Source organism: Pleurodeles waltl, chromosome 6, assembly GCF_031143425.1.
Source record: "Pleurodeles waltl isolate 20211129_DDA chromosome 6, aPleWal1.hap1.20221129, whole genome shotgun sequence".
In the NCBI taxonomy this organism is placed as follows: Eukaryota; Metazoa; Chordata; class Amphibia; order Caudata; family Salamandridae; genus Pleurodeles; species Pleurodeles waltl.
In genome coordinates this window covers 1,457,186,620-1,457,763,335 of record NC_090445.1, presented here as the reverse complement: position 1 = coordinate 1,457,763,335, position 576,716 = coordinate 1,457,186,620, and the positions used below count along the sequence as shown (strand labels likewise).

The 576,716-nt window shown below is 43.8% G+C and overlaps 1 protein-coding gene and 1 pseudogene across 2 annotated transcripts; one reads left to right on the top strand and one right to left on the bottom strand.

The window, feature by feature from the left end:
* Positions 1–115,223: 115,223 nt before the first annotated feature.
* TMEM26 (transmembrane protein 26) lies at positions 115,224–567,186 on the bottom strand. Of its 2 annotated transcripts, XM_069240918.1 has the most exons (8): positions 566,470–566,578; positions 371,610–371,642; positions 371,370–371,492; positions 271,308–271,386; positions 223,743–223,868; positions 141,622–141,842; positions 132,137–132,213; positions 115,224–117,152 (listed from the first exon to the last, which is right to left on the bottom strand). In XM_069240918.1, exons 3-8 carry the CDS (start codon positions 371,384–371,386, stop codon positions 116,707–116,709), a joined length of 966 nt encoding a protein of 321 aa, XP_069097019.1. In that variant the 5' UTR covers positions 371,387–371,492; positions 371,610–371,642; positions 566,470–566,578; the 3' UTR covers positions 115,224–116,706. The 2 variants fall into 2 exon arrangements, with proteins under 2 accessions (XP_069097019.1, XP_069097018.1); XM_069240917.1 differs by lacking the exons at positions 371,370–371,492; positions 371,610–371,642 and having other exon boundaries at positions 566,470–567,186.
* Positions 426,284–432,289, top strand: LOC138302231 (protein unc-119 homolog B-like; annotated as a pseudogene).
* Positions 567,187–576,716: the final 9,530 nt, after the last annotated feature.

Below are 576,716 nucleotides of genomic sequence, written 5' to 3'. Positions count from 1 at the left end.
GAAAAATGTGCTGCACCCAGTGGAGCACCACTTTTCTTGCACCCCCCCTAATGCCACCATGTGTGCGCTGTATCTAAGACATGGTGCACGTGGCAGTAGTTAGGGAACTAGTGTCAGACATTTTGATGCTAGTTCAATGCTTTGAAGGATTAGCTATGAAAATGTTGACACTAATCCTGGAAAGTCCATTGAGGCCCATTGTAAAAAATTGTGTGCCTCCTTTTAACGCCTGCTCTGAGCAGGCGTTAAAAGTGCAGAAAAAAACGACACAAAGAAATCTCTTAGATTTCTTTGCACCATTTTTTCAGGCCCCCTTAACGGGGGAACACCTCCCTTTCATACATTATGCCTGGTGCAGGCATAATGTAATGCAAAGGGTTTCAAAGTGGTGCAATCCATGCATTGCACCTCTAGGTAAATATGGCGCAGGTAAAAGGCCACCTTAGCATCAAAAAAATGAAGCTAAGGCGGCGCTAAAGTGGCACTAGGCCCTCTTAAATCAGGGCCCAATTTCGTTTTGGTATATCCAGATATTTCTTAGTAAGAGTGATTGAATAGTGTCATCAATCGGAACCTATATTGTTGTTTCTTTCAAATTTCAAATTAACCTCCTCAAACTTCAAAAACACTCATGGTAAGGCACTTTGGGGCAGATTTAAGAACCTTATCTCCACCATAGCGTCATTTTTGTGATGCTAAGGTGGGGCTCAAGTGGCATTTTCCATGTGCCATATTTACAAAGTGGTGCAATGCATGCATTGCGTCACTTTGTAAACCCTTGCGCTACATTATGCCTGTGCCAGGCGTAATGTATGCAAGGAGGTTGTTCCCCCATTAAGGAGGGCCGAAAAAATGGTGCAAGGAAACCAAAGAGATTTCCTTGTGCCATTATTTTTGGCACTTTTAACACCTGCTCAGAGCAGGCATTAAAAGGGGACTTCCATTATTTATAATGGGTCCCTATGTACTCTGCAAGAGTAGCGGCAACATTTTGGCGCTACTCCTGTAGGGGACATCAATACCATCAAAGAAATGATGCTCTTGCCCCTTACCCTGTGCCATGGTGTGACATATTTTAAATACGGCGCAGACTTGGTGGCAGTAGGGGGGTGCTATGGGGCACAAGGAAAGTGGAGCTGCACTATATGAGGCGCCGCTCTTCTTGAATCTGCCCCTTACTTTGCTCAGTTCCTCCAGTAGTACAGCATCTTGAAGTGTGGGTGGTCCCTGAAGCACATTTCAGCTGAAGGGTTCCTTGTGAAGAGAGTAAATGCAAAAAATAAAGTGACAACATTTTGGGCTCACACATTACTTAGCTCAGACGTTATTTAGGGTATATTGTGCCTCCAAGCTTGGTTTTTATATTTGGAACTAGAGTTGCACCAGTATTGTTTGAGTGCACCAGGCCACAGTCCTTACTATCAATCTTTTTCACCAAATAGGAAGTTTTTTAATGTAACGCCTGGGCTTTGACTTTCTGGAAAGATAATGGGTCTTTTGGGTTGATCTCAGTTCAGTTACAATTCTATACTTTCGTACTATTGAACTGTATATAAAACCGAACCTTAACATGAACTATGGCGACCACTGCTTGATTTCTTACATATATAGGGGCTTTTTTTACAGTCATTTGGGGGTTGTCTGTTATTGGTGGGATTTGGCACGTCAAAGTATTTTAACACTGAGATGATTGTTGGCAGAACATTTAGCACATGAAGATCTGTAACCTTTACTTCAACAAGCCACCTTTGGATGTGGTGGAAATGTACATATGTCTTGTTAGCAGTTTTCCAGGGCTTGAAAAGGCTGAGCAATTTTGCCAATGCCAGGGAGGTCATGAGATCCTTGAGCAGGTAAACAATGCCTATTACAGCCTGCAGGGACCATACTTAAGCCCCACAGGCAACTGCACATGTTGCTACGAGAAGAGTGCTCACTGGCATCTCTCCACTAGTCCCATTTTCTCACAAGAGTATGACATTCATTTACATAATTACTTCTGTTTAAGTTGAATAATTAAAAGCAAACAAGTTTAAGTATATGTGATAGGATTGGCTTCATTCAATGAACAAGATTCAAACATGTTAATGCTCACATACCAGAGGTAGAGGCAGCAGAGGTTTACTTGAAGGGATGCATCAGTGCCATGAATGTCTTCATACCCATAATGTCTAAGGGGGAGTTTTCAACTCCTCGTTGGGCATGGTTCTAGATGGATCTACATATGTTCCTCATTCTCTCACCATCAACCTGCGCTGATAATTCGTTCACTTCAGGATTTCCATCAGCTTGTCGTCATGAGTCCTGAAGGCATGGGCAAAGTGGGCTCTGGCCCATGGTGCTCGCTTTTCATGAGGCCCTCTGAGAAAGCCAGCTCTGTTTTGCAGATTGTCTTGCCCTGATGGCCTTGAATAATCCTTATACAGATTGTTTCAAATACCAGTTTCTTCATTTTGGCAGCAGTGCTAACCTAGCATCATATTTATATTTTTTCGCTAGACCCATCTAGCAACATAATATTAGAGTTAGCATAATTTTTTCAGAGCGCCACCCCACCTTGCGTTGTTCTCTTCCAAAAAATGATGCTAGCCCCCCAGCATCATAGTTACTGCCTGATGCAAAAACGACACACATTAATTAAGGAACCGGTCCAAAAAAAATGACTCAAAGTATGATTAGCTTCAAATTTTAACGCCTGGTCAGACCAGCCATTAAAATGAGGCCTACACTCTACTAAATAAGGAAAACACAAAGGAGCATTGCCAACCCCCTTGACAACATTGAACTGTTAATGCTCCAGCTTGGCATATGCCACAGATGACAGCGATGACAACAGGTCCTACCAGCACCACCACAGCAACCCCAAACACCACCACAGCAGCCCCAAAGGCAGTGCAGAAGGCGGGAGAGGATATTTTGATAGCGCACAACCATCCTTGCGCTCAGGGAATAAGATGTCATCAAACCTACCGGCTGAGGCAGGAGACCATTGTACACCTGCTGCATCACATTGTGCCAGACATCACTGCAAGGGTGGAAACTCCAACAACTATTCCACCCAGGACCAAACTCCTCTCTGTCCTCCATATGCTGGCTTCAGGATCATTCCAGACAACTTGTGCACAAGCGTGCGGTGTCTCCCAGCCATCCTTCTTGGTCTTCCTTCCAAAGGTCCTGCATGCAATCATTCGCCTCACACCCTACCACATCTGCTTCCCCAACACCCAGCAACTGCAGCACGAAATAAAGCAAGATTTCTACCAAACTGCTGGGTGCAATGGACTGCACCCATGTCCAACTTGTGCCACCTGCTGCAACGGAACACCTCTACAGGAACCGCAGACATACCCATTCTATAAATGTGCAGGCCATTGTGGACCACCGTGGGCTCTTCACAAACATCCTAGCCAAATATCCCTGCAGCATCCATGATGCCTACATATTTCGGCACACCACCATCAACGAGTGGTTCCAGGATGGACAATATAGCAATGGCCTATTCTTAGGTAGCCACCATACCAATCATTACACAGATAACACACCAATCTTGTAGGACAAACTATACATAAACCACACTAAACACACATGGACATGGGAACACAGATAGACAGACAACACATATTCCACATGCCACATACCACACTACACCGCATTAATTGCACATCACATACACCCGTCTGTATATAATACAGGCACACCACGTCAAGAACAGGTGGAGCTATGTCACCTTTGCATACAGAAGCTGGGCCCAAACCACTACAAGTATCCACTTGTTGACAACTAAATTCAGATCCCACACACATAACACCTAACATGGAATAGCTTAGCAATGTGAATGTCATTGGCAATGTCAATGTAGAGAAAGTAACATACAGACACAGCCCCACATTTGTCATGGTGTAGAAGCCTCCAGCCGTACCAATATCAAATGCCATGCAAGTGTTGCCATTACCAACTACATATCAGCTAAACATAACAGGCGTACCCATTGTGTCCACCTTCACCTGTCTGGTGCATTGTGCCACATACAAAGGAATACAACTTCACCAGCCATGAAATAGCAGGTGTTGGGATGGACACCTCACAGCACTCCTACAATCATACCTGGTAATTTCATAACTCCCTACCATGATACCAGTGTACCAACAGGGCACTGGACTACTGACAATGTACTGGGAGAGGCCAGAGATTCATGGGAATCATGAGAGATGGGCTTAGCAGGGCTAGTCATGCAATGCAGGGCATTGCAGAAAAACACATCATTACCTCTCCTGTCACACAGGTGTCTGAAAGCGCATGCATACATCATCAAAGAAACCATTCAACGGTGCCATACTGTGCCCATGATTCACATGCAGATACGTATGGCAGCCAGAAATTGACCACAACAAAACTTTGTGCAACTGAGCTTTTGCAAAGGAAAAGGGGTGGGAATCACATGTTAGACACAGGGCACAACTCCTGTGTCATGGCACACTACACACAAAATAGGTTCAAAGTCCCAGAACATCACTCATCTGCAGGTCTAAAGTGAAGGGAATTAGGGCCACATGTCAGGAAAGTGGTGCAGCATCAACAGCAGAGCCACTGCAATTGTGCCCCTTTGCCGCTGTCTACTGCCACCATGTGGTCCCCGTATACAATAAACGGCGCACCATAGTGCAGAGTAGGTGCAATAGTGTCACGATAATGGCTGCCATAGTTGGACTCTGGAGGAGTATTGAGAACATACCTGACCATTTCATACATAGGGACACATTCAAAACTATTGTGTGCCCCCCTCCTAATGACTGCTCTGTGCAGGTGTTGAAATTATCTGTGATAATTCATGCCTACGAACCTTGGAGAAACCTCTGCACCAATTTTTGCTAGTCCTTTTATTGCGTGAATCTCACCTTTGTACACATGAATGCTGGCACAGGCATAATGCGGCACAAAGTTCACTAAGGCCTTCATTATGAGTCTGGCGGTCTTAGGAAAGCCAGAATCATGGTGGCGGTCAGACCGCTGCCAATGCAGCAGTCCTGCCTCCACATTATGACTGTGGTGTGCGCGCCACAGTCAGACTGCCAGCACTGCCAGTTTTTTGCCGGCTGATGGCCTGACGGTGCCGGTGGTCATAATCTGCCAGGGCAGTGCTGCAAGCAGCACTGTGGACTACGAGTCTCATCTCCGCTGACTTTTACATGGAGGTTGCACCGCCATGTAAAAGCTGCCGGAGGCGGTGTGCGAGGATGCCCCATGGGGGCCCCTGCTCTGCCCATGCACTTGGCATGGGTGGTGCAGAGGCCCCCATGGACAGCCCCGTCATGCTTTTCACTGTCTGCTTAGCAGATAGTGAAAAGCGCAACTGGTGCTGCTGCACGCAACGCATTGCAACATTGCCGCTGCCTCGGTTACGAGCTAGTGTCAATGTTATTGGCTGTTTCCCACTGAACCAGTGGACGGAATCCCTGTTTCCACCCGCTGACCCAGCGGGAAACTTGTAATACGAGCCGCAGGAATGAGACCGCACTGGCGGTCTCCTGAATGCGGAAGACTGGCAGGAGGCATTTTCCGCCCACCAAACTCGTAGTGTTGCACTGCATGTGTAGTGCCACATGGTATCATGGTCGCCTGAGTTTGGGTTTGTAGGGCTACCATAGTGTCAATACAAATGAAGAAGGTGGTAGGTTCCACTGACATTAACTTAAGACATATTCTCAAATGTGGACAAAACAACACATAATTTGCATGGTCGAACTCTCAGTCCAGATTTAGGGCCTGATTTATACTTTTTTGCGTCATTTTTACTGCAAAAGTGGAGTAAACGTACAAAATATACTTGAATTTTGTAAGTTTGGGCCGCTTTTGCGTAAAATAATTACGCAAATGCGGCGCTAAAAAAGTATAAACCAGTCCCTTAATTTGACAATCACCAGGTCCCTGAGCCACAACCTATGGTGGTAAAGTCCACCACCACACACCAATGCAACCATTCAACAAAACAGAAACACACACAATACCAGATGCAGGTCTGAGTCACCACTCCACCAAAAACTAACATCTGCCATGGCACATATGACACCACAAATGTGCAAGACGCAAGTTCTCACATTCCTTTGCAGCCAACTAAGGTTACGGCATCCAGCCATGGGTGATGACTCCTTTTGGCAACCTGACAACGGAGGAAGAGTGGGCATAAAATGAAGGGCACAGAAGGACACAAAATGCAGTGGAGATGACATTTGGGCTCCTGAAGTCAAGGTTCAGGCGCCTGGCCCTGACCGGAGGAAGCCTGTTGTATGCACCACCCCAGGTATGCAAGATAATCCTTGTATGAGCAATTTTGCATAACATATGTATTCAGACTAATGTCTCCTGGGATGAACTGGTAGATGTCCCCAGTGAGTAGGAGAATGGCAATGGAGCAGCACAGGTGGAGAGGGCACAAGAAAACACTGCTGCAGGAGTTCGCAGGAAACAACAAATTGTACTGAGCTTCTACACCTAGACACTGTGCAACAGAAATCACCCTGTAAATATCACCATTAAAATACTTTGCACCAGATTGTCCATGAAGTACTCATTCTCTGCTACACATACCATTGGAAAGTTGCTCATACCTCAGAGAGCAGGAAAAAAACACAACAGTTACAAAGACTGTTGGAACCTACGTTCTGATGTAAGTGGGTTTAGTGCCTTCATGATGCACATCAGCATCACATAACTCATGCTCATGTAGCTTTAGAGGGCCTAGATCCACGCATCAGAAATACTAAGTGGCGTAATGAAGGCACTGCGCCAATTTCACCCCTTGCACCACATCATAACTACGCCAGGCAAGATGTATGAAAGGGGGCGTGCAACCGGTAGGGGCTGTTTCCAAATGCTGTACTTGAAAATAAGGAACTAAACTGTGTCACATCTCAGGCGGGTAGCTCTAACACCAGCACTGAGTACGTGTGACAAGGGGAACACCATTGGTATCAATGGACCATCATGGACTGGTCAGGTTTAGGGACACAAGTTTGACCCTAACCCTGCACTGTATATCAATGGTATGAAGTACCGTGAGCGCTATTGGCCCTAACACTGCCACATGTGTGTTGTCTCTCAAATATACCACACACATGTTGGCTGTGGAGTCTGCTAAGGGTCCAAAACAAGTGGAGCAGCAATGGATGCTGATCCATTCTCGACACATATGCCTCATAACCAGGAATGATTAATAAAATGGGAGAATGCACTACCACATGAATGTGTTTGGGTGGAAGGTAAGCAGAGTCTGTAGCACTTCCAATGTACATTCTTTGACACACTTGTGTTGTCTTGAAATATTCCTGCAGCTAATCTGGAAATGCATGTGGAGAATCATGTACCAGTGGCCTAGGTAAGGAAGGGTTAGCAATTACCTACAATGGTTGATATGTGTCTGCAAGGTAACCCATTATAGTCTGTATGATACCATCACACACCACATATGAAAACACACCTCTCATTGGTACTCACATGTCTGACCAAGAGAAAGTGACCCACTGGGACCAATACCCTAAAATGTCTAGGTCTCCCACATGCCAATCCGGTTTGGGATTTGCATGTAAGTCTAGCAATGTCCAAACATGTCACAAACCTATCATATTTGTTTAGGTGAAGAAGGTGACAGAAATGTTGCATGTGGAAAATCACATAATCATAGCTGAGATGACTTCACACACTAACAAGATGCACTCATGGTGAAAGTGACATAGGTTGTGGAATGCAGGTGTGATTGCATGCCCATGTATACCAAAGGATGTGGAAGAAAAGCTGAGAGACTCCCTCAGGCTCTTGGAGATACAATATGGGGAGGTCACCTGGACACTACACAAGTGCTGTGGCTGGTGCACTGTCATGTCTGTATGGAAGTCATGTAATCTAGCAAAGCCTGGGAATGGGAGTGATATTATCACATAGCCAGTAGAAGAAGATGTGTACATCTTGAAATTACACAAGTCACACGTGGCATTCTATCCATGTATGACAGGACAATGTTGTAATAGGAGATGTGTTCAAAGGGTAAGTAGCATAAACAATGCTAGCAATGTAGGAACAAATCAATTCCAAACAAGATAAGCCCTTAATGTTGGATAAGGTACACACATAGACCAATACCGACTGTGCGACACAACAATGTTACCTTGTGACATATATTCACAGAGGATGTCTAGGTCAGTACATAACCCATTCATGTTTGCAACAACGATGTAGTTGTCCATCGCATACTATTGTGACAGAAGGCAGTGACAGATGACATAGGCCCTCATTACAACCCTGGCGTATGGGAGAGAAGTGGCGGTAAAACCGCCAACAGGACGGCAGGAAAGAAAATTTTATTATGACCATGGCGGTTACCGCCTTCTCCTCTCCGACCGCTGGGCTGGAGACTTCAGTCTCCAGACCGGTGGTCGTCACCAGACTGCATCAGGACCCTGCATACCGCCGTGGATTTCGGGTGGTTTGGAACCGCCACAAAATCCATGGCAGTTGGCACTATCAGTGCCAGGGAATTCCTTCCCTGGCACTGATAGAGGTCTCCCCCACCACCCTCCCCCACCCGAGTCCTCCCCCCACCTCCCTGCCACCCCCCAAAGTTGGCAGGACCCCCCCACCCCAAACCCCAACATGCACATACACACACCCCTCCACGCACACATTCACTACAACAACACATACCCGCACACATACATACAGAAATGCACACAGACCGACCCGCACACATTTCCCATACACACAACAAACCCCTGCATGCATACACGCACTCGCACACCTACTCTACATACTCACATGCACGCCCCCATGCACACACACAACACACAACACCCCCACACCCCCTCCCCTAACGGACGATCAACTTACCTTGTCCGTTGATCCTCTGGCAGGGGACGGGATCCATGGGGGCTTCTCCGCCACCAGCTCCCCGTCACCAGAACACTGCCACACCGAATCATGGGACATGATTCGGTGTGCGTGTTCTGATGACGGGGCGGGGGAGGTGGAGCAGCCTCCACTTCCCTGCCGACCGCCAGTATGGCTGCTGGCAGCTCCCAGTCCGTTAAAGGATGGAGGGCTGCCAGCAGTCATAATACGCTATGCGGAAAAACGCCTGCACTGGGGGTCTTCAGCACGGCGGTACCTCGGCGGGAGGTCAAAATAAGGGCCCCCCTGGGTCAGAAAACATAAACAAGTTACACTAGAGATATATGCCCTAACCAAGCTGCATATGGAAAATAAAAACAATGTATAACCATTTGTGTCAGACCATGCAAAATGATGAGACATGTCCTACACAACAAGCAGCCAGTCCCCTGTACATGATAGGGTTAGCCTGACATCAAGTACCCCAAAGGAAAAAAAAATACTTTCCAGGCCATAGGATCACATTTGTGCAGGAGTCTGTCTGCAGGGCACTGCGCATTGAGCCGCTGAAGAGCTATCATGATGAAGGTAGGTCCCTGCCTTACATCCCCTAAATCCCCTGATGAGGCTGCATTGATTCTTGACACAGTGAGGGGCCTGATGCTTGTACACAGTGGACTGAGCTGAGTGGAGCACCATCAACCTGTGTTAGTACATGCAACCATGGGTCTGGGGGGGCACACAAAGTGCCACAAGAGCAATGATTACTAGGGTATATAACAGTCAAAACAAACATGGTGTGGTCGATTGCATGTACGAAGTTAGTGTCTTGCACACATATGTCTGGATTCTCAGCACACATGTACCACTTCAATGGTACAGGACCTGTATTGTGTACTGGAGTATGCACAAAGGTCAACTTTCCACTAATGAAAATGAATATGTGTCACATGATCATACATAGACTTAAATGACCTTCAGATATTTTCCCACATAGAGAAACATAGGTGGCACTGATATGAATACACAACCATGAAACTATGGGCAACATATGTTCACACTGGAAGATAAATTTGTGAGGTTCCATATCCTATTAACACAACTCTTTGGCATTCATTACACATTTTACACTAAACATATCTTCCCACACACACGTCATATACCAACCTTCATTGACACATGTCAGTACACCATCTCCTGCATCATAGAGGCCTGGGGCCATATGTTACACGCAGAGCATCATGAACCCTGAACCATACAACACACCACAGTATGGACACACTCACACTGAAATGGGTTACGTGAAATCAACCCAGCCGTAGTCCACTGCATCCTCTGAGTACGATTTGTCAAGGGCATCACATGCATGAACATGTATTGGACATACCCTATGATATCTAGAGTGGTGTTGTCAAATGTACATTTGGAAATCAGACATGACAATGTGGTAGACCCAGAGTTATGTGTTACATCACATATGTACACTCCCATTATACATGTGGTAACATGTATGTGGAAAAAGTTTACCAACACATGCACATATGCAAACAGTATCAGTCATAGCATGCATCACACACACATACAGACATATAGTAACACATTCCAAAGTTACTGTTACATAGATGAATGCACATGCACACATGCAGCCACTCCTTACTGACAACAAACATGAATAGCCCCTGTAATAAGGTATGTGAATCTGGGTGCACTGTCAGCCTTTCCAACAAAATCCACGCATTCCCATTATGTGTCAAAATGTTTGACACAAACGGCAATACTCCATACTGCACTAATCAAACAAAATGACACCTGGCCTCTGTGCATCAATCGCAAGTCGACAGGCCTTATCAGCCTTCATGGGAAAAAATAGCATGCATGACCGTCATGCGTCCATTTTTTTCACACAAACACTAATACTCCATACTTCTCAAATCAACAAAATGACACCTGGCCCCTGCGTGTCTATCGCAAGTCAACAGGCTTTGTCAGTCTCCATGGGAAAAATACCACACATGACCATCATGCATAAAAAAAAAGGTTCATATCAGAAAACGTGACGCACACACCCAAGAAGTGATGAAACAGGACTTCCTTGCTGCAAACATGGTACAGTGATTTCACTTTCACTTTTACTTTACAGCCTTTTTGTCTGTGATTGTGAGAGGGTGTGTGGAGCTGGTGTTGGTCGAGGAGTGGTGGTTTTGTGCTGTGTCCTGTTGCTGTCCTGTCAATTTTGTTATTTTGCTGTGTATTTTTGTCCTGTCATATTAATTGTTTTGTCAGGTGTTTGTCTTGGAGCAGCATAGTCTGTTGAGGTACTCGGGGTTAGGTGAGATAGAGCTTTATTACTTTGGGGGCTTTTTAATTTGCAGTGGAGGGAAACTGCAATATGTTGGTGAAGGGTAAAACACAAAGAATGAGTAGAGATGAACTGGGAGGGCTCATCTGGATGGTCAAACACTACCTCACCGTGATGTTGAGTATGGGTAGCCGGGTTATCCAGGCCTACCTAACAGAGGTGCAGAAGCTATGGTGGGGCAAGGTGCTCCACCACCTATGGCGGAACTTTGGTGTTGTGCCTACTGACCGACAAATCAAACACCACTTGGCAGACCTTATTGCACGAGAGTGAGATCTACTGGATCACCTGGTAACTCAAATTGGTGGACCAGTTGGTAAGTACCCCTTTTGCATTGCAATATCCTCATTTGTGTGTGCATGACAAGGGGACATAAGGTTGACTGCAGCATGTTTTGTTAAGGGTCAGGACAGCAAGTTTTGTGTCTTAAGCAAACAGCATTTACTAGAGCTTAGCCATGCACAGGGTGCAGACAAATTGCACATTCCTCTTTGTATACATTGTGTATCACATATACCCTGTAAAGTGTCAAATATCAGACACATGTGCAATGGTACATATTTCATAAGCACAAAAGTACATGCCCATCATTGTCATTACAACTGTGTAAATAGGGTAAGTAAAGTTGAAGTGATGGGAAACATGGCGCAGGAGTATTGTCAGTCATGGGTGTGTGTGTGTGTGTGTGAGTGGTGTGAGTCATGTATGTGCAGAGGACATGACAGATACACAAATGTAAGCAGTAGTGATTGCCTCATGATCCTACATCTATGTCTAATTTTTATTAAGGTAATGTTGCCAATGGAGGCAACTACTACATAACCATATGTCAAAAATTTGACAACTGCAAGCATTATGGCAGTGTGAAAGACTGGTGCCACGTGATGGCCTGAGGAATGGAAGCTGTGTATTCCTGCTGTAGGTGGCACCCAAACAATATAGCCTCAACATCAACTTGGTTAACCTGTTCCTTTATTGAAGTCAACTTTCATATCTGCCTAAGGCTGGTTGATTACATGACTGTTCCCTTGTCATTAAGAAGCCAATTTCCACTTTGGACGTGTAGCATATTCATGTATGGTGCCAAACATGCCAAGTGGAACCATACTGACAGGGTTCCCAACATCAGTGTCCTGACATTATCAGTGGTGTGCTATATGTTAGATGTAGCATGCACATGATGGAGGTATGGGTTGGTGCAATGTGATTGAAAACAGGCAAGCATTTGAGTGATTGGCTGCTTCTTCACATAAATCAACTACAAGTCAATGCTTTAGCCAATGGCCAGTGTCCCCCTATATTGTTACATATATGTATCTGAAACATGTACATATGTCTGCCACCCAAATCTGTGCATGTTCTTGTTTGATAACTATGAGCCAAATATGTGTGAAACAGGTGCAGCACAGTGCTGTGCCAACATTAGCAGCACTGCGCTGAGCTGTATTTGAAACATAGGCCTCCCTCGTATTACCGAGAGTAAGGGGCAGGTTTGCATCTGTGCCTGCAGTAGGCACATAACTTAGCAGCCTGCACCAACGCAGGCATACTTGGACCACAGTGCAAGTGTGTCTGTGTTGAGGGGAGTGTCTATGTGCAGGTAGGTATCCCTTCTGGGACATAAACTGTCTACAATTGTGATATGCCACTTTTATGTGTGTTGCAGGATGCAACCCATATAGTAGTGCCAAGACATCTATTGTGTTATTTTGTAAATGTGCAGGAAGAGACACCTATGTGCACAAGCAAGCATCCATGGAATTTTACCTCTACTGTGTGTGCCTTCAAATGGTGCACACATATAAGAAGCAAGAAACAAGGAGGTATCCATGTATTCCTCAACTCTTTGCTATGCTTACACCACTCTTGGGCTGCTGGCTGCTGTCAGTCTTTTGGTGCTGGCACCAAGTAAGATGTCTTAAAAAATCTGGGGCAGCAACAACCATTGCGTGCCCCTCTGATGCAGAAAACTGTGTCATGCTGCCTCATATGTACATGGAGGCGTTACACTACAGAAGCTGCAAAACAGATCCTTGTATATATGGTGCACTGACAAGCACCATAGGAGTGTTAGGGAAAGTGATTCCCTGGTGGTGCCAGTGCCTCTTTAATCTGGCTGTTTGTCTTACAGACCGAAATGTAATGTTTGGCAGTTGTTCAGTCCTAACACAAAGTTGACTTGCTTACTCAGCTTAACAAGTTGAATGGGTAACAGTTGTCCATGCACATAATTGTTAAAAAAATCACTAAGCTATGTGTTCCTGTCATAACCTGCAAGTGGACTTCCACTCTACACAATTGGAGAGGTGTCCCAGTTTGAAAACCCAGATCAACAGATTAAATTGATTGTTGCACAAGTGCCAACCTGTGCTGCTATGGAATTGTGGGTGTTAGGAAAAGTAAAGCATGCCAACATACACAGTGATGTCATATATGTGCCAAAGGTTCTGTTTATCTGATTAGCATGCCTGTTGCCAACATATTTGTCACAGCACTTTTTACAGCACTGTGTGCCACATGTTGCTTTAAGTTACTTATGACATGGTACAAATGATGTACATGTGTTGAAGGCTCTAGGAGGCTTATGAATGAGAGACTTGCACCACCGGTGTCTCACTACTCTTCAGAAATTAAGGAAAGTGGCACTGCACCGAGTGCAGCGCCATTTTCCCTGCGCCCCTTAGCACCCCATCTACCGCTGAGTGTATATCCGGTAATTGGGAGATGTTAAACATGCATGTGCACAGGTAGTTCAATAAGAAGGAATAGTGTTGCGGCACCCAGTTTAGTGCCACTCTTCCTATGTTCCTTAGGGCACCCATACAGCTACCCTGTGTGCGCAGCATAAGAAATTTTGCACACCATGCCACAGGGTATAGGGCAATAGGTACAAAATCTGGTTAGTACCATTATTTAGAATCACCTCCCACCCGTGAACCATTTTTGCACGGGGGATAAATATGGCGCTACGGGCTTGGAGACATCTTTTGGAGGGGAATGCCCAACTTGCACCTCATTGACTCAAGGTGAGTTCACACATCCAAAAAATGAGGTTAACTCCTATGTTTTGACGCTAGACGGGTCTAGCATCAAAATATAAATAGGGAGTTAAGTTTGTGTCATTTTTGCATCAAAAAACTGACGCACAAATGGCACAAATAGAGTATAAATATGCCTTTTAGAATTTGGACAGTGACCTGGCCAAAGAGGACACGAAAGAGCTGAAACTGGATCATAAATTCAAAGCTGTTCCAAACTGGGGCCCCCAAAATAGCTTTGGCCCGGAACCCCCAAAGACCTTAGGATGTGCCGGTCCTGAAGCTCACTGAGGAGTGCCATTATAGAGGTTACTCTTTAGTACAAGGTGCATCATCCAGCATTGATTATGTTTTCAAAGAATTCCAGATCAAGGCGTGGATAAGGGCTTCTGGCATTATAACTAGGATGCTGTCTTCAATCAATCAAGAAATTTGTATAGCGCGCTACTCACCCGGAGGGTCTCAAGGCGCTGGGGGAGGGGGGACCGCTACTGCTCGAACAGCCAGGTCTTGAGTTGCTTCCTGAAGGAGAGGTGGTCTTGGGTCAGACGGAGGTGGATGGGGAGGGAGTTCCAAGTCTTGGCTGCCAGGTAGGAGAAGGATCTTCCTCCCATGGTGGCTTTTCTAATGCGTGGCACGGCGGCGAGGGCGTGGCTGGTCGATCGTAGCTGGCGGGTGGGAGTGTAGAAGGTCAGGCGGTTGTTGAGGTACCTGGGGCCCAGGTCGTGGAGGGCCTTGTGTGCGTGGGTGAGGAGGCGGAACGTGATTCTCTTGCTGACGGGGAGCCAGTGCAAGTCTCTCAGGTGTCCGGAGATGTGGCTGTGTCGGGGGATGTCAAGGATGAGGCGTGCGGAGGCGTTCTGGATGCGTTGGAGTCTTTTCTGTAGTTTGGCCGTGGTTCCGGTGTAGAGGGTGTTACCGTAGTCCAGTCGGATGGTGACTAGTGCCTGGGTGACCGTCTTCCTGGTTTCGGTGGGGATCCATCGGAAGATCTTTCGGAGCATGCGTAGGATGTTGAAGCATGATGATGAGACGGCGTTGACTTGTCTGGTCATCGAGAGGGAGGAGTCCAGGATGAAGCCCAGGTTGCGTGTGTGGTCTGTTGGTTTGGGTGCGCTGCCCAGGTCAGGGGGCCACCAGGAGTCGTCCCAGGCAGAGGGTGATGATCCAAGGATGGGGACTTCCGTCTTGTCTGAGTTCGGTTTCAGGCGGCTGTTCATCATCCACTCGGCTACGTCTTTCATCCCTTCGTGCAGGTTGGTTCTGGCGGTGGCTGGGTCGTTGGTGAAGGAGAGGATCAGCTGGGTGTCGTCGGCGTAGGAGATGATGTTGAGGTTGTGATGGCGTGCGATGGCTGCGAGGGGGCTCATGTAGACATTGAAGAAGGTGGGGCTGAGTGATGATCCTTGTGGTATGCCGCAGATGACTTCGGTGGCCTCGGATCTGAACGGGGGGAGGCGGACTCTCTGGGTTCTTCCGGCGAGGAACGAGATGATCCACTCTAGTGCCTTCTCTTGGATTCCGATGTTGCTGAGGCGCTGCACTAGGGAGCGGTGGCAGACAGTGTCGAACGCTGCGGAGAGGTCCAGGAGGATGAGGGCCGATGTTTCCCCGTTGTCGAGCAGGGCTCGGATGTCATCAGTGGCTGCGATGAGGGCGGTCTCGGTGCTGTGGTTGGCTCGGAAGCCGCACTGCGAGTGGTCGGGGGATCCATTAGTCTCGAGGAAGGCGGCTAGCTGTCTGTTGACGGTCTTCTCGATGACTTTGGCAGGAAACGGGAGGAGCGAGATGGGGCGGTAGTTCTTGAGGTCGGTAGGGTCTGCTGATGGTTTCTTCAGGAGGGCGCTGAGTTCGGCATGCTTCCAGCTCTCCGGGAAGGTAGCGGTGTTGAAGGAGCAATTGATGATGTCCCGGAGATGGGGTGCGATGACGGAGTCGGCCTTGTTGAAGACGTGGTGGGGGCATGGGTCGGTTGGTGATCCGGAATGGATGGTGTTCATCGTGTGGATGGTGTCTTCGGTGCTGACTGGGGTCCAGGCGCGGAGGGTGGTGTTGGGGGGCGTCGGTGTGGTGGTTGGGTGCGTGGTCTGTGCGCCGAAGCTGTTGTGTATGTCGGCGATCTTGCGGTGAAAGAACGAGGCGAGTGAGTCGCAGAGGTCTTGTGAGGGGGTGATGTAGTTGTTTCCGGCGCTGGGGTTGGAGAGCTCTTTGACGATGCTGAAGAGTTCGTTGCTGTTGTGTGCGTTGTTGTCTAGTCGTTCTTTGAATGCTGTCTTCTTGGTGGTGTGGATCAGCTGGTGGTGTTTGCGGGAGGCGTGCTTGAGGGCGGTCATGTTGTCTGTAGTCGGGTTTTTTCGCCAGGCTTTTTCGAGGGTGCGACAGTTCTTCTTGGAGTTCTTGAGGTCGTTGTTGAACCAGGAGGCTTTCTTGCTGTTGGGCCTGATGAGATGGGTTTTCAGAGGTGCGAGATTGTCAGCGCAGTTGGTGATCCACTGTGTGAGGTTGTTGGCTGCTTGGTTGGGGTCTTAGGTGGGTAATCACTGATGAGATCGATGCGACGGTGACCATTCAGAGGAGACTGTTGATTCCTTTTCACAAGAACGAGGGTTCAGTTGTTGTTAGTTTGTGTTGTATGTGCATTTTAAATTGTTATTAAGGAGTATGCCTTTCACAAGAGACATGTTGGGCAAGATCTTTTATAGATTGCTGCAAAGGCAATGCGTGCTGGGATAGACCCACACTCACAATGTAGATGTAAATGTTTACAGGATGTGAAAATATTATTCATCAGCACTAACAATTCTCTTCTATGAAGAAATAGGATGCTCTTATAACAGGTCAACGTTTGTACGCGAAGCCATTAATTAATAATATTTAAATGGATTCGTGCAGAATTAGATCATCAAAATATAGAGAACATTTTGGATGTTGCTAACACTAAGCTCAGAGAGCCTTTACGCAATATCCCCGTCGAATTAAATTAATCACACCATGACTCGAAACAATACAAATGATGGAGGTAATTGCATTGGGTTCTAAAAGCGTGGTAGGAAATCTTGCCAACTGCATAGTACCTGTCCCGGAGGAGAGTGATTAGAAAAGCTGGTTTACATTGTAAGGCCCTTTATTCCATTCTACATAATTATCCTGGCCATCGCTCTTTGGTGTATTCTCGCAGTTTAGTCACAGTCTACAATGCATCGGAAAATAAGGGACTTTTCTGTAAATGTACAGTGACTCATATGTATACACAGTAACAAACAATAATTATTCAGAATGGAATAAAGCACAGATGCTCACTGCCTAAGAAAACACTATTTCGATGTTGATGTTGCCAAGAAAATAAATCGAGATAGAATTAACACGAACTGGCAGAAACTTTGCAGTCGGTGCCATCTAGTGGTTCAAATTTGTTTCGAACGAAGTATAACACCTTCCTACAGGGTGGCTGACTGATAAAGAGCTCATTCACGAAGAGTGTACATTCTGCACAACGTAAAAGAAGGATGAAATAGCCAAGCAAATATATTAATAAAGTAACGATGAACTAGTATTGACATTTTCTTTTGTACAGATTTCGTATTCTACTCTAACGGCACAGACATATGGCTTTGTTTTCTCCTACCTAATATAAGGTGCTTTCAGGCAAACTCAATATTGGTGAATGCACTCCTGCGAACTCTAAAATCTTTCTGGAGAAAATTCATATATAGAGAAAAAAACTTTTATAATGAAAAATGTTTGCCAGATCGAAGATTCTGGCTGGGTTGGATGAAAATACAAACACAAAGGGGCAGATTTATGTAAAGTGGCGCTGCACCCAGTGCAGCGCCTGGGTGCAGCGCCACTTTACTTGAGGCCCTTACACCCCCTTACCACCACCATGTGTGCATCACATTTAAAATACAGCACACCATGGCGCAGGGTAGGGGGCAATAGCGTCATTTTATGCAACGCTATTGATGTACTCTGCAGGAGCGCTAAAATGTTGGCGCTACTCCTGCAGTGTACATAGGGGCCTATTCTAAAGAATGCAAGCCCCCTTTTAACGCCTGCTGTGAGCAGGCTTTAAAAGTGCCGAAAAAAAGTTGCAAGGAAAACTCATAGATTTCCTTGCGCCATTTTTTCAGCCCCCCTAATGGGGGAACGCCCCCCTTGAATACATTATTCCTGGCGCAAGAATAATGTGGCACAAGAGTTTACAAAGAGCCGCAATGCAAGCATTGCACCACTTTGTAAATATGGCATGTGGGAAATGCCACCATAACAACACATTTGTGTCAAAATAAATGCCGCAAATGTGGCACAAGGTGGCGCTGGCACTTACAAATATGCCCCTAAGGGCTGGAAACACAAACGGTAAGTTTAGACTTTTGTGTACGTTTACACTTATTACACTTATCGTAACAACTTGTTGTTTAGTATAAAACATTCTTGGAAACTGGTTCATGGGAAAAAAAAATCGATAAATGTTTTCATGTAATCAATTTTCAAGTCCAAGTCAATTACAACCCAGTTATTGTTTGGTCAGTGTGGCATTTGGGCAGACATGCTGGGATTAAAAATAGGGTAGTAGTAAAGTTCATGGAGACCACTAAAGCAGATTCCATGATGTGTAGTAATTATAAACTTTCATTTTTTATGTGCTGCAAAATACATTGTAATTCTATTGTAATTGAATTGATATAGCGCTTACTACCCTTGACGAGGTATCAAAGTGCTTTTCTGCAAGTAGCACGCTACTCCAGAATCCAAAAGGGTTAGTGGTGGATTAGTATGGGGAAATGTGAGTATAGCATTAGAATAGGGAAATATGAGTTCATTTGAGCAGTGAACATAGGAGTTTATTAGCTGGATTGAATAGAATAATGGAGGGTTAGAAGAGGAAAAAATCCCGGAAGTGTTAATTGGGAGATCATAGTAGTAAAATGAGGTTTGGAATGAGGAAACGAGAGATGGAGGAGGGAAGAGTCTACAGAAAGGGATTAGGGAGATCATAGTAAAATGCGGTTCGAGGTGAGTCAAAGGAGTGATGAATGAGGGATAATTTAGTAGGGTTGTTTGGGAGATCATAGTACTAAACTGAGGTTTGGAGTGAGCTAGGAGGAGTAGAAGAAGGAACAGCCAAGAAGGGTTATTTTGGAGATGATAGTAGTAGAATGAGGTTTGGGATGAGTCAGAGAATGGAGATAGTGAAATAGAATGTGAGAGGTATAGGGTGAGACAGAGTAGTGCATTGGAGAGGGTTTCCTTTTCTCTTGTACAGTGGGACTAAAGTAGTAAATATAAAGATAAATGATTACATAGAAAGGGAATATATATATTAGGAAGATGATATATTGAGATTTAAAGTTGTATTGTAGAAACAAGTGTTTTTAAGTGTTGCAGTATTAGGAGGTAATTTATTTTTGTACTTTTTATACAATATGTTTTACCTTATTCTCAATATTTCAACAATGAAATGCTTGCAGATAATCAATTAAGATAATAATTACCTATTGTGATAGAGGAATAAAAAAGAGACTCATAAGTATCTAATCAAACAACCTATATGGAATATTATATGGAAACTATGCAATGACCTAAGAACATATATATATAAATATATATATATATATATATATATATATATATACATATATATATATATATATATATATGTCCATGAGTAAGGCTGTTGCCGAAACGCGTTGGATTTTGTGCTGAAATAAACTGAATTTTCATATTGGAGGTGTCCTGGTTCTCCTGATATTGGAAGGAGTGTTTTAGGTTATATTAGGGTCTCTCGGAACCCATCCAGGACCGCTGTGTGGAGCACCTGCATTCCGGGACTTGGTTACGAATATATATATATATATGTATATATATATATATATATATATATATATATATATATATATATATATATATATATATAAATAACTACAAATAATGCTGGCTGGTGGCAAGCACTCCAGGACAACAGGAGAGCAGCATATTTCCTTCATGAGGAAATATGCTGCACATAGGGTACAAGTGTGATCCTGTGTGCTGGCATTGTGTGTAGCAATTTGATGACGGGCACCTCACCCGTAAGCGCACCGGGATCATGAGGATTCTGGCTGTGAGGACTTATGACTGTGAGGTATATATTTAGTTAACCATAAGTAATACATGCATTTGTTACGCAGGCCTAAAGAGTATATATATATAAATATATATATATATATCTCGTTATTAAACTTATTTGAACCAAGAAATACACATATCTAGATAGATATATAATCATAAATGCTTACATACAAAGGGTTATGTAGTTCCTCTTTGAGTATGGTGGTTATGTAGGAAAGAGCCAACTCTTGAGTAGTCTTCTGAAGATAAGATAGTTATCCATGGATCTTATATTTGGCTTCTTTTGTCCTGTTTTGTTGAACAGAGAAAGATGTACCACCTATTGTCTTTTTCTTGTATGGTGGGGTTTTGAGGCGAGTTACCAATTTTGAGTGGAGGTGAATGTATTTGGTGATTTGATTCCTGGTGAAAAATGGTCCTGTTCCATGTATTGCTTTGTGCCTGATACAAGGTGAATTTTATGGCAACAGGTAACCAACGTAGGGCCCTCAAGTGTGTGTGTCATCTGCGTAGTTGTGGCATGTGAGCTGAAATTAATTGATCATTGCTGATAATGACTTCATGTAGATGTTGAAAAGCATGAGTGAGATGATTGAACCTCGTGTGACCCCTGCTTTACTGAATTACAGTTTGGGTAAGAAAGGGGAAGTATGGATGACATTTGTTCTGTTTTGAAGTTATGATGTTATCCATTCGAGAGCACTCCCCTCTATGCCGGCTTCATAGGGTCTTTGTATTACGATGTCATGGTCAACCATGCCAAAGGCAGCTGAGAGGTCCGAGAGAAGTAGTGCAGCAACTCCATGCAGAGTACTGTGTCTTTATGGTCATCTCAGATGGTGATGGGATAGATTCTGTGCCTCTTTGAGGGTGGAATCAACTATGCTAGTCTGAAAGCATGAAGTTATCTTCAATTAATTGTGACATCTGGGCGAATTCTGCTCTTTCTATAAGGTTGCCCAGAAAAGGTCCATTTGTAATTGGTCTGCAGTTGTTAGGGTGATGCGGTCCAGGTTTGTTTTCTTTAATAATGGGCATGTGTATGCTTTTTTTAGGTCTTCTGGGAAGATTCCCATAATTAAAGGATTTTGATTCTTCTTCTTACTGGTGTGACAGCAGAGTAAGATGAAAGAATGTTCTTGAAAATGTGTGGTGGACAAGGGTCAGATGGGCAGCCGGAAAGTGTGATTTCATTGACCAGATCCATAAATTCACTTTGTGATGGGTTTTTTTCGGAATGCAGAGACTGGGTTGACTTACTCTTGGAAGGGATTTTTGGAAATGGGTTGGTGCGGATGGTTTTCCTTTGTTTTTAATAGGAGTGCAACGTGTCTACTATGGTTGTGTGATGATTTGCCAGTTTGTGTATTCTTGAGTAATGGGATGAGCTCCTTCTGTGCATATAGGTTTACAAAATTCGTTGAGAATTCTATAAAATTCTTTACTTGCAGAGTTAGCATTTTGAATTTTGTCTGATAGTACCTTTTATTAATCTTTTTTGATTGTTGATTTGTATCTTCTGTCAAGTTTGCGTAGGTGAAGTTTGTTTTGATTACTGTTTATTTTGCGCCAGGCTCATTGCAGCCTTCTGATTTGGTATTTTATCTTTTTAGTTCTGTTTTCTCCAAGGTGCGTGTTTTCTTTTGTCCTCTTTTGTTGTTCTTACTGGTATTAGGATATCAAAAGCTTCCTGTAGCTACTCATAACGTTTTTTAACAGAGCTTATTGTGTCTACATCTGTGTTGGATGTTAGTTGTATTTGTAAGTATTCAAAATTGAATTTGTTCCATGGTTGATAGGTGGATGCATGTAAGGTCGTCTTGGGTGTGTTGATTTGTGGTGTCTTATGTTGGAAAGGTACCACATGGTTCTCTGATCCTGTGACTGGAGTAACCCCTTTGAAAGATACCTAGTTCTGGATTTGCAAAAATGACATTGAGGATTTGTCCAGCAATGTGTGTGGGTTTGTGTACGATCCAATATAGGTTCAGTGTGACTACGCCAGTGATTATAGTTTTTGAATATGTTACATTGGGTTTCTCAAATCAAATGTTTAGGTTCCCAAGAATGCATAGGTTGGATTATAGTGTTATAAGGTTTGAAACTGTGTCTAGAAAGATGTCTGGGAATGTTACATTGCTAGGTGGTTGTCTGTAAAGGAGGAGGAAGTTGCAGGAGGAAGTTGGTGTAGGGTTGCATCTGGTGATGAGGGACTCACAACCTTTATGAAAATGTTATACATTTTATATAGTGCACAAACCTCACCACAAAAAGTAGTGGAGTGCTTTACAGCGAGCAAAGAGGACCCAATAGTATTATAGAACATCACAATTTAGACTCTGACCTTTACACATCATCATTGCACAAATATACATTTGCATATGACATTATATTTACTGTGTGCCTTAATAATGTTAACATGCATGAACATTAAACGCATAATGAAATGTAACTGTTGCAAAGGCTAAAGACTTCTACAAGTGGACATTAATGTTATTTTAAAATGCTTACGTGTATTCATTATGCATGTTCATATTTACACACTAGGTTGTATTGCAGGAGTTCATATGCATTCTTTATTAACGTTTGTGTTAGAAATGGGGTCTTGGGTTGACAGTCAGGTTACCCCCTGTTCAAGCAAGGACCCTTACTCTAGTCAGGGTAAAAGAGAATCACCCTCAGCTAACCCCTGCTTACCCCCTTGGTAGCTTGGCAGAGCTGTAGGCTTAACTTCAGAGTGCTAGGTGTAAAGTATTTGTACCAACACATACAGTAACTTAATGAAAACACTACAAAATGACACAACACCAGTTTAGAAAAATAGGACATATTTATCTAAACAAAACAAGACCAAAACGACAAAAATCAAACATACACAAGTCAAGTTATGAATTTTTAAACATCAAACTCAAAAATAGCGCTTAGAAACACAAACTGCTTCAATGAGGTGTTAACACGGCGTCGTGACGGAGTTGTTCCCAACAAGCCAACACCAGCGGCGCCGGACACGGAGTCGCGTAGACTCCCAAGTACGGTACCTTTGGTGAAGAGTGAAAACAAGTCGATGCGCGAAGTCGGGGATCGTGGCATCTGTGCGAAACATTGAATCCGCGCACTTCGAGCGGCGTCGGTCACGGCGTGGTGCGGTGACTTCCACGGAGTCACGGACTTCAGCGGGGTTACAGCGGCGTCGGGCCTACGAAGGTCATCGCGTTCCAGCGAAGATCACGAAGTTGGTTGCAGGCGGCGTCACTGTATTTAGCAGCGGCATCAGTCCGAAGTCGTCCAAAGTCGATTTCCTTGGATTTCCACCAGCTTTCCCATCAAGGGCCCAGGGACTGGATAGGAGACCACTTGTCAGAGCAGGAGTTTCTCCAGAGACTCCAGGTGCTGGCAGAAAGAAGTCTTTGCTGTCCCTGAGACTTCAACCAACGGGAGGCAAGCTCTAAATCAAGCCCTTGAAGATTTCTTCACAAGATGGAAGGCACACAAAGTCCAGTCTTTGCCCTCTTACTCTGGCAGGAGCAGCAACTGCAGGATAGCTCCACAAAGCACAGTCACAGGCAGAGCAGCTCTTCTTCCTCAGCTCTTCAGCTCTTCTCGAGGCAGAGGTTCCTCGTGTTTCCAGAAGTGTTCTAAAGTCTGTGTTTTTTGGGTGCCCTTCTTATACCCAATTTCTCCTTTGAAGTAGGCCTACTTCAAAGTAAAGTCTCTTTTGAATGTGAAATCCTGCCCTTCCCAGGCCAGGCCCCAGGCACTCACCAGGGGGTCGGAGACGGCATTGTGTGAGGACAGGCACAGCCCTTTCAGGTGTAAGTGACCACTCCTCCCCTCCCTCCTAGCACAGATGGCTCATCAGGAAATGCAGACTACACCCCAGCTCCCTTTGTGTCACTGTCTAGTGTGAGGTGCAACCAGCCCAACTGTCAAACTGACCCAGACAGGGAATCCACAAACAGGCAGAGTCACAGAAATGGTATAATCAAGAAAATGCTCACTTTCTAAAAGTGGCATTTTCAAACACACAATCTTAAAATTAACTTTACTAAAAGATGTATTTTTAAATTGTGAGCTCAGAGACTCCAAACTCCACATGTCCATCCGCTCCCAAAGGGAATGTACATTTTAATCAGATTTAAAGGTAGCCCCCATGTTAACCTATGAGAGGACAGGCCTTGCAACAGTGAAAAACGAATTTAGCAAGATTTCACTGTCAGGACACATAAAACACATTACTATTTGTCCTACCTTAACCATACACTGCACCCTGCCCTTGGGGCTACCTAGGGCCTACCTTAGGGGTGCCTTACATGGAAAAAAAGGGAAGGTTTAGGCCTGGCAAGTGGGTACACTTGCCAAGTCGAATTTACAGTTAAAAGTGCACACACAGACACTGCAATGGCAGGTCTGAGACATGATTACAGAGCTACTTATGTGGGTGGCACAACCAGTGCTGCAGGCCCACTAGTAGCATTTGATTTACGGGCCTTGGCACCTCTAGTGCATTTTACTAGGGACTTACTAGTAAATCAAATATGCCAATCATGGATAACCCAATTACATACAATTTTACACAGAGAGCATATGCACTTTGGCACTGGTTAGCAGTGGTAAAGTGCTCAGAGTTCAAAAGCCAACAGCAACAGGTAAAAAAAAAACAGGAGGCAGGAGGCAAAAAGAATGGGGATGACCCTGCATAAGAAAAAAGGTCCAACAGTTTGCATTTATTTTAAAAGTTATATGTTTCCATGTATAATCATATATTCAAAATGCTTCATTAAGTGTTTTGTTAAAGTAAGCCTGACTAAAGACCACAATTTTGAAATGTTTTTTCCTTTTCTTTGCAGGTGCGTTTCGATGTTTCATTACATAGAGAAAATGATTCTTTTTTTATTAAGTAGTTTGTTGATAGTCGAGCCCAAGAAAAGGAATCTTGGCAAGAAATGTGAAGACCTAGTGAGCTGCTGAAGTCTCCTATTCATTGCGTATCAGAAATTAGGAATGTTCACGGTAGTAACTATCCAGGTTCTGTGAGGTGAGAAATCTAGGAGATGTTGCAAATGTACACCATAGATGAAGAGCTGATTGGTTCCTGTTGGGGTGGGAAGAGAGCTGATAGATGTTGAAGGTTCAGTTTGTTTTAATTACTCTCTTTTTGTTAGAAGTTAGGACATATTTTCCTTAGACTTTAAGGGGTTTAGACTTCTCTTCTTCCTTTTTCTTTCAAGTGTGAGGCTTCATGCTAAACATATATTCCCTTTGCTGGAAGACTCCTTATGGAGTCTTTAGTATGCTGACACCTTCTTGCATTTCCAAATTTTCTTAAGGCTTCACTCAACCTTTCTTTTTCCTTATTATGAACTCTGATTAGATGATTTTAGAAATATTTCATGTTTAGGAGAGAGAGCAAGGAGGTTGTTTATGAACATCTATTTCTAATTCTCAGTTTCTGTATTGTAGTGGTTGTTATAGCTTTGTATCTTAATCTGTTGAGAGTGACTAGATTGCGATATTATAGCTTGCCAGCTGTAATCATGTATTTTTTTTATATTCTTATGACATGCATAAATATTGGATTAATCCTTGACTGGCATTAAAAAAGTACTTAACTTCAATCACCGATTCCTGGTCCTTATTGTGGGGCCAACAAGCTTTGCAAGAAATGTAATTGTTTATTATTGTTATATCCCTCGGCATCTCAGTCCACCTAAAAAGATACATCAGAAGAGAGATTGTAAATCATGCTTCAGCGTGCTCTCAAATGGTAGTATGTTGGATGGTTCGCTTATTGAGACAGAGGGAGTTATGTAATCCACATGAGAGCCCAGTTTTGCCCAGGCCTAGTCCCAATCCCGAAGCCCATCTCCCGATTCGGAGGTGCAGCGGTATTCCAGAAATTCAAAATGAAGTTGTAACAGCAGAGGTGAGTATCAAAAGGGTCATGCATTATAATTGCTTATGTCCAGCTTGCAGTCTTTTCCTGAGATTGGGTGGTATGACGTAGTGATGTTTTAAGTTGTTGTGAGAATGCGGAAGCACTTCATGCAAAGAAGGTGAGATGGTTTTGGGCTTGACAGAGCCTAAGATCCCAGGATGGTAATAAGTTATCAGTGTAGAAAACATGTTGTTATTTTCTGCTGAGTTTGGTGATGGTAGTCATGTGGTATCGTCAGCTACACAATTGAGATGGGGACAAATACCTTTGTGTGAGAGTATGGTGGATCCTTTTGCACATGGGTGCTGCTACACTAATCAGAGTGTTCCTCACTGGTTGAGATTTCACACGAGTGTGAGTCAGAGTAGTCCAGTAAGTGTCCCTCCACGACCATTTCTCATGTGATTGACTACTGTCAATTCTTTAGTGGAGCAGACAAAGTTGTTGAATTTGCTTGCCATTGTTCTTGTGCTTGTATTGCAGCGTTCATGAAGAATTGTAAAGGAGGGTGAGCTGCTGCAAGGAGTGAGACAGCTTGTCGCGCTGAGATTGGACAGTTGGCGTTGTTGCCGTGCTGTTATTGGTTGACCACACCATGGAATGCCCTGCTTTTATTGGTTGTTAACAATGGATGAAATGTATTCTTTGCTTGAAATTGAATCCAATTGTGGTTATTGGCCTCATTGTTGAACACTGAGGGCCGTATTTATACTCCGTTTGCGCCGAATTTGCGTCGTTTTTTTCGACGCAAATTCGACGCTAAACTAACGCCAACTAACGCCATATTTATACTATGGCGTTAGAGGCGAATAGCGCCAAAGTTCCCGGAATGTGCGTCATTTTTTAGCGTGAACCCCTTCCTTGCGTTAATGATATGCAAGGGAGGCGTTCCCGTCTAAAAAATGACTCCCAGGCCTTTACGTGGTATTTATACTCCCGGGCAAAAGAGACGCCCGGGAGTGGGCGTGGCTAAAAACGGCGCATTTGCGCCGCTTTTTAACGCCTGGGTCAGGCATGGCGTTAAGGGACAAGTGGGCTCAAAATGAGCCCAGAGTGCCCTCCCCTGCCCCCAGGGACCCCCCCTGCCACCATTGCCCACCCCAGGAGGACACCCAAGGCTGGAGGGACCCACCCCAGGGACATTCAGGTAAGTATTTTTTTATTTTTTTTTAATAATTTTTTTTGGCATAGGGGGGCCTGATTTGTGCCCCCCTACATGCCACTATGCCCAATGACCATGCCCAGGGGACAGAAGTCCCCTGGGCATGGCCATTGGGCAAGGGGGCATGACTCCTATCTTTACAATGATAGGAGTCATGTTGATGGGGGATGGGCGTCGAAAATAAATGGCGCAAGTCGGGTTACGACGATTTTTTCGACGTAACCTGACTTGCCCCATTTTAAGACGCCCATGCGCCATTTTCCCCCTACGCCGGCGCTGCCTGGTGTACGTGGTTTTTCTCGCGCACACCAGGCAGCGCCGGTCTGCTTGCGCCGGCTAACGCCATTCAATAAATACGGCGCCCGCATGGCGCTTCAGAATGGCGTTAGCCGGCGCAAAACTTTTTGACGCTAAACTGCGTTAGCGCTGTTTAGCGTCAAAAAGTATAAATATGGGCCTGAATATCTTTAAGGCTATACCAAATCTGATTAGGGGAGATGAGAGAATGCCTGTTCGAGAGGGGGAAGAGACACCACCCAAACACATGCCAGATCACTGCATGGCCATAAATGTGGACCTTCACATATATCTTTGGCTGGGTCAATGGCACAAGATCACAGAGAATGAAGGTGCTTAGATGTTTCCACGTTTTGGGATATTTACTTTGAGAATCATTGAAAACTTGAAAGAGGAAGTGTACGAAAAGAAGCCACCTCCTAGACCTGCACTGTTCAAAGCACTTAAGGGGTCATTTCGACCTCGGCGGTCTTTTGATAAGACCGCCGAGGGACCGCCGTGCTGAAGACCACCAGTGGTGGCGGTTTTCCGCTCGGCGTATTATGACTGCTGGCAGCCCTCCGTCCTTTTCCGGATGGAGAGCCGCCAGCAGCCATACTGGCAGGCGGAGGGGAAGTGGTGGTTGCTCCACCGCCATGTCAAAAGGAACACCGCCCACTGAATCACGTTCTGTGATTCGGCGTGGCGGTGTTCTGTTGACGGTGTGGTGGCGGCGGAGCAGCCCCCATGGATCCCGTCCCCTCCCGGAAGATCAACGGACAAGGTAAGTTGATAGTCCGTTAGGGGAGGGGGGTGGGGAGGTGTTGTGTGATGTGTGGGTGCATGGGGGTGTGCGTGTGAGTATGTAGAGGGGGTGTGTGAGTGCTTGTATGCATGCAGGGGTGTAGTGTGAATGGAAATGTGTGCGTGTCTGTATGTACGTGTGCGTGTATGTCTGAATGAGAGTGTGCGTGTATGACTGTGTGTGTGTCTGTTGGCATGTTTGTTCGTGTGTGTGCGGGAATGTGTGTTGGTGGTGCCTGCATGCGTGTCGGGTGTGCGTCTGTGTTGTGATGTTGGGGGTAGGGGTGGGGAGGGGGGTCCTGCCACCTTTGTGGGGTGGCAGGGGGGTGGGGGGTGTCGGGGATTGACTCGGGGGAGGGAGTGGGGGGTGTCGGGGACGGACTCGGGGGAGGGAGTGGGGGGTGTCGGGGACAGACTCGGGGGAGGGGGTGGGGGTGGCGGAGACCCCTATCAGTGCCAGGGAAGGAATTTCCTGGCACTGATAGTGCTTACCGCCATGGATTTCATGGCGGTTCCAAACCCCATGAAATCCATGGCGGTAAGCCGGGTCATGATACCGCCGGCGGTCTTGTGACGGCCGCCGTGCTAGAGACCCAAGTCTCCAGCCCAGCGGTTTGTCTCCGCCATGGTGGTCTGATCGGAGAAGTGGCGGATGACCATGGCGGTATCCGCCATGGTCATAATTCCAATTTCTTTACCGCCAGCCTGTTGGCGGTAAAACCGCCACTCCTCCGTCAACCGCCAGGGTCGTAATTACCCCCTTAATGCTTTGGAGCACACAGCTTATGTTAGGGAAAGGGAAAAATATCAGAGAAGAGTCTGAAAGGCAGTGCGCAGGTGGGCAGATACTAGATGGAATGCAGAACAATGGCGCTGGAGGACTGACATGATAGAGGGAACTAGATTCTACCCTGCTCTGATGAATGAAGAGTCCGAGAGAAAGAAAAGAAAAGAAAGAAGAAGGAGGAAAGACAGGAAACATAGAGAGTACAGGTGAAGACAGTAACAGTGATTCTAGTGCTGATCTCCTAGATGTTTTGTTATCAACGCGTCCATCTCCATACATTGTGGCCCAAACAGAAGGAATGAAGGGTGCATTTGCCACTTGGAACCCTGGAATAGCTACTGCTCCAGTAAATATGAGTCAGGACCTGGTGGGAGAGAGTTCAGGGATTAGTGTCCCTTTTATCCCCACTATTACCAATACTCAAGATGCAATCACTGTTTTGGTCACTATTGGCCCACAGTTCCTTTGTATAAATCTAAGTCAACAGGAGCCATGACACATACGTTGACAGACCCTACTGGAGCAGATATGACAGCATATGCTCCTGTGGTCCAAGGGATGGGAGGAACTCCTTCAGGCTTGACCCAGGTGAATAACCCTTATGCAGCCTCTACAGCATCAATCATGAATCAGACAGGATTTATTCCTGTATGAGAGTCCACTCCAAGATTGCAAAATTCTGACATGGCTATTTGGAATTCACCACAGAGTGTCATTAATAGTAATCCCAGGTAAAGGATAGATGTCAGTACCTTTATAGTAGAGAATGGTACTAATTCCTAAGAACTAGATGATTTGATTCGATTTTACAATGTATTCTCAAGAGTAATTGAAGGTTCAGGATCAGATAAATAATTAAATCCCTAGTGAGGATTTATAAAGTGGATGTGCTCAAACGAAAGTTAGAACTGGATGGGATGAATGTGTTAAGGCATCACTAAGCAAGCAAGACAAGCTCATGATAAGTTGCCTAAATTGGACCAAACTTATGAGATAGATTTAAACCAAACAAAGTCACTGCAGAAAAGCTATTGTTTATGTTTTGATGAAAATTACAATTGCAGTATGAGAACATCAAGAAATAAAAGTCTAATTAAGGATATAATTAGTAGAATCCAAAAATGGAGTGAGTTAGATAATTGGGAAGCAGATGGAAGAAGAAGAAAGAACAAAAGAAGCCCAATGGAAAGCTGCTGCCATCTTTAATGGATGTAGAAGGCACTTCAAATTTTCCATTGAGGGAAGTGCCTGGTGGAGGTTATGTCCATGTGCCTTGAAGTAGGAGTGACCTTGCATCATTCTCTAATGATTTTCCAAGATTAGGAGAAAAACCAGTAGAATAGTATGAGCATGTTGAGCGATTTGTGAAAATTTCCCAAGTCTTGTGGATGGATTTGAATACCTTCTTTGACATTGTGGTACCCAGTGGCTTGTTGGAGAATGTAAAGTGGCTATAGACTGGCCAGAAAAGGAACCCTGAGAAATCCGATAACACATATCCCTTCACCATTGGTGATAATAAGTTTCAACAGGAGATGACCTTTTCAAAAGAAAAAATACCCGCTAAAGATATTGATTGGGTTCAGACTGACAAGACTACGAAAAAGGCCAAAGATTTGGTGCATGCCTATTATGAGAGATTTGTTTTAGGTGTTTACAAAGCACAGTGGAATAGAGACTCTCAAAACTAAAGTCATGGGATTTTTTTTGTCATGGGATCGAGACCTGAGATTTGCTTGATGATTCAACAACGTTTGATCGCTGGCAGAATAAATCGGTTGAGATCTTGAGAAATGCAAAATATTGTAGTGACGAATTGGAAATAAAGCAGAAGCGACTGAAGGAGAAGTTGATGGTGGCTCAGATTAAAGCAGGACAGAGAGGAAGTGAGAGTCATGCTATTTTAGCGATTGTTGGTTCTATGAAAGGAGTAAATCAGGAGGGAGCTCCTGTGATGCAAGGTGGAAATGGGTTCCAGCAACAAAGAAGCGGTCGTGGTGTTCCAATTAACCCAAGTACTGGGATTGGTGTGGCAAATTTGAAGAGATCAAGGGCCAGATGTAGGTAGGAAAAAGTTTGCGAATTGGAAATAGCGACTCCATGCGAATCGCTATTTCCGACTCGCAAAATCAAATGCAAGAAAGACTTGCTATACCAGTTTGCGAGTCGCAGAGGTGTTACACTGCAATTTGCGACCTCGCTTTTGGCGAGGTCGCAATTTGCGAGAAGGGTGTCGCAAATTGCGACTGACTCGCAAATTGCCTGCAGGTGCAGCACAACAGTTGGGAAACCCACTTCCTAGCTCTTAGTGATTACATCAGAACCAGGAAGTCATCAAATAGTCCTGGGAGAAGAGAGGACCACAACCATTTCAAACTGCTGAGACACACCCAGGGGAGAGGAGCTGCAGCAACCATGGAGGAGACAGACAGTGCTGGCAGGAGGAGGAAAATTTAATTTTCTGACAAGGAGTTGGAGGAGCTGATGAACTTTTTGGCAAGGCAGCAATGAGTGTCTGGGACACTCAGAAGAAAAGAATATGGAACCAGATACAGGAGAAGATCAATGCCATAGGGGTGAGCCACCGCACCCTCTAGGAAATCCGCAAAAGGTGGTATGACCTGTGCTCCAGGACCAAGGAGAGGGTTGCGGAGCGCATGAGGGAGATGAGGGGCACCGGAGGAGGCCCATCCACCGTCCCACCACCCACAGCCCTAGAAAGCATGGTGGAGCAGACACTGGAGCCAGAGGCCGTACTGGGCATGGGAGAACGGAACAGTTCAGCGCCAGGGACATCAAAAAGTGAGTACCATGAGATATGCTTTGACACCCACAAATGCAGTATATACACTATCCCAGCACACAGCAGCAGGCACCACCAGACTAGCTCCATTCCAGCCTATCAACCTCTATAATAATGCATTATGGGTAATGTAGTACAGTAGTCCAAATATAGGCAAATGCTTATTATGAGGCATAAAACAGATGTGCAGGACTGACAGTGTATCCCCTATGTCCCACATGTCTCCCACAAGACACCCCCAGCAGCGACATCAGGCAGGGAGAAGAACATGGGCCAGACCCACTGCAGGAGGCTGCCGGTGACATTGCAGGGCCTAGCAGGACACCACCAGTGTCCATTGAAGAACAACCGCAGGACATGGGGCAGCAGATACAACACCAGGGCCCAGCCCCACAGAGAGGCGCACAGAGCTAGCAGCTGGACCAGTGCGCAGATGCCGGTGCAGAGTTCAGTCGGTGCCTCAGGATGACGTAGGGGAAACAGAGTTTGCAGGCTTGGAGGCATCGCTCATTCCGGGTCAGCGCCTGCAAAACAGACAATTAAGGTCCATCACCAGAACCCTCAATAGAATGCAGAGCACAATGTCACATGGGATGGCGAATGTGGACAGTCTAGTTCAACCGTATGAATGAACATCTGAGGGACTTAACACAGGCCATTCAACATTTGGTGACTGAACTTGTGGCAGACAGAGCACATGCAAGACACAGGAAGCTGCACACTGCGGCACGCTTTGACCGCCTGGCAGGCATCTATTGGGCGTCTTGCCACAAATACAACAGGCCTGTAAAGGCGTACAGTCAGCCTCCAGGTGGAACTTGGGCACTTTGCAAGGGATGTGGCGCGAGGACGTGGCCGCATCAGCCATGCGGTGGACCTTATAGAGAGCAGGCAGGCTGCAAGGGGCACAGGGGAGACCCCTCAGGACAGCGAGGAGGGGTCGACCATTAGTAGTGTGTCTGCCAGTGAGTCCCGTGTGCTACGGAGTGTCAGTGCACAGAGGGGTCAGGGGACCCACCAGGGATGAGCCATGGTGGCCACACTAGGAGGAGGGTGTGAGCCAGCAGACTGTACTGTCAATAAGGCACATGACTTATAATGTGTCTTAAATGCAAATGGACAATTCCTGGCTGAGACGTACAGCAATTTTCTTTTTGCACATAGTTTAGAAATAAAAATGTTTTGTTTGTTTCACTACATAACTGGGCAATGTGTGTCTGACATTAGTGAGTGTGGTGACGGTTGCCACGTACCTGCCAAAGTATTGGGTTGCAATGTGGTTCCGTCTCTGTCTGCCCTCATTTGCGATGCTTCTATCCCCAGTCTGTCGGTGTGGTAGCTCTTCCTCCTCATCCTCCGTGTCTGTGTCTTCAGGGGTGAGATGTAGCCCACGTCTGGTGGCAATGTTGTGTAGGATGGCACATGCGGCAACTATCTTGCATGCTGTTTCTGGGGAATACTGGAGTGCACCTCCACTTTTGTGGAGGCATCTGAATCTTGTCTTAAACAAACCAAACGTCCTCTCAATTACAGTTCTGGTCCGCTGATGTGCAATGTTACATTGCCTCTCATTCTGATTGCCAGGTGTTAGGTATGGGGGGAGTATTCATGGTCTCAGGGCATATGCACTGTCACTTGTTTGACAAAAAAGGCAAATTTAGCAGGGCATCACAGGGTTACACAGTGACCTGTATGTATGGCTTCAGGGTGTAGCCAGCAATACCTAGTAGAAATCCGTCTCAAAACTCCCCACGTTCTAGGCGTTGGTGTATCCCACTGTGCCTGAATATGTATGAGTCATGTGTACTCCCTGGATATTTAGCTACAATGTCAGTAATGACATTATGGGCGTCACATACCACCTGGATGTTTAGTGAGTGTGTACATTTCCTGTTGCGGAACACATATTCCAGATTTGCAGGTGGGCAAATTTGTATAGGTTTCCCGTCCACACACCCTATTACATGGGGGAAGTTGGCAATTCTGTAGAAGTCCAACTTGGTGCTGTTAATTTCTGCCTCATTCTTGGGTAGGTATATATATCTGGACATGTGTGTGAGTATGGCATCTAGGAAACATCTGAAGAATCGTGAGAGTGCACTTTGGGATACCCCACCTGCCACAGCAATAACCCCCTGATAGCTATCCGAGGCCAAGAGGTGCAGTGAGCATAGCACTTGCACATGTGTAGGGATGGCGCTGCCGCGCATTGTCTGTCGTTCAAGCTGAGGATTCAGTAGTTCAATTAATTCTAAGATTGCAGCACTGCTCAGTCTATATTTGTCATATATCTCCTCCTCAGTTTGTTGAAATAGTGTCTGCCTGGCTCGGTATATCCTCTCCTGTCTCTGCCTTTTCCTCCTCTGCTGGGAGGCCTGGACCCTCCTCCTCCATGCTATCACGTACAGTTCAGCTATTTTGAGTAACCCAGATGCCTTCTGGGTCTCCTTTTATACTTTGGTTCTGGTTGCCACCTGCTCTGAATCAGTGGTAATCTGGATGTGCAAAATGGGCTTTTTGCAACTAGTTGCAATTTGTGACTGGCTTTTGCATATGGTTTGCAACCCCCAATTTGCGACTCCCTTTTTGCGGGTCGCAAAATCAGGTCGCAAATTTTGCGAGTCGGTAATGGATTGCATCGCTATTTGCATTTTGGAAATGGGATTTTTGCATCCCATTTCGGATTTTGCGAGGTCGCAAATAGCGAATCGGGCCATTAGCGACTCGCAAAACTTTGCTACAACTGGCATATTCATGTCAATATTGCAATAATTTAGGGCATTGGAAGCAAGAATGTTGTCTTCATCCCATCAGAGTAATGAATGAGAACCAGGTTCAGATTTCAGGGTTTGCACAGCCCCAGAGTAATAACCCTGAACAGCCACAGAATGTACCAAGTCTGAGAATGTTAAATTCTAACAAGTCCCTAGCTCCAGTCATGCAGGTTCCACAAGCCTGATGCTGCAGCAAAATGCAAATGGACCCAATTTAATTCAAATTAAGTTCCAAATATAACTCAGAATTCCTTCCAAAGTCAGAACCCAATCCAGCAGTTTCCCGTGTTTGATGCCTTTGAGGGTTACACCTCTGATCACTCACAATGACGGTGCATGAGGGAGGAGCAATATTGCATACTTGGTGCAATTTTAGAGGTATACCAGAGTGGTCCATTTGTAGAAGGTGAGGTGAATGGCCACCCATATCATTCTTGATTGTTAATGATGCTATCCGCTGTACTGTTAGAGCGGTGAAAGTTCCAAACTTATCCCCCTTGGGAAAAAGAATCCAAGTTGTAAATAAGCAAAAGACAAAACCTTCAACAGAAGAAGTACCTGTTATAATAGGGTCCTTTAAGGAGAATCACCAGTTTGTGGAGTGTGATTCGAGTCCTGTGAGTTTATTAGGAGGTGATGTATTGTGCAAGTTAAATTGCACTAACTAATGAACTGTGAAAGGCGCAGAGTTCCAAACCCAGGATGAGGATGTAAGCTTTAAACTGATGAGTCAAGGGCCCAAGATTGAGTTGTGTCTTTTGATGACTTCTGAGGACTTACAACCGGCTCTTAGGGATATGGTGAAGCCTTAGGCCTGGGACTTTTCAGGATAAGATATTGTTGTCATAAAAGGAGTTGAGCCTGTTCACATAAAAGTAAAGGCCAATGTTGAGTATCCAGGAACCCCACCGTATAATCTGACCCCTGGAACAATGGCTGGGATTACTCCAGTGATCAAGTCAATGATACAACAAGGTATTTTGATGAAGATAAATGGGAGTCCATGTAATTCACTGATTATGAGCTTGCGGAACCCTAGTGGTAAATACTGCATAGTTCAGGACCTGAGATGGATTGAAAGCATCATTGTTCCCTGTTGTCCTGTGTTACTGAACCCAGCGGTCCATTTGTTTCAGATTTCATGTGAAGATGAGTGGTTCACTGTCATTGATTTGTGTCAGACATTTTTCTCCATTCCCTTCCATGAGAGCAGCCTGTACCTCTTTGCTTTCCGGTTCCAGGTCCATGTTTTAGCATGGCGCTGAGTACCACAAGAGCACATTGAAAGCCCCTCAATTTTTCATCAGATTCTCAAAAAGAATTGTGAGGCTTTCATCATGCACTGTACCTCTGTCCTTATCCAGTACGTGGACGACCCTTTGTTGGTGTCTGATACTCAAGAAGCTTGCTAAGAGACTCCATTGCGTTGTTGAACCACTTTTCTGAGATTGGACATAAAGAGTCCCAGAGTAAGTTGCAGTGTTGTCAGAAAGAAGTTTTGCATCTCGGACATCACATTGAGAAAGCAGTGAGGAAGGTGTCACAATAAAGAATCTTGAAGATTCTTGAAATGAATCCACCAACCACCCAGGGAGAAGTCAGGATGTTTTTTGGAATGGTGGGCTACTGCCACCAGTGGATACCCAGTTTTTTCCTAGTGGCCAAGCCTTTACAGAGGCTGACACACAAGGTTGTGTCTGAACCGATACTATGGGATAACAACTGATAGATTGCCTTCCTAGAGCTGAGAGAAAGTCTCTGTCATGCCCCGGGCCTAGGAATGCCTGATTACAATGAAGCTCTTTTCTTCATTGAAAGGAAGGGCTGCTCTTTTTCAGTGCTTACATAGATGCACAGAAATGCGAGACGACCTGTGGCCTACTTCTCTGCCACTCTTGATCCTGTAGCCACAGGACTGCTTGTATGCCTTAAAGCTGTGGCAGCAGTTGGTGTCAGCATAGAACGGTGTGAAAGTGTTGGGAAAGGACACCCTTTATCTTGTGTCACATTCGTGTGAATTTTTATTGACACGTATTCACGCGCAGCACCTCCCAAACAGCCACTTGACCAAATATGAACAAATTATACTTGCAGCTGACAACTTGACCCTCATGAGATGTACATTTCTGAATCCTGCTACTTTGTCACCTCTTACTGAGGATGAAAGTGGTAATGCAGACATACGGGATGAGCCACTGGTGGTGTCTAATTACATACTGTATGTGGATGGATCTTGTCTAAGAGACAATGAGAGAAACGTGAGAGCTGACTATGCAGTCTGTGCAGACTCAGGAGTAGTCGAAGTTTCATGGCTTAGAGTGGTGTTCTCTGAAAAAGTGGCTGAATTAGTAGCCCTTACTAGAGCTTGCTGTGTCTCTGAACAGCTGAGAGTGACTATATTTACAGATAGTCAGTATAGCTTTGGTGTTATTCACAATTTCTGGTATTTATGGTCACAAAGAGGATTTATGACATCATCTTGACCCTGGATCTGCAATGGGGAACGTGTCATGAGATTGCTTGAGGCCCTACAGCTGCCTGCAAAAATTGCAGTTGTGAAGTGCTCTTTTCACAGCAGTGGTGACGATTATTTGACAGTGTGCAACTGTTATGCTGCTGTGGTTGTCTGATACTGTGCTCATGGGTCATGTACATTCAATTGTGAGTATGTGAATGAGTTAGAAGGTGAGACCAGTTATAGCCTTTTGTTGTCAACAACTGATACCTGGGAGGAAGTAAAGACATTGCAGTAGGAAGTGTCACAGGCAGAACAGCAAGTTTGGATCAGAGCAGAATGTGTGAAGATAGATGATGATCTAAGGGTTTCTCTGGATGACAGACCAGTGTTATCCGACAGCATGCTATACCCAATGGGAAGACATTTCCATGGACCCACACATTTTGGGAGGGACACCATTGCCATGTTATTCAAACAGCTTTGGTTTAACCCAGGATTGAGATTGGTGACTGAAGAATTGTGCCACAGATGTATTTATTGTGTGCCAACAGATGAATGTAGGGAAAAGAACTCCAGTGACATTGAGTCCTATAGGAACATCAGGAGGGCTATTCAATAGGTTGCAGATGGTCTTCATCAAAATGCCTGTGTGCAGCGGGCTGAGATTGTCCTGGTGAGTGTGGGAATCTTCTTGCGTTGGGTGGAGGTCTAGCAATCAGGACAGTCTCACAGTAGCCAAGTTGTTGTTGAGGGAGTTGATGCCTAGGTCTGGTATGCTGCCTTCGCTGGAGTCAGACCAAGGGACTCCTTTCAATAATGAGGTCCTCAGAATGTTGTGTGCAATATTACCTCAAGCTCCCTTCCCCCCGGGAGCAGAGACAACATTAAAGTCATCTGACAGAGGCTCATGGCATCGTGAAGCAGGCAAATGGAACGTTGAAATCCAAATTGGCCAAAGTGTGTGCATCAACATCTCTGAAGTGGCCAGATACTCTGTCTCTTGTGCTAATGAGTCTTTGAATCTTTGTAGTGTTCCCAACAGAAAAACAGTATTGTCCCCTCATGAGATAATCATGGGGAGAGCCATGAGACTGCTTGCAGTGCCTGTAAATGTGCTTGTAAACATTATGGTGAACATGGTTTTTAACTATTTGAAGGGACTGGCTGATGTGGCCCAATCTGTGTATCTCCACGGTGAAGCTGTTGGTGCCTCTCCATGTCCGGAAGAGCACCATGACCTCAGTCCTAGAATCTGGGTCCTGGTAAAGAACCATTGTTCGGAAACTATGCTGGAGCCTAGGTGGTGTGGACCATACCAGGTCATTCTCATGACTAATACTGCTGTTAAACATGGGGGTCTTCCCAACTGAATTCAAGCAGCCCACATTCAGAGATTTGAGTGTCCTCTTGATGATGTGGCAGTACCTCTTACTAAAGTGCAACCCAAAACTGAAAGATAGCAAAAAGTGGGTGCACAGAGTACTGAGACTGGCAAGTGACAGCACATCCTCAGCCTGATGGGGGGAGGTCTTGATGACTTGACAGATGAGGAGTCTTGGCCTGAACTGCTACCTGAACCAGACTTAGATCCTGACAAAGGGCCTAGTGCTGTGTCCCGCCAAGATGAAATTGAGGACTGTTGGCTGAGAAAACAAGTAAGAGATAGATTAAGAGCTCATACAGAACGATGACTGAGTACTGTCCCAGAGGATATCGAAGATTCTGTCCTGAGTGACAGTGAAAGTGAACAACCTATACTCAGGAGAGCAAAAAGAGCTAGAGTCACATATCAGAGGTACTCATTCCCTGAATAGATATATTTTTTTGATAATGATGATGAAGGGGAAACCTGTGATTTGAAATACAAGAATGGGAACCTAGTTGAGCCTTGTAAACCTGAATTGCAGCTTGAACTGAGTTTGAACTTGCCCTGTCATTGAACAAACTGATTTGGAAGACAATTGGCATGATCACTTGAGGTGAATTTTGATTTGTAAATAGTAAAAAAGACATTTTTTAATAAGAATTATGGAGAGTCCCCAGGCCCGAAGCAGCAGAAGGAGCATAAGGGTGTAATCTAGAAGAAGGCTAAATAGGGCTAGGGAAGACTCACAAAGATTTTGTACATAATTTCATTGCACATTGTTTTGCTGTTTGCTCAAGTAGAAATGTACAGAGGAAACTACTGCTAATTTCTACTCAACTGATTCGAGAGAAGTCATTGAAATTAATAACACAAATGGAAATAGATATATATTAGTTGGAGTGTTGTTTACCACTGTTTTAATATTATATGTTCTCCTTGTAGGAGTATCTTCATCTACATTTTCCACAGTAATCAAGCTTAAGCATAGTATTAACCCTCAGGCCCAGAGTTTTACAGAAAATAGTTTGCATGCACTAGATTATGAAGCTTTGCATGTAGATGCATCTAGAGGAGATTTTTCTTCAAATGCCTATTTCTAATACCTTTTCGAACATGTTGACACTATGAATGCAAGGAACTGTTATGTTTGTATGCCGCCTTAGCCTGTGACCACCTGCATCAGCCTTAAAGGGAATTACCTATCACCATTTTCCACTTTCGGGTGATGTTATGTGTAGCTTTCTGTTAAGTCAGATTTATGGAAAAGGAATATCATTCAAATTATGATTTGGTACTTTCTGAAGTTCCTTTGCTCAAGTATTTGAACAGTCATTTCCATGCTAAGACAATGGATACAGTTTACAGTTTCCTTAGGTTGAATATGACAATGGACACAGCGCATGCTCATTGAAACAATTTGACATGTTCTTTAACTGAGGTTGAGAAGACATTTTTGAATTTAATAGAAGACAGGAAGAGATTAATGGATGAAAGGGGAAAACATGTAAGGATCAGAGATATAATGGACAGTAGAATGAGGAAGAAGTGAAACATGGCGATTTAGGAGTTATGCCTACATTACTTCTAGATTGGCAACATAAAGTACAATTATATGTGAGCAGAGACAAATCTGCACTCAACACTAAATTCATGGAGAAAAGTGATTGTGACCATATTTTTGGATATGAAGGACATCAGCTTCTGTTCTTGGGAGAACAAAATCCTTTAATTCCTGGAGTTTATTTTGTCTGTGGGGACAGTATGAGGCATATTTATGAGCTCCTAGCGCAACTGGCATGTGTCACTTTTTGTGATGCTCCGGTGGTGCTATGCCCTGCGCCGTATTTACAAGGTGGGGTTGAGCCACTTATAGGACCCCTTCCCATGCAGCCCTTTGCATGGAAGGGGTGTTGCTGTGGGCGAGTCACAGCAACACCCATTGCATTTTGACACTGCCTCAGATTTACGAGTTTTCATAAACCTGAGGCAGTGCCAAAGTCGAATGCCACCCCTAGGGGTGGCTTTAGCAAGGCATCGAGGAGGAATACTTTTATTTCTCCTCTTTTTTTGCTTTTTCTATGTGTGCTGCATTCTGTAGCACGCATGGAAAGAGCAAAAAATGCCAGGAATGATTGTTTATGTGTAGGAAGGTGTCCCTTCCTGCACACAAACTATCATTTGAAAATGACGCACACACAGAACTGCCAAATCGCCATTAGTGATTGTTCATGTGCAGGCAGGGACACCTTCCCGCACATAAATAATCACACCACTCAACGCAGACATCCTTGCACAGTGGTGCAAGGATGCCTGCATTGGTGCTGGCAGCTAAATTTAGTACCAGCGCTGGGGAGAACACAGGGCAGCGCTGTATTCAATTAAATATGGCGCATCCCTGCGTTGTGAAAATTACGGAGCGCTAAGCGCTGCCAATTTTGGTGCAGCATCGCGCTCTGTCATTTTCCTATAAATATGGGCCTATATATTTCAAGTTGTCCAACGGATGGTATGGTACATGCTATTTAGGTTTAGTTTTCCCAAAGATTTATCTATCATCCGGAACATATGAGTGACCCTATGTGGGAAACAAAACTCAGAACTAAACAAGATAGTTGTGGTGCAGAAATTGTGGAAGACATTTTTGGCGCAGTGATTCCATTTATAATTGTAAATTTGAATGACCTTAAGATTAGAAAATTGTCCTCCATAGAGGATTAACTGTCCACAAGTACAGCAAGTTCCTTATTGGCTGTAGATACTGAAATGACAGCTATGAAATCCATGGTTTTGCAGCATCGTCTTGCGTCAGATATTCTTCTTGTGAAAGAGGACGGAGTCTGCAAAATGTTAAAGGTCCAACAATGTTGCACCTTTATCCCAGACGAGTAGGACCTAAAGAAATATATTAAGGACATTATTGATTTGAAAGAGATTTTCAGAATTAGAAGCTACAGGTGGTTTGGGAAGCAACAGGAGATGGGTTTTCTAGGATTGTCAAATGGTTTGAGAACCTAGGAAGTGGAATCGTGATTTTAATCTTATTGTTATCACCATCTGTGCAATATATCTGTTCGTTATCTTCAAGGGTTATAAATATGTCAAAGCAAGGAAGAAAAGGCAACATTCACAGGGATTGAAAAGAACTAGAAGAGATATGGAAATGGAGAAGAATCAGTGATAGATGTTATGATGACATGAAATATCTAGAAAATATTAGATGAAAGATGTTGAAAACTTCAAGACTCTGACTTTGTATCACCTGAGGATGATTCATATGTGTGTTATTGTGATGGCCAACATTGTCATCAGAGGGGGGATTGGAGCAAGGTAATTTAGACTCCATCCTTTACATATCATTGTTGCGCAAATACACATTTACATTTGACATGATAGTTACTGTGTACGTTAATAATATTAATGTGTGTGAGCATTTAAAAGCATTAATGAATTGTAACTGTTGCAAAGACTAAAAACATCTACAAGTGTACTTTAATGTTCATTTAAAACGCTTACATATATCCATTGTTCATGTTTGTATCTACACTATGGGTTTTATTGCAGGAGTAAATATGCTTTACATTTAGCTTTTAATTTGAAAGTTATATGTGCACATGTACAATCATATAGTCAAAATGCACATTCAGGGCCTCATTATGAGTGTGGCGGTCTGCAGACCGCCACACTCGCGGTGGAGGTCAGGACTGTTGCAGTGGTCCGACTGCCACATTAAAATCCTGGCAGTCAGAGTGCCAGGGAACCAATAGCACTGCCAGGATCCATGATCCCAGTGGACTGGCAGCGGCGGAGATCATAATCTGCCAGGGCTACGCTGCATGCAGGCCTGCTCTGGCGATTCTTACCTTGTTCTCCGCCAGTAACACCCCCATGAAAAGGATGGTGGAGAACATGTGCAGGGGGGCACGGGGGTCCCTACTCTGCCCATGCACTTGGCATATGCAGTGCAGTGACCATCCTGTCCAGCACCGTTGCAATCAGTCAACATTGCGAGGGTGCTGCTGCACCCTGCTGGCTACAGCATTGGTGCCGGCTCAATTACGAGCCAGAGACAATGCTGTAGCCTGTTTCCAGCTAGGTGGGCGGGGTGGAAACTCAGGTGGGAAACTCTTAATAACTCTGGCGGGCTGGTGGATGGCCTTTCCCATCCACCAAACTTGAAATGAGGCCCTAAATGTTTTGTTAAAGTTAGCCTGACTAAAGGCCTTATTTTTTAAATGTCTTTTGCTTGGTGCTTGTGTCCTTTTTCTTTACAGGTGCGTTTCTAGTTTTCATTAGTTAGAGAAAAGGAGTATTTTTATACGTATTAGTGTGTTGATAGTAAGGCCTCAAAGTCCTCTATTAATCGTTTTTCAGAAATGGGGATGCACAAGGTTGCAGTAACCATCCAAGTTCTGTGCGATGAGACATCCACGTGATGTTGCAAATGCACACCATGGTTGAAGAGATGATTGGTTGCTGGTGGAGTGGGAAGAGATGCAATTGATGTTGAAGGTTCTGTGCAGGGATGCGCCATATTTAACCCCTTCGCTGCCAGGCCTTTTCCCCCTCCTGTGCCAGGCCTTTTTTTGCCTATTTGGGGCAGTTCGCGCTTAGGCCTTCATAACTTTTTGTCCACATAAGCTAACCAAGCCAATTTACGTCCTTTTTTTCCAACATCCTAGGGATTCTAAAGGTACCCAGACTTTGTGGGTTCCCCTGAAGGAGGCCAGGAAAGTAGCCAAAATACAGTGAAAATTTTGTTTTTTCAAAAAAAAAGTGGAAAAAGTGGCTGCAGAAGAAGGCTTGTGGTTTTTCCCCTGAAAATGGCATCAACAAAGGGTTTGTGGTGCTAAACTCAGCAGCTTCCCAGCTTTCAGGAACAGGCAGTCTTGAATCAGAAAACCCAATTTTTCAACACAATTTTGGCATTTTACTGGGACATACCCCATTTTTGCAATTTTTGTGCTTTCAGCCTCCTTCCAGTCAGTGACAGAAATGGGCATGAAACCAATGCTGGATCCCAGAAACCTAAACATTTCTGAAAAGTAGACAAAATTCTGAATTCAGCAAGGGGTCATTTGTGTAGATCCTACAAGGGTTTCCTACAGAAAATAACAACTGAAAAAGAAAAATATTGAAATTGAGGAGAAAAAAACATCAATTTTTATCTACATTTTATTCTGTAACTTTTCCCTGCAATGTTCGATTATCGAAAGCAATATACCGTTACGTCTGCTGGACTCCTCTGGTTGCGGGGATATATAGGGCTTGTAGGTTCATCAAGAACCCGAGGAACCCAGAGCCAATAAATGAGCTGCACCCTGCAGTGCGTTTTCATTCTATACCGGGTATACAGCAATTCATTTGCTGAAATATAAAGAGTAAAAAATAGCTATCAAGAAAACCTTTGTTTTTCCAAAAAGGGCACAAGATAAGGTGTTGAGGAGCAGTGGTTATTTGCACATCTCTGAATTCCGGGGTGACCATACTAGCATGTGACTTACAGGGCATTTCTCAAATAGATGTCTTTTTTACACACTCTCCTATATTTGGAAGGAAAAAATGTAGAGAAAGACAAGGGGCAATAACACTTGTTTCGCTAATCTATGTTCCCCCAAGTCTCCCGATAAAAATGATACCTCACTTGTGTGGGTAGGCCTAGCGCCCGCAACAGGAAACGCCCCAAAGCGCAACGTGGACACATCCAAATTTTTTAAAGAAAACAGAGGTGTTTTTTGCAAAGTGCCTACCTGTAGATTTTGGCCTCTAGCTCAGCGGCACCTAGGGAAACCTAACAAACCAGTGCATTTCTGAAAACTAGAGACGTAGGGGAATCCAAGATGGGGTGACTTGTGGGGCTCGGACCAGGTTCTGTTACCCAGAATCCTTTGCAAACCTCAAAATTTGGCTAAAAAAACACATGTTCCTCACATTTCTGTGGCAGAAAGTTCTGGAATCTGAGAGGAGCCACAAATTTCCTTCCACCCAGCGTTCCCCCAAGTCTCCCGATAAAAATGATACCTCAGTTGTGTGGGTAGGCCTCGCGCCCGCGACAGGAAACGCCCCAAAGCGCAACGTGGACACATCCAAATTTTTTAAAGAAAACAGAGGTGTTTTTTGCAAAGTGCCTACCTGTAGATTTTGGCCTCTAGCTCAGCCGGCACCTAGGGAAACCTACCAAACCTGTGCATTTCTGGAAACTAGAGACCTAGGGGAATCCAAGATGGGGTGACTTGTGGGGCTCGGACCAGGTTCTGTTTCCCAGAGTCCTTTGCAAACCTCAAAATTTGGCTAAAAAAACACATGCTTCTCACATTTCTGTGGCAGAAAGTTCTGGAATCTGAGAGGAGCCACAAATTTCCTTCCACCCAGCGTTCCCCCAAGTCTCCCGATAAAAATGATACCTCACTTGTGTGGGCAGGCCTAGCGCCCGCGACAGGAAACACCCCAAAGCGCAACGTGGACGCATCCAATTTTTTGAAAGAAAACAGAGGTGATTTTTGCGAAGTGCCTACCTGTAGATTTTGGCCTCTAGCTCAGCCGGCACCTAGGGAAACCTACCAAACCTGTGCATTTCTGAAAACTAGAGACCTCGGGGAATCCAAGATGGGGTGACTTGTGGGGCTCGGACCAGGTTCTGTTATCCAGAATCCTTTGCAAACCTCAAAATTTGGCTAAAAAAACACATGTTCCTCACATTTCTGTGGCAGAAAGTTCTGGAATCTGAGAGGAGCCACAAATTTCCTTCCACCCAGCGTTCCCCCAAGTCTCCCGATAAAAATGATACCTCACTTGTGTGGGTAGGCCTAGCACCCGCGACAGGAAACGCCCCAAAGCGCAACGTGGACACATCCACATTTTTGAAAGAAAACAGAGGTTTTTTTTGCAAAGTGCCTACCTGTAGATTTTGGCTTCTAGCTCAGCCGGCACCTAGGGAAACCTACCAAACATGTGCATTTCTGAAAACTAGAGACCTAGGGGAATCCAAGATGGGGTGACTTGTGGGGCTCGGACCAGGTTCTGTTACCCAGAGTCCTTTGCAAACCTCAAAATTTGGCTAAAAAAACACATGTTCCTCACATTTCTGTGGCAGAAAGTTCTGGAATCTGAGAGGAGCCACAAATTTCCTTCCACCCAGCGTTCCCCCAAGTCTCCCGATAAAAATGATACCTCACTTGTGTGGGTAGGCCTAGCACCCGCGACAGGAAACGCCCCAAAGCGCAACGTGGACACATCCAAATTTTTGAAAGAAAACAGAGGTGTTTTTTGCAAAGTGCCTACCTGTAGATTTTGGCCTCTAGCTCAGCTGGCACCAAGGGAAACCTACCAAACCTGTGCATTTCTGAAAACTAGAGACCTAGGGGAATCCAAGATGGGGTGACTTGTGGGGCTCGGACCAGGTTCTCTTACCCAGAATCCTTTGCAAACCTCAAAATTTGGCTAAAAAAACACATGTTCCTCACATTTCTGTGGCAGAAAGTTCTGGAATCTGAGAGGAGCCACAAATTTCCTTCCACCCAGCGTTCCCCCAAGTCTCCGATAAAAATTATACCTCACTTGTGTGGGTAGGCCTAGCGCCCGCTACAGGAAACGCCCCAAAGCGCAACGTGGACACATCCAAATTTTTTTAAGAAAACAGAGGTTTTTTTTGCAAAGTGCCTACCTGTAGATTTTGGCTTCTATCTCAGCCGGCACCTAGGGAAACCTACCAAACCTGTGCATTTCTGAAAACTAGAGACCTAGGGGAATCCAAGATGGGGTGACTTGTGGGGCTCTGACCAGGTTCTGTTACCCAGAATCCTTTGCAAACCTCAAAAGTTGGCTAAAAAAACACATGTTCCTCACATTTCTGTGGCAGAAAGTTCTGGAATCTGAGAGGAGCCACAAATTTCCTTCCACCCAGCGTTCCCCCAAGTCTCCCGATAAAAATTATACCTCACTTGTGTGGGTAGGCCTAGCGCCCGCGACAGGAAACCCCCCAAAGCGCAACGTGGACACATCCAATTTTTTGAAAGAAAATAGAGGTGATTTTTGCGAAGTGCCTACCTGTAGATTTTGGCCTCTAGCTCAGCCGGCACCTAGGGAAACCTACCAAACCTGTGCATTTCTGAAAACTAGAGACCTAGGGGAATCCAAGATGGGGTGACTTGTGGGGCTCGGACCAGGCTCTGTTACCCAGAGTCCTTTGCAAACCTCAAAATTTGGCTAAAAAAACACATGTTCCTCACATTTCTGTGGCAGAAAGTTCTGGAATCTGAGAGGAGCCACAAATTTCCTTCCACCCAGCGTTCCCCCAAGTCTCCCGATAAAAATGATACCTCACTTCTGTGGGTAGGACTAGCGCCCACGAAAGGATATGGCCCAAAACACAACGTGGACACATCACATTTTTTCACAGAAAATAGAGGTGTTTTTTGCAAAGTGCCTACCTGTGGAGTTTGGCCTCTAGCTCAGCTGGCCCCAGGGGGGGGCAGAAATGCCCTAAAATAAATTTGACACCCCCCCTGCCCGGGAGAGACCCTTGCCTACGGGGTCGCTCCCCCTGCGTGACATTGGCGCCAAAAAACAAATCCCCGGTGCCTAGTGGTTTCTGCCCCATTGGGGCAGATTGACCTAAAATCGCCCAATCTGCCCCCAAGGGGGGCAGAAATGGTCTAAATACAATTTGCCCCCCAGGGCAGCGACCGTTGCCTGATGGGTCGCTACCCATCTCTAAAAAAACAAAAACAAAATTGCCCTGGTGCCTAGAGGTTTCTGCCCCCCGCAGATCGGCCTAATAATAGGCCGATCTGCCCCCAGAGGGGGCAGAAATGGCCTAAAATAAATTTGCCCCCCCAACCCCCACCCCCCCCGGGAGCGACCCTTGCCTACGGGGTCGCTCCCCCTGCGTGACATTGGCGCCAAAAAACAAATCCCCGGTGCCTAGTGGTTTCTGCCCCCTTGGGGGCAGATTGACCTAATATCGGCCAATCTGCCCCCAAGGGGGGCAGAAATGGCCTAAATACAATTTACCCCCCAGGGGAGCGACCCTTGCCTGATGGGTCGCTCCCCATCTCTAAAAAAACAAACAAACCCAAAAAAAAACACAAAAAAAAAATTTGCCCTGGCGCCTAGAGGTTTCTGCCCCCCCTGGGGGCAGATCGGCCTAATAGTAGGCCGATCTGCCCCCAGGGGGGGCACAAATGGCCTAAAATAAATTTGCCCCCCCAGGGAGCGACCCTTGCCTAAGGGGTCGCTCCCCTTGCGTGAAATTCACGCAAAGAAAAACTCCCTGGTGTCTAGTGGTTTCTGCCCCCCCTGGGGGCAGATTGGCATCATCAAAATAGGCCAATCTGCTCCCAAGGGGGGCAGAAATGGCCTAAATATAATTTTCCCCCAAGGGGAGCGACCCTTGCCTAAGGGGTTGCTCCCCACCTAAAAAAAAACGTTAAAAAAATAATTTAAAAAATGATCCCTGGTTCCTAGAGGTTTCTGCCCCCCCTGTGGGCAGATCGGCCTAATAATAGGCCGATCTGCCCCCGGGGGGGGCAGAAAAGGCCTTCCCGAAAAAATGTCCCCCCAAGGGAGCGACCCTTGGGCAAGAGGTCGCTCCCTTATGACAATTTCAGAAAAAGAAAAAAAAATCCCTGGTGTCTAGTGGGGTTTCAAAAGCCGGATTGCAAGCAATCCGGCTTTTGAAACCCTGGGAGAGACTTCAAAGGGAAGGAAATACATTTCCTTCCCTTTGAAGCCCCTCCGGGCCTCCCCCAGTGATTGAAAGAGAAATGCTTTGCGCTGGAAACAGAGGCCCCTATGACAAATCAGCGCGCGCTCGTGCGCTGACGTCACAGGGGGGGTGGGGAGGGGTCGGGGGTGGAAGGGGAAGGCCTTCCCCTTCCATCCCCGCCTTGGGGGGGAGGGGGGTGCACGGGGGCGCGCTAGCGCTCCCCCAAGTTCCCCTGTGCCTTGGACGAGGTGACCTCGTCCAAGGCACAGGGGAACTGTAGCCTTGGACGAGGTCACCTCATCCAAGGCACAGAAGCGGTTAAACGAATACGGCGAACCCCTGCGTTTCCTCCTGCGCTGGCGCTAAATTTAGCTGCCAGTGCCAACGCAGGCATCCTTGCACCATTGTGCAAGGATGTCTGTGTTGAGGGGTGTGTTGTTTATGTGTGGGATGGTCTGCCTTCCCCCACATAAACAATCACTAATGGTGCTTTGGTACTTCTGTGTGTGTTGCACAATGCAGCACATACAGAAGTGCCAAAGCGTCATTTTCAAATGATTGTTTTATGTGCAGGAAGGGACACCTTCCCGCACATAAACAATCAATTCTGGCATTTTGCTTTTCTATGCGTGCGGCAGGATGCAGCACTCATAGAAAAAGCAAAAAACGAGGAGGAATAAAAGTATTCCTCCTCGTTGCGCCCTACTAATGCCACCCCTGGGATTTTGACACTGCCTCAGGTTTATGAAATTTCAAAATCTGAGTCAGCGTCAAAATGCAATGGGTGTTGCTGTGGCACGCTGACAGCAACAACTACTGCATGCCCCTTCCACGCACAATGCTGCATGGGAAGGGGAAGTATTTACAAGGTGGCGTTAACCCACAAAAAGTGGCTTAACGCCACCTTGAAAATACGGCGCTGTGCGTAGCGCCACAGGAGCGTCACAAAAAGTGACGCTCTAGTGGTGCTAGGGGCCTATAAATACAGCCCTGAATCCCTTTGCTGGAAGACATCTACTGGAGCATTTATTATGATGACAACTTCTTGCATTTCCAAATTTCCTTAAGACTTCATTCAACTATTCTTTTTCCTTATTTAGAACTCTGATGATTTTAGAATCATTTCATGTTTAGGAGAGAGAGCAGGAGTTTCTTTTTGGACCACCTATTTCTAGTTTTCAGTTTCTGTATTGCAGTTGTTGTAATTGCTCTGCACCTTAATCTATTGAGACTGGACCGATTGTGATATTTCTGCTTGCCATCTATAATCTTGTATCTTTTTAATATTCTTATGACATGCATATATATTGGATTTATCATTGATTGGCATTAAAACTCACTCAACTTCAATCACTGATTCCTGGCCCTTATTGTGTGGCCAACAGGCTTCACAAGAAATTGAATTGTTTATTATTGATAGCTACCTCTGCATCACAGTCAACTTAAAAAAATCCATCAGGATACTGGAACTCACACTCCTGCGTGCTATCAATCACATTAAGAACAAAGATAACAATATTAGATCAGCAAAACGTAAGAACATGAGAGAAAGTTCAGTAATTGGTAGTGTCTAGGGAACTAATTAAGGCTTGAAATGGGAGGAGACTGTTTAAGGTGTAAGTCTTGTGAGTTGTGCAGAAGATGATTTAGTTTGTGTTTAGACATAATTTCTCAGATATCCTGGTCTAAATCCCAGCTGGAAATCACGTCAAAGCTTGACTCCTAATTTTTCCATTCATGGTCTACAAGATGTCAACAGTCATGACACATTTGTGCCTGTATTTTTAGACCCATCAACAGTGTATACCTTTACCATTTGTTTCAAAAGCAGGACTTTCTATACAATGCGGTAAACCTTGACTGCAAAATTCAAGTGGAGGAAGTGACATTAGGTTTGTCTTTTCCTCAGGTCAATAAGTGACCTTTTGAGTATAGCATTGATTAATTTGCAAATAGCAAAAAGTAGCTATCCTTATCAGAACTGTGTAGCCACTATTGTTAAGATATAAAGTTTCTGTAAGTGTTGAAAGCATGTCTTTATGAAGAAGATACATTTGGAAGAAGGCAGTTATGTACGTACTTTCAAAATGGAGGTATTGGTCAGAGGGAAAAAGTTGGGCCCATCCAAAACAGAGCCAGAATAGTGAGGTAGAACTGGAATAAAGATAAGGAATTGACAGCCTGGAGAGGTAAGAATTGTGTTTTGTTGGAGTTCTTTTGAGGGAGAAGTTGGAAGCCCACAACCTGTTTTCTAAGTAAGAATTTGATTTCAAAGTTCTTCGGATGCAACCACTTTCAGGCACATTCAGTGATGTTTGCATGTTGGCAATTGACAGATTGGTTGATTTTATTTGTGTGTAGTTAATGCAAACCAGTACATTTAGAACATTTAAATGAAAATGACAGATTTCTAATATATAAAATACCCAACAATAGCCCTCTTGAATTAAAAATGATAATTACAGTGAATGCACTTAAGATCTTGAACATATTCTATACCCAAAAAAAAACATGAACCCCAAAACTGAAAACTACCCACCAAAAAAACCAAATAAAGTCCATAATATAACCCATAAACCCCAAAAAGTAACCTGAATTCTCAAAATACACCCAAATACATCAAAACATATAAAAAAAGATAGGGCCTCATTTACGAGGCCCTAGCTGCAAACTGATCCACCAGAGTGTCATTTTTTTAATGCTCCGGTGGTGCGCAGTGTGCCTGTCCATATTTACATGGCCATGCAAAGCCACCTTGCGCTACTTTTCATGACCTTATAAATATGCCCCCTTTCACCCATACCACTGCATGAAAGAGGGGTTCCATGGGTCTTGCTTGGGGTGTTCTCATGCAACACCCATGGAAACCAAAGGAATCTGATACATTCCCAAATTTACAAGTCTGGGAATGTATCAGAGTCATATGCCACCTCAGGGGTGGTGTAAGAATGACACAACAGGGGAAATATCTTTATTTCTCCCAGTTTTTTCCTCTTTCTGTGTGTGCTGCATTCGCAGCAAAGCACTTGTAAATGAGGCCCATACTACTCACTTAAAGCCCTAAAAGAATCCACTACACAATCAATAAATAATCTGAAGTCTAACTCTATAGTTGAATATCCCAAAAATAAAACTTTAAGCCCCACAAGCGGCTTATTAAAACTCACAATCCTACTATAAAATGCACCCTAAAACTAAACCTGAAAGATCCAAAACATACACATTAAAAAAATTTACAAATCCACAAACCAAAAAATACCTTGAACCCCAAACAAAGTATAAACACCACAAAAAAAGAAACATTAAACACACTACAAACTCAAATCCCTAAGCTATCCCACAACCACCCAAGCCTAACTTATAACAATAATACATCCGAACACCACAAAATGTAAACATCACACACTCGATAAACACCCCCCAAAATAACCTCACCCTCAAAAACTAAAATGAGCACCCCTATAGTAAATGTTGAACATATCACCCACGCTATCCATAAATAAACCAAACCTGAAAAAGAAACTTGAGCTCCTAACATTATCCAAAGAATAAAAACACTCAATAAAAGTAAACAGCCATAAAAAATAAAAATAAAAAAGAATGTATTCTTTACCTACAACCCTAATATACCTACAACCCCCAAAATGACCTACACTCCAAAAATATACAAGAAAATCCAAAAACACACCACTTCCCAAAAATGCTAATGATCAACACTAAACTAAAGATATCCTGAACCCTAAAACTAAAACCGAAAACTAATCACCCTAAATATCAAACATTTAACACACTACCCACGCAAAACCCTTCTATTATTATCATTTCCTCAACAAAAAGGATCTATACTGTAAACCGAACAATAAACGTAAATACACTATCAACACAAGGCCTTAACATAACTGAAACACCATAAAAATAACTTGTACCCCAGCATTGAAACACACCAAAATTGAAATTTAACGGAAACTACCCCCCGAAGTCTTAACATAACGCACTACACTATAAAATGACCTGAACCCCAAAGACAAAACCGAAAACTGCAAAAATTTAAACTTCAGCATGACTTGACAAGAACTTGGCGGATGGAATACTCCGTCACAAACATGATGGGTAACCCGTCTGCCATATTACGACCTCCATGGGACATAATTGGATTGGAATATAGCAGATAGGATATCTGTTACGTTTGTGATGGAGTGTTCCCCTCTGCCAAGTTATAATCAGGCCCTTAGTCTCTCAAAGTGCTACCAAAACTTTTCTAATTCAAGCTATATGACCCTCTCTCCCCAAAATAATATAAAACTTAAAAGTGAAACTGAATTCTCCAAAAAATAGCATTATGCCCATTAACCTCAAAATGCCCTACTGTAGTCCAAAATCTTAAAACCCCAAATGTAAAGATGAACATCTCAAAATTCTGACATTGAACACACTGCCCAAACCCCATTTATCTTCGAGACCAAAAGTAAGAGGAACCCAAAACTAAAATTAAACACCCCACAAAGTAAAATGTGAAGAAACTAGCCACCAGAAGGCAGAACCTGAAACACCAAAAAAAATAAACCACAAAATCCACAACCTCGCAAAAACTAATCTATACCCAAAAACAAAACACTAAAGCACTAAAAAATACTAAACACATCAAACACCCAAAGCCGTAACCTGGCCTACAAAAACTCTACAAAAATAACCTGAACCCCAAAACTGAAACTGAACATATGAAACCATATTTAAAGAAACTGTCCACCCAATGCTGTTACATAACCTACAACCTGTAAAAAACAGAGGCCCATATTTACAAGCAGTCTGAGGCGCGGTGCTTCACTTTTCGTGATGCACAGGCAACGCAGGCTGCAGACCCACATCTAAAAGGGCACGCAAAGCCTCTTTTTGTAGATTTACATGGCCTTGTAGGTATTGAATAAGGCAACGCAAGCCGCAGCATTGCCTTAGGTTGCGCCTGGGAGGTGTTTCCATGGGTGTTGAGTGAGTGTTCCCATGCAACATCCATGGATTTTGATGCATTCCCAGATTTACAAGGTAACGTAAACCTGGGAATGCATCAACAGACAACGGTGCAAGGGTGCCTGTGTGGCAGCAATTTGTGCACTAGCGCAGGGGGAGAGGACAGAAATGGGCCATATCTCGTAGATAAGGTGCATTTCTAACCTTTCCCATTGGGGCAGGACAGTTCAGAAAAGCATTTGCTGCGCTGCCCTTCACCATGGGACTTGTAACTATGGCCCAGAATACCCAAAGTTAAAGTTAACATCCAAAAAGATTAACATTAAACATATTACCCGTACAAAGCCATCATATGTCCCACAGTCATCTCAAATCTACTTGATGCCCCAAAGTAGAATTAAAGAACACAAACAAAAGCAAAAATAAACTACTCACCTAAAGCCTCAATAAAAGTCATAAACCTCAAAAAATAACCTGAACTTCAAATTTGAAACTGAACTCCACCAAAAATTAAAACATAATACCCATTCAATGCCCTAAAATAACCCATACCATGCAGAAAAAAAACCCAAACTAACACATAACAACCTAAAAATGGAACTTAAACAGGCTACTCATCAAAAGCCCAAATATAATCTGCATCTGTAAAAATGTCACATGACCACAAAAAAAAGTGAAATCCAAAAATATAAACGATAAACTCTCTACCAAAGCCATAAAACAATTCCAGTAAATAAACCTCAAACATAAAACTGAAAGACATAAAAGTCCCAAAATGTGAAACAGCCTTTACCACGTACTCTTTACCACACAATGGCTTTACCACTCATGTGCTTTTACCACACATTCCTTTACCACGCATATGCTATTACCATGCATGCCTTTACCAAGGAAAGTAAGTATAAAGTATCTATCTACCTATCTATCTATCTATCTATCGATCTATCTATCTATCTATCTATCTATCTATCTATCTATCTATCTATCTGTCTATCTATATCTACCATTTAGGGTAATGGGTGGTTAGTGGGACAGACTGGTAAGGGTATTTTTAGGGTGTAGGGGCTAAGTATAGTATAGGTTGTTAAAGGTAATTTTAGGTTTTAGGTGTGAGTAGTGTTATAGGGTGATAAGACTATTTTTGTGGTTAGATGTATAAGGTGGTAAGGGTATTTTTAGGGTTTAGGGGTGGGTAGTGGCTTCATGTGGTAAGGGCATTGTTAGGGTTTAGGAATGGATGGGGCATGGGGTGGTAAAGGCAATTAAAAAGGGGTTCCATAATAATTTTTTTACAAGGTGGGATTATGAAGGGGCTCCCCCAAAAAATTAAAATTCATTTTAATTTCTGTACATAAATATATACATTAAATGAAAAACAAAGGTTTAAGATTAGTTATTGTTAGGAACATGTAATTATTTCTACATAAAGTCAACTTAGGGCCTCAGTACGAGGCTGGCGATTAGATTACACTTGTTTGCCATTCAAAAAGGGATTTTCGAGTAGTATCTTAATGAGTGCAGAATTTCCACACTTAAAAGATGTTTGTGAATAGCAAACAATTGTAAACTTACACAAAAGGGTATATTCACCATTTTGAATCAGCCCCACAGTGTATGCAACTCCCTAACCACAGTAAGTGAACTTCAACTCGCCACTCTACCATGCACAATGTTGTCATAAATTCAGTCATTTCAGATGTCTTGAGGCTTGTGAATGCTATTATTTAATATGCTATAAATGATGCAATACAAAATGGTGTAAGGCACTAGTTATAGTTAATTTACTGTAGCTATCGAGTTGTCCCCCCCCTCAAATTCTGGACCTTTGTGATTTTGATTTTCTTTTACTCTGTCTCCATTAAGGTATCTACACCTATGTGTCCTGTAAGAATGCGAGACATGTCTGTTATTTCACAAATAATAACCAGTTAAAGATCTTTATGTTTTGGGGTGTGCAGTTATAGATTGGATGGGTAGTTATATGACTTTATTGTGGGTGTCCCTTTTAGACTACTTGTTAGGAAAGTTGCACATTATGTTAGGGTTTTGGATGGGTAGTGTGTTTAAATTGGACATTTTGTGAGTTGTCAGCTTGCTCCAGTTTTAGGGTTAAGATTACTATTTGGGTGTTGTGCCTTACACGAGGGTTTTAGCTAAGCGTTGTGTTTAATGTGTATCTGTAGGGTGCTCAGATTGGGGATTAGGTTTGGGTGTGTGTGATATACTATGACTTTGAGTGGGTTGTTTAATATTTTAATTTTTCAATTTTCAGTTTTAGGTTTGGAGATCATGTTATATATGGAGGTTGTAGGATTTGTTGTGTTGTGGGTGGGTATTGTGTTTAAGGCTTTTAGGAGGTGTATAATTATTTTTTTGCAATCAGGTTCTGCTTTTTGGGTTGCAAATTATAATAGATTTTTGGGAGGGTACTTTGTTTAATGCTCTTTTTGAGGTGTTGGTCAACTTTAAATTGAAATTCAGGTTGTGTTGGAGGATTGTGGATTACATTAGGGCTTTAGGTGGGTAGTGAGCTTCTTGGGCTATTGAGGTATATTTTATGGTTTAGATAAATGTTTTAGAGTTATATGGTAGGTATTTGGATGGTTATTGTATATATCTATATATATATATATATATATTTATTTTGATGGTGTAAACGTTTATTTTGAGGTTATGTTATATTCGGGTGTTGTGGGCTTTGTTATGGTGTTGCATGGGTAGTTTCTTATAGCCTTATAACCCGCCGTAGCGGGCTCTACCAGCTATTAAAGGCCCGCTCCCCGCGTTAAATGCCCGAGCCGAAGGCGAGGGCATTTAACAAGGGAGAGTGACTTTAATAGCCGGTAGAGCCCGCTACAGCGGGTTCTAAGGCTATTAGAACATTCTGCCACTCAGGGCAGAATGTTCTATTAAAACAAAAAAAATCACGGAGCCCGAGGGGATTAAAATCCCCTCGGGCTCCGTGAGGCTTTGTTCACAGCTGTTGCTGTGAACAAAGCGAACATTGGAATGTTGGTGCTGCGGGCTTTTACCAGCCAGTAAAAGCCCGCAGCACTCCATTGTTTTCAATGGAGCCTCCAGCATTCCAATGTTCTAATTTAGTTTTAGTTTTGGGATATACAAGTTACATTTTAGGATTCATGTTGATTTTGGGATGCTTACTTTTATTTGTGAGATTTATGTTACTTTTCGAAGTCTGGTTATATTAGGGCTATGGATGAGTAGCATGTCAAAACTTAATTTTATAGGGTGTTCAGGTTTTTCTTTTGGGTTTCCGGTTCTTTCTGAGTTATATATTAGGGTCTGGGTGGATAGTATATTTAAGTATTACTTTTTTGCTTAAGCAGTTATAGTTTTGTGGTTGCTGGTTATGTTAGAACTTTAGGTTGATATTTTGTGCAATGTTTATTTCTGGTATGTTTACTTTCATTTGTGAGGTTTATATTACATTTTGGGTGTCTCAGTAATATTAGGATTTTGGATAGGTAGTATGTTGAAATTTCTTGTTTGGGGTGTTAAGTTTTAGTTTTATGATATTTTTTAGGAGATTGTGAGATGTGATAGGGATTGACTAGGCATTCTGTTTATGGTTTCTTTTATGGGGTTTTCACTTTCAGTTTTGGGGTACAGGTTAATTTTAGAGCGCTGTGGGTTATATTAGGGCTTTGGGCGGGTAGTAGGATCCACACTATCCACCTATCCACTAATATCACCCACAACCTCATTTTTTTAGGATGTGGTTTATATTAGGGCTTGTGGGAGGCAGAGCTATTTTGGTAAATTTCAGTAGGTCAAACCCACCGAAATGTACCTGGAGTCGATGTACAGTAGCTACCAATATTTGCAGAATTGAGTGTACCAAGCACCAAATTTTGCCTGCAAAGCTCCATTTTCTGAGAGAAAATTCAGAATAGGAGGTATGAACCATACCTATTAAATATCTCACCCCAGGGGTTCAGTCTTTAACAGGTATGGTACAATTCTCACTCAGTTCTGGCCCATTCATATACACAATCTACATCTGAGTCTATCTTTTGAAAAAATATGAATGGGCACCATGAGAGTACATTTTTTTCCTTGATGAAGCTGCTGAATTTAGGAGCAAGCTTTCTTTTTCTTTCTTTTATGTCTTTTGTAGTTTTCTATGATCGTCACTGCACCCGACATGGCCAACAGGCTCATGTGACCGTAAAAGGTGAGTTCTGAAAAATGAATTATAGTCATCAAGGGGGGGGGTAAAATGATCTTCAATGACAGAATTGAGATTGTCTAGATATGTTTTTTGTAATAACCAAAAAGGTAGAATCATTTATCTCAGTCTAAGCAACAGTAGGGAAGGTATTAGACGCTAAAAGAGTTAGGGCCTCATTTACAGGTGTGGTGGTCTGAGGTCTATCACACTTGCGTCAACTGTCCGACCATCAATGCAGTGTGGCGGTCCGCCCACCAGGGTTGTAATCGGGTGGTCAGACCGCCAAGGTTGCGGCCGTCCGACTGTCAACACGAGTGTGGCGTTCCTCGGACCGCCACACTCATAATGAGGCCATAACTCTTTTCGAGCCCAACATCTTCCCTACTGTGCCTTAGACTGGAGTAGGAGTAGTACATTCTATTCCTCTGGAGTCCAACAATTTCCCTACAGTTGTTAAAATTGGAGTGAGAATAGCAAAACTAACCCCTCTCTATGTCAACACTTTCTTTACTGTTGCTTGGATTGGAGTGGGAATAGTAAATCTAACCCATCCAAATTCCAACAATTTCCCTACTGTTGCTTAGACTGGAGCAAAAATAGTAAATATAACCTCTTAGAAGTCCTTCAATTATCTTACTATTTAATAGGATTGAGTTGGTATAGTAAAATCTTTTTTTTTTTAAATTAAGGGCCTCTTATGACTTTGGGGGTTGGCCTGGCTGAAACAGTGCCACGCCATTAGCCTCTGCTTCCTTACAGGAGCCAAGGCCAATGTAGTTGCACAACAGCACCCTCAGAATGTGCACTGTCTGCAGGGTTCTGAGGATGCATGCAGTGGTGGCCCTGCATTGCCCATATCTTGGGCAATGCAGGGGCCCCACCTGTAGTCCCCAGCACTGGCTTTCCACTAGCATTTCCATGGTGGTTAAACTGCCATGGAAAGACTAGCTGAAAATGGACTAATGCTCAGCACAGCGGTGCTGCCATGGGCACCACTGTGGCTAACCACAACTCTGACTGCCGCCATCCCGTCGGGAGCCGTGATCCTGGCGGTGGTGGTGGTCCGATCGCTAGGGTTGTAATCTGGAGTGCGGAGGTCAGACTGCCCTGCGAGTTGGCAGCCGCAGGACCGCCAAATTCGTAATAAGGCCCTAAATATTTTAGATAATATTTATTAATCTGCATTTATAGGAATTTGTTTTAATTGCTTTTTAATATTATAAGTTTACATTTTTTAAATGATGTCCGTTGTTTAGTATTTATATTATTTTATACAAATGTTTTTAAACTGAATTTCTTTTATATTATATTACTTTAATTAATTGTTATGTTCTGTTATATATATATTTGTATGTATGTGTTACAGTTCTATGTTTTGTTAAAGTCCTAAATAAAACAATTTTTTATATGTATATGTTATTTTTAAAATTGAGATATTATAGTTTTGGCTGTATAATTTTTTTAATATATGAAATGAAATGTATTTTAATTTCAGTGTATTTTAATGTTTGTTCTGGTTTATTTGTGTGTGTGCAGAGATAGATAGGTATACAGATCAGATGTATGTATAGATACACACACACATATATATATATCTATCTATATATATATATCTTGCTTATATCTTTGGCAATGTTTGACGAATCTTTTTGAACTTTTCCAGAAAGAGTGTTGTGGTGATCCTTGATGTGCATGGAAAGTTTTGGGGTGATCGTCAAGCGGGGGCTAAGGAAACGGGGGCCTGAAAAAGGTTGCATTTCCTACGTTAATTTCCATAGGATTCTTTAGACACGACTACAGGCCAAATCACTGGATGGAATTACACCAAATTTGGCAGAAAGATAGATTTTAGTACGCAGATTATGCTTTAGCTTATTTGGTGTAAATACGCTCCGTAGTTTTTGAGAGATTTAGGGAAATTCAAATTTGTATATCTCTGGCTGCGAAGTATTCATGAACAAAGGTGAGCTCTTGCAGAGTAATGCACAGCTCTGATTGGCTGCCGACACTTCGTACCAGGAAGTGTTGGCAGCCATCTTGGGACTCGGCTTAAGTCGAGTCTCAGACAAAAAGTAAAAATAAAATAAAAGGGGACAGCGTGACCCTTCAGCAATGGTTGGTGGGTTTGAAAGGTACACCTCCAGATAAAAATAAAATTGCCGCAAGTTTGCGATATTCGTGGCACAAAAACATAATACAGGTGCAGACTTCCCGGCTTGTTTTATATAGGCCCCAGGGTGGGCCAGATCCCCCGGCTCCTCCACAACTCCAGGGAACACCACATCCCCAGAGCTTTTATATTTTTATAAGCAGGGGGCCCGCAGCCCACCCCGCTGCCCTGGGGACCGCCACTTCCCCAAGGCTTTTAATTATAATCTGCGAGGGGCCCATGGCCATCCTACTGCCCCAAGACCACCACTTCCTCAGGGACTTCTTTTAAAATATATGGGGGCAGGGCTCCCCACTGCCCTGGGAGGGCCACCTCCAAGGGCTTTTAAATAAAATATACAGGAGGCCCCAGGGGCCAACATCTCCCCAGGGCTTTCTTTTCAAACATGCAGGGCCCATGGCCCCCCAATGCACCCCAATGCCCTTGGAACTACCACCTCCTCAGGACTTTCAATTAAAATATGTGTGGGGAGTTGTGGCCCAAGATAACTATATCTTGCGCCTTCGCCATGCACAGCTAATTACTCCACATTTTATATCATTGATGACATATTCTATGCCATCTTTTATATTCTCACTGCAACATTTGCAATAAAATTATTGATGAGACAAATGTGCATGGCGAGGGTGTGAATTAAAGTTACCTTAGGATGTGAGTTTTAGTTACTTTAAAGAATTCTACCTATACTGCTGCATTTCTATGGTTTTGTACGAGTAAATTCATAACCTAACTGTAATGTCTGGTAACCTTTGGTTCTTTCCGTGAATATATATACACACAAACAAAAGTATGTAGTTTTGATTTTCTTATAACTATGATAATATTTTTTTTAAATTACTTTCCAGTTTAAATTTATTAAACTTGTGTATCCTTGTCTTTTTGATGATATTCTCATCTTTGGTGTTTTTGTTACGTGTTGATATTTTTGTATTTGATATGTTGTTATGGAACCATCTGTTGAACTTGCTTTACTATGCACCAAGATCTATTGTCCTGGTACCTTCAATAGAAACAACTTAATTTGGTATTCTTAAGAGTGAGATGACACAATAAGGAACTTCGAGCCAGATGTATCAAGGTTCACATTAGCGAATTCCAAATAGCGATTTTTACCAAATCGCTAACTGGGATTCGCAAAAATGAGATGTAACAACAACATTGCAAAGTTGTTTGCGATTTCTTAAAATTAGCAATCGCAAATAGTGAGTGGCAGATAGCGAATCGGTAAAATAGCGGATCGGTATGTTGTAATCGCAAATTGCGATTTTTGTATTCTGGAGCAGCTTTATGACATCACAACCAGGAAGTGAGGCAGTGCATGCTGTTTCCAGAAGCCTGAGCCACAGGAGCAGGCAGAGAGACCCAGCACAGCACCAGGGAAGCCCTCAGGAGAGTCAGCCAGGAGCAGAAAAACTATGGCCACTGATGGCAATGGGAAGGACAAAGGAGAGAGAAAGCGTAAACTGAAATTCAGTGAGCAGGAACAGGATGTGCTCACAGAAGAGGTGGTCAAGAACCATGACCATTTATTTGGCAACCACTCACACCAGGTCCCAGAAAGTGAGAAGAGGAAAATGTGGACTGACATACAGATCAATATATGCACAATGGGTGTTATGCAGCGTTCCATCGAGGAGATATGCAAGTGCTGTTACGACTAGCAAGCACATGCCAAAGAGAGGGTAGCAAGCAGGCTCAAGGAGGCAAGTAGCACTGGAGGAGGACCACCCACTCAGACACCGTCCACCCCCATGGAAGACATGGTGGAGTCAACACTGCTGCCTGAAGCTGTTAGTGGTGTCACTGACATTGACACCTCAGGCACACCCGGCACCAGCAAAGGTAAGGGTAGGAATGATTAGAATCACCATATGGGCATGTACAAATGTCCCTTAGAAACATGCAGTCACACTATGCACAGTGATAAGTAGTCCATACCACATATTACATTCAACACAACAATGCCTTGTGGGAGTGGTGGTCCATACCCCTAAAGTGCATCTATTATATAAATAGCAAGTTAGTGTAAAACCAAACAGAGAAATAACACAACAGACAATTAGAGACACTATGCCAGGGGAAATGTTTATCATTAAAGTAACGGTGAGATTATAAATCCAAGGTGAACATCATGAATGACATGCTGCACATTGTTGTTGCAGATGTTCTGGGCTCTAACGCAGGAGAAAGTGGAAATGGGGGGAATGACGAAAGTCAGGCACATTCTGATTCAATGAGTCCATCGTACAAGCACCAACTAGACACAGGGCAACAGTGCTACCCCTCCCTAAATTTACCCTGGAGTCCGATGAATTGCCGGAAGAAGTAACCACATCACCTCCATAGGTTGGAAGCACCGACAGACAGCAGTCCCTGTTCCAGCATCCGTCTACTACCCTCAGGAGGCATTGAGAAGAAGACAGACAGTGCACAGAGGAAGATGAGGGCCCATCACTGTTTGGTGACCTTGAGGCATCCATGCTGAAAGTGCAACTCCTGCAATGGAAACACATGAGATCAATGCACAGGAAGTTGGTGTCTATCGATCACAACATGGGATCAATGCACAGACAGTTGGAGTCTATCGATCACAACATAGGATCAATGCACAAGCAGTTGGAGTCTCTCAATAACAACATGTGCAAGCTGCATGAGAGACAGCAAGCTACAGCAGAACATGTAAAGGAGATGACAAGTGCCAATAGGGAACTCTGCACTCTAATGCAGCAGGAGCATGTCACCTACCGTAGGCGCCTCCACCAATTGATGGGCAGGTTGGATGGGTTCAGCAGATCTTTCAATTGACTCACTACCGCAACTGCTTTGGTGCCACGATGTGCTGTGGGCATGCAAGTGGAGATGGCACATTGCAGTCGGGACGTTGCATGAGGATTGGTGCAAATCAGAAATGTATCAGAGACAATTCAGATAGCCTGGTGTGCTACAAACAGCGAACTGGGTGGTGGGGATAGTGAGGAAGTCTTTAGTCTCAGCAGTGTCACAGGCCCCGTGATGGATCCTAAGCGTCGCAGTTCAAGACACAGTACTGTCTCTGAACCCGCAAAAAGAAGTGCCACTGAGACCACTGATCGTTCAAGTGGAGTGCGTGGACGTAAAAAGTAATGTGGAGAAGTACAGGGAACTTGCATATCATGTAGCAATGCATTGATACTATGATGTCAACAGTATCACACTGTAACTGGAACCTGATTGTATATTCTGTATACCTATGCCCTATTCACACATATATTACCTGAAGTCAAGGCAATAAATGTGATACCTACAGCAATAAATGAAAGTAGACGTGGTGTTGTCATTACTTACATCAGAAATAGTTGCGCGTAATCTCAGCACATCTTTCTCTGCCCTCTGCAGCACTGGTTCTGTCTGCTGGGTGAATGGGTGGCAAGAGTTCGTCATCCTCATCGGAGTCTGACTCTGTGAGTTCCACTGGTATGCCTCTCATTGTTGCGATGTTGTGCAACATCGCACATGTGGCCACGTTTTTGCAGGTATTTTCCGGACAGTATTGCAGAGCCCCCGACTCTTGGGCAGGCATCAGAAATGACTCTTCAGCGGGCCGAAGGTCCTCTCAATCGTGCTACATGTCCTTCTGTGTGCTGCATTGTATCTCCTTTCACCTGGTGTGGCAGCATTGAGATAGGGTGTTAAAAGATGAAGGACTGCACTGCATATGCACTGCCTCCTATGATGACAGGATAGTAAAATGAGTTATTGTTATCTGTAACATCACATAGACGTTATGCAACATTGTTGACTGTAACATTATCAAGTAGGTAACCTACGCCAAACTCCCCAGCAATAAGTCTTGTGTGTATTCCACTGTGCCTAGAGATGTAGCAATCATGTGTGCTACCTGGGTATCTGGCCACAAAATCCGTCATTATGTTGGAGGCATTGCATATGACCTGTATGTTCATGGAATGTGTACTCTTCCTATTCCGATAAACATACTCTGTGGCAGATGGTGGACATATTGCTACATGTGCCCCATCAATGCAGCCAATGACATGGAAATGGAGCTTCCTGTTAGAAATCAAATTTAGTTTTTTTGCAAATCCTGTGGGGTGTTGGGGAATTTTATGTGCAGATGGATTTTGGTTAACAGGGCATTTAGGAATGCATTAAAGAAGCGTGAAAGTGCACTTTGAGATACACCTCCAGCTGCTGCTATGACCCCTTGATAGCTTCATGAGGCTAAGAGGTGCAGGTATGAGTGGGTATGGCCTTGGTTCTGTGTGTGTGTCGCTGCATTAGGGCAGTAGGGGCAGTAAATCAGCTATCAAGTCAAGTATTATGGCACAGTCAACCTGTACTTGTCAAAAATCTCCTCCTCTGTCTGTTCAATTAGGGTAATGCGCACACTAAAAATGCACTCCTGTCTCCTTCTCCCTCTCCTCAAACCTGCCAGGATCCTCATCCTTCTCGCCATGATGTAGAGTGCAGGCATTGTTGAAAAGAGCTGATGCTTTCTGGGCCTCTTTATATAGGTTGCCCCTGTTTACCACCTGATTTCAATTTGTGGTAATTTGCACATGCAAAAACCCATTTTGCGACTAATCTCAATTTGTGAATGCTTGAAACATTGAATTGCAGTGCGCAATTCGCTAAATCTACTCGCAATTTTAAGGAATCGCTATTTTTGTGATTATTTAAAATTACAGCGCGAATGCCTTTTATACATTGTGAAAGGAGATTTTGTATTCGCAAATGGTGGATTTTACCGATTCGCACCGTTTGCGAATGCAAAATCCTTTGATACATCTAGCCCTTCCTCCCCTCTTTTGATAAGCTGTCTTGTCAAATTGTCCTGTATTCATTAGCACAAAGGCCCTCCGTAGGAATGGCCTGGTACTGTAGGTAGTAATTATGCACCCCTGGAGTTAAAGATACCATGAGTACAGTTAATTCTGCGGGTGTGGGATTACTCGAGATTTCAAGTGGAACCATGAGGTGCCACAAAGAATTAGGGACTACTGGGGGAATCAATAATTCAGGGTTTGATTCTCCCAGTTATTCCTTTTCATCCACTATAGGTTTCCCATAGATTTGAGCCTCCTTGAGAAGTGGGAGTTCCTGGGTAGGTTTTACCAGATCTCTGGTTTTGCAGTGAATTTTTGAATCTCAGTGGGACTGGTAACTTGTTATACTAGCCTAATCAGAGATTCTGAGAATCTTGTAATGGGGGCTTTAGTTATCTAACGAAGTCATACACTTGGAATATATCATGTCCAAGTAATGAACAATAGATCTAGCTGATAATATAAAATCACACATGGCTTCTTTTTTATAATTGAGAAAGTTACATTTATTAAAGTAGCCTTATTGAAGTATATTTAAGCCTCTTTAAAAGATGTTTCATCATAAAGACTGCAGATTTGAGCATATAGACAAAAAATGAAACCAGTCTTCAGGCCTAATTACGAGTACGGCGGTCCATAGGACTTGCGTACCCGCTGTGGCAGCCGACCGCTGCATCCCTGGTGGTCAGCCTGCCAGATTATGATCCTGGTGGTAGGACCGCCAGGAGACGATAGCTACTGCCAAGATCAAAGATCCCAATGGGTTGGTGGCAGTTAAAGTTGAGGTCAGCACTGGCAGTTCCGAGTTCGACACTGCTGTGATACAACTTTTTTTCCGCCAGCCTTTTCATGGTGTGGCCCCCGCTCTGAAAAGGTGGGCGGAAAGGCAGAGTTCGGGCCACAGGGGGGCTCCTGCCCTGGCAGACAGTGCTTATTCTGATTGTGCTGCAGCATGTGCCTCGACTCTCTCTGAGAATCGAGGCCAATGCCATTGCACTGTTTCCGCTAGCAGCCCGGCAGAAACATCATGATACGGTGGTGGTGAGGCCGCCTGCACGACGGCCACCTCCCCACTGCCATATTGGAGTTCAGGCGGTCCACCTGTCCAACTCATAATGAGGCCCTGAATTATCTTTATGGAAATGTGCAGTAGTATTGGTTTAGGACCTATTTGGGAGAAATTTATACTGAGATCTGTGATTAGAATAGCAAGAATGTAAACAAACTATGTGTGTAGACAAGTTGCGGAAGAACTGTCATGTCTGCACATTTCAATGTGAGGAAAAGCTGCAGCACGTCTTATTAAGCTGACTTGGCTATTTCAAAATTGCATATTCTACTGAAGTCCCACCAGTAGCCAGGCAAAACTGAAACGAAATGGGATTGTAACTGAATGAAAGAATTCAAAGCCATCTAATGTTTAACCATCAGAAAACTAAAAAAGAACTTTGGGCAGTTGCTAGAAAATTAGGAAATGGACAATCAAAGACAAGCTAAGAGTAAAATAAATGCTCAATCAGCTTCTAGATGCATTGGCAGTGTACACGGAAATAAATACTGTTTTGTTATGAACTCAAGGATTTGAAGAAAAAAATATATATATGAATGATCCAGACTGCTGATATAAGCATTTATTTCTGAACTACTTTGAGGTGTACTGAAGACCTAGATGTTGTAAGAAAGATCTGAGAGTGGCATACTATGGTTGTTTATGAAGAGTGTGTCCATAACTTGAGGACAAGGGTAAGTGCAATGCTATACTTTTAGGATAACCACCAACTACATAAGTGTCTTTTAGAAATGTTATGTCTAAATCACAATATAAGAGGGTACTCGTTCACCGATAATAACTTCTTTATCTCTTTTCTGAGATACACTTAATTTTTAATGAGTCAATTTATACTTTGTGTTTGTTACAATTCACTGATTTATACATACAATTTGTGGACAGTAGAGAAAGAAAAAAAGCGAATAGATTCTTCAAAGCAGTTAGAAATTTGCAGCAAGACCTCTTTTGGCTTCACATTCATGCAGATTTCTTCCTGGAATTCACAAAACATTTCCAGGTCATGCCTGCAAACCCACACTAGCTGCAACTTTCCAAGCCCACGCCTGCAAACGTTTTGTGGGTTCCTATTTCCCCTTGTGAAAATATACAAATGGCTAGATTCACCAATAAAAGACATAAGCCAAATAATGGCAAACTTATCTGCAGTGTTTTTTTTGTTTTTTGCTCCATGTGGAAGGCATTTATCCTGTGGAGAAACTGATGAACTCATTCCTCTGCATCCTCACCGCTTTTGTGCGGTGTTCCTAGCCTCACCAGGGAAAGGGATATTACTTCTGTTCCTAGCATGAGTAAATATCTTAACTTTTCCCAAAGTGGAAAGAATCACAAAGTGCTTTTTCAAAACCCACAAACGTGTAAATTTTTGGGTGTTCACAAACTTTCAGGAGCACTGTCCCTGGATCATTCACTCTCCATCCAGAGAATGATATATATTGACAAAGAAACCACTATGAACACATTCTTCTCTGGTGGGTGAAAGTGAGTTCTTTGAAGTGTTTTGCACTCGTAAAAAATGCTATTTATGTGTGTGAATCAGACTCAGGTGGACAGATCATTTTTGTGAATGAGGGCCATTTTATTTATTAGGGGTGGGCGAAATTCCGCAGAGTTACAAGAAAAACTCAGAGAGACTGTGGAATTTGCAGAAAATTGGCGACTGGCAGAAACTGGCATGTCGGACTACTTTAACAGATTTTTAGTGCTGGGAGCCGTTCCGAGGTGGTTCCAGAGTGGAATGTGATAGTGGTGCAGACAGTGGTCACTCACGCCCATTTTTGGGGACCACAACTTATTTTTCATTGTCCGACTTTGACCCAGCATAGGAGAGAGAAATGCAGAAAAGGGGGTGAATTGAAAGAGAAAGATAGAACAATAGTGATAAAAAAGAGAGAACATGAATGAGAACGATCTTGTTATTGTAAGTTGAAGAGACAGGAAGTGTAGGATGGTGGATGAGGCGGAACCATGGCCGGCTTTAGCGCAGCTGGCACCCTGTGTGACAGTCTATTTTGATGCCACTTACCACATGACCACCTCCTTGCATTCACTCACTACCACCCTGCAAATGAGCCCCCTCATCTTTCCATAGCACCCCCTTTCACATACATTCATTTGTTTTAAAGTGCTAGTAAAGGCTGGCTTTACTAATCCACTGAGCTATCTACATAAACCCTCTGCACTACTATATATGGCGAGTGAAAGCTGCCACTAGACAAACCTCCCATCTCTCTCCCTAGCAGAAACATTAATCACAAGAGGAATCTTGACATTTTACTTGCTTCCTGAAGGCTGGGTGCACGAGGAACTTTTCAGCAGGTGCTTTTAAATCGCAAGGTTCCTAAGTCATTGCTAAACACAGCGCCCCCCTGAGGTCAGCACCGGTGCGGCTGTACCGCTCGCACTGCCCTAAAGCTGGCCTTGGGTGGAACCAAGGCTTGGCAGCCTTAGTATTCAGCAATGTGACATTTTTCAGGGTCAGATGTGGGCTCTCAGAACTTTGGATATGCACTGCACACTAGTTTTTTCCCCACAAATAAGGCACGGTCTATCCAGTCACAGCTTTTATGACTTTTCTCTGCTAACTGGTGTACGTAAGTCAGTACCACTGTAAGTTTCGTGAAACTAGTAAGCGTGCACCGAAATGTTTTGGTCTTTGATTGTAAGGGTTTCTCCCGTGGCCAGCACACTTACAACCTGGAACCCTAAAGAACCGCGACAGAGATTCGAGGGTTGCACGACTCCTCATATGTAAAGATAAGTGTTTTTTTGTTTCAAATGTTAATTGAAAGCGAGGGCCACTATTTACTATGTGCAGCGAATAAGGAATTGTATACAGAATTGTTTTTTACGCCGAATTCTGAATGGGATTTTATCACAATTTTTCTCCCATTAATTTCTCCAGGTTTGACATGACGAAGTACACTTAGTAGAAAAATACTGGGATTTAGGCTTTACTGCAAATATCTGAATTGCAATTTATGTGCAAATGAGTTCTTGCAGATGAATTTACTCGTCCACCTCTAATCGGGTCAAAGAAAGGCCTAACAACGTGTGGACAAGTGTGACGAGTACACCTACACAATGCTCGAGTAATGAAACCTATCATGATAATTCTGGGTCATGCTACGTGTACTACTTTTTCTTTATTGATGGCACTGGTCACAGAGCCATATGACGTAAAATTAAACGTGTCAAACAGTTGTTAAATAATCCGAACTAAATCATGTCAACTTTCCTGTTTCTTGGTAATTAAACTTTTATTTTATGGGTTTGTTTTGTTCAGTTTTGACTCATATGTTATATCTTTCTCTGTTCAAAACCATGCTTCAGATGTAATTAATTTTAACCATATTTAGACAAAACATCTTAAACGTTTTTCCCTTTGTGTTTAATCCGAAGCAGGAAATGGCACTGCAGATAAGAACACACTTCTTAAGTCCAGGACCACTCTAAGAAGACAGGATGACTGGGACAAAGTGCCAGAAGTCAGAGTTATATTTATCATTTCCCTGGGCAAGGGAAGTTTCCTGGGAATTTTTGGCAGTCAGTTTGCATATATTACTGAAAGTTAGAGTACAATGGAGGGTTGGAAAGAAAAGAGGACAGACTTGCACTAAGCAGTTATTCCTATTTATTACAAATTCACATTAGCACACAACTTAAAATAGCACCTCTTTAAGACAGATAGGCCCTCATTCCGACCCTGGCGGTTTGAAACCGCCAGGGTGGAGGGCAACGGAAGCACCGCCAACAGGCTGGCGGTGCTTCCAGGGCTATTCTGACCACGGCGGTAAAGCCGCGGTCAGAAAAGGGGAACCGGCGGTTTCCCGCTGGTTTTCCCCTGGCCCAGGGAATCCTGGATTCCGACCCCCTTCCCGCCAGCCTGTTCCTGGCGGTAAAACCCGCCAGGAACAGGATGGCGGGAACGGGTGTCGTGGGGCCCCTGGGGGCCCCTGCACTGCCCATGCCACTGGCATGGGCAGTGCAGGGGCCCCCTAACAGGACCCCACCATGATTTTCACTGTCTGCTATGCAGACAGTGAAAATCGCAACGGGTGCTACTGCACCCGTCGCACCCCTGCAACTCCGCCGGCTCCATTCGGAGCCGGCTTCCTCGTTGCAGGGGCTTTCCCGCTGGGCCGGCGGGCGATCTTCTGGAGATCGCTCGCCGGCCCAGCGGGAAAGTCAAAATGACCCCCGCGGTCATTTGACCGCGGTGCGGTCTTTGGGCGGTTTCCGCCCGGCGGGCGGCGCCCACCGCCCGCCGGGCTCGGAATGAGCCCCATAGTGCCTGACTTATCAAGTGCTTTGAGAGTGTTTCAATTTGAGAAGACTGGGCTAGAATGGGTCTTTGACGTAATTTCGTTAGCAGAGAGGTGTCCAAGTTCACAAACGAATTTGTATGTAATGTATTTTTTTTCTACATACTTTTCTTTTATGAGGTTGCACATGGTACCTAAGGGGAAGTCTGGACAGCGGGAATAGGAACTGACAGTTTTATAACTATTAATTAATATTAGTTTGGGTGTTGCTTACCTCTTTTATGATCGTTGATTGATTTAGTATTTAGATTGTTGTAATATAAAAAGTCAAGCTCCCAGAGTGGGATGGACAAAGGTCTGAAATTTCCGGGAGTTTAAGAAAAGCCAGTGGAAGATGTGGGCAGATTACGTCTTCCACTCGAGGTCAGTATGGTTTATGGTACAAGTATTTTCGCTAAATCTTAGGAGGGGCTTAAACGTTTTCAGAAACATTTTTGGCCAAGATTTACAAGAAATTGCTGCGCTGCATTGTGTGTAAGGCAAAGAGTGTCACGGTGCCATATCTACAAAGATTTGGCGCTGTTTTCCTCTATCCCTTTTGTAGCTCCCTTTAGACTGCCACGAGCCAACGCACACACCCTTGATCTATAGTGCAAAGGTGTGTACGTTCTGTAAGATTTTTTTTTTTGTACAGGAAGAGGAACCTTTAATACTTTTCATGCTTTGTATGTGTGTTGTGCAATGGCACATCCTTGCAAAGAAGGTAAAACGAGAATTGAAAGCACTTCTCCTTGCACATGCCTCGAGGATGTGCAAAGTTTTGGTGCAAAACCCTATCTACCAATATTTATGTATAGATAGGGATCTATATCAAAAAACTTGGTTGCTTGCATAGAAACAACAATGTGCCATCCATGGAATGCCCCTTAACGCAAAGTAATGAAAAGTAGGAAGAAGAGCAACTTTGCTTTATTTTGGGGAACTATTCAGTGCAAATCCTGATTTGCAAAGGAGAGCAAATCCTAGCAATAGACTTTGTGTCAGGTTTGCATTACAAAAGTAATGCAAGCCTGGCTCAAAGAGTTAGTAAATTAGGGCCTCTGTTTAAGAAACAAGTCTATGGGTGCAATCTTGTGCAAGGGTACTGAGTTGAAAAATAGTTTTTATACAGACGTGGGCTGGAAAGAGTCATTCAAAATGGTAAATATTTTTAGAGGAACAGAGGCTATTTTGAGAGTGCAGATGTAAGCAAATTCTTAAAAGAATGAGTGCCAGAGAAAGTGCTATGGGACCAGGTCCTCAATATATTTTTCCAGTAGTTTTCAAGCATTTGAATTTTTTTATATATGCCACTGATTTTTATATAGCTACAAGGCCCCCCTGCCAGAGTAGGTGAGGGTCAAACTTTGTGGTTGGAGAATCTGGAATTCTGTCATAGCTGAGTACTTTCAGTATGATGATAGATTATTGTTGGGAGGACAAACAATTCAGGTCACTGCACTCTAATGTTAATCCCAGTTATTCCCTTTATGCAGACCTCTGGGTGCTTGCAGATCAGAACCCAAAGAATTGTAGTAGGCGGGGATATAGTGGGAAAGAGAGCGAGAAAATACAACACGCATCACTATGCGGTTATAGGCCTAACAACATCTTAGCCGGCACAGGGTGCACATCAAAAGAAATATGGTAAATCCTAGCAAAGGTATGCTCAATTAAAGGATTATGGATTCTATAGTGAACAACACAAGGGACTAGTGAGACTAGCCCAGACATAAGTCAGAAAGCCAGCCCCTTTGGGAAGCAATATGAAATATCCTACCAGGGCATGGTTAGTATAGCACAATAACTAGAGCCCAGGCTACCAGCATACAGGCTGGAAACTGAAGTAGACATCAAAGATTCCAAACGCCAAGCAAGCGACAGCACCTTGAAGACTGAAATGCAAAGAGACAGCTTCACTGAGGTGCAGAGTCCACATAAGAGCTCGGTAGGCGAGAGTGAGGAAACAGACTAGGTCATTGTTGCCAGCCCCAAAGCAGTGGATACCAAAACTTTTATCTGAGACTGGCCATTCACAAGAGGGATGTCCTGCCTCCATCAGCCACATATCCACGGTGCCCAGGGAATTGTAATCCTGCTTCTTCCTGGACGCTCCATCTACCTCTATAGCTTACAGGTTGACAGATCGAGGCCCCAACACAAATTGCTGACAAGTATAAACTTAGTAGTGAGCCTTTCCAACTAGAGGAAGTAAGGTAACCAAGATTCGAATTCCACTGAAGACATGAACATAATAGAGCAGGCAAAAATGCAATTGTGAGAGTATGTTCTTGGAGACCCCCTAGGTTAAAGGGTGTGTTCTTAGCGATGTTTGGTTGAATTGAGTGGAGTGATTTTGGGCTTGCACAGCTTTAGCTAATTTGCAGATGATTGTGGTGAATATGAGTTTAGAGGAGAAGAGATACTCAAGTAGTTTTTAGATGGAGTGGGCATACTACTATAGGTATGAGAGTAGGGAAAGGGCATTCTTCATCTGAGTGTGGCGCTTGATGCAGGAAAAATTATCCACATGCTTGTTGATGACTGACCTAAGGAGAGAGGTCTGGGACTCCCGAGTATATTGACAAGTGTAGAGAGACACTTGGTATATGTTTTAATTCGTTCATTGAATAGACCTATAGGTCGTGATTGGTAAGTCGAGTTTCTGAGAAATCGGTGTGATTGAAATTATGCTGAAGACTTGGTGAGTATTAAGTGCACTAATATGTTCAAAATACGGGAGGGATCAGGAGGAGTTATGGTCCAGTGTATATCCTCCAAATGGAAACATCAAAAATAAGTAATACACTGTTCCAACCATGTAAAACAGAAAGTTGTGACCGGGGTCCTAAATTCTAGGAGCAAGAGGCCTCACACACCCATAGGGTGTCATGCTTCATCATAGGCACTGCTCCTCGTCAGACCGGCGCTGCAATGTCTGACGGGCACCACCCCGTGAGGGGGGGCTCTTTGCCGGAGATCTTTTTATGTGGTGGTGCCGTGACCCCAAAGGTAATTAAAGTGTCAACGGAGATCAAAAAAGAATGTGATTTAAAATTGACTACCAAAACCGCCACTGAGACAATGGATTTTATTAGACCAGATGGACGGTCAGGGCCAAGGTTAAAAATATATAGTCAGAAGAGTGAATAGAGAAATTAAGATCAATCACTCTTATAGTGAAAAAATGTATCAAAAGGAGGGGTCTGGGAATTTTCCAAAATCTACCCTCTCATGGGTCAACATGTTTCGCATCCTGGTGGTCCAAACGGATCCAGTGATGCTTCATCAGGACCTTATATGACTATGTGTATCTCCTAAGTACTAAGGGCCACATATATTTCCGAACAAGGTATACAAGTTACTATCAGCCCGCAATTAGCTGGGGGGAGTAACAATCACTTACATGAACGTGGAACCAGTCGTTCCTAACTCGTGCCCTAGAGAGAGAAGTACAAAAGTTATACCACAGTAAGCACGAGATATGACTTATGTGTATCATGGGAAAGGAAAGCGACCGTGCAGTACAGTGAAAGTGTTAACTCGTGAACAGCAAACATGCAAATGCTTGTGAATACGAGCTTACCGTCCTAAACTTGAAGACGCGCATCCTAGGAATACACAGACCAATGGTCCAGCGCTAAATGACGTCTACAGAGGAGATGTGGAACAAAAAGTTTAAATGACAAGTAGATTACCCACTCAAATGTCTCAAATGTCCAATAACATAGAGATCTAATGTGTAATAATGGTAGGTTCTAAATTAGAAACATCACAGGAAACATGGTAGCTCAAACGTGACTGGTAAAAGTCATAAGTACTGTATTCTAATCAAATAACTGATGATCAGTAATAAAAGACACGGTGTCTCTGGAAAGCAAAACAAAACACAACAATACAAACATTAGTTCCGTATTGGTAGAAGAGTTTAAACAACAAACAGTATATGGGATGGTACAAAATATTTGTCAATGTCCCGGTAGAATAACGAGTGTCAACTATGGGGTGGATCACAATAAATGTGGAGGTATCACCTTAATCGATGCACCGGTTCATAATAATAGGCCACCAGGTAATAGGTCTAACGGTGAGAAAAGCCGGAGAGTATAAGCAGAATCTTGGAAAATTCCCAGACCCCTCCTTTTGATACATTTTTTCACTATAAGAGTGATTGATCTTAATTTCTCTATTCACTCTTCTGACTATATATTTTTAACCTTGGCCCTGACCGTCCATCTGGTCTAATAAAATCCATTGTCTCAGTGGCGGTTTTGGTAGTCAATTTTAAATCACATTCTTTTTTGATCTCCGTTGACACTTTAATTACCTTTGGGGTCACGGCACCACCACATAAAAAGATCTCCGGCAAAGAGCCCCCCCTCACGGGGTGGTGCCCGTCAGACATTGCAGCGCCGGTCTGACGAGGAGCAGTGCCTATGATGAAGCATGACACCCTATGGGTGTGTGAGGCCTCTTGCTCCTAGAATTTAGGACCCCGGTCACAACTTTCTGTTTTACATGGTTGGAACAGTGTATTACTTATTTTTGATATTAAGTGCACTAGACAATAGTCCAAGGAACAGTGGAGAAGTGAAGTTTGTGGGTCGAATTTTACTCATGATTGTGGGAACTGTGAAAAAGAGTAGGCGAAAGCTGAAGGTTACTTTGGGAGGGTCTGAAGCGATTGTAGTAAATGAGCAAATTTGTTTTCTTATGTTTGGTTTAAGTTAGCTCCCGAATTAATATTGCGTTGCCTTTGTGTGTGGGTTGAGAAAGAAGTTTATACGACAGGCTTTGTCAACGTCTCAGCGAGTGTGCTGAGGAGGGGTGAATGTATTAGTGTGACGTAGTTGGTGCTGCGTTGGGATTGGTCGATTGGTGAAAGGAGTCGCGCACAGATTCGTCAATGAGTCCGACAATAGAGTAACACGATTGGAAGGGGAGGGTTTGAAGAGAATTGTGGGATCGTGGTCACTTTTCATAATTGGGTGTTCTCTCTTTACTTTTGTTTACTATTTGTACTTGCTTAGTTTAATTGAGTTTGTTAATAATTTTGTCGTGGACATCAGGTTTGAATAAATTCAGTTGAAAATCACGTTTTTCAAAGCTTTGAGAAGCGTGCTGAGGAGCGATGAGTATATTCCGGCATTCGAGGGAGAGGTTTTTCCGCCAGAAAATACTCTGCCATATATTGTGTTTGAGGAGAAGGGTGCAGGAGCATGTCTTTGGTTGAAACATTGGGTTAAAATTACAAAGAAAGAAGGTTGTCTGGCTTTTCCAGAACATGTTACATTCAATTTGAGAATTTTGGATAATTTGAGGTAAAAAATGTACAGTTTAAAACCTTCACCAAGGCCAGCACAATACGACGCTTTAGCGATATGGGAGCTGGTAGCAAAACAGCAACAGGCATTAAAATTTGAAAAGAAAATGAAGAAAGTAGAAAAGATGCTAGCGGAAGCTATATGGGATGAAGAGCAGAAAAGGTGAAGAATAGAAACATTACAGGGGATTAGATTGTGTCCTGCAAGAACAAAGGAGGATGAGACTGAAACAAAAGATGGAAAGAAAAAGGAAAAGGGTTCAACAGAGATTAAAGAACAAAATTTGAAAGACTCAAAAATGAGTCATGTTTAATGATGATGATGAGATGGGGGAAGATGAGATAATTTCTCAGATTTTAGAGACCTATCCTCCACCATATGCAAATCAGAGGAGTGATAATAGATCGAATGGGAGGGGAATTAGTAATACAATTACTTCTGCACCATCGATTTCAGAATCAGCAAGGAGTATTTTGGACAACAAGAGGGTTCAGATGCAGAAAGAAAGATCAGCTGATCGATTTGGAGGAAAGAGTTAAATCAAAAGTTTGGGAGTTCTCAGATAAAGATATTGGTTTCATTGGTTTCATTAAAGGAGTTGAAGGGGTTAAAGTGGCAGTGAAAGAGAATGTAGTGTTTCCACAGACTGCACAATACCCAATGACAAATGAGGTAATTGAAGGTATAAGACCTTTGATAGAACATTTTCTGGAACAGGGAGTTTTGAAAGAAGTGATGAGCAGTCCGTGCAATTCACCAATAATGGGTTTGAAAAAGCCGGATGGGAAAATTCATCTTGTTCAGGACTTGAGGAAAATAAATGACATTGTGGTGAAGTGTTGTCCTGTTGTGCCAGATCCAGCAGTGATAATGTTTCAGATTCCATGTGATGCAGAATGGTCCACAGTAATTGATTTGTGCCAAGCTTTTGTTTTAGTACCTCTACATGAGGACAGCAGATATCTATTTTGTTTCAAGTTTCTGACCAGGGTCTATTGCTGGTGTAGAGTTCCTCAAGGGTTTTCGGAATCACCATCGATTTTCAATCAGATTTTGAAGAAGAACCTGTAGTTATTGGTAATGCCATACCAATCAACAATAGTACAGTACATTGACAATTTGTTGATTGCATCAAAGACAAAGGAAGGTTGTAGAGAGGATACGATGGTCATAAAGTATCTCCTGCTAAACTGCAGTACTGTCAGCAAGAGGTGAAATATTTGGGACATTTGATTGAGAAAGGGTCAAGGAGAATTTCAAGAGAAAGAGTAGCGGCAATAAAGAAAATGGAAATACTGAGTTCGCAGAAAGAGTTGAGGATGTTTCTGGGAATGGTAGGATATTGTCACCAATGGATTAATAAAAAATTCAGCTAATTCAAAGCCACTGCAGAGATTGACACATAGGGATGTTTGTTTCCGATCCCATAATTATGGAGGAGGAATGTATGAGAGCACTTACCGAACTGAGAGAGAGTTTGTGTCAAGCACCAGCCTTAGGTATGCCTGATTACACAAAAACATTCTTGTTGTTTTGTCATGAGAGAGGTGGATGTTCTTTGTCTGTCTTGACACAAACACATGGTGGTGTCAATCGTCCAGTAGCATATATTTCAGCTCCTTTGGATAATGTTTCAGCAGCCTTACCTGGATGCTTACTAGCAGTTGCAGCAGTTGAACAGAGTATAACTCAAAGTGAAAACATTGTGATGGGTTATCCTCTGACAGTGATGGTACCTCATTCAATAGAAATTCTATTAACTAGGTCAAAGACACAATACCTGACAAATGTAAGATTGACACGATATGAGACAGTGATTCTTGGAGCACCAAACGTAACGATCAAAAGGTACACAGTGCTTAACCCGACAACATTGTTACCAAATGAAGGGGAAGATCTAAATAGAATAGACGATGTTGAACATGCTTGTTTGGAGGTGACAGAACAATGCACCAAACCAAGAGATGACATTAAAGACACTTGCTTGGAAGACAATGATCAAATTCCCTTTGTCGATGGTTCTTGCTTAAGAGACAACAGCGGTGCCTTAAGAGCAGGATATGCGGTGTGTACAGTCACTAGCATACTAGAAGCTTCATGGCTCAAAGGAGTAATCTCTGCACAAGTCACAGAATTGGTGGCTCTTAATAGAGCATGCCTATTATCAGACCAGATGAAAGTAACAATCTACACTGATAGTCAATATGGATTTGGTATTGTACATGAGGTTGGGCAAATCTGGTCACAAGACTTCTTCGGGTTCACCTGTGAGAAATGGAGAAAGAATATATGATTTGTTACAAGCTGTACAGAAGCCTGAGAAAATTGCTGTGGTCAAATGCAGTGCACACCAGAGAGGACAAGCATATGTAACATTGGGAAATGCTTATGCAGGTTGCAAAATGTTGTGCTCTGAATGGGATTTCATTAAAAAGAAATTGGGAATTGATGTCTGAGAATGATGAGATATATGCAAATTTCACAATGCAAATAGTCGAGACATTAGATGAGTTGAAAGCCATACAGAACAATGTTCCAGAAGAGGAGCATATAGATTGGTAAGACATCATTGCATTCGAAGGGAAGATGACATTTGGGTGACAGTAGAAAGGAAAGTAGTATTGCCAACAGTTCACACAGATGGCTAGATACTATCATGGTCAAACACACATAGAAAGAGATGCAATGATCAGGAGTTTTAAACAGTTCTGGTACAATCCTAAATTTAGACAAGTGGCGGAGCTGGTTTGCCATAAGTGCATAATTTGTCAGCAGATGAACGTCAACAAAGGAACGATTGTCAACATGGGACACATAGGTATGTCAAGAGTTCCATTCAGTAGAATGCAAATGGATTTCATTGAGATGCCTGCATGTGCTGGTTTGAAATATGTGTTGGTGATTGTGCACATTTTCAGTCACTGGATTGAGGCATATCCAACAAGGAGAAATGACAGTCTTACAGTGGCTAAATTGCTTTTACGAGGACTAATTCCACATTTTTTTTCCTGATTTCAATTGAATCAGATAGGGGAACACACTTCAATAATGAGGTGATAAAATGGCTTTTTTCTGCATTAAGCATTCAGCAGAGACTACATTGTGGTTATCACCCAGAAGCTTCAGGTCTCGTAGAGCAAATGAATGGAACATTAAAATCACAATTGTCAAAAGTGTGTGCGTCGACAAATTTAAAATGGCCAGATGCTTTACCACTAGTGCTAATGTCAATGAGAAGCACTTCTCATAATAAGACTGGGTTGTCTCCACATGAGATTTTGATTTGGAGAGCTAAGAGATTGCCAGCAATACCTGCAAATGCACTTGTGAATATTACAGATGATATGGTGCTAGATTACTGCAAAAGCCTGTCTGATGTGGTTCGGTCTTTCACTCATCAGGTCGAAGCCGCAACAGTACAAGAAACGCAAGGTCAAGGCCACAGTTTGAGAGCTGGAGACAAGGTGCTTATACGGAAGCATATAAGAAAGTCTTGCATGGAACCACAATGTAAAGGACCTTATCAGGTTGTGCTCACTACGACGACAGCTGTGAAGTGTGCTGGTTTGCTGAATTGGGTGAATGCGAGCCATGCGAGAAAAGTGCATGATCCAACAGAAAGAGAAGAGAAACTGTTGAGATTACCAACAGTTGAAAACATTGGGAACAAAGAGAAAGAAAGTGAGCAGAATGTCGAAAATGACAGCGATGTGCCTACTCTTATAACAGACGAGAAAGAGAAAAATACTGAAGAAGCTGAGTAATCTGCAAAAGGAGTAGTCCAAGAAGAAAGGGAGAAGATTGATTCCGATCCGAGGAGGGTGTCCTCGAGTAAGAGTGAATTACAAGAATCACCTGAAGGAAGATCTGCTCAGAGGAGGGTGGCCTCAGAAGCAGGTGGTTTGACATACCAAACTGAAGAAGGGACAGACCATATTGGGAAAGCAATTGAGGGTAGTCCTGCCCAAGTGGATTATACTCTTCCTGAACAGTTGCGGGAAGTCTGAAGAAAAAGGTCCAAAGGCAAGTGAAGACTCAATATTGAGAAGATTGTTGACGAAAAAGACATTGAATGGAGACAATTGGCCAGAGAAAGATTCGAAGAGTGGAAGGGTTAATGTAGTTCCACCGATTCAAGAGGAAAAAGAACTGAATGAAGGAGAACATACTAGTGGAGAAGAAGGTGAAAGTGGCAGAAGACAGAAAAGGGAAAGAGTTGCGAGCAAGAGATATGCAGGACCTGAATGGGCGTACTTAAATACAAATGGTTGGCAGGAAGAATTTTTGAGCTATTGTTTTGACAGAGACATTGAAAGTTTTACTTTGGCACGTGAAGATTGCAAGAAAATACATTAGGAAATAAGATGAAAAGTCGTTCTTAAAAGTTTATACTCAAGAGACAAATAATAATACTTACTGGAATTGACAAATAAATAACTGGATTTGCCAAGCTGCTATACTGAAATTGACAAGGAGACTGTCCAAGAGTGAATGAAATACTGGAAAAAAACACACACAAAAATAATTTAGGAGGGATTTTTGAGTTTGTGTTTGTTTTGAGTTTTTTGAATTTTTGGAAAATTTTATTTTTTTATTTTTTTAGAATATAGAAATATGAGTAAATCACATAACCAAAACTGTAGAATTAGTTGTTGTAAAGTGTTAAGTATTGGATTGGCGGTAGTACGTGTGTTAATGTGTTTTTTGTTGTTTGTAGGAGTGTCTGTTTATGAGATGGATGGAGCCAATCAGACTACGAAAATTGAAAGTTCTCAAGATTTGACTGAAAAGTCACTAACGAAAGATAAATTTATAATAGATGTCAAATACTTACACAAAGAGAAAGAGCTTTCTTCTAATGTTTTCTATCACTTATTGCATGAGTATGTTGAGGTGACGCGAAAGATTGTTATGTATGCACACAGATTCCGTCTTCAGTGGAAGAAGGAACTACTTATCACAGTCTGCCTATAACTTACGCTTTAAGTTGTAGTCTTTTGCTAACGCATTTGTATAACCAAGAATATTTTCAGTATTTCTATTCAAACTATGACATGGTATTGTCATTTGTACCTGTCATAGGTTATTTGAATAGAATAGTCAAATAAAATTATATAGTAATTATGAGAGATTTCTTTGAGCCTACTTTAACTTTTGGAATAGCTTTCGCTCATAGAAATAACTTAACGTGTTTACTAACACCTGTAGAAAATAAATTCTTAGATAACACAGAAGATAGAAGAAGAGAAATAAAGGCAAAGATAGATAAGGGAATAATAAGTAGAAAACTTGGAGTAGATTATGCTTATACTGACATTACTAAACAAGGACAACTAACAATACATAGACCTTGGAGTAAGAATGATAGAGTGTTTGTTGGAAAGAGTGAATGTAGACATGTTTTTATATTCAGGAGTAAGTGGGATTTTATGAAGAATGGACAGGACCCCCCAATACCTGGGATCTATTATATTTGTGGGAGAAATGCATATTACCGTCTTCCTAGAGGATGGTATGGAATATGTTATTTGGGAGTAGTCTTTCCGAAAATCTATCAGTTGGAAGACTTGAGTAAGATTCCTGAAACTATGACATTTCAAATAAGACACAAGCGAGAATCAATTTCTAGCATTGTGGTAGACATTTTTGGGGCTATAATTCCTTCAGTGGGAGTAGTTTTGAATTCAATCAAAATACAGAAGTTGTCTACAATAGCGGATGACATGTTGACAAGATATTCTGGAGCTATCATCCTTCTAGATACAGAACTGGCTGCTACAAAAACTATGGCGCTTCCGAACCGTCCTGCGCTAGACATTTTTTTGGCAAAAGAGGGCAGAGTTTGTAAATTACTTGTTCAAATCACTGTTGTTCATTCATACCTGTCAATTCAGGTAAAGTTAAAGAGCTGATTAAAAATTTAACAAATACTAATAGAGAAGATTTAAATGAACTAACAGAAACTACAGTTTGGGAAAAAGCTGGCAAATGGATTAAAGCTGTGGGAAATTGTTTTAGCAATGTGGTGAGAAATATAATTTTGACAATGGAAAAATGGGTGTCAATAATTGTACTTTGTCTAACTGGAATTTGGAGAACATATAAAATGATAAAATGTTTTAAGAGGAGAAAATTAGAAAAGAATAAAAGAACTTTTGAGATTCAAATTAAATTCTACAAAGAAAAGAAAAGGAGAAAGAAAAATAATGCAAACATAAATGAGACAAAGTTTTGAAATTGATGATAATAAATGAATTTATTATAGATTGATGTGAGAGTGTGAATTTTCTAATATGTTTATTAATGATTTTGGTGTAACTAAACGTATAATGAATTAACGTGTAAAACGGGTGACTTTTGAAAATGGTTGCCACAGTTCATTTTCTATTCCTAACTGAGCAAAACTCTAACTAAATGTTGTGGGTATTTTCCATAATTCAATGCTTACATAAAAGTGCATTCGAAGTTTGAGTAGATGTGTCCACAGCTAGCCCTAGTGGGTTGCTGTATTATGTCTTACAAGGTCATGTTTTAACCGAGCATTGCATAAGTTGAATGTTCTATTGTTTTAGAATGTTACTAATACTTGGTTTTTCCTCCAGGATGGAAGTGAAGTCGATACTGTAAAAGTTTCTTCCTGATAAGAGGTATTTTGGGAGGCAATGAAACAATGGAGCTAGAGACGAGATAGAAGAGGAAAAGATATTGTCCAAGAAAATGTTCTAGTTAATGTAGAATTGTCATATTTAGGTTATCAATTTAGTTGTTGATTGGCTGAAGCGTAACCACCACATAGACTGACAAATCATAAGCTTTCTAGAGATTAGTATAACAACCTAGGTAGGTCAGAGCTCAGATGATGATGACCGGAGTTCAGATGAGTAGAGTCTGAGAATGATCAGAGATCCACCAGAGAGAAAGCGAGAGATATGCTTGCCATTTGTATTTGAGAGTAATTTTCGTGACATTAGCATTGTTAATCTAGGGAAATAAATTTGATAATTCTTCTTCATGAACTGGTGTGGTTATTGACTGAGGTTCAATATCATTGATTGTGTTGATTATTATTGATGCTCACATTACTCATTGATGACATCCCCTCAAACCTATGTTGCTTCGATCCATCGTCCTCTAGTGCAGAATAAATTTTTCACTGTAAATAATAGCTAGGATTCCGGGGTGCTGCAGCACAATTAATGCCCCAAAACACTGTGATTTTTCGATTATTTCAAGTGTGAAAGTTGTGTGCAAGACATGTTTGTTTGAACATGACAGTTTAGGGAATCCCTGGCTCATCGTGAATAAGCCAACGTTTTTCATTGCCATTGAGACAGCTCTCACTGCTTAAATGATTCATTGTAGCTTAGTTAGTTGTGTTTTTGGTTCAGATCAACAGTTTTTTCAATGTGGCAGAGGGTTGCAATTTGTGGTAAGCCTACCAATAAAAGAGAGTTTCAACAGACCTTCAAGAAGGAATTACTGTAGAAAAGAAGTGACCCGTAACTGGCATAGTGCTGCAAGTGGTGACCAGGTACACTCCATAGCATGCTTGATTGCATGCCTGTATATTTGTGCACTTTGGTTGTCCATTGCATGACCTTGTGCCATCTTGTCCTGCATACCTTTGTTTCTCCTCCTTCAGGGTTCTGCGTTTTTGTGACCTTTGAGTTCTCTGTTAAGGTTGGTCAGTTTAGGTGTATTCTAGTGGTGTTGCTAGTGGTTTTGCTTCCTTTCCAATACAATCCAAGCACTACAATTTGGACTGTGTCCCCTTAAACCCATGTTCAAGTACTAAGACAATCATGGTGTTTTGTTTACAAGTCTTCGGATGAGTTTGATGACTGTTATCTCCTCCAGGTATTACTTTTGATTTTGTCATAGCTGAGGTGATAAGAGCATTCTGCATTCACTACATTCACATGGGTCTTGTGGTGAGTTTAACTGCCTTTCTGCAAGCCAGTAATTCAATGCATCTATCTGTCTATCTGTTTATCCATCACTGTCACACTCTCACTCTCTTTCTCTCTTCCCTTATTCCATGCCATGTGTATAGAGCATGCTTCAGAATGACAGTAGAAAGTAAGGCTTAGACCGGGACTCAGAAGGACATGTAAAAACATATCAGTAGAGGTGGTGATAAGGTAAGAGAGAGACGAGACTGTGATTTTAGAATGGAGGCAATCCCGAGATTGCTTTGACACTGTTGACAAAAAGAACTATAGATATCTAGGGACACCGAGGATCCGAGGATCCAACTGTACTCTTGCTCTATAGATGATTGGCTGCCAACACTTCAACCAGGAAGTCTTGGCAGCCATTCTGCATGGCCCCCCTCCTGGAGTCATACATGACCCTGGGGACTGCCACCACCCATGGCCAGCCCCTGGTACGTCTGAGGTGCCCACCATTGGGAAGCAGCTGTTTGCTTTTGCTTGGCGGTAAGCAAACATTCTGTTTCAGTAAGAAGGAGCTCTAAAAATCCTCCTGCTTGCTGAAAGTGGATTCTTCATCTCTTCTTCTACCTGCTAACATGCTATTTGCAGCAGCTTCCTGCATCCTGGAGCAATGCTGGCTCCTGTAGGAGATGGAAGCTGGCTAGAACTGTGGTGGACTTCAGGATCCATTCAAAGTCCCCATAACCTTATACTGTGTGCCCTGGGCACCAAGGAACATGTGTTTGGGCCAAATGGGGATGGGGTCCCTTGGGCTGAAATCAGCCTAAGGAGGAGGGCCACGTGGCATCCCTCTCTTTTTAAAAAATGTATTTGGTCCCAGAATGGTGCTAATCCCCCCAAAATATTTTTCAAAGACTAAAATAAATATATTAAAAATAACCCCAGGAGGTGGTTGTCCCCTACTGCGCCCACCCACCTAAGTATTATATAATCCCAGGGAAGTGGTGGTCCCTGGAACCTGGGGGGGTCCATGTGCCCCCCCCATTTATTTTTAATGTTGTCCCGGGCAGGTGGTGGTCCCTAGGGCCTTGGGGGGGGTCTGTGTGGCCCCTCAGAGTTTTTTTTAATGATGTGGCACCAGGGAGGTGGTGGTCCCCGGGGTAGTCCATGCAGTACCTCCCAAGTATTTTTTAATGTTGTTCCGGGTAGTTGGTGGCCCTGGAACCCGGGTGAGTCTGCGCGGAGGTGGTTGGATTAGCATTTAGTAATTACAATTACTTAACATAAAAAAACAAAGGTTACAGGGACGTTAGGAAATAGAATTAAAAAAACAGAGCTCTAAGAGCACGAGTGTGGGCACAGAGGGAGGAAGGATAAGGAGTGTGCCGGAAAACGGTGAGGGGCAGAAAGACTGGGGAAAGTCTGCTGGTGGCAGGAACAGGGGCCTGCTACCAGGATCTGCTAGCTGGGGGTCTTCTGGCTGCTGGCCCTCTCCTAGAGCAGGAGTAGCTAGAGGGTATCTGGCAGGTGGCAGCAGGGAGAGTAGGAGGCCTTACTATAACTTGTGCCCTGAGGTAAATATAACTTGCGCCATTGCATGCACTGCTAGTTATACTACATATAACAACACTCAGGATATCTTTGAAAACTTCATTGATAATATCAATATAATATTTGCAATAAGATTATTGAGGAGAAAGCTGTGGATGGTGGGACTGTGAATAAAATAAAGGGACATATTTACAAGAATCTGGCGCATCAGCACTGATGCGCCAGTTTTCTTGCATCACCTCCTGCTCCACCTGACGACACCATGGGTGCACCATATTTACAATACAGTGCACCATGGCGCACGTTAGGACAATAGTGTCAAAAAATGTTGATGCTATTGTGGCGCTTTGCTGCACTAGCGTAAAAAATGTTGACGCTAGTGAAGCAAAGTGCAGGGAGGCCCACTGATTCCAATGGGTGCGTCATTTTAATGCCTACTCTTAGCAGACGTTAAAAATTATGAATAAAATAGTGCAGTGAAATCTTGCAGATTTCACTGCGCCATTTTTTTGCCCCCCATCGCCAGAACGCCCCCTTTGCATATGCAGGCCTGGCACAGGCAGAATGTGTCGAAAGAGGGTGCATGGATTACGCCTCTTTGTAAATCTGGTGTTGCAAAAAAATATTCCTAATGCCACATTAGCATAAATAAAATTATGCTAATGTGGCACAAGGAGGTGCTAGGGGCTTGAAATCGGCCTAAGGAGTTTAGGCCGACCCCGTAGGATGGGGTCCCAGGGCAGACATCAGCCTGGGGAGGAGGGCCGCACAACCCTCTTCCCCCAAAAAAATGAAATGTTTAGGCTGGGCCCCAGGGAATGGGTCCCTGGGGCCGAGATCAGCCCGGGAAGGAGAGGCCACATAGCCCCCTCCACTAAAACAAATATGAATGTTGGGCCCCAGGGAATAGGGTCCCCAGGATGAAATTGGCCAGAGGAGGGGGGCCATGTAGCTCCCACCTGACATTTTTTTTTTTTTAATGAGGCGGGCCCATGGGGATGGTGTCCTTGGGGCCAAGATTAGCCTGGGAAAGGGGGCCATTCGGTCCCCCTCCCCAAAAAATGAATATACTAACACTGAGCTGAGGGGTGGGGTCACTGGGGTCAAAATCAGCCAGGGGAGAGGGGCCATGTGGACCTGCGGTCAACCCCTGCTGCACATGGCCAAAGGCCTTGCACAGCATGGGTTTGGGTGGTTAGGGGGGTTGGCAGCAGGGACTGGCTACAGGCCAGGCCCTGCGGCCAACAGCTGCTGCAACAAGACATATAGGCCCCATTACAAGTCTGGTGGTCTACTGACTGCCAGACTTGCAGTGGCCATCCCACCGCCAACAGGCTGGCGGTGGGACCTTTGTATTATGACCGTGGCCGAGCCGCCATGATCGGACCTCTGACACAGCCAGGTTGCCGCCAGCTGGCAGCCTGGCGGTCCCAGCGATCCTGGCAGACCTGGCAGTCCCGGTTGTTGTAATCCACCAAGCAAGCAGCGCTGCCCTGGGGATTACAAACCCCCATACCGCAAGCCTGGGAATTGCCATGGAAAGACTGATAGAATGGGGGTGTTGGGGGCACCAGGGGGCCACTGCACAGCCCATGCACTTGGCATGGGCAGAGCAGGGGCCCCCATTCACAGCCCAGCCAAGCATTCTACTTCCTGAATTAGCACCAGAGCTAAGGGGTCAGGGTGTCCCTAGCCTGGCCCCTTTTCATTTTTTTCACTTTTTTTCTGGCACTCAGCTAAAGCCGAGTCCCAAGATGGCTGCCAACACTTCCTTGTTGAAGACACACAGGGCCTTGAGCCAAACGTACAAGGCTTCTAGGTCATTTTGTGCATTTACATACTCATAGTAGTTAAAAAGGAGCTTGACGTGCTCTATTCTCAACAGGTAATATCAAGAAAAACCCACTTGTCACAGTCACTACAGAAGATATTGAGCTCCGAAAGAGCAGTGAAACATTCACCTCCATCATGGAAAAAATGCTGCAGGAGCAATCTTTTGATCAGTTTTCCTGCCCTCTTGACAAAAGATGAAAATTCCACTCCCAGCAAGCGGAAGCAGTTTTCCTGCTCCAGCCCATTGCGAACGGAGTTGCTATTTGCTCTCGCTTGGTGGGAGCTATCAAAACTTCTGCCAAGTGAAAGCAAACTGCTTTCTCTTGAGTGTGGGCACCTCGGGAGATAGGAAGCTGACCCTATGGGGTCTGCAGGCCAATAATGTCTCCAGCAGCAGGGCCTTGCGGCCCCTCTCCTTGGGTTTGCGTTGGGCCAGCCCTGGGGAGGTGGTAGGCCCTGGAACTGAAAACAGCCTGCGGGGGCCATACAGCCCCCTCCCACCTATATATCGGACATGACCCGGGGGGTGGTGGCCCTGGGGCTGAATATCGCCCAGGAGGGGAGCCTCTCAGGCTCCTCAATCTTTTTAATAGTATTGGTCCCGGGAAGGTGGTGGTCCTTGGGGCAATCTCAAAACCAGGAGGGGGGTCAGTGTATCCCACCCCTATTAGCAGGGCAAGCCAACTTGGCGTGATGTTCCCCAGGGCCTTCATAGGCCCATGGAGGGGGCTGCGTGGCCCAATCCTCATAATTTTAGTGACAAAGGCCTGTGGAGGTGGAGGTTCCAGGGGCACAAACTGGCCTTAGGGAATGGGGCTACATGCTCTCCCTCCACTTTTTTTAAATGTAAATAACTCCCCCGGGACCCGGCCAACCCGGGGGCTCAGGAGACTGTGCTTGTTTTTTTTGTTTTTGTTTTAATTTTGCCAAGATTCATGCATCCTCTGTGAATTTCATCACAAAAATTAAAAGAAGTGTTTTGTAACTCAGCAGGTGTCCCCTGGGGACTCCAGCACCAGGCCCAAGGAGTCACAGTATTCCTGTCCTGCCCCATTTTCTCTTTTTTTTCACTTTTTTAAGAGACCCAGCTGAGTCAAGTCCCAAAATCTCTGCCAACACTTCCTGGCAGAATATATAATCAAAGAAGGAAACAAAGGTTAAGGATAAGTTATAGTTAGCAATTCTTCATTCATTTATTCTATACATACCCAACTTAAACTACACAAAGATAAGAAATTCTAAAATTATTGTTGTAGCTTCAAATTGCTATAACTCATGCACCTCGGTATATAGGCCCTCATTATGGTGTTGATGGTCAGTGGACTGCCTTGGTGGAGGTGGTGGTCGCACTGCAGCGGGCCCGGTGGCGAAGACTGCCATTTTCTGAGTACTGGGGTGGCACCTGCAGAACACAGCCAAGCTTCTGTTCGTACTGCCAAAGTGGACGGACCGCTGCGGCCTGTGGAAGGCATCTCCAGCCAGTGCCCAGGCTGTTCCCTACGACCATATTACAAGGTTGTACACCGCCAGGATTTTGGGGGCGGTCTTACCGCCACGAAAAGCCTGGCAGTAACGAACAACATAAAAGGGAACACTCACCTTTAGAAACACCTGCACGTCTGTAGGCACATCGCAAGTCTTCCCAATGCTCCTGCTGACCATTGACCTCCAGTACACCAGCCTAGCACACACTGGAGGGAAGGACATTAGTACACACACAACACACACACAAAATCGCACATCCACCACACATGCATGTAGAAGGAAAGTCAGGAGTCGGTTGTCTCCATTGCCACCAACTTTGCTGTGGTGCAGATGTATAGGGGAGCAATTTTTTTTTTTAACTATGTACAATAGGAAAAAGGGCCAGTCCAAATGTCCCACAGTTCCCCAAGAACACTGGGCACAGATTGATGCCCCAACTCCTGACTGCAATGTGCTGACCTCCACATGGCCGGGGCATCAGTGGGGCTTGCAGGCATCTCAGGGATGGGGGGGAGGTTTGGGCTTGGAAGGGGGTCCTTTGTCATGGACTTGGATGGGGGGGTCCTTGGTGGTGGAGTTAGAGGGGGGCTTCTTTGACTTGCCCTTGGAAGGCGTTGGTTTAGCCGGGAGGGAGGTGGGCCTTCACATAGCCTTCGAGGTGGAGGGGATGTGTTTTGGCTTCGGTTTGGGAAGGGCAACTGCTGACTTTGTGAGGGTTGAGGTCCCAGTTGGTGGAGGGGCCTTGCGAGAACCAGAGGAGGACTGTGAGGTGGAATGCAGGGGTCAGAGAATGGTAGCAGGGCGCTTGGGTGGAACAGGCACTGAGCCCGTGGGGGGGAACCAGGGAAAACTCTTGAAGGAAATGTTTCTAGGGGCAGAAGGTAGGTCTTGGGAAAGGCGTTTGGGAGTGGAGGCAGAAGGAATGGTTGAGAGGAGTGTACATGGATGTGCCATGGGTGCGGGTGCCTGGGTGGATGACGTGTGTGCTGGGTGACTTTTGGGTGGTGGGTGGGGGAATCCTTGTAGGGAGTTCATGTTGTTGAGTCTGCTTGTGTCTGTTGTGTGTGTGCAAGGTGGTGGTGCCTCCTGTGGTGCTAGTGTTTGACCTTGAGATCTGTGTCTGTTGATGTGGATGCATGGTGGATGAAGGTGTGCCTTGGATGGGGATGTGGGAGCGGGAACAAGTAGTTGGAGGGGGGAACGGAAGGAGTAGGAACACTGGCTGCCATCAATAAGGAGGCCAGAGCCAAAAACAATCTCTGCAGGGCAGACAGGGCACTGTGAATGCCCTCCAGTAAGGCATTTGACTGCTGCATCTGAGATGCCATACCCTGCATGGCATTCACAATGGCTGTCTGCCCCACAGAAAAAGATCCCAGGGGTCAATAACCTCCTCTTTGAGGGTAGTAGGGCTGACTGGGGCAGGGGCAGAGGTGCCTGTGGCAAAGGAGATGCCCACCCTCCTGGGTGAGCGGGCACAGGCACCTTGGTGGAGAACTACAGGGAGGGCGGTGCTGGTAATGGGGGTGGCAGACAAGGATGATGCAGACATGGGCCCACCACCGCCAGGAAGCCACCATCGGAGGAGGAATCCGAAGATGTTGTGTTTGATCCTGTCTCCCTGTGGCACTCCCCTCACCCTTGTTCCCACTGGTCCCCTTGGCTCTTCTGGATTCAGCCTCCTGGGTCCGTGGGATGCAGCTTCTGCCGATGCCCAATCTCCTTCGCCAGATTATGCTGATGCACACAAAGACAGAAGAGGAGAGGGACGGAGGGAGGGTGGTAAACAGAGAGAAACAGGTGCAATTGGTCAATGCCTGCACAATAGTCACTATCTGTAACTACAACATCCTCAAATGCCACGCCATGACACACCATGCCCTCACTTACACATGCTACAACAATGGAATACCAGGGGACCAACCACAGCAGTGCACATATGTACCACTGATGGTGATACAGATGCAATCATGTACATGATGGGAGGCATACCCGCCACAGCTGCACAGTACCTGGCCACTTCCCATACCCTCTGATATACACAATTCCTGGACTACAGAACCAACTGAATCCTGCATGGGTAGTTGGCATGCCAACTAGGCCATACAAAATTGCACTGTGACATCTTGGACAGCCTTACCTCACTACACAAACAGTACCTGCCTGCACATTGAGGACTGCGCATTCACCCCTGGCACAGTGGTTGCAAGAACAAATCACAATGGCCTGACATCCCAGATGCAATGACCCTGTTGCCGTGAGCTGACAAGTTTATCTTGGGAGTGGGTGAAACACAGATACCACATTGGTGAGAAGTGACCCTCAAATCACTGACTGCATGGCAGGGTCACACATCTATGATAAATATTGTTCCCGGCTGTCTAATACCCATACTGGACATGTATCTATCTAGCACCCACGCTACATCCTTCCAATAGTGCACATCCTGAGCCACTAAGGCTACACATAATGTAAGTGAGAGTGTGTACTCACACCCCTGTGCTGCTCTCAAGCACCGTCCACCTCAGGGTATGCCACCACCAATATGGGGGACATAAGGGTGGTCAGGGTCCGATGGGCACCCCTCCCTCATTGGGAGGCCTTCCCCAGCTGGGCCTCCGTAATCTTCCGGGCCCGCGTCTCAGGACCTCCCACTGCTTTCTGCAGTGGGTGCTCCACTGGGCATGGACCCCCAGCACTAACCCTTTCTTCTGATGGTTGCTGACCTGCATGGGTTACACAGACAGAAGGACAAAATCATGTAGCATTGCAACACAGAGAAAGCAGTGGACAGCACACATCCTACTACCCACACGCAAGTTTCATCAATCCACGTATCCTCTGACTTCTCATCCATGTCTATGCTCCAGTCACACTGCCTCGTCCCCTCATCTGCTGCTCTGGTGCCCATACAACTGTCCATACAGGGTAGGACCCCGTCCACGAGCTTCTCCAATTCCTTCTGGGTGAAGGTTGGGGCCCTATCTCCTGCAGAAAATGGCATCTTGGCAACCAGAGTCAGAACACAGCAGCACACGCAGTGGAGGTCTTCTGTTCACGGATGTCGGGAGTCAAGTAAGCCTGAGCACATGAAATGATGGCCACGTCCGCAGCAGACATCACCGTCACCGCTGGTGGTGATCAGCTTTGGATCCTGTCTCCCATGGGCAACACTGTTAACCAATGAGGGGCTGCACCATGATGTGTTACGCTGGTGAGATGGGCTAACTTCTGTCTGTCCTATGCATACAGGACAGGCGGCTGCCATTTTACATGTGCAATGTGCATTGAGAGTGCATTCTAGGTGTGTAATTGGCTTAATATTGTGAGCTGTGCAGAGCACAGCTACGTCCACACAGTCAATGGTACATATCATGATTTCTACTCCCACCTATTCCCAGGTACGGTGGAAGGGTGAGGATAAGGAATGCTCTGGTGTACAGGCCCCTAGTCATCCTTGCCACCCTGGAGGAGCGACACGTCATTCAGACCTATCGTCTGAACCATCAGACCATCATGGAGCTGGTGAGCCAGTTGGGGCCGGATCTGTTGCCTGCCAATCGCCATCCCAATGCCATCCCTCCCACAATACAGGTGTTGTTATTCCTCCACTTCCTTGCCTCAGGGTCCTTCTAGATTACAATGGCTTTGGCAGCAGGGATGTCACAGCCCATGTTCAGCAATGTCTTGAGATGTACTATCTGCCCTGCTAAAACATCAGCCCAGCTACATCAGGTTCCCCCAATGTGCTGAATTGTCCACGGTCAAAGCTGCATTTTACGAATTGGCACATGTACCTAATGTGATAGGGGCCATTGATGGCACTCACATTGCATTGGTGCCACCCAGGAGGTGTGAACAAGTGTATAGGAACCGTAAAAACTTCCATTTCACCAATGTACAGGTGGTGTGTCTCGCAAGTGACTGCAAAGTTCCCTGGTTCTGTCCATGATTCATATATTTTGTGGTACATCACCGTCCCACACATGATGGCACCATCTCAGAGGGAGCCGGACTGCCTCATCTGTATGTGTGCCCCTCTGCTCTCAACACCCTTCACGACCTGTCCTATCACACTCCCGGAATTGACATGACTCATACCTCTTTGCACACAGGTGATTCTGGTTATCCCAACTTTCTCTGGCTGCTGACACCTGTGAGGCATCCAACTACAGCTGCTGCAACAGTTCAATGAGGCCCACGGTAAGACAAGATCGGTCATTGAGAGTGTAGTGTAGCCATTTTTAATGTAGCTTTTTGCACGTTTGCTTAAAGTATTAGGCCTCTGTGCACTTTGCCCTAGATGCATTTTATCTAGCCTCGCACTGTTATTTTACAATAACCAGTTTCACGGTCTTGTTTTATTTTCTTCTATCATACTGTTTAGCTTACTTCAGCACTGAAGTTCTCAAACAATACATTCTTGCTCTGTGCTTCAGTCAAGGATACAGTCTGGTACATTGCCGATAGACATGGTAGAAGTTTAGTCTTTAGGGTTCGTAGAAAGTACACGTTCTTACGTAGGGACGTTTCTTAGAACACCGGCGTGTTAGTTATAAAAACACTTCCTAGTCCTGGTACACGTAAGAGGGAGATTCCGACCAGGGAACCACAACTAGACGCTGACTGCCCTGTTGCAGATGCTGATCCCGATCACAGGCCTTTGCTCAGGTATGAGGGTTTATGTCCTCCCGGGGGAACCTGAAAGGCAGGTTTAAAGCTTAACATGCTGTGCTCAAAATAGAACTTAGAAGAGAGAACGTAATCTAGTAGCACTATGATAGCGTTATTCTTATGTTTCACTCTCATCGTTACTATTTCATTCCTACTGTGTTGTATGGTTCTGGTTATTGCGGCTCACGCCTTGTTATCTAAAATGCAGTTGTTTTATTAAACCAATCTTTAAAACTCGAACAGCCTTTGTCATTTATATATGAGACCACACTGTGTATGAGAGAACTGGTTGGGATCTGAGTGACCACGACTTCCCTGGGAAGCACTAAGATGTCATGCGCTCGGCTGCCCAATTGTCTCTTCCCTTTGGGAGGGATGAGGCACTGCTAGTTAGCCAGAGCTCAACCCGGATTTGGGGTGACAAGGGTCCTTCGCCGTGGGTTAGACTTAGTCCCCGACACTGTGAACGATCCCGCCACCCAAAAATCCAGTAGTCTCATTAGGATAATGAGAGCCTACGTGACATGGCGCCGCCAACGATTGGTCTGGCTCTAATTTTCGGGTCCACCAGTCTCTCTTGGTCTCATATATTATAATGATCCCTCAGTTCCTTTAACAGAGACGTTCGTGGCACTGAGGACTTCCACTGCCGCAATATAGGTAATCCTAGATATAGCGGATGGTTGTTCAAGCTTGAACCTTAAAAGGAAGGACCCCGTTTTTGGTGTGCCTTCTCTGAACCATCGCAGTTTTTCTAATGCCGAATCCCCAGGTAATACAAGTAGCTCTTAATATGAGACAGCCGCTCACGGCACATTTGCTTGCACATGGTCTTACGATCCAGGGGGGTCCAGTCACGTTTGTGGTGGCCGCCCATGCAGCCTATAGAACAGAACTTTTTTACTCTTGGGTCCCATTTCCAGCAGTTGATGGGAATACAAATACATTTCACACATATACCATTGCGAACGCGCCTGGCCAGTACAGGGCGTACGCATACCTAGAGATACCTCTATCTTATCAAAAACATAATAATTGGCTTGATGGTGCCCTACCCCATACAAAATTGCCAGTAAGGTTAGGTCCACTGAGTAATGATGGTCCGACCTGGCCTTTATTGGCCACATATACATCACCTAATACGATTAAGAAACTTAAATCATTGTTGGGCTTTCTAAATTTTGGCAGAACATACATTCCTGATTATGCTACACGCATAAAACCTTTATATGAATTAATACGTCCTGATTTTTCAAGCAAATTCTGGACAATTGAACATACACATACTCTTTGGGAGTTACAAGCAGATCTCCTAGCTGCGAAACATTTACATACACGGGACAATAAGACGCATTTGGTCATCAGGGTAATAGCTGGGGCCATTGGGTTTACGTATGTCACATTTAATGAAGGTGAGACAGTCCCGATTGGATACAAGTCCCACTTGTATTCGGCTGCTGAACTACGATTTGCACCAACAGAGACAATTCTCACTGCTGTACAGATGGCTGTTATTAAAGAACGACCTCTTGCCCAGGGTAAATGCATTATAGTAGTTTCCCCTATTCCGGCTCTAGAGGCTGTTACAAAAGCGAGTGTTCCTAATGCAAATGCACTGCACCCGCGATGGATACAATGGGCTACGTCTTTGACAGCCACTGATGTGGTTTACAGTTCTGACCCAAAATTACAGACTCAGGAATTTCTGCAATATGAAATTGAATATCCAGTTCCCGCTGACACGTTGCCTAGTGATCGCTATCAAGTAGTCATGTACACCGATGGCTCTGCGTAACCGGCGGTGGGCACAAAACACCAATATTCTGCTGCATGCGCAGTAGTGAGCGGCCATATGAAGGGGGAGAAATTATGCCCCCAACATACTTATACACAAACCTTAGGGGACTGTACGGCACAATTGGCTGAGCTAAAAGCTCTATTGCTGGCATTAGAACATACGGATCCGACGCAGTTTATACTGATTGTTTGTGATTCATATTATTGCGTCAAGCCTTTTGATGAATACTTGCATTACTGGCGTTTGAATGGGTTCAGAGATTCAAAGGGCAACACCAAAAAACACAGACTACTGTGGGGGAAGGTAGCGGACCTGAAGGAGATGCTACCCAAAGTCCATGTTGTACATACCCTTGGACACCACCGCGTTGGAATACACGTACATACTCTTGGACACCACCGCATTGGAATACACGTTGCTGGGAATTCTCTAGCTGATGAAGCCGCAAAATCGGCAGTGACAGTTGCCCCTGTAGCAGCAGTAACTTGTTTGAGTTCCAAACCAGACACAGAGATTCTGGCTGCCATAAAAGCTACGGTTGATGGCACACCTTATCCTAAAGGATTTCCTAATAAATACCAATACTTTATGGGAAGTATGCTGAATGCTGAGGTTAAAATTCCAGATCCCCAATAAAGTTGTAAGACCTCAATTGATTAATGCAGCGCATGATGGGGTAGCATCTGCACATGCTGGCGTGGCTGCCACAATTTTGCTATTACATGCCCGTTACTGGTGGCCTGGTCTCTATACAGAGACTAAGCAGTATGTCCTTTGTTGTGACATCTGTCAACAAATTAAAGTTTCAACAGCTAAGCGCCCTCCACAGACCCCCCTCTTAATATCAAACAGACCATTGCAATGTGTGTACTTGGATCATTGCGGTCCACTCACACCGGATAGTGCATACATATATATTGTGGTGGCTGTAGATTCTTGCTCCAGATTTGTGTGGGTATGGCCACAGCGCTCGGCTGACGCTAGAACTGTTATTAAAGATTTGCATGTCTTTGTCGGTACATATGCAGTTGCCGCGTTCCATTCGGACCAGAGCCCTGCTTTTGCCTCAAGGGTATTCAGGGACACCATGGCTTCATTGGGGGTCCAGCTCCAGTTCTCATCTCCATTTCATCCCAAGGGAAATTCTGTCATGGAGCGTTTAAATCGCGATTTAAAGCAATCCTTAACAGCAAGAGTCTTAGGTACGGGTCGTAGTTGGCTAACCCACCTGTATGGAGTACAGAGAGCACTGAATAACTTGCCTAGAAGGTCCCTGGGGGGTCGTACTTCATATGAGTGCCTGTTCGGAACACAAATGTTTGTTCCGGATTTAGATGGTCCTGGTGTGGAGGCGGCGGAAACGCCTTTTGACATAAATGATCGTGTCACTGTTTTGCAGGAATTACAACAGTTCCGTGAAGATAACTCTTCTAAAAGTGCTGCCTCCACAGGAATTAAGGATGTGCCAGTAACACCTACTGGTTGGATTCCCAGAGTTGGGGATCTTGTGCGTGAAAAAGTTGCAGTGAAAAAAGAATTTGGCCCTTCTTATCGAGCACCAGTCCATGTGTTGGGGATACACGGAACAAGAACTGTTATTTTACCACCGTTGCCAGGTGCCAAAGAAAATAGCTTTGTTTCTATTGACAATGTCAAGTTACAACATGTGGCCGATACTGCACAGCAGACCAAGAGGAACGTCCAGTAGTTCCCGAATCCCTCTCACTACTGGGGAAGATGTTCCGCTCCAAGTTATTTGTACCAACACTGTTGCCTCTCCGAGCTTGGGGAGGGTGGAAGATGATCTTGCATTGGTTCCACTGACGACAAATAACTTGGAAACATTTGATCGAGTAACCATGACTACTGATGTTGTGGGTGGTGCTATCTACAGTGTACCACCGCGAGAAACACCGACTCCTCCATTGAATACGGCGGCACCTTTTACACGAACTGACTCTGGGTACTTTGCCAACAACAATGATAGTCTATTGGACTCATTTGCCTCTTCAACCACTGACCCAGGTCCACGTAAGCTGATTTGTTGGCTTAAAGATACGTAAATTGTTTTTCCTTGGAACTATCTGTGGCTTTTATTGACTTTGTCAGCATTTCTTCTCTGGATAGGGTTTGTCGTTACCTTTTTTCTGTTGATACATGGTCATTTTCTTCCTGAGAGATCAGCGGTTGAGCAGGTGGAGGAGGTGTTGAAGCCACATTTTTCATCACATAAGGTTCGAAGAGACTTGTCCTTTGTGAACATTTCTGCAGTACCAATTCCGGATGGGATTGTGTGGGATAAAGTAATGTTTGATATGTACGGTCCCACTGAGATAATTCAAATACCGTATGTTCTAAAGTTATCTATGAATGATATCGTAATACCAGGCATTGTATCTGATGATTGGGATGTGAAGACAGTTGATTCCATGATAATTGAATTACAATACTATACTGTCTATGAGAATGAAGATGTTTACCAGTTTAAAGACAATTATGGTGACATGTTTTGTTATAATTATTAATGGCACCACTTTATACATAAAGCAAGTAGTCCGAAAGATATTTGACTATCCGCAATGGGAGCATTGCCCAACTCCCCGCAAGGGAGTTCTAAAACTTATTCTGACAAATTTGCGTATTTTTCTGGGCATCATCAAATGAATGCTAAGTCATATTATTTTAAGTTAACTCCGTTTAAAGATAACCAAATGTTGTTGACTAATACGAAATTCATATACTCAGATTCTTTTGTTTCCCGACTGTCGATTGAAGGTTATGAATATTGGTCAAATAATACAGATTTGAAAAGTGTTTGGGGAACAAAACATTGGCTGACACAGGGTAGAGAAACATTGTTTAGAGCATGTCTCATTCCCCTCCAAAAGATTTTTTTTAAATGAAGCAGTACAACAGACTAGCTGTCTGGGCTTAGCAATGATTAGGGAATTGAATATGCCTAGTATACCTGTCCCTACAAAAATTAAGGATTGGGAGAAATATATTAACGCCACATTTAGTGAACTTACAGACTGGGTCCAGAAAGGTACATTTAACACTTCATTGTCACGTCCGGGCAGGTGGTTATTGTGGCCTATAGACTCCAATATGTGTCATCAACGTTTTGTCACCTCCTCGGGGGGTTTCAGGACTAGTCGGGCAGACCCTCGCTACATATCACCTGAACATGCTGAGATTATTACTACATATAGTGTGGGAAAATTGTGTCAACAATGGTTAAAATTATCCATATTAGATGTGGTCAAGACACATCTCACTCTCCTGTCTAATAACACTGACTTGCAAGATTTTTTGTTAGGCCCGAAGACACCACGTAGGAAGCATTTCTTGTACGAAGTGTACAATGAACTATGGAAACTTTCCCAACAAGTGGCTGCAGCCCGGTTAAGGCAAATAGATCAGGAAAATTTGAAAAAGGCATTAGCTGTTGTGGATAATGGAATTCACACCTTGTCCGACCGAATATATACCATTGACAACATTGTTTCTTCTGCTATAGACATTATACGATCTGATATGTCTTCTTTATATCATGGACAAAGTCAAACAAGGTCCCTTATGCAGTTGCGTTGGACACTTCAGACATTGAAGGACGGGTCGCGTTCCGACTCAGCACATCAGTGCCAGGGAGATATTTTCTTCCTTTAATTTGACACGACAACAACAACTGATGGCTAAGAAGGAGGCGACTTATGTAATGTTTAACATTGAAAAATTGGAAAGATTGCCTTTTACCGTGGCTGAGATTCCCTCAGCTGAGTGGTGGATACACGGGGTTATTAATCTGCCTATTTCTACACTACAATTCACATCTTGTTTAAAACATGTTCCGGTGGGCAGATATGAAAAGCTGGGAGATAGTTATATACATGAGGTGTGGGAGCTTCCCTTCTTGTACAAATGTCTCAATGGCATGAGAGAGGTTTTTCTTAGCGGTAGTGAATGCGAGACTTCAGTCAGCCATTCGATGATTTGTAAGCAGCTGTCCTTGCATGGGGCATGTAATGCCTCGGTTGCGAACTTGGCTTGCTATCTGAAGGGAGTTCTGGTCCCCTTGATTAAACGCACATTCCAGGTGCTTTCAAACGGCAGCTATGTCCTCCTCAATAGTAAAGACTGTTGTGGCATGCGGGCCGGAATAGTTTACGTTGTTTCGGTCAGCAAGGTCGTTACTTGCTGTGGGAATGTGTTGTTTCCCCCCACTAAATTAAGGGAGGTAGCAGATATCTGGCCTCACATTGCTACTTCCAAGGTGAATTTCGACAAGTTAAGTAGACTAAAGGCTTTATTGTTTCAGAAGCATGTGGCCCTTACATCTGCACGAGAGACCTACGCACTTCAGGTGGCAAGGCCATCAGCAGAAATACAGTCCCTGTTAAATACCAACTTTCCGAGCCACTTTGGTGAACTCGTGGGACGTATATTTAATGCATCCAGCACGGCTGGAATGGCACATTTTTTCAAAGCCGTAGGTGTTGGTTTCATTCACACCTTCTCTTCCATATTCGGTTTTATACCTTCGGCTATTCATTCAATTTTCAGAAGCATTTTGGGGGGATTTCCGATCACTTTGGCTTTATTAGCCGGCATTTTGCTGTTGCTGTTGTTTTTCCGCAATGGCTGTCCCGCCGCAACAAGGGCGAATGTGGGCACTCCCATCAGCGCAGCTGTGTCATCAACGCATGATGCAGCACTTTGGAGCAACACTCCTGGGACATTTGGAGAGTGACTGGTCTCTGTCATTCAGACCGGTTTTGGATTGTGTGCAGCCCGTGTTTCGGTGCCATTGGTGCTCTTTTGAACATGCACTAGACGTCTGTCTCTCACAGCAACGCCCCCCAGTGGTTGATGTTGATCTGTTGATGTTCCCGATGAGGGCTCATTTCCAGACATGCGCGCTGCGGCTGTGTTTGCTTCGTGAGGCTGATTACGAGATACTTTTCCTGGAGGAAGTTGATATTAACTCGTTTACGGATCGTGTACGGGATGACGCCTTGGTTAATTCTGGGGCTTTGGAACACACCTGCTCCTTAATGGTCTTTGGCGTGGATTTTCCGGTCTTGTCATCTGCCGAAGTGGAGAACCTCCTGCTTTCCATGACCACTGTTTGAATTGGATTTGGTCTAAATTGACACTGTTACATGAATTTGGCTCTTAGCCGCATGCCTATTTTTAAATTTAGGATTACTGTGCTTTGGTGTCCACTTGACTTGTTGAAATTATATAAGATTTTAATTAGTTTTTTAGCTTAGGGCATTCTTAGCTTCGGCTTAAACTACTTTCTACCGACAAGGGGAGGGTGTGGTGTAGCCATTTTTAATTTTTAATGTAGCTTTTTGCACGTTTGCTTAAAGTATTAGGCCTCTGTGCACTTTGCCCTAGATGCATTTTATTTAGCCTTGCACTGTTATTTTGCAATAACCAGTTTCACGGTCTTGTTTTATTTTCTTCTATCATACTGTTTAGCTTACTTCAGCACTGAAGTTCTCAAACAATACATTCTTGCTCGCTCTGTGCTTCAGTCAAGGATACAGTCTGGTACATTTCCGATAGACGTGGTAGAAGTTTAGTCTTTAGGGTTCGTAGAAAGTACACATTCTTACGTAGGGACATTTCTTAGAACACCAGCGTGTTAGTTATAAAAACACTTCCTAGTCCTGGTACACGTAAGAGTGAGATCCCGACCAGGGAACCACAACTAGACGCTGACTGCCCTGTTGCAGATGCTGATCCCGATCACAGGCCTTTGCTCAGGTATGAGGGTTGATGTCCTCCCGGGGGAACCTGAAAGGCAGGCTTAGAGCTTAACATGCTGTGCTCAAAATAGAACTTAGAAGAGAGAACGTAATCTAGTAACACTATGATAGCGTTATTCTTATGTTTCACTCTCCTCATTACTATTTCAATCCTACTGTGTTATATGGTTCTGGTTATTGCGGCTCATGCCTTGTTATCTAAAATCCAGTCGTTTTATTAAACCAATCTTTAAAACTCATACTGCCTTTGTCATTTATATATGAGACCACACTGCGTATGAGAGAACTGGTTGGGATCTGAGTGACCACGACTTCCCTGGGAAGCACTAAGATGTCATGCGCTCGGCTGCCCAATTGTCTCTTCCCTTTGGGAGAGATGAGGCACTGCTAGTTAGCCGGAGCTCAACCCGGATTTGGGGTAACAAGGGTCCTTCGCTGTGGGTTAGACTTAGTCCCCCACACTGTGAACGATCCTGCCACCCAAAAATCCAGTAGTCTCATTAGGATAATGAGAGCCTACGCGACAAGAGGACCTTCAGCCTGTTGAAGGCCAGATTTTGGTGCCTCCACATCCCTGGAGGTGCCCAACTCTACAGACCCCAGAAGGTGTGCCAGATCATTGTTGCTTGCTGCATGCTAAACAATTTGGGCCTCAGACATCACACCCCATTGCTGGATGCAGAGGATGTGTGACCTGTACCAGTAGCTGATGAAGGGGACATGGGGAGTGATGAGGAGGATGAGGATGCAGCAGACTCCAGAGCAGAGCTGATACAACAATACTTCCACTGAGATACAGATATGTGTCAATTGTCTTGGATGTGACCTGTACAACTGTCTGCCTTGTGCCATGTGCCGCCTGGTATCTGTAATCACTTTATGGACTGGGTACAGCTCTGACTCTAGGTGGCTTGGGAGGTGGATTACATGTGCCCATGAGTTGGTACCTTACTGTGCACAGGTCAGTGCCATTCTGTACCTGCTGTTGTGTTGCTGCACCATTGACTTCTATGTGCATGACCATTGTTGCCTGGACTTGCAGATCCAGTGCTCCAGGTTTGATGACTAGGTGGATTCCTCTGTATGACATCCTCTCCTAGGGTTCGACATTGGGGGACTGTGGAACATCGCTGTGCGTGCCAGTGGGAACTGCCTCCCGTCTGGATCTGTTTGGTGTAGGGGAGGGACCACTGGGGAGGTCTGCTTTGGGTATGTGGATTTCTGATGAACATATGTTTGGGGACATATGTTGCCATCTCAGCCTTGGCATCCTGTACTTACAGTGTATGTGTGCTGACTAGACATACGTGACTCGTTAAGTAATTGGTGTCCCTGTCTTTTTCCATTTACAGTCATTGTTGTGGTGCACTTTGGTCCCTGCCTCATCTGTTGCCTCCCTTAACATATGGCTCCAGCCACTGGCTGCTCCCATGTATTCGTTGCTGCATGTTGTTCCCCCTTCTGTCACTCTCACCTATGTTGCCATCACAATGGTTTGCCTGTTGCACATGTGACGGCTGTATATTTTGTACTCATGTCAAATATAGATGTAGACAGTAACTGTGCTCAATGGTGTTTATTTGGGATGTACTAGTGCAATGGGTGAAAAGTGGGGTCATGGCAGGTGGGTTCCTCATAGTATATAGGCCAGCAGTGGGTAGTCGCAGTCCAGTATGGTGGCCTTGGGAGAACAGAGTTCTGACAAACAGGTATCTCAGTGACACACAGTGGAGAATGTTCAGGAGAGGGTCACTTCCTGCTGGTGGTCTTGGTCTTGACATCAGTTCCGGCTGGATGTCTGGTTAGACGTCCTTGCATTCGTGGGGGCTCCTCAGCTACAGGTGGAGGGATGCTGGTGTCCTGCGGGTCCTGGGGCAGAGCCTCCATGCCACTATCTCCCACTGATGTGGAAGGCTCAGATGGGTTGTGGCTATTGGAAGGGGCCTGCTGGTGGGAGGTGGACTGACGCTGGATAGTGGTGAGTTCCTTCACCACCCCTGCTACGGTGGCCATGGTGGTATTGTGGGTCTGCCACTGCTGCATGGCCTCATGATGGTGTATAGTCTGCAACCTCTGTGTCTCCTGCATGGTGGTGAGGATCTGGGCTATGGTGTCCTGAGTTTGGTGGTATGCACCAAGGACTTGGGTGAGGGCATCCTGGACAGTCTGAGTTGTGGCTGGCCTATCCATTGGACCACTGTACCCCTCCCACTACACCTAGCCCCCTGTGCCCCTGGCACAGTGTGCCCACACCCAGTGGCCCCAGGCCCTTCATTGTCTGGGGTGTGTGCCCTAGACACTGGTCTCTCTTGTGTGGTGCACACTTCTGATTGAGAGGTCCCTGGGGCACAGGATTGTGGAGGAGGGGATCACTGGGGTCTTGTAGGCACATGGGAGGGGCTGTCCGGTATGGTTGGTATGCTGGGAGGGGACTGACCAGTCCCACAGATTGCCCAGGCAAGTCGACCCCATCCTGACGTCCGCTTGAGGGCTGTCTGACCCTGGCCTCCTCTGCAGGGTGGCAGTGGCAGGGTCACCTGTGGATGGAAAGGTGGAACGTTTGAAGGTGGATGTGTAGTAGTCATTTCATGGTGTGGTACATGCAGTGGCCCAACTTTCTTCCCAGTGATGGCATTGACAGCAGCAGCACTGCAAATATGGATTTTGATATGGGGATTGTGCCATAGTTACCTGTGCCATAGTGGGTTGTGGATGGTGGTTGGCACTGCTGTCATTGCCATATGTTGGGACGCTGTTGTGGCAACCAGTAGGAATGGGCTGTAGTATGGTTGCCCATGCAGCTATGCCTCTTTGATGTAGGACTGTGATTTTTTGGCTGTGTGAGGATTGATGATTTGTGGGAGTAGTAGTTCTACACTTTGTGATGGCCATCTGTGATTGGGGGTAATGTGTGGGGATGGTGGGACAGGTGTGGTTTGGCATGCATGTGAGAGGCGTGGGGTGATTGGGAGGGGTGCAGTGGTGTTTGATGGGGTGGAATGGGGAGTGGTGGGTAGGCATGCTGGATAAGATTATTTGGGGCCTTGGGGGTGAAGTGAATGACTTACCAGAGTCAAGACCCCCGATGGTACCAGTCAGGCCCTCCGGATGCATGATGTATAGGACCTTCTCCTCCCACGATGTTCAGTCAAGGGGAGTAGGTGGGGGCCCACCGCCAGTCTTGTTCAGGGTGATCTTGTGCCTGGCCGCCATGGAACGGACCTTCCTCCTGAGGTCATTCCACGTCTTCCTGATATCCTCCCTTGAGCGGGGATAGGTGCCGACTGAGTTGACCCTGCCGACGATCCTCTGCCACAACTCTGTTTTCCTGGTCAAGGATGTTTGCTGGACTTGGGCTCCCATGAGTTGTGGCTCTGCTCTGACGATCTCGCCCACAAAGACCCGCAGCTCGTTGTCGGTGAACCGTGGGCGCTTCTGGTGTGATATGTTGAGGTGGGGTGCTTTGAGGGTAGGGTGCAGTGTGGCGGGATTGGTGGTGTGGTGGTGTGTGTAAGTGGGTGCAGGTGGGTGGTGGTGTGTGCATAGTGTGCAATGTGAAGGTGTTCGTAGTGTAGGGGGTTTGCTTCATGGCTTGTGTCTCAGTGGTAATGTAGTTTGGCGACACTGTGTACAGAGGTGCAAGAGTTATAGTAATTTGAAGGTGGTGCATAAATTATAAAGTGTCATTCAGTGGAGTGGCATAGATTGGAGTAGCAAAGAGTAGAATAGAGTACAGTGAAATAGCATAGAATGGGGTAGCATAGTATAGACTGGAGTGCTATGAAGTGGACTGGCATAGAGTGGTGTGGCATACAGAGGAGAGCATACAGTAAAGTGGAGTAGACTGGGGTGACGAAAAGTGGAGTAGCATGTTGTAGAGTAGAATAGAGAAGTGTAGAGTGGAGTGGCATGGTGAAGAGTTGAATGGTGTGTTGTAGAATAGAGTGGAGTGCCACAGAGTGAAGTGTTGTAATCTCAAGTAGCATAGAGCACAGTGGAGTGGCTTACACTGGAAAAGCATACAGTGGAATGGCATAGATGGGAGAGGAATAGGGCCAGATGTATGGCTGTTTTATTTTGTGAGTCTCTAATTGCGACTTTTTGTGAATTGCAATTAGAGACTCACAAAATGAAATGTACAAATGTGTCTCAGACACATTTAGCGATTCCCAAGGGGGTAGTAAAGACATACCTCATCAATATTCATGAGGTAGATTGTAATTTGCGACCCCATTGTAAACGGTCGCACTCACAGGAATGGTGGCCTGCTGGGGACAACAGACCACCATGACTGTGACTGCTTTTAAATAAAGCAGTTTTTTTTTAAATACAGACTGTTCTCCTTAAAGGAAAATGGGATGTATTTCAAACAAAAAAATTCAAAGTTTTACTTTCATTTTTTCAGAGTAGGCAGTGGTCTGTGGGGCGACTACCTGCTCTGAAAAAATATTAATGCTCCATTCACAAAGAGGGATGGGTCCCTGGGGACCCCTTCCCGTTTGCAAATGGGTTGCCACCAATGTAACTTGGTGGTAACTGCTAATGTTTTGCAACCACATTTACAGTCGCAAAACATTCCTACATGCCAGTGCGATTTGGTATAACGAAGGAACGCCGTAGACATGCCCCTTCCTAATACCGAATCTCAAAAGCAAATTGTGATTCGGTAAACAAGTTAGCGAGCCGCATTTTGCTTTGGTACATAGAAAAAATCCTTTTTACTGTGGTAAACGGCCCATTGGGCCGTTTGCGACTAGAAAAATGCTTCGTAAATCTGGCCCATGGTGTAGAGTGGCATAGAATGGACACACACACAGTTTAATAGCATTGAGAGGAGTGGTGTACATTGGAGTCGTGTAAAGTGGAGTGGCGAACAGTGGAATAACTAAGAGTGGAGTGGCACAGAGTTGAGTGGCATAGAGTGGAGTGGAGTAGATTGGAGTGGCGTACAGTGGAATTGCATAGAGTAGGGTGGCATACAGTGGAATGGTATAGAGTGGAGTGTCATACATAGAAATAGCAGAGTTGAGTGGTGTAGAGTGCAGTGACGTGTGATAGAGTAGAGTGGAGTGGCATAGAGTGGAGTGGCATAGACTGAAGTGGCATACAGTGAAGTAGTGTACATAGAGTGGAGTGAAGCAGAGCTGAACAGCATAGAGTTAAACAGTGTAGCGTGGAGTTGTGCACAGTGCAATAACATACAGTGGAGTGGCATAGAGTGCAGTGGAGTTAAGTGTAGTAGCAGAGGTTGGATACCATAGAGTGGAGTGGCATACAGTGAAGTGGCATGGCGTGGAGTGGTGCAGCATGGAGTGGCATACAGTGGAATAGCGTAGAGTGGAGTGGAGTAGAGTTGAGTGGCGTAGAGTTGTGTGGCCTAGAGTGGCATTGCCTACAGAGGAACTGCATAGAGTGGAGTGACTTACAGTGAAATGGTGTAGTGTGGAGTGGCATACAGGTGAATAGAGTAGAGTGGAGTGGTGTAAAGAGGAGTGATGTGTTGTAGAGAAGAGTGGAGTGCCATAGAGCAGAGTGGAGTGGTATAGAATGAAAAAGCACTGAGTGGAGATACGTAGCGTGGAGTGGCATACAGTGAAGTGGTGTCGAGTGGAGTGGTGTGAAGTGGAATGGGAATGGCATACAGTGGAACAGCATAGAGTGGCATAGAGTAGACTGTCATAGAGTGGAGTGGATCAGAGTGGAGTGGCGTGTTGTAGAGTGGAATGGTGTGCGTTACACTGGAATGGTGTGTCTTGGAGTGGAGTGATATGGAGTGTTATACAGTGGAGGGAAGTGGCGTGTTGTACAGTGGAATGTCAGACTAGAAAGGAGTGGATGGCGTAGAGTGGAGTGGCACAGTGTGGAATAGCATGGAGTGAAGTGCTACAGAGTGCAGTTGTGTGGAGTGGTGTAGAGTGGAATAGCATACTGTGGAGTGTATTGAGTGGAATAGCGTACAGAGGAGTGGTGTAGAATGGAGTAGCATAGATTGGAGTGGCATAGAGTGGAGTGGCATATTGTAGATTGGTGTGTGGTAGTCTAGAGTGGCGTCTTGTAGAGTTCAATGGATTGTTACAGAGTGGAGTGGCAGTGGCCTACAATGGAGTGGTTTGTCATACAGTAGAGTGGAGTGGCGTGTCATAGAGTGGCATGTGTCTTAGAGTAATGGGGCGTAAAGTGTAGTGGTGTACAGTGAACTGGATGTAGTAGAGGTGAGTGGCACAGAGTGCAGTGGCATATTGTAGAGTGAAGTGATGTGTGGTAGTGTGGGTGGTGTGTTGTAGAATGGAGTGGTGTGTTGTATAGATGAGTGTTGTGGAGTGCCATCGAGTGGAGTGGCATGTCATTGAGTGGAGTAGCTTGTGGTAGACTGGAGTAGTGTGTTGTAGAGTGGAGTCGACTGTCAGAGTGAAGGGGGAGGTTGGCTGTGTTCTGGCTGCCAAGTGTAGGTATAGTGTCCTACTGTTTTATAAGTTATAGGAAGAGATGAGTCAACGCGTATAAGTGTGTAAAGTTTGGTAAAAGTTGTTTTATTACATTATATATTTTAAATGAAGTTTGTGGAGTACAGTGGAACTTGATCTGCATAGTGTGTTCTAATCGTAAATATAATGTAGTACAGTGCTTTTTAAAAAATGTTTACATTTTTAAAAATGATTTTCTGTGCAGTGCACTGCACTCTATTTCCCCTTAAAACCCAGAACACAGACTAGGGCCCTGATTTAGAGTTTGGCAAACAGGTTACTCCGCCACAACAGAGACGGATATCCCGCTCGTAGAAATATAAATTCCATTATTTCCTATGGGATTTATATTTCGGTGGACTGGATAACTGCCACCGTTGTGGGGGAGTGACCCATCTGCCGAAATATAAATCAGGCCTTTAGTGTGGTGTAAACAATATTTTTCCCTTACCAAAACTGAAAGTGAGAAATATAGTTTTGACAAGACTTAATATGTGTTCTGGGTTGTAAGTCAAAATATAGGGGGTCGGTTGCCACCCGCCAAGTTGTAACCGCTGTGCAGCCGCCAATGCGGCCGCACTCCAGCGGTGCCCATTATGACATCCCCGCCGGCCCAGCGGGGATGTGGGCCGCAACATGGGAGCCGGCTCCAAATAGAGCCGGCGGTGTTGTGGCCGTGCAATGGGTGCAGTTGCACCTGTCGCACTTTTCACTGTCTGCTATGCAGACGGTGAAAAGCTGCACGGGCCCTGTCAGGGGGCCCCTAAACTGCCCATGCCAGTGGCATGGGCAGTGCAGGGGCCCCCAGGGGCCCCGCGACTTCCCGTACCGCCAGCCTTTTCCTGGCGGTTCAAACCACCAGGAAAAGGCTTGCTGTAGGGGGACTTGTAATCCCCTGGGCAGCGCTGCCCTGGCAGATTATCACCACCGGGGCAAATGTGGCGGGAAACCGCCAGCCCCGGCGGTGCAAGGTCATAATCCCCTGTGAAGCTCTGAAGCACCCCCAGCCTGTTGGCGGTGCTTCAGCCAAAACAGCCCTGGCGATCTTGGACCGCCAGGGTTGTAATGAGGGCCATAGTGTACTACTATGTTTTTTTAAAAAGTACTATTTTTTAAGTAGACTGTTCTACACTATTTTTTACCTTAAATCCCAGAACACAGACTTAGGGCCTGATTTAGAAATTGGTGAATGAGTTACGCCATTACAACAGTGACAGATATCTCGTCTGCTGAAATCAAAATCCCATTCTATCCTTTAAGATTTAGATTTCGGGGGACGGGATATCTGTCACCATTGTGATGGAGTAACTTGTCCACCAATATCTAAATCAGACCCAAGGTATAACGTTTTTAAAAATAAATAAATATGTGAAAAATTCAAAACCTCTTAAAATCTAGTATTGTGTTTTGTAATGTTTTTTATGTAGTTTTTTTTTTACATATTTCAATTTTAAAAAATTGTTTTAAGTACTGCAGTACTCCATAAATTGTCTAAAAAAATTACATAGGTAAAGAAATGAAAATACATTGTAGTACACTATATTTGTGAAATATAATGTTACACAGCGCATTTTAAATTTTTTACATATTTTTTTTTTTATGTACTGAGGTAATTCCAAGGTAGTATAGTGGCACTCTGTTAGCTTCTTGGTACATACATAGAAACATATAAATAACTTTTCCTATTTAGTACCATGTTATTATAGTAGTAATAGGTAGGGAAACCATAAAACCTACTACTTAACTATATCAACCCAGAACACAGCCAAACTGTGGTAAAAGCAACATGTCTACCTTTTCCTTTTGTAAAAGCAGCCATTAGCCATTCATGTACTTTGGAAAGTTAGAGGGGTAAAAGTCTCAAGGTTTGTCCGCCCTGGTTCAATGGGTATTATCCAATGGATCCCAGATGTCCTAAATGGGAAACCCCTAACCCATTAAAACAACTGTCATGAAACTGATTAAGGACAGAGCTGCGTAACTTAAAAGTCTTTCATGTTCTATTACCAATGTGCCAAAACAATCTAGAATGACAAAAGGCAAGTTCTTTATTCCAAGGTTATCTTCAAAGGAGCATGTGGTGAGGTGGTTAGAATATGCATGTGTCACTTGGAATCGTGTGACATCGTGAGAGTGATGTCATGCCATTCCAGGCGACAGATGGGTGGAGGTGACGGTTGGTTGCGGTGCTGTGCCCCTCTTCTACAGGAGTAATACTTGTTTATAAATGGAATAAATATCTTCTTTTACAACGCTTCACTTCGACTCATTTCATGTGGCGACGAGGAGAAAGATTCAAGGTCATCAGGAACGTTCTTGAACACGGAACAGTAAAAAGAAATGGTGGAATGAAGTGAAATTATGAAGATCTGGATCGGATGTTTTTGATGGAGAATTTGGCAAGTACAGTAACTGCGGTGGTGTGGGGCACAGAGACTTTAAGCGTAAAGGCAGTTACAAATCAGCTGATTTGCAGCAGTATGAGATTGTTGGTGGCAGCGTGAGACACTTGACAGTTTAACGCTCGCGCAACAAACAGTGAAATACACTGTTGGGCGCAGAATATATGAGTGCATTTTGTGATCGCATAAGAAACAGTATACTCCGAGTTGGTGTGTATACGCATCGATTGGTTTAGTTTGAATTAATCGAGCGCATTAACAAGCTGAACAACGCTCGTGCAACAAACGTTAAAATACAGTGTCGCGCGCAGGACACACACGCGCTACTCAGAGTGTGGTGAGTTCGGGCAGGAGGCATTTCGTATTGCGTACACGCATCGATCGGAGCAAGTAAAAAGCAATTAAGAACCAAAAATAAAGGCAAGTCTGACCCCCAGTCTTCAATGGTTCTTCAGGCTCTGGTGGTACTGTTTTTGTTATGAACTTCCTGTTACGATCTCATCAGTAAAATAAAAAAGGGACTCTGGATATCTGAAAGTTTTTTTTTGGTGTCGGCCATCTTACATTGGGAAGAATAAATTCTCAAATTAACAACCAAAGAAGATTAAATTATTATATTTTGCTTTATTTATAGAAAAGAGGGAAATAATAAGAATATACATTTTTGAAGTATATTTGTTTAAGTAGTTTTTTTGTTACTAATTGGACAATGCAGAATATTCATCCACCTGCTCCTTTCTTGCAAGATCCGGGGGATCCTCCATTGGAATGGAAACTGTGGTTACGATCATTTAAAGCTTTTCTCGGAGCTATTGATGGTCATAGATTTAGACCTGAAAGGAAGAAAAGTCTAATGTATTACTATTTAGGAGTTGAAGGACAAAATGTTTTTGATCATCTACCTACGTATCAAGTGGGCGAAGAAGAAGAGTTAGATGAATTTGATATGGCTATTGCACAGTTGGATAAACATTTTGTAAAAACTAAGAATATTGTAGTACATAGATATAAATTTTTCACGAGATCGCAGAATTCAAATGAAAGTATTGATACTTTTATTACTGCATTGAAAGTACTAGCTGCAAAATGTGAATTTGAAAATTTTACATCTCAATTGATTAGAGATCAATTGGTAGCAAGGTGTTTTTCAAGGAAAATACAAGAAAAATTGCTTACGTGTAAAGATCCTTCTCTAGACAAAGCTATTGATATTGCGAAAAGTATTGAGTGTTCTTTGGAAGATGCAAAACAATTGGAATCTGCCTTAGCAAATACTACAATATCAGGTGCAGTAACTAATGTTCAGAGTGTTGATAGTAAGAAGAGTTATGGGTTGGAGAAAAAACAAGATGGTTTTACGTCATCTAGAACTTTTTCTACAGGCAAATCTAGTCAGAAGACTTTCTGTTATAGATGTGGGGCTTATTCTCATGTATCTTCTTTCAAAAACTGTCCTGCAGTTGGTCAACAGTGTAGGAATTGCAACAAAACTGGTCATTTTTCACGAGTGTGCAGAAGTTTTCGTAAGAACAATGTCCGCTGTGTTTTAAATGATGAGATTCAAATGGAACAACAAGACAGGAACGAGTTGGTATTGATGGTCAAAGAGACTGGACATACAAGTAGCAAGTTGATTGTGGATCCTGACATTCTAGTGTCAATAGAAGGGGTGGCTATTAAGTTATTAGTAGACACAGGAGCTCGTATTACTATTGTGTCAAAAGACAAATATGATGAATTTTGGGGAGCAAAACCACTATGTAGTCCTGATGTTTCCACTGTTGCTTTTGAAGGGAGTAGAATTGATCTACTTGGTTATTTTTGGGCGTCATTAACTATTTATAATGAAAATATTCATGGGAAAGTCTATGTGGCTAAAAAGGGAATCAATGTTTTAGGATTGATTCACCAGGCTGAATTTAAATTAGTTATTAAACCAGGACAAGAGATACCTGTGTATATTGAAAGGAACAGAGCAAGTCCTGTGAATACAATTGAAAAAGGGACAAGCATATGGCAACAGAAATTCAAAAGGTTATTTCAAAATAAACTAGGGAAGATAACTAACTTTACACATACTATCAAAATCAAACAAAGTGCAATTCCTGTCAAACATAGGTTAAGGAATGTACCTTTCAGTATAAGAACAGAATTAACAAATTTATTACAAGATTTGTGTGAACAAGGTGTTATAGAAAAAGTTGAGGGCACTTTATGGTTGTCTCCAATTGTTTTAACTAAGAAGAGTTCAGGGGATTTAAGAATGTGTGTGGACCTGAGAAGTTTGAACAAAGAAATTTGGGTAGACAACTTTCCGCTACCAAGGATTGAAGATTTGATCGCAAAAGTTGGTGGGTCTAGCTGGTTTACAAAATTGGACTTGAAATCAGCTTACCATCAAGTAGAGCTTGATGTTAGCTCTAGACATTTGACGGCTTTTGTCACACCTGATGGTACGTTTCAGTTCTGTAGGCTGCCTTTTGGACTAGCCTCGGCAGCGGCAGTTTTTCAGAGACTCATGTCTAGCATGTTCAATGATAACCCAAATGTTGTTGTTTTTCAGGATGATATTTGTTTTTTTCAGACACTGAAGTAGCACATGATAAGGTTCTAGAAAATGTTTTAAGCACATTAGAAGACAGAGGAGTAACTTTAAGGGATGAGAAGTGTGTGTTTAAATCAAGAGAGGTTGTGTATCTAGGTCACATTTTATCTGAGCAAGGGATTAAGCCAAAGCCGGGATTAGTAAAAAGTATTTTAGAGGCGCCTTCACCTAAAACTAAAGAACAGTTATTGTCATTTTTAGGACTATGTGAATTTTATGCTAAATTTTTGAAAAATGTTGCCAATACCACTGAGTGTTTTAGAGCTCTGCTAAGGAAGAATGCGATTTTTGCTTGGTCAGATGAGTGCAACAAAGCATTTGAAAAGGTTAAACAAGACATTATTAAAGCTCCAGTGTTACGACCTTTTACAGAAGGTTTGCAAACTGTGGTTACGGTAGATGCTTGTGAATATGGTTTAGGTGCTGTTTTAACACAAGTCTCGAGTGATGGTTTGGAAAGGACTATTGGGTTTGCATCTAGAACTCTACGCTTAGTGGAGCGCAAATATTCAGTGATAGAGAAAGAGCTGTTGGCATGTGTATGGAGTGTTGAGAAATGTAAACCATATTTATGGGGCAGACAATTTATGTTAAAAACAGATCATAGGCCTTTAGTAGACATATTGTCAGGGAGAAAGATTAAACGTTCTACAGCCAGAATTGCTAGGTTATCTGCCAAATGATTAGAATTTAACTTTTTGGTCGAATATGTACCTGGTGGGAAAAACAGTAGAGCTGATTGTCTGTCTAGATTACCTATCAAAGAGGATGATGAAGAGGAGTGGGAAACAGAAATTGAAGAATGTTTTGTAGCTTATATTTCTGATGGTTGTAAATCTGTGGATGAGGAAAGTTGGATTGAATCAGTGAAGAAAGATGACTTATTGAGTAAAGTGATGGGTTTGGTGAAGTCTGGATGGCCAAAAGAGAAAAATCTTTCATTGGATCTTCAACCATTTTGGAAAGTGTCAAATGAATTATCTATTGAGGGTGACAAATTGGTGAGGAGTGATAAACTTATTCCTCCCGAAAGCATGAGAAGGGATTTAATTGTTGGTGCTCATTCTGGTAATTTAGGTGCGACTATCACGAAGAGGAGGTTGAGATCAGATTTTTGGTGGCCCAGAATGGATAAAGAGATAGAGGAGTATGTAAGGAGTTGTACTAAGTGCTCCATGAGTGACAAGGTTTTGATCACAGGGAAAGACACAGATTCTTTTGTACCATCTCCAGCTAGGGCTTGGCAAAAACTAGGTCTAGATTTTTTGGGTCCGTATCATATATTACCACCGGATATGAGGTACTTTATAGTCATTATTGACCATCTTTCGAGATGGGTTGAGGTAGAATTTGTTAGAGCTCCTACTACTCAAAGTGTCATCAATTGCTTAAGGAACATTTTTATTCGTGAAGGTTTTCCTGAACAAATTTTGACTGATAATGGTGTTCAGTTTATTTCATCAGACATGACGCAATTCTTAAATAAGTGTGGTATTAAACACATTAGAACACCTTTATATCATCCCCAAAGCAATGGAATGGTGGAGAGATTTAACCGGGTTTTAGTGGATTGTGTTCAAGCTGCGTGTAGAAGCAATATGTCAGTTAGCCAGAGTGTTAAAGATTTGATTTGGTCGTATCGCACTACACCGCATGTAGCCACTGGGAAAAGTCCTTTTGAACTTATGAGGGGTAGAGTTGCTACGACCGAATTATGCCCGTTCTGGATGGTAAAGTTATTTCATGAAGGGGCGGATGTAAAAAAAAATTGGCAAATGGCGGAAATTAATTCGAATAATAGGGGACAAGGAAAATTGTGTGAGCCACAAGACAAAAAGGATCCATTGCAAGTTGGGGATTGGGTGCGAGTGAAGAATCCTTTGTTAGTGAGGAAAGGTATGTCAAAATTCAGGGATTCTCTGCAAATTCAAGAATTACGTAAGAATGCTGTGAAATTGTCAGATGGTACTTGGTGGAGTACTACAAGAATAGCTTTGGACCCTAACTTGAAAATGCAAGGCATGAAAAAACAATTAATTGTTAACGTCCCGACTGGAACTAGTGAAGATGTTGGGAGGAGAAGTGTGAGAGTCAGAAATAAGCCTGCAAAATTTCAGGATTATGTCATGATGTAAAAAAATATATATATATATATTATGTATGATCTATAGAGTGTACTGTTATATCATATGTTTCTCAAGAATTTGTTTTTAGGTCCATAATTATAGATGAAATGTTGTTAGTATTTTTAGAATTATTTTAGTGTCTAGCTTAATATTTAATTTATGAATTTAGTTTGGGTTGAGTTTTCAAAGAGGGGAAGAAGTGTGGTGAGGTGGTTAGAATATGCATGTGTCACTTGGAATCGTGTGACATCGTGAGAGTGATGTCATGCCATTCCAGGCGACAGATGGGTGGAGGTGACGGTTGGTTGCGGTGCTGTGCCCCTCTTCTACAGGAGTAATACTTGTTTATAAATGGAATAAATATCTTCTTTTACAACGCTTCACTTCGACTCATTTCAGAGCAATATTCAAAAGGCATACAACGCGTGTTTTGCCTCCTAATGGTGCGCAGGCCTGTGGCTTTCTCAAGGCGGTATATAAACATGGAAGTAATTGTCACATAATAAAATAACTGAACACACAAAATTATCCATTGCAACAGCATTTAAAAACCCAGTACAAATTTGCAGGTCAGGCATTAGTGCAATTTTTTTCCATCTTGCACTAAGACTGACCTTCCAATTTGTATTCTGTTTCGAAACGCTGTTGAAATAGATACTTATATATTTCCTTGTGCATTGGGTGTTCGGTTATTTTATTATGTGACAATTACTTCCTTTGTTGTTTGATCACAACTACTTTTTCTTGGGTTGGATTCTCATGGCTTCACTGTGTATTTTCGGCTCTTCCTTTTTTTCGGTCTTTATGCCTGCCATATGACAATTTTGCAAATGGTCTTCAAATGTATTTGACTTGTTTCTATTCTGATCAATCTATTTCACTGTAGCTGAACAATTCTTCTTCTTCTGGGTGTCCATCTAAAATCTTCTACACAAACTATTTAATTACAGTACATATTTTTCAAGCAGAATATCTGCCCTTCCAACCTCATACATTTCCCAGACACTCAGAAAAATGTAAGATGAAGGCTAAATAGTTAATTAAGTATGTTTAACCTCCTCAGAGGGGAGGTCTAAAATACATTCAGCAGTTAGCTGTGTGCATTCTTTTGCTTCTTGTTGATGTGCTATAATATGTACGGGGAGATGGAAGATCTTATACATTTTACAGGCCACTGAGTTATCCTTGTATGTTATCTTTTATGTGGAGGAAAAATTTACTGCACCTTTTCAGTGCACAAAACAACTTGCATTTAACAGAATGGATCCAAATTCATACATATTCTTAAGACATGATCTCTACTATTGACACACAACTTCTTGTACCTCACAAGTTTATTTGGTGTGACATATTTATGAAACAAATGATCTCTTGTCTTTCTGTGCTGTGTATCATAATATGTAAAGAAATACAACATATTTTTGAGCAAGGTAGACATACATTTTACAGGACACTGACGTGGATGTAACAGTTGAGTAGCAAGTTCAAGCAAAAGTCAATACATCTTTCACTACTGATAAAGAAGTTGTGCCTCTTTGTTTTCATGACATTTCTACGGTGAACTCTATTACTAGGTAAACATTATGAAACATTTCATAAAAGATATTAGACATGCAAAGTTGCCAAAAGTACTTCTTGTTCTGAGGTATGTGATTTTCTTAAAACTACATAATTTACAATGTTTTATTTCAATCAGATACTTGTAATAAAGTGTTGTTAGACTCACATTATTTAAGGGGACATTTAGACCTGTTAGTCTTAAAATATACGTGAAAGGTATGAGTGTTTCCATTAGGAGTTGAGCTGAAAGTGAGCTCAATCGAGATTTGCTCTAGACAGTTACCAATAACATGGAGCTCCTACAGAAGGAGCCCTTAAAATGGCGGCCTGTCTGCCGCTGACTCGCCAGGTCATGGTGACAAATGCCTTGCGCTATTAAGGGCAGTTTAACTGTTACTAGATGTGTTCTTGCTGTGGCCTCCATGCGGGGCAAGAAATGAAACAATGACCCTGATGCACTGAAAGAAAACTGTATGCATTATCAGGGCAATTGTTTTTAAAAAACAAACTCCATCTTTGAAAATGAGATCCCTGTCAGGCAGACAGGGATCTCACAACAGGACAGGAAATCCTCTCTCTACAAGAGGAGGGTGGGCCTTTGTCTCCGCTGACCCGGGAGTATGCGGGATACTCACCAGACTCCAACTGTGCCTCTTGTTTTGTAATCAGGTGCAATTATACTGAGAGCATTGTGCATTTTTGCCCAGAATTAGTATTTTTGAATACATCACCCAGTTAGATATCAGAGCTGGAGCAAAAATTAGTATAGGTGATTTTTGCAAGCATTTTAGCATAAGGGCTTATTATCAGTTGAGCACCACGTGCGCTTATACTCAGATGTAGCCCTTCTTTTTACCAACTGCAAGGTCGTTGTAAATGCATGAAAAGCAGCAATAATAGGTAGAAAATGAATGCAAAAGATATTTGTTGTTTTTCTACTCCATTGTAATACCAAAGTTTATTTTAGTTACAAAAGCTTGGCGAACACCCAGTACAAATTTTATTGGTGAGGGGGAGTTTTGTGCTCTCAGTTTATGCTGACCCCTAACTCAGGCTCAGTTTGTCCCTGTAGTGCTGTGATTCGACTTCAAGTACTTCCATATAAATATAACAACATTTACTATTTCTGTTTTCTGGAAAAATGAAACAGACTTCCTGCTTCTGAAAAGCTGCTTGCAGTAAAATATCCCTTCCTACCGAAGCAGACCAAACCAGTTGCTCTTGTTAATGGAATGTCATTTACAGACTGTCTGTCTTGAGGGGTGAATGTTGTAGAGGTATAGCAACAATTCCTTTGTCGCTCATATTTGTAACATCCTCGGTGATTGGGTGGCTCGGGGCACTTGGCATAGGTTCACAAGGACAGGCGCACTCGCCTTCTTTCAGGCAGCAGCTATTTTCATTCAGGCTTTCCTGTTGGTACGGAGAAGCGTGGACATCGACACAAAGAACAACTAGGCGGTAAAGCAGCAACATCACAACAAGGATATTCTTGGCAGCAAAAAATACAAGCATCTGAGTTATGACTTTATAATAGATCATGAGTATCAAGCGGACTATGAGGAAGGGGCCATCTTGTATAAAAAGGCTGATCCCAATGTTCCATAGGTCTGCACTGTGTTGGCTCAATAGCAAACTGCATCGTCCTTTCGGAGCTGGAGATTGGTGCAGATCCACATTTTTCACTGTAAATACAGGTGTCAATATTGTCAGTCCAAGGTTATCACAAACATTTTCTTGTGCATTACTCGCATTATACAATAAAAAAAAAATACAATACACAATAAATAACTCTTTCTAATAATGCCTGTAATTCCACTGCTGCAAAGATAGGGCATTCACCAATAATGGATTCTAAATTCATGTGATGTATTATACTGTAGGAGTTTTAAGGATCAGGGTGTGTAATACAGTAATTCTGTGATCTGTGTAAACAATATAATTGCAGCTGAATGCAGGTATTTTTAAGGTGGGTGAACGAACTGTGATTAGATTGGGATGGCCAGTGGCAGCTACTGCAGATATCAAAGGGAGGGGTTGGAGGGTGCTGGGGAATAAATTACATTTTTTTTTATTTATCAGTCGTTGCCGCTGCCATAGTTTCCTGCCACCTTGGTTGTCCTCCTTTCCTGTTCTGGTGTTCCAGCATTTGCTGGGACAACAGAAGAGGCTCCCCAGCACCAGTTGTTTAGATAAACAGTTCCTACTGTGTATTTCTGCAGCTTGGGAATTTAGTTTTGAACGATGGCATGGCCAGCTGATACTATCATATACCCATGGATAATGTACTGAATGCCTCCAAACTTGATAATAGTCACTCCAGATATTCCCCAAATATGAATGATAAATTTATGGCACCAAGCAGAAGAGACATATTGGATTGTAGATGGGTGGCTGTGAATTATGGAGTTCGCTTCTATTAATTGGCACATGCACCATCATAGAAAATGACAGCCTATGAAAGTGTATGAAGTCACTTGAAAGTCAGAGGTGGAACTCTCCAGGCGAGTGACACCTGTCAACCTGCAACTTTATGCTGTGTATGCCCCACTCCTCTCCATAGAGCATGAGCCACTGAGGCTAATCTTATGGACAAGCTCTACAATAGGAACACAAAAGATGCCTTTCCTCTTCCTCTTTCACTTGTTTGTCTCTCTCCCTATTCCCATACTTTACAAAACTGGCATCCCAACCACTTGGTGGTGGATAGTACAATACCCTGCTCCATACCCCCTCAGACACCACACTGGCTCCTCTTAAAGGCATCCTACATATCACGCCACATTACCCCTCATAAGGGCATTAAGAAACATGAATGAAAACCCTTCAGACTCTACTACTTCAACAGTCGAGAGGTTGGGCTGTCAAATATCGATTTGCCTCACTCAAGAAGGTCTAAAACATTGACACTGCAACCTTGCAAAATGTGCTTAGACTTCTAAATGTATCACATCACTATTAAGCTGGCAGGCTATATACCAAAACAACAGGGTCATACATAGCTTAGACTAGTGTAAAAAGAAATAATGGTGCGATCTCCAATTATTTCTCTATCACATCTATCCACATACACCCCAAAATAGAAGTGAAAATTGACTGGCCTTAATATTCTAGTTGCCCCAAGGCCACGCTGTGCTAGTTTCTGTCCTTTTACCGTCTAGCCCTTCTGCACCGGTACTCTTCATATTGAAGCATTTGCACATGCCCCTTTTCATCAGTTCATAAAAACATTGAAATATTATTGCTTGCTAGTAAAATGGCTTGTGTGATTACTTCCCACTCATTCAAAATCTCTGCAGATATGAGCACATTTTGATAGTGTTGTCTCATGGATGTATAATTAAATGTCTTTACCAATAGTACCAGCACATTTTGTGCAAATAATCCTTGCCTGAACAGCTAATTTTTGTTAATTGTCAAGCACACTCACCCCATTGCTCTGTCAAAACACATTTTTGTTACATAAAGTGAAAAAATCCCATTTCAACATTACACAGTGTTAACAAAGAAAAGAAAATGGCAGAGGGTCTCAAATTTGGATTAACAGTGGGACAATACTACTTTCGCACTTTTCAAATAATGCGTCAATACATTATTGGCAAAATGGGAAAGGAGTATTTCCTGAAATAGATCTTGTGTGAACTGTTCGTCCAAATTTGAGAGTCAGGATGGCGAGTTGTACCCTGCCCCACCTACATTTCAAAGGGCTTCACCTCCTACACACACAAGGGAATATAACTTCAGGCCTGCTCGGTCTTTTGTCACCCCGACACCTTTGAGCCATGACAGTGGAAAGGAAGAACTTTCTAGAACCAGATGTGGGGATACTATAGGGAATTACCCCACTTCAAAGGCTGGCACCAGGCATAAAATACTAGACCTCCAGAGCCCCTCATCAGATCACTTCTGGGCCTGTGGAAGACACAGAATACCTGCCCTCCTGATCTTCTGTTAGAAGGACTGCCCTGCTATCATGCTGCCTGAGGAAGGAAGACTGGATCTATTCCATTGAACCCAGGACCAAAGTGACCCCAAGGGATAGCTGGCAAGCCTCATGCGTGAGCTACAAGGACACAACAAGATTCAGAGACCTGTCCTGGATCTACCTAGCTGACCAGACACAACAGTACCTGGCTGTGACCCTCTGCTATCCTTTGCTTGAGTCCTGATTACCAAAAGGTGTGCCCCAGGGCCTAGACCCTGGGCTGACATCAGAGCATACTCTTCTTATACAACTGATAGTCTCCTAAAACCTGACTCAGAGTGACAAAACTTGATGCAGGACCTCTCATGGCAGCACCTCTCAGCTTCTGATCAGCAGCCTCATTGTATCTGATGCACTGTGATACAGCGTGACGTCAGACCTCGCATTTCAGCCCCCAAGTACAACCAGGCACACCTTTTTAGCAGGCTGAACTCAGTTGTGTACCAGACCAGTCCTCCATCGTGGTCGACCCTGAACTTGTGACTTTGTCCTTGACCTGCACGACCAGATGACCACAGTTGCTGCTTTGTGCTTTTTGGCACTACTTATACTCAAAACTTTGAAACTCAATAACTTCAGTTTTACTGATTGGATTTATTTCATTTTGGTGTGATTGTATGTATTAATATTTACTCTATTTGTCAAAATTGGCGTGGTATTACGCTTGTGTTATGTTTTCACTTTATTACTGTTTGAGTGCTGCATACAAAACTTTACTCGTTAGCTTTAAGTTAAGTCTGGCTGCTTTTGTGCCAAGTTTCCAGATGGTTAAGCACTGGCTAATTTAGTGACTTTTGTGATTCATCCTGACAAGGACTGTGGTTATTAGTTGAGTGAGGATTGCACTGCTCTCAAATAATAGCCTGATTTTACACAAATCCATTAAGGACTTCAACATATGTCTCCTGTCATGTACACACTGGCCTATACACTGATGTAAATTTGGTCATTATCAAATGTTTAATACCAAATTCACCATTTTCACACCTGACAGGAATTCACTAAGTGATTCCTAGGAGGCGTAAACCTAGTTATGGGTGTAGGGATCACTGAGTGCCATTCAGTGCTTAATTTGTAAATAAAAACGTGCCGGTGCCCAAAGCCCTCCTCTTAAACACACGGCTGCTGCATTTAATGTGCAAACCTGGAACACTGAGGCAGCATAATCCTGATGCCATCTCTGGCCTCTTTAATCCATTTACATCCACTCCCTGCCCCTTCAGCTCACCCTTGCATTTTTCTGCTTTCTACCTTAGTGATGCTTTTTCATTTTTCTCTTCTTCCGTCTTTCCTCCATGTGTCTTTTGCTCACAGTAAATGCTTGAGGCAGAAGAATAAGCCCTGGCCCTCAAAATTAAGTGCCGGTGCTCAGCACCAGACACAACAAGCACAAATTAAGCACTGGTGCCATAAACAGAAAGTGGGCAATCCAAGGCTAATTTGCACTGGAAGTTCAGGGACGATAACAAATGTTTTAGTTCGTAGGCATTCTCAAATTCTAATCCAACCCTTTTACACCCTTGAAAATATAGGAAATATCCTCCAGTACAGGCCTGGTCTAAATACCTTTCCAGGTTGGGAAAGAAATGGGATCACCCCAAGATTTGCTGGGACTATAAGGGAGGACTTTCTACTCAGGGAAAAATATGTTCATTACGGAGAAAATAAAAAATAAAAAGTGCATTTGTGCAGGGAGTCCTATTCCTCTTGTGAGAACTTCTCTACTCTTAAGAACTCTGTGTGAATAAGATCCTACTGGAAAAACCACAGGACCTTCCCCGGATAAGCTTGAAAATCTTGCCTCCGATTGATTTCTAGATGTAATTCTGGGAATGTTTGTTAATTCCTAAAAAAACGTAGGAGTAAAATATTCAGGCTGAAGCAGAGGTGTTATTTTTTTGTGTATCAGGACTATAATATTTATTACAGACCAGGACGCTACTTGGAGGTTTCCTACACCCCTTCTTTCAGGAAAGTGTTTAACAGGAAAACTGTGTCTTTCTATAAGGCCCATCCTACATCTCTTCCAGGACAAAAGCAATTCCACCAACAGCTGGTCTAGTTCCCGAAATGCATGTCATGAAATGTCATAGATGGGTCCTGAAGTACACAGAGACAACTGGGCAGCATGACCATTTTGGCCAGAGCAATTTTTAGCATTAGGGATAATTTAAGGTTATTCCAAACCGCTATTGAGAGTCGGAGATTACGAATCACCCTCCTCAATTTAAGTCATAGCACTGCTGCACCCCATGTGCTATGTGCATTCTGAGGTATCTAATGCTGTCTCTTTTCCAGGGGAGCCCTGGCTTCGGGAGTACAGTGCGGGGCAACTCCTGCAGGTGGCCCAGTGGGAACAAGAATGATTTTGAGTGGTTACCGTGGAATTCCGACAAGTCTCCTAACTCCCACATGGCATGTAGCAGGATATGGACAGCTATGTCTGGCTGTAGCAGATATATCATCATGTCATCTGCATAGAGGGACACCACGTGTACTGTCCGGCCCACCCTGATTTCTCAGTCATGCAGTACCCAGTGAAGCCTACGCACTGGAGGCTTCATTGCGAGGTAGAAAAATAGAGTCGACAATGGGCATCCCTCATGCTACTCTGCAGGTCGATCATGGCCAAGATGCACCTCCCCATCCGGACCTGTGCCACCTATCTCGTATACAGTAATTTGACCCATTGAATGTAGGTGCCACCTAGTCCCATCCCCTCCAGCACTGTCCACACAAACTCCCAACTTACAGAGTCAAAGGCCTATGTCTAGAAAGGTCAGTGCCTCAGGGGTGGCGTTAGCATGGCACAACGAGGAGGAATGCTCTTATTCCTCCTCGTTTTTTGCTTTTTCTATGTGTGCTGCTTTCTACAGCACACATAGAAGAAGTAAAATGCCATGGACGATTGTTTACATGCAGGAAGGGACACATCACTGCACATAAACAATTATTCAAAATTACGCTTTGGTACTTCTATGTGCGCCTCATTTTGCAGCACACATAGAAATGCCAAATCACCCTTCTGGATTGTTTATGTGCAGGAAGGGATGCCTTCCTGCACATAAACAATCTATACCCTCAACGCAGACACCCTTGCACTATGGTGCAAGGATGCCTGTGTTGGTGCTAGGCAGCCTAATACAGCGCCAGTGTGGGAGGGAAACACAGGGGTGCGCCATATTCCTCTGAATACAGCACCCCTCAGCGGTTCTAAAGTGGTGCAGTGCTGTGCTGCTATTTTGGCGCAGCACAGCGCTACGCATTTTAACATAAATCTGGCCCTGAGTCTCCTGGCACGGTGCCTAGGAGCACACCTCCATCCTCAGGATTGTTGCAGGGGCCATCCGTGTAGGCCTCATTGACACAAAACCGCCATTTTTGTTTATGCTGTTGGGCGCCGTACAGCGTGCGACGCAGGGGCTGCCTCCGGACCCTGGCTTCTGTAGTCTGCCCCTCGATACAGTCCTCCAGTGCCTCTAAGCCTGCTCCAGCAGTGGTCGGCTGTTTCTAGGACTCACTGCTGCCCCTGGCATTTTGTTCAACCCAGACGCCACATAGCTCCCTCCTTCAGCACCCAGAGTCTCCTAACAGCAGGCCGCCTGTGAGTTCTCTCTCCTTTTTCCCTCCGCAGGAGCTGTAACTGTAATAATAACAGGATGTTGCAGGATTATAATCTCCATGCCGGAAGCCACTGGGATCGAAGTCTACCTTGCCATCTTGCTAGGTCATGCCCCCCTTCAATGATCAAAAGTAACTAAAAAGTGCTGCATATGGTGCCATGATGTGGACGATCATTTGCAGATGTTTAATGGTCACATTTTAGTGGATGATGACTGTGTTGCACCAATGCTAACAAGGTGAAACCTTTGCCCAGATAGGATTATGGGGAATTAAATTTGCAAGATAGAGAAGTAATATTACTGGAAAATGTTCCACATTATAATCCATAGTTTACCTTTACTTGCTACCTAATGTAGTCAACAATGCCTTATAATTTCGTTTTTCTTTGTCATATGAAGCCAGTAGTCCAGCAAATAATGCCACAAAAGAGCTACATAGCTCTGTGTTTATGATGTTGGCACAACTTCAAGTTAAACATCACGCATGCATCTAATTTTCACTTTCAAATTTTTTAAAGATGTGGATATAGTTTGAAATCGACATTACTTATTTTTTTCGAAACACATGATCAATACAAAATGTAAAAAGCTTTTACAAATGTTAAATGATCATGTAAAATACATCAGTTAATTTACAGGGCTGTGTAATATTTGGGTGTACTGAAGCACTCCTGGACATTTATAACTGTTGTAGATATCCAGGGGTTTCCCTGGGACTCTGTGAATCTCATAAAAGTCAGAAACATATTGTAAATATACAAGAAAACATATGGGAGTAGAGTTGTCACCATGGTCACGGTTACAGCTACATATAAAAAACTGACCAGGATATTTGATTGTCGTTCAGTGCCGTAGATATCATCCGCTCCAGTCCAACTATAACTTTCTTAATATGTTTTTCCGATGTCTCTGAACATATGAAGCAACTTCCCAGTTTAGAGCAAGTGGCCAACACGTCTTAATGTTCCATAGCTTTCAGATTCAGATCTTGGACGGTTAATATTTCATAATTAATAAATCAGTCTTTCCGTTTCATGACTTTGATATATTTAAAACGTTGTAATTTACGGAATATTTAAAAAGTTAAAAAACATGTTGATTTTATGGAAGTTATCTTTCACCCATCAACTGCACTTAATCGCACCTGCTTTGAAAATATATGGATCTCTTTCAAATTCACGCTTGCATAAGCATTTGAAAATATGTCGATACGTGTAGTTTCATAGTAACAGATGTAAATAAGTACATAATGTATTTGCTTGTCCCCTTTAATCTTTAGTTTGAACAACGTTTTAGTCACGATAAATACTTCAAGCACAAGCAACACGTGTTTGTGACTACTGCAGTGGTAAATGAACACAATGTAAAATAAGAAGATACAAATAGAAAACTCAAATTAAAAAGTATTATATGGAATATATTCGATGAAAGCAAAGACTGCACTTTACATAACAGAGTTAATCGTGTCTTGTGCTATCATAAAATACACTTCAGCGTCCCAGTTTTAAGTGGTAGAACATTGAGAATATGATTCACAAAAACTCAGGGTTTGTGGCTCAAAAGGGCGTTTCTGTATTAAAGAAAGATGTTTACAAATTCTAAAATTCTTTCTGACTTGTAAAAGGGCTTTTGTGACCCTGTCAGGAATCGCAAATCGGAAGAGTCAGAAAGGAATGTATCAGTGGTTTTTGACCTCAATTGAGAAGGCAAACCATGGATCCCCTCTGAACTTTTTATCCTTTGTGAATCTTGAGAAATGTTTTAGGAAGAGGTGGCACTTGTCCAGGGAACCACTGACAACTCTGAGTGAAACCTTTTGAACAAAGAAAACTTTTTTCAAAGTCCTGTTTCTTCAAGAAAAATGGTATGTATTAAAAACTAGATTTTCTTTATTTAAACACAATCACAGACATGGTGATCTGATGACCGTTGCAGGCACCATCCCTGTGATTGTGATCAATCACATTGGGTCGCACATTGAGACCTGTGTAATGAATATTAATTAGGCAGCCCATTCTGCGTCCTCCTGCGAATCAGTATTTTGCGAGCCGACCCATTCGTACATAAATCCGTTTATAAAATACTATTCCATTCACAAAAGTCGGTGAACAACTTGCAACCACTTTTTGTGAATTGACTAATAGCATGTGAGGCTCTCAATCATCTACAGGGTCAAAATCAGAGGTATGACAAATTTGTTCCTCACAAAATCAACTATACAAAGAAAAAAGTGGCATTGCATATCTGTAGTTCTCTGAATTTACAGAACAAATGTGGGCCTCAAACACTTTTCACATGTGCCATCTAGTAGTACTTCTGGTTTACTCTTAAATTCAGTAGTCCAGATTAATACATGTCACATCTACTCCTAATAACGGTATTGTGAATTGAGCCCATATTTCTTAATTGCTTACTTCTTCATTCAAAAACGTTGATCTCAACCATTTTGCCATAGACCACTGAAGCATGAGTATGTATATCTGAAAGGAGCACACATTTCCATGTTTACATAGTCACAGTGACAATAAAGCATGAGGGCATTTTTGTTCAAATATCCATAAGGCATATGCTTACCGCATGAATGTAGTAACCAGCTTGCAAAAAGATCTTGATATTACTGTTGTCATGCATCTATGTTTCAATTTCAGCTTGTGTCAGGGCAGTGATCTGCATTAGCTACCAATCAGAATTTTACAAAGTAGGGCAGTGTTTCCCTATGGCAGTAGCTAGCCTTGCTGCATTGAAAAAAGATGTTGGCAACATTTCACTGTAAGGACACTGTAAGGATATGTTCCACTTTAGCCTTGACCTGACGCACCCTTCCTTTATGGGCAATAAGGCCTGCTTAGGAGTGACATTAATATTTGAATGGAAAAATTTAGGCTTGTCAAAAAGGGTTATTCTGAGTGGTTGTTAAGTTGCAGTTGAATACTGCCATAGGCGTGTTGTCTGAGTGTAGCTAGCAGTTTAGTGCCCCTTACCCTGGCTGTGTTGCATGGGTCTGTTTTAAAAAGGTGGACACTGGTGGTAAACACAGTTACCATGAAATCTCATCTGTACTAACCAAATTATTTTGTATCAGGATGCATGAATGCAAATACATTTATCCCTTTACTGAATTGGTTATGTACTCCTACAAACTGGACAGCTAGCAGATTGAAGCCAAAATAGCGCGCCTTTTACTAATCTTATCCAGGGCACTGTTCAGAGGAGGTGTTGGTGGTTGTTCATTAGGTTCTACAGTGATCCCTTCCAATAACTGTAGGTAAATCAACCTGTAATACAGAATAATTTGCATTCAAATGTAAATAGTGACTGTGTTTATATATTTTGGTTCTGAATTTTACATATTCCAGTGGTTACGAAGCTAGGTTACTGTGGTGTGTTACTCTGAGGAGACAGTGGCAATTACTTACAGGTTGTATAATATGGTTTTGTCTCTGATATTTTGGACAGATGAACTGAAATTCTTTATTGTTGACTATGGGTACACTGTTTTGAAACCAATATACCAATGCTAATTAGAGAGACTACTCTTGGAAGGATACTTCGAATGTTAAGGTTAGTGACACTGAATTTATTGGGTATCTATCACAGAGGCATGTGCACATAGATGAGATACACTGTTGGCTAAATCGGATAGCATCGATTTGGGATCAGTATAACTCACATGCTTATCTCTAGTCTTTTTTGGGTACATGGTCACTTTTTGCACAATATTTGGTATGGATTTATCACATCAATGTAATTGAGTTCTATTTTATTTTCTATGCTATCAAATGATCACCCATACGACACCGCATGGCTAATCATACTATTCACAATATTATTACTTTAATTGTACTTTATTAATTTGTGTGTTATAAATCATTACAGCCCTGATGAAGTCATAGGGTTAATATCCCTGACGAAACATGTGTTGGCTGGCTGGATTTGAGAAATGTCCAGAGGTTTTACCGGTGGAGATCTAATGTGAGGTCTACTTGAAATTGATTTACTAAATTACGAAATACGATTCATTGGACTTTGTATTAACTGATTGTGGAGATTGCGGTTGCCAATTGGGCATGCATATGGATCAATAAATAACTACAACAAAGGTGGAACTACTGCTGCAACTATGCTCATATATTATATAATCAACTAAATGCTTGGTTGTGTGCCTGGTAAATTTGGGAAATTATGGTTCAAATGTAATTACCCTATGTTTCAACACCTTTTTTTACTGGATTATCTTAAATTAATTTCGAAAGAAGCTTATTAGAGGGTAGGGGAAATAAATTTTTACTCTTTACATTTTATATCTACCTGCCTGTACTACTCTGATAGGATACATTTCAGCTCACCCAGATGGCATGTAAAGAGCGTGTAATTTGCGATTTAATCTGCTATTTGATTGGTGTGGAGATAAAAACTTCACATGGGCAACTCTACATCCCAAGTAAGTACAATAAATGTGTAATAACATCCCAAAAGTGCTTTAACGTCATTGATGTGCTGGATGCTCTGTGGAAGATAGTTACAGAATTTTTAAATGGACTAATTTTCATTTGTTGATGATAGTTCAATGTCAATGAGCACTTCAACATTTACAACTCAAAATATTATGTTGAAGAAGAGGCCAATTCTTGGTTAAAAGAGAGTTTCCAGATATATCTCTCCCAATAACAATAATTTGTGGCTCACCAGTATAAATAGAATATTGTGGATAGTTATGTCGGCAAAGGAGCCCAAATTATTTTCTGCCACCCAGGTGAAAGAAAATTTGTGTATCATTGGCATATGTGAAAATGTTTATTCCGAAGGTAATATATAGGGCAACTGGGTCAGCCTCTTTTTGGCAGTTTCCTAAACTCTGGCTGTCTCTGCCTCTCAGAATGTGCAGGGGCTAGAAACGTCTACGTGCATCATCCTACTCAGGGAGGTCGAGGACATGGGTGGCTCAATGGTGTTGAGGGCGATGCCAGTTATTATCCTTCAGTTTCTTGACAGACATGCTGGCTCTGGTGTATTCTTGCAGCCACCAGAAAAGGCAAGCAGGTCCAAAAAAAGCTGTACTTCAAAACGGGAGTTAAGAGCATAACCAAGTAAAGATACCGCAAAAACCCTTTTTCTCAGTGACAGCTCCTGCTTTTCACCACCTCCCCAAAAGTGTTTCTACCATCATTGTAGATAGATTTTAGGTCTGTTCCTAACAAAACACCAGCAATGATACTCAGAAATATGTGCACTGCTTGGACATCAGTCAGTGAGAAATCCCTGCAATTTTACATGTTAATTTTACCAAATATTTACCCCTGGCTGGCATGCTAGAACAGTGTATGTATGCGCTTGGAATTAGACAGGGAGGCTGGGTGGAGCAGGGTGGACCCTGGTTTGAGATAAAGAATAAAGGCACAGAAAGAGATTCTTTCCCTGCCTGGCCGTTAGGCAAAACTCTCTGCACCACCCCTCTGACAAAGAGGGCAAGGAGCAAGGTTCTGGAATAGTCCTTCACATTAAAAGACCGTTTGATCTCCACTAATTTTTCAGTGGAGCCTTCAGAGTTACCTCATGAATAGTGTGGGGGCTTCTCCCGTTCACACCCTGTCTTGCACACTCATCCCTGTCCTGCATTTTGTCAGTCACACAAGTGTCTCTAAATGGATTTCTGTCTTCATAAAGTCAAGCATATGCATCGCTCCATGCTCAACCTACCGCATTCAAAATACACACACATTCATCATCAATGCCGCACACGAAGAGACCAAAGAGCTTGACTGTAAAGCAAACTGGCAGACCAATTTAACAGAGAGGCCTTTAAGCACTCTCCCAGAGATGGAAAAAGGGATAAGGTCCACCATTCCATGTTAATCAAAATTCTCCTACCACTGCCAGCTTTTTCAAATCTGGGGCGATGGCAGACGTCACTCTCCAAAAGCAGGGACCACTCTGGGTCTCAAGCCATTACACATTATCTCATCAGTGAGCTTGTATATGTTTGGATATGCTGTTGTGAAAAAACAAAAAGCCACAGAGACTTACCGTAAAGACGGAACTCCAAGCCAAGGGTGCATGCTCAACCAAGCCACGTAGGTATCATTCGCATTGCAGCACACATCAATTAACTAAATCAATCTGCTCTTTGGCCACTGTATGTGCTCTCACTTTATGACAAAAACAAACCCCTCCAGGATTTTCTAATTATAAATATAATAAAGTCTTGTCATTTTGACTATCTCCTTAAGGCATCAACACTAGACAAATAATTCTCAGCATTCTACTTTGATTGCATAAATCATATCAATAATTTTATATTTTCGGGTATCATTTCTCTAAACAAAGTTCCTCAGTAATGAGTAGTGTGTACAATCAATATTTGAAAGTTCAGCAAATCATTTGGAAATTTCTAGTTGCTCAGTACTATGAACATTATAGTGCCTATGCTAGGGTGATATATGAACCATAAAGTGTTTTCTGAAAATTGATTCACTAATGTATATTTACAGGTTCAAGTCTGCAACTGCTAATACAATACTTCTAAGCAAGGCTTTCACTGAACACCCTTTGTATTTTTTGAGGTTCAACCAATTGTTTGCTTTTATTGAAAGCTTTATCCTTTTCTCATTTGATAACATCTTAAATAATAGACTGTGATTTTTTTTCTTTTCCTTTTATGATTATTTTTCACATCACACATCTTTTAGGAAACCATCAACATAAGCATAAACCCCAATAGTTTTAGCTTAAGCCTGAGACTTTCTAAAAACTTACTGGGTGCCCTGTAACAGATTTTTATCAATGATATTTCTGCTGTTAACAATTGAAAATACATGAGACTCAGGGGCATATTTATTCCTTTTGGTTAAAAAATTGCACTAACGCAGTTATGCATCAAAATGTTTTGCACCGGCTTGCACCATTCTTGAGCACCAGCCAGACATCATATTTATTGAATTGTGCAAGCCGGCGCAAAGGGTAGGCTAGCGTAAAAAGAAAATGACGTTAGACGGGTGGGGAGGCGGTATGGGAGAAGGGAGTTTTGCACCAAAAATTGACATTAGGCAGGTTAGAGTAAAAGTAAATGACTATACCCAGCCTAGCGCCATTTTCTGATGCAAAACCATCCATACCACAGGACTCCTGTCTTAGAAAAGACAGGAGTCACGCCGACCACACCATTGGCCAGCACAGGGGACCAGGGTCCCCTGGGCATGGCACTGCACCCATTGCCATGTAGGGGGCCCATTCCAGGGCCCCAAATAGCACTTTAAAAAACAATACCTACCTGTACTTACCTACAGGGGTTCCCCATCCTCCGCTGTCCCTCTGGTGTGGGTGGGGTGTCCCTGGGTCCTGGGGAGGGCACCTGTGGGCTTATTCCATCGTGTTCCACCATGGAAGTAGGCCCACGGCCCCCTAACGGCTGCCCTGACCAAGGTGTTAAATAATGGTGCAAAGCAAGCTTTGCACTATTATTTGACCCCTCCTCTCCCCTGTTTGTGATTTTAGCATGTGGGGGTAAATATGGCGCTAAGGCCATGGAGTACTTTTTTGCATCTCATAGACGCAAAGTAGGTTTCAACGTCCAAAAAATTACTTTAACTCCATAACTTTGGCACTAGATGGGTCTAGAACCAAAGTATAAATATGGCGTCAAAAATGATGCAAATTCGAAGCAAAACAAGTATAAATATGCCCCTCAGTGGCTAGGTGATTAGCAACTGTTATTTGTAAATAAATAAAGAAAACAAAAATGAAAGAGAGAAAAAAGAGGAATTACATTATCTATATTCCTTACTCTTTAAACAGAACGTGCCATATTTGACGTGATCATATTAGTTATGTAGAATTAATGGTGATGAAGGCATAATGACATAAACCGCAGTAGGAAGGAAAGCTAAACTTTCTCAATGTTCCTGTTCAATACAAGGATGTGGAGGTAGGTAAGACACTGGCGGATGGCTTGTCAGACTTCCATGTCAGCGCGCCCTCTGCAACCCTGGTGGAAGCCAGTCGGCCAACTTTAGCTTTCAGTTTCTTGTTTTTAGGAATCAAACTCTTAAAGTGAGAGTTTGTTTCTTGGGAACACCAACACAATGCCCTTGACAAGCTGGGAGTTTTTCCTGTGTATGGGGGTTATAGTGTGTTTTCCTTAGCATGGCTCCCGTGACTAACATAGCTGTACCACATCGAGAAAATAAGTAGCATTTGCCCCACCCTATACAGGGCAGGATGACTATTAGTTTGACTTCACGGCCCTGTGCTAGATGGGCTGTTTTATCACAGGTTGACTCCAGTGGAGCCAGAAAAGAGTCAGCTAGAGTAAATATAGCACCTCTCCTGACCCTAAATAGAGCGGGGGAATCACTAGTTTGGCAGTACTATGTGGAAATGTTTGATAACAATTGCCCACCAGTACTACAGTTTGCCTAACATGGCCCAAATCTTCAAATACCTCTGGGGCTGCAACCTTTTTGAATTTCGTGCAAATCAATGTTTCCAAATAGTTATTAGGTTTGTTCTTAGCACTAGTTGAAACCAGTGCTTAATTTGAGCTGGAGGTTGCAAGTCGGGGGTACTGGCATTAATTTTTCGGGATCGGGACTTAATTCTCCACTTCAGATATTCCCGAGATCAACCGAGGGAAAAACAAACAAAATGAAAAGACGGATGAAGAGAAATAGAGAAAATCTGTCACCAAGGGAGAAAGGAGAAACCCATAACATAGACTAAGGAAGCAGGGAGTGTCTGGCAGTGAATTAAAGAGGCCTGACGTGGATTCAGGACAGTGCACCCTTGGTATTCCCACTCTGACATTTTATAGCACCAGCCACAGGTGTCCGAGCAGAGCTTTGGGCACCAGCACTTATTATTTTACAAATTAAGCACTGGCTGAAACATGGCAACTGGTTGTTTTCAAAGACTAATGCACATTAGGGTTATGGAAAATGACGTTAAAGCCACCTTCAGAAAAATGTTTTGATTTTATGCACCCACGAAAGAAAAGATAGCAAGAATAAAAAATATATAGGGTTCTGCAGACTGCGCAGGGGCCAACCTCCATGATTCATATACTCACCAGCAACATCCAAGAGAAACTGCAACATACTCCAGGTCCATACTGATAGAATGGAATACACAAGAACTGCTTCCTTTCTAAAGTTAAAAACATACATGGAACGTTATTTAGAATACGGGCTGTAATGAACTAATAAACTTCATAAAGGACTATTAAGCTTCTGAATAACACAGTCCAGTGGCAATCTTCAATTAACAGTAAAACAATAACCACTTCTAAATGAGAGAATCTCCTTTCATTTAAACAGTTGTATTTTCACTATGGTACTTTCCCGACACCATGATACTTCCCTTCCATTGAAGCTCTTCCAAGGTAGGTTAAATTGACTTTGGATACTGAGGAACAAGGCATGTGGTTAACATTTCGGATGCCTCTTCCTGAAAGGGAGTTATGCCCTGGCATAATGTGGTAATACTTAGCATAATTTGGACATCCATCGCACTGAATTATATGGGCATGCCTGTCAGAATACACCCATTTGCAGTAGTTATTAATGCGAGGAACTGAAGGAAACGACAAATTAATGCTGGCACAAATATGCATTTACTAAACATGAGAATCTGGCATTTCAGGTAAAATCCTGTGATTTTTTTTCATTAACATGGTAATGTTACATAAAAATGTTAAGCATTTATTTTGTGGAACTGGAAGTAGCTTTCTGAAACTAAGCTCTTGGCTTGGTTGTATGACACAACCACCGAGCCTGTGAAAGTTTTGTTTATTCTATCTTTGGTTCCCGTTTCTACATACGAGTGAGGACATGTTTATCGATATGAGAAATATTTTCAAATGAGCTCCCCGTTCTGGTGTGGGTTCTATTTCTCTTATAGAATTCATAGTCATACTTGGGACAATGAACACGTTGTATTTGTATTTTCATTTCTATATATGTAAAGCCGGGTTTGACGGCTGCAATCTGGTTATTATCGAGGGGAGTTGTTTCAACTAATGGATGTAACATTATCAGCTTTCTTATTAAGACATTTGTTTTTTCAAAAATAACTTCTTTTAGGGTGCCTGCGTGAGTAATTTTGCCTATTCTATTATAGAGCAATAAAGGAGTGTATATATTAAAAACTATCCCTGAAGGTTAAACTCCATCAGGTAGGATAAACCAGCCCATTGATTTATTTGATGGCCACTGGGGTTATAATTTTCTTTAAGCACACGGTGTTTGGTTGTTTGAGGTACTTCACAGACCTGCTTTTGGAATTGGTTGTTTTTTTAAAGTTTGTTCACATAGTTGCTTGTAGCACGTTTTTAATTATAAAATGTTTAGTTTTGTTGATGAAGGTACGGATACTTACATAGTTGATTTTGCATTTTTTGGCATCACAGTTTACAACACAACTGTTATACAGAGATTTATATCATTGAATGATACATACTTTTGTAGTGTTTTTATTTAGATAAAATACAGTGTTTCTGGTGCTTTTCTTGCATATATATGCCCTGATGAAAGTGGTGGTGGAATTATAAATTTTCTAGGAAGGTAAAATCCACAGAAACGTGTGTTGGCAATGGGAAACCAGAGTTTCAAGAATCAACTGACGAATTACTACATTGGGATCAGATTGACTTGAATAACAAACAGCACTAGGACCTTGTGCTGTCGCTATAATCATAGAGACTCTGACAGTGAAAGAACTCTTTATAGAGATTAATTTCTGATTGAGATTGATGAGAAAACACAAATAGTATATACAGTTGTTGGATGAACATTCAAGATTGAGACATACTAATCACCATATTGAATTTTTATGTAGATATTTGTTTTCACATTGATTTTGTTGTGAATTAAAGTGTTATTTCATTGTTTGTCCATTTGGGTCTTGTCAAAGTTGGTTTGTGTTTTGTGTTATATGTTGTCTTGAATGGCATTGTGTATATTTATGTTCTGTTGTCACATATTTATATTTGAAATTTTCTTTGAAAGAAATATGTTATATCAAAATTGGAATTGAATGTCAAGGTTTGTTCGAATTAGATATAGGATTAAAAGCATTTGCTTTATGTTAGACTTGTTTTCCATTCGTATAATTTTTTCATTAATTAGATAGGAGAGTAATTTTTCTTCAATTATTTGTGACACAACCCCCCATGCAGAACCATGCATGCCTTAACAAGGCGGTCGGAGCCACGACCATGCCTTTACCATGCATGCCTTTACAACAAATTTAATTGTAAAAGCATGCTTAGTAAAGGAATATGTGGAAGTGGCATGCGTGGTTGTGTTATACAACCCCCTCGTAACAAAAAGAAACTACTCCATCCACCCTGAGGACTAAAACTACCCTCACCTCTAGAAACCTCCCCCCCAAAACCTGACCCCAGGCCCTACCCTCCCTGAACCCTAAAGCCCTACCCCTGTAAAAAAAAAAAACTACCTTAAACGCCCCAAAACCGTGGCCAGTGTTCTCTAAGAAAACTACCCCGACCCCCTACCCACCCTGAGCCCTAAAAACTTCCCCCACCCCTAAAAACTAAATTACCATGACACCCCTGCCCCAAGCCCTAAAACCTTCTCACCCCTGAAAACTAAATTACCCCTCCCCAAACTGCCCCGAGCCCTAAAACCTTCCCCACCCATAAAAACTAAATTAATCCAACACCGCCACTCGACCTGAGCCCTAAAACCTTACCCTACCCCTGAGAACTCCCTCCCCTCCCCCAAAACCCTGGCCACAGACACTCTCCAGCCTGAGCCCTTAAAATCCTGCCCACTGTAAAAATAAAATACCTCACCCTAAATCCACCCACCCCTAAAAAACAACCCCCAAGCCCTGCCCAGCCCCACTTACCTCACTGAATCCTCTCCTTCCTTTTCCACCCATTTGCACCTCTAGAGCACTCTCTGCCTCACCCACACACATGCATGGTTTAGGCATATGCGTGGTTAAAGCAGACATGCGGGCAGTCGTAGTTAAGGCAAACGTTGTTCCGCTTGTGTGCTAAATGTACGTGTCGCTTAGCCCACGTTGTTTAGGCCGTTCCCCGATTGGCTTCCATAGCACAACGTGCATTTTCATGCAGTGAATATCTGATGTTTAGGAAAAAATGACTGTATTTCCAAATACTTTATATTTAAAACTCATATTTGATTTGGTAGCCACTACTTGCGTGTGAGAGCCTAGCCTGAAAGATTGGTGTAACCTTTATGCTATCCTGTAAAGTTTTGTTAACCTGCCAGATAGGTTTGGTAAATGGGCCTGTAAAATCTGCCTAGCTCTGGTAGGGAAATGTGAGAACTGGGTAATATTTGTTTGTTCCTGCTGATGTTTCATAACATGTTGCGAATCTACTTGAAAGAAGTACAATGGCAAATTTAAAGAAATTAGATGTAGAAAAGAAGAACACTGCAATGAAAAAAGACAGACCTCTTGCTGATCTGCGGACTTTTTTTCAGTTGCATAGTTAATCTAATGTCAGCCACAAATGACTTGCTCCCAATTTCAGATTACGAATTGGGTGTAAATTGCACTTGGATCCAGGACTGGACACATGTGGAGGAGGGGAAACACACCTGGATGACTGAGGACCATTGGGGTGAATGGATGGAGAGATTATCAGCTACCCAGCCTGAAAAACAGTCCAGAGGGAACATAGACATATATATTATTTACCCCCAATGTTTGTCGAGACAGTCAGATTCACTTGCTTCACCCAGGACCGATTCACTCAGTGGTATGCATTGCATTGCATTACCTTTTCTTTTTACTATGGCAGGCAATTAAGGCCTTGCATTGCTTAGTCTTTCTTGACATACATTTTGTGTTGGGGCTGCATCAAGAAAGTGACACAGCCCCACACAGTATACTAGAAAATTTGGCCTCAGAACCCCGAAAATCCATTCACATGTCACTAGGAAGAATTTGCACAGTGAAAACTGTTTGGCTTTACAAGTCGGTGTGAACAAAATTGCATGTTATTCCCCAAAAATCAGAACCGGAGATAAAACCACCCCAACTAATATGATTACAATATGGATATGATATTTCTGAGTTGGTTTTACTGCATACAAATTTGTAGGTAATCCTATCTTGTCTTAATGGGAAACAGGAGTTTGCTTAGCCTTCTGGCTTGCGGACCTGTGCCTCCATCACCTAGTAACTTTTACCCTACTTAGCTTGCTCTGTTTTAGCGCAAGTATTTTATTATATGTTTTCAAGATGCCTGCATTGTTTCTAGTTAGGCCAATGTTTTAGTTTCACGTTATCAGTGCCATCACGCTAAGGCGTCAATATCAAGTGACAAAGATAAACAAACTGTAGATATTTACATTAGGTACTTTCTCTCTTCACACCTTCGAGGGAATTGTTTACATAATTGCCGTCCCAAGCCTGTCTTGTTGTCTATTATTTGAGAACAGACCTACGTCAGGGGTCCGAGCAGATCTGTATAAATGCATCTCACTTAGACAGATAGTCAGAGGGATTTTGACCAGATGCCAACGCTGCTATCGATGCTGCACGTCACCTTGATGCTGGCCCATTCTTCGTGTCCCTACGGAGTCTGAGCTAGAGACCTAATTTCAAGGTAACAAGGGTTGGGAGTCTCTTCTCATGGACATGGCATTGGCAGATTAGGTTTAACACACCTAGCTCTCTTTTAGGTTAGAGATTAGGTACATGACAGGGTGGTAGGCCATATTTCACATCTCGTGTCATTTTATGCTATTGCAAGATGGTGGGGGTCTTTGTGTCAATGACTCTTGTCTTTGCCATTCTGTTTCTTGCATTATTCATTATCCTAATCATTGCAGCCTATGCAACTTATCATAGATTGCAGTTTTGTTAATAAAACCTATTGAAAACTTTAATGCATCTCCTTCATTGCCTATGTTTGATTGAGACATGTTGTTCATGTGAGAAAGGGGTGATCTCCGTTTAATCCCGACACTCCCTGAGATATCACACTCTTGAGTCCATGCGTAAAGGCTGCCACAAATCACCTTTTACTGTTTGGGTTTTTGGTGAAGTGCTGCTTGTGAGCCGGGAGGGTTGGGACAACAGTTGTGACTTGTTCTAGGATTGGCATAGTCGCCTACAAACATAAATACTGTCATCCCTAAACCTGCAGTCTTGCCTAGAGCAAGAGTCAAACTATGACAAATTGAGTCCTCTTTTGTAGGAAATAATGCTACAAGATATACTGTTTCACAATTATTTTTTCAGAATTTCCATAGGGTGTGTGAAAAGCCATCATCCCTTGTCATGGGCAGGCTACCTTAGCAAACTATAAAAGTATTGTTATGTTCTATGAGTGCCTATTGAGAACATATGGTTTTCTTGCCAAATTTTTCAAAGAGATTTATGGGGACGTTCCGCCTGTCTGAAACCTAGTAGAGAAAGTTACAGTTGTGATACTTCACTTTACATGTTCTTCGGCACCATTCTGAAAGTGTATTTACACTTCTTGACAGTCATATGTGAATAGTCAAAGGCCTGATTCCAGTGGCTGCTCCTCCGTTAGGGTGGAGGAGCGTTGCACCCGCCAGCAGCAGTATCTGCAAAACCTTTACAAGAAAATGATAATAAACTGTGTTTATTATCATTTTCTTGTAAAGGGACGGGCCACGCAGTGCTCAATTTGTAAATAAAAATGTGCTGGTGCCCAAAGCCCTCCTCTTAAACACGGGGCTGCTTCAATTAAATGTGCCAATACGGAATACTGAGGCAGCGTAATCCTGAAGCCATCTCAGGCCTCGTTAATCCATTTACAGCCACTCCTTGCACCTTCAGCTCACTCTTGCAACTTTCTGCTTTATCCCACTGTGAAGCTTTTCCGTTTTTCTCTTCCTCCATCTTTCCCATATGTGTCTTTTTCTTCAGTAAATGCTTGAGGCAGAAAAATAAGTGCCGGCCCTCAAAAATAAGCGCTGGTGCTCCGCACCGGAAACAACAAGAAAAAATTAAGCACTGGGGTGATGAACAGTGAAGGGGAGTGCCCACCACGCCCCCTCAGAGCACATGTGTGTTTGGCGGCCATCTCGGGACAGCCAAACACACATGCACAGTAGGCTCTCTCCAGCCTGGCACTGCATTGCCAGGCTGGAGAGAGGCTTCGCAGGCTGCTCTGAGCAGCGTCAGGATTTGCCACAGGGCAGGCTGGGAGCCTGTGCCTGCAGCTGTTCTGCAGGAGAGGAGCAGCACAGTGGTGATGGAGGCGGCACAAATAAGTGTTTTCTTTTCAAATTAATTTTATGTTCATTCCCCCTTCCCCTCCGCGCGTCATCCCACCCCTTCTGTGCCCAGTGAGCCAGACTGCCTGATTCAAAACTCTTTTTTTTTTGTTGCTGCAAGTGTGACTTATTTTAGACTTACGTATTGCATACTTTGTTATTTCTGGGGGTAAGTCACACCTATACATTAAAAATATCTTAGTGAATCATTCTATTAGAAAATATGTTAGCTGAGCGGAGGCCTCATTTGTTGTACAGTCTTCCTAGAGCTAAAGGGAAGCACTGTGGTTTATGTTTAAATTGTATCACAAGGTTCATTCCATGTGGTACCTATGTTATCTTTGGTCTGCGGATCTACACTATCCTTTCTGGCTTCAGATTGCAGTCTCCTCAGGCAACACATATGAGACATCTTATCTTAAAACAAAAGCAAAATTAAAAGTCTGAAAACACTGCAATTCTGGTTTCATGTCTTTTTGCAATGTCCTCATATGTAATTTACACAGCAAGCCTTAGAAGTTAGCTCAAATGTTAATCTGAATGAATATTAATCAATGTCCACATCATGTTTGAAGCAGTTCCAATGCTTCTACAAAACACTCTTGATTTTTTCCAAACATGCTGTGGGATTTTACAGCATTATAGTTAAAAAAATGTTTTTGTGTATTCTTTGTTTTTGATCGTATCATCTTTATCTTCACTAGTGGAGAATTGATTTTTAGGGGGCCACAGGTACTTGTGGGGCCATCTACAATGTGTTGCTGGGTAGTTATGGTTAGGATTGTGTTTATATAAGAAATGCATTTTTTGTGTTGCTAATAACATTAGCCCATTTTGTAAAATCTTCACAAAACATTCCCAATTTTTTTTAACTTTTTAACTAGTCTGTGCATTGGAAGTTTTGGGGTGATCTTTCATGCAGGGACGGAGATAAAGGGGGGTGTCAAAATGCATTTTCCCCATTCATTTTTCCATAGAAAATTTAGACACCACTACAGCACAAACTGCTGAGCAGAATTACACCAATTTTGGCAAAAAGCTAGATATTGGTCCAGAAAAAGTGCTTTTGCATTCTGGTGTAAAAGTAGGTTTGGAGAAATTACGGGCAAAGAAAATTATATATTTCACACCACTGAGGCTCCGTGGAGCCGACAGATCTCCAAGTGAGATCTGATTGGTTCCACCACCTCACCCTGGAAGTGGTGGCAGCCATCTTAGGACTCAGCTCAGCAAGGTTGACACTGTGTCAAACCTATGCTTAAAGCCTTTGTTGTACAAATGGCAAAAGACTTTGTCACTATCTAGCTCGGCGTGGATAGCACTGTGCTGATCCAATGCTTAAAAACTTTGCTAGATAAACAGACATTTGAGGTGAGCAAACCTAGTGGGTTGCTGGTGTTGCAGAGTGCTCCTTACTAGAGCTGCTCTCCACCTAAACTTGGGAACTACCCAGAGTTCTCTATTCTTTTTTGCATAATTTATGCATCACTCTAACCCTGAAATGGATTTGTTTTGACTTGTACTGGGTGCTCCATTGTATCTGGACAAAGCTAAACCTCTCTGATGAGCTCTAATAAGAGCGAAACACGTGTCAGGGGTTGCCTTTACTCATTCCACGTTGGCTTGGATGGTATTTTACCAGTCCAAATCTGTAATACTGTGCCAGGAGTGGTAAATGGTTTTTGTCATTTTACAGCTTGGCAAAATGCCGTCAACAATAGACTACACATAGCCTCTTTGATCCTTATTTGTAAAATATCCTCTGGAGTCAAGACTCGTGTGGCTTTTTATGATTAAACACTTGTCACTCACATTTTCTGCACCGTGTGATCACTGTTTTTAGCAGTTCAATACTGAGTACATTTCTATTCTTGACAATAAAAGTATTAAGTACTCTACTACTTTTTTTTAAAATTGTCCATATGATTGTATTCATGCTTAAATAAGCTGTGTGCCTATGTATTCAAAAATATTACTGTTAAAATTAGTCTATGGTGAAAGCTGTTTCTTAATAGGATTGCCCCTGATTTCTGCTTATATAGTAATGGGATTTCCCTTGTATTTGTTTATTAATGTATTATCATTAGGCAGGACCAAGACTAGCTGAAACATTAAACTTATGCAGATCAGAGCACTAAACAGGTCTCAGTTCGGCTCTTGTAACACGAGTAATCTGCTTTACACCCCCTGTGATTTACTCAACATGCCCATCTGCACTACCACTCACTGCGTTTGCTTCCTGTGATGTCATCCGTGGTAAAGGGCAAGTGATGTGCCACTGCTACTCACATAATTTAGGTGAGTTTGCATCATGAACAAGAAGTTATTAATGGATTGTTTTCCATAATGTTTTTGCCTTAAAGTTCTATACTTACATCTATTTTATATAAAATGGGAAAATGTCGTATTAAAGCTGTCCACCTTAAGCCCTGTATTTGTGGTAGAATTTGGCAGTGTACTCGCACATGAGAGCACTCAAATGTACAGGTGTTGCAATTCAGTAGGAAAAATTGGATTTTAGTTCAAGTAATTTTCAGGTTGACTGTAAAAAAATTGTGAATATTGTTATGAAGTGGTTCCTAATATAATTTATAAGGTGTGTTGTCATATCAGGTTTTCAAAGAATCTAACATGGAAAGTTGAGGAACTGAGTTATTTTGGTTTCTTTGTCTACAGTGAGTGTACCTTTCATTGAGTGATAAAAATTTTTTTAGTTAAACTCATGGACTTCATTTAGGGGTCGCACCTGAGGCCACTGGCACTGATTTTGCCACCCCTGCCCTTGGGGGTGGCCAAATCAGTGTCAGGAACACATATGCAGCTTGTCCTTAGTCCTTACAGCTTTTGGCTGGGGCTCTGCTCTGTTTTTTTATTTTATTTTTATTTTATTACACTAATAGTGAATAACGTTTCATTATCCGCTATTAATGTAATAAAAAATGATTCACAATTAGCTGGAATCTGACCTTCCCTGGCACATGAGGTAAGTAAAAAAATAAATACTTTTAAATGTATGTTGTGTGCGTGTTACCTGTTAGTGTGTGTATACATGAGAATGTGTGTAAGTGAGAAAATATGTGTAAGTGTAAATATGTGTGTATGTGTAAGCATGAGAGTGTGAGTGAAACTGAAGTTCAGAGGGTGTGTGATGTCACTTCCGCTACCCCTGGCATTTTGGTGAATTGACGTTCACTGTGTGTAATAAATCAGCAAACCAGCTGTATTCTAGTCCAGTATGATTAAGAATGTCCCTCAGAGACACGCGAGCCTCTGATTTTAACGTGCATGCTGAAATGTAACTTACCTTACATCTGCTAGTTCAAGAGTCTCAGTGGAGAATTCAAGAATATCCGCTGCCGTCCCCACGAACAGCAGAAGAAGCTGGGACAGCTGCTCACGGCTGGTGCCGGCATCAGTAGGCAGGAACCATTTGCCAATGACGAGGAGAAGCAGGAACGTCTGGTGCAGCGCCAGTGTCCATACTGTGTTGCACACTGAGGCCAGTGTACTCACTAAAGCTACAGCCTGTTTGTGAACAAAGAGAAAAACCATGCACTGAAGTCATCAATCACTGGCATATTAATGATTAGATATATATTTGATAACGTTTTGTTCTCACGCATTTTAAAGATAAAATAATGCAATGAGGCTGAAGCAATGCAAATTAATCTGTGTTTGAAGTACTGGGCGACAACCACAAAAGCCCTTTATACTTGAGGGTTTTCACAGGTGCACAATTAGAACAGCTTTCTTGGAAATAGTTACGCTTGGCTTCTACAAAATTCCGATATAGTGCAAGAGAGGGATATTCTATAAAATGCCGATTGTGCTTATAGGTTCCTCCACTAAAGTTCGGCTTCAAAACATTTAGATAAAAAAATCACATTATGTATAATTTTGAATAGAGGAGAGAGAGTATTCTTGAGGTCCATAACAGAGACCAAGGTAGAAGCACCACATATTCAGCCCTGCAAACCAAAACAAGAATTTCATAGTGTGAAGAGGGGGTAGGGCAGAGACGGGGGGCAGGGTCTTGGGTGCAGAAGACCCTAAGAGGCACTTTTGCCCTCGCCCTGCCACCAAACCCTACCGCCAAAGAAAACAAAAAAATGCTTGATGAGGCTGAAGCCGATTTAGTAGGATGTTTTCACACTCCTTGATGGACATAGGCAGTTCAAAGACTCAGAAAACGAATTGGAAATCCATTATTTACAGTAGTTTTCAGCTAATTTCCCTGCCATTATGTGATATCGACTCATTGCTGAGTGACCATATGATGAAAGCCTATATCAAGTGTAAGATAGTGGAACCCTAAAACACACTCAGGTGTTTCCACTCTCCCACGGAAGCACTTAAGCGATAAACATGCCCATTTCATTGCTGTTAATTTTCATTACTCCAAATCGAAGTCTTCCTAGTCACAATCTTGGATTCCCACCAGCCCTGATCCAATCACAGGGAGGCTTTGGTGTGTATCAGGAAGATGGAGGGGTATAAATCCATTTCTTGAGTGCGGGAAGAGGAGGAACCACGGATAGGTGCAAGATTTAAAAAAAAGTATAGTTTAATCTATTTGCCAGTTTAGGCAATCCTTCTCATGTTTGAGGCAAGCCTCCCTCTGTTAGGACCAGGAAGGGTAAGACGGGTGAGAAGGTAATGATTTGAAGTCTGAATTCTGGGGAAAGCAGTATGGCACAGACACACAGAAAGGAGTCTGTTTTAATGAGGCAAGAAATGCACAGGCTTTAGTATGTACATTCATAGAGTGACCCACTCCTGCGCTTGGCTTTGTCTCATCCAGCATCATCATGTTTCACCATGCCATGTTTTCCAGCATAACATAATTGACTCAAAATGGGATAGAGGGTCAGATACTTTACATACGGAGTTCAGGTCTACACAAATCAACACCCTCAAAGCTTCCTTCTTACTCTATCAAACCTATACCCACTCCTGCTTTAAAGGTCTTTCAAATGTTCTTGAGGGAATTAACTTGAGCATTACCCCTTTCATAACATAAGACTTTTACTACGAGTTGGCCAGATTTAGGTGCAGAGATGCTGTGGACCGGAATCTCCAAATACAGCCTCTGACTCCACACCAAATTCTGGTCAGGGCAGGGGCTTGGCTGTGCTGTAAAGTCACCCAGATCCCTGCTCAGCAGTTTTACTGGTAATGCTATGTCCAGAAACAGAGGATATCTTGCTATATGGTGGAGAGGTGTCCGCCACCTGGGATACTGCTCTGATAAAATCATAATAAGGGACTGATTGGAGGCCACTGCGGCAAGGGATGAGAAATCCACACACTCTAGTCCATCACAAGTTGAGTCTATACTATACTCCTGGATTCCATGATTGAACCAAATTGGACACATTTTAGAAAGGATCATAATGAGACACAAGAGGCTGGATACAAAGTGGTAATCTGAAAAGGAAAAAAGAGTTCCTGAAAGGGAGTATAGTTTGGGTTAAAAAACATATTAAATGGCCGATCTCAACATGAACTTAAGAGACAACTCGAGTTAAGTCCAGACCTTATATGATCTCTATAAGGACACAGCATGGAGAATAAAGTCCTGCTCCTGGGAACCGGGGAGATGTACCTGTGGCACTAGTCCCTTTGCCACAAGCAGCTTCATAGCAAGAAAGGGGTAAACATTGGAGGTGACCGTGTAGACACTGCATGTACAGGGAAGCCATAAGCACTCTGTGCTGTCTATTCACTTCAAATGAAAGAAAATGTTCTCCAAGAGGAACTGAACAAGTTGCCCAAACTGCCTTGCTTCAAATATGAAACAACCCACCCGTAATCATTTCTCTGCTTCGCAACATGTTTGTCTCCCAATGCTTTTTTTCTTGTACCGCGTTTTTATCTGTTTTCAGGAACGGCTCCAAGACCAGAACGTGCTTAACAAATGCTTGAAACTTGATATGGGAACAATGTTCAACATAAAACTAATCTGCCAGACGATATAATAGCAGAAGAAAAAACAAATAATGAGTTCTGCTGCAGGTATCCTCTTCAAAACTAGTCCAGATGTTTGGCTTGTTTCACTGACCTTTATAAGCCAATGATGGGTCAGAAAAAGTGTTCAAATGTGTCAATACAATTATCAAAAGAATCGAGCCAATATGAGGGCGCATAAGCTTTAATTAACATAGAGATAAAGTAAGGTGATATTGGTTGGCTAATCACAACCTGCACATTTGGCAAGAGCATTGTTAAAGAATTAAGCTGCAGTTTTTGATTTTTCGATGTATATCCCGTGGGAAACGGAGGCAGGCGTGTGTCACATGCAGGAAATAGTTCATAAGTGAATAGGGAAGGTATCTGGATTTCAGATAAACTGATTTTGCAAAGCTTTGCACCAATCAAAAAATGTTTAACTATGTCCCAGGGTACCGAAATGTACCATTACGTTTTTGTGTATGATCTTAATACCCACCATTGTCTAAATAACCACCAAATAAAGGGACAACGAAGGCAAGCGGGGAAGAGAAACATTCAACAATAAGCCAAAAAAGAGTCAGGAAGGAGAGACAATTGGACAGAAAGTGGGCAACCAGGGGACTGAGCGAGGAAATGTAAAACACCACACGGCTAATACACCTTCCATGTCATACAAGGTATACCACAGAGGGACTTCGGGTGGTAGTCAGAGGTCCAGAAGAATCTTACTATACCTACTCACCACTACCTTCGTCTGTAGATGTAGACTCACCACTGCTGAGAGTTTCTAGGAAGGACTGGCTTTCAGCCACCTGTACAAACACATACTGCTTTTTACCACAGGTGCATTCCTAGGCACCACAGAGAAGCCCCAGTGTCAGTTTCAATAAAGATCTTTAGTGCTTGAAGGTTTGTCTTGCTATAATGGATAAAGGTGAAGACATCAGGAAAAAGCAGCATCTTGTTCCCTTCTGCCTGGAGGAACTGCTTTCTGAAGAACAGTCTTGAAAATTAAGATCTTTTAAAACCACCATCACAGTAGCCCTGCTCCATCTTTTACATGACTTGAGGGCATTGAGGAGAGCCAGTATGCTTTCTAACCAGTACACCAGTGGTATTTGGACAAAATATTTAAAAAGAATTCTGTGATACAAAGATATTGGCCCTCATTACGGATCGGCAGTCTTTTTTAAAGACCACTGAAGCCACTGCAGCCAGCATACCGCCAGTGCTGCAGGTATGCTGGCCGCCCTATTAGGAGTTTTCTGCTGGGTCAGTGGTCAAAAACAGCGATTCCAGAGAAAACTGACCACTACATTGACGCCAACTCGTAATCGAGCCGGTGGCAATGTTGTGGTGCGTCGGGTGCAACAGCACCCGTCGTGCATTGCACTGCCCATAATTCGTGCAGTGAAAACGTGACAGGGCTGTCCATGGGGGACCCTGAACTGCCCATGCCAAGTGCATGGGCAGTGCAGGGGCCCCCACGGGGGTCCTAACGCCCCCTTTCTGCCAGCCTTTTGCATAGCGGTCAGACCACTATACAAAGGCTGGCGGAAAGGGGACTCGTAATCCCCAGGGCTGCGCTGCTTGCAGCACTGCCCTGGCGGATTGCGATCGCAGAGACTGCCAGACTGTTGTCAGGCGGCAACCTAGCAGTGCCTGCGATCGGACCGTGGCCCATCTGCCACGGTCATAATAGGGCGGTCGGACCGCCCTGTCTGCGGCGGTCCGACCGTCATCAGTAGTGTGGCAGTCTTGAGACCGCCACCCTTGTAATGAGGGCCCTTGTGTCAAGAACATTGGGATGTGAAAAATATTGTTGTCAGGAATATCGAAGGCACAAATACTGTTTTTAATGTTGATTTTATTATCGTTGTAATAAATATTGATGTAGAAAATCCTTTTGTGCTGTGCTTGATTTATATGTTTATAATTTGTATTTATTTGTGCTTTTAGGAATATACACTTTTTAGATAAAAAATGGTTGAAATTTGTATTTTTTATCATTTTTTTCTAGTAGCATGATATTGGGTTTTTGGGAGTTGAAGGGGGGGATTTTTTACAGAACTTATATTTTACAAAAAAAAATAAGTTCATAATTTAAAAAATGTACAAATGAATAATTTAGATTCTTAAAATGTATTTTGCTATAATAATATTTCTAATTCATTTTAATTTCATATTAATGAAGATATATAGTAATTGTTATAAATAAAATTAAAAAAGTTAAATAGTATGCCATTTAAAAATATATATCAAAACATTCAATATAGTTAAATATTTAGAAAGAATTTTACATTAAATCTTTAAATTTCAACTATTTTGTAAAAAAAAATTTAGGAAAAAATGAGAAATATTTTAACATTTTGGTGTTTTAAAATTTTAGTTTTATTTTAAATATATATATTTTAAATTATAAAATATATTTAAATAGTTTATTTCTTTTTTGATTGCAGATTTTTGGAGTATAATATTTGTCATTATATGGTATGATTTAAACTTTATGAATGGTAGTATATATTTTACAAAATACATTAATTAGTAATAGTAATTTTTTAAAAAATTTTTTTTTTTTAATATGTATATAAAGATTTGTAGTTTTGGCTAGTGTGTTTTTAAATATTTGTTTTTGTTGATTTTATGGTAAAAATGTGCATGAGTATGGAGTATTGTTTGTGTATTTTAAACGTTTAATTTATATTATAAAATGTTATATTTTGAAGTGGATATTGTGCATTTCACCACTTTAGTGTCCAATACTTTCCCCAAATTGTGACTAGTAAATGTAAACCATTTAGGTCCTGAATATGACATTGGTGGTGACTGTTAAAGTGGGGTAAGACTGCCAACAGGCTGGCGGTAATTACCTCCAAATTATGACCATGGCGGTGATAACTCCCATAGACAGCCAATGTACCACACCATCTGCCAGGCGTTAACACCACTCACCACGGCGGTAGCCATCAACTGTCAGGTGGAAGACAAGGTACTGCCCACCATATTATGACACTGCAAAACAACAGGATTTCCGGGGTGGTACCAACGCCATGAAAAGCCTGGTGGAAACACATCACAGAAAACCAAAGACTTACCAACAGAGACACAGAGAAGACCAACGCCGCCATGGAACCAGAACTGCAAGTCTTTCAGATGCTCTTCTACACCATGTTCCACCTGGAACACCAATGCCGACAAAGACGACGACAGTGAGTACAGCCGCCTAGCACACAAGGGAGGGAGGGAGGAAAAGGAGAGTGACACACACATGCATGACACACACCAGACACACACACACTATACACACAACCAGCTGCAGACGTAAACCAATGGCACGCGATGCATGGCAGAATGATACAATGAATACAGTAATTCACACCTGATAGTGTAAGAGCAAGCCAACATCCACCACATGAACCAATTGTAGAACAAAGATACATGAACAATTGTCCAGAAAGGGCCAATGTCCAGTCCAAAGTACATAAGGCCCACATGGCCACAGGGCACAGTCCAAGCCCCAACTTGATCCTGACGAATCCCGCACAACACTGTGCAGGGGCAACATCTCGAAGTGGACAGGCACCTTAGGGCGAAGCGGGGTGGGGGCACTCCTGCTGAAGTCAGGAACTTGCCCACTGCTCCTGGAAGGGGCTCCATGCCCATTTCCCAATGCTGGAGAGTGCAAGGTCACAGTCTCTGAGCTGGGGAACTTTCCCACTGCTCCTGGAAGGGGCTCCATGTCCACTTCCCAATGCGGGGGAGTACATCTGCGGACTAGGGGGCAGGTGCACGGGTAGTGTGCTGATGTGAGGTGGATGGCTGTTGGGTGTCTGAGTGCCTGCATTTTTGTCCTTTGGGGGGGACAGACAGGGTGGGAGAGGACACAGGGGACTCGTGGATGGATGTTGTGGAAGTGTCTGCTAGTGAGGTGTGTGTACTGCTTGGTGTGGTGATGCTGGTGATGCCTGTTGAAGCAGTGCATGCAGGTGTGATTGTGGAATTGACTTTGAGGGAGGTGGAGGAGGAGAAGGAGGGGGAGAAAGTGGAGGCAGTGGATGTTGTGTGTGCAACTGTCTGCTGTTTGTGTGAGCGCTTGTGGACTGACGTGTGGTGCCTGTGTTTGACTGTGCCACTCTTGTGTGTTGTCTTGTGTGCATGCTCATCTGTATGTGTGCATGGGATGGGTTGGGGTTGAGGAGACTGGGACTGGGAAGTGGTAGTTGGAGAGGGGACGGTAGGAATAGGGACAATGGCTGCCATCAGAGAGAAGGCCAGAGCCTGAATCGATCTCTGTTGGGCCGCCAATCCACCAGGGAGCTTCCATCGGAGGAGGTATCTGAGTCAGTGTTGTCACCTCCTGTCTCTGCCGTGGTGCTACCCTTGTCCTCTGTCCCACTGGTTCCCTTGGCGTCGGTGGACTCTGCCTCCTGGGTCCTGTGGGATGCAGCTCCCTGTGTCGCCGGTGCCTCTGCTCCTCCGCCAGGTGATGGTAATGCACACATGGACAGGATTATAGAAGGAGAAAGGGGGGGAGGGGGGAAAAGGGAGCACTGGGTCAATTACAGCACCAACACCACAGTTGGCAAACACAGCACCGTCACACACAGGGATCAGGATTGAGCACTATGCATTGCACTGGCATTCAATTGGTTAGATGCCACACCAAGATGAGGGTCAAACACCACCAACTGCACATCTCCTGGGACCCACATTTGCCATACACACTTTACCCTTGAGCTGGATCATGCTGCAATGTCTGGCCTGGCATTAAGGGGCACCCACTAACTCACAACCACCTCCCGGATCCCATCCCACCTAACTATTATTGAAGTAAGACCCACTGTACTCACCTCCTTGTGGCTGCTGTGATGCCCTCAAGTGCCTATCCAGCTCTGGGGAGGCCTCTGCCAGTATATGGGCCATCAGGGCCTCAGGTTCCACAGGCACCCCTTCCTCGTTGTGAGTCCATCGCCAGCTGGGCCTCAGCGGTCTTCCATGCCCAGTGTCTCAGGTCCTCCCACCGTTTTCTGCAGTGGGTGCTCTGCTTGCTGTAGACCCCCAGGGTCAGCACGTCCTTGGCGATGGTACCCCACAATCCCTTCTTTTGATGGGCGCTGACATGCAGAGGGAATACAGACAGGAAGAGAGCATTACACATGCAATCCAACCTGTCACACATATGGCCCACAAATCCCATTTCCAACTCCATTGGCACACACATCGCCAGGCGCACACCATGTACACTACTCCCAGACAAACCACCCCACATATGACACGATGCCTGCACACACATCTCCATTCAACCCTCCCACATGCAACATGGCCAAGGTGTACTCACCTCCACCAAGCACTCCAGCTCCATAGAAGTGAAGGCAGGGTCCCTTTCCCCGGTCATACGGGCCATGGTAGGTTCCAGACACAAGTCACAGCAGCGCACTCAGTGTAGGTGTTGTCCTGTGGAAAGTCAGGAATCAAGTGAGGTTATAGATAGAAAATGGCGGTCACGTCCGAGGCGGTGTACACCGTCACTGCCGACGCTGATCTCCTTTGGCCACTCTACTCCATAGAGACCCATATTAGCCAATGAGGAATTGCACGGCTGTGCAAGACCGCCTTCCGCCACAACGCCCAATCTTGGCAGAGTTACCTCATTTCCACGTGTCCCTAGATAAAGGACAGGCTGCCGCCATTTCATGGTGGTGGACTACATACATGCTGTACATTGCACATACATTGCCATTTCCACTGTCCGATCACATTAATGTTGTATGCACACTGAGGTGGTGGTTCCATTGTACAAATTGTGACAAGCTACTCACTCTTATGTCCCTTAGATACCTACCACTGCAAATGAATCGGAGGACGAGGAGGAGACAACCCCCGTGTACAGACCCCTTGTGGACTGGGCTACACCGGAGGAAAGGCACATTATACTCACCTCTAGACTGGACAGGGCCACAATCACAGAGCTGTGTGCCCAATTGTAGCCTGACCTGATATCAGCTATCTGTCATCCCACTGGGATCCCCTCCCTCTTATACAGGTTCTATTAGTTCTCCATTTCCTGGCAACTGGTTATTTCCAAATGACGGTGGGCTTGGCAGCAGATATGTCAGAGCCAATGTTCTCAATCTTGCTGGCAAGAGTATTGTCTGCCCTGGTGAAACACATGTGCAGCTACATTTCTTTCCCCAGGTGGAAGATTTAGCCACTGTGAAAGCGAGATTCTATGTAATGGGACATATTCCCAATATTATTGGGGTGATTGACGGGACACACGTTGCGTTTGTCCCCCCCGCCAGAAGGAACAGGTGTTCAGGAATCAGAAGAGTTTGCACTTATTGAATGTGCAAATGATGTGCCTGGCGGACCAGTACATGTTTCATGTTATGACCAAGTATCCTGGGTAGGTGCATGATGCCTTCGTTCTGAGGAATAGCAGCATCCCAAATGCGATGGCCCAACTACAGAGTGTGGCTAATAGGTGAGCCAGAGTCCCCACCCACCGTATGTCAGTGTATGCCTTAAAGTGTTATCCCCATAGTATTGTGTAAGGCTAACTTTTGTCCCTCAATACTTGCAGGTGACTCTGGCTGAGAACCGTTACAATGATGCACATGGGTGAACCAGGAGAATAATCTAGAGGACCTTCGGTCACCTGAAGGTAAGGTTCAGATGCCTGCATCTGACAGGTGGATCCCTGTGCTACTCACCCGAGAAGGTCTGCCAGATAGGTGTGGCATGCTGCATGTTGCACAACCTGGCCCTCCGATGACATGTGCCTTTTCTGCAGCAGGAGGGGACTGGAGATGATCCTGTGGCAGGAGTGGACCCTGAGGACAGTGAGGATGAGGAGGCAGAGGATGAGGACCTCAGAACATCAGTTATACGACAATACTTCCAATGACACACAGGTGAGACAGTGGAACTCATCATTCCTCTGACTATTGACGTTTTGTGTGTGGCTGTAGCATGAAGGCATTCACTTCCTTTGCATCTCAACTTACTGTCACTGATGGCTTGTCCTTTTACAGATGTTGGTGACATGACAACAGTGTTCTGATATGTTTACTGCAGACAGCCACAGGTCATTATTTGTATGATATCACAGTGTTCTGATCATTTGCACTAGATGTGACTGTTCCCATAAAAGCTAATTTTCAACACATAAAACGGTGTCACTCAAGTTGTGTTCAAGGATGTTTATTGTAGTGCAAATAATTGACTGAAAACTGCAATGAAATGGGGTGATGGTAGAGGAATGTCCAGGGTATTATTCCAGTCTGTTTGTAGCACAGGTCCAGTGTCCAAGGGGCCATTGGAAGGGGAGCAAAGGCAGTTCAAAGTGGACAAGGTGGGACACAAGGGAGACAATCAGGAGAGTCTCATTTCCTGGTGGTGGTTTGGCAAGTGTCTCTGGCTTCTGTCTGGGTCGCAAGAAATGTTTGTGGGTGGTTCACCTTCTGCAGGGGAAGGGGTGCAGGTGGCCTGTAGGTTCTGTGGCGGGGCCTCCTGCCCGCTAGCTGCAGCGGAAGTGAAGGGCTTGTATATAGACTGGCTAGTGGTAGGGGCCCACTGGTGTGCTGTCGATTCCCTCATGATGTTGGCCATGTCTGCCAGCACCCCTGCTATGGAGATCATGGTGGATGGTTGTGTTGAGAGACTGCAAGTCCTCCCTGATCTCCTGATGGTGTTCCTCCTGCAGCCGATTGTTCTCCTTCATGTTGTTAAGGATCTGGACCATCGTGTCCTGGGATTGTTGGTGGGTCCCCAGGATCTTGGTGAGTGCCTCCCGGAGAGTTGGTTCCCTGGGCCTGTCCTCCCCTGGCACACAGCAGTCCTCCCAGTGTCCGTGTTGCCCTGTGCCTCTGTCTCCTGAACGGTGTGCCCACTGACCCCAGGTACCTGATTGTCTCGGGGGGCGAGGTGTGGACTGGGGTCCCCTTTACATGTAGGCACACTGCTGATTGACGTGTCCTGGGGAGAGGTGTGGGGACACTGGGTGGGTGCTGTGGTGTTGGATACTGAAGGGTGAGGCTCTGTGGTTGACTGTGAGTGTGCTGGGGTGAACGACTGACCAGTGGTCAATGATGGGCCAGGTAGTTCATCCAGATCCAGACGTCCAGAGTTACTGTCATCACTGGGGGCATCTTCTGCTGGGGGACTGGTTTGTCGTGGCACCTCCTCTCCGCTGACATTGGCTGGGGCACCTGTCGGGATGTAAGTGGTATATTATGTTTCATGTTTGTGACGTATTTTACATCCCTGGCTGCCCTTCTATCGATGCTGTTGCCCCCCCACCTTTGTTTTTGTATGGTGATGGATTGTGGGATTGTTAGTTCCCCCATGCTGTACATGCTTTAGTGAGGGTGTCCATGTAGGGCCGGGAGGGCTGTCCATGGATTGGTACAGCATTCAGGGCCTGGCATTGGGGTTAGTCATATGTGTAGGTGCAGTGTGTGGGATGGAGTGGAGTGGAGTGATGGGAGTGAGGGTGTGAGATGGCATGCAGGTATGGGGGGTGATAAGTAGTAAATGATGACTCACCAGTATCCAGTCCTCATGTGGTAGGTGTTGTTTTGTTAGCGTAACAGTATGGGTGTTGGTACCGCCACTTTAGCACTGACCTCTGGGCTGGCGGATGTGTGTATGTGGCAGTACACTGTAGGATTGGTGTGTGTGGCATAATTTGGCAAACAATGTACACCTCCGGGACGGTTTGTTGACGGCCATCACTGCGGCGGTATGCATGATTTACCACTAATGTCATAATGAGGGACTTGGGGCCAGATGTAGCAAAGGCTTAGCTAAAGCCACTTTGCTATGTTGAAATGCATTTTGCGAGTCGGAACCAACTCGCAAAATGCATTTCCGAGTCGCAAATAGGAAGGGGTGTTCCCTTCCTATTTGCGAGTCGCAATGGTATGCATTTTCATTTGCGACCGCGATTGCGGTCGCAAATGAAAGCGCAGTTACCATCCACTTGAAGTGGATGGTAACCCAGGCGCAAACGGGAAGGGGTCCCCATGGGACCCCTTCCCCTTTGTGTTTGGCACAAAAAATAATTTTTCAGAGCAGGCAGTGGTCCAATGGACCACTACCTGCCCTGAAAAATACCGAAACAAAAGGTTTTGATTTATTTTTCAAAGTGCAGCTTGTTTTCCGTTAAGGAAAACGGGTTGCACTTTGAAAAAAAAAAACAGCTTTATTTAAAAGCAGTCACGGATATGGTGGTCTGCTGTTCCCAGCAGGCCACCATCCCCGTGAGTGCCCTGACTCACTATGGGGTCGCAAATTGCGACCCACCTCTTTAATATTAATGAGGTGGGTCTTTGCGACCCCATAGCGACTTGCAAGTCGCAATTTGGAAGTTTGCTGCATCTGGCCCTTAGGGCCAGATGTAGGTAGGAAAAAAATAGCGACTCGCAAATTGCGAGCATGTGCGACTCGCAATTTGCGAGTCGCTAACTGCAATTCAGGTAGAAAGTGCGCAGACAATTTGCGACTCGCACCCGGAGTCGCACCGCAGATAGCGAGTCCGCTGTTCGCAAGGTCGCTTTTTGCGACCGCGCAAAAAACGGACTCGCAATTTGCGAGTGGGTGTCGCAAATTGCGACTGTGCTGAAAATTGAAAGCAGGTGCTGCAGAACACTCTAGAAATCACTTCAGAACACTCAGGAAAACACTTCCTGGCACATGATGATGACATCACAGCCAGGAAGTTTACAAATACACCTGGGAGGAGGGAGGACCACACCCTTTTTAACTGCAGCACAGCTAACAGAGCACCAGCAACCATGGCTGACACTCCCAGGAAAAGGAAGCTCAAGTTTGCTGAGAAGGAGTTGGAGGTGCTAACAGATGAGTGCTGTCAGCACCATGATGAGCTGTTTGGCAAGGTAGCCCTCACTGTGCCAGACACAGAAAAAAAACGAATTTGGCAGGATATCCAGGACAAGGTAAACTCCCTGGGGGTCAGCCACCGGAGTGTGGAAGAACTAAAGAAGAGGTGGTAAGACCTCCGCTCCCGGACCAAGGAGAGGGTGGCAGAATGGCTCCGGGAGATGAGAGGCACAGGAGGGGGACCATCTACCATACCACCACCCACACCCCTGGAGGAAAGGGTTGAGCAGACCCTTGAGCCGGAGGCTGTCACTGGATTTGGAGAACTGGACACCTCTGAGCCCGGACCATCAACCGGTGAGTACCATGTGATATGCTTGTACCACCATCAATGGCATACCCCCACCCACCATGTACACAGGGGCATGCGCAACCAAGATAGCTCCATTTCAGAGTAGCAAACACTAGAATGATGCATTATGGGCAATGTAGTAAAGTAGGCATTTCATAGGCAATTGTTTATTAAGAAGTTTTTAACTGATAGTAGACACTGACAGTGTGTTCCCCATGTCCCACAGGTCTCCCACAAGACACCCCTACCAGCCCAAGCAGCCAGGAGACAACAGGACCAGCCACCACTCCCACCTGCACCACCAACACCATCCCCTCTCTGGAAACACCTGTTGCAACAGTGGTATTGGAGCCTGCACCAGGTACAAGCCAGAGTGCCACCTCAGACATTACAGGGCCTCCACCGCTGCTCAGGCGACGCAGGATGACAACAGCAGAGCAGCAGGCAGAGTCAGGGCTTCCCTCCACAACACCAACAGAGGCCCAACTGCTACGGGGTCAGCGCCTGCAAAACCAACAGTTAAGGAGGATTAGAGGGGTATTGCAGCGCTTTGAGAGGAACCATGCCAACAGCATGCAGCAGGTGCATTCAGAACTGCAGGTCATTGGGAACAACATAGGTGACCTTGCACTGTCTATGCACGAACTGGTGGCTGGACTGCTAACGCAGAGTGACAGTGCACGGCGCAGGGACCGCCAGCTGCTGCAACGCCTGGACAGGATGGCCTCCTCTATCGTTAGGCTGGCAGTTAACACAACTGGGCTGTCTAGGAGAACAGTCAGCCTCCAGGTTGACATGGGCCACTTTGCGGGTGATGTGGCACGGGGACTGGGCCGGATCACCCATGCAATAGACCTAATGGAGGCACGGCAGGTGTCCAGGGGCACAGGTGACACCCCACAAGACAGTGAGGAGGGCTCCACTGTCAGCAGTGTCTCTGCCGGTGACACCAGGGTGCTACGTAGTGGGAGCACAAGGCAGAGCACTGCTGACCCACCTAGTACCAGCCAGGCTGGCCGAGCCCGCCTTAGGGTGTGAGCTAAACACTGTCCCTGGGGTTGGGGCACATGATGGCAATGTGTCCCATGCCAGGTGGACTATTGAAGGCCCTGAACTGTTTTTTCTTGTATATAGTTTGGTTATTTGCACTTATTAAATCATTTGTTCTTTCCACTTAACACATGGACTGTTTGTTCTATTGGTGAGCATTGTAGAAGTTGGCACGTACCTTCCAAAGTATTGGTTTGCAATGTGTTCTCGTCTCAGTCTGCCTTGATTGGCGATGCTCCTATCCCCATGATGGCGATGTGGTTGCTCTTGCTCTTCATCCTCCGAATCTGGGTCTTCAGGGGTGAGAGGTAGCCCACGTCGGGTGGCAATGTTGTGCAGGATAGCGCATGCGACAACTGTAAGGAAATGCCTCCTTGGCATGGTTGCCCCCTGACTTTTTGCCTTTGCTGATGCTATGTTTACAATTGAAAGTGTGCTGAGGCCTGCTAACCAGGCCCCAGCACCAGTGTTCTTTCCCTAACCTGTACTTTTGTATCCACAATTGGCAGACCCTGGCATCCAGATAAGTCCCTTGTAACTGGTACTTCTAGTACCAAGGGCCCTGATGCCAAGGAAGGTCTCTAAGGGCTGCAGCATGTCTTATGCCACCCTGGAGACCTCTCACTCAGCACAGACACACTGCTTGCCAGCTTGTGTGTGCTAGTGAGGACAAAACGAGTAAGTCGACATGGCACTCCCCTCAGGGTGCCATGCCAGCCTCTCACTGCCTATGCAGTATAGGTAAGACACCCCTCTAGCAGGCCTTACAGCCCTAAGGCAGGGTGCACTATACCATAGGTGAGGGTACCAGTGCATGAGCATGGTACCCCTACAGTGTCTAAATAAAACCTTAGACATTGTAAGTGCAGGGTAGCCATAAGAGTATATGGTCTGGGAGTCTGTCAAACACGAACTCCACAGCACCATAATGGCTACACTGAAAACTGGGAAGTTTGGTATCAAACTTCTCAGCACAATAAATGCACACTGATGCCAGTGTACATTTTATTGTAAAAAACACCACAGAGGGCACCTTAGAGGTGCCCCCTGAAACTTAACCGACTATCTGTGTAGGCTGACTAGTTTTAGCAGCCTGCCACAAACCGAGACATGTTGCTGGCCCCATGGGGAGAGTGCCTTTGTCACTCTGAGGCCAGTAACAAAGCCTGCACTGGGTGGAGATGCTAACACCTCTCCCAGGCAGGAATTGTCACACCTGGCGGTGAGCCTCAAAGGCTCACCTCCTTTGTGCCAACCCAGCAGGACACTCCAGCTAGTGGAGTTGCCCGCCCCCTCCGGCCCGGCCCCACTTTTGGCGGCAAGGCCGGAGAAAATAATGAGAATAACAAGGAGGAGTCACTGGCCAGTCAGGACAGCCCCTAAGGTGTCCTGAGCTGAGGTGACTCTAACTTTTAGAAATCCTCCATCTTGCAGATGGAGGATTCCCCCAATAGGGTTAGGATTGTGACCCCCTCCCCTTGGGAGGAGGCACAAAGAGGGTGTACCCACCCTCAGGGCTAGTAGCCATTGGCTACTAACCCCCCAGACCTAAACACGCCCTTAAATTTAGTATTTAAGGGCTACCCTGAACCCTAGAAAATTAGATTCCTGCAACAAGAAGAAGGACTGCCCAGCTGAAAAACCCCTGCAGCGGAAGACCAGAAGACGACAACTGCCTTGGCTCCAGAAACTCACCGGCCTGTCTCCTGCCTTCCAAAGATCCTGCTCCAGCGACGCCTTCCGAAGGGACCAGCGACCTCGACATCCTCTGAGGACTGCCCCTGCTTCGAAAAGACAAGAAACTCCCGAGGACAGCGGACCTGCTCCAAGAAAAGCTGCAACTTTGTTTCCAGCGGCTTTTAAAGAACCCTGCAAGCTCCCCGCAAGAAGCGTGAGACTTGCAACACTGCACCCGGCGACCCCGACTCGGCTGGTGGCGATCCAACACCTCAGGAGGGACCCCAGGACTACTCTGATACTGTGAGTACCAAAACCTGTCCCCCCTGAGCCCCCACAGCGCCGCCTGCAGAGGGAATCCCGAGGCTTCCCCTGACCGCGACTCTTTGAACCTAAAGTCCCGACGCCTGGGAGAGACCCTGCACCCGCAGCCCCCAGGACCTGAAGGACCGGACTTTCACTGGAGAAGTGACCCCCAGGAGTCCCTCTCCCTTGCCCAAGTGGAGGGTTCCCCGAGGAATCCCCCCCTTGCCTGCCTGCAGCGCTGAAGAGATCCCGAGATCTCTCATAGACTAACATTGAAAACCCGACGCTTGCTTCTACACTGCACCCGGCCGCCCCCGCGCTGCTGAGGGTGAAATTTCTGTGTGGACTTGTGTCCCCCCCGGTGCCCTACAAAACCCCCCCTGGTCTGCCCTCCGAAGACGCGGGTACTTACCTGCAAGCAGACCGGAACCGGGGCACCCCCTTCTCTCCATTCTAGCCTATGTGTTTTGGGCACCACTTTGAACTCTGCACCTGACCGGCCCTGAGCTGCTGGTGTGGTGACTTTGGGGTTGCTCTGAACCCCCAACGGTGGGCTACCTTGGACCAAGAACTAAGCCCTGTAAGTGTCTTACTTACCTGGTTAACCTAACAAATACTTACCTCCCCTAGGAACTGTAAAAATTGCACTAAGTGTCCACTTTTAAAACAGCTATTTGTCAATAACTTGAAAAGTATACATGCAATTTTTATGATTTGAAGTTCCTAAAGTACTTACCTGCAATACCTTTCGAAGGAGCTATTACATGTAGAATTTGAACCTGTGGTTCTTAAAATAAACTAAGAAAAGATATTTTTCTATATAAAAACCTATTGGCTGGATTTGCCTCTGAGTGTGTGTACCTCATTTATTGTCTATGTGTATGTACAACAAATGCTTAACACTACTCCTTGGATAAGCCTACTGCTCGACCACACTACCACAAAATAGAGCATTAGTATTATCTATTTTTACCACTATTTTACCTCTAAGGGGAACCCTTGGACTCTGTGCATGCTATTCCTTACTTTGAAATAGCACATACAGAGCCAACTTCCTACATTGGTGGATCAGCGGTGGGGTACAAGACTTTGCATTTGCTGGACTACTCAGCCAATACCTGATCACACGACAAATTCCAAAATTGTCATTAGAAATTGATTTTTGCAATTTGAAAAGTTTTCTAAATTCTTAAAAGACCTGCTAGGGCCTTGTGTTAGATCCTGTTTAGCATTTCTTTTAGAGTTTAAAAGTTTGTTAAAAGTTTGAATTAGATTCTAGAACCAGTTTTAGTTTCTTAAAAAGTATTCCAACTTTTAGAAGCATAATGTCTAGCACAGATGTGAATGTGGTGGAACTCGACACCACACCTTACCTCCATCTACAGATGAGAGAGCTAAGGTCACTCTGTAAACTAAAGAAAATAGCAATGGGCCCCAAACCTACCAAAGTACAGCTCCAGGAGCTTTTGGCAGAGTTTGAAAAGGCCAACCCCTCTGAGGATGGCAACTCAGAGGATGAAGATAGTGACTTGGAGGGAAATTCCCCCCCTCCAGTCCTACTTAGGGAGAGCAGGGCTTCTCAAGCCCTGACTCCACAAATAATAGTCAGAGATGCTGGTTCCCTCACAGGAGGGACCAACAACTCTGAAATCACTGAGGATAACTCCAGTGAAGAGGACATCCAGTTAGCCAGGATGGCCAAAAGATTGGCTTTGGAAAGACAGATCCTAGCCATAGAGAGGGAAAGACAAGAGATGGGCCTAGGACCCATCAATGGTGGCAGCAACATAAATAGGGTCAGAGATTCTCCTGACATGTTGAAAATCCCCAAAGGGATTGTAACTAAATATGAAGATGGTGATGACATCACCAAATGGTTCACAGCTTTTGAGAGGGCTTGTGTAACCAGAAAAGTGAACAGATCTCACTGGGGTGCTCTCCTTTGGGAAATGTTCACAGGAAAGTGTAGGGATAGACTCCTCACACTCTCTGGACAAGATGCAGAATCTTATGACCTCATGAAGGGTACCCTGATTGAGGGCTTTGGATTCTCCACTGAGGAGTACAGGATTAGGTTCAGGGGGGCTCAAAAATCCTCGAGCCAGACCTGGGTTGACTTTGTTGACTACTCAGTGAAAACACTAGATGGTTGGATTCAAGGCAGTGGTGTAAGTAATTATGATGGGCTGTACAATTTATTTGTGAAAGAACACCTGTTAAGTAATTGTTTCAATGATAAACTGCATCAGCATCTGGTAGACCTAGGACCAATTTCTCCCCAAGAATTGGGAAAGAAGGCGGACCATTGGGTCAAGACAAGGGTGTCCAAGACTTCAACAGGGGGTGACCAAAAGAAAGGGGTCACAAAGACTCCCCAGCAGAAGGGTGATGAGACGACCAAAACTAAAAATAGTAAAGAGTCTTCTCCAGGCCCCCAAAAACCTGCACAGGAGGGTGGGCCCAGAGCCTCTTCACAAAACAATGGGTACAAGGGTAAAAACTTTGATCCCAAAAAGGCCTGGTGTCATAGCTGTAAACAGCATGGACACCAAACTGGAGACAAGGCCTGTCCCAAGAAAGGTTCCACTCCAAACTCCCATCCAGGTAACACTGGTATGGCTAGTCTCCAAGTGGGATCAACAGTGTGCCCAGAGCAAATCAGGGTCCACACTGAAGCTACTCTAGTTTCTGAGGGTGGGGTGGATTTAGCCACACTAGCTGTCTGGCCGCCTAACATGCAAAAATACAGACAGCAACTCTTAATTAATGGGACTAGAATAGAGGGCCTGAGGGATACAGGTGCCAGTGTCACCATGGTGACAGAGAAACTGGTTTCCCCTGGCCAATACCTGACTGGAAAAACTTACACAGTCACCAACGCTGACAATCAGAGAAAAGTACATCCCATGGCAATGGTTACTTTAGAATGGGGAGGGGTCAATGGCCTGAAACAGGTGGTGGTCTCCTCAAATATCCCAGTGGACTGTCTGCTTGGAAATGACCTGGAGTCCTCAGCATGGGCTGAGGTAGAGCTAAAAACCCATGCAGCCATGCTGGGTATCCCTGAACTGGTGTGTGTGAAAACGAGAGCACAATGCAAGGCACAGGGTGAAAAAGTAGAGCTGGAGTCTGGAAAAATGGCCCAGCCTACCAAGAGAACAGGAAAGTCAGTTGGGAAACCAACTGCAACACAGCAAAAGAAAGGGAACCTCTCTTCTCAGGAAGAAGTTCTGCCCTCTGAGGGAACTGAGCCTTTGGAGCTTGAACCTTATCAGGTTGAGCTCTTAGGCCCAGGGGGACCCTCCAGGGAAGAGCTGTGTAAGGGACAAGAAACCTGTCCCTCTCTTGAAGGCCTTAGGCAGCAAGCTGCTGAAGAGTCCAAAGGCAAGAAAAATGGAACACATAGGGTCTATTGGGAAGATGGGCTCCTGTACACTGAGGCCAGAGACCCCAAACCTGGTGCCACTAGGAGAGTGGTAGTGCCTCAGCTGTTCAGAGAGTTCATCCTAACATTGGCCCATGACATTCCCCTTGCTGGACATTTGGGACAAACCAAGACGTGGGAGAGGTTAGTCAACCACTTCTACTGGCCCAATATGTCCAACATGGTTAAGGAGTTTTGCCTCTCCTGCCCCACCTGTCAAGCCAGTGGTAAGACAGGTGGGCATCCAAAAGCCCCCCTCATTCCACTTCCAGTGGTGGGGGTTCCCTTTGAAAGAGTGGGTGTGGACATAGTTGGTCCACTGGAACCTCCCACAGCCTCAGGAAATATGTATATCCTGGTAGTAGTGGATCATGCTACCAGGTATCCTGAAGCTATTCCCCTTAGGTCAACTACTGCCCCTGCAGTAGCCAAGGCCCTCATTGGTATCTTTACCAGAGTGGGTTTCCCTAAGGAGGTGGTGTCTGACAGAGGTACCAACTTCATGTCAGCATACCTAAAGCACATGTGGAATGAGTGTGGAGTGACTTATAAATTCACTACACCTTACCATCCACAAACTAATGGCTTAGTTGAGAGATTCAACAAGACATTAAAAGGCATGATCATGGGGCTCCCAGAAAAACTCAAAAGGAGATGGGATGTCCTCCTGCCATGTCTGCTTTTCGCTTACAGGGAGGTACCACAGAAGGGAGTAGGGTTCTCACCCTTTGAACTTCTGTTTGGTCATCCTGTAAGGGGACCACTTGCCCTTGTTAAAGAAGGCTGGGAGAGACCTCTCCATGAGCCTAAACAGGACATAGTGGACTATGTACTTGGCCTTCGCTCTAGAATGGCAGAGTACATGGAAAAGGCAACCAAAAACCTTGAGGCCAGCCAACAGCTCCAGAAGTTTTGGTATGACCAAAAGGCTGCACTGGTTGAGTTCCAACCAGGGCAGAAAGTCTGGGTTCTGGAGCCTGTGGCTCCCAGGGCACTCCAGGACAAATGGAGTGGCCCTTACCCAGTACTAGAGAGGAAGAGTCAGGTCACCTACTTGGTGGACCTGGGCACAAGCAGGAGCCCCAAAAGGGTGATCCATGTAAACCGCCTTAAGCTCTTCCACGACAGGGCTGATGTCAATCTGTTGATGGTAACAGATGAGGATCAGGAGGCAGAGAGTGAACCTCTCCCTGATCTTCTGTCATCAGACCCAAAAGATGGTACAGTAGATGGAGTGATCTACTCAGACACCCTCTCTGGCCAACAGCAAGCTGATTGTAGGAGAGTCCTACAACAGTTTCCTGAACTCTTCTCCTTAACCCCTGGACAGACACACCTGTGTACCCATGATGTGGACACAGGAGACAGCATGCCTGTCAAGAACAAAATCTTTAGACAGTCTGACCATGTTAAGGAAAGCATCAAGGTGGAAGTCCACAAGATGCTGGAATTGGGAGTCATTGAGCGCTCTGACAGCCCCTGGGCTAGCCCAGTGGTCTTGGTCCCCAAACCTCACACCACAGATGGAAAGAAAGAGATGAGGTTTTGTGTGGACTACAGAGGGCTCAATTCTGTCACCAAGACAGATGCTCATCCAATTCCAAGAGCTGATGAGCTCATTGATAAATTAGGTGCTGCCAAATTTCTAAGTACCTTTGACTTGACAGCAGGGTACTGGCAAATAAAAATGGCACCTGGAGCAAAAGAAAAGACAGCATTCTCCACACCTGATGGGCATTATCAGTTTACTGTTATGCCCTTTGGTTTAAAGAATGCCCCTGCCACCTTCCAAAGGTTGGTGAATCAAGTCCTTGCTGGCTTGGAGTCCTTTAGCACAGCTTATCTTGATGATATTGCTGTCTTTAGCTCCACCTGGCAGGATCACCTGGTCCACCTGAGGAAGGTTTTGAAGGCTCTGCAATCTGCAGGCCTCTCTATCAAGGCATCCAAATGCCAGATAGGGCAGGGAACTGTGGTTTACTTGGGACACCTTGTAGGTGGAGGCCAAGTTCAGCCACTCCAACCCAAGATCCAGACTATTCTGGACTGGGTAGCTCCAAAAACCCAGACTCAAGTCAGGGCATTCCTTGGCTTGACTGGGTACTACAGGAGGTTTGTGAAGGGATATGGATCCATTGTGACAGCCCTCACTGAGCTCACCTCCAAGAAAATGCCCAAGAAAGTGAACTGGACTGTGGACTGCCAACAGGCCTTTGACACCCTGAAACAGGCAATGTGCTCAGCACCAGTTCTCAAAGCTCCAGATTATTCTAAGCAGTTCATTGTGCAGACTGATGCCTCTGAACATGGGATAGGGGCAGTTTTGTCCCAAACAAACGATGATGGCCTTGACCAGCCTGTTGCTTTCATTAGCAGGAGGTTACTCCCCAGGGAGCAGCGTTGGAGTGCCATTGAGAGGGAGGCCTTTGCTGTGGTTTGGTCCCTGAAGAAGCTGAGACCATACCTCTTTGGGACTCACTTCCTAGTTCAAACTGACCACAGACCTCTCAAATGGCTGATGCAAATGAAAGGTGAAAATCCTAAACTGTTGAGGTGGTCCATCTCCCTACAGGGAATGGACTTTATAGTGGAACACAGACCTGGGACTGCCCATGCCAATGCAGATGGCCTTTCCAGGTTCTTCCACTTAGAAAATGAAGACTCTCTTGGGAAAGGTTAGTCTCATCCTCTTTCGTTTGGGGGGGGGTTGTGTAAGGAAATGCCTCCTTGGCATGGTTGCCCCCTGACTTTTTGCCTTTGCTGATGCTATGTTTACAATTGAAAGTGTGCTGAGGCCTGCTAACCAGGCCCCAGCACCAGTGTTCTTTCCCTAACCTGTACTTTTGTATCCACAATTGGCAGACCCTGGCATCCAGATAAGTCCCTTGTAACTGGTACTTCTAGTACCAAGGGCCCTGATGCCAAGGAAGGTCTCTAAGGGCTGCAGCATGTCTTATGCCACCCTGGAGACCTCTCACTCAGCACAGACACACTGCTTGCCAGCTTGTGTGTGCTAGTGAGGACAAAACGAGTAAGTCGACATGGCACTCCCCTCAGGGTGCCATGCCAGCCTCTCACTGCCTATGCAGTATAGGTAAGACACCCCTCTAGCAGGCCTTACAGCCCTAAGGCAGGGTGCACTATACCATAGGTGAGGGTACCAGTGCATGAGCATGGTACCCCTACAGTGTCTAAATAAAACCTTAGACATTGTAAGTGCAGGGTAGCCATAAGAGTATATGGTCTGGGAGTCTGTCAAACACGAACTCCACAGCACCATAATGGCTACACTGAAAACTGGGAAGTTTGGTATCAAACTTCTCAGCACAATAAATGCACACTGATGCCAGTGTACATTTTATTGTAAAAAACACCACAGAGGGCACCTTAGAGGTGCCCCCTGAAACTTAACCGACTATCTGTGTAGGCTGACTAGTTTTAGCAGCCTGCCACAAACCGAGACATGTTGCTGGCCCCATGGGGAGAGTGCCTTTGTCACTCTGAGGCCAGTAACAAAGCCTGCACTGGGTGGAGATGCTAACACCTCTCCCAGGCAGGAATTGTCACACCTGGCGGTGAGCCTCAAAGGCTCACCTCCTTTGTGCCAACCCAGCAGGACACTCCAGCTAGTGGAGTTGCCCGCCCCCTCCGGCCCGGCCCCACTTTTGGCGGCAAGGCCGGAGAAAATAATGAGAATAACAAGGAGGAGTCACTGGCCAGTCAGGACAGCCCCTAAGGTGTCCTGAGCTGAGGTGACTCTAACTTTTAGAAATCCTCCATCTTGCAGATGGAGGATTCCCCCAATAGGGTTAGGATTGTGACCCCCTCCCCTTGGGAGGAGGCACAAAGAGGGTGTACCCACCCTCAGGGCTAGTAGCCATTGGCTACTAACCCCCCAGACCTAAACACGCCCTTAAATTTAGTATTTAAGGGCTACCCTGAACCCTAGAAAATTAGATTCCTGCAACAAGAAGAAGGACTGCCCAGCTGAAAAACCCCTGCAGCGGAAGACCAGAAGACGACAACTGCCTTGGCTCCAGAAACTCACCGGCCTGTCTCCTGCCTTCCAAAGATCCTGCTCCAGCGACGCCTTCCGAAGGGACCAGCGACCTCGACATCCTCTGAGGACTGCCCCTGCTTCGAAAAGACAAGAAACTCCCGAGGACAGCGGACCTGCTCCAAGAAAAGCTGCAACTTTGTTTCCAGCGGCTTTTAAAGAACCCTGCAAGCTCCCCGCAAGAAGCGTGAGACTTGCAACACTGCACCCGGCGACCCCGACTCGGCTGGTGGCGATCCAACACCTCAGGAGGGACCCCAGGACTACTCTGATACTGTGAGTACCAAAACCTGTCCCCCCTGAGCCCCCACAGCGCCGCCTGCAGAGGGAATCCCGAGGCTTCCCCTGACCGCGACTCTTTGAACCTAAAGTCCCGACGCCTGGGAGAGACCCTGCACCCGCAGCCCCCAGGACCTGAAGGACCGGACTTTCACTGGAGAAGTGACCCCCAGGAGTCCCTCTCCCTTGCCCAAGTGGAGGGTTCCCCGAGGAATCCCCCCCTTGCCTGCCTGCAGCGCTGAAGAGATCCCGAGATCTCTCATAGACTAACATTGAAAACCCGACGCTTGCTTCTACACTGCACCCGGCCGCCCCCGCGCTGCTGAGGGTGAAATTTCTGTGTGGACTTGTGTCCCCCCCGGTGCCCTACAAAACCCCCCCTGGTCTGCCCTCCGAAGACGCGGGTACTTACCTGCAAGCAGACCGGAACCGGGGCACCCCCTTCTCTCCATTCTAGCCTATGTGTTTTGGGCACCACTTTGAACTCTGCACCTGACCGGCCCTGAGCTGCTGGTGTGGTGACTTTGGGGTTGCTCTGAACCCCCAACGGTGGGCTACCTTGGACCAAGAACTAAGCCCTGTAAGTGTCTTACTTACCTGGTTAACCTAACAAATACTTACCTCCCCTAGGAACTGTAAAAATTGCACTAAGTGTCCACTTTTAAAACAGCTATTTGTCAATAACTTGAAAAGTATACATGCAATTTTTATGATTTGAAGTTCCTAAAGTACTTACCTGCAATACCTTTCGAAGGAGCTATTACATGTAGAATTTGAACCTGTGGTTCTTAAAATAAACTAAGAAAAGATATTTTTCTATATAAAAACCTATTGGCTGGATTTGCCTCTGAGTGTGTGTACCTCATTTATTGTCTATGTGTATGTACAACAAATGCTTAACACTACTCCTTGGATAAGCCTACTGCTCGACCACACTACCACAAAATAGAGCATTAGTATTATCTATTTTTACCACTATTTTACCTCTAAGGGGAACCCTTGGACTCTGTGCATGCTATTCCTTACTTTGAAATAGCACATACAGAGCCAACTTCCTACAACAACTATTTTGAATGCCGTTATTGGGATATACTGGAGGGCACCTCCACTTCGGTGGAGGCATCTGAACCTTGCTTTCAGCAGTCCGAAGGTTCTTTCGATGATGTTCCATGTTCCTGGCCCTCTTATGTGCACTGTTGCATCGCCTCTCGCATTCATTCCTGGGTGTTAAGTACGGAGTCAGTATCCATGGACGTAGTGCATATGCACTGTCACCTGTTGGGCACAAAACGTACACTGTTAGCAAGGCATGGGTGGTTTGCACATTGATCTGTGTGCATGTCTTCAAGGTGTATTCAGCTCTACCTAGGAGGTATCCGTCTCCAAACTCCCCACGTTCCAGGCGTTGGTGTATCCCACTGTGCCTAAAAATGTAGGAGTCATGAGTACTGCCAGGAAACTTAGCAACCATGTCAGTGATGACATAATGGGCGTCACATACCACCTGAATATTGAGTGAGTGGGTACACTTCCTATTGCGGAACAGATATTCCAGGTTAGCAGGAGGGCATATTTGAATATGTGTCCCGTCTACACACCCTATGACATGGGGGAAGTTGGCAATCCGGTAAAAGTCCAACTTGGTGCTGTTAATTTCTGCCTCATTCCTGGGTAGGTATATGTATCGGGACATGTGTGTGAGTATGGCATCTAGGAATGCCCTGAAGAACCTTGATAGTGCACTTTGGGATACCCCACCTGCCACAGCAATGACCCCCTGATAGCTACCCGAGGCCAGGAGGTGCAGTGAGCATAGCACTTGCACATGCGTAGGGATGGCGCAACCGCGCACAGTCTGGCGTTCTAGCTGTGGTTTGAGTAAATCTATTAAATCTAGTATAGCTGTGCTGCTAAGTCTATATTTGTCATATATTTCCTCCTCAGTTTGCTGGAAGAGTGTCTGCCTTGTTCTGTAAATCTTCTCCTGTCTCTGGCTCCTCCTCCTCCTCTGCTGGGCTGCGTGGGCTCTCCTCCTCACTGCAATCAGGTATATCTCCGCCATCTTGAGTAACCCAGATGCCTTCTGGGTCTCCTTTTATACATTGGTAATGGTTACCACCTGCTCTGAGTTAGTGGTAAATTGGAATTGCAAAATGGGCTTTTTGCGACTAGTCGCAATTTGCGAGTTGCTATTGCATATGGTTTGCGACTCGCAAATTGCGACTTCCTATTTGCGGGTCGCAAAATGGGGTCGCAAATTTTGCGAGTCAGTACCGGGTCACATCGCATTTTGCGAGTCGGAAATGGGATTTTTGCATCCCATTTCCGATTTTGCGGGGTCGCAAATAGCGAATCGGGCCATTTGCGACTCGCAAAACTTTGCTACATCTGGCCCTAAGTGTCCCACACATTTCTCAAATTGGTTTAGATTGGAGTATTAATAGTAATTGTCACACATTTTGGGCCTAATTAAGAGTTTGGCAGACGGGAAAGCCCATCTGCCAAACTCCTAACAGGGTGGCCGCTGCCTTTGTAGCGACTACCGCCAGCAGTTATTAATAGTTTCCTGCTAGGTTGGCGGCCGGAAACCTCAGTTTCTGTCTGCTGGCCTAGCAGGAAACAGACAGCATTGTTTCCGGCTTGTAATTGAACCAGTAGCAATGTCGTAGCCCCCAAGGTGCACCAGCACCCTCGCAATGTTCACTGTCTGCAAAGCTATGGTGCTGGGCAGGGGGGCCCTACACTGCAGTGCAGAGGCAACTCTATGGCCTCCTACACCTGTTCTCCACTAGTCTTTTCATAGCAGTGTTACCGCCATAAAATGCTGGCGGAGATTTTAATATTTATACACATTTTATACTAATATTTCATGTATACTTTGCAATTATTTTTATATTTATTACGGCATGCTTTGAATGTTTTACAAGTGTAATAATTTTTTATATTTTTTATGCTTTTATTCAACATTTTCCCAATATTTTCCATTAATTTCTACAGGGAAACATTAGTGGGCATTTTTTTTAACCTGACCTTCTATTTTATAACCTGTTTGTGTTATTTGTAGTCCATTTTTACCATAATCAGGTCACAGTACTGAGCTGCTGTTTATTGGACAGGTAGGGCATTTTTAAGGATTTTCGAAACGTTTTGAGGGTGGACGGTTTAAGGAGAAGGTCAACAAGTGAGTTATACGACCTCATTACAAGTTTTGTGGTCTGAGGACCGCCATGTTGGCGGTGGTGGTCAGACTGCCAACATGCTGGTGGAGAGGACCGCCAAATTATGGTGATGCAAACTGGACATAGCCAAAGCACCACCGGCACCGCCAGTGCAGTCATACTGCTGCACATGACAGAAGGCACCTGGAGGCCGGCGGAGACCAAGTTCCCGTCGGACCTTTTACGAGGTTGCACACTGCCAACATTTCCGCCGCAGTTGGACCACCATGGAAACCCAGGTGGAAACAAACTGTATAAAAGGAGACACTCACCTCCAGGAAGCCATACTCATCCGGAGCTGCCAAGGAACCACAACTAGACGTCAGCCCATTGTTCCAGCTCGCAGAAAGACAATGGAATCTTCACCGCTGCCAACAACAGCACACACATTTTGTACACTTACGTGACATACCATAGTGAGGGGCTGCGAGGGCAGCACTCACACATAAAAGTACACCTACACGCACACTCACATACAACAACAAAGACACCTACACATACACTGTACACACACTGCAGCAAGCACACACACACACACCACATGTCAAGAACACACACTTACGCACGACAATACAGAACAGGCCCAGCCTCAAACAACAAACCAACACATCACAACACCACAGCCGCAACATCATAAACACATTCACAAGCACTCAAAACCAACACTGGCCGGGACTCATCACACATACAAACACAATGTACAAACAACAGGGAACAAACACATGTAAGTACACAATCACACAACTTAGCAATAGACACACATCACACACACTCAGCACATCATACCATGCACAAAACATGCACACTCACACAGTCAAGGCACACAAAGCCACACACCACAACAACAACACATGTCAATACAAACACCACACAATATCACAATAACAAGTCTGCCCATCATACAACACACACCCTATCCCTGGGGGACAAAAGCAATGCACACACCCTTATATGCTGCCCAAACAATACTGGAAGCACGAGCACCACACACACAAATACTCACACACAACCAATGTCAGGAATGAATGACTCAAGGCTAGGAAAGGAAAAGCAGGATAAAGATGTAACCAGTACACCAACAACTGGTTGGTCTGAATGTATTGTAATCAATATCAAAATGAAAAGTTCAAGGCTATTGGCCAGTCCAATATAAAATAAAGTTGTGCACCAAAGGCACTATCTGGTGCCTCAACTTGACTCCTGACTGCCACCTAACCTCCACAGGTAGGGGCATCAGCAGGGCAGGCAGGCACCTCAGGGATGATCTGGGGGGATAGTGATGGAGGGGGTTTGGGCTTAGGCTTGGGAGAGGGGGTTTGGGCTTTAGCTTGGGAGGGGGGTTTGGTTTAGGCTTGGGGGAGGGTTGGGTCTTCTTGGGTGGGGTTGACTTTTGGGTGGGGGAGGGACATAGGTACTGGCAGGAGGGTAGGGAAGGCCTTGGAGGTGGAAGGGGTGGTCTTGGGGAGGGAAACTGAATGCTTTGGGATGTCACAGGGCGAGAAGTAGGGAAAGGGTCAAACTCCAAGAGGAAAGATTTTTTTCACACACAGGGACGGTCATAACTAAAGTGGATGTGGAGGAGAGGGAGTGGTTGTATGAGGTGTTAGTGTTGATCTCTTGTGAGCGTGTTTGTGGGAGGTATGCTTGTGGGTGGTGGGTGTCTGTTGGGTGGGTGAGTGAGGGTGTGTATGTGTCTTGGGCTAAGGGTGGGTGGAGGTGCTGGGGATGCCATGGTGGGTGTGTGGCTGTCTGTTGGGGTGGTGACTGCAGGTATGGAGGATGTGTTGCATGTAGGTGTATCAGTGGTTGTGGTGTTTACAGGTGTGGTGACTGGGTTGGATGTCTGAGGGTCTGCTGGGGTACTGTCTACAGGTAGGATGAGTGTGGTGGCTGGATCTGTGAATGTTGGTGTGGTGTCTGCAAGTGTGTTAGGTGTGGTGTATGTGATGCTGGGGGTGGTGGCGGTGTCAGGGCAGGTTGTGACTGTTGCTGTGTGTGCAGGTATATATTGCTTGTGTGAATGCAGGTGGTGTGTCTTATGATGTTTTAGTTTGGCTGCAGTACCCTTGGATGTTGAGCTGTATGCATGCCTATCTGTTTGTGTGCTTTGGCTAGGTCGGGGAAGGGGGATTGGGAAGAGGAAGGTGGAGGGGGGATGGTAGACAAAGGGTGACTGGCTGCCATCAGTGTGGAGGCCAGAGCTTGAAATGATCTCTGTAGGCCAGCCAGTGCACGTGAATGCCCTCCAGGAACATATTGCTCTGTTGTATCTGAGTTGCCAGTCCCCGGATGGCATTCACAATGGTCGACTGACCCACAGAAATAGACCTCAGGAGGTCAATAGCCTCCTCACTGAGGGCAGCAGGGCTGACAGGCGCTGGGGCTGAGGTGCCTGTGGCAAAGGAGACACCCAACCCCTTGGGTGATTGGGCATGGCCAACTGGGTGGGGAGCAACAGGGAAGGCAGCAATAGAAAGGGGGAGGTAGATAGAGATTGTGCTGGGGTGGTCCCAGATGGGCCTGCCACTGCCAGGAAGTATCCACAAAAGAAGGATTCCAAAGTTGAGGAACTGGATCCAGACTTCCCGGCAGCACTCCCCTCACCCTCCAGGCCACTGGGTCCCTCACTGTTGGTGTTCCCATGACTGGAGGTCCTGTAGCCAGCAGCTTCCCCACTCAGATGTGCCCCATCTCCTTCACCTGCCAATGCTGAACAGAAAATGAAGTAGGGTCATTACATTCTTTACATACCACTTACATCACATAGTGCACATCAGTAACATCACATCTAGTTGTACAACACCTCCAGGTAGTACCAGTTTAATGCCAACATCATGTCACAACAGGATATGATGTACACCCCTCAATAATGACATAGTCACACACCAGCTAAGCTACCTACGTCACACCTACAATACCATTATATGAGTAGAGCTATCACACTAAATATTCCATGACAAGGTGACTTGGCCACAGAATACTGGGTCCCTAGCCAGAGCAACATAGTCACCCACAAAACAAGCTATGGGAAATAGGGGTATCATTGATGTCCACATATGACATACACAAACCCAATAAATACTAACAATTTGACCTGATGTCATGTACCAGGCACAGAAACTCACGGTATAGTAAACACAAGACACCATGTTGCTTACAAGCCATACCAACTACATATTACTGAGTCTACACCCTTCACAATGGACATTCCCAAACATGCATCTACTCTATTTGGCATAACCAAATGTCAGATAACAAGACTCAGAACTCATGTCACCTACACATGTACCAAGAGTGATGTAGGAAAGGATGACATATACTTTTTGGACCAAGTCATCTAAGTCTTGTTCTCCTGAAAATCAAGTGTAGAACTCATATAAAGGCCTAATAAGCTCAGAGCATTTACCCACACACAACCACTGGTAGTATTTCTATTCAAGTCAATGGACACCTGTCATGTGCATGAATGTGGCATACAGTTCAACGTGTCATGCTATTATTCCATTTATAGCCCATAGACTGAGTGGCAACATCATTATCCACACATCAAACTTGACCAGTCATACATCTGTTTTGGGAAAACTCAGAGACACAACCTACATCTCAGGTTAGCATGACAGCTACACCCACCATGATGCAAGGCAAATGCCGGAATACGCATATCATTAGACTCACATGTGTATGTGAACTACCATACCTGCACCACATTGGTGTCCGTATAAACAATAGGTTTCCACACAACACGGAGTCCAAAGATATCCAAAAGAGCAACAGAAAGTAAGTTGATAACTCATGACAATACCTTACAATGTACACATGATGTTGGCAATAACTATTTAAGATTGTAACCCTGGTGTCTAGTGGGAGAGCTGTGCTCTTCTGCTAGGCTGCCTTATTGTGCCTTTTTCGATTTCTGAGCTCTTTCCATCTTTTCTCCTATTTTTCTCACTTTCACTCTTATTTCTCTTATTTTTGCCTTTTCTCGCTTTTCTTGCTTCCCCCACCCCGCCACTGCTGCCCCCGCAGCCCTGCCCCCTTTTTTGCACCGTTTATCCCACTCCCGCCTCCCAGCTGTCCTCTCCTCCCCCCTCTCCCTACTTAATGGCGGCTGCTGTGTGGCTGGCGTACCAAAGGCAAGCATGGCTGCACCCGTCCTGCGACCAGTGCCAGGGCCCTTGGATCTCCTGCCCGCCACCTCTACACGCCAGCAGCACTCCACGCTCTTAACCCAGGACGCAACAACAACTGCAAGATCTCCTCTCCAACCAACACCCACGGACCCATTAGCTGCCTCCGCTCCCGCCAATCCTTCTCCACCACCAACATCTTGAACCCAGCACAACCCACTGCAACAACACACCGACACCCAAGAACATGGAATACATCCTCCTCAACATCCACTCCCTCCATAAACACGCCATCGAAATCTGGGACGTCCTTGACAGCTCCACCCCAGACATCGCTTTCCTCACTGAGACCTGGACCAACACCACCTCAGGCCCGGATATCGCCATTGCCATTCCCCAAGGATACAAGATCACCCAGCCGCCCCAGGGTGGGGGGGAATAATCATCGTCCACAAATCCAACATCCGTCTGAGCACACACTCCGAAGAACCCACAAGCCTGAGGGAACACCTTCATTTCAAACTACAGACCAGCCCGATATCCACCCTCAGGGGAACCCTCATCTAACGCCCACCGGGACCCCGCGCACCTTTCTCGGACTCCGTCACTGACTGCATCACCGCACAAGCCATCGCAGCCACCAACTACACCCTGCTGGGAGACCTCAACTTCCACTTTGACAAACTACAAGACCCCAACACCGCATCCCTCCTAGACAACCTCCACCACATAGGGCTCTGACAGATTGTGATGGAACCAACGCACTCAGCAGGACACACCCTCAACCCCATCTTCACAACAGGAATATCCATCACCTTCAACCACACCTCCGAACTCCCATGAACAGACCATTGATGCATCCATTTCACCTTCAACACACCAACTGTCCTCAGACCCTAACACCAACCAACCCGTAGAAACTGGGCAAGAATCCCCGACGACCAGCTCACTGCCACCCTTGCCAACTCCACCCCCTCCATCACACACAATGGTGACCCGAACACCGCAGCATGCACCTTTCACAAATGAATCACCAATTGAGCCAACAACATAGCCCCTCTCAAGAAGAACAACAGCACCCACACTAGAAAGCCAGCTGGTTTACTGCAGAACTCAGAGAATCAAGACGCACTTGTCGACGCCTCGAGAAACCACCAACACAACTGCACGCCACCAACTCATCAGAAGCACCAAAAAGAAAGCAATACAAGATAGAATCCCCTCACATGCACACAACAGCAAAGAACTCTTCAGCATCATCAAGGAGTTCGCCCAACCCAACAGTGAAACAATGGACATCACTCCCTCACATGACCTCTGCAACAAACTCAACACTTACTTCCACCACAAAATCAAGACCATCTATGACAGCTTCAACGAGGACAACTTAAGTGCAGAATCCCCTCCACTGAACCCAACACCACAACAAACCAACGATCACCAACTGGACCCCCCTCACCACTGGAAGATACTCTGAAGACTATGAAGTCCATACACTCTGGGGCTGCTACAGACTCATACCCCCAGCACATCTTCAACAGAGCCGCTGACACCATCGGCCCCAAGCTCCGCCTCACCATCAACCGCTCCCTAGCTGACGCCTCCTTCCCGATGACTGGAAACACGCCAAGATCAATCCCCTCCTCAAGAAACCCTTGGCAGACTCCACCTACCTCAAAAACTTCATGCCCATCTCCCTGCTCCCATTTCCAGCGAAAGTCATCGAGAAAGCCATCAACAGCCAACTCGCCACTTTTATTGAAGATCACAACATCCTTGACGCCTCCCAATGAGGATTCAGAAAAAAACCATAGCACCGAAACAGCCCTCCTGGCCGCAACCGACACCTGCTCCCTGATGGACAAGCGAGAGACGGTGGCACTCATCCTGCTAGACCTATCAGTGGCCTTTGACACAGTCTCCCACCACATCCTGATACGTAGACTTCACAAAGCCGGCATCAGAGACAATGTCCTTGACTGGATCCAATCCTTCCTGTATGACAGAACCCAACAAGTGAGACTCGCACCCTTTCTCTCAGACCCCACACCTACCACCTGTGGGGTTCTCCAGGGATGCTCCCTCAGCCCTACACTATTCAGCATCTACATGGCCCTGCTGGCCACCATCGTCAGAAGTTACGGAATCAACATCATCTCCTATGCTGACAACACCCAACTCATCCTCTCCCTATCCAACGAACCCAACATAGCCAGACACAACGTCCGCGAAGGCATGGGAGCAGTTGCCAACTAGATGAAAAACAGCTGCCTTCAACTCAACACCAACAAGACAGAAGTACTCATGATGGGCCCCCAACCCGACACATGGAATGACTCCTGGTAGCCACCCACCCTCGGAAGCCTGCCCACCCCACGAACCAAGCACAAAACCTTGGGATCATCCTGGACTCCAGACTCGACATGGACCGCCAAATCAGCTCAGTCACAGCCACCTCTTCCGCACCCTTTGCCTCTTATTCAAGACCTTCAAATGGATCCCCCTCAAACACAGAATGACTGCCACACACGCCCTCATCACCAGCAGACTGGACTACGGCAACATGCTCTATGCCGGGATCAGCAAGAAACTCATCTGCAAAGTACAGAACATCCAGAACTCCACTGCCGGACTGATCCTCGAACGGCCCGACACTGCCACATCTCTCAACACCTGCGCACACTTCACTGGCTTCCCATAGAGAAAAGAATTACCTTCAAGATCCTCACCCATGCACACAAAGCGCTCCATGACACCGGACCAGCCTACCTGAACAGGCGACTCACCTTCCACGTTCTCCCTCACCAAAGTACTCTGCGTCAGGAAAAAAAGAACAGGGGGGCACTCTTTCTACCACATTGCAGCCACAGCCTGGAACGCCCTCCCGCTCCACCTCAGACAGACGACCCCCCTCCTCTTCACGAAGGAGCTGAAGACATAGCTGGTTGAAGAACCACCTCAACCCCCAACCCCCACCAGCACCTTGAGACCCTTACGGGTGAGTAGCAGTGCTCAACAACCCCTGATTGATTGATTGATTGGTTAACTGTGAATAAGATGTCTTGGCCTTATATCACGGCTACAGTACTATGGCTAAGGAAATAGCTGTGTAGCGAGTTCCCACCTGGTACTTGAACATGGTACTAACATTCTTTGCTCTGACACCAATGTATGTGATTCAATAGGAGTCTAGCAATACCTCCATGGTTACCAACATGTAGGATGTCCACTCAGATGACACCTTACAGAGGCCTATTTATATCCCTCACCTACCAAGGGGGTTCACCTTGTAACAGGTCAGAATACATTTTGCATGGATGACATGTGAAATGTCAGATGGACATCACAGCCTCACATGATGCTATCACTCATCAGAATTCTTAAGAAAAGAAGAAATGACTTAAAATTATCAGACTCTATGTTGCACAGAGACATGGATCAAGGGACACTGGAATGGACAGAGAGCAGGGACCTGGACAACTTACCATCATGATATTGGGAGTAAAGACCTGCAGGTGGAAAGGAACAACCAGCAGGGTATGAAAAGTTGTTTAATTGTATACAGAGGACAGAGTCAAATGTGTATCATCATACGCTTCTGTACAGAGGGGACAACATAGGAGAGTAATTTTTCACTATGCAAATTAGTATGTGTTCCCCTGTGTACCAATGTTGGGGACTGTACATCAATGTGCTCCCTAGAGATCTTAAACCCTTTGCACTTACCACATTGTCACATTTTAGACTATTTCACATCATAAACTAACCTGGTAAAGGGTCTGTACTTACCCCTTTGTGGCTACTGCCCTCAAACCCCCATCCAACTCCGGGTAGGCCACCACCAATATGCAGGCCATTAGGGGGGCCAGGGTCCGACAGGCACTCCGTCCTCCTTGGGAGGACATCCCCACCTGGGCATCTGAGGTCTTCTGAGCCCTGTGTCTCAGGTCCTCCCGCCACTGTCTACAGTGGGTGCTCCACCGGCTGTGGACCCCCAGGTTCCACACTTTTGTGGTGATGGCACGCCATAACCCCTTTATTCTGATGGGCGTTGACCTGCATGGATGACACATACAAGAAGAGACTGTCATGTCCAAATACACAATACCAAAACAAGCAGAGTGAAAATTCAAGTAAGTACAGCTAGCCATACTCAGACTGCCTTCAACATCCCCTTCAATGAGGGATGACCATCTGCAGTCAGGCCATGTGTTATGCTGAGACTGGCATACTACATTCATATCCAGCACCAGGTGTCACAGTGACACATGTGACCAGACCAAAAGCATATTTCTATACATTGTATCTCTTTCATAATAATTTGCACACCACCTTCAATGATCATGTATTACAGTCTGCAGTTGGGTCAGGGTACATACTTCAAACACTCTCTACTAAGTTTCAGGACTATATATCTATTTGTACACATATGAACATGCCCATCTATCCACACATATTACCACAATCCTTCAAACAGACTCATTTCTTGGACAAACCTATACACTGAAACCTTCAAACATTGCTATTGCATAGCAATTACTGCTCCTCTGATGCACCATACAGCTGTTCATACCGGGGTAGGACCTCCTCCACAAGCTTCACAAGCTCCTACAGGGAGAAGGCAGGGACCCTATCACCTATCGAACCAGGCATGATTGCTCCGAGAGGCAGTATGCAGCAGCTCAATTCATGGAGGTCTTGCTGGCAGTAGTGTCAGGAGTCAAGTGAGAGATCAAGTCTGAGATGGCGGTCACATCTGCCACGTAAAACACTGTCACCACCAGCAGACATCGCCATTGGCCCAAGATCGCCAAAGGCAGAAATGTCTTCCATTGGCAATGTCCACCGCGGTTGTTTCTACCCACCACGATGACGACATATGCCGGCGGATTTAGGTCACTTCCTAATGTCCAGTACAGTAGGTCAGGCAGCTGCAATTTTAAGACTTTAATATGAACGACACAGTTTAAAGTTGCGCCACAAGCTGTGAAACATATCTACGACATTGTGTTCACTGCTGGCTTTCAGCAAACATGTAGAAATGTTCATGTATGAAGTACAGGATGAGAAATTGAGGCATTTAGATGCAATAGCATTGACAGCAGAGCAATGACAATCTCAAATATGGTATATGTGATCATATATGTGCATCATGTCAAGAATGTGATTGTCACATAGACTGTCAGTGACATGCTTTTCCATTTCTAATACATGATAGAGGAAAGGGATTGTGAATGCAGTAATAAGCCATTATTTGCCTAGGTGTGTGCTGTGTACAATGTTTTCACAGTTTCATGTGGCATTTTATAGCATTATGGGGGTCATTACAACCCTGGCGGTTGGTGATAAAGTAGCGGTAATACCGCCAACAGGCTGGCGGTAAATACCTGCCAATTTATGACCATGGGGAAAAAGCTCAGACAGACAGCCACTTTAACACACCGACCGCCAGAGCGGAATCAACAAGCACCACGGCGGTAACCGCCTACAGCCAGGCGGAAGCAATGTTCTGCCCACTGTATTAAGACAGTCCAATCCGCCACCTATTCCGGGGCGGTACCAAAGACATCAAAAGCCTGGTGGAAACACTGCACTGAAGGGAAACGACTCACCATTGGAGACTCAGGGAAGAACCACACCGCCATGGAGCCCAAGCTGCATGTCTTCCTCATGCTTGTCTACCTGCTGCTCCACTACGAACACCAACGACGGTGAAGACGACCACGGTGAGTACAGCCGCCTAGCACACAGGTGAGGGGGGAGGAAAAAGAGAGTTACACACACGCAAAACCGCCACCCCAACACCATGCACACAAGCAGATGCAGTAACATAACATATTTACCCCGTACCCCTCAGGAATAATGCCCTACACGAGGCTTTCACACACAGCACTCCATGCATTCATGCCCCATGCATTGTACTCACAGTGTGCTCACCTGTTGGTCTGGAGGCCCATACAGCAATCGGTTCTGGAGTAGGACCCCATCCACTAATCGCTCCAACTCCGCTGAGGTGAAGGCAGGGGCTCTTTCCCCAGCCACACGCGCCATGGTAGGTTCCAGAAACAAGTCACAGCAGCACATGCAGTAGAGGTCCTCTCCAGTTGAATGTCAGGTAACAAGTGAGTGAACAGATAGAAAATGGCGGTCACGTCTGTGGCGGGCCGTACTGTCACCACCGTTGTACATCACCATTGGCCACTGTAACCCATAGGGCCCAATGATAAACAATGAGGAGTTGCATGGCAGTTCCTGACTGCCTCCCGCAACGGCACACAACGTCAGCGGAATTACCTAATTTCCACTTGTCCCTCCATACTGGACAGGCGGACGCCATTTAAGGGGGGGGAGGCCATGGATCCTAACTGCGTCACAGTTCACAATTTCACATCCTGGACATATGTCCCCAAAATATTGTAACAATCACAATATGCATTGAACTGAAGTGGTTACAATGTACAGATTATGACCAGCTGCTCACTATTTTACCCCATAGATTGCAACCGCTGCGGATGAATAGGAGATGTCCCCGTGTACAGACCCCTGGTGGACTTGGCAACAATGGAGGACAGGTACATTATCCTCACCTACAGACTTGACAAGGCCACAACCACAGAGCTGTGTGTCCAATTGGATCCTGACCTGATATCTGCTATCCGTCACCCCACTCGGATCCCCCCCTTTGTGCAAGTTCTATCAGTGCTCCATTTTTTGGCAACAGGTTCTTTCCAATTGACAGTGGGCTTGGCAGCAGGAATGTCACAGCCAATGTTATCAATAGTGCTGACCAGAGTGTTGTCTGCCCTGATTAAACACATGTGCAGCTTCATTGTTTTCCCCCAAGTGGAGGATTTGGCCACAGTGAAGGCTGACTTCTATGCAATGGGACATATCCCCAACATCATTGGTGCGATTGATGGGACACATATTGCATTTGTCCCCCCCGGCAAAATGAACAGGTCTTCAGAAATCGTAAAAAATTATCACTCTATGAATGTGCAGATGGTGTGTTTGGCAGACCAGTACATCTCCCATGTCAATGATAAGTATCCAGGCTTGGTGCATGATGCTTTTATCCAGAGGAATAGTAGCATCCCAAATGGGATGGCCCAACTCCAGAGACACAGGGTGTGGCTAATAGGTGAGCGCTGGTTCCCACCCAGTGAATGGTGGTGTATGTGTATGGTGTGGGCCATATGGCATAGTGTGTGGCTAACAGTTGCCCTTCGATATTTGCAGGTGTCTCTGGTTACCCCAACCTATAATGGCTACTGACCCCTGTGAGGAATCCCAGGACAAGGGCAGAGGAACGTTACAATGAGGCACATGGGTGAACAAGAAGGATTATTGAACGTACATTTGGCTTCCTGAAGGCCAAGTTTCGGTGCCTCCATCTAACAGGTGGATCCTGTGCTGCTCACCCAAGAAGGTCTGCCAGATCATTGTGGCATACTGTATGTTGCACAACCTTGCCTTGAGATGCCATGTGCCTTTTGTGCAGGAGGAGGAGGCTGGAGATGGCCATGTTGCAGCAGTGGACCCTGTGGACAGTGAAGATGAGGAGGCAGAGGATGAGGATGAGGACAACAGAAGTGCAGTCATTCGTCAATACTTCCAATGACACACAGGTAAGACAGTGTTTCACATTTCATTGACAGTTTGATGTGCGACATTGTCACTGGCAGGCTGAGAATTCATACTACTATGCCCACTCACTGTACCCAGTGGCATCTCTTTTTCCAGATGTTGGTGTCCCACTATTTCTCCTGGTGTGTTCACTGCAGGCAACTACAGGTCTTTCCTATCTATACATTACTGTACAGTTGAACTCGATGTTTAAACCTTGTTAAACAAATACATATTTAAATCATTTGACATACTCCATACTTGTATTTTTTCAAAGTGTGTTTATTGCAGTGCTCAGATGAAAAGGGGGAAGTGGAATGGACTGGGGTGATGATGGAGGAAAGTCCAGGGTAGAGTCCAGTCTATTTGTAGCACAGGTGCATTGTCCAAGGGGACATAGGAAGGGAAGCAATGGCAGTTCAAGGTGGACAGGGCGACAGAGTGGGACACAAGGGTGACATTCAGGAGAGTCTCATTTCCTGGCGGGGGTCTTGGCAATAGTCTCTGGCTTTTGCCTTGATCGCAGGAAATGTTTGTGGGGTGGTTCTCCTTCTGCAGGGGGAGTGGTGCTGGTGGCCTGGTGGTCCTGTGGAGGGGCCTCCTGTCCACTACCGGCAGCAGAGGTGGAGGGCTGTCCAGTAGTCTGGCTAGTGTCAGGGGCCCGCTGGTGTGCCACTGCCTCCCTCATACTGTTGGCCATGTCTGCCAGCACCCCTGCTATGGAGACCAGGGTGGTGTTAATGGACTCCCTGATCCCCAGGTACTGTCCCTCCTGCAGCTGCATGTTCTCCTGCATCTTGTCCAGGATCTGGCCCAGCGTATCCTGGGAATGTTGGTATGCTCCCAGGATTGTGTGAGTGCCTCCTGGAGAGTCAGTTCCCTGGTCCTGTCCTCCCCCTGGTGCACAGCAGTCCTCCCAGCTTCCCTGTTGTCCTGTGTCTCTGTCCCCTGAACCGTTTGCCCATTGCGACTGACCCCAGGTCCCTGATTGTCCTGTGTTTGTGGTGTGCCCTGGGGTCCCTGTAGTGGTGGACACACTGCTGATTGACGTGTTCTGGGGCCAGATGTATGGGCGCGCTGGGTGGGGGCAGTGGTGGTGTCTCCTGAGGGGGAAGGCTCTGTGGTGGTGTGAGACTGTGCCTGGGTAACAAACTGTCCGGAGGTCCCTGATGGTCCAGGTTGGTCATCCAGATTTATGCGACCAGAGCTGCTGTTATCACTGTGGGCCTCTTCTGTGGGGGGACTGGATGTTGCTGGCATATCTTTTCTGGTGACATTGGCTTGGGTACCTGTGGGGATGTAAATGCAGTGTTATTGTTTCTGTGTGTGACATATTGTGCATGGTTGGGTTGCCCTCTATGGTTGTTATTATCCTGCCAGCTTTGCCTTGTGTGAGTTGTTATTTGGTGGGCTAGGTGATTGTCTCTAGTGTGCATGCTGTAATGATGGGTGTCCATGCAGGTCTGTGAGTGGTGTCCATGCATTGGTATGGCATGCAGGGCTTGGCATTGGGATGAGTGGGTTGTGATGGTGGGGTGGGTGGGATGGAGTGGAGTGATGAGAGTGAGGGTGGGGGTATGTGATGGCATTCAGGTAGGGGGGGTGATAGTAGTATAGAGTTGACTTACCAGAGTCCAGTCCCCCTGCTACTCCTGCCAGGCCCTCAGGATGCATGATTGCCAAGATTTGCTCCTCCCATGTTGTTAGTTGTGTGGGAGGAGGTGGAAGTCCACCGCCAGTCCCCTGTACAGCGAGCTGATGTCTTGCTGCAATGGAACGTACCTTCCCCCGTAGGTCGTTCTACCTCTTCCTGATGTCGTCCCTTGTTCTTGGGTGCTGTCCCACAACATTGGCCCTGTCCACGATTCCCCACCATAGCTCCATCTTCCTAGCAATGGATGTCTGCTGCACCTCCAAAGAGCTGGGGTCTACCTGGATGATTTCCTCCACCATGACCAGTAGCTCCTCCTAAGAGAATCTGGGGTGTTGTTGTGCTGCCATGAGTGTAGTGTGAGTGGTGTGGGTGAGGGTGTGTAGGGTGATGTGTTGGGGTGTGTGATGTAAGGTGCATGGGTGGTAAGTGCTCTTGCTGTCTCTCTCTGCTGGCAATTATTGGTATACGTAAAGGGTTGTGTGTAGTGTGGGTGGGTGTTTTTTAGTGGTGTGGGTGGGTGTGGTGTGTGTATGGGTGTCAGGTGTGTGTAGTTTGAATTGTCCAATATGGTGTTGTTTTGTTTGAGTGTATGTATTTTGAGCGCAGCTGTAAGTACCACCAATGGTTTACTGCCGTTGAATGTCCGCCGTGGTGATTCGTGGGTCATAATGTTGTGGGCATAGTTCTGTTGGCGTAACGGTTGGGTTTTGATACCGCCAATTTGTCACTGATCTTTGGGCTGGCGGATTTGTGTGTGTGGCTGAATAGTGGTGGATTGGTGTGTGTGTGTCTCATAATATGGTGAACGGATATCCGCGGTGGCGGCGGTATGTTGGCGGCAGTCAACATGGCAGTAAGTGGGATTTACCGCCAATGTCATAATGAGGGCCTATATGTGACATAGGTGTGATCATACTTATGCTGTGCAGAATGAGTGATACACATACATTCTGGTTTGCACTCACATAGTTACCCTGGCATGAGAAGAGCAAGAGAACCTGCAGTGTACCATCCGCTAGCAGATCTGCAGACCATGGAAGAGCGACATGATTCAGATCTACTGCCTGGATAGGCATACAATCATGGATCTCTGTCATCAATTGGAACCAGATCTGATGCCAGCCATTCATAATCCCTATAGCATACCACTCTTTGTACAAGTCATGTAAGTACTGCACTTCCTGCTGGCAACAGGGTCCTTTCAAAATACAGTGGCCCTATCCGCAGGGATGTCTCAGCCTATGTTTAGTCTGGTCTTGAAGGATGTATTCTCTGCATCGTTGAAACATGTGGACAACTACATCAGATTTCCACAGCGTGAAGATTTGGCCCATGTGAAGGCTGATTTGTATGCTTTGGGACACATTTCACATGTGGTTGGAGCCATAGATGGCACTCATGGAGCCTTGGTTCCCCCAGATGCCAATGAACAGGTGTATAGGAACAGGAAAAACTTCTACTCCATTAATGTCCTAGTGGTTTGTTTGGCTGTCCTCTACATTTCACAAGTTTGTGCAAGATACCCAGGGTCAGTCCATGATTCATACATCATGTGGAACAACAATATCCCACTGCGGATGACATGACAATACACAGAGAGGGCCTGGCTGGTTGGTAAGTCACATTTCATGTGTGTCTGTAACATTTATCTGCAAACAAATATGTGGATATCCGTTAGTTATGTTTGTCTTCCTAAACTCTACAGCAGTGGTTCCCAACCAGTGGTCCGCGGAACCCCAGGGGTCCGTGACACATTCCAAGGGGGTCTGCAGGTATGATCGGGGAGATAGGCAATTCTCCTCTGACAAACACTTGCATTTTTTATATTTATTGCTTCCCTTGTAAAGTTTTAAAAGCACTGCAAACTTCCTCGTACATCCAGCCAGCAGCTTTCCGACAAAAATAAAAGTGTCAAGATTACTCTAGTGATTAATGTCCCTGCTGGAGAGAGATGGGAGTTTTGTCTAGTGGCAGCTTTGACTCAAAGGTAGCTCAGATTGTTAATATGCATGCTGCAAAGAACCTGTATCAGGCAAAGAACAGCATTTTATGTGCATAGCACAGTGGGTTACTGCTTTTGTTTCTTTTGTTACTGTGCAGTATATAAGTTACAATCATAATCTAGCACAGTGAGCTAAGAACTGCAATTAAAAAGCTGCATTCAAACTACAAGGCACAAATTAGAAAGTTATTTTTCCCCTAGGCTTTCATTTTCCTTGCGCTGCTAAAAAAAGGCTTGCTTGTATAGAAATACATTCTTATTATTAAAGTCAATGCTAACCACTGTGCTGTGTTCTGAATCCTGAGTTTCTGCTTCCACTAACCAAGCACTGTTAGAAAATGCCTGCCAGTGTGGATGAAATTAATCCAACACCTTGCTTACCCCTGTAAAGTGCTCTGACACCCTACACTGGTATGAGAGGTGCTAAAACAAATTAATTACATGTGATAGAGAGGCTATGGAGAGATGAGAGGCCCTTATGGTTTTACTTCCTTTCACCACCACATATTTATGTGAAAAACTTTCTCAGATCTTATGTACCTAAAAAATAAAAACCGAAATCGCTTTGGAAATGTAGATTCTGACCTGAGGATTCAGCTTTCCTAAATAAAACTAAACATTGAGAAGTTAGTCGCTGAGATGCAGTGCCAAACTTTCCATACATTTTTTTGAATTTTGCATATTTTTTCAATATAAAATAATTATATAGTTAGTAATTCGAGCATTTGTTTGGTGTGTATTTTTTGCAAATTATTGTTTTAATGTTTGAAATTTAAATCGTACCAGTTGCTTGGGGGTCCCCGGATTCCAGTAATTATTCAGTGGGGGTCTTCACGAGTCAAGAGGTTGGGGCGACTGCTCTACATGGAACTCAGGTTACCCAAACTGTCCCTGGTTGTTGACACCAGTGAGGTACCCAACCACACCAGGGGAAATCTGCTTCAATGAGTCCCATGGAAGGATGAGACATGTTGTGGAGCGGACATTTGGGCTCCTGAAGGCAAGATTCTATTGCATCGATAAATCCGGTGGAGTCTTCCGCTACTCACCCACCAAAGTATGTTGAATTATTGTGGCCTGCTGCATGCTCTGCAACCTCACCCTGTGACGTCAAATCCCATTTATATCGGATGAGGGGGAGCCAGAAGTTCCTGCGGGTAAGAATGCAGATTTGCCAAGTGAGGATGAGTACGATGAGGATGAAGCTGGAGACATCAGGGCTGATCTCATCATGCAGTACTTCATTCGACTTTAGGCATGTGATGTTTCATAATTTAAGTGACTAAGTGGGTTATGGTCGAGGTTGGGAATGCTTGATGATGGTCTTCGTATGACCATCAGAGAGGACATGAGTAGCTTCAAAGCCCATTACTCAAATGTGCATGCAGAATGTTACATGAAGTGGTGTGCAGCTGTTTGATCAACATAGCCTAAGTTTCTCACACTGCACAGTCAGTTATCATTGTACATAGGAATTGGCTGTGTGATGGTTTTGTTTGAATGCGGACAATACCTTATGTTTGACATTTATATTTTGCAGATTACTTCCAAAGGTCATCCTCATTTGGCAATATCAGACAGTGTCACAGGCAGGTGGGATTTGCAGACTGACATGTACGGTGAACATGGTTTGGACCAGGTACTGTTAGGCATGAGATCTGTGGTGTGTGAGTTCTATGCCCAGACTCTCAGGACAGTGGGATGGTAGACCTGTTTGCCATGGCAGGTGGGCCCAATGGTGCCGTGTGTGTGGACTTGTGTCTCTGGCACATGTCATCCTGTGCTATCCATACCCTCAACAATCAGAATGGTTTGTGTTGATAATAACTAAATTGAATGTAGGTGTCAGTGTGTTTCATCAATGTAGGCCACTGTGCATGTGTATCAAGACTGACATAGGTGAGTAACATGCCTACTGATACCTGACCATGGCTAGTGGAAGGTTCTATGACTGGGGGCATTTGTACTGACCTCTGTCTCTTTCATAGGATATGGTAATTTGGGATCTATGGTATGGGTATGTGATAAGGCCTTAGCTGATGATACATTGAACCAAAATGTTTGCCTATTGTGATAGTGAAAGACTGACATGTCCCTAACTTCAGATGTCTGTGGGGTGCTGGTGATTAACACCTATGCTGAAACACTGAAGTGAGCAGCAGTACGTCACTGTGGGATCATTGGCGTTCTGTGATTAGAGTCATGTCTATCATTACTAGGTACTGCAAAATCTAGCCTTATTAAACAGTACTTGTGAGATGGAACTTAACAAATGATTTACATTAAGATACTTTTTCGTGCAGGAAGTGTTAGATGACAGTGACATATGGTTGATAAATGACTCTCACACATGATCTGTGGTTGTGTTGCATTTATTGAGGAGTGCACAGCAAAATGAACAGTGAGGAGTTCAGTCATGGTGGATGAAATTATCAGGGTAGCTGCAACAACATTTTGAGACACAAGTCCAGTGTCCTTGGAGATAAAGGTAAATGGAGGTTGATTTCAGAATAGTCAATAGGGTGTATCTGTGCCATACAAGGGGAACCAATCAGTAGAGGTTCACTTCCTGGATTTGGTTTTGGCATCTGCTCCTCCTGGATGTTTGGGGGGCATCCATGTTTGTTGAGGGGGTCTTCAGCTACAGAGGCAGGGGTGTCTGAGGCATATACTTTTCCTGGCAGGGCTTCAATTCCACTAGCAGCCACAGATGTAGAAGTGGCTGATGTCTCATTGCTGTTGTGTACAAAAACTACTCAGGGTGGTATCCATTCCTCTCAGCCTGCTTGCAATGGAAGCCAAGTGGGCATTTTGGGCCTGCTACTGCAGCATGACTTCCTGGTGGTTGTCCCTCTGCAGTCCCCATCATGGTAAGGACCTGGCCCATCACGCCTTGGGTTTGTTGGTAAGCTCCCAAGACTTGGGAGGTAGTGTCCTGGCCAGTTGTATCCTTAGGAGCCTCTATCCTCTGGCCCAGACCATCTCTCCATTGCACCTTATCCCCACATGCCTGTACCATTGGCACAGTTTGCCCACTCCCACTGGTGCCAGGTGCATCATTGTCTGGGTATACAACAGGAGACTCAGGTACATATACTGGGGGGCAGAAGATGGTAGACTCTGTCCTTGAAACACAGGTTTGTGGGTGAATGGTTGCCTGTGATGTTGAAGCAACAGGGCTGGGAGGAATCGATGTGGGCGGGGTGAGGCTGACAGTTGTTGACTGGACAGGTGTCCCAGATGGGCCAGCTTCATACTCAATGTCCACACATCCAGGGGTGAATTCCTCACTGAGGCCTTTATCCGTGAGGGGTAGTGACAGTCTCTGGTGTTCTTTCCATGGTGACACTGGCTAGGTCACCTATAGAAGAAGTGGAACACACTGTTGCTGTGAGTAATGCAACAAGTGATGTCAAAGTTTGACTGCTAGCCATGCTATGTGACATGCACGCAAAGCCTTTACATGATCCCCTGATTTGATAATGACACCTGCTTCAAAATCTGGGTTAGAGCTATATGGGACACAGAGTTACAAATTTCAGACACCTTGGTACAAGATGGTGGTGCATCTTAAAGGTTAGATAACTTTTCATGGACTCATATCTGTCTGATTAATGTCTTGACAATGTATAGTCAGCTCCTAGTTTGGTGTATAGCATCATTGAGTCAACTGACAGCTGCACAATGTACTATGACAAAAGAGCTGGCCAACAGTATTGGGTCTAACCATTATACCTGGGCCTCTGCATGGGTGTACTGCAAGTACATCCAGCTTCTTAAATTGATGTCTCCCCCAGGTGAGTTCCTGACATTGTTTGGATGGTGATTTAAAGGCCAGTTTGGTAGAGGACACAGCTGTAGCTGTGTTTTGATTATAATAGTATTGACATATGGCCATGGCATTGATGTTATAGCCATGAAGTGTACAACAGTGGAGAACCATCACGGAGAGTGCGGCGGTCCTCAGACCACCACACTTATAATGAGGGCCAAAGTTTCTCTTCATTTTGTTATTAGAAAGGGCTTTCTATTAGTAAATTGCAGTGGTCGGCTACCTCTTTGAAAGGGGCATAGGCTGGTGCTATCATTTTTTAATTTCAAAGTCAAATTGGCTGTTTGAAGAATGTTCTACACTTTGGGCCTCATTATGGGTTTCGTGGACCCATGACCACCATGTTGGTGGTCCGACTGCTAACAGGCTGGTGGAGTGGCCCACCAAATTATGAGTTTGGCAGTGGTGCACACAGAAGACAGCCAGAGGTTGTCTGGCAATGCCAGGCATCACAGACCACGGCGGTCATCTGGAGGACAAAAAGTCCAGTGGAGACCATATTTCCAACTGACCTATTAGGCGGTTGCACACCGCCAATGTAACCACCGCAGTCCAACCATCACAGAGCACCAGGCAGAAACGAACAGTATAAAAGGAGACAATCACCTCCAGGAAGCCATATTGGTCCGGGGCCGCCATGAAACCAGAACTAGATGTCATCCCACAGATAGACAACAGAATCATCGCCGATGAGGATGACAACAACTGTAAGTACAAATACACTCACCAGTTACATATGTGAAATGTATACATTTGTACAGTTACATAACATAGCATTGGGAGGGGGTTGAGAAGGGCTGCAAACGCACATATAACAGCATAGTGACACATACACACACACAGCCTCAAGGACACCCACACATGCACATCACATACATTTCAGCCAGCACACACAACACAAGTCAATAGAACACATTTATGCACAGTAACACAGCACAGGTCCAGGCACACTGATTCCCATACAACATACAAACTTGTAACAACAACATAACAACTGCACAACTACAAAAACATGTCACATACTCAAACCCAACACTGGCCTGGGACTTGACACACATACAACACACATGTACATGATTGTATAATGGAACATGCACAACAACAACATCATACAACACAGCAGTCGACAAACAGCACATTGAACCTATCATGCCATGTACAATACAAGCAGACACAAACAGTCAAAACACACAAATGAACACCTCAAAACCAGACCGGCACAGCAGCAATGGAAGCAGCAAAATCATACCTGGAAGGAAGCTGTACTAGGACACAACCCATGTTCAACAAGAACCACAAAACATGCCCACACAAACAGCCCCCCCTCTGACTTCATGGACAAGCAATACCAACACCCAATGTAACACATAGTCACACATATGGGTGAAGCGCAAGGCTACAAAGTATACATTACTCTAAACACTATACAAGACACCAGCCAGCTCTGAGGGACACACACCTAAATAGTCACATTGTTAGACCTGGCATCCTTGGTGTGGTCTCCCCTAACTTTTTGCCTCTACTTCCCAGGTTGCTGCTGTGTGCTCGACTCTGTTTTTGCTGCTTTTGTTACTCTGGGCACTTTACCACTGCTGACCAGTGCTAAACTGCAAGTGCTCCCTATGTGAAATTGTACGTGTAGTTGGCTTTTCCATAATCAGCATCTTTGATTTACTAGTAAGACACTAGTAAAGTGCACTAGAGGTGCCCAAGGCCTTTAAATCAAATACCACTAGTGGGCCTACAGCACTGATTGTGCCACCCACATGAGTAGCCCTGTGAACATGGCTCAGACTTGCCACTGCAGTGTCTGTGTGTACAGTTTTAAACTGCCAATTCAACCATCCCTTTTTATACATGTAAAGCACCCCTAAGTTAGGTCCTAGGTAGCCCCATGGGCAGAGTGCAGTGTATGTTAAAGGTATGACATGTACTGATGTGTTTTATATGTCCTAACAGTGAAATACTGCCAAATTTGTTTTTCACTGTTGCAAGGCCTATCTCTCTCATAGGTTAACTTGGGGGCTGCCTTTAAATATCCTTTAAGTGCAGTTTCCCTTTGGGAGCCGATAGAAATGTGGAGGTTGGTTTCTCTGAACTCACAATTTAAAAATACATGTTTTGGTAAAGTTGTTTTTTAAATTGTCAGTTTGAAAGTGCCACCTTTAGAAAGTGGGCATTTTCTTGCTTAAACCATTCTGTAACTCTGCCTGTTTGTGGATTCCCTGTCTGGGTCAGACTGACAGTTGGGTTGTTTGTTAATCCCCTCTAGACAGTGAGACAAAGGGAGCTGGGGGGATGTAGCCTGCATTTCCTGATGAGCCATCTGGGTTAGAGTAGAGTGAGTAGTGGTCACGTACACCTGAATTGGCTGCGCCTGCCCTCACACAATGTAGTCTCCAACCCCCTGGTGTGTGTCTGAGGCCTGGCCAAGGCAAGGTCCTGTAAACAACAAAGACTTTCCTTTGAAGTTTGCCTACTTCAAAGGCAGAAAGGGGTAAAAGTAGTGGACCCCAAACCCCAGGGTTTTAGGTTACTCCTAGAATCAAGAGGAATCTCTGCCAAGGAGAAGAGCCGAAGAGCTGGAGGAGGAGTAATGGCCCTTTGTCTGTGACTGTGCTTTGCTGGGTTGGCCTGCAGCTGATGCTCCTGCTTGAAAGAGGACAAAGACTGGACTTTGTTGTGCATTCTTGCTTGAGAAGAATCTCCAAGGACTTGGACTGAGCTTGCCTCCTGTTTTGAAGTCTCAGGGCCATCAAAGACTTCCTCTGCCAGCATCTCTGCTGAGATTCCTGCCCTGCCAAATGGTGCCCTGTCCAGTGTGTGGGCCCTTGAGAGGTGAAGTTGGTAGAACAAGTACTGAAATCCACGCACAGAACTCCGTGTAGGGATATTTACGACGTACCACCTGCAACGCTGCTGAAAAATGACACGCCACCTGCTTTGTGGCTAAAATCGATGCTCCACCTGCATTCCCACTGGGAGATCGATGCATCGCGGCTGGAGAAACGATGCAACACCCACTTGCAGCTGCTGATAACGACGCAAACCCCTTGTAGCCAGGATTTCCAACACAGTGCAAACGGATTCCACAAGCATCACCGCTGGACGTCAAAATCTTTGTGAACCTGCGCAGATCCAAGGTGCCCTGTCTGGAAATTGACACATTGCTCTCTTGCAAGGAAGAAAAACGACCCATTGCCGGACCCAGAGGAGAAAAAACGACACACGGCCTCACTTGCAAGTAAGAAATCAATGCATTGCTGACTTTTCCGACACACACTCGCCTGTGCGGCTTTATTTTTTAAGCAAACAAGGTACTTGGTGTAAAATCAATGTTTCCATTGTTTTCTATGGAGTAAGACTCTTAGGGGGTTATTACAACTTTGGAGGAGGTGTTAAACTGTCCCAAAAGTGACGGTAAAGTGACGGATATACCACCAGCCGTATTACGAGTTCCATAGGATATAATGGACTCATAATACGGCTGGTGGTATATCCGTCACTTTACCATCACTTTTGGGACGGATTAACACCTCCTCCAAAGTTGTAATAACCCCCTTAATCTTTTGAAAATTCATATCTTTATTTGTGTATGTTGGATTTTTGTTGTTTTGGTCTTGTTTGATTTGGATAAATATTACCTATTTTTCTGATTTGGTGTGGTGTCCATTTTGTAGTGTTTCCACTGTATTTCTGTGTGTATTTGTACAAATACTTTACACATTGCCTTTGAGATAAGCCTGACTGCTTGTGCCAAGCTACCAAGGAGGTGAGCAGGGGTTATCTTGAGTGTGTAGTTTCATTGTCCCTGCTTGGACAGAGTGCAAACAGACTGCCAACCACAAACCCCATTTCTAACATTGGTGGGCAGCTGTGAAGATTGGACTTGTATTTGTACTTGGCATACACTGATTAAGTGTACAGTACTATTTTCAGTGCAGACCATTACTACTTGTTTTTGCTTTTTCTCTTTTTGGACATTTTTCCTGCTTCCATATTTTTGGGTGTTTTTTTTTTACTTCTCTTGGGAACTCTGTTCTTTTTGGAACTTTGCATCTGTGAGTGAACCTTACAAACCTGGGGATGCACCAGCTGTGTCTACAAAGGCTGTTTTTGAGTTGGAGAAACTGGAGGAGTACACAGTGACCTAACTTAAGCAATTTTGTAAAGATCTTGCCTGCCCAATCAAGAGCTCCGCCAGAAGGGAAGAGCTGCAAAAGGCATTCAGGGCCTGGGTAGCAGCCAAGGGTCTGGGAGGCACACAGAGGAGGAGTATGAGGAGGTACATAGTATTCACAATGTGGTAGTGGATGTACCTGTTATGCCTGGGGAGAGGGTCTCCAGGGCAGGTAGCAGTGTGTCATCCAAGGGTCTGACTCCTGAGGAGTTGCAGGACAGACAGGCAGAGAGGATGCACCAGTTGCAATTAGAGAAGCTTAAAATGGAGATGGAAGAGAGAAGGTTGGCTATAGAGGAGAAAAAGATGCTATTGGTGCATGAGCTCAGTTTAAGGGAGCTGGATCAGAAAAGCCAGTCTAACAGAGATGGTGGCATAAGTACCTCAGTGCAGCCTGAGAGGAGGGTACACATTCCAAAGGAGATAGTAAAGGATTACAGGAGGGACGATGACATCTATCTGTGGTTTAAGGGGTATGAGTCAGCTCTCCACATGAACATGGTCCCTGAAGCACATTGAGGGGAGGGTCTGTGGAAGCACTTTGAGGTCGAGATGAGGGACACTCTGACATCCTTAGGGGATCCTCAGGGACTCGCCTACTCTATCATGAAGGATGCCCTACACACAAGATATGGTCTCACCCCTGAGCAGTACAGGGATAAGTTTAGGCCCTACAAAAAGAAGGAATCCCAAACTTGGTTGGAATGTGTTGACTCTTTTTGCAGGTCACTGGATGGTTGGGTGAAGAGCAGCAAGGTGACAACTTATTAGGGGCTGTACAATTTGATTGCTTGTGAGCATTTGTCCAGTCTTTGTTTTCCAGAGCTGCGCCAGCACCTGATTGACAGCAAGTTGACTGACCATAGAAAGCTTGTACAGGAAGCAGATCGGTGGGAGAGCACCAGGGTCCAAAGGAGGTATGGGGGAGACCATGCCAAGGGTGAGCAGGGTCCCCATCAGATGAAGTGGGGGTAAGGGTAAACAGGGGGAGTTCTCTAAAAGGCCCCAACCTAGTTCCTAAGGTAAGGATTCCAAGCCCTCGGTAGAAAAGAAACCATGGGTCTCTGCAGGGAAACCTGCAGAGAAGGGTCCCACAAGTGCTTTGCATGTGATCAGGTGGGTCACATGCGGGGGATCCCAAATGTCCCAAGGGGACACAGGCACCCACTGGTGCTCAGTCACAGGGTTTGGCAATTTTAGCTCTTGGGGAGGAGTTGGTTCCAGGAGGGTGGGAGCTAGTTGAGGTGACCCTTGTCTCACTAGGGGACAGTGAGATGGTTCAAAGAACCCTTGTGCCTGAGAACACCAAGTAAAGGCAGTGGATGACCATCAATGGACAGAGGGTAGAGGCTCTAAGAGACACAGAAGCCAGTGTGATTACTGTGAGAAGTCACCTGGTGAAGAGCAGATAAATCCCCATGTACTTCACCAAGTAGTTGTGGTAGGCAACTTGGAGCGCCTGTGCAGAGTAGTGCAGGTTCCTTTTGAATGGGGGGGTCTCAGGTGCCTTGAGAGTAGCTGTGAGTCCAGCCATGCCTGTAGATTGTCTACTTGGCAATGACCTTGAGGATTCCCCTTGGAAGGAGTTGGAACATAGGTCTCACTTGGAGATGTTGGGTCTGCCTGGGTGGGTGGGTGTGTCCACCCGGTCAATGGCAGCCCCGTCAAGGTGATCAGGGGACCCTGGAGCCTGAAAAAGTGGCCCAGGTGTCTGCCAGAAGGACAAGGGGTGTGGGAAACCGGCCCCAGAAGTTCCCACTATCCGGGAGGAGGCTAAACCTAAGGGGGATGCCCTGGAGCCTACAGGGGAACAGGTGGCTGAGCTTGGGGAGGTCCCTGAGCTGACTCAGTGGCAGCAGGAAGGGGGACCCACCCTGGAAGCATTCTGTGAGGCACAGAAGATATACCCTACTCTGGAGGATTTGCAGCAGCAGGCTGCAGACACGCGTCTGACAAGGAGACTGGGTCCCATCTGATTTTATTGGGAGGATGGCCTCCCCTATAGTGAGCCTAAGGTTTGCTGAGCCTGAGTCAGCCCGTGTGCTGGTGGTACTGGGTCTGGCTCATGATATACCTTTGGCTGGCAATTTGGGGCAGGACAAGACCTTTGAGAGGCTTGTCACTCACTTTTCCTGGCCCCAAATTCGCAGGCACTTTGATGCATACTGTAGGTCTTGCCAAACTTGTCAAGCAAGTGGCAAGAGAGGGGGGAAATGTAAGGCTCCCCTCCAACCTTTTCCTGTTGTCAGCACCCCCTTTGAAAGGGTTGGTATTGACATTATGGGGCCTCTGGATCCCAAGACAGCCATGGGCAACAGGTTTATCATGGTCTTGGTGGACCATGCCATCCGGTACCTAGAAGCTATACCTCTGAGATCATCATCATCATCATACAAGCTCTATTCGGTCATTAAACCATCAAAGCAACCAAACAAGAAGCACACATAATTACAATAATAAATACAGTGAATAAAAACCAAGATAAAACACGAGCAAGGGAAGTAAAACCCTATCAGACCCCGTTCCCAGGGAGCTAAGCATACATAATTCTGTACTTAATAGCATGATTCATTAAAATTAAAAACAAAACTAGCATATGTGCACCCTACATAAGGGATTAGCACAAATTGTTAGCATCATTCATTTACAGTCTTTGAAAAAAGGAATGCATATACGCCGTGTAGCCACAAGGAACTTGCCAACTGTCAGCACCATAACAGAAGAAGTATCACTTTTTATGATCCTAAAAGCAGTAACATATTGTCCAGTGCCCAGTTTCCGACAGATGGGTATTATACATTTAGAGGGAGAAAATAAGCTGTGCAAAAGAGCAAAAAATTTTCAATGATCTCAAGGTCTACACCACAAGCCTGGCATATAATCGATACAGGTGTTGCCCTCCAGCTACTTGTCAAGGATATTAGTGGCAAACACCCATAACAAAAACAAATGTATAAGCTCTTGGCAAGGGGATCAAGGATAATATCTAGGGAGGGCTCGTAATGGGGATACCACTTAAGGTCGAGAGATTGATTGGTCAGTCACCCTTGAGTTGTGATGAAAAGATGATTGCTCTTAGCATAAGCCCAATAAACTGATGTTAAAGATAGCATTTGGGCTTTCCTGAATCCCTGAGGATTCTCCCCAAAGCTCCAAAGACCCAAGATATGGAACCAATTAGACACATGCTTAAACCATGGGATAGAAGCTACATTAGGTCCATTTAAAAAAGCAATACGTGAGTTTCTATAAGTACTAAGTTCTGGGGTGGTCCATATCCTAATACAGTATAACAAGGGTTTCAAAACTAGTATATCTAAAATCCGATTAAGACCAAGATCAATATAAATACGAACTAAAGGAGTGCAGTGTGGGCCTGCAAGTAATCCTCTGACAAAATTGTTCTTGCTCACACACAATCTATGAGCTTCACAATAGCCCCACACCTCAGCACCATAGGTAGCAGTTTTCTGTGCTTTAACTGTATAAATCTTCAAGGCAGGGGATACATCGCTTGCACCGGTGCTCTTATACAACCACAGAATGGCACCTGCCCTATGTTGCAGGACAAAAGTGCTCTTACTTATCTGATCCTCTCATTTAAAATTATTTGAAATCCTAACACCAAGATAGTCCATGGAACCAAACTGTCCAGAGGGACACCAGCTAAAGAAATTGTGCATCTCTTAGGTGGCCCAGCACTAATCACCATACATTTTCTGTTGCTAACATTCAATTCAAGTCCAAGATCTGCACAAAAAGCTGGAAACCTATCCATATGGATCTGTAGCCCTTTTGGAGTTTTAGAAATAAGGAGGGAGTCATCCGCAAAGAGTAATATGGGAATTTTTTGAGCATTTAAAGTGGGGGCATCGCTCTTCCCTGTCTGGAAATTGACGCATCGTTCTCTTGCGAAGGAGAAAAATGACACATCGCCGACTCAACCGGAGAAGAAAAGATGCACAGCCTCACTTGCGAGTGAGGAATCAACGCATCGTTGAGTTTTCCGATGCACCCTCGACCATGTGGCTTTATTTTTGACGCTAACCAGGTACTTCGTGTAAAATAAACGTTTCCATTGTTTTCAAAGGAGGAAGACTCTTATTCTTTTTAAAATTCATATCTTGACTTGTGTATGTTGGATTTTTGCTGTTTTAGTCTTGTTTGATTTGGATACATATTTCCTATTTTTCTAAATTAGTGTGGTGTCCATTTTGTAGTGTTTTCACTGTATTACTGTGTGGGGTGGTACACACACTTTACACATTGCCTTTAAGATAAGCCTAACTGTTTGTACCAAGCTACCAAAGGGGTGAGCATGGGCTATCTTGAGTGTGTACCTTCACTGCCCTGATTAGAGTGAGGATCCCTGCTTGGACAGAGTGCAAACTGACTGCCAACCAAGACCCCATTTCTAACACAAATGCACTCAAAAGCAAAGCACACTTGCACAACTCAAGACACTCCATGTCTGCAATGAGCAAACTCCACATCAGGGGACAAGAAATACACCATACAGGACCACATTGCACATCATTAAAACAAACACAGAGCACAAAACCATGACACCATCATTACAGCTACATGCAAATACCTATCACACAGCACACACCCTATCCCTGGGAGACAACAGCACTGAACACAACCTCCCATACTGCTCAAAAAATAGATGAACCATCAAGCAGAATGCACAACAAAATACTGGCACACAACCAATGTGAGCCAGGAACAATTCAAACCTAGGAAAGGAAATGCAGGACAAAGATGTAACGAAAAAAAAAACACCTGATTGGCTTTGATAATGGTAAAGTACAAAACAATATGAAAGTACAAGGCCATTGGCCAGTCCATAATTATAAAAGGTTTTGCACCAAAGGCACAAAATGGCGCTCCAAACTGACTCCTGACTGCCATTTAACCTCCACAGGTAGGGGTGTCAAGGGAGCAGGCAGACACCTCAGGGAGTATTTTGGGGTAGGGGGAGTTTGGGCTTGTGCTTGTGAGGGGTGGGTTTTGGTTTTGGTTTGGGAGAGGGAAACCTTTTGTGAGGAGTGGACTTCTTCTTGGCGGGGGAGGGGCATGGGTGCTGACAGTGAGGGTAGGGGAGGTCTTGGAGGTGGAAGGGCTGACTCTGGGGAGGGAAACAGATCTTTGGCGGGTGTCACAGGGAGAAGGAGTAGGAAAAAGGTTAAGGGTGGAAATAATAATTTTCTTAGACACATGGGGATGATCATCAGAAGGGGGTTTGGGTGTGAAGGGTGAAGGAGTGATTGTCTCACATTTAGATGTGGATGTCTTGGGTGCATGTTTGTGGGAGGTGTGCTTGTGTGTGGTGGGTGTCTGTTGGGTGGGTGAGTGAGGGTGTTTATGTGTCTTGCCTGAGGGGTTGTGGAAGTGCTGGGAATGCTGTGGTGGATGGGTGGCTGTCTGTTTGGGTGGTGACTGCAGGTATGGTGGATGTGCTGCATGAAGATGTGTCAGTGGTTGTAATGTCTGCGGGTGTGGTGACTGGGGTAGATGTCTGAGGGTCCGGTGGGGTGGTGTCTGCCGGTAGGATAGGTTTGGTGGCTGGATACGTGAATATTGGTGTGGTCTGCAGATGTACCAGGTGTTGTGTTTGTGAGGGCAAGTTGTGACTGTTGCTGTGTCTGCAGGTGGATGTTCTTTGTGTGCATGGTGGTAGGGTGTTCTGTGGTGCTTATGTTTGTCTGTGCCACCCTTGGATGATGAGGTGGGTGCATGGCTCTCTGTTTGTGTTCTTTGTCTGGGTCTGTAAAAGGGGGGATTTGGACTGGTAAGAGGAAGGTGGAGGGTAGACAAGTGGTGACTGGCTGCCGTCAGTGTGGAGGCCAGAGCCTCAAATGATCTCTGTAGGCCAGAGATTGCACCATGAATGCCCTCCAGGAAAGCATTGCTCGGTTGGATCTGGCTTGCGAGTCTCTGGATGGCTCTTTCGATGGCTGTCTGACCCACAGCGATAGACTTCAGGAGGTCAAGCCTCCTCATTGAGTGCAGTAATCCATATTGCATACCCCCCACTATTCAAGTCATGTCCGTTTTGCACTTCCTGGCCACAAGGTCCTTCCAACATTCAGTGGCCCTATTTAGTGGTATGTCCCAACCTATGTTCAGTCTGATGTTGAGAGATTTCCTTTCAGTAATGTTGAAACACATTGACAGCTATATCAGGTTTCCCCTTTGTGAGGATATAGCCAATGTGAAGGCTGACTTCTATGTTTTGGTCTGCATCCCACATGTGGTGGGAGCCATTGATTGCACACATGTTGCCTTGGTGCTACAATTGAACAAATCTATCACAACAGAAAGAACTTCCCTTCCTTAAACGTGAAAGTTGTCTTTTGGTGGATCTCTACATCTCAAACATATGTGCCCGTTTTCCTGGCTCAGCCCATGATTCCTTCATAATGCGGAACAGCATCATTCCTCAGCTGATATCACACATGCAACCAGAGATGGCCTGGCTGTTTGGTAAGTCACGTCTGTCCTGTTAGTGTGTGAGCAATGTCAGGTGCTACAATCATGAAGTGAGTGACTAATTGTTACACTTATGTCCAATTAATTAATAGGAAACTCAGCATATCCAAATCGTCGTTGGTTATTGACACCATTCAAGAATCCAATTACGCCAGGGGGAGTCCACTTCAATGAGGCCCATAGAAGAACACAGGGGGCAGTGGAGCAGGCTTTTGGGCTCCTGAAAACCAGAATTCACTGCCTGGACAGGACTGGGTGAGCCCTCATCTACTCAACCAGGAAAGTGTGCTAGATCACTATGGCATACTGCATGCTCAACAACCTCGCCCGTTGAGGAATATCCTGTACATCCCAGAGGAGGGGGAACCTGCAGAGCCTAGGTGAAAATCCTAAAATGCCAAATGAAGATGACAGTGGTGAAGAGTAAGGAGCTGACTTGCCAGAAGATCACATCCACAGCTACTTCTCATGAGTGTAAGTATGTCATGTGATGTCATGACTGTGACTGTACAATGAACTGTAGCTGTGAGAATGTGTGGAGGTGAGCTTTCTGAAAACGTTAGAGCTCTGATACTCTGCAAAAATCAGCCAGAGGCTGATTGTTGAGATAGTTTTTGACACAACTCCACCATGATGATGTTGGTTTGTTTATGTCAGGTTTGTTGCAATGTACTTTGTTTTCCGGATGCTTGCTATGTGACTTGTGTCATATGGATGGTTTCAAACTTATGCTCCTTGTTTTGGTCTTTGTACAGGTACTTTCACCATGACATCTTCATGTGCAGATTTCAGAGCTGTGACATTGGCAGGTGTGTGATGCTGTTCTGACATATGAAGTTGACATGGATTGTTAAAGGTAATGTAGGTAACAGAGTTTGGGTGTAGAATACCTTTGCCAAGACAGCCAGTGTTTGGATGGAAGTCCAGAAGTGCCCATTGGATTTGTTTTGTGTCCTGTGGTGGGCTTGATGCATTATGTGTCATCATGTGGTCTGGAAATATGTAGCCCTAAATAACAACCAAGTAAGTTCCCCTTCATAGCTGTAGATGTGTTTCATCATAGTGGGCCACAGTGCCAAAATACTGACATGTTTGTGTCATCCCACCAATTCATGAGTACTCGATTATAATGAGCCTGTGATTAGAAACTGTGATCAGAAACTGTTGTACTGCCATTTGTCTGAATCTTAGATTATGCGATGTTGGATAACTTTGGTATGATATGTGATAAGGCTCAAGTTGGTGACATCAACCACTCCAATGTTTGCCTGTTCTACAGGTCGATGTCTGGTAAATCCCTTCCACCTGTGGTCTGGAGGTCTGTACCTGTAAATATGTTCATTTACTCAGTATGAGTCAATCCTGATCAGTCCGCAGAGTGAATATGTGATACACAAAGAAGGACCATAAGGAGGAGGATTATTGCTGGCAGTGGTGGGTGTTTGTCATCCGCACCTCCTGGTTCCTTTGCTGGATGTCTCTGCTTACGAGGAGGTGGGGGCGGGGGAATTAGCTGCTAAAGAGGCAAGGGTGCCTGTGACTGGTTGTTCCTCTAGCAGGGCCTCCATTTCTGTGGCTGATGTGCATGGGCCTGGTGGTCATGAGCCAAAGGAAGGGGAAGATTGGTTTTGTAAAGCCCTGCTCAGGGCTGCGTGAATGTTCCTCAGCACCCTTGTTAGGGAGGACATGTGTGAATTGTGGGCCTCCATTAGTTCACCCATGTCCTTATGCATGTCCCTCTGTAGGTGCCTGATTTCGCAGGGTTCGGTCAACATCTGGCCCTTCACGCCTTTGAAACTCCTCATAGGCTCCCAAGACGTGGCTGATAGTGTCCGGGCTGACAGCAGCCCCAGTGGCCTCACTCCGCTGGCCCACAGCATCCCTCCCACACACCCTACCTCCACAAATCTGTGCCCTTCGCAAAGACTGCCCTCTCCAACCAGGTCCTGGACCCTCAGTGTTGGATTGCACCTCAGGATCTAGGACTGATGGGGACAAGATGGTGGAAACTGTGCTAGGTACACAGGTCAGGGGGTGAATGGCTGACAGTGATGTGTAAGCAACAGGGCTGGGAGGTGACATTGTGGGCAGAGTGAGACATACTGCTGCACTCTGACCAGGTTGCCCAGATGTGCCAGGACCTTCCTCCACATCCACAAGTCCAGGAGTGTTGTTGTCACTGAGGGATTCATCCAGGAAGATAGCGGTAGTCTGTTCTGTGGCCTCCATCTGCCCAGTGGCGGATCCATCTGTTGATACTACTGGTTACGTTGTGACATCTACCTACAAAGGTTTTGTGTAACAGTAAACAGAGAACTTGGACATAGTTGAGTTGTAGGTCATCCAGTTGTGCCAAGTTTCCATGATATTGGGTGACTTGACATGACATGTGTGAACCATGCTGAACCTATATGACTCAGGCAGCTGCTGAGATGTGCAGATCAGTTGCACTTTGGAAGATGGCTTGAAAATGACATTTTGTCGCCAGTGCAGCCAACACAGTGGAGAAGCAATATACGTCGTTGACCATTTGGAGGCCTAGTTGAGTGGGATGCAGGCAAACCAAGGACTTGTTGTGAATGAAGTACTCATGTGCACAGTGCTGTGTCAATGCGTCTGCTGCCAATACCAATCTGAGATGCAGTTTAAGGCCTTAGGTATACTTGTTGTACACACTGGGTAAGGTGTTCTTCCTGTCCTCAATAGTTTCATCATGGATTAGCAAGTGAAGATGGAGCTATGTAGACAGACATGTCTCTGAGTTGAGCATGATTTATATCTGGGTCACTCCCAGATGAGCACACTTCAATTGTGAGTGAAGACACAGGGGTAACTGGGCAAGTGTATACTGGACTGGTTGTTGGAGTTAGAGAAACAGCAGATTGGGCTTTGCAGTCAGGTCACTCCCTCTACTACCCAACACTTGACAACTGTTGGCTATTACATAGCTGTATGTAGGCTTCATTTAGGTCTGAGCATACATGTACATTTTGAGACATACCATGAATCCTGGAATGTGTTTGTGGTATTGTGAGATTTCCAGGCCCCATTTGGACATATGGCATGTGATATGGCCTTGGTGCAGATCTCAGGTCTCAGAAACCACCCCAGGCCTCTAAAAGGTGCAACCAGCCCAGGGAGTTCTAGGACCAAGTTGACATCTAGCCTGCCTCCAGCTCTTGCTCCAGGATATTGTTTTTTAAACATGATTGGAGAGAATAGGAATGAATCCTGAGTAATGTTTAGTATTTAGGCTTGTAAGCTCAGTAGAAAACAGAGTCCTTACCCTATGATTAAAATAAAGCTTTACAAGAACTCTCCTTACAAACATCCCCTTGAAGAAAAAGAATTGAGAATGAGAGAGAGTGTGGGGAAAATAAAAAGAACATAAAATAGAGAAAGAAAGACATAGCGAGACATAGAGATTGAACAGGGAGAGAGAAAAAGAGAGCAAATGGGAGTGGTGGATAAAATAACCCATAAGGACAGAAAATAAATGATCTTTACCCGAAATCTCCAGAAAATATGCAAGGTCCCACTGAATTTCCTGCGTGGTCAAGTTTGAAAAAAATAGCTCTGTAGGCCATTTTCATTTCCCCACTACTTCCCTGACATGTGCAGCTGACCATCCTCTCCAGGTTTTTCTTTGTCCCAGAAAGGTTTCCTGTCTGGCTGCCTTTGGCAACAACCTGTGGGGATACTGATCCTGAGAGACACTGCAAATTAGAAAATGGTGATACCCATTCTAGTGTACTATCAAAGGGGGGCTACCCCATAGCCTCTTGCCCCACTCCGCACAATTCCTGGCAGCATGGTTTTAAAGTTTGGGATACTGTAAACCCAGGAGAACTTTACATTGGTTTAACCATGTAATTTAGGTTCAAGGTTTGCTGTATACAAGGAGGAATCTTTGTGCTCATTATTTCTTGCATGTTTGAGGTGTTCATAATGAACATTACATTTGCCGTAACTGATCACTGAAAGTTGTCCATACAGAAAATGTTTTGAACATACTTGCAAGGACACCTTGCAGGACCATCACATATTCTCACAAAATGGTTCCTCATAGTCCCTATATTTCAGACATGTATGGTATTGATGGTTGATCAAAGATTTTCCCAAGTGACAATAGAAAATAGGCCATTCTCGCAAATTGCTTACTATTTTGTAAGAAAACAATTTTTTTTCAGATTTTTGGCTATGCCTCAATGAAAGGAACTGGAGGACAGACAACCTAATTGATCTTTTTTAGAAGTCTATTTTCTGTCAATTGAAGGATGTTGACTTTTCTGCGACTCAGGCAGAATGGGCTGCTGAGTTTGAGTAGAGGGTTAAATCCCAGAAAAGCAAGATAATTTAAGTTGTTTGTATATTATGAGACTTTACTTTGCTACAGGGAATTAAAACACCTCATTTTTAGATTAAAATCTTTTGGAGCCTAGGCCATTATATTTGGCTAGCTAAACTGAACATCTTGTGGAAGAACAAAAATGTTTTTTTTTTTTTAGGATGCCACAGAATATGCACTATGGACCTTCGGGTGAAGGGGCAAAGATTGAGGAAAGGAAAGAAATTTGAATTTAAATTAAATACAATTGAAGTTGTAGTACAATTAGCCAGAAATGTATATCACAAACAGCTTCATGTCATTTTCATACGGTAAACACGATTGAGACAGTTGACTACAGTGATACTGTTGTCTTAAATGTTTGCCCCCTTTGCCCTGTAGCTAGGTAGGCATGTTGTTGCTGGTACATGTTGGAAGAGTCAGCAATGCTTTTTTACACGAACATGTCACCAATCATTCTGGGGGAGCGTGGACAGAAGAGGAAGTAGTAGTTACCATAGAATATTGTCACACACTGCCGTAACGCCGAAGCCGTAGCACGCTCTTTCTGACACCTTCACTATGGTTTGATGGGCTTATCATGGCCTCTCTCCGCACATTTTTTCAATAACTTATGACTTCAGAGACGACCATTCCTACGGTCACTACAGTTCAACTATTCTGAACACCCAATTTAGGACTACTACTAGATGCTTTTGGATCACCTGATTACGTAACCTTTAACATATGAATTCCTCATTTTTCACATCTTCGCCTTGAAAAAGTCCCTTGGACGAAACCCGTGTTGGCTGTATTTCTGGATAAATCACATTCAGGACTATTGTTGGAATTAACACAAGGAATTAAAGTCTAAACATTTGTGAAAAAAACCTGTTTTGAGCTCCAGACTTTCTTTTCATTTTGGAATATACTACTCGGACTGCTTTCAGGAGTGCCCTGGTATTTTGTTCTATAAATTACCATAGAATATTGTGGTGTTAAGTTTGAAAGAATCAAAGCAGGTATACATACAGGATCCACATGTTCCTTCTCATAAAAGCTAAAAATATTTCTGCTGTTTGAGTATATTTGTCCTTAATACCTCCAACAGAAAGATGTACACCTTCAATACTAATCTAGCAAGTTAAGGGAATTGTGGTTGATAGCTGGAAGGTGGAACCCATGAGAGGGTTTTAAATTGCTAGTGTATTAATTGGTCAACAAAAAAAACAATACTATTGATTTGTAGTTCTCCAATAACCAGTGTGTTATTCACATTTTGGGACTTAAGTTGGCCACACTGACTACTGGGTGATTTGTCACTGCCCTCAAGAGTTATGTGTTTAATGGCAACACCATACAGCAGAAATAAGGTTGATATACTTTTGTAACAATATAGTTCAGCCTTGCACACTGATAGTTTTTTTACTATCTGGTGACTGTGACACATAGTAATAAGTCAGAAATTGATTGTGTTTCTTCTTTCTGATCATTAAAGAGCCAGTATTACTGTTAATGTTAATATGGATCCCATTATGGATAAGAGGTCTGTGTTACACCTTGATAATTGCTTCTGAAGAACTCGTACTGTAAATAGAAGTATGTCATTACAATCAAAGGAGCGTGGGTTCAGCCAGGAAGACTGTAGTTTGAAAGGCTTCTATGCACTGAGTGAGATCCTTGTCTTCAGTGTCAACAATTGAGCAGGGGATACTGAGCTCATCTCACAATGACAATGCACCATGCATTTTAAGAGCTAGAGTACGGAAATGCAAAATAAATAGTACATACATTAGTACCTTTAAAGATATATAGTTAGATGGATCACAACAGGCAGCTCCTAATTGAGGAAAATTTGGAGATTCTTAGATGGATTGAGAGTTTGTCCGAAAGTACTGAAGGAGGGTGAGAAAAGATGGAATGTTATTGTGGTTGGTTAGGAAGCTAAACAAAGACAACAAAGTAGATATCATAAAAGACACACAAGAGATGAGTACAGGTGAGAAAAAAACTACCTAACAACTACATTACACATTATTATCAAACATTTTATAGAAAAATTATACCAAGAAGGTAATATCGTGCTGAAAGAAATAACAATTGTGAACTTGGTGGTATTAAGGATACCTATATTAAATCAAGCTGTATATGAGGAAATTGTGAGTTGAAATATATTGAATTTCGAGAAGCTAAATTTAAATGATTTAAAATAAATGCTTTTGGAGTAGTTGGAACTATTATCAAATTCTATACATTTTGAAGAACATGTTGAAATGAAATAGATCTTGTGAAACACACTGCTGCCCTGAAGGACATCCTGGCACTGGTCAAAAACTGTATGAAAATCCTCACTCAGACATTACACCACGAGATGGAAAGGGAATACAAGAGGAGACTTAGATAGAGGAGAACAGCCATTTATTAAGTAGCTTCCTAAAAGCTGAATAATTTTCTTTTAATCTAAGAGTGAGCAGAAGCCAGTTCCAGGCTCTGGCAGAAAAGAGAGAAAAGGATCTTCCTCCGCTAGTAGCCAGTCTAACTTTGGGAACATGCAGCAAGTTGGCGTTAGGGGATCGTAGTATTCCCGGAATGGCATAGTGGGTACCTCTGAGAGATACGTAGGGCCAGTGTGTTGATAGGCTCTGGGAGCCATGATCAAGGATTTAAACAAAATACATTTCTGCTCAGGCAGACAGTGCAGTTATCCCAGGAAGTCAGAGACAGAATCACTACATGATAACTTAAGCACCAGTCTTACTGCCACATTTTGCACTACCAGCAGTTTGGTAATTAGGTATTTTGGTAGCACTAAATAAGTACTGTTGCCGTAATCCAGCCTAGAAGTGATATTGCAAAGACCACTGCCCTCCGAGTCTCCGAGGCTAAAAATCCAAACATTCCTTCAATGATTTTATGAAATGAAACAGGTATCTGTCAACCTCAAGGTTTGAGGAAAGGTCTTCACTGAACTTGACACCCAAATCCCATACCACAGAGGTGGTGAGAGGGGATTTAACAAGTCCGTCAGGCCACAGTATACAGTAGAATTTTTTTTCTTTCTAATGAACAGCGAATTTCTGTTAATCAATACTGCTTTTTAAGTGGTTGCTTTTCATTCAGACAATTACTTGGGTGAGACAGATTTTTAAATTCATTTGTGACCCTAGAGAATTTCTATTTAAGGATAATATCAATTGGGTGTCATCTGCATAATAAATTATTGTGATGACAAAAAATGTAACAAAAGGGAGACCAACAGGGTCATCTAGGCTTTGAACAAGGTGGGCTCAAGGATGAGCCATGAGTGACTGCATATCTAAGCATTCTGTCACCTGAACTGAAGCGTCCAAGTGTGGCTGATTGTTTCCTATTAGAGACAAAATATTAGAACCATCGTACGACTCAGCCAAAACTTCCAGCTTTACTTGGCACTGGAGCAACAGCAGGTGCGACACTATGTCAAACAACGCAGAGAAAACCAGCAACATCAGGAATGCATTCAAACCCTTGTCTAATGTTATTTTGATAAATGCTGAAACTTTCAGAAGGGTTGACTAGTTGCCAAGGTCTAAAGCTTGACTGGGAAATTTGGAGAATATTAAACTGATTGAGATATTCCATAATTTGTATGTTCACTAATTTTTTGAACATTTTTATAGGGGCCAGGAGCAGAGAAATAGGTCAAAAATGTACTATGTTTTGAGGATCAGCAAAAGATTTTTTCCAACAATGGCTTTTTACTGTAGCCTGCTCCCATATTTCTGGGACTTGAGCACTAGTCAGGGAGGAGTTCAAAAGTTAGTTAATTGCTGGTGGAAATAGGTCCAAAGGGGTACCAGGTTTACAGCTCTTGATGGCCAGTTCCGACTGCTGCAGCGTATTTGATTTGATTTCGGTAAGTGGCTGTATACTCTTAAAGAAGTTTATACTGATTGTACCTTATTCTCAGGCTCATCCCACTCACTGTTTCTACAAGAGAGCTTAATGGCTTCTTTCTTCTGCTCAAAGAAGTCACATAGCCTGTCACACAACTGTTGTGAGGGTGGTATTTCCATGGTACAATCCAAAGGGTGACGAAAATACTTTGCACTTCCACAAATCTGTTGTGGGGCATTCTTGGTCTTACCTATTGTGGTAGCAAGGAAATTCTTCTTGGCTTCCTTTATGGATTTGTGATATGTCTTAATGGCAGCTTTATAGATAGCCTTGTCCTCTGGGAGATAGTGAATTCTGCGCATTCCTTCCATTTTTTCCAAGATGATTTCTCACCAGCCAAAGGTACTTTAGACGATGGACCTTTCTAATCATATTTGACATAAGTGGACTAACAGGGAGTTCTTACAACCTTGGACGATAAAATGAATTGTTTTATTTCTAATAATAATGTAATATTATTAGTTATTAAATACTATTAAATATTGGTCAGGATACTTGAAAACCAGTTGGTAGCTTGTGCTGATTGGTTTATCAATATAAATCAAACTTTCTCCAGCCAACTCTTATGACTTGATACAGGTTAAAAAGGTTTTGCTGCAATCTATGGATCTGGACTCAGAAAAGAGGATAACTCGGGGAACTGGGAGAATACATTTCAAAAGTTATGTAATGTGTGCCGCTTCCCTTCTAATTATTCAAATTACTGTATCAGCCACTCTATCAGAGTTCCAAAGGAGAAATATTGACAGGGAATATGATGACCACTTGGACGCCAAATGTCCTGAATGTTATTTGGTGCTTTTATTGAATCTCTGTCTCAGCAAGTAAATAAGACTACAAGAGTTAGACATTTTTGATAATGTGTGTACTACGATATACGCTGATGATGTTGTACTGTTCCCAAAAGATGATATGGCTAACCTAAAGCCTTTCAAAATGTTTCCTGCATGTATAAAGTTACGTAGATTTAAAAATAAAATACTGCAAAAATGATATTTTATAACTTAACACAATCCAAGCGGTTATTCCTGAACAGTAAAGCAAAATAATTAGATTAAGCTCAACATGGTATCTTATGTTAAGTTTTCGAGGGAGGCTGGGCCATTTTAAGATGTAAAGTGTAGACTTCTGATGATAAAAGTAACATTTCTTTAGATCGAGCATGCATGCCCCTCTCTTTAGTAGGTAATTTCAACGTCATAAACGTGTTCGCAGTCCCACTGGCTCTATTTATTTTAAACCATTGTTATTTAAACCATGGGTTTTTAATTACCTAAATAGTTTGATTTATAATTCTACATGGCTAGGCCTTGAGGCAAGGATTAGTAGAGGAAGGCCTTGTTCTCTGCTGAGAAAGGCAGCTAATCACTAGCTGGTTTTCAGTTATGTTAAAGCACTGCAGGTTTGGAATCTTTACAAAGATCTACTGAAATGCCACAACTACTAAAGTTTATGAGTTTTTGCAAGGATCTATATGTTATGCAATGTTTAAAATTTAGAACAGATGTTAACCCCCAACCCAGAGGTAAGGAAAAAAAACAGTATGTTAAAATAATGTGCAATAATTCACACAGGTCTAATGTTTCATAATGCCATGGTTAAACTCATTTACAAGATTAGCCGATTATTTGCTTCTCCTTGCTTTTATGTAGACTCATGAGGTACAAATACAGACTCTGTTAGCTTGGTCATGTAGGTGCAAACACTATTGGAGAAGGCATTGTACTGTTTGATAAAGCAACCATGGTCACTTCTAGAAAAAATCGGAAACTGAAATCACACACTGCGTTCCCCTACATAAAAACACATAAACCGATAAGCAACTCCATTGAACTATTACTGAAAAAAGTAAAATCTGATGTTTACGCAGTGCTCAGTGCAGTGAAGGAGTGTTGGGCCAACTATAAATGATAATGTCAACAGATTTTGTCCAGTGAATTTGCAATCAATAAGTGTCAACAACCGACAAATCGACTTGCCACTGCCCATATAGTTTACAATGTTAGTCCAATGTCCAAGTGCTAGGCACAAGCTGTCATGTGTGAACTCCTGTGTATTAATGAAACTAAAGAATCATCTTCAGTACAATCGTAATTATTGAAAGTGTCTCAGCATACAGTTTCCACTTAGGTCTAAGAGATCCCGGACAATAGAATTTAATTTGGAACTATAAGGTTTAAAGAAAGCGTGGTAAGTGCTTATAAAATCAGAACTTAGCTGAAGAAAGAGAAAATTCTATGTCAGGACCGGAGGCACCGATTATGCTTTCTCTTTCTTTACTGACTTAAACATGAAATACAAGTAACAGAAAAAACTACAATACCCAGGACACCCAATATCCTGTCACATGGTCCAATCACCATCCATGTCCTTTGCTATAAGTCCTTAAACCTATGAAGTCACTTCCTCTTTCTTTGCTTCTTCGCAGCAGATAAGTACATGTTATTTTCTCTCCGACATATCGATGTGATTGGAATGGTATTTTTATGTATATTGATGTTAGTTAAGCGTCGCGATTCAGCGCGCTTTTATTGTTATTAGCTTTAGCGCTCTCGCGCTTCGGATTATTGGCGTTTTGCCAATTTTAGTAGCCCGTTTTTCATGTGGAGCGGGAGCTGGGCTGCCCTCGGGCAGTCTTTTCTCTATTTTTAGCGCGCACACGTGCATGCACGCATTCGAGCCGATTTCCTTTCGTTTTTTAAATCGATCGGCTCGAGTGTGCTGTGTGCTCGTCTGGGTCTCCCTCCTTGCAGTAACAAATTGCTCCTTGACGCCCAGCAGGCTGAAAACTGACTGGGTTGTAAAATATATAACAGGTAATTGCCTAGAGTGCCCTTCGGGTTGCGCCCTCCCCACTTTAATTCAAGGGCTCTTTTGATTGTTTCATAACCTGAACTTGGGGTTTTTGCACTCCCCCACTTGGTATCTTCATTGAATCAGTTTAAAAAAAAAATTCTTATAAGATTTCATTACTATCTTGCATCATGTCTCAATGGGAAGAACAGGAAACTGAATACTACCCAGAGGAGCTGGGCAATCAACTTGAAGTTGATCTGGTGGAGGCCCTTGATGCCAGGGTCCAACAATCAGTCAATGATGCTCTAGTGAGAGCTGTAGGCCCATTCTCTGGGCAAATATTTGATATCGCTCGATCACAGGTTTGGTCTCAGGGACAGCAAGAGCCCAAAAAGATAAAAGACAAAGCAAAAAATCTGGAACCCAGTGCAGAGGTCGCGCTATCCACGCGGATGCTTTTGAGAAACTGCGGAAAAAATGCAGTGGCGAACATAATTATAGTTCGAGAAAAGGAACTCCCATTTCTACCTCCTCCTCTGATAAAACCTCTTCTTCAGACGACTCAGATGACTCTGATGTCCTGGTTCCGAGTAAGAAAAGTAAGAAAATGTAAGTTTCTGAGACCCCAGAGATAGACCCCACCATGGTCACCTTTATGAAGAAGTTCGCTAAGGATCCTAAAAAAGGATTAGACCGTTCATGGCGTAGCTGCCAAGACAAACTACTGGACGTTTCCGGTCCCTTGACTAAGATCCTCGAACTAGCATATGTAGCCAAGGAATCTGGTACCCCGGTAGACTCCGATGTCCTCATCGGGTGGGCACAAAGGGCTGGGTGTCTATTAGGACATTCTAACAGTGCCATTTCAGCAGAACGAAGGAAATCAGTGCTTATGCGCATTGATCCAAAGTTATCGGATCTTGCGTCCTCAGAGGCGGGACCTTCGGCTGAAGGATTACTCTTTGGATCCTCATTCATCAAGGACTTAGCCAAGTTCTGCTCCACCTTCTCTTCCCTTGACAAAGCGCAAATGTCACTCAAGAAGGTTTTCAAATGAGGCCTTTTTGGCAGGGCCGGTCGTTTCGGAGGACGTATGCCCGGCCGTAGCTCCTTTAACAGTCCCTAAAACTACTACCCTAGAGGCAGAGGGGGTTGGTACGGAGATCAGGACTCCACCTTCTACCCCACAAGACACAGAGGGGGTCATCCCCGCTTCCGCAGAGGTCACCGCAGGGGACAACAAGGAGCCATCCAAGACTCAAGTTTCTCAGGTGAGCATTATTCATTTTTCTCAGGTCAAACTTGGGGGCAGAATTGCATCTTGTTTAATAAATTGGAAACGGATATCCAGAGATCCGTGGATTCTTCAAACAGTAGAAGGATTTGGTCTAGAGTTTGTCAGTACCCCCAAACAACTCTCTCCCCCCTTACAAATGTGTTTTTCCCAAACAAATCAAGATTTTATAGACAAAGAAGAAGAAGCTCTCTTAGACAAAGGAGCCGTACAATTTGCTTCCCCTCATCCTTTCGGTTTCCTCAGCCCTATTTTTGTAGTAGACAAAAAGGGAGGAGGTCACCATCTAGTCTTGAACCTAAAGGATTTCAACCAGTGGATCCTGTACAGGCATTTCAAGATGGAGGGTATTCACACATTAAGAGACATCCTATTAGAAGGGGATTGGATGGTGCGTCTGGATCTAAAAGATGCCTATCTATCAATTCCAATATTTCCTCCACACCAGAGGTTTCTACAATTTCTATGGAAAGATCAATGTCTAGAATTCCTAGCACTCCCATTCGGCCTATCGTCAGCCCCTTGGTGCTTCACGAAGTTGCTGAGACCTGTGATGGAATATCTCAGAACCAAAGGAGTCAGATTGATTATATATCTGGACGATATTCTGCTGATGGCTCAGTCACCTCAAGTCCTAATCTCACACTTGGATTGGACCATCAGTCTCCTACAAGATTTAGGTTTCCTGATCAATGTACAGAAGTCATTGTTGTAACCTTCTCAGATAATAGAATTTCTGGGCTTCCAGATAAATTCCACTTTATGCCAACTTCTTCTTCCCTCTCAGAAGATACGCAACATCAAGAGGGAATTGAGGTCAGTACTGACATACCAGACCGTATCATTGAGGACCATAGCCAGGATAGTGGGCTTATTAGCTTAATCTATTCAGGCGATTTTTCCTGCACCCCTACATTATCGAGCACTTCAAAGGCTCAAGATCAGACACTTACAACAGGGTCTGAGTTACTCAGAACTAATCCCACTGACTTCCGAAGTAAGATCGGAAATTCAATGGTGGCTTCACCACATGGAGGCATGGAATGGCAGAGCGATTTTCAGCTCTCACCCGGAAGTAGTGATAGAATCCGATGCCAGCAGATGGGGTTGGGGAGCTCGCTGCAACTCCCTAGTGACGGGGGGCAGATGGTCAGAATGGGAACAATCCCTTCACATCAATTGTTTGGAGCTTCTAGTGGGCTCATTTGCTATAAAGAGCCTCTCCCTGCAGAAAACAGATTGTTGCATACTATTACGGATGGACAATATATCGGCAGTAAGGTATGTCAACAAGTTAGGGGGCACGAAGTCCAGGATTCTAGCGGAGATTGCCAAGGATTTCTGGCATTTTTGCCTAACGCAGCGTTTAGTGGTCATAGCGGAATATCTGCCTGAAGACCAGAATGTCATAGCAGACTGGTACTCCAGATCCCTATCAGACTCCAGCGACTGGAAGCTGGATCCTCTGATTTTTGCCCAGATAGTGCAGGAATGGGGCAATTGTGAACTGCCCAGTCTCGGGGTTATGCCTTCCCTCCTTTTCTGATGATTGCCAGAGTCCTGGCTCAAGTGCGGAGACAGAAAACAGAGATTGTTTTGGTGACTCCGTTCTGGAGAGCACAGCCTTGGTTCCCCAGTGCTCTACATTTAGCTTGTGCCTCTCCTCTTCTGATTCCGCCTCGTCCGAATCTTCTCTTGAGTCCAGAGGGCCTTCAACATCCTCTAATCTTGTCAGGGAAGCTAACACTTCTAGCCTGGTTAATTTCAGGTCGAGATGGAATGCCTCAGATGTTTCGCAACAAGCTGCGGAATTTATTAATCAGGCCTGGGCCAGTAGTACACATATAAGAGATATGATTCAGCCTGGCGCAGATGGTCTAATTGGTGTGATGGAAGGGGTGCCAATCCAGTGGAAGCACATATTGGTTTGATTGTTAATTTTTTTACAGAACTAGCCAGTTCCGGGTTAGCTTACCGGACGGTCAATAATTTTAGGTCTGCCATTTTAGCAGGGCATTCACAAGTAGAAGGTAAGCCCATTGGTGAACATCCATTAATTTGCAAGCTCTTGAGGGGTATACGTCTTTCTAAACCACCTCAGGCAAAATATACTGTTTTATGGGATGTTAATATCATATTAAAATTCCTTGATTCATGGCCTGCCAATAGATATTTGTCTCGCAAACAGCTTTCAGCTAAGCTAACCATGCTTTTATGCCTTGTCTCTTGTAAAAGAGTATCGGACGTCAGGGCTTTTGATTTAGCAGGCAGAACTTTTTCACCAGAAGGAGTCTCCTTTTCGGTGACAAGAAGAACCAAAACGAATTGCAGGTCAGTATCTTGTCCGGTTTATAAGGAAAATTAAAATTTATGTGTGGTTCAATGTTTGAAGGATTATGAAATTGTCACAGAGGAATTTCGACAGAATTCTAAGGGTCAATTGTTAATTGCTTTGCAAAAACCTTTTAAACCAGTATCATCAGCTACTTTAGCTAGATGGATGAGATGGTTGATGAATGAAGCAGGTATTGATACCTCTGTATTTGGGGCCCATTCTGCGAGAGGGGCTATGACTTCAAAATCATTTGCCTTAGGTTCTAGGTTAGACGACATAATGAAAGCTGCAGATTGGTCATCAGAAAATACTTCTCGTAAGTTTTATCATAAACCTGTATTGGATGTAGCCAGTGTGGTGATGGAACAGCTTTAAACTAGCATAATCGGAGCCTCCGGTCCTGACATAGAATAAAAAAAATTCTAGCTATTGCGTCAAGAATTTTCAATTCTATTAAGGACACGGAGGCGAGGATTATCCCTCCCTAGTTATATTTATACAATATTTATACAATATTATCATTTAGTATTTATATCTGATGTGATATTGTCATTTAACCCTCCCATTATTTGCAATCATAAAGTTTGAGACACATATATTTTATGAGATATTACCTACCTGTTTATTGTTACTGCTTCTGATCAGAAGAACGCCTGAAGGAAGTAACTTCAAGGGAAGTTTGAGATATATGTTTTACCGGTTGTTTCTCCGGCATGGAGTCTTCAAGTTTCAGTTCTTCAGTATGGAGAAGAGGTTATGACTCCGGATTCAGGATGGCGTAAGAAGTTTGCTTTTTCAATTTGACATTATCTGTTTGAACAAAGAAAGAGGAAGTGACTTCATAGGTCAAAGGACTTATAGCAAAGGACATGGATGGTGATTGGACCATGTGACAGGATATTGGGTGTCCTTAGTATTGTAGTTTTTTCTGTTACTTGTATTTCATGTTTAAGTCAGTAAAGAAAGAGAAAGCATAATCCTCGCCTCCGTGTCCTTAATAGAATTGAAAATTCTTGACGCGATAGATAGAAAATATTTTACTCCCCTTTCATGTACACTAGTTGGTAAGAAAAAATGTATCAATCACGCCTGCATTGCAGAGTTGGCAAATTAGCTGGCAGGCGTCAAACAGAGCTGTTTGCTGTTGAGTCAGTGTTCCAAAATTATGGTAGGTGAAAAATACCAGCATGCTAGGGAAAGCAGACACTGGCCAACCTACTACGCATGAAGCAACATCAAGTAAGTGGGCTGGATTTACTAAGATTTTGCGTCTGGATTGCGCCGCTTTTGTAACCTGCTCTGCCTTCCATTACCTTTCATCGGGGAGGCGTTACATGGGGGAGCACGGGCTTTCCCACGCATCCCCTCATATTCTGTGCAAACCTGTATACACTAAAGTCAGTGACCATGAGTTTGCATCAGTTTGGCGCTCCTAACCAAGACTATCATAACGAGACAAAGTGTATTTCTTTCTTCTAGTTACTTTTTCTTTACATGTGTGCTGCATTCTGCAGCATACTTACAAAGATGAATAAGCCTCTAAGAATAGTTTTTGTGCAACAAGGTATCCATCCCTGCACAAAAATGTTCTGACTACAATGCAGACACCCATGACGCAAGGGAGACTGCACTGAACCTAGGCAACCAGAATTGCACCAGTGCTATTAGAGGGCGGAACCGCACCATATCATAGTAGAGGTGGCATATTTCTGCTCTATTAATTTAACACAATGTAGCGCAACAACTTTATTTGATACATTTCATCAAAATTTAGTAAATCCAGGCTTTAATGCATTAGTCCAATGCAGTGCTTAATTACTTCTAGCAAAGGCACAATCTGCCTTGAGATTTAGACTTAAATAGGTCAGTATGAAAATCACTGTCCTGCTGACAGATCAGGTGCCTCAGGGGATCTGTAACTAGGCAGTGATGTAGCACAATGGAGCTGGTTGAATTTGCTCTGGTTTGTTCCAGGTTGAGTCTAACCCACTGAGCACAGACTCTAAGAATATTATTATTTACATTCAAATGCAAGGTTTAGTTCTGGATTCTTTATTGAGACTGTGACCAAGATTTAGAAAGGTTTTGCATTGGGTTTATGTTATTTTTTTCAATGAAAACCTGACACAAAACATTTTAGGGGTTTGCAAACCAATGCAAATTGGTATTTGTGTTGGTTTGTAAGGAAAAGTAATGCAAACCAGTGCAAAGACCTGCTGTGCATTACTCAAAGGGGTGTTTTATGGGTGGTACATGGGCATTCACATGGAACCACCTATTCTTTTGCAAAACCCTATCTATTAACATTAGTAGACAGAGTTTTTTGACAAAAAATAATGCTGTTAGAGAGCAGGCATTAAAAGAAAAATGTTTTCAGTTTTCCATTCTTTTCTGACTTTGCATTTGTGCTGCACTGTGCAGCACACAAAGAAAGTATGAAACACTATAAAACTTGACTAGTCAGAGGGGATCATTATGCCCCAGGCGGTTTGTGAAATAGTGGAGGTATTACCGCCAACAGGCTGGCGGGACATACCACAAATATTATGACATTGGGGTTTGGCCAAAGCCAAACCGCCAAGTTAACACACCGACCGCCACGACGGTAACGACCACCGAGCTGGAGACTTCAGTCGCCAGCCCGGAGGCCGTCACTAGGCCGCCCATGACATTTTGACCCCGCCCACTGCTATAGTTTCCGTGGTTTCTGTACTGCCATGGAAACCATGGTGGTAGGCACTATCAGTGCCAGGGAACTCCTTCCCTGGTACTGATTGGGGTCTCCCACACCCCCCTCCCCAGAGACCCTCCCCACCTTCCGCCTCCCCCTCCCCCCACATATACACACATTCACGCACATACATACACACCCATACACACTTGCATACCCACATTCACCCACGCATGCATACATTCATACACACTCACAGCAACACTCACAAACATACATCCAGGCACACACGCAATCACACGACATAACATGCACGTACACACACACCCACTCATGCACACACACGCTACACACGCATACATGCATTCAAATACAGTCACACAGCCCCCACACACACACAACACCCCCACCCCCCTCTTCTGTCGGAGATCCCAACTTACCTACTGGCAGGGGGTCCTCCGGCAGGAGACGAGACACGGCGCTGCTGCCAGCAGCAGCGTCCGCCAGCAAAACACCACCAGGCCGCATCATGGAACATGATACGGTAGGCAGTGTTTTGCTGGCGTGGCGCTGCTGCTGGCAGCAGCGCCACCTTAACACCATCCGCCGCCATGACCGTAGCCAGAATTCTGCCAGCCTTCTGGCGGAATTCCGGCTATGTCATAATTCCATGGAAGGTCGGCACCTATGGCGATGGTATGTTGGAGGCCGTGGCCGTGGCGCTAGGTGGCATTTACCACCAATGTCATAATGAGGCCCATAGTATTTTGTACAGGAAGGGTACTGTTCAAGTAAAAAACCTATATTAGACTCATGCACACACCCTTGCACTATTGCACAAAGGTGTGCCCGTGGTACTTGGCAGCAAAATTCTGTGGGGGCGCTAGGGAGAGGGGAGAAGAGTGCCATATCACTGTAGAAATGGCACTCTCCTGATCCGTCCCTGTCACGCAACTTAGTACAGTAACAGTGCTGCGTAATGGGACAATGACGGAGCAGGAGCGTGCCATATTTACAAAGATATGTCTATCTCCTCCCCTCTCGATGGCACCAGCGCTGATCTTAGCTGCTGTGTGCCATGCACACACCTTTGCGCTACATTGCCAGGGTGTGTGCATGGGTCTAGCATATGTTTTGTACTGGAAGTGTGCCCTTCCAGTACAAAATACTATGCCTAGACAACTTAAAAGTATTTTCTTACTTTGTATGTGTGCTGCACAGTGCCACAAGCATACAAATTAAGACAAGAAAGGAGAAATGAAAATATTTCTCCTTTTAATGCCTGGTTTAAAAAGATGTTATTTTTTGGCACAAACCCCTGTTTCACCATTTTAGTAGGAAGGGTTTTGCATAAAAAAGAATGGGTGGTTGCACCCATGAAATGTCCCCTGGACTCTAAGTAATGCAAAGCAACACTTTGCACTACTTTGCGTTAATTGTAGTCATTTTGCAACACAAAACAATTTTTGGGCTTGAAAGTAAATTATTAAAAGAAAATTGTACTGGTTTGCTTCACTTTTATGTCACAAACCCAGCGCAAAATGTTAGTAAATCACCCCCCTAGGAGTCCATTCCACAAAAAGTGCAAGCTTACGTTTGAAGATATTCTCTCCTGCTCGAACTTACTTCTGTATTTTCTTTTGGAATTCACAAACAATGCCGGTAGTACTCCTGGAAACCATGTTTCCAGGTGTACTACATAGAATGTCAAGCGACATATTTCCTTGACTTCCATTTTCTGCAATGTGCCATTTCTACTGTGTGTAAAAATGTGCACTAGAAAAATGCAGCCCAATATGCAAATGTACCTTTTTTCTTTTGCTTTCTATATGGGGACCCTCGTACGACTCCGTCAGCTGAAAACCTGACATCAATTTGAGCAAGCGTAAAATGTAGGATCGATATTTAAGCCTCGCCCTATATCTGTGATCTGTTCCATGAGGGAATATTTCTTGGCCTATGCTCTGCCTGGGCAGAGCGCCACTCACATTCACATTGCATGTGTAATTAAATATTCCTTACAGCGGGGAAGGTTGACTGAAGGTTTCTCCTCATTCCCATTGGCTCATGAGAGAAATTACGTCCTGACTAGCCTCCCCTGCTCACACTGTTCTTGTTCATTACTTCAGGCAGCCACTTGCTCTAGCGAGGTGTGTTATTAAACTGGCTGACAAGCTGGGAAGAAATAAGTCCAGGCTTCGGGTTAATCATTTAAAATCCTCGGTTCACTTCCTAGTTCCTCTGCTTTCTGCCGCAATACTTTCACCCAAATTCCCGTTATCCAAATGTCCTAGAAGGATATTTGGAGGTGTATTCCATTTGAATTTTTATCATTTACCAATACTTAGTATTTAGCTTAATGCAAACCCATACACATTCATTGGGATGATCTAACTCAAGTTCTAGAAATAGTTAGCTTTAGCTGTCGACGAAAGATAAACTATGAACAGTATGAATACTTCGAGTCTGATTTGGATCAGCCCACATCTTATGATTGGTTGACTTTCTTGCCAATTGCACTTTCTTGCTTTTTAGTCACCAAGGTCTGGCTTTATCAGCATTTGGTGCAATGCAACAAGGCAGCTTGCTGCGCTGTGTCAAATGAAGAGATCAGCAATGCACCATAATTACTAACATATGGCGTATTCTTTATCTCTTTCTGTGCTGGTGCACTTGTGCCTGGCAAGTGCCAATGCAGATAACCTTGCGCTATGGTGCAAGGGTGCCTGCATTTGAGTCAGGATTGCTTTTGTGCAGGAAGAGACACCTTCCTTCACAAAAACAATTGTCACAGAGTAGCTTACAGCACACGCAGAAGGAAGAAATAAACGTATTTCTCCTCATACGCCTCACTTTGGAAATGGATGGAATGTTTTAGTTAATTTCAGCCATTAGTAATTACTCAGGCCACATCCCAGTCTATTGTTTTGTGCCTACCATGCCATCTCAGAGTAGACCTAGCCATTTACAAATCAGTCTTGGTCCTGCTCCAGGTCTTCTCTGAACTGTAACACAAGCAAACCAAGACCTAGTTGGGGATTCAGTTGGTGTCAAAACTGGTCTTCGGTTGCTTGTGTTCTGTTTCAGAGAGAACCTGCTGGGTCCTTCCAGAGGTGGCAAGATGGGCAAAACAATTAGAACTGTGATGCGGCCAAGTGTAAATGCCTTTTGCTGAGTTTAGTTTAGGCATTTTAAGAACAGTTTAAGTGTTTTATTCATCACCTTTTAGATTTCCCTGCGCAACACCCTAACAGGACAGGAATGCACAGATGCGGGTCTGGTGTTCACAGTACCACTGAAACCAAGCTGCACCTATCTGAAAAGGCTGAAATTGGTCTTTGGTTGTTTATGTTTTGGTTTGGTCACAGGACCCAAGTCAAGGCGTACCACTTATACGTTGGGCGCCATACTGCAGAATACAAAACGTGATAGATGGAAGGCTTGAAATAATTTCAGTCATTGATAATTACACATCCCTAGCTATAATTTCTTTTACCCCACAATACCACCTCGCACAACATGATTTTAACTGGTGATCAGAGACAAGATAACTGTGTCATGAACGTAGTATGAAGTGAAAGTGTGGCACATATAGTGGATGAATAGTACAATTCTCAGAAATTGCTATTGGCGGTAGAAGAAATAATGCAATCATTGATCTACTTTTCTAAACCTCTTCTGTGTCAGCTGCACCACACTGATTGCTCCAAAAAGAGAAACAGATGTTTGTGGGGGTTGTATTTACCTGTAAATTAATCATAACTACAGCTGAAAAGCTGCCTCTTACCATCAAGGCACATGCACAAAAGACCTTTGAGCCAAAAGTAAGCAGGTTTCAACTTCGTTCTTTTACTGTAGGGTATGGATGCATTCCTTTATATTGCTTTACACTAATCTATATCACATGATATGTAGCACCTTTTTTAATAGGAATTTAATGTGGTACAAAAATACATAAACGTACATTCGAGAAAATAAAAGATGCAAATCAAGAAAGGCAGAAAAATATAAAAAACGTATAAATAATAATATAAAAATATATAAAAATGGTCCTACTACGAATTTTATATTTAAATTGAATATTTCGTTATTCATGTCACCTATTCATAAACTTAAATAGGGCTAGAGATCAGTAAATTACAACAACTAAGAATCCTTAAGATCGAGAGGAAGGAGCCCACATCAGATTTACGCATTTGGCACCCTTTTCGTCCCTAAGCCGGAGAATTACAGCCTCCATCTTGTAGAGCTGTCTAAGTAATGCCTACCACCTATAGACTTGGGGGTGTAGACACTTTCATTTCCTGGCAATACATAGGCACACTATGATGGTTGCAGTAGATATGGCTACAGAGGTATTATGGGCTGCATCTTCTTCCCAGTCCAGCCTAATATCTCTAATAGTTAGCTGTACATCATCCTGCAAAAAACTGACAGAGTTGCTGGGCTATATCGCTCGAGTATTTCTTTTGGTGTAGGCATCTGGCAAACAACTGGTAATCATATGAATTACCACAGCTAGAACACTTACTCTATTACCAGACTTGTACATATCCCATTTGTCTATCTTCTCTGGTGTATAATACAACAAACCTAGAGTTTTGAATTGTTGCAAAAAATTGACAGAGGCAACTGAAGAATAAACTTTTTTTAGCAAACCCTTAATGTCCAATGCCTGAACAGGTAGACCAATCTTAAGGCTCCATTTTTGTACAAGGCTAGTGAGATCATTCTACCTGCATTCAGTCATTGAATGAGAAAACATCCAGATATTTAGTTTACCATCACCCAAATATATATGATAGACCTTCCGTATCAGGCTAATTATCTTACTAGAGTCATTATGTTGGAAATAATCCAAGGCCTGAAGATATTTTAAAAAGTTATTATTAGGAAGATCAAACTCTCACTGGAGGACTGCAGAAGTGCTAAAGCCTTGATGATCGAATAACTGCCCTGCCGTTTTAACCTCACGAGAATATCAAGATCTAACAATAGCTTCCTGAAAAATGGACAGCATGGATGGTTTCCCCAAAGGGGTGTAAAAGAGTGTAAAGATGGAATTTAAAAGGCTAAGCAGATGTCTCTTCAGTAATTACCTTAAAGAGCACTCACTTAAAACAATTAAGGTTAGATTAGCTACATAATAAAAACTTCAAATCAGACCCAGCTCCTATTTGATGCACAAAGGTATTACAATCCTGTTGGCAGTGTGTGAAAAGGCACCTGATACGAGGCCATAAAGCTTCCCAGAAGTAGATCTTAAAGTCCAGATAGACCCCACTTGACTGAGGGGCAATTTCAAGAGCCGGATAGATCGTCCAACCCATAAGAAACTGCCAATTGCTCCTTCAAGCCTCTTGAAAAACGATGTTGGTGCTTGAATTGGGATAGCATGGAAAATATATAACAATTTAGGAGGAATATTCATTTTAACAACATTACAACACTGCTAGTAATAATTGGTTGCAGATGCCATAAAATAAATGTTAATTATAGACTGACAAAACAAGCGCTCATAATTTAGTTGTATTAAACTATTAACAGAAGAGGTGATCTTGACTTCCACCTACATTTCAACAGGCACAACGCTTGGTTCCTTTACGGTGGGTGCAAAATTAAGAATAGTTTGGGCCTTTTGGAGAACCTGAAAAAGCCCTAAATCTCTCCACCTCTTTGACAATAAACTAAATGGCCTGAATTGGATCTGACAAGTACAACTGTCATCTGCGTAAGTACTAATCTTGGCCTTCATTCCATTCAGGACTACTGGTGTTATCCATGGGCTATTAATAAGATGCTGTACATAGGGTTCCAGATAAAGAGCAAACAAGAGTCGAGGTAATGGGCAGCCCTGCTGTGTATCTCTAGAGATCTTTAAGACTGAGGAACAATGTGCAGCCAATGCCACATGGGCCATTGTTTCTTGATATAAGCACTGCACGCGGTCAACATACCTATACTCAAAGCCAATAATCAGGGTTGCCCATATAAAATAACATGAGATCCTATTGAATGCCTTCTCTGCATCTAATAATCCTGGTACATATATCCAAAGTTTTAGCTGCATCGAATAACGATACACTGACTTTAATAGGACTAGTTGTGTCCTTGCCCGGGATGAAACTTTGTTGTTGTGGACATTCCAGGTCTTCAATACAGGAAGCCAGTCATGTAGGTACACAAATAGTTTGGATATATTTTAACACAAAATTGAATTTGTAATATAGGCCAATAACACCCCTTCATTTCAGTTGGCTTAATCTTTTTAAGAAAGCTAACAATATTAGTATAGTTCTAAGAGTCTGGAATATCTCCTCCTTGATTAACATGAAGGATAACAGTAAGTAGCCCAGGTGCCAAAATATCTTATAACATTCTAGGGGCAAAGTATCCTCTGCTACCACCTTACCTGAGGAAAGTAATCAAATAGCATCTTTTAGCTCTTTAAGAGTATTCACACCTTCAAACGCCTCTATCTGCAATGGGATTAGCCTAGGAATTATGTCTAGCATTTAAACTATGATTAATTTGGCACCTGATGGTGATTTGGAGCAGCAGTGCTTCCATTGATCTTTACTCAGTCTTGGGGAAAGAAAAGGGAGTGATAGAAGCGTTAAGTTTAGTATGCATTGACAGAGACTATGAAGCCTAGTCACAACCTGCACTGTGTAGCACATTTACCAGTATTGCAGTAGTACTACTAAAGAACTACAATATGCTGTTCACAAACCTAGAACTGTAATTCTCCCACTCCAATGATATTATCTTTTCTATGGAGTGATCATCACACATGTAAGTTTATTTCTTTGTAGCAACTGTGGGCGGGAAAAGGGGGGGGGGGTAAAAATGGGGTATACTTTTCTACAAAATTGGTAGGGAGTTAGGAGGGGTTGCAGGAGAGACAGACGCCCACCCTCAAAAGAGTAAGGCCATTCATATTCACAAACTAAACTACAGCTAAAAAGGACCCAAAACAGAACTAAATGTATTCCACATAAGGGCAGGAGTAAGCCCCACACCACACATGACCAAGCACTGGTACTGCAATACCCTCCCATGCAAAATAATAGAGATAGGGCATTTGAATAAAACCCTTTATGAAATAGTGCTAAATGAAATTACATCATTTAAAATGGTTAAAAATAAAAATAAACAAAATTTGATGTTAAAAAGTACCTAAGATTAAAGTATAATTTTATTTTAACATATTTTAATAACCGTTTTTGGATCTAAAGATTAATCTAATACGATTTAAAAAGTGAATCCAGTACTAATTTCAATTAAAAATATAATTAAGTTGGTTTGAATTATACACATCATTATTATTAATTGGTAATACAAAATAAAAAGGTATATATTTTTTACTTTAGAGGTTTGATGTAATCAGATTTTTTTATTTATTTTTTACATAAATTATGACGCTAATGTGCTAACGTGTGCCATGGTGCACTGTATAGTAAATACAGCGCTACAATGGTTACATTAGGGGGCACAAGGTGACACAAGAAAAGTGGTGCATCAAGGCTGCTGTGCCACTTTCTTGTAAACATGCCCCATACGAATCTAAAAGCTCTAAACATCCAAGCTGTAGCTCATGCTCCCTAATGACATAAACAAAGTGTAAGTTCAATTATATGCTGGTGATTCTTATGGGCTTTCCTACCGCTCTTGTATAGCAATCTTGTATTGTGTGTCACCTGCCTAGTGGGACAGGAACAAATATGTATCTGCACTTTATTTTACATGTGTCTGAATTTATCATTTTGTGCAATGCATTTTTAGTCCCCTTCGGTAAGCTAAGTTCTTGCCAGGCTTGGATGATGCCTGTACCCACATTTTGACATGGCTCAGCTAAAGGTTTGGCATAGTGCATCGCTGCACTTCTTTCACACTCTTGTGCCTGACTGTAAATATATGAGTTTGCATTTATTTTCATTGCAACACAACTATGTCAATGATCTTCCCAACACAATAAAAAACACATCTTACCTGCTGCACTACCGCTATTTTTCCAAAGGCCTGGTCATTTAGGTCCTGGTCAAACTGAGTCCCATTTCCAGCCACTGCGTCAGACACAGTGGTTTCGTTTACCGAACCTTTTTCACTGTTGCAAGCCTAAAAGCAAAGCCAAACACAAGTTAATCTGAGAGGCATTTCCTCATATACCCTTCACAACGAACTCTACTCAATCGAATGGGGCCCATTACAAGTGTGCAGGATTTTACTAATTAAAGAGGTGCCTAGAATTCCAGATGATGGGCGTTTTGGGTGAATAAAATGCTGAAAACTGTGTTTCAACAACAATTCCTGCATGACAGTGATTTGCTTGACAGGACTGGCCAGGTGGCCCCCCCAGCTGGGGCCCATTGCAGCCCATCTCTGCCAGCCTTTACATGCCGGTGGAGAGAGGGGTCGTAATCCCCAGGGCACTGCTGCTTGCAGTGTTGCCCTAGTGGATTGGGACCGCCGGCACCGCCAGGTCATCGGGCGGCCAAAATGTGGCAGTGCCGCCAGTCCAACCATGGCGGTAATGCCACAGTCATAATATCGCGGTCGGACTGCCGCTTTGGCAGCGGTCCGACCACGGGGCTGGTGGTCTGTAGACTCGGAACAGAGATTAGCGCATCCAGGTATAGAATGTGAGAGTTGTGGGTTTTCAAGTTGTCATCTATTACTATTTGTGTAGTTATGTGCAAAACCATGTTATAACGTACAAATAAGATGGATCATGCAATATCCAAGGTGAAATTATTAGGATGCAAAGGTACTGATGATGTAGGAAGATTCAAAGATGGAGTAGGTGTAGCACAGAATTAAATAAATGTGTTGATTAATTGCATGTCAGGAGAAGTAGGAAAGTTGGGGAGGGTGTGATAGCACCAGTGAATTAGCAGGGAATAGATTCACAAAGGTATTTGTGCTATAATATTTGGGAATGCACGAGAGGTAAAGGTAATGGTGAGGGCAGTGTAATGATAATATGGCAGAGGATTAGGGGGTGGGTCAGTTGTTCGAGAGAGAACTGGGTGCTGTTGGGGAAGAGAATGAAGTTGAGACTGTTTCTGTTGAGATGGACAGAGAGTGTGAGTCTGTGTGATAATATAGAGGGTTCAGATGAGAAAAAATGGTAAAATGAGGGAATAACAGTGGGCTCTAGTGAGGGTTGTCTCACATGGTTGGTGCTTCAGAGAGTAAATATACATAATATGCATGTCTTCTTACTGAACGTAAAAATACCATAAGATCATATTTACTTAAACAATTCTCCCTGACTACTTTTTAGGAAAATTAAATTGACACCAGACATGGTTCAAGTCCTTTGATATCATATACTACTTTATAGCTCCAATTACTGCAAATTATTCTCATACTAAGTCACTCATTACATAATTAATTTGGAACGATTAGACATCTTAGCAGTCATCAGCAAGAATGGCACCACTGTCCTACATCGTGTAATATAATTATGTCTAATGGTAGAAATTACCAAATCCCTCTTAAGCCTTCTGTACGCCTGCAGAAAAAAAATAACAATCACTACATCTCTTTTTTAATGCAAATGCCAAGAGGATCTTGATTAAGCCACAATTTATTCAATATAATATTGGCTGCAACTCAATGACATCGCTGAGACAATTTAAACCAAATCTGAATGCATAATAATATTGCTCATTGACTACAGAATTGTAATTACTTTTTTAATGGATTGATTGCATAGAACCAATACCTCTTTAGCTCAATATTACCACAAATTTCAGATCTCTAACATTTCTTTTGTCACTGATGTAACAGAATGTCTCATTAAAGCTCAACATGTGTATTTCCCAAATTTTTGGTAAATTATTGGAGGATGCCAATTATTGGTTTGGAACAAGTACCTATTTACAGTTTTGGTTATTCCAAGGAAGTGAATGAGTAAATCCTAGTCTTTTTAATAATCAAGTATGTCTGACAGTACTGTTCACCTTTATTGTATATTAAACCTGTTAAAGAATACAGGAAAACCATCATGAGGGCACTATTATATAGAAGCTCACAGCTTTTGGTTAATTTCTAATGTGTATTTCTACAAATCCCATCAATATAAAACATCATTACTATAAATGATGAATTATTTTTAATTGAAATCGAGTGGGCAGAGTCACAGGTTTCGACATGCCCTTCTATCATGAAATATCATAATAAAAGTTGTTAAGTTCTTTTTTTATGACTAAGATTAACACACACTGACTACTCAAGATAGTAGTATATATATATATATATATATATATATATATATGCGTATATATATATATATATATATATATATATATATATATATATAGATATGTATATGTTAATTGCTGTGCAAAAAGAATAGCGTTATAGTTTAATCCAGAATCCTGTCATTTGCAGAGCTTCCATTAAGACAATTCAAATGTCTGAAATAGTTATCAAGCTCCCTATTCTTTTCTGGACTTGTTCATTGATCCACTTCTTTCGATTGAAACTGAACTGCAAAGTTGATGTGTGTCTCTTAAACAATTTTATATGTTTTTCAATTTGCTATGTTAGTATTTATTTAGAGCCATTTGCCATTATGTAGGAAAGTCCTCCTTTTTTGCCCTGGTCACCCCCACACTTTTTGGATAGGTACTGGTGGTTACTGACTCTTGGCTGTGCCCTGGGTACTGCTTACCAGTCCCAGGGCCAGTGCTCTGTGTAAAATGGATATGCAAATTAGGCTAATTATAATTGGCTAAGTTAACCTACCTATAAGTCCCTAGTATATGGTAGGGCATGTAGGTTTAGGGACCACAGCATAGGTAGCACTGCTGAGGTGCCCAGTGTCATTTTAAAGGCAGGCCTGCCTTGCTGGCTGCTTTTAAATTAAAGTTATATGCAAATTTGACTTTGGAATTAAAAGTAGTTCCAAAGTCTCAAACTGCCTTATTTTTACATATACGTCACCCCTAAGATGTGCCCTATGTGCCCCTAGGGCTGGGTGCCATGTAACTATCAGCAGGGACTTTATAAAAATAGTTTTATAAGCCATGGTGAGGTAAAAACAGCCAAATTCGTTTTTCCCTCATTGTAGTAAATGGCCTTCATAGGCTAGAGTGGGGAGACTTTATTTTAATTTTTAAAGTCTCCTTAAATGATGCATACCAAGAGTTTGGTATCAAATTAATTGTTGTAATAAATCCCACAACTTCCAGTTGTGGGATTTAATATAACTTGTTCAGGTAAAGAGTTTTAAACTTTACCTGAAAAGTTGCCAATTTCAGCCCTGCATTGTTTTTGCTGCTGTGCTCTAATTGGCCAGCCTTGAGAAGCTTCACCAAGCTGCCTTGATGAGGTGTGAAGTGGCCTGGCTTCACACAAAGGAATGTGCCTGTGGGAGGGAATCTCCCCTCAGCAGATGGTGAGGCAGGAAGGGGGAGGGCTGCCAAACTGGTCTTCAAAGGCAGAGAAGGACATTTGGAGCAACCAGCAACACCCCCACATCCTGCAACCCCAGACAACTAGGTGCCCCCTTGATTAGATTAGGAGAGGGCAGGAGAGGGGTGTGTTTATGATTTTTAGCCACACCAGTGGGTGGGCTCAGCCAGATGTAACCTCCAAAAATCAGATTCAGCCATGATGGATTTTTAGAGAATGTTGCCTCCTGGGATTGATTTTTGCCACACTTCCCAGGAAGTGGTCATCACAGGGGGAAGGACCCTGCACCTGATTGGAGAACCAGGACCCCCCTGCTTTTCACCCAGGAGCAAGGATAAAACTGGCAGACCTGCACCCACACCTCAGATCCCCATCAGATTACAACAAGGAAGAACCAAAGGAGAAGAAGGACTGCCCTGCTGGACCCCTGGCCTGCACCTGGAACCTGCACTCAGAAGGACTGCACCAGCTGCACACTTGGGCTTCACCACAAGAAGGACTTTGCCTGGCTTCAACTGGTTCAAGGAGGGACTCCCTGTTTGCTACAGGTGAAAAATTGCTATCCAGAGTCCCCTGCACCAACTCCTGAAGAAAGCGACCAGCTGACCACTGTCCAGTGGCCAAAAAGGAGTTTGCGCCAGGTGCATTCTGGGAGTTGTAGTCCGCACCCCCCAAGGACCATCTCAGAACTTCTGGACCCTTGGGGTGAGCTGTGGACCCCAAAAGAACCTTAAAAGGACATCTGGGAGAAGCCCCAGAAGTTTGGAGAAGTTTGGACAACTTTTGTAAAAAAGCTCCATAGAGGGACTGACCTGCCGCGGCAACTCTAGCCGGCTTGCCTCAACCGCGACCCGGCCTGATTTGCTGGTTCGTCCCGGTAAAGAAAAATCTCCGAAAAAGAGACTAAGTCCGAAGGTAAAAAGTTGACTGGGACCTCCCAGCCAGCGTATCCGAGGAGGGCTCCATGGACGTCGGATCAAGATCCAGGTTTACCCCGGTCAAAGGATTTTCACCTCGAAAAAACAACTAAGTCCGAAGGTAAAAATCTCCACCGAGGATTCCAGCATCGCGTATCCGGAGAAGGGCTCTAGGAGGTCGGATTGGACTGGCAGGTTCGTCCCGCTGAAGAAAATCTTCGAAAAAAAGACTAAGGGGGTCATTCTGACCCTGGCGACCGGTGACCGCCAGGGTCACCGACCACGGGAGCACCGCCAACAGGCTGGCGGTGCTCCCGAGGGCATTTTGACCGCGGCGGTTCAGCCGCGGCCAGAAAGGGTAAACCGGCAGTCTCCCGCCGGTTTACCACTGCCCTTGTGAATCCTCCATGGCTGCGGAGCGCGCTCCGCAGCCATGGGGATTCTGACACCCCCTACCGCCATCCTGTTCCTGGCGGGTCTCCCGCCAGGAACAGGATGGTGGAAGGGGGTGCCGCAGGGGCCCCCGTAAGAGGGCCCCGCAAAGTATTTCAGTGTCTGCTAAGCAGACACTGAAATACGCGACGGGTGCAACTGCACCCGTCGCACCCCTGCAACTACGCCGGCTCAATTCTGAGCCGGCGTCCTCGTTGCAGGGGCATTTCCTCTGGGCCGGCGGGCGCTCTTTTGGAGAGCGCCCGCCGGCCCAGAGGAAATGTCTGAATGGCCGCCGCGGTCTTTTGACCGCGGTGCGGTCATTCAGCGGCGGTACCTTGGCGGACGGCCTCCGCCGTCCGCCAAGGTCAAAATGACCCCCTAAGTGTGAAGGTAAACTTTCAACCGAGGCCTCCCGCAGCCTGTAGCCGAGCAGAGCTCCATCGCGGTCGGCCTTAAACTTTGACTTTGCCCCGGTCGAGGTGCAACCAGATGACCCGATTGGCGCTTTTTGTTTCTAGGCGCTAAGAAAATAATAATTCTTTAAAAATTCATATCTCCGGTTCCCCTTATCCGATTATATTCGTTTTGGTGTCATTTTAAAGATAAAAATATAATCTATTTTTATAAATTGGTTTTGGATTTTTAAACTGTTTCCTGTGTTTTATTTAATTACTGTTTTGTGATATTTGAATGCTTTACACTCTGTCTCCTAAGTTAAGCCTTGACGCTCGTTGCCAAGCTACCAAGGGTTGAGCTGGGTTTAATTTACTGAGACCTAACTGGACCTTAGTGGAGGTTAGTGGCCTATTGCTAAGTGTAGGTACCTACCTGCCCTTACCAATAACCCATTTTCCAACACATTAGAATTGCATAATTGTATTTTCTTAATGTGAGCACCATTTTCACACCATTATGAGATTTCTATCAACCAGTTTGCTAAATAAATGCCCAGTTGAGTAATGTTTCATGTTGTGTAATATAAAAGTAAAATGAGTTTAAACTGCTTAAGATATATATATAGAGTGCTATGTGTGTGGATGGGTGGGCTTCGTTATTTTTCTTTCAAAAGCGTGGCCAGTTGTGAGCAGCCTGGTCTCTGCAGATTGTTTTCTACATGGCTAAGATAAACCTTTGTGCACTGTACTGTTTTATGTTTTAAGCAAACTGTATCTGAGTTTATATGATTTATGTTGTTGCAGTGCAAGGAGGGGATATTACAAGCAGGACTTTTCCAAAGTAAATGGCTTTGGTGATTTACTGTGGACATGGTGTTGTCAGAGGGTATTTTCTTGCACGTTCTTTAGTAGAATGGCAAATGATACACAAAATGGAAAATGTGTGATGCAATGAGTATTATTTGGTGGATGATGATGTTAGGTGTCTGATGCAGGGCCGGCTTTAGCGTTGGTTGAGCCTGATGCGGCAATCTTTGTTTGCACTCCCCCAACATGACCTCCTTCTTCATGTATTTCTTCACTAACACCTTCCAATGGAGCCTTATATTTATTTATTTTATAGGGCTACTCACTACAAAGTAGACTGTCGGAGCACTTTAAATCACAAACAAATTATACAGTTATACAAGTGTGTAAATCAATGTATCAGACGTGTTACTTAAGACCTAGGACATACCGTTAGGCAGTACATGAGTGCTTGGTCTGGAGAAACAAAGAGGCAGATTAACTAAGACCTTACAATGTGCTGTGCTATGTTGCATTAAAAGGAAAGAGCACCACCACACAATATCTAGCATGGTGTGGTGCTGATGCTCTCTCCTCTAGTGCCGGTGTACCTTAGACCATATTCCGTAAATGCACACACCATTGCACCATAGTGCAAGCGTGTTTGAGTGATGTCACGCATAGATTTTATACAGGAAAGTACCCTTCAAGCACAAAATTCCATGTTTTGACAATGTTTAACACTTTACCACTTTGTATATGTGTTGTAGGGCCCAGCACACATGCAAAATTGGAATGGTTTGGAGAAAATAAATAATTTCTCCAACTTTACCCTGGTCTCGAGGAGGTGTAATTTTTATGCCAATGTCTTTCTAGTGAATTTAGTAAGCAAGTATTAGCATTAAAATACACGAATTACTACATGGCAAAATCCATGAACGACCAACAGTATGCCTTCTTGATGTCTAGCAGAGCATTTTGCTATTTTGTGTCACTTACGACTACTGTCCAATGCAACTCAGTATTTGAGCTGGAACGTAGGCTGCAAAACAACACTCTGTACCAAGTTTTCATCAATTTTGTGATGCAAACCAGATGCTATCCACACCATAAATGTAACTCTATGATTGGGGTGTCAAACTAATAAAATTGTATAGCTTCACAAGGAGCCCCATTTAGCACTCCTAAACTAATAAAAGATTGAGGGGAAAAACAATATGGTTCTAAACCAATGCCTTTCAATTTGCATGCAACACTTTGATGCAAGCTCATAGCTCAATGTGCTTATTAAAAGGCTTGTTACTTATGAACTCTAAGTATCAAAAGGATCTCTGTGACAAAAGCAAGAACCATCCAAGCTATCTATGTAAAATGCTAACCTGTGATCTGCATGTCACACCTTGTACTTTGTAATAGGAATATTAACCCTCTATCGTACTATACCATGAGAACAAACTGACGGGACATATGCCCTGAAAAATACCACAGACACAAATATCTCTGCAGGCTGCTCTTATCTTGGCTCAGATGGTGCCCCCTTGTACCTTGGCACAAAGTGCAATGGCACAGGTTGCACTGGTCTGATGGCAGCCAGCACTGGTCTGACGGCAGCATTAATCTGATGGCAGCCATCTGCTGCATATTGGACAGATATTCATTCAATATGGTCACTTCTAGTAGAGCATAGGTGTTCAAGTTCAATGAGCAGTGCTCCTCGGATTCTAAAAATCAACCAGGATGCCAGAGTACAAAGCCTAACCTTAAGTGGCCTAGATGACTGCTGTTGTGACACTCCTAAGCTCTCTGCCTGACAGTGGTAAGGGGTTCTGCTTGAGTAAATTTGAGTAGACGTGGTAAGATGTGGAGGTTCGGTAGATTAATTCAAAAGACACTTGAAATAGGAAGAAAACAATTGATATTGCACTTTTTTCTATTCAAATTTAATGCTGGGGTAGGCAGACTACAATATCTATGATCTCCCTAAATAAAGCAAACCTTTTTTTAAATGCAGCCCATTGTCCTCAAAGGTAATGAGGTGTGGTTAAAAGAAACTTTTTTTTGGTTTGTTTGAGGGTTGGCAGCTGTCACATTCCCCTCCATTCTTTTTATAATTCACTAAGAGAAAGAGATCCCAAGAGACCCTTTTACGAATGGGTTACCACCTCCTATGCGATTTCTATAACTTTCCAATGTTTTGAAAACAGATTTTGGCAGCAAAACTTTGATACATAGCATACCAAATTGGTATTTGGAAGGGTCACCTAAAACATGTCCCTTTCAGATGCCAAATTGGTATCCATTTTGTTGGAAATGGCCCTTTTTATACGGTTATCCCCAAACTTTTTTCTTCTGACCTCCTGTTTTTGATCCTGTGCTGAATTTGGTTTTGCTGGTTTAGGACTGTGTGCACTTTACCACTGCTGACCAGTGCTAAAGTGCAAGTGCTCTCTGTCTAAATTGTATTAGTATTTGTTTTTGTCCTGAATTGGCATATTTGATTTACCAGTAAGTCCATAGTTTAGTGTACCATGTGTGCCCAGGGCTAGTAAATTGAATGCTACCAGTGACCTGCAGCCCTGATTGTGCCACCTACATGTTGTAGCCCTGCAAACAAATCTCAGGTCTGCCACAGAAGTTTCTGTGTCCAGTTTTAAACTGCCATTTCTACCTGGCAAGTGCACCCACTTGCCAGGCCCAAACCTTCCCTTTTACTACAAGTAAGTCACCCCTGAGGTAGGCCCAAAGCAGCCCCCTGGGCAGGGTGCAGTGTATTTAAAAGGTAGGAAATGTACTGGTGTGTTTTACATGTCCTGATAGTGAAATACTGCTAAATGTGTTTTTCACTATTGCAAGGCCTATCTCTCCTAAAGTGTAACATGGGGATTGCCTTGAAATATCTTTTAAGTATAATTTCCCATTGGGAGCAGATAGAGATATGCAGTCCTGGGTCCCTGAACATCAAAGACTTCTGGGTTCTCTTGCTGAGAGCCCTCACCACCGATGCTGCATCACATTCCCTGCGTAACAAACCAAAGTCTCACCTTCCCTGCCTAGCAGTAAGGAACAGATGCCTCACCTCCCCAGTAGCAGGAAGGAGCCGAAACTCCACCGACGCCTCACCTACCCGACTCCATGCAACATCCTTGTTTCCTTATTTTCCACTGTACTGTACCTGGGGGTCTGTGCGACACTGTGACTGGCCTGCACTTCCTCATCAGTGGCGTAGGATTTTTGGGAATGACTCCGTCAAGACGTTGTGATCACCTCAGTTGGAGGTATTGTGTTTCTAAGCGCTATACTAAGAGTTCATCTTTAAAAATGTGTATCTTAATTTGTGGATTTTGGATCTGGAGTCTTGTTTTAACACAGATAAATATTGGCTATTTTTCTAACTGGTATGGAACACTTTTGTGGTGTTTTCACTGTGTTACTGTGTGTGTATAAATACTTTACACATTGCCTCTGAGATAACTTACTGCTCGTGCCAAGATACCAAGGGGGTGAGCAGGGGTTATCTTAACTATCTGGCTCCCTTACCCTGACTAGACTGAGGGTCTCTACTTGGACAGGATACAAAGCACTGCCAACTAGAGACCCCATTTCTAACACATTTGCAATCCCGTTTTAGGCATCAGAAAAACGTTTTCAGATAAGCCATTTTTACTAGTAGCCCAATGTCTCTATGTCAGTATGCAAATACAAATATTAGTTTTCATGAATATAATTTCTAAGTCCCATCATATTCCTCACATTAACCACAGCTCTAGCATTTCGTAGTCAAAATATGTAGTTTCTTTTATCTATTTATTTATTTTAAAAATATAATCATTACATCAAAGGAAACTTTGAATTTCTTTAAAAAAAATGTTTTCGTAGCAGAAAAAGGAAATCCTCAAAAAGAACACCTAAATAATGAACTGAAAAAGTATAAAAGTATAAGTTATAATATACATAAATAAAATAATACACAAATAAAAAATAATATAATTTTACTCTCTTGTAAACTTTACAACTGTGTTGCTGGGCTGGAGAGAGCACACAGTGCATTTGTGTTTGGCCGGCCCGAGATAGCCGGACAAACATACATGCGCACTGCTCCCTCACTGCTCGTCACACCTGTGAAAACCCCTTTTCACCCATTTCAAAAGAAAACGATAATAAACAGAGTTTATTATCGTTTTCTTTTAACCCCTTCGCTGGGAGGCCTTTTCCACCTCAGGTGCCAGACCTGTTTCTTGGCTATTTGGGACAGTTTGCGCTTATACCCTCTGAACTTTTTGTCCACAAAGCTACCCACGCCAAATTTGCGTCCATTTTTTCCAACATCCCAGGGATTATAGAGGTACCCAAAGTTTGTGGGTTCCCCTGGAGGACACCAAGAAATTAGCCAAAATACAGTGACAATTTCGTTTTTTTTTTTTTTTAAATGGGAAAAAAGGGCTGCAGAAGAAGGCTTGTGATTTTTTTCTCCTGAAAATGGCATCAACAAAGGGTCTGTGGTGCTAAAATCACCATCTTCCCAGCTTTCATGAACTGGCAGACTGGAATCAGAAAACCAAATTTTTCAAAACAATTTTGACATTTTACTGGGACATAACCGATTTGTACTATTTTTTATAGTTTTAGCCTCCTTAGAGTTAGTAACAGAAATGGGCATGAAACCAATGCTGGATCCCGGACAGCTAAACATTTCCAAAAAGTAGACAAGATTCTGAATTCAGCATTTTTGTAGATCCTACAAGGTTTTCCTACAGAAAATAACAGCTGAAATAAAAATAAAATTGAAATTAAGGTAAAAAAACCAGCCATCTTTCTCCACGTTTTACTCTGTAACTTTTTCCTGAAATGTCAGATTTTCAAAAGCAATATACCGTTACATCTGCTGGATTCTTCTGGTTGTGGGGATATATAGGGCTTTTATGTTCATCAGGAACTCTAGGTACCCAGAGCCAATAAAGGAGCTGCACCTTGCAATGGGTTTTCATTGTATAGCAGGTATACAGCAATTCATTTGCTGAAATATAAAGACTGAAAAATAGGTTTCAAGGAAACCTTTGTATTCCCAAAATGGGCACAAGTTAAGGTGTTGAGGAGCAGTGGTTATTTGCACATCTGTAAATTCCAGAGTACCCATACTAGCATGTGAATTGCAGGGCATTTCTCAAATAGATGTTCACACTGTCTTACAATTGGAAGGAAAAAATGTAGAGAAAGACAAGCACCAATAACACTTTTTCTAGTATTCTGTGTTCCTCCAAGTCTCCCGATAAAAATGGTACCTCACTTGTGTGGGTAGGCCTAATGCCCGCGACAGGAAACGCAACATGAACACATCACATTTTTACATTGAAATCTGATGTGTTTTTTGGAATATGCCTAGCTGTGGATTTTGGCCTTTAGGTCAGCTGGCACCTAGGGAAACATGGCAAACCTATACATTTGTGAAAACTAGACACTTAGGGGAATTCAGAATGCGGTGACTTCTGGGGCTCTCTCCAGGTTCTGGTACCCAGAATCCTTTGCAAACCTCAAAATTTGGCAAACAAACACTTTTTCCTCACATTTCAGTGACAGAACGTTCTTGAATGTGAGAGGATCCACAAATGTCCTTCCACCCAGCACTCCCCCAAGTCTCCCAATAAAAATGGCACCTCACTTGTGTGGGTAGACCTAGTGCCCGCAACAGGAAATTCCCCAAAACACAACATGGACACATCACATTTTCCCAAAGAAAACAGACCTGTTTTTTGCAAATTGCCTAGCACATTTCTATGTAGGATCACCGCAAAGGCACAAATTTCCTACCACCCAATGTTCCTCTCAGTCTCCCGATAAAAATGATACCTCATTTGGCCTCTGACAGGGAAGAGCCAAAAACATGTTGAAAATGAGGGGGAACCAAAACAGGTCCAAAAGGGCAGTTTGAAAAAAAAACATTTTTAGGCTGTCAAGTGGTGCAGAATTTTTATCGGTAAAGATGCGACAATGTGGGGTGGTAGGAATTTTGTGGATTCCTGCAGATTCCGGAAAGGTTCCATCACAAAAATGTGGGAGAAATGTGTGATTTCAAACAAAGTTGGGGGTTTGCAGGGCATTATGAGTAAGAAAATGGTACAGGGTGCATGTGAAGCACACCACCCTGGACTCACCCAGATGTTTAGTTTTCAGATGTGTCTAGGTGTCGTAGGTTTTTCTACATGGCAGTGTCCTAAAGTCCAAAAAGTGCAGCCCTCGCCATTCAAAGAGGGACGATTTTGAGAGTTAGACAAGCTCTCATGGCTCAAATGTAAAACCAAAACCCAAAATAATCAAATGTCATCTTGCTGGGGTGTGGGCATAACCATGCCCATACTGGATGGTAGCCACCACCCCACTATTTTTAAAAAAATTCCCTGGCATCTAGTAAGTGGATCGGGGGTAATTGAGCCATCTTCCCACCAGTGGACCGAACAAATATATCCCCATTTACTTGGGGTGGGCTTTATGCCCCCCTTGGGGGCAAATGGGCCTTACAAAAAGGGGGCAGAAATGGCCAACAGTAATATGCCCCCACGGGGAGCGACCCTTGCCCAAGGGGCTGCCCCCCCAAACAAAACACACACACACACCAATCCCTGGTGCCTAAGTGGGTTCCCCAAGGGGAGCAGAAATGGCCTAAAATAAATCATCCACCCAGGGGAGCAACCCTAGCCTAAGGGGTCGCTCCCCGTCTGTAAAACAATAAAAATAAAATCCCTGGTGCCTAGTGGTTTCTGCCTTCCTTGGGGGCAGATTGGCCTAAGGAAAATAGGCTGATCTTGCCTAAGGGGTCACTCTCCCATTTGTGGAAAAGAAAATGCTTAGTGGTTTCGATTGGCCTAGGAAAAATAGGCTGATCAGCCCCCAAGGTGGGCAGAAATGGCCTAAAAATAATTGTCCCCCAGGGGAGCGATCCTTGCCTAAGGGGTCACTCTCCCATTTGTGGAGAAAAAAAATCCCTGGTGCCTAGTGCTTTCGATTGGCCTAATTAGAAAAGGTTGATCTGCCTCCAAGGGGGACAGAAATGGCCTAAAACAGATTTGCATTTCTCTTCCGATCGCGCTGGAAGCTGAACTTCCAGCATGATGGGAGGTGACCTCTGATGAGGTCAGTAAGCATTTGCGCGCTGACGTCATCAGACGTCACTGGGGATGTGGGGGGGATGAAAGGGGAAACAATTCCCCTTCCATCCCTACCCTGGGCGGTGGGTGGTTGGCTCATGGGGGGGACCCAGGTGCAGGATGGGCTGGTCTCATCCTCGGCACACGACGACCTTGGCCGAGGGTGAGACCAGCTGGTCCACGGCCCCAAGGGGGTTAAAGGTTTTGCAGCTGCCGCTGCTGGTGAGGGGGGCGCAATGCTCCTCTTCCCTAATGGAGGAGCCACCCCTGCCTGCCCCTGTAATGCAGAATCATGTGTCAAAGTGGTGATCGCTGAGAGAGGTCCAGACAACAGCGCCTCACCAGCAACCAGGACTGCTCTGCAGGAAGGCTTCGGACACCAGATGAGAACAGGTAATCGAGAAAAATTCGTTTTTTTTTATTGTTGCTGGTGTTCTCCAGGCAGCCCAGCTTCCTCTTGTTAGGATAGGGATGGTCACTTTTTGTGAAGAAGATAAATTAGAAATGTATTTATGTAGCGCTTACTACCCCTGAAGAGGCGTTGAAGCGCTTTTTGGCGAGTAGCACTCCAGAACCCAAGAGGAATTAGTGGTGGATTAGTATAGGTAAATATGAGTACAGCATTAGTAGTATTATGAATTTATTTGAGCAGAGGATATGTGAGTTTGTTAGTTGGATTGACTAGAGTAATACAGGGACAGAGGAGGGAAGAATCCAGAAGAGTTTATAGCAATAGGATGAGGCTTGGGATGAGTAGAGGAGAGATGGAGGAGGGAAGAGCCTGTGGAAAGGGTTAGGGGTAGGGAAATCATAGTAGCAGGATTGGTTTTGGATGAGTCAAAGGTGAGATAAATGAGGGAGGATTTTGTAGGTTTGTTTGGGAGATCATGGTAGTACACTGAGGTTTAAGGTGAGCTAGATGCAATAAAGGAGGGAAGAGAATTTGCAGGGTTATTTTGGCGTTGAAAGTAGTAGAATGGGTTTGGGATGAGTCAGAGTGGGGATGGAGGTTAGATTGATAGAGACACAGGGTGATGCGGAGACAGAGTAAAGCTTAGAAGAGAGTAAAATTATATTATTTTTAATTTGTTTATTATTGTATTTCTATATACTGTATATACATGTATATATATATATATCTTTTTTTAATTTTACTTATTCATGATTGTTTTATATATTTAATTTAATTATTTATAATTTGAATTTTATTTATAGATTTAATTTTATTTTTATGTATTTAATTTTCCTCTAGTACAGTAGGACTGGAGTACTAAATAAATAGATATGTAAATACATAGAAAGAGAATATATTTTCAAGGAATATAATAATGGGTATAAGAATATGAGAAGAAAAGTAGTATTGTATAAACACAGACTTTTAAGATTTGTAATATTGGAAGTTAATTAATAAGTGTACTTTTCTAACATTCATTTATCTTTCCTCAATTTTTCAATAGTGAAATGCTTATGATAATAAACCATTTGGTCATTGTGATATAAAAACGAAAGCAGGGATTCATAAGTATCCCATGTAACAACTTATCTAGGAGCTATGCAATGACCTATGAACATGGTAAGCTTAGCAATGCATAGCATTATCCTCCACAAAGGAAAGAAACAATCATTGTCCCCTTAAAGAAAAAAATGGACGGCGACTCAGAAGACCCTAGGAATCTGCACCCTATTGCGCTCCTACCCACTTTAGCGAAAATTCTGGAGAAGTATTTAAATCAAGAGCTCATCTCATTCCTGACTACTTATGGCTGTCTGGATGGCTCCCAACATTGGTTCCTGGAACATCATAGCACAGAAACTGCCCCGTTGGCAACCACTGAAACAATTAGAAAACAGGTGGGGGTGCAATTTTTATATTGCTGGATTTGTCGGCTGCTTTTGACACCATCTCTCCACTCAGATTAACTGACCGTCTTTAGGAGGTTGTTGTGTAGCCATTTTAGTTATAGCTCCATGCACGTTATTTTAACACACTAGGCTGCTGTGCACTTTAACCTAGATATATTTTATTCAGCTTCGCATTATTATTATTACAATAACCATTTTTACAGTCTTATTTTATTTTCATCTATATAACTGTTTTTGCCTAGGCCAGCACTCTGTTCTCAAACAAGACATTCTTGATCACTCTGTGCTTCATTCAAGGCTGCATTTCGGTACATTGCCGGTGAACGCGGTAGAAGTTTAGTCTCCAACATTCGTAGAAAATACACATTCTTACGTAGGGACATTTTCTCAGAACATCAGCTGTGTTATTATATAAACACTTCCTTGTCCCTTACACGTAGAGGGAGATTCCAGCCAGGGAACTACGACTGTATGCTGATTGCTGAATGCTTTGCTACAGATGCTAACGCAGATCACAGGCCTTTGCTCAGATATGGGGGTTGATGTCTTCCCAGGGGAACCTGAAAGGCAGAACTAGAGCTTAACATGCTGTGCTCAAATTACAACCTAGATAGGAAATAGTCCATCGATTTTAGTGATAATATGATAGCATTGTTTTTATGCTTCACTCTTCTTGTCACAATTTTAAAACTGTCATGTTGTGTCATCCTGGTTATTGCAGCTCACGCTTTGCTCTCTAAGATGCAGTCATTTTATTAAACTCATTATTGAAACATATACAGCTTCTGCTTGTCATTTATATATGAGACTAAATTGTAAAAGAGAGAACCGGATGCGACTTGAGTGACCACGGCTTCCCTGAGAAGCCTAGTATGTCATGCGCTCGGCTGCCCAATCATCACTATCTTTTGGTAGAGATGAGGCACTGCGATTCTGCCGCTCAAAATCCAGTAGTCTCATCAGAGAGCACTCTGATGAGACTACTACGTGACATGGTGCCGCCAACGTTTGGTCAGGCTCTAATTTTCGGAGAGGACCAGCATTAAACTTGCTTTCATCTTTTTTTAAGCACAGATCATTTGTAGTTAAAAGTGGGGACTATACTTTGGATCCTTTTCAGCTCCCTTGTGGAGTTCCTCAGGGATCCTCCCTTAGTCTAACCCTGTTTAATTTGTATGTTGCGCCTTTGTCAGAACTAGTGCGTTCCTTTGGGTTCCAGGTATCTTCCTATGCAGATGATACACAAATCATTGTTTCCTTTGGAAACAAGACGCAGGATATTGCTAACCAATTTCTGGCATGCATGCTTGAGGTTAAGAAATGGATGGATAGGAATTGGCTTAAAAAGAATGGAGACAAGACGGAGGTCATAGTCTTCGGGGCAAGGTCATCTATTTGGGACCAGATCATCTGGTGGCCAGAGCCGTGCGGGCCACTTCTGGCCCCCTCAGCTACAGTAAAAAATATGTGGGTGTTCTTTGTGACAAGTCGCTGGGGGGAGGGAATTCCTTTTACGGACTAGGTGGTCTCACACACTATATAGTGTCATGCTTCATCATTTGACCACCTAGCCCCACCCAGGTAAGATAATGCCACCTGGGCGGACTCGACCTCGCCGTTAAAAGAACAGGAGGGAGTGCGTAAATTAATTTTGTCTGGAGATAATGGGATCCAGTTGAACTAGGGGGATATAAAAGCACCTAGGCAGTCACCTGTGTGCAGTCTACACTTTAATGGTGGTAACTGCTGGTGCGGCTAAAAACGGAACGGGACGGGACACCACAGTGAGAACAAGGACTCACTGGTTCACCTCACTAAAAGTTGACTGACATGTTTCTGCCCTCTACTGGGAGCCGTGGACAGTCTCGGGGCATTCTTCAGGGCATAGGATCCCTAACCATCATACAAAATGCAGATAGATCAGACTCCCCTCTAAAAACCGGGGAGGGGGAGAAACAACAAAATATTATTGTGCGTTGATAGAATGGGCCTACCTTGTGCAAGGAACTACCTCGCGGAGGCCTGAAGGGATAGAGAAGGTAAATCCATCAATACAATAACAAACCAAAGCGACCAGCACAACACACTCTATACAAGAAAATTTTTTAATATACATACAAACACGTGCCATGGCAAACCAAAGTCATGCGGAGCACACAGTGAAGACAAGGTTCTGAAAAGAAGCGGGTGTCCTTACCCTAATGAGAGAGGCAACTTGCCTCAGTTTCCAGGAGGGGGAGTGTTAGAAATTGGGTTTTTGGTTGGCAGTCAGGTTATCCCCTGTCCAAGCAAAAGCCCTCACTCTAGTCAGGGTAAGTCACACACAATCCAAGATTATCCTGTGCCCACCCTCTGATAGCTTGGCACGAGCAGTCAGGCTTAACTTAGAAGGCAATGTGTAAAGTATTTGTGCAATAACTCATACAATACCACCATATAGCAAAATACCACAAAAATACACCACACAGTGTTTAGAAAAATATATAATATTTATCAGGATAATTGTAGGCCAAAATCAATAAAGTTGCAATGTGAATTTGTAGAGATATCACTGAAAAGTGATATACAGTGTCTTAAGTCTTTAAAAAGCAAACAAAGTCTCTTTCAAGCACAAAGTACCTGGTTTGGAGTGGAAAATTTCCTCAGAGGGCCACAGAAGAAGAGATACGTGGAAAAAGGGTGTGTGCGTCGATTTCTCCCCAGCACACACAGACTTGCGTCGTTATTTTTCACGCGGGGAAGTCGTGCGTCATTTTCCAGCACGCGGACAGTCTCTTCCTGTGGATCGCGGGGATTACCAGATGTCCCGGGTCTGTGCGTGGATTTTCCTGCTTGTTTTCCAGCTGCGCGTCGTTCAGCTGGGCTGCGCGTCGAAATTTCGATCTCACAGCAGGCGTTGCGTCGATTTCTCCTCTGGAGGTCGGGCGGCGTTTTCCTTGCGAAGCCGTGCGTTGAAGTTCCGGTCGTCCCGAAGGCGTCGCGTCGATCAGCGTCGGTGTGCGGCGTTTTTCTTGCCGCGGAACAAGCTGTGCAGCGAAAATTTCGGCGCATGGAGCGTCCAAGTGAAAAAGAGAAGTCTTTTTGGTCCTGAGACTTCAGGGAACAGGAGGCAAGCACTATCCAAGCCCTTGGAGAGCACTTTCACAGCCAGACAAGAGTTCAGCAAGGCAGCAGGCCAACAGCAAGGAAGCAGTCCTTTGTAGAAAGCAGACAGGTGAGTCCTTTGAGCAGCCAGGCAGTTCTTCTTGGCAGGATGTAGTTTCTGGTTCAGGTTTCTTCTCCAGCAAGTTTCTGATGAGGTAGGGCAGAGGCCCTGTTTTATACCCAAATGTGCCTTTGAAGTGGGGGAGACTTCAAAGAGTGGCTAAGAAGTGCACCAGGTCCCCTTTCAGTTCAATCCTGTCTACCAGGGTCCTAGTAGGGGGTGTGGCAGTCCTTTGTGTGAGAGCAGGCCCTCCACCCTCCCAGCCCAGGAAGACCCATTCAAAATGCAGATGTATGCAAGTGAGGCTGAGTACCCTGTGTTTGGGGTGTGTCTGAGTGAATGCACAAGGAGCTGTCAACTAAGCCCAGCCAGACGTGGATTGTAAGGCACAGAAATATTTAAGTGCAAAAAAATGCTCACTTTCTAAAAGTGGCATTTCTAGAATAGTAATATTAAATCCAACTTCACCAGTCAGCAGGATTTTATATTACCATTCTGGCCATACTAAATATGACCTTCCTACTCCTTTCAGATCAGCAGCTACCACTTCAATTCTGTATGAGGGCCGGCCCATGGTTAGCCTATGAAGGGAGCAGGCCTCACAGTAGTGCAAAAACGAATTTAAGAGTTTTACACTACCAGGACATATAAACTACACAGGTACATGTCCTGCCTTTCATCCACACAGCACCCTGCTCTAGGGGTTACCTAGGGCACACATTAGAGGTGACGTATATGTGGAGAAAGGGGAGGTTTAGGCTTGGCAAGTACTTTTAAATGCCAAGTCGAGGTGACAGTGAAACTGCACACACAGGCCTTGCAATGGCAGGCCTGAGACAAGGAAAAGGGGCTACTTAAGTGGGTGGCACAACCAGTGCTGCAGGCCCACTAGTAGCATTTAATCTACCGGCCCTATGCACATAGAGTGCACATTACTAGGGACTTATAAGTAAATTAATAGTCCAATCAGGTATGATTCAAGGTTACCATGTTTTAAGGGAGAGGGCATATGCACTTTAGCACTGGTTAGCAGTGGTACAGTGCGCAGAGTCTAAAAGCCAGCAAAAACAGTGTCCAAAAAGTGGAGGAAGGCAGGCAAAAAGTTAGGGGTGACCACCCTAAGGCTGTCAGGTCTAATAGGGAGTGTCCCCTTATTGTCACACTCTAGAAGCGGGGGAAAGGAAAACGGGTGGTGGGAGGCAGAAAAGGAGGGAGGCAAGGATGACATCTGTCAACAAATTGATGTATATGTGTGTATATACTGTGGGACACTGAACCCAACAAGGTCCAAGAGCCCACGGACAGTCTCCCGTATACAGAGCTCTACACCTACCGGTGAACCCCATACTTTCTTGTGGTAACTAGTCTTTCGTTGAGGGATCTAGTATGGGTCGTTTGCCACTTAATATATATTTCTGATCTCCCCCACCACTCTCTTTTAGTGTGATTGTGGTGTTCTTTGTGACTCTGCCTTAACGTTTGATTCTCAGGTTAATAAAATCGCTAATGCCTGCAGCTGGAATCTTAAGATGCTCCAGAAAATCCTCCCTTTCATTCCTCAGGATTTGAGAGCAAAAGTAGTACTAGCCCTGATTGGGTTGAGACTCGACTACTGCAATGCACTTTATTTGAATATATATCACTCCTTGCTAAATAAGCTACAATTGATCCAGAATCATAGTGCGTGTTTGGTTCTGGGTCTAGATAAGTATGCATCTGCCAAATATAGCCTGCATAAACTTCATTGGCTACCGATTAGGAAGGGGATTATCTTCAAAGCATTGTGGTTGGTTCATAAGTCTCTTTACTTACAGGCTCCTCCCTTGCCTCTTCCTTTCATTAAGTGGTACATACCTGGGAGGATGCTCCGTTCAGCTGATCGGAAGTTAGCTTACATAGGACCAAGAAAGTGAAATGGTGGGATCAAGCTTCTTTTACAGTTGCGGCCAAATTATGGAATATTTTACCTTTGAAAATTAGAAAACATTCCTTCCCTTCACCTATTTCATAAACAACTGAAAACCTGGCTATTTCAAGCCTAATCATAGACGGATTGCAGTATCATGGTCTCATTCTCATAGAGCTTTGATACCTCTGGTTGAAATGTGCTCTATCAAATACTAGATAAATAGAAAACAGAAATAGAATAATATAAACATATATATGTATATACACACATATATATGTACATATACACATGCACACACACACATTCACACATATATATATATATATTTAACTGTGTGTAAATATGCATTTGTTAAACAGGCTTAAAGAGTATGTGTATAATTTATTATTATGAAATAGTAACAATACATATTTTTTAAATAACTATACATATCTAGAATATACACATAATCAGATTATAAATATTTATCAACACAGGCATATGCAGTCCATTGCTGTTCGAATATGGTGGCTATGAAGGAAAGAGCCAACTCTTGAGAAGTCTTCTGAGGTCAAGATAGTCAAGATAGTTATCCATGGATCTTATATTTGGGGTAGTGAATTCCATAGTTAGGCTGCTTGAACGGAGAAGGATGTTCCACCTATTATCTTTTTTTGGTATGGTGGCGTTCTAAGGCGAGGTGCCAGTTTTGAGCGGATGCTTCTTTGTTGAATATATTTGGTTGATTTTGATGAAAAGCGGTCCTGTTCCATGTATAGTTTTGAGGGTGATACAAAGCAGCTTGAAGGTGGATCTTCTGGCAACAGGTAAACAGTGTAGTGCTCTCAAGACAGGGGAGATGCGGGGTTGTGTCTTTACATTTAATTATAGCCTGGCAGCTGAGTTCTGAATACTTTGCAGTTTTTTCATAATAGATAGAGATGATCCATGGTAGAGCCATTGGCATATTCCAGTTTGGATAGTACAAGAGAGATAGTAGCCTGCACTGGATGTCCGAGGTGGGGGAAGATGCGTCGCAGAGTCTTCAAGGTGATGAAGCATGATCGTGCTAATTTGGCCACTTGGGCATTTATTGTTAACCTGGAGTCTGTAGTAATTCTAAGGTTTTTAACTTGATTGCATACTTGAGGAGGTGGTCCGAGATCGTCAGGCCAGGCGCACAGTGGGTCATAATTTTTCCAGTCGCCACATGTGAGTATTCCAGTTTTAGAAGCATTTAGTTTGAGATGGCTCCAAGTCATCCACTGATCAGTGGCTCTGAGGAAATGTCTTTGGGACATTCAAATTTAAGTAGTATTTGTGTGTCATCAGCATAGTTGTAGCATGTGAGTTAAAAAGCATTGATCAATTCTGTTAATGACATCATGTAGATGTTCAAAACCGTAGGTGAGATGATTGGTCCTTGGGGGACCCCTGCTTTTGTGAGGTAGGGTTTGGACGAGAAGGGGGGAGAATAGATAATATTAGTTCTGTTGTGAAGGTAGGATGTAATCCAGTCCCTTCTATGCCGACTTCATGGAGTCTTTAAATTAGGGTGTCATGGTCAACAGTATCAAAGGCAGCTGAGAGGTCCAAGAGAAGTAGTGCAGCAACTCCATTGCGGTCGACTGTGTTTTTAAGATCACCTCACATTGCTATGAATGCCGATTCAGTGCCTTTTCCTGGGCGGAATCCAGTTTAGTAGTCTGAAAGTATGGAATTGTCATCAATGAATTGTGACATCTGCACAAATGCTGCTCTTTCTATCAAATTGCCCAGGGAATGTCCATTTGTGATTGGTCTGTAGTTGTTGGGCGTCCTGCGGGTCTAGGTTTGTTTTCATTAATAACTGACATATGTATGCCATTTTCAGGGCTTCAGGAAAAGTTCCTGTAGTTAAAGAGTTATTGATGATTCTTCTTACAGGTCTGTCAGCAGAAGTATGTAAAATAATGTTCTTGAAGATGTGTGGTGGACAAGGGTCAGAAGGGCAACTGGAAGGCCTGCTTGCTTTGACCAAATCCATAAATTCACCTTGTGATATTTGTTTAAAGGAGTGCAGAGGCTGGGTTGGTTTATTCTTGGAGGGGATTTTAGAAAAGGGGTTGGTGCAGATGGTTTTCTTCTGTTTTAAATAGGAGTCCAAGGTATCTGCCTTGGTTGTGTAATGAGTTGGCAGTGTGAAATCTTGAGCAGTGGGATGACTTCCTTTCATGCATTTAGGGTTTCGAAATTCTTTGACAATTTTATAAAATTCTTTAGTTGCAGATTTAGCAGTTAGAATTCTGTCTGAGTAGTAACTTATGTTTTAGCTTTTTTGTTGATGATGTGTATATTCTGTTAAGTTTGTGTAGCTGAAGTTTAACTTGGATGTTGTTTGTTTTGAGCCAGGTCCATTACAACCTTCTGATTTGTTACTTTATCTGTTTAAATTCTGTGTTTCTCCATGGTTTTGGTTTTCTTTTGTCCTGTATAGTTTTTCTGAGTGGTATTAGGATATCAAAAGCTTCCTGTAGCCATTCATAAAGTTTTGGAACAGAATTGATTGTATCTAGATTTGTGTTGGATGTTAGTTGTGTTTCTAAGTCTTCAAAGTTGAGTTTGGTCCATGGTCGATAGATGCATGTATGTAAGTTGCTATCTGGTGTGTTGATTTGTGGTGTTTTATGTTGGAAAGTTATCAGATGGTGGTCTGACCATGTGATTGGTGTGATGCTATGGACGGTAATTAGTTCAGGCTTTGCAAAAATGACATCTAGGATGTGTCCATTGATGTGTGCATGATTGTGTACAATCTGATGTAGATTCAATTCAACAGTGGTGATAGCTTTTAAGAGGGTCATACTGAGTTTGTCAAACCAAATGTTTAGGCCACCAAGAATGCATAGGTTTGAGTATAATGTTATAAGGTTTGAGACTGTATCTAGAAAAGTATCTGGGAATGTTGAGTTGTTAGGTAGAGGTCTGTAAAGGAGAAGAAAGTTAAATGAGAAAGTTGGTGTAGGGTTGCATCTGATGAGGAGGGCCTCAAAACCTTGTATGGGAATGTTGTCTGTTTTACTGAGATTTATTGCTTGTTTGAATATAATAGTTTGTGCACCAACTCTCTTGCCTATCTGGTTTTGTGGGATGGTTTGATAGCCCGGAGGAACAGCTTCATGCAACACTGGGGCCATGCCCTCTCCCAACTATGATTCCGTTACGAATAGTAAGTCAGGTTGTGTGTCTGTGAGCAGGTCGTAGATGTGGTGCTTGTTTTTTTAGAGTGATCGAGCATTTATGAGCAGGCAGTTTAGAAAATGTGTGTTTGTGGAAGTGTTGTTTTGTTTTGGAGAAGAGTGAGCAGTACATTTTGAGCTTCTAGCAGGTGTGTTGTTAGTTGTGATAACTGTGTGAGGATCACAATAGTCCTGTTTTTCAATATAGTGTTCCTCTTCCAGAAAGCTTAGGAGGCATTTTGTTGGCTTTTTGTGTGTTGGTGGTGCCCTTGGTGGCTGAGAGAGACATGAAGGGTGTACTTTTTTTGTAGAGTAGCCTTATTATGTAATAGACAAGGGAATGCAAAGTTGCTAAGAGTGGCATGTTGTTTATTTTGTTTGCGCCTGTTTAGTGTGGAAGGAGTATGTGTTGTGGTGGTGGAGGAGCATGTGGATCATAATGTACGGCTCTAAATTGGGCAATGGATGAGAGGCAGGTGAGTGAATGTTGCTGTGTTGGGGTGCTTGTGGTATATGTTTGTGAAGAGTGATAACGTAGTAGTAAAGATTGCTCAGGATTTGTATTCTTTGTGTAGTCATGAGGGTGGGAGTGGGTGAGATGGAAAGTATTATGAACGTTTGTGTTATTTTGATGTACTGATGTGTGTGGTCTGTTTTGTTTTTGAGGAATAGTGAGAGGAGATATTGATGTAAAGGTTTTCTGTGAATGATTTGTGTGTGAGTTAGTGCTGGTGAGTGGTATTAGATTATTACAGGGGTGTTTTGGAGAAGAGTGTATGAGGTGTGCAGAGGGGATGGATGTGGGTCAGGGGTGTTTGTGTTAGTTTTGTTCACTGGAAGAGGTAATATGCATGGTGTAGTGGAGTGTAAAGATTTGATGGTTGAGTGTAGTTGGTGAAGAGAGGGGAAGGGTGTTTGTTGATGATGTGTTGGAAGACTGGGTTTAGGTATTGTCACGATAAAAGGGGGTGTGGCAGGAACAGATAGTGGATAGTGCTGTTGGTTTGTATGAACAGGGAGTGTGTATCTGGATGGCTGAAAGTAATATACAATGTGGTTTTGTGTTGTGTGGGCGATGGCAGGTTGTGATAGTGGGAATGGACACAGTAGTGTTTGCTGTGAGAATGAAGGTGTTTTACTGTTGTAGGTGTGGTGGATATACATATAGGTGTGGTATGTGGGGTTTTGTGTTGGATAATGAGACATTGCAATCCGTATGAGGTCACTTTGTGATGCAAGAGTTGCATGTGTTTGCTGATAATGTATTTGCATGTTGATGGATGTGTAGGGAGTAATGTCCTTTCTGGTAAATGGAAAACTGGGCAGCATTTCTGGCCCTAGGCCCGACCTGACCCAAACAGGCCCAAACAGGCAAATGCCCTGGTCCTCTCTGCCCTTAGCCTCGACGTCCAGGCTGAGACGCCTTGAGCCCTAGGATTAAATAGCCCTATTGGTCAAAAGAAACCTAGCCCAAACCCTAACCAATCAGATTTGTATCGCTAAACCCCACAGCCACTGGTAGACCCATCCCTATTGACCAATCACACCTCTAGTCCTGACAACCAATCACAACACTAACCCTAAAACCATTAACCAATAGGAATCCCAACCCTAGTACCAATCACAACACCAACCCAAAAATCATGAACCAATAGGTATCCCAACCCTAGTACCAATCACAACACCAACCCTAATCCTTAAACCAATAGAAATACTAATCCCAGCAACCAAGCACAACACCATTTGCAACAACCAATATGAAACTTATATAATGGTCACGTTAACAGAAACCCAAGTCCCTGTGGGAAGGGAGGAGGGAGCTGGTGCTCTATTCACAATCTCCTTGGAAACAGAATTGTGGTTCCCTTTGGTATATAATGCATTAGTTTTGGACGTTTTACTGCTGGTTGTTGGTGATCGCCTTTCATGTATCATCAGTGATGCTTAATAGCAAATAACCACAAAATGTAATTGGGGAGCATGAGCATAAAATCACTAAAGAGCCACTGAAAGTAACATTTCTTTATATAGAGCGGTACCTTACTGCGTCCCAGGTCCTGGGTTTTTAGTGGTTAGCGCACTGTATTCTGGGGCGTGTAGTTTTGTTTTTAATAGTAGTACACGTGGGCTCAAAAATCATACGTGCTAAGGAGCAGTTGGATTAGTACTGAGGTCTGACTGAGGGTGTCATGTATGACAGGCAGCAGTCAACAGCTAGAAAAGAGGATAGGCGGTTTTCGGCATGCTTTAGAAATTCATAGGTTTAAAGCAGAGGTGCAAGTCGTGGGGGTCGCCAGAGGTAGAATCGGTATATCTTTAAAACATTTTTGATTCTGCTTTTTGAGGACTACTGTTTGTGGAGCGAACCTTCTACCGCACAGTACCCTGACCTAAGAGCTCCGAACTTATGACCCCGGCAGGGGTGAGAGGGAATCGGCGGGGGGAGAGCCCTGAACTTTCCTTACTCCCCTGGGTTTTCCATTGTAGCATGCAGGAAGATGAAAAAAACGGCAGCCGAGTTCTTGCTTGGATTGAGATGTGCCCTGTGACAGTCTGTGTGGCCTTTCAGTCAGTCGCTCCTATGCGCTAATGGAGGGATCCATTGGGAAACCCGCTGCCCATCATAGTGCAGAAACCAATTTGAAGAGTTCTGGACTGACCGATGAACCTTTAGAAAGAGCTTTACATTTTATTCATTTTGATCTCAATGCACCCGTGAGTCATAGGGTTTCTTATATAATAATATTTGCAGATTGCTTTTACAACTAGCTCCTTTGTCATATCCCCTTACATAAGTGAATCCGACAGAGCTGCGCTTGTTTTCCGGTTTACATCCATGTTTTGTCGATTTCAGCATATTTTCTATTCACAATAATTTACTTTACGTAAAGGACAGCAAGGAAGTGCTTATTTCGTGTGTGGCGGTAAGGTAAATGAACATTCAAGGGAACGGCCAAATAAAGCATACCTTTCAACATGAGATTTGCCCTCTCTCTCAGAAATGTGCACAGGAAAAGAGAAAGGCCTGGGAATGATTTCAGATTATTCACATCTGTTTTTGTAAATGTAACCGCCTGTTGTTTCTTACAAATGCTATTTTCATTGTGTTGTCCTCGAGGGGCTGTTCTGAGCAATACAGTCTAATGCCAAACGTGTATTTCTGATAAAGGTTTTTATTGGGTTTACATGATAATTGTATATGTTTTATTAATCTCTCCTTATTGCAGTTATGAACATAATTTAGGCCAATTAACATCCTTATTACACTAGGACTGTTTGGACACTCTTGATATGTTTGGGTGACCCTTCTAGTTTATTTCTCTTGTTACTCTTACATGGCTGTCTTGTGTCTTTTTTGGCGGGAATTGTTTTAGCCAGCCAGCAACTCTGATGGTGGGGTGGTGAAGTGGTATTCTTTTGGAATTCGCATGGCAGATTTAAATTAGAATGCTAAATGGCAATATTTTCAATTTTGGCTGAAGATAGAAGAAGGTGGTGAATGTAAGTGCTTTAGTTATATGCGGGGCCACTGGAATTGTGTGCCAGGAAAAGACCAAATTATGAGGCAGGGTTGGCTAATTTATGTGGTAAAAAATACCAGATATGAATTTACAACGCCAATAGCTCTAACTCAATAAAATACAAGACCCATTGCATTGCAAATGCTTCTTATTTTATTCTGTTATGCTTGCTTTCAATGCCTTTTGAGGAGTTTGAACTAATGGCAGGTGAGGTGCCACCTAGATGCTCTTGTAAGGTATTGTGAATATGGTTCCAAGATTTTTTGTCCAGCAGTATTTGTGGTTGATTGCGGACATTTAGTAGAATCCCACTGCTGTTATTGGGTCAATAAAGACTCAACATTTTTTTTAAGTAAGTGCAACAAAATAAATGCAGACCCGCAACAACCTCATTTTTTTTCTGTTCAGGCAATGGGAGATTGCGAATTGTAAAGGGCACAGTGGTCTAAAAACAAGTGCAGCATCATGTTACTCCCAATTTATACCGGTGCACTATGCTGTCCTGTGGACATAGGAGTTATGGCTTGAAAGTATTCTGTTCCAAAAACCTGTGCAGTGCAGAAACAGTCCTCTGTCTTTTCCAGAGAATTCCAAGCGTACTCATGGGAAGCTAAGACTGTGATATCTTCCAAGGATCACATAAATAAGCTCTTACTCATACGAAAATGTAGCAAGTAGACATTTTCAAATGCACTTTTGTCCTCAACCGTGAATTTATTTTCTTGGTTTTCTGGGAATTTCTTCCTTGAAATCTTAACCAAATTCGGGTGTGTTCCTCTCAGTCCTTCCTGAAAATGGATTTACTCATGCACTTCAGGTAAATTGAAACCAATATGAAAAATGTTTTTGACCGCCCACAAACTATCAAATTTGCGGATGTTTTTTACTTTTTGGACATCACCACTAACTAATACCCATGCTCTGCTCTAGTGAGAAGATTAAATCACACATATCTTTGCACAAGACTGAGGTAAATTTCTATATGAGCATATCTATTTACAAATGATAAATGAGGTTCTTAAATTACAAAGTTGAAATTGCAGTAAAAAATTTGACTATTGAATATGTTTGTGAATCAGGCCCTATGTAGCTAGGAACTGTTCGGACGGCATTTGGCCAATTATAATATGCAATCTAGGCACTGCCTGTGACTTCGTTTCGCTCTTTTGTTCCTGAATTTTGTGACAGCAAGGAGTGTGGATACTTTACATCTAGAGCACTTGAGCTTTGTAACCTCTTTGCATGGTTGGCTTGGAGTTTTGGAAGTACCACCTTACAAAACAGAAACAATTCCCTGAACACAGACTGGCCAGCACGGGAAGGCAGAGACTCCCTCACGATTGCTGTAATGTGGTCTCTCACCAGCAGGGTTACATATTAAACGAGATGTACATACAATAAGTTATTCAAGAAAGCAAGGGAGGAGTTAGGCGCACTAGCAATACCAATGTTCATTCAATACACCTTGTGAGGTAAAATGTCTTACTTCACGAACCTAAACTGGACTCATGAAGTTAAGCTTTTATTTTCCTTATAGGATGCAGTGCTGAACTGGACTTGATACTAAGCTGCCCCTAAAACTAAGGTACCCGCTAAAGCGTTTTGTAATATCAGCCCCATATGCTGACAAACAGGTACAGTGAGTGCACGCCCATGTAAGATTGTTAGGGAAGGGATCGTCCCATCTTTATTTGCTCTGAAGATGGAGCTCAGTGTTGCATTTTTACATCATGGTCTGCCATAGTAAGTATGAATATAATCCCCCTGCAGCAACAAAGCTAACCCACTTTATAGTGTTGAAGCAGATATGTTAATTAGAGATTATTAATGAATGTTTATGCATTTTGATTAACAAGAAAATGTTAGAAGAATAACAGAGATAAATAATGTGCGCTTTAGAAAATGTGCCCACAAAGAGTGGCTGCCATCATTCACGAGTTATACTAAAATGACAAAAAAATGCGTGAAATATTGAAAATGTGTAATAATAATGTAGTAATATGTCATATTAAGATGTATAACGTATGTTTTGTATTATATTGTAGAGCTAACTTAGCTGAAGTTGTGGTCTAGTTTTGCAAGGCCCCATGCAGAAGCTGAATTACTAGCACCGTAGAGAAGCTAATGTATTGAACTGCCCCTGAACTTCTCATGTTAATAAAGTCTGTTTAGCTAGAATTTTCTGCAATGTACCGACAGACAGGAGATGAGGGAATCAAATCGCAACATATGTTGTGTAGAGCAGACAAGATGTACTTTCCCAGAACTCGAACAATAGAAGCACTGACTGGAGAAAAACATGCAACATTTTCGATACCTGATGAGCCGGATGATGAGGACATCGTACAGTGAACCAATCATCAAACTGAGAACGGCGTAATCTTAGAACTTATAGATTCGTAAAATAAGCATTATTGGTTAGGGTAATAACTGGTGATTGACTGACCAATTAGGAATTAGAGGGATCGACTGGGTAACCTTAATAAAAAGTCATGGCAAAGGGCAAAATCTTCAGATGCGAGGGGAGAACTTATGCAGATGTTAGATGTTGGAAAACACGATTCGAGATTCTGTCATTGGGCTCATGCTCTTGAGACCTGAAGTCGAAGTCTGACTTTGTTGCTGATCCATTCTGTGGATAGGTAGCTAAGACAATGTGACTGTTACCTTTTGTGCCTTTCTTTCTAGGTACCAAGTGAGCTGTTTTAATAGTTTTTCTATTAGCTAGATGTTTTCTAAATTTGTGTTCTAAATTGTTTTCGCATGAAGTCCCACATGCTAATGCTAATCTGGGTTAGATAAGGTTCCTTTGGGTGATGCTGACAGTGACACAAATGATTGACAAACTGATTGCTGAACTCTGCTATTAATGCTATTATATTCATCTTTGTTGGTTTATGCTGAAGCATTAGAGCATATGTTTTCTCAAATTCAGATTAGATTATGTTATTGGTGGTCACTAATGAATTAAATCTGAGCTGATTGAATAAAGTTTGAATTAATCATATAGATTAGTATTGTAACTAATAGGGAAATAAAATTGCTAAAGCGTATATTGAGTTGTGGTTATTCATGAAATGTTGATTTAATTGATTAATGATTAATAATTCTCTTAGTAGTTATTAGTGGTGGCCCGTTCTTTAGGGCGGAGGGGCCACGCCCCCCCACCCCATGAAGAGTGTCTGTCAGGCTGAACAAAGGTCAGCCTGACAGACACTCTTCATGTTCAGGTCAGGCAGCCAGGAGCAGACATGCGCGATTTGCGCAGACTCCTGGCTGCCTGAGCTGAACTTTGCTGGGCTGAGGAGATCACAGCTCCTATGGGCGTGACCTCCTCGGCCCAGCAAAGGTGCCTCAAGGCCCTTCCCTGGGTGACGAGGAAAGTGTCACCAATTGACACTCTCCCTGGGCGCTTCAGTTTAAGCCCTGAAGCGCCCAGGGCGAGTGTCAATCAGTGACACTTTGTCAAAGAGTGGGGTGGGGTCAGCAGTCTCACTGACCTCATCCCACTCTGTGACGAGGCTGGGACTGCTGCCTTCCCTCATTGGCTGACCTCAGGTCAGCCAATGAGGGAAGGCAGCAGTCCCAACCCTCCTGGGACCTGGAGGCTAAAGGTAAGTGTGTGTGTGTGTGTGTGTATGTATGTGTGTTATGTTTTACATTGAATGTTTGGTGCGCGCGTGCATGTTTGAGTGTTATGAGTGTTGTTAATGGATGTGCGTGCGTGCGTGCGTGTGTGTGTGTGTGAAAGAATGAATGTGTGTGATCTTGTAAAATGAATGTTTGGTGCGTGCGTGCATGTTTGAATGGAATGAGTGTTGTTAATGGATGAGCGTGCGTGCGTGTCTGTGTGTGAAAGAATGAGTCTGTGTGTGTGTGTGTGTTTGTGTGTGTGTGTTTGTGTGTGTGTGCCCCGCCCGCCCCCCTCCCAAAGCTGCCGGCCGCCACTGGTAGTTATTGACTGGGTATATTGAATATTGATAGCATTGGTTACTACATGGCTAGGATACCCCATGCAATCCAAAAGGTTCATCGGCGTCTACATGTCCCTTGTAAGTTTACTTACTAAGGACCAGGCGCGCTAGTAATAGCATCCTTTTGGGACACTACAATCCTTCTCATTGTGTATATTTGTGTCTTCAAAGGGCTGATAACTTGTTGATTTTGGAACCACTCAGTTCTATTTAGGTGATGACGGACATGGTTAAGAGAGAAATCGGGGGATCTTGTAGATGTTGAGAGTGAAGCCTGAACCCTTCAAAAGACTTCTCTAGCTATGCACCTAAGAGCGTATTTTTAAGTTTCCTGGCCTGAAGCAGGGAATGTGTCACTGATGGGTTCATCTTCAGAATGGGTCTCAGCATCAAGTCCCTAATGCTCCCAATGACATGCTTCAGTTGCCTGATGCTGTCTGTGGTGGAGACACTGAGATGCAGTTCAGTGGCCTCTAAACATAAAGGAATGGAGCATTCTACCTGGCTCATCAAGACTGCCATCAGCTTCACATACGGTTTGAACAGCACAGGTGTAAAAACAGAACACATCAACGTGGCTTTTATACATGTTGTGTTTCACTGCCAATGGTATGCTCTTTAAATAATTTGTGGCTCATTTTAATCCTTGTGTATCCCAGTGGTTAACTACAGGATTTAAAGGTCACAGCTTCGCTTTCATGCAATATTCTGCTTCTTACACAAATATGAACATTTGTCAAAGTTCATTCTGGGAAACTGAACTTTGAATTTAGGTTTAATTTACTGCCCAGTGCAAGCACTAGAAGTTGGCTGGTTTTCTTTATTCAAGACCAGAACCAGTAAGATATTTGCATTCTGCTCTTATGACTCTAATGTCAATTCAGGATGAAAACAGCCTGCTCACTTCGGCTGGAAAACATGTAAGAACTCATTGTCATCTCTGTCTAATTTATGTTCTCATGAAAGGTACATTCTTAGCTATCTAATGCGGATTCAGAAACTTGATTTGAACATTCAGCATTTACTCCAGCCTCCCTTTTCTGAGTTGATGGAAAGAGATTCATGGCATTTCATTTATCATCACAAGGGGTAGATGATAAAAACGTGAATTCGGTTGTCCAACCTCATCTTTTCTTAACTATTGATTACTAACATTGTTCTCCTGTGAAGAAATGCATCTTAATATGGTGGAATATACTGTCATTATCCCATCACGTCTCCCTCCTTCGGAACTTTTAACAGGGTGATAAGGTAAAATAATTTGAAACACAGTAAGAAATGTATCACATGAAACTAAGAAAAAAAAAAAAACGGAGACAGAAATTAAAAGACACTATGGGGCATATTTATACTCCGTCTGCGCCAAATGTGCGTCAAAACTTTTGACGCACATTCAGCGCAAACCTTGTCCCATATTTAAACTTTAACGCCTGAGCCCCTGGATGACAAAATTCCGCTGTGTGTGTAATTTTTGGGATGCGGCAACCCGCCTTGCGTACAGCCAGGTAGGCGTACTCGTCAAAAAATGACTTAAACAGCCGTGCGTCGTATTTATGTTTTCGGGCAAAAAAGATGCACAGCCGGGAGGCGGAGCCAGAAAATGACGCACAGCCCGATTTGCATCAGAATTTAATGCCTGGGTCCGGGCAGGCGTTAAAATGGGGCAAACACACCTGTATTTAATCAGAACACACAGAAGCAACAGCAGAGCAGCAAAAGGGAAACATGGAGGAGCTTCTCATCCAGCGTGCACGCAGACCCAGCGCCCAGCAGCAACAACACCAGCTACCACAACACCAGCAGGGACCCCAAAGGCAGCGCAGAAGGCAGGAGAGGATATTCTGCCCCAGAACAACCCTTCATGGCCTCAGGGAACATGACATCATCCAGAGGTACAGGTTGAACTGGCATGCCATACAGCAGCTGCTGCGCAACATTGAGCCACAGTTGGCTCCCACCTTGTTGACACCCCACACCATCCCAACAGAAACCAAGCTGCTTGCCGTACTTTACATGCTGGCAAGTGGCTCTTTTCAAACAACTTGTACCCTGGTTGCCGGAATATCACAGCCATCATTCTCTGCCTTTTTGCCCAAAGTACTGGATGCCATCATTGGACTCACACCCGCCACATCTGCTTCCCTAACACACTGCAGAAGCAGCAGGAAACAAAACAGGGGTTCTACCTCAGTAGTGGCTTCCCACATGTCCTTGGTGCAATCAACTGCACACATGTACGCCTTGTGCCACCTGCTGCAACTGAACACCTCTACCGCAACAGGAAGCACACACATTCCATCAATGTGCAGGCCATTGCCGATCACCAAGGATTGATCACCAACATTGTGGCAAAATATCCTGGGAGCGTCCATGACTCATTCATCTTCCGTCACAGCACCATCAATCAACACTTCCAGGATGGACGGTATGGCAATGGACTACTTGTTGGTAAGTACAAAAACCTACTTATATACACACTGCACAGCAACCCTCTAGGACACACAACACGTACACCACAACAGCAACATGCCGACAGGAACCCATTGAGGTTGTGACACCGCTAGCCATGTTTCTTAGGTCACCATTGAACCTGTCACACATCTGAAATTACTGTACAGCCTAATGTTAAGACGTCAATGATCACAACTATGGAGTGGGTTGCCTAAATGTCACCTTGCAAATTGTAAGCGTCTCAATTATGTTTACATTAATCCATTGCATAAGTCTAAAGGTATGGGATGTCCAGGGTAAATTGATATGAACGTGTTACCACCACTGTCAATTTTAACCTGTGTATGGAACTATCATCTCACCCCCAGTGAAGACACAGGGACGCCTGTATCACAAGTCACAATGCTAGGGAGGGCACACTGTACTGCAAATCCCAAAACATACTGCTGACAACTGGTTAGCAGCCAAACACTCATTCAGCCAAGGAAACAACACAATGTAGATGGTACATCCTACTAGCCTAGGATGCGACATAATAACTCAATGGGGCTAGCTACATCAACATGATCCCATTCATTTTCTCTTGCAGCTGATCAGGGGTATGGCATCCAGCCATGGATAATGACACCTATTGGCAACTAGAGTACTGCAGCAGAGTGTGCCTACAATGACGCACATAGGAGGACACGCACCATAGTCGAGAGGACCTTCGGCATCCTCAAGTCGAGGTTCCGGTACCTCGACATCACTGGTGGTAGCCTCCTATATTCCCCAGAAATGGTCTGTAAGATCATCCTAATATGTGCTATTCTGCACAACATTTGCATAAAAAGGAACATTCCCCTCCAGGAACCTGAGCCACACATGCCTGAAGAAGAGGATGATGGTGGCCTGCAACGTGAGGGGGAACAACAAAACACGGCCACTGGTTTACGTAGGCGGCAACATATCGTGAACAATTTCTTTTAAATATAATCACCATCACCACTTTATGAGCTAATTTAAATAAACACCTATAATAATCATCATATCATGGTTTGGCTATTCATATTTGCACACCATTATCTCTAACTATCAGATTAAGTGTGTTGCCTCATGGAGCATTGCTGATATACTGATTAGGACACGGAAAACCCCAGAGCAAATCTGATGCATACAATATAACGGTCACATACACACACACAGTAAATGACATATATCCTGTACATTTCACCTTTGAAGGGCAATAGCAGAGGACCACACCTATTTCACACATACATGTTGGAAACTTGGTTCATTGCAGCATATGGCTCACAACTAAGACACCATCACTCAATAAGGGGAAAACAAGCCTCATACATGAGGCAGTTGATGTGCTTTTGCATCAGTAACAGGAATGTCTGACCAGACCCTTGACAGCAGTAAGTCCAACTGCATCCAATCTTTGCAAGGACTATCTGTGACTAGAGTTCCATATAAGCAGAACATAGACAGCACAAGTGCCACACATATGAGCAGCATTGCGCACATGACATTCCATGTACATGTCAGCCCATTTCCTAACTCCTGACACACCCAAGCACCTGGTCACAACTCACTTGGATGTGTACCCCGATATTCCCTCCTCTACACACACAGCTTGTCAATAGCAATCCAGTGTGCTACACCCTTTCCTATGGTATACCATTGTCATAGAACATCTGACTGCATGGACGTCAGGTCAATTAATTCACTGGCTTCTAGTTTCCAAGCCCTGTTAGCACCTGTAGATTGCTTCACACGTGAAAATGTCTGTTGGCCATTAGAATGCAAATCTCACCTATAGTCCTTGTAAGAAACTGATGCAGCCCACACCTGTGATCACCTCCATGCACACCACCCATTTCAACAAGCACTGACCCTGCTGATGCCTGGAACAGCATAGGAGTTGCCATTTTGTCAAATACACCGTTAAGCATTGCTAATAATTATGCCGTGTAACACACCCCTTGGGTTCATTTGTCACCTTCAGAAACACATGACATACACAGTTTTACATGTCAACTGTCTAGTTCGTCCTCCAAACAGTCGTAGTCAGACCACTGATCATGTAACTTGTTTAACTGCTGGATCCTGATTCACCCTGCACCCTGTCAGCCTGACTGGCATCTGTCTGTGCGTCACCCTAAAGTTTCCCTGTGGCTACATATGTACCACACTTTTCGTTAGCAAACCTCTCATTCCTCAGAGGGTATTTGGGCATGTGCTTCATCAATGCATACCCAAATACATTGTTTAGCATCATCTGCCTTTTAATTGTACCATATGAGTTAAATCCTCTGTGAATACCAAAATTCATGGCCCATCCCTTGTCTGGGTCTCACTTATGCATGAACGACAAAGTGTGACAGTGTCCCAATCCCGTATGCAGGGATTGGGTACGGGCCTTCAGCAGTACCAGCAACCTCTGATAATGTCCATGAAAAATCCACACATGTCAGGACCCTGACAGTTCACACACAGAATTCCATTGCTCACAACATTTTGATGGGCCGTGTGTGGTGAATAGCAGCTAGAATAATCAGCACAGAGGCTATGATGTTCCCAGATGCAGTGGGAATTGCAGAGGCTAACCTGTGTACAGATGTTATAATGACACCTGCCGGAACCTGACACCTAAGACATTATCTCACTCAGCACACCAAGGTTGCCCTGTTGACAGTCTCATTACACGTCTTCAGTGACAGGTGGGACCATCCCCATGTAGGTTCTCATGTCCACATCCACTTTACTCACATTGATCAACAAAGGATACCCAGTAGATACAGGAATAGCTGCCACTGACTCATGATGAGACCTGGACCTAACTGTGACAAATTACACCACTAAAAATATACAGCCTCAACATTGGACCACACATATGAACAAGACACCTCTGTGCAATTTATCACTGGAAATATGTGGAACCTGCTGCCTCGTATGCTGGTCCACCACTGCCACTGGAGAGTTGTGTCTCAGTTACATGACCTCAACTGTGGCGTCATCATACATTTGTAGTTCACCATTGGCTGTCTGGGCCAACTACATGGTACCCACTTCCTCACTGCATGTGTCTGACTCACTGTGGAATTCACCAACAAGAGTCTAGGAAGCTGTTACCAAAGATCTAGGACATAGGCTGGTGAAAATGTGGACCATTGACATGAACAAGTGTCTGCCATCTATCTGGTGCATGCTTTGTCATCTGTGGTGTCTACGTTACCCAAAATCTTGGAAGTGCACATAACGGATGTTGCTACATGTATGACTAACACATGTCCTCTCTCATTTCCACAATGACTTGCATCTAAGGTTTGGACACATTGACTTCACATTCATACAAGCATATGTTCACTAATGCATCATGTGATGCACACACACTCGGTCAACAACTACATTGGTTGCCACTGCACACACATTGAGCCATAGGCATTGAGGTATTGTACATATGTGCGTCACATTGCTATCCTCTCCTGATGCCAAACATGCCCACATTGTGCAATAGCAATACATATATGTAGGCCACACATATGGCCATCTAGTGCATCAGCCAACAGTCAAAATCCTGTTAAGGAAGTAGCGGGTCATGGCCTGCTGCAGTATGATGTCTCACATGTGAACATACACCATCAACACCATAGTGGGTGCAATCAGCCTATCTCTGATGTGTCCCAAATGTAACATAACAGAAAAACAGAAAAAATGCCCAAAACCAGTTCATGCACTGAAATTTTGACGTTGCTAGCGTTATGCGCCAATTTTTTCCACCAATACAGATTGTGCGTCATATTTTTTGACGCACAGGAGTGAAAATTAGGCCACATCCAAATAATTGTACAGACTATTTACTATTATTTGGATGCGGGCTAATTTTCACTCCTGTGCGTCGAAAAATATGACGCACAAACTGCATGCGTGAAAAAATATGATGAATAACGCGAAAAACGGTGGCCATTTTCTGCAGGAAGTGATGTAATAGGATATCCTGTTTACAGATTATGTACAGTGGGTGTACTTTCACTTTCACTTTGCAGTCTGTGAATCTTCTAGACTGTGTGGCTGTTTTCTGAGTGTTGTCCAGTGATTTTGTGCTTTTGTGTCCTGTGTGCTATCTCAATTGTCATTTTGTGAAATAAATATTGTTGGTGTATAGTGTCCTACTTTTTTTTGTTTACATTTGTCCAGTATTCTAGTGTTTTTGTTCTTGTTGGGAGTCTGTTGTGGGTAGTGCTAGCTTGGGGATAGTTGGGCTCTTTTAGTGGTTAAGTTTACTTTTCACCTGTTTTTGTACCCCTACTTTCCCCCTTTTCCCCTTTCTACTTCTTTAACCCCTATTCCCTTTTTCTTTTGCAAGATGTCTGGTAGGCCACGTCTTGGCAGAAGGGTGAAGAGGAGTTGAGGGGCTTTATATGGCTCGTGTGCCATTTCCTACCACTGATGATCGAGGCGGGGGGCAGGGTGATACAGGGGTATCACACTGAGGCGCGCAGAATCCGGTGGGGAAAGTTGCTGCATTACCTGCAGCACGTGTATGCCAGCCAGAGGAGTGACCACCAGCTGAAGCACCGGTGGGCTGACCTCATCACCAGGGAGCAGGATCTCTTGGACCACCTGGGAATCGTGATTGGTGGCCCTGTTGGTGAGTACTAATCATGTAAATGTGCACAATTAAATGCTCTGTAGTGACATCAGATGATTTGTACAGTATGTGCCAGCTAACTTGCTGACTGTGTGTAATGCTGTGGAAACATACAGGGTACTTGATGCACTATGTGAATGATCACAATTGCTAGCTGTCAGGAAGCACGTGCTCTGCAAACTTACAGGATACTTTTCCGTTAAGTAAATTGGTGCTGCCTTTGTGTCAGACAACCAAACAAAATAGGAGCCAATCATGTCTATATAGGCCATATTTGCCAGAGAAGTAAAGATGTACTAAAATATTGGCTAACTTTGTTGACGCAATAGCTAGACTGACTTTAGAAACACTACATGATGCAGAAAATGAGTGCTGGTTTCACGTCAATTGATGATAGCAAAGTGGCCCAGACATATGTCTCATGTGAGACTGGTGAGTGTGGAAGGAAAGCGTTCACGGAAGTTCTATGAATGTTAGTGATTATTGTGGTCCTTCATCTTTTTGGATACATGTCAGATCAGGATTTGAAAACATCGTGAAAAGGTGTAAGGTGCCCTCAGCTAACATCTTACACTGGTATTTGGAGTTAGTGTGCCACATTCCAATTAGGGATGGCAGTCCAAAGGTATGCACATGGCTTCACATCTCCATGGTTGGTGAAAATCACCATTGCAGGGCCACATCAAATGAAGAAACTGTAACAAAAGTCATAGGAGACCCATGCTATGTACACGTTGGTCGTGATATATCAGATGCAGTATCATCATGTCTGAATGGCTGTCATTTCGTTATTCAGCTTACACATTGTATATGTCTTTGAAATTGTTGGTCAATGCACAGATTTTGAGCACATTTCTTCCTTCCATGCCTTACAGGTGGACCGGCACCCTACCCTGTGGGAGAGGTGGCTACATTTGAGGACCCCGACCACTCCAGTAAGTGTTGATATGTCTGTTTTGTGTTGTGTTCGCTGGAGATGTGTGATGGACTCGTGTGTGTTGAATGCATAGCAAGGTGTGATGCACTGGCCAGTCATTTGTCTTGTTCCATGAGTGGGATTTCAGTTTTTCAAAAGTTTTGAGGTGGCCAATGCTTCTCCTATTGTATTATCAAGGGATTGTAGGTCATTCCTGTAGGCCCCACAATGAGTACTGGGGTGAGTCATATGGATGACATTTGTATCAACAAGAGTTGCACTGAAAGTCAGCTCAGATTTAGTCAGCCTGTCAGACCCACATTCTCCCAGATTGGTACTGCAAATCACTTTCCAACAGACTTCTGCTTCCCTATTCACCAAAGTACTTATTAAACTGTAGGTAGAACTTCCTAGCAGCATGTACTTCCACATGTAGTGCTACAGGTATGTGGAACTTGAGTGCAATGGCCTAGGTGTGCATGCCAATCATGATCATGGGTGTTCTTGCAACTCTGTGTCTAGTGTAAGTCATGCCTTACTGGAAGTATATGTTGTGTACTAAGCTCTGCATGTCCTGACATGTGTGGCGCTATGATTGGTCAAGGGTTTGCAGACTCCTAATTGTTGATAGACCTTACCTGTGGTGTGTGTGTAGAGACAAACATGTGTGGAGTTTTCTATACACTCCTCGGTGTCCATGTTGCTTGGAATTGTTAGTTGTTTCTCCACCCCCCTCAAACACAGGCATGGGTTTGTGAATAGGGTACCTAGGACTGATGCTACCAGTATGTTGCACATACATGTGAATACGTGACCGTTTGGTCGGAACCTAGTATACACACTCAGGTATGGCACATGGGCACTATACTGGCAAGTCCAGTTACAACTTGCAGACCATGTGGCTTTAGTTTTGCATTCCGTACACTGACATTTGTAGCCCAGGTATTGGCGGAGGATATGCAGCATGATTGTTAGCTGATAACTGGCAGAACTCAGATGGCAAGTCAATGCCAGTTGTTACCATCTCGTAGGTTTTGGATGTGGTATGTGTGATGTGACCTTTGTAGGCTGGCCTGCCATGTACTTCCTCAGGGACATTCAATGATCTGTATGGTGATATGAGCTGTTCCAAGTACAGTAGATGTATTGTCTGATTGACTTCTTGTGCCATTTCACACAATACAGTTCCTAATGTAAATTATTTGCATTTGTCTTCACAGCTGCAAACATGACTCCCAACCAGGTCCGTGAGTTCCAGCGGCGGACCATGAGATACCAGCATATCCTGCTGGTAGAGTCGGGGTTCAGGAGGATGGCCCGTCGATACCGCCATGAACGGACCTCCGGGGCATGTAGGGCTTTCCCACAGGGTGGCCCTACTTTGCCCACCACAGCCACCACCAGCACAACCACCAGTTCTACCCAGATGGCCCCACCCACAGCTGGGACTGTTGTCCCTACGTCTGTTGTAGTTCCAGGCCCCAGCATTACAACAGCTTCAGGACAGCCCACTGGCCTTGGATCCACATGCCCACAAACCTCCTCCGCCGGTACCCAGACTGCCCCAGCTCCAACAGTTGACCCTGCAGCATTCCATGAAATGAAATGGAAGATGGACCGTGTCTTGAGGAAGATAAGCAATCTGAGCCGGGATGTTCAACACATTAACAGGCGTGTGAAGTCCATAAAGCGGACCCTCCGGAGGGCCAACCTCTAGACTTTGGTGACAATGGACATGATTCCCTCCCCTCCCTCCTCTTTCCTTGTTCTCATACTTAGTGGGCTTCATGGGATTAGTGTTAGGTTAGTCAAGTCTGTTAGTTTAGTTAGTGTTAGTGGGTGGGGGGTCCTAATTCTTTCTATTTTTACTTATTAAGTGTGTGGGTGGGGGGCTATGTTGGGGTTATTATGTGTTTAAAAAAAAAAAAAAAAAAAGAATAAAAAAAAAATATATATATATATATATATATTTGTTTAGGATAGTATAGTATGTGTTTAGGTTAGTATGTGTTGTCCTCCATATGTCCCTTCTCATAAGGGGGGTGGGGGGTTGATGTTTTGAACGTTTCGTTACATGTGATAAGTAAGTTTAGCTTAGGTTAGTTAGGGACAATTGTGGGTAATGAGTAGTCAGGGTAGATTAGGGTAGGTAAGACTTTTCCCTCAGTTTCCTCTTCTGTGATTACCATTTAATAAATATATAGTTAACCCTTTACAGTATGTGTTAAAAGCTACTTGATCATGGCCTTGGCATTAGTGTACATGAATTTTGTTCTATTACATTTGTGTCCTATGCTACGAACAAATCCAAACTGAGCTGTAAGATTGGCAGCTACCCCAGAGCTACCTTGCAAAGATTCCACCATTCGTTGCAACCACCAATCACAGTTAATATGGATCCCAACGTGTTTTTGTCGATAAGAATGTTTTCTACGTCACAAACAGTGCTTCCAGACTTGGTATTGGGGAAACAGTTTTAGGTCTGACTTCAGTGTGATGTTCAAGGACACCCTTATAAGATGAGTTCTTGTAAGCACTCTTGTAGTCTTGTCTTCATGACTCACATAGATTATTTGTGACAATGTTCAGCATGATTACCTATTTGGATGTAAACTCAGACAGCTTCATTCATGCAATTTTTGTAGTGTTAGCTTAGATTTGTGTGCACTGTTATATGTGTTAGTATTGCATGGTGACAACATTTTGCTGCCACTATTTTATGACTCAGATATCCCTTGAGGAAGCATTATTCTGTCCAACACAGCATGATGGTGTATGGTTTCTCACTTCATCAGATATTACCCTCAGGAAGGGCAGAGTATGATGCAATCATGGCAACTGTGCAGATTTATCTGACTACATAATATCAAGACAGTTGTATTGACAAGCTACGTAATTTGACAGTAGGTACATTTCAGTTATCGACTGCACAGTTGATGTGTCACATTACCCAGAGACAGATTTGTTGTGTAAGTGCTATTTATTGAAAAGTGCTGTAGTGCTATATGTACATTGTCCATGATTGTGAGTCCATTATAGTGACATCTTACATTGTGATCCTACACAAGGGGTTAAGGAAATGCTTTTGACATGCTGGGGTGATGTTTCAGACAGTGCAGAGGGACAGGATTTGCCAATGAGTAAGAAAGAGACAATCACTGGGCAGGCTGACAAGATATACAGTGGTTAGCAGAACAGTCATTGAGTAGAGTTGTTGTAAGACTGGCATGTTACAAAACGCAGGACCTTGGTAATAGGTGGCCATGTGGCAGGGACTAGTGCTTCCGGGTACTTTTCCATGTGAATGTGATCTGTTCCATGTCTTCTTCTTTTGATGTGTGTGTTCCCTCCTCTGTCCTTGTTGGTGGTGGTTGTGAAGGGGCAACACACACCTCAGTGTTAGAAGACGTGGAGTCAGACATCCCGGTCACTGCTCCCTGTGAATGTCTTAAGGGCAGTACTGCAGCAAGGAGGATCTGCTGATTCTTAAGAATAGCAGCCACATCACGATGGTAAGGCAGCCAGGTCGGCCCTGAGGGGTTCAATGTTGCATTCGTGCACGCGTTGACAGGATTGCTGTTGTAGGTGTTGGGTCAAATGTATTACAGCTGTGCTGATTTCCTTCAGGCTTTTTTGCTGTTCCTGCAAGATAGATGTTGGCGCTTGCATAGCTGCTGCCTGATCTGCAGATGACATCATGCACGAACGTACCCACTCAAGGCTGGCTGCCATAGTTTGCATCCCTACCCGCACCTCATTGGCCAGCTCCCGCTGTACCCCAACTACAGTTCTCTCAAAGCTGGTGCCTCTGTCATCTGAGTCCTCAGCTGTATTGGAGCTGGCAGGTCTTACAATTGGGGTGGTGGGTGGGTCCTCTGTGATGGCTGCTTGTTCTGTGCTCCTCCTTGTGACTAAAGGTGGGGTCTGGAGGGTTCCAAGGACCTCTTGGATGGTCTCCTGGGGAATGTTTGTCAGCTCGTCATCCATGTCATCAGGGTATTCTGGGACAGGCATATCCGCAGGAGATCCATCTTCCTCTGCAATGAAACGGGGTACAATTAGTGGGTCTGTGCTGTGGCATTAGTGATGTGACATGCCTGCCTTGTGATGATTTCACATTGTGATCTTGTTTCATGTTCATTTCTCCAGTCTTTCAGATGGGCATTCTCCCAGGCCTATGGCCCACCTGCATGTCACATGTATAGTATTAAGTTATTGGACTTCTCTGCATCATCTCCTCTAGTATTGTTTTAGGCCAAATAGTGAATTGCCACCTTCTTGTCCTACTCAACCCTCCGTCTACATCCATTCTCATGGTGAGGCCTTTCACTGGCTCTGGGTGTTCTGATGGCACTGGCAGCACACTTGACAATCTGGACCTGCCCCATTCTCTGATCTTTTACATCCACTTAAATGTAGTTGACATGTAGCATATCCTATGCATAGCATTGTTATGGCACGGTATGGATGTTGGCATTGGAAATGTGTACAGCTGATGTTGGGAATGTGTGGTACATTGGATTGCCCTGATAATGGTAGAAGTGTCCTATTTCCTCCTCTGAATGTGCAGGTGTATTTCAGTGACCAGTTACATGTGTCCTCCACCTCAATGCTGTTGTCTGAGCAGTATGACATTTGGGATGTTACACTGTAACCCAGGCACAGGATGGACCCTGACATATGCAGCATGGGTATGTCCTTAGTGCTGTGTAGCTCCTATTGTTGTTGACATTGGCTGATGTTTGCGACAACTATGGGCATTGACATTTGACAATACTGGGGCCTTTGTCTTTTTTTCAGGGGATTACTGGAGCTGTCATCCTCAACCCTCTAATTTAGGTGTGTATGATCCATGGGGAAGTTACTGCCATTGGCTACTTGACCTACACACAGAGCGGAGGTGGTAGTGGCAACTGTTGTCGCAGTTACATTCCAGTTGTCGGTATGGCTAGAGGCTGTTAATAGGGCCCTAGTTAATGTAGGGTGTATGGTGGCTGACATGTGCCGGAATGTCAGTTTGACGTTGTGCCCTTCCCTCCTGGCGTGGCTTTACCTTTGCTCCATCGTTGGCATGGCAGCATGCCCCATGGGACTGTTGTTGGTGTAGTGTAATGGTGTGCCCCAGCTTCTGTCTGTGTAGGCCATGCCCCCATGCCATCCCCCTTTACCCATGCCACTCCATGTATATGATGACTTCCATGCATTTTGTGGTCAGTATCCCCCCCAGTTGTAGTTGACATTAGTGCATTTTAATTCCCCATGCGACTTACCTAGCATGTGCGTTGTCTCGTGGTAGTCTGCGCTGTCCTGTCCTTGAATCCCTGTGACGATCTCCTCAGGGATGACGGCTGCGACCATCTCCTCCATGTGGTCCAGGGCCTCCTGGTGTGCTGGACTCCCACCTCCAGTCTGCAGTGCTGCCTTCCTGTTCCTGGCCATCTTTTCCTTGGTCCTGCACTTGCAGTCATGCCAGCATTTCTTGCACTCGATGACTGTTCCGCGTACTTCTGCCATACTGTTGATCTTGTCGACAATTTGTTGCCATATAGCCTCTCTCCTACTAATTGGCAACTTTGAGGTGACAAACAGTTGGTGCTGGTGTTCCGTCACCTCTTTAACCAGAATGTCCTGTTCCTCTGCACTAAAGCAACACTTTATTTTCTTCTTAAAAGTGTCCTGGTTCTTGTGTGGGTCCTCCTGGCTGGTTCCTGGTCTGTTGTCATCTTCCTGGGGTCTGTAGAGGCATCTGGGATCCATTTTGGCTCTCCCCTGCTGAAATGGCTGTATTTGCGGGGATTTTTGACGCTATTGCGTAAAAAAACGCTGCATATCCGGTTTGCGGGGTCGTAAATCGACCCACAGTCATTTCCGATGCGTTAACGTCATTTTGCTTTACGACTTGAAGCTGCGGTGTGCGTCCAAAAAAATGACTCCCACCTGCAGTTTGCGCCGCTGTGCGTCAAAGTATCAATTTGACGCCCGCACGGTGCACCAAAATGGCGTTAACCGGCGGTATTATTTTTTACGCAAAACTGCGCCGGAGCAGTTTTGCGGCCAAAAGTATAAATATGGACCTTATTTTTTTATTCAAATTACTTTCAAATTCATCATTTCGTGAATATTCTCCAAACTAAAACTACAGTTTCACCTTCTTTCACATAGTTAGTAAACCATAGAAAATGCAGAAACTAACTATGTACTAAGATGTAAATTAGCTTTATGTGTGTGTTGTTATACAGTTTAACCATTCCCAACAAACGTTTGGAAAAAAGGTGGCAAAATAATGTTTTTTTTTCTTACAATTTCACAAAATAGCTAAGGAGTCAGAGGCATTACACGTAGTTCAAAAAATCTGGGTATGCACTTCTAAATGCCACTTCTTTTCATTTTTTCAACATGACCCTTGCAAGGAGCTCTTTACCTTATCAATGGAGGAGAAGGGTGAAAAAGGAAACGTTTTACAAATCTTGCATCTACAAGCCATCAACAGTAGAGTTGGATAAAAAAGACATACACAGCAATTTACAGAAACCTCACAGGATCAAACAGCAGGTAGATTACACAAATCATACATGCTAAGGCCTCCCGCAGCACTACATTTGACATAATAAATACAGTTCTGATGATGAAATTCCTCCATGTGAGTCCTTAACTAACAGCCATAGATGTAACTGCCAACTGGCACCAAAACACCAAGATTAGAAAATAGTCTCCTTAACCCATCATTAAGTATACCTCAAATATCACTTTTCAATATAGAACAGAAATACAATCATGTTGCCTCCACCCATCAATCAGCTTTCCAGTTTCAGGAGACACACAATCTCTTATCAGCCACAAACTTTTCCTTATGCATAAATAATAATTTTCATGTCAAAACACAACTTTTGTCTTGAAATGACAGCTCTTAATGTCCAGTGAATAAATGATTGACCCTCAAAAAACAGTTTGTTATTTTCACCTAGAACTCATGTGTACTTCTGCCGCACCTGTAGACATTCTTATTTTCAAGTGTATGTATCATGCCATTTGTGAGGTATTTTCACCAATATGCCAAGACCAACATTATTCCATTGACAACCACAACTATGCCACTTATGCCCACAATATATCTGGCATGGGCACTATTGTTCTAAAGTCACCCAAATGCCATGGATTGCTGCACTGAGATCAAGAAGGCTCACAATATGATAATGATGACCATCATAATACCAAGTAAACCAAATCCTCCATTATTCTGGGACTGCTGACAATTTGCCAGTGATGCGTTATCACTATGCTGAGCTGTCAATATGCCATTTATGGCCAATGGGGGTGCAAGTTATTTCAGGGCCGGCGTTAATCCCCTGCAAACCTCCAGAGATGTAGTGGCGCTTTGGCAGGGACAGGCTTAAGAAACTGTCAAGATTGTTAGCTTATCGCCATCAGGTCCCTGCCTCCTCTGTATATAGCTGAGTGTGTGAAGCAGTAAAAGGGGAGGAGGGTTTGGGGGAGAACTTCACCGACCACAGTGTGTTTGTTACATGCACGGTGCATGTGGAAAGAGGATGATGACTTGGGTGCCCTCCAGCTACAGGCAGTGTCCATGGGCAAGAATGTAATTAATTAAGGTAAGAGTTTGAGTTCAGACATCAGTTTCCTAATTGGCCAACCACCACTGTTCATAATGCAATATGACATTAATACACTTTAATAGATAAATTAGCTTGATTTATTTAGGTAGAGGCAGCTTCTCTATATCATGGTCGTGGCTGCTATTTAACTCCTCCCTGTACAATTTCTTAAAAATGTGGTACAATATTTGCAATGAAATATGCATTTCCGTGTCATTTGAACTAAATTTAGAATTTCTACACAGTGGGCACATTTATGATAGATGTTTTGTACAAATGTGTACATTCACGACTGAGAAAAGTTATGGGGTATAAAATAAGAGTTCACGAGGGCAGAAGAGCTGAATTAGCTGTGTGGAGATACCACAAATGTTAGACTGAAATTCAAAATGTGTCTGTATCAAAACGCTTTTTCTTAAAACACTCTGCTGAACTCAGTTAACACTAAGTTAGACCGGATGCATTCTGAGGTCTCTGTTGGGTGCAAATATGTTACACATAATGTTAACACACGCCAGTCCACAATACAGTATTGCATAACATTACATTAGAACATTATAATGTTGAGAGTTCTATAGAAGACAGAGAAGAGGTTCAGGGCCAATAATTGCTGATAAAAGCCTTCTTCTCCAACATTACAATGATTGTATTTCTGTTTCCCCCTTTTAAACTAGAAAAGTCTAGCTTCAAGGGATGTAATACTGTAATGACCTTATAGCTCTGCAATCTATGAATATACTGTGTGTTAAAAGCCATCTTCTTCGTTATAGGCCCTCATTGATAAGTGAGGCCTGCAACTCAGGTGTACGGTTATTAACAAATTGAATAGCCATGCAGAGCTGGTTATTTTGCCAATTGTGTAATATTGCACTCACATTATCCTCAAGCGAATAGTAGTTTCACAAGTAGTTATATGCAAATATATTGTGATGAGGTGCACACAAGCACAACTATGAAAGTAAATTCTGCATCCCGATTCACAAAAAAAGGAATATGTGGAATTTCAAGCTTGAACACTGTACTTAGGATAGTGGAAAAGCTGCCAGTAAGGTTGATTTTCCGCATGTTTACACTTAAGTAGGAAATGAAACAGAAAAGATTTATCTGCAGAAAATGCTATTTCCCCTTCCTAATACATAATATGTCTGCATAATTTACTATATTATGATGAAATACCTCAGGGATGTAATTAATTTCCAGCAGCCACAGCGATGGGACCACACTGATCAAGTAAAAGAAGATTGCCGGTGAAAACCTGTTAACAAGAACAAAATCAAGAGAATAATTATGTATGTCAAAATATATGTAAGCGGGAATATTTACAATACATACACACACATTCATTAAATGCATAATGAAGGGTCATCAGAGCACGGTTTCATATTGTTAATTGTATACTCTGGTGACTTTAAATTAAACATGCCAATTACATTCTGGTTCAATTACTCTATGTGAAGGCTTATCTAGAAAGTGACTCTCCACACACTCCCCCTAATTTCCCCGTTTGAGGGCATTTCCAATTTGGCAAACTAAAATCCACGGGCAATTTCAGGCTGGGTCAAATCAAATGTGTATCCTATGTTATCTTACATTTAAGGTTTTATTCTGGAAAACAGGTTTGTTAGGTCTATGTGAAAATATAGACTGTAAAATAGAAATTGCAAAAATAGAAATATGTAAAATGTAGACATCAAACAAACACGAATGTCCCCCAACAAAAAGAGGACCCTTTAAGTTCCTAAATATATCAAACTCACTTACTACCTCATTGATAACGGGTTAGTTTACTATTCTGACTGAAGTCTTAACATATTGGGAACCATAGTTTTGTAGTGAAATTAGGTGCATATTAAAACCTTTGGAGGCAGATAATAATGTATGGCTCCTCCTTTAGTTAGTTCATGATAGGGAACCCCACATATGCAGTGGGTTTTTGAAGTGTCAATATAGGCAAGCTTTAGTCTCACTTAAATTATAGACACGTTCTCATATATGCATTGTTTCTTGAATATTTGCTGACAAACACATTCCTAATACAGTTACTGGTTTGGGCCGGAGGGTTTTGTATGTTAATGATGTTTTTGATGATATTATGATAGTGACCTGAGCCTCATTTCCATATTTTCCTAGTTAATTTTTGATGTACAAATCACGTATGTCTTTAGTACTGCTATTGGTGTATCCCTTGGTATTAAAGGTGATGTATCCGCCTTGTCACAGATCTCTAGGAAATATTTTATTTGTTTTTGACACGCAGTGTCAAGTCATGTAGGATACTGTTGTTAGTTTTTCAAACTCCCAACCGTGGGAATGGCTCACTTCTGAGGCAGACAAGAGTTGTGGCATAATCTGACAATCAGGAAAGATTTATATCAACATCTTCATAAGATTGCTATCTCCCTTTTTAGATTACAATAAAGCTAATAATGCTGTAGAAGCTGTGCAGGGCTGTGTAACCCGTGCAGCATTTCTAGGTAGCTTGCTTCTAATGGAAAATATATCTAAAAATAATATTATAGTATGGCTTCAGCATAAGTTAAGGCAGTGCCTGCTTCAACCTTTGTCCATCTATAGGCTGAGAAAATAAGGGAAGGAAATCGCCCTGGTTGTGTCAGGCCAAGTAAGTGTCAACACGTATAGGACTGATCCCTTAAAATGATTGCTACAAAGTAGGCATCTTCATTCTGATTTGTTTCTGTTGGTTGTTTTTTACTCCTAATGGGAGTTAATCCCATTGCCACTCTACCCTCATGTGCTCCCATGGTCTGCCTCCCATATTTCTTCCTAACACCTTAGAACATTTACAAAGGTCTCTTCTGCTGATTTCCTTCAATATTTACCTTTATTCTGCTACTTCTTTTAACCTTTGCTTTCGGAAAGGGGGGACAGTTAGACTTAATAAGACTTCTCGGACCTCAGAAAAAGACTCCTCGACCCTCTCACAGTGGTGTAACAATAGCCCCCACAGCTCCTGTGGCGTGGGGGCCCCCACGCTCCAGGGGACCCCCTCCAGCATTGTGCACAGGCCCCTGGCCTGAGAGCTCCTGACTGGGTCCGGAGCATGGGGGATACCTTTCACGTATTATGCAGGGGGGGGCCTTTAAGTTTTGTTATGCCACTGCCCTCTCAGTGGATCCATTGAGGCATCAAGTTCAGCTGATCATACTGAAATATATTACAGCAGCCCTTTCGGACATTACACATATTCCCATTCGTTCAACCGAATTGTGTATTCTGCTACAGCTTCCAGTGGTGTGGTTGTATCTGTGTGACTCCACCCCCTCACCTCCAGAGTGGTCCATAAGGGGCATAATGTACAAGCTAGTGGCTCCTCATGTGATCTCCTTGTATTCTCTCTACGTGCTCACTCTCTTCCTCAAATGTGATGTCACTAGAGGATCTCTGCAAATGTTTAATGCTCATGCATGATATTTGGGTTAGAGAGCTTTTGAGTGTTCCGAGTTTTGATGCGATGCAGCCATGCCCCATCTTCGAAACAAGGATTGAAGAGGCTATCCACGTCCAAGTGCACAGTTGTTACATTTACAAAGAATATTGAAACTTCACTTGGGTTATCGTTCAGTGGTTTCTTCACAATACAAACGGTATCTGAATAATGCTCTGGATTATCATCATTCCCCACAGGCCTTGACTCCAGCCCTGACATCAGTGTCTCTACAGGCTTTAAATGTAATCATGTTTCCTGCCGAGGTGTCATTGGATGCATCACTACATGCACAACTTAACTTACCAAACCACACTTCTCTATTGTCAGGGACGCTGTAAACCACCTTATTTCTGATAAAATGTACAGATTAAGATCCTAATTTAGAAGAGGTTGAGATCTGCACCATGGCCCAAGATAACTTTCCCTATGATGAAAAAAAACACTAGAGAGCTTATGGAAAAATGGAAAAACAAACAGGTGAAATTTCCGACAGTGGAAAATGTCAACAAATTTCGTACATTTAATGTGTATGTTTTGGGATTTTTATGAATCTCATAAAAGTCATACCAGGCCATACATGTACTCAATTCGTAGAAGAAAAACAAGGAGCACATTGACAAATGTGTTAGAGACTGGCCCGGCTGCTAAAAGCAGATTTGTAGTGGACAGCCAGCACAGTGCAGGCCTGGCCTGCTGTCTGCAAAGTAAATGCCACAGCCTTATTTGGCAAGCAAGGTTTAGGAATATTTGAAATTTGTCATTCAGGCCTGGTACTTCAGCAAATTATCTCATTCCTAAGTAACATTTTAAGGTAGTGATTCCAAGTTGTGCATATATACTTTTTCAACATGTTTGACTAACGCATGAGTAAAAGCCCCTGCTTAACAGTTTATCTTTAGCTTGGGGAATGAAGTACAGGGAAGAAGTTATGTTTGGTGTAATGATCGTGTTATCATCAATAACAAGTTAGAAACATAGCTGGGCCTGCTGGTTAGCTTTTCATTGGCCACATTTACCCTACAAGTAGGTCTGCTGAGTTGGTGGAATAACACACGTTGTATGCCTCACAGCCATGTCCAATCTCAACCCCTAACATGTTGAACATAATTTCCATACTTAGAACATCATGGGCTATCATGCTATGTTTATGACACAGACAAGAACCTTTCGTGCAAACGGAGAAAGTGCGGCCACAAAGAAAGTATTAAACAGATATTAATATATTTAAGGTTTGCAATTAAAAGAAAAAAATACAAAAAAGAAATAGTGTGAAGAAACAAAGTATGGCTGTACAGACCTGGTCAAAAGTCCGCACTTGGAATAGATTTATAGAGTATTTTGTGCGTAAACTTTATGATTTGATACTTAAGTGATGATTCAATAGCTCTCTGTAGATCAGATGACTCTCTGTTCAGCTCCGTGTTTTACCATAACATTTTGAAGAGATTTACATTTCCACATTTGATACTAATGCTGCCGTTTTTGCATTTCCAAAAACTCGCCTATTATAGAAACACTGGAGTTGAAGTAGCAGTAACAAAACCAGGGCCGGCTTTAGTGCTGGGGGTGCCCGGTGCAACAATGTTTGTTGGCACCCCCCAATGACCACCTTCACCATATAGTCCCTCACTGCCACCCTTTACCAGAGCCACTCAGGTCCCAAAACCACTCTCTCTGATGCATTAATTCGTTTTATGGGGTCACTCATACCAGTGTAGGGTAGGGTGTCAGGGCACAGAGACAATCAATCCTACGTGTGTAAGTCAGTGTATAGAAAATATTTATTAAGGCAGAGGACTACAAGGGGTAGGAGTCACATCATCCATTCTGGTAGGCAGTATAGTTTAAGAGTGTTTTGTCTGGAGAATCACAAACTCCAGATTTAAAATGTACCACGAAGGTTGGGGTTTTTCTTTAATAATAAGAATCGATTTCTACCCAAATGAAGCTTTTTGCAACATTAGGATAATGAAAGACGGGGAAAAAATCCCAAACTCTAACCTATACCTTGCAGTTTGCTTGCAGCTCTTTGATGGCAGTTAATAGCTCACTGTTGTATAATAGGATTGTAACTTATAAGCTGTATGTGACAAAAGGATCTTTCTGACAAAAGCAGTAACCCACTGACCTATTTATATTATATGCACTTTGTGATCTGTATGGTACATGTACTTTGCAGCAGACATAATAACACCCTGTGTTACCAGTGATTCAAAACTTCCATTAGACTACTTCAATCTCTATCAGGATAGAACATTAATCATGGAGTTTTTATTGTGGGCTGAAAATAGCAGAAGGCAAGGAACGCTGGCAGCAGGTGCTTTTAAAATCATAATATACTTGCAAACACGGCACCCCACCCTAAGTCAACACCAGCTGCGGTGGCACCGGTTGCACCACCCTAGAGCCGGGCCAGGGTAAAACCGCTGTTCAACTGTTCTGTTGTTCAGCATCCTAGACTGTCGATTGTCCTTGTCATGGACATAAGAAGTACTAATTCCAACCTTTCTTTCAGGGACATGCTGAAAAACAATTGTTCCAATGTATATTTACACTGAAAGTCATTATGTTACCCATTCACCCTACCTCCAAGGTGACCCTTAGTTTCTTTGTGTTCTGGGAAGCTTATGTCCTTCCAGGACTACTTCTGCCCTTAATTTTAATTTTCTTAATCGCAATTATTGTGATGTATTAGATGTTAAACTGTAGGGTGCCCCCAATAGTGCTCAGTTAACTTACACTCTATAGATAATCAAAAAAATAAACAAATTAGTATCCTAGGAAAGGTTATATTTTTAGGGCTCCCATATTCTCAGGCCAGACCATTTCATAACCAACTTTTACTTCAGCCAGGCTAAAGGCTTGCAGTAGCTAGCCTAGATTCATGAACCTATTGCTTATGAATATTCATGATCCTAATATTCCATTCATCTTGCAATATGCATACAACCTTAAGACATTCCACAGCAGAAGTAATGCCATACCAGTTCTCTGGGCATAAGAGAAATTAGGGGTGTTTGGCCTGTGCTGCAGTGTGTTGATGCCCTTAAGGGGTGCCAATGTAGAGTCTGTGAGGCCATGGAGAAAAGTGTTACCACTGTTAGATTTTTGTGCAGTTTATATTTTGTGCATTATTAATAGCGTGTAGAATGTGGATTTACTCTCTAATTTACATGTAAACACTGACATGATACTATTGCATTTGAAAAAAAAATTGCAATGACATATAAAAGTGCATTTTCTGGCTTACGTTAACTAGACCTAAGTTAGGCCTCAACACCTACATATTCAAAATGAATGTCTCCTCTTGTGTGTTCACTGTTCATCATCTCTTTAATACAAAGTCAAGCAAAGTTATATTTGTTTATTCCTATTTAACACACAAAAGGTGATGGAGGAATGCTTGCAGTTTGTCTAATCACTGGCAATTGCTTGGGGTAGCATCCCAACCCATCATTTATTTGCTCACCATGCCCCCTCAGTTTGTACCCAGTCTGTTGGCAGTTTAAATATAAAGATGGGGCAGAAACTTTCAGTCTATGTACCAAGAGTTTGTTCTCCCCTCTGAGGTATCCACCACCAACTCCCTTTGCCAAGTTCTGGACTACGTATTTGGGAAACTCTGCTTTGAAATGTCAGTTTGGGATACCTTTGTGCCAGGATGCAAGGAAGAACTTCCTAGCAGCGAGTCCATCCAGACATGAGGCCACCTCCCTGACTGATACTGACATTTGCTCCACTTGATCTGCTGGAGATTCCGATCATGCTGCATACATCCGGTGAAGCTGATAAAAGAATTAATGCTCCACCATCATTTCGGCTTTGCAGTGAACATCCCATGAGCAGAGTGGAACACAAAACATGGCATGACCTGTCTTAGAATTGTGGACAACACCGGAAGTATTGTGAGCTCCAGAGGAACCCACATTGGGGGAAACAAGTTGGGACCCCATTTTCCTGATAAAGAAGTGGGGAGTGATTCAAACCATTCCAGAATGACACCTCGACCTTACTCTCTTGACCCACGGAATCCCAGTGACTTTAGTGTAAGAGTATCTGGAACAGACATGCCCCACAAGGGTGGTTCCTAGAAGTTGAATTGATTCTTTTTGAAGTAATGATAATTCCCTTAGTAATTTTTTATTTTTTTCTGAGACTTTTTATGTATAGTATTACATTTTGAGTATTTTGCAAGAAAGTACTTCTTCTTTTAAGAGACTTTGGCCCTCATTCTGACCCTGGCGGTCGGTGATAAAGCGGCGGCCAAGCCGCCAACAGGCCGGCGGTCTAAAATATGCAATTCTGACCCTGGCGGGAACCGCCAACACAGCCCGCCAACTTAACACTCCGACCGCCACAGCGGTACAAACAAACAGCGCGGCGGTTCCCGCCAACAGCCCGGCGGCAGACAAAGTACCGCCCACCCTATTACGACCCACCAATCTGCCACCTTTTCCGGGGCGGGAGCACCGCCGATAAGAACACGGCGGAAACAGACTACGAACGGGAAAACGCTCACCTCTACGCACTCCACGCGAGATTCCGGCAGTATGGAGCCAGAGTTGCAGGTCATCCCCGCACTCCTATTCCTCCTCATATACCAGGAGCACGCCCGGCGGCGCGGAAGACATCGGTGAGTACGGCACCTACGACACAGGGGAGGGAAAAGATTACCGGCACACACCCACCCACCCACACCCACTACAACACACACATCAATGCATTCCCACAGATCACTGTCACAACCCACAAACCACCCCCCTCCGAAATAATGCAAAGACCAAAAGAAGAGATCATAAACGGGCAGATATATTGAAATATGTACACCATTAATCCCAATAAATAAATAAACTATGTACAAAATATATACAGCTACTAAATGTAGTCCAACCACTGTCCGTGGATCACAGGGTCCTGTGCAAAGGGGCAAGGCCCAGTCCCACGACAAGAACTCCACGGAGAGAACACTGCAGGGGCATCAGAAAGAAAATAGGACAGGCACCTCAGGGGGAAGGGAAGGGGGGGCACCTCAGCCACTTGAGTACACGACGCCAGATCCACGAGGGGACTCCATGACCACTGGCCCATCCTGGGGAGAGCAAAGCCACAGTCCAAACAGTCCATACAGTGGGTGGCCTGCCCACTGGGCCATCCTGGGGAGAGCAAAGCCACAGTCCATACAGTCCATACAGTGGGTGGCCTGCCCACTGGGCCATCCTGGGGAGAGCAAAGCCACAGTCCAAACAGTCCATACAGTGGGTGGCCTGCCCACTGGGCCATCCTGGGGAGAGCAAAGCCACAGTCCATACAGTCCATACAGTGGGTGGCCTGCCCACTGGGCCATCCTGGGGAGAGCAAAGCCACAGTCCATACAGTCCATACAGTGGGTGGCCTCCCCACTGGGCCATCCTGGGGAGAGCAAAGCCACAGTCCAAACAGTCCATACAGTGGGTGGCCTGCCCACTGGGCCATCCTGGGGAGAGCAAAGCCACAGTCCATACAGTCCATACAGTGGGTGGCCTGCCCACTGGGCCATCCTGGGGAGAGCAAAGCCACAGTCCATACAGTCCATACAGTGGGTGGCCTGCCCACTGGGCCATCCTGGGGAGAGCAAAGCCACAGTCCATACAGTCCATACAGTGGGTGGCCTGCCCACTGGGCCATCCTGGGGAGAGCAAAGCCACAGTCCATACAGTCCATAACAGACCCCACTGCCACTGGAGGAGGCAAGTTGGCCAGAGGACATCCTGCAGCCCTGCCCGAGATAGATCCTGCCCTGCCACATCTGCCAAAGGGCCAGCGGTTCTTGCCCTGAAGGGCCCAGTTCAGCGGTTCTTGAGACGGCGGGGCCCAGTTCAGCGGTTCTTGAGACGGCGGGGCCCAGTTCAGCGCTCCTTGCCTTGAAGGGCCCAGTTCAGCGGTTCTTGAGACGGCGGGGCACAGTTCAGCGGTTCTTGAGACGGCGGGGCCCAGTTCAGCGCTCCTTGCCTTGAAGGGCCTAGTTCAGCGGTTCTTGAGACGGCGGGGCCCAGTTCAGCGCTTCTTGCCTTGAAGGGCCCAGTTCAGCGGTTCTTGAGACGGCGGGGCACAGTTCAGCGGTTCTTGAGACGGCGGGGCCCAGTTCAGCGGTTCTTGAGACGGCGGGGCCCAGTTCAGCGGTTCTTGAGACGGCGGGGCCCAGTTTAGCGGTTCTTGAGACGGCGGGGCCCAGTTCAGCGGTTCTTGAGACGGCGGGGCCCAGTTCAGCGCTTCTTGCCTTGAAGGGCCCAGTTCAGCGGTTCTTGAGACGGCGGGGCCCAGTTCAGCGGTTCTTGAGATGGCGGGGCCCAGTTCAGCGGTTCTTGAGACGGCGGGGCCCAGTTCAGCGGTTCTTGCCTTGAAGGGCCCAGTTCAGCGGTTCTTGAGACGGCGGGGCCCAGTTCAGCGGTTCTTGAGACGGCGGGGCCCAGTTCAGCGGTTCTTGAGACGGCGGGGCCCAGTTCAGCGGTTCTTGAGACGGCGGGGCCCAGTTCAGCGGTCCTTGCCTTGAAGGGCCCAGTTCAGCGGTTCTTGAGACGGCGGACGGTCTATGGCCAACTGCTAATTGCCTGGTGGTGCCCTCCTGGGCAGCGGGGATGGTGCTCCTTCACTGCCCACCTGGGCTGTGGGTGGTGGGGCCCTCCTGGCCAGCTGGGCTGGGTCCTCCCTGGGCAGCGGCTATGGGGGTGGTGGGCTCTCCCGGGGCAGCTGTGCCGGTTCCTCCCGGGGCAGCGGCTATGGGGGTTGTGGGCTCCTCCTGGGCAGCAGGCCTGCTGCCTGACCTCTCCAACTTGCTGCCCTTGCCCTCCTTAGTCGTCGGCCTGTGGCCCTTTCCTCCCTTTGGAGCTGTGGCTGGTGACTGTCTCTGGGTGGTGTCCGGGGGGGATGTAGAAGGCGGGCTCCTGCGGCGCCCCTTCCGCCTTCTGCTCCTCTTCCCAGGGGGTGGGCTGGCTGTCCCCTTGCTGCTGGGCGAAGATCCAGACATGCGGGCTGGCGGGCTCCAATACCCCTGCACCCTTGAAAAGGGGGCTGCAGGGCTGGTGGTGGCTGAGGTGCTCTTCTTACCCCGACGAGAAGGAGGGGGGGGCTCAGGGTCAGGAAAGAAGTTAGTAGTGGCGAGGAAGAGCTTCTTGGGACAATGGAGAGTGGTAGGTACAGTGGGAATGGGAGTGGAGGGAGAGGATGTGGTTGTAGGTGAGTCACGTTTGCTGTCTTTGGGTGCAGGTGCAGGAGGGATAGGCTGTCGTGAGGTGGATGGCTGTTGGGTGGGTGGGTGGCTGCGTTTGTGTGGTGTGGAAGAGGGGGTGACAGACACAGTGGGAGAGGACACAGGGGACGTGTAAATGGCAGTGGGGGTGGTGACTGCACGTGTGCGGACTGGAGTGGAGGGTGTGCTGGTGATGGAAACACTGGCTGATGGTGAGGTGAATGGAGGTGTGAGTGTAGACGTCACAGGGAGGGAGGAGGGAGACGAGGAGGTGGGGGTCACAGAGGTGGTAGTGACTGTTGGCATGTCTGCATCGGAATGTTGCGTGTGTGAATGTCTGCGTGATCTGTGGTGCTTATGTTTGGATGAGCTTCTCTTGGGTGTTGAGGTGTGTGCAGGCTGGTCTGATGGTGTGGGTGGGACAGGCAGAGGAACAGGAGACTGGGAGGAGGGAGTTAGTAGAGGCAGGCAGGAGACAGGGACAATGGCTGCCGTCAGTGCTGAGGCCAGAGCCTGGAACGATCGCTGATGGGCAGCCTGACCCGAATGAATGCCCTCCAGGTACGCATTGCTGCGATGAACCTCCCTCTCCACCCCCTGGATGGCATTCAAAAGGGTAGTCTGCCCAACAATGAGCGTTCGGAGGAGGTCAATGACCTCCTCACTGAGGGCAGCGGGGGTAACAGGGGCAGGGCCTGAGGTGCCTGGGGCGAAGGAGATGCCCGGCTTCCTGGCAGAGCGGGCACGGGGCGAACGCGGAGGGGCTGCTGGGAGGGCGGAGATGGTGCGCTGGGTGGCGGCTGTACCTGTAATGGCGGGGGGCACGGATGGTGCCACCCCCGCAAGGGAGCCCCCTTCCGAGGACGTGTCCGTGTCGCTGCAGGCTCCAGTCGTCCCCGTCGTGGAGCTCCCCTCGCCCTCCGTCTCACTGGTCCAGTCTGACTCTGTGGCATGGCCCTCCTGGGCCATGTGAGATGCAGCTCCCTCCTGCCCCGATGCCACTTCTCCTCCGCCTGATGATGCTGATGCACACAAGCACAGAAAGACAAACAAAAAGGGGGGGGGGAGAGAGAAATAAAGGGATATTGAGTACATGGATCTCCGGTACAGTTAGCGGACATGACAGACACAGATGCCCCCTGCACTAAGTTGCGCACTTGGGGTACGCTACGCATTCCGTGGAACATGGCCTACACGCCTAGAGTTGACAACTGCACCCATGGATGACACGGCCCAGGGATGGCTGTACTGACAAACTACTGAGGGTGGTGGCTGGGGACACAGGGGCTTACGGGGGTGCCCAGCCTACAGATATCGCCCTGGCCTAGGGGGACCCCCAGCCCTCCTCCCCCACCCAGACACCTCCACTGCGCGACAACAGAGTAGATAATGCTTGTACTCACCCCCTTGTGTCTGCTGTGCTGCCCTCACGCGCCCATCCAATTCAGGGTAGGCCACCGCCAGGATCCGGAACATCAGGGGGCTCAGTTGACGGCAGGCACCCCGCCTACGTTGGGAGGCCATCCCCAGCAGAGACTCGGCGGTCTTCTTGGTCCCGCGGCGGATGTCCTCCCACCTCTTGCGGCAGTGGGTGCCCCGTCGATGGTGGACCCCCAGGGCCCGGACTTCCTTGGCGATGGCACGCCAAATCCCGATCTTCTCATGGGCGCGGACCTATGTGACACGTACAGGGAGGGAGAAATACCACGTTCAAGTTTCTCAGCATTTTCCTTTCCAGTGGCCCAACGCCCCCCATCCCCGCCAGGCCCCCCGCCATGCCCAACATGCCCCCCATCCCCGCCAGGCCCCCCGCCATGCCCAACATGCCCCCCATCCCCGCCATGCCCCCCGCCATGCCCAACATGTCCCCCATCCCCGCCAGGCCCCCCGCCATGCCCAACATGCCCCCCATCCCCGCCAGGCCCCTCGCCATGCCCCCCGCCATGCCCAACATGCCCCCCATCCCCGCCAGGCCCCCCGCCATGCCCAACATGCCCCCCATCCCCGCCATGCCCCCCGCCATGCCCAACATGCCCCCCATCCCCGCCAGGCCCCCCGCCATGCCCCCCGCCATGCCCAACATGCCCCCCATCCCCGCCATGCCCCCCGCCATGCCCAACATGCCCCCCATCCCCACCAGGCCCCCCGCCATGCCCCCCGCCATGCCCAACATGCCCCCCATCCCCGCCAGGCCCCCCGCCAGGCCCCCCGCCAGCCCCAACATGCCCCCCATCCCCGCCAGGCCCCCAAGCCAGCCAGTGGCCCCAAATCCATATTGAATTAAACTCACTTGTTGGTCTGGAGGACCGTAGAGTAGCGCATACTGGGGGAGGACCCCATCCACAAGTTTCTCCAACTCCTCTCCAGTGAAGGCAGGGGCCCTTTCCCCAGTCGCAGCAGCCATTGTCCCTTCCAGACCGAGGTCACAGCAACACTTGCAGTATAGGTCCTCTCCTGTGAAAGTTCAAGTCGCAAGTGGATAAGTAGATAGAAAATGGCGGTCACGTCCGCGGCGGTGCGTACCGCGGCGGTGCGTCCCGCCACCGCCGGCGCCCTTCGCAATTGGCTCCTGAAACCCATAGGCTTCAATGTTAACCAATGCGGCTTCGCGCCGCGGTCTTCGCCCGCCGCCCGCCGCGGTGTGCCACGCCAGCGCATTGACCTCACATCCCATTGTCACACTTCACAGGTCAGGCAGCCGCCATTTCCAGGGCCCACATGGCTCAATTTCAACTGCGTCACACAGGCCTAGGCCTTGCATAGCCACTCAGACACGCCATTCACTGCATAGAGAATCGTATACTGTGCTAGCTGTGAGTACGTACCTGTGGGTTGCCTGACTGTGTGCTCCATGTTGTCCTTCCTAGGCACCGTCCGCTGGGTTGGGCGAGGAGACGGATGAATCCTCCCGTGTACCGACCGCTGGTGGACCTGTCGACAATGGAAGAACGCCACATTATCCTGACCTACCGTCTTAACCGTGCCACTATCCATGAACTGTGTGCCCAGCTGGAGCCCGACCTGATGTCCCCCATCCGCCAACCCACAGGGATTCCCCCTCTGGTGCAGGTCATGTCAGTACTACATTTCTTGGCAAGTGGGTCATTTCAGACAACCGTGGGAATTGCTTCCGGGATGTCTCAGCCCATGTTTTTTCGAAGGTGTTATCCAGAGTGTTGTCTGCCCTGATGAAATCCGTGAGGAACTACATCATTTTCCCTGAGGTGGGCGAATTGGCTACAGTGAAGGGTGATTTCTACGCCCTTGGACATATTCCCAACGTAATTGGTGCCATTGATGGGACCCATGTGGCTTTGGTTCCCCCAAGAGACAGGGAGCAGGTGTACAGGAACAGAAAAAATTACCATTCAATGAACATCCAGGTGGTGTGTTTGGCTGACCAGTACATCTCGCATGTAAATGCCAAATTCCCAGGGTCAGTGCATGACGCCTACATCCTCAGGAATAGCAGCATCCCTTACTTGATGGAACAGCTACAGAGACACCGTGTATGGCTAGTGGGGGACTCTGGGTACCCCAACCTGTCGTGGCTACTGACCCCAGTAAGGAATCCCCGGACCAGGGCAGAGGAACGGTACAATGAGGCCCATGGGCGTACTAGGAGGGTGATCGAACGCACCTTTGGCCTCCTAAAGGCCAGGTTTAGGTGCCTGCATATGACCGGTGGATCGCTAATGTACTCACCTAAGAAGGTGTGTCACATCATCGTGGCCTGCTGCATGCTTCACAACCTGGCTTTGCGCCGCCAGGTGCCTTTCCTGCAGGAGGATGGTCGAGACGGTGGTGTTGTGGCAGCGGTGGAACCTGAGGAGAGTGACGAGGAGGAAGACGACGGGGCTGAAACAGACAACAGGGACAGAATCATTGAACAGTACTTCCAATAGGACACAGGTAACATTTCAAAGATAATTTAGTAAATGTTAACTACTCTGCAGCATCTCTGCTGCCTGTCTATTTGCCCCAGTGTATGATGACTGAGTTTTGGCTTTTCCCTCCCTATTTCAGATCTGGGGTCCCCACTACGAGTCCTGTGCTTCGTTTCCCCATGGACTACAGCTTTGTGGCAGCTGTTTGTTGACTTCACCATGTACAAGGACATATTTGCACTGTCATGTCAATTACAATCTATTGAAATCACAGCCAGACTCCTGATATTTTGGTGCAAAATAGGTGTTTATTGAAGTGCTCAAAATGGGATGGGTGGTTTCAAGTGGGTGGGGGCTATGGTGAAGGAATGTCCATGGCAGAGTCCAGAGTAACAGTCACACAGGTGCATTGTCCAGAGGCCTGTGGAGAGATGGAGCATGGGCAGTTCAAGGATGGACAGGGTGACAATGTGGGACAGTGGGATGACATCAGGTGGTATCCTTTGCTGGCGGGGGTCTTGACATCCTACTCTGTCTTCTTGCGAGATCTCAGGGCCCTCTTGCGGGGTGGTTCTTCTCCTGGAGGAGGTGGGGGTCTGGTGGGCTGCTGCTGTGCGGGGGCCTCCTGTCCACTAGCGCCGGCGGAGGTGGATGGCTGTTCTTGGTCCAGACTAGTGGCAGGGGCCCTTGGGTGTTGTTCAGTGTCCGCCCTGCTGTTTACGAGGTCCTGCAGCAGCCCTACCATGGTAACCAGGGTGGTGTTGATGGCTCTGATGTCCTCCCTGTACCCCCGATAGTGTTCCTCCTGCAGCACCTGGATCTCCTGGAACCGGGCCAGTACCGTCGCCATCGTCTCCTGGGAGCGGTTGTATGCTCCCATGATGGTGGTGAGGACCTCGTGGAGAGTGGGTTCCCTGGGCCTCTCCTCCCCCCCCTGTCGCACAGCTGCCCGCCGAGTTGCCCTGTTTCCCTGGGCCTCTGCCCCCTGGCCGGTGTGCCCACTACCACTGCCCCCAGGTCCCTGTTGTTGTTGGGGTGGTGGGTTATCCTGGGTGCCCTGTAGTGGTAGACACACCGCAGATTGACGCGCCCTGGAGACAGAGGCATGGGCCCGCTGGGTGGGAGCTGTGCTGGTGTTCCCAGAGGGGTTAGGGTCTGTAGTGGCCTGTGCCTGTGTGAGGGGAACCGACTGTCCAGAGGTCCCCGATGGTCCGGGCTGGTCATCGGTGTCCAGATTGACAGAGCTGCTGTCATCGCTGACGGCCTCTTGGGTGGGGGGTGTGGATAATTCTGGCCCCTCCGCCGCGGTGTGTTGACGGTCGGGTCCTGCAGGGGTATAGAGGTATGGTTATAGTTTCAATGTGTGGCATATGGGTGTATCTGTGGGTTCTCGTGTCCCCAAGTGCTGGCATTCGTGTGTGGGGGCTTTGGTGAGGGTGGCTTGTGGGGGGGATGTGTATATGCATTGGGCATGCTTTGGTGATGGGTGTCCATGCTTAGTGGACGCATGCAGGCCTAGGTTTTGGGATGTGTGGGTTGTGATGGTGAGACATTGGCGGGGAATAGGTGTGCTGGGGGTGGGGGTGAGGATGGTGGTGGGGGTGAGGATGGTGGTGGGGGTGAGGATGGTGGTGGGGGTGAGGGTGGGGGTGAGGATGGGGGTGGGGGTGAGGGTGGGGTTCGAGGATGGGGGTGAGAGTTGGGGTCTGATTTGGCATGCAGGTGGGGGGGAAGCAGTATTGAAGCTTCAACTTACCAGTATCCATTCCTCCGCCGACTCCTGCGAGGCCGTCAGGATGCAGGATGTTCAAGACTTCCTCCTCCCATGATGTGAATTGTGGGGGTTGAGGTGGGGGTCCTCCGCCAGTCTTCTGCACGGCGATGTTGTGCCTGGATACCATGGAACGCACCTTCCCCCGTAGGTCGTTCCATCGCTTCCTGATGTCTTCCCGATTTATGGGGTGCTGTCCCACTGCGTTCACCCTGTCGACAATCCTCTGCCATAGCTCCGTCCTCCGGGCAATGCTGGTGTATTGTATCTGTGTGCCGAACAGCTGGGGCTCTACCCGAACGATTTCCTCCACCATGACCCTGAGTTCTTCGTCTGTGAAGCGGGGTTGTCTTTGGGGTGCCATGGGGTGGTGTGTATGATGTGTGGGGTGGAGTATGTGTATTTAAGTGAGTTGAGTGTGGTGGTGTGTGTTGTTTTGTGTGTGGATAGTGTGTGGGTGATGGTGTTGAGTGGCTGTGGCTGTTATGTTTTGGATGCTGGTGTCTCGCTCTTGTCTTCTTTACGAATTTTTAAGCGTAGGGGTTTGTGGGTGATGTGGGTGTGTGTTTTATATTGTATTGTATGTGTGGGAGTGGTGTGTGTATGTGTATCAGGTGTGTGGGATTCAAATCGTCCAATGTGGCTGAGTTTTGTTCGTTTGTGTGTATTCTGACCGCGCCGGTGTGTCCCGCCAATGGAATACCGCGTTTGAATGACCGCCGCGTGGATTCGTGGGTCGTAATGGCATGGGCGTATTTCTGTTGACGTGGCGGTGGAGGTTTGGTCACCTCCACCTTTCCGCCGACCGCTGGTCTGGCGGTCTGTTGTGACGGTCGGATTTTCGGAGGTTTGCCTTCTGCGGGTCAGAATGACCGTGGCGGGTTTCCGCGACCGCGGCGGGATTATGGAGGATTTCTGACCGGCGGTAGGCGCCTTTTACCGCCGAGGTCAGAATGACCACCTTAGTATTGACCTGTGTTTGTGGCTTATTGAGTCCAGAAGTTCTAACCCCACACCGGCTCCCTATGTAAGCCATGGACTGCCTGACTCTACTGCACTGAAGGTGAAGTGCTAAAGAGGTGTACTCATTGATCGGTTTTGTGACTAATAGTGGCATTAGGCCCCTGGACACCAAAGGTAAATGGCACTTGTTTATACAATATATGCCTAGTAATCCCATACCATCCAGGGACTACTGAAAAAGTCCACACACAAGGCAAATTCCAAATATATCTCCCATATGTGGGTTTAGAGCTGACTGGAGGTCGGTAGAAATGTAAACACAAGTATACTTGAAATGTAGTATCACAGAAATTTTCAGGAAATGCTTTGAGAAAATCTCCTCACCTCATTGTACCCTTGAACAACCTCTGACAATCCACTGACTTGCTTCTTTTGGGAGTACATCAGGTCATAAATTGGCCTTTGATGGCTCTGTGGGTGGGAGTGATTCCTTCCTCAGAGGCATAGGTCAAAGGAAGACTAGAGCAAGGAGAACACCAAACATTTATCTGAGGAAATTAAAAAAATTTAACTTACAATTGCACTGACTTATCTTAGGTTTATTGCTCCAAACTATTGCACCCTTGCTTTCACAATGAAACAAGAGCAGAAATATGCTATATGGTTAACAAAGATGGTGTGGGGTGGCTGCAGAGGCTACCTGCTTGTATCTAGCAGCCCCCACCCCTTTGACAGCAAGGGAACCCTGCCCACAGAGCAGACTGTAGAGAACTCAGGCTTACAGCTGTTGCTCTACAGTAGGGGTCTCCAAACTATGGCCGGCGGGCCACATCCGGCCATCTATGAGAATTTATCTGGCCCTGATCAAAGGAAAATATAGACCCAGTTCCTTTGATAGCTTGAATGTGGCAGCAGGGCCTCTTGAAGCTTCTCTATTTTAAATTTTGGCCCAGCAATGAATGTTGTGTATGAATGACCTTTGAAAAACGCAAATTCCTAGGGCAGATAATCCACGCTGCAGAAAACTCCAGTTGCCAGAATTGAGTAGAAAGGTGCAGACTGAACTTATTTTTGCTCGACCTTTATTAATGGCTCATGTTTATTTTGAATTCCTTTGTTTTGTTGTACTGAAGTTAAATTACAAGATGAATAGCCAGCTTTTCCTATCTACAGTTAAGTAATTGATCATTTTGTCCGAATATTTGCTAATGTATGACATTTTTACTCAAAATATATGATTTCTCAGTGTAAGAATGGCATTGTTTCTTTGTAACTTTCACATTTCACTTTTGCTCTGAATCATATCATGCTGAGCAAAACAAAGATCCAAGTAAACCTTATTCATTCATTTAAATTACATTCATTCATTTATAAAACTGTTTTGTAAAATATTCAATGTGGTGCTCATACTGAAATGTTTGGAGACCCCTGCTCTACAGGATATTCAGTTAAGTGGGAGCTATTTTTGATGAAACACCAGTTATGTGGGAAGGTACATAGGCAGTATCAGGTGTGGATATATGTGAGGGTATGCACATGGTTCTTTTGCGCTGCACACAGTCTTTGAGTATACGACTATTATCCTCAAGCTAGCATAGGGGAATCCCCTAGAATTCTAACTCAGCTCACCTGCTCTGCTCAACTCATCCACCTTTCTCTCAATCTCACCTCTCTTTTTGTGGACCTTGAAATGGTAAACATCCAAGAGAGTTCCTTGATGATCTGAAATGATTGTTATTCCACTATTTCTCCCACTTCACTTTTCAACCAAATATTTTCCTTCTTATTTCTCTCATGTGTGTCCTCCTCTTGGTTTTCTACTTCTCTTTCTCAACCAAGAGCATTACCATCTCAGAGCATGGAGGATTTATAAAAATCTACTACTACTTATGTGACAGCCATATAGAATTTTGATATTGGCCATTGCATAACTTGCTTGTATAACTATGAGTTGGGGTTGGTCATCTAGATGATTATCAGCTTAGATTTCAGTTTATGTGACTTTCAAATACAAGATGTTAATATTATGCTATATCAAAAGATGGCTGTTCGGGGCACATATTGCCATTTAGCTCTTTAGCTCTTTTCAGGAAAGAAACACCTGCAGGTAGTTTCAGCAACTGAGAATACTAATGTTTTCAGTGATTTTTTTATGTTGCTTAGCATGCTATTTATACAAAGCCTAGATTCAAATTATTTCACAGCACTGAAGCTTGAACAGAACAACTTTAAACACCCTGCCTCACTCTTTTGGGTATCAAAAGCAGATAATTTGAATAAGACCTTAAGAATCTGGCAGGGGCACAGGGACAAAAGCATTTTTGTATTAAAGCAGCAGAGTGCCAATACACTGTGGGATACAGCCTAAAAATAGATTTAAAAGTAGTTCTCTTCTTGATAGGAACTAAGAGACAACATTAAAAGGAGGCTGAGATTGGCTACATCTATTTGTTCACTTGACCAATCACACAGATTTATTTTTGAGAATGTCAATATGAAGCAGCAGATGGTTAGAGAGACCAAGAAATAAGGAACTGACATGTCTGTTTCAGAACAGATGAGAACAAAGATTGCAAGACTTTTGTAAGGCTTAGTGAGAGCTGTGAAATTTCCCTTAGGTTCTGCATATGGAAGGCACTTGAGGAAACCAAGGCAGAAAACTGTGCTGCCACAGAATCACTTCTAACTTCAATATTGCTGACCGTGTTCACAGTGGTTGGTTAAGTATATATATGGTCTTTGGCCAGCAGGTAATGCAAGACTAATTTCAGATAGTGTAATATGCAAATAATAATTATCAATAATAACCACATTAACTTTGATATGCTTTACACTTTATCACAGTCATCACTGTTATACCTATATGAAATGTCAGCCTGTGGCTTTCCATCCATTTCCAGATGAACCTCACACAGTATTGAAATTGCATTAATGATCTCTCGATCTAATAATAATCTGGTTGAATTGGCATATATGTTCTAGTCCACATCTTTGAAGTGGATGAGGCTAGACAGAGGCCCAACATATAGATTGAAGACATGAGGGGAAATGGCTGATCTTTGGGGAACCCAAAAGTGGACAGCAGTCGAATGGGCCTAAAAAGATGAAATAATTGCATGAAACTCACCAGAAAGCATTTGAACCAGCACCCATGTTCCAGATAGGGAGGAATGCTTCAAAGCTACTCTGAGTTTCACTGTGCAAGTTGACTAAAGGCTCCCTTGCAGGCGGGTGCAGTGAGTGACAGTGTGCCACCTTTTTGTGGCATACTTTCAGTTTGCCTCCTGATAGCTTATTTGCCTTTGCGCCTGCGTCCATAATAGGTCACAGGTGCAGAGGTAAAGAAATTCCCTCAATTGCATGGGGCCATGCCCCCATGTGAATGAGGGAACACCCTCTTGAGATAGCACTGGCTCTGCATGTGCACCAGCACTATCTTTATCACAGAAGGGGCTGCACAAACATCTGCAGCCTTTGTCTAATACTAAAGTGCCCCAGGGGCGCAAAAAGTGACTGCACATGGAAGTTGCGCCTCAGGGTCACTTTCTACCATACATCCTCACAAATGTTCTGAGCAGGAGAAGACCATATCCCTCTAAACATCGAACAGAATCGATTGACTGACAGTACCAAATGAAGCAGGTTGCTAAGGACCAATGGACCCACAATGCTAGAATCTGCTACCATCCTGAGGTTATCAAGGGCTGATAGGAGGACTGACTCAGTACTATATCTTCAACTGATTCTGGCCTGTACTGAGTTTTTTACATTAGGGGATTAGCAGAATGCATTGAGTTGTTTACCATATATGCCAAATTTGTTTGACTGACAAGTGAGATGTGTACATATTTCTGGTGCTATTCGTGAAGTGATAGAGAGGTTTAGGTGAACTGTGTGTAAATCAAGATTTTTGTTTATCAATTTGTTTCAGAATGGTTGTCAGACAAGGAAGAAGGGCATCATGATTTTAATATATCAAGAGAAGAAAAATGTTCTGTGGTAAATGGTAAGAAAGGTGGAACTGTAGAAGTTGGCGTGATGATTTGGGTCATGAGAATAGGAAACAGTGGTGATAAAAAGGCCCTCAGAGCTCCTGAAGTGCGGGGGGACCCCAAGCTTCAGGGGGCCCCCTCAGCACGGTACACCATGCACGGGCTGCGGGGCCCTGACTGGGTCCAAGTGGGTCCAGGTACTTTTACAGGGGGCCCCCCTCCAGTTTTGATATGCCATTGGTAAGAAAGATACCTACTATAATAACTGGGAGAGGAAGAGAATCAGACAGCACTTTTCGTGTTGAAAAGACAGGGTTGTGTGAGTTTAACATCTAGAAAGTCACTTAGGTTAGTAATCCTTCACGAGTAATACGTTTCTCATAAACATTGAGGGCTGCTTTTTGTTTTTTACTTTACTGAATGTGGTGAGAACTCTGACAGATGTATTTTAAGTGGTGGGTTTTATTTTTAGCATTCATCAAGCTTTAATTAAACCAGGGATCAATCGCCCTCAATTTTAAGGGCAATGTTATCTTCAATAGGAACAATGGACTACCCTACATTTGGAGCCCACTTAGAATAGGGCAGGTATTGCTCTAATACATGCAAAGACAGCAGGGGACATGTGTGCAGATATCTCAACGACTTCCAAGTCAATATTTTCAACCCTGAAATGTTGGCCATCAGAGCAAATTAAAGAGCTGAGAATTATAAGGAGCAAACTAAGGTGTTGAGTAAGGAGTCGGACCAAATTAGAGGGTGATAATGGAATCAGAGGTCCAGAGGTGATCCGAATACCTCAAACTGATAGTATCTTATTATGAGGCTGAAACTGAATCTTTAGGAAAGATTGCAGAGAACAAGACTATTCAAGAATTCAGAGGTGGTATCATCAGGAGCATACACCCAATAATAATAATCACCAATAAGTAAAAATTGGAGGTAGTAGTGTTAGGTGGAGCTGCCATTTAGAAACAAGCATTTTCAATGCAATTGGCCTCGCGTTTGCTCAAGTTAGAGCTATTAGCATTGTAAATTCCTAACTGGACTTTTCTTGCCACAGAAATTAAAAATTAGAAGTAAAACAGTTGACATAAGCATGCCAATTCAGAGTGCCATGGCCGCTATGAGCATGGGCGCAAAAGCGAGACACAAAAGGAAAAAGAAGTTCAGTTGCAGTCAAACTTATCAGCAAATGTGCAATTATCTGTGTAACACGGACAATGGCCAAGGCGGTAACAAAACTGCTCCAAGTAGGGACAAACGTAAAGCATTTACCAATGATAACTTTCCTTTGAAAGGAAAGCCCATTAACAAGTGATAGTGATGGGCATGCGGTGGGCGTGGTTAAAAGCCCACTGATAGATTACAACAGGCCAGAGCACTTGTGCACATGACCTATCAGAAAAGTAGGAAACCTTTTTGTAATCCCCCAAAAATACCTTCCTTGTTTTCCAATTGATAAATTCGCTCTAAATTTACATTATACAGGAGGGAAGGCTTCTCACATTTCCATTGTTGCAGTCATACTCATCCAGGTCTCAGTAATGAATAATGTAGCTAAATTCCATGTATTCCGTGAATTTGCTTTTTTTTTTTACAGAATAGACTTTCACATAGTTTTTCGAAAGCAATGCACCATCAAGTGGACATCATGACAAGGGGCTGATTTCGTGCCATCAGATGCCAAAGAAGCTAATATGTCCTAAGGAGAAAATATAAGGCACCGATGGCAACTGTCTCTGCTATAATTTTCCCTGAAACGATGTAAAAGATTTAGCTGGGCAGAGTTCCTGGCCCCTAGCTGGCTCAGGACTGAACACTGGCTTATCCTGTGACCTGAAAGCACACCCGGTTAGAAAGTCTAATTCTAATGTCATGCTGCATTATAGAGGGGTTGCAGGAAGCAGATGTACAGGAAGGAAGGGAAAACTCCTGACCTCCTTGTATTCGCCTACGTAGAAAAAAGGTGGATATAATTAAAAGGAGATAGAAAAATAAAATGGGAAACAAGAGTACTTATCAAAAATAAGACGCTACAGCAAAAAAAAATAACTCCACCGTCTCAGGATAAATGATAAATGTTGTCAAAAGCAATCAGAACAACCGCTTTCTAATAGTTAGCTTCGAGTTTGAAAGAAAATAAAATCTTTGGTGACAAAATATACAATTAAAAATGTTTAAAGTGATAGAAAATAACACAAACTGAGAGCAGTTCCCAGCGCTAGACGCTTTGAGAACAGCCGGAGCTCACTTAGTCTTGGCGTGTATGGCCTGCGGATTTGTAATAACAATTTCACAGACATAAAACGACTATATGAGCCAATTCTACTAGAAGAATACGATGTTATTCTATTCACTAGCTGGCACTGTTTCTTGGTACTTAGAGCACTTTCTTACAAATCCCTGGTTCAGCTTTGTTCTGCATCTTTTTAGTGAACTTCATTGGTTTTAGGTATGTATTGTTTTCAGTTAGGCATCAACTTATGTCACGTGCCATATATCTAACAAATGAATAGCATTTACATTATAGTGATAAAAAAGACATCTGTTGATTCCATATTTGGTACCTATAATGCGTGCACGTTCTTTCCAATTCATCTAAAAGGGATTCCGCAGTGCAGACTATATACATCATGCGCGACAGGAGAGCTTTGGAGTTTGGAAGAAAACACAACTTATTAGTAGCGATACATTTCTCAGAGTAACAGCCCAATTTTGTGGGATCACAAGTATCCTTATTAACACTGGTTTCAGGCATGCTGTGACTCACGGGTTCGCACATTTTAGTTCCTGGATTTATTTTATTCGTGCGCAGATTATAAATACAGCTAAATATGCTGAGACGCCTCAAGGCGGTGCTCCCATTGACTTCTGTCAATGCATTAGGGAACAGCACAGACGGGCATTGCCACAAAACGCTAAACCCAGAAATGACACAGGCCTTGGCACCAAGGGAATGCAAAATGCGTTTGAAGTATCTTGAACATTTAGGCGAAGTAAGTGCATCTTCTTTTTACAGATTGCAAGAGTGTTAGAAATTGGGTCTTTAGCTGGCAGAAATATGCACCCTGTCTAAGAAGGGACAACAATCCTAGTTAGGGCAGGTCAGATACACAACCTAAATTAACCTGTGCTCAACCGCTGGTAGCTTGGCTCAGTACTTATGCAGCACAATGGTTCCAATAACACAGTGAAAACACAATAAAAATACTCCAAACCAGTTAAAAAATATAAAGAATATGTATCTGATTCAAATAAGACCAGAATGACAAAAATCCAATTAATACCTGTCAAGATATAGGTATTTCAAGTATGCGCACCACTGCAACATTGGATGCGCCTGTGCGCTTCTCTTTGATGATTTACGGTTCAGCCGGGTACTGGACAAAGTTCTAGGCACTAAGGCGATAGGCTTTAAAAAAAAAAAAAAAGAGGTACTGGACGCTTGCGGCCAGACTCTTAGGTCCAGTACCTCCAGGGAATCACAACTGCCCTTTGCAGCCTTGTAGAGCGGCTCCAGAGACCTCATGGGTCTCTTGTACACAGTACCTTGTCGCGTGGGCTCTCATTATTCTAAATGAGACTACTGGATTTCTAGGTAGCAGGATCGATAACGGTGTGGGGGACTGAGTCTGACCCACGTGTAAGGAACTCTGTCACCCTAAATCCGGTTTTTGCTCCGGCTAACTAGCAGTGCCTCATTTCTCCCATGTGGAAGGAATGATTTGGCAGCCGAGCGCATGACATCTTTAGAACTTCTCAGGGAAGTCGTGGTTACTCAGATCCAAACCAACTCTCTTATTTCCAATATGATCTCATATACAAATGACAAAGACAGTATAAGTTTTATATAATGTTTTAATAAAACGACTGTATCATTCTGGTTATTGCGGCTCACGCCTTAATATCTAAAATACAGTCGTTTTATTAAAACATTATATAAAACTTATACTGTCTTTGTCATTTGTATATGAGATCATATTGGAAATAAGAGAGTTGGTTTGGATCTGAGTAACCACGACTTCCCTGAGAAGTTCTAAAGATGTCATGCGCTCGGCTGCCAAATCATTCCTTCCACATGGGAGAAATGAGGCACTGCTAGTTAGCCGGAGCAAAAACCGGATTTAGGGTGACAGAGTTCCTTACACGTGGGTCAGACTCAGTCCCCCACACCGTTATCGATCCTGCTACCTAGAAATCCAGTAGTCTCATTTAGAATAATGAGAGCCCACGCGACATGGCGCCCAACGTTTGGTCTGGCTCTAATGATTGGGTCCGACTGACTCTCTTGGTCTCATATATATTTTGACTCCTCGGTTCCGTATACGGAGACGTCCGTGGGGCTGAGGGTTTCCGCCGCCACGGCATAGGTGCTTCCTATTGCTTAGTGGTTGGTTGTTTGAGCTTGAACTTTGAAAGGAATAAACCCTGATATTGGTGTGCCTTCTCTGACCTGTAGCTGTTTTTTATAAAATGGCGAATCCTAATGTAGTGAACATAGCAATTAATATGCGACATCCGCTCACGGGACATCTATTGACACATGGACTGACAGTCCAGGGGGGTCCGGTCACTTTTGTGGTGGACGCCCATGCAGCCTATAGAACGGAACTTTTTTATTCTTGGGTCGCTTTTCCAGCAGTGGATGGGGGAACAAATACTTTTCACGAATACACAGTTGCGAATGCCCCTGGACAATACAGGGCTTACGCTTATTTAGAAATACCTCTATCTTATCAAGAACACCATAATTGGCTTGATGGCGCCCTCCCACACACAATAGCACAAGTACGGTTAGGTCCACTGAGTAATGATGGTCCTACCTGGCCTTTATTGGCTACATATACACCACATCCTGCGGTTGCTCAATTGGCAGTGGTTGAAGTTCGTCGTTTATATACAGAATTAACGGCTACATATAGACGATTAGTTCAGTTTGTGATGCAGACATTGAACACGAATGCAGCGTGTGCTGCTCCAGCGCACCCACAGGCGGTGGTTCCGGGTCTTAATCCGTCCACTGAACACTCAATTATGGGTAAAGTACCGGCTAAACGAGAGGAGACTCCGTTTTGGCTGGCGCAAAAAATTAATACGCTGGAAGCAGTATTTCCCCATACGGGACCTCAGGATAAACATAGAATTTTGACGATGTGTTTGCCGTACGGGATGGTTCCTCCGGTGGAGGTTGGGGGAGGTAGTGGGGTTGTGGTTGAACTATGGGCATCAGTGACCTTGGAACATTGAGTTTGTTCTCCTCCTCCTGCTGAGGCAGGGGCTGTGGTGAGTCTCAGTGGCATGCTGTTGTGCAACGCTACAGGTGTCTTCTCTCTGGATCGCAGGCGGGGCTGGATGCTGTCCTCGCTATGCCCCAGAAGACTGTCAATCAGGACTCTGTGACAATTGCTCTTAGAGTGCGGTCCTTTGTTAAAGTAGCACATGGAATGTTGAGCCCAGCTGGAGATAGGGCAAGAATGGAGTTTTATCACACAGAATCTGTGGGTTGTGCAAAGTGGGGTGCAGGCTGTCACTGCACAGGGCTGTTCTCTTGTGCAGCTGAGGCACTAGTTCTCACAAGACAGCTTTTGCAACAGGGTGATATACTTAAACAAAATCTTTAATGGCCCTGAGAATTCAAAGAACTGGGTGCAAGGCACCACGCCTTTGGAGTTCTTCAGGTTGCAATAGGTTTTAGAGTAGGTTCAGTACTTTTTACTGCAAGAAACAGCAGCCCAGCACATCAGAGCAGATTGCAAAGTGACAGTCCCTCAAAGTAGCACAGTAATCAGGGGGCCGCAGGCCACCACAGCAGAGCATCGGGCAAAGTGTCAGTCCCTTCTGTCAATGCAGCTTCTCTTCTTGGCAGACTTCTCAGGACACAAAGGTGAACTGATTTGGTGGTGTCAGGAGTCCTGTACTCTTACCCAAATGTGCCTTTGAAATGGGGGAGACTTTAAAGAGGCCTTTAAAGCTCACAAAGTCCCTGCCCTTCCTTCCATGGTTCTAGGCACTTTACAGGGGGTTATACAGCCCTTTGTGTGGGGAGAGGCACAGGCCTATTCAGGTGTATGTATCAGCTCCTCCCTCCCATCTAGCCCATGAAGACCCATCAGCCTGGTGGGTCATCAGGGTGCAAATGTCAAAGTCCAGCTCCCTTTTTGTGTGACTCTCTGGAGGGAATGAACAAAGCCCACCTGTCACCTAACCTATATGTGAATTCAGAGACAGACGGAGGCACAAAATGGTTAAAGTAAGAAAATGCCATCTTTTTAAAAGTGCCATAATCAGACTTACAGTGAAAAATCCAACTTCTTCATCGGTTGTGATTTTAAATTCTGGCTCCATAGACACCAAACTCCCCATTTCTATCTTGTCCCAATTGGACATTACACTTAAAAGATGCTTTAAGACACTCCACATGTTAACGTATGGGAGAGATAAGCCTTTCAGTACTCAGAAACAAATTTGACAGTTTTTCACTACCAGGACATGTTAAATTTAAATGTACATGTCCAACTCTTTTAATATATGGCACCGTGCCTTGGGGTTAACTAGGACCTACCATAGGGGTGGCTTACATGTAATAAAAAGGAAGGTTTAGGCCTGGTAAGTGTCACTATGCAGTTTAAAACTCCACACACAGGCTCTGCAATGGCATGTTTAAAGACTACTGAATGGGTGGTACAATTAATGTTGCAAGCCCGCTAGTAGCATTTAATTTACAGGCCCTGGGCACATATAGTGCATTCTTCTAGGCACTTATAAGTAAATTAAACATGACAATTGTGGATAATGTTTCCATGTTTTAGAGTACAGAGCATATGCACTTTAGCACTGGTTAGAAGTAGTAAAGTACCCAGAATCCTAAAGCCAACAAAAATGAATTCAGCAAAAAGTGGAGGGAAAAAGGAAAAAGTCTGGGTATTACCTTGCAGAGAGGGCCAGGTCCAACACAACCCCCCTTCAGCCTAGAGCCAGGATAGACTAATCAATACCGTGATGAGCTTTTCTGCTTAGGGCAATAAAACATGGACAATGGCCCACTACTGCAGGGGCACTAGCCAGTTCTATGCCTCTCTGAACCCAGTTGGATTCCTCTGTTTATACTCCCTGAGGCCCTAAACTGACCCATGGGGAAGCCTCCTCCTCTTCTGTTGACCCCATATGTGCAACACCTAACCTTGCTTTGTTCAGAGATACCTCCCAGTAGGCAGACAGTACCACCATGTCCAACAAAGTGATGTAGTCAATTCCACCCCTTGGGTGTGACTTCTGTCCTCAACCCAGGGAAAACTCTGACTACAAGGACAACAAACAACAGAAGCCACTGATAGCTGTCAGTGTCAAGTGCCAGGCCCCAGGCCATCCAGGGTGCTTTGACTTCTGTGGTTTCTCAAAACGAGGGGCAGTAGCCCTAGGTGCCGTGAACCCTGTTTCCACTTAACCTCCCACCAATTCAGGGGTTTTATCCCGAAACTGGTCCTTCAACCCAGGGTCTGTACCCTTAGGCTGAACATGTGCCTGGCAAGCCAGGACTTCCCAGGGAGTAACCCCACCACCCTCAATGACAACACACTCTGGGTGTGTTGTGCAAGAGTCTGCCTGGCGCAGGTCCCAAGACTCCATTCCTATGACAGTGCATGGAGCCCCCTCCAGCTCAGAAATGACCTCACCGGGGTCAGTCTGACCTCAGAGCTGGCAAACCCTGCCTCACTGGTCTTCCCACTGTAGACTGGTCCCTCTGCTTGTGCTGACTGTGAGAGCATTCCAAGCACTGGGAATGGAAATAGGGCACCCAGAGCCTCTACCACCCCCTCCCTTCTCTTACTATACTGGGACCTGTCTAGGTCACCGGGACCCTCCCCCTCACTATGATGAGGGAAACCTAAGCCACCCCCCTTGGAACTACTCCATAAAACCGTCTCAGACACTCAAGGTACTCAGCCAGAGGTCTGTCTCCTTTGCAAGTTCCCTGGGGTCAGAGAACTTACAAGCCACCAGGTGTGAAAAACAGTGACTGAACATATGCTCTTTAGCAATCATATTCTACAGCCCGAAGTGTGTTCACCATACTACCCTTCAACCAACCATCCAGTGCTCTGAAAAAGTGACCCAAAACATCATCCCACGACTGGTAAGACAGTGTCCTACTGCCCTTGAATCTCAACCTGCAGGTGAAGACATATCTCTTGATGAGGGTCTCCTTCATGATGGGAAACCTTAATATTTCGCTCCCATCTATGGCCAGTAGGGCATCCCTTCCATCAAGAGGTATATGTCTCCATAGGACAGCCCCGCAATCCTCCTCAAGGATCCTCTGTGCTACCAGAGTGACCTCATACACCTCAAACCACCTGTCTATGGCATTCCCTTCCTGAAGTCATGCACCGAATCTCTGGCTGCGTGGGCCATTTCTTCAGCAGTGAACATGGTACTTTCGCTGCCACCACTGGACTCTACCTGCTTTGCTCTTAAGTCCGTTCCTTTAGACTCAGTTCATGGCCCCACAAGAACTTTCTTTTCGCTATGTCTCTCAGTCTCAGCAGCCTCCACAGCAAGTTTTTCTTTGGCCCAGACTCTCTCAGCCTTAGCCCTTCTCATTTCCCCAGTCTTCTCCTTTTCGTCTCTGAGATTAGCCTGCTCTAATTTTAATTTCTTTCCCTCCCTTCTGTCTGCCAGCTCCTCTGTAGTCCCATTTAATGGAGCAAAGGCTTCTGAACAGACGTTCAGTGCCTTTTGTAGTGTCACCTTCTTGGTGGTGCTCTATACAGTAAGCTCAAAGGGGCATATTTATACTCCGTTTGCACCGAATTTGCGTCGTTTTTTTCGACGCAAATTCGATGCAAAACTAACTCCATATTTATACTTTGGCGTTAGACGCGTCTAGCGCCAAAGTTCATGGAGTTAGCGTCATTTTTTTGCGTGAACACCTTCCTTGCGTTAATGATATGCAAGGTAGGCGTTCCCGTCTTAAAAAATGACTGCGATGCATATGCGTCGTATTTATACTCCCGGGCAAAAATGACGCCCGGGAGTGGGCGGGTCTAAAAAACACGCATTTGCGCCGGATTTTAGCGCCTGGGTCAGGGCAGGCGTTAAGGGACCTGTGGGCTCAGAATGAGCCCAAAGGTGCCCTACCCTGCCCCCAGGGACACCCCTTGCCACCCTTGCCCACCCCAGGAGGACACCCAAGGATGGAGGGACCCACCCCAGGGACATTAAGGTAAGTCCAGGTAAGTATTTTTTTTTATTTTTTTTGTGGCATAGGGGGGCCTGATTTGTGCCCCCCTACATGCCACTATGCCCAATGACCATGCCCAGGGGACAGAAGTCCCCTGGGCATGGCCATTGGGCAAGGGGGCATGACTCCTGTCTTTGCTAAGACAGGAGTCATTTCAATGGGGGATGGGCATCGTAAAAAAATGGCGCAAATCGGGTTGTGGCAATTTTTTTTGCCTCAGCCTGACTTGCACCATTTGTGGACGCCCATACGCCATTTTCCCCCTACGCCGGCGCTGCCTGGTGTACGTCGTTTTTTTCAACGCACACCAGACAGCGCCGGCGGCTAACGCCGGCTAACGTCATTGAATAAATACGGCGCCCGCATGGCGCTTCAGAATGGCGTTAGCCGGCGCTAATCTTTTTGGCGCAAAACTGCGTTAGCAGTTTTGCGTCAAAAAGTATAAATATGGGCCAAAGTCTATGCAGAACTCCTCGAGCAGGGCTACTGTGCAACTCTACAGTTTGGCCAACTCAAACACCATTCTTGTATGTGCAGATGCAGAACCTCCAATCAGAGACATGACGTAAGGGTACAAAGCAAAAGTGCCATTCAGGGAGAATAGAAAAATCTAAATTGCCAACTGAAGAGAGTAGGGAAAAAAGATACCAAAGGGGATCAGCGACAATTGATTTGAATTGGTCTTGATGTGAGTAGTAGTGTACACCAAATCACTTCAATTCACTGCACAAACACAAGTCATATACTCACCGCTGATCACCAAAGTTGGAAATTAGGTCTCTAGTTGGCAGAGGTATACATCTTATCCAAGTAGGGACCACAATCCTAGTCAGGGTAAATAAAATACACAACCTAAATTAGCCTATGCTCACCCTCTTAGCTTGGCTCACAGCAGTCTGGGCTTAACTTGAGAGGCAATGTGTAAAGTATGTGTATAACACAATGATTAAAGTAACACAGAGAAAACACTACAAAAAGACTCCACACCAGATTAGAAAAATAAAGAATATTTATCTGATTCAAATAAGGCCAGAACAACAAAAATCAAATTAACACCTGCAGGATATAGGTATTTCAAGTATGCGGATCAGTGCAAAATTGGAAGTGCCTGTACGCTTCTATTTGGGGATTTACGGTCCTGTGCAAAGTTCTAAGCGCTCATGCGATATGATTTTGTTTCTTAAAATAAAAATACATTTTCATGGGGTTTTATTGGCCGGGGTCTCGGGTCCGGTACTTCCAGGGAAACACAACCGCCCAGGCATCCGAGTAGAGCAGCCCCAGAGACCTTGCAGGTCTCTTGTGCACAATACCTGTCGGGGAGGCAGCAGGATCGTGGTCGAACTACCTGCATTGGTGACCTCGGAGAATGGAGATTGGGGGTTGCTTTCTCTTCCTCCCACAGAGGGCGAGGGCTGTGGTGAATAGCAGTGGTCCGTTGTTGTGTCGCACTGCAGTGGTCTTCCCTCAGGATCGCAGGTGGGGTTGATGCTGTCCTCGCTATGATTCAGCACCGGAAGGCTGTAAATCAGGACTCTGTGACACTTGCTCTTGAAGTGCGGTCCTTTGTTAAAGTAGCATACAAAGTGCTGAGCCCAGCTGGAGATTGTGCAAGCTTGGGGTTTTATCACACAGAATCTTTGGGTTGTGGAGAGCAGGGTGTGGGCTGTCATTAGACAAGACTATTCTCTCATGCAGCTGAGGCACTAGTTCTCGCAAGATGGCTTCTGCAACAGGGTGATAAATGTCAAAAAAGTATTTGATGGCTCTGAGACTTCTAAAGGCAGGGGACAAGCCAACAAGCCCTGGGAGTTCTTTCAGGTTGCAAGTGTTTGTAGAGTAGCTTCCATCCTTCTCACTGCCAGAGGCAGCTGAACAGATCATCAGAGCAAGTTGCAAAGTGCCAGTCCCTCCTGGTAGACCAGCAATCAGCAGGCAGTAGACCAACACAGCAGAGCAATTGGCAAAGTGGCAGTCCCTCCTGGCAGCGCAGCTCCTCTTGGCAAAGTCTCCTCTGAACCCAAAAGTGAACTGATTTGGTGTGTCAGAGGTACAGTACTTAAACCCAAAAGTGCCTTCGAAGTGGGGGAGACTTCAAAAAGGCCTCTGAAGATCACAAGGTCTCTGCCCTTCCGTCACTGGCTCCAGACACTCTATGTGGGGGTTATGAAGCCCTATGTGTGGGGAGAGGTACAGCCCTATCCAGGTTTGTAAGCTCCTTCCTCCCATTTAGCCCAGGATGCAAATGTCAAACCCCATCACCCTTCATAAGCCAGGTAAGCTTGAATCTGCTGGCATAGCAAGCACGGGACCAACGTCTGGGCATACACTTCCCACTTGGGGCGACAAATGCAAAAACAACAGATGATTGACGGAATTCAAAGCAACTCAAACATTCACCCCTAGTCTGAAAGTCCCATTTTCAGACTTACAATTTAAAATCAGACCTCACTATAGGTTGTGATTTTAAATTGTGAGTCCAGAGAGATCAAATTCCACATTCTATCTTGTAAATTTCACTTAAAAGACTATAAGGGCAATTCCAACCTATATGAGACATATGCCATGCAATAGTGAAAACAAGTTTTTCACTACTAGGACATGTTAAACTTGCCTTTGGGGCTAACTAGGGCCTACCTCAGGGGCGACTTGTAAGTAATCAAAAGGTAGGTTTGGGCTTGGCAAGAAGGTACACTTACCAAGTCGAATTGGCAATTTACAACTGTACACACATGCTTTGCAATGGCAGGACTGAGCCATGTTTAAAGGGCTACTGAGTGGGTGGCAAAATCAGTTCTGCAAGCTCACTAGTAGCTTAATTTACATTCTCTGGGCACATATAGTGCACTTCACTAGGGACTTATAAGTAAATTAAATATGCCAATTGTGGATAAGCCAATGATACCATGTCGTAGAGTACAGAGCATATGTACGTTAGCACTGGTTAGAAGCTAACAAAAACAAATTCAGCAAAAAGTGGAGAAAAAAGGCAACAAGTGTAGGGATGACAGAATACAGTGGAATTATGGCTGCATGAATCTATGCAAGACAAATACATCTCATAAAAGGGGTCATTCTTAGTAAGTATTTTGAAAACAAAAGTGCAAGGGCTGAGAGCTTTTTGTAGAAGCCCAACACTGGCCCTACTGAATGCCAGTGTTGCTGTATACCAAGTCTGTCTAGTTTGGATTTCATCCCAGGCCTCTTTATTCAACCAACCCACATTTCCTGTCTCTTTATCTCACTCTTGCAGGTTCTTTTTCATCCTTCTTTTTTAAATTTGCCACTATTTTCCTATCTTTCTCTTAATCCTTTAAAAAAAAAATTCTACCTTTATGACTCTCGGTCATCCACCTGCACTAACTAAGCATTGTCAACCATAATGGAAGACAGTGGCTGCTGGTAATTGGAGAATGGGGAAGTAGAAGTGGGGGGCCACGCATGCACACATGCATACTCACTCACACCCATACATTCACAGGCACACGTACACACACACACCCATTCAATCACACAGTCACATATGCACATACATTCATACATACATCCATGCCCCAAACATTAATTAAAAAAACATAACACTTACCTGCTCCAGTATCTCTGGAGGGAATCCTTGGAGGTTCTAGAAGAGTTGGGACTGCCGCTTCTTCTAATTCGCTCACCTTAGGTCAGCCAATGAGAGAGGTGCCACTCTCTAGCTCATCACAGAAATGGATGGGTCAGTGAGAGTTGCTGACCCCACCCCACTGTGTGATGATGTGTCAGTAAAAGGCACTGAGTCCTGCCGGGGCACTTCGGGGCTTAGGATTTAAGCACCCAGGTTGAAGGCTATCAATGACGCTTCACCGTGTCATGAGGGGGAGGTCTTCAAAATCCTTTGGAGGTTGAAAAGGTCATGCCAACAGGAGCTGTGACATCTTCAGCCCAGCAAAGGTAAGATGAGGAAGCCTGTGCATTTAATGTTTGTATAAGACATAGCTGCATGACCTGAATATAAAGAGTGTCTATCAAGCTGATCTTTCCTCAGCCTGACAGACATTCTTGATGTTAGGAAAAAGGTGAGGAGACATAGCTCCTCCACACGTAAGAATGGGCCAATGCTGATAGAAGGGATGTCTGAGGGCAGGCCTATTGGTAAGATGAGGGGGGAAATTCCATTCACAAAAGCTCCCTATATCATGCAAAGCATTATTTTGCTAGGAATGAAAGGGAAAAAAGAGATGATCATAACCCCAGAGATCATGGGGCTGATGTACAAAGCTATTTAGTGGTTGCAAACCCTTTGAATTGTAAAACCACATGGTTTGTTACTGCAAAATAACTTTTTATAATGTTTAAAAGTCATTTTATGAGTCAGTAACGTTTTCTTGTGACTCTGAATCACAAATTGGAGGGCGATTGAAAGGGACATCATCCTCTTATTTGCAAGTTGCAAAAATATGTATCAATGGTTTGTGACCAAATACATGTCACTGCCTGCTCCCTACGATATATCTTCCCAAATGGAAATATTTTTTTAAAAGAAAAAGCAGCACCTACTTCTTCAAAATAAATATTTCCCATTTGGACTTGCGGAAGCAGGGAAAGAGATCTGCTGTCTTTTGTAGGCCACTATCCTTGGGCTCATATCTAACCATGGTACATCAAAACTCCGACCTGCTTAATTAATAATCAGTAGGCACCCTTCTGCGGCCCCTATGACTAAGTGTTTTAATAGGGTATATTATACATAACTTGCATTGCAAAATGATAGGCAAGTCATAAAAAGTGGGTGCACAGGTTTCAGCTTCTCTTTGAGACCACCTGTGTATACATCAGGCCATCAAATTCCATCCCTCTTACTTTGATCAGAAACCATTACGTTAATTTTAGTATTCTTCAGTCTTCTCAGAATAAAATGACTTGGGATCCTGTCCTGTAAAGAAGCATATACCATCTTTAAATTACATATTTTATCTTGATAGACAAAAAGGAGCCAGAGGATTGTGACATTCATGAAGGAGAGGCTGCTAGCCTGCTTTTTCCTTCCCTTGGTTCATGTGCACATGCGTCCATTTCCTTTTGCCCATCCTTTGCTCACCACTGCTCCAAAACTATTATATTAAACATTCTCCATGCCTCCCATTAATCGTACTTGAATGTTTAAGCTCAGGGAAGGGGGCATGGTGAAGCTGTGCTCCAGTAATGGCAAGTTTAAGAGCAGACATATAAGCTCACCTTAGGTATTGCTTCCTACATTTCCTGTATTTATTTAAGTAAGTCATAAATAGATTAAAATGAACAATTAAAACAGCATTTACAAAGTGTGTGGCCTAGCTCTGCAACATGCCAGATGCCTGGGTTCACTTGTATCTGACAAAATCGTGTATTTATAACCTCAAACCAGCCAACAGCCGGCACCAGCAGAGTGACTGCTAAAGATCAGTTCGGTGATGTTTTGGAGCCTGATGCAGGGTGGCTGTCCTGTTAAGTCTCGGAGTCATTGAGGCACACTCACAAGGCCAGAAGGTGGGTGGCACTGGCGTGTCAAGGACCTGCACCGAAACTGCCCTGACCACGGACCCCATTTGCCAACAACAAGATCATGTCCTGGCAGCTGGCAAGTGCAGAGGTCCCTGACACACAGACGAGGCACGTCACAGACAAGAGCTGCCTGTAGGTGAGGAGGTCAGTCTGTGATGGCCACAGGGCCTATTCAACACAAGTGTGGTGTACGGCACTGGGCGTTGACGGACACAGCAGTAGCGCACTTTCTTTACAGGATATCAAAGAGAATGTAATTTATGAAAAACATTTCAGCTAAAGGGGATATCCTTAGAGAGTGTTGCATCAGGCCGAAGCGAGTAGGGACATGCTGATGAAACCAATGAAACCAATGCCAAAGATTTAGATCGTTTTATTTGTACTTACAGCAAGGCAAGTAAAAAGGTGAATGACATATTAAGAATTCACTGGCATCTTATCTAAACCGATCCAATTGGTCCCCTTTTGAAGAGCATCCAGGCCTGGGGAATAGCGTCGATGGGGCCAATATTGGCCTTGGGAGGGGAGCTACGTTGCTCCCCCCCATTTATTAGGTGGCAAAGACCCAGGGCATGGGGTCCCCAGGGGTGAAATTGTCCTGGGGAGGTGGGCCACGCATGCCCCCCACTCCCAAATTATAAATGTTCCCCACCCCCACTCCCTGGGACATGGTTCACTAGAGGGTCTTTAAACAAAAGCACGGGAGATTGAGCTTGTTTTAAAAAAAATGTTTTGCTGCAAATCCTCTGCAAATTTGTTGCAAAACCTAAAAAGAATGTTTTGCCACTAGGCTTAGTGGGTCAGGGTATTCCTACTTTGCCCCCTTATGTAATTTTTTTGTGTTTTTTAGGAATCAGGACTGAGTCTTAAGATGGCTATTACCACTTCCTGATGTTGTGTTAAAAAATTTGAAAAATTCTATTGACATAGAATGGGGGAAAAGTTTTGTGGCCCCCCTTTTTCTCAGCCGCTTTTGACGGATGACTCTGAAACTCTCAAGACAGCAGCTGAACTGACCACAGTATATGTTTTGAAAATTTTGTGAAGATTAGTCAAACGTCAACAGGCTTTCCACAGCCCCAGATAGCCCATAAGGGCACATCATAAAATAAAAAAAACATGTAAGTAGCGCGGGGGACCTTAAGGCTCCCCGCACAGTCTCAGATAGCCCATAAGAGCACATCATAAAATGAAACAATATATATATAGCCAGGGATTGCAGGAGAGGCCTTAAGGCTCCCCCAGCAGTCCCACATAGCCAATGAAGAGCTAAAAAATGTTTTTAAACTTTTTTAGCTCATAATGTTTGAGGCTCATACTTAAAGGTGATCTTACTCTTTTTAAATGGCAAATACATTTTTATTTTCAAATTTTGCAATTTTTGAGTACATCATATTTCAAAACCTAAAAAACTCTCTGTCTCTCTCTCTTTCTCTCTATTTTAATTTCTTTCTCCCTCTCACACACCCACTCAGACACTTACGCACCCACTCACAGACCCACTCAGATACTCACGCACCCACTCACAGACCCAGTCAGAACCTCATGCCCCTCACATTAATATTCTTTAATGCCCTGGGGAGTAGGTGGTCCCCGGGACTGCGTGGGGTCACAGGGCCCCCCCATATTAATATAGATCATCAACCCGGGGAGGTGGCGGTCTCTTGGGCTATGGATGAGGGCCAGGCAGCCTCCCCCATTAGAAACCAACATTGCCTCTGGGATTTGGCCCACGTGCGGGAGCCTGTGCTCTATTTAAACAAAAAAAAAAAACATTGGGTCTGCTGTGAATCGCTGCAAAAATTATTTTCAAAAAAGGCTTTTTAGACCTGGGGGTTCTCTTTGGGACCCCAGCACCAGAGCTAAGAGGTCACGGTGTTCATACCCTGGCCCCTTTTATAGTTTTTATTCTTTTTTTATTCTGGTACTCGGCCTCAGCCGAGTCCCAACATGGCTGACAACACTTCAACGGCTTCCTTGTTGAAGAGTTCTCAGCCAATCAGATCTCAGCACAAGATTGGGAGGGGTCGGGAATCCTTTGAGTCCCTAGATATACAAATTTTTACTTTCTTTAATTACTCTAAAACTACTAAACAAATTTACAAGAAAACAAAAACAGTTGCTTTCTGTACCACGAACTACCTATCTGCCAAATTTGGTGTAATTCCGTCTACTAGCTTCGGCGCTATCGCTGTTCAATTTTTCCTGTGGAAAAATGTATGGGAGAAAAGTGTTGTAGGACACTCCCCCTTTTTCTCAGCCCCCCCCCCCCCCGGAATGATCGCACAAAACTTTACAGACAACTAGCTAATTATTAATATATATATATATATATATATATATACATAGATCCACTGTGCAGGAGGAGCTAAGTCAACTATTGAAATATATACACGTGAGAGAGTGGTTTCACGGAGAGCGTTTGAGAAAGGCTTGGTAGCCAAAACGCGCGATGCTGAGTGGAACTAATCCATTTTAGAGAGCAAAATAAATGCAATTTGTTAGCAGAGGAGTGCTCGTTGTGTTCCTGGTGGAGGGACTTTGTTGTTGGTTCAGTTATTCATGCAGGCCACATGCACACCGAAGCACCCATCATTTAAGAGTCTGGCAGGCTTAGTGGCAATTGTTGGACTATTGTAATTTACCTGCCAGAACTACTGTGGCCTAGCAGAGAAATGTACCTGCTGACAGCGAGTTGGGACATGACTACATTGAAAGGTGATGATCATTCAGACCAGCACTTTCAGGTACACAAGTTTGAATTGAAAGTAAGCGGTAGACGAGGGTATTGTCGTGCTATGTAAATGCTCCCGTGTTATAGCGCACAGTGGCACAAAGGAAGCACTATCAACATGTTCTGGAACATTGGAACAACTTTTCCCAGTATGTTAATGAAGGGTTACGAAAACGTTTCGCTATCACCAGATACAATAATAGTATGAGTGCCAGAATACACGTAATGATGGCGCCGGTACAAACTTAAAGAACTATGGTAAAATGAGTGGTCTGTTTTTGGTAGCCCCTGTGCAGGAGGAGCAAAGTCAACAATTGAAATATATGTATGTAAGAGAGTGGTTTCAGGGAGAGCATTTGAGAAAGTCTTGGAATCTGAAACGCTTCATGCTGAGTAAACTAATCTATTTTAGGGAGCGAAATAAATGCAATTTTTAAGCCCAAGGAGTGCTCCGTGTGTTCCTGGTGGAGGGACTTTGTTGTTTTTGTTGTTGGTTCATATATATACATATATACATATAGATATAAATATTCACTGAAAAAACTAAAGGTTAGAGGAACGTTACAGTTAGGTTCTGAATTTACTTGTACAAACCCATAGAAATTTAGCTGTTATAGAAGAGTTCTTTTAAGCAACTTTAACTTGCCCCCCAAGGTAATTATATCTCGCACCCTTGCCATGCACAGCTTTTTAATCAATTATTTTTTTGCAAATGTTGCAGTGATAATTTCAAAGATTGCATACAAGATCTCATTACTCATATACTATGTGAAGTAATAATCTCTGATTGGCAAAAGGGTGAGTTATAGTTATCTTAAGGTGCATGTTATAGTTACTTAACAGAAGTACCTAAGTTTTTACTTATTTAAAAAAAGGCTCATCCACCTCAGCTCCAAGGGGATTGGTAAAGTGGGGACTGAGAAAAAGGGGGCGGGGACCCAAAATGTGTTTTCCTCATTAATGTTTCCAGTGGAACTTAGTTTTTAAGGCATATATACTTCTTTAGTCTATTATTTAATTTTCTAAACATTTGCGGACACCCAGGAGTCCAGGGTCAACATGTTAAGTATCACTGTTCTAGTGAATACATATTGACTCTAATTTCAGTGGTACTATGGTGTTGTAATAAAATCTGTATTGAAGAGTTGAGGCAGAAACACTTTATTAGGCTTTCATATGGTCTCATTCCTTTCTGCTCAAGAGGAATAGTGGCAAAATGTATTCCAAAGGATGTTATGATAAGTATATGAGTTACTTTTACCTCAGATGGGGGCAAACAGACTAAAAAAGGAGGGGTCCATTTGGTATAAGTGCAGGAATTGTGCCTTGTATTTCAAGCTGCACTTGACCTTTTAGAGACTGTTAACAAAATGCTGCTTGAGTTTTTCCTGGCATCAGATAAATATTCTTTCAGAGTACCTTCTTAACCATATCCCCTACATCATTTCCCTCTTTAAGTGTAAGGACTATTTGTATATGGTACCTAATGAAAGCCTTCTGTGTTTCAGGTTTGGCTGTGTTTTATAAAAGCAACCTAATAAGTCAGGGAGGCATAAGCTTTAATTCACTTTCTGGGACATTACGTTTTTTGTCACTTGTGACTTAAGGGCATTTTTTTTTTTTTTTTAACTGCTTCTTCCTTTTTGAGAACAGAAAGCACTTTCTAAAATTAAGAGCAAAATGAAACATTCTTATCATAAATTGATATTATACACTACTATTACCAACCTAATAAAGTCCCTAAAACTCCAGTATATGGATGCACATACCGACGTGTATTGAACAGGTAGGCAACTAGAAGAGGCCAGGAGTTGCAGCTGCTGTGCTCAAGCATGTCCTTGGTTCCTCTTGTCCTGCTCTTCCCTGTGTCTGAACTAAGAGAGCAGCAGGCAAAGTGTTTAATTTGTTTGGTGGTTTGCAGACTAAGGCTTATTTTCATCGCCCTACTTTAGTCCAGAACAAGAGAAAGGAACGCAGAAAAGGGAGAAAAGAAAAGAAAGACAGGAAAACAGTGAGAAATGTAATATGTAAAACCAAAAAACAGAGCAGTAGAAAGGCATGCCCTTACCGCACCAATGTTAGTAAATATATTGTAAAGTTACACCACTACACCTTAAACAGGTCCTACCACTCTCCGACCCTACCTTCTCACAGAACAATCTCAACAGAGAAGGGAGCGCTGTCAAATTACAATGGGGCACCTAGGTAATTCAGTTGTATATCTTCATTCAGTCCATAGAAACATCAGAGCTGTAATGTAGAGTCTCCAGCACACTTTTATTCTTCAATACAAAAATTCACCCTAGACTGTTCTCTGAGTAACCTTTCAAATTTTATTTACGTATATCCTTCCATAATGTTGTCCAGTGTGTTTCTGCTATAGTTTTCTCTAGTGTGCATTCCCAAAACAAAACATGATGTGGCTGTGGCATATGAAGAGTATCTAATAGCAAACAAATACCGAAAGGATATGGTTCCCCTAGAAACTCCAGGCTTCTTCACAAAGTGTTCAATGAGTGTAAGGTCCCTAGTGGCCTCCTCTTTAGTACCTGGACATGTTGCCCAATATTTTAATTGGGAAGAAGGATGGTGTTATGCATCAGTTATATGGAAGTTGCGTTTACAGTTTTCAAATGTCAAAATATCCCAGTTGTGGAATAGGTCCAAAAGTGTCAGACCACCTCCCTCCATGCGTGAAAGGGCCCCAGCTTCATTGCTGGTGGAAAGGCACGGTTAAAGTGTGCAGGGCCATGAGAAGAGGGGAAAGTAGTCCATCCTGCTGTTCTATTAACTTCATCCCAAGAGCTCAAAGTCGTTCTTGTGGGTGTACTCAGGTAGACATTTGGTGGTCACTCAGCTTTGGGTTTCCAAAGAACATCCCATATGACCCGACCAACAATGGCCCTGTCTGTATGCAACCAGTGTTTGTCTGACACTCTAAGGGGGCACTTGGATATATAACCATTCATTGTGGGACCTTGTAATATAGGTGAAAGTCGGGAAGCACCAATCCTTCCACTGCGGTAGAAATTCATAGAAGTTTTACCAGCAGACGTTCTCTACTGAAGCCCGTAATTAGTGAGCATAGTGTCGAGAGAAAGTCTCCTTCCAGTGTAATGGGGAAAGCCTGAAAAAATAGAGGACCTTAGGTAACACCATCATCTTGATAGCGCTAATACAGCCTAACCAAGAGAGGTACATGGGGGCCCAGCGTCTGAGATCTGATTTCAGCTGATGCAAAAGTGGGGCATAGTTGACCCTCTAAAGGTTACATGAAGTGAGTGTGAGTTTGATGCCCAGATAGGTGATCTTTTTTTTGCCCATTGGAAAGAGGTGGAAGCTTCTAGTTTTTCTATGTCTGCATTAGTTAATGTCAAATTGAGAAGGAAAATTTTGGTAAGGTTGACTCGGAAGCCTGTGACATTCTCAAATTTCCTTTATTCATTCTGGAGAGATCCCAGTGAGGAAGAGGGCGAGGTGAGAGTTACGAGGATATCAACGGCAAATAGATATTTGTTGTGTTCAGTGGTCCCAAATTGTATGCTCTAAATCTCCAGATTAGCTCAGATTTGGGCAAAAAATATTGGGGATAGGGGGCAACCTTGTCTCGTCCCTCGTTTGAGATCGAAGGGCTCATAGCTGACCCCATTGACCATGACTCTAGACCATGGGACTGCATAATTCGCTAGGAACATGGTGATAAAGGGCTTGCTGAAGCCAAAGCATTTCATTGTCAGGAATAGGAAGGGCCAATTTACCCTGTTGAAGGCCTGTTCAGTGTCAAGACTTAGCAGATTCACTGGTGTCTGCTTTTTAGTAACTTTCTCAATGAGATGGATGACTGGTCTCAAATTATCATGGGTCTGTCTCCCCTTAATGAAGCCAGATTGATCCGGATGGATCAAACCCGGCATTATATTATCCAGCCGCGTGGCAAGAATTTTAGCATGGAGTTTGGCATCCAAGTTTAACAGGGCAATTGGCCTATAGGAGCCACATATACGTGGGTCTGTCCCAGGCTTCGGCAGAACTGTTACCACGGCTTCGCTCAGTGGTAACTGCCCCAGCGTCAGTGATGTATTTAAACAGCGTGATCAGATGTGGAACAAGGTCGGAGCTCAAGGTTTTATAAAATTGGGCAGTGAAGCGGTAGGGCCTGGTGCTTTATGAATTTAAGGATTTAATAGCCTGACAAACTTCTTCCTCATCAATTGGTTCCCCTAACATTTCATTTTTTGCTTTTGTCACCTGGGGGAGATCCACCTCCGCCAGATATTCCAGTTGGGAGTGCAAGGCAGCCTGCCCCAAAGAGTAGAGACTGCTATAGAAGGTTTTAAAAGTGTGAGCCTTCTCTGGGTCAGAGGTTGCAATGGTCCCTGTGTCCAAGAGAATCTCCCCTATGTATTCCCATTCTCTTTTCACCCTAAGCTGGCACGCCTGGTGAGCTCCCACTTTGTTGCCCTGTGTCTATAAGGTACTTTTGAGAGACAGTAGTGTAAATTCAGCTATGTTATTGTATATTGCATTAAGTTTCCCGTTCAAGGCAGTGACCTTCCGTTGGAGTGAGAGGGTTCGAGTCATTTTATGAGTCTCTTCTAAGCGATATAGTACTTGTTCTAGTGTTTCTCGTTCCGCTGCCCTTTGTTTATTAAGTGCTGTGTTTAATGCTAGGCAAGTACCCCTGATATTCACTTTGAAGGCATCCCAGATATTTGAAGGGGTGGCATCATGGGGATGGTTAATTTGGAAAAACTCTCTGATTGCTGTCTAACTTTTGGTTCCCAATATGGAATCTCCTGGGAAGAAACATCAACCATGTTAAACAAATTGGGATACCGCTAATAACGCTTCATAGTAGCATTTCCAAATAAGACAGTGTGTTAAGGTCTAAAGGAATGAACTGGAGGATAGGATGCCCTTGTAGCTCTTGTCCAGGACCTTACACTCCCAACGCCCCCAACTGGCCCACCAAGTGTAGAAAGTGGCTCTAATATCTGCCCCAAACAGTCTCCCTGCCTTAAATTGACCAATTAGAGGGTGTGAGACCATTGAGAAAAACCTTCCCCTATTGGAGAGCTCCTGAGAGCACCAGGCCCGTCCGGGCCTTAAGTGTTTTTTCGCCTGGCGTAATCGACATTGTGGATACCATTGGGTTACGTCAGAGGAGACTTGAACATGTCCGATGTGTTCCCAATCTGTAGGTCAGGAGGGAGTGGAATGTCTAAGTGGGCCATGGCCACAGTAAGGTCGGTGATATGGCCTGGTTTATTATGCAGTACAAAAGCCAGGCCAAAGGGATACATCTATTGGTACTTGATATGCTCCCTTCCCAATTTGTCTGTCACTGGGTGGAATTGTTGGCACCAGTGTAGGTTTGCAGGTGCGATATCCTGAAAGAGTGAGCAGGAGGCTCATTGAAAGGTGACTGATTCCACTTTGCAGGCTGCTTGTAAGATAACTTCTTTAATCTTAAAGGAGTGCAATTTTGAAAGAACATCCCGTGGGCACTGTCTCTCCCTTGCTGGCTGAGGACCCACCCGATGGACTCTAATGAATTTCACTTTAGGTGAGTAGCCACGTAGAAGCTCCAAGAAGAGGCCCATCATGAGGGCCTCCAGGTTGGGGCCCTCCACCCCTCCTTCAAATCTCTGATTCAAATATTATCTCGGTGTATGCTATTTTCCAGGTCCTCATACTTAAAGATGGCTATTTGTAATTGTTGGAGCAAGTTGACGGAGGACTCCATTTGACCTTCACACTGATCCCAATCAGTTGTCTTGGCTTCAGGATCCATCACCTGGGTGCCCACTGAGTTAATGTCTTCTTGGAGTGTGGTAAGCTTATCAGTGAGGTTGGAACGTAATGGCTGCAAGGAATAGTCCATGTCCGCCTTGAGTTCCTCACAAAGCTCTTTCTTAAAATCCCCTTGGGATGTGAGGAACTCCTCCTTTGTGATGGACATGTTTCCCGTGATGGCAGAGTTCGCTGCATGATCTAGCACCTCAGAGGGTGTGAAGTAACTGGATACCCTGTTTTGTTGTTGCTTTTTAAGGCATATATATAGGAAGGATGGATTGTCTGCCAATGCAACTGGGGGGGCCTCATCTGGCGGTGTCCCTCTCCTTTGCTATTGAAGGTAGGGAAAGCACTGTATGCTTGCTTCCTGTTGTAAGTGTGTTTATTTAGGCCTTGGCACCAGGCATCCTGGAGCACTAGCACCAGGAATCATGGGAACTTGGTAAAGATTGCCGCCTCTGCATATGTATTGATGCTCAGTTCTGCTTCCTCCGACCATCCTTCACAGGATGCAGCTGTGTTCTGGAAGTGTCCGTCTCAGGACTGCCAAGAGCAGGCTGTTAAACCTTCTCCAGGAGCTTAAGAGGCATTAGTTGTGGGCAGAGAGAGGTGGAGAGAGGATTGAAGGCTCCACAGCTGACCTGACCCTGAGTGGCAGCATATCTGGACAGAAGGCTGGAGGGACTTCTGGCAGCATAACAAGAGAGTGCTTGTGAGCAGCAGGATGCCCAGATAAGAAGGGTCGGTCCCTCAGCTTTGAGTAGGTTTAGAGATACTCAAATCACCATCTTAGAGTCAGGCAAAAAAAATATGGGCCACCCTTCCAAGTAAAGCAGATCATCAGGAATCAGTTAGACTTGTAAACTGCAAGCGGCGCCTATCTGGGTGTCTGCCCATTCATAATAAGTTGATTGTCAGCTTATTGGTTGTGCGGGCTCGCTCTCCCGACGTCATGTCAGGGTCAGACAAGGACTGATCGCCTGTCCTTCCAACTGCGCACCCGCCAAGGGTTGCCCACCATCCCACATCTTCTGCTTGTGGTGGCCAATATCAGCCTCACTCTTCTTGGCCTGACGGTGAGTTGGAGCTTGCCCCAGAACTGTACCGATAGTGCTTGGTGGCTGCAATACAGGGACATGGGTGACTAGGAGCGCTTGGGTCACTCACTGGACATGGTTGAGGTGTTCTGGGATCCCCCTCTGGGTCCGAGTGTCACCGGGGCACGTCACGGTAATCTGCATAGTGCTGTGTTGCCCTTTTGGGGCTTCAACGTGCAATAATTGTGGCAAGTTTAGGGTCCCCCTGTTGTGCCGCCATTTTGATGACGGCTGCTACTCCACACTCCATGCAATATTGGCGGCTTCACAAGCCATCAGGTCCCGCACTGTCGTCCCATCACTGTATGCCTTATTTTCGCAAAACTGCTAAGGGAGCCACGGTGGGTTACAGCCACTCCACATGTTGACTGCCCACGCCCCTATCTATAGTTGACTTGTAACTACCTTATTAAAAACTTAATATCATAAAAGTTCAATTTCAATGTTTTGCTGCAGACACATTTGCACCAAAACAATACTTCTTTCTGGCTTTATTCGAAATTCGCCTTAGATGTTTCTGAATGCCTTTTTATTTGTCGATCTTACATAATAACTTACGAATCTCAAAATTGTATATATTATTCTTTCACTCTAAGTACATGCTCTCCTTACTGTACAGAGCAATTTAAAAGGTCGTGAATAAAAAAAACACAGCTGACAGAGTAATTTATCTGTGCAAATCTGTAATGCAGAGGGTCCCTGTAATACTTTTAATAATATTAAAAGTACTAGGCATGTCTATAAGACCTGATCAGGATTTGAATCGTGTTTTTTGTAGTAGGCCTCTTAGCATGCTTAATATTGACTACACGTGGTGGATTTTGGCTACAATTTTCCAAGCAAGCTGTTGCCAGCAATTCGTTTCTAAAGCACATGTGTAATTTTACCCAGCTGCAGTTAGGCATGATTTCCCTCGTGGACTCTGAAATTCCCCCAATTACGTACTGTTCTGTCGCTATAATCTCTAAACCTCTAATGATACTATTAGCAAAGAGCATTTGATTTTCTACTCAGTGAAGCATCCCTTTACTTTCCGTATGAGTTTTGTTTTCCCTCAAGGTCTAAGTTAGACAATTATGTACCAATTGACCGTTGCTGCAAGCTTTATGCGCTCATTCTGAACACATACAAATACCGTAGAATGTTTCCAGTTTCGGTAATACTGCTCATTACAGGTTCTAGAGGTCATATGGGGGGAGGGGCTGAAAGAGGTGGGGTGGGGGCATGGGCGAGTAATGTCCAGTGGATTATTTATTTCCATTCAGGGAAAGCTGGGTCCTATGCCACCATTTTTCTTAATGGCAGCTCAAGTGTTTATCAAGCAATTTTCACTGATGGCAGGTGGCAACGTAGGCTCGCACACGTGCTCTGCAGCTACCATCTTACTTGAGTACTTTATCCACAGTGCAGATTAGTACACATTTAGGGCCATATTTATACTTTTTGACGCAAAACTGCGCTAACGCAGTTTTGCGTCAAAAAAATTAGCGCCGGCTAACGCCATTCTGAAGCACCATGCGGGCACCGTATTTATTCAATGACGTTAGCCGGCGTTAGCCGCCGGCGCTGCCTGGTGTGCGTGAAAAAAAATTACGTACACCAGGCAGCGCCGGCGTAGGGGAATATGGAGCTTGGGCGCCAAAAAATGGGGCAAGTCAGGCTGAGGCAAATTTTTCGCCTCAACCCGATTTGCGACATTCTTTCCGACTCCCAACCCCCATTGAAATGACTCCTGTCTTAGCAAAGACAGGAGTCATGCCCCCTTGCCCAGTGGCCATGCCCAGGGGACTTCTGTCCCCTGGGCATGGTCATTGGGCATAGTGGCATGTAGGGGGGCACAAATCAGGCCCCCCTATGCCACAAATTCTTTTTTAAAAAATACTTACCTGAACTTACCTTAATGTCCCTGGGATGGGTCCCTCCATCCTTGGGTGTCCTCCTGGGGTGGGCAAGGGTGGCAGGGGGTGTCCCTGGGGGCATGGGAGGGCACCTCTGGGCTCCTTCCGAGCCCACAGGTCCCTTAACGCCTGCCTTGTCCAGGCGCTAAAAAACGGGGCAAAAGCGGCTGGACGTAATTTTTTTTGACCCGCCCACTCCCGGGCGTGAGTTTTGCCCGGGAGTGTAAATACGGCGCACATGCCTCAGAGTCAATTTTTTAGACGGGAACGCCTACCTTGCATATCATTAACGCAAAGTAGGTGTCCACGCTAAAAAATGACGCAAACTCCATGGACTTTGGCGCTAGACGCGTCTAACGCCAAAGTATAAATATGGAGTTAGTTTTGCGTCGGAATTGCGTCAAAAAAAACGAGCAATTCCGGCGCAAACAGAGTATAAATATGCCCCTAAATTTAAATTGGTTACAAGGTTCATAAGTTTTCCTAAATTTGGTAAGCAACGTACCTGTCGCCCAGAATGAGTGACCCCACAAATATGGTTCTTACACAATGAACTAATAATAATCTTTGATGCTATATCACCCTCATTCTATCTTCTTTCCCACTCCCTCACACTCTTTCTCACCCATTTTCTCTCTCACTTTTGTTTCTTTTCTTCATTTTTTCCCAATAAACTCTGCTTCGAACGTTCCATGTCTTTCACTGTCAAGCCCTGTCTTTTCTGCTTCTGAATGACTTTTTTTCACTCTTTCATGCGCTCACAGTGCCTTTTCCCCCTCCCCCTCTAGCACAAGATATTCATTACCATCTCTCCCTACAGGCGGAAGCCTTCTGCATTTCTCTTGCCCTTGTCCACCATACATCACATGGTGGAGACAGGTAGGGAAAAATGAGTGACTGTCACCTTGCCCTCAACAAGCTGGCCAGCGACTGCTCTGCCGGTAAATCCTGGCACTTCCCCAGATTTTAAATAAAGAAGGGAGGACTGCGAGTTTGTCAGGACAGGAGCACCACTGATTTAAGGTAATGCTCCCGCTCCACCAATCTGTAAATAAGGCGTTTAGTCTTTTTTTCTCTCTCTTCTGCTTCTCTCTTTGTACGCCTCTCTCTTCTCATTCTTTCTATACATTCTCTCTCACTTGACGTTTCCTCTTACTTTATCTTTTGAAGCTTCTCCCTATCTCTCTATAGCTTGCTTTCATTTTCTGTCTGGCTGTGACTCTTTCTCACTCTCTCTCACGTGTTAGTCTTGCTCTGCAACATTATTAAAGATTTGCAGTATTCAGAGTTCACTGTGCTTTTTCTCTACTGTATCGGCCCCTAATTTTAGCATTCTCTCTGTGTTTCTTCTATATGTCTTTGATCTTCATGTCTCTAAGCACTATACTGCAAAACGATGGCTGATAATGCGCTTCTTTTTCCAGTGAATCATTAAATGAGTACCGCTTACCAAGCACTCAATCAAGGCTTCAGGATTTCAGAGGGATGATGTTCACCACTGGCTCTTGTGCTATGCTTTGTGCACTTCACCAGGATATCCAGTAAAAAACAATCTAAACATACAAAAGTAGTTTTCTTGGGAGGCATCAGTAAGCAGAGGCTTGGGACATTATTGGTGTTTGATGTTAGGGGTGACAATGCATTTTTAATGTATCTGGTGACACCTTAAACATTACCCAAAACATGCTGGCACATGCAGGAGTGTAGTGGATAATAATCAGTAGCAATAATTGGCAGTAACATGTGTAGGATTACAATGAGTCATGTGGACCGGTAAATCACCACAGTGACCTTCAGGGCAGACTACCCTAGAGTTAAGTGGGAAAAAAGAACAGATTAAAGTACAATGGAATCCAATTGGCTTGGGGCCTCTGTGCTCCAGCCTGCAAGACCCTGCTAACATCTAAGTATAGGAAAAAATTTAACCTTCCGTGTAAAATAGGACAAAAAGAAATAACTGCCAAATAGTCGCACTTTTGGGTTCCTAAAACTATAAGACACTGCTGAAGAAACGTCATCCTGTTATGGTTGAATAACACTGAGAAGATACTGCTGGAGGCATCGGTTACAAAGATTGGCTTACATCCACTAAGCCGCTGTGAATAGTTAAAAGCTATATATATATTGACACACTCTCGCCACATCATTACAGACACTGTTTCCAGTCCCAGACTTTTGTGTAATACCCTAATGAATTCTGGAAATTGTAGACATATTATTTCCATTGGTCAAATCAGCCTAGCACATCATCTGAAAGCAAAGATCCAATGATTTGTAGGTGAAAAGATTAGGACTAGCATACTGTCCATCGTGACCGGTACTGAGGTGGTCAGCGTAGAGTGAAACTACTAAGTATTTCACCTCTTACTTGAGTCACACTGCTTCATGCTAATTCTTCTACCTGAGAGTTTCTAAAGCCTCCTGTCCTGCACATGCTACTAATCATAGCAGAAATAAGGCAGAACTCAGACAGTATCAACAACCTTTCACACAAATCCTTCTAGCTGGAATTAAGTTGCAGGATTTTATTTGGAGGACTTTGTGTTTGTTTAAGTAGTGTTTCTATAAGAAGGTTCAGCGTTTTGCATTACAGCACTTCCAAAAGCAGAATGAGATGTTCTGAGGATGTGCCATATTAAGAGTGCTATATTGAGAGACCCAACCCCACGTGAGTGGAACACAGGCATGTTTGGAGCTGCGAGTGAGTCCTCCCTCACCCTAGTCTAGCCAATCTTAATAAGTGGTGCTAGCTGATGAAGCCTTTTCATTGTGTGATAGATTGCTCAGAGGCTTGAAAAATAGCTGCTGCATATTATGTCCCCCAAAGTGACCCTCACAAGGAAGTGTGAATAATAATCTACAACCTTCCACACTAATTGCTGAAGTCAGAATCCTTTTACACATTTCTAGAATGTTGGCTATAAGGGATGAATAATTGTAGCTAGTGCCTCCCTGATGTTCAGGTACCATAAACACAAAGCAAATCCGCACTGGCACATTTTCAATATATCTCAACAATGCCTGACTATTGCAGAAAATATTAATCCAATACGTGTTGTTTCAATTTTTTCTTTAATTATTGTCATATTGTCATTATTGTTCCTTGCTTGATAGTGAGCGATTCCTTGTTCCTTGTTGCTAATTAGTATTCCTTGGTCCTCATTAATTAGAAAGGGCTTCTGTATTAGATGGCCATAAAGTGCTGGATGAAACCCAAAACAATGTGAAAGTTCATGGAGTTCTTCATTGTAGTTGGCATTTACAGCTGGATTTTGAGGTACTTTACATGCTACTAACTAAACAACGCACCTCCTTGTTGCCAATTATGTTCTATCCAAAACTTGTTTACAACCATTTACTTATAGTTTATTAAAAATAAAATAAACAACCATCCATGATCAAGTAAGTGGATTTGAGGAACAGTTAAATCATTGCTTGACTTAGTCAAAGGAATGTTTTATGTCCTGTTGTTTCTCACATAGTGGGAACAGTGGTGATACAGTGTACTGACTGCTTCATAAATGTTTCCTTCACCAGTCGTGGAAGCTGGGATTTGCTTTCTCAAATTAAAGCACAGCTGTGCGAACCTGCCTACCCGCCACCATAAGCTGCGATTGTTGGAAAAAATACAGACCAGGTTAAAACACTTCTGCCTGTCCTGGGAAAAATGTGTGCAGTCCATGAACTTGCACAGCATGCTTCTTACTTAATAAAACAAGCATTGACAAAGTAAATTGGCTGGGTTGAATATGCTATCATATGGAGTGTCAGCACTTTTGAGCAAGCCTTACAGGGGGAGTCAGCGGGAGCAGACGGACAGCAAGGACGATTGGTGTTAAATAGTCACTCTTTCAGTTTAACGCAAGTATTCGAGTGGAGGTGGAACCATACACCCAAACAGCCAATAGCATTAGATGAAGAATATATACTTCATTGTGCAAAGAAGAGACTGACAAGTCTAAAGAAAATGGATGAAAGAGGCCAGTTGAAGTAAGCCAATGATTAAAAGGGGTAGACCCAAGGGCTACACTATATACATCGTTACCAGTAGGTCAGTGGCGTAACTAAAGAGGAGGGCCCCCACTGCAAAAAACATGAAGGGGCTCCCCTTTGGACTCACTCAGGAGCTCTCAGGCCAGGGTGCTGCGCTAAAAGGGACCCCACACCATTGGGGCTGTGGGGGGCTTTGTTACACCACTGCAGTAGGTGTGTTTGCTTGCCACATTCTTGAAACCCATACGTAAATATTAAAACCAGAGTTTCCTTTGGTTACCTGTGTCCCCTCACTCACAAATCTGGATCATAAATACAGCCTAGGTTCCCCATGGTTCATCCATCCATAGAGCCACACTCATGAACTCCATAGAGATATATGGGAATAGTACAGCTCAAAGAATAATCAAATGCACGCACAAACCAACAACCCAGGCTGAACTTTAAACTGCACTTTAAAGGTCTGAAACGAAATCCTTGATAAAGAAACTTACTGCAGTTTCACAAATGTACTCAAGTGACAAAAGAATCTTTACTGCAACAAACGACCTACCGCACATTAGTTGCTGTACAAAAAGTACACTTCACTTCGGGGCACCATTAGCAAAAATGTAATGAAGAAAGATCTGCTTGCCTGTTATTTCTAGGACATCCCTAGAAAAGCTTTCAGGTTGTCCTTGGTTTTGTATGATTATTTCTCCTCATGCAATATATGACTTAGTTGTATTGAAGAAAGATACTGTTTGCTGCAGGAGTGAAGGATGAATACAAGTAAAGTGAATGTGACCCTGCACTTCAAAAGGCTCCCTGTACAGCTAAAGTACTCAATTTACCGAACTAACAAATTAATTTATCATTCAGGCACATTCCTTTTACCAGGGAAATGGAGCAGTGTTACATCAACCCAATCAGAAAAGGGAAGGCAAACGTGTGCATTTCATTAAAAAGGGAGTATTGGTAATAAATAAAGGATCAAGGACTGAAAGTGAATGTTTTACAGTAATTTGGTCTTACAATAAACGTAGGCTGTGTTTGATGGACATCTACTTAACTGTGTATTCTGTTAATTTACACTTATGATGACTTGGGCGGATGAGGGGAAAATCCAAATACATTACAAATATACACATGTGTCAAAGGTTTAGACGTTTCTCTGCAACATATACTGGGTTGTCATCATGTCAATGCAGACGCTATTTCCAGGTTTTCAGACATTGATAGAGAGATCTACTAACAGGTTAGAATCTTTGCTATTAAAGATCTTGGGTGATGTTTGCACTGACCACATCCAGCACTGTGTAATGTTCAAAACATTGTGGGGCATATTTATACTCCGTTTGCGCCGGAATTGCGTCGTTTTTTTCGACGCAATTCCGACGCAAAACTAACTCCATATTTATACTTTGGCGTTAGATGCGTCTAGCGCCAAAGTCCATGGAGTTTGCGTCATTTTTTAGCGTGGACACCTACTTTGCGTTAATGAGATGCAAGGTAGGCGTTCACGTCTAAAAAATCGACTCCGAGGCATGTGCGTCGGATTTATACTCCCGGGCAAAATTCCCACCCGGGAGTGGGCGGGTCAAAAAAAATGACGTACGGCCGCTTTTGCACCGTTTTTTAGCACCTGCAAAAGGCAGGCGTTAAGGGACCTGTGGGCTCTGAAGGAGCCCAGAGGTGCCCTCCCATGCCCCCAGGGACACCCCCTGTCACCCTTGCCCACCCCAGGAGGACACCCAAGGCTGGAGGGACCCATCCCAGGGACATTAAGGTAAGTTCAGGTAAGTGTTTTTTTTTTTTTTTTGTGGCATAGTGGGGCCTGATTTGTGCCCCCCTACATGCCACTATGCCCAATGACCATGCCCAGGGGACAAAAGTCCCCTGGGCATGGCCATTGGGCAAGGGGGCATGACTCCTGTCTTTGCTAAGACAGGAGTCATTTCTATGGGGGTTGGGAGTCGAAAAAAATTGCGCAAATCGGGTTGAGGCGAAAAAATTGCCTCAACCTGACTTGCCCCATTTCTTGACGCCCAAGCCCCATATCCCCCTACGCCGGCGCTGCCTGGTGTACGTCGTTTTTTTCCACGCACACCAGGCAGCGCCGGCGGCTAACGCCGGCTAACGTCATTGATTAAATATGGCGCCCGCATGGCGCTTCAGAATTGCGTTAGCCGGCGCTAATTTTTTTGACGCAAAACTGCGTTAGCGCAGTTTTGCGTCAAAAAGTATAAAAATGGCCCTGTGTTTTTTATACGCTTTAATTTGGACTGAGACCTGTCTATTTGCCTAAATCTGCATGCGCTTCTGTAAGAGACGAAGGCCCAGACTTACAAAACCGCCAGGTAATGCAGCAAAGCAGGCAAAAGGCTGTGAAGCGTTGAAAGACAGGGAGGGAGCAGGAAACCGCCATATCTACAAAAATATGGTACTACCCCCCCCAGCGTCGGCACTGATTTCAGCTGTTGTGAACCACGCACACACCTTTGCGTCATAGTGCAAGGGTGAGTCTAGCATAGGTTATGTACTGGAAGGGCGCCCTTATTATGCTTTGACACACTTTAAAACTTTTCTTACTTTGTATGCATGCTGCACAGTGCAGCACGCATGCAAAGTCAGAAAAGAAAGGAGAAATGAAAACATTTCTCCTTTTAACCCCTGCTTTCAAATGGCATGAACTCTTGGTGCAAAGTTCTGTCTACTATTTTTGTAGATATGGTTTTGCGTCAAAAGGCATGGAAGGTTGCATGGGAACACCACCCATGTAACACCTGCTCAACTCTAAGAAATGCAAAGCAGTGCTTTGTGCTGCTTTATGTTACTTTAAGGGTTCTTTCCAGCTCAAAACAAGCTTTGCGCTGGAAAGGACATTAGGAAAAACACTTTTGTGACCCTAACCTAGCACCACATATCCCACCTAAGTCTTTCAGCCCCGTTCAGACAATACTAATAGAGAGAGAGAGAGAGCAACCTGATGTTAGAAAAGACTACTGATCTGTATTTGGGGGTATAATGTTTATGAATACCATACCTTTTGATTGGATTTTTGCAATGATGTTCATAGCTCCTGTCAGACATATTGTTTATTTTATATTTAAAATGATTTATATACTGTAAACCTCACCTCGGCAGAGTGCTTTATCACAGAGGAACAAGGAAGACAATATCATTTAAATGGGTGTGGATTCCGGATTAGAAGTATAGCAGAATGTAAGATTACAATTAGCATAATCGGTAGAACTTGTAAACGTTCAAATAAAAGAAATGTTTAGTAAAGACCAATTTGCAAATACAAATAATGTTGCATATCTGAAAAAAAGGCTACACATGGTATTTTGAGGCTTCTATGAAGACCCCCGCTTTTAAACCGATGGAAATGTCATATGCAGTCCCCTGCAAAGGTAGCAAAATTATCTGTGTCTTCAAACTCCATATTTTCAGTGCCCTGGTCAAGTATTCAGAGCAACAAACGCTGTGGTCTGACAGACGTTGTCAATTAAACACTGCAGGACCACTGACTAGTTAAAGAACGAAAACAGTGAAGAATTGGGATACTTAACAGTTCACGAGTGAAACAAATGGATGGTGAAATACTATGACTTCAAGTTGGTTATCCAGTTTACTGATGGCAAAACGCACAAAGGGTGAGAGATGTATTTTGATTTGGTAACACTGCCACGGCTTTGTAAGTTGTATTTCTCATTTAGACTGGGGCATTACTAGCATCAAAAATAATGTGAAAATTGAATATAAATGATGGCTTTACTGGAAAATGTCCATGTTGAGAAAATGGCAAGTACAACATTTTGGCCCTTATTACGACTGGCTCGATAATTTCGGATTTGTATTGTAAGCCCTGTTACAGCGCACATCAAAATTAAGAGGTTTGCATGTTTTGTCGCACTCGGTACATGCTGGGTGTAATGACAATTACATCCCCATTACACTTCCGCAAGCCAAATCTGCTGGAATTTACAAAGAGAAAAAGGCACTGGAAAAAATGCCTTGACGTGGATTTTACTGTTGCAGTAAGCAGCAGAATGTGCTTTGTATGCCCCGTTTAGGAGAAAAACCCGTAAGAGGTGTTAATTATCGCACCCAATAAATAATGTATCACATAGTGCACTGAAGTGGCATGGGCAGGACAGCACCATATCTAGAACTGGTGGAGTAAAGCAGAAATTACAAGTAACACAGCAAATATCTATGTGTCATTCGGGTTCATATGGTTGAGTTGTAATAACAAATCCATTTTAAAGAATTAAGGGCTTTGCATTTCTGAAAACATCACTAATGTACTTGCACTAGCATTTTCTTTTTTAGTTGAAGAGAAGGTGTCTTTTTTATCATTTGCATATAATTGACTGGCAGAAGAAAACGAGAAATACATGTATGTTGTCATTATAAGTCGTTTTAGCATTTTTGTGCAAAATGAGATAGAACTTTAATATTTTGTTAGGTGATGTTTTGGAATATTTCATTCTGAAGTTCAATGTGTTTCTTTTGTGTGTTTAATAAGTGAATTAAACTGACTAAATCTAATATCATGATAAACACCATGTCAATAACGAAGCCACAAGAATGGTAGGAAATATTCGTCCCTAGGTTTTGCTTTAAGATACACACAAATATAAGAAATGTATTCAGCTTTCAGTGATCTTACAGTCACAATGGCAAGTGCATTCCATTCACTACCTATATGACTATCTGCATGCCATTCTAGTAAGCAGGCGATGTTGAAAATACTGTGTCGGTGACGTCTTTCTAAGAAATCCATACTAATCACAAGAGAACCATGGCCCCATTTCCTTAATCTCCTATTGAATACAATATCGACTTGATAGCTACACCTCTGATCTCAAATGAATATTCAAACCAATTTCCAAAGCTAGGTTTGAAAACCCATCCATCCTATATCTTAGCCAATGAATTTGAGATTGTTTTGCACAAAGAAGAATGTGAATTAGAATATCACTTCTCAACTTTAGCATGGGAGTGGTCTCAACCTTAAAGAAAAGACAAAGGAAGGTGTCTGGATAATATCTGGTATGCTAATAATCAATGCAGCGGATCTGGCATGGCTGACTTTCCCTTTCCCTGTGGACTTCTGAGCACTCTGTAAGGGACTAAGGGGGTTATTCTAACTTTGGAGGAGTGTTAATCCGTCCCAAAAGTGACGGTAAAGTGACGGATATACCACCAGCCGTATTACGAGTTCCATAGGATATAATGGAGTCGTAATACGGCTGGTGGTAAATCCGTCACTTTTCCGTCACTTTTGGGACGGATTAACACCTCCTCCAAAGTTAGAATAACCCCCTAAATGTATGTGTATCACCAGTCATTTCCACATGAAGGTAGCTGTTTGAGGATGCTTCTCTAGGCAGGTATTTAGATGCAGGTACCACATGTCTTCCAAACATCATCGTTCATATTTTACAGTGGAATAGAGAGATGAATGTTTTACATTCTTGGGGATCTCATGACATATATCGAATAGCTACTATTTTGTGTATTATAGTCAGATGATATAGTTAAGGTGCACTGGATTCTAATCACTATTATTCTTTCATAATACAAATTAATGTTCTATATATAGCATAAAAGGTGTACCATAGGTTCATTAATGCACAAACAGTGGTGTAACGGAACTTGAGGGGGGCCCTGCAAAGTACATGAAAGGACACCCCTCAAGACTCACCCAGGAACTCTCAGGCCAGGGAACTGTGCTGAGGGGTGCCCCTGGAGCTCAGGGCCACATCACACCAAGGGGGCTGAGAGGGCCTTTGCTACACCCCTGTCCGCCAAAAACTTCCCTTGGCTAGTTTTTTAGGCTTCGTGGCAATACAATTCAAATTCAAAAATTGCTCAGTGGTGCCTTCACCTTCGAAGAAACCCACTTGCATGCTCAATTTTAGTTGTTGAGTGTCTGTCCTAACGTTTATCTATTCCATGACTGTCGGTCCACTTTAATTGAATGAACTGCGTTAACATTATTTGCTATAGGGCGGATCACATTTTGGAAAGTCTTTGAACAACAGATTGAAAAATACACATAGGGCCACATGTACAAACACATTTTCCCATAGACACAGAATGGGCAAAACTGCTTGCTACATCTGGCCCATAATTCCTAATGGAAAATTATGGATATGACCAACTAGAGTAAGTTCATCCAATAGCCTATTGGTGTTTCATAAAGTTTTAAAAGATTGAACCCATGTATTGATAATATTTTTGGACTTTGAAAACATCTGAACACAAGTTGCAAGTTATCTTTTAAATTAATTTGCCCATCTCACACATGTTCATCTGCTCAGAACAAAGTCTGTACATATTCCACTCCATGAAAGAGATGGCATTTTGCTCCTTCAGCTAAATCCTGGGACCCAGACATGCTGCAATGTCTTTCGATATTTTGCTTCTCCCAAGCAGGCTGATTCTGTCATTTTTTCAGACTTTCCACTTTAGGTTCTTGGAGCTCAAATTTGAACACAGTACATTGCCAATTTACTGAAACACAGATTGTATTATGGGATAAAAAGTTTTCCTATATCACTAAGCTGCTCCCTGAGGTGCTCAAATTTAAACTTCATGAGCTGAGAATAATGTCCTAATATACCCAAGACACCGCTAGACATATTGTGAGGTGATCACGCAATGCTGTTTTATTACTGAACTCTGTAGTTGCTAGTTTAATTTTTTTCATTTGCTTGCTCTAAAACCGAATTGTTTGGTTTCATTCACATTTAACATTTCAGTGGACCAAATTCACTATAGATTTACTTCTATGTGCAGGTGAAGACTTACTAGTTTTCGGGGTTCACAAAAATACACCAGGAAAACTGCACCAGGCACAGGTTTTCTGACATACTTCTGTGAATGTCATTATACTACTCCCAAGGGCCCCTATTGCCCTTGTATGGCCTTCTTCAGAGAGGAGAAGTTTGCATGTGGAGACAGCCTTTCCCCTTAACTCATATAAAATTTGAGAGTGATCTGGTCCTCTTCCCCCTCTGTAAGAGAAATTACTCCTATTCTTTCTTGGAGCAAACCGCTGCCCATTTCCAGGGTGGAAATGCGATGGAGAGCAGTTTGGGAGTGCCCATAAACACCAGATACTGAAACTCACATGGTAAGAAGCAATATAGCACTGCTGTTATGTCACAGGATGTTAATGTCAGTTGACAGTTATGTAAGCAAAACAAATGATTCATGTGTATAGAGAGCTGAGGGTTCTGAGTACCTCTAAACATCACTGTGTCTACAGCTCTACGACCTACCATTAATTGCATTTCATTATATGAGCATTCATAAAACTAATTTTTAACCAATATCCTAATAAATGTTTAGTTAATTTAAAAATTGTTGCTTGTGGGTATTTGAATTGCCTTACCGATTTTTTGAATATGGTAAAATAGTTTTATTTTTAGAATATTCTAAGAAAGGGTTGTAAGAAAAGAAATTCGACTGAAAGTAAGATGCCAAATGCATACATTTCATTGTATGTAAGTGAAAAATGTAAATTAATTATCTGTGGAAATTGTTAATGTGTGGCATCTTTTGTGGGCTTAATTAAGTTTCCTACACTTAGTCATTGAGGTCATTTTTAAACTATTTAATAATCTACCTCTACAATCAAAGTCCAGGTGTGACAGTCAAAGTCATCCTAAATACCAGCAGCTAGAAAATGGAATATAATGAAGTGCTGGCAGGGAAATAATAGAAAACGGAAGTAAAGCAGTCCAAGTAATCTTAGGAAATCTTTCTGATTAGATGATGTGCATAGACCATGAGAGACTAGTTTGTTTGTGCAAGTGCACGTGTGTGTTGGATAGAGACAGAGTTTAGTGGCAAAGTTTGAAGATCAGTGGATGACAAGAGAAGTGAAAAATGGTGTACCAGTTTCTCCTGAGGCTATTCATGGACGAGATGGCACGAGACCGGGCCTAATGAAGACAAGTTGCACTTTGATCCCATCATAGCTGTTTCAAGTAGGGGCCTGAACTAGCGAAGCTGCACAAATAATGAAAGGGACAGGTAGTGGGTACCACCTACTTTCCATATGCTAGAAGTGTGTTAGTCTGAATATCACTCAATACCCCACGTGATCCACACACAACAAGTAGATCCAGAATGAAGGTACACTATAGTGGAGGGCTTCCTAGGCAGATAGATTATTTAACTATGTATTAGGTATAGACAATTAGAGTTCCCCCCACCCCCAGTACTGGGATTACGATGTACTTTCAGAGAATGGTGGTGACTTGGGGACTGGAAGAACAGCCACTCACTAAGCAGAGAGTTTTCTTACTATTCATCAGTGCAAAATTTGCACACACTTGTAGATAACTTCTTTACACTCCAGACCTGGGAGGCAAGATACTGGACATTAAATTTATGGGATGGATGTGGTCTAACAACAACTCTTTGAAATTGGCACTGGGGTGGGGTTGGTCCAGATCACATATCCCCACCTGGAAATTCATCACCAGTGCACTGTCGGACCAACCATTCCGAGACACACTGCAACAGTCCATGGTCCAATACTTTGACATGAACAGTAGCACTGGCAGCAATGCCACAATGGAATAGGATGCATTCAAGGTGGCCACTAAGGGAATATGTCACAAAACCACATATAAAGTCAAGCTAGAACTCTCCTGTAAACAACTACAGGCTGAAAACACAATACGGGAGGAAGAGAAGTGGCTTGTATTGAGAGGAAGAAACACACAGACTCTAGACAATGCTAATAGATAAAATAGAGAAGTGGTGTATGAATGAGCACCACTGACTATCAAACACAAGTCGCACAGCAACACATAGAAGGTAACATATATCAGTGCTTACTGGCATGGCTGATATAAGCTGAACAAGCAGGTCAATGACCAGAACAATCAGGACCTTGGAAGGTGTGATAGTTAACACACAAGTTGCAATAAACATGACATTTGTGAACTATTATTATTAGCTATACATGTTACTGGCAAAGCTGGACCCACAGGAACATGATCAGACTAAACCTGCTCTAGTGATCACCACTGGAGGGGCCCCTGACTTTGGATGAGGTTCAGCTAGCAGTTGGCAAAATGGCAGGGAATAAGATTCCAAAAAAAATGGACACCGATATAAATATTATAAAACCTTTCAGGCAATACTAGCACCAAAACTGCTGGAGAGCTATAAAACTGCCCGACTCCATGGGCGAGGCACTGATTGTGGTCTTGCCTAAGTCAGGCAGATATAAACTAGATGTACAATACTACCACCCACTAGCTATGCTAAACTTAGACTATAAGATCCTAGGGAAGGTGTTGGCCAACAGGCTCTCCCCATAGTAAGTGTATTTACCAGACCATATTGATTTGTACCCGACAGGAATACATTCCTCAACCTTAGGAGCCTATTCAGTCTGCTATGTAATTCCTGAGACTCCTAACTAAGTCACGTAGCCCTCTCTCTGGATATAGAGAAGGCCCTTGATACCCTCAGGTAGCCATATTTGTTGGCAGTGTTAGAGAAACTCAGGATAGGCCTGATCTTCTGTCAATGGCTCCGACTGCTATAGGCAAACCTGTTTGGCACAGATCAGTACAGGGCATGTGATCTCAGAGTCATTCTTCAGAAGTAGGGGCCCCAGACAAGTAAGACCCCTGCCCCCTCTAATTTTCCCTTTAGCCATGGAAACTCTGGCCTGCCTCCTGTGCACAAATGTGATAGACTGGGGCTTCCGAATGGGTGACTGGTGGCAGATTGTTTCATTTTATCCAAATGACGACTTGACCGATCTCAAAGTGTTAAAAAGTCTAGATTGGTTAGAGGCCTGCCATGGCTGGGAACTGACTGGACAAAGTCCTGCTTCTGCTCATTCCAACCCCTCTTGTTTGTATAATCGTTAACAATATGTTTAAAAATAGTTTGTAATTTTAAGTGATTTATAATTTTTAATTTAACTGTTAATAGTAATTTATAGTGTCACAGTGGGTTGTGAGTTTTGTAGGGGTACAGGATTGGAAATGTATTAAGTGGAATTAATTAACTATTAATAACTGACTGATTATTAATCATTTAATTGATTGTTAATTATATAAATTGAGTAATTATTATTTTGTTTAGATATATTAGGTGTGGGTTGCTGGGTATGTAAGGGTATAGGGTGGGAAGCTAATTAAGTAATAATTAATGACCAAACATTTATTAATGTATTATTAATTATTTAATTCATTACCAATTGTGTAATAATTACTTTTATACTATATTTTTTAAATGACATATTGGTGCAGACTGCTAGGTTTCTAGAGGTATAGGATGGGAAGTTAATTAAGTAATAATTAATTGGCAATTAATTATTACTGTATTGTTAAATATTTTATTGATTACTAATTATGTACATTTTGCAATAATTATGTATTCTTAAGTTATATTTTAGATGTGTGTTGTTTTGATTGTAGGGGTATACGGTGAGAAGGTATTTAAGTAATAATTAATTATTAAACTTATAGGGTTAGTAAAATATGTGTTTGAAGTGAAGTATTTCTCTACTGCTGCACAGACGTGAGTGGGAATAGTAAATATTAGCCCTCTGAAGTCCAGCACTTTCCTACTGTTGCACAGACTGGAGAGGGAATAGTAAATGTAATCCTTCCAAATCCAATGCCTTCCCTACTGTTGCACAGACTGGAGTGGAATTGTGGAAATAGTAAATTGAATCCCTCTGAAGTCCAACACTTTCCTTATTGTTGCACAGACTGGAGTGGAAATAGTAAATGTTACCCCTCTGAAGTCCAATGCTTTTTATAATGTTGCAGAGACTGGAGTGGGGATACTAAATCTTAACCCCCCGCCCAAAGTCTTGCTCTTTCCCTTCTGTTGAACAGAATGGAGTGGGAATAGTATATCTCTTATTCCTAGAATTCAGTACTTTTTAAAATATTGTGTGTGTGTGTGTGTGTATATATATTTATATATATATACTGAAAAAAACAAAGGTTACAGGGACGTTATAGTTAGGTTCTGAATTTACTCTTAGAAAACCATAGAAATTCAGCAGTTATAGTTAGAGTTCTTTTATTAACTAAATCTCGCGCCCTAAGGTAACTATAACTCACGCCTTCACAATGCACAGCTAATTACTCCAAGTTATATCATTGATGACATATTCCATGCCATCTTTCTTATTCTCACTGCAACATTTGCAATAAAATTATTGATGAGACAACCAGTGCTAAGGGGTCAGAGAATCTCTACCCTAGCCCCTTTTATTTATTTAAAATAAATTCTGGGACTCGGCTCAAGCCGAGTCCCAAGATGGTTGCTAACCCTTCCTGGTTTGCAGTTTTGGCTGCCAATCAGAGCTCTGCATTTTCTTGCACAAGCTTTTCTTTGTTCAGGAATACTTCGCGGCCAGAGATATACAAATCTGAATTTCACTAAATTCCTAAAAAACTACAGAATGGATTTACACCAATTAACAAAAAGCACAATGTGTGTACCATCAGCCACCTTTCTGCCAAATGTGGTGTAAATCTGTCCAGCGGTTCAGGCTGTAGACATGTTGGCAGATCCCATGGAAATTTAAACGGGCAATGCAATGTTTTTGAGCCCCCTTTTTCTTGGCTCCCACTTGACGGATCACCCTGAAACATTCCATACGCACCAAGAATCACCGGGCCTTTTTGGGGGAGAAAATTCTGTGAAGATTTATCAAATGGCGCCAAAGATATAGCAAGTTAAAAACGCATTTTCTATAGAAACATGGTCCTAACTATAACTACCTAGTGACGAACATCACTAGGTAATGTATATGGTCCAGTTGAAGTGAAATGCCTAAACACGTCAGTTGTCTTTCCCTAATTTTGCACTGTTGGTGAATGAAAAATAAACAGACTGAAAATCAGCCTGCTGGATTTCGGAGTTGTTCACATGACGCGGACGCCATTACCTTTCGTATTCAACTACACCACATGATTGTTACATGATAAAAACTAACAATAGATTTTTCCATCTCTGCTAGGCAAAGCAAAACAACCAACAAGGGAGTACATATTATTCAAACAAATAATATTCACTTGATCCATAAGTCAGCGCTGCAGCAGTGTAACAATATTTTCTTATTTAATCAATTTAACCTTCACTAAATCAAACCACTTAAATTAGGTTACGTGTTGCTACTAAAATGCATTGCTTAGAAGCACTGGACTCAATGCCTCATTTTGATTGCATTAATGAAAGAAACGACCCATTTTGTGTCCAAGATGGTAATATTTACACAGCATATGTTATTTATCCTATTTGATCAATTTGTGGTCTAGCATACTATTGATAATATGTCCTACTCATTGTATTATCTCATCTACCATCCATACATCTACCATACATACCTTAATATTTTCTCATGTATGGTCTCTGATTAATCATTCTTGTATCCTTTTCATGTTTGAATGTGTCAATTGTATTTCAAGCCCAAGGGTGTATAATTAATCACCTTTGTCATTGAGGACTTCCACTTATTCATCTTACGTGTCTCTATTACCCCTCTGCCCAACTTTATGGGTATGCTCTTTTTTCTGTCTCCCAATCCTATGCAAATGTATGGCTCCATTTCATAAAATTTCGTATTTCACAATTCTCTTTTCCACACAGAACTTTCCACACCTATCTCTTTTCACAGCGCTGCCCTATTTTCTGATGTAAACATATATTGTATTATAAACCTGGTATTTCATTAATCCCTTGATTAGGTTAGTTTGCAAGCATCCTCATCAAGGTTCCAGGCTTGAAATAATCAGCTCATAAGAGCATGCTTGTTGATTACCACATGCTCTATTTACCTATAAAAGCTTCACTTTTTGAAACTCCTAATTCACCATCATAAGAATATGTAGATAGATAGATGATAGATAGATGTGAAAAAAATCAAAAAAATGAAATATAAAGTAAAATAGATATTGTATTAATTGTGTTACATTATATATATATATATATATATATACATATATATATTTATAAACATACACACATATGTTTATGTGTGTGTTTATATGAATATATTTACATATTGGATTATTTAAAAATTATTAATCTGCATTATATTAGTGATATAAATTACAATATTTAGGATTCACTATTTTAAACTATATATATGATGAAAATTGATAGTTTTGTTTGTTTTATTAGTGTGAAACAACATTTTTGTCCCGATATTTTTTTACTTATCATTATAAGTATAAGGAGACAATATTTTTTTGTAATCGATATTTTTTACACAATATTTCTGTATCTCGATATCGTTGGTTTCGATTTTCTGCCAGACATCCAAGATTGACAGAACTAGTGTTAGTGTTGGTGAAAATGTGCATAGCTATGGCACTGTGGCTGAAACCTAACAAGGTGGGCAAAGTCAGAGGCCGTGGTGCTGTTCGGACAGAGGGTGACAACCAGAGACGGACAGGTGGCAATGGAGTGGGACATGATGTTACTGTCACCTGTAGCCAAGTTTGGCGTACACCCCTTTGAGCTTCACTGCTAAGCCCGGTCCCTTTGGCAGTTCTGTGAAAACTGTGACCAATACAGCGGCATGCTCCGTGAGAAATTCAAGTGGAATGTAAATAAACAAAAACATACAATGTGAATTCAGCCCACAGATGGCCAATCATCGGAGGCAGAGGAGGGAGCAGAAGATGTGAGAGGGCAACAAGGCAAACAGACACTGAACTAGAGGGTGTAAAGTAAAGTAGGATCTATTGACACAAAATTAAGACACAGTGGGGGTTCGTTTATGTGACTGGACACTCACAGAGGACACATGGGTGGCTAAATGGGACCCCCCCCCTATTTCTCCACCCCGTTTTTCCTGTTTCCTATCAATGTGGCACATCGGGCATATTTCTTGATCCTTCACCATCGGAATGTCCTGTGGCACCATTGCACATTTGATTAACTATACATAAGGGCGATTCCCCCACTACCACGCATGGTGTCACATATAAATACGATATGTATGCTGTCTTGCGAGCACATGGCGCACCCTGTTTGATTGTTCTCTATTCCAGGGGCTTTGTATATCATGTGGGGATCAACATTTAGAATACACACACTTATGGACAGAGCAGGCCAATGCATAAGAGAGAAGGCTGAAACATGTTAAGCACCACTGAATCGAGTTTCTAACTGCTGAAGGAAAACATGGGAAATGCTTATTAGAAACTAGTTCTGCTTGAGGAAGAAGCTTTGTAACATGATGTGTGTTCCCAGAGGAGATTAGCAGGACTAGAAAGAAGGGTGGACATAATTTGTATAACATCTCACACGGGAAGGCAAAGGAATTGATTCGAGTATGCAATTTTATAATTCCAAAAGGTTATGAGGGAAGAGATAAGATACCTATGTCAGTTTCATGTGGTGTTAGTTTAAAACTGGGAGGATGAGCGTGGGAGTTTAGTACAATGGGGACCGCTGATTTAAATATACATTAGCATAAATGTGTACCAGGCCGGAGCATCTGAGAGTAACGCCCTCTCAGGAGAAAGGAATTTGCTCGGGTTGCTCTTTCCTACAAAATATCCTAGGTGAGGGGCTGTGTTCAAAATAATGGAACCGTACCCATAGAAGTATGAGTCACTGCATGTCATATAAAATGTTCAAGAGGGATTAAATATACCCATTCCACCTTCTATTGTAAATACAGAGAAGCTGAATTGAGAAAAGGGACACGAAGTTATGGCAAATGTGATGCCAAGAAAAGCAAATTTCTGTGATTTATATGCAGATCCCAATAAGATTAATTTAATTAGAATTCTGTTGTTATCATGGACAGATGGAATGGATAGTTAGTGTGTAACAGATGGCACGCTGAGATGTGGTAATGGGCTATGCATGAGCCCGTTTACAAATTATATATAAGAAGCAGGAGTCCATGCATTATTTATTTTCAAAGTATAGCAGCGTGGTCGGTAACTAAAATCAACTGAAGTCATGCCAAGTTACCATATCACCAAAACACACAAGAACAATAGAGGGACAAGTCCCATGACCTACCTCGAAATCGCCTAAAGCAATTCACCTCTAGTGGTCACAATACCCAGGAATCCATCATGTGTCTGTGAGGGGGTTGCTCACTTCGTTGTCCTCCACGACAGTATGAGAAAATCCATGAGAGGGCTGCTGCCTTAAATAGCACTGTAATCTCCTGAACCAGCTCAGGATAATGTCTGGTTACTTACCGGTAATCTTCATTACTCCTGGTCCTGTAGCCCTCGTCCCATTCATTACTATATGGAGAGAAATCTCTCCATGACAGAAAAAAAGAACACGAGGAATGCTCTATCCCCACCCGCATCCCCACTGGGGAGTGCATAACCATGTACTTACCTAGCATTCCTCCTGAACTACCAAGCCCCTCACTCGAAGGCCGGCCATCTGGGAGGGAGGGTGGGGCGTAATGAATGGGATGAGGACTTCAGGACCAGGAGTAATGAATATTACCGGAAAGTAACCAGACATTACCCCCAGGTCCCACCGTCCTCATCCCCTTCATTACTATATGGAGAATACCCATGCCGAAAACAGAACGGCCTGAAAGAAAAAAACACCAAAATATAACAAAGAATCACAGAGGCTAACAACCAGGTACATGCCAAAATTGATTTAATGAAAACATCACATTTAGGAGCAAACTGCCTGAAGAACTCCCAACCCAAAATAAAGCTCATCCCCCAACACATTCTGAAGACGATCGTGTCAAACAAAGGTATTAGCAACAGCCCAAGTTGCTGCCCGACAAATCTCAGAGATTGAGACCCCCTTTATTTACGCCCAAGAAACGGCCATATCTCTGGTAGAGCAACCCTGTACACCTCCGGGAGGAGGAACACCGGCCAAAGAATAAGCTAGTTCAATAACCTGCTTCAGCCACCGGCCAATGTAAAGAGAGGATGCTTTTTCCCCATAGAAGAAGTACCAAAGGAGAGAAAAAGAGAATCAAATTTGTGAAAAGATCGAGTCCGCTCAAGATAGACCAAAATAGTTCTATGAACATCCCGCAAAGACCAATCCAGATCCCCTTCCCCAGGAGACACCGCCTGCAAGGAAGGGAGGACAATCTCCTCAGAGCGATGAAACTGAGAGGCCACCTTGGGAACAAAGGACGAATCCAGATGGAACACAACCCCATCCCCGGAAAAAGACAAAAAAGGTTCTCTAGCCATTAAAGCACCCAATCTGCCTAGCTGAGGTGATAGCAACCAAAAACACAACCATGAAAGCCAAAAACATAAGATCCGTGGCTTCCAGATGTTCAAATGGGGAAGAGACCAAGGAACGAAGTGCCAGAGGCAAATCCCAAAAAGGAAAAAGAGGCCTTCAAATCTGCAAGATTACCCCACGGAGCATGAAAAGCCTTAATAGCAACCCACTGGGCCTGCAAGATAGAGATAACCAGGTGTGTCTCAAAACCTTCCCACAAGAACTGAAGAAAAATCCAATGGAGAAAAACCAAGGGGAGAACACCATTTCTGAAAATTACTCCAATGCCTAGCATAGGATTTCAAAGTAGACGGCATTCGTGACTGCTGAATGGCCACCGCTAAATGCCTGGGAATGCCCCTGTGCTGCAACCCCTGCCTTTCAACTTCCAAACCAATAGCCGAAGCTTCCAGAGGGTTAGAGGAGGAACGGAACGGAGAGGGGAGGGCAACAGAAGAAGAAAGCAAGGACCCTGAACTGACAACAACCGGAAAACCGGGAACCAAGACCTCTGAGGCAAAAAAACAGACCACCAAAATCAAACACCAGTCCTCCCTCAGCAACTGAGCCAGAAACCTGGGAATGAGGGAGAAAGGTGGGAAAGCATACAACAACCGAGCCGGCCAGGAGACCGTCAATGCATCCACTCCCCAGGCCCCTGGCTGAGGACCCCCGAGAGCAGAACAGATGAACCTGAGCAGTGAGCCGGGAAGCAAAGAGTTCGAGGTAGGGTACACTAAACCTCTCACACACCATGAGAAACGCCTCCCTGGAAAGAGAGATCTCCTGCAAAGGTGGAAAACACCTGCTGAGGGAGTCCACCACCCCCTTGTCCACCCCATGCACATGTACAGCAACCAGGGACAGAGGGTAAAGCTCGACCCAGTGAAACAATTGCTGTGCCACCAGATTGAGATACTTGGACTGAACCCCACGCTGGTGGTTGAGGTAGGCCACCGTGACCATGCTGTCGGACCGAACCACCAAGTTGTGACAAATGAGAGAATGATGAAGCCCCGTACAGGCCTGGAACACAGCCATGAGCTCCCTCCAATTGAAGGAATGCCTCCCCTCCTGAGGAGACCATCAGGCCTGAAGAGAGGTGTTGCCCAGGGTTACCCCCACCCCAAAGCACTGGCATCTGTAGTCAAAACTAGTGGAGGAGCGGGCTGCAAAGAAATCCCTTTCATTAGATTGGAGTCCAATGTCCACCAGCAGGATCCTGGTGAACCCACATTGAGACAGTCACCTCCTGGTGGTTCTGGTGCAATCTGAGAATCCCAACAGGAGAGCAGATGAACCCACCAAGGACAGAGATGAAACAGAGCCCAAGGAACAATAAACAATGCTGCAGCCATGAGACCCAACAACCGAAGCCACTGCAGCACGGGAGCAGACAACCGAGACAGGAATTCCAGAGCCAGAGACTGCAAGACATGGATTCTGGATACTGGTAGAAACACCTGGTTGAGATCCGTGCGAAAGTGTGCCCCAATAAATGTCAGGTCCTGAGAAAGAGGCAGCTGGCATTTGTCCCAGTTCAGGAGAAACTCATGTCTCTGAAGAGTGGAACAAACCAACTGATGGTCCTGCATAAGCCGGGCAGGGGCGGGAGCATGAATCAACCAGTCATTGAGATAAGGGTACAAGTGCATCCCTTGGAGATGTAGATATGCTACCAGGGGAGCAACCACTTTTGTGAACACTTGTGGGGCAGAACGGAGGCCAAACGGAAGGACTCTGACCTGATAGTGACACCCCTGGATACAGAACCTGAGAAATTGTTGAGATGAGGGATGCACTAGAACATGGTAGCAGGCATCCTTAAGATCCAGGGTGCAAAGAAAATGACCCTGAAGCACCAAAGGAATGATCCTCTGCAAAGTCTCCATCTTGAAGGGGACATGGCTGACACATTTGTTCAGAGCCTTTAAATAAAAAACCAGCCAGAAGCCCCCTGTATGTTTTGGAACCAAAAAAAATATTGAATAGAAACCTTGACCCAGTTATGGCTGTGGGGCTGGCACCACCCTATTCTTCTGCAACAAGGAACCGATGCCCAACATCAGTGCATTCCGTTTGCCAGGGTGCGATGGCCATGGAGTGGGACGCACCTCTGACTGAAGAGGAACAGTCTGGAATTCGATTTGACAACCACGGAGAACAACGTCCAGAACCCACATATCTGAGGTGGTAAGAGTCCATGCCAGAAGAAAATGCTGCAAACAACCTGACCTCGAGATCTAGGACAGTCATACAGTATAGTCTGGATCGAGACTTAGGAGGAGGGGGTGTTTCTTGTGCCTGCCCAGCAGAAAATGGCCTTGTGATCTTACAAACTGTCGCCCGGATGGAGCCTGAACAGGAGATTTCTTACGAAACAAACGGTGATCTCCCAAAGTGGAATGAAAAGAAGATGAATGCTCCTTCTCCTTAAAAAGCTTATGCAATTTCTCCTCCAATTCAGCCCCAAACAACACATTGCCCTGGAAAGAAAGTCGCAATGCTGAAGCCCTTTGTGCCGCATCCTTTTGCCAGTCCCTCAGAACAAGATTCCTGCGAGCCCCCTCAGCCAGAGCTGATGCCCGCTCAACATCAAAGGAAATATCTGACAGGAACTCAACTTGACACTTAGTAAGGGACATCAACCCTCAGCAGTCCTAGGACCCATCCAGGCACTATTCAAGGCTTTGAGATCTGACAGTAAAGACTGAGCAAGGTAAGTCCCATAAATTCCAGCCCTCAAGGCCAAATGAATCCCAGAATACGCCTTCTTCAGGGGCCCATCCACTTTCTTAATCACAGCATCCTGAATAACTGGATCCTCAGCCAAGGAAGTGCATCAAACCAAACTGGGCACCGAATCAGGCAACACCTGGGCCATATCCTGCAAAGGATACAACTTGGTCATAAAACGAGGCAGAAGAATCTTGTCAGGGTCCCTCCACTCCTGCTTTATCACCTCCCGAATACAAGGATGAATAGGCACATCCACAGGAACAGAACTCTGGAACTGGGGCAAAATAGAGCCAGAAGAAGTGTCAGGATCCTCATCCTCTGGAAAGTCCACGTTCACCTTAACATGCTTGACGAGAGGAGGCAACAACTCCCTAGAAATATATTTGCCCTTCACCTCCTGAGAAGGATCCTCCAACTCCGAACTGGAAGAGGGAGAAGCGACCGCCCCAGCCGGGACCACAACAGGAGGGACGGCCTGTAACTCACACAAGGGCTCCCAAAGCAATTTGCACAGATGGACATCATCGCGCTTCCTGTCCCTCTGATAATGCCCACCGGAAGAAGAGGAAGAAGTGGAGGATGATGAAACCTCCGCATGCCTCCGCTTTGAAGTGTGTTTTCCCATAGTAAATTCACACACCCAGAACAGTCTAACAGGAGTCAGCAACGACCACAATGCAACCAGCAACATGTGAATCTAAAGTCCCCCTTAAAAAATGAGGGGGAAACAGGAATCACCAGAGGCCCGCCCCTAACTGGAGAAAAAAATTACCCCAGAGAAAAAAAACTCAACAAACTGCTCCAACATGAAAGGGCAGAATAAAACATGAACCGGGAAAGGAATATAAAACAGCAGCCAAAGTTTGATATTCACAGTGCAAAGAACATGAAAAAAAGCAAAATACACTTACCGGCACACCACGGCCACAGCACCAGCTTCACCGTGACGTTGCCAGCACGAAACATCAACCGGGAAGCAAAGGATGCAAGCTTCTGCTGCCTGAAGCTGCCCCAGCCACCTTGAACCAAACACAGGACCCGCCTAGTGGCCTGTCGGCAAAACTGCAAGACAACACTCTGCTCCGGGGCCAGGCACCCGAGCAGAAACACACTGCCATCCAGCTTCCTCACCACCAAGCTGAAGGAAGCCACTACGCTGCTCGAGCAGCGCAGGAGCAGCCCATCCTCGTCACCTTGTCATGGACAGAAAAAAAGAACAGGAGGAATGCTGGGTAAGTATATGGTTATGTACTCCCCAGTGGGGGCAGGGGTGGGGATAGAGCATTCTTCGTGTTCTTTTTTTCTGTCATGGAGAGATTCCTCTTCATATAGTAATGAAGGGGACGTGGACGGTAGGACCCGGAGGTAATAGTTGCTCAGTGACTCCAGAAAATCCATGGGTCAAGTGAATTATTTAATAGAGTTTAAATCTCAACTCTTTGTCATGTACTTCATCTAATTTATTGTACCATCAATCTTGTATGTATCCTTTCTGTCAAATTACCAGGCCCGATTACGAGTGGTCCATGAATTTAAGATTTGTACTGTCTCTCTTATTATTGCACATATCAAAATTATTAGTTTTTGTTGATTACCGCACCCTCTCCCTAGCAGATTTTTCCAAAGCTATCAAACCAGCTGAAACTTATCAGTGGAAAAATGCCAATTTAATTTCAGTTTGATTTGTGCATAAAAAAACACAGTCCCAGTTTTTCCAATGGAGACTCGAAACAGGAGGCATTTGCCACACTTTGTAAACACCTCACCCGGTGTAATGGTATTTACTAGGCAAGGTAAATACCAGAACCAATTCTGCAGCACTTAAATCGGGACCTAATACTCTACAGTATATTCCAGATCAAACAAACATAGGGATCGTTGCAGGCTGCCTTTCTTTAAAATGAACCCTGTTGATTCACGAGCTCTGTATTCTCAATTGCAAAATACTTAATAGCAAAAGCAATCCCTGGCCAAAATAAAGTGTGCTTGCAAACAACGTGGTGGAAGTTCTGTAGTTTTTTAACATTTTTATAAATGTTAATTGTTGCAATTACATTTCTTGTTTTTGTATAAAGAATGTACATTTTGTTCAAAGCTGTGAAGCTCTGTCAACCCACTGACTTTAAATTTAGTAGATGTGGCGTGGCATTCTTTTTGTGTCAGATGTTCAATTTTACTGCAAGATTACCTTTTCCTCTTCTCTTTTCCCTATACAGTTTCTTGTGTAAACTGAATTTGTCAGGGAAAGGGGTCTGCCATGCACAGACCGCAGTGAAACCCACACTATAAACACAGGGATGGCTCTCTGGGAGGCTTTGTCAAAGAGGGGTTGAGCTGGTTTCTTTGAGCAGGTCTGGTGTTTCAATAAAAATGGCATTAACGAACCATAAAGCGTACATGTTTACAGTTGCGAGTCTCATAAAGAAAATATTACTGTCATTGATGACCACAGAAGACAACTCACTACCATAATCTTGTGCTTCCCTCGAGCCTGCGACTGCATGCACTAGTTCATGTGTCTCGCTTGCAAGACTCTGTTGGGTACAGTAAGGGGGTAGGAGCTTGCCTGTCACTCACCATTTGTTGGTTTGAGAGGCATTCTTCTTTACAGCCTCGTAATTCGTCAACGCAAGCAGGCATAATTTCCGTTCCTATGTGTGGAGCCGGGACCAAGCACTGATTGATTCAACTTAATTAGTGCCCATCCACTGCTCCAGATATAATTGAGGCACTATTTTGTTCTTTTTGACTTCCAGTGCCCTGCAAACAGAAGGCTTGTGAGTGGCAAAAATGTGGCCAGCAGGACAAACACAATTGCAAAGTTTTATTTTTTTTAAAGCTAACTTTCTTTTATTTTGCCAAGTCGGCGTTTCTCACTTTCCACTCCAATACTGCAAAGCAACACTGTTTCTTTATCATGTGTAATTTCTGAAATTACGCTTTAGCACATAATCATGCAGTACACCACAAACCACGCCACTACAATTCACCCTACTACAATCCACCGCAATCAACCCCACCTTATCCCATGGCAATCCACCCCACTCCAATCCAAATGACTCATCCCAATCCAATCCACCCCAACGCACCCTACTCCAATCTTCTCAAGCTACCAAATCAAATACGCCCCACTCTAATAAAAAACAATCTGCATCACTTCCGATCAATCTGGCCCACTGTTTAGGGCCACATCTAGTACTGCATTAAAGTCCTTGCCTATAAACCAGGGGATGTGTGCCCAGTCAGCTAGGACCTCAGATAATCATTGTAAGAAAACATTTTGTTCAGTAGTTGGAGCACACACACTCCCCAGGATTACTGTTCTCCCATCCTGTAGGCCCTGCACAAAAACATACCTCCCCTGCATGTCAGTTCTAGTGGTTTGTGCATGGAAGGGGATCCGTGCACTGATACAGATGACTGCTTCCTGGGCAAATCCTGAATATGTAATGGCAAAGAGCTGTCCTCTCCATTTTGTTTGCAATTCTAGTGCTCATATGTGGGCTTCCTGCAGAAATATTATAGAGGTCTTATGGCAGTGTAATTGTGCTAAGACTCAGTGCCTCTTGTGAGGGGCCCCCGAACGTTCCATCTTTATACTGTGTAATGTTGTAAAATGGTGGGCATGTTATGGCTGTTATGTATTCCCCACCCGGTGTAATAACATATGTAGTCGTGGATCTGAGGAGCACGCATATACATTTGGGGCCACATGTACCATCACGGCCCTTTGCGATTCGGAAATAGCAATTTTTAAGAAATCGCTATTTCCGACTCGCAAAGTGCCATGTATCACATTTGCGAATCGGTAAGAGCGATTTCTTAAAAATCGCAAATGCTATTACCGAATCGCAAATTGCGATACCGGCCCAATTCGCAGCTATGGGCCTGTTGGCCCATATCTGCGAACTTTTTGCATTTCCAAAATTGCGATTTATGAACCAGAAATCGCAATTTTGGAAATGTAAAACCCCAGGGTGCTGGGGGGCTAAGGCCCCCTCTGCTGCACCCCAAAAAATTTTGGGGGACATGTAAGGTGCACACATGCCAAAAGGGCATGTGTGCTTTACATGTACAATTTAAAAATGCATTTTAAATGCATTTTTACATTTTGCACATGGTTACCACCAAGTTCAACTTGGTGGTAATTAGCGATTCCTAAATGCCAAAATCGCATTTAGGAATTGCTTCATATATGTGCTAAGAAATCGCAAATAAGGAATCCTTATTTGCGATTTCTAATTTAGAGAGTCGCAATTTGCGACTCTTTAAACAGGGTCGCAATTTTAAGGAATCGCTATTTTAGCGATTCCTTAAAATTGCGTTCAGAATGTATTTCATACTTTCTGAAATGGCATTTTGCATTCGCAAACGGGCATTCGCACCGTTTGCGAATGCAAAATGCTTTCATACATCTGGCCCAAAGTGTGTAACTTAACAATTTCCCAATTCTCGGTCGAACAAGAAACGTTTGTTCGACCAATCAAAAAATTATCAACTTATAAAACAATGTGCCATCACTAGAGGAGAGGTCCAAACATAAACTCAAACTCATGTGTCGGTTACACCTGGTTTGGGGCCAACATACACCCTATTTTTTCACCAAGCCTCCAGCGAGCCCTTAGTTTGTTTTCCCTATCTGTGTTGCACTCCATGTGCCCTGTGTTACCAATCATAACACTTACTGATTCACCCTTTTGGCTGGAGGTGTTTATGCAACAAGAACTTGTAAGAGTGCCACCCTTTGGATAGACATGAGGAGTATATGAGGCCACCATTGGGGAGACAGGATAAACATTAGTTGGGCAGTAATAACATGGTTAGATCAACAAGCCATGCCTTTGTTTTGCAGTAGTGCAAGCAGGTAGATAAAGTCTTGCGGTGTTGTGTAATCAGATCATCAAATCTGCTGTTTGTGGTGTGACAGTAGGAAAGAGCGCTAAACTGGCATTCAAATCTGAGTCTGAGTAGCTGCTCCAGAGGAGCTCGATGGGAAACTGTATTGCTGCTCTCTCATTGATGCCACTGAGGCTAATGCTGTCGCTCTGTCCTCCAGCACCTGCTGCGCTGAGGGTTCAGTGTTTAAACCTGACCCCCGTCCTCACAGACGAGGTGGCCTCTGGTTATCCTTTCTCGTGCGGTCTGATGGGATGTGCGGCGAGCAGTAGGGGTGGGTGAAGAATTCTGCTCTGCCAGTAGAGTTTGCAGAGCCTTCCCCACTCTTCACTCCAGAGTTCCCAAAAACTCCGCGGAGGTTTGAGGAGCGGAGTTTTTTCTCTCTCTCGCCAACATTAAGTTGGTGAATGAGAGCAAGAGAATTCACTAAGTTGGTGCCCACTAGTGATGAGAAAGCTGTTGCTCACGTTGAGGAAGCTGCCGCTTGAGTAGAAAATCTACTCGAGCGGCAAAAAGAGGTTAATGCCCTCTGGCACTCTGCGTGATGCCATTCACATTGATTTTACAGCGCAGGAGAAACTACTGCGCTGAAAATTAGTGTGAACAGCACATCTTACCCAAACTCCGTCACTCACGGAACTCTGCCTAGCACGGTGGAGTTTTTTCTGCATGTTGCAGAGTTCTACATAGAAGAACTCTGTGAACTACGCCCAGGCCTAGGGAGCAGCAGGGTATTGGCATTCAAGTCAATCCCAAGCAGCCTCTAGAGTGTCAAAGAATAGTGAGCGTTCTTTGTGTCTGACCTTCAGTCTGGCAGGGAATAATAGTGCATATGTGATCCCTTCATGACAAAGCTGTTTCTTCATTGATTGATATGATGCAAGACGTCTCTGTACTTGAAGCGTGTAATCCAGGAGGATCAAAATTCCTGAATTATCCCAAGTATGAGGAATTATTTACCAGGACTTTTCCAGAAGTGGTCACGGTCACTGAAGTTTAGAATTCTAGGCACTATCGGTCAGGGAAGTGCACCAGAAGGGGGCCGGAGGGCTGGTATGCTATGTGCTCACTCAACCGGGAACATATGTGCCAGGCCCGAGGGGCCACAGTCCTCTATGAATAGCATTGGATTCAGTCCTTCCGCCCCCTTTGGCATTCCCATGATTTTCCCATTGTTTCGGCATGCTCAGCCTTCAATGTCTTCAGCCCTTTCATGGAGCATGTCAGCTCGCTTCTGGAGTTCTTTAATAGCATCCATGTTGGAGACCGGCTGTGGGCCCATTTCTGATATGGTCCCCTCTGCAGTATGGACATTATCTGCCATTTTGAGATGATCATCTCATAATAGTCTGAAGTTCCCTGCTAAGGAGTCTATGCGGAGTTCAATGGTGGTTCATGGGTCTCTTACCTCCCTCAGAATCAAGTCCAGCTTATCCACCATGTGGGACTTGTCAGTGGGAGGAATACAGTCTGCTGATGCTGGTGAGGAGAGGTCCACCACTAGGCTGTGGTGTGAGCGTACCTCTTCCTGTCAAGACTTTGAGCCGTTCAACTTGGTGTGCCCCAAGGGCTTGTTGTTATAAGTGATAGTAACTGTACCAAGGGATGGAGGTTCCTGGGCACTTGTCACATTGCTGGTATTTCATAGTGGCTGTGGCAGATGAGTACGTAAACCAGTAGATCGCATTCTACTAATAATGTTGCTATGCAGTCCAGGCCAGAGTTAAGGCACTATGGCGCAATGCTGCATTATCAATATTGTCGCAGGGGGTCGCAATTGTGTCACTTACTCAGTCTGAGCCAGGTCATGGGGGCAATGTGCAGTTTAATTGTTCATTGGGTAGGGAAAGGGGAGAATTCACCTTGAGGTGCTGACAAGTGTTCAGGGGCGCTCCAGTTTGCCATATGCAGATAATATGTGGTACTGGTGGTACAGGTGTCAGATTAATAGAGGAGTTTGCCATGCATGTGGGTCTGCTTTTATTGAAAGTCTCAACTCCAATAACATTCCTTGCCTGGTGGGGGGCAGCTATTATCTCAGGGCCATCGTTGTAGCTTTGTTGGAGAGTTGGAGGCAGCATGTTTCTCCCCCCATTTTGCCGCAAATGCCAGTCTGCTGATTTAGTCAAGTGTTTTCACTTTCACTTTGGCCTGGCAGTTCTGGGTGGGTAGGCCCCACCATCCCCAACTTCTCACCTCTTCATCCTGGAGCACAGCTCCAATTAGTAGGCCATCTGCAGGCAACAGCAAGTGTCATAGCTCAATCTCAGGGTCATCTGTGCAGGGCCGGCTGGCTGGGCCAAAGCCTGATTCAGGAGAGCGGCAGCGAAAGAAGCAGGCAGCCCCCCACTCCAGTTCTGGTCCCAGAGGCACGGCCACAACACCCCTTACCGCAGACCTTCGGTAACCAAGCGTGGCCTAGCCCGCAGCAGCATCATCATCCTCCTCACGCATTGCCGCCCCTCTACTCCGGGCAAGCACACAGCAGCCTGTAAGGCCCAGCACAGCCCAATTTGGGCAACTTCAGGTGCTGTGTGTGCAATTCTAAGTGGCATCATATTGTCGGATGTTATTAGGAAGCAGGATTAATCCTGGATGAGGACAGCTTCCTGGGTGGTCGGCGAGAGGTCTTCAAGAGCACATCCGCTATATTTGGTGGTTGGCCATGCCCCCCATCTGCGACAAAGTTACAGATACTTGACCACATAAGCATGATAATGGACCTTAACCTTAGCACTGGTGCCAAGATGCCAAATACTCCTTGGCATTGAACTAGGCCCAGAAAGCAAGCACAGTTGTGAGCAAGAGTTCCCTGGAAAAATGGAAGACATGGCAAGGCAGTGGAATCGTTTTTGCATTAGAAGAAGGATACAGTTTATTCAAGCCCTCATGACATCTGCTCAGGGGGAGGTGTTGGAAATGACCCTCTCTGCAGGGTCACCCCCAAATATTTTGCCTTTTACCCTCCACTTTTTGCTGAATTAATTTTTGTTGGCCTTACAACACTGTGCACTTTACCACTGCAAACTAATGCTAAACTGCTTGTGCTCTCTCCTTAAAACATGGCTTGATTGGCATATACCCAATAGGCATATTTAATTTACCTAGTAAAATGCACTTCATGTGCCCAGAGGGTGTAAGTTAAATGTAGCACTGATTGTGAGATACACTTAAGTAGGCCTTTAAATAGGTCTCAGGCTTACTATTGAAGAGCATGTGTGTGCAGTTTAAACTGCCCCAAAATAACCCTTGTGCCAGGCCCAAACCTTCCTTTTTACAACATATGTCACTCCACAAGTAGTCCTAGACAGACCCAAGGGCAAGGTGCTGTATATTTGAAAACTTGGACATGTACTTTTAGGTTTTACATATCCTGGTAGTAAAAACTATTAACCCCTTCACTGCCAGGCCTTTTCCCCTCCTGTGCCGAGCCTTTTTTTAGCTATTTGGGGCAGTTTGAGTTTAGAACCCTCATAACGTTTTGTCCACATAAGCTATCTATGCCAAATCTGCGTCCTTTTTTGCTAACATCCTAGGGATTCTAGAGGTACCCAGAGTTTGTGGGTTCCCTTGGAGGAGAACAAGAAATTAGCCAAAATACAACAAAAATGTCTTTTTTTTTTCAAACAAATTGGAAAAAGGGCTGCAGAAGAAGGCTTGTGGGTTTTCCCCTGAAAAAGGCATCAACAAAGGGGTTTGGTGCTAAAATCATCATCTTCCAAGCTTTCAGGAACAGGCAGACTTGAATCAGAAAACTCAATTTTCAACAAAATGTTGGCATTTTACTGGGACATAGCCCATTTTTACTATTTTTGGTGCTTTCAGCCTCCTTCTAGCTAGTGACAGAAATGGGTGTTAAACCAATGCTGGATACCAGAATGCTAAACATTTAAGAAAAGTAGACAAAATACTGAATTCAGCAAAGGGTAATTTGTGTAGATACTACAAGGTATTTCTGCAGAAAATAACAGCTGAAATAAAAACATATTGAAATTGAGGTAAAAAAACTAGCCATTTTTCCACGTTTTACTCTGTAACTTTTTCCTGCAATATCAGTTTTTGAAAGCCATATACCATTACATATGCTGGACTCTTCTAGTTACATGGATATATAGGGTTTGTAGGTTCATCAAGAACCCTAGGTACCCAGAGGCAATAAATGAACTGCACCTTGCAATGGGTTTTCATTCTATACCTGGTATACAGCAATTCGTTTGCTGAAACATAAAGAGTGAAAACTAGGTATCAAGAAAACCTTTGTATTTCCAAAATGGGCACAAGATAAGGTGTTGAGAAGCAGTGGTTATTTGCACACAAGGCATTTCTCAAATAGATGTCTTTTTTACACACTATCTTACATTTGGAAGGAAAAAATGTAGAGAAAGGCAAGGGGCAATAACACTTGTTTTGCTATTCTGTGTTCCCCTAAGTCTCCCGATAAAAATGGTACCTCACTTGCGTGGATAGGCGTAATGCTCGTGACAGGAAACGCAACATGGACACATCACATTTTTACATTGAAATCTGACGTGTTTTTTGCAAAGTGCCTAACTCTAGATTTTGGCCTCTAGCTCAGCCGGCACCTTGGAAAACCTACCAAACCTGTGCATTTTTTAAAGCTAGACACCTAGGGAAATCCAAGATGGGGTGACTTGTGGGGCTCTCACCAGGTTCTGTTAACCAGAATCCTTTGAAAACCTCACAATTTGGCCAAAAAAACACATTTTCCTCACATTTCGGTGACAGAAAGTTCTGGAATCAGAGAGAAGCCACAAATTTCCTTCCACCCAGCGTTCCCCTAAGTCTCCCGATAAAAATGGTAGCTCACTTGTGTGAGTAGGCCTAGTGCCCATGAAAGGAAATGCCCCAAAACACTATCTGGACACATCAAAATTATTAAATATAAAACTACCTGTTTTTGCGGGTGGGGGCACCAGCGTTTTTGGTCCTGGTCTCAACAGCCATACAGGGAAACCTACTAAACCCAGACATTTCTGAAAACTAGACACCCGAGGCAATCCAGGGAGATGTGACTTGTGTGGATCCCCCAGTGTTTTCTTACCCAGAATCTTCACCAAACCTCAAATTTAGCTTAAAAATCAAATTTTTCCCACATTTCTGTGTTCCCCTCAGTCTACTGGTAAAAATTATACCTCACTTGTGTAAGTGGGCCAAATGCCTGTGACAGGGAAGAGCCAAAAATATGTTGAAATTGACGGGGAACCAAAGCGGCTCCAAAAGGGCAGTTTGGAAAAAAAACAATTTTTAGGCTGACAAGTGGGACAGAATTTATATCGGTATATATATGAGACAATGCTGGGTGGTAGGAATTTTGTGGATTCCTGCAGATTCTGGAAGTTTACATCACAAGAATGTGGAATAAATGTGTGATTTCCAGCAAAGTTGGAGGTTTGCAGGGCATTGTGGGTAAGAAAATGGTGCAGGGTGCATGTGAAGCACACCACCCTGGACTCACCCAGATGTTTAGTTTTCAGATGTGTCTAGGACTTGTGGATTTTTTACATGGCGGCTTACCAAAGTCCAAAAAGTGCAGCCCTCACCATTTCAAGTGGAACGATTTTGAGAGTTAGCCATGCTCTCATGGCCCAAATGTAAAACCAAACCGCAAAATAATCAAATGTCCTCCTGCTTGCCATGGGATAAGATGGTTTAGTGTGCAGGGGAGAGGTGAAAGACTGTTACCCCCTTCAGTTGGGGTGGGGGCATAACCATGCCCATACTGGTTGGTAGCCACTACTAAACTATTATTTGTTTTTGATCCCCTGGCATCTAGTAGACTTTCTGCCCCTGGGTTGTGGATTGGGGGTAATTGCCCCGCTTGCCCTCTGGTGGCAGAACAACTTTGGCCCCATTTATTTGGGGAGGGGGTATGGCCATACCCCCACCCTTTTATTTTGAAAAAAATCTTCCCTGGTCTCTGGTGGGCTTTCTGCCTCCCTTGGGGGCAGATGGACCTTCCATTAATAGGCCAATCTGCCCCCAAGGGGGTTAGATATGGCCAACAGTAATCTGCCCCCATGAGGGGCGACCCTTGCCCAAGGGGCTGCTCCCCCAAACAAAACACACACCAATCCCTGGTGCCTAAGTGGTTTCTGCCCCCCCCGGGGGCAGACCAGCCTCATAGATATAGGCCAATCTGCCCCCAAGGGGGGCAGAAATGGCCTAAAAACAATGTGCCCCGCCCCCCCGGGAGTGTGCCTTGCCTAAGGGGTCGCTCCCCTTATCAATATACATTTACAAAAATCCCTGGTGTCTAGTGGCTTCTGCCCAATTAATATAGGCCAACCTGCCCCCGGAGGGGCAGAAAAGACCTAATAAAAAAATTGCCCCCCGGGGAGCGACCCTTTTTCCATATACATAAAAAAAAACATCCCTGGTGCTTAATGGCTTCTGCCCCCCAGGTGAAGATCGGCTGAATTAATATAGGCTGATCTGCCCCTAGGCGGCAGAAAAGGCCTAATAAAAGAATTGGCCCCCGGGGAGTGACCCTTGCCTAAGGGGGTCGCCGCCCCCGTATAAATATAAATCAAATAAAAAAAAATCCCTGGTGTTTAGTGGCTTCTGCCCCCTCTGGGGGGCAGAAAAGGCCTAATAACAAAATTACCCCCCCTCGGAGCGACCCTTGTCTGAGGGGTCACTCCCCTTATCAATATAAATAAAATTAAAATAAACATCCCTGCTGCCTTATGGCTTCTGCCCCCCCATTAATATAGGCCGATCAATTGCTTTATAATAAATTGCCCCCTTGGGGAGCCACCCTTGTAAATAAAGTCCATGGTGTCTAATGGGCATTCCTGCAGCACAATCACTATGTGATCGTGCTGCAGGAATGCTCAGAGAAACATGCCTCTCTGCCTCCCCTGCCTCCGTACCGAGGAGAATCTAATTTGTTTCTCCTCAGTCGCGCTAGAAGCATAGCTTCCAGTGCAACGGGAGTTGACCTCTGATGAGGTTAGCGCGCAATCGCGTGCTGATGTCATCAGACGTCACTAGGGGGTCGGGTGGAAGGGGAAGCGATTCCCCTTCCATCCCTGCCACGGGGGTGGGGAGAAAGCCCACGGAGTGAGCGCTAGAGCTCCCTCCGATCTCCGGTGCCGGGACATAATGGTTATGTCGTCGGTACAGGATCACTGTGCTGCAGGAAGTAATCATTACGCCCGCAGCACAGAACCAGTTAAATTAGTTCTACACTACAGCAAGGCCAATCTTCCCTATAGATTAACATTGGGATTACCTCACTACATTTTATTCACAATCTGGAAGAGATACATTTTTCAACTTTGGTGTCTCTGGAATCACAATTTGCAATTTTTTAAATTGTATTCTGAAAATGCCACTTTTAGAAAGTTGTCATCCTCTTACTTTAGCCATTTGGTGCCTACTGCATGTCTCTGACCACTTGCCTAGGGTGGGTGACAGCTGGATTTTGTGTATTCTCTCTAGAGAGCTACACACAATGGGAGATTAGGTGTGACTTGATGGGCCCTGATGAGCCATCCTGACAGGATGGGAGGGAGGAGCTAGCCACAGCTTCACACTTACCCCTGAATAGGCTCTGTCCCATCATCACACAGGGCTACATACCCCCCTGTAGTGTGTCTCGAGCCAGTGCACTTCGAAGACTTCTTTGAAGTCTCCTTCCCTGACCTGTCAAGTGGTGCCAACCCAGTTCTGGGCCTTGGAGATACATCTTCAGGTGCTCCAGCAGAACACCAGTATCTCCATCATTGCATGGACACAACAGCGCATTTCTGGCAATCCATGTATAAAAACCAGCACAATGTTTTCAGAAACAGCATTGTGGTGTTTTTCTTCGGTGCATGGTCCCTGCATCCTTGTCGATGACAGCCTCGGTGATGACACCGAACTCTGCATCACAGCCACTGCACTCATAGGAATCAGCGCATCACCTTGACGTCAACACATCCGGCACCCGGATTTCATCACATCTCAGAACCAATTCATCACCACCACTTCGTTGGGAACTTGATGCATCTCCTCAACTGTGTAGGAAATATCCATGCTTCTCCTCAATTGCATGGTTCAGAACCATCACAATAATCCCGCTCTAGGATTTAAGGTACTTTGGTTCAGTGGGCCACCCTGAACCTTTGACTTTGTTCCAGTCCTGTGCTGACATATTCCATGTTGGTGGATTTTTTGTTTCCAAGTGCTATCATATAGTTTATTGTTTGATAATTTATTACTCCAGTTCTACTTGTTTCATTTTTGTCATTTTGGCCTTGTTTTATTTATTAAAGTAAGTTCTGTTTTTCTAATCAAGTTTGGCATCTTCTTGTGGGTTGTGTTCATTGTTTTACTATTTAAAGTGATGCACAAATAGTTTACACATTGCCTCTTAAGTTAAGCAAGACTGCTCTATGCCAAACCACCGTGGGTGAGCACAGGTTAACTTAGGGTTTGTTTGTGACTTACTTTGACTAGGATTGTGGTTTATGCTTGATCAGGGTGCTTACCTTTGCCAACCAGAAACACAATGTCTAACAGACAGGTATCATGGTTGTCACTTCTACCTATTTGTGGTGAATAAGACCAGGCCCTGAGACATTATGCAACCCTTTGCACGGCCCCCATCTGAAATAGCAGTTTGACCACCACTGTGTAGCACTGAGCCACGTAGTCTCCAGCCAGAAGATTGGAGTAAAAAGGTGTGTGTTGGACCTGGCTTTGTAGCAGGTTCATCACCTGACTTTTTGTCTAATTCCTCCTATTTTCTTCTGACCTCTCCCCGTTGGCTCTAGGACTTGGAGCACTTTATCACTGCTGATCAGTGCTAAAGTGCAGGTGCTCTCCCATCTAAAGTTGGTATGATTGGCTTATAGCTATTTGGCATATTAAATTTACCTGTAAGTCCCTTGTACAGTAGTATCTCTATACCCATGGCTTCTAAATTAAATGCTACTAGTGGGCCTACAGCGCTGCTTGCGCTACCATCTGCCATAGGGAACTTGCATCTAAATTTACTTGCCAGGCCCAGAACTCCCCTTTTACTACATGTAAGTCACCCCTAAGGTAGGCCCTAGCTAGCCCTAAGGACAGGATGCTATGTATGTAGAGGGCAGGACACGTGTCAGGTTAAGTGGCCTGTCCTGGTATTGACAAACAGCCTGCTGTGAGTGCTGCCTTCTCATACGACTGCATTAGAAATGCCCTACCTTATATGTAGGGGCGTATTGTCAGATTTATGAGAGGTAGCTTAAGCATGTTTGGTATGGTTGTAATGGTGGTAAAAAATGCTGCTTACTGGTGTAAGTTGGTTTTTTATTACTACTACCAATTCTACAAACTGAGCATTTCTCTGTGCTTATGACTCTGGTGTTTTGCAGCTTGACTCCAATCCACGTCTGGGCAGAGTGACAGTTGGGCTTTGTGCATACTTTTCAGACAGCCTGTACACATGGAGGGTGGAGGTGTCACAGAGGTGCATCTGCATACTGAATAGCCTTCCTGGGCTGAGAGAAGGGAGAGGCGGGACACACCTGCAGTTGTAAAGGCTGTGTTTGGCCTCCCACAATAGGGTCGTTTACCCCCAACTGATGTTTGGAGCCTGTGCTGGAGGAAAGAGGGGGCTCTCCCAGAACCAGTTGTAACTTGTTGGAACCTCCTCTGCCTCTTCTTTGTAAAACACCCTATAGAACTGATTATAAGTACAGGGGAATTTTCCCCACAATTTGGAGACATTTTGGAACTTACCTGGAACTGGACACAGACTGCTGGTGGGACTCCCTAGAAACCGCCATGGACCGCTGCTGCTGTGTTGACCTGTGACCTGCTAGGTCACTAGGAGAGACTGCTGTCTGTCTGCATCCCCCTTGCGTTGGCCTGCTGCTGGGGCCTGCCACCTGTACTCCTTTTTCCATTACTGATGTCCCCATTGGGGCAGGGTGCTGTCTTCCCTGACCCCTGCAACCGCATAATGCAAGAGGAGTGCTTCCTTTAATCAGGTAGCGCCTGGGAGGCGCTTTTCTATGTCTATATTGAGTGCTTGGAGAGCGCTCTGTGCATGGTCCCCTTAGCACTCTGAAAGCGTTCTGCAGCAGTGGATATCACCACCACAACCCGGAATCTATAGCTTGGCCCCAGGCGCATGAGAGTGCATTGCCCCCCTGGAAAGAATTCACTGCTGCAACCCGGCTTATTTTAGAAAGTGCGCCAGAGTTGCGCTCTCCCAGGTGCCCCCGGGACACCACAAGAAGCAAGGAAAGGAGCGAGCACGCTCCTACCGTGCCCCTGCTCCCAAGAGAACCCCTGGGCACAAGCAGGCACCTACTTTGGTGCCTGACCACAGCTGTGGGCCGGACCGGCCTCTCCGTTGTGTTGAGAAGCCGGGCGGGGGAAAGGAAGCCTCAACGGAAGCTCCCCCGACCCATGGGCCCCTTTGGTTGTGTGGACAGGCGGGGGGAAGGAAGCCTCATCAGAGGCTCCCCCTGCCCCAACAGAGACCCCCATCATCGGCTGAGACTGAGGGCGGGGTGGAAGCCTCGCCGGTGGCCCCCCACACGGCCACTCCCCAGTAGTGGCTCCCTTGATGGCTGGTGCATTGTTTTGCCCGCCTCTTGTTGGAGGGCTAGTGAAGGCCTGGGGGGGCAGAGATCGCGGCCCCAGGAGGTGCTGGCTTTGACCCCCTCTCTGGAAGGCCAGTTGAGGCCCGGGGGGGCCCTCTGAGATCACGGGCCCCAGGAGGGGCCTGATATTAAGGAAACAGAGGGGGTGCGTGCTGCTCCCCCTCCCCCTGACATAAACGGCCTCCATTTTTGCACACAGGAGCGCCGGGGTCCCCTCTTTTGATCCTCATGGCACTAGGGGGGTCATTCTGACCTTGGAGGTCCATGACCGCCATGGCGGAGGGCGGCGGAAGCACCGCCAACAGGCTGGCGGTGCTTCCTGGGCGATTCTACCGCCGCGGTCAGAAAAGGGGAGCCGGCGGTTTCCCGCCGGTTTCCCGCTGGCCCAGGGAATCCGCCATGGCGGCGCTGCTTGCTGCACCGCCATGGGGATTCCGAGCGCCTTCCCGCCAGCCTGTTTCTGGCGGTGTCCACCGCCGGAACCAGGATGGCGGGAACGGCTGCCGTGGGGCCCCCTAACAGGGCCCCACAAAGATTTTCACTGTCTGCTGTGCAGACAGTGAAAATCGCGACGGGTGCACCCCTTCAACCCCGCCGGCTCTATTCCAAGCCGGCTTCATTGTTGAAGGGGCTGTCCCGCTGGGCCGGCCGGCGGTCTTCTGGCGGTCGCCCGCAGGCCCAGCGGGGAAGCCGGAATGGCCGCCGCGGTCTTTCGGCGGGAACCGCTTGGCGGGCGGCGACCGCCGACTGCCGCAGTCAGAATGACCGCCTAGATGTGCTGTTCTCACCATAAAACAGGTACTTTTCAAGGATGTACATATTTCATATGTTCCTTGTATGGACATTGAAGATGTAAAAGCTTCCCTGCTTGTTTATGATGTTTCATATATGTATGTTAATGTTCCTTTTATGGGAATGGCATGCTAATATGTTTTCTTGACTTGCCATGTGTTTTATGATGCTCTTGGTACAGGCATTTATTTTACTTTAATGAAAAGTGCATATGTGTGGTAATGTAATTCCTGACTACAGCTTATGTTGTAGAATACTAAGTAACCTGTGTGTTATATGGCATTCCGGGCACAGGACTCATACACTTCATATCTGTGACCAACATTACCTGGATCAATCCATGTCCACTTCATATGTCAGGCCTGCAACAGCCCCCTGCCCATGACACAGCTATGAAATCCCCGCATGAGGACGGCATGGTGAAGGCACCTAGAAGAAAAAAAGTGACATACAAAGAGTTTCAGCAGGTAAAGGCACACATAAGATACAATCCCCATTTCAAACTTCAGTTGTATCACTAACAGTGCAATGTGACTACCCCAAAGGAGATCATTAAGAGAGCCACATCTTCAAGTCTGATGTAGCCAGCAAACATTGGCTGTATGATACATAGCACGAGGTGCACTGTCCTATCATGATAGAGATATCATTCTCAACAAATCCTGACCCCCTATAGTGCCCCATGCAGTCACAATAATCACTGAACTTCACATGCTTACACTCAGGTGAAGCAGTGATTGATGAGAACTGCCCGCATGTCTACACCTTCAACCTCATTACTGTCATCCTCACTTGGCATTTCAGGAGGCTCACCCAGTGGCACTGCCAGTTCCCCCTCATCAGGGATGTATGGGATGTTTCTTCTCAGGGCAAGGTTGTGGAGCATGCAGCAGGCCGCAATAACCTTACACACTTTTCTGGGTCAGTAGAGGAGGGCTCCACCAGTCTTGTCAATGCTACGAAATCTGGCTTTCAGGAGCCCAAACGCCTGCTCCACGACATGCTGTGTCCTTCCATGTGTCTCTTTGAAGCAGACTTCTCCTGGTATAGTTGGGTTTCTCACCGGTGTCAACAACCATGGACAGTTTGGGTATGTAGAGTCCCCGGTAAGGGAAAGCAACATGTGTGCACCCATAAGTCCCAAGCATCATCTCACTAGCAGCAGACATAGCATATAACCAAACATGACATATGTAACTTACCAACCAGCCAGGCCTTCTCTGGGTACAGTAGTAGTGCTGTTCCACATGATAAGGCATCATGGACTGAACCTCGGTAACAGGCACATACTTGGGAATTGTAGAGGTCCACAAAACAAACTACTTGGACATTGATGGAATGGAAGTTCTTCCTGTTCAGATAGACCTGTTCATTCCCATGCGGTGGTACCAAGGCTACATGTGTATCCTCAATGGCTCCCACCACATGTGGGTTGTATGTCAAAGCATAGAGCTCAGCTTTCACATGGGCCAAATCCTCACGTTGAGGAAACCGGATGTAGCTTTCCAGGTGTTTCAACATTGCTGAAAGGACGTCCTTCAAGGCCAGACTGAACATAGGCTGGGACATCCCAGCAGTTAGGGCCACTGTATTTTGCAAGGACACTGTGGCCAGGAAATGCAACACTGCCATGACTTGTTCAATGGGTGGTATGCTATCTGGATCACTGATGGATGGCATCAGATCTGTCTCCAACTGATTACAAGGATCCACGATTGTCTGCCTATCCAGGCGGTATATCTGGATGATGTGTCTGTCCTCCATGGCCTGCAGATTTGCCAGTGGATGGTACACAGGAGGTCTTCTGATCCTTCTCCTCCAAGAGTAACTGTGCTGGACAAAAGGAGAATATGGCTGTCATTCATTGTGTCCCTTGCAATTTACATACCACATCTCATATACGAACTGTGACATTTCATGTGATTCACTAAAGACATGATACACAGCACACATCACCACTAACAATTACACAGTAGTAACACATTACCCCCTTGCTTTTCCACATAAGTGTACAGATTGCCCGTGGGGGATGGGGTGGTGTCTGCACCCCCAATTATGTTGTCATATGTGCTGGACTACATTCCAATATGTTTTGTAAATTTTTTAACCTACTTGACAGGTTAAGGCCAGCACTCAAGAATAATCAGGACAACATTTTCCAAATTGTGACGCATTAAAAATAGTGTTTAATTGCATTGCATGCCTCTAAAATGGCCGCTTCCTGACATACTTCAATGGACATTAGGAACCCACCGCGACCGCTGGTGGAAGTCGTCATGGTGGTACGTGGATGCTACCGCAGCAGACACTGCCATAAGATAACATTTCGCCTATGGCGGTCTTAGACCAAAGATAGAGTCTGCCGGCAGTGACGGTCATGAACGTCGCGGAGGTGACCGCCATCTTCTGCTGAATCCCTCACTTAACTTCTGACATTGCTGCCAGCAAGACCTCCACTACCTGAGCTGCTATGTACCGCCTCTGGGAGCAATCATGCAATGCCCCACAGGTGATAGGGCGCCTTCCTTCTAGCCGGAAGAGCTGGAGAAGCTGGTGGATGAGGTCCTACCCCTGTATGAACAGCTCTATGGTGCACCAGAAAAGCAGGGAAGTTGCCCATGTGCACACTTTTCTCAGTACTTCTTATTTTAGCTTTAGTTAATCTAGGCTTAGGCACAGTTTCTCAGATTGTGGAGTCAAAGCCCTGTGGGGGCTGTCAGTGTAAATTAATGGGTGAGTCAATGAGCATGTTTCTATGCCAAGTGACAGGTTTGGAGTCCTGAGACAATGTGGTGAGTGTATATTGAGTGTTCCCTGACCCAAATTTTGTTAGATGCACATGACTAGGTGAGATGTCATGACAGCCTTTCCCAGGCAACTCTTGGCAGAAGATATCAATGTGTGGTAACATGTGATTGCATGACAGCAGGAGAGGTGAATGCATGTTGTATGTGTCGGTTGGTTGCAATTTGAGCTCTGTCTATGTTGGCACAGTAATCTCAGGCCCCATCTGACCTTGTTAGACTGTTGTTCAGAAGCCAGGGAATGAATCACTAAGGACCAGATGTAGCAAACTGTTTGCGACTCGCAAACGGCGATTTCTCGCAAATGCGTGTTTGCTATGCAGAAATGCATTTTGCGAGTCGGAACCGACTCGCAAAATGCATTTCCGAGTCGCAAATAGGAAGGGGTGTTCCCTTCCTATTTGCGAGTCGCAGTGGTATGCAATTCCATTTCGCAGTTACCATCCACTTGAAGTGGATGGTAACCCACTTGCAAACGGGAAGGGGTCCCCATGGGACCCCTTCCCCTTTGTGACTGGACCCAAAATTATTTTTTCAGGGCAGGCAGTGGTCCAAGGGACCACTACCTGCCCTGAAAAAATCAGAAACTGAAGGTTTCAGTTTTTTTTTCTAAGTGCAGCTCGTTTTCCTTTAAGGAAAACGGGCTACACTTGGAAAAACAAAACCTGCTTTATTTAAAAGCAGTCACGGACATGGAGGTCTGCTGTTCCCAGCAGGCCTCCATCCCCGTGAGTGCCCAGAGTCACTATGGGGGTGCAAATTGCGACCCACCTCATTAATATTAATGAGGTGGGTCTTTGCGACCCCATAGCCACTCGCAGAAGGTGTCTGAGACACCTTTCTGCATAGCAAATTGCGACTTGCAATTTGCGAGTCGCACGTATTCGCAAATTGCAAGTCGCAATTTGCTAGTTTCCTACATCTGGCCCTATTTCCCTCACCTCTGCACATAGACACTAAATGGCATTTGGCTTTAGGGTGCATGATATACTGTGATGCCTGTCGGATATGGTGTTTTGTGTAGGTCTGTCTGCTGAGCCTACAGAGGCCAAGACATGCCTATTGTTACACACACTATCAGATAAAATCTGGGCTGGTATTGATTCCCGTTTGCAATGGAAGTGTGACACTGTGCCCACTCCCTGTATTCCTGCACAGCATGTGATGGTGCCAAGTCATGCCTCAGTGCCAATATGCAGCTTCCTGAGCCTTTGTCGACTGATTAGTATGGGAATTGCATTGTGGGCAGGGTGGTGATCTGTGACTGATTTGCTCTTATTATCTTTGACAATGTGTGTTACATATCCTTGGCAAGTCCTTTTTTCCCAAAGCCCTTTTGTCTCTTTCATCCAGCTCTAATGTACTCTGTGCAGGGTCATTGCATTTTGGTCATTGCACATCTGCAAACAATATGTTTTTAACTGATGTGCCATGATATCGGACTCTGTTGTTTGGCCATATAGTGGGACAATTACAATGCATGGCTAGATATCTCTCTTAAGGTTCCCTAGGTTTAGTGAACACACGTGTGGAAGTGTGCATTGTAATGTTGATGTGACACACAGACCCCCGCCCCCTGAAGTAGCAGGTGCCTGCATTTGTCTCTGCACATTTCCACACATGGACAGACTTGACTGTTTGTGTACCCAACATGTCACTCCCTTCGTTATGGTCCAAGCATGATGGGTCAGTCTGTAGTCTGGCTGTTGCCTGTAGGGATTGTATGCAGTGGGTGACATTCAGAGGTAGTGGATGTTTGTGTGCATTGCTTGCTGGGTGGTGTACCTGTCACCTGACACTTTGTGTGATGTTTCCCATAGTGTTCCTGGTCAATGTCATGATGCTAGTTCATGTCCCACAAAAGTCACAGTTGGCATAACTAGTCAGTGCAGGGCCTGAGCTGGGGGGAGTAGGGCACCCTTTTGAGGAGTGTTTGTAGTCATTTCCCTGTGTCCAATGCCTTCTATTAGCCACATGTGGACAGGATAGTCACTGCAGTATGTTATTAGCTTGGTGTACTGACATGTATGTGACTCAGCCATTTTGTATGGGTCTTGTGGACATCCTGTCTTGTATTTTGCATTCATGCAGATCAACACCCATCAGAAGAAGGGGACCTGGAGAGCCATTGCCAAAAAGGTGTGGACCCTGTGGGTCCACAGCCGGTGGAGCGCCAACTGTCAGAAGAGGTGGGAGGATCTGAGACGCTGGGCCCGAAAGATCGCAGAGGCCCAGCTGGGGCTATCCTCCCAATGAGGAGGGGGTGCCCATTGGACAATGACCCCCACTGATGGCCTGCATTTTGGCGTACCCACCCTTGGATGGCCGTTTGAGGGCAGCAGAGCAGCCACAAGGTAGTGAGTACAAGGCAAATTCATGCTTGACCATTTGCCAGGTGTCTGAGTGAGGGATGGACTGCTCCCCCTGACAATGTGGGATGTGTAATGTGTCACAGATCATCTGGGATCAAATTGGTCTAGATTGGCCATGTGTTTCAAAGTGGTGTGCTCATCCTTTTGGAGCTGGGAAATAAGACTGAACTGTTGATAATCCTTAGTCCAATTGCACAGCAGGGAGCTCATATGGCTGTGTTTAGTGTGCAAATACTCTGCTTTACCTACTCTGGTGTGTGCTAGTTTTCACCAAGAGAGAACTCCTCCCAAATGTCACAGTACAGAGTTAGGTGGGATGTGGCTCACTGATCTCAGCCATGTGACCAGGTATATGTGTAGGCTGACATCTGCCACCCAGCGGTAGGTTTTCTTCACTGTATGTTGGGTGCTGGTGCCTCACAGCAGTCTGTGATGTGTGGGTGTCCATCATACATGTGATATGACTAAATCTTGGCGGCTGTAGCAAAATGCTTTCCCTTGGTAAGTGGGGAATGTGCATTGTCATGGGTGATCTGTCATCACTGTAGCCAACATTCATTGTTCTATGTGTCTGCACGTGCTCCATTCCTACTAGGATACATATCTATACATTAGAAGTAGGCATGTGCTAGCCATGTGGATGGGATGATGTCTGGAAACTCTCACATATTTGTGCATGGGGTCCTGTTGTCGTAATGGTACATATGCAATGGTTGTCCATTTACTCTGATGCCCCAGACAGGACTATGTCACCATCATAAGTCATCTGACAGATACATTCATGCCTCATCGTATGCCATTAGTCATGTGTAACTGCAGTAGCTATGAGGGACATGACAGGTAGGGCCGGGGTGTGGATCGACTTAATGATCATTTGAACACTTGATGTGGGATGATGGTTGTAGGTGTGCAACACCTGTGTGATAATTGGGGATTGTGCCCTGACTGCTAGGATGCATCATGAATTGACTTGCAGTGATGTTTGGATCACATGTGTTTGGGGTCAGGAATTTATACACAGGCAGATGCCATGCTTGCCATGTCTGAGATGTGGGTAGTGATGTTGCTTCTAATTGGACAACAAGTTGGGGTCCTTCTGTTAGTGATTGCAAGGTCTGTGTCACTCCATCCTGCATGGTACAGTTGTCTACTACAAACACACTTAGATGTTGACAAGAAAATTGTTGTGAGACCTTGGTGGGAGCTATCCTGGGCCTTGCAAGATCATTCTTGTGCATATTCTGGAGACATCTCTCCATGAGGTTTAGGACCTGACTTTCTTGTTGGTCCTTGCAACACCACATGTGGGGCATGTCTGAGTTATCTTGCTACTACCTCCTTGACTCATTTTGGGCAGGTGTCACTTGTGGAGCTGTACATTGTTGGGATGTGTCCATAGTGACAAGAATGTTTCCATGTCACCAAATCCAGGTATGGCACGTTTGTATCTGTGTTGTCTGCATTCCATGAGCGACATCTGTTTTTGTTGGCACATTGCATTGGTGAATTTCAGATGTGTGCATAGGCTTGTGTCCGTTTAATTGGCAGGGTACCTTACAATGTGATCCAGTTGTTGGCTACCAGTTCACTGGGGTGTGCTCCATGTGGCACAGGTTTGGAGTGGAGTGGTCACATAGTTGTGATATGGTTAGTGTGGTAGCTAGACTTCATCCATGCTATAGTCTGAGACCAAGATTATCTCATGTGTAATTCCAGATGGCATGTATGGTTTTGTATTGACACATGATGGTGCCACTTTGCTGGCCCTTCATGTGGTGGGCCACTGGACATGATAATATGTTTTGTCTCTCAGAGTTGCGATTGAAGTGTCTTCATGTCCATGTAAAGACCCTATTTCTCCTTCTATTGACAGCATCAGCACCGGCAGGTGAAGTCAGAGTTGGGAAGCATCTGGCCATGGGACCTCTAAGACACCACCGACACAGAGGGACCCAGTGGCCCAGAGGGCTAGGGGAGTGCCACAGGGGAAACCGGATCTGCATCATCATCCTTGGATTCCTTCTCCAGTGGCCACTCCCTAGTGGTGATGGACCCAACAGGGACCCCGCTAGTACCATCCTTGTCTGCCATTTCCGTTCTATCACCACCCTCCCTATTGCTCCATACCCAGTTGGCCGTCCCCGCTCATTCAAGAGGCTGGGCATCTCATTTGCCACAGGCACCTCTCTCCCAGCCCCTGTTACCCCTGTTGCCCTCAGTGAGGAGGCTAATGACCTTCTGGGATTGATCTCTTTGGGTCAGTCTGCCACTGTGAATGCCATCCAGGGACTGACATCCCAAGTCCAGCAGAGCAACTGTTCCTGGAGGACATTCACGGTGCAATGGCTGGCCTACACAAATCTTTTCAGGTTCTGTCCTTCACACTGTTGGCAGCCAGTCACCCCTTGTCTTCCGTCCCCCTCCACATTCCTCTTCCCAGTTCAAATCACCCCTTTCCCAACCTACCCAAAGCACACAGAGAGAATTGCATGCATCCACCTCAACAGACTAGAGTAGTGCACACAAACACAATCACCACAAGACACATCGGTGCGCACATAAACAACATCCACCCACAGACACAGCAACAGTCATGACTTGCCCTGACACCCTCCCCACCCCCAGCATCACAGACATGACATCTGGCATCCCTACAGACACCACCACAACAGTCAATGGTAAAGCCACCACACCCATCCTACCCACAGACACCACCCCAGCAGACCCTCAGACATCCACCCTGTCACCACACCCAAAGACACCACAACCATAGACACACCTAGATGAAGCCCATCGACTATACCTGCAGTCCCCACCCCAACAGACACCCACCCACCACAGCATCCCCCGCACCTCCACCCCCTCAGACCAAGACACATAAACGCACTTCCTCACCCACCCACCAGACACCCACCACACGCAAGCATGCATCGCACAAGCATGCACCCAAGACATCAACGTCTACAAGTCAGACAACCACTCCTTCATCCTCCAAATCCCAACCCCTTTCTGATTCCCATCCCCATCTATCTAAGAAACTTTTCCTGTGTGAGTTTGACTTTACCCCTGTTCTCCCCCCTCCACATCCAAAAGGACCTTGACCCTCTCCAAGGCCATCCCTTCCACGTCCAAGACCTCCCCTACCCCCGCAAGCACCCATGCCCCTCCCCTGCCAAAAAAGAATCACACCCCTCCCAAGAAGGATCCCCCAAGCCTAAAAAAAAAACCCCCTCAGTCCTCCCTCCCCCATCCCTGATAATCCCTGAGGTGCCTGCCTGCCCCCTTGATGCCCCTACCAAGGTTACCTGGCAGTCAGAAGTCAAGTAGGGACCCAACAGTTTGCCTTTGGTCCAAATATATTTGGACTGGCCTAGGGCCTTTTACTACAAAAAGTTTATTGACTAAACCCAACCAGTTTTTGGTTTGTAGGCTAAACCTGTGTCCTTCACTTCTTTCCCTAGCTTTCTGTTATTCCTGGCTGACATTGGTTGCCTGCATGTATTTGTGTGTCTTTGGCTTGCTTGCTGCTCCATATGGTGTTTTTTGCAGTATGTGAGTTGTGTGCCGTACTGTTGTCCCTCAAGGGATGGTTGTCTGCTGTGTGATGGGTATGTGTGTGTAGATGCAATGTTCGTGTCATGGCGTTGTGTTGTGTTTGTTGTGGTATGGTTTTTTTTTGTGTTGTGCGATGTGGGCATGTATGATGAAGGACTTGTCTCCCTGGTATGGCTGCTGTTTACAAGTGGTGTGTGTGTTTTTGAGATATGTTAGTGCAGACATGGAGTATGTTAAGTTGTGATAGTTTGCTTAGTGTCAGATAAGTACTTTGACGGATTAAAGTTTATCCCAATCTCTTCCTAGTGAATGGAAGCTATCTCTACACATTTTGATATAAATTTAAAGCTACATGTGTTTAGCCTATGTGCAATACCGTGTGATCCCTTGATTTTCTCTGGAACACGTTTTATTAATGTTCATTTGTTGACTGTACATTACTTGCCATTTTATAAAACTGATAAATAAATTAAAAAAATAAAAACAATGTGCCTAGACTCTGCTTACCATGCCCACAAACTATCATTGCAGCGTGGCACTTTTTGGTGCATATCTCATTTAAAGCTTTAAAAAACACACATCTCCTGTTTCCCTTATTGGATTTTTGTTGTTTTGGTGCCATTTTGTTTATTATAAGTAATCTATATGCCTAATTCAGTTTGGAATTCTTATTACATGATCTTCTTACCTTTTTACTGTTTTGGTACTACATAATTGCTTTACATATACTTTAAGCCTTTCTGCTCTGTGCTATAGCTACCAGAAGGTTAAGCTTAGGTTAATTTCATGAAATTTGGGTTCACCCTGTTGGATAGAGGTATGATTCTTTGAGGTAGGCGACTGCCCACCCCAACTAATAAACCACTATCTAACACTGTTATGAGATGTTGTCATTGAAGGCAGTCCTTCTAAGTTATTGTTGATATCTATGGCAAACTTCCCTTTCCTCATTCATTCTCTGGGAATGCCAAACCATATTGCATCAGTGTTAGTCAATGCCACAGGTATTCCACTTCATTAAAAGTCAAGGTCCATTTAAGTTTTAAAAAAAAAGTGCATCTGAAATCCTATTGATCCTGATGTAGATATTCTTGTTTATTCCATGCAAGATTTGTGAGTGTTCCTGAAGCTACCACCTGCTTTGTTCATTTACAAATGAACGTTTAAAAGACTAAAGGGGGCACAACAAAACCACTTACATGTCTTACTGCATAAAATAGAGCCTGCTAAAATAATATTGTGTAGATACAGGTTGATGCAATACCTAGGCAAACGCACTAGAAAATCATACATACTCGTTGCAGTAGGTAGCTACATGCATTTACATTTTGAGATTCAAGGATTCGAACCATATTCACTCCTGACGACAAATGGTAAACCATGGTGCTACCCTGTGGTTAAATCCCAGGATAAAATGTAAATAACATGAGTGAAGAGCTAACCAGACCATACAAGTCACTGAAGACGGCCTAGGTACCTTCTCTTTCTTGTTAACCACTGTGATATATTCTCATGTTTCATTTGAAGCTCTTATGTGAATGCCTAAGTTGGGCCTGTCACCAGCTTCCATACCCTGGTGCACTGGTGATCACAGACCAAGGACTGAATGGTGACTAGTTTTATGATGAGAAGGAGCACACTGAGTCTACATGAACAGAATTGCCCATGGTTACTGATAGTTCCCTTTACCCAAATGAGTTCTACAGCCTTCATTTTCAAGACAGATATAAACTAGGGCCACCAGAAACGTTAGTCAGAATATGATGAGGAATTTATGACTACCGCAATGATAAATGCCACTGTCTGGGAGTGATGCGTTTCCCATTTGTGGTGAATACTTCATATTCTAATTTTCCAACTAGCCACAGAGGCATTAAAATGCATAATTGATATTTAACAGTCCGAATTCCACGTTTTGCCTTTTGTACGGGCCTTTTTCCCCAATAAACTCCAGGCGGTTTGATCGGCGGAATCTATCAGTTGAAAACTGTGGGGGTATAATAATTATCAGATAAATAGTAATCCGGATCTCTGTGCAAACAAGTGTTTGCCCTGGGTTTATAATGTGGACCTAAGTTCACTGCTTGGGGTAAAACTCATGACTGTACTCCCAAGACATCAGGCAATGTCCGCTGTGGGATTTCTGAGAAATAACAGTTATATATAACATTTTCAGGGCAGCCACCCCCAAGTTCTGCGCTTTAGTCACAGCATATTGTTGTTTGACAGTATCTATGGATCTCATGCAAGTGTTGTATTTAAGGACCAATGAGAAGCAACAAATGTGGATAGATAATGAGCCTGGTGACAGTATTTCCAAAACACAAACATTTGGATATGTTGTTGTGATATAAAAATCATTCTAAAGCGACTGATCTGCATGAATAATGGCACAGTGTATGAAAGATCACTCTCAAACAATCAGGTGATCAATGGAACACATGAGCCTGAATTTTCAATCATGTCACGGAACCTCACACAGCAATGAAAAAAGCAACCAGATAATGCTACCTGCTTAGCAGAATCCCAGAACGGCCAGGTGACCTATTAGAGATGCGTTGCTAAAATTCCAGCCTTCACAAGTTGAAGCCTGCTCACATAAAAGAGTACAGGGCTGATAGAGAAAGCAGACAGATTCCGATACCTGATGTCATGCAAAAATATGAGTATCCTACTGTCATCCAAGTGGTCCCTGAGAGCAGCCAAATTCATCTGCAAAGGAGTCTGGTCAAATGAGCCACATAACGGCATAAATGTTTCTTTAACCTACGTTTCAATCATGAAACAGACTGTTCTAGAAACTGCTGTTGAGATCCACATATATCATCGAAGCGGGATCTGGCCCGGTCTTTAATTAACAGATGGGTCTTGCTATTCCTTTTTCTGCTAGGGGATATTTTAAGTTGTAAGCACACCAGCAATAGTGAGGTAATATAAAAATGCCACATGTGTCATAGCTGCTACCTCTTTCTGAGTACAACAGTGACTAGAGTTCAGGGAACACCAATTACAACAGACCCCACCTGTACAGCCCCCTGCACTTGTTCTTAGGCAGCCTTTTTATGGTGGTGAAACCACCAGGCTGGCGGAGAACCAGGTCATAATCAGTAGGGCGGAGCTGACTTCAGCGCTGCCCCACCTTCAGCCTGTCGGGATCAAAGATCCTGGCGGAGACAACGGTAGGTTGGTGGGGCTGCCGCTACCTCATAATATGGCAGTCAGGCCGCCACAACTGTAGCAGTTCAACAGCCATCGTGAGTGTGGCAGTTCGAGGACTGACACACTTGTAATCAGGCCCTGAGTTCGTAATTAGAAACACTTACATACAATAAAACAGATTTTAAGATGGTATAAAATAGTAAGATGAAAGGAAATTATGGCATATCGCCATGGGACTTTACCAGTGAATTTCTTTTAAAAATCTGAGGTTTCTTATCACTACCGGGGAATGATAGGGATGAGATACTATTCCCATTCCAAACAGTGCAACATTAGTGAAAGTGTTGAACTGCAAAGAGGTTCATTTTGCTATTACTACTGCAGTCTAAAAAAGAATAGGGAAAGTACGTCACTTGAAACACAAAGCATATATAAGTAACACCATAAATATAAAAAAAATTACATTCTTAATGTAAAAATTATTAATTAACTTAGAATATATATATATATATATATATATATATATATATATATATAATATATATATATATATATTTAACTGTAATAAATAATGAAAAAATAAGTACTCAATTCACATAATTACCATTCAATAAAATAATTATCAGTCAATAATTATTTAATAATGAATTAAATTCCCACACTATACCCCTACAAACATTGCAGTCCGCACCTAAAATGTAACTTAAAAATAAGCATTCCATAATTTACGTATTAAAAATCAATTAAATAGTTAGTTAACAATTACTAATTAATTGCTAATTATTACCTAATTAACCTCATAGTCTAGGCCCCTACAAGCCGAGCAGCCCAAAACTAAAATATCAGTAAAATAAAGAAGTATCCCAAAATGTAAATATTTAAAATTCAATTAAATAAATAATGTAAGAATAATAAATCTAGCATCCTGCAACTAAAATATCAGTAAAATAAATCAGTATTACAGTATCAAAAATTAATAATAAATTATTTTACAATTGTAGCTAAACTTCCCACGCTAAGCTACTACAAACCTAGCAGCCCAGAACTAAAATATAAGTAAAAATACGTTTTCCAAACAAGTAGTAACTAAAATCAATTAAATATGAATTAACAATCAAAAAATGAATTGCTAATTAAGGATTACTTAATTATTTTCCCACCCTATTTCCCTACAAACAGTGTGCAAATAACATATACAAAAAATAAAGCAATATTACATACATTGCATAATAATTAGCAATCATGAAATTAAGTAAACAGCTTAAATTATTTAAATAAATATATTAAATAATTCATAATTATTATTAACTTAACTTCCTACCACCTCCCCTCATAAATCCAACCACCCATTACAACACTATAAAATACTATAAAAACATTACAATAAAAAATTCAAAATCATTTAAAGTTACAGGCAATTTAAAAAAAAAAAAAAACTTTATATAAACAACTTTATATAAGCAATAGCAACACATTAAATGTATGTTTCAAGGACAACACATTGAAGTAACTAAAAAACTGTGTTTTTAACCACTATATTAGAACAAATGATATTAAAAACATCTATATTATTAAAAATAATATTAACTCAGAAAATGATATTCTTGTCAACGATATTTCCGCATCACGATATTTGTGTAACACAATATTTTATATCTCATATTTTTGTGTCCCGATATTTTTACAATTATATTTTGTCCATACACCATTTAGTTCATACCCTTATCTCTTTTTTATCTCTTTTTCTTTTTGATGTTGTCGACATTGTACAATATACTGATTATTATTTTAAGAATTATGAAGTATGTGTCTAATGAACACTTGATGGGACTTTATCATATTAACATATTCCACTTAGAATCAGCCATGCCTAAGCTCGTCCTTTATTTTGAAAGGGGTCTGTGCATCCACTTCAAGTGAATACAAACCATGAATGACAAGTAATCCCTCTCTTAGATCTAAGAGGGGATTTCTGCATATTAGGTACAAAAAACCCAAACACTCCATTGGTTTCAGCTCTTATTTACATCCATGGTGTAAGAATGCAAACTCCTCATTTGACCTGTAGTAGGCTTCAACCCTCGATTGACTAACACAGTAAGCACACCTTTCTTCGGCATCTCTTGGCAGACTACCCTTCAATCTGCTATCTTTTATGCCTTTTGGTAACTTTGTTAGAGCATTTTCAGTAAATAGAAAATAATGATTTATTTAAATGTGCCCAGGTTAACACAAGTGGATTGCAATTGGAAATGACTAGGCCTCAAGGTGGCACTACTGGGACCTTGCCTGTGTTGAGCCTCCCTTACCTGGAAACTGAAGTCTGAATTGCCACAGAGTCTCTCGCTTGATGTTCGGGCCATAAAACTAAAGAAGGACACTCCTTCTAACCTGGTTGCACAAAAGTATGCAGCCATGTTGAGTTAAGAAGCTATTTAGATGTGCATGGCAGAAGTGCAGCACTTGGCATTCCAGTGTTCCTCGCCCCACACTTTTTTACCCACCTGTGCTCTTTGATCATCGGCGTCTTTGGCGGTTGGCTTCAGTTCCTCATTAGCATCGTCTTTTGGACTCCTGGCGTACCCGGTTTGTGTCAGGCTTCCGGAAGGATTCTCTTCCGCATATACCTACAATATAAGAAAAGGAATTAAAAAGGCATTCAATACTCTAAGGTGGTAGAGCGCACGCTCCCCTTATAATTTTTGTTACTTAACTTCACAATTTGAGCACAATGAGCTGCATACCTCTGATGTTTTTTGTCTTAACCCTGCATAACTCTGTGAACAAAAGAGATAACAAGTGTTATTTTGGGAACTTTAGTTTTGTAGGAACCATTCTTGTTATTGAGCATTTCCTTATGTTCATATTATTATAACTGGAAGTGAGCTGCAGTATAGTTGGATTCTTGCTGCATGAGTGACGTTTAACTCATTATGTAATCATTGTAAGTTCTTTATGTATGTATTTGTTTATAACTGCTCTGCAACTTTACCTTGAACATTGTATTATGGTTACGAATTTGATTTACAGATTTCTGACTAATCCCACAGTCTATGATATGTATGCTTTTTTGTACACTAAAATCTGTCTGCTTGAATCCAAGACTCCAATAACTTATCAAGATTTTGTTATTCTAGTTTTGCCAATTCCAGTAGTTCTCTTGGGAAAAATTCTATGAGATTATCCATGTGAATCAACAGGTACTACCCTTATCACCGGGGTAATTAAAGGGAACATTCTCCTGTGGCTAGGACTAAAACGATCTTTTATTTTCCTGACAGGAAGAAGCAGTGCAGATCTTACCATTGTTGTTCCGAACTTCCGAATCCAGAGCAATGCCTTTTTTCTTTCATCCACTTCCCTTTTCCCCTGTGGGCGGATTTACCTAGATGTAAACTAGCCCAGCCGCTGGTGCCTAGTGAGGGAGTTGGGACTTTACTGTGTACTTCTCAACTCACTCTTGCAGGAACCTCAGGTGAGTGCTTGACAGCCCAGCTCACACTAAAATCCATTTTAAAACTGATGAAGATGAATGCACAATTCATTGGTTTGTAACAGAGATTGCCTACATGCATGTTTTCTTTCCGTGTTTCTCCTTTGCAGACAAAAGCAATATAGAATTAATGTTAGGGTGCTGATTATTTTGCTGAGCTGAAATGTGTTAATTTGTATTCTTTGAGAAGGACGCAATGTGCTTAGTACTCCTGTAGTTGCAACATAATCAAGGCTCTTTGTCTGGGTCTGCTTTAAGTATTGCATTGTGTATTGTTGTCACTTTTTGTACAAATTTCACATTATTATTTCACATTTCATATATATTTAATTATGCATGCAAAGTAGGTGCTCCTAAATGTTTCTTGTTTCATCTATCATGTTGATACGAATGCTGATTTGTTGTCAGCCCCATGTCGTCTCACCATGTCAAGAGTGTGCCTTTCACTGTATAAAAACCTATAAAGAGTGCCCCTTTTGGGATGTGTGTCAGACCATTCACAAATTCTGAACTGTGCATACTCCATTTTAGTCCGTCTATTTGATTTATACTTTAAAAAAAAGTTCATTAGCATTTTTCAAAAACAGATAAACATACAGCAGTTTTGTGTGACAGCAAAAGTAGATAGGCATACAGAGGTGCATCAGCAAAACAAGATTTAGCAATTAACATTCTATGCATATAATTATAGAAATGAGTCTATCAATCTCTCTCAAGACTCCTATGTGTTAGCTTGTGGCAGTTAATAGCACCAGCTATCAAATGGAGGTAGAACCCCTTTGGGTCATCCCTCAGGCGCCCTTTCGGTTCACAGTTATTTGATTTATACTTAGACTTTTTTGCCTTGCAACTTACGCAATATCTATATCATTCAGCTACTGCCTTACACTTAGACTTCCCTGGACATTTGAACAGGGCAGATTTATTGTAGTCCTTTGCTGAGCTATACTTTGGTTCTTGTTATTTAAATGTTTTAAAGGGTGGTCTTATGTACTTATTACCTCTCACAGTCGGCTTTATTTAATGCATTATTGATGCTGATTTAAATCTAATTATGTTTGCCTTCAGTATGCTTACATTTTTAATACATCGTTTTAGTTTTGACTTTGAAATTTGTCCTGTGAAGCTCGTCCTTCCTATCACAAAAATCAGACAACCGAGATGTGCACCTGAGCCAATTATGTGTTGTTTTACCTCTCCCCCCTCATCTAATCAGCAGTGAGCCTTCCTTTCTAAAGGATCCATTCATCCACTAGGCTTGCCTGCTCCACTTTTCCACCTGATAAATCTTTGTCAAAACAGTTCTCCCTCTAGCTTTACTATTCCCACTCCAGTCTGTGCAACAGTAGGGGAAGCATGCAATTGTGAGGGGGAAATGCCAGAGGGGGAATTAACTCTGCTGCCTTTGAGGTTAGATTTTTGCTTATAAGTACCTCCAATGAAGAAATACCCTGAATTAACAGAATATATTACATGATAATTGGTGGGTAATAAAACAACTATTTTGAGATTCTCTGACACCTTATCTGCAACAGAATGAGTGCAGTTAGCACAGGTAGAGACATGAGAAGGGAATAACAGTTAAAAGGGGGTGGATGCGACTCAGTCAAGGGTTAGAGCATCTCTTTCTCATGCCATGTCTCAGAACGCCAATTCATCTAGTGTTTGGCACACTGAGCTTAAGTGCCACCATGCTGCCAATCTTTAGGTGACCATTACATGACTGATACAGTATAATTATCTGTTTTTGGAAGTTCAGGGCCACCAAACCAAAATGGAAGCTACTAGTAATCACCTTAACCCACATGGTCTCCTGGCAAAATCAGTAGACACATTCTTTGAAACATGGAGCCCTTGCATGTAGACACAAATACCAAGTGCATTGATGCCAGGTCCACTACAATACTAGTTGTTGTTAACTGGTAACAGATACCAAGAAAATCTAAATGACATTAAGTTGATTCAGAAGCATTGAAGCTTTTTCAAACTCATTTCTGCAGTGCCTTAGTTTTACAACCAACCTGATTTGACAACATTTATCCTGGATCATCTACTGCAACCAATTATTTCTCAAAAAACTTGGTTTGAATCGTTCCCAGCAGGGAGAACCAGCTGAGACCAACTGATGTGTTAATATGAGAGTCATGCTTAGATAAGCAAATGTGCCAGGGACCAATCGCCATTTAATTTAACTTTTACTGAGCTGGCCTGCAGTCTTGGAATTCTCTGTAGAAAATATCTGTGACTCATAATGGAGTGAATAATCCACAGGTAGTTGGCCAGTGAAGACTCTTGCCAATTGGATATGATATTCACCTGTACATGATTTATCCCACATGAAGATTTTTTAAACAAATTTCACTGAGGACTCGTGTAGAGCTGAACCCAGGCTTTGAGATACAATTCAGACTCTTTCTCATACCGCCTCCTGTTTAAGTGAACCATGATCCATACATTTTCAAAAAGTGTAAGGAGATTTTTAATTTACAGGTAGACTTAATATTCATGGGTTTCTTTTCAAGATGTAAAGAAAATCTAAGTCTTCTGCCTCAAAAAAAGAACTGAACAGATCCTACATGGACGTTACCACTGAACAAAAGCAGATTTGTGCTATTGCGCCTCAGCCCAAACTGCATCTAAAAAATGTATTTCTTCCATAAATGTCAGTTCCTGGTGGTCAGGGAGATTTATTCACGAAGACATCTGGTTATCCTTCTAACTACAGGTTCAATATATTTTGACTACCGACCCTTCCCATTATTTACCTGAGAGATCTCATGGAATATATATTCTTGGACAGGCTCGATTTCATGTCTATATTATGTCAAACTTGCTCATAAAACACATAATAAAACCAAGTTCAAAAATCGCAAAGCACTTTGTCATTGTCCTTACAAATATTTATACATGGGCTAAAGTAAACCCTGCTTAAGTTATGAGGAAATTGCAAGGTACTGACAAGTTTTATGACTATACGGGTCATGGAACTCCAAGCTACTTTACTCCTCATAATACATGGTCATACCATCACCTTCCGCACAACCCTCTTAAATCCTATGTGTATTTTGCAAATATGAAGAATAAAAGAAGATCTCTAATCTACAAACAAACACACCAAAAATATTTAGACATTTGTTGCAAAAAATATTAGAATCTATTGAATACAAGTCAGATTTAAGGAAAAAACTGTAGCTAAGAATGTGTAGAAACATGCAGAGAAATCTATATTTTCTATAAGTACCTGAAGCATGCACAATGTAAACATGTCGCCATAAATATATCCCATCTCTTTATAACAGTTCACCTAGAATAGAAAAATAGAGCAGAAGGTTTAAAAGCCAGTTTATCTATTTGTTTTTTAAACTGCAGCCTTGCATGTGCTCTGTGTTGTGCCCCTTTAGCTGCTGTCTCTGGTAGCAGGGATTGAGATGTCAGAACTCTACTGTAATAAGTTAGTACAGTTGATCAGCTCCATCATTTCTTTATCAGAGCTGACTACAGATGTCACAAGTAGCGTGTAATAAAGAAATTAGAGACAGGGTTAAATATAGGGATTGCTGGCTCCCATGTATTATATAATTATATATGCCGCTGTAACTCAATCATGTACTTAGGGCCTCATTTACAAGAAACTGGTGCATCAGAATCGATGCACCAGTTTTCTTGTGCCAGCCGTCAACCCCTTAACGACACCATGGTAGCGCTGTATTTATGATACAGCGCTCCATGGCGCACGTTTCCACAGATGCATCGGAAATTCTGACACATCTGTGGTGCTAAACTGATGCGTTGCTAGACTAGCATAAAAAAAATGATGCTACTCCAGCAAAGCATGGAAGGCTCCCATGTAGAAAAGCCTTGAGTCAGTTTAACGGCTGCTTCTGGCAGGTGTTACATTTTTGACACAGCAAAGTCGCAGAACGATGCATTGAAATGTAGTAAACTTCACTGCACCAGTTCAGCATGCCTTTTAACGTGGGAACGCCCACCCTGCAGACGTTATACCTAGCACAGTTATAAGGTAGCACAGGGCTGTACAAACTGGCGCAATGGTCCCTTTGTGCCAGTTTGAAAATGTGGCACGGTGCAGGAGGCTACTTGCGCTGCATCAGCATCACAAATAAAGTGCCGCTACGGCGGAGCAAGTGGCTTGTAAATAAGCCACTTTGTTTGTTTGTCATGGAAAAAAAAATTCAATTCAACAAAAAGGAAATTAAACATATTTACCTACAGTTTTAAAACATAGCTATATTAGGGCACATTGATAGATTCTTAGGTTTTATATTTGCATATATAATTGCTTAATGTGATCGGCACCACGACCACTGTGACTCACCAACCATGTTTTTTCTTAGCATTATGATTTCTTTGTCAGAAAATACTTTAATTTGAAAAGGTGCTTAATGTAACACATATGACCATTATATTTGTGATGTTATCATATGATACATAGGGGGTCATTACGACCTTGGCGGGTGGCTACCGCCGTCCGCCAGGCGGTAACCGCCGTGCGGCCGCCAATGCGGCCGCACTCACGCGGCCCCCATTATGACATTCCTGCTGGGCTGGCGGGCGCAAACCAAGTTTGCGCCCGCCGGCCCAGCGGGAATGAGGCCGCAACATAGGAGCCGGCTCCTAATGGAGCCGGCGGTGTTGCAACCGTGCGACGGGTGCAGTTGCACCCGTCGTGCTTTTCACTGTCTGCTATGCAGACAGTGAAAAGCTGGCCGGGGCCCTGTTAGGGGGCCCCAGCACTGCCCATGTGCCAGTGGCATAGGCAGTGCAGGGGCCCCCAGGGGCCCCAGGACACCCCTTACCGCCAGCCTCTTTCTGGCGGTGCAAACCGCCAGAAACAGGCTGGCGGTAGGGGGGTCATAATCCCCAGGGCAGCGCTGCTTGACCACCATAATGTACTACAAACTATTTATATGAATATTCTGTATTGATGAATGCCTACAAAATGCCCAACACATTGGTAAATTTAGAAATAATGTTATATATTTAGAAATAATATATATTTCTGACTAAACATTATTGATATCTTTCCACAAATTATAATGCAAAGGACACATTTTGATAGCAAAATGTATCAATCATTTGGGAATATTTTCTATTGGAACATTCGTAACTGTACGTATATCTCTTCTCTTGACTACCCCAAATAGCCTAGTCTTGCAGTAAAAACGTATAATGACACTGAGAAAATTGCCTGACTTTATTCCTGATACACTTTAATGGTTACCCCATTGATAACATTTCCTACACTGTCATAAAGGCTAGCTTGTTAAAAGGGTTAGGCCTGTTTTAATACATCGCAGATTTCAGAATTACATTTATCTGGACACTATGGTCACTTTATTGCACTGTAGTTGTTGTTCCCGAATCTTCACTTCCAGCACTTCCAGTGAAGTTTTTTCTAGACCTCATGTTCCCTACTGAAAGTGGGAGCAAAGGGGGAATCCAAAGTCTTTTGGGACCACCATGTTTTGAGAATAGCTGTCTTTAGGATGTTGTGGAGCCTTACTGGCGTGAACTAAGCATGTACAGTCTCGCCTGCCTCCACTCGACAAGAGGCTTCTTCGCATATCTTCTGCAGAAATATACATACCACCATGTGCCATTTTTATGCACTTTCAAAATAATGGCAACATTATACAAGTACATAAAATATTTTCTAAAAGTAAATGACACATTTTGCCACAGTCAAAATCAAAAAACTGACATTATAGATTTGTCACCGAATTCTAGTGTCCCCCTTAGGCGGCAAGTTATGAACGACTCTATTTTAACCGATAACTCAGTTTCAGGTGAGGATACAAAGCAGAGTTGTACAACAGTTTCCCGCATGAAACTTGAGATTTACGTAACTTCAAGAATCAGAGGTACTGCATGATCTTTGTTCCTCAGACCCAAATAAAATGAACTCATATAGGGATCAAAAATATAAAGAATTTAGATAATAAATGCCTGTTCTCTCTCTGCTACACATGCAACAAACAGTAGTTGACAAAAACTAAAACTCAGGATTGAAACCAAATGGCAGTAAACTAAGCTGAGAATCAGAGCATGTTGTCATATCAAATTCCAACCAGATCTGCTACTTTGACATGTAAAGCATTTATTCTCAAAACCTGATCTAAAAATGATATACAATAAAAGGAAGTAGAGACCTTTTCATCCCAAATAACTCTTTTCTTGGATAATTTGAGTCCATCCTGCAGTACAACAACATTTCTGCAAAATAACTACATCCTGTTTCTGGTCCAGCTAAAAATATGACCACTATGCTTCCTTCAAGGTTTAACATAAATCCAAAAGTTCATACATCCTAAAGAAGTGAATTTCCAAAGAGCTCGAAATTGGCAAACCTTTCCTTGTTCCTCGTGTTCATCTTCTATGTCCACGTGAATTTCATGAATGAGCAATCAAAAACAAAGCAGGAAATTAAGGCCCGTATTTATACTTTTTGACGCTAAACTGCGCTAACGCAGTTTAGCGTCAAAAAGTTTAGCGCCGGCTAACGCCATTCTGAAGCGCCATGCGGGCGCCGTATTTATTGAATGGCGTTAGCCGGCGCTAGCAGACCGGCGCTGCCTGGTGTGCGTGGAAAAAAAACACGTACACCAGGCAGCGCCGGCGTTAGGGAAAATGGCGTTAGGGCGTCTTAAAAATGGTGCAAGTCAGGTTGACGCTAAAAAATCGCCTCCACCCGATTTGCGCCATTTTTAACGACGCCCAGACGCCATTTACATGACTCCTGTCTTAGTAAAGACAGGAGTCATGCCCCCTTGCCCAATGGCCATGCCCAGGGGACTTATGTCCCCTGGGCATGGTCAGTGGGCATTGAGGCATGTAGGGGGGCACAAATCAGGCCCCCCTATGCCAAAAACAAATATACAATAAATAAAAAATTATACTTACCTGAATGTCCCTGGGATGGGTCCCTCCATCCTTGGGTGTCCTCCTGGGGTGGGCAAGGGTGGCAGGGGGGGTCCCTGGGGGCATGGGAGGGCAGCTGTGGGCTCATTTTGAGCCCACAGGTCCCTTAACGCCTGCCCTGACCCAGGCGTTAAAAAGAGGCGCAAATGCGGGGTTTTTTGCCCCACCTACTCCCGGGCGTGATTTTTGCCCGGGAGTATAAATACGACGCATTTGTGTCGCAGTCATTTTTTTGGACGGGAACGCCTACCTTGCATCTCATTAACGCAAGGAAGGCGTTCACGCAAAAAAATTACGCTCTTTCCTCATACTTTGGCGCTAGACGCGTCTAACGCCAAAGTATAAATATGGCATTGGTTTTGCACCGAATTTGCGTCGAAAAAAACGACGCTAATTCGGCGCAAACGGAGTATAAATATGCCCCTAAGTACATGAAATAAATAAGGTACAGTCTGGCAGACGTTTTCTAAGACATTTGATTTTTTTCATCATGGAATTTACACTGTGGCATAAACCTTGGTGACATTCATGTTTATTTTACAAAGCATATGGGTGGAAGATATTATGCAATTTTGGAACTCCAGTGAGGACAGGAAAACAATATAAGGACTGTTGCCATCACAATTCTGTGAGCAAGAAACATCAGACAGGATTGCCTTTCTGAAAAACAAGGATGATATGCAAAACACAGTTGTACATTTTTGTGAAAAGTTTTTTTTTGCATTTTGTTAAACACAACAGTTTTTTTCTTGTTGCACTAATTTTAGGATTGCTTCATGGTCTCAATATCAGTGGTCAATATATTGCAAGGTAATCATTATGAACAAAAGGTTTCAACATTCTCAGCACAAAGGCAGCTTGCAGATACATAGGGCCTGATTTACAACTCAGTGGATTGGTTACTCCGTCACAACAGTGACGGAAATCCCATCTGCCAAAACCTAAATCCCATCCTATCCTACAGGGTTTAGATTTCGGCAGGCAGGATATCTGTCACTGTTGTGATGGAGTAACCATTCCACCGAGTACTAAACCAGGGCCTTAGTTGGTAAAATGCTTTGTAGTTTTTATAGGACAAATGACCACTATAAAATAGAAATGGAGCGCATCTGCAGGACTCGCTATCTGATATAACAGTTAATAGATTACATGTTTATGTTGTTTGGAAGAGAAGGTGTTAAAGTTATTTCAATCGTGCAAGTTTAAGTAACAAATAATTTGTGCACACTGTTTCAATTTGATGATGAATATAGTCGTAACTAATGAATAAACGATGTTGTGCTTAAAACAATTTAATTGTGTTTTTAAGTGTGAATATTAATGTAACTTAATTGTGCCACATTTTCGTGAAGATACCATTTTATTAAGATTAATTCTATTTCTAGTGTTTTGCTCATCCTGCTCCTGCTCATTGCCCTCCCCTCCAATCAATGTCCCCCTGTGAGTCTTCTCTCCCCACTATATGTGCAGAGAACAAGACACTGTGACCCAAATGGTTATTTTCCTTGGAGAGTTTTAATTGTGAATGAATGTTTCCAATGTGTTCCTGATGTATCCTTCCGAAGGATACTTCTGCTGGGATTTCTGATGCATGCTTGCTAGCACACTAGTGTAAGATTCTTTGTTTAAGAATGTTTCATATTGTATTTTACGCCTCCAGGCTGCTGTTGCTGTGGAAGTGAATGGAAGATTCCTGACTACCTTAGAAATGGGTTAGTGTTTTAAAATGTTTAATGACGATCACCCTTCTGATTTGTCCAGTAGGTGCCGTCACTAGTCATGTTATGATGAATTAGCAGTTTTGCTCACCACAAGGCTACCATATCAAAATAATGTGGGCCGTTAACAACTGGATGACCCAGCTGTAACTTCCAAGCTAAGCCCCTCAGACCTCCTAATCTTTGTTTCCAGTCTGAGATAGTTATAGACAGTCACAGTTTTTTTGTTCGTGACTAAGAATTGAAGGAAATAATGTGTCTGTGAGCAATGTCTTAAGGAGTATTTGGTCAAAATTGCTTCCATAGTGCATGATCAGGGTTTGGAATAAAATCTTCTAAGAACATGTCCTTTGTGATGAGACTGAATTGCAGGAATCAAGGTAACGCTCCCAATTATTACAGTAAGGGAAAACCAGGAGTTGATTGAGTCTGAATCTGGTTAAGAGGAAGTTCTGATTTTTCTTGGCATTGATGACCAAATATGGCTGCAGTCCTTCACAGGAGATGTGAGATTTATCAGAGGGCATGTTTCTGACTTTAGCCCACCTTACTGCCCCATACTTTTTGTAACACAGGCCACTCCATGACCTTTTGCTGAGGAAGGAAAGGGATGAAGGAGTTTTAAACAGCTCTGGCTTGGACAGAGCTAGAATCAGGTCTTTACTCTCCCTCAGCAAAGGAATATGCAGGCCCGGTCAAATGTCAGGCAGTTTTCAATGATCGCTCTATTTAATACCAAAGCTTTGTTGCTCTTGACTCAACGCCACAGCATGAGAGGGTGGATCCATGTTTTGCCCTCAAGGGAGATTAACTCCAAATGACAAATGAAGGAGGCAGTGAATTGAGAAAAGTGAAAGCAGGTGTCTGGCAAACTCATTTGCGGGTGTTTGAAGCCCAGTTACTTTGTTAAAACCCTACACCCCAGCCCCAGAGGTACCAACACCGTGGCATTTTGACAAACAGATCACTAGCATATGATGAACTGGTCTCCTTACTAATTTGACAGCAAATCGAAAGCGGGCAATAATACTCCACACCAACTTACTGTTTCTGGTTTCCAGCTGCCAATGCCAGGACCCAGAGGTATTAAAGGCCATAGCCAGGTAGCTGAAGTTCTTTGCCATTTAGATGGGTTTAGAATGCAAAAAGAATTTTGGTTTGGTCACATGTTTAAGACCGCAGGACATAGCAAAGGTTTTGCTAATGTTAACTTTAAGATCCAACCCTTTCGTGAAGTCTGAAAAGTGAACTAAAATGCTAGGGGTGCGCCCCATAAGGACTGCTGGAATGGGACACTGTCCAATCTGGGGCAAGTCCCTGCATGTTTCAGCCAATTCTCTCTCCAGGAGGTTAAGGTAGAGGAGGGAAATGGTGCGAGGACCCCTGTGAATGCAATAGGACATTTTCCTCCCAAGCCGAACCTCCCTGAGGTGCTGGTGTTCCGATATATCTCTCAAATGGGGTTAACTAAGGAGCTTTCAACAACAACATCTTCCATTTTATTATATAGTGTACTAGGTAAGACACAGTCAAAGGCACTGGATAAGTTCATAAAACCCAAAAATAAAGAGCCCTGCTTGGCGAAAGTATACTTGTCCAGCAAGAGAGGTTAAGACATTGGTCCTCTGTCCAAAACCCCCTTTGCATCCCAAATTGAACTCAGAGAGCATTCTGGAATCCTCATCCAAGGACTCAAGGTGCGATAAAAGAGCACTGCCCAAGATCTTCACTGTAGAGTCCAGGAGAGAGATTGGTGTTAACAGCTCACATCCCTTTGGTCCCTCTTTTTAAACATGGGGACAATGATTGAATCTGAACAAGTTGGAAATTTACAGGAGCAGCAAGCCGCCCAGAAAAATGTGTGACCAATAGTGCCCATAGTTCAAGAAGAGATCCAAAGGGACCCAATTGGGCTGGGTTTACAGCTGGGGCTTATTAGAATGGCCTCCAAGAGTTCATCATAAGTCTGGAGATATTTGGCTGAAACTGTCCCTAAGATATACACAGGGAGTTGACTTACATTCGCTGGTTTCTTCTTCCCTTGGGCTCGCAGAATACACCCCTCCATAAAAAAGATGCCCGTTCCTGCTCAGAAATACAATTTCCAAGGAAGGCTTATCTGTCTCACATTAGAAGGGTTGATTTATGATGCCTCAAAAGTCCTAAGGTCATGATTAGCATTCCTCAAGATCCTCCTAAGCTTTCAGTTTCTGAGTATTTTTCCTAGCCTTGACTGCTGTCACATATGCTTTTCTAAACTGAGCCACTTCTTGCGGTAGCCTAAGGGGTTTCTGAAGAGCAAGCTTAAGTGCTTTGTGTTTGCTTGAACATTCTTTGTCAAACCAGCCCTTCTGCTTCCCTGAGTCCTGGTAATTGGTTCTTTGAAATGCAACTTTAAGAGCCTTGATCATGTGAGTGGGGTTCACCATGTTGTCCAAACTGATATCCAACAAAGAGGTTATCATCAACAAGCTCAGACAGAAAAGTCTTGGTATTCACTGTTTCCCTTTTTATCTGCAAGCCTTTCTTGCCATAGTCAGAAATGTGAGCTACGAGCTTGTCTAGATGATAGATAGATGGCCAAAAAGAGAGGTTGATTGACAAACCTAGTGGCAGGCGATCATTGAAAGGGCTAGCGCGAGTAGTTAAATTGCTGATACTTCAGCCCAAGTTGCACGAAAATATAATAAAATCCTTGAGGGAACCATCTCCTTTACCCATGAATGTATTCAAGAAAGGCACTTTGTTTCTGCTAGGTTTGTTAGCAAAGCCCATATTTGCTTAGGCATGAGAAAATTAAGACTATTGTCAAGGGCATCATGATTAAGTGAGACCGTGGAGACCCATCTGCATCTAAAACCCCACAAACATCTTGAAGCGCTGGAGAACATAGATGGACATGGACTCCACTCCCACCCCCTCACCAACCAAGTCTAGATTCTTGCCACCTCATAGGGGCGAGGTAGCCAAGTCTGTGTGTAACCCAAACAGCACTCTAGATCTATCAACTGAAGAAATGTCATTATAAAAACAAATGCCCAGCCTTGTACCATCTCAAAATTCAAGGCAGAGCAATTGATAAAAAAGGAGCGTCTGCTCTGTAAATAGATATTCTTGAATGAACCTTAGCTGAAAGGTAGAATACCAGACCTTCCATGGGTCTACCGGAAGGGGATGGAGGAGCAGCAAGATGAAAAGTTTCAAAACAATTCAAGTGTGAGGGTGTACTGGCTCATGTTTCTTGCTGAGAGGAAATACCATAAGACACCATGAAATCAACCTATAACGCATTGCATAACATAACATAACATGCATTTAGTCCTGAGGCCCGCTAAATTCCAGAAAAGAAGCAACAACTTATTTTCCATGCTATTAAGAGTATTCAGTGGACCCTGGGATGAAAGTTCAATATCACAAGGTGAAGAGCATGAACACGAAAGAACCCCCTTAAGTGACTGGACATCCCATGGGACATTTCCATGCTATCCACAATAATCTCCTTAGGAAGCACTTTTTGTGTGGTCATTTTGGTGGAATTGAATAGAGCACTGCCAGCAATCATCCCACGGTGCTCATAACTAGTTTTACCCATCATTACCCGGTTCAGCACTGGAGGTTCCATGAGTAAAGTGCAAGTGCAGATTTCATGCGATTCATGGTTCCCATGGGTGCTGGAGCTCCATGCTATCATCCTGATCGGCGGGGAGGTGTGTGATGATTTGCCAAGATTGGCCGTTCATATGAACGCTGATGGCCTGCAAATGTTTAAAGCCGTTCCACTGCTGCTCTTCACCAGCGGCTCCTCTTAGGTCGCCTCTATGGGGGATAACAGGGTAAGTAGGACTCAATTGTAGTGGGGTGGGATAGAACTTCAATACCCCAATCACAAAATATATTTCTGCACTCCCAGACCTGTGTGACAATTTCCTGTGAGGACCAGGAGGTGACAGATATATCCCTTCCTTGCATTGTAGGATGGGGCTTAAACTCCACAAATTTAAGGTCATTTGATGCTATAAATTCCAAGCCCTCTAGGGAGCCAACCAGTTTAAGTATGGTGCTCCTATTAAGTGTGTTGTGGTTGCCTTTAGGCAAGTAGCAGGTGGCCAGCACTAAGCAAAATGTTATGAAGCTCTAAGCCAGCTGAAGTTGCCACACCAGTGTTTCGCTCAGGAGCTCCAATGTGAATCCCAGGCTCCCTGTAGGTGGAGTGAACTGAGTTCACATGCATGTTCTGCAACTCCTGAGGCAAAGATTAAGGCACTAAGGGGGTCATTACGACCCTGGCGCTCAGAGACCGTCAGGGATAATGTGGCGTCCGTACCGCCAACAGGCTGGCGGTACGGAGACCCGTATTACGACCGCAGCGGTAGTGCCGCAGTCGCACCGCCGGGGCCGGCGGTTTCCCGCCGTTTTAGCCCCGGCGGTGATAATCCTCTAGGGCAGCGCTGCAAGCAGTGCTGCCCTGGGGATTATGACTCCCCTACCGCCAGCCTGTTTCTGGCGGTTTGCACCGCCAGGAAGAGGCTGGCGGTAAGGGGAGTCTTGGGGCATAGCAGACAGTGAAAAGCGCAACGGGTGCTACTGCATCCGTCACACTGCCGCAACACCGCCGGCTCCATTAGGAGCCGGCTCCTATGTTGCGGCCTCATCCCCGCTGGGCCGGGGGGCGTAAACTAGGTTTGCGCCCGCCGGCCCAGCGGGGATGTTGTATGCGGCCGCACGGCGGTTACCGTTTAACGCCGCCCGCCAAGATTGTAATGACCCCCTAAGGGTCCTATGTCATAAAAAATTAAGGATACAGATATAGGGCCCTTGTGGTAGGTAGTTTGAGGCAGAACTGGTTGGTGGATGTTTGGAACTGCCCCCGCCATGCAAGGATGGGTGGCTAGCTGAGTACGTAATGCAGCACCCTCCATAGAAATGGTACGTATATCACTGGGCCTGGCAAGAGACAAATGTGGTGCTACTGGTTTTACCAAGGGAAAATACCCAACAGTGGTTAGGCAATCATGCAGAGAAGATAAGCAAGGCTGAAACAAATGCCTTAGTGGGGGTTGACTCTTATTTGCAGATGTCCACCCCTTCTTGGGTTTGGGGTGCATTTAAGGCTGCAAATGACAGAAAATGGGGTAGGACTGCTTTTCCTTTAGTGACATACTTGCTATTGGAGAGGATGCTGACATGGCTGATGTCACAGGTCATGCCGTAGAGTTGAAAGCTGGCTGGGCAGATGGATCTGTGCTACCCCCAAGAAGGCTGACACGGTTTCTCTGGATGGTCTGGTTCTTCCTCACTTTCCTCAACAGTTCCCTTTCCCTTTTTGAAAGGAACCTAAGGGATACAAGAGGTGCAGAATGCACCTGGTTATGCAGCCCTGTAGACAGTGGACCACTGACTGTATGCCCAGGGTTAGATGTGACTTCATTGGGCTGGACGATCTCATTAGTAGACCCTGAATTCTTGCCAATCAGCAGGGAGGGTATATGTGTATGTACAGGCACTTGCACTACCAATACGGACTCCGCAGCGTGCCAGAGAGTGGTGCCTTTAACTTCCTCCAGGATAGCAGAGAGTACTGACGGAACAAAGGCAAAGAGACCAAGTGTTGTTAAACACAAGCAGTTGTGGAAACTGGTCACAAGATCAGCCTGTACTCTGAGGACCATTTTATTTAAGTCTTTTAATTTATTATCAATGCCCATTACATGAACGGCTAAGATCTTGAGGCCACCTGAAGCCCCAATTAGTCAGACTGAAATTTAAAGGTCAATTAAATTATGTCCAGATTGTGTAGGAGGGAGTCCCAGAGTGAGGCCGCCAGAGGGACGGGATGGACAGCACTATCAATTTGTCCATCCCTAATACTGGCGCTGAGGGAGTAATATATACTATCCTTTGAGGCATGTTTTCAGCCACCACATCAGTGCTATCTACCCCAACTTTCATTCACCTGGGTGTAGAAACAGATGATTTCCACAAATTTCCTTTAGGATGAATAAAGGGCTTGAGATGTTTGCTGAGATTGTGGATAAAATTTAGTGAGGGATAACTTTATGGGCATAAGCAGGGGATTATAATCCCCCATGTCCTTCTCTTAGAGGCCCTGGCCAGGCTCAATTCAGGCTTTCCAAAGCAGCCAAAGGGAATCAACTCCATCTCCTGTAATAGGAGTGAATCAGAATAATATTTATTTGGTTAAAAAACATACAGTGCAACACAACATTTAATCCTGCCAAAAAACTATCCTTTTATTAATCCAATCCTGAAAATGTCATCTTCAATAAATAAGGTATAAAATATAAATTACCCAGCACAAAAATAAACATAGCTCTTCTATGAGTTTGCAGATTCCTTTACCCCAACTGACCCAACTCAAAATTCAAACCATGAACGTGCATTGTGGAAATAGAATTAAAAAAATACAAGAGCACTCATGTTCATTAAAAACTTCTTGGAACCGGCCCATCCCTTTAGTTAGGGTCATAGACCGCCCTACACAGATCTAAGCATGTGACATAAGGATTGCTCAAAAGCATCAGATGCATCACCATAACGTCCTATTTCCCCACTAAACTCCTCATTCTCACAGCTGCAGAGATGCATTTGTAGATGGTCAAGCAGACATATTCAGTTTGTAAAACCTGTAAGTGAAGCAGAGCAGGCCTGCATCTTGTAATATTCAGAGATCTCAGCAGCGGGATTGAAAAAAACTTCCTAGGTGCAGCATACAATTTGCAAAAAAAGAAAAAGTGCAGTTTAGACTGCACCGAACACGGGTCACATGGGCACGACTCAAGGGCAAAATTGGATTAAGTATTGCTGAGGTACGAGACTAAAAAGTGGGCTATATTAATCCTGAACCTCACCAAAAATAAATCTTTGGGAATGTTGGAACATAACAAAAGATGGAGCTCCATTAAATCCATAGTTACTTATGGGAGGTAGCCAGACACCATTTTCTTTCCCAAGACTGAGCCTTCTCTACACCTTAAAAATAGGGCTAGATAATCCTGTTTTATCTGCTGTTGGGGAACAGGAGGGATGTTGTGCGGTGTATCAAAACTGTCAGCTCTCCCTCACATTGCAAGAGGCTCCTTAACATATCTCATCCATGGGGTAGTATGTGCATGGTCAAGAGATAGACAATTGTTATTATTTCTTGACTAAGAAGAACTTCCTGTTTAGACCTGATTGACTGGCACAGCATGAGAAGGGCTAGTTTAATGCAATCGTCCAGACTTCATAAACCCAACTCTGTGTGGCAAAGGAAAATGGGAAGGCTGCTGGATACAGATAAAATAATTCTCAGGAACACATTTTCTTTATTCTATGAATTGGAGATGTCACAGTATTCCCATACCTCGGCTCCATATGTTACCATAGAGCGACAACATGCTCATAGATGTTGATCATGGCATCCATAGGATTGGAGCCCAACTTCCTAGAAATCTGAAAAGATCCTCAACCGTTTGATCCAACCAAGACTTTCTAACCTTAATTAGATGCAACCATGTACCTTTATAATCAAATAGTATACCTAAACAGGTGAAAGTTTGGTCTTTCAGAGGGTTTTTCCCCGTTAACACAATGCGACCTCTGGCAAGTACAGGTATTCCCTAACACCATCACATGAGATTTAGCAGTGTAAGTCCTTAAGCCAACATCATTCATGAATTGTACAAATTTGTTCAACAACTTCTGTTAACTCACCACTGTTCTTGATTTAAGATGCAACCATCTGCATAAATCAGGTCAGGGAGCTTCCAGGAGCCCATCCTGGGCGTGTTTGCCTCACTAGTATTTAGCAAAGTATCTAAATCATTGATGTGTAAGCAGAACAGAAATTGCATCAACATGCACCCTCGCCTCACGCCCACTTCATTTTAATGGGAGCAGTGCACTCCCCATTTACTCCATATCTTATACAGTCAGTCACATCTCCATGCAGTTGTGCAAAAATTTAGCAGTGCCCTACACCCATTTCTAACTTATTGTGCCATAGTTCCTCTCCAATCACCCAGTCGAAGGCTGAGGTGAGATCCATTACAACTAAGTGGAGATATCCCTTTTTTACCACTGTATGTATACTAATTATAAGATGGAAATTGAGACATTGGTCTACAGTGTCAGGTCCATCTCTGAAACCATAGTGCACTTCTGAGAAGTAACCCTTCTCAGCCACCCAGATTTCCAACAAGTTCAATAAAATCCTGCTCATAACCTTACTTGTTGAATCAATTAATGCTATAGGGTGGCAACACTGAGGGTCCATTCTGTCCACTTTCACCATGTTTTTGGTGTATCAGTCACAACAGCACACCCCTGGACATTTGGGAGTAGTGGTGCCCATAGGTCAAGAAAAAATCCAAAAAAAAGTTCAGCTGGAACTCAATCGGGCCCAAGGGAATTTGTTCTTGTACTTTGTTCTACTGCACATCTGACCTTTTTGAGAGTGGGAGGTGCTAGCACTAACATGCCCCAAGGAATTTGGATGATGCAATGACATGGGTATTATCTGATCCGACATCAATACCATGAACATCAGAAAAGTGCTCAGCCCATTTAAATGGTGGAGGGATGACACTGATAGGCATGTTATGGGTGTCTGCAAAATAGGGAGCATTGACCCTTTTCCAGAAACGACAATAGGCATTCTTTACAATAGCTTCATGCAGCTTTTCCCAGGCTTCTAACCTGATAACGACCTTCATACGTGCAATTGCTTGCTTGTAATTCTGTCTGCAGAGTCTCACCTTCCCTCTGTCCCGTGGCCCATGCTTTAAAGCAGAGTTCAGATCTCTGTGAGCTTTGAGCACGTTCCATCAAGCAGTGGCGTAATGAATCTGGAGGGCCCCTCCTGCAAAGAACATGAATGGGTGCCCCCTCGGAACTCATTCAGACCAGGTGCTGTGCTGAGGGGGACCCCTGGAGCTCAGGAGGGGGCCCCTGGAGTTCAGGTCCCCCCACACTGCAGGGGCTGCGGGGGGGCTTTGTTACACCTCTGCAATCAAGCCACCTTTGTGGCTTGGGCTTCCCAGCCTTTCTCTAAATTGTCACAATGCCTGCGACTGAGTGACAAATTCCAGCAAAGGCCTGCAACACATGCCTGGGATCTGATTAACTATCCAGGCAAACCATTACCTAGTCCCTACTTCTCTCTATTAGTTCTCTGAGCATAGCTTCTGAATCCACCATGGCCCATTAACATTGAACACTATTGTTCCATTTAAAGACTAATGGCATAGTGGTAAGTGTGCCATGCAGCTTTCCATTGCCCAAGTCAAAAGAAACAGGTAAGGGGTAGTGGTCACCCACACAATTATGCAGTATAGGAAAATCAATAGCCTTGGTCTTATATTGCTGAGGTAATACAATAAAATCAATATGACTGCCTACACCTCTTCCAGTGTAGGTGAAATATCCAGTTGGAATACTTTTTCAGGATGGAATTGAAAATGTCACCACATGGACTGTGCCCAAAATGTGAGTGACCCTCAGAATCACAGCCTCTCTCCCCACACACAGAAATGTTCGAAATTCGACAGAGCCTACAAATAAAATCACCTCCCCAAATCACAATAAAATCCATATTAGACTCAGTTAGAACTTTACTAAGGAACTGTTACAGCAAGACTGCTATATCTGTGTTGCTAGAGACAAAATTATGGTGAGAAAATTATTAATGATGAGCATTCCCCTAGGTTTATGCAATAAGGTAACTATTTGAAAATAAGGGGAATCAAGGTGTGTTTTATAAAACCCATTGTTCATAGTATTTGAGATTAAGGTTAGCAAACCCACTCTATATTGCTCCCCCACCTAGAGTTGGGTAAAGAGAAAATACATCTATGTGAACTACTTCATGAGCCCAAATCCCTTCTAAGTATACAGTGTTTAATTTCTTGATTGGATCTAACCATTCAGCATTCTTCACCTTGCTAGAGAGGCCAGCCACATTCCAAAACATACATTTAAAATCATATTTAGGTTCCGTACATTTTTCTAGAGCATCCAAAATTGGACCAGGGTGGGCAACCATGAAAGGGTTAATATTGTAAATGCTCATCTGCATCCATTCAGGCACTGGGGAAACTAGACTCTGCATCACCTTGAACAAGGACTCGTTGTCTTACTGGGACTGGAGCAGGAGCCGAGGAGAATCATGTCCAGCCACTCATTTGCCCTTGTATGCACCAGTGATGGCCTTTTATTCATCAATCAGTCAAATTGTGCAAGGGGCGTCAACCTAATATACATTGGAATTGTAAAAGGATTGCAGACAGATGCCTCACAAGTAGAGAATCTGATTGCGCATATACCAGTAGGTTTGTAGAAATAGCCCAAATGGTAACTTTGTAATATGTCGATAAGACAGACAACCTTTCCAGCAGAGTCTCAAGAACATGTTTGCTGCTAAAATTGGTAACTATACAATCACATTGTGGGCTGGAGCCTACTGAATGAACCTGTTGCACATCGACTACATTGCTGAATAGGTTTTCACGGCTGTAGAACTCTGATGTTTTTGTCAGCTTTGTTTTTAGCTGGTAATCATCCTCAACCTGATATGGGTTTGAGGCAGGGACATTTTACAAGACTATCACCAACAGTGTAGCTCCAGGCAACAGGAGAAGGACCCTATTAGTTCTCAGGTCCAGGTTCTACTTATGCTGACAGACACTGTTTGTCCTACATTGTCCTATCTCTACTGTGTAGCAAGCATTTCTTGGTTGGTCTGCTACTGGCGTAGGGCTTTTTGTTGGAGGGACAATTCATAGTGAATCAAAGTTGATAGGACCAGAGTGTGCATTGTTACCCTGGAGTCCACTCTCTGGTGTGACATTCGATCCTGCACAAGATGTTACAACATGTGGGTTTTTTGTGCACTTATGAGGGATCAATCAGGCTTAAACCCCTATTGGTGACCTTGATAGTTCCCTGATCAGCTAAGATTCTCAATGAGGAATCTATGTTTCTAAGAACAGCAAGCATCAGTGCAAAGATTTTTGTCAAGGCCTACCTCAAGGGCATTGATGAATAAAAGACTTGGTAAGACTTCTCCATGGGAACTCTTTCCACAACTGTCCATATTGTACACAGTGGACTCTTTTGCAGTTACAGTTTTACTGAAGCTTGCGGGCTTCTTGGTGCTTGTGATGGTTTGTCTGGCATTATGTTTTGCTTTTTTGGTGGCCGGAGACTTATGTTTCCATTATGAATTAGTCTGAGAGCTGTTAATGTCAATTGCAAGGTCGCCATTAAATACACATGGTTTTGAGGCTTCAGAAGTAACTCCATTACTCATGTTGAGGCAAGGTGTTTGAGAGGCCATGAAAGTACTCCAAGCAGCGGTCAATAAAAGAGGCTTTTTTAGTTTCCCCCAACCTACTGTTAATTGCTTCTATGACATTCATAAGAACATTTGCCATGGTGGCAGTTAATGGACATTCCTTAGAGGTCACCATTGCTGATGTTCTGTTCCCCAGCTGGCCTTACCTTCAATTCAGCATTAGAGTTGAAAATGATCAGTGAAATAAAGGGCCATGAGAAGTGGCCCAGTCCAGCCTTGGCCAGCCGCAGATAGGCACAGATGGCCCCGCTACTGGCCCGGTCTTTTCTTGGGCAAGTGCCTGGGTGCATCCCGCACCAAGTTGGAGAAGCAGGCTGATAAGGCACCGACTGGTGATGATTCGCTCCCCTGCCTCCTTGGAGCAGAATGGGGCTTCTGGGCTTAAAGTCCTGCCTCTACAGTGATGTCTCCTCCTGCACACTGCACAGGAGTGAATCGGCTGGCTCATTGATGGCTAAGATGTTTGTCCCATCAGTAGAGTTACCTCCTTCCTCTGGTAACTGCAGCATCCTTCCATGTGGGACCCTTGGAGCCACTGGTAATTACAGGGAGCACAATGCTAGGACAAGGGAAATGCACTAAGGCATGCATTATAAATGACCCCCTATTTACCAGGCTAGGTCCCTCCACCACAAGGTGATTTAGGGTAATTTGTTACTTGATGGCTATTTTCAACTGATGGACTAGCCAGGGTAAGCAACGGTGGCTATCTCCTAATGTTCATGAGAGGCTTTAGGACGCCCATAAATCTTTATATTTTTTTTTGCTGCAGGCAAAGTGATACCCATTTTATCCTGTCTATCAATATCAATAACACCCTTTCCCTCCCTCAGCTTATCAATAGGGGATTCTGTGCTAAGGGTCTTGTTTTTTTCACCTCACCCCTTATTGCTTTGACTGCAGGCTGGTTTAGTGGCCCCACAGACCTTGCCTGAATGCATGATCCTCTCCCTCAGTTGTCCTTGCTAATTTTGATTATCCACCCAAGTCTTGAGTGAGAGACCATAAGACTTAGGGGTCAGCAAAAAAAAGTGAGCAGCACCTCACCTTCCCTTAATGAAAAATGCAGTTGAGTGATTAAAGGAGGGCGCACAAGCAGACTAAGTTCTTTTTTCTTTGCTCAGGCCTTTTTACAGGCCTGACAAGTACTCCAGTGCTCTAAGATGCTCTAAAATGCTGTCAGATAATGGCCCCGAGTAGGAGATGCTGTACTGTAGGTGGTGCTGTAATCGGCTAGTGAATGCTTAAGCAGGTAAAACCACAGACGTGCAGTGATGTGCATAGGTGTTAGGTAAAGGTGAGGAGGGAGGGGGTGCATCGGATGACCTGACGGTTCCTTGCATACACAGCAGAGGGATAATAGGGGGTGTAGAGGGGAGCCCCCCCTCAGGTGAGCGAGCCACACCAACCTAACGTCGGCTGTTTCCACTCAACACAAGAGGACTACCTAGCCCCTAAGCTCACACCACCAACTGGCAGCTTTCCCTTCCCCCTTCCTAACTGCCAGCAACCAGCTCCCAAACTCCAAATGACCACAGTCTCCACCTCCACTTCCATCCCCTATGCCCTTCACCTCTTTGTTGCCTCACCACCTCTCCTGGGCTTTTCTAAAACACACTAAGCATGAGTGTTGGTACAAAGCAGACTACCTAGCTCCATGAGGCTGTCTTTTTCTTCCTCCTATATGGAGCAGGGATACTGCTCTGGTAAAAAAATGGTCAAAGTGTAGGAGCCTCCCGAGCCGCCACAATCTGCTGCCTGCAAGCATTCGGCAGGACACTCTGTGGGGCTAGAGCATACCCTCCACACCTCTAGGGTGCAGACTCAAGACCCCTGGGAGAAAACAGTAGGAGGCTGCAATGTTGGCAGCAGCAGCACAGTTTGTTTATCAGCAACATCTTCATTAGTGCGGTTGGTCACGACCAGCAGCATCACAGCCCATCATTCTTTTGACCAGTAATTCAATAGAATCAGAATCAGCAACTGAACACAGTCTTGGTGAACCACATCTACATCACTACTGTACTAACCTTTTCCCACTATACTACTGTGACAGTGCCACTAACATTTAGGCATAATATGTATCATAGTATGTGACTATTTCTTCACCAATCCTTTCTCTTTCATCCCAATGATGTAATTCAACAGTAAACTCCTCATCCACTGCTCTGACATCATTCCACTTTGACCTAATGAACCCTGGACCTTCTTTTGAGAATGTGTCTTTCCATTAACCCATTTAACAATGTTCCTTTTCTCATACTGTCTGAAAGGAGATCAGCAAAGCGCGAAAATGGTGCTGTCCTGTGAGTACTAATTCACAGCCTAGTTACATTAGCTACTTACTGTTAGGAGACAGCTTCAACATCAATGAATCGTGTGATAATAAATATGTTCCCTTTGCCCTAGCATGTCACTAAAGTACAAACATAGCCATACCCTCTCTCAAAAAGTGGGATTCCTTTTACTCAGTTGTCTCCCTACCCATCTTTCAGCCTGCTTGCTCTTACAAAATGCTCAATGATGGATGAAGATACACCTAAAACAGCAAACAACAGCAAAGCCATAAGGTTTAACCTTTAAGTGCTGATTGCACAAATACACGTCCACACACATTGGCACAGATCAGACATTCAAATACATATGTTGGTGTCAGGTATTATTAAACCTCAAGGGCACCAAACACTTATGAATCTCAATAGGGCCATTGAGTTGCCTAAGATGTAACATCAATATTGTCCTGATGAAGATTAGCATAAAGGGTAATGGTAATAGATGGGGAGAAGGGCGAAAGAGGCAGAAAGAAGAGATAGGAAAGACAACAGGAGGTACAATGACAGAGAAATGAAAGATGGGCTAAGAGAAAGGGTAGGAGGGCCCACTTGAGAGGGAGGCGGTGGGCAAGGGTCAAGAAGAGATGCAGAAACAGGGAGGAAATGTTTGCCAGAAAGACGAGTTAGAGATACAATAGGAAGAAAAAATAGGGACAACAAGAAGGACAGTAAAAGATAGGCCAGAGAGGGCAGGATGAAGGGGCATAGAACAAGACTGGTGGAAAAAGAGGGGAACCAGCAATAGTGGGAGGAAGTGTAGAAATAACATAAGACAGAACACAAGGCATTAAGGAGAGAAGGAGAGAAAAGACGGGCAGGACAAGATGGTAGTGATAAACACAACATATTAGAGTGGGAAACAAGGGGGGGCAGATAAGAGAGAAGGTGAGATATGAAAAAAGGCAAAACATGAGGCAACATGAGGAGAGAAAAGAACAAGACAACAACCATTGCAAAGTTAGGAGAAGGAGAGCAGAAGATGTGTAGAGAGTAGAGGCCAATGAGTCACAGGTATAAGAAATGTCAAAATGAGCACTAGAATGGAGAGGAAGGGGGAGAGAATAAGTGAGAAGATACCAACTGGCCAATATAGGGACAGTAAAAACAAGAGTTGCAGAGAAAGATGGCCGGATGATTGGGAGACGCAAAGCTGTAATAAAACCTGGACTCCACAATTTTATTAAACCTACAATATGCAATGGCTTAAGTACAAGCAAAGCAAAATCAATGCAAGGTGGTAAATGAGGTGAATAACATACATATTCACTTGTACATTATGGCATGATCACGTTACAACATACGTGTACATAGAATACTCTTGCACGAGAAGATACAAACTAATTATTTGTTATTGTAATGTGTTTGTTTTGTTTTTGGTAGACATTTTTTCTTTCCTTTAAGATCCATCCCTAGGAGTTCTACAAGGATCCGTGTAAAAGTTGTATTCCAAGACCAAACTAGTCATATTCAGGTACAAAGGTTCCTACTAACTAAGCTAAGCTACATTAGCTAGGCTAATGTAGTACCCGTCTAACGTGAGTGAATGAAGCAGCACAGAGGCAGTGCTTTGAGTGGGGAGGGGCAAGTCCTGAAAAAACAGACATAGAAACTGATCCTTACCTTACACTAACATCTGTCATTTATTCACAAGCAATAAATAATTTAACTGCAAACTCTCAGTTTCCATAGCTACTGCATGTCTGGAGAACTGCCACTAATCTAAGAATGCTGCCTTCCAGGGATAGCTGTATGTCCAAGTGGAGATGGTTTGGTGAGACAACACATCTTGCCTCAGTACGTCAAGATTCCCTCCAAAAAAGCACTGATTCTGTATCTTTTCCTGACAGGTTAAATCACAGTACCCACACAACTATGTGCAGCATGGAATACAAAGGTTCTAACTCTGCATGGCTGACTCAGTCTTCTGCCTGCCATGGCCATTATTGAGTCCCACTGTATAGTCTCCAAAGAGTTTAATGTTGTCAGTGAGAAGTGAGATCATAAATGTGGATTTCTTAGGTCGAGTCTGCTAGACAGCACATGGGCTGTCTGATGTGAGGCATAATGTGGTTTACCAAGAACATAGAGGGGCTTTGAGCTTGCCTATTGCTTATCATAGTTTGGGATTTCTCATCATTATCATGTGCCTGCTTCTTATTTGTGCCCCAGAGTGTCAGTCCTGGGTTTGAACCTCCGAAGCAGCTTCAACTTTTTGATTTGGTTGCCATCTCTGGTTCTGCAGGTTGCTCTTCAATCACTACTTTTTTCTTTTGTGTTAAGCACTCAATAAAAGTGTTTGTTTTTGAGCTTTCTCCTCCCTGTACGTATCTCCCCCTGCATTCTGTGTTGCTTAGTCACCACTTCTCCCCACCACCTCCCTCTCACACTTGCGAATGTGCATCTTCTCCCTATTGCTTCCCCTCACCCACACTCTCTGTAGTGCTGCCCTCAAACCCCTTGTTGCTTCCTCACACGCTCCACTATGTTGTTTCTGCATCCCCTCCAAACCTCTCTTGTTGTTTCCATATCCCCTTTGATGTTGATTCTTCATTCTCCCAAACTCCACTGTGTTGTTTCCATGTTCCCTCTACCCTCCCCTGTATTTCTTTTGTAACACCCTCACCTCCACTATGTTGGTTCCGCTCTCCTGCCCAGCTACTTTAAGCAAAAACACTTTTGCACATTTTATTATTTTTTGTTACCAATCAAAGCCATGTTGGTGACTAAAAAAAGCACCCTTGTCATTTTGTAAGGTCCTGAACGCCTGTGCCTACAAAATTATACCAGTTGCCAAGTCAAACACTTCTGTTCTGTGTTTTTAAAAATTCACCCACGCTTTTGAGCATCCTGGATGCAGTGCAGCATGGCTAAAAACCCCTGGCAAAGCCAACAGGTAACAAACGCAAGGCTTATCAGCTTTTCAAGAGTCTTTAATTGTACATCTTGCTGTTACATCACAACAAAATGCATTCAATGGACACAGGCCTGGTGCTCACAACAATCAGACTTTAATCCATCAAGGGAAGTGCCTGGAGGCCGTAGACATTTTATAAATGGCAGAGTCACCTAAAAAATATTAAAGGAGAGTCCTGATTTTATGAAAGAGACAAAGGAGGTGATTGTAATACAGCTGCTCTTCTTACTGTATTTTGTACACCACAACTATAACTCCCACAATCCTGCTCTCTTAGGCAGGAAGTTATTAATACAAAGAAAGGCCATTCGACCCTATAAATAGCAGAAGTCCATACATGAGTTCCTCTTTTCTTGATAAGTCAGAGTCTATATAGTCCAGAAAATTTAGAACACTTCTGATATCAAAGAAAACGAAATCACTACCTCTTCAGATACACCATCTGTTCCAGGCATCCCCATGCTGAATTACAGGTCCTGTTTGTACCTTTCACCAAGGGTGCTCAAATATAAGTAGAAGCTCATTCCAAAAAGCTCAATATGCCTAAGAGCACCGTGAAAGGCTCCATGCCACCAGAGTGACCCTGCCTTTCAAAACCAGGTTGTGAAACCACCTAATATGGTCCCTCAATAGCTGGGCAAAGGTTGCAATACCTATTGGGCAATTGTTAGCAATTGGGTTTCTGATTGACAGCAGTATGAACCCTGATCAAGCAGAAACCACAATCCTAGTCAGGATATATCACAAACACACCCTAAATTACCCTGTGCTTACCCTGTGGTAACTTGGCACAGAGCAGTCCGGCTTAACTACAGAGGCAATGTTTAAAGTATTTGAGCAACACTTCAAACAGTAAAACAGTGAAAACATTACACAAAAAAAATGTCCACACCAAGTTAGAAACATAGAACTCAAGTTTAGTAATAGACCAAAATTACAAAAATCCAACAAGTAGAAGCAATGTTTAAAGATTAAACTGAAAAAAAAATGTAAAGGTAAGAAGCTCCAATCTGGGATATCTGGGCACGCCGGGCTAGGACAAAGTCAAACGTTCAGGTGATGGAGAGTGGGCTGGATACAGGGACCCAGTGAGGCCCGCTGAACAAAACTACCTTAATTCTGGTTGGGTCGAGGTCGAAGATGCGAGCTATAGCAGAAGTGATGTATCAATGGCAATCCCTGCAACGGAGTAAATGCGCTCAGTAAATGAGATGCAGCAATTTTCCAGCTGCAGCGACGAGTCATTTCTGAGATACAGCAGGTCCAGAGGTGATATGCTGGGTCTGGTCGTGTAACAGCCGTGCTGGGTAAGAGTTGAGCCTTGTAGCAAAAATGATGCACCAGTTCCGATCCAGCCACAGTAGCGATGCACTGGTTCCAATCCCCACATTAGAGGTGCAGCGGATGCATTGATTCTGCTGGAGCAAGCACCTTAGACCCACTTCCATGGGATCAGGACTGAGGTGGCACTACTTGGCAGGGCAGACTCACAGCTGGCAGAGTCCACGTGCAGAAGCAGGTGGGTTGGAATTCTTTTATGTCTCTGAGACTTCAGATCAGGAGAGCAGTCAACTGGCTCTTGGAGTCACTCTTGGTTCAAGTGATGCAGGTCCAGTCTTTCTCACCCGGGAGGGAACAGCAGACAGAAGACAACAGGGCCGCACTGTATGGCAGGAGTCCAGCAAAGCAGCAGTCCAGCAGACTGACAGCCCTTCAGCAGCACCGCAGTTCTTCTTCCTGGCAGAGTAGTCACAGGTAAAGAAGTGTACTGAGTTGGTGGTGTCAGACTCCAGTACGCATACCCAGTTGGGCCTTTGAAGTGGGGGAGACTTCAAAGACAGACATTTGAAGTGCACAGAGGTCCTGCCGTTCCTGCACTGGCTCCAGACTCACTACAGGGGTTTTGCAGCCCTTTGTGTGGGGACAGGACTCACCCTATTCAGGTTTATGAGAGGCTGTGGTCAGATCCTCCTTCCCATCCTGCCAGGATAGCCCATCAAAGTCCATTAAGGCACACCTAAGCTCCCCTTATGTGTTTTTGTCTATGGGGAATACATAAAGCCCAGCTGTCATCCACCAGCTGTCATCCACCACAGACAAGTGATCAGAGACAAGCAGCAGGGATCCAAGGGGCTATGCATTACAAGCTTTCTAAAAGTGGCATTTTCGGAATTACAATTTAAAATCAGACTTTAACATAAGTTGTGATTTTAAATTGAGATTCCAGAGATACTAAACTTGAAAAATATATCTCTTCCAAATTGCGAATTACACTTATGAGAGAGATGGGCCTTACTGCAGTGAAAATTACTTAGGGAGTTTTTCACTACCAGGATATGTAAAATTTAAAAGTGCATGCCCTGCCTTTTAAATACAATACACATTGCCATCTGGGTTGTCCATGGCATACCTTAGTGGTGTCATGCATAAAAAGGGGAGGTTTGGGCCTAGCAAAAGAGTTATTTTGCAAGGTTGACATGGTAGTGTACAACTGCACACACAGACTCTTGCCTGAGACATGGTGAGAGGGCTAATTGGGCGGGTGGCACAATCAGTGCTGCAGGCCCACAAGAAGTGTTTATTTTACAGTCTCTGGGCACATACAGTGCACTTTATTCAGGACATATAAGTAAATTAAATTGAGTGTAAGCATGACCTACTAGAAACCTGGGACCACCTAGACAAATTTGTCCGCATCAGCTATCGGCAGCAGCTCCATATTGAGGGAGATAAGGATAGTAGAATGTTAGCCCAGGGCTTGAACACAACAGGGCATAAGTGGGTCATTTGCCTCCCATCTGGAGATGTTCTATGGCAGTCCACCGCTTTATTCGGCACAGATGAGATTACGTAATCTAGAGAGAGACAGATTGGGGGCCCCTTTGACCAAAGACGAGATAATGGCAGCTATACAGACGTTAAAGACAGCTAAGGCCCCTGGTAGCGATGACTTACCTGTGGAATTTTATCAGTGCAGGGCAGGGATGATGGCTGAAAGGCTCCTAGAAGTACTTACAGAGCTATTCAGAAAGAGCATACACCCGTTTTCATGCAGGAAGCTATTCTGGGTATGCTGCCCAAGCCAGATAGCGATGCAGAGGAGATCACTTCTTACTGTCCCATTTCTATGCTCAATGTCGACATAAAGATTCTGAGTAATGGCCTGGCAGTGCAACTCTGTCCCACCTGCCTCGCTTAATTCATGAGGATCAATGTGGTTTTATTGTGGAGAAAAATATAATCTGTAATCTGAGGAGACTTTCACTAGTCTGGCAAGCCCTTGCCCCTGAGGAGGACCCAGATGCACTGGCACTCCTAATTACCAAACAAGTCTTTGATTCTTTATCTTGGATCTATTTGTGGGACGTCTTAGGGTGGGCATTGGGGACACCTCCCTGCATTGGGTTTAATTACTTTATATGCAGACTGTGGCACAGATTAGAGTTGGTGGAACGGTGTCTCACCTATTATATTTGCATTGTGGTACTCGGCAGGGGTGCCCCTTGTCCTCCCTGCTGTTTGCATTAGCAATGGAGTCGATGGCATGCTGCCTTTGAGATGCTTTATGGGGATGGAGCATGGAGATTGGTGAGCACACTCATGTGATCTTCCCTTATGCTGATAATGGACTGATTTATTTGAGACAACCTGAATATTCAGTTCCTCTTTTGTTGGCACTTCTAGCTGAGTTCAGCGAGGTATTTGATCTTACCATCAACCATGCCAAATCTAGGCTTTTCCCTGTCAGTGGGCTAGCTGGTAGGCCTCTGATGGCTCTCCCCAGACGAACATACCCTGGGTAACTGAAAATATTAGTTACGCTTTGTGGACCTCAAAATGGGGAGAGTACTGGATAAATTGAAGCCATCCATAAAATTCTGGAACACTTTACATTTATCTCGATGGGAAACATTGCACTAGTTAAGATGATTGTTTTGCCCCACTGTCTGTATATATATTTCAGGTGACCCTATACAAGATCCCTAGGAAGGTGTTCATGGAACTGATAAATTAATTGTTGAGTTATTATGGGCATCAGGGGGAAAGCGAGTGGGCCTTTCCACACTTAAACGACCTTTGGGTGGAGGGGACTTGAACCGCCTTATTTGGAACTATATTATTTTGCTGCACTGCATGCAGTTCATCGGTTTGATGGCAATGAGACTTGAGAAATCTGTTTGCTCGGGGGCACTTGGGACCTTTCCCTATCTGAAATCTTAATGTTGGGCTCTTGAATCCCATCTCTGGTGCCGCCCGTGGACAGGCAGGTGTGTGATGCGGGTGCGAGTGGTAAAGGGGGTACTGCGCCGGGTGCCATTCGCTCTTAATGTGCCACTATGGGTCCTTTGAACTTTCTCCCAGATAGCCTGATCGATCGATGTCTGTGGTTCAGTGTTGTGAAGGGGGATGTGAGACCCTCAGAGACTTGTACCCGCATCGCCAGTTTGTTACCTTACCTGATGCGCTGACTTAATTTGGCCTGGGTATGGGGCAGTTTCTCCAATATGCTAAAATTTCAGTGAGAGCAAGGATTTGGTCATCCTTTCCGGAGGCACCCCCAGAATCTTGGATCCAGGGAGGCCTGCTCAACTTAGGGGGTGGACGGAGAATAGGTTCACACCTTTGTAGGGCACTGAGTGAAGACCTGCCGACTCTTGAGCTCCTGGTGCAGAAATAAATGAGAATCTGCTGTATGCCCCATTGATGCCAAAGGACTGGGTTGCTATTTATGAGGGCACCAGGATGGTGTCATCTAATGCCTGCTTTGAACTAGACAACTCAATGTAATACATTAGGTGTACTTATCCCCCAGGACCGTGAATACAATATACTCCATGAGACCCTCCTCTTGTCCCAGGTGCACCCACGTGGATGCAAACTTTATTTATATGATATTGGGCTGCCCAGATGTGGTCTGATACTGGGTCAAGATTCTGGCCTTCCTATGCGGGGCCATTAAGTGTGACACACCCAGAGATAACGGGCAATGCCTATTAGGTCGGTTCCAAATTAAAAAGAAGAAGAAACTAAGTAGGAAGTTTTTATTGCTGAAGCTCACACTAGCCAAACAAAGGTTAGCTTTACTGTGGTTGTCCCTGAGGGCTCCAACGTTTGCTGAATAGAAGAAGGACCTGGCTGGATGGGCAAATGCAGATGAGTGCCATGTGTGGAAAACCCTTGGAGACACTAAATTTGCAGAAGATTTGCAGTCTTGGTCTGCAATACTGGCTGATCTCTTGGACCCTCTAGATACTCATCCTCTGTGAGCGGAGTGGGGTGAGGTTGAAAAAATTGAGGAGGTAGGCAAAAAGATGGGGGGACCACCCTAAGGTCAGATCTAAAAGGAATCAACTGACATTTCTAGGTGTGAAGGGAACTAAGGCTGCTTCCTCCACAATGGACTCACTAAGATGACCCTTGCCAGCCATCAGCAGATTTGGGAAACATATGCTGAAATCTATAAAAAGGTGAAAAACCAGCAACCACTGGACCAATCTTGACGAAAATCATCAGTTGCTAGAGCTTCTTCCTCATGTCTCTAGCTGGTAAATCTTCCTAACTGATCTGTCAGGCAGGATGCAAAGAGGTCTACGCTGCAAGGACCCCATGTCTTGTTAGGAGCGCAAAGTAGTTGGAGATACAGACACCTCTCACTGCTCTTGTATGTGGTCCTTGAATACCAAGCTGCTTTGGCATTGTTCAGTCCCGAAAGGTATTCTGGCACCAGAGATATTTTTCTCTGTGGACAGAATTACCAAAGAGACCTGGCCAGACCTACCAGTTGCTCTGAGCTTGCCCCATCCAGGTTGTATGTGCCTGCTGTAATGTTTTCTGTGTGAAGTAGGATCACACTTTTGATTTTGTTTTGTGCTAAGTTCTGAATTGCAAAGTAGACTGCAAAGAAGTTTGTGAGAAGTTCTGTACAATTTATGGGCATTAAGGATTTCTTTCTGGACCATCTTCCTCCAGTAACTGCTACGTCTTTTTCCCTAGTCCCACAGACTTGCATCTGATTCTAAGACAAGATCTGGGGACATTAAGAAGATGACTCTCCCATTCCACATGTCTACAAGATGTTTCCACCAACATATCTTCTCTCTTGACTCCTGACCTTAAAGAACTGTTTATGAGTATTCAACTCTCTGAAAGTGTTATTTGCAGGTGCCAGAGAGCCTTATAATAAAAGGGTCTTGGAAAAATCACCTTGATAAAGGACGAGAGCTGCCACAATAACTAGCTGAGAGAAATCTGATGCTGTGACATCATCACCTTCAACTCCTTCTTTATCAGATTTAACTTTGCTTCTTGCGAAAGAAGAATCTCCTTTTCAGAATCTACCCAAACCCCCAAGAATTCCATTCATCTTGAAATCACCACCTCTGAATATTCAACATAGGCAATGGAACCCAATGACAGAATTAATTCTATAGCCCCCAAACTTGTTTCACTAACCTCCATCTATCCTGTCAGAGGAATGTATTAACCAGGTACACCACCATCCTCAGTCCCTGGGCTCCCTGGCCCAACACAAGAGGCCTTGTCAACTTGGTAAAGCACTAAGGAGCAAAGGATACACCAAATGGAAGGGACTTGAATCTGAGAACCTGTCTTTGCCACAGAAAGTACAGGTACTTCCTGAGCTCTTGACATACAGCCACTGTCAGATAGGCATATTTTAAATCCAGGTGTACCCACACAGTCCCCTGAAAGAAGGATGTCAGATATAAAACAGGCTCCATTTTGAAAGGCAGTACAGATTGAATTGGTGAGGCTTTCTCAAATTAATTATTGGCTGATGCTTTTTGTTTTTCTGTACTGGAAGATGTTGCTGACAAATCCGTTGGTGTGTAAGTGGCATGGGACTCTAGCCTCCTTCTGCAAAAACTCACGTACTACTGCAGTGGCCAGATAACAATCTTTGTGAGAATAATGTGTTGCAATGGGCCATTTAGTCTGTGTCGGGGTTGCATAGAAATCAAATTGAAACCTTCCACCATCTGGAATACCCGGGGGTATTAAAACCTGCTGTTGAACAGAAAGGGCCATTCAGCCTCCACCTCCCTGGGTAGAGGGCACCAGAATATACCTTGAGTTTGTCCTTACTTTGCTTGGCAAATTGTCTTCCTCTTCTTTTTTGTGGGAAGAACGTTGACCATGAGTATTGATACTGCTGGTGGTAAAAGGGTCTGTAGAACGCTGAGGGGCTTATGAAACCATCCGCATATCAACCATTCAAGGGAGAGACCATTCAAAACACAGACCAGTGATGATTGTGACTTGTCCAGAGAGGCACAAGTTTGAACATACCTCACAATTTCATTAATACATTTATCCTCAATTTGAGGACTTGGAGAGCTGGCCCCTATTGCTGCGCCTGTTAGTTTGGGATCCATACACAACAAGAGTCCATTGCGTTCCTCGAATGAAAGCCCTGCATTTGCATCCCCAAGAAAGCAGATCGCACTTTGGGACCAACCAGATTTTTTTTGGGACCCAGTTGGCCTATTGAATCCTTTGCCCCTTCAGCAGCACACAAAATACAGGAACCAGGATTCAGGATATTCTATATTTTTTCTGGGCATGAGAACCATGCCCTCTCATTAGGTTTTATATGGTCCTTCCCGGATTTGCTTAAACAAGTTACAATTTTAAAATCCAATCCTGGAATTAGGACTGCTTGCTCAGATATTATTGGCCTTGGGCATTCCATCCTCTTATTAAATCTACCACCTCTGCCCAATGGACTTTTTTTTTAAATCTTAGTCCTAATGTATTCACCAAATTTACGTGGAGGTGCCCTCTACACTGTATTTGGATGCTAAATGGGCACAGGCTAAAACATGGGAGTACAAACTACATCCAAAATACCAATGTGAGGCTTTTCCCTAGCTTTCTTCTTTTTCTGTGCTTTGGGAAATAAATCATCATTGGACCTCTTACCTGGGCCTCCTGTATTACGCTTAATACGGTATGGCACATTGACATCAAATCATTGTCTCCCTGTGACCAAATTCATCTAATTCATACCTGAGGAGAAAACAATTTTCTTCAGCATTCGTTTGCCGCCATGGCTACATAGTTCCTTCTTCTGGAAATCCGTAGGAATATAGTTGACCAGTTTATAATAAAATTCACAATGTAATTTCTTATATCAGTGGCTACACTTCTAAATGAAGAAGCGAACGCTCTATGAGTAAAATTATAAACTGAATTACCCAAAGATTCACATAGTTAATTTTACAAACTTCATCAACCTCAGTATTAACACTGAGATCAATCATTGTAATTAGCAAACAACAGCGATCTAAACCCTCACAATATTTTATTGGAACTAGTTAAATCAAATATTTTAAAACAGACATACATAACTTAAGGGGTGTTTACATAAATCATGGCAGTTGCTTGCATATACACTTCCTTAGGCAGCCCTCTGCCTTGTAACATGAAGTACAGCGTATCCGACCATGAAACAAATATATGCAAGTCTCCCCAGCAGCCCTGCTACAATGTAAGTAGTCCCACGTGAACCTTAAAAACAGGCAAATACGACCTTAAATAAACAAAATAGCCACATCATTCTGAAACACAGTAACCATTTCACAGTAACGATTTCACATACAAGCCTTAAAAGCAGGGGTGTGAAATTCTCTCCAAACAAAGTAACCATTTCACACAGGGCCTTGGAAGCAATGTCTGTGTGAAACTGAGGTAAAACAATGAAACTTCAGTTTAAACGCCAAACAATTAATACATCTACAGTAAATCGAAATTCAATGCTTGCAATCTGCATTTCGTAAAACATTGTTCTCTAGTAGTAAGAAAAGAGCAAATGGTGTGTAATAACTACTGTTTTCTATAGATGGAGATGTCCTTTGTGCAAATTAGTAAAAACCTCCTGCCCAGCAAAGCAGGATAAGGAAAGTTGAGTTATTTTAAGTGATGTGTCTGCTTAATGGAGCCTCCTATCTACTCTCTTGTAATACAATGTAGATGCATTCCTCCTGACCATCTACAGTAAGTTAAGTATCTGAGCAAGTGCACAAGACTGAAGATCATAGACTAAAATCGTGGTAGGACTATATACGACATGCATTCTTCATAGACTGATAAAATGAGCGACTTTGAGTCGGATAGAGGAGGCATGGAAGCTGGCGATGCAGGTCCTGCACCGGTGCTTACCTACATGGCTTTGGTGGTAACTGTCCACAGGTGAGCAGCCAATAGCCCACCCGGAGTGACGTAGAAAAAGATGGCGGCAACTTAACTAGAGCATCCAATTTTATTCTCAAACTAATTAAGATATCATCTACTTTACAAGTTTTACTGTTCTTCTGTTCACAACATCAGTGCCCTGAAAGAAGAAAAGAACATGTTGCAAACAGAATACTGAAACTAGTGCCTGGTGAGTGACTTGTTAAGGAAGGTAAGGAAAGTTAGACAAGAGTGATGCTTGGGTTATAAGAATCCACAGACGATGTCAGCACGATTTGTGATATCATACATGACGTTGCAGCATCAGCAATGGTCATTACTGTATATATGAAAATATTCTATCAAGCATTCTGCAACAGCACAGCACTTTGTGCCTCTGTCAGTAACAGGCAGGGACGTGGCAATCAACAGTGCAGGAGGTGAAGTGGCGCATAGGCCTAGGGAACTGCTTAACTTGCAAAAGAATGAGTTTGAGTACACAAATCTATGCTCTGAAACCTGACTTGTGCAATTAACTGTCAACGCTGCATAGTTTTAAAACCACCTTACGCCTCCTTAATCCAGTAATATGCTCTTCCTACCCCTCTATCTCACTCCTGCATGTCCCTAGTTTCTAATTTTGTGATGGGTTTTCAGTCATTCTCTTCCTCCATCTTCCAGCTTTGTATGCTTTTCCCTCGCTTTCCCTTGAAGAATGTTTGATGAGGAAAAATAAGTCTCCAAAAATGAGTGTCATGCCCCCGGGGCATCCACTTGCTCAAATTAAGCACTTGCCTAGGGATGCGAACCAGCATGGATGGCCTGTTTCATTTAAAAAATGAAGTATATCACAGGGAAGATAAATGAATAAAAAGTCAGAGCTCTCAAGTGTCCCTGACCCATGAATGAGGTGTTGGTCCAGGCCCTGCTTTTTTTTTGCATTCTGTGATTGTAGTCCTAATATTTAGGTAATAAAGTATGGACTACAAATTCCAGAATGCAAAGCAAAAACATGGACTGGATGACTAGTCACTAATGGATGTTAGAAACTTGAGACTCGGAAAATAGCAACAGAAATAAGGATGGAAAAGACAAAATGACAAGCATAGAGAAGGATCAGACTGATAACAAACTGGAGAACAACACCAGGACAGGGGAGAGAGAAGGGTGAAGAGAACAACTAGAGGGCAAAGTGCAACACCACAAAGGGATATTAACCAGGAAACCGGGAAGAGTTTGTGCAGGCATGCACATGTATAGCTGTATATACCTATCAACAGCATTTACATGTTTTGATGTTCACATCACAAAAAGGGGGGAAGGTCTTAGCAAGAAAATACCAGATCTGGCTCAGGACTTGGGGCTTGTTAGCAGCCATAGGTTGATCATTTTCTAAACATGAGAAAAACGTGCTGAATATTGTGGTTTCTCAAGTGAAAAATAGGTTTCTAACAGTATGACAGTCTAACGTATAAATTATTATTAATTAAACAAACAATATGGGCACGCCCCTCATTAAGAAGTTGGCCAGATGTCTGCAGTCCTAGGCTTTTATTTCGGACCTGACAGTCTTAAGGTGGTCTTCCCTCCAACATTTTGGAAATTTGGATGCCTCCCTCCATTTTCTGACCTCGTTTTTGCTGGGTTTAGGACTCAGTGCACTTTAACACTGCTAGCCACTGCTAAAGTGCATGTGCTCTCTCCCCTAAGTCATGGAAACATTGGCCTAACCCTAGTTGGCATATTCAATGTACTTGTAACTTCCTAGTAACGTGCACTACTTGTGCCCAGGGCCTGTAGATTAAATGCTACTAGTGGGTCTGCAGCACTCATTGTGCCACCCCCTCCAGTAGTTTCCTAACCATGGCTCAGGCCTGCCAATGCTGGCCTGTGTGTCCAGTTTTACTGCCTCTTCAACTAGGCATTTAAAACCCTTTGCCAAGCCTTGAACTCCATTTTTATTACAAGTAGGTCACTCCTAGGGTAGGTCCTAGCTAGCCCATAGGGCAGGGTGCTTTGTAAGTAAAAAGTAGGGCAGGTACTTTAATGTTTTGCATGCCCTGGTAGTGAAAAACATCCAAATTCATTTTTCACTACTGTGAAGCCTACCCCTCTCAAAGGTTAACACTGGGATTTTTTTTACACTTTTAAGCAGCAATTCCAGATTGAGAAGGAGTTGTCAGGTCATGGCCATGGTAATGATAAATCCTCTTTACTGGTAAAGTCAGATTTAACATTACTATTTTAGAAATGTCAAAATGTCACTTTTAGAAAGTGGACATTTCTTTGCTCATACCGATCAGTGTGCCTGCAGCCTGTCTCCAATACACATCTAGGGTGGGTGACAGCTACACTTTGTGCATTCCCTCTAGACAGCCACAAACACAGGATGGTTAGCACTCATCCTCATTCTGATGGCTCTTCCTGGGTGGGAAGGGCTGACAGTTACACCTGAATAGCCATTGCCTGTTCCCACATAAAGGGCTTACTATCCCCTACTGATCCAGGGCTGGGAAGGAAGGACCTCTGTGTACTTCAAAGGCCCTTCTTTGAAGTCTTCCTCTTCCAAGGCACAACACAGCACACTTCTGGACCTGTCACGACTTTGTCAGGAAGAAGTACTGCTATGCTATTTAAAGGACTGCTACTCCTCTGGATCCCTGCCTTGCTGGACTCTTACCTTGCTGACCTTGCATGCTGTCTACTGTTACCCTGCCTGGGTGAGAAGGCCTGGACCTGCATCACTTGAACCCAGAGTGACTCTATGGGCTTGCTGGCTTGCCCCCTGTTATCTGAAGTCTCAGGGACATAAAAGACTTCCAACAATCCTGCTACAGCCTCTGGACTCTGCCAACTGTGAGTCCTGCCATGCCAAGTGGTGCCAACCTAGAACTGGGCCCTTGGAAATGCTTTTCTGGCTGCCTCTGCAAAGAACCATGCAACGTCCTTGTTGTAATGATCAGAACCAATGCATCACTTTCACTGTCACTGCTTCACTACTGCTTCGCCACTGCTGCAAGGATCGAGGACACTGTATTGCCGTTGATGACAACATGCAGCGGCAGCGAGAATTGGAGCACTGCATTGTGACTGCGCAACGCATGATCCCTTCTGCGCGTCCCAGAATCAACGCATCCCCTACGTCCTCCGGATCGATGTTGACACATCGCTTCACTGCCTTCTTCAGAGTGGACCCAGAAATGACGCAACAGCATCACCACGTGGGTTGGAAGCAATGCAGCTAAAGGACCAATGTACTCTTGCTTAGCAGGCCCTGTGTGGGTCTTCTAGCCAGCCTGTGCTCCATAGTGGTCAGCCTGAACTTTTGACTTTGGCCCGATCAAGTGCATCCAGATAGCTGCGGTTGGTGCTTTCTGCTGCTAACCACTACAGTTTCAGTTATTCTTTCAAATTTCACATCTCAGCCTCTAAATATTGGATTTTTGTTGTTTTGGTCTTGTTTTGTTCATAGAAATATACTTTATTTTTCAAATATAGTGCGGTGTGTTTTGTGGTGTCTTCATTGCGTTACTGCTTGAGTATTGCACAAATACCTTACACATTGCCTCTAAAGTTAAGCCTAACTGCTCTGTGCGCAGCTGCCGGGGGTGAGCACAATACAATTTAAGATGGGTTGTGACTTACCCTGACTAGGATGGTGGTCCCTACTTGGGCAGGGTGCATACCTCTGCAAACTAGATACCCAATTTCTAACTAAAACAAACAAAATGTATTTTGTTTGTTCTACACAGTTTTACACAGGTTAAAAAGAAAGCTCAGGACTAGAGTCTTGTGTCTTTTGTGAAATAGGTTTTCTGGTAATCAAATATAATAACAGACAAAATGTTTGTTTGGGTGCAAGTGACACTGTGGAGAGAACCTGAACATTCAAAGTCAAACCCTTTTGGGAGTGGTGTACCTGGTAAAAAGGCAAAACCTCATCAATAAAGATGACTGAATTACAAAATACAGATTTCACTGAGCTTTGGACTGACCCAGTATGTTAACCATTCTGGCTACAAACCAATGGCCTAATGGGATTTAGTCAGCATCCACTTCATGCATTGTTTCCTATGGGTTGAATTAAAAGTTAAAGTACATTTCAAGTAAGCAACGCCTGAAAGAAGGCTGGTCATGAGCCTTTTTTCTTCATATGCTCTATATATGTCCAGAGTATAGGTTACTATGTGTCTGCCGAGAACTCTGCAAGTGCTATTACACGTCAAATCTTATAATGCGGAATAATAATCCAGAAAAAAATGACAATTCTGTAGTTTACACCCTGATTGTTATCCATTAAAATGGGCAGCAGATGTAAATACAAATATATATATATTTATAAACACATTTGTTAAGCACAAACTCCCCACCTTACAGCCATTTTAATGTACCATGCATACAGAAAAAGGTACATTGGTTATTACAAGACACATTTTTCTCTGAGCAACTCCTCAATCATTTATTAACGTTAGTGTAGTATCTGTTCAGGTTACCGTCATCAAATGTCCTTTCGTGTCCTTCATGGTGCTTCAGGTGCCTTAGTTTAGCAGAAACTAGTATCCTTGCCTTTAAAAAAATAGAAAGTACATGCCTACAAGGTTACATTCAACACCACTTCATGCTCATTTTGCGTTATAGATTATAGCCTTAGAGCCTGCCGTAGCGGGCTATACCGGCCATCAAAGGCCCACTCCAGGGGGCCTTTAACAAGGCAGTGGGATTTATTTGCCAATATAGCCCAGCTAGGAAGGGCTATAAGACTATTAGAGCATTCTGCCACTAGAGGCCTGAATGTTCTAATAAATAAAACAAAGTCCTCATGGGGCCGAGGGGATTGCTCTGTGTTGCTGTGAACAAAGAACATTGGAATGTTGACGCTCTGGGCTTTTACCAGCCACTAAAAGCACAGAGAACTCCATTGTCTGCAATGGAATCCCCAACATTCCCATGTTCTAAACACAGAAAGCATGAGCAGCTCATGCACCTTAAAATAATCCCTTTCCACTCGCTGGAAGACAACAAATAACATCTTTAATTTTCACATAAAAATTGCTGTATAAAATACAATTATACTAGATGGGCCTCAGACCAGTTATCCATCCCCTTTGAAACAACCCCCTAAATCTCCACTTAAAGAAAGGAAGAATTTCTGTCTAATATCTTAAAGTGAGGTCTAAACATCACTCCTATTCCACCCTCAGGAGCTGCGTGAGGCCATCTTAAAGGGATTCTTTCACCTGAAAAATATAGAACCGCTCAATTAATCAGAAAAGCATACTTTCCTCAGCAATAAACCTGTAAAAACAAAGATAAATCTGCCCCCGATCCACGACAGAATGGGGTACCAGTAAGCATTTGCAGAATAGATAAACCTCATCCTATAAACCAAAAGGCGGTAAAATAAAAGAATAGTGCTCAGTGGGGAGTTCGACCTAGGTGCCCCGATACATTTGAGAACGATACACTTTTCAGTCACATCTGCAGAGCCCTGTTCTCTAAATTCAGACATTGTTTAAACGTTCTGCAACACTTCTACTTTCCCACCTCCCGCGAATCGCCTCCTCTGTGGTTATAATCATAGAAGGGAATGTCATCTTTATGGTACAGTCCACCCCAGGATCTCCCTGCCATGAATAGGTTCATAGTTGAGCCGGTAAATATTGCAGGTTGAATAAAAGCATCAGAAAATGGCTCACGCACAGGCAGGCAAACTGGGAGATTGGAAAGAAGCAATATGATGTTCTTAATACAATTGCTGTCTTCCACGTGCACCAAACAGTGCAATACCCACTGAAGCACAAAAAGCCTACCGAGCGCCAATTCAAGTAGAAGTGCTCATATTTCGGATTATTTTATTCAAAATACTGTTTTGCCTGAGTGGCAGAACGCAGGAGTCTGCGAAAAAATATATTAACACGCACTAAATGTGATAAAGTTACATTTCTAGGAATTACATTATTTAGTCCGCCCACATCCTTAAACAATTTATCGGTATGAATCCTACACCAAAAATAATTTGTAATCCTAACAAAGTGAAAGTGGTTCGTGGAATGCGTTTTATGGTTTTCAGTTGCACATAGAAGGTTAAAATGCGTATCACAGCGTTTTAGAAGTGGCACAAGAGAAAAACAATTGGGTTCAGATTATGAATGGGTTGGTGTTTTCCAACCTCTCCACAACCTCTCCACAAACTCCTGTTCCCGCAGGAGTACAAATTATGAGTTGGGTGTAATGTAACGCAGCAATCACTGGGTGTGTTGAATATTTCACTCTTTGTTAAATTTCGGCAAGCCAACCTTGCAGGGTTATAACAGAGAGAAAGTATACAAGATTTACTACTCCAGTAAGCACCAAAATCCACTTGTTCGTTCCCTAAAAAATGTCATAGGCGTTCTTTAATGCACTGATAAATAACAAATCCTACAGTATTGTTATTTATGGATTGTAATAAATAGCACCCTGATTCACAGGTTCAGGACCTTGGTAGGACAGACTAGCAACACATTTAAAACAGCTGAGTCTATCAAAATTAATGATACACACACAGCATACATGAATTGCATAAGCAAACAATATACAATAAAGAGAAAAGGCATAATTGATAAAAACACAAACGGAACTAAAAAAAACAACAAGTAACTGGTAGAAATACTAAAGCTGCATGAAAAGGAAGTAGACTATCACCCTCATTAAGTGTGTGCTGGTTCGAGGACCACCACACTTGCAGTGACGATCGGACCGCCGCACTCCAGGCGGTCTGACTGCCACACTACAACACTGTCGAGCAGACCCGCCTAAAGACGGCTTTGCAGACAGTGCGCATTCCGAAGGTGCTGGAGTGCTACAATATTGGCCTCGGTGGGCATCACCACTATGGTAGTGACGTCCTCCCTGTGAGTTTGGCGGTTCCGCGGTGGGACTGCCAAACTCATAATGAGGCCCAAAGTGTTAAAAGTGGTGAACTGGAAAGCAGCACGAACAACAGAACAACAGTCCTTACTAACTGCACTCTACTAAACAATGCAAAGAAGCTTACCAGAACACACAGTGACCAAAGAAATTAATTAATTAATAAAATAAAAAACAAAAACAACTGGCAAAAAAGATACCCAGGCTCATTTTCTGTACCTCAGTGGTGTTTTCTGCTTTGCTTCAAAAGACTTGATTCAGAGCTTGCCCTAGTCCATTAGGTGCCGGGATACAGGGACCAGGGTTTGAGGAACCACCTGCATCTCAATATGACTTATTTTACCACTTACCTGGGGTTAGAGTTGCTCATTTTGACCGATGGCATAGTGTCCCATTGCACCCTAGCTTCAGTACTGTCATTGTAATATAGTTTAAAATGGTTGTTGTCACAGCTTAACTTTACCATTTCTCCTAATGTGACTCTCTTATTATTGTTGTAATTGTTCTCCTTAGGTCTTATTGAAGATGATTAATTTATAGTGAATAGAGAATGGAGAGATTTCAAGAAGATGAATGGCAAGAGGTCACCTAAATCTAGATTTTGTCATGAAGGCTCAGGTTGGTAATTACAATGAACCAGCAGCTAAAGCAGCAGTGGTGCTGGAACATTTTTCAGAGTGAGCATGTTGCCTTCAATGTCACATCACTGAAGTCATAGGGATTGTGACAAATCTTATCATAACACAAAGAATATATGAAGCAAATGACCGACTGTCATTCAGCAGGAGAGTGGTAAGGGTGCAGTATGTAGTCGGTGGAGCATTTTGGAGCACATTGTCACAAATTTATTACAAAAGAATGGGTAGTAGCAGACTGTCATTTACAGACAGCACGAGTTCCATGCAAATGGCCACAAATTGTGTACAGACCTGCAGTTTTATTAATAAAGCTACATTGCGCACAGAAGGTAATGTGTGGAAATCAGGTTTCAGCGAATATTTATCCTTTGTGCATAGCATTGTGTCTTGAATAGAGCTAAGCCTATTAAAATGTTTATTTCCATCACACTTACAGTTCATAATTAGAAAGAAAATCCTCCTCTGTTATTTTTCCTAACTGCTGATATATTTTGAAATAATTTGTACACTTCATTTACATTTTGCTGTGAGTTTGAAACAAAATTTACATCCTACAGCTTCTCCTTTCATACGGCCAGTACCTATGCAAGATTGCCATATAGTTGACTTTACAAAATCCCCTCACTTTGAAATCTCAGAAATGCAAATGTCAATGTTAAATGAATACGCAGTAATATGTCAGAAGACATAGACCCTCATTATGAACTTGGCGGTTGAGACCGCCACATAATGTAGACAGTGGGGACTGCCACAGGCGGCCTTTCACCACCGACAGGCTACATCCGACAGGCAGCCTAAAGATGGTGGAATTCTCTTCAGCTGACAGGGCAGCGCTGCCCTGCGGATAAAGAACCCTTGTTTGGCCAGCCAGAACCCGCCAGGGAAAGGTTGGCAGATGGGGTGCTCTTTGGCCTCCCATGGAGTGCCCTGAACTGCCCATGCACTTGGCATGGGCAGTGCAGGGGCCCCCGTGCAGTGCCCCGTTGCGCAGGTCACTGCCCGATTTACGGCTGAACCCGCTGCACAGCGGCTTTGACAACGGCTCCATGTGGAGCCGTCGGCAATGTCCCGGCCTAACAGAATGTTATTTATTCGGCTGGCGGGGTCTTAAAGGGGACCGCCAGCATGAACACGGCAGGGATTCCCACCATGTTCATAATTACACCCATAGTCCGACATTTGATCTCTGTTTTTTAATGCACATCAAATGTGACAGGATAAAAACACAACTTAATGCATTTTTATTGCAATTTCTCCTTCTGAATCCCATCATCCTAATTATGGGGTGTTGCAGTACCTTCAACAACCTTGCTTCACCACCTATGTAGAGCATCACTACAAGAGGGGAATGCTGAAAATAGAAAACTTGATTGTTACTTTTTTTAGAAGTTTTCACGGTATCATGGAGAAGGAGAAGAGTTCAGATATTTACTGACTTATAAAGCTCTCATAGGCAGAATGCATTTAGAAAAGTAAAGGATCCAAGAAGATCAACCAATATATCACTATAAAAAATCCTTCACACGTCTGACCTAATATCAGTTGATAGGAATCTTGGGATGGTATTTAATTTCTTAACACAAACAACAATACGCCCAATGTGATCATCAAGGGTCATCCTCATACATTATCTGGACCATGAAATAGTCTTAGACTAAAGGTAAAAGGTAATTTACCCTAATGATCAGCGGCAAACCCTACACCCTGCCTATAAATTTCACTTTGGTTTGACCACCATGTTTCAATAGTCCTGGCAGTCGTGGCCCGTCCTTTGTGCCTTAGGGGCCACTCCCCCTCAACTTTTATCCCCTCAAGAAGAGTGTCTGTCAGACAGAGCACAGTTCAGCCTGACAGACACTCTTCATTTTCAGGTCAGGCAGCCAGGAGCTAGACATGCCTGAGATGAACTTTGCTGGGCTGAGGAGGTCACAGCTCTTGTGGGCGTGACCACTCAGCTCAGCATAGTTCCTTGATGCCCTACCACTCATTGACGAGGGATAGTGTCATTCATGGCCTTGGACCACGGCGCTTTAGCTTTAAGTCCTAAAGCGCCTAGAGTTGAGTGACAATCAGTGACTCATCGTCACAGAGAGGGTTTGGGTCAGCAGTCTCACTGACCACATCCCACTCTGTGATGAGGTTGAGAAGGCTGCCTCTCATTGGCTGACCTAAGGCAGCAGTCCCAACCATCCCGGGACCTCTGAGGTTTAGGACTGCTGTCTTCCCTCATTGGCTGACCAAAGGTCAACCAATGAGGGAAGGCAGCAGTCCCACCCTCCTGGGACCTCCAAGGCTGAGCTGTAGGTAAGTGTTCTTTTTTTTAAATGAATGTTTGATGCATGCATGCATGTTTACATTTTTGGTAGAGTCTTGTGAATGGATGTATATGTGTTCACGCATGTGTGAATGAATGAGTGTGAGTATGTATGCGTGCATGTGTGTCCTGTCCTGGACAGAATTTTTATTTTGTCAAACAGCATCCTCTGTGAATTATTTCATGTTGATCTTAGAATAAGTACAGTATCTGACCATTCTTCCATGGCACTGTACATTCCCAGAAGAATAGCACACATCAAACTGCTGATAATAAACCAACTGTGCTGGTAGGCCAAGAGGCAATTCTCCCAATTTCAGCAACTATTTTATTCAAAAACACTACCCTAATACATTCTTAAAGAAAGCATGGGATGTGTGTAGCTATCTCTTTATCAAAACACGAGGCAGACCAGGAATTAATGCTGTTATTTCAGTTGTAGGGAAGTGCAGCCTACGCTTTTGCAAACATTGGAACTTTGGAGGGAAATGCATCCTGAAAACTGTGAGTACTAATATTACTCAGTGATGCACGGAATTCTTACTAGACTGGATATGTATATGGGCTTGGTGGATATGATGATTGCAGCTGAATACTTGTGTAGGACTCACTCAGACCATAACTCTCTAATTCTTCCTGTGGGTTACGGGAGAGAAATGCCAAGAATACGTATGTGATGGTTACAGCCTACTGTTCTCCTCGACGCCCCATTCAGGGCTACGGTACAGAAGACCATAGAAACCTATTTAAGGTACAATAAGGGCACGGCCTCCCACACTAATAAAGAATGGGATCTGTTTACAATTGTTGTTACAGGAATATGTATTAAGTCCTCATACAGCATAAAAACGATGTAATCTGAGAGATTCCAGACACTGGACAGGATCTCCTCTTCCAGGAGAATGTGGTTGTAGCCAGGAAAACTGACAGATCTTAGTTGCATGAGAACGTTACAAATACCAAAGACTGTTGAAGCACCCTCAGATGCCTTAATTACAGATAATATACGACTGGAAGACATGCTGAGGGACTTCCCGCAGGTTACCATATGTGCTATAAGGACACCTTTAGGCAATGTGAAATTCATGCAGCATTTTCCTGCCATAAAGATTGTATGCCACACCTAAAATTCCCCCACCCACATTTGTGACACCACAACAGACTCAAGCATTGAACTTTGCACTGGAAGTACAGGACATAACAACCAAGCCATAGTCCAGCTGGCCATGGGTAATATGCCAGGATCTGATGACCCCCCCCCAAACTTGACACTAATTATAAGACAATGTTGACTGATAATTTACCTACTTTGTATATGGAGGCTCTACAACATGAGATACTACAATAACTGTCCTACCCAAACAAGGCCCTCTGGATGGCAAATCCTACTGGCTGATGTCACTCATAAAACCAGAGTCCAAGATCCTGGGCAAAATCCTAGTGAACCAGTAACTCACATACCTTCCGGGCTTCATACACCCTGACCAATGCAGTTTCGTGCCTGGTTGGAACACTCACACTAAAAATCTGTGATCTGTTCCATATTATTTAATTTGTATGCATGGAGCATGATTCTCCAGTAGTGGTTTCTTAGGAAATTGAAAAAGTCTTTGTTAATTTCCTATGGCCCTACTGATTTGCAATGTGGTTAAAGATGAGCATAAACTGGGCCTTATTCCAAGTTGCTTAAAGCTGCTATACTCATACCTTACCTACTGGCTAGGGCCGATATGGGTAACTTTTTTCCAGATGGGAGGTGAAATTATAGAGAGACAAGACAGAGTAGCCCCCTGTCACCCATTTTATTTGTGCTGGCTACAGAATCCCTTACATGCTAGCAAAGGATTAAGGGCTGAGATTAGATCATTCACATACCAAGCCGTTCGGATGTAACAGCGTGGTACGCAGATCCTCAGGGACCCAGGTGTCAGTATTCCCCATTTGGTCATGATTTTGTCAGCTTTTGCCAATATCTTAGGCCTCCTGATGAATTGAAATAAGTCTTGTCTGTTCCCATTACAGTCCCAAGGACCAAAACTACGAATTTCTGGTAGTTTGTGACCCACTGAACTAAGGGCCAGATACGTTCAAATATTTCAGTATCCTGGTCTACCACATGACAAAATTAAAGGAGGCCACTTTGACAGGGAGTGTCAGTAACTTTAAAGAGGAAGTCTCCTTTTGAACTAAACTCTTCCTGTCTCTACTGGTCTGAATGGCCATAGCCAAAATGATTATACTATGCAGATTACTGTACCTTTTCATTGCCCTTACCTTGATCCTTCTCAGTCTTTTTTCTAAGAGTTTAACATTAACCAGTCAGATTTAGGGCCAGCAGAGGTAGTGGATTGCTATAGACAAAGCAATGCAACTGCTAAATGGAGGCAATTAGGCCCTGATTTATACTTTTTGGTGCAAAACTTCACTAACGCAGTTTTGCGCCAAGAAGTTTTGCACTGGCTTGCATCATTTTTGTGCACCAGCCTGGCTCCATATTTATGGAATGGTGCAAGCCGATGCAAACGGTAGGCTAGCATGAAAAAAAAAGAGTCAAATTAGGTGCAAAAGAAGTATAAATATGCCCCTAAATATCAAGATATATAGCCTGCTTCATATTGATCTAGTCCCTACTTTCCATCCAACCACAACAGCACTTAGACAGGCCTCGGAACAACAGCTGAGAATAGAGCTCTTTTATAAGGAATGGACATGCATCCTAGGATATGCTGTAACTGTGAATACAAACCCTTAAAAATGTGCACAGTTTAAATATTTAGACTAGACTTATCTCTCATCGGCTAGCGAAGGTACACCCAGGGGAGTCAGCTTTATGCCTGAGATGTAACATCCCTGGCTGACTTTTTCCATATTGTCTAGGTGGTTCCCATCATAAGACAGCATGGTCTGAGTTGATACATGTAATACGAGAGCTGAAAGGTGAGGACATGGAAGACACCATAGGGGTCTGCCTGCTAGGCATTTGTACTACATCTCCCCAAGCTAAAAACATATGAGGTTTATAGACCTAGCATTTGTCTTAAGGAAATAAGCTATTGCATGCACTGGAAGGTGGCCAAGGGACTTTAGATCACCGGTGGATGCAAGACTTGCTGGAATGGACTCTTCTGACACTCCAGTAGAGGCAGAAGAGAGTAGCCTCATCCCTGGCAGAATTGGACAGTATACTGTTAGCTCTGCAAGCCAAAGCAGACAACATGCTTCCTTGAGTGAGACAACTAAACTATCCATTGCTGTCACAAACTGGCATGACTGTGCACATGCTGAAAATGTTTACACAACCACTTGTTATTGGCTGCGACTTGGAGCTTGGTGCTCAGCTGGGTGGCTAGGTTCATGATGTGGGTGATGGGGAATTGCATTGTACCAGTTTATAGGGCCAGACTGATGAGCAGAAACAACAGTAATGATTTTACACGCTCAGGTGTCGATCCATGTGTTTCGGACAGTGGGGTTTTCTGTTTCTACTGAATACAAAGATTTCTGTGCATGAATGTAACAATAATAATATTGTGGTAGGCTCCATATAACATGTAATGCACAATGAAGAGAGATGTCACTAGATTTATATATTATCTACTTCAAAAAACTACAAGAAATAGCTATTAACACAAGCATTACTAAAACAAATAGTCTCACCAGCACAAGAGGTATTGGCTTGGCAATGTGTTTTAACCATGTTGAACACCAGTGTGGCTGCTGTTTAGTATGGCTAAAAGTTAGTGGCATGGAGTGTCATAGAATGGAGTAGTGTTGTAGAGTGGATTTCTTGGAGTACAGTGTTGTAGAGTGGAGTGGCGGAAGTAGAGTGTCATTGAGTTGGGTAGAGTTCAGTGGTTCAGTGACAGGGAGTGCCGTACAGTGCAGTGTCGTATAGTGGAGCGGATTGAGTGGACTGGGGTGGAATAAAGTGGAATGGATAGGAATGGGGTGAGGTGGATTGGCTTGGGGTGGATTATATTAGAGTGGGTGGATTGAATTGGACTGATAAGACTGGGGGTGGGGTAGATTGGACTGGGATAGATTGGAGTGGGGTGGTTTGGAGTAGGGTAGAATGGATTAGATTTAACTAGTGTGGGGGTATTGGCGTGGGGTGGTTTGGATTTAAGCTTTGTAGTGGGGTGGATTGCAGTAATTGCAGAGGGGTGGATTGCACCGGAGTGTGGTGGATTGGACTAGAGTGGTGTGGACTGGATTTGAATTGGGTGGATTGGACTGGAGTGGGGTGAATTGGATTAGAGAGGACTGAATGGGGAGGGTGGAATGGATTGGGGTAGAGTGTGGTGGACAGGAGTAGATTGGAGTGGAGTAGATTGGAGTGGAATGGGGTGGATTGGAGTGGAGTGGGGTGGATTGAATTTGGGAGGACTAGATGGGTGGATTGGAGTGGGGTGGATTGAAGTGGGCAGATTAGACTGGAGTAGGATGGAGTGGACTGGGTTGGGTTGGGTTGGGTGGGGTGGATTGAAGTGGGATGGATTGGAGTGGGTGGATCTGCCTTGACTAGGGTGAACTGGATTGAGTATGATGGATTAGATGGGGTGAGTTGGATTTGAGTAGGGTGAATTGGATTGGGGGACTGGATTTGAGTGGACTTGATTTGAGTGTAGTAGATTGTGGTGAATTGGACTGGACTGGGTGCACTGGAGGTGGGTGAATTGCATTGACATGGGGTGGATTGGATTGGAGTGGGGTAGATTGGATTTTGCTGGATTGGGAGAAATTGGATGGTGTGGTGGTGGATTGGATTGGAGTAGTGTGGGGTGGATTGTGGTGAATTGGAGTGGGGTGAATTGGGATCTAGTGGTGTGGATTGAATTGGGGTGAAGTGGATTGGATTGGATGGGGGCAGATTATTTTGGACTAAAGTGGGGCAGATTGTTTATGATTCAGTGGGCAGACTGGAGTGAGCTAATTGGAATGGTGCAGATTGGAGTGGGCACATTTATTTGGATTCTGATTGGATTGGGCAGATTGTTTTGGATTGGAGTGGGGCAGATTTTTTGGATAGGAGTGAGGCGCGTTGTTTTGGATTGGAGTGTTTTGGAGTGGAGCAGATTGTTTTGGATTGGAGTGGGGTAGAGTGAGGTGGATGGGATTGGAGTGGAGTGTGTTGGGCTGTAGTGGGGCGGATTGGATTGGAGTAAGGTCGATTGAATTAGACCGGAGTGGATTAGAGTGGGATGGATTGGAGTGGGGTGGATTGGGCGGGTGTGGATTGAAGTGGGGCGAATAGGGTGGAGTAGATTGGATTGGGGAAGATTGTTTTGGATACAAGTGGGTCAGATTGGAGTGCAGAGGATTGGTGTTGGGCACATTGTTTAGATTAGAATGTGGCAGATTGGAGTGGGTGAAGTGGAGTGTGGAGTATATTGGAGTGAGGCAGATTATTTTGTATTGGAGTGCGGCAGACTGGAGTGGGGCAGATCGTTTTCGACTGGAGTGAGGCAGATTAGAGTGGGGCACATTTTTTTGATTTGGAGTGGGACAGATTGGAGTGGGGCGGATTGGAGTGGGGCAGATTGGAGTGGGGCAGATTGTTTTGGATTGGAGTGGGACAGATTTATTTGGATTACAGTTGGGCAGATCAGAGTAGGGCAGATTGTTTTGGATTGTAGTGGGGACTACTGGAGGGTTGCAGGCTGTTTTGCAGTGGAGTGGGGCAGATTGTTTTGGATTGGAGTTGGACAGATTGGAATGGGGCAGATTATTTTGGATTGCCATTGGGCAGACTGTAGTAGGGCAGATTGTTTTGGATTGGAGTGGGGCAGATTGTTTTGGAATGGAGTTGTTCAGACTGTTTTTATTGGAGTGGGGAAGATTGTTTGGGACTGGAGTGGGGCTGATTGTTTTGAATTGTATTGGGGCACATTGGAATAGGGCAGAATGGAGTGGGGCAGATCGGAGCGGGGTAGATTGTGTTAGATAGAAGTGGGGCAGCTTGTTTTAGGTTATAGTGGGACAGATAGATTTGGATTGTGGTGAGGCAGATTGGAGTGGGGCAGATTGTTTTGGATTGGAGTGCCGCACATTGTTCATTGTAGTTGGGAAAATTGTTTGAATTGGAGTGTGGCAGATTGTTTTTGACTTGGGTGCAAAATAATATCATGGATTGTGGTGGTGAAGATTGGAGTGGGGTATAGTGGATTGGGCAGATTGTTTTGGATTGGAGTGGGGCAGACTGGAGTGTGACAGATTAATTTAGATTGGAGTTGTGGTAGACTGGGGTGGGGCAGATTGAAGTGGGGTAGATTATTTTTCATTATAGTAGGACAGATTGTTTTAGATTAGAGTGCAGAAGATTGTTTTGGATTGGCATGAGGCAGACTGGAGTGGGACAGATTGTTTTGGATTGGTGTGGGGCAGATTGTTTTTGAATGGAGTGGTGCAGATTATTGTTATTGGATTTTGGCAGATTGTTTTGGATTGGATTGGATCAGATTGTTTTGGACTTGAGTGGGGCAGGATGTTTTGGATTGCAATGGGACGAATTGGAGTGGGCAGATTGTTTTGGACTGGAGAGGGGCATATTGGAGTGGGGCAGATTTTTTGCATTGGAGTGGGGAAGATTGTTTTTTATTGCAGTTGGGCAGGTTGTTTTGGATTGGTGGGGCAGATTGTTTTGGATTGGAGTGGTGCAGATTGTTTTTATTGGAGTGTGGCAGAGGGTTTTGGATTGGAGTGGGGTGGGTTGGAGAGGGGCAGATTATTATGGACTCGAGTGGGAAAGGTTAGGGTATGGCAGATTGGAGTGGGGCAGATTGTTTTGGATTGGAGTTGGGCAGATTAGAGTGGTGCAGATTGTTTTGGATTGAAGTGGGGCAGATTGGTGTGGGGAAGATTCTTTTGGATTGGTATGGGGCATATTGTTTTGGAATAGAATAGGGCACATTGTTTTGGTTTGGTTTGGGGCAGATTGTTTTCATTGGAGCGGGGTAGATTGTTTTGGATTGGAGTGGGTCAGATGTTTTAGATTAGAGTGGGGCAGATTGTTTTGGATTGGTTTGGGGCAGACTGGAGTGGGGCAGATTGTTTTGGATTGGAGTGGTGCATATTGTTTTGTATTGGAGCACGGCAGTTTGGAATAGAGCAGATTGTTTTGGATTGGAGCAGGGCATATCGGAGTGGGACAGACTGTTTTCGATTGGAGTGGAGTAGACGGGAATGGGGCAGTTTAGAGTCCGGCAATTGTTTTAGACTGATGTGGGGACATATTATTTTAGATTATATTTGAGCAGATTGTTCTGGATTGGTGTGGGGCTCATTGGAGTGTGGCAGATTGGTTTGGATTGGAGTGGGGCAGATTTGAGTGGGGTGGGTTGGGAGGATTTGAGTGTGGTGGATTGGAGTGGATTGAGGTGAGTGGTTTGGACTGAAATAGGGTTGACTGGGCTGGTTTGGTGTGGATTGGATTGACTGGGGTTGATTGGATTGAGAGGGTTTGGTGTGGATTGGAGTAAGGAAGATTGTATTTGAGTGGGGTGGTTTGGGACTTACTGCATGATTATGTGTTAATTACACATAAGAAAGAGACAATGTAGCTTTGCAACATTCAAAACAAGATAATCATCATCTGTTGAGAACAGAGCCCACAAGCAAAAACAACACATGAGTGCAAAGTGAGAGAAGAAAATTGGGCAAAATATAAGAAACGTGTTAACTGTAGAAAATACAACTTTCTAAATTCTTTGTCCTGCTGGACACGTTTCTGCCAGTCACACACCTTCTGTTTGCATGGCCTTAGAAGTTAAACAGGAGCACCTCAATCACATGAGGAGCAGCGGATGACATTAATTAAGTTAAATAAAGCATTGCTTAGTCCTTGCTCCACATGACAGAAATGAAAATAATGCAAGGCCTGTAGTGACCAATTACAAGGCTGTAAAGATGAATCCCGGGCAAGCCAACAAATGGTGAGCAAGGGGCGGGCTGTAAACTCACTGTAAGAGTAAAATAGCATGCGCTATCTAGCCGAGACCTAAAAAGAAAATGCAGTAACCTGTTCGCAAATGGTGTTTAGGCCATGATATTTATGTCAAACTACCTTTTTGTTATTGATATTCTTGCATACCACAATTTTGCACCCTAAAACTACAGTTGATAGCTTCTCCTCATAATTTATAAAGCATGATACATTTGCCACATCATCTTACTTCCTCTTTATCCTCTACTGTGTAATACCTCACATTGGGCAGACAAAACATCAAGTTAGTGGACATGGAAATTGTTTTCTTTCTGTCTCCTTTTATTTATATTTTATTTATGTTTAGTCATCGCTGTGAAAAACCATAGAAACAAAACAAAACAACTTAATTTCAATGTAAAATCAATATCTAAAAGGTAGACGTAGTCCCAATAAAAATATAATTACGCACTTTTTACAGTGCATGAGAAAATACAAACAACTTTGACGATGGCATAATGCGGGCTTGAATGGCAAGTTAACAGAATATGTTACAAAATCTTGCTTGCCGCTCTACAGATACAACATAACGGCCCTGATTTCGAGCTGGGGTTAAAATTAGATCCCTGTGGGAACAGGCATTTTTGCAGAGATTGGAATTTTGAGATACGTAACAAACAAAGCATTGGACCCTGCTGTTTTTTCCTGACAGATTTTGGGAGATAAAATCTGTCGATTTTTTTGTGAGAAGAGGCTTTTAAAAAGGCAGAACAAGTAGAATCAGGTGTATTAAACAACAACTCTGCATGTTATGCCTCCAAGTTTAAATCTCGGATTTGAAGACATTTGTCACTCCTAATAAATACCTCATCGCAAAGTAAGGGTGTTTAATGGTATTTCGCAGGTATGGTAAAGGCGCCACTCTTTTCCAAAAAACTGAGAATCAGTACCAATGTGTGTTAATAGGGAATATTGGGCCATTTCACTGTTGCTCGTGTAGTGGCAAGAGGGTAAGCCAAACTTTCATATTTTGAGTATCAATAGCAAAGATTGTCATATACCATATGAAGTAAAATATGAATTCCCACTGTAATAAATTAAAATGTGCGTGTATGCGCTTTTTATGCTTGATATTAAACAAACAGCTTTGATGGTTTTAGTTCAAAAAATATTCTTTTGAAACTGCTATTGAAAGCAAAAAATGTGCTGATAGATTATCCAGTTGATATTCAGGACCAGGAGAGGCACTGGTTCTCATGTGAAAATCAGTGATTCTCATTGCCTATATTAGAAACTGCTAGCACCTCAAAATTCAGAACAATTTAAATTTTTAGTATATCTAGAGGCCAGTTTGATATAAAAAATCAAATCAACGCATGATCCACACCAAATGCTCAGTTTGGCTCATCCCTAATTTTAACCATATAATTTCCTTTAGGTAAATGCATTTCCTGTTCCTACAATGCTCCATTCTATAGGGTCTCAAACTAGTTGGCTGTGGTGTACATAGTACCGCCTTCTACATTTTTAACAGGAGACAATGGTGTGAGTATAATTTATCTACTATCTTAACCTGCTATAACAATATGAAACTAGGGATGGGCAGAATGTTTCATTACTCTTGCAATGGGGAGTTCTGGCCAAATTCTGCCAACTGCTGCCTGATGGAATTGTTTTCTTGCGGGGCTCCAGAAATGAGAGCTGTAGAGAGCGAGCAAGACTTTGGAGTCCCTAAGCATGATTTTCTAATGTGGATGGTCGCTTGGGGTCACGAGTATACCCGGACGGAGTTCACTGAGTTCTGCTATGTGGAACTCTGCGAAGTGCGGAAAAAAATCCGCCGCGCTACGCAGCTTACCGTTAGCGGTGGAGTTTGGGTAAGGTGTGCTGTTCGCATTGATTTTCAGCGTAGGAGTTTCTCCCGTGCTCTAAAATAAGTGCAAACAGCATCACACGGAGCACCATAGGGTGCTAACTTCTGTTTGCCTCTCGAGTAGATCTTCTACTCAAGCAGCAGCTTCCTCAGCGCGAGCAGCAGCTTTCTCATTGTGAGTGATCTCGGGCGACGCTCACGTTCAGAAATCTCAATTGCACTCGCCAACTTAGCTATTTCCCTTGCTTGCACTCACCCACTTAATGTGGCGAGCAAGAGAAAAAACTCCGCTCTGCATCACTTCGTGGAGTTTTTCAGAACTCCGCATTCCGCGTAAAGTGGAGAAAACTCTGCAAACTCCGCTGGCGGAGCCAAATTCTACGCCCACCCCTAGTCATGAAAGATTGTGGTTTAGGGGGCGCTTCTCAAATACATTTGCTGCCACTTGAGTAGATATTCTCCGCGAGCAGCAGCAACATCAACATGAATGGCCACGTGCTCTTGAACAGCGTATGGTGCTGTTCGTGCTGATTTTTCAGGGCTCCTTACGCTACTGGCACTAAATTACAGTGGGAGCAGTGCGACCTGAATATTTTATGCATGTTGACAGAACTCGGTAGAATCTTGCAGAGTTTTTATGTAACTTGGCAGAATGCGACAGAATCCAATTCTGCAATTTCCACCCACCCCTGCACAAAACAAGGCTTAAAGAGCAAGTAACTATTCAAAGAGAAAATGGAGAATGTTTCATCAGTTTCACAGACCATATAGCAGATATGTCCACAACGAATTCTGGAACATGTTAGTAAGTGTTAGTGAGTAAAAATCACAAGAGAGCATACTGCAGCTGTGATAAGCAGGATCATAGAGAGCAATGGTTGATTCTGTGCTACATGACTACCCTGAAGAATATTCAGGGAGTCAAAGGCACCAGCAGACCCAGGCTTAGAACAAAAGGTTCAACAGACAAGCAAGCATACTCTCATTTTAGCATCTCTATATATGCTGAATATTCCCCAATGAGCTGATCTGAGTAACAGGCACATGCAACATTCAGTACACCTTCAGACGCCAAAGAAATCTCAATTATAATAATCAAGGTGATGGAGTACTTGAAGTAAACTAATCCACTGGCAATCGATTGGGAGCATCCCACTGCATAATTTGTTGCCCACTATGACAGGACTAGATTGGCACCCTTTGGCAGAGTCCAGAGGCTATAGCAGGGTTAAAATGAAGCAGATAGTCTTTGATGTCCCTGACACTGCAGAACAGAAGGCAAACCAGCAATCCCTTGGAGTCAATTTGGTTCTGGGGATGATGGAGGTCCAGTCCTTCTCACCCAAGCAAGGAGGGCACCAGGTCAGCACAGGCAAGAAAGCAGCCTTTTCATGTGAGCAGTCCAGCAGAGTAGTCCTTGTATCAGCACAGTAATCTTTCTTTGTGGCAGAGTATCCACAGGTCCAGAAGCCTACTGATTTGGTAGGGTCAGAGGTCCAGTTCTTATACCCAGTGGTGCATTTAGAGTGGAGGTGACTTCTCAGAGGGCCTTTGAAGTGTTCAAGGTCTTTCCTTTCCTGCCCTGGCTCCAGACACAGTACAGGAGTGGGTATGCAGCTCTCTGTGTGGGGACAGGCACAGCCCTATGCAGGTGCAAGTGTCAGATCCTCCCTCTCATCCTGCCCAGTATGGCCCATCAGCCTGGTGATGGGTCATCAGGATGTGAATGGTCCATCAGACACCATTCAATTCCCTTTGTGTGTGACTGTCTATAGGGAATGCACAAAGCCCAGCTGTCACCCAACCAAAACTAGACAGACAGCAGGCACACTGGGCTTAACAGCAGAAAAATGACAACTTTATAAAAGTGATGGTTTTAAAGTTGTAATCATAACTCCAACTTCACCATTAAGGAGGATTTGTTATTACAGGTTGATAGGTACCAAGCACGGCATCCTACTCCTTCTCAATCAGGAATTACACTTAATGAATGTATTAAGGAATCCCAAGTGATATCCTATGACAGTAATAGGCCTCACAGTAGTGAAAAAAACAAATTTGGGAGTTTTTCACTACAGGGACATGTAAAACAAAAAAACATGTGTACTGCCTTTTACTTGTGATGCACCCTGACCTATGGGCTACTTAGGGCCTACCTTATGGTTGTCTTTTGTGTACCAAAAAGGGCGTTTAAGGCTTGACAAGGAGTTTTAAATGGCAAGTAGACAAGGCAGTGAAACTGTACATACAAGCTTTGCAGCGGCAGGCCTGAGACATGTTTAAAGGGTTACTTAAGTGAGTGGCACAATCTATGCTGCAGGCCTACTTATAGCATTTAATTTACAGGCCCATATAGTGCACTTTACTAAGGACTAATAAGTAAATTAAATATGCCAATTGTGGATACACCAATGTTACTAAGTTCTAGTGGAGGGAGCACATGCACTTTAGCACTGGTTAGCAGTGGTAGAGTGTCCTGAGTCCTAAGGCTCACAAAAGCAGATCAACAAAAGTGAGGCAAGGTTTGCAGAATGTTTGGGGGAATACCACCCTGAGGCTGTCAGGTCTAATAGTAGCCCATTGGCTAGTGAGCACTTTGTCCCTTCAGTGCACTTTTCCTGGATTGATTTGACTCCTCTGGCACCCTGAACCTCATATCATGTGGGAATTGGAACAAGGACTAAGGAAAGACTGGCCTGTTGACCACAGGACTGCTCAAAGAGAGGTTGCACTGTCTGCTGGACTGCACCTGCTGCACCTTGGGCTAGCAAATTGAGGACTGTGACTGTGGCTGCTGGCTTAGGGAAAAGTCATTGCCCATACCAAAGCAGTGACTCCAAGGATCAGTTGGCAGATATTAAAGCTGAAGAAGCCCAAACCGTCAAGTTGATAGCCACTTCAGAATAATCGCTGATGACAGCCGGTGGCCACTCTGGGAGACCAGTTCTCAACATTCAAACCGACAAGTTGCACCTGAGTTAGCAGGACCAGGGAGAGTTGTCAGTGTTGAGATTGGTTGGCCAAGAGGGACACTAGCCTCCACCTAAGAAATTTGCTGTGACCTCTGTGTTTGGAGACCGGTAGCCCAGCAGCAACTGGCCTTAGGACCCCGACCTCTGTTGACAAAGTCACCCCACACAACTCGTGGACTGAGGAATCACCACAAAGACACCCCAGTCAGATGCATAGCAATCCAGAGCACCTTTGAGTATCTTTTCTTCTTGCATCCCCAACATCATGACCACTCCATTAAATTATATGGCGGTCATTTCCTTAAAACTGGACTGGAAAACACTCAGATGGCCAGGTAACTGTCCAATGTTTGCTTACTGTCCCCCTTAATGTTCAACCTGTTGGATTTGGTCGCCCAAACCAAAGTAGCCAAACTAATTAGTTACAACCTTTTCATAAGTTTGCAAACGTTAAATTGACAAATGCTTCCTTACGGATGAATTAAAAAGAGATCAATCTTTGAAAATCTGTATCTCCAGAACACTCTGGTGGATTTTGCTAATCTTGGACACTAAAATCTCAGGAAAATATACTCTTTGGGCCCAATTCACAAAGGTAAACTTAGATTTTTGGTCTAAGCTTAGACCAAAATTCTAAGTTTACGACTCTTCGGTATTCGGAAAGGTAAGGTAATTCTGTACTCAGGGTGGAATCTCTGCACTAGGGGCGGATCACATTCAGGTTTGTGAATAGAATTTTGTAGTACTATTGTAGTGCTACTAATGTACTACAAACTGCAGCTTGGGAAGAGGCTCCAAACTGTTTCCTGGTAACACTGAGGGTCTACCTACATCCAACTTGCATCTGCTCCTCTCACTGGTCTCAGAGACCTGCAGCCTAAGGGCACGACAGCAGCTTATCTGCAGCTTTCCTCCACAGGACATAACAGCATCACTTAGTGTCCTACAGTGAGCTCATTAACCAACAGTGTCTCCATTTTCGGCTCCGTACTATAAACTAGGGCAGAATAGTTTACATTTTCCAGTTCTTACAAACAAGCTTCACAGCCTGTACTTCCTTCAGCCAGAGCCAGCTGAGAACTGTTCCCAACACATTCCATCTTGACAATGAGGTGTGCAGACAGACCCTGCAATATATCTGAAATCCATGCTTGTAACTTATGTCAGGCAGCTTTTACTGTTTTGCAGAAAATCATATCATTATGCTCGTTGCTGGGGTGGCCACCAACTAGTGTTGGGCAGCATTAAGGCTCCTGCATATGGTAGGAGATTAATTGCTCTGAATGTTAGTAGTGGCAAGAGGTCATGCAAACTAGCATAATGTGCCACGTGAAGAAGTCACAGCGAGGGAATATATATATATGTAGATTTCAAAATGAAATAAAGCCAGCAGCCGCTTAAAGCTCCACTCAGGAGAAAGTGTCCACTCCCTTTGGAGAAAAGGCCTGTTAAAGAGTGACCTACATACACTGAATCAAAAGGTGAAGGCAGATTAAGTTACTACAATACGTTTTACTGAGTAGATGAGCAAACATTAGCAATGATCTCTGTTGGAGTGATGAGCGGCTTAAATCCTAAAATGGAACCTCTGGGACCAGCCAAGGATGATATGGAGAAATCAGGCAGTAGTGTTCTCAAATGACTGAAGGCTCTGCACAACTCTGGGGGCAAGGGCACCCGAGCACAGCTGCATTACCCTGGTCTTGAAGCAAGGGCTGTGGACGTTGGACACCTGGAGGCTCGAGCACTTTCTTGGGCTTGCCCCGTGACAGATAATTATTTGTGCAAACCTGAAGATAACAGACACGATTCACAAATGTAAGTTTAGACCAAAGGTCTAAGTTACGACTTTTAGGTGCTCACAAAGGTAAGTTACAAGTAGTATCTTTACATCCGCACTCGGGGTGGAAACTCTGCACTCGGGGCAGAATCTCCACCCCCAGGTCTGGAGATTCCACTCCGCTCCTGGAGTGTACTTTCCGCACCCAGAGGGGAATCTATGCACTTGGGGCTGATCTCCACCCTGAGTGTGGAATTCCATCCTGAGTGCGGAGATTCCACTCCACACATGCAGTGTACTCTATACACCCAGAGTGGAATCCCCAAACTTGGGGCAGATCTCCACCCTAAGTGCAGAATTCCATCCCGATTGCAGACACAAAGATACTACTTATAACTTTCCTTTGTGAATACCGAAAAGTCAGAAAGTTAGACTTTTGGTCTAAACTTAGACTAAAAGTCTAAGTTTACCTTTGTGAATCAGGCCCAACATCTACATATCGAATTCACAGGCTTCAAGATTCGTGGTCTGGAAACTGGAAAAGTGCTTTTTGAGATTGCTAACCCTTCAGTCTTCGAACAAGATGATGCAGGGGAAGAAGATAACATCGACCCTCATACAAGTGTGGGCTTCTGTGTACGCTATCAGTTCACTCTGGCTTTCCTCCAGCCCTGCTCATTTGGGGTAACAGTTGGGTTCACAGTTGGAGACAAACAGTTAACAGTTTCCGAATGACTATAAGGCAGTACTTCAGGGACCATGTGCTGAAAAGCTTTGACTTTGATTTTGGGTATTCATCCTAAATAGTAGGAACACCTGTGGATACATCTGTGAGTTTCCCCAGTTCTCAGAGGACCTTCTTCGCCTGTTAATTGAGATTTCCTGTGAGACTCATTCAGACAGCTTTTAAATTGTCGCCAACAAGCTGATCATGCACAACAAAGCGGACTATGCCTACAACGGTGGACAGTCAAACCTTATTTTCCCTCCCATGCAGGTGTCTTCCTCTGCAGCTAACAATTCCAAATATAAGAATGAAAGAAGGCTCCCAGCGGAGCTCCGAACTCCTGAATGAGGAATCCTGGAGCTTGGATTCCCGAAATGGTACTGCTAATGCTCCTCCAGTCCCCAACCTCTCTCAATTCCAGCATTGCAATACACCTGGTCAGGTTACCTCTGAAAAGTTATCACTGCAAAACAGCAAGATGTTGTATAGCTAATTTAGCTATGTTTTAGACACATTGGGGGTCATTCTGACCTCGGCGGTAAAAGGCCTATACCGCCGGTCAGAAGTCCGCCATTCTACCGCCGCGGCCGCGGTAAACCGCCACGGTCATTCTGACCACCAACTGTGAAACCGCCAAAAACCCGACATCCAAGGAAGGCCGCCTCATCAGCGGGCCGCGGAAAACTGGAGATGACCAAACCTCCACCGCCACGCCAACACAAACACGCCCATGCCATTCTGACCCACCAATCCACGCGGCGGTCTTTCAACCGCAGTATTCCATTGGCGGTACACACCGCCGCGCTCAAAATACACACACCCATACAAAACACAGCCACATTGGACAATTTGAAATACACACACCTGACACACATACAAACAACACTCCCACACATCCAATCAACTATAAAACACACACCCACATCACCCACAAACCCCTACGACCGAAGATCAGAGACGAAGGAGAGAGAGACACATCACAGAATAGAGAGCTACATCACACAGAGGCACACTACACCATCACACACACCACATAGAAGCACAAAGCACCACACACCAACACACTCATCACCATATACACCACCCCACACCTCATCTACACCACCCCATGGCACCCCAAAGGCACCCACGCTTTTCGGACCAAGAACTCCGGGTCATGGTGGAGGAAATCATAAGAGTTGAACCCCAGCTCTTCGGCTCACAGGTGCAGCACACCACTATAGCCAGGAAGGCGGAGCTATGGCAGCGGATCGTGGACAGGGTCAACGCGGTGGGACAGCATCCTAGAAATCGAGACGACATCCGCAAACGCTGGAACGACTTACGGGGAAAGGTGCGCTCGATGGTCTCGCGACACAACATCGCAGTGCAGAAGACTGGCGGGGGACCCCCACCCACTCCACCCGAATTCACAGCATGGGAGCAAGAGGTACTAAACATCCTGCATCCTGATGGCCTCGCTGGAGTACACGGAGGAATGGACTCTGGTAAGTACAATCTCAACTACTTCACCCCCCCCAGCATGCTAACCCCCACCACCACCCTCACCCCCAAGCCCCCATCACACATCCTCCCTGAGAATGTCTCTCCAGCACAACCCACCCAACACCAACCCCTGCATGCCACCACAAACTATGGACACCCATCACCTAAGCATGACCACTGCACATACCCCCCCCCCCAAACACCCCCACAACACCTCCCCCAAGGGAATGACAGCACTGGGGGACAAGGGTACCCATAAATCGCACACAATAGCACACACAGAAACAATAACCATACTCTCTTACCCCATGCAGGACCCGAACACCAACACACCGGCCAGGAGGGTCCAGAAATGTCCATCCCCCCCCCGGAAGAGGCCCCCAGTGATGACAGCAGCTCTGTCGACCTGGAACCTGATGACCAGCCCGGACCATCGGGGACCTCTGGACAGTCGGTTCCCCACACACATGCCACAGCAGACCCAACACCCTCTGGGAACAACAGCACAGCTCCCACCCAGCGGGCCCATGCCTCTGTCTCTAGGACAGGTCAATCAGCGGTGTGTCTGCCACTACAGGGCACCCAGGCTAACCCACCACCCCAACAACAACAGGGACCTGGGGGCAGTGGTAGTGGGCACACCGTCCAGGGGACAGAGGCCGGGGGAAACAGGGCAATTCGGAGGGCTGCTGTCTGACAGGGGGGGGGAGGAGAGGCCCAGGGAACCCACTCTCCAAGAGGCCCTCACCACCATCATGGCAGCCTACCACCACTCCCAAGAGACGATGGCGACGGTACTGGCCAGGTTCCAGGAGATCCAGGCACAGCAGGAGGAACGCTACATGGGGTTCACCAATCAACTCACCAACATCTCTACCGCTATGGGGAGCATAGTCCAGGCCCTCAACCGGATAGAAGACACGTTGCGGGACCATGTAGCACCACACAGGGCCCCTGTCACTAGCCCCGACCAGGAACAGCCTACCACCTCCGCCGGCGCTAGTGGACAGGAGGCCCCACCACAACGACAGGCCACCAGAACCCCACCTCCTGCTGAAGAACAACCACCCCGCAAGAGGAGCCTGAGATCCAAAAAAAAAGACAGAGTAGGATGTCAAGACCCCCGCCAGCATGAGATACCCCCTGAAGTCATCCCACTGTCCCACATTGCCACCCTGTCCAACCTTGAACTGCCCCTGCTCCATCCTTCCACAGGCATATGGACAATGCACCTGTGAGACTGAGAACTGGACTCTTCCATGGACATTACTCCACCCCCACCCATCACCGTGTTAATATCATGTACCATTATCTAGCACAAAAAATAAATCACTCAATGCACTGAAATCAATCAGGAGTCAGGCTGTATTATTTACAAATGTATAACACATTACAGATCAATTATGTTCTGTTAACTTTGTGCTGAACACATACCGAGATCAATAAACATTAGTCCATGGGCTAACCAAGCAGAAGTCACGCAGTGGGTCATACAGCACTGAAAAGGGAAGGGAAAATCAAACATCAGTTTAAAAGAACTGGGGGGTCATAGACAAATTTGAGAAGCAGGAGGCTTTCAGGAAAAGTAAAATGGCGTGGGTGATTCTTACCTGTGTGCTACTGAAAATACTGTTGGATAACTCTGTCCCTGTTGTCTGTGTCGTCCTCTGAGTCTTCCTCCTCTTCACTCTCCGCAGGCTCCACAGCTGCTTCAACACCACCATCTGGACCATCCTCCTGCAGGAAAGGCACCTGACGTCGCAATGCCAGATTGTGAAGCATACAGCAGGCCACGATGATCTGGCACACCTTCTTTGGTGAGTACATCAGGGATCCCCCTGTCATATGCAGGCACCTAAACCTGGCCTTCAGGAGGCCGAAGGTCCTTTCTATGATCCTCCTAGTTCGCCCATGGGCCTCATTGTACCGTTCCTCTGCCCTGGTCCGGGGATTCCTCACTGGGGTCAATAGCCAAGGCAGGTTGGGGTAACCAGAGTCACCTATTAGCCACACATGTTGTCTCTGTAGCTGTTCCATCACATAAGGGATGCTGCTATTACGCATCACATACGCGTCATGCACTGAACCAGGGAACATGGCATTCACATGGGAGATGTACTGGTCAGCCAAACAGACCACCTGGACGTTCATAGAATGGTAACTTTTCCTATTTCTGTACACCTGCTCATCGTCTTTTGGGGGGACTAAGGCCACATGGGTCCCATCAATGGCACCAATTATGTTGGGAATATGTCCAAGGGCATAAAAATCACACTTCACAGTGGCCAAATCAACCTCCTCAGGGAATATAATGTAACTCCGCATGTGTTTCGTCAGGGCAGACAACACTCTAGACAAAACTTTTGAAAACATGGGCTGAGACATTCCAGATGACATGGCCCCTGTTGTCTGAAATGAGCCACTTGCAAGAAAATGGAGGACTGACAGCACCTGCACCAGAGGGGGAATTCCTGTGGGTTGGCGGATGGGGGACATCAGGGCTGGCTCCAGCTGGGCACACAGTTCATGGATAGTGGCACGGTCAAGTCGGTATCGTAGTATGATGTGGCGTTCTTCCATTGTCGACAGGTCCACCAGCGGTCGGTACACGCAAGGATTCATCCTTCTCCTCGCAAGTCCCAGCGGACAGTGCCTAGGAAGGACAACATGGAGTATGGAGTCAAGCAAATCACAGGTACGTTCACCACAGCTTGCATAGCACACGATTATCTATGTATTGAAAGGCGTGTATGTGTGGCAATGCAAGGCCTGGGCCTGTGTGTCGCAGTAGAAATTATGCCATGTGGGCCCTTGAAATGGCGGCTGCCTGACCTGTGAAGTGGGACAATGGGATGTGAGGTCAATGCGCTGGCGGTGCACACCGTGGCGGGAGGCGGTCGAAGACCGCTATACGCAGCCGCATTGGTTAACATTGAAGCCTATGGGTTTCAGGAGCCAATGACAATGTGCACCGGCGGTAGCGGTACGCACCGCCGCGGGTGTGACCGCCATTTTCTATCTGGTTAATCACTCGAGACCTGATCATCCACAGGAGAGGACCTATACTGCAAGTGCTGCTGTGACCTCGGTCTGGAAGTGACAATGGCTGCTGCGACTGGGGAAAGGGCCCCTGCCTTCACGTCTGAAGAGTTGGAGAAGCTCGTGGATGGGGTCCTCCCCCAGTATGCGTTACTCTACGGTCCTCCAGACCAACAGGTAAGTACACCGGGTGCACATGGAATGGGCGATGCCTGTGTGGAGTGGGGTGGATGTAAGTTGGTGGGGTGGGGGGCGAATGAGGAGTGCAACGCACGACAGATGAGAGCATGTGCCATATGGCAAGGTTGGGGAGGGGGGGCCAATCACATCTAACATGCAGTAAGTTGATGAATGTTTCCTTCCCACCCTGTACATGTCACATAGGTCAGCGCCCATCAGAAAGTCGAGATTTGGCGTGCCATCGCCAAGGAAGTCCGGGCCCTGGGGGTCCACGTCAGACGTGGCACCCACTGCCGCAAGAGGTGGGAGGACATCCGCCGCGGGACCAGGAAGACCGCCGAGTCACTGCTGGGGATGGCCTCCCAACCTAGGAGGGGTGCCAGTCGTACCCTGACCCCCCTGATGTCCCGGATCCTGGCGGTGGCCTACCCTGATTTGGATGGGCGCTTGAGAGCATCACAGCAGACACAAGGGGGTGAGTATCAGCACATTCTGCTATCTTTCTGCGCAGTGGAGGCGTCTGGGTGGGGGAGGAGGGTTGTGGGTGACATTAGGCCAGGGCGCTTTCTGTAGTGTAGTCCTCTCCCTTAGGCATGGCCCTGTGCTCCCGGCACCCACCTCTGTAGGGTGACAAGTACAGCTATTGATGGTCCAGCCTCACACATGTGCGCGTTTGTCGTCTCTTGACCTGTTGTCCTAGTCAGAAGTACTGAGTAGTGTACCCCGAATGCGCGGCTTAGTGCATGAGGCTCCTGTCTCTGTCCTCTCCGCCAACGGTGTTGACATTGCATGCACTCAACCTGGTCTTCTTTTTTCTCTCCCCACCCTTCTTCTTCATCTTCTTGTGCATGTGTGCATTAGCATCATCAGGCGGAGGAGAATTGGCATCGGAGCACGAGGGAGCTGCAAGTCACAAGGCCCCGGTGGGCCCAGGAACAGCCGAGGGCACCAGTGATCCGGAGGGCGAGGGGAGCACCACAACGGGGACCGGTGGTGAGACCAGCGACACAGACACGTCCTCGGATGGGTGCTCCCTAGCGGGGGCGGCAACATCCGTGCCCCCAGGTACAGCCGCCACCCAGCGCACCAGCCCGCCCTCCCTGCAGCCCCTCAGCCTACGCTCCGTGCCCGCTCGCCCAGGAAGGCGGGCGTCTCCTTCGCCCCAGGCACCTCAGCCCCTGCCCCTGTCATCCCTGCTGCCCTCAGTGCGGAGCTCATTGACCTTGTGAGGACGCTCATTGTTGGGCAGACTACCCTTTTGAATGCCATCCAGGGGGTAGAAAGGGAGGTGCATCGGAGCAATGCCTACCTGGAGGGCATTCATTCGGGTCAGGCTGCCCATCAACGATCGTTCACTGCTCTGGCCTCAGCACTGACGGCAGCCATTGTCCCTGTTTCCAGCCTCCCTCTTCTGACTGCCTCCACCCTGTCTCTGTCTCCTGTTCCTCAGCCTATCCCATCCACACCATCTGACCAGCCTGCACACACCTCAACACCCAAGGGCAGCTCATCCAGACACAAGCACCACAGATCCCACAAACACTCACCCAAGCAACACACAGATGCAGACATTCCAACAGTCACTACTACCCCTGTGTCCCCCTCCTCCTCGTCTCCCTCCTCCCTCCCTGTGACGTCTACACTCACACCTGCATGCACACCAACATCAGCCAGTGCTTCCATCACCACCACACCCTCCTGTACAGTCCGCACGCGTGCAGTCACCACCCCCACTGCCATTTACACGTCCCCTGTGTCCTCTCCCACTATGTCTGTCACCCCCTCTTCCAAGACACACAAACGCAGGCAGCCACCCACCCAACAGACATCCACCTCACGACAGCCTACAGCACCAGCACCTTCACCCAATGACAGCACACCTGACTCTCCTACAACCACATCCTCTTCCTCCACTCCCATCACCACTTCTCCTACCCTTTACCTTGGCCCTAAAAAACTTTTCCTGGCTAATCTTAACCTCTTTCCCTCCGATGACCTACCCCCTCCATCTGCAAAGAGTCCCAAGAGCACCACAGCCACCACCAGCCCAGCTTCGAGTGTCACTGTTGTGCATGGGTTCTGCAGTCCACCCTTTGCCAGCAGTGACACCTCAATCAGCAGCAAGGACACATCCAGCCCCCCCCCGTCAAGAGGACCAGGAAACAAAAGGGCCGCCGTGCGAGGACTGACACGGCTGCCCCCAAGGAGCAAAGTTCGCCCACTTCACCAGCCACAACACCTAGGGGAGGCAAGGGCCCGAGAGCCCCATCTAAGGAGCGAAAGGGCAGCAGGGCGGAGAAGTCAGCCAGCAGGAGCGCGGAGCAGGTGGGCCCCACATGCCACATCCCAGATGTAAAGGAGGACACCAAAGGGCCCAGGACTCCGTCACCGAAGGGTCCAGAAACATCACGGTCGGAGGGCGACTGAGCAGGGAGTCCAGCCCAGGTCTGGCTCCCTTGACTTACTGGATGTGCACCGCTGAAGAGGGCCCGCCGTGCAGAAGAGCACCGCTGAACAGGGCCCCGCCGTGAAGATAGGCACCGCTGAACAGGGCCCGCCGTGCAGAAGAGCACCGCTGAACAGGGCCCCGCCGTGAAGATAGGCACCGCTGAACAGGGCCCGCCGTGCAGAAGAGCACCGCTGAACAGGGCCCCGCCGTGAAGATAGGCACCGCTGAAGAGGGCCCGCCGTGCAGAAGAGCACCGCTGAACAGGGCCCCGCCGTGAAGATAGGCACCGCTGAACAGGGCCCGCCGTGCAGAAGAGCACCGCTGAACAGGGCCCGCCGTGAAGATAGGCACCGCTGAAGAGGGCCCGCCGTGCAGAAGAGCACCGCTGAACAGGGCCCCGCCGTGAAGATAGGCACCGCTGAAGAGGGCCCGCCGTGCAGAAGAGCACCCCTGAACAGGGCCCCGCCGTGAAGATAGGCACCGCTGAAGAGGGCCCCGCCGTCTCAAGCACCGCTCCGCTGGGCCCTTCCTGTCAAGCACCGCTCCGCTGGGCACCGCCGTCTCAAGCACCGCTCCGCTGGGCCCCGCCGTCTCAAGCACCGCTCCGCTGGGCCCTTCCTGCCAAGCACCGCTCCGCTGGGCCCCGCCGTCTCAAACACCGCTCTGCTGGGCCCCGCCGTCTCAAGCACCGCTCCGCTGGGCCCTTCCTGTCAAGCACCGCTCCGCTGGGCACCGCCGTCTCAAGCACCGCTCCGCTGGGCCCCGCTGTCTCAAGCACCGCTCCGCTGGGCCCTTCCTGTCAAGCACCGCTCCGCTGGGCCCCGCCGTCTCAAGCACCGCTCCGCTGGGCCCTTCCTGTCAAGCACCGCTCCGCTGGGCACCGCCGTCTCAAGCACTGCTCCGCTGGGCCCCGCCGTCTCAAGCACCGCTCCGCTGGGCCCTTCCTGTCAAGCACCGCTCCGCTGGGCCCCGCCGTCTCAAGCACCGCTCCGCTGGGCACCGCCGTCTCAAGCACCGCTCCGCTGGGCCCCGCCGTCTCAAGCACCGCTCCGCTGGGCCCCGCCATCTCAAGCACCGCTCCGCTGGGCCCTTCCTGTCAAGCACCGCTCCGCTGGGCCCCGCCGTCTCAAGCACCGCTCCGCTGGGCCCTTCCTGTCATGCACCACTCCGCTGGGCCCCGCCGTCTCAAGCACCACTCCGCTGGGCCCTTCCTGTCAAGCACCGCTCCGCTGGGCACCGCCGTCTCAAGCACCGCTCCGCTGGGCCCCGCCGTCTCAAGCACCGCTCCGCTGGGCCCCGCCGTCTCAAGCACCGCTCCGCTGGGCCCTTCCTGTCATGCACCGCTCCGCTGGGCCCTTCCTGTCAAGCACTGTTTATGGTTCACTGTGCCCACCATGCCTCCTCCTTGACCAGTGGAGACTGTCATCCACCTGATGGACTGTGGCTTTGCACTCCCCAGGATGGCACAGTGGGCAGCCCACCCACTGTCATCCACTTGAGAGACTGTGGCTTTGCACTCCCCAGGATGGCACAGTGGGCAATCCACCCACTGTAGAGACTTGTGAGACTGTGGCTTTGCACTCCCCAGGATGGCACAGTGGGCAAGCCACCCACTGTAGAGATTTGAGAGACTGTGGCTTTGCACTCCCCAGGATGGCACAGTGGGCAATCCACCCACTGTAGGGACTTGAGAGACTGTGGCTTTGCACTCCCCAGGATGGCACAGTGGGCAATCCACCCACTGTAGAGACTTGTGAGACTGTGGCTTTGCACTCCCCAGGATGGCACAGTGGGCAAGCCACCCACTGTAGAGACTTGAGAGACTGTGGCTTTGCACTCCCCAGGATGGCACAGTGGGCAAGCCACCCACTGTAGAGACTTGAGAGACTGTGGCTTTGCACTCCCCAGGATGGCACAGTGGGCAAGCCACCCACTGTAGAGACTTGAGAGACTGTGGCTTTGCATTCCCCAGGATGGCACAGTGGGCAATCCACCCACTGTAGGGACTTGAGAGATTGTGGCTTTGCACTCCACAGGATACATCAATGGGCATGGTGGCCCCTTCGTGGATCTGGCGTCGTGGACTCATGTGGCTGTGGTGCCCCCCCCTTCCCTTCCCCCTGAGGTGCCTGTAGTTTTTTCATCAGATGCCCCTGCAGTGTTCTCTCCAAAGGACTCAGGTCTCCTGTGTGGGCTTTGCCCTTGTGTCGCTACACTGTGGCCCACGGACTGTTCTATTTAATTTTGATGAAGAGGACTAATTGCCTCGGTTCTCCATGGCAGTGTATATAGTATTATTTTGGTATGGATATTTTGCATAGTTGACCTATATTTATCAGAGTCTATTTTTTATATAAATTTTTCTTCACAATTTAATTATGTCTTTGCATTTTTCAGGGGGGTTTGGGTGGTGTCACTGTGCATTGTAGCTCTGCATTGGTGTGTACATTGTTTGAGGGGGTGGGGGTCGCATATGTGTGTTCCCGTAACCTTTCGTCCTCCCCCCTCCCGTGTGTCGTAGGTGCAGTCCTCACCATTGTCGTATGCGCCGGCGTTCGTACTCGTGGTAGATGAGCAGGTAGACGAGAGCAGGTAGGATGTTTAATTCGGGTTCCATGCTGTCCTCCGTACTCGTGGAGTGTGTTTTGGTGAGCGTTTTCCCGTTCGTAGTCTGTTTCCGCCGTGTTTTTATCGGCGGGGCTCCCGCCCCGGAAAAGGTGGCGGATTGGTGAGTTGTGATACTGTGGGCGGTACATTGTCTGCCGCCTGCCTGTTGGCGGTGACCGCCGCGCTGTTTGTCTGTACCGCCGTGGCGGTCGGAGTGTTAATGTGGCGGGCTGTGTTGGCGGTTCCCGCCAGGGTCAGAATTCAATTTTTTCAACCGCCGGCCTGTTGGCGGTTTGGCCGCCGCTTTATCACCGACCGCCAGGGTTAGAATCACCCCCATTATTTTGGCAATCTAGGCCTGCCGTTGTGCACCTTAGCCCTGTTACATTTTATTCATCATCAATTTATTTTTCCAGCAATAGCCACATTTGCAGTGTTTTATTTTTCTCTAACTAATTGTTCTTTCGCCTAAAAAAGCATTACGTTCTTAATAGGACATTCATTTCACTTTGTGTTTTCTTCAAGGCTAAAGTCATATAGGGTTGCCGGCAAAAGTGGTACGCTGTTTCTCCAACATTCATAGAAACACACATATTCCTACCTGGGGACCCTTTCTTAGAATGTTAACTGTTTTATTATAAAAACACTCCTTTGTCCCACACACATTAGAGGGAGATTCCAGCCAGATGACCACGACTGCAGGCTGATTGCTGATTGCCTCGCTACAGCTGCTTGCTAAGACTGCTGGACCCCTGGCCTACATGGGGACGGTGTCTCCCTAGACTACAGGCCTCCTTACTCAGGTATGAGGGATGAGGTCTTCCCAGGGGGGAAACCTTAAGGCAGATTAAGGCTTATCATGCTGTGCTCTAACATAGCTTAGGTAGGAAAACTATATATCACTCCTAGTGTCAGTATGGTGGGACTGTTTTTGTGTTTCACTCTCCTTGTCACAATTTTGCTTTTATTGTGTGTTATCATCCTAGTTATTGCAATACACGCCATTCCTTATTGAACTATATTCTGTCTCTATTTATCTTTGCCTGTGTGAGACTAACGAAACTGAGAGAAAGGGATAAGATCTGATCGACCAGGATTCCCCTGAAAAGTCTTTCTTGTCATGCGCCCGGTTGCCACTATCATCCCTGCTATTGGGTAGAGATGAGGCACTCCTAGTTAGCCGGAAAACCCGGATTTGGCCGAAAGGTGTCACATGGTGTGGAATTATACTTAGTACCCCACAATCTATGCGATCCTACCACCCAAGTCCAGTAGCTTCATTAGGATGATGAAAAACTATGCGACAAAGGTACCATTTTGTACTGCTGGTTCCCTAGTTACAAGGGAAACAGCTTTATTTACTGAATATATAGTATTGTTTTTAACTTTTTCATTTCTACTGTTGTGCTTCTGTTACACAGACAAACCTGGACAGCTGTTTCTTGGAAAGGGGTCTATAATAAGCAAGCTCTTCACTACAAGCAATCAGCTCACTCAAGTATCCAATGCAATACTAAGGGTGGAGTTTGGTGGGTGAACATATAACAGCAAGCAGTTCTGATGCCTTCTTCATGGTGATCAGTTTACTTAATGCACAGTTTTACCTGATACTCTTTCCTGTTTCAGTATGCCTCGCTGCCAAAGAGTTTAGTCAAACTTGCCCTTGCCAGTTTTCTGGAAGATCATTTTCACTTTATGCTCTGTGAAGTGCCTGTGGTTTGTAAACCATTCTAATGTATTCTAATATTGACTTTGTCACTTGCTAAGGAAGCTAGTTATGTGAACAGGGTGGTATTTCTTTGCACAGGTGAGGTGAGAAGGCACCTTGGGCCAACCAGTGCATTGGCAAAGACTTGGGGATCTAATGGCCTACCAATGTGTTTTAGCAATGCAGTACAGCATCCTTGATGCTGTGTAGCGTGGCTAAACAGTAGCATCCCAGATGATGTGCCGCATGGCTAAAGAGGAGAGGGCAAAACATTTGATGACGTGGTTGGTTGTTTTAAATATGTACCAAACATGTTTTTTGGGCAGGTGGGGGAAAAAACGCAAAGAACATAGGTGGTGGGAAGTGAGTGAGAGAAAGAAACACGCAGTGCGTGAGAGGCAAAAGCAGTACAGAGGAAAAGGATGAAGGAAGCAAAGCGGGGGGCAGGGGATGGAAGCAACATAGAGGGAAAGGGGAGAAATACATAATATAAGAAAGAGAGAGCCAAGTGCTGTGTGGAGCAAGAGAAGCACACCAAAGAGAGTGAGCAACATAGAGCTGAAGAAAGCAAAATGGTGGAGAAGCACCCAAGCGGTGGTGCAAAATGGAGGGGTCGGGGAGAAGTAAATGGGCAAAGGAAAGCAACTTGGAGTGGAGAAGGTGTAAGAGAAGTACATAAGGGGGACAACTGGAAAACACATTCAATCCCATTGAGTGCTTAACCAAAATCAAAAAAGGAGTGCCTGAAACGTAAGCATTGGAAGGACACAAGTAAGAAGCTGTATTCCAGAAGAGCACCAAAGACAAGAAGAGAGAGAAAAGCCCACTCAAGCTGGTGAAAAACAAACATTGGAAAAGCCAATAGGTTGAGCCTATGCAAGATCTATTGGCTTAGTCAATGTTTTTTGGCAATGTAGTACAGTAGCCCACCTGCTGCCATGTACATCATTTTTGGGTGACCAGAGGTTGCAGGTGCAATCCCTGGGAGTTCCCTTGAGCCCCTCTGCAATGCACTTGTGACAAAGGGGGAAACACAGCACAAAGAACAGAGACTAATGAAAATGCTGCAGAATTCAGAAAACAGGAGCTGCTCATGGCAACAGATGACTGGGAATGTAAATGTTGCAACTTGCAACGATTACATTAACTCTGAATAGCAGAGGTGTCACTTTGCAATCTGTTCCTCGGGCCTCACAGGCCAGAGACTGTTCCAAGCATGAGTGTGCTTGCAGCAGAGGTTTTTACTGGGCAAATCCCCTCAAGGCTGTCTGCGTTGGGCAAAGAGCTCAGTTTTCAGGTGATTGGTCCATTGCTGTTTTTGTGCAAACATTCTGAAATGCCACAATTCTTGTAGATAGTGGCTGTCATAAATGGGTCTTCCATTTACTTTGCATCATTTTTATCCCAGGCAAGAGAGCGGTGCGTCGATTACCGTATGGGGTACCTCGGATCCGCGCAGAGTATGATTGACTTCGACACCCAGGGACAATGCTTGGAAAATCCTGTTGCACAGTGTTAGGAAACCACGCTGCATGGGGTTTGCGTCGTTATCAGCAGCTGCAAGCGGGTGTTGCGCATCGTTTCTCCAGCCACAATGCGTTAATCTCCCACCCGCGATGCAGGTGGAGCCTTGATTTTAACCGTGAACCCGGCGGTGTGTCATTTATCAGTCACGTTGCAGATGGTGCGTCAAAATTTTCCCCGCACAGCATTCTGTGTGTGTGTTTTCAGCTCTTGTCTGCCAACTTCAACTTTCAAGGGCCCAGGAACTGGACAGGGCACCACTTGGCAGGGCAGGAGTCTCAGCAGAGAGTCCAGATGTTAGCAGAGGAAGTCTTTGATGGCCCTGAGACTTCAAAACAGGAGGCACACTCAGTTCAAGCCCTTGTAGATTCTTCACAAGCAGGAATATACCACAAAGTTCAGTCTTTGTCCCCTTTCACAGGCAGAGGTAGCAACTGCAGGATAGCCAATCAAAACACAGTCACAGGCAGGGGCAGCACTCCTCCTCAAATCTTCAGGTCTTCTCCTTGGCAGAGGTTCCTCTTGGTTCCAGAAGTGATCTAATTTTCAGGGAATTTGGGTCCAGTACTTATACTCCTTTCTGCCTTTGAAGTAGGCCTACTTCAAAGGAAAGTCTCTGTTGTTCTCAGGATCCTGCCTTGCCCAGGCCAGCCCCTCCCCCCCATATACCAGGGGGTTGGAGACTGCATTGTGAGAGGGCAGGCACAGCCCATTCAGGTGTAAGTGACCACTTTTCCCTCCACTCTAGCACAGATGGCACATCAGGATACGCAGGCTACACCCCAGCCCCACTTGTCTCACTGTCTAGAGGGGATTCACAAACAGGCCAACTGTCAAACTGACCCAGACAGGGAATCCACAAACAGGCAAACGGAATGGTAAAATCAAGAAAATGCCTCCTTTCTAAAAGTGGCATTTTCAAACTAAAAATCTAAAAACCAACTTCCCTAAAAGATGTATTTTTATATTGGGAGTTCAGAGACCCCAAACTCCATATTTCTATCTGCTCTCAAAGGGATACTGCACTTTAATAATATTTAAAGGCAGCCCCGATGTTAACCTATGAGAGAGACAGGCCTTGCAACAGTGAAGACTGAATTTAGCAGTATTTCACTGTTAGGACATGTAATCCACATCGGTACACGTACCCCCTTTAACATACACTTCACCCTGCCCATGGGGCTACTTAGGGCCTACCTTCGGGGTGCCTTACATGTATGAAAAGGGAAGGTTTAGGCTTGGCAAGTGGGTATACTTGCCAAGTCGAATTGGCAGTTTAAAACTGCACACACAGATACTGCAGTGGCAGATCTGAGCCATGATTGGAGGGCTATTAAGGTAAGGTTGGTGGCGCAACCAGTGCTGCAGGCCCACTAGTAGCATTTGATTTACAGGCCGTGGGCACTTCTAGTGCACTTTACTAGGGACTTACTAGGAAATCAAATATGTCAGTCATGGATAAGCCAAATACACATACATTTAACAAAAGAGCACTTACACTTTAGCACTGGTTAGCAGTGGTAAAGTGCCCAGAGTATCAAAAACAGAGTCCAGCACACATTAACAACCTGGAAAGCAGAGTCAAAAAGTTGGGGGAGACCACACCAAGTCTAACAACCCAGAATAGAATAATATATTGGCTAACTGGTTAAAAAGCCAGTACCAGCAGATACATTTAAATGATGAGGCCACTTGACAGCTTTTTCAGCTTGTCATAACTTAAAACTACTGCACTAAAAGCCCGCATCATTTTCCGTAGCATGTAGTACCATCTTGTGGGAAAGACTTTGGCTCAATTTGATATAATTTGCTAGAAAATGTATTACATACTCAGTGTTTGAAATCGCTTCAAAAATATATATTTTATCATTTTGGACAGTTGTGTTTCCTGTTTGATACTTTATTGGATGAAAATGTCCTCTAGTGAGTACAACTATTTTAATAATAAAATAGTTGTACTCACTACTAAAATGCATGACAGTAACCTTGTATCTGGGGGCGGGTGAGTGGTAGATGTGGAAAATGATATTTATAGTGAAGTCTTACAGATCAAGCAATTAATTCCTGTAGTGAGTACTCTATATTTATTGTTTTTGCACCAGACTTCAGAACCTGGTATCCTTTTGTTTAGTAGGAGTTTAGTCAGTGTCAATATTAAATGTTGCTGTGAGCAACTATGGCAAATGTTGTCCAGCAGAAACATAGGCAGCCTGGTGAGCAATGTGTTCTAGTTATTGTTCAACCTTTGACATAACTGCCAAAAAGCTACATTTTATGTATATGATACTTTCAGCCTACACCGGGGTATTAAGTAGAGAACACTTTGAAATTCACGCAGGCCGAAGCAGCACATTGCCACTGCCTACCTGGCATGTACACTTACTAATTAGAGCAGTATTTATCAACATCTCTTCATATTCTTTTTGAGTTCCATGGCAATTTTATCTTCTGGCATTGTTTGGTAACAATTTTATATTATTTGGTATAATTATATTTGATGGAGTTTATTTTAGGGTATTTTAAGGTGTGCCAATTACATTTTAAAGTGTTTTAATTAATTAACATAGTATTTTATCCCCAATCTCACCTCGTGTAATAGCCCGTATTTCAATGCAGCACGATGACACTTCCTCAACCTCTGACATTCAGGTGAATCAATGTCCATGCTTGCTGTGCAGCATGGCTACAAGTAAGAAAGAAAAGTGTTATAGGTGTTATGATGTGATCAGCGCTGGGTGCTTTATAGCTCTTCTTTTTACTTTTGACTACACTGCACAGCAGCTACACAACTGTAAAACATGGTAAAAAAGACATTGACAACGCCAAATATCTCTACTATTTGGCTTTCAATGTTTTTAACCCATGTTTTACTGCCCATGGCAGCTATGCAGCATGGTTGTAAGTATAAAAAAGCGCTATGAGAACTTTTTGTTTACACTTTCAACAATGTTGCAGAGCAGGTGGGTTGCTGTACACATGACTAAAAACATTGATAAAGCCAATAGATCTCTCGTAGGGGAAAGCTATTGGCTATGTCACTGCTTGTTTTCTAACCTAATGCAAGCAGCCCTAAGAAGCAAAATGGAGAAGGACTGAGTAAAGGGGAAAGAAGGATGTGGCCCTTCAACCAGCACTACTGACTTCTGACCTGGGGAACAAGGTTTAATTCTAAGTGTCGGCTCAACATCCTGTGAAATTGAGCAAATCACTTAATCTCCCCCTGCCTAAAAAAACAGAATATATAATGTAACTGGTGCTCATGTAAAGTGCTCCAATACCTTCGGGTCGAGTTTGCTCTATGTAAAAATGACAAAAACAAAAGAAACAGTATCTCAATCATAGAGTGGGCAGGGTACGGACACTAATTAAAACAAATCAATCTGTACCCAGTCAAGCTTCACACAAACAAAAAGGACGTGACGCAGGAAGTGACACTTTGCATGCGCTGCCGAATTAGAGGGCAGCAAGAAGAGTGATAATGATGCCAACAAATGGTACATAATGGGCCAGCTAAAAGCCCATTTTAGAGCTTTTTTTATAGAAACAACAGATCTTTGCCAAGCAACAGTGCATGCATGCAGGCAAGACCTAAAAAGCACACAGATGAGAGCGATTATAAAGTCAACCAATGCTAAGCAATGAGTAGGATCTAAGCTTACTGTCAGCAGGCAGTAGATCTTCTTTTGGCAAATGAATAGCTTGTGCCCAGACCTAAAAATAACTGATATCCTCTCTCTCTCCCTGATTATTGTTTTTAGGTTGAGCTTGGCAGCGCGCAGCACTGTCTGCAAGACATGTTGTATTCAATATGGGCTTTTAACCACACCCACTCTTGCCATTTGTTATTTGTTGTACTTGTCTCAAATTCTTCCTTTTTATTAGCTAATTTTCCAAAATGTCCCTCGTTTTGTGTGCTATGGTCCTGCCCAGGGAATTTCACTAGGAGAACATTTTTGTCAGCCATCACACTACGACATGATTCCTCCTGTTACAGCATGTGATAGCCCCTTCTCCTGTCTGGTTTCACTTTTGCCTTTAATCCCAGCTGCACACATTTCTCCTCATGGCAACATGAGTCCAGCGGTTGTGCGGAAACAGACTTCCCAGGAAGGAGTTAATCTTTTTTTATTGCATTTCTTGTGGAACATTTATTTCCCTGTCTCAAACCTTCCCCTCCCGACAAAATGAACAGGCTGAGTGGTGTCACAAGATTCGGCACATCACAAGGCAGCTGCTCTGATAGTCTGCCATCGCTATGGCAACAGCAGGGCCCTTCATCCACCGAGCAGGGGAAGGGGCCCAGCCCGGGCCTCACACAGTCAGTTTTGTTTTTTTCCATTTGGATGTAGCTGCACAGCATTGTTAATCAGCATTTGCAAAGGCAATAGGTCCCAAGGGTTAACAGGCTTTGCCCTTGCTTGTTTTTAAAGCTGCCCCTGTCCAATTATGAGACAGGTGCTATTTTTAAAAACGTTTTTCTGTCAGGAAAAGGAACAGAAATTGATGCCTCTGTTCCATCATATAATATTGTTGTTCTACAAAGAAGTTCTTACAGCAACAACTGCTGCCTCCAAACATCCGTAAAAATCCATCTATTTATTACAGCTAACCTTTTCATTCAGCACCAAGAAGGGGTTGCTCCATAAAGCTGGCAAGAAACTGTCAGCAACTACGCCAGGTAACTTAGTATAGCCAAAAGTAAATGACAGCTCTTGCCTCTGCTCATAAAACCTGTGAGTGTAACCTGCAGTCCCTGCCACAACTTCCAGTAAGAAAGCCTAATGTGTTAATGCAACTGCAGCAGCAAACTGTGTTACCAGCAAGTAGCGTGTTCCAACCTCCATAGCACTGTCTTTGACTTTCATTCTTCCCATCTCGATAAAATGCCTATAATTTTGGATAATAATGCTGATATTTACAGAACCTTAAAGAAAATCAATTTGTAGGTGCACTAAATAAATGATGTAGTTTCCTATTTTTTTAGCTGTGCTATACGAGTTACTTGATCCATTCATGTATTCAGTCTCTCTAAGTTACTTTGGTAGAGGGCCATAGAGACCTAACATATAGTGTTGTCTATACTATAATATACAGTGTTGTCAACACTGTGAAATTACTTATCAGCAGACTGTGCTCAGGGTGAACTTACTATGAACTGCAATCGTCCATTACATAAAATATCTATACATTGTGTGTAAATGTGAATGAAGATCCTCAGACAGGGACCAGGCGCTGTGCACTCCTGTTGTGGGTTGCCAGGAAATATCCCGGGATGGGACAGAGGGTGCCTTCACTCAGGCTCAATGTAAACATTTTTTAAAGAAACAGTCATTATTTCTTTGATATTTACATATATGAAAAATAATCCTGTCTGTTAAGGGAAACACAGAGCAAACACCCTGTGGCGTTGCACAAAACGGTAAGAAACGTAATCAGAGGAGAGAGCAGATATATAATTTGTAACTGTGTATTATGGTCTTTTAATGCCACGGTGCAATTTTCAAGAAATCTTAATCCATATATATTACATGTTTGGCTATTGTTTGTTCACAAAGATGCATGGTTTCTGAGTCCATGATTCAGGGAAAGTATGTCTTTGACTCTGCTGTCAGTGCATGTAAATATAAATGACTGCTATTGATGCGCTGGTGAATATCTTCAGTTTATGACGACTTTAGGAATTGTTTACTATTGTGTATACTCCATCGACAACAGTATGGGATAGCACAGATAACACGTTGATTCATTTCCTGCTTTCTCCTCTGACACATGAACACTGAAAGCTTCCTGGGCTTGCCTTGCACCTGGAAGTATTTTGTATTTTAAGGGCCTTGTTTAAAAAAATATTCCAGTAGGACTGCTAGCCCTTCATTTATATGCAGGGCCACTGGAATTGTGTGACAGGAAGGACCAAACTATGCGGCAGGGTTGACCAATTAATGTGGCAAAAGAAGTCCAGTTATAAATTTACAACACCAATAGCTCCAACTCAAGTAAATGCAAGACCTATTGCATTGCAAATCCTTTTTATGGGCGAGCACAAAGTGCTCCGTCCATTCTGCAATCTCTCTTTGGGCTTGACACCACGCCCATGCCATGTTAGTCACTTACATTGGTTTGAGGGCTTGCCTTTTAAAATCTGCTTGCTTTCATTTGTGAAAGGTATGCATACTTCATGCCTTTTCTGGTGTTTAGCACACCTACACAGCACCGGAAAAGTACCAAAAACATACGAGGCTCGATGTTTTCAGCCTGGAGTCCGGACTACTTTATCTGTTTATTTGCCACACAGCGCGATCGCGCTGCGTTTTACATAGCGAGATCACGCTGCGTTTTTTTTTTTGCTTTACAACGCTAATAGCTCTAACTCGAACCAATGCGAGAACCATTACATTGAAAATGCTTGTTTTTCCTAATGTTACTTTGTATATTGGCCAGAATCCCCAAGAGATTGTTAAACGTGGATGGGTACTGACTCACTGGACTGAGAAATGCTTTGTCCTGGGGCCTTGCAAATGTAAACTTGTACTAAAACAACAAGCAGTGCTGTTTTATTGCCTTGATTAGCTGATGTCCTGGACCAAAAGCTCCAGCCTGAACGCTTCCTGTAAATTCATGAAAAAAGCACGTTGGGGTAAAAATGAAGCACATTTTCGCTTCACTGCCTCGGAGTGAGATGTATTCTGATAAGCCCTATCATCTTTATCATTGCCTTACAAATATTTCCCTAATTAATGTAAATGTAAACAGTTGTGACTTCTGGAGCATAAACAATTTATACGCACTGATCTGCTCGCCCGTGTCTAGATAATTCTCCCAGAGCCATCTGCGTGCCATTATATTCTGTCCATGCTGCTTCCTTTCCCAGGGAATGCTTGGTTCCTGCCCCAAGCAAAATATGTCTGCCTCGTGGCTAGACGGCTAGTGTGCACTGCATGGCTTAGCTAGTGCAGGGTCCGGGGGGTGAGAGGCCCTCTTGACCTCAAGGGGTTATTTTGCTACTGCGGAGAGGCTGTAGGGGCATTTTCCTTGTTTATTTGCGGGCCTACGGTACTGTAGCTGCGCCGCTGGTTTTCCGTGCCCTATTGTCTGACACTCCCAGGCAAACATATTCTATTTAAAACATTTAACTAGAGCCATCTATGTCAAGCATTTCGTACATTTGTCTCTCTTTATTGATATTTATGCACTGTGTTCTCTTTTTTCCGTTTCTCGAAATACCTCTCTAGAAGTGTGGTGTTCGTATTACATTATGTAAAATATATGTTAGGGGCGACCATTTTCACTTTGTAATAATTGTTATGAAAATTGTATACATGACATGTTAAAGTAAAATAAATTCTTTAGGCCACAAAACACGTCCTAGAGAGAAAATGTTAATAAAAGCATGCTTAAACATTACAGATATTTTGCTAAGCATATTTACTGAACCTAATGTTCTTTTAGACATCTGTAAGCATTTGAATAGCGCTCTCTTCCCTGTTCTATGATTGCCAATCCATACCACAAATTGCACAGTTGTGGCAGCCCTCTATTTAGGAACCTTGCAGTTTACAGTCAGATATTGTAGTGCATGTAAAACGTCTTAACATTTTTATTATTTGTATCCAAGCTTCCGATCGTTTGATATTAAGCATTGGTTAGCCAGTCTGTTCACACTTTAAGAAAGACTAGGCTACGTTCGCTGTCTTACCAAATACATACTCTACATTCGAGCCTTTCGTCGGTGGCCGGATTATCCGCATGAGAACTGGTGCAGTGTTGGACTGCATCTACTCCTGTGGGATCATGATGGAGCGGGCTATAGCACACCACCCAAGCCAGACAGTAACCCAACTCTCTGTTAACGTGTGAGTTTGCGCAGGACACAATAATTCAGTGCATAGTGCACAGCCATCTCAAATATTTTTGGGCATCCAGGGCAGTCATAAATGTACCCACTTTCATCTAATTTAAGCCCTCTTGATGCCAAACAATATTTAATTACAAGTTAAACTTCAGAATCTGGGGCACAGAAAAACAGATTAATTTGAGGGAAAGAGGGAGGTGACATGGAAGTAGGTGCATGTTCAAGTAACGATAATACACAAAGGGAGAGTATAAGGGAGCGGGAGAAGACACACGCCGTACTCGACTCCCCAAACATAATACTAAATCACAAAAGAGAGTACGGGTTTTCGGCAACTATAGGTAGGTTACTAGTGTGCCAGTTGCGACACTAGACCAATCTTGTACCTCGACTAAAGGTAAAAATGTGAATGGAATGTGAAGTGGTATGAGGTCTGTAGAGGGGGATTTCCTTTACGGACTAGGTGGTCTCACACACTATATAGTGTCATGCTTCATCATATGACCACCTAGCCCCACCCAGGTAGGACAATACCACCTGGGCGGACTCAACCTCACTGTTAAAAGAACAGGAGGGAGTGCGTAAATTAATTTGGTTTCTGGAAAGAAGGGATCCAGCTGTGCTATGGGAATAAAAACACCTACTCAGATACCCGGGTGAGTTTAATAGAAGGTTCTGTGTGGTGTGATTAAAAGAAGTGGGGAACCAGTGTGAGAGCAATGACTCAATGGAGGCTACTAGCCTCTGGTATCCTGGAGAGGGAGCGTCCCCTTATAGTCAGACTTGCATCAAAGGTGGGCGCTCTCTGTGCGCCTATACCGACCTCTCCTTCAGGACCGCTTGATGGGGTGGGGCTAGGTGGTCATATGATGAAGCATGTCACTATATAGTGTGTGAGACCACCTAGTCCGTAAAGGAAATCCCCCATTTCCTAGTAACCTATGGACTTCTGCGCAGGTCCTGGTAGAACAGCTGTATGTTTAGGCTTTATGTGGGCATTCGTATTATGATGGTGTTGACCTTAGACGTAAAGCTGACCCTAAAATAGCAGTAGTAGTTCCAGGCATATTGTGATCATTGATGGTATGGTGGTGCATAGCTCTCGCATAAGGCTGTAACAGGCTTAATGGTGGCAATTCTTGGCCTCTTGTAGTCACCCATGATATGCTGACAAGACAAGAATTAAAAAATAATGAACAAATTAAAGTTTAAGTATGCTCACGTGCACATAGGTAAAATGCACATTAAGGTATATGGTAATCCACCCTTCTTCAAAACCAAAATGAAGGACAAATACGTCGTTGCCAACATGCGCGTTTTGGATTTTTGAGCAAGGCAAAATCTATTGTATATGTAAATGCATATTAAAGATTGAAATGAATATTCCCAGCACTCAAGTCAGATGCAAGGTTTCAGGATCAATAACTGTGGTAAAGAAATGTAATAATACAAAGACCTAGGAATGTTTATCGAACCTAAAGACCCCGATTCAGACCCAGGACCTCTGAGAAGGTTGGGGCATCCTCTTCTTACTGTTCCTCTCTGGATCTTCCTAGTGCTTGCTTCTAGGTACTCAGCTGCACAATTATCAATAGAGCAACAGGGACATCACACTAGACCCATTGTTTCTTGTTTCGACATTTATGAATCCTCACACCACTGAGCTACAAAAAAATGTGATCAGTGGAAATGCTAGATTTCCTTCATGTTTAAATACTGTCCTGGAAATTGATCTGACACTGTCAAATAAAACCGTATCGATCAGACCTTTTTTCTTTTGAAATGGCTGGTGAAATATTAAATCATTTTCATTCAATGCTTATTTAAATTCATAGATTTTGAATACAAAGAACGATAAGTACATATTATTTGCATTGTTCTTATAGTACTATCATGCATCAAGAAAGCGTCTTGGACAGATAATATTAACACCTCAGCTACACGGCAAACATGAGGTGTCATTGATTTTTCACATACCTCCATTCAGTACCACCCACCATGAAATGCTCAGCACAAATATCCAACAGAACACATTAAACATAACCTCTTTTTCACATCACCTTACAACCTTGAAATGTTATACAGCTGAAATTCCAAAAGCCACCAAGAAAAACACAACTCATTAGACAGAACACGTTTCTATATACACCACACACCCTTAATATCACTTACAGTCCTTACAGGCAGCTATCATTCTGCCCAGGGGCAGATCCTTCGCTATTGCGAAGTAGCTTTGCCCCACGGGCTGAGCCAGAAGTAGAAAAATAAAAAAATGGTTTACTATTGTTTTATTTTGATGGCTCGGCCAGCAGTGCAGGGAGGATTGGGGTTAGGCCACAGGAGGTTGGGGGGAGGAGGGGAGAGAGCACCTTAGTGTGCGTGTGTGTTTGGCAGGCCATCAGAGGCCGGCCAAATACACATGCACACTTAGGTTTCTACAGCCCGGTTGCGCTTAACAGCCGGCTTCAGAAACCGCACAGACCCCAGGGCTGTGTCTGAGTGGCAGTTCGAGCCGCTCAGACTGATTCTGGTGCTGCTTTCATGCTAAGTTTAGCATGAAAGGAGCCCAGGATTGCTGGGGAGCCTGTGCTGATGTCTCAGCAGTGAATGCTGGGACACCAAAAGAGGAGAGACAAGCAAGGCGGCAGGGACGGAGACAAGGTAAGTGTCTTTTTTTAAATTATTTTCACCTCGTCTCCACCCCTCCATCCCCCATCCATCGCCCTGAGTTATGCGCTGATTCCAACTACAGTGGCATCAAAGAACTTCACACCAACATCCAATAGAACACATTAAACAGAATACCTCTCATACCTCCAACAGAGATAGTGTTCGGAACACAAAATCACATTCAGATTATCCTTTTGTACTCTTTATTATGGAAGCCCGCATGCATGTTTAACAATCTCTTGCAGAGTAAGACATATCACGTAGTAAGATGTATAACTGAAATAAGAACTTTTCTTAACATGCTTCACAAAAACAATGAAATTCTCATTTTAAGATGTTGCATAAAAAGAACCATTACTCATTTAAAGCAAAATACCCAAACGTATGACCTATTCTGGCAATACATGACCCTATTCGTATCATTATTGATATAGGTAACTGATTTTTTAAAGGTTCATTGCTCATTTTAGTCAGGCAAACAATGCATTGCAATCTGCTAGTGCTGGCTAGGAACCTACCATCTAAATATCTGCCGACCAACAGCACACCCACGTCACCACACAGATGAGATACTTCAGACAGCTGGGTATCACCATCCTTCTAAAAGCATTAATAAGTATAAGAAACATATACAAAACATCCATCAGAACATTTTATATAGAACACTGTGTACTTCCAAAAGAGAACACTGAAGCATTCACCTTATTCACAAGTCAGTGTACAAAAGAACAACCTAGACAGAACTCCCAAACTCTCTCCAGGAGTGGGCTACCATGACTTCCCAACATCACCTGCCATCTCCAGTTATTTCAATCACATAAAAACATTCCAGGCAATGCACATGCCAAGTATCTCAGACAGTACTTAACTAATTTGGTAAGATCGGTGTTCACATCCCTCCAACACTATAAATCATTGCTACATCAATGTTTATGACAAATGCACTAAAAATATTTAACACAAATACACCACACGTCTATTAGTACAGTTTTACAAGCTAACTGAGACATTGGTCTGTGATGGAAGTCTTGAAACAAAGTCCGGAAGATACCCAACCTCTGTAAGCACTGCAAGAGCACACCAATGGTAGAATTAATGCACTAAACATATTATTGTACACCATAAGAAGACATGGCTGTGGAGCTGTGCACCTTGGCCTTAAGTAGAGGCCTAGTTATCCATAGCCACTACCACCTCTCTCCTCTCTGTCTCTCTTCCCTTTCCACTCAGAGACAATTACTCCTGACTCTCCTCAAATAAGTGGCCCAGGATGACACGTACAAGAGACAGCTTTATTGCAACAACCGCGTATGGAACCTACATTTAGCTCAGTATTTGTCCGCTAATCACTATCAATGATGTGATTATCATTTAGAAATGATATACAAATGTAAATACCCCCATTCATAGACAACGTGTATATTTTCCGACAAAACCTTTAAATTATAATAAATGACAATGAAAAGATAATGTCACTGTCTTTAAAGATGTGCATGATGTTAACCCTCCCTTCCTTTTATTTATACTTTATACTGTGCAGACTTTCAATAGGGCACATTAGTAATCCAAGTTTACAGTATTTTTAATATTACCTACTATTATTTTGAATTACAACACTGCCTGCATTATCACAAACCACTAGTAAGATTTCTTCTGAACGTGGACTGAAGGGGGAAACTGTAACTTTGTCAGATTTCAGAGCTCACTGACGCGATGTGGCTGTGCACCAGGTACTTCCCTGTCCACCTAACTGGCTGAAATCCAAGGTCTACAACCTCTGGAAAAGAAGGCCAAATTAAACTGTTGGGCAAAAAATAGATTTTAGGCATTACTAAAACTAAATACTGTACTGCTTAAATGTTATTCTTTTTTGTATTAGTTTAAGTATTTCTATAGCACGGACCTAACCCAGAACTAGAGTTCTAGGGGTCTAGCAAGGGAAAGCCTGCTTTACTGTTTTAGCTTTTTTAGTTTTAGAGATTTCCAGACTTATCCAATGTCTCCCTCTCGTTTCACGATTTCCTCTTCTGAGTTTGATTTATTGTTCGGACAGGGAAGTACGGTGCCGTGGATTGATCGATGCTGCAATTTTGAACAGTACTGTCACATAAATGCATTACTTTGCTGATTGTATGAGTTCTACATTTGCGTTTTTTTCTTCTTTGAGTGTTTCTTCAGTTCTTAGGATTGTTCATACATGTCCATTGAACGGTGTTGTGTAAATGTCGCAAGATGCTTCTATTATTTGCTTGAATAAATAGCTCCCCCTCTCTGTTCCACAGTTGTATTTTTTCTACCAGACTGGCTATGGTGACATACCCTTAAGTAGTTTGTCAACCTTGAACCTTTGCTTCATTGTCGGTATATTACAAAGTAGTACTCTACTGTGAGAACCCTTGGCTGACTTCTATGGTTGGCACTATCACTGAGTGGATAACCAGTACTCCTGTACAGTCTGGTGTTTTAGGTGACAATAGTGGCGGTGATCCTAACACCCAGAAATATATATTATGGCTACAGGTAGAGATCTAAGCACTCTTTTGGATTTTAGTGCAGGGGTTCTGGTCCTTAAAGAATTCAGTTACACAAATCACCGAAGTGAAAACGGAGAATCATTTTGGCCTTTGGCAGTGCCTTGCAGCAGACACATGCTACAGCAGTTCTGTTTATGAGCTTTCCCAAGGCTTGCAGTTCCAGAAGGACTGTTCTCACGAAAAGAGGGGTCAGTTCTCACTTTCATAAGGTGAGCCTCTATCTAGAGTGGCATGGTGGGTGAAAAATGATTGACTGGAATACAGCCAGAGTGAACCTGAATGCTGAGATTATTTCAAGCATTCTACCTATCACATTATTGTTGGTTGCAGGTTCTCACAGATGAATCATTACAGCCAATGTCATAGACAACCTCCTCAGGTGACTTAATAAAATAATTTACTTCAATCGCTTCACTTTGTTCTACTAGCAACCTGTGAAAGACAATGGTACATGGTTGGTTGTGGGTGTTTTTTATAAAATATTTCAACGACTTGTGGAAATGTGTTTTTTGAGTGTTTGATGAATAGAAATACAAGGGAGGGCTTTGGGTCCTACCTGTATTCAGTATTACAAAGCACAAAAGGGTTTTAATACGTTGAGAACCATGGGCAATTTACAGCGTACAACAATCACAGCTACAGAATAGATGAACCACATCAGATGTTGTGGTTACCCCGCGTTATTTTTATCATCGTCAGATAAGCACAGTGCAATCTACCTCACATCAGTGGCATTTCTTGGGCTATAGACTTGGGCTATAGACACCTTGAAAACATTTCTCATCATTATAATAGCATCAAGCACAGTACAATGGTAACATGTTGAAAGTCATAACCACTACTACTATTCTTTGTGCGGATTGCACTCAAAATAGCACCAAGTACAGTAACTCTGTGCATCCCAAAGGCAGTGGATGTCAGACAACACAGAGCACAGCACAGCCATCGAATATCTAATGAAGTAGCACTCTTTTTTCACCTGAAGGATTTCAGGAGGAGAGAGGTGGCATGGCAAAGACTATGACCAGTCTGCACACGTGTAACAGAACAGTGCTTCTCAAAAATTGTGAATACATTGAAGTCCAGGAGAAGATCCCCAATTACAGAATACTTGTGTAAGGATACATTGAGATACAATAAATAAGTCAATTTTCCAGAGAACTATTTTATATATTTTGTCAGTTAGTGCGCAACCTATCAGTAAACAAATCAATTATTGGAAATAACAGGGAGACCCGGAAAAAGGTTTTTAGAGAAAAGCTTATTTTATTTTGTCTTAGATGTCCTCCGATCCATAAAGTATTATATCAAGTAGGAATACTGACTATACACAAGAACATAAATATCGATAAAACTGCAGTGGCAAGTGCCTATAAAGATGATGTGAAGTAAATGTAGCATGCCGTAAAATATACCCTGGTTTTCGATCTAGAGTGACATTTACCACAGTGCGATTTTTAAACATGTCACGTATTCTGTTGAACATGAAGGAGCATTGACACTTCAACCCCAACGGTCTCAGTGTGAATGGGGTCATCATCAGCACAGCTAGATGAAACTGCTTCTGCTCATCACCATTCAAAAGTAAGAAAATCTGGACGCAAGGAGGGGAGTGATTGTAACTTGTATTACCATTGACAAAGAGTTATTATTACTCTCTCGGAAATCTAATTTCTTTATGTAATTTATTTAAACATTTCAGGGTAGGAGGAAGAATCCAAATACTAAGACACAGAAATACAGTAAAAAATGCATCTCAATCATACCCAAAACATAACAAATACAACGGAAACTGGAAAGGGGATGTTACAAAATTGTGACATGAAAATCACAAGCAAATTGTCCCACAAACTTCTCCTCTCTTTGAGGAAGGAGTGGTTACGTTGGCAATTTACAGTCGTAATCCACCGAACTGCGATGGTTGTAGGTTATTCTACACGCAATTGCTGATAGCCTGTCAATTTCTTCTCAGGACTCCTTATATTGCTTAGAATGGCTCTCAATGGTAGAATACGTTTTTTAGGCCCAACCTCGCCTTGGTCCTAAAGTGTCGACGCGTTTCGGCCCCTTCATTATGGGCCTCATCAGGACTAAATGGGACCAATACTGCCTGAATTAAACCGAAAAAAGGACACTATTAACTATTAAAAATTAAGACACATTAGAAGAAATTGAATGAGATTAAATGAACCTTCACCGAGTGCTTGCTATGTGACAGCTACCTTGTTTCTAAACCGACTTATTTACAACCAGAGGAGCTCAGAACTCATGCACTGGCTGATGTGGCCACGTCAATTTTTAACGGTTAATAGTGTCCTTTTTTTGGTTTAATTCAGGCAGTATTGGTCCCATTTAGTCCTGATGAGGCCCATAATGAAGGGGCCAAAATGCGTTGACACTTTAGGATCAAGGCAAGGTTGGGCCTAAAAAACGTATTCTACCATTGAAAGCCATCCTACACAATATAAGGAGTCCTGAGAAGAAATTGACAGGCTATCAGCAATTGCATGTAGAATAACCTACAACCATCGCAGTTTGGTGGTTTACGACTGTAAATTGCCAACGTAACCACTCCTTCCTCAAAGTGAGGAGAAATTTGTGGAACAATTTGTTTGTAATTTTCATGTCACGATTTTGTAATATCCACTTTCCAGTTTCCCTTGTATTTCTTATGTTTTGGGTATGATTGAGATGCATATTTTACTGCATTTCTGTGTCTTAGTATTTGGATTCTTCGTCCTACCCTGAAATGTTCAAATAAATCACATAAAGAAATTAGATTTCCAAGAGAGTAATAATAACTCTTTGTTAATGGTAATAGAAGTTACAACCAGTCCCATCCTTGCATCCACGTTTTCTTACATTTGCTCTCTTACCCAGGTCAGGTAAGGGTATATTGGGTGAACCTCTTTGTTTTTGATGCATCACCATTCAAAAGGCACTAGATATTCTATTCAAAGTCAAAATAAAAGTTATAAACAAGACTAGACTCTGTATGTAGACTCACACGAGAAGCAGAATGATATTCTTAGGCAGGTTAAGTTTTGAAAAACTACAGCCAGGAGACCCCTTCAACCCGAGCTTGGGATCAGTAAGAATAAATGTTAAAAAATTGAATTTTGGTATCAACCATTGATACACAGAATACCGATTCAGTATTTGGAAGGGATGCCCAAAACATGCCCCTTCCAAATGCTGGATTAGTAACCATTCCCAAAGCCATTTTATGATTTCTCAAAAAGTTTTGAATCATGAAATAGGTTTAATGCACCTGGCACTTAACGTTCAAAAACAACTAAATGTACTGCCAATGTCACTATCATAGATCTTTGTTTGATATAAAAAGAAAAGACCTTGCACAGTACAGCCCAAGTTCTGCCTGTCTGCTGCACTGGAAGTGCTTCAGACATATTATTGTATGATATTAGTGGTTTGGCACCATGAGAGATGATCACATTAGGCTGGACTATACACAGTAGGTGATAGCTTGTAAACAATTCTGTACAGGAATTGACAAAGCCTGGGAAGGGAAATGATCAAACGATACAGTTGTTGATGTACCTCCACCCTAAAGGCATTAATTATATTGCTGACAGGAAAAAAGGGAGGAGAATAGGGATGCCTGGGCATATTATTGTCACTTTGATTAAAAAACAAGCTTTTAACACAGAACTCTTTCACTGTGTGAATATTGTTGTCCAGAGGAATGTACACAAAAAATCAGCATGTCTGAAGCAAGAGGAAATAGGATGTGTTTCTACTGCAAGAGTGTGGGTTCAGTCTGAACTGTTAACTTCTAAGAGCCAGTGCATACAGTAAACATCATTTAAGTTTAGACTTCAATTCTGCTTTGATGGCATTATTTTTGGACAGGAATACTATGAGAATGATTCAGTGTGGTACATCATGTGTTAAGTGTAGGCAACATTGACTGCTCCACACGTGTCTTTCAGAATAGCTTTCCATAGGAATTTCGTCACAATACTGACAAACTTGTTTGAGAGATACTGCCTGGTGATGATGTGACCCCAGATTCTCCCAAATCTCGTCCAGTAAACAAAGAACACAATACCACCATCTTGACCTATACCAAATACAAAAGGAAAGCTAAACCATGCACTAAAACCCTTCTGATCGTATTTACTGAAGTAGGAAGTATTTGGCACCAGGTGAATGAAAGATATTATTTAAATAAGCATTTGCAATAAACAGATCCTTCATTTGATTGAGTAAGAGCTATTGGCGTTGTAAACGCATAATTGGATTTTTCTTGCCAAATACATTGGTCAACTGTAGTGGCAAGTATGAAGGATGCGAGGGAGCCGGATTTCATGTTAGTATCTTTTATTCTTGCCACAAGAAATAAGGCCCACGAGCAGCTGGCCGGCCGCAACACCGTGCTTTGTTAGCGCCTCTGCCTTTCCGCCGCGCCGCCCCCTGATGTCACGACCGTCCTCGCTACGGATTGGTTGTGGCGTCATGAGGCACCTAAACATAGAAGACAGACCAGTTCTGTCCCTCCGGCCTCGTACGTTAACTCACGTACGACATCTCCCTTTTCAACAGAACAAGAAAACTTAAGGAACTTCACCTCATAACAAAATCTTCGAACCTCTTTGGTGCTCGGATACGCCTAATTGGCCTGCTCGGAGTAACATACTGAAGTGAATTCGCCTTGACGGCGCACGCATCCTCTCGGCTTGACCCCATTACATTGTGACTGTCGCTCTCCACAGATTCGGGCCTGCAACCATTCTGTCCTGAGGCAGCCTTCAAGCCACGCCATGCCTTCTCGCATCGCTCTGCACTCCCCTGTCCACTTATTCCTCGCCTGGAAGACGTATTCGCACATTCCTCCTCATCAATGACTACATCCCTGGCTTCGTGAGTTTGCCACTCGTCAACATCATCCGTACATTCGGCCCCATCCACACGGACATCTTTCATGATGATTTTCTCTTGACCAGCCTTGAGCCTAACTATGTCGTCCTTGCTCCGCCACCCCGCTCCTTCTAGACAGACTGCCCCTCTTGTCACTCCTTGCACACGCACCGGGGTTTGAAACACAGACTCCCCCTTCATCACCCTGTTGGGTTTCTTCACCAATACCCAATCCCCTTGCGCTATATTTCTAGTTTTGGCTCTATTCACCATGTCAGCGTACCGCTTATTGTTTTCCTGTTTGGCCACTATTCTTGCTTTGACTCTCAACCTCTCATCAGATTCTGCCTCAATTTCCCGGTTCATGTCATACCACTTATTGAATTTGGGGGTAAGCTCACTCATGCATCTTCTCCCTCTCATCAAATAAAACGGAGTGTGTCCAATAACCTCACTGGGCATGTTGTGGAAAGTGTGCACCTTGTCAGCCAGAAACGCTTTCACATTCATGTTGGAAGCGATCGCCTGTTGCACGCCCTCTTTGAGGAATCTATTCATACGCTCAACCTGCCCATTGCTCTTCGGGCTGTACAGCGGGGTCTTCTCCTGCTTAATCCCCAACCTGGACAGAAAATCCGTCATCTGCCTGGACACTAGCTGGGTGCCGTTGTCCGACACCATGATCTTCGGCTGTCCCTCAATCGCAAAAATTTTCGTCAATGCCTTGATCACTCGTTCAGTGGTAACTTCCCTGACGAACTTGTAGTGAATCCATTTGGAGAAGTAATCCGTAAGGACGATGAGATGTCTACACTCGTCAGGTAGCATTGTAAATGGGCCCGCAAAATCAATGGCAATCTTGTTCCACGGGCCGGCAGGAATGTCCACCAGCTGCAACTCTCCTTTTGTCGTCTTCCAGTGCTTATCGGCCCTTAAGCACGGTCCACACCGATCAATGAATCTGCTGACGTCGCTGCACATCCCTGGCCACCAGTAGTACTGCTTGAGGAGATTCTTTGTAGCGGTATTGCCCGGGTGGCCCTTATGGGCAATCCTGATTAGCTTGTCTCTTAAACTTTCCGGAGGTACAAACAGCTCATGTCTCTTCACAAAGCCGCCTTCGATGGTGAGTTCGGAACTAATCTGTTGGAAACTTCTGAGTGCCCCGTGCAAGTTCCGGATAGGGGGCCAATGAGCCTTCATGTGGTCCATCACCCTCCGCATAGTCACGTCCTTCTCCTGAGCCGTCAACCATTCTTCCTCTGATATGGATCCCTCGCACATGGCTGTTGCGTCAACCATTGCCACAACGCACTCCGTGTCGTCCAGGGAATCATTCTCCTCATCCGGGATCGGTATGCGAGATAGGCAATCCGCCCTGCAGTTGAGACCCCCTTTGATGTGTCTGACGGTGAAGTGATATTCTTGCAACTTAGACAGTAGACGTAGGAGCCTCGAGCTGGCATTGCCATTGCCACGTCCTTTACCGTCCATCATGTATATCAAGGGTTTGTGGTCGGTGACTAATTCGAACTCCCTGCCCCACAAATAATTTCTCAGTTTCTCCACGGCCCAGACGCACGCGAGCGTCTCCCGCTCGATGGTGCTGTAGTGCTTCTCTGCTTCGCTCAATGACCGCGATATAAATGCAACAGTGTTCTACTTCTTCCCTTGGAATTGGCAAAACACTGCACCGATTCCCTTGGCACTAGCGTCAACCGTGATTACATTCCGGAGGTCCTTGTTGTACGGTCGTAATACTGGGGCCGCGGCGATTGCCTGTTTGACGGATTCGAAGGCAGTGCTTTGTTCCTGTGTCCACGTATATTTTACGTTCTTCCGTAGCTGTTTCCTTAGAGGCTCCACAGTGGTTGCGTATCCTTGCATGAACTTGGAATAGTATTCGCTGAGTCCCAGGAACGATCGCAAGGCGTCTTTGTCTCCTGGGCAAGGGGCATCTCGTATGGCCCTCACTAAATCATCTTTCGGCGCAATGCCATTTGGGGTAAGCACATGCCCTAAGTATTCTATCTTGCCTTCCATGAATTTGCACTTGTCTTTGGAGACTGTCATCCCCCTTTTTTGTAGCACCTCCAACACTCTGCGCAGCAGTTCCAAGTGCCCCTTCTCGTCTTCCGTGTGTATCAGAATGTCGTCCTGAAATGCTTCAACCCCCTTCATATCGCAGAAGAGGAGGTCCATTAGCTTTTCAAAGACGCCCGAGGCCGATGCAAGGCCGAATGGAAGACGGATGTACCTGTATGCTCCAAACGGGGTAATAAAGGTGGTAAGTTCCTTGGATTCCTCCGTGAGACATACCTGGTGGTATGCAGACTTCAGGTCTATCAGGGTGAAAAACTTCAATTCTGCTGTGGCCGACAATATCTCCTGAATGTTGGGCAGTGGATGGCAGTTCACCAGGATATTTCTGTTCAGTGATCGCAGGTCTACACACAACCGAATGTCCCCTGTCCTCTTCTTCTTGGACACCACGATTGCGGACACCCATTCTGATGCACCTGCTTCCTCTATTACTCCTTCCCTTTTCAGCTTATCAAGAACAGCCTTAAGCTCCCCCCTTACAGAAAGAGGAATCGTTCTGACTTTGTGCTTAATTGGTAGGGCACCCTTTTTTAACCGTATAGCATGCACAAATCCTCTTACACACCCTACCTTGTTTTCAAAAACGGAGTCAAACATTTCGAGGACCTCAGCTAATCCATCATGTAAATCATCAGGCTGCACATAATTGACCCAGTCATCTCTCAGAACTATGGGATCTTCTGCCCCAGGGACTAGCATCACACCTAGCTTCGCCAGGTCCTTCCATCCCACAAGGCTCCTCCCATTTTCAGCCACATATATCTTTGTTCTCACAGTGCGCCCTCGAAAGGTGAGGGAGTCCCAGAAGTAACCTTTCATCACTATGTCGTGTTCCCAGAAGGCCTTTGGACTCACATCCGTCTCATGCAGTCGTACATCTTGCCATTTCGAATCAAATGTCCTATCAGAGATCAGGGTAAGGGGGGAACCAGAATCAGCCGTAAATGGCAATTTTATCACACCAATCATGACGGAGCCAATGGGACCCTTCACTCTACCGTCCTCACCATCAATGGACAACACAATGTCCGCATCCGCATCAGTGTCACTCTCGCTTACCGAGCTCACTTTCATGCCCGTATTATATTTTTTTGCTTTACATACTGCCGCAAAGTGGCCCAACTTCCTGCATTTAGAACAGCTTTTATGCACGGCAGGGCAGGCCCTGCTATCCGCTAAGTGATCCTTTGACCCACATCTAAAACAGACGAGCTGCCTCCTGCCTCCCCCTCTATCACTCGCCGCCCTGTCTGAAGTCTTGGGCACATGTTTACGGCTGTCCTGTACATAGAACACATTTGAAGCCTGACTAGTGTTCGCCAGTTCCTTGGAAGATACCATGGAGCGTTCCACTGCCTTTGCAATGGCTATTACGTCCTTCAGTGAAGGATTCCTGCATGAAAGCAAACATTCCTGCACTTTCTTTGAATGGCAGTAGAACACCACCTGATCTCTAATGTACGTATCAGTCATCGCTGCAAATTCACAATCTTGAGCTAGAACACGTAGACATGCAATATACTCTTCGATAGTCTCTCCTTCCTCTTGTTTCCGCAGTGCGAATTTATGGCGCCCCACCATGATGTTGCACTCCTCCGCATACTGCAACTCAAGCCGCCGTACAGCCTCCTGGTACTCATTCAGCGGAGCTGTGGCTCCATGGGGATTCACATAAACCGGCAGGCTATCGAAAACCTCTTGTCCAGCCTTCCCCAACAGTCCGAATAACAAAGACTTTTTCCGTTCGGGGCTATACCCCTGACCATCAATTGAGATAATATAGTTCTCAAATGCGCGCAGCCATCCTTTCCACTTCATGCATGGCTTACCAGGAGAGTCCAGGAAGAGAGGAGGCATGCAGATATGACCTGTCTGCGACATGGCCGGAAAGCGGGCGCCACACTTGGAAGGACCGCGTGATGCAGGTGCAGCATCCACTATGGGAGGCTACTAGGCTGCGCAGAACGGTAGGAGTCGTCAAAATCAATCGTGTGGAGATCGCAGCATCAGCGCCTTAGGGGTTGCATGTAGTCTCACGTGAAGAGATATCAGCGCTTTCCACTGGCCTCCCGAAACACCAGGTAAGGTGGGCTACACTCGTGGGCCTTGGTAGAAGCTGTGACCCTCGTCGCCATTTGTAGTGGCAAGTATGAAGGATGCGAGGGAGCCGGATTTCATGTTAATATCTTTTATTCTTGCCACAAAGGCCCACGAGCAGCCGGCCGGCCGCAACACCGCGCTTTGTTCGCGCCTCTGCCTTTCCGCCGCGCCGCCCCCTGACGTCACGACCGTCCTCGCTACGGATTGGTCGTGGCGTCATGAGGCGCCTAAACATAGAAGACAGACCAGTTCTGTCCCTCCGGCCTCGTACGTTAACTCACGTACGACATCAACCCTGCCTCATAATTCGGTTCTTTCCTGCCACATAATTCCAGTGGCCCTGCATAAAACCTCAACAACCCTAACAGCAATGACAACTTTTATAGACACTTAACAGTTACCCTGGCAAAGAAAAAACTCCTCAGCAACACACTAAAAAAGCGAACACATAATGTGCTGAAACACTAACACCGCATTGCGGTTGGTTTTCCTTTAGAATGAAGTGTGGGGGTCGAATACAGCATTTCACAGACACATGTTAATTGAAAATCAATATATTGCTCCCAAACATAGGAACCTATGCTTAGGAAATAAATTCGTAAGCAGAGCAGCAGCCCTAGCAGCATGACGTATTATACCAAAAACGCACAAAATGAAGCACACACTAGTTTCATGAAATTGTACCCGCGTGGGGGAACGCGGCTGTACAGCGATCCGGACAGCTGGACACCATTCATCGCGCAGATAAATACTGTGGGGGTTCCCTGGGAAACTGAGCAAACACGCAGCCCAATCTGCCTACCTTCTCAGTGGTAACGCAATGCATCTCGCATGAAAACACTGTAGGGCTTCCCTGGGAAAGAGAGCAAGCACGCATCCCAAACTGCTTACTTGCTTGGAGGAAAAACATGGTCAGTGTAGGAAAGTACCATCTTGCCTGGCATGTTACCCCATTTTTCACTGTATATATGTTGTTTTAGTTGTATGTGTCACTGGGACCCTGGTAACCCAGGGCCCCAGTGCTCATAAGTGTGCCTGAATGTGTTACCTGCGTAGTGACTAACTGTCTCACTGAGGCTCTGCTAATCAGAACCTCAGTGGTTATGCTCTCTCATTTCTTTCCAAATTGTCACTGACAGGCTAGTGACCATTTTTACCAATTTACATTGGCTTACTGGAACACCCTTATAATTCCCTAGTATATGGTACTGAGGTACCCAGGGTATTGGGGTTCCAGGAGATCCCTATGGGCTGCAGCATTTCTTTTGCCACCCATAGGGAGCTCTGACAATTCTTACACAGGCCTGCCACTGCAGCCTGAGTGAAATAACATCCACGTTATTTCACAGCCATTTTACACTGCACTTAAGTAACTTATAAGTCACCTATATGTCTAACCTTTACCTGGTAAAGGTTAGGTGCAAAGTTGCTTAGTGTGAGGGCACCCTGGCACTAGCCAAGGTGCCCCCACATTGTTCAGAGCCAATTCACTGAACTTTGTGAGTGCGGGGACACCATTACACGCGTGCACTACATATAGGTCACTACCTATATGTAGCTTCACCATGGTAACTCCGAATATGGCCATGTAACATGTCTATGATCATGGAATTGCCCCCTCTATGCCATCCTGGCATTGTTGGTACAATTCCATGATCCCAGTGGTCTGTAGCACAGACCCTGGTACTGCCAGACTGCCCTTCCTGGGGTTTCACTGCAGCTGCTGCTGCTGCCAACCCCTCAGACAGGCAGCTGCCCTCCTGGGGTCCAGCCAGGCCTGGCCCAGGATGGCAGAACAAAGAACTTCCTCTGAGAGAGGGTGTGACACCCTCTCCCTTTGGAAAATGGTGTGAAGGCAGGGGAGGAGTAGCCTCCCCCAGCCTCTGGAAATGCTTTGTTGGGCACAGATGTGCCCAATTCTGCATAAGCCAGTCTACACCGGTTCAGGGACCCCTTAGCCCCTGCTCTGGCGCGAAACTGGACAAAGGAAAGGGGAGTGACCACTCCCCTGACCTGCACCTCCCCTGGGAGGTGTCCAGAGCTCCTCCAGTGTGCTCCAGACCTCTGCCATCTTGGAAACAGAGGTGCTGCTGGCACACTGGACTGCTCTGAGTGGCCAGTGCCACCAGGTGACGTCAGAGACTCCTGCTGATAGGCTCCTTCAGGTGTTAGTAGCCTTTCCTCTCTCCTAGGTAGCCAAACCCTCTTTTCTGGCTATTTAGGGTCTCTGTCTCTGGGGAAACTTTAGATAACGAATGCATGAGCTCAGCCGAGTTCCTCTGCATCTCCCTCTTCACCTTCTGATAAGGAATCGACCGCTGACCGCGCTGGAAGCCTGCAAACCTGCAACATAGTAGCAAAGACGACTACTGCAACTCTGTAACGCTGATCCTACCGCCTTCTCGACTGTTTTCCTGCTTGTGCATGCTGTGGGGGTAGTCTGCCTCCTCTCTGCACCAGAAGCTCCGAAGAAATCTCCCGTGGGTCGACGGAATCTTCCCCCTGCAACCGCAGGCACCAAAAAGCTGCATTACCGGTCCCTTGGGTCTCCTCTCAGCACGACGAGCGAGGTCCCTCGAATCCAGCAACGCTGTCCAAGTGACCCCCACAGTCCAGTGACTCTTCAGCCCAAGTTTGGTGGAGGTAAGTCCTTGCCTCACCTCGCTGGGCTGCATTGCTGGGAACCGCGACTTTGCAGCTACTCCGGCCCCTGTGCACTTCCGGCGGAAATCCTTCATGCACAGCCAAGCCTGGGTCCACGGCACTCTAACCTGCATTGCACGACTTTCTAAGTTGGTCTCCGGCGACGTGGGACTCCTTTGTGCAACTTCGGCGGGCACCGTTTCACGCATCCTCATAGTGCCTGTTTCTGGCACTTCTCCGGGTGCTACCTGCTTCAGTGAGAGCTCTTTGTCTTGCTCGACGTCCCCTCTCTCTGCAGGTCCAATTTGCGACCTCCTGGTCCCTCCTGGGCCCCAGCAGCGTCCAAAAACGCCAAACGCACGTTTTGCGTGTAGCAAGGCTTGTTGGCGTCCTTCCGGCGGGAAAACACTTCTGCACGACTCTCCAAGGCGAGAGGGATCCGTCCACCAAAGGGGAAGTCTCTAGCCCTTTTTGTTCCTGCAGAAACCTCAGCTTCTTCTGTTCAGTCGAAGCTTCTTTGCACCCACAGCTGGCATTTCCTGGGCATCTGCCCATCTCCGACTTGCTTGTGACTTTTGGACTTGGTCCCCTTGTTCCACAGGTACCCTAGATTGGAAATCCACAGTTGTTGCATTGCTGGTTTGTGTCTTTCCTGCATTATTCCTCTAACACTACTCTTTTGTCCTTAGGGGAACTTTGGTGCACTTTGCACTCACTTTTCAGGGTCTTGGGGAGGGTTATTTTCCTAACTCTCACTATTTTCTAATAGTCCCAGCGACCCTCTACAAGGTCACATAGGTTTGGGGTCCATTCGTGGTTCGCATTCCACTTCTGGAGTATATGGTTTGTGTTGCCCTTATCCCTATGTTTCCCCATTGCATCCTATTGTAACTATACATTGTTTGCACTGTTTTCTAAGACTATACTACATATTTTTGCTATTGTGTATATATATCTTGTGTATATTTCCTATCCTCTCACTGAGGGTACACTCTAAGATACTTTGGCATATTGTCATAAAAATAAAGTACCTTTATTTTTAGTATAACTGTGTATTGTGTTTTCTTATGATATTGTGCATATGACACTAGGTGGTACTGTAGTAGCTTCACACGTCTCCTAGTTCAGCCTAAGCTGCTCTGCTAAGCTACCATTATCTATCAGCCTAAGCTGCTAGACACCCTATACACTAATAAGGGATAACTGGGCCTGGTGCAAGGTGCAAGTACCCCTTGGTACTCACTACAAGCCAGTCCAGCCTCCTACAGTCAGGACGGCAGGGAGTTCAGGCATCCAGCAACCACTACATTGTAATGCCAGAGTGGAATGAGCGGTGCTGCAGGAAGCAGGGCGCAGAAGCCAGAGTTGCTAAAGTTTCTAGGCAAAGATAAGGGCCGCGGCCAGCAGCAAGCCACAGAGAAAAGCAGTTGCAGACCAGCAGGCTGTGCTTCACAGCTTCTAAAACAAATGACCCGCAAAGCGTTATGGGATGAGTTTCCTGACTGCAGTGAATATTGTGGTATTAACTCTCCCCCTGTGCCAGGAGTGCTGCTTTGAGGAGTTCTGTGTTTTCAACATAAATAATTTACCAATTACAAGGGTTTTTTGAAAGCCATGGAGCACGAAGGGGGCGGCCAAAAGCAAAACTGAAATGACTGATTAGGTTACAGTGCGACCTATGTGATGAGCACTCCAATACTGCCCATCGAGTTCACACTATGAGAGCCATGGAGCTTGAAGGGGAGGGACAAAAGAAAAAAGTTTTTCACCTACGCTGAAGTATATTGGCAATCTTGCAATAATCCATGTAATAAGTCAGTCTGCAAGGCATCACAAAAAAGACTCAGGGCGGGACAAATGAAAAGTATTTACCAATGAACATCAAGGGATTTTTGAAAGGCAAGTCCAAGAATGAATGAAAGTGATGGGTGTGAGGTGGGCATGGTTAAAGCAACAGGTCAAAATACACTAAGCTGACCCCCACTAAAGGTATCTTCTTTTTGTTCATTTAAAAAAAATTGCCATTATGAAAAACAGAGAGCCTGAAAAAGATTTAACTGCATTTTAGGGAGTAAGGTCCTCATTATAAGCCTGGTGGATCTTGTTGCTGAGATATCAGAAGGTCCAAATTATTGACCAAAATCCGCCGATTACAGATTGTCTCCCAGGAATGGGGCATAACAACACATACTTGGAGATACTGGGTCCTTTAGCATGCAGGGGAGTAAACCGCTGACATTTTCAGGCTGCTCTGAGTGCAGGGATCAAGGAAGATTTTTGCTTGTCCGTTATTGCTGCAGAGGAAGCAGGCTGTAATGCTGCCTTTAGCTCCAACATGCAGTATCTGACAGGTCTGCTGTCTCTAAACTTGGAGCTATCGGGTCCAGAGTTTACAGACGAAATAATTTCCGGGCCTGAGGCAGTTGTAATTGTAGGTGGTGGAATGTTACTCAATGTTATTGCTACAGGTAAAATTACACCACTTGTAGTGAGGGTCTCAGTAGAACGTTCAGTTTTATTGGAGATAATCTGAGTATTTCTTGTTAATAATTTGCATTGTTGGTATGATATTAAAAGTATTGTGCTATCGTCCATAGTGAACAAAGAGTAAAGCAATTTTAAGTACTTGAAGTAGACTGTCAGATAATCAAAGGTTGAAGATTCCTATTTGGACACTGAGGCCCTCACTGTGAGTGGCCAATTTGCTTAGAAGCATTAAGGGAAAGTATGCAGGAATGGAGACAGAAACACTGATTCCCACATGTCGTTTTTCCAAAACTTGTAATCAACATTACTTCCCTGCTCAGGATTTACATTCCCCCGGCAACTTTATTTCCAGGGTCAGGGAAGTAACAAGTATTACTCCAGCTACTTCTAATGAGGGTTGGAGAGTCTTGAGCAAAAATCATCAAACTGTGGAAGGTACACCCAGGGGAGGTGCAGGAACATCTCTGGAGGGGTGCTCACATCACAGCATGATTTACCCGTCAATTTTACTTTCCTACATGTAAAGTTCATATCTTTCCTTCAGTTGCTTTGCCACACTTTGGCCATTTCAGATAAAACTCTCTTATTTGAGGAGACAGAGAGAGTAGCCAATCATTATACAGAAGCATCAACACTGATGTTCCTGCAATCAGAGACGCAGAAGCACAGATGGCAGGAAATGCACACAAATTGCAAATTCATAAAATGAAGCTTTAGGATACGTACTACTGTGTTGTGAGAATGGCGCTTCTTCACAGCCTTTCCTCTTCTGGTTGCCGACTTTCAATTCCAAACAGATGCATGCTTGAAAACTCTATTTGTTATTATTACACACTGACACACACTTCTAACCATACATGCAACCTCTGGCTTGTAACCAAGGACAAGGCACGCATACCTTGCATGCAACCAATTATGACAAGGCAAGCTCACACCTGCTTGGAACTATTTTTACAGAGAATGCAAGACTGCTTTAATGATAGAGGTGTTTTATACAAATAACAATTAACAATAACCTGCAGACAACAGCAAATTTCAGCAGTAAACATTTACATTGTGTCCTATTTTCAGATAGTCTAGTGTTGGTCTCATTATTCTATCATTAGATTCATGAATGGGTTGACCACTAGAGACTCAGTGCTGTCAGTAGGCTCACACAATTAACATTGTACTCATGAGTTTACCACATGGCTTGCTACTGCAATACTAGGCCACATGCCCCAAAACCAGAACAGCTGCACAAGAGTGTTTGAACAACTACTAGATAATAATGGCATTTGTTTTATTATTTATGTATTTAATTATATAACATGCTCACAAGACTTAAGGCACAATTTAATTCTCGTAGGTAAGTATATTCCATCACAAGGGCGCATTTAAATGCGGGTGGACCGTTGGGTTAACCATTGTGGATGCTACTTTGTATCAGACATGATTAATCCCCTCTGAGGGCCCTGTGGAGTAAGAACCATTGGAGATATGACTACATGTACACGCATTCAATTAGATAGGCGGACATAGAGTCATTGTCTACTATTCCTTGCCGCTAAGTAAATGGAACAGTAAAATCATGATAATGCATTACTTTTTCCTTTCCAAAAAGAAAATCCAGTTTGGGGATTTTCTTTTCGATAAGGAAGTGAAGGATTACTGTTTGTTTAAGGGTTGTGCCTTTCCAACGCAGCCCTGTAGCAGACGCTAAAATGCATTGACAGGAACTGTTGCGACAGTGGCTCCCGCCAATGCCTTTATAAATTACCACCTCTAGGCTTTTATTTATAAATCCGGCGGACGGAGTAGTCTCAGCCTAGTGGTTGTAAAGTCCTCACCGGGCCAATTGCGATTACGCCATTCACCAATAATTAAAATGGTTCCCTACTCACATATGAACAATAAAGACAGACTGAAGCGACACAGCTTAAATTAACTAAAATTGACTGAATAGCCAGCATTTAAAGACCTGGTTGAAAAAGATACGCTTTGCTTCCGGTGTATATGCATCAGTAGGGAAGTTAAAGTCATAGAGCCAAGAACCATATCAAAGAGTATTGAAATATTTTACAATTATTTTAACATTGAAGAGAGTCCTGTGTTAGAAAGCTCGTCAGTCTTGAGAGATGTGATTTCATGGGAAAAAGGCAATTTGAATTCTGTTTTTTGGAGGGGGAGGTAGGAAAAAATGTGAAGGTTTACTGTGTGACGGCATACCTAGGCCTGCAATTATGTCTCTGGCTTATTTTCACCCTCAAATCAGATTGGGGAGACAGTGGATGGGAGAAGGCACCACCCACTACACTCCCTCTAATACAGCACTGAGCTCCTAGACAGGAGGATCTGGGCAGCTCTTGCAACCACCACTGCCCACCTGTTACTCAGCAGTACACATCTCCCTTACCTCCAAGCACTTGGTTTTAAGATTCCATCAATATTGTGGTGGCTGGGAGAGTTAAGTATACAGGAGCTGCATTGGTTCTGCCCATATTTGGCAGCTCTCAGCTTACTTCACACATGTCCCGACAAAAAGGACTGGCATATACAAGACCATCACTCTGTATATTCTACAGCGAGGCAAAGGATTGAATGCTCATGTAATTTTAACACCTTTATGACTGAATGCAAGACACGATGAGAAACTCTCACTGCCTTTAGCTTTAACTTCAGAGCTCTCATTTGTGAGCTCACCTACAATGAGAACTCACCCAAACACCTGGTGTTGAGTCACTTCATTAGATGTTAACATCCAGCCATGTGGGACAGACCCGTTTTTCAAACTCCTCTGGAGCATCTTCAGAGCATGTGAAGGTTATATGTTTATTTTAGCTTGTAGACTGTCAGAGCTTACAAATTATGTCTAGGATCACTTTGTTGCGTTCAGGTGACAGAGGGGGTCATGATTGGTGTACCAACACTACTCCTTTGGACACGTTATTGCCGGACCTAACAACCACTAACAAAGAAAGGCTATACTTTTTTAAATCATGCATTGTGTGGAGGGGGATTCATGACTAAGTGCAGCGTGATAAACTACTTATAAGTAACTTCCTAATCAGAATAGCTTGTTCTTATAGGGTGCTTCGTGCTGCACCTCTGCCTTTATGATGGACTGTAAATAAGAAAGTCTGTTGCGAAAAAGATTTGCCTGATATGACAAGAGGTAAAAGATGGTTGTCAAAGCTGCTAAATACTAACTTCCAGAAATGTTAGTGATTGTAGGCCCAACTTCTAAATATTATACTCAGGGAGGATCGGCCTAAAAATGTATGAAGACCTCTCGTCTACAGAGAGCATGTGAGGAAAACAAATGAGTAAAGTCAAAAGAGCAGGAAGCAAGGATAGGGCCAAATGCAAGGATAAAAAAAACATGTGGAGTACAAGCCATGCAACATGCCTATAGTGACCTGGCAAGTGAAATATCAATAAAGGGGTTCTTGTAATTGAAGGAACAGAGGCAGAGATGGGTGAGCAGAGAGAATGATGAGGCATGTTATTCTATACCGAGATAGGAGGTGTCCCTGAAAGGGAACAAGAAAAGTGCTGGATTAGGATTTTGATTTTTTCGGATGGATAGGTGTCACCGTGTTTTTGATTATTGATGAAAAAGATGTTCTTTGTCCAGAGTTTGTAACTACTAATATTTTTGAAACACAAGCTATTGTCTGGTTTCACTTCACATTTCCAGATATAACAAACCTAAGACAACCATCAACAGTGAGGTATTCCATCAATGACTTTCCAGTAACTGAGAATGCTTTTGGATACCGTGACTATTTAAAATTAAAGTAGCAGGACCTCACTTTTGTTCTTTAGCTTCCTTGGGGAGAGCTTGATTGTAAAATCTGGGCAGGCCCAGGCTGGATGTACTTATAATTTGTGTTTGAAAATCTTTTCTTTTACTTTTTCAATTTATTTCTTAGATGTCTCCATTCTGATGTAATAGCAATTTATTTGCATTAGGGTGCATTTGGTGCTTCAACAATGGCAGCCAAAATCTGATTGCAGCAGGCTTAGTCTCAGTGGCGGCTGGTGACATTTGAAAGTGGTGGAGCGTAAAATTTCCGTATGAGTGACCTGTGGTGAGAAAGGGTAGAGAGTGACCCGACCATCATAAGGGGAGTTCTGTGGGTTCTCCCCCTGAGAAAAGCTTGAAATAAGAGTTGCCAAATGGTGCATATTCAAGCAAATTTGAGAAAGCAAGAGGGTTAATAAGGCAATTGTGAAAGTGTAGTTATGATATCTGTTAGACCTGACAGCCCTAGGGTGGTCACCCCTAACTTTTTGTTTGCCTCCCTCCACTTTTTAGATACTGTTTTTGCTGGTTTTAAGACTCTGCACACTTTACCACTGCTAACCAGTGCTAAAGTGTGTTAGAAATGGGGTCTTTGGTTGGCAGTCAGGTTACCCCCTGTCCAAGCAAGGACCCTCACTCTAGTTAGGGTAAGTCACACACAAGCCAAATTATCCTGTGCCCACCCTCTGGCAGCTTGGCACTGAGCAGTCAGGCTTAACGTGGAACGCAATGTGTAAAGTATTTGTGCGATAAATCATACAATACCACCATATAGCACCACAAAAATACACCACACAGTGTGTACCGCATGTAATGCCAGTATACCAGCTCCCTGAGCCCACCCAGCTCCGCATGTAATGCCAGTATACCAGCTCTCTGAGCTGACATAGTACTGCATGTTGTAATGCCGTATACCAGCTCCCTGAGCCCACACGGTACCGCATGTAATGCCCATATGCCAGCTCTCTGAGCTGACACAGTACCGCATGTAATGCCCGTGTACCAGCTCTACGAGCTGACACAGTACCGCATGATGTAATGCCAGTATACCGGCTCTCTGAGCCCACAAGGTACCACATGTAATGTCTGTATACCAACTCTCTGAGCTGACACAATCACTCCTCTGTGCTATTTTGAAAGAAATGCCAACCTGCCGAAGTGACTACTGCTCCCTTATGGTTGTTGATGATGATCACCCTGCAGACTATATCATTAAACATATTGCTTTGCACGTTCTAGTTGAAGTTTTTAATTTGTCTAAAGTATTCTCTTAAACATAATTATGTTATAGTTTACATAAAACGAGAGAAAGACATGTAGAGTTTTAACTTAAGCAGCAAAATATAAAGACTAATCTTATTTAAGAGCAATATGTGTCTTTTTGTTTTGATTGAGTGCAGATCTGCTCAAGTGTGACTTTTAAGTGGAGTGGAATAGGTTCGAAGCTGTTACACTGAGTTATACAGAGTAGGTTTTCCCGGGCTTATATTGCTAGACCTGAAATACTCTTGTGGCTGTATTTAATAAAGAAACAACGTCCTGGGTAAGGGGATATGATTTTTTATGACAGAAGGAATGCAAATAACTTGTCTAGCCCGGGCTCGCGCTGATTTTCACATAACTCCATTCAGAGATCAAGCATTCGATGCACTGTTTTTCTACTGAAAATTTATGCGATGCGAACCTTCCCGCCTGCCACCACACCCTTTCCCAGCTCATCACAGGATGAGAGGTCCCACCACGTCCTCTGCTTCTGGCAAGTTGAGAAAGGGTGGGGTGACAATGCTCTTCACTCCCTGATTGACATGGAAGCTAAGCGCTTCAGGACTTGAATACAAATGCCCGGGGCTAACTTGGCCTCTACGTCATCAAGGGGTGGAGACTAAGCCTTGATGCTTGATCTTTGCTGAGCTGATGACCTCAAAGGCGTCAGGGTTGTGAGATTATCAGCCCAGCAAATACACTCACTTTGGGCCTGCCTACAAGGGAGCCGTTGAAGTGAGCACTTGATGTCACGTCACTTCACTTGTCCAGCAACAATAATGCTGGTGTTGGGTGAGTGGGGGAGATAGTGTCCCCTTGTTTTATAAAGTTTTATAGAGGTATTATTTTTTAATTTAAAAAATGATTGCTTTGTTTTTAAAGGGGGCGGAGCACCAACACCCATGTACAGAAACCACCACTGCTTAGTTTAATGTTTTTTACTGCAGGTTTAGAGTTACAGTGTAATTAAATGAATTTATATTTAGCAAATATTTTCAAAATTTTTTACACTTTGAACTGGTGGTAGTTTCTCAGTTTTGATATGGTTTCTTGAGTCAATCATATTAATGGTTAGATTTTGGTGCGGATTGCTTGCCAATAGGTTTACCACTGAGGATGCACAGCCTTTTATGCTAGTGGGGCTCAGAAATGTCAATTAGTTTGGTTTTGCATATGAAAGTTTAGGTTTTGATAATAGGTTTCTGCTGGAGGGTGCTAGAAATGTAAATGTTGAGAGGATTGTGCTTCTTCTAAAGTTGAGCAAATCATAGTGGGAGATACAAAATGAAGTGTTCAGTAGTGTGGCAAGGAGAGAAAGGATCAGCTCATCAGGAAAGCTATTTCAAGACAAAGATGCTGGACAGGCCTTCCCCTTATATTAGGCATAACCTGGAAAAGAATTTCAGTCACACAGGTGACTCCTGAGCATGTGCATTAAGTTCCCATTGATGCTCCTACTGCTCCTTCTCAGACATATTCTCAGCCACATGAGTTTTGTGCATTTTAATTATACTGAGGTAATTGTTAATGGTAAATTGAAATCTCCTAATCTTTTGTCCATTCAAACTTTTTCAAAGTGTAGCCCCAGTCTCCAGATCATCAATATGGCTACTGCTAGTGCCATACAGTCCCCTTAGTAGTCACAAGCAATTCCTTACATAAGCAGTGGGAGCACGTTTCTGATATTTGCATCCCAACCTTCACTGTTCGATGACTACAAATGATCACATCAGTTGTCCAAGCTGAGTTGGCCACAACAAGTAATGCTCAAATACAACTTTTATCAAGTCAGTACAATGACAACAATCTCCAGCCTAACCTAACATATAACCTTAGTGAGGAGGACTGACCACACTGTTTCCATTCTGTGCCTACCAGCCCTGTGACAAGTAGTATTTCACCTCTCAGCTCAGCATTCTGGTGGCAGGCACAATGCTTACATATACAGCAATTTTAAGCATCACACTCTTTACAAATGAGATAGGTTGTACCTTAAGAATAGGACGCCTGTTGTTACTTATGAACATAATAGTCCTACAGAAAAAACAGAAATGCTAATTAATTGGATTCCATTCATGGAACCCTTCTGTATCCTGTTCCAAAATGAAACACATATTATCACTAGCTGGACTTCTGCTGGGATGAGCATTCTGTTATATACTTTTGAGGTTTCCCTGCTGGGCTAGGGGCATTGACTGGAGGTGCATTCTGCAGAAATCATGGAATAGCCTCCATGGCAACGTACTGGGAAGATGTGGTAGTCTGGATTTTGCCTTGAGCATTTGCTAAGAGAAACAAGACCACATTTGTCCTTGCCATTGAATCTGGTCTACCATCTTAGATGTGTAAGTATTAACACAGGTTCCTTTCCTGGGTTGGATTCTGATCATGGTTTGTGACAGCACCTTGGATACTGTGCTAAAGCCTGATTGCGCTTTTGTTCTTCTGAAGGATATGTTTGAGATGAGGAAGTAATGTCTTGATTATTTATCAGTAATCCTCACTGCTCTAAGTGGTGCTTTCCCTCACTAGATTGTTGAATTAGCAGATAGAGCCAAGGCTCAAAGGTGAAATACACTTGATTTGGCCCATGAATATAAGGCTCTTCCCAATGGAAAATGTAGTAAGAGTTACATTGTTTGGGAATGTCTAAGTTCTGCACTATGGGTTTACTTTTTTTGGGAATATCTATGTTCAGAGATGTGGGTGTTCAAAGAGTACTGTTTAGGCAGGATAAGATAATGCCACTTGCCCACCTGTAAGATTCAGGTAGGTAATTACATTATATATGTGGTCTTTAATCTACTTGTTATTCAGCGGATGCAGAGAGTACGTGACAGGGTGAGGGAATCGGAGCGCCTAAGTCTAGAAGGTTGGTGGAAGTTCACACAGTGGTTGATGTATGCTGGTCCCCAGGTCATGGAGGGCCTTGTACACTTGTCTAAGCATCTTGAAGTGTCATCTTTTTATGGATGGGGAGCCAGTGGAGGTTCCACAGGTGGGAGTGAAGTGGGCCCATTTGGGGAGGTCAAAGATGAGTCTAGTGGCTGTGTTTTAAATTGTCTGGAGTCTCCGCAAGAGTTTGTGTGGTGATTCCTGCATAGAGCATGTTGCCGTAGTCCAGGCGGCGGGTAACTAGGGTTTGAGTGATGATTTTCCTGGTGTTGATGGGTAGCCATGTGAAGTTCTTTCAGAGCAAGCAGGGGGTGTGGAAGCAGGTGGAGGAGATTGTGTTGATCTGACATTTCATGGTGAGTTTGCTGTCAGGGACGATGCTGAGGTTGTGGGTGCAGTCTGCTGTTATGCGTGTGGGTCCCAGTTCAGAAGATGGCCAGATGTCGTTCCATGGAGAGCTGTTGTTCCCAAAGATCAGCACTTAGGTCTTGGCTGATTTGAGCTTTAGCCAGTTGGTCTTCAGCTAGTCGGCTATGCCAATCATAAAGTTGTGGAAGTTGGACTTCATGGTGGTGGAGACTTTTGCGAGGGAGAGGATGAGCTGAGTATCATCTGCATAGGAAATTATTTTGAGGCAATGGGTTTTGACTATATTGGCTAGGGCCGTCATATAAGTGTTGTATAAAGTGGGACTGAGTGATGACCCTTGAGAAATGCCACAGATGATGCTCTTGCATTCTGAGGTGAAGGGTGGTAGGTGGATTCTCTGGGTTTGTCATGAGAATAATGATGCCATCCACTTGAGGGTGTCTCCTTGGATCCCAATGTGATGGGGTCTCTTGGTGAGAGTGTGGTGGGATATGGTGTTGACTGCAGATGAGAGGAGGATGACAACCACTGTCTCCCTCCTGTCTAGGAGGATTCTGATGTTGTCAGTGGTAGTGGCCATGGTGTTATTGGTGCTGTGGTTTGCACAGAAACCAGATTGGGAGGTGTCCAACAGGTTCTTTCTCAACAGATGTTTGGTGAGTTGGCGGTTGATGATCTTCTGAAGGACTTTAGCAGGAAAAGGGAGTAAAGAGATGGGGGGTTGTTTTTGAGTTCGGAGGGGTTTCTCAAGAAGGGGTCTAACCTCTGTGGGCTTCCATCTGTCAGGGAAAGTGGCCGTGGTGATGGATGCATTCAGAATGGTGGTGAGTTCACTGCTTATTTTCTTACTCCGGAGGTTCAAGAAGTTTTGTGGGGCAGGGATCTGTGGAAGCTGCAGAGAGGAGGAATTGTTGTGGTTGTGGTTTCCTGAGTGGTGAGCTGTTCCCATGTGGTGAAGCAGTGGTTGTGGGTGCCATCTGTTGGTTTGAGAAGGTTGTAGAGGTAGGTGGATTGGGGTTCTAAGCTACCGTAGATGGCAGATATCTTGTGTGGAAGTGGTCTGGAAGGGGTTGCAGAGTTTGTCGGAAGGTGAGATCATGCTCTCAGTGGTTTGAAGGCATGCAAACTCTTTGATGGTGGTGGAAAGTTCCTTGCTGTGGTTGGAGCTTCATTCGATGTGCTGTGCCAGGGTGTTTTTTTCATGTCTCTACGGTTTCGGTGGCATAGGTCGAGGGCTGATTTGAAGGTGGCCTGATCCATGGGATCTTTACTGGTGTGCCATCTTCTCTCTAGCATTTTACAGTTGGACTTCATTGTCCTGAGTTATGGTGTATACCGCCTGGCTTTACTAATATTTATTATGTTTTACCTTTACAATTCTTAAAACAATTATGGCCCACATTATGACAATGGCATAATATGAGCCGTCTGCTGCCGTGGTGACGTCCGCCAAAAGACCGTCACTGCGGCTACCATCCGTTAGCCAGATTATGACCAAAGCCGGACTCCCGCCACAAGAAGGGCGGAAATCTGGCTATGGCCATACTGGCGGTAAGGTGGCGCTGCTACCACCAGCAGCGCCAGTAGACCGCCGCCAGCCATATCTTGACACATGATACGGCCTGGCGGTGTTCTGCTGGCGGGTGCTGCTGGCGGTAGCAGCACCCCAACCCGTTCCCTGCCAGAAGAACCCCTGGATGCAGGTAAGTTGGGCTTCCGACAGGGGAGGGGGGTGGGGGATGTTGTGTGTGTGTGTGTGTGGGTGGGGTTGTGTGCATGAATGTGTGAGTGTGTGCATGAAAGTGACTGTGTGTGTAGTGTTGTTTGCGTGGGAGTATGCATGTGTGAGAATGTGTGTACAAATGGAAATGTGAATGCGTGTCTGCATGTCAGTGTGAATGTGTGTACAGATGCGTGTGAGAATGAATTGATGCATGCAAGAATGAATGTGTGTATGCCAGTGTGAGTGAGTGTGTGCATGCGTGGTGCGTGCCTGCAAGTGTGTGCGTGTATGGTGGGGGTGGATTGGAAGGGGGAGCGTGGATGGAGGGGTGTGGGGGGCATCTGGAGGGTGTTTGGGGGGTGGGTGATCCTCCTACAGTGACAGGGAAGGAATTCCCTGTTACTGGTAGGGCCTACTGCCATGGTTTTTGTGGCGTTGTGAACGCCACGCAAACCATGGCGGTAGGCAGGCTCAAAATCCCGCCAGTGGTACAATAGCGGCCACCAGGCTGGAGATTGTTATCTCCGGCCCGGCGCCTGCTATCGCCATGACGGTAGGAACAGTAAATTGGCGGGTTGCAGCCAACCTGCCAATGTCATAACGTGGCGGTATGTACCGCCAGCCTATTGGCGGTACTACCGCCACATTATCACCTGCCGCCGGGGTCATAATGACCCCCTATATCTTACATGAAATTGAAAGAGAAAACATGGCTTCCATAAATACTTTCATACATAGATATACCAGTCACTACACACATATTTACAATCATTATGATTATTTTATAGCAGCAACCTTGTTAAATATTCTTTAAATCAATATTGCTTATACTGTTCCTTCTTGCTGGAACCCCTATGTTGTTAGTTCCATAAGCAGAAAATAAAAGCATATTAACAATTAAGTAAGTCTTATGTTGAAAAGATGTTTAGAAATGTTATCTGGTTTTACAGCATTTCTAATTCTTTCTAAAGCTTTCTGCTTAGAGAGTTTATTGACCCAAAAGTCTATAATTGCAAAGCTGTTACCCCTCCATTTGGGAAGGAATACTTTTTGGCCACACTATCTGCCTTAAGTGCCCAGAAAGCTTTCAGAAGACACTATAGAGACATCAGTTAAAAAGTTCAGTGTGTCATAGAAGGAAGTATCTTCACCTACGACCAGACCTACAGGCTTCATGAACAACCTCAAGATTTCCAAAGTTCCAGTACAATAAAAAATCAAATAAGTACCAATTTCATTTTTATATTTCCAGCAGTCCTCCAAATCTAATAACTTCAGATGTTTTGTATTTTCTGCTCACTTCATATTCCAGAAGTATCCACCAGCACTTCTGGAACTGAAAGTAGATACCTTCCCAAGCCCTTCTCGTATATCCCAATATTTCTAAATCCATTGACCAATTGGTGCAATTTTTAACCAATACCTGCATCAGGGTATCACCCATTTCAACATAAAGGGATATACCAGGCATGGGTTTGCTCACCCTTAAGCACTCTCTCAAGCAAGAAACCTATTATGTTCTTGAAATGATCTATTGCTGTACGTTTTCCTAATATTAAACAAAGTGTATTATTATTTTTTTGTATGGATGAATCTAAACTCCTTTTCCTAAACTGGTAAAAGGTTTAATGCCTGTTATATTCTGATCCGATTTCTGTTTGTCCATGCTTCTCAGAATATTGTTTTATGCCCAGTCCCTTATTTTATATTGGTGAATAATCTATATCCTTAACATACAATCACTCAGCACACTTTAGGCCTCAGGTTACTATCAGACTAGGGATTCCTATTCCAATTCCCAATGTTTCATAATACCTGGCATATAAACAGGATTTTAAAGGAATTTCTCTTGAACAGTTCTTTTCTGTAGTGACCCAAATGGGAACTACTAACACTCAGGGACAGATTTATCAAAGTGTGTGTTGCCCTTGTGTCACAGAAAGTAACCTTGTGTGGCCCTGCTGTGCTTGGCAAATCTGGAGTAATGCAAGGCAGTGCAAGTGCCTTACTCTGCTCCGGGGAGGCATTCCATGGGTGGAGCATAGGTGTTTCAATGCATTTATCCATATATTTTGGTGCATTCCCAAATTTATCATAAGTGGTAGACCAGGGAATTAATCAAAATGCCTACTCAGGGGATGTGGAAAGTGGAGAAATATCTTTATTTCTTCTCTTCTCATGTTTCCACTTTCTATGTACAATGCATTCTGCAGCACATGTAGAAAGAGGAAACAACCTTAAAGGATTGTTTTGTACAGGACAGTGTCCCTTCCTGCACACAAATAATCCTACCTGCAATGCAGGTACCCTTGCACTATGAAGTAAGGGTGAATGCGTTGGAGCTAGGTAGCCAAAAGTGCACCAGCGCAAAGTAGAACAAAAATGTGCCATCTAATGTTAATTATGGTGTATTCCTGCACTCTCAAGGTGTCTTGCTGCACTGCATGAAATACTGATGAATCTTCCCCAATCTCTATCTTTAGACATTCTTGTCATTGCTGTATGATAAAGCATTCTCAGTACTTTTTCATTCTGGACAAAGCAAAGCCTCCTTTAGATGTTGATGCTTGTAAACATTAGATAGAAATCTTTAACTTTTTTCCAAATTACATTAAGTTCATAAAAGTTCTTTTAAATTTCCAAAAATAATGAGAAACCATTATACCTATAAAGTATTAAAAATAAACAGAATCTTGAGAAATATTGTATTTATACATTTTAATAATTAAGCCCAAAATGCTACATTTGACATATCTCAATTCCCTTTTTTACCTTTGCAAAGTGGCATGAAATTGTCTTCCACAATTCTACAGTTCTTGTTTGAAATGATATCCCTGGGTAATTTATATTGCTTGTAACTCACTCAAATAACCACATTGAATGATCTGACATGTTTTCAATCTTCAAAATAACCACACTAGGAGGGGCTTTATGAGTTTGGAGGATGGAAAATTAATCCACCAAACTCCAGACAGGGTGGCTGCTACCTATGCAGAGACCTCCCCATCAGAGTTATAATGGGTGTGCTGCTAGGTCAGAAGGTGGAAACCTAAGTTTCCGCCCCCTGGCCTAGTGGGAAACAGGCTATAGCATTGTCTCCGGCTCGTATTCGAGCCAACGGCAATGCTGTAGCATGCAGGATGCACCAGCACCCGCAGACAGTGAACATAGCGAGGGTGCTGGGCAGGGGGGCCCCCTGCACCTGTTCTCTGACTGCCTTTTCATGGCGCTCTTACTGCCATGAAAAGGCTGGTGGAGCATGAAGTTGTAATCCCCAGGGTAGTGATGCCTGCATTGCTGCCCTGGCAGATTAGGAGCTGGCAGTACGACCACTATGGTTGTAATGTGGCGATCGGACCTCCGCACTGGCGGCCATCCTGACCACTAGCATGGGTGTGGTGGTCCATAGACCATCACACTCATACTGACCCTCTAGACATCTTCACCTAGTTTACAACATACATGGACATGGAACCAACTTTTTAAATAGTATCTATAAATCCTCAGACTGACATTTCGGGTTCTGATACTAACAGAAACATAAAATCTGCATATAGAAGTGTTTTACCTCTGCAATTGTGAACTCCATTCACTAGCTGTCCTTATGCATTATAATAAAAAATACAGAACTATCAAATTGCAGCAGAAATATCACCTGAACTCCATTTTCATGAAAACCACTCCACTATATTTTCTATGAAATTATCTGTGGATGGCAATATTGATTTCTTTTTTTCATTTTCCTACTGTCACTTAAGGTTTGCCAATAATCTTATGTTGGCATGTGCATATCTAGCCCTGATAAAATTCCTGTCCACACTTTCTAGTCTACTTACTCAATAAGATCTTGAAGTGTATATCGGTTCGGCTTGTAGATCTAACTGCATTAAGGGTATTACCCTTTCATGTGAATATATATTTTGGTTGCAGACTTTTGTAAAAGGGGAACAATGCCTTGGAAATTACTTTATGAAATTTAGGGCAAAAACCATCAGCTCTGATGCTTTTCTTGTTTACACAACCCTTACAGTATTTTTAGTTTTCAACTTGCTAATTTCTGCTTCAAGTGTATCCCAATCACACTTCCATCAACAGCAGTTTGAGACTCTCATAATAGCTAATTATAGCATTACTGTTATATTTAATAGATTTATATAAAAGTCACAAAAAATGTTGAATACCTTTGTATGTATTTGCACTTCAGTAGTATTTTACCATCCCTTTCACTCCCACCACAGTTCTTGACATTTTTATTTAATGTCTTGAAAAGACAGTAGACCACTACATTTTCCCCGTACCCATTTGTAAAATTCATGTAATTTCACCTGTAGAAAGTATGCAAAATTCCTGAAACATAGGCTCCTGGTTGATATTATTTACCACTTCCAACTAGATTGTATATGATTTGTGGTAAGATCCAAAGCTGACATAGCCAGGAGGGAGACCAAGCAGCAATACCATCCCCTCAACTCACACCTCACTCCCTGGTGTCATTACCTCCCTCCGCTTACATCTACTGATGACCACCAGCCACAATTATAAACATTTAATTAAATCTAAATGGAATTCCTAAAATTCTGAATGATGAAGTGGTTCATTTTTGTGTTCTTGTCCCAGTATTATAAATAATAAGCAATTAAAAATATATCTTTGAGACGTGTGATCCAAGACTGTATTTGCACATTATTGAAGCATAGGATGTTTCTAGAGACCTCTGCTATCCCTTATGCCCTAGTATTTTGAGAATTTGTGAATGGAGAGTGTAGTTTTTCCTTTGTCGTGTTTCATTTTATTGAGTCCATTAATGTTTAGCTGTATTGATTTTATCAAAACGTTTATTAAGTTTTTACATCCAAATAGGTTTTATCAATCCATCTGGTATATGTTGTTTGATTTTAATGTTTTATTAATTTTATATTATGTCTCATTCTTCTTTTATGGCTTTTAGCTGAAATAAATATTTGAAAGTTACTAAAATATCTATATTTAAATATGTTATTACTAACCAAGTTTGTCATACCTATTATTGTTTAATTGTGTTTCATATTGCATTGCCTGTTTGTCCTCTTCATTAACACATCTGTGGTGCAAACATTCATGACAAGCAGATTCAGGGGTTTGGGTTGCCTGGCAATTGACCTCCCTCCAAAATCCAGTGTATCAGAGAGACTGTCTCCCAATGCTGGCCCCAAGCGGCTCTCTTCTATGCATCTCCATTCAAAATACTTTGGTATTTAACAACTGTGTTTTTCAGCACAATATGGGCTCATAGCCCAAATGCTGAAGAGACTGTGCAGTGGTGTATCATAGTTCATATTCTCTTAATCTAACCAAACAGAAAAACAATCACTTTGAGGATCGCTTAAGTTAGATGTTTAGCCTTGAGGAAAAAGCAAATGTTCGATTGCTTCTTTTTCCTCTGCCTTCATGCACCTGAAAACCCAAGCTCACAACATGTCATGTTCCACAGAAAAAACACTCAAGCCAGAGTCAGAAAAGCAGACTTATTTTCTAAAGAAGGCGTGTCAAACAGTGGTTAAACAATTGAAAGTCTAACACAGTTTACTATATATTATAGCAGCTGAGCAGTGTGGAGATATGCATGCCACTCACTCCTCGCCCACTGAGCTTGCATTCATTACATGAGTCACTTATATTGTATTAACCACAATATACCACTATTGATTTGTACTATATCATTGTTTCATAATATATCACAACTTCAAAAAACAAATCAACTCATTAAACATCCACTCTTCTTTCCAGACCATCCACTCTTACATTAAGAAACCCCCAATCAGGTGAAGTTGTGCTATGGAAAGTTTAATTTCCTTCAGTTTAGAGGCTTGCACCTCCAGAAATTTTTAAATCTTTCCATCTCCTTTTTCCTCATAGCTTGGAGTAACTAGTTGAGTTCTGACTTTTCTTCTTAGAATAAGTGGACTTACACTTCTTTAAGGTGGAAAATAGGATTTTGCCTGAGCATAATGACATGTATTTTAGCAATTATGTCACCCTGAGCCAAAATCAAAGTGAATGGGAGTTTTTTGACTAGTTCTCCTATCTATGAGCATGACACGGGGTGCACATTGCCACCCCTTATAATTCCCTACATGGGTCTATGGGTCGATTAACACAAAAAGGTACGCTCTGGGGGTCCATGAATACAAAACAAATGACTAATAACCCCAATATAGTATGGGTTCAAAATAGGTAGTGAATGCACATGTGGCAGTTTTTGTGGCTAATGTTCTTTGCTTCTTGCCTGAACCATATCTATTGTTAGCAGCTCTTTTGAAAGACTTCCATTGCTTCACAAAAATCTACAAATTCAAAATAAATGTAACTATGTTCTAGGAGTCTTGGACCTAGCGAATAGCAACTTGAGTTTATTTCTAATTCAAAACCTGATTTGTACTTTTGGTGCCATCAAATATCTAGGAATCAACCTTCCCATTCAGTTTAATACCCAGATAATAATAACTTTCCATCGCTACTGCTAGCTCTGTAAAAATAGTTACACACGTTGGGCAAACTCTGGGTTTCTTGGCTGGGGAGGATTGCAAGCATACACATGAATGTCCTTCTGCATCTTTTTCTGAAGCTCAAACCTTACTTCTCAAGTTCTCCAAAACCTTAATGTTGCATATATAATGCACACTGGCTCCATTTGTTTGTAATTTGTTTGATCAGAAATGATGTTATATTTTTTTCAATAGTTACATCACAGACATAGGTTTCTAAAAACCTAAAAGGTGATGGGAAGGATACTTGCAATTTGTCTACCACTGGCAATCACTTGCGGTGGCATTCCAAACCCTCATCCTTTTGCCCTCCATGCCACCTCAGTTTGAACCCAGCCACCAAAGATCGCTTTCACCCTAATTGGGGTTTGTCAGTCAAGGTGCAAATAGTCTCTCCTTACTTGTGTTCTGGTTATTGGAGGAATTTGTCTGGCAGTTTGAGCGTGACTGGTTCTACTAGAGCAAGGTTAAGACTGATTTGCATGTGGCTGAGTCCAAACTGAGGTGGCATGGTGGCCAAAAGAACAATGGGTTAGAAAGCTACCCCGAGCAATTGCCAGTGGTTAGATATACTGGAAGCTTTCTTCCCATCACCTTTTGGGTGTTTGATAGATTTCTAAACTTCAAGCCTTTATGCTCTACATTCATATTATTAGAATATCGGAACCTGATAGATAGAAATGTGGTTTGATGGCATTTCTATCGCTAGTAGCATTTAATTCGTTCTTTCAACCATGGATTATGTATGTTGGTTTTGGCAGTCATTGGGAGATTTATTCCTTAGTGGTGAAGAGATGCCTGCATAGAATCAAGTAATCTTTCAGATAACGAGATAGCTCTTCTTACCCACTTAATCCATTGGATGAACTCAAGAAGAATAAAAAAGAAGGGAGACACATGTAAAACCACAAAAAGAGAATGTATTCACTTGTGGTCAGATGAAGAAAGAGGTTTCCTATGTTTTCCCAGTCACTAGAAATTTACAACTTGCTAGGAAACATAATTATATGGTCTAGTAGGAGAAAGATTTGACTATTGACATATCTGATCAGATATGGTCCAACACTTGGGTGACAGTAATAAAACTGTCTACATGCCCTTAACTTAAGGAAAATGCCTTCAAAATTCTTAGAAGGTGGTATTTTATTGGCCCAAAATTTAAAACAATGTTTGTAGTTTAGACTGGTTGAGAATGCAGGATGCCTTGCTCTTTAAAATACATGTGGTGGTCAAGCACTCACAGACATCTTCCTATCCCACATCAAATCAATTATTGGTAATGAGTGCTTGCTTAATTCTGTGTTCCTGATGTTGTGTGACTCAGCTGAATACAACACCTGGCCAATCACATCAAGGGAAAATTACTCATGCACCTAAATTTAGCTGCAAGACTCACCACAGTCCATGCACAGAAGTTACAAAGTGTTCCACTGATACCTCTGTGGTGGACGAAATTGTGGAACATATATGCCATGGAGAGGGTTTCAGCACTTTTAACTGGTAAAATGCATGCATTTGAAAAAATGTTGGTTTCCCTTTAGGATCTATCTGAAAAGGGATCACTGTTGAACGGAGGAAGTTAATTACATGCCAATACACTATGCAAGGCCAATCAGTGTATAATGCCCTCCTCCTTTGAAATGGTCGATTCTGACATTCAGGGCTAGAATGGGACCAACATCATGTTTGTTGTATTGCTCTTGTTGCTCCAAGCATCTATACATTGTCTTACTGTCTGGGACATTTTATGACAAGCTGCATTCTTTTTTCTGCCACAGTCCATATGCATATAGTTTCCGATACCGCACAACCTTTCTTCATAAAACTCATGCCAATGTGTACCTGGGACCATTGGGAACTCCAATTGTCATTGATCTCTTTATTTAGAAACATGAAGTCCCCCCACCCAAATGAGATTGGACATTTGAGGTAAAGAGATAAATTTGGAACTGCCGATCAATAACATTTCAACATTTACATAAATTGCATATTCCATAGAAGTCAATATTGAGAGTTGGATTATAGCTACAGTCTTTATTAACTCTTTTAGTAATCAGTTCTGTTTTTCAATTTATCAATATTTAATACGATTACAGAGCAATGCATAAAACGTGTTCCATAAATCTAATCCTATTGTAATCTAATTTAAGTAAAAAAAAACATTAACAGAGCCCATAAAGAGATCTGGCCTTGAGATGTGAAAGTATAATAACCGTAATAGAACCTACCATGTAGAAAGGTTCAAGAAACTCTTTAATGCCTCAAGAATTAAATCGCTCTTAGAGTTAATCCAAGTTGCTTCAGCAAAGAGTCAAGTCAAAAAGTATCTCAGTAAAGTGCCCTGGAGAGTGTCTAAGAGAGTCTCGGCCTGAAAGAGTGTCTGTGAGACTGAAAGAATCTGAAAGGATCTCTAATGTGTAGCCTAGAAACACACATTTTTACAATACTAGAATAGAAATAATTGTGAGGCTTGTGAAGATAACTTCTGGTTTCAGCCAATGAAATGATAATGTCTACATTACAACAGGAGAGCTTCTGTCTATTTTTCAAGTTTAACAAAGACCGTGCTAAGCACAAGATACAATTGAATATTCTCTGCAGCATTTTCAATATTATATTCTTTTCCCTCTAGTTCTCACCCTATAAGATAAAACAAGTCAAGGTAAGTGCACTACATTTCACAATGAAATCAATCCCATCCCACATGCGTTCTGTGACAGAGCTTATTCATAAAGAGACAACTTTTAGGATTAATCTAACATTGCTGAGTTTTTTATATGGGTCAAATGGGTAAATAGCTAAGACCTAACATTCTCTCTATTAATTTAACTGTTGTAATAATAGACTTGCGTCATGAAATGATGTACACTTGTGACCATGACACAGGTCATAACTAACAAAGAGGAAACAAAGAGAGAAGAACAAGTTAAAGTTAGGTGCTGTTCAGCAATTTAAGCTAATAAAAGCATGTCTTTGTGCAAGCTTTGAATGCAAAGCCATGTTTATGTGCAGTAATTAATTTAGGCCTACAAAACATATCATTAGGTTGATGATTATTATTATACTTAACTAGTAAAAGCACTCTCACAACTTTCCCCATTTAATGGTTTGTAACCATCACATATTCTTCATAAACAGATGAATTCAGAGTTCTTTCTCATCTTCTGGTGAATCTCTCCAATCTCTCTGTTTTCTTTGGTCTTTTACATTATTTGTTAATACTCTCACTCAATTCTAAATCTTTCTTCATTCTTTTTCATGTCTTTGTTTTTCTTTTTCAGCAAAAATCCATTTATAGCTTTATAAAGTGCTAGTTTAGATAGACAACAAATGACTACTATTAAGATTGGAACCAAAATGGCTTTGAAGAGTCTTCCTGCTGCTGTTTTAATCTGTTTGCCTAGTGAAGAAACTCATTTAGTGAATCTTTGTACTATACTAGTGGTTTCTAAAGGTTCCAAGTCAAGTTTTAGATCTGAGATATTTTTAGCAAATACTACAATATTGTTACAATCTCCACCCTTCTCTGCAAGTAAAATGCATCATGGGTGTTTGTTTTGCAGAACCATGAATCTAATCACTACTAGCTCTGTGATTGCAAGTAAGAAAGGTCCAGATGTACTAGTACTAGTTGCCAGCATGTCTACTACTGTTGAAAGTTTTCTAACGTTCTCATCATTTAGTATCACTCCTACTTCTGGTATAAGTGTTGCAAATATGTCTCTCTCTAACTTACCAATGTGTGAGCATCTGTGGGCAGGTGTTAGTTTCAGTGTGTCTAAACTTTGTATGTTAGACATTTTTGGAAAAAGAAGCCTAAATAGCAATTTCCCTCCAAATCGCTTGGTAATCTGCAATAGCCATTCACTCCACAAACATAGGACTCTCCAGATATAGTTGGATCATCTCACTTCAGCTTGATCTCTCACTTCTCCGCCCTCTACACCAAGAGCTCCAATGCCACTCTGTGAGATATCTGATAATTGGACTTTTCAGCTGTCTGTGGTTCCTCACCCCTTTCTTCTTGTTGTCTTAGGTTACGAACTTGAGTAACTTGTACAACTTGCAATAGTACATTCACCAGTGTTCTGGGTTCTGGCTCATAGATCATTATTTCTTCATATGGATTTCCTGTTCTTTGGATATGAGAGGCATGTACCCAGTTTTGCGCTCTAGCACATTTTGACCAATGTATTCCTGATCAGGACTACTTGGTAGGGGGCTTTTCTAAGTTGGCTCTAGACAGGACTTTCTTACATGCTTGTTTTGCAGCACCCAGTCACCAGGGCTGAGATCATGACATTGCTCTTGATGCAAGCTTGCAGTGACAGCCAATGCTTTCCAGTAAATTAGTACCATATCATATGTTATGTTCACAAGTACATTTACAGGTACAGCAGGCAGTCTCATTTCGCTCCCCATAAGAAGCTCATGAGGGGATAAACCTGTCTTCCTGTCAGGTGTACTTCAAAGAATCATCAGCATTGAAGGTGGAAGCACAGACCTTCGGTAATCGAGACGGAATGATTCCATCGACCTGTTCAACAATTCCAGATGCTCCAGGTCGATTAATGCAGAGTACCTTCTGTTCTATTGATAATGCTGCAAATAACATTTTAATGATCTCACTATTAAAGTGAGTATCTCCATCTGACTCCAGAGAAACCGGTATGCCATACCTAGGTACTAGTTCCCTTAACAGCAACTTAGCCACAGCAAGACTGTCATTTCTCCTTGTTGAGCAGGCTTCCACCCATCTAGAAAAAGTGCACACTATAACCAGGACATATCTCACCCCATTGTAAATAGGCATTTCGATAAAATCCATCTCCATTTTGTTAAAGGGACAACCTGATCTTCCTACATGCCTCATTGTGATAGGTGTTTGTTTTCCCACATTCCTCTGTTAGCATGTCACACAACAGTGGCATATCTCTTCTGCTCTAAATATTGGGTTAAACCAATGTTTAAATTACCTGATCATGGTGCATTCGCCTAAATGTGTAGGTCCATGAAAAGGTTGTGTCATTGGTGATAACAAACTATCTGTCAGTACTGGTCTACCATCTGCTGAAACCCAAATGTAAGTTTCATCCTTGCCACATCCTGGCTGCTCTAAATCAACTCTGCTGTTCTGCTCTGGTTACAATGAGTCATTTTCTTCAATGTTGCTACATCAACCCCTGTACTCGTATCAATGGGAACTCCTCAACCGCTAGCCTTGTGAAGCAACCATGTTTCCTTGCACGGCTTACATACCAGTCTGCAAATCAACTCCTTGTGCTGCATCACCAATTCCTGCATTCAACTGATTCCGCAAACCTCTCTGTGCCATCTTCACATGTGCCAACATACACTTTTCCTTTAACTTCCTTTGTTTCATTTTCTGCTCATCACTTCAATACTTTGCATATTTCAGAATCTCATCCAATGAGTTCATTTGCCAACAAATCACATTCTGCTGTATATAATGACTAATATCAGATCTCAAACCAAGAACAATCTGTGAAATGAAAAATCCCATATCATTCGGCTCAAGATGCGTTTGACCTGTATGCTGCTGAAATGCCTTCAACAACCTCTCATAATATTAATTTAAAGATTCCTTCTCCCCTTGCTGAATCCTGTTCAATCAAATATAATCTTGTTCAATCTAACATAATCCCCCCTCATTATATTTCTCCATCGCAACCGGAGATAGTGCACCACTGCATTAGTCTCTTGATGTTTCTGTATCTGGCCAATGAACAGCAATTTTACACTCAGACCACAAATCATTCAGGATCACAATGTCAAATAATGTATTCAAATCAATCCACAAAACCTTTGAAATCTTCACAACCCTTGTGACTTGTGTATACCACTGCATAGGGCTTTCTCTTAATTTGGGGAAATTGTTAGTAAATGATGCAAGGTCTACCCCAGTCCAAGGCACATAACCATATCCTCCAACTGGTACCTCCTTGAATGTAAAAGATGAAGCGTCCCCTCTTCCAAATTATCCGAAGGTGACTTTCTCTTTTACTTCAGCTATTTACGTTAATCTCTTCTTCTTTTTATGCCTCTTTGCCCACTTACTTTCTAAGTTTTCAAAATCACCCCATCTGTGAACGCATTTCACTAATTCGATAATGTGCAATTGCATTCCTGAAAAACACATTGTTTCAATTGCTTAATCATCTATCTGCATCCCAAAACTTTCCTGAAGTGGGACACTTCATGAAATATCAACATCATATTTATTTGCCTTGTAATTGTTTTGCACAAGTAAATTATTTATTTTTCTTGATTCTAATTTGTATGTTCCAAATCCAAACACCCACTAATTATTTCAGCCAACTCTTTTTTTAATTTATAAGTATCTAATGACTTTCCTTTTCTGCACTTCTACTAGTACTTTGACTCTCTGTTCTTTCAATTTAGCACCTTCTCTGAAAATCCTATTAAATTCTGATAACACAGTTCTACCTTTAGGCAAATTAATTCCACTTTGTATTGGTTGTGCCGTATAGACAATTTTCCTTCCTTCCCCAAGTGTTTGAATAGTCTGTGGTGGTGTGCGCACAACAATTTGAGAATTCTGTGAAGACCGAATAATTCCAGCCCCCATTGCTCTTCCAGCAGTTCCCTGATTCGCTATATTTGTGGCCATAGAAGCACGCACCTCTACCTTTTGTGCTGTTGCAAGCCTAGCAACAGGTGCTGGTATAGTCAGAATAGAAGCAACCACATTATCAGGCTTAACTGCATGTACAGAATCCACTGGGACAGGCATATTATTTAGGATAACAGATTCAACAACATGGTGTATCATGACATATTATTTACAGCAGATTGGGTCACAATAAGCTGTACTACATGTACTGGTCTCTCAATTTGATATATATTTGGATTTACAGGAGCCGTAGCCACAGTTATATTACTAGCTGTCTTCCCACCAGTCCTCCTTCAAGCTACATCTGTTCCAGGACCCACATAGGGTGGCGGGCATGCAGACAATAGTTCTTCTAAAATATCATCACCCATTTCAGTATCAGTATCTGATTTAGTTTCATTCTTTGCCTCCGATTCCCCCTTTACCTTTTACTATTTTCAAATTGCTTGTTTTCCCATTTGTAATTGCTGGGTATAATATAGCTTCCTTGACTATGTTTTTTCTCCACCTTTGTTGTTGATCCTCCCAGATTGCATCTGTATAAATTCTCATTGCCCTCTTTATTTGTCTGTGGTAGATCGGTCAGCCTTAGGGTGGCCTTCCCCCAGACTGTTTTGCCTCTCCTCTTACATTATTGCTGGACCTATGTTTGTGGCCTTAGGACTCTGATTACTTTGCCACTGCTAATTAGTGTTAAAGTTCATGTGCTCACTCCTTAGAACATGGTAATATTGGTAATATTGGCCTACTCATAATTGTCATACTCAGTTTACTTATATGACCCTAGTAAAGCACTACATGAGTCCAGGACCTGTAAATTAGATGCTACAAGTGGGTCTGAAACACTGCTTGAGCCACCCACTTAAGTAGCCCTTTATCCATGTCTCAGGCCTGCCATTGTAAAGCATGCGTTTGCAATTTAAACTGCCATGTCAACTTGGCATTTAAAACCTCGGTAGTCCCTAGGGCAGGTTGCTGTAGGGGTGTAGCTTGGTCTGTAGGACTGGGGGGTTTGAGCTTCACGCTCCCAACAATCACGCTGGCACATAATGTTGAAATACATTTTATAAGACAAGCTGCCGCACAAGTGGGGCTTGGGAGCAGCAGAAAGAGAGAGGAATCCAGATTGTAGGGACACTGACTGAGAGAAAGCACATTATTTTGCAAAATAACCAACATTTCTAAAGTATTCCCAAACAGATTGAGGGAGGGAGTGTGTGTGCGTTTTTGTTTGTGCGTGTAAACTTCCTGGTGAAACCCAACATGACACTGCACCATACCCGAAGAAAAGCCCTTGTACACAACTATTTATCACAAGAAACATTTGTTGGGGAGGTATAATACCCCACACATACCCCCTGAAGCTACACCCCTGGGCTGCTGTGTAATTAAAATGTGGGACATGTCCTCTTAAGTTTTAAATGTACTAGTAGTGGAAAAACCAACCCTTAAATTCATTTTTCACTACTGTGAGGCCTACTCCTCTCATATGAGATTCCTTATTACATTTAATAAGCTGTAATTCCTGATTTAGAAAGGGTATACCTGTCATGTTTAGTACCTAGGGAATTGTACTGATAACTCCCCTTTAATGGTAAGGACGGATTTACAATTACAATTTTAGAAAGTTGGCACTTTCTTGCTCCTAAGTCCTGTGTGTTTGTAGCCTGTCTCAAATCCACATCTGGGGTGGGGTGGCAGCTGGGCTTATGCATTCCCTCTAGACAGCCACACACAAAGGGAGCTTAGGTGTGACTGATAGGTCATCAACATCCTTATGGGCCATCCTGGAGAGGGTGGGAGGGAGGGGTTGCCCACAGCCTCACACTTACACCTGAATAGACTGTGCCCTGTCCACACACAATAGGCCTAACAAGCCTGTATTGCCACTCCAGCTGGCTTGGAGCCAATGTAGGCGAGGAAGGGGATTCCCTGCACTTCAAAGCCACTGTCTAGAAGCTTCTCGCACCTTCCAGAACCAGGGCACCAAAGTATAAATACTCGACCTCAGACACCACTACTTTAGTACACTTCTGGACCTATGGATACTCTGTCAGGAAAAAGGACCGCTGTGCTGATCGAAGGACTGCCACTCTGCCGAGCTGCTACTATGCATGACTCTTGCTTTCCTGAGCTGACCTGCTGCCCTCTTGCCTGGGGAAGGGGAACTGGACCTGCAACCCACTTTCTTGAACCCAGGACCCCAGAGTTACTCTAGGGGCTAGTCTGATGGCCTCCTGATCTGATCCTCCAGGACATAACAGGTTCCTGATAGCTCATGGACCCACTTTCAACAAGCTCCTGAACCCAAGAGCTACCTCTCACATCCTGACCCATTGGAAATGATGTTTGGCTCCTGAAATCAAGGTTTTGGGCTTTTAGTGATCTTGAACAAGCCCACTCACACCAGAACCTTTCAGTTCACTGAAGAATCAGCAACAGTTCTGCAAGTTCATCTCTTCACACAGCAAGCATTGCGAGGCTCCAGTCCGCCCCTCTGCAATGTCCATTTGACTCTTCGCATCTGCCGACCACCACCAGCGATGCTCTCCTTGCTCCCCATGAAGTTCTTCCTCATGAACGGGACTCTTGCTTCAATTTTTGAGAAGGTAAAACTTCAGTGGGACTTGTCTAGGACTGTATCCAAAATGTGCTCCATTGCAGCTGGCCTGAACCTTTGGATTGGTGCTTTACACTTTTAAGCACTACATTTGAGTTTAGTCTTTAAAAATTCATATCTCAGCTTCTACTCATTAGGTTTTGTTGTTTTGGTCTTGTTTTGCTCATTTTTCTAACTAGATGTGGTATATTTTTGTGAGGTGTTTTTACTATTTTACTCTTTGATGTTTTGCACAACTACTTTACACATTGCTTCTTAAGTTAACCCTGCCTGCTCTGTGCCAAGCAATCAGAGGGTGAGCACAGGTTAATTTATGGTGTGTAACTGATTCACCCCGACTAGGATTTTGGTTCCTGCTTAGACAGGGTGCATACCTCTGCCAAACAGAAACCCATTTTCTAACAGTCTCTGATACTTTTCTTTAGCTCTATGAGCCATCTCCTCCCATGCACTTAGTGCTGCAAATTGTGTTGGTCTAGGAGGAGGTTTCATTTCACAAAGTCTTTCCTCTTTATTTTGTCAATAATTCTCAAATTGAATGTACCACATGTTGGAAAAATAAAATAAAATGGACCTTCTTTTTCAGTGATCTAGCAGCATTGACAAAGCCATACATGTTTGTAACCCTGCATCAATCATCATATGGTGTGCTGGAGTACCTTAAGGAGGTGTCTCTTCTGCTCTCCTGAACAGGAATAGTTACATCACCCCTCATTAGACTTCTGATAGCTTTGAAAAATGTCATGATTTTGAATTCAAATCAACAAATTACAATGAAATGGAACACACTTCCTTAATGTTTTGATTCTGTTCTGCAAAGCCAAAATTCAGTAAGCCTTTCTTCCAATCCCAACGCAGTTCAGTATATAAGCAGCCTGTCACTGTGCAGCTTTCCATACAGCTCAACCAATTTCAGCACTGCACTTGACACCAACTGACAAATACCAGTGTGGCTCAATATGATGCAACTACCTGTTCCTTGCAGCAGCTCACTGTTCTTTACAATTTCTATGTATTCACACAAAACAACAATTCTATGTAACAAAATTAACAGTCTTTGTATGCATATTCTAAAGAGACAAAGAATGATTCAACAACCGGAATATTTGAGTTTTTACACTTTCTGATTTTTTCAAGAGTTTTGACGCTTGCTAACGAAATCTCAACCAGCAGGAAATCACCTGATCAATGTGGTGTTACCTCTGTGCATCAGGTTCCACCAACAGTGACCAATATTAGTACAATCACAACATTTTATTACTATCCTTATCTCAGGATCTAGATGGCAACATCTCACGACTTGCAGAACAAATCATTAGCAGACAAGAATATCATAAATCAACTCTTAATTATCTATTCTGGGATCTCGGGCTACTTCCTAGTCTGATAACCTCTTTATCTTCATCGACAAAAGCACATAAGCTTCAGCAAAGCATAGACACCAATTGATACGCTTAAATAACACATTCAATATACATGTACCACAATAATCAATATTCAAAAATCAAATCTGATGCACAGCCCTATTGATACCCACACCTCCAAAGCTGCAACAGCCTCAGAAACTGCACCCCATCAATCTTCGGACTTAAGGCTTTAGGCATTGGTACAAGGGCATTGATCTTAACTCTGGGCACTTTTTAATTTTGCAGTTACTCTTTTCCTTAATACTTAACCATCCAGTTTTATTGCCAATGTGTGGTGGGGACGATAGGAAACTCCAATTGTCATTGATCACTTTATTTAGAAACATGAAGTCCCTGCACCTAACTGAGCCCAAGAGGTTGGATCTTGGAGGTAGTTAAGAGATAAATCAGGAACTGCAGACCAATAATAACTCAACATTTAGATCATTTGCATTTGGATAGAAGTCAATAGCGTTTTATTATGGTTAATGTCTTTATTAAATTTTTGTAGTAATCACTATTTTCTTTTTCAGTTCATCAATATTTAACACAATTGCAGAACAATACATGAAGTGCATTCCATAAATCTAATCCCTATTCTAATCTAATTTAAGTAAAAGAAAACATTAACAGAACCCATTAAGAACCTTAGCCTGGAGATGTGAAAGCACAAAAAACATAATAGAACTTCCCATTTAGAGAGGTTCAAGAAACTCTTTAAAGTCTCAATAGCAACCAATCGGAGAAGAGTTAAGTAGCTCTCAGAGTGAATCTGAGATTCATCAGCAACAAGTAAAGTGCTCTGGAGAGTGTCTAAGAGAAACTCAGCCTGAGCCTGAAATAGTGTCTATGTGAGTCTGAAAGAATCTCTATTGACTAGCATAGGAACACACATTTATACAATACTAGAAAAGAAACAATTGTGAGTCTTGCGAAGATAACTTCTAGTTTCAGCTAAGAAAATGACAATCTCTTCATTAGAACAGGAAAGCTTACACGGATTTTGCAAGTTTAACAAAGAACATCCTAAACACAAGATACAACTGAATATTCTCTGCAACATTTTTGATATTAAATTATTTTCCTTCTAGCTCTCACCTTATAAGACAAAACAAGTCAAGGTAAGCACTACATTTCACACTGAAATCACTCCTGTACCCATACGCTTTCTGTGACAGAGCCCGTTCATAAAGAAACAACCTTTAAGATTAAGCCAACATTGCAGCGCTTTTTACATGGGTCAAATGGGTAAATAGATAAGGCCTTCCATGCTCTCCACTCATTCTACTGTTGCAATAAGACATTTGCTCAATGAAAATATACCCTTGTGACCATGACACAGGTCATAACTAACAAAGAGGAAAGAAAGAAAAAAAAAAAAACTAAAGCTATGTGATGGTCATCAATTTAAGTTAAATGAGTGTCTCCATGCAAGCTTCAAAAGCAAAGCCAGGTTCATGAGTAATAATTGATTTAGGCCTACAAATCATATTGTTAGGTTAATGATTATTATATTAACTAGTAAAAACACTCTCACATTTAAATAAAGTTGTTTAAATAATAAATTATTGGACTAACTTTATTCTTCTGATTTCTTCATGATATTTTAAGTTTTATGGTTCTGGCCTGGTGTACTTTCAGTCACTTTTAAAAACTCAGTTGAATTAATCTATTATCTTGCTTCCTTTCTAAGTAATGCATAATACCACATCACCATTTTGAAAGCTGGATTACATTAATTGCAACAACTGAACAATTTTATGCAGTTGTCCAGGCTATTTTAAAGTGACTCACTAGGGCATATAAACTTTCCAGTAAGTAATCCGTAGGAGAATATTGACAGTTGATAAAACGTGCGTTTTGAAGGGGTAGATCGTAGCACATGTCAGTGCAAAATTGATCACTCATTCGGAATACAACAGCTGATGCTGCAAGAGTTTATAAGGCCAGTAGAATGTCGTAAGGAGCTCCTGTGACTCCCTATCTCATAGATATTCAATAGGCCTTAAATTGAATGAAAGGGCTGAAGAGCGTGGGACCCCTGCTGCGCACGGACTACAGAAGCCTGTATTACACTCATGTAATTAAACCACCTTCTGATGAATAGTCCAGGAACAAAAACCTGTTTAGGCATTCTCAAAGTAGCCTTTTAATTCCGGCTCACAGTGGGGCAAAGACCGTCTATGATTACCTGTGTCTGCCTGCATAGGCTTATCTGTCACCCCGACGTACGTGTTTTTGAATTTATATATTGACTGATTTAAACAACTTTGGAGATTTGTAAAGTACGACATACCTTGGTGAGTGCACATAACAGGTTTCGAAAACTAACTAATTTAGGGCATACGTGAATTCCAAATGCCTTGTAAACAATTACATGTTATTAAAATAAATTATAATACATAATTCAAGAGTGTGCAACTGAGGCCCATCGATAAAGAGTGGATCATTTCACAGCCTATAGTGCCACAGCCACAGAAGCTATAGTAGATATTTATGTTAACAGACACATAATGTGCCACAGGGTTACCCTAATCTTTAATTTATATATGCCAGCTGCTAATACGTTCCAAAATATCAGCACATTTTTTTTTTATATAAATGCAAAAGTCTACATTCATGTCTTCTCATTCTTTCAACATAGGGCATGTATTTATATTTTCTATTAATTTAAAAAACACCAAGCTTTTATTTCTAGTTTCCAAACACAAGTTTGAAAACTATGTTTGAAAACAGTAGCCTGCCAAAATTCTTAAATGTTTTTTTACATGCAGCAAGAAGTCAGTGGTGTTTTAAAGGCTTTTCAAGTCATTATCTGGCAACTGATTGGAGGTGTGAAAAACAGAAAAACAGAAGTTTTCCAGCACTTAATGAAGCACATCACAGCTGACTGCTGTTTTGTACGCATTTTGACATGATCATCAAAGGTATCCGCCGGACACCGCAGCACGTTTCTCCACAGCCAGATGTCTCTAGTTTTCCTTCCAGAGGAAACTCAGAAAAGGGAAGTGTCAATCAGTGAGCCACAGAGGATGCTGTTTTCCTTTCCATATGTGCCATTGATTTTCGCGCCATACACGTGAATACAGTGCACAGTAGACCAAAGACAATTACTATTTCTGCCTTAAAGTCCTTGATGAGTGTACATCCATGCACAAATCTGTTTCATTCGAGAATTTGATTTCAACCTTCGCAAGCTTCCTAATTTGCGCCATTACACTGAAGTACAAAGAGACAAGCGAACACAATAGCACATAACAAGCGTATATGTGGAGGACACATTCATTCCTTGGGACTCCCTTTGTTCTTTTTTGACAAATAATGTGTGTTGTTCTTCAGCTCAATGATGCTCATTTGATCGATCTTAGAATGAGGAAAGCCTGAGTAGACCGCTGGGGCTTGAACCTGTGTCCACGGGCCAAACAGGTCCCTGTAGTGGGAGCGATCACACACTGAGCAACCAGATCTGGACACCTGAGACAGGAGACACTGACATTCGGTCTGGGGAGACTTTTATATTCCGAAACGTTCCAGACAGATGGCCTGATTTAGAGTTTGATGGATGAGCTAACTCCATCACAAACGTGACGCAGTAACCCGTCCACCAAACTCTAAATCAGTACCAAAGACTGATACAGGAAAACACACTGGTATAAGCAATACAATGACACTGGGACAGGGAACAACCTGACAGTAGGACAGGGAACACATTGACATCGGGGCAGAGAATGCACTGACACAGTGACATGTAATACAATGACACCAGGAGAAGCCAAAACAGACAAAAAGCTCTTTGAGAGGTAGAAAAAAACATAGGCAACATGACTGAATATCTCGGACACAGACACCAGGACAAGGTAATACTGACACACCCAGTGAGACACAAAGACACATTAAACGCATTAATTGAGACTGGGGGCACTCTACTAGTGAGAGAACATGGAGGTAGGGAGACACATAGGGCCTAATTACGACCCTGGTGGTCTTCAGACCGGCAGGGCCATAGTGGTGGTATGACTGCCGCCAAAGAGGTGGTCCGACCACTTTGGCAGCAGTCAGACTACCAGATTATGACCGTGGCGGTTCGGCCATGGTTGTACTTTCAGCACCCCCAGTTTCCCTTCACTGTAGGGTCTGGAGGTGCTGGTGGTCCTAATCTGCCAAGGCAGCGCTGCATGCAGAGCCACCCTGGGAATTATGACCTGCCTGTCCGCCAGATTTTAAAAGATGGCAGGTACTGGGTGCAGGGGCAGAGCCCCCCTGGACAGCCTGTGGTGCTTTTCACTGTCTGCATTGCAATTATGAGCTGGCGTCAATGTTGTACGCTGTTCCCTGCTGAACATGTAATGGGGCCTGCAGGAAGGTGGCCACAGTGGCAGCAACCTGACTGCTGGAGTTTGGCGGGCAGCCTTTTCTGCCCTCCAGTCTCGTAATGACCACCATATGGAATGCAGTAGCGCATGAACAGGCACACAGGGCCACAGGGCCACAGGGCCAGAGACAAGCATCGGCTTAGGGATAGTTATAAAATAACAGGTATTGTGACAAAGAAAATGGGGACACAGTAACACAAGAAAATTGCACATTACTTTGTGGTTGGGCAACCCTATTACTGGCACATTGGGAGATATACATTTGTGCAGGGAGACATACACCAAGCCAAAGAATCCTCTGACATTGGGGGACAGATACATTCACCCTAAGAATGGGGCAAAATGATACTGGGGCAGTAAGAGATAGACACAGTCACTAAATTATCTAAGCATGCTGCAAATAACTTCAATCACAGAACTCTCAATGACCACCCAGAAACCTGTATTGCTGACTACTATCACAGTATGAAAATGCAGAACACAAACTGTCCTTCTTTATCAAGGTCACTTGCCTCTGCTTCAGAGCTTTCATAAACTCACCATACATTTCTAACAATGACATAATCAAACATAGAAGGACAATCACCACCATTACCTCCCCTTGTCTCAAGGCACAATGATAAAGTCATAGTCCAAGTATTAGCCAGAAACTCTTTGATTTACACGTTCAAATGTGTCTAACTTTTTTTAACTTTAGGAAGAATCTAGCTTCTGAAGCAAGTCCTAACTGCATCACCCTGCACCAAATTAAACAACCCTGAATAATACAGAAATGCAACATATCCCTATAATCTGATGCTACATCTCTTGAGAGACAACCTAACCCTTCTGAGCATCTACCTCCTACTCCCAGCCTGTTTCAAAATTCCCTGGTTGAGTTGCTAACTGGTTCTAACTGCCACCTTCATTGTAACCTCTCTTATCTCTCCAGATTCCTGCTACTCCTACTCCCAGTACTTATTGCACTCCACCCTAATAATATCACTTCTCACCCTCTTGAGGAACTCAACCAATTCCACAAACACTGTATCCACAACTCTCTGTTTAATGCAAGCTTGACATCCTCATTTCAGAAATTAGGACGTCGTCTCCTGAAGTTAAAAAAACTTGAAACTCCCTAGCTGCACTTTGGGTAAGTATCAGCTCTCACCCCCAAGGCGACTCCCTTGATAAGTACCTAAATCCCTGTCCCAAGGCTCAGTGAGTTGAAACTAAGAACTTTGGACCGGTGTATTCCTCCAAAGACACAAAAGAAATGCTAATAGATGATCAAGCTCAGTCCTAAAAGGCTAATCCCAGGCTTCATACCTTCCTGCCCTCCATCAAAGGATATCACCCACAAAACCTTATTGAGAGCCCAAACACCTCTACTTCCACCTCCAGCATTGTTCACTTGCACTTCAATTGCATTCTTCACTACTGCCACTCATCTCTTGAAATCTGTCTGATTGACAAAAATTACAAATTCTTTCTTCCCTAAGAATGCCCCGCCCTGTATCAATTATAACCTTTAAAGGCAAACGATTCATCCTAAAAAGCAATGTATACCTTTGCATCCTATGCTCCAAATTCCAATTTAAATATACCTGTGGGGTAGCCAGTTGACATGAATAAATCACATTAACGAAACGAGGCTTAGTATTTTAGACATTCATATAATACAACATAGAAGAATTCTTCATATAACACTTGAAAAATGTTTTAAGGTGCACATAACTCATATTCTGAATGCCTAATTTTGACAATGTAAAGTGCTCCAGTGCAAATTGGACATTAGATGAAAAAGATCCAGATTGAGCACAATGAAGAAGAATTTCCACAGCTATAAAACCTCTTAAGGCATTAGCATGAGCATATAAAATACAATGAAACCATCGTAAGATAGCTACTAATCCTCTTATATACATACTCACTCATCTAATTCTAATTTTAGTGCTTCCACCGAGGCCATGGAATTTAAAGTGCAAATAGTGCTGTGTATTGTACCTTTCATCTTATGCATAAAATGCCAACAATTTAATTTATTCATTTGGGCAGCATAAAGAAGAGTGGAAGGAACCTTCATTTTATACACCTTTAGAAGATGCTTAAAATGCCTATAATGTGTTGCGCCATAAAGTGATTTTAGTGCCTTTCCATGGGCATAAGCCTTATTCAAGATATAGGCAATAAAATCCTTATCTGTCAAATTTGCTGAAATAATTCTGCCCAAATAGGGGTATGATTTTACTACCTCCAACGGAATATTGTTGAAGGACCAACTATACCTTTTATCACTTGGGCAACCTTTTACAGAGCATCTCATAACTTTTGTTTTATTTATATTAACCTTCAGAAACTGAGCACCAGAATAACAGATAAAGCATCAAAACACTTCGCTTCTGAAGGCCTTTAGGAGTCAGATCCAATCAAACAATGTCATCTACACCTAATTTTGGGCATCCCCACCAGTCTTACTCATAGTCAAGGTTATAGCTGCCATACACAAAAAGAAAAGCAGAGTGGCCATTAGGCAGCTCTGCTTCAGCCCATTTCTAGTCAAGATTTTCGGTGTCATGCCCCACCTACCCCCTAACATGTTCTGGCACTGAGGCCCATATTTATACTTCTTTAGCACCGCATTTGTGTCATTTTGTGACGCAAAAGCAACGCAAACGTACAAAATACAATTTGTATTTTGTAAGTTTGTGCCGCTTTTGCGTAAAAAAAGCGACGCAAATGTGGGGCTAAAAAAGTATAAATATGGGCCTGAGTTTCTGAGTGAAGGGCAATAATAGGTTTTAAAAGGGCCCCAGGAATTCCCAAAGCATCCAGCTTCGTCCAAAGAATCTGCCTGTCTATGTGATCAAAAGCTGTTGAAAAATCCATAACAGCCACCTAGACAGCCATTTTCCTACATTTCACATATTTTTCCAACAGCAGGTGAATCACATTTATATTATATAGGGTCGAATGACCAGCTCTAAACCCAGCCTGTTCCAGTGGAATGATATTTTTATGTTTTACCTAAGTTATTTAAGATGCATCTGGGAAAGATTCTTCCTGTAGCATCTAATAAGGTAATCTGCCTATAATTAAACAAAGAGTTTATACAGCCCTTCTTATGAAGCAGCAGTATAATACTCCCCCTCCATAAACTTGGAGCCCTCCCGGTGGATTAACAATAGCGAAAGAGCACAGATAAATAAATGGCCCAACGATCTATATCTAATTTTATAACAGAAATAGAAAATTGATCTGGACCCCGCATTTCTAGCGGCCTTAAGATGAAGCAACACTTGCTGTTCAGGACGGGTCAAATAGGATAAAAGAATTCTCAGCTACCCCTTCATCTTGGAGCTTTTTAATATAACCATCAGAGGACTGATAATTTAAGGTATATAGGGAAGTTATATAGTGCTGCCATTCCATGCTAGTTATAGTATTTATTTTTGGCTGAACCAGAGAACCAGTATTTTCCCCTACAATTCTCATAAAATCTTTTGCATTGTTTCATTTTATTGCATCTGTTAACATGATCCAGGTATCATCACAGCAACGCCTTTTTTGGATTTTTAACCATCTGGCCCTTCTTCTTTTTAATCATGCAATCCATTTATTTCTCTCTTTAGTGTAATGGATACATTGCCTTCTTTGCAGATAGTTAATGAGCCTATTGAAAGAGAACCTTTTATTAAATTTATTAGACTGCTTTAAATATTCCTTCCTGCTGATACTTTCGGGGATGGTACTCTGCACACAAATTACCCATATCCTCCTAAAATACATGGATCAGTAACCAACTTGAGGAGGACATGGTCATCGTAATTTTCCCTAATACGGCTGTGAGCCATTGTTTATCTTTCTCCGTCTATGAATTCCCAATTGCAATTCTAAACAGCATCTCCTCATTATCATAAATCTGCCAGGGTTGACTAAACTCTGGTTTCTCTTTTTTTTAATTTTTTATTTTTTTATTTTAATATGTCGGAGGGAGGGGGTTACATAAGAAGAAGAAAAAAAAAAAGAAGAAGACATAATATATCCGTGCGAAGAAAGCAGAGTAAACAAAACAACGGGAGAAAGAAGACCTTTAAAAATACAACAGTTATATATATCACATATCGAAACAATTAGCATTTTTTTTTTTTTTTTTTAAACTGTGTCTTGATATTCCAACCATCTAGTCATTGGTGCCCACATTCGTTCTCCTCTATGTCTCTTCTTATGACCCTTTAACTTATAAAGACTTAATTCAGTATTATAGATGGTAAGTAATCTAGAGCGCCAACTCTCAAACGTGGGGGGTTCTTTTTTGAGCCAATCTGTAGCAATACATAAGCGGTATATTGCCATGGACAAAAATAAAAATCGCCTTATTTTATACAGTGCAGGTTCCATACTTTCAGGTGAGTCCACAACTCCCAATACTACCAGCATAACAGTAACCCGAATATTGCAATGCGTGATCTTCTTAAGGAATACCTCTATCTCGTTTAGTATTCCCTGCAACATTGGGCATACAAAAAACATATGCGTTATCTCAGCTTCAACTTCCCCACATCGATTGCAGCTTCCAGAGGATATCCCCCACTTTTTCAGTTTTGCTGGAGTATAATATAAGTCCATCAGTGTTTTGTAATGCTGGGTTTTCAAATTAGCTGATAGAAATGTTGTCTCAGCCATGGCTAAGGATTGGTCCACCCACTCTCCAGCCACCCCAAATTGTGCAATCCATCGCTCATTCTGTTGTGTCATATCATCTACTTGTAACTCTGTTAGTAGCTTATATAACTTGCCAATCTTTGCCCCATTTATAACAGCCTCAACTACCGGGATCTCCGACAACTGTACCCTACCGTACTTCTGAGACTGTAAAAAATTTCGTATTTGCAAAAATTTAAAAAAATGGGTCTTAGGTAAGCCAAATTGAGACTGCAAATCCGTAAATGATTTACAACCGGATTTACAATACAAGTCTCCGACTTTATTTATTACCCTAGAACGCCAAAAATCTAATATAGGATCCCTAAAGATATGATTTGGGATAGCTGAGAATTTCACTGGTGTATAAGCCGTAATCTTTCCCAGTCCCATACTCCGTTTTATCTGAGCCCAAACCTTGAAGGCGGACAAAAAAGGCTTAAATCTTACTTTTTTAAAGTAACTTGGTTCCTCAAATTTTTATAACCAACCACTTGCCTCCCCACCCGCCATCATAGTATAAATAGGGGTTGATTTTACTTCTTCATTACCCTTAAAACTTCCCCTTATAAGTTCATCCATATGTTGAAGACAACAGGCGTAGTAATACAGTGTAAAATTAGGGACTGACCACCCGCCTCGATCTTTGGGAAGTGTCATATACTTCATTCCCCTTCTCGTTTTAGCATATCCCCATAAAAAATTATTCCCCATCTTTTCCAATCTTTTAAGCCATTTTTTATCAACCTCAAGGGGAATAGCCCGAAATAAATATAGGATTTTTGGCAGAACCATCATTTTCAATACATTGCAGCGACCCTCTAGCGATAAGTGCAAATTATGCATTCGGTCTAAATCCCTCTTTATTCTATTTAATAGTGGGATAAAATTGATTTCCACCAACCGATTAACCACTGATGTAATCTTCAACCCCAAATACACTGCTTCAGATACCAATCGTCTATCTACTAGTGAAACGTGCCCAGAACATACTATTTGTGTTTTATCTGAGTTCAGCTTATATCCGGAGTATCTTCCAAACTCTCTTGCCTCTATTTCTATTGCCTTAATAGCTTCCTCCGTGTTACTTGTCACTATAGCTACATCATCAGCATATGCAAACACCTTATATGTTTCTCCATGATATAATAGAGGTTGAATATTTTTGCATTCTTCTAATCTCAGCAAGAAAGAGTCAATATATAAAGCAAAGAGCAGGGGGGAACATGGACACCCCTGTCTAGTCCCCCTAGAGATTAAGATAATATCTGATTCCAAACCAGCAATGCAAATTCTAGCTTTTGGGGCTACATATAAAGTTTTTATAGCTGTAATATATCCACTCCCTATACCTTTCCAGCGCATGACTTCCCATAGAAACTTCCACGATACACGATCAAATGCTTTCTCGGCATCCAAAAGTAATAATCCTAAATTTGTTTGATATAGTTCTGCAAGATCAAACATGGCTATTATTCTTCTTATATGATCTATTGTATCTCTACCCGGAATAAACCCATGTTGTTGTTTTCTAACCAACCTGACTATCACATTTGCCAATCTACTGGCCAAAATCTTTGCATAAATCTTTCCATCTACGTTTAACAAAGATATGGGTCTATATGAACTGGGGAGCTCTGTTGATTTATCCTTTTTTTTTAGCACTATAATACTTGCACATTCCCACGATAAAGGTGCCTGACCTGCCTGCGCTATACAAAAAATGCTATGCATATCCTTTTTAATATCTGTCAGGAAGGTCTTATAAAATTCAAGTGGTATTGCATCCGGCCCAGCAGCTTTCCCTGTTGCCAGGGAGCTTACTGCCTCAATTATCTCATCAATACAAATTGGTGCATCTAATGTAATTTGTTCCTCAGAAGAGAGCCTTGTACTTTTTAATCCCCCCAGAAATTCACTAACCTTTTTTTGTAGCTGTTCAGAATACACTATATCTTCACTATACAACTCCTGATAGTAACCCTTAAAAACCTCTAGAATTCCTTCTAGCTCTGTATGTTTCCGCCCATTACCATCAATTATATTCAAAACATTCTGTTTAACTGCCTTTTGTCTGACCCGTCTAGCTAGGACTTTTCCTGTGGATTCACCATACTCATAACACTCCAATCGGTGACTTTGATAGACTGCTGCCACTGTTTTATTCAAGTAAGCATTTATTTTAGCCTTAAGAATCGCCATTTGGGTCTGAGTGAGAGTAATGTCTTCTCTACTAGTAATTTTACTAGCTAATTCCCTCTCTTTTGTTATTAATCTTTCTTGAAGTTCTACAATTTCCTTCCCCCTAATTTTCTGTATTCCCAAACTATAGCTAAGAGTTTCACCTCTCACTGCAGCTTTAAATGAGTCCCATACCATCCCCGGATCTGCCGTATTCCTATTGATATCAAAAAAGTGGTGAATCCATTCTTTCATATGGGATATATATCCTGGGTCAACCAACAATTTCCTATCAAATGTCCATACACGACGCGGATTAGATGGTCCCTTAATTGTTATGGACAATATTAATGGATTATGATCTGATAAGAATCTGGGTTTGCATTCTATTTCAGCCCCATGGATTAAGTTTTGTGATACAAAAAAATAATCCAACCTTACCAATTTAGCATGTGGGAACGAGTAATAGGTATACCCTGGATCTAAAGTTTTGATATTTTCCCAGACATCTCTCAACCCATGTTCCCTTACTAACCTCCTTAGAGCTTTCCATACTTTAGGCTTTCGTCCCTGATATAAACTCTGGGTGCCCATGCTCCTGCTACCTACCTCTAAATGAATATTTAAGTCGCCACAAATAATTATTGGTAAGGGCCATCCAACTAGTTCCATGTTCAACGTATCCAGAGGCTCAGCCTCGTCCAAAACTGATCCATATATAGTGCAGGGGGTAAATTTAAATGTATTCACGGATAATTCTAAGAGAGCCCACCGCCCATCATTACTTGCTCGAGATCTACAAACTTGTACATTGTTATTTCTGGCAAGTATCGTCACCCCACGTGTCGAAACCTCCTGTCTGGTACAAACAAGAGGCGTCAACCCAAGCTCTCGTATGAGCTCTCGCTTACTCCATGCAATGTGTGTTTCCTGCAAGCAATATAGATCTGATTTAATTAGTTTAAGACCAGCTGCCACTCTTTTCCTTTTCTGGGGGCTATTTAGACCGCAAATATTCAATGTACAAATCCTTAATCTATTTGCCATATCACTCAGTTTGATGTACCAATCTCACGTCAATACTTTCTCCCTTAAAGAAACCAACTTGATATTGAATCCTATACATCCTCTTCTTTTGATATGTCTTCCTTAAATTGTTCTGAACGTTTCTGCCTATATTAGTGCCCCCCCACTCCCCATCCCCCCTCTCCCCCCTCTCCCATCCTCCCACCCCTTGTACCCCAACCCTGCTACCAACCACCCCCCCACCCCCCTGCACCCCTTACCCCTACCCTTACACCCAATTTATGGAGAGTATGGGATCTCACTGTCCCTAATGATGGTAAAGCTTCCGCTCCGACCGTCCCTACCCAGTGCATGATTTTATTTTTCTTTTTTTTCCTTTTCTCCCTTTCTTTGTCTTTATCTCTCTCTATCTACCCCTGTTTCAGCCAAAGAAATATATATATTTTTTTTCCTAAAGGGGGGATTAATCCTAAGAGGCTTCTCTCTTACCCCCGGCTCGACTTCTCAGGGCTTAACTCCTAACCCTCTCTACTTTACCCTCTACTTTACCCCCACCCCTATGTCCCAATCCAGAAAATCTATGTTAGGAAACCGGACCGTTAAGTCTACCCAAAAAAGCCCTTACTTTCTCCTCTGTCGTGAAGAAGTGAGTCCTATTATCCATTACTACTTTCAGTTTAGCCGGATTTAATAAAAAAACCTGTGCCCCCTTACTTTGAAGTGGCTGAATTAGCTGCCGGAGCCTCCACCTTTTTTCAACAGTACTATGGCAATAGTCTGGTCTCACAAAAAACTCACATCCCTTAGCCTTACTTCTAGCATTGGGTCGAGCTCGGTCGTATATAGCCTGCCTTGCCTGATAATTAAGCAAAGAGATTAATATTACTCTAGGTCTACCACTTCCTCCTTCTGAGTTTGGTCCTATTTTGCTAAAAGGAAATCGATGGGCTCTTTGAACCTCTTTGTCCCAATCCCACTGGTGTAGATCCGGAAAAGCTTCCTTAAAAAGTGCGACCATAAAACTATGTATGTCTGATCCTTCAAGTCCTTCTGGTACACCCAGGACGCGCAGATTATTCCTCCTCATTCTGTCCTCTAAATCTGTCAATTTCCACTGAGTGTCCTCAAGTTGTTTCTCCATCATTTCTCGAGATGACTGGCGAGCTCCAGCCTCATCCTCCAGACGCGAGATCCGAGTCTCTGCTTCTTCCATCCGTGTAGTAAACTCTGAACATGTCTTGGCTACTCGACGAATTTGGATTTGCATCTTGCGGCAAGCCATTTGAGTCCTACGGCTCTCTAATTTAGATTCCTCTCGGTGTTCCATAATGCTTTGATATATGGTTTCCAGTGACACAGGATTAGGCTGTTTTTCACCATTATCATATAGAGTTAAATCATCCTTGGAATACTCCCACTGAAACCCCTGAAGGCACATTTACTAGGACGAACGGAGAGCAAGATGGCGGCCGCGTAACGCAGCTGCGAAGCGTCTGCTCCGACCAAGGAAACCTCCCAGTGTTGCGGCAGCTCTCCCGCGGGTCGGAGCCTCCTTCGGCAGCCGCGCTCACAGGAAACAATGTAGCGGCATTGTAGCAGCATTGTGTTGACTCGCGTTGCTTTACCTGCTCCCTCTTTTTTTGGGGATGACTGTCCCAGGGCTGTCAGGAGGGGCGGCACAGGGGAAATATTGTGGATGATATCATTTTTCGAAGGACTGCTTTTCATGTGAGGATTGTTTTAGGCTACTTGGCTCCTGGTTTTTGCGGGGCCTTTTTTTTTTTTTTTTTTTCTTCTGGGAGAAGCAAACTACGTGGATTTGTTGACAGAGGCTAAAAGGATTGCAAAGTGCCTCCCCGGGATGCGGTCTGGACTGCTCCTGTTCCTACCTGAAGACAACTACAGGTCTGTGCTCACGGGTGCCAATTGGGGGCAATTTTCGCCGTGGACTCAAAAAACGGTCAAAGTTTCTTTATTCTATTACAAGTATTTGACACTGGGCGTATATTATAATAACGCATTTTGCATCAAAAAGCAAAAAAAAGTAAAAATGCCACCTAAGGGAGTGAAAAATGTGACTCTGTCTGGACGAGGCAAGCCGGTAAGAGTAAGCTTGTCAGCACGGCAGGGGGGTGGTACGGATATAAAACAAGGCTTAGGTGAGAAGGTTGTCTCCAAAAACAAGAGCGCTTCACTGGACAGGTATTTTGAGAAAGGGAAGGACATACTGGTGGGGGGCACAGAAACCCCCCCCCGCCGCCGTGGAGGAGGCCGATCCTCTAGTAACCGAGGAGATGGCGGCTATAGTTGGGCCCCCCCGCATGAAGATGGGCAGAGTGATGTTGTAGATGTGACAACTTTACAAAAACAAGCTACCGGGAGTCAGATGGAGCAGAGGGAGCAGAGGGAGGGCGCACAAAGCGCTAGCACATTATCACAGGTGGAGCGGAGGCCGGTGGAATTACGTGATAATGAGACAATACAAGGAGACAAGTTTTTTTCACTATCAGATCATTCAAGTTGGTCAAGTAACGAGCAGCTGGATTTGGAGGCGGATAAAACTTCTTCTGAATTTGAATCTGAGGTATCCTCCTTGGCACTGGGAAAGGAATTACAGGAGAGTAGCAGGAGTGCCACTGTTAGGAAAAAACAGAGGAAGAGAAGTGAGCAAGTAGGACCTAATAAGCACTCCACTAACCCATTAAACTCTGGTTTCTCAATGATAGTAGAGAGCATAATATTATGGACACTCCAGACATTCTTTATTATGTTTAAATCATACACCCAAGGGAAACCTGTATAAGAACTAATAACGTAACCAATAACCATTGCTGATTTTACCAAGGTATGAGTACAACACGCCGGAGTATCACTCTAGAGTCTCCCATTAAGAACAACAAAATCATGTTCTCTACAAACTCCCAGGAGAAGAGCACATTTTCTATTTGTCCTGTAGAAATGAGGGAACATAGCTGCTGGTATATGTAATGCCTGCTCTCTTTCCTTATCTGCAAAGAGATCCAGGGAATGATTAGAGATATTGCATTAAAATCTCACGTATTTAAAACCTAGGAGGTCCCCACCTTATACATTACCATGCTAATGTAATCAAAGAAATCTAAAAAAATAAGTGTTTTCTAGTAAAATATACAAATTGGCCAAAATAAAAGGAGCAAGGGAACATCCATCCCAATTCTGCTGTAGAAATACAATGCAATGTAGCAGATTCCAATGATGGCTACAAACTTGATACACCCAAGAAAAGTCTGCAGACAGATGTGGGGCTATATCACCACTAGCATGGGCACCTTTTGACATTTTTGACGGACTGGTAATAACATAAACATTTTCAACATTAAAAATGGGCAAGAGCGCAAGTTTCTTGTAGGCAGATTATCACAGGATCTAATACATCTAAATTAGGTATTTTCCCTAAATTAGTCCAGCAGCCAGCAATATTCCATGAGAGAATTCTAATGTTTTCCAAAGTACCACTAAATGTCCCTCTTCAATAACTTCAGAGCAAGGGATTTTCTCGCATTTAAACAGCCAGAAAGCCATGCTCATTTACATCCATCTTCATTACTGAATAACAAACCTAATATCTGATAAGCACATTTAACCACTCTTGTGCCATCTTTACAAGAAATGACAGTCAAATAAGCATAAGTCATTTCTTCTTGAGAAGCTGTACACTCTGCAAAAACACATGCCAATAATGTGCACTTCCCCACCCCCTCCAACGGTCCTCTTGTCTGAGGAGAGGAGGCAATAATGTAAATTCCTTTGGCCAAAAAAAAGTCACCATTCATCAAAATCAAATTTATGACTACAGATGACTTAAAACTAACCCTCGTTTTCTTCTCCAAACCAGAATCTAACAACTCCACCAACTCTAAATCACTACTCCTAAACAATTTAAGTTGATGTACCTGGTTTCAAATATTCAACACAAACAAGCAATTCAAATAAAAGGAATCATCATCAAGTAGAACAATAAAATCTAAGTATGCAGTTCCTTCTATATTATTATTACTTGTATTCTGGGGGACTTGGTAATTTTGATAGCTATTGTTTGCCTTATCGGATATATTCTGAGGCATCAAACCTAAAGGGATGGACTCCATAACCACCTGAGGAGAACTTATCTCCCTTTAAAAACCTTCCCTATCCCTTTGTGTAAAAGTGTTCTGTACCATAACCTTAATTTTCAAAGGGTCTCTCTTGGCCTCTTCATCCAAAACAACTTCCTTTTCCACCCCAAACTCCCCAACCTTTTCTGGAACACCAACATTTGCATTGTTGAAATCACCCCCACCCCCACTCACAGAAAGAGAAATGAATTGAACACCTGCACCAGAAAGGCCTGCACTCTTTCCCCTGGGACCAGTAATGGGGAAGGCTCATCTGGGGATTCGATTTTTCTGACTCCTCTTTTCCTAAAACACCTTAGCTTCCTTTCAGCTTTTTTTCCCAACTTTCTTTTTTGTTTTTCCTGGAACTGCAGCTAGCTCCTACTAATTATGGATTGTTTCTTTCACAGTACCCCTTGATTTAAAAATTGGGATTACTTCTGTACCACTAGAATGTGTAAAGGGAGACTTTGGATTCCCTAGAAGCTCTAATTTAGCGAACGGGGGACAGTTTTTCTCCATAAAAAGAGCTCTAGAGACAATAGATCCACTTCTGCAGGGCCCGATTTGAGCTCATCTTCTGGAGCTAATAATTTGGATGTTGGCAACCAACTTGCACTGCTACGTCAGATTTACTAATCATTTTAATACAACCGGGCAACATTCCAGCAGAAACATCAACCCCCTCACATTTCATTGGAAGCTCTTTCAAAATGATTGTTAAAATATCTTTCTCTTCCTTTGCGAGAGCGGAACAGCGTTTATAACAGACGAAGGAGCTGAAGGGAAAGCAGCTTTACAAAGTGATATCTCTGAGACAGATTATCCAAATTTCAACGAAGCATCACCAATGTAGGACTCTTGCAAAGACATCTTATTTCTCTCACCTAGTAGCCCAGAAACATCTGAGCCTGGAGAACCAACACTGAACTGCACTTTAGCCACTGCACACAAATTATTACTCAAAGCGAGAGACACAGTATTAGATGAAGGCCCATCACCCAAAGAGTTATGAAGTATTTCCATCTGTTCTGCTCCCTCCTTTTCCTGTCCAATTCTCAAAGGGGATAAATCATCTTCCGCTTTACCCTGGAGCTCTCCAGTTTGCAAAAAATAAGATTGATTCATTGATTTCTCCTTTAAAATGCCCAAGAGCGGCGTCTTATATCTTAATGGATTGGATTTCATTTTCTGACAACATCTTGTAGTAATTAGCTTTCTTGATCTCAGTTTTTTGGCAGTCATTCTAATGCTGGCAGAAGATCAAGACAACGGCGGCAACAACCACAGATGGCCATTGGCGGCAACTGATCATATATCAAATGCCAGACTATAGTAAAGCTATAACGAGTCAATAGTAAGTCAATGGTACTTGCAGGTGTGCAGAGATCCACCATGGGGTGCAAGTTGCACTGACCTATGGATAGCTGCCTCCGCACCTCACAAGGAGCCTAGAGCCTGCCACCCAACTGACCAAAACTGACCAAAAGTGCAGCTGCAATAAATCTGGCTGGTTCTAGATACTCCAAACTCCAGGCAACCAGACAGCAAAGAATGCCACGAAAAGAAAAAAGAAAGCCTGCCAAATGAAAGAACAATTCCCAGCCATGTTACAGCTAAAGTCAAATCAGTGGGGGCTAACAGGAGGGAGAGGGCAGAGCAAAGCACCAATAGACAGGAAGACGGGGGAAAGGTGAGGATGAGGAACTCAATGTCCCCTGCCACACACCTTCCAATCCTGCTTACCATCCTGCCTGCAAAAACCTGAAGACGCTAACTGCTGCTATATACGCCAAAAGGTGCTGCTAGTTGTTGTATTAGATGCTTTGCATGAAAATGCACCAGGCACTCCTCAGAAGGCTCCTCAGAAGACTCAGACTAAATTAGATCATTTGTGATAAAAACTCTGAGGCACAACTAGGCACAGGTGGGCAGGAAATTAGGCAGACAGTAATGCTTTGTACAATAAATAAAGTGCAAGCTCTGGTAGTGTGGTGAAAACTCAAACACAAACCGCACCCAGTCTTAGCTAGGCTTCTTCCATGAAAGCCCCCAGGGCATGCTCTCACGAGCAGCTGACTATGGCTGCTGCGCTCACTGAATTCACCTTGCAGACAGAGGCTCCTCCGCGGCCAGAATCTGTGATGCATGACACAGGGTTCTAAAATTGCCTTGCCACACCTCGCAGTGCCTCACAAACAGAAGGAGACAAACTTAATGAGGCAGGGGGCTGAGGCAGAAGACAAAAGGTGGAAAGCTGAGGGCCCCAAACCTCCTTGCCCCTTCATGCCATCACCACTGCCTTTCTCCTTGTCTCCTTATACCTTTTTCACAGCCAGGGTGGAATCAAGGTGTGTATCATAGCTATATGCAAGAAATAATCATTAGCCTCAATTTGTAATTGATAGATAGATGGTACATCCTTCTCCGTTCAAGCAGCCAAACTATGGAATCCATTACTCCAACTATAAGATCCACAGATAACTATCTTGTCTTCAGAAGACTACTCAAGAATTGTCTCTTTCCTTCATAACCACCATATTCAAACAGCTATGGACTGCATATGCCTGTGTTGATAAATATTTTTTTATCTGATTATGTGTATATTCTGGATATATATAGTTCTTTAGAAAATATGTATTGCGACTATGTCAGAGCAATAAACTAAACACATACTCTTTAAACCTGTTTACCTAATGTATATTTACTCACAGTTGAAATATGTATATGTATGAACATATATGTGTGTATATGTGTGTGTATTCATGTGTGTATGTATGTGTGTGTGTGTGTGTGTATATATATATATATATGTATATATATGTACATATATAGGTGTATGTTATTCTATGCTTAACATGTTCATAGGTCATTGTATAGCTCCTAGATAAGTTGATGTATTACTTATGAATCCCTGCTCTCATTTTATATCACACTGATCAAATGTTTATTATCATAGGTATTTGGCTATTCAAAAATTGAGTAAAGTTAATAAATGTTAGAAAAGTACACTTATTAACTTCAAACTTTAAGTCTGTGTTTATACAATACTACTTTTCTTCTCATGTTATATCCATTATTATATTCCTTGGACATTTATTCCCTTACTATGTACTTACATATCTATTTATTGATTACTCTAGACCTACTGTATTAGAGAAACAATTAAATACAAATAAAATAAAATCTATAAATAAAATTCAAATTATAAATAAATCTAATAAAAAGAAATAATATATATATATATATATATATGTATATATATAAATAATAATAAAGAATAAATACATTAAATACAAATTATGATACAAAATGTGTGTGTGTGTATATAAATATATCTATATATATATATATATATATATATATATATATATTAAAAATTATACATATAAAATATTATATTTTACTCTCTTGTAAGCTTTACTCTGTCTACCCATCACCCCATATGTCATGTCTCTATCAATCTATCCTCCATTCCTACTGGGACTCATCCCAAATCCATTCTACTACTTTCATCTCCTAAATAACCCTGCCTAAGCTCTTCCTTCCTCTTCCACATCTAACTCACCCAAACCTCAGTTTACTACCATGATCTCCCAAACAACCCTACCAAATTCTCCCTCATTTATCTCAACTTTCTCATCCAAAACCCTTCTGCTACTATGATCTCCCTAGCACTCTCCACAGACTCTTCCCTCCTCAATCTACCCTTTACTCATCCCAAGCCTAAATCCTATTACTATAAACTCCCAGTTAACACTTCTGGATTCTTCCCTCTTCCACCCCTCCATTACTCCAGTCAATCCAACTAACAAACTAACATATCCGCGGCTCAAATTAAGTCATAATAATACTAAAACTGTACTCATATTTCCCTAAACTAATCCACCACTAATTCCTTTTGGGTTCCGGAGTAGCGTGCTATTCGCCGAAAAGTACTTTGACGCCTCGTCAGAGGTAGTAAGCGCCATATAAATACCATTACAATACAATACAATACAATAAAAAGTTGTAACATTCAAAAAGTCACATTTTCAACTGTAATCAAACATAGATTCTAGCACTGTGTACAACAGGAGGATAGGAAAGGACCATCACTTACTTTCTGAGACAGTAAAGTTTCAACTCATTACAAAACCAAAGCAGACACATTGGACTCCTTTTTAAAACAGAAGAAAACCATCAGAACCAACCCCTTTCCTAAAATCCCCTCTAAGAATAAACCAACCCAGCCTCTACAGTCCTTCAAACAAATATCAAGGTGAATTTATGGATGTGGTCAAAGCATGCAGACCTTCATGTTGCCCTTCTGATCCTTGTCCAACACACATCTTCAAGAACATTCTGTTATCTACTTCTGATGCCAGAAATCAAACCTAGACCCACAGGACCCCAGCAACTACAGACCAGTCACAAATAGACCTTTCCTGGGCAAACTGATAGAAAGAGCAGCATTCGCCCAGATGTCACAATTCACTGAAGACAGTTCCATACCTTCAGACTACCAAACTGGATTCCGCCCAGGAAGAGGCACTGAATCAGCACTCATAGCAATCTGGGATGATCTCTTAAAACACAGTCAACTGCAATGGAGTTGCTGCACTACTTCTCTTGGACCTCTCAGCTGCCTTTGATACCTTTGACAGTGACACCCTAATTCAAAGACTCCACAAAGCCGGTATAGAAGGAACTGCTCTCGACTGGATTACATCCTACCTTCAAAACAGAACTTATGTTATCTATTCTCCCCTCTTCTCGTCCAAACCATACCTCACAAAAGCAGTGGTCCCCCAAGGATCAAACATCTCACCTTTGCTTTTCAACATCTACATGATATCTTTACCAGAATTGATCAAATATTTTCAACTCACATGCTACAACTATGCAGATGACACACAAATACTACTTAAATTGGAAAAGCCCAAAGACATTGAAAACTCACAAATCTTCAGTTGCCTCAAAGCCGTTGATCAGTGGATGACTTGGAGCCATCTCAAACTAAATGCTTCCAAAACAGAAATACTCACATGTAGTGACTGGAAAAATTATGACCCACTGTGCGGCTGACCTGACGATCTCGGACCACCTCCTCAATTATCTGAGGAAGTTAAAAACCTTGGAATTACCATGGACTCCAAGTTAACAATGACTGCCCAAGAGGACAAATTAGCATAAATAAGCTTCATCACCTTGAAGACTCTGCGAGTCATCTTTCCACACCTCGTATTTCCACATAAGGTGCAGGGCTACTATCTCTCTTGTACTATGCAGACTGGATTATACCAATGGCATCTACCATGGATCATGTCTATCTATTATGAAAAATCTACAACGTATTCAGAACTCTGCTGCCAGGCTACTATTACATATAAAGCCACAAGCCTACATCTCCTCTGCCTTGAGAGCACTACACTGGTTACCCATTGCCAGAATATCCACCTTCAAGCTGCTTTGTATCACTCACAATGCTATACATTGAACAGGACCGCTTTTTATCTGAAACAAAATAACCAAATTCATTCAACAAAGAACCCTTCACTCAAGATTGGCACCCCGCCTTAGAACACCACCATACAAGTAAAAGACTATAGGTGGTACATACTTCTCCGTTCAAGCAGCCAAACTATGGAATTCATTACCCCCAAATATAAGATCGACTGATAACTATCTTGTCTTCAGAAGACTACTCAAGAGTTGAGTTTTTCCTTCATAACCACCATATTCAAACAGCAATGGAATACATATGCCTGTGTTGATAAATATTTTTAGTCTGATTATGTGTATATTCTAGATATGTATAGTTATTTAGGAAATATGTGTCACTACTACGTCATAACAATAAATTACATACATACTCTTTAAACGTGTTTAACAGATGTATATTTACTCATGGTTGCGTATGGGTATATATATGTATGTATGTATGTATATATATATATATATATATACATATATATATATATACATACATACATATATATATATGTGTATCTGTGTGTATGCATGTGTGTATGTATGTGTGTGTATATACATGTATATGTGTATGTTATTCTATGCTTAAAATGTTCATAGGTCATTGTATAGCTCCTAAATATGTTGTTATATTAGATACTTATGAATTCCTGCTCTCATTTTTATATCACACTGATCAAATGTTTTATTATCATAAGCATTTCACTATTCAAAAATTAAGGAAAGATAAATAAACGTTAGAAAAGTATACTTATTAATTAACTTCAACAATTACAAATCTTGAAAGTATGTGTTTATACAATACTACTTTTCTTCTCATATTATTATACGTATTATTATATTCCTAAACATATAGTCCCTTACTATGTATTTACATATCTATTATTACTCTAGTCCTCCTGTACTAGAGAAAAAATAAATAAAAATAAATAAAATAACATCTATAGATATAATTAAAATTATAAATAAGTAAATTGAAGTTAAAAAATAATAATTATAATGACTAAATACATTAAAGAAAAATAAACAATATTGATTAAAAAATGTATATATCTATATATATATATATAAATAAAATTATAAATAAATAAAAAATAATATAAATGTATTTTCTTGTAAACTTTACTTTGTCTACCCATCACCGTATGGCATGTCTCTATCAATCTATCCTACATCCCCACTCTGACCTCATTCAGTGCGTGATTTTCCGTTTCACTGCGTTTTTCCCAATATCGTTAAAAAATCTTCAGTACTACAAGTCCCAGAATGCAAAGCTAAAAGCTGGTGGGTATCTTAAGAGTTCTGCCTATGAAAACTTTATAAAAAGTAGTGGGGCACTATTAACGCTCACCTTGCCTTTTGATTCCTCCCAAATTCACCAGTAGGTATAACGACCTCAGAAGGATATTTAAATGTAGTAATCAGCATGTTTCTTTTTTTTTTTTTTTTTTTGTAACAGATTATTTTTTTGAATGTTTGTATGGTACCATGGGACGAGCTATCAGCACATTGGTGCTTTCATATAATGGGTTTTACTAACTATGCAAGAAACTTACTACACTGTCCACAGCCATTTCATCCGATGAGCACATCATAACATGCTGCACGAACCATCATCATGTGGCTAATCAATATAAAACAGCGGCTAGGCAAACAAATTTATCGGTACACGAATATAACGCTAGAATGCGTCCACTAGCTAGATCTTTTTACATTTTTTAACAAACACCTTTACCTTTTAATACAGCACAGTTAACACAGCAAAGTATGCAGAAACGTCCTTTAGAATTTTAAGAAACCGCACTGGTTGGCAGGAAGCAGAGACACATTTTTAATTATGTTCACAGCAATCATTCAATAAGATAAAGTCCCAAGAGAGCAACCATGTTTCTAGCCTAATTAATTTCCAGCAAAAATCTTCTAGCGCCAAAAAAGAAAACCAACCATCATCAAAAACTCACCTCCGAAGTATTTTTTAGAGAGAAAAAACACAGTCAGAGCAAGAACCTTCCAAAGTGGGCACCCACCAGCGGGGAGAGCTGCTAGGAGACCCGTCTAGCGGTAGGGGTGAAGTGCTCTGCAGCGAGGTGGGCCGCTTTATGCCTGTAGTCCAGGAAGCTGTTGTCTCTGCGTCGCCTCTGTCTCCGAAGGGTGCCTGGGCCCACTTTGCATAACACATGGGAGAGGGGCTGAGCCCCTTTAGAGGCACTGAAGTGCACGGTGAGTGAGGGGCTAATGGCAGCGAGGCTCTAAAGAGTGCTTTCAGTAATTTTCCTATCAGCAGCCATCAGCAGGGGTCCAGCGACGATATCGTTCGACACCCACTTCTAAATGGGAATGACCCACACCTTTTAGACGTTTAACTTATAAACCTAAAATGTCGGTGAACTTCTCACTTTGATTAGCATGGCACGATCCGAAGCTCCATGCAGTTCAGGGATGAGTTTAAAAAGTGTATGAGAGAAAGTCGTAATTGAGAGTTCCACCGTAATCCATGAGTGGACAGCTTTGCGTTGTGAATGTGTAGTTTCAATTTTCTTTTTGCGTCTACATGCCTGAGGTACAATCCTGCAAAAACGGATATTAGTGAACAGGTGGACCTGTCTATAGGTGGGGTACGTGCCACTGAGACACATCCAGACATCGTATTGACATCGATCTGAAAACTGCAGCAATCCAGTGTAAAGAACTACATAAAAGACAAATGACTAAGGGCCAGATGTAGGTAACGTTTTGCATGGCGCAAACTGCTAAATTAGCAGTTTGCGCCATGCAAAACGCGCATCGCGATGCACATTCCCATTTTGCGAGTCGGTACCAACTCGCAAAATGGGAATGTGACTCGCAAATAGGAAGGGGTGTTCCCCTTCCTATTTGCGATTCGCACTGTGATGCAGAATTGCTTTGTGACCACAAATGCGATCGCAAAGCAATTCGCAGTTAGCACCCATGTGAAGTGGGTGCTAACTCATTTGCAAAAGGGAAGGGGTCTCCATGGGACCCCTTCCTCTTTCTGAATGGCTCTGAAAAAATTAAACCAAATGGTTTCATTTTCCCGAGTGTAGTGCATCTCGTTTTCCTTGAAGGAAAACGGGCTGCAATAAAAATAAAAAAAACTGCTTTATTAAAAAAGCAGTCACAGACATGGTGGTCTGCTGTCTCCAGTGCTGTTGTCGAAAAGGTCTCAATAGCCTGGTGGCAAAAGCACTAGCTAGGAAACTAACACTCCTGAGAGGTCAACGAGGGCAAATGGGAGCCAGGTTCACAGTGAGGCCTAGGCCACGTAACTCAATTTTCAACATAAATTGTGAAGAATGGGAGGACTTGTCCACTTTTGAGCTTTAAGCTTTTCTATCAATTTTAACATTAGACAGTGCAGTTCCTTTTTAATGACATGTCTCTGCTTCTCTTTGCTTTGCACACACATTGCGCCCCCCCTTACACTTCCCTCTTCGCTCCGTGACACTTCAGCTCACTAGCAGTGTCTGGTGATCATTAAATGAGGTGGCTGTAATACATCACTGACGTCTAGCAAGTGAGACAAATGTCTTCTAGGAGGGCACTAAAAATATAAATAAATAAAGGGATCGAACAATGTCTTTGAACCATAATCTTCAAATACATTTGGTAGAAACCTATAGGCTTAGAAAGGTCACGCGGAATGATTCATAGTGCTGTCATGGTGCAACAAGGCAGGCTGCCCGCCATAGAACAAAACCTGTTTATTTTGTCAAATGTGCCATGGATTACCCCGACTTGTCAATAATTACCTCCAGTATGTTTAGATAAAAGTTCAACAAAATTCATATTAGAAATAATTAAATTAAATTAAAAAAATAATTATTATAAATAGAAATGAAAAATTTAAATAAAAAACAAAAAAAATATACAGATAGAATAATTAATAAATAAAAATAATATAATTTGCTTTCTTGTAAGCTTTACTCTGTCTAAACATCACCCTATGTCTCAATCAATCTGTCCTCCCTCTCCACTGTGCCTCATTCCAAACCCATTCCACTACTTTCTGCTCCAAAATAACCCTGCCTATGCTCTTCCCTCCTCTACAGCATCTAGCTCACCCCACACTTCAGTTTACTAACATGATCTCCCAAACAACCCTTCTAAATTCTCCCTAATTTATCTCACCTTTAACTCATCCAAACCCACTCCTGCTACTATGATCTCCCTAACCCTTTCCACAGACTCCTCCCTCCTCCACCTCTCCTTTACTCATCCCAAGCCTCATCCTATTACTATAAACTCCCAATTAACACTTCTGGATTATTCCCTCCTCTATCCCTCAATTACTCTAGTCAATCCAACTAACAAACTCACATATCCTCTGCTCAAATTAACTTATAATAATACTAATACTGTACTCATATTTCCCTATACTAATCCGCCACTAATTCCTCTTGGGTTCCGGATTGGCGTGCTACTCATTGAAAAGCGCTTCAATGTCTCATCAGGGGTAGTAAGCGCTATTTAAATACAATTACAATTACAATAGATGAGCTCACAAATGCAATTGGGAGCACAGTGTTAACTAATTGCTAATGGCTGAGATTAATTCAACCATTCCATCCACCATGTTTCATTTTGTCTAAGTGCGTTTGGCTTAGTGTGATGAAGATTTCCAGGTGTAGGTTCAAGGTTACTGGGTCATAGAAACCAAGCAGCATTTCTCTGATGAGGTCTAAAAAGACTGAAATTAATCTGGAGTTGCTTATTTTACCATTCAGAGGTCTAATCAGAGGTTTAATCAGGACTGCCCATTGTGGGTTGGGCCACGACTAATTTACATATGACTGATACTTATCTATAATAGCACAGAACAAATGCAAAAAGGGTGGATTTGAATGAACAAGTGGTTGAGATTAGCTAAAGCATTTAATTTTCAGGTTTTTGCTGTTTCTGTTGGAGTTTGTAAACAGAGGGATCTGGCCCAGAAGTGGGTAGAGAACTCACTCTGCCACTGGAAGCATACTCCACCTTACTGATGAGGTCCAACAAGACTGAAATCACTCTGGGTTCCTTGTGTTTGATTTTGGACCTTCTTTTGTTCTTTTGTGGGCTGAAGCTCAGACAGATTCACATATAGACGATTACAGTTTGTAATGGCACAGACCCAAAATTTTGATGGAGGGTAGCCGTGGCAGGACCTAAATCAAACACTCCAGCCTTCAGTTGTGTGATGCTTTCGTACAAAAAAAACATGAAAATCCAGAACACCACAATGCCCATACAACCAATTTACCATCTCACGCTCGCATATCATCCATAGCTCAGTCGAAAGGTCAGGCATTGTGGACGTCCCATCCTTCAAGAAAAAAAACAATAAAAAGGACCTTTTCAGGGAGTATGTCTAATTTGTGGAACTCCGACCCCCTTGCACTCAGAACCTACCTCTCCTTTCAAGTTTTGGAAAAGGAAACGAAGTATAATCTTATTTAAATTGCCTCCATAACTTTTTTATGACAATGTCGTCTTGTCCTTCGGATGCGCTTTCCCCTCCTCCTACCCCTGAGGGAACGTCTACTGACGTTCTCCGCCGCCTGGTTTTGTTGTTACTACTGTGCATATTCATACTGTACTGTCATAGTGTGTAGCAATCTTTTTTATTGATCTACTTTTTATTATATACATTTTTTGTCACTTTTCACCTGGGTATCGTTGCCGTGCATTCTTCTACCCATCTCATCTCAGGTATGTGCTTTATTATATCGTGGTAAGGGAATACTGACACACATGCATACGCACAGACGTGGACAGAGCTCACAACAAGCAGAGAGAGGTCTGCAACTTGGTTCACTAATGATATCAAGAGATTGTGTAAATGACTATCAATGTGCTGTAAAATTAACAAGTTATTAAACATCTTCATGTAACAGAGACTGTTAGACCAATATAATTCATTCTTTTTTTTGTCTAAGTATTAATTTCCTTTTAGATGAGGACGCTTGTTACATCATAATTCCACTTTGACACATCAAAACGATGAATCCCTCCTAAACACCTGAAAAATATACCCCAGTCCACCAAGACTTCTCAAAACTCTATAAATATAAGCTATATTTTTAAACCTTTCAATCAGAATTTTACAAATATTATTGAAGTTTTGGAACTCTGCACTGATTGCGGTATAATATTAAAATACAAAATTACTAATAACTCATTTGAAGACACATTCACTCCACATTCACTCCACAGATTCACTCGACAGTGGCATCAGATTAGCAAATCGATTCTTCCAAACAGGAAGACAAGACAATTGCAAAAAAGAAACCCACTCTTAGATTTATTAGCATGTCCCAAATTTTACAAGTGTCTTATAAATAGGTTGCATGTTGGAAATTCAGAACACCATGCTTCACTTCCTCATTCAAAACTGAAAGCATTCAGCTTGGCGCATATTTGGACATGGAGGCCCATATTTATACTTTTTTAGGGCTGCATTTGTGCCACTTTTTGACGCAAAAACGGCACAAACTTACAAAATAATATTGTATTTTGCAAGTTTGAGCTGCTTTTGCATAAAAAAATTATACAAATGTGGCACTAAAAAAGTATAAATATGGGCCTAGGTTTCATCTATTTATAATGAATAAGTAGTAAATCGAAATAAATGAAGGACTACCCAATGAACCAAAACAATGTTAATCCTACAGTTAGAAGCAAGCAATAACAGATGAACATAGTGGTTAGAATCTACTCTATGGGTACTTTAGCAATGCTACACTATTCGTGTAATTTCATAATTCGAACCAATTGCATTTTTGTATTAGAAAAGCAAATAGTTAACCTCATGCCATGCAATTTCTCCATAACCACATTGGCCCTTATTTTGAGTCTGGCGGTCTTCAGACCGCCAGACTCACGGTGGCGGTCGGACCACCTCGGTCGTGGCAGTCTGACTGCCACATTACATCCGGGGCTGAGCTGCCACGGGCGTACCACCGACCCCCCTTCCTGGCAGTCCCAGCGGTTGTAATCCACCAGGGCAGTGCTGCTCCGGATTACGCGTCCCCATACCTCCAGTCCTTTCATGACTGTTCCACCGCCATGGAAAGGCTGGAGGAATAGGGCATCGGTGCCCCCGGGGCCCCCGTACTTCCCATGTACTTGGCATAGGCAGTGCAGGGGGCCCCCATGTACATTCCGGCCACGCATTCCACTGCCCGAATTACAGGCAGTGAAATGCGCGACAGGTGCTGCCGCACCCACCGCATCACCACATTGCTGCCGGCCTGATTACAAGCCGACTGCAATGTTAAGGCTCTCTTAACAGCAGGGCCAGAAGTGAACTCAAAATAGGGCCAGTGGTGTTTGGACCGCACAGGCGGTCTCTTGGCGTTATGAGTTTGGCAAGCGGCCTCTGCTGCCCGACAAACTCATAACGAGGGCTGTTGTGTCTACTGGGTTACATGGCAGCATATGAATGATCACTTCCATAACAGTGAGAGTCAGTCTATGGATGCAAGATTACTTTAAATTGTTCCCTCTCATTCTGGGGCTTAAGTTTATGATTTTGTTAATGCTTACGTAACAGCACGATTCAAATAGCTAAATTCTGTCTTCTCCTTACAGTCTCTTATAGCATACCCACCGATCCCTCCACACTGAAGTGACTTCCTTCAAGCTATCTCATGTCTCACACCACCATATTCCTCTTCCAGAGTCGTCTTCTCTGTAGCCCTTGCCCTATATTTTCTTAACATTCGCTTCCGGACAACACTAAATCACATGGGAGCTGATGCCAAATTCCATCAATTTCACTTACCCCATGATCCACTACATTGTTTTACAGACACAATTGACATTTACCTCACACATTGTTTTATACTCTCACATCTAAGACCTCAGTTCTCATCCCTCAGCCTTCTTTCATCATCCCTCATACCCCCTTCCTAGACCTCCCACCACCAATGATGAATGAAAGTACTAAGGTTAGTAGATGGAATGAGGAAATATGTATAAAGTGCTGTGGTGGATATTGAATAGTTTCAAATATTTACTAACTGACTCTTCTCTAGTGGGCATGATAGTCCCACAAAGAAAAAATATTGAGGGTTTACCATGTTTTACGACTCACGTATTAATAACAAATAAACAAGAACAAAATCAAGACTTTACAATTTACTCTTCTTATCTGATCAAAAGACTGGGGCAGTGAAGAAGAATGGAAAATGGAAGTCATAGAGTTTGGAGTCAGCAGTCTAGAATGCCTAATTGATGTTAACAATAATGTTTAATTAGTGATAAGGCTAATTATGAGTCAGTGTTAACAACAGTTGAGCCATTGCGATCTCTACTATGTCCTGTGCCTTGCTACTGGTCCCTACAACTGTCTGCTTGATTGTGGTTCCTGTACAGGTCATTCACAAAACCGTTCAACTCAAACAGGCATAACATGCTGTTGTAATTAGCTTTATTCGGTTTATAAAACAAACCATAAAAACAGAAACACATAACATGATAAATACAATAAAAACCAAAATAATTCATATAATTAAAACATTGCATAGCATTAGATTTCATCCAAAAGAGAGAAAAATACAAATTACAAAAAGTAAAATCGCCACCACACATATCGTAGAAAGACTGCAATGCCCTAATCAGTTAATAAAAATCATACATATTCCAGAACACGTCCAGTGGTTAGTAAGAAACAAAATGTACGATCGATTAAAACGGTAAGGAGCACATGACCGGTAATGCGTGCTTAAAATCTTAAAGAAAGTGACCACACCTGATCAGACCTCGGGTGTGGGAAGCGATTGCAAATATATAAAAGCTGGGATATAAGGACAAACGGTGTGTCTCTTAAAAGCGGAATTAGAAACTAAAACCCATAAAAAACAAAACATGCAACAGAATCTGCAATGAACGCTCATCACAGGGACAAGCTAAGATTCTTTTAGGATCAAATTGGTCCAACCGAAATGAAAGCTGGCATCTTATGTGACCCAAGCTAAATCTAGTTAGAATGACCCTCTCTCTCTTTCAGGTCCATGGCCAGGTAAGGATCGAAGACGGGTGATGTTTGTACCTGCAAATAACCACGGACAGTAGGCTTCCTCATCTCAGACAGATCTCTTTCCCTACTCCTAAGGTCACGCTCTTGCCACTTTCGGAGATGTCACTAGGCTTTAAAAAAATCTTGGGTCGTCCCAAAGAGGGTCACAAAGCCTTAATGTATCTGAGCAAAGGGATATGAAGGCCCCTGTCACAAGCAAGACAGTCCTTTATTATATTCCTATTGAGGGAAGTCTCTGGATTGTGCCACATGGAACACCATAACATCAATGAGGCCAGATTGATGGCATCAGCAATATATGGTATACCAGGTTACTTGTGAACAGAGTAAATAGGGCACCCTGGCAACACCCCAAGAATGTGTCTACACACTCTATTTTCCTCATCCTGCAACTGCTTGACAGCCTTGCAAACCCAAAGGCCAGAGCAGTAGGTGGGAACTGTACACACTTTATTTTATAACTTTTGAAAAGGGCCTCTACAGACTTAGAGCCTATTTTGGAGGTCAAGCAGAAAAAGAAGAAACCCACTGAACTTCAAAATGTAAGACATCTGTCAAGGCAGGAAAGCCAGGTTCCTCAGGAATCAAAAGTGACCCCAAATAGGGAAAGTCACGAATACTACAAATGGGTGTTCCCTAGAAAACAAAACAGCGCAATTTTAGGTTCCTCAGGCAACATACCACAATAAAAGACTTAGCAAGATTCGTGTGAAAGCCCAGACCATCTATAAACTGAACGAAAGAGTCCATCAATAACTGAAGACCAATCCAAGTATGCAACATTAAAACTGCATCATTTGCGTATAAAATGACTGGGACAAGTCAACCACGCAGTATTGGTAAGTCCCTATCCTCGCCCACGGCAGTGTCCAAGCTATTAATGCACAAAAGAAAAAGCATAGCGGCAAGAAAGCAGCCCTGCTGAACACCTGGGTAAAAAACTCACTACACTCGCCTTTCGACTCACATCTAACCACAGGACTAAGATCAAAATGCAGGGCTCGTAAGAAGGACACTAAGCCAGGGTCAAGAACCAAGGATAGATGGACCTCCCAGTATTTGGATTTGAATACACCAGCAAAAGCGCAAGCCAGATTCATAAAAGCCAAATAAAAAGACCCCCATTTTGCCAGAGTGTATTTACTAATTAAGATATAAAGATTAAGGCACTGTTCCTGAGTGCTCAGACCATATCTCAAACCATATTGGACCTCTGTGATGATGTGATTGTCAGAGGTGCAAGAAATCAACCTATTAAGGTTTCCATAAAGAGGGTAGCTTCTATACAGCAGGACAAGCTGAAAACCTCTACACAAAGTTTCACTGTGATATTATTTCTGTACTGCTGAAAGATAACTAATGTTTGTTAACCAACTAAATGGTACTCATTCTATCCACCTCAGGATGAACAGATACGTAGATCTGTTGGGATTTGAGCATCTGGCCAAGTTAGGTCACTTAGTGCCTGATTTATTATTTGGTAGATGATCCGTTGTTCTACTAGGAGGACAGAGTAAATTACTCTGTCCCAGAGCGGAAGGACAATCCACCATTTTATAAATAACCACCAAGCATGTAGTCATTTAAAATGAATTGACAGGAACTGATATCACAGCAGTTCCTGCCAATGCAGTTCACTGTTTGGTGCAGTGCTGCATCACCATGATGCTGCCCTGAACCAGTTTTCTTTTTTGATTTTCAAAAAGAAAATCCTGAAACTGAACTTTCTTTTTGAAAATAAAAAATGGAATGCTCCCATCTCCATGGAAGCCATGTCCCATGGCTGGGGAGCTTTATTAGCATTTACTGTCCCTCACTGCCAGTTGCCATTTCTCCATTGGCCCTTACTCCATCAGAGAGGTTTGGCTATGGCCATGACAGAGTAGTCACTTCCAAAACCAAACCCATGGTCTGCCCACATTTAAATCAGGCCGGCAGATCACTATATTGACAGTAAGGATACTCCGTCATGGATGCAAAGGATTATCATCACCACCAACATATAAACCAGGCCCTTAGTCAGCAATGTCATGTTCATGTTCCGATGGAACATAAAGGTTGAAAAGTGCTGGCTTCTAGCATGAGCCCCTACCATCAGTTATACTTCTTTCCAGATAAGAATACAGAATGACCTTTACTTGCCACCAAATACTGTTGACATTATTTTACATATTTCTTAGTAAAACCTAAATACAAATCAGTGCCAGCCAGAGAATAGGTTGCTAAAGACACCTTCAGGACAGACTACATATTCGGGGATCTGAAAGTATGCCCTTGAATCTTATTTTCAGGAAGTCTTCCCAAGATAAGGAAGTTACCAAAAAATCAACTTTGACAAATTGTAGAGATCATAGGATAACAACTAGGCATTTGTATTAGAAGGTTTGACATTAAAACTGCTTGTCCAAAAATAGCAATCATTAGCTTGGTAATGTCTTCTGGATTTTGGCTATAAAAAATTGATACTGATAGAGTAGTAATGCTGAGCGGTAACTATCTTTTTGGTTAACCTGTCTGAACGGGTAACAGTGGAGTGTATTCTGTCTTGAATTAATTCATACTGTGAACGCATCTTAGACCTGCGTAGATGGACAGGGTTTAAATTAAAGCAGTAAGAAAAGGGCAAGCAAATGTTTATCTGCAATGCGAGTGATTGTGGCAAGGGAAATTCAAAAAAATACCAGCCATGAAATTCATGCAGAGCTTTTTCAGAGTTCCCAAAGTATTTGAGATATGTTGAGGTGAAATATCTGAACATATAACAACGTCCACTTCCTGAGACACTCCTTTGTTAAAATGGGAAAATTTCAAAGTATTAGACATATCTTTTAAAACCTGTCTCTTTTCAACCATTAGGCAATAAAAGTCTTTGAGGGGGATAATATTACGCCTCACAAACATTGACAGACCTTTAAAAATTAGTGAATCATGCAGTAGTGGTTTATGGGATCATGCTGCTTTACAAAAAAAATCTATTTAGCTGCACAGAACACAGACTGCAAAGTAACAGCTGGTGCAGCATATCATGGGGCTTTCTAGGGGTCATCAATTGCTGCACATTTTTGTACTTTCACTTCTCCCCTTGGCGCCCTCTCTCATGATTGAAATTCGAGTATGGCCCCTAACCCTCAGATTACCTAAAAAGAGAAAACTTCAGACTTGTCCTACCTTAAGTCCACATATGTAAGAGACATTCAGATTTCATTGGCTTATGTCAATTAAGGAAAGGACCTGGATGAATGGATGAATAAGTTCAAGTGCAGTAATAATCTGGGTCCCTTATACACCACTTCAGATCATCAGTCTTGATATACAATACTTTTGGTAATTTGTTTTTACATCTAGGATTGCATTCAGGTTTCTATTTGGATGTAAGTGAACACACCACACATTATATAGGATACACACCTAATATGCCTTCTACGAAAAAGGGATGCAGCAATCTAAAGTGCATTTGAATAAATTCAATCCTTATTACAATTGTGGTCAAAAATAGCATATGGCTTGAACTGTTGATTCCTTCTTAAAGCATTAAAGGAGAAATGAGTAGAAACAGGTCTTCCTGAGGGAATTGTATTTTCATTGCAACACATTCTCCAATCCAACAAGCACCTGTAAAACCCACAGGGAAAGCACTTAGAGCTATTGATTTTCTCAACGCGGTTTACCAACGCTACATATAAATATCAATATAAATAAGGATGATATATGCGGGCATGTTTCATCAAGCATGTGCCCATATGTGCCATTTTTGTACTTACAAAAAAAAAAATGAAATTACACTAGTGTGAAAGTGCTTTTTTTAATGCAGATGGGCTGTCACCAATTTGCTATTTGGCCCACAGGAGCCCAGGAGTGGGGGACAATGAAAGCGCAGGTGTGGGAAGCAATGGGGGGAGGGCAAAGTGAATAGCGTAAAAATAAAGCTGGGTAGGGAGAAGGGGCAAAGAGTATACAAGGCAAAGAGAGAGGCACATAAGGGAACAGCAACACAGAGAGCTTGGGTGCGATTGTTTGTGGGGGAGAGACACATGTGAGAGGCTCCTGCGCGGCACTTCACACTTAATGAACAATTATCTGTTCTACCATATAAGATAGAAACTTCTTTAGGTGTTCACAATTTGATGAGGGACGTATAGGATGGCACGTCTCCCGAACCTCAGAGGTATGCATGTTTGAGTGCTTTGTTAGCTTTGCTTTTTTGGAGAACACACTACCTTAGCATTCGTGCACCATTCTGAGTTGTTATGGATTCAAGTAAGTAGACAGCTCCCGCACGGGCCAGATCAGTTCTATTAGATATTACACTTTATTTTCTTTGAAAGACTGATTATTTTTCTGACCTTTATATTGCAGTGACTCTTTTACGTATCATTGCGCTTTAACACATAGGGGGTCATTACAACCCTGGCGGACAGTGTTAAAGCGACGGTAAGACCGCCAACAGGCTGGCGGTCTTTTTTTGGGAATTATGACTATGGCGGTGACCGCCATGTTCATCCGCCGCTTCTCAGTTCCGCCCGCCAGGGCGGAGACGACAGCTGGGTTGGAGACCTGGGTCTCCAGCCCGGCAGCTGTGACAATACCGTCGGTATTTTGACCCGGTATTTTGACCCGGCTTACCGCCGTGGATTTCCAGCGGTAGGAACCGCCATGAAATCCATGGCGGTAACCACTATCAGTGCCAGGGAATCCCTTCCCTGGCACTGATAGGGGTCTCCCCTACACCCCCACCACCCCTGCCACTCCCCAAAGGTGGCAGGACCCCTCTCCCCACCCCAACCCCGACAGTACCTTACACATACACACCCGACACGCACTCAAGCACCACCAACACACATACACGCACACACACCGACATACATGCCAACATCCACACACACAGTCAGACACGCACACCCATATTCAAACATACACGCGCACATCCACACAGACATCCCTACAGACATACATGCAGTCATTCCCAAAACACGCACCACCCCCGCAAGCATACACGCACTCACACACCCCCTCTACATACACCCACGCACACCCCCATGCACCCACACAACACATAACGCCCCCCCACCCCCCTCCCCTGACGGACGATCGACGTACCTGTTCCGTCGATCCTCCGGGAGGGGACGGGAGCCATGGGGGCAGCTCCGCCGACACCACACCGCCAACAAAACACCACCGCGCAGAATCACAGGACGTGATTCGCTGGGCAGTGTTCTGTTTCCGTGGCGGTGGAGGTGGAGCAACCTCCACTTCCCCGCCACCTGTCACTATGGCTGTTGGCGGCTCTCCGTCGGAAAAACGACGTAGAGCTCCCAACAGTCATAATACGCCGAGCGGAAAACCGCCACCACTGGCAGTATTTAGCACGGCAGTCCCTCGGCGGTCTTGTGAAAAGACCGCCGAGGTTGTAATGACCCCCATAATTCACTACAAAAGATCACTTGATGAGAATACCGATGGTCCACTTCACCATCAGGATTACATTGAGCCACTTTAGGGACATCTTGAACTTCTACATGATAAATGGTTTGTTCTGTTACTACTTTTTTTTGGGCTCTCCTTTTTCCAACGAGGATCATGTGTTTCATTAATTAGGCCCTTTGGGACTTGCATTTTAATTTGATTCTTTACAAAAAAATTCACTAACTAGACAAGTCACGCTGACAAGTATGATGCATTGCACCACTGACTGTGGAACACACCCTATTTTGATGGCCAGATTGCTTTACTTCAGAGATAGTTGGCCTCATCTGAAATCAGTTTGGTGCAATATGTTATGCAAGCCACACTTTTTATTGTCTTGGGGCACTTTTCCATATTATATGGGCACTGTTTTGACTGGACTAAATAATTGGTATAGGATACTTTTGGGTGTCATGATTCTAAGTGGTGTCTTTGTCATCATTGTTCTAATGTAGATACAGGTTCATCCTGAACATTTTCGCATATCTCACTGGTACATATTAATGTATCTTTACAGAACCACTTCTGGGTTTCTATCACTTTTCCTAGTGCATGGCTACATACCTCACAAATTCATTTCTTCTAATTAGAGTGTACTCCATATTGGTGTACTTAGATCATCATTGTATTCATTTATGGACTTTGCAGCCTTGAGAAAGTTGAGTATTGACAAAACATGTGTCGGCTACCAGAACACTGAAAGGAAGGGACTCTTCTTGTGCCAAGAAGTCATTGAATTACTCCTAGAATACTAAGGCTCTTATTACGATTGTTGTGGTCTTGAGACCGCCACACTTGCGGTGGCAGTCAGACAGCTGCCAAAGTGGCGGTCCTACCGCCATATTACGATTGTGGCGGAGCCACCACGGTCAGACTGCTGGCACAGCCAGGTTGCCGCCGGTCAACACCCTGGCGGTGCCAACTGTCTCCAGCCACAAGGGGGGTTACGAGTCCCCTCTCTGCTGGCTTTTGCATGGTGGCATGGGCAGTGCAGGGGACCCCATGGACAGCCCAGTCTCTTTATTCACTGCCTGAATTACAGGCAGTGAAAAGCGATTACGAGCCACTGTCAATGTTGTTGCCTGTTTCCTGCTAAGCCAGCAGCCAGAAACGCTGTTTCCACCCACTGGCCCAGCGGGAAACTCGTAATAGGGTCAGTGTGGAAAACCGGAGTGCAGAGTTCCGACCCAAAGAGTTTGGCGGGCGGCCTCCACCACCCGCCAAACTCTTAATAAGTCGCAAAGCCTGTGCTCTGGATTTACTGGACTATATTATTGTTTGCAACACAGAAACTACTTTATTTCGACATAATTACAGATGCTGATTGATTATTACAACTTCTTGTACATTTACTTTGGTGTGTGCTTCCAAACATTTTACGATGCCACCTTTCTGAGGCAAATATATGCTCCTATGTCCGTTTGAAAGAACTAGTAAATGTTAGCTTAATTCTCAGTGTTTAATTCTGAGAGGATTCACTGAATATTTAAGCATTTAGGGATTAGGATGCGGCGTGTTTCATTTTCACAGGAATTATGTGGGCACTTGTGACTGAACAAAACTTAAAACATAAAGATATACGAAGATAATGTTTCAGAGTCCCATGTTTGGCTCAGAAACCTCGTTGACAACTCAGTGCACTAGAACACTATGTATGTTTGAGGATAGTTTATAAATTGATGTTGGAAAATCTATAACTCTTTAGTGTTAGTCATATCAGAAGTAAATATAAGTACACTTTTAGAATGCTAGTCGAGGTATTTAATGATTAAAAGTCAAGCGCTTTTGCCAACTCAATGTTTAAAAAAACTGTTCTTAAACATTGTGTCTCCCAACTGCAATGTGAAACATTTGCTGTTTGTTGTTCATACTTTTGTTAGTGTCAAGTAGCGTTAATTTTACTATCAACAGAGGTGGTGGTAAGTTCACGGTAACACACGTAATAGATACTGCTCCACCTCTGTTTCCCAAAGGCTCCAAAAGTGTGCAGTATTGCCACGGCAGCACACCTGCAGACCCGGTGGGGACACTGAAAAAACTAAAATTTAGCATCAGTAATGGACAGTGCCAGCTTTAGACTGGTGCGACCAGTCCACAGCCCCTGACACGATTTGTGGGGGTGCCATTTACATGCAAGTCTGAGGTGAGATAACAGCCACCCGCAGAGAGTGCCCGGCATTGTTCCAGGTAATAACAACAATGGCATTATAACTCTGGTGGTAAATGCAAGTGATGGAGAAATGTGTCTAGTCATAGTTTTGACTCATGATAAAGTAGCTTCAAGGGTTAATATTCCCACTGCAAAGCACGTTTATGTAGATAGCTCAGTGAGTTACTGCGTTTGTCAGAGAGTTTTTTTTGTTGCTTGGAGTTCATAAGTTGCAATCATTCTAATATAGGGCATTGAATGATGACCTGGCATCAATGCACTGCATGCAGGTTGTAAGCGTATCTTTATTAACTTGTCTTTTCTTCAATTCTTTGTTATTCTAAGACTGCTAAAAAAGGTTCCTTTGGGTATTATTAGTATGACACTCCCAATTGTTGTGTTACCTTTCAAATCCTGAGTTAATAGGGCAGATTTACTAACAATTTGCACCAGGTTTTCACCACAAAACTGATGCACCCTAGTGCAAAGTGTTGTTTTGGGGTTTCTCGGCAAATCCTGAATTGCATTAAAAGTATACCTAAAGTGACCCAATGTAGCTCTGTGAGCTACTTTGAATCAAGAAGGTGTTCCCATGAACTCACCTAGAGATTTTGACATTAGTTCCTACCTACTAACTTTGGTAGAAAGGGATTTGCATCAAAACATGACACCTCATTGAGACAGGAGTAAACTTGAGAAAATATATATTTTCTCCAAACTTGCTAACTATGTATATGTGCAGCACCAAATAGGGCATATACATATTGGTTGTTGGGAGATGGTGTTTCATTGGTTGCTAGCTCCAGGGATGCAGTTATGATTGGTGGATAGGACTGGGATTCTGATTGGCTATTGGTTCTAGGGCTGTGATTGGTGGATAGGGCTGGGATTCTGATTGGCTGTTGGTTCTAGGGCTGTGATTGGTGGTTAGGGCTGGGATTCTGATTGGCTGTTGGTTCTAGGGCTGTGATTGGTGGTTAGGGCTGGGATTCTGATTGGCTGTTGGTTCTAGGGCTGTGATTGGTGGTTAGGGCTGGGATTCTGATTGACTGTTGGTTCTAGGGCTGGGGCTGTGATTGGTGGTCAGGAATAGGGCTGTGACTGGTGAATAGGGCTGGGTCTTCCATTAGTTGGCTAAATCAGGGTTTAAAATAGGATTGGCTAGGGTTAGGACCAGCTTTTTATTGGCCAGTAGGGCTATAAAAGGCCAGGATTCAGGGCGTCTGAGCCCGGGAGTCGAGGCAAAGGGCAGAGAGGACAAGGGCAGCTGTCTGTTTGGGCCTGTTCGGGACAGGTAGGGACTAGGGCCAGAAATGCTGCCCAATTCATATATGACCAGGAATGGTGTCAACCCCCACACATCCCTCAATATGCAAACACATTATCTGCACAGATATCCAAACCATGCATCACAAACAGACCACAGACAGATTGCATTGCCCCACCACCCAACACAATACCCTACATACAACACATATACACATACCCCCCACAACTAATACAGTCAAACACCTTAATTCTCACAGCAAACACTACTCTGTCCCCTCCCACTAACACTACCTGCCACCACCCACACAATACAAAACTACAACATACAATTCTCTCAATTTCAGTCTCCCAGATACACACACTCTGCTCATACTAACCAAAAACACTATCCGCTATTCGCTCCACACAGACCATCTGTCTTCATAACAATGCCCAAACCCTGCCTTCAAACACATCATCTACAAACACTCTTCCCCTCTCCTCACCAATTACACACAACCATACAATCCCCACATTTCACTCCACCACACATATTACCCCTTCCGGTCATCTCAACCAATACTTATTTCCCTGACACACACCCATCACCTCTTACACACCTCATACATTCATTTCCAAAACACAGCAACACCCCAACAAACACTCAAATTCCACTTAGCAGCACTAACTCACATACAAATCCCTCACCAAAAACAACTACACCAATAGCCCCTCTCATTATTCCACAAAAACAATACCGGCCACAAACATCAGCACATCAAAGCAACACAAACTTACATTACACTCATCATCATACCCACTCCCACCCCCAAGACTACACAAAGGATACAAATTCCATCCTATCTCCACCCCTACCCCTACCCCCCCACTCTTCACAAACACCTACCACAAGCACCCCATCCCAGCAACCGTCATTCACTCGCCTCTCCTCCATTGCACAATTTAGAGCCTTACATCATGATCCACATGCTCCTCCACCACCCCTAACCCATACTCCATCCACACTAAACAAACGCAAACAAAATAAAAAACATGCCACTCATAGCAACCTCGCATCCCCTTGTTTGTTACATAATAAAACTACCCTACAAAAAACACTACACTCCTCATGGCTCTCTCAGCCACCAAGTCCACCACCCACACACACAGACCCAACGAAATGCCTCCTTAACCTGCTGGAAGAGGAACACTATGTTGAAAAGCAAGACTATTGTGAGCCTCAAACAGTTATCACAACTAGCAAAACTCCTGCTTCAACCTCACATTACACTACTTACCCTTCTACTAAACAAAACAACACTACCACTAACACACCTTATCTAAACTGCCAGCTCATAAATGCTCGATCACTCTCAAAAAACAAGCACCACATCTACGACCTGCTCACAGACACACAACCTGACTTACTATTCATTACGGAATCCTGGTTGGGAGATGACATGGCACCAGTGTTGCACGAAGCCCTTCCTCCAGGCTATCAAACCATCACACAAAACCGTATAGGCAAGAGAGGAGGTGGACTAGCTATTATATTCAAACAGGCAATAAACCTCAGTAAAACAGACAACATCTCCATACAAGGTTGTGAAACCCTCCTTGCCAGATGCCACCCTACTCCAACTTCCTCCTGTAACTTTCTCCTCCTTTACAGACCTCCACCTAACAACTCCACTTTCCCAGATGCTTTTCTTGACACAGTCTCAAACCTTATTACACTATACTCCAATCTATGCATTCTTGGGGATCTAAACATTTGGTTTGAAAAACCCAATATGCCCCATCCACAAGCTATCACCACTGGCCTACTCGCATTGAACCTACATCAGATTGTACACAATCCCACACACATCGCTGGTCACATCCTAGATGTCATTTTTGCTAAGCCTGAACTCGTTACTATTCATAGCATTACACCAACCACCTGGTCAGACCACCATCTGATAACTTTCCGACAGACAACTCCACAAATCAACACACCCCACAACCACTTACATACATACACCTATCGACCATGGAGCAAACTCAATTTGGATCACTTAGAAACACAACTAACAGCAAACACAGATCTAGATACAATCAATTCTGTACCAAAACTTTATGAGTGGCTACAGGAAGCTTTTGATGTCCTAATACCACTCAGAAAAACTAAACATGACAAAAGAAAACCAACACCTTGGAGAAACACAGAACTTAAAAAAAGATAAAGCAACAAATCAGAAAGTTGCAGCGAACCTGGCTCAAAACAAACAACAGTCAAGACAAACTGCAGCTACACAAACTTAACAGGATATACAAATCATCAATCACAAAAGCTAAAAAAAGATACTACTCAGACAGAATTCAAAATGCTCAATCTACAACCAAGGAATTTTACAAAATTCTCAATGAATTTCGAAAACCTACATGCATGGAAGGAAGTCATCCCACCACTCAAGATTTCACAAACAAATTGGCAACTCACTACACAACCAAGGCAGACACATTGGACTCCTATTTAAAACAGAAGAAAACCATCAGCACCAACCCCTTTACTAAAATACCCTTTAAGAATAAATCATCCCAACCTCTACAGTCCTTCAAACAAATATCCCAGGATGAATTTATGGATTTGGTCAAAGCAAGCAGACCTTCTGGTTGCCCTTCTGACCCTTGCCCACCACAAATCTTCAAGAACATCCTGCTATCTACTTCTGCTGCCACACCTGTAAGAAGAATCATCAACAACTGTTTAACTTCAGGAACTTTTCCTACAGACCTGAAAAAGGCATACATACGACCATTATTAAAGAAAACAAACCTAGACCCGCAAGACCCCAACAACTACAGACCTATCACAAATGGACCTTTCCTGGGCCAATTGATAGAAAGAGCAGCATTCGCCCAGATGTCACAGTTCATTGAAGACAATTCTATACTTTCAGACTTCCAAACTGGATTCCGCCCAGGAAGAAGCACTGAATCGGCACTCATGGCAATCTGGGACGATCTTAAAAACACAGTCGACCGAAATGGAGTTGCTGCACTACTTCTCTTGGACCTCTCAGCTGCCTTTGATACGGTTGACCATGACACCCTAACTCAAAGACTCCACGAAGCCGGCATACAAGGGATTGCTCTCGACTGGATTACTTCCTATCTCCAAAAAAGAGTGAATATCATCCACTCACCCCCATTCTCATCCAAACCCTACCTCACAAAAACAGGGGTCCCCCAAGGGTCAATCATCTCACCTTTGCTTTTTAACATCTACATGATATCTTTACCAAAACTGATCAATGATTTCCATCTCACATGCTACAACTATGCAGATGACACACAAATACTACTTCAATTAGAAGACCACAAAAACATTGAAAACTCACAAATCTTCAGTTGCCTCAGAGCCGTTGATCAGTGGATGACCTGGAGCATCTCAAACTAAATACCTCCAAAACAGAAATACTCATATGTGGTGACTGGAAAAATTATGACCCTCTGTGCGTCTGGCCTGACGATCTCGGACCACCTCCTCAATTATCCAAGGAAGTGAAAAACCTAGGAATCACCATGGATTCCAAGCTAACTATGAATGCCCAAGTAGACAAATTAGCACGCACAAGCTTCATCACCTTAAAGACTTTACGACGCATCTTCCCCCACCTCGGATTTCCACACAAGGTGCAAGCTACTATCTCACTTGTATTATCCAAACTGGATTATGCCAATAGCCTCTACCATGGATCATCTCTATCTGTTATGAAAAAACTACAACGTATCCAGAATTCCGCAGCCAGGCTACTACTACATATAAAGCCGCAAGCCCACATCTCCCCTGCCTTGAGAGCACTACACTGGTTACCCGTTGCCAGAAGATGCACTTTCAAGCTGCTTTGTATATCACCCACAAAGCTATACATGGAACAGGACCGCTTTTTATCAGAAAGAAAATTACCAAATACATCCAACAAAGAACCCTCCGCTCAAGACTGGCACCCCGCCTTAGAACACCACCATACAAGAAAAAGACTGTAGGTGGTACATCCTTCTCCGTCCAAGCAGCCAAACTATGGAATTCATTACCCCCAACTATAAGAGCCACAGATAACTTTCTTGTTTTCAGAAAACTACTCAAGAGTTGGCTCTTTCCTTCATAACCACCTTTTTCAAACAACTATGAACTGCATATGCCTATGTGGATAAATCTTTTTTTCAGATTATATGTATATTTCTATTTATTTATAGTTTCTTTGGAAAATATGTATTGCTACTGTCATAACAATAAAATACACACACACTCTTTTAAACCTGTCTGACTAAGTATTTTTTACCCATGATTCTAATTATGTATTGTATGTGCATATGTGTGTGTATTCATGTGTGTGTGTGTATAAATATATATATATATATATATATATATATATATATATATATATATATATATATATATATATATATATATGTGTATGTATGTGTATATGTTGTTTCTGTGCTTGGCATGTTTGTGGATCATTGCATGGCTCCTGGTTTTTGGGTTGGTATATTAGATATCTATGAATTTCTGCTCTCATTTTATCACACTTATCTACTCATCACTCTTATGTCATGTCTCTATCAAACTATCCTCCATTCTCACTCTGACTCATCCCAAATCCCTTCGACCACTTTCATCTCCTAAATATCTCTGCCTAAGCTCTTCCCTCCACCTCCACATCTAACTCACCAAACCTCACTCTACCTCTGTGACCTCCCACACAACCCTACAAAATTCTCCTGCATTCATCTCACCCTGCTACTATGCTCTCCCTAACCCTTCCACATACTCTTCCCCCTCCGCCCCCCCTTTATTCATCCCAAGCCTTTGGGTTGAGTACATGAAGGATATACTCCCAATTAACACTTTTGGATTTCTTTCCTACTCCACCCCTCCATTACTCCAGTCAATCTAACTAACAAACTCTCATATCCGCGGCTCAAATTAACTCATAATAATACTAAAACTGTACTCATTATTAAATGATACTAATCCATCACTAATTCTTGTTGGGTTTCCGGAGTAGCGTGCTACTCATCGAAAAGCGCTTCAACGCCTCGTCAGGGGTAGTAAGCGCTATATAAATACGATTACAATACAATACAATACAAAGCTGAATATTGTTAAATTGTGTCAAAGCATTGATTTGTGCAACACAAGGTATCCTTACAATATAAAACCAATGCTTGACATCACCCACACACCCTTGCACTATGGTGCACGGTCATGTACAGAGTTGCAAAGCAGCCTAAGGTACACCACCAATAGAGGAGAAAGCCAAGGCACCACATCTTACTAGATATGGTGCTGTTGTACTCTTTTGTTGACACTCAGCATTGCCATGAAAACTTAGTAAATCTGCCCTTTGGTTTAAATAGACCAAGCACCCTTAACCTATAATGCGTACCTGTATAGATGGCATGTGACTCTTACATCTTACACATCCTAGTCCTCATTGTCTTAAGTAATATTCCTTTTGCATTGATTTACACACTGTCTCCGAGTAATACGGTTGTGAATTAAAAGTGCACTGGAATGAATAGTGCTATAATATAAATAAATTTGAGAGAACGGCTAACAAGAGATGTAGTGCACCAATGAAGGATGATATTGAGGTAATCAATGAAGAAGGAAATCACTGAGTGGTAGCGCTAACAAAGATCATCAAACTCAGTGCCACCAAGGCTAAAGCTGAAAAAGTAAAAGGTGCCAATGAGGGACATAATTGGGAAAAATAATGCAACTAAACAAATTTATATGAAATCTGTGCTGATGTAACATCAGATCAATAAATGACATACCCCAGACCAATAACTACTCAAATAAATTGAGAACACAGGTGTATCAACCCATGAATTAGTGTATTCAATAAAACATTCAGATTTAAATTCATCAGGGTACATAAAAAAAATCGCAATCAATACATATAGAAAGCAGACAGTCTTATACAGTACTTAAAGGTGTACCATCCAAATATCCACATAATAATAACCCACTTAGATGTTGATAAGTCCACAGTTTTCAAAGCAGAAGTATTCCACTGTTCCACAAGAGAGAATACTGAGATGGCTTGGTGTTGACGTTTTGGTCAAAGTTGAGAATGTCGATAGGACCATCCACAGGACTGATAAATTATTTGAGCATACAGGTCCCCCTCTGGGAATTAACATAGTATTGTACATAATATACACCTATGAAAATTTGGGAGAATTTAAGGAAGAACAGCCCTCATCATAGATGATCAAGAAAGAGAAGAACCATACGTGATGGAATCTGGCTGATTATAACAGGCACCAAAGCGTGAAGTGAAATTCATGTACATGCACAATCATGATAGGTGCAATAGTGCTCATTAAAATCAATAAATGTAGTGACACCTCAAATTAAACTTATTCCATACCTTACATAAAACGAAAAGAATCATAAAGGCATTGAGGCACTCAACAAATGAGTAAGTAATCTGGGGAAAACAAATAATTCGATAAGTAAGAGAAAAACTTCTTAATGGAATTTGAAACAACAATCAAAACATAAACTAATTATCAAAATATCCAGCAAGTCGAGTTACTCAGAGTTTACGACTGTGACCATAACCCAATACTGGGTGATTGTACAAATTCCATGCTCAACCAGAAACCTCATACATGTGTACAACTTAACTAAACCTTGGGAAGTTCTGAAATGCCTCCAGCCACGATGAATGAGGCCAGTGAAAAACAGGGAGCAGACCGCCTCCCATGTGCAGAGCCAAAGTCTCCAGACTGAAAGCATCACTACAGATGACATCAATTAAGTAGAATGGCGGGCCGGAAGACTAGACCACACTGTAAAGTGCCATCAAACTAGAAGGAACTGAACCTACATCCCCCTCGTGACCTGCCTTCCAATAAAGAAACCACAGTTGTGCTATTGTCAAAAATAGAAGACCAAATCAACTTTCTACAAATATGGCCGGCCACCTCTGTCTCCTCGAACTGGGCCAAGCGCCCCTGCAATGCTCTATTTGCCCTGGTGAGGTGGTGTTTCCCGGGGACAGGGGTCAGCAACAGACCCTGTTCCTTCTAGGACTGTGGTGGGGTGCACCCCCCCTGAATTCCTAATCTATTTAGCCTCAGGGAGGTGGCAGTCTCCGGAGCTGCAGGGGGGGGGGGGCACATGGCCCTCCCTGCACACAATTGTATCTTTGCCCTAGGAAGGTGGAGGTCCATGGGCAGCGGGGGGGATCTTCAGCCTCCCTGCATTTAGTTCTTTAATCGCCCCAATGAGGTGGCAGCCCCTGGGGCTAATAGAAGCCCTAATAGTGGGCCTCCAATGCCCCCGGAACCTGGCCTACCAGGGGCAAACTTTAAAAAAAGGGCAGGAGACTGCCCTTTTACAAAAAACATGTTGGCAAAATCCATGATTCTGGATCCACGGGTTGTCCTAACATATTTTTTTTTAAAAGACCAAGGCTGGGGCACAGGGTGTCCCTACCATAGACCTTTTTTTAATTTACTTTGTTTGTGGGTCCCAAGATTGCTGCCAACATTCACTGGTGAAAGTGCTGGCAGCCAACTCAGATATCAGCACTGGGCCATTTGGATACGCGTAGTATCCATGTGCCCAGATATTTATATGTTTTTGCTTGTTTCTAGTCCAGGGAGGACCGGGCTTGGCAGTTTTGGCTGGACTGTTCTCATGGGGAACAGGGTCAAGACTGATTTGCATATGGCTGGGTCCAAACTGGAACGGCATGGGTAGTAAAACAACGATGGATTTAGGCCCAGATCTCTGTACTGGGCGTGAATGTTTGACATTTTCAGCATTCCGTCCATCACTTGTTCTTTTTGCATTTAAAATGACACTGGGCACCTCAGCAGGGCACCTATGGATAGACTACCTATGTTGGGGTCCCTAAACCTACATGCCCTACCATATACTAGGGACTTATGGGCAGTGTTTTGCTGCTTTGCTCTGATTGGCCAGCCTCTGGCAGCCTGGCCAGGCTGCCTTGATGAAGTGTGAAGTGACCTGGCTCAACACAAAGAGATGTGCCTGGGGGAGGATATCTTCCCTCAGCAGATGGGGAAGCAGGAAGTGGGGAGGGCTGCCAAACTGGTCATCAAAGGCAGGGAAGGACATTTGAAGCAACCCAGCACTTCCCTCACACCCTGCAAACCGAGACAATGAGGTTCCCCCTGATTAGATTAGAAGAGGGCAGTAGAAGGGTGTGTTCAAAATTTTTAGCCACACCAGTGGGTGGGCTCAGCCAGATGTAACCTCCAAAAATCACTTTCGGCCATGATGGAGTTTTGAGGAATGTTGCTCCCTGGGTTGGATTTTTGACACACTTCCTAGGAAGTGGTCATCACAGGGGGAAGGACCCTGCACCTGATTGGAGAACTAGGACCCCCCGGGTTTTTCACGGAGGAGCAAGGATAAAACTGGCAGACCTACATTCACACCTCAGATCCCTACCAGATTCCAACAAGGAAGAAATATTGAAGAAGAAAGACTGCCCTACTGGACCCCTGACCTGCTTCTGGACACTGCGGAGTCTTGAGGACTGAACCAGCTGCACAGTTGGGCTTCACAAGAAGGACTTTGCCTGGCTCCAACTGGTTCAAGGAGGGACTCCTTGTTTGCTACAGGTGAAAAATTGCTAACTAGAGTCCCCTGCACCAACTCCTGAAGAAACTGACCAGTGGACCACTGTCCAGTGGCCAAAAAGGAGTTAACGCCAGGTGCATTCTGGGAGTTGTAGTCTACACCCTCAAGGAGCATCTCAGAGCTTCTGGAACCTTAGGGTGAGCTGTGGACTTCAAGAAGATCCAGAAGTTTGGAGAAGTTTAGAGAACTTTTGGAAAAAAAGCTCCATAAAGGGACCAACCTGCCGCGGCAACTCTAGCCGGCTTGCCTCAACCGGGACCTGACCTGACTTGCAGGGTCATCTCAGTGAAGAGAATCTCTGAAAAAGTGACTAAGTCCAAACTTAGGAAGTTGACCGGGACCTCCCAGGCCTTGTATCCGAAGAGGGCTCCAGGGACATTGGATCAAGATTTAGGTTTGCCCCCGTCAAAGGATTTCACCTCAATAAAATTACTAAGTCCGAAGGTAAAAATCTCTACCAAGGGCTCCGCAACGTGTATCTGGGGAAGAGTTCCATGAGGTCGGATTGGACTGGCGACTTGGTCCCGCTGAAGAAAATCTTCAAGAAAACGACTAAGTCTGAAAGTAAACTTTTGATTGAGGCCTCCCGCAAGCTGTAGCCGAGGAGGGCTCCATCACGGTTGGCCTCAAAGTTTGACTTTGTCCCGGTCGAGGTGCAACCAGATTGGCGCTTTTAGTTTCTAAGCGCTAGAAAGCATTAATTCTTTAAACATTCATATCTCCAGTTCCCCTTATCCGATTTTATTCATTTTGTTGTCATTTTACAGATAAAAATATAATCTATTTTTATAAATTGGTGTTTGATTTTTATTGTGTTTTGTGTTTTACTTATGTACTGTTTTGTGATTTTTAATTGCTTTACACACTAGTCTCCTAAGTTAAGCCTTGTCATTCGTTGTCAAGCTACCAAGGGTTGGGCTGGGTTTAATTTATTGAAACCTAACTATACCTAAGTGGAGGTTAGTGACCTATTGCTAAGTGTAGGTACTTGCCTGCCCTTACCAATAACCCATTTTCCAACAGAACTCTAATTATTACTGCTGAATTTCAATGTTTTTGTATGAGTAAATTCAGAACCTAGCCATAACGTCCCTGTAACCTTTGTTTTTTTCAGCGAATTTCTATGGCTTTTTAACGTAAAGTAATTGTAATTATTATATGTTATTCCAACCCCTTTGGCCTTTGGACAAGTGGTGCGGGAGTTGTCGCAAGGCAGCCAGGCCTTACAGCCAAGCCCTTATAGCCACCCAACCCTGCTCCACACATGTCATTTGGCCATATCCCGCGCAGGTTGGCCACTCGGCCTGTCTCTGTAAGTGGATCAGTGGGTGGGTGCTTGAGTGTTTGAATGGGTCTGAAGGTGGGTGTATGAGTCTAAGTGGTTGCATGAGTGTCTGAGTGGGTGTCTGAGTGGGTGTCTGAGTGGGCGCATGAGTCTCTGAGTGCATGTATGAGTTAATGAATTAGTGTATGAATGAGTCTGTAGTTTTTCTTTCAAATTTTTTTACTGCCACAAATATTTTGCAAATAATTTGTGAATTGGGATGAAAGGATTACTACATACACTATTTTTAACACACACTATACAAGGTGTTGGAAGCACCATTAAAGGAGGCTTTTCCTACCCTCTGGGGTTTTATCAAATTTATGTGAAATTATGCTGTAAAATTCTCTATTTTCCCCTGTTATACACAACTGTCTTGCAAGATGAACTACACAAACCATACAGGATGCTGCTGGATGAGTAGTAAGCCGTACCACTGCCAAACATCTTTGTGGTCAATGTGTTATTGAATTGGTGCGTTCAGTGACGCTTTCTGAAGTCACAGAGCTTATACAAGACTGCTGATGCAAATGGTCTATCACATGTCGCATAAATTATAAGTGCTGAAGGAAGAAGTGGATGGAGGAAAAAACATTTGAAATAATGTCACATGATACACTTATTCTAACCCACTCACTATCTAACAATGCAACATTTCTCCCACATGTAGAATAAATTCATAAAGAAAATTAACACAATCAGTTAAAACATAAAAAAATGCAAACACACTGACAAACAATACATACTGCCATGAGCAATGTATTCATGGCATTCCTTCCTGTCGCTGAACAACACACAGTAGGGCATCAGTATGGCACCAAAAGAACTCCTGGGGTATTAATACTGCACCTCGATATCTCGCTATCACTGCTGTGTTGTCAGTTTTGAATCCATGATTAGTATACTATTCTGAGCCCATAACATTCTGTGAGGTGCTGCCGGAATTGGGGTATAACTCCAGAAATTGGCCTTTCTGCACCAGGTTCAACAAATAATTGGTACAATTCACACATTTTCCAGAGACATTTTCCACGAGTTTTTCTTTGAGAATATGTCCCCGGAAAATCCTGAGTCATAGTGCATGCAGAAGAAATACCTCCATTCTTTATATCCCAATTCTTCTGGGAAATCATACTGCAAGTTGCAATTGTAAATTGCTAGAAACTTAGAATAAGGACCTATATGTTCTTAAAAGCAATCATCTATGCCTATATCATAATATTAGCCTAAACCATTCAAACATTATCAGCCAATGTTCCCATACTCCTCAACATCATTGCACCCTTAATTCAGTCCAGTGCCTGTATATCCCCAGTGTAATGATGCTGGATTCCCCCCACCCCTCCTTTAAGATACAGAATCATGATTCTGACAAAACTTCAAGACCACTGGAAGCTGTGCCAGACCTGTTAATGAAGAGGTCAGTTCCAAAGAAGCAATAAGCTTGATCTATCCAGGTGGTAGATGATGCTCAGGGAATTTCTTGCTGCTATTTGATCTGTTGGTGACCTTTGATATCACTGAATATCAGACTTTATTTATTTGACACTTTTTATCATGTAAGGGCATCAAAGAAACCATATAACACTGGTTTACCTACTTTTTGACAGATATCTATGTGTCCAAACAGATTTATAAATGCCCCACGTCTCTTGTCACCTTGAGAATCTCTCAAGGCTCATAGATACATAACCATGTTGTTCAGACATTACGTGGAAACACCATGTGTGTTACTCGCCCAACAAAACATTAACCTGCATGATGCACAGCTACTTATGAAAGTTGTGCTGACTAGTAACAATAAATGCCTCAAATTATACCTCAACACCATAAATATCTCGAAACCAGAAGTTAATCCCTAGGACAGCACAACTAAAACAGTGTTAGGTTTTAGGAATACTTGCTGATATTAACATTTCATTTTCATTTTAATTTTGTACTTTTGTGAAGAAATAAATTGAAGCAAATTAAGAATCTGGACAATAACTCGTTTGTGGACTAAAGAGACTTTAAGATGAATTGTCAAAGACAAAGTTTAGCAAAACACGCAATCCCATGTTTTATATGTAGGTGGGTTGCACACTGCTTCACTTCTTGAGTCAGATTCCTTTGCCTTGCTAAAGCTATAGGTCAAAGAACATGGGAAGGAAATTGTTCAAATTGTCCCATTCCATCCCCCTATCTAATAAAAAATAAAACCCCTCTTCCTAGCCGACAGTGTCTGCACCACAGTGATGGCTCTGGACCATTCACAAAGATAGGGAAAAGCAGTGTTGACCATCTTTTCTGTCACCAACATGGCACCATAGAAAGTCGTTTTGTCTGCTGCTCCCTATTTGCACAACACCACCCCAACCCTAAAACATCTTCACTGGTTTCCCTTTCCTCAAGAGCCCACTTTCTATTCAATGTGTCAAGGAAAATAATAAAGCTCATCTAAGCAGAAGACAGAAAAAGTCAGAAACATCAATAAGCTGTGAGGTCTCAGCTCTGAATATGAATATTCAAGCTGACAACAACTTGAAAACTCTCCTAACTCGAACAACTGAAAAGTGGTTTGTAGGGTAGACCAGCACAGTTGTAACCTGGCACTCTTACCAAATAGCTCACAAGGCAGCAAGTCGCTACTACCACAGAAGTTGTCACTAGTGAGATCATCTCCTTATTATCCACTGGCAGCTAATTCAACCCTTTCAGCACTACCCCATGACTTCAAACCACCTGAAACACCCTCATGTTATATTGGAATCCTAACACTCCAGCAAACTATGAGGAGCTCCACATGCAATCTGTACACACACATAAAGGTCACACATCCTTGTTCTATCCACTATGCGCTGATTCTCTCTATATTCTCTATATAACCCCCTATGCACCAACCACCAAGTGCTAAGTATATATTAAATACATGTCTGCAATTAAAATATATCCATTATTGTCAGTCCATGAGGGTTATCGACTTTGTAATCTTCCAATCATTATTATTGATTATAAATAATGAATTGTGGTTGGCGGAATTATGAACTATAGTAAACATAAAATGGAATAAACTAAGCCAAACCAGTGAATAAAACAATATATAGCATAGCACAATAGCCAAAGGGGAGCTACTACAACAAGTTGAAACCCTTTAGTCTTCATTGCAGAACATTTAACCATGTTTACCGTTCAGTGGTAAATAGCTCTGTTTAACATGCAGGAGGTTCATTTTCAACAGGTGTTCTAAAAGAGCACTGAGTGCCTATAAAGCCACTGCCTGTTTTGGATCTGTGGAGTCGAACTTCCACAAATGAGGTCATTTGTTCTCCCTCCATTTCAAGCCTGCACATCTCAGTGACTTGCAGAGAATCACAATGGTGTCTCCCTAAACAAGTACTGGTAAAGTCAATAGGTCTGCCCTTAGCAATCTTGTGAGATCACTGATTTTGACACATGCCAAACAATGGAAACTTGACAGCACCTAAACAATGGCCTCCATATGTATATGATAAAAAATAAGAGGCTGTTTTATTAGTCATGTTTTTGAAATAGGATGCCTTTTAGGTGTGACGTGCATTTTAGTATTATTATTGTTTGTGAAGAAGACAAGAAGAAATCACTATCAAACCAAGCACTCAACCCACCGGCAGCTGCAATATCACATATACTACTTTATAACAGCAACCTTGAAAAGGAGAGAGAAAATAAATCACCGTCTAGCAGGGCAAACTAAGGGCAGGCAATATAAACAGCTGTTTGGTAAAGATAATATAAATACATAAAATACAAAATCACACTTTGAAACAACAAGCTTACTGAACAGAAATGAACTATTTTAGCTGGACGTGAACAATGTGCGCACACTTTGTGCAGTCACACAAAGTGAAGGGAGCCTATAGGCAAAATGGGATAACCTATTGCCCCATGGTATATGCTGTGGTGGGCAGAAAACAAAATGTGAATACCACATTAACAGACCAATGAATGAAACCAGCCTATTAAAAGTCCCTCTAAGTGTGTACATTAAGTATGATGTTTTGAAAAAAAATACTCTGGGGGGAAAGCTAAAACTGTCTCAACGGTCAGAAATAAAAACTACCAGCAGGAAAGTATCAAATGTTTTGTTCTATTCTTTTGGGTTTTTCCCTTCTTTCTAACTGGCATGGTGACACGTATCCAACTATCATGAATAGCCAGGGATGGAGGCAGACTACATTGACAGGGGGCATGCATGTTTCTATAATCCACATCTAAAGTCAAACTGTTTCCTCCCACAGAGAGAGAGATCCCAGTGATGAAGCATACCTCTCGGGCCGGCCCTGCATTAGGTGGTAGCCATCATTGGGCAATAGGAGTGACTACTACATCATGGTCAACCAACACAGCTAGTACACCTAGGGGCATATTTATGAAGCAAGCCACCTAGCTGCGCTAAACAAAAGGGCAGGAATGTGCCGTATTTAACATAATAGGACGCATTCCTTTCCTTGCACTGACGACGTTTTGGATGCCTAGTGCCAAATGAAGGAACCCTTGCACCATGGTGCAAGTGTGCCTGTGTTGCGGGCAGGATTGTTTTTATGCAGGAAGGGACACCTTCCTGCATAAAAACAAGCCTCTGAGGCTTTTTCTTCTTTCTGTGTTTGCTGCAGAATGCAGCACACAGAAGGAGGAGGAAAAAACAAGGAGAGATATAGATATTTCTCCTAATTTTGCCTCATTATGACTCATCTATAGAGGCATAGCATTTTGACATATTCCCAGGACGACCACGGGTGGATGCATGGGAACACCCACGCTTCACCCATGGAATGCCTTCCTGGTGCAAAGTAAAGCAATGCAGCAATTTACTGCACTGCAGTACTCTAGGTTTATCAAGATATGCAGGGCCACGCAAGGTGGCATTGCATGGCATGATAAATCTTATTTAGTAGTTGTGTTTCCCGTTCTCCCCATTGCGTGACACACGGGCAACACAACTTAATGATAAATCTGCCGCCTACTATTAATATTCCAGGGTGCATTATCTGCGGCATGAAAGAGGTGATATTTAAGTGTGGCTACTATTGAAATACCAGAAATTTAATCACTTGGGAAATACTAGGGATAGAATTTTGCTAGCTGACTGCCTATCTGCGTTGTATAACACAATATCAATTATTAAATTAGTGACCTGCATAAAGATCAGCTGCACAATATGCACTACAAGTATATTGCCAAAGGAAGTTCACAGGGATGTATAAATCTGTTATTGAACACCCACATCCACTTACTTTGGTGATATAGAGACAGTCCGTATTATGTAGTCAATATTGTTGCAGGTCAATAATGAAAAAAAATACTGTGGGTCAGATGCACAAAAAAATTGGCTTGCAATTTTCTTAGTGAATGTTTGTGATTCGTTATTAGGAAATTGAAAACTGTGATGTACTGCAGTGTAGTTAGTGATTCCAAAATGGGTTGCAAGGGACCTGCCTCACCAATATTGATGAGGCATTTCACAATTTGTGACCCATTGGGAACAGCCGGCACTCATAGGGATGGTGGCCTTCTGGGGTCAGCAGACCACCATGTTTGTGACTGCTTTTTAAATAAAGCAGTTTTTAAAAAAATGCAGTCCCTCATGCATTTCTACCATAAAAATGAAAAGTTTACTTTGCATTTTTAAGAATGGGCAGTGGTTCGTAGGAATACTACCTGCTCTTAACAAATGTTGCCGCACCAATTCACAAAGGGGAAGGGGGACTCCTTCACTGAGTTGGTAAAGTATGAATGTTTTGCAACAGAATTACCAGTCACAAAACATTCATACATACCAGTGTGACTCCCTATTTGGAAGCAATGCCATTGACATGCCCCTTCCTAATAGTGACTCGCAAACCCATTTTGCGATTCGGTAATAAATTACATAATAGCAAAATTGAATGTGGTACATCCCAAAATGCTTTGTTCTGGTGGCCAAGGGCCCGATTATGCGACTCAGGCGTTTGCAACCAGAAAAAAGCTTTGTACATCTGGCTCCTAGTCTCCTCTCCCACCAAGAGTTTGTTGGGCTAACTGTTCCACACAGGTTGTGAAAAACAGTGACATAAATTATAACTGAGATCAGACTACCTAGGACATACCTATTTGTGGCTCTGACTAAGATTGCGCACAAGATTTTTGTTCAATAATGCAGTTTAATTAATTGTGATTTATATAGCAGCACTCCAAGTCATCTTATCATCTATGGTTTGTATTATTACTGTTTTCTGTAAAGCAACAGAAGGTTATGGCTGTAATTTGGTTAAGAGAGACACTAGTAAAAGGTTCAGCTTTAATAATTTGCATGAGGGTCTTTGACAATCTGGCATGTAACACATGGGTTAGATTATCTTAACTGCTAACATGTAGGGAATATGAATAATGATCAAACTGGTGATTGCATCACAATAATATCCTACGTAGTCTTGGGCGGGAATTGTCCACTGTCCACCCTCAGCAGAGCTGTCAAAATTGAACATTACCAGTGCTATTGAATTCTAATGAAAAACATCTAACTGTATAGTACTACTGTTAAATGAGACGAAGTAAACATTATATATTCTGTTGCTTTTTTATTCTACCTGACATCCAGCCACTGCACACTACAAGTGATGATTGCTGACGGACAATAACCTCATCAGTTTTGCACCTAAGTTACCATGCTGAACCCAAATGAGAAATTCCCCTAGATAATGGGGGTTAATTTCAAACAGTACCAACCATTTGAAAGTAAAAAAAAACAACAATAAAATTACTAAACCAATTTAGAAAAATGGACAAACATTTCATAAACAAAAAACACTAAAATAATAAAAAACGCATAATAAGAACCTGAGATGTGAATTTCAAAACTTTTAAGAGATAGGTGTCTGGAAAAAGTAAAGCACCAATGTAAAGTATCAGTTCATGGTTGCTTGGGACCTTGGCATCGTTTCAAGCTTGCAGCAATGGAGCAAGGATCACATAGGCCAAGCTGATCACAGAGTTCAAAGTTTTTGCCTTGTGACTTAGGGACTTATATAGAGTTTGGTTAATGAGCTACTCATACACACATTACAGATGTTCCATCTACCATATTACCAGTGAATTATAGCTTATGACACTTGTCCAAAGCTAAAGCCATTGAAGGTCCCTTGATGTATGATGCATCACCATGGAGCTTCCATCATTGAGCTCCCACTAAAGCCACTGGGGAATGATTTTGTAACCTCCACAGTCACTTAGTCTCTAGGATAGATTTGCTGCCTTGCCGCAGTCCAGGATGTTATCTTCAGACTTAGGGCCTGATTTAGAGTTTGGCAAAGGGGGTTACTCTGTCTTAAACGTGACGGATTTCCATATACCGTATTACAATCCCATAATAGCCTATGGAGGTCGTAATACAGTCAGCGGGATATCTGTTTCCTTTGGTGACGGAGTAACTCATCCACCAAACTCTAAAGCAGGCCCTTAATCACTTTTTTTTTTATCTACCAGTAGGGCAAGGCTGAAAGTTGTAGACAGGTCAGGCAGGGATCCATCAGGCTGCATATCTTTACCATGTGGTCCTATTGAACCAGTTTTCAATGGGGTCAAAAAGCTTGGATTAAACTGGTTTCTTATCTACCAATAGTGCCCCATCCATGGACAAGCCTCAGCATCTTATCTACTTCCTCTGGATGAGTTAAAAAGGCCACCTTTTTTTCCTACATCTGGGAAAGTTATTTTGGTCACTCTTGCAGCCCTTAAGTTCTAAGGGCAGGTTCCTAAGCACCAGGTCTCTTTTAAACTATGGCTCCTGCAGGGTCCAGAACACAGTGGTCAGCTGGGTCTTTTTAGAGTCATAAATCCTTATGCTTTTTATGCCTCTGTAGCATGTAACAGAAGGCCAATCAGTTGACCCTTGGAGAGCAGTCCCTATCCCTGAATGCCAGTAATAGCTTGGAGTCCTTGATTCTTCGTTCTTCCAACTTTCAGGCAAAGATTTTTTTCAGAAGTATTTAAGGCAGTGACGTTAAGGTGCCAGTCTTATCCTATTTTGTGGCCAGTAGTTGAAGAAATTCCTGCGCCCATTCCCATTTGCACAACCCCATCTCCTTTTTCAGAATTTTCTTTTTTGGTTTAATGCTAAAAAATCCCAGAGCTCTGGTTCTCCCATAAATACTCCTCTATTTATTTGAGGTGTCGAACTCTCTGTTAAAGTCCAAACTGATTTTCCCTTCCACTGATGTTAGAGTCAGAAAGTCTATGATAATCCAGGTAACTAATGGATCCAGTTCATGTCAGCTACATTTGGCATTGTCAAGTAAAAAGACAACATAATAAACCTTTCCCTTGTTCTGCCAACTTTTTTGTCCCATTACAAATCTCTAATCCTTATTAAGTCACCAGTTGTTGACAACACCCCTACCTTTCTGCATTCCAAGGCCAAGCCTTTGTCCTTTGCAAACCAGGTTATTACCACCCAGTTGGGAATGTGCATTGAACATGTGCAGCAGGGCTGGGTGGTAAACGTTTTTAAACAATTTTGCCTCAAGTAGGACAAACTACATTTTGTGAAAGTTACTTTACCATTAAAATCAATTTTTACTATTGAATTTGAATTTTGTAATAAAGTGAAAAATACATTTGATGTATTTCTCTAGTGTTATTTCACAGAGTTACAAAATAATTATTTTATTACTATCTAAGAAAATTAAAAGAACATGTCACCATATCTACAAAATAAAAACAGATTTTAAGCAATATTCTCTGTGAGGGCACACTACTCCTAACATGAGGTATGCCACATTTTTTAAAAAATACGCATTTAGCTCTTTGGGCTCGCAAGGCACATTACAGCAGATTTTTCTAATGTATAAAAATAGGTTTTCCTAAATGGCAAAGTACGTTTCTCTGTCATGTTTTACTATGGTGCTTTTAAGCTGCAATCCATCTTGAGCACGAAGGTACTCTATGGAGCCGTACATGTTTGTCATATCTGTGAAGGTGTAAAAAAACACTGCTCCCCACATATGATACTTAACTTCAACTCCACTTGTACAATTACTGCATCAATGTACAATGTCCTCACTGAAGGGTTAAGTGATTAAGTTGACCAATTCGGTAACACCAACTTTGTAATACCATTTTAAGGACAGAGGATGTGCAGTGTAGCACTGGATGACAGTGTAACAGTGGGGAGAGTCTAAATACTTAAGAAAATAGGGGACAGAAAATAGAAAAAAATATGGGGTTATCACAAGGAAAAGACAACTTAGCTAAATTTTTTATAAAGGAAGGCAACCCACAGAACGCATAAACTGTAGGCAATACAGAATACCAATCTACGGGTAACTAAAGTGTTGCTCTACGGTTAGCTCTTTGGATTCCAATATTCCATTTTATTGCATTGTTCTGTACTTGCATGTATATAATGGTTTATTGCCTGACAAGGTGCTAAAGTGCATTATGGGAAAGGGAGCAAGCTACTCCATTGTATATTCTTGTTTGGAAGGATGATGACGACTGATCCATCAGCAGTACTACTGGAATATAATTCAGCCATGTGTATTTATATGTGAAGAAGTGCCAATTATAAATAACATTTTGCAGCTCAGATCAAACTCATATCCAATAGTAAGAGGAGATCCTTATGGACAGCTATAGTTCTATCAATTTCTATGAATGAAAGTATTTCAAAAATACTTTGAAGAAAATTAGTTCACATAGCTCAAAAACTGTGAGATACATAGAAATAATCAGGCTACCTTCTATTTTTTGCATTATCTACTTTGAAACTAACAAATAGGGTCAAATTCAAGCATCTTGGTGATGATAGAAAAACATATTTGAACCTACTCAATAGATGCCTCTGTCTATAAATTACTTTGAATACAGTTGTGAGGAAGACAGTTCTCAGCTAGATGTGCCAGAGGTTCCAACCTGCCACTTTGTTCCTTTGACTATAGCTGTTTCACAACTTTTTGATATTTTAGCTTCTATGCTAATGGAATCCCATATTGCAAGTCTAGTGATCCTCAGGGCCATCTTGGGTAGCTCTTGTGAAACCCTGTAGTTTTAAAAAGAGTACCATTTTCACCCCCACATATATCCTGCTAACAGACGCATAACAGCATTTTGTGGGAGCAGTATTTACATTCAGGGTGATGCCCATTGACCCTTCTAAGTTAATTAACCCTAGTCTAGTGACAGGGAACCCTATGGTATTTTTGTAATGAAAGATAACATTGGCAATCATACGGATTCATAATTACAGTAATGATCGTGAACAGTGTGAATGGAAAAATGATCATGATCCTCTCTGGTGCAGCTGTCATGAGAGCCAATCATAGATTATCCCAAAACTTTGTGGAGTAACTGATGAGTGCAAAATGATGGATAGGTGCTGTTACAGAAACAATCCCATCTATTTTTCTTCTTCATTTTCTTCATGGACAATCAGAGGCGATATAGAAGCGTCCTACCAGCACAACCTCGTTGGGCCATTTTTGTGGTGACACCTCGCCATCTCTCCTACAGTGTATGCTGCGAGCAGGGAAAGCCTTCCCGACACCAAGATGTGAAACCATGGTCCACCCTAAGTGCACCATCTTAATGTTTCAAGGTGGTCTGATTGCAATGGGCAGTGGGCTCTAACTCAACAGGCATGTGTAGATCAGAAGACATTGATAGTACATTGAAAATCTTCATCATGGCTTGATCTTCTTGAAACCTACACTGGCTCCTTCCTATTCATCAAGCTAATGTCTGTTGCATCAAGCTAATGTTGGATGTTTCCTGTAGCATGGAATTATGCCTGACGCTAGGCTGCTGTGTTATTACTTACCTTTCATGGACGCCCATACTTAGCTGAAGGAGTTTGGAACCTTGACTGAGAGAGCGAAGATGACCTACACGTGAAATCAACGGCCAAGGGAGAGTTGAGCTGAGAGGTTACTGTGCTTGGAGGACACACTGTCAAACCCTTACTTGTTCACCACTGAACGCCTAACTTATACTTACTGGGTACTCACTATTCTCCATAATATTGTCCAAAGGTCGAACATCAAAATCATTGGTCTGAATTGTCAAATATCAGGACACTCAGTACACTCCTTGGGCATTCAGCTAGCATGCTCAATATATGGATCCTGAAACATTGAGGGGGTTCTCTCTAGGGAACATTTCTTTTTACCTTTGAAGACATTCAATGATAGTGGCATTTAGTGGAATACGCAGTAATTTATTTGTGCAACTCAATATATTTTTTTACAGATAGTAGCATCATACCATTTCTTCCTAGTTTGAGCTATACATAACAAAAAAGACATATGCAACATGTTATATACAGAAAAAACAAATCCTGTATAAAATTAAGTCCTGGTTAGTGATTTATTAGATTTAAAGGAGTCTCCTAATTAATTTTTGAGAAAGAGTCCACCTGGTGATAGTTCCTACAACATACTAATCTCAGCCCATCTATGAAATGGAATCTAATCCCAAAGGTTTATGTTTAAAAATATCCATAGGATAAATTGTCGTAAATAAACTGAAGAACTTCACAAAACAAACTTGTCAACGTGTTTTGGTCCCTTGCTTTGGGCTCCTCAGAACTTTACAAGGACTGAGGACATATGAACATCTAAACATATACCAGAGATGAAAGGATGAGTGCAAAAGGTCCTTCATCTATTGAGCTTGTCCAAATCAATCCTCATTGTACTCGAGGTGCCTCAATTCACCAATTGTCTGGAATCAATACTGTGTCACAGTACATCTATGGTGGCGCTTACCTGACTGCATCTGTTTTGGTTGATCAAGCAGCGCTGGTCCTCTGTGCATTTCTGAGTCATTTAGACACCAAACACTGTAGTGTGTTTCCGAGCCAGTGAGATGCCAAACTGTAGTGTTTGGCATCTCACTAGCTCCGAAACAAATGGAAGACCAATGCTCCTTGATTCCCAAGCCAAGATATTCCTACCAGGTACCAAGGGGCATATTTACAAGACCTCAGTGCCATATTTACAATGTGGTGCTAAGACACTTTTTGTGGCTTAATGTCGCAATATGGGTGTTGCTGTGGGCGTCCCTATGCAACACCCATTGTTTTTGACAATGCCCCAGATTTACAAGGAATCGTAAATCTGAGGTACTGCCAAAAACTAATGCCACCCCACTGGTGGTGTTAGCCAAGTGCAACAAGGAGAAATACTTTTATTTCTCCTCATTTTTGCTTTCCTATGTGTGCTGTATTCTGCAGCACACATAGAAAGAGAAAAGGCCATGAATGATTGTTTATGTGCAGGAAGGGAAACCTTCTTGCACATAAACAATTATTCCCTTCAAAGCAGACACCCTTACACATGGTGCGAGGATGCCTGCATTGGAACTGGCAGCTAAACCTAGCGCCAGCTAGGTGAAACACAGGGGTGTGTATTTTGTAAATATGGTGCATCCCTGTGTTTCAGAACTGATGCAGCGAGGAGCTGCCAATCCTAGTCAGGTCAAGTAAGATGCACAATAAAAGTTTACCTGCCTTCACCCTCTGGTAGCTTGGCACAGAGCAGTCAGGCTAAACTAAAGACGCAATGTGTAAAGTATTTGTCCCCACTCTCAGTAACCCAGTGAAAACACCATAAAACGGATTCCACACCAGTTTAGAAAATTAGCCAATATTTATCTGAGTCAAACAAGACCAAAATGGCAAAAATCCATCATACACAAGTCAAGTTATGAATTTTCAATGATACAATCAAAATGCAGTGCTTAGAAGACAATAGCTCCAACCAGAAGTATCTAGTCGCTCTGGACCCGGGCAAATTCAAAAGTGCAGTCTGACCGGGATGGTACGCAGGTCGGGTACAGGAGTCACGCTTTGTTGCGTCGATACTCAGTGATGATGCATTGATCCAGAGGAGGGGATGCATCCAGCTTGCAGGCGATGTGCGTTTCCTAATAAGGCAACGTTGTTGATGTGTCAATGTCCAGAAGCGATAAGTACTGGTTCAGATTTGGTGCTGTGCCGGTCAGGCTGTGTTGTAAGTCGGGGTTGTTGTGTTGTGCAGTTGATGAGCAGTGTCCATGGCTTCGGTCAGGCAGTGGCAAAGCAGCATCTGTAAAGGGGGTGCCTTTGTTCCAACTGACACGCTGGTGTTGTTGCATCAGTTTTTGTGTTGCAGCACCACACTCACCTCTAGGGGCCCAGGACTGGATTTGGCACCACTTGGCAGAGCAGGACTCACTGTAGAGGAGCCTAAGTGCTGGTAGCAAGATGCAGGTGAAATCTTTGATATCCCTGAGACTTCAGAAACAGGAGGCGGGCTCAGCCAGGCCCTTGGAGAACTTTAGATTGCAGGATGTAAATAGTTAGATCCAGTCCTCCCACTCCCAGGCAAGAAGTAGCCAACAGCAGGCCAACACAGCAGAGCAAACAGAAAAGTGGAAGTCCCTCCTGACAGCACAGTGGTCCTTCTTCCAGGTAGAATGTACTCAGTCAAAAAGTGTTCTGGGTATATGGTGTGAGAGCCCCAGTATTTATATGCAAAAAAGCCTTTGACGTAGGGGTAGCTTCAAAAGAATTATCTGAAGTGCACAAGGTTCCCTTTCAACTCAGCCCTGGCTTCAGACTACCAGTGGAGGGTAATCAGACCTTTGTATGAGGGTAGGACACAGCCTAGTCAGATGTAAGTGAGAACTACCTCTTACTCTCCCTGCCCATGGCACCTATCACTATGCAGATGAATGCAGATGTTATCTTCTCTCATACCCAGCCCTTCCTGCTTGTGGCTTTCTGGAGAGAATGCAAAAATGTAGCTGTTACCTAAAACCAGGCATGTATTCAGAGACAGGCTCAAGCAAAGAATGGTTAAAGTGAGAAAATGCCAACTTTCTAAAAAGTGGCATTTTCAGACCTGCAATTTAAAAACTACCTTCATCAAAAGATGATTGTTTGCAAGTTCAGAGACACCAAACTCCATATTTCTATCTTTTCCCAATTGGGAATTACACTTTCAAGATGCTTTAAGGCAACCTCAATGTCAGCCTGTGAGAGAGATAGTCCTTGCAATAACAAGAGACAGATTTATGTTAAGCTTAAAAGTACATGTCCAACTTTTTAAATGCACTGCACCCTACCCTTGGGGTCACTTACATGTAATAACAAGCATTTGCAATGCAACAGGTCTTGCATTTGCTCGAGTTAGATCTATTAGCATTGTAAACTCCTAACAAGACATTTCTTGTCACACAAATAAAAAAAAAAAATGAAGCGCGATTGCGCTATGTAAAATGCAGCACGGTCGCGCCGAAATTGAAAATTGGAAAACAGAGCGCGATTGCGCTATGTAAACCCCAGCGCGATCGTGTTGCGTGGAAAATAAAAAGATAAAGTAGCCTGGAAACCATGCTGAAAACATGGAGCCCCGTATGTTTTCAGTAGTTTACCGGTGCTGTGTAGGTGGGGGGCTAAACACCGGAAAAGGCATGACGTATGCATGCCTTTTACGAATGAAAACAAGCGGATTTTAAAACGCAAGCTCACGAACCAATGAAAGTGACTGACGTGACATGGGCATGGTTGGAAGCCCAAAGAGAGATTACTGCAGGGGACGGAGCGTTTTGCGCTCGCCCCTAAAAAGGGAGATTTGGGCATGGCAAGTGGGAACCCTTGCCAGATCGAAATAACAGTTTAAACTGCACACACAGGCTCTGCAATGGAAATGCTTGAAAGCCTACTGTAGTGGGTGGCACAACAAGTGCTGCAGGCCCACTAGTAGCATTTGACTTACAGGTATTGTGCACACATAATGCACTTTACTAGGGACTTACTAGTGACTCAAATTCGCCAGTCATGGAGACACCAATGTTACATAAAGACAACAAAAACAGGGTTAGAAAAAGAGGAGGAAGGCAAAAAGTATGGGGATGACCCTGCAGAAGGGGCCATTTCCAACACCAAGTAATCCTAATTGTGGGAATAACTTAATGGGGATGACATAGTATTTGTGCCAATGCACATTCTATTGACCGTCACTAGCAGTTAATCTCGGGAAAGCTCCATACTATATGGAAGAGGCCTCACTCTTCTTCCCTGAATCTCATGCAGGATGATGTTGTGGCCTTTCCCACTTTCATAAAAAAAAAGTGGGTGGATAACAGTACCTGTGCAGTTATTGAAACTGAATAAGGTGCGGCATGACAGTGTAAAAGGTTTGTGAGGAGCCATTTTAGCCTCCATCCATTCCTCATCATCTAAGGGACCCATTTCCTTTCCCAGCAGGTTCAAAGCTGCCAGCTTGACTGGTTCCTTAACTATTAATGAACGGTATAATATGGATATCCTACTGTCTAGCTAATATGCCCACTGCAAATGTTAGCATTGAGAAAGCTAAATTTGAGGTATTCCCCTAATTGTACTCAATATTTTTCAAGAGTATTACTTAATTTAAGATAATGGAAGAACTGGCAAGAGTGAAGTTGAGTGCCTCTGACAGTGTCTCAAAGGATTTAATGTGCCCTGCTTGTCCCCAAACATCATCTAGTCAAGAGGTATTGATAAGATCCCTTTACCTAAGCACTCTTGCCGCTGCTACTTGTGAAAGATGCCTGCTTTGAGTCAATGGTGTTTCGTGTGACAGCTTTCTCGCCTAGCTGATCCAGCTCAGTTTACATCCACTCACAACACCCACGATGAGTACTAAATAAATCGCTATATCACATTTGAGCCTTCTATATGGTACTTCAGGTAGTTCAAAATAAATCTCTTCAAGGTCGCCTCGTCTCGCCTCAAAGACAACATGAGACATTTCTCCTCCTTTGATCACCAAAGTGAGCAATCTTAAGGCGTTCCCTATCCTCCACATTATGTACAGTGCCTGTCTCTAGCTATATTTGTCCATAGGTATCACAACCAAAATTCGACCTTGCACTCTGAATCGCTCACATGCACCTGATGCAAATCAGAGCGCTTCACGGTCTTGTGAAATGTAATATGTTATCGGACCATTCAGGAAGCTGTCTATACTTGGTAGAATGTATGGATATTGCTATATAAATACTAAATGGAATACTATCATACCGGATCAGAATCAATGCACCAAATGTTCACATATACTCATCTGATGTTAAATGACAAGATATATTAAAGAAGTTGGTTCTCAAAGGCTAACTATACAGATAGGAGAGTAGACCAGACCCCTGAAGACAAGGACCATGGAATCCTGACTATGATACTGGGGTGGTCCAATGAAACATTTTGCCTTTTGCATCTCTCTAAAAATCGTCAGGACACTAAAACGAGAATTCACGCGTCATTCATTCTGCTATTCATTCTTTCACAAAGTACTACTGTAAGTTAGCAGCTTTTCGGAAGCCCCCTTTACTGCAGTTGGAATGAGTTAAGTTTTCCTTCGTGGCTGTTAAAAGCGGGAAGGTATACTGGTATCCTTTATGTACCAAGTGCAGTTAGTTGATGCCAGGCGGTGCTGGCACGTGAGGCAGACACTGGCCCTAACACACCTTTCTTTTGGCGTGCACCACTGTCTCCGTGAACAGAGGTCCAATTGAACATCAAAAAAATACACAAACCATGGTTGAGTCTTCATTGCACTAGAACATCATGTACGATGTGAATGTGCAAAACAAATATGTACATTAAAGCAATACGTATGAACGACCACTGCATAGAAAAGAAAACAGAAAAGCCATTTTTTTTAAATTAATTCTAATTTCTAACTTTTTAAATGCTAATAAACTGTGCAGGACGAACGAGATCAAAATGTGTCCGTTAATGTTTATTTTTCATGTGTAGCTGAGGTCCCCTGCGGAGCAGACAGTGTACAAGTAGAGTAATCTTCCACAAGGGTGTCTTTTTGCATATCAGAGGTGATAGGTGTTGCAGGAGTCGACGTATTGCAACATAAATAAGAAAATAATGATGTAATATAACATCACATAACACAATCTGTATTTGCAAGCTTAAGGTTGCTTGATGTTACCCAACTTAATGAATACCACAAAATTAGATCACATTAAAATATGTCATATATGTCAGCGTCTGTAGTAGATACATAGAAAAAAACGTTCCATGCAAAAATCGCAAAGCTCCTCCAAACCTGTTGCTATAGCAAAACCGAACCCACAAATTGAATTTTTGTGCAAACCCAAACTACACTATCCAAACACATCTTACGGACCAATAGAAGTAGACAGAGCGTAACCACACGCAGAAGCACACTTTGTAAATGGACTGAAGAGTTCGTAGACAAGAGAAGCGCTGGCGTACAACAACTTACCACTTCAAATCTCTGCCCTTTTTGTATTTCAGCGTCAGGATCATTTCGAGGCACAGGAAAATGTTAAGCAGACCCAGGAGCCAGTACGCTTTATCCTTCTTGACTTCTGTCACCCTCCACACCGCCAGCAGCGAGTGGAGCATGAAGAGAAGCCTGGTAACGATTGCATTTATAAAGACTATGAGCAGCATGATGCTCGCGCGGTCCCTCTGTCACAAGCCTCGCTGCTCCTCTGTGAGTTTTACCTCCCTGGAGCGCGAGGCTGTGGGACTTAGATGCTCCTGTGTGAGTTTTGCCTCCCTGCAGCGCGAGGCTGTGGGACGTAGCTGCTCCTGTGTGAGTTTTGCCTCCCTGCAGCGCGAGGCTGTGGGACGTAGCTGCTCCTGGGCGAGTTTTGCCTCCCTGCAGCGGGAGGCTGTTGAAGTTAGCTGCTCCTGGATGAGTCTTGCCTTCCTGCAGCGCCTGGCCTTGGAGCCCTGGAAAACTTCAACTTGTAAAATGCAGCGCTGCTTCAGTTCGCTTTGCCTCTAGTTCACAGTCTGTAAAGTGTCCCAAGAGAGTATAAAAACGCCCCTCCCCAAACTTCCTGGAAAGGCTATTTTTTTATCAGCCTCAGACGGTGCAACAGCAATCCCTGCACAGAAGTTAAGTGGGCTGCACTGGCCGATAGTGAAAAGTTTTGTATGTAACTGGACTGCCCCAGTCTGCCAAAAAGTCTGTAGTCATCTGAGAATATTTTGTAGTTTAACTCCTTAACTGCTGACGACTTCGTCTTCCAAAACGCAAAGCCTCTTTATTTCACGATTTTCTTGTGTACCTCAAAAATACAATATTTTTGAATGATAAACCATAATGTTAAACGTACCGAGGACTTGTGTTTTTCTTACCAAAATAACAGCCAGTTGGTAATGAAAGTGTAGATCTTTCTTTTTGAAAACTAAACCATTTTCAACATTGATTTTCTAAAACTGGTTCATGTATTCACGAGTGAATAAACTAAATACTGAAGAAGCAATTGGTTGATTTCTCATTCTTGAGCATTTCTACATCTCAGAACTTGGTGAGGACAGAAAAGAACTGTAGGTATTTGGAATCCCTTAGGCCAGAGACCATAAATTGACCAAGTGGTGTAAAATATGCAACAATATTTTGTTTAAAACAACCATAACCTAATTAATGCAATGAATGTATAGTGGGAAATATCTATGTAAACACCAAAAAATGATTAAAAAAGAGATGCTGTTTAGCATCATGTTACATATGATGTGGGTCTACTGTTAATTTCTCCGTTCTTTAGTGCGTCAGTCATAGCTGGTTTACAGGAGCAAAAATCACTTTCCTCGCTTTGTCTGTGGGTCTCATTTAGGATGCTTTGTAAAAAATCATGTTAAAAAACATCTTAGAAAATACCATTACCACATGTTAAAAGGTGAGTTTTACACCTGATTCGGGCTCTTTCTCGAGGTAATTAAGAATAACGTGTGAGAGTGGTCTGTGTGTCCAATTTTATTGCACGTAATTCTGTTCCAGACACATCACACAGTAACAGATATACATCTAAAAAATGCCCAAACTATTAGCTTTGCCAATGCTTGTTAGCGGCATCAGATAAACGAGTAATAATTTTAATTTAGTTGCACATGTTTAGAATTTAATGTTTTTAAATTCTGTAAATATGAAACTGTGAATTAAAATATATTAGGATCTGGGGGTGGGTAGCAACTTTAGAGTTCCTAAATTACTTCCCTTTTTCTCTTCACACCACTTTTCTCAGCAATCTCTCATTTAGACAATTATGTCTTTTTTAGGTCCTTTTGCCTAAATAGCCGAGACCATGTCGACTGACATGGGAGGGTGGGAGAAGGTGGGACAGTGACTGTATTATTTTCTCTGACCTATATCCAGGTGACATTTTTGACACACTTGGACGGGGTCACTTTTTGTAATATACAAAGGTAGCTGCCACTGCCAGACATCTCTGACCATCATTCCCTGAGGATCAAGATCCCACAAAACATTAGTTACTATGCTATCTTCCACTGGCGGTTGTGGGCTGATAACACACCTAGAGCAGGTGCTTCGAGCCGATCGGTGAGTGGCGGCAGTCCAAGTGGAAGAAAGATGGCATAGTGCGAGTAAGGAGCCCATCTAGGGTGACCACCTGCCATTAAGGTAAATTCTGGACAGGACTGTAAAACATTCAGGACAAAGGGTCAAAAATCAGGACAAAAAAGTCAGAACAAAGGGTCAAAATTCAGGACAAAAATTCAAGAACAAACAGCAGTTTTAAGGACACACCCAAGAGAGGTCATGCCTCACTATGTCAGCAGTGCATTTATTTACTCTTTTTTAACATCGCACTATTTATTCACTGTGGTCATTTTGTGATTGCCTCCTGGTATGCTACATTCAGGTGTCACATTACGTCCTTGTTCAGTAGTAAATTAATGCCCTTCAGCAATGTCGAGGCCATCACCCCTACCCAAATCTACCCAATCTTTCTTGAAGATAAACAAACAGCAACAATTTAATTATGTTTCTGAACATTTTAAAACTCCTGGCAAACGGTTTGGGAAACATTAAGATAATTATCCTTATGCTGCTTTAAATAAATTGAACAAAAATATTTGTCTCACCCCCACCGCCCCTGGACTTTCAACCTAAAAACATTTAATGAGGAAGGGCAGATGGTGTGGGCGACAGTCTCACACTTAATGTCAGGATATGAGGTACCCACAACTCGTCTGTAGTCTCACAGCACTAGAGTGTATGTCTGAGACTCTACATTTATCTCAGAAATGGGAGCCCGGACTACCAATCTGAGATAATAAAAGAGAAGGATGAAATTGAGATCAAATGCAAGGGCCACGGCAAGTGATTCAAAGGGATGTTGCTAAGAACTGGATGAATAAGGAAAAGAAGAACAAGGTGGGACAATTTCTAAAATCAGACAAGATATGTCCATCAAGACTATTGGAAGGTACTGGATACCTGGGGAGTTGTTTCTGCACACAAGAGAGAAACAGAAGAGGCACTCTCAAGTGGTTGAACAAGCAACACCCATGCACCTTGGAAAACTCTTGTGGTGCAATGGTCCTCTGTTTGTGCTTGTGAAGGGTGAGCATGAGCCAGACCCATTGCAAGGTTGTGCAAGGCATTTGTCCGCTTAGCCATGTCTTTAAATGTTTTTGAAATTTAGCAAAAGCCAAACTAGTGATCTGGGTTATCCCTAAGTGTCAAGTACATATAGAACCTTCAAAATATTTTGGATGTAAATTGCACAAACAAAAAGTAAAAAATGTTAAAATGTAATTAGTGTTTCTTTAACATATGGCACTGTTTTCCCCTTGATATACAATTAGATCTCAGATTGAACCGGGAACCAGTTACCTTTTCATACATAGTGATTAATATCTACCATTCTCCTACTGATTTGCAGAATGGAAATCTCGGCAGAGCGTCACGGTCCCTCCAAACCCAGTTTGCTTTTTTGTCTTCTCTTCTGTTTTCTGTAGTAAGCCATGTGGAACTAGTGAAGATGGTATGCTACCCCAATGGTAGTATTATTTTGCAAACCTTCTGCTCATCCTTCATTCCTTCTTCAGACATGCCACACATCTGATTTGGTTGCTGCAGCGCAGTTGGGTAGCTCTTTCCACTGTAAAGCTACCCATGACTGTGGGTGGATTAGGTATTCTGGACTTAGAATGCTATTATTCAGCTGCACAGGTCCAATGGGTGGCTCACTGGCTTTCTGCCCACCGCCCTGCATGAGATGGGGTTTATCAGTAAAGACTTTTAAGGAAGGCTTAATGCACTGCTTATTGTTTCCTACTGACCATTCTACGGATCACCATCCAGGGTTATCATGCACAGCTTTCTTTTGCCTGCTGGAACCTGTAAACTCACTGACTTGAAGAAACCCTGTGCTCTTGCACTATCTTTGCTAAGCCTTCCCACTCGCACAGGACGGCAGTGCTCAGAGCAACTCCATCGGTGGTATGCTGCAGGTGTCTTAAAATTGGGGGATTTGTTTCTGGACAGCAAGGTACTAAATTTCCAAACCCATGTGGCAGACTACCATCTTCACCTCGGTCAACTCTTTACTTACAACCACTTTAAATAATCATTAAATGCCCTATTTCATGTCTGTTACCTAGCCCTAACCCTACAAGAGGTGTGCCAGAAGCTCTACACCATTGGAACTGGTGGCAAATTGATAGAATGGGTGTACAGACCTTTCCTGCAACATGGAAACCAATCAGATTTTCTCATCATACTACCTGGGTGATTAATGTGGCTAAACCTCTGCAAGCTACGGACTGGACTAAAATACTGGACTTTCTCTACAAAGTATCCCACGGCTGTCACTTTAAGTACGTTCATTGAGCTTCCTTGGGAATGCATTCCGCCCGTTGCTTGCCATTGGCCTTGTGGTTTGTAACTCACATTTTGTTGCTTTCAATTTGCTGGCTTTATTTGTTTTAGGCTATGCAGCTTGAGTTTGTCCCTTCCCTTGCCCAGACATTGTTTACAGTATCCTTCCGAGTGCTCCCTTTCTGTAAACTGGAGGTGAATGTTTGATTTGTTCTGCATTCCGTCCATCATCTGTTGTTTTTGCATTTGTCACCCCTAGTAGGAAGGGTATGCCCAGACGTGGGTCCTGTGCTTGCGATGCCACCAGATTCAAGGTAGCCTGACTGATGAAGGGTGATACCCTGAAACTGGTCTCAGGATGCTTGTTTCTGGCACAGGGAAAATCTGGCCTGGCAGTTCGGGCTGGACTGTTCCCATGGGGAACAGGGTCAAGACTGACTTGCATATGGCTGGGTCTAATCTGGAATGGCATGGCAAGCAAAGAAACTGATGGATTAAGCCCAGATCTGTGACTGTACTCTGCAAAAATATGCGACTGCTCCTATGCCACTCTACTAAACACCACTCTGCCACTAACTTTTAGCCATGAACAGCAGCCACTCTGGTGTATAACATGGCTAAAACATATTGGCAAGGCCCATAACTTTTGCATAGACAAGACCTATTGGCTTTGCCAATGTTTGTTAGTACTATGAGATACCGAGGTCCCTGAAAGAACTGTGAATGTGTAAGTCCTTATTTTAAACATGCATTTGACGCCTCATCAGGGGTAGTAAGCAATATGTAAATACAATTACATCATAATATAGTCTGCTACTAAATGCGCAAATACATTTTGGTTAAATAAAAAAAAGTGCTTCTCAAATACAGATTTTAATAATATACAGTTTATACCTAGTACTAACATTTTTTATAACACTCCATTAAAATAACACAATCCACAGCACACCCGGGAACACCATTACAGTACCTCTCTAAAAGAAAATATTTCTGCCACCAGAAAGTTTCAAGTGACTCCTTTGATGAAAGTCAATGCAGGTTTTCAAGCCCCTTTGCCTTTGCAGATTTACCCATTGCGCACATTTGCATTTCTTTAGGAAAGGAAACACCCTGGCAAGAAGGCCTTTTCTTATCTGTCTGCCCCTCCCTCCCTCAGAGCACAGGAGACTCCCTTCTTTGCACTCCAGCTGGCGAAAGTGATCTGCCCGTAATGTCGCCCTGCCTTCCATTGTCCTATTGGTAAAAGACTAAAATTATGAACAAATGCTGTCCGTTAAGCCTTTCATCATGGACAATGGACGGCAGCGTGAAATTAAGGGCAGTGAGTGAAATTTACGGACGGGTGCTCACCCTAAGCCCATGACACCTAAGGAGTGGGGGAGAGTGATGAAGTGAAGGGAGTCTCTGACAACATGCACCTTAAAGCAATATAATATAATTACATACACATGGCCTACATCCTGCCGAAAAAACGTCATGCTATCTATCCCTACAGGTCTTCTAGGTGCACACGCTGTGACGGCAAAGAGGCTGACTTTTTTACAAATAGTGTGGTGGTGCCCAGTTATTACAATATATTGGCTGGAGTTTTTTGCCCATATCAAAATCGTAACAGGATGGATGGTTCCCAGAGTGAATAAGCAATACCTGTTGGGTTTGCTTCAAGAAAAGACAAAAAAAAGTTGAGTAGAAGATTTACAATGCTGGGGATGATCATTGCCAAATGACACATAGCAATTAATTGAATTCTACAGAAAGGCCAGTGATTGAATGAGCATGTATTCTGAACACTTATGACCCAGAGATGGGTACCGTGAGAAACTCGCACCACCTTCAGCCTCAACTCCAAAGCTCTTAATTGTGCCCCTTTATAAACTCTGACCCACAACCTGAAATCCCTGCAACTGCTAGAGGTGACTCAGTTCACAGAAAGCGCTATACAAGAATAACAAGCTGTACAAAAAAGTAGAGAAATACAACATCCTGGAAAAAGCAAACACTCTTGGGGAATGTAAGATTAAGTAAAACGTGAAATGTAGACAGAAACTACATCGCTGAAATAGATTATCCGAAAGGCTTTTACATCATATTTCAAAAAAACTATCAGTGTTTTGCCTGTAACAATAAACACATTACTATAGGAACCAATAGGGACCTGTTTAAATGTAAGTGTTTAATTACTGCTGGGTCTGAGACCCGGTGGGACCTACCTCTCTTAAAGGTCCTACTGGTGTCCTATGTTGCAGTATTTGTGCCACATCTTTTGGAAAAACACAATGTAGGCTTTTAGAGATGATCTTATTTTTTTCTACTGAGCAAACTGCAAGCATTCACTTTTGCAAATTGCTAAACAGCACTGATCGCTGTAATAAGGGCTAAATAACCCTCGCCTTCCTTTTGAAATGGTGCTAAATAGCAACAAGGAGAAATCTAGCGCCATCGGGCACTTTTTGTGGTCGTGTTTTTATATTTTGGAAGCAAGGTGGTTATCATGTAGGCAAAACTTGTTTATAGGTCCATACACCTCTGGACCCATTGTTTGCAACCAATATATTATTAAAACAAATAAATAAAATGCACAGTGAAATATGGCTATTAGCAACTTCATTCCACCAAAACGAAGAGGGCAATCATGGAAATAAACCACTTATACATTTCCCTGAGGCCACTGTATATCAGGAGAACAGGGCAAACGTTTCACCTTGTAGGGGGACTGGGTGGGGAATTAACTTTTCCATAGGAAAGCCACATGAAAGCTGAGATTTGGACACACGCGTCTGCTGTAAAGCTAAAGAGCTCCATAGAAAATCTATATATAGGAGAGGAAAATCCATCAAGTAGTCAGCCTGGGGTGGAAAAAGATGGCAGAGGTTGGCACAGGAGCAACTAGGTCAATAAATGTAAAGCATTCTCAAGTGTGCTAGTAATCTCTTTAAGAGGCGTGTCCTTCGATGTTTCCTATTCAAGTCCTAATTTTTATGCATTCTCCTGCAAATTATCTGAAAACTGAAAACATTTTGCAACATTAGTGTAAGGAACAATAACAGAATAAGGTGCAATGACATATAACACGTTTACCTTTTTCCTCTGGAAACAATTTTTCTGATAGTGATATCCCTTTCCTGGTCCCAGTGTAGTATATGGGTATTTGGTTGTGTTTTTATAAAAAACAATCTATAAATCGATGCCAGTCGTTTTGGATACTTAGCATATGTGCCCACTGTGCGTGTGAAATACCACTGGGGTAGTTTTTTAAAAATCTGTTTATTGCATTTTATATAATCATGGTACAATTCACAAATTAAACACATTTGTTTTACAGTGGGTGATTGCTAAACCAGAAGCAGGAAGTCATATATCACACAGGTAGATGTGGTCCTATACCCATCGGTTACCTGGATGCCAGGATCGTTCCCCCCACCCTGTTCTGTCTCGTGGGCTCTCATTGTCCTAAATGAGACTACTGGATTTCTAGGTGGCAGGTTCGCTCCTGGTGTGGGGGACTGAGTCTGACCCACTTTGAAGGACCTCTATCACCCTCAATCCGGTTTTTCTCCGGCTAACTAGCAGTGCCTCATCTATCCCAAGGGGGAGGGATGATTGGGCAGCCGAGCGCATAACAACTTTAGTACTTCTCAGGGAAGTCGTGGTCACTCAGGTCCCAACCAGCTCTCTCATTTACAACATGATCTCATATACAAATGACATCAGCAGTTTAAGTTTTATATATTGTTTTTAATAAAACGACTGCATTTTAGATATTAAGGCGTGAGCCCCAATAACCAGAACCACACAACGGAGTAGGATTGAAATAGTCATGATGAGAGTGAAACATAAGAACAACGCTATCATGGTGTTAATAGGTTCTATTCTCTCTAAGTATTTTATATTTCGAGCACAGCATGTTAAGCTACTAACTTGCCTTTCAGATTCCCCGGGAAGACATCAACCCTCATACCTGAGCAAAGGCCTGTGATCTGGTTCAGCATCTGCTCAAGGCAGTCAGCATCTAGTTGTGGTTCCCTGGTCGGAATCTCCCTCTTGCGTGTATTAGGACAAGGAAGTGTTTTTATAACTAACATGTCAGTGTGATCACAAAATGTCCCTACGCAGTAATCCAAAGACTAAACTCCTACCACGTCTGTCGGCAATGTACCAGACTGTATCCTTGACTGAAGCACAGAGTGAACAAGAATGTGTTATTGAGAACTCCAGTGCTGAAGTAGGCTAAACAGTGTGATATAAAAAATAAAACAAGACCGTAGAACTGGCTATTTGTAAAATAACAGTACGAAGCTGAATAAAATGCATTTAGAGCAAAGTGCACAGAGGCTCTATGCTGCAAGCAAAGGAATAAAATACATCCAGGGCAAAGTGCACAAAGGCCTAACGCCTGAAGCAAACGCGCAAAGGATACATAAAAATGAACACACTACAGTTCCTCCCTATTCTCAGCAAAGACCAGGTGTGTTGTCTAATAGGAGTCAAACAGTGATTTATAATGAATCAAAGACACCAATTTATGCTTGTCTATCCATACTGCAGTAGCATATAACATTCGGAAAGTGTGTGATATATTAGAGACATGGGAGTCACAACAGGCAACTTGAAGAAGGGTTAATGAATAATTGTTTAGGGAGTCTTATACGTTTTGATATATGTTGGCTAAATACTACTTGGGCGGGATTTGTTCATGGCCGAATTCTTGGGCAGGAACTAGCTCTAATAGAATCAATAGAATCAATAGAAGAAAGTCATTTAAAGAATGGTGAGGCACTCTCCAGCCCAGTAGGTCAGCAGGGGGTCAGTAGAGGCTATGACGTCTACTCCCCTGGCATAGGATCACCTTCCTGATTAAGGTACCCCCACCTTACAGATGGGGATATCTATAGCCTTGAGTGCGGCACTGAAGGTGGAGAACTTTTCCAAGCAGGTGCCATGTTTGTTTTGCTTGCATGTGAAAGTTGTTATTTTATTTTTCAATAACAAACCCTCAAAGCAAGAGTTTGATACTGGAATACAAAACATCGGTAGAACGCACGTGCAGGGAGCCATCTCCCTGCAGAGTGATTACTGTACCTAGGCAAAAAAATATATCGAAGTTTGTCTGAAACTATATAGGGTAGCATGTCCATCACAGTAACCAATGTGGCTTGTTGGTTTTAGGCCTATCAGGTCACACGTTTCCAACGGCGGATTCAGATAAGACTTAGAAACCACCTCAAAATAGGGAAAGGAAACCATGAGTCTAGTGGATTAAGAACTTGCTGTTTTTTAGTGAATGTCCTGTGTACCCCAAATTCTAATCAATCCCTTTAATCAAGCCTATTTTCTTCTCCTTGAATTGCGTTGTATATGAAGAAATGCCGAGTGAGGAAGTCATGAAACAAAATTGACTCTGGAATTTATTCACATAAGACACTACAATTTGAGACTCTTCAGCATTTGGTTTTACTCGATGGTGGAAGATCGTATCTACGTTACTCTGTCATTGTGCCCTGGTTGTACATGTTATTGGGGCAGAGCACATTAATTTGCTATGCTATATACACCTTGATCCCCAGGGGTCTTGCGGGAGTAACATGTAGCATGCTTTATCTGTATATTAAATGTTTGTACTGCCTCAAAGAAAGTGGATTAGACTGCTATGTTTACAATTAAAATGGACACGCTTAGGGATCCTTTGTAAATATTAATGATTGTTGTCTTACAGATTAGTATCATTGATTGGTGATACATGTATTGGTTTAGGGTCTCACAGATCAGCAAGATTGGTGAGCAAATGTAAATGTAATGAAACAATAAAATGAATACAATTCAGAGTCTCGATTTAAATGCAATGCACAACTCTAATGAAGTAAAGGAAGTGA

Bases quoted from the DNA above. Each gene is read 5' to 3' on its own strand.
- TMEM26 (XM_069240917.1), bottom strand. From the start codon at position 566,660: ATGCTGCTCATAGTCTTTATAAATGCAATCGTTACCAGGCTTCTCTTC. The intron at 141,843-223,742 runs GTAAGATGTGTT...GTTCACAAACAG, and splicing joins AAATAGCGGTAGTGCAGCAG to GCTGTAGCTTTAGTGAGTAC. The intron at 132,214-141,621 runs GTAAGTTACATT...TTTTAACTTTAG, and splicing joins CTTGAACTAGCAGATGTAAG to AAAGGAAGCAGTTCTTGTGT.